General features: G+C 35.0%; 1 protein-coding gene across 1 annotated transcript; it reads left to right on the forward strand.

Annotated features, from left to right (window-relative positions):
- The first annotated feature begins 407 nt into the window (after window positions 1-407).
- LOC150107624 (ephrin type-A receptor 4-like) lies at window positions 408-472,663 on the forward strand. The gene is made up of 17 exons (XM_090391433.1): window positions 408-507; window positions 219,369-219,448; window positions 288,472-289,132; window positions 400,163-400,318; window positions 402,543-402,845; window positions 403,080-403,294; window positions 405,852-405,933; window positions 414,683-414,809; window positions 416,241-416,308; window positions 425,324-425,368; window positions 426,158-426,301; window positions 431,754-432,001; window positions 442,834-442,932; window positions 453,863-453,973; window positions 459,045-459,239; window positions 466,746-466,888; window positions 469,353-472,663. The coding sequence occupies exons 1-17, from the start codon at window positions 417-419 to the stop codon at window positions 469,618-469,620; spliced, it is 3,036 nt and encodes a 1,011-aa protein (XP_090247559.1). The 5' UTR covers window positions 408-416; the 3' UTR covers window positions 469,621-472,663.
- The last annotated feature ends 49,978 nt before the right edge of the window (window positions 472,664-522,641 follow it).

Below are 522,641 nucleotides of genomic sequence, written 5' to 3' on the forward strand. Positions count from 1 at the left end.
ACATACTTATCAAATGTTTTCTGATGGGGGGGGGGGGAAAGGAACCACCCTCTAAGGAGCAGCAACCATAGAATCCCCTGGGTATAGGGGGTCTGTTCGACGTTTTCACTAAATTTTACCTATTTCTTGACTCCAGGGTGGCGATAATGAGGGAGGCAACAGAAGCAGAGAGACAGAGAAGCGAAGTAGATACAGGAAGAGAGAGAGAGAGAGAGAGAGAATGAGCAAAGTGAACAGCCGCGTGCGATAACTCTCCTCTCATTCCTGCGCTTGTTTGACAGCCGATACGGACGAATCGCAAAAGCCGGATGTGACGTCACGGATGACAACCTTGAAAGGGCGGAGCTTCGTCGGCGGAGACAAGGAACGCCGATACGAACGCAGACTGTTCCCAGCTTTCGTGAACATTGGCAGTCATGACGGCCTACAACTGGAACCGTAGAAAAGTTTGTCTCGTGTTGCTCACTTTCTGGTGCTGTCTGCTGCAAGTGTCTTGGAGCACACAAGGTAAGGATTTTCTTAAATACTCGGCAAAGTGATGTGGGTGAAAACGAGACCGAGAGATAACAGCGACGGGCTATCAGGTAACTCGAATCACCGACTCCACTCATCACATCTGGACAGTGCACCTTTGTGTAGAGGTGGCGAAGCGGGCCGTGAACACCGACAGTGGATCGCTGTGATGTAGACGGCAGACGTCGGACTTGGGGATTATTATTGTTATTACAAGTGGAGATCATGCGAGTGTGCGTGTGTATGTTGTGTGTTCGTGAAAAATAGTTTTTGGTATCGTGCAATAGTTTTCGTATACGAAATGCTGAAAGTGTCTTCTTTATGTTGTATTTCGTTGTTTATTAGGCTTAGCAATAATCTGCGAATCGTTTTGCGTTAATCGAGCAGCAACAATTGAAATTCTTGTGTGTTCGTTACAATCATAATGAGTTAGCAACAATTGGAATGTTTTTGTTTTTTGGTTGCGAACGTTCAGTTTTAAGATTCTGTTTGTTTCAGGCACGCGCGTCAAGTGAAACTGACATCTATGGAATGTAAAAATGAAAATATCAAAAAAAAAAAAAATCAACAGCGCGTGAAGAAATGGACTATGTAATGTAAGCAAAATTAATTGCTTTAAGATTTCATTTTTTTTTTTTTAGGGAGGGGGGGACAAAATACATCCAATCACAGTGTGGTGAAAATGAAAACTAACGGAATACCAAGTAAAACACACTAGGCTACTAGTTCGGTTGCAATTAATGTGTTCCTTCAAGCAAGTCACCTGTAAAAGGTAACTCCGACTCCAATAATGTGAACAATGTCGACGACCTCTATCACACTCTCTACACACAGAGAGGAACACCGTGGACCTTTACAACCTCATTTATCGGCCAGTGACAGGTTCCAGGACCGTCTTCACACCCCCGTAATTTTAGGTGATTGCTGAAAAATGATACCCAGGTTGACCGGTTTCGGAACAATTTGATGCGGCATAAAACACGGCGAGAAAACAGGGGGAAAAAAGTGTGAAAAACATTATGGTGTATCGACCAGTGAACCTCAGATTTTCAACAGGAGAGAGAGAGAGAAGTGAGAGTATCTCGGTCTGTCAAGCGCATCCCATTTACCCATGTGCGTCTATAATGCACATCAATGCTCCATAAAGAGCGATAAGGAACGTCATAAGAACATTCCACATTATTTAGAGTGGTGAACGACTTTATTTTTGCTGGTAGAAGCGTATTTTTTTACCTCCATAAAATACAAACACCTGTGTTTACAATTTTTGATCCTAGATGACGCTAACAACAATTAACATGTTTGTGTTAGCTAGTCTCGATGATATTTAGTTGACAACAAACGACACTTTTGTGTTAGTCAATTACAACAATGTTTGTTGGCAACAGTTGAAAGTGTTTGTTGACAGTCAGCTGTTTGGAATCAAGCTCTGGATGTAGATTGCAATTGTTGCGCGTGCAGCAAGAATGAAAGTGACCTGTTAAAATAAAAATATCAAAAAATTCACCAGTGCAAATAATAAATTATAAAGATAGATAGGAAATGCATGCAACAGATACCAAACGAAGAGTTATATTTTTTTCCTTCTTTGTGTGTGTGTTTGTTTATTTGAAAAGATCGTGTTTAACTTTCTAACAATGGTTAGCAAATGTTCCTGGGACTTAGACAACCAACGTTTTACACTTATTTTATCTTTCTTTTTTTTGCGTTTTTTTTTTTTTTTTAACCGTCGATAATATTTATGGTTAATCCTAGCTCAGACAGTTTTCTTTGTTTGCTAAAGTGTAAAGGCCTAAGATATATCAGCTTCTACAGTGATATATGCAGCTTTGTACGAAAACGTACCAGTTAAGCCTCTGCATGCCGCCCGCTGACATGTAATCCGTGTCGCTAGCAAACGGCCTGAAACGGCCGTAAAACTAGAGGTATAGAGAGAGAGAGAGAGAGAGAGAGAGAACGAAACAACGCGAGGATTTTGCACACTCGCACACAGCTTATACCTTGCTGCCGACCGACGATCGGCGGTCAGGACGACAATCCCTGCCGCCATTGTTACATAGCCCGTCTGTTTTGGGAACCTCGGGAGAGCGAAACATTTGGGCCGGTCAAACGTGAAATATGGCCCAGGTGACAAAAGCGGTATGTGTCAAGGGGACAAATTGTTTAGGGGAACTAGCCCAAGAAAGGGATTTTTCTACCTGATGGCAAAAGTACATGTTTGAACACCTGGAAAATGGCCCCGTAATATGCCGGCTGCGTCAATGGGAAGACGCATAATCGCTTGTTATTGCTGGCAATTTAAAAGCATCGAATATTTCGTTAAGGTCGACTGGCCCCTTTGCATTCGCGGACTACAAAATGGCTTGTGGATCGTTTACATTAAAGACCGAAAAGAATGGAAGATATATATATATATATATCTGCCTCCTGAAAATTTGTATACGAAGAATGGAGGGCTTGAGGTTAGATTATACAAAATACATCAACGATAGTGCTTTTGCTATAAACAGTTGCAGGATAAGAGGTAGATTAGTTTATAAATAAAGTTATCTTTCGCTACTCTAGGTTATAGGCTTTAAATTTATAGATCAATCAACCTTAAACAAAACAAAATACTCCTACTTGCCTTTATTATATAAATTTTACGTATTAAGTAAATAGGTGTATTAAGATTTTTCATAAAAAACATCTTTATTTTTTTTCTTTAAAATTAATCTAAGTTAATTCAAGATAAAAAAAATATTTTATTTTATATAAAAATTTAAATGATTGCTAAAAATTGAGAATATAAATGCTTATTCGGGTAAATTAACTATATCAATAGAATGAAGTATTCTTTATGTATAATGATAATTCTAAATTGTTCAATTACTAATATACCAAGCCTGCATACGTGCTAGTAACGTGTATGGAGAGTAGCTTAAATCTCTGACACACACACACACACACACACACATTTCTATGTTCTTTACATAGCACGTAAATACAATATATACCGTGCATTAATGATTCAACCATCTTCTCCAAGATTGTATGTTTGCTTCTGTTTGCTGTTTGGAAGAGGTTATCATACAAGATAGAATAATTAATATTTAATTTCACTAACATTGAATATTTTAATTTTAAATTTAGTCTTGTAGGGTTTGTAATAGAATTTATGACGACATATAACTTAGGAAAAGTTTGTAGTTTGTTTCATGCATCGAAGATTGTGGACTTGTGTAGTTTTCGCTAACAATAACTCGTGAGCCTTTGAGATTACTGTAGAGGATAATTATAGTTCTAATTAAAGAAAAACCTAATATATTTATTAATAATAAATAGAGACTGAAACAGAGTTTTCAGAGAGAGAGAAAGAGAGAGAGATAGTCTGATAAGGATCTGCATTTCCAAACATCCTATTTCTTGTGGTTCTATTAGTATCAAGTTGTTGAATAGATATACGAGATAACCTGATCAGAAAATCACCCTTTAGACAGGCATTGTAAGGATTTTATTTTGCAACCTTCACTAGCATGTTTTACAAGAATTTTGTGGTGTCCTTGATCAACTCTACTGCATATTCCAAGGGGCGGGTCCCCAAGATAATTTTCAAAACTTCATCAGGGCCCTATAGAACCAGATAACCTAATTCGTGTCTAGTATTATCTATTTAATTTTTAGGTAGAATAAATACTGAAACTTGTTTGGGGTGTGTTTACTCTTCGGAGGTCTTAGTTTTGTAATGTTTGACTTTAATCAACAATGAAAAAAAAATTTACTTGAACAAATATCGAAATCTATTTGTCTCACTTTGTTGACACACAATGGCTGCTCCCATAAAAAATATTATTTACAATGGCGCCACCTAAGTCTGTTCCAGTTTTTATGTAGAGTATAAAATTAAATGAAAATTGCTAACACGTTTTTTTTTTCGCATCCTTTTAATGATAATAATATTAGAATTAATAATTAAAAGTCGGTTTCAAACAGGTATTACAATGTGTTGGTTGAGTAGCTAGTGTGACTTCACTACAGACAATCTTTTGCATCTTCGGTGGTTTTGTAGTTGATGGCGGCCATTGGAGTCTACGCAAAACCGCAGACAGAGAGCTGTTGACCACGACAAGACATACAACTCCGCCAAACTAGGCCTAACAGCGTGCGACACACGATGGCTAAGGCTTGCAGACGGACGCGGTAGACACTACGTACCCTCACACCTTAGTTATTAATGTTGGAATTTATCGATTGGCTCTCAGTTGACGTGCAGATGGCCTATTTTGTCTTCTTGAGACATTTCATTAAGCTCCCATCGGCGGACCACGAGCAGGTCTGGAATGCCGCACGCAGTAATGAGAGCAACATCTGGCTAGTTTCTATCTCTTTCGCTCTCCAACTAAATGCGAGGTCTTCAGGTGAACTTTAACAGTACACGCGTTTGATTGCAATATTTTGGTTAAACAGAACCAAAATGGATGAAGTTGCATAGTTCGCGGTCATTTCACTGAAGTGCATTCTTGGGGACTTTTTTTTCTCTCCATAATGTCTCTGGAGGATCCGTTTTAGACTTTGTATCGATAATCAAATAGCTCGCAATGATGCCAACATACGATCGCAAGCAACCAGTCAGCCGTTAGCATTGATGGCCGGTATCGCCATAGTACAGATCTCTTAACTATTACTGCATCCTAGCATGGTTTCTCTATCTATCTCTTATTCTAGTTATTTTCTCTCTCGAATCTAATTGTTTTCTGCTTTTCCAGTTTTTCTTCATTCTTTTTTTTCTCTTTAATTATTTTACGTTTTCATATTTTTTTCTTTATTTCTCCAAATGTATCATTCTTGTTTTACGAACTATTTTCATTGCTTTTATTTTATTTGTATTTCGAAATCTCTCATTCTATCTTTCATCTTTTTTTTTTCAATTTCTTTCTTTTTTTATTTTTACACATCTTTTCTCACTATCAACTGATTTCTGCTTATTTGCTTCTGTTCTACTTTCTATCTATTTTATTCTTTCCGTCTCACTTTTCTGTTATCTTTCTTTCATACGTATATACATACGTTTTTTTATTTCTTCTACCTTTCAATTATTATTTTTTTCTTTTTTTTCTTCCTCTTACATGCATATATTTTTTTTTGCCAATTTTCTTTCTTTTTTTTTTTTTATCTAAGTATAAACTCTTTCTTGCTTCTTTCCTCCACTCGCTCTCTCATTCCTGCAATGTATTTATTCTTCTCAAAACAGGGATGTCGTGTTTTACGGAAACAGATTTAACATGCAATTTATTTCTACTACAAAGCACAGAACGAATTAAAAAAACACGTTTCTATAGCAACCTCACTAACAAAAGATATATGCAAAATTTCCATGCAAGGAAAAAAAAAAAAGTTTTTAGCTTGAAGAGTTGTTTTCAAAATGTCTCATAAGCGTTTTATGGTAGGGGCTTCAGCATCCTCATAAAAACTATAAATAGATTTAACGCAACTGCAAAGTCCTATAATCCACACTTCAGGGATAATAGGGGGAACTAGACTAAGTTTCAGTTATAACCGAATCGGCCAATCATCATTCAGAAACAGTCTTTTCAACAGGCTATTAAAATGCCTAGCACACAGTCCGCCAATAAAAATATAATACCAAAGCATTCATTATGTTTTAATTTAATAATGACAGATTTATTGCATTTTTGTAATCACACACACACACACACACGATGTTCGGTATTTCGAGTGAGAGATTAAGAAATAGTCAGAAATTAGCCAAGTATATTGTTAATAGCGACTTTTACCACTCCAGTTGTGTTTGTAAACCCAAAACAAACTCCACATACTTAAGTATTTCCCCCTTTTTTTTGTTCTCATCTTATATTGCTAAAGGCTGGTTATACTTTGCTAGGTAAACACCTAGGATGGGTTGGTTGGTTGGTAAGCATTAAGAATGTAACCACTTGGTATCATAGACAACTATAACAAGAAGAGTACTTGTAAGAAGAAAGGTAAATGTGGGTACAATTCTCCCCACGGGTTCCCCCCTTTTCTAGCGAACGTGGCGTAGGTCTTAAAAACGGTTTCGGGGGGGGGGGGGGAGGTGGTGCAAAGCAAGGAAATAACTTTCTAAAAGCACTTATTATTTCGTGTTGATCAGTAATGCATTTAATGTTCGTAAAAGATGGACTCTGTTTCTCGTGGAGCTTCTAGGTTAGGCTTATCATCAATTCCAGGATCTAACAATTGTGAGCAACTAACTACTTCAGTTCTGTGTCGTTGCACATTATCGAGAAAATGAATTTTATCTTCCGCACAACATTAATCACCTGATATCAAGAAATGGTTCCTAGTGGTCTGCAGATAAAGGAAGTCTCTAACAGTAACCAAGTGCTTGCAACATTTCACACACAATGATTTATTGACTTACGGGATATTTATAGAAACCATACATTTCATCTCTATCCGACGAAACTCCGTAAATTAACCACGGCACCAACCTCTTACTTGGATTTTCCATTTACTCACCGCATTTCACTTTGAATGAATAAATAAACCAAAGGGGTGGGTTGCCCTAATGCACGAGTGTTCTCTGATCTCCGAGTATGCTACCGCATTTCGATTGGCCACAGTAATTAGATCAGTTAACCGCATTTTCGGTGCTCGCTACAATATTTAGTTATTTTACCGAACTTTGTACTGTTCAATTTGTGGACTATTTGTCTTGGTTAATTTGATTATTCGTATTGGTCAATGTTCATAATAATCAATTCGTCGACTAATCACAATAATCAGTTCATAGACTTCGGAATGCTCGATTCTCTTAGTGCCCACAATGGCTAATTCATAATTTCGTCATTGTAGATTCCCTCGTATTCGCAATGGTCAATTTGCTAACAATTTTTTGATTGGGTGTTTTGATTTGAATGTTTCAGGATCACTTCGTAGAGTTTGTAATGATCAATTCAACAGACTTATCCCATCATATTCAAGTGTCATCTCCTATCTAGGAGGCTTACTACCATGATTTGACCCATGGTTAATTACGGGCGTTACGACATGTGGTGAGGACCCAATCACTTCCATAAATTGTAAGTATTCGTGGCTGTAAATCAGTGTGGGTCTTCACAGGGCTGGTTTGCCTGTTCTGGGGATGAGAAGCCCGAGTTTCCGGGTGAACCCCCCCCCATCTCCATATGAGACCGGCTAACTCATCTTTAGTCGAAAGAAACCAGATAAAGGTTCCTCACGTCATTGACAGGAATCGAACTCAGGTCTTTTCGACCAAAGGGCTTCGTCTATACCGACTGAGCTACGGAGGCTCCATTTATTTATGTTTAATTCTAATTGTGTTCATAATGGTCGTAGGACTCATAAGTGTCAATTTGTAGGCTTCTTAATGGTCACCTACTATTCTTGGAGCTTCCGCAGCTTAGTTGGTATCGACGATGCCCTTAGGTTGGAAACACTTGGGTCCGAATCCCGTCTTGACGCAAGGACTTTTCACATGAAGATGAGTTAGCGGATCTCATGCGTTGGTGAAAGGTTTTTGTTCCTTTCCGAAAATCAGGTTTTTCATCCCGCTAAACAGACACATCGACCAGACACTATACTGGTCGCAGTCTTAATTGCTTCGGCCGTAAACTCAAAACGACCAACCGACTATTCCCAATAGTCACTTCACACCTTTCTTAACGCATTGCATATTATTCCTACTGCTCAATTTACCGACTGTTTCAAGTAATCATTTTGCTGAATATTCTTAAGGATCAATTTGCCGACTCTTCGTAATGGTTAATTCGCCAACTCATTAAAATGACTTAATTCCATTCATAAAACTTCAAATGATTTCACTTCATTTATCACTTTCCAGTATACTCCAACTTCCTACTGTTCCGAGTATTACAAATATAATTAATCTAACCGGCAGAGATTATCATTATTTTCTACCAAGCTCATTGTTCATCCTCTTCTTTCTTCTTAAGATTTCCAATACTTTTTTGTTTTAATGTTGATTAGTTTTTCTCGCTCATCACACCAGCTGGGGCGAATATAACATGACGTTATTATCGGCAAAGCAATAAAACTATTTCAACGCCCAAAAATAGCCCAACCATGGGATTAATTCTAGATGGCGTAACAGTAGCTCCTACTTCTTTCAAACAAAAATAATTTCTAAAACTATGATCTTTGGCTGAAATCTACAAGGACTTGTGGGAAATATTTCTGCTTGTGATTCAAAACAAAGTTAAAATGCACCTCAAATGATGATTTAATTCATTTATCTGTAACACTCGTTTCCACGTGGAGCTAATTATGGGCTAATAACTGATTGTATCCTTTTCGTAATTGACCGTTGGCAACGCAGATGTTGTGAAATCCCCAGATGATAGCGACTAGGGCAAGAGAGGAAGTGTGAAATACCAAGGAGACTGAGATAACCATGTCAGGGAAGGCTAAATGCGGGAGAGAGAGAGAGAGAGAGTAGCTGGGAATAAAGAAGCCAACAGCCGAGACTTGCGTACCGCATTTTGAAACTGATAAAAATCGTTTTACCTCCTTTGTCAGGCGCAAAATAGGAATCGTAGACAGATTTCCTTTCAGCCGAGAATTTTGTACAGATGGAAAAAGAGGGATGAGGGTAAAATGTCGTCGTTTTATTGGACGAAATGAAATACCACACGTCTGCTAAGAGCTATGAATATGAAGAAGAAACCCTATCGTTCTTTCTCTTCACGTCAATAAAGATTTTAACTTGAATTGCTGCCATCTTTCATTCTCTTCGCATAAGCAAAATTGAAAACGGAGTTGACTTTCTCCTGTGATGCAGATGCCTGAGGTAATATCCTGTTTTGCTCCTTAAAAAAAAAAAAAAAAGAAGGATATAGGATGTCGGGTAGATTTTTGTTTAGCTATCGTGTGAACAAACTTATCATGAGTATTAGATTATAACTAGTTGGAAAGAAAACTGGAATGATTTACTGAAGGAAATGCAATTTGCGAAATGTATTTTAATGTATGAGAACACATTAAAGAAACGGTTACAATATTGCATTTTCTTGAACGCCATATTTTATTACGTTATTTATTTTATTTCATATTATTTCATGCAGATGAGCGTTAATTGAAATAGAAAAAAATCTAAAAGTGCTGGTAATGCGAATTGGTTTGTTGTGAAGGCTTTGAATAAAACATTCTGTAGCAGTGGCGCACCCAAAGGGGGGGAGGCTTGCCCCCTCCCCCAAAGGAAAAAAAAAACTATAAAATTTTCATAAAATCTTTTCCTAATTAATTTTTTTTTTAAAAAAAATTTATGTTGTGTCGTGTCTTCTATTTCTATACTACAGGTCGTATGCGATGCATAGTGTGTATTCTCAAATCGTTTACTCAACTCGGGACCCCCAAGATTAAATCCTGAGTGCACTACTGTTCTGTACGGTACATTCGCTGTCTTTTTGATCATCTCTCTCTCTCTCTCTCTCTATCTATCTGTCTATCTCGTTTTGTCTACTAGAAAGAAATATATAAAAATGAGCTATCGACTGGCTTGATTTTATATTTATGTTTTTTTTCTCTCTTTCACTCGCTTACCTTGTTTATTATCTCATCTGCTTTTTATGTTTTAAATTTCTTTATATTACACAATTTTTTTCCCTCTCCTGTATTTATACATCAATCTCTATATCTCGTTTTGTCTGTCAGTAGCCCATTTACACGTGAATATTTTTGTATTTGATTTGTTTTTATATATTTCTCTCTCTGTCTGTTTTTTGTTTCTAAATATCTCCATATACTACTACTCTCTTTCTGTTGTCTTGTATTAATGCCTCTCTCTCTCCCTCTATCTATCCCGTTTCTGCTAGAAAGAAATATATGAAATGGACAATTGACTGGCTTGTTTTTAAATTTGTTTTTTTTTTCTCCTTCACTCACTTACCTTGTTTATTATCTCATCTATTTGCTTTTTATGTTTTAAATATCTTTATATTACACAAGCGTTTCTCTCTCTCTCTCTCTCTCTCTCTCTCTCTCTCCTGTATTTATACATCAATCTCAATGTGTGCGTCTGTGTGAATATTTTTCTATTTGACTGTTTTTATATATTTCTCTCTCTCTCTCTCTCTCTCTCTCTCTCTCTCCTCAGTCTATCCTCTCTGTCCGTTTTATATAATGCTCTCACCCTCTCTCTTCTCTCATTTGAGGTTAGAAAAATAAAATAGAAAAAGAGAAGTAGATGAATTTAAGATGCTTTAGGATTTGTATTTATTAAAATTACAAAGACCAACCAACTCTCTCTCTCTCTTACTTTCTCCATCTTTTATTTCCCACAAAGACACTTTGCTCAAACAAAACGATGCCCTCTCTTTATTTCATAAAAGACCCATAGGCAGCTTCCCAATAGCATAATAATATTAGCAGATGTTGTCAGAACAGGGAGTGTGGGGAGAACATTTCCTAACTATAACATTCGTTGAACAGGAAGAAACGTCATTAGCATTTGTATGTGGTTTCCCTTTTAAGTATCCCCTTTTCATTTTCCCTAACCCACCTGGGTCTCAGTGCTCAAGTACTTCGAAATACACTGCGGCACGATAACAGAGAAAAAGTTTCTTTATTAGTCGTGTCAGTTCGTTTGCGGTTAGTGTTTTAACATATTTAGAGTTCCGCTTGTTCATTGAGGACGTGAGGTTATTTGTGGCCATGACAGCAGCATCCTTCTGTTTTTGAAGGGGGGGGGGGGGAAGAGATGTTTGCAGTCATCTTCAATTCGTTTCGTTTCTCGCTATTTTGCCATGACTCAGAAATAGGTCATTGTAGCCGAGCTAGCTACTTTCGATAGGCAAAAAGGATAATTAATTTTCCCCTTCCCTCGAAGTTGGTATGATCCCTATGCCTGTAGGAAGTATTCGTAGACACAAATATGTCGAATGAAGTAGGCCGTGTCGAACATGATCGAATTCTTATGTCAGTCTTTGGCTCATCCTTCTACCAATTTTTACTGGTAGATGTACATATGTATAGGGAGACGGAAATGGGATCTACTGCTCCCCTAAGCAGATGACAGTTGTGTCATATGTTAGATAAGTATACCTATTACACAAGATTTTTTTCTACTCTTTCTCTCCTATTTTTTTTTTTTTTTTCTTCTCCGTTTGGCTAAAATGTTTCTGGAATCGTAATGGAGATACCTTGTACCTACTGTGGATACATGGACTAGCTCTCAGCGAGGTTCGCCTCAACACTGTACTGACCAAGTTTCACACACACACAATGTGTATTAAGCTAGTTTCAGTGACTCTTTCAATTTATCTCCTTCTGCAAACTTCCTCTTTCTTTCGCAAATGGATCAAAACTCCTGTAAGGGGAAAAATTATCGCCTAGGATTCAAATTGGAGACTAAAACCCACCAAATTTATTCTAAAAAGCACTATTAATTAAATACAGTACGTATACGGCCATGATTACGTAACTCAAAGTAAGTTATGATTTTAAGTAGAGTAAATATTTATCTATTTTTATTTTTGGAGTGAGTCGTCAAATGGTATTCCAGTCTTTTATTGGTAATCATCGTACTCTCTCTTGTCTGAAGTACATAAATATTGATCTCTCTGGTGTTAACAAAGAATGTCAATTCGACCTAGACAAATGTGTTACGCTGCCCGCATTTATTAGTTACTTATAATTAAATAAATGTTTCGTGGAAAAATTTTTTGGTTGATTTCAATGCCATCTAAAACACTCAAAAATAAATAAATCCGATCAGAAAGTCATTTACTAATAAAAATCGGTTACTATTACAAGCATAATATTTTATTACAATATATCACTTAGTAAAAAAAAAAAATTGACAATACAGTATATATTTTACATCTAGAATAATTTGAAAAATTTACTTGATAACTTATTTACCATGTATGCAAGTATATTTTAAATTGAACAGCTTAAAAATTCAGATTTAAAAGTAGTGTAGTAGCGTTAAATTTGAAAATGGCTTACTTCTAGAACAGATAAAACTAGTACGAACTTGATCTGAAAATGCCTCACTCAAAAGAAATTAGAGTTAGAAAGGAAATATATATTTGAAGCAATACTTGCAATAAAGAACAAACGGCTCAGTTGCTGAAATTCAAATCTCTATTATGTATATTTATATAAGATATTACTACTAGAAGAAAAAAGGTGTATAAAAATTATTAGATAAATTTCTTTGAAATTAAAAAAAAATTGAAGAATTAGATTTTTAAATTTAGAAATAAAAGAAAGTTTATAATAGTTAGATTTTTATTACTACTAACACTCACATGCTTCGCTAATATCAAAATTCTTATGTTGTTTTCTCAAAGACAATTTTATATCTTCGCCAAACACAAATTTACATCTTATTTGCAGATATAAAATATCTGCAAATGAGAAAAGTCACGTTTTATTTAATTTTTGTTTAAAATCACATGGAGACAACAAATAATAATAAAAAAGATAGAACTTGCTGTTAAAAATCTAGCGTCAATATTTTAAATTATAATGAATGCGAAGTAAGTGATATAAATTTGAACAAGTTTTGATAAAATTAAAATTACAGATTAAAAATACGTGAGTATCGATCGATTCCAGGAGGTATTTGTATCGTTATTATTAATAATAATAAAACGCGCAGGTCTGTTTCTCTGATTTTTAATGTTATGGCGTCAAATCGCAGAAATATAATTTTATTTAAAAGAATTATATTATTATTTAAAAAACGAGAATTGAAGCGACATAAAATAGAACGAAAAATGAAATGAAAACTTTGGTTTCAAGAAAGGTTTCTTGCTAACTAACACTTTGGCCTAAAGATAGTATTATGCTCCTAAATTTGCATGGTATTTCTAGCATATCATATGCCCCTACGGTTTTGCTATTAGTCTCCAGATTAGACTGATTGAAAGATGCATATTGGGGAATCTTTATTCTAACAAGTATTTTTCATTCAGTTTAATCTGGAGCAAAACAGTATTAATGTAACTGAATAAAACTACCTAATACCGTTTTTGATCCTCAGCCTTATTGATATTATACATGAATCTGTACTGGATTGCTCAAATGAATGCGACTATTTTCCAATAACTCGCTGAAGAAAGGGCAAAAATGACACCAGTTCAAATTCTACAGCGTGAATGAAATGTTTGCACTGTACACAACAGTTTTCAATTCAGCTATGATTGGATTTAGATTAAAGTATTTATAAGGATGGCTTCTTGAATATCATATGTATACCTCTGAAATTAATCTTCGAAACAGGAACTCGAAGTTTCACGTACATAACAAGCGTATAAAGTGCTAGGTCTGCTACGTGCAGTCAGCTATCCTTTTAGCGTGGTCTGTGAACTTGGTCTTCCCTAATTCACTTTATGTTTCTTCTTTTTGGAGAAAACCAAAATAATTTAATTCACCAATCATACACAACAGCTTAAAGTCAACTGCCAGTTAAGAAAACCAACCAGAGGCGAGTTCTGCTTTCAAGTTTACACTTATTAAATTAAAGCTCTGATCATGGCAGGAGGGTAACAGCAATAGCCGAGCCTCAGTTAGAACTTCATTAGCTACAGCATTGCCATCCATTACCCTCCCTTATTTCAAGTGTAAATATTTATCAATTCTTATTTGAGGATTTAGATTGTGTAGTTATTATTTTTAATAAATTTCTTTAATTTCTTATTAAATTTAGTAAAAATAATATTTTTTAAAAAAATACTATTTATTTTACGTATAATTTTTTTAAAAAAACTTTATCTAATTATTAATAATAGAAAAAATCATGTTTCATGATTGTAAGCTGTAAAAAAGAGAGTATCAAATATTTGGCTAATGTAACACAACTTAGATACTCGACAACAAAATGTTGTGTATACTATCACTAACGGACAAATTTCGTTTATTTACATTCTAATAAATAAGTACAAATCGGATTGACTTTAAGCTGTTCTAAATTACAATAACTAGATCGTAACTTGTAGCAGTTGTGTGTGTGCCTTCGGAATGTCTTTGACTACTGTAAGATAAAGATACATCCTGCGACGTTTGTCGTCGTACGTCTGATGAACAGAGCAGAGTCGAGACATATGTGTTCAAATACTTTTAGCCATGACTGTTCACACCGTAATCCCAAACAATTGGCCACTGCGGTACATTTCCGTGCCTTGATGCTACGAACACGGCGTATTCAACTACACGTGGTGGGGCCTTTTGGCTTTTCCCGGCTGCCAAACCGTTTTTGACATGTGCGTTGACAAGAAGACGTGGAGTTAAGGTGGGGATTAGTGAGGTGCTACGTCCCACTGTGAAGCTTTGTGGGAAAGTGATTAAAGCTGCAAAGACGGACTATTCTATCTGGGTTTCAAGGTCAGTCGGCAGAACGGTGTGCAACACTACGTTTCTAAACATGGGGGGGGGGGGATTTCTATACCTCATGCAGTGCCTTCCGTCTCTATTTTTTGTATTGCTATCTTTCTCAATCTGTCTATCTATGCACAACTCTCTTTCTATCACACATACTAGATATTTTCAGCAAATCGATCTACACATACCTCATAACTTCCTCTGTCTCTCTAGTGCAAACAAAATTTGGGCGTGAGGTAGGCTAACTACACATCAATTGCCATAGAATCCCATAACACACTTCCTATCATCGCAGTGTATTATATTACATTATATATATTATATTATAAAAGCTTAAGATTGCCCTGGTTTCTACCTTTCTTAAACATTTACAAATAAATAAAAATTGTGTATTAATATATTTTTGAAATATTCTGAAATAAGGTAAGTTATGGAAGCTCTTTACATTTTATTATCAATTAAATTATAATTGATAATAAAACTTCCTAATAACACTTCCTATCATCGCAGTGTATTATATTACATTATATATATTATATTATAAAAGCTTAAGATTGCCCTGGTTTCTACCTTTCTTAAACATTTACAAATAAATAAAAATTGTGTATTAATATATTTTTGAAATATTCTGAAATAAGGTAAGTTATGGAAGCTCTTTACATTTTATTATCAATTAAATTATAATTGACAAAAAATTTATTTTATAAACTTATATTCATGCAGAAAAATTTGTGCGAAGGCAGCACAATTTTGATCCCGCAAACCGGCCACAAGAACACAAGTACTTGACACACAAGAATATGGCATGACTCTCCACCTTATCCCAAAATTATAGTTATGAAACCAATATAGACAGGTTGTGGATCTGAAGGGCCTGTAAGCACTCCGGGTTAATATTATCATCATAATTCGGTTCTAATTTCTAACATATTTCCTTTGTAATTCCTCCTCTCTTCTTGGTGCAACACCTGATTGCTTTTCGATGTAACACTTGAGGGATATTTCTTTCCCTATCCCTCTTTGGATATTAAAACCTCAATGGCAACCTTTTTTTTTATGCTTTTTTTTAATTTATTTTCAGCTGTAGTATCTAAAGCCGTTACAGATACAGATTTGAAAAATAAATAAAATCTACAGATTCCAAATATCTAATTTTCAATAACTTTTTAAGCTACACTACACCACACTACGACAAACGTCCCTAATGTTTTATTCAGCTATCGATGCTCCCCAGGATGGGAGGAGAATTTCGGTATAAACCAAGGCCAGAATACTCGAAGTTCCAATCAAGAGTAGTTGAGCAGCTCTTTCAACCGAAAAGGGGTTTCATCTCACTTTAAGGTCACTGCAGCACCCTGACCGCAGTGGGCGTTTGTCTCTGTACATTTTATATGCACTAAACACAAGGTTTTAAAACTCTTCTCCGTACTTAATTATAAATTCTTAGACAACATGTAGGTTCAAGGCGTCTTGCTAAAACCATCTGGTAGAAGCAGTCAGCAAAAATAATAATTCGGTTTCTGAGAATAAGTCTCTCACATTAAGCATACTAACTAAAAATAGTCTTTTTTATTCACGTTTAATAGGCTTTTTTCGAAGTCAAATCTGTTTACTATGTAATTCATAAAGTAATGAAATTGGTCTCTGATACGGTGTTGGAAACACAAAGAAATTTTGACTTATTATTATGATCTGGTTTTACCTTTTGATCTTTTATTCTTTTCGCTTACTACTTGGGCACTCTTCGCGTAGATTATCTTTTAATAGCGCCAATGAAAATCCCCTTCAATTCCATCGATAGAATGTTTTTCGAAGAATCTTCTCATATCGGAGACGTCGACCTGTATGTGTGATGTGTGTGCTTGGTTATTGTGTCATCGATTAATAAAAGGCCTAGGTACCATACCATACCATGAAAAACAATTTTACTCCACCACAGAGATGAGAACTTCCCCTGAATTAAAATAGTGAACAGCAAGATTCGTCGCTGCAGACTATTTCTCCAGTTCCAGCTTCGAAGAGATAAGAGAGTATGCGAATAGTGTCACTTTCATTTAAATCCCCATTGATATAACGCTTTATACACATTATACTGGCCTTTTACATCTTTCTGGAGTTCCTAGAGGGTATACTAGCCGAGAGTGAAATTTTCATTAACAAAAAGTATGGCTTTTGCTTTCAACTTGCATAATGTTCGTTAGAGTTATCTATTCGAACTTTCAATTACAGTGTAGTTCTAAGTATTCAACCATTTTTCTGCATATGGTTCATTTTTCTGCTGAGTTCCAAGCATTTTTCTAATGCTTGGAACTCAGCGAATTTCGTTTTCACCGCATTTTAAATAGGAAATGAATGAGGCATTGTGCAGTTCTGTATTTTCATATTTTATTTGAGTTCAGGTATTCTCCTACTTTAAGAAATATAGTGTTAATACAAAACAGATTTCAATCATACTGTGAAACATAAACATTATCTTAGTGAGTTTCAGCGTCTAGCTTCTAGTTCACTGTTAGCACTTTGATCTGAAATTTCTAATCTTTTTTTTTTTTTTTTTCATCAAGTAGTATTTTTATATCGGGAAAACACTGCATACCATTAAGTTAAACCTAAAATTCTTAACAGAATTAGACTAATCAAGTATTGAAATCGATTCTTACTGGTTAATTATTCAAAAAGTCGATGTATGCAAAATGAAGGCGATCGTGTGTGTGTTTTATATGCGATAATCTAATAAACGCAATGTGAACATGTTTTTTTGTTTCTGCTGAGTGAAGAGCTGTTCTACAACTTTCTTTTTTGGAGGGGTGGGGGGGGGGGAATAGTTTTTAGTTCAGTTCTAATTTAGCTGGTCTCATCTTAGTTGACATATATATTAAGGAGTAGAGAGATTGTGATTGTCGAGAACAGTGTATTACAATCGCAGAGGATCCAAGTGTGTGTGTGTGTTTTAATGAGAAGACTAGGAGAAATTTTTTTTAAAAGGTCAAGTCTGAATGTAGCCATACTGTTAATTCAGACAAACCGACTAAAAGAAGAACCCACCCAATTAATGGCCACATTACACTGGCCTTATAGCCTTAATTAATTTCACACACTCCAACAACTCTCTTTCCAGCAGCAGACTTGTTTCTGCTACGGAAATATAGTCATAAATAATATTTCTGAACGCTAGGTTCTTAGCACGTGTCTCAGCCATGGTCATTGAAAGTTCAACTTAGGCTTACAAAGTACTGTAAAAAAAAAAAAAAAAAAGTCGCTATTTATTATTATTATTATTATTATTATTTTGGATTGGTTTAAAAGACAGCACCACTGATACCTACTGATGAGTTTGCGTTCGTATCAAAGTATTCGTATTGTACATTCGCTAGTGAATCCTATCTCCCATACGATACCGGCTAATTAACCTTCAGATGAAAAGATATTTATAAAAGATTCTTAGCGTTTTAGAAGGAATTTGAACCCAGATCTTTCCAACTAAAAGCGTATTGCCAATGCGGGTTGGCCTACGGTGGCTCCAAATAGAAACATAAGTCCTTACGAGTATTCGTTGCATAGAAATTTTAATTATTGTTAGTGAATGTGTAAAAGAACAAGAATGGCACTTATACTAGCTACGTTTTAAATAAAAGCGGAACTGCGAAGAAATCACATCAGTATGAATATGAATAACAATCACCATAAACATAAAGTATTAGTTTATGGAAATAAATCAAAACCTCAATTTTTTTGGCTAGATGGGTGAAGCTAGAATGCTTTTCATATTCCCCGTTATCTGTAGAAGATAATGTATGGATGGGGTGTTATTGAACTATAGGCTCTGATCATGGCGGGGTAACGGCAATAGCCGAGCCACAATTAAAACAGTTAAAAGTTAAAAATAGTTGTATTTTTGTAATAGCTTAAATTCTTTAAAGATTTTTTTCATTTTTAAATGTATATAGCAAAAATATATTAAATAGTGTCAAAATAGAATGCAACTGCCAGATAATAATAATAATAATAACACACACACACACTTTGTCATATATGGCAAATGCATTTTCCTTGAAATGAAAATGTTGAAGCTTTGATATTCTTGGTGGCTTCATCTCAACTTTGACTCTTTTTTTGAGAAGTAGGGAAGGGCTCCCCAAAACTACTTAGAGCTACACTAAGTGAAAAGTTTGTAACGAGATTGTTCATATTTTTAAAATCACTAAGTTAGTTAATCTCAATTTCCGATTATCAGTTTTTATTTCTTAATATAGTACTGTATGGAACATTACGTAGTTTTATTACGTTTTTTCCAGAAATTTTCTTGAAAGGTCTGTTCAGAATTTTTTTATTCACTACTTATGGATATATAACAGAAGTTAATAAGAAATTACGATTATTAACATTTTCTTTTGAAAATAATTTTAAAGAGAATATCCTTCCCTATACTTGAGGGGGTAAGATGATAATATATTCATCAACGGTGATTCCATATGGTATCAGTTAGAACGCATTAGGTTATAACAAGCGCTGATGGTTAGTGGTATTCCAGGTGGACATACTTAAATTGAATTTCTGACTAAAACACCTAAGGTGGACGTAAAACGATTCCTACGTGTCCCCCTTGTAGGTAAGGGATAGCATCAGGCAATACCTATGACTAACGTCAGCTGCTTTCAGTGTGTGTGTGTGCCACGTCCTGAAGGCACATACAGATAATGGAGAAAGGGGGTTAGGGCTAAAATGCTGACTAGCATCCTTGTTGTCATGTTTGGTTCAACTAGCAGCTCGTTATACCCTCCCCCATTACCATCCCCCCGGTAACTAAAGGGCCATTCCGTTTATTGCCTGACGCCAGTGGTATCTGTTTTTATGAGGCCGACGTCAATGTAAACACGTCGCCTTTAATAGACACAGGGGACAATATCGGCCCCTACACTAGGCTAGCTGCTAATACCTCCGTCTTTTCCTCTTGTGTCTCACACCCCCCCCTCCCTTCGCTAGTTTCCCCGTCGAATTTCTCCGACGTATGATGGCATTCATTGGACCCACCTTCTCTTTTATCCCACCCCTCAACTACAAAACAAGAAGGAGGAGTAGAGACCCGAGAGGGGAGTGATGTTTAAGGCTACTGTTTGAACTGTCAATGCTTTGAAGAAGAACGTGCTACTCTTTTCCCATTTTTCGAGACCCGTGAGGGGAGGGAGTATAGGAGGGCTAAAAGTTGGCAAAAATGCACCACCTTCAAGGATAGATACAACTTCACTTTTAAGTAGACCCCTTTAATTGTATCAAGTGGAGTGAAGTATAGAATGTCAACAACTTGGCTTCACTTCTTTAAATATAGTAGTGACTTTATGGGAGGTTCTTAGCTAGGGACTGACAAGAATCCAGCTCTTTCCCCCGGTCTTTCAATAAAGGAAGTTATAGCGGTATGATCAAAAGTATCTAGACTGATTTTATGTCTTCACTCAACCACTACAGTGGCGTGCATGTCTGGACATGTTTGGAGAGAGGTTGCGTCTCCTTTGCGTAGTATTTCTAAATGTCTGGGAATCAATACAAATGCTATTAATGCATAAATTTAACTTTAGTATTTTAGAATTGGACTAGAAATAGTTGATCAAATGCTAGCAACCAAATATGTTAGTTATGAGAAAAATTATGGGAGTAGAGGGTATCAGTGGTTGAATTGTATTTAATAGGCAAATTGTTAGGAACTTAACATAAATTAGTATTTTTGGGAATGGGTGAACAGAGCTAATCTAAGGTCGGTGTATGGTCACTTAAACAGAATGGGAGAGCAAAGGGTAGCGAAACAGGTATTTGTCAAGATATATGAAAAAGATTCGATGGAAGACCAAGATGTAAGTGTATTGATGCAGTTCGAATTTCTTAGAATATCGAAATATAAGTTCTGATGATATTAGTCTCGATAGATAGTAGACTAATTTGGAGAAAAATTGTCGATAGGAAGGTAGTAATAATACAAGATTTTCCTATTATACTGTCATAGTAGCGTAACTATCATAGTATCATAACATTAAACTTAGAATTTATAACTTGGGAGTTATGGTGAACAGAGAATTAAAGTTTAGCGGCCAAGTTGATAAGGTGTTTGAAGGGTAGCAATAGATGATCGTAATGTGCAGTTGCTTTTCATAGCAAGGACTCAGGCCATTATGATGATGTAGATGGCATTTAATGATAACGCAATGCCGGGTAAGAGTTTTCTGGTGATTTTTCTCTTTTTCAGCGAGTAAAATACGGAATTTAATGAAAAATTAACCAAAGAATAACCAGTCGTGAAATAGGAAGAGTCCCATCGGAAGTGGTAGACGCAAAAAAAAAAAAAAAAAATTAAATAAAATTAAATAAAAATTAAAAAATAAAAATAAACATCTAACTAACAAAATTTTCTCAGTGACAACAACAACACTCTTCCTTCTGATGCTATTTTGGCCAAATAACGGCGGGTTTGGAAAATGAACCATTATTTACTGCAACAAAATGCAAGGCCTCAAATCAGTTTTTTTTTTTTTTTTATAACATAGTAATTTATCTATTCACGTAATAATTTATATTGTCATTTATAACAACGTTTTGTGTTGTATAAATATTGTTATGTTATTCGCTATGAGAAAGAAATATTAAATACCTTCCTATTGAATATTATAGTAACATTAAATATTCATTATTTATTAATTATGGTAAACGATCCCATATTGTCATATCCTACCAATTCTAGCTGCACTCGCAAATACGCGCCACGCGTATGAAATGATTTCATTTTTATGTAACTCTCACCCAAGAAAGTTTTGTAAACGTATAGTACATAAGCGAGAGCCTTATGTTTTATTGAAAAATCCCTCGCTTTCTAACACTTATATCCTAAATCTAACAACACGTTTCAGCCCCTGCGAATTTTTCATCTGAAAAAATATGATAATTCATCTTATTAGAAATACAAAGATTAAGAGAAGCAAAAACGTACATAATAGTCTACTAAACATTTTTTTTTATAAGGACTGGCTTAAAGGGGCGAAGCAAGAATGCGTTTCATCTTCCCCGTTATCTGTAGAGGACAGTGTAGGGATAATATGTTATTGAGCTATTAAAGCTCTGATCATGGCAGGAGGGTAACAGCAATAGCCGAGCCTCAGTTAGAACTTCATTGGCTACAGCATTGCCATCCATTACCCTCCAAAGGTATATTAATCACCGCATCTCACGGTCGATGTCAAAAACTTTAGTCTACTAAACATCACCTACGGATAAATTTATAATTTAATTATATATAAAAAGTAAAAGGGTGTATATTAAATAAACAAAAAAATATGAAATTATTAATTATCAAATCTAAACATATTAAGTCATTATGGAAGATACGTTTTATTTTTATAAAGTATATTTGTTTTAGTGATGAATTTTATAAATTATAATAGTAGTACTGTACTTTTTCATCTACGTTAATCACAGTCATCAATCGACAGACACGACCATTTTGGTTTTCATAACAATGGACTCTTTTGATCAAGTCACACATTTGGCAATGATTAAGTCGTTAGACAAAAACAAAATTTACACTTCTCGATCTTCATTGTATAAAACACTTCTTAGAACCACAGAATTAACAGACTACGTGGATATTCTCATTTAACATCCTGTCATTTCCATCTTCAACTGCTATCAAATGTCCCAAGTCGTGTGTTATCTGTCCTCCAGACAAATGTAAACATTGCACTCATTACGTAGTACTTCAAGCATGATAATTTAATACTTTTCTCGTGTCAGTCGTTTGAATCTTAGCTTCTTATTGGTAGACTTTAGTCCTATAGGTGGTTATGGACATTAGTTTTTTTTTTCCCCCTTCTTTTTCTATGCAATGTATATCGAAGGATAGTGACGTCATCATTCCAACACTTATTCTTTGACCAATGAGATAGAATTTACTTAGACGGAACAGCGGTTGACTGGCGCCATCGCCGATGCATAAGAACACATTAAAGATATTAGCATCAATGTATCGTATTCTGAAAGCTGTCAGGATATCATGTTGACATACTCAAAGAAGGGGTCCTTCGAGAGTATCCATATATCCGCTCTATTGGCAAACACTCGCATCTCGGGGTATTTCGTCACTACTATTGAAGCCACGAGGATTGATTACACAGTAAATATTGGATAGGTAAAGGACCTTCACTCTTTTTTCTATATTTTTCACGAATGATTTATCAATGTTAACTTGGGTTTGAGGTTCTGATTTCCATTTAAAAACATTCGGTTTCCGGTTTCTTTTTCCTCACTTGGATACCGCAAACAATCGTTTAACATAAAAAAAAAAAAAAGCTTATCTCTGTCCTTATAAGGACAAGCTTAAAGGAGCGAAGCAAGAATGCTTTTCATCTTCCCCGTTATCTGTAGAGGACAGTGTAGGGATAAGGTGTTATTGAGCTATTAAAGCTCTGATCATGGTAGGAGGTTAACAGCAATAGCCAAGTCTCAGTTAGAACTTCATTGGCAACAGCATTGCCATCCATTACCCTCCAAGGGTATTAATCACCGCATCTCACGGTCGATTGCCTCCCGAACTGCTTATCTGGCAATCAAACAGCAAAAATCAGTTATCAATATAGAATTCATATAACGGTGTCTACATCTTCAATCCAATTTCTATTTTTTTTGACTGTTGTTTTTTAAAAATATCCAATAAATGTAATAAGTATTAATGCTTTCTACATAGTTATTATTTTTTTTTTAAATATAAAAATTTCTTTGAATATATATAGGTATTTAATAGTCTTCTCCTTAGTTCGATTTTTCACCGCAAGGATATTGATGTAGTAGATGGTTATTGATATGGCTCATAGGAGGGGCTCTTCCAAACTTTAATGGGCCACCGAATTGTCAGGAAATCTAAAGGCAGGGGAACTATAATTCCATCACACACTATCTGTCCGTTCTACCATTGGCTAAGAAAGCAGGTATTCTTTGAAGTGCACCTGCCTCAATAAATCGCTTAGGGCAGTAGGCTGGTCTGCTACGATCATTTTAGTTTTCGCCTTTCCATCGGGACAATTTTATTTGACTAAATAACATGTGCTAAATATAAATACATGCTTTGAACAATCATTAAGGAGTCGGGATTCTGTCATTGGACATTTAGTTGAATGTTCGGAGAGCCCACAAAAAAACAGCAAATCGTCTTAACAATATTTGATGTATTGAAAAAACGAATGTCTTAAAGATAAGTCACATCATTAAAAATATTAAATGAAAACAATGGGTAATATACAAGAAGAGAGAACCATCTGATTAACTAGTTGATTATTAAAATTATAACGATATATTCTAACGTTGTTAACTATGACAGATGCGAGATAACTTCTTGTCAGTCAATTCTCTTTTTTTTTTTTTTGGGTGCGGTTCATTTTCTTTTACTTAGACGTATTTTTAAAGAAATTGCAACAAATATATAAGATATCATTGAATAGCATTTTCGCTTGCGTGAATCAGGTCAGACCTTCAGGCGTTTCCAATGCTTCGCCTCCCAATAGATGGAGTTTCAAGAAGAACAATGGCGAGTTGTTCGGACCACACCAACTGAAATGAGTTACCCCCCCCCCTTCAGAAAACACCAATAACTTTGTAGTAATGGTGACCTACTTTGTTTTCACCATTTCGTTACCTATACTTATATCTGCTGGGTTTCATTGATGTGTTGTAGCTCTAGGGCTTGTAGAAACCAATTCCATCGAGATAATTCTAAAATTAATTTAGAATTATCTCGATGGAATTGGTTTTCATTCTCATCGCCTGGCTAACAAATTGAATGGTATAATAACAAAGGGGAGAACATATGTGTCTCGTCCTCTTTTTTTTTTTTAGTCAAACTTTCTTTACTGCCTCTCTGTCTCTTTCTTCATCACACACACACACACGCATTATGAAGAATAAGCTAAACATTTTTCTGTGTATAGAAGCATACCTCGTCTCGAATCCAACTTGTAGTTCTACCCCAATGTCTAGACGTTATTTGCATTTATTATACACGTAACTGCAACTGACTGTTCATTTTAGAGGAAAGAGGTCACCATCGTTTTCTGGGTTTCATCTTGAAAAGATGCAATTCCATATCATAGCTTCCTAGGATAGTATGGTATTAGTTTTATTTCAATAGGAAAATGATTACTGCTTTCATTGTTAGGAAACTGAATTTTTAAAACAGTTTTTTCATTACTTTTCTAAGATGATTTTGCATACTAGACAAGAGAAACACACCAAGAAATCTTTTAAAGCAGTCTGCTTAACTCTTTCATTTAGTCTTCAAAAGCAATCCTGTCTACACCAATTCATTTATATCTTCGTCTTTTTTTCTTTTCTTTTTTTTTTTTTTTTTTACAATTTTTGATTCAAACTTGTGCACTGTAGATCTTATCCCATTCTGTTTAAATCACCATAACTTCCACGGTCTTGAATATTGCTAACCTCAAGTTTTTTTTTCTAATATTTTCATTTTTAATATGATCCTGCCATTCCATAGCATCTTCATTTTCCTCAGATCTCTCATATCAAGAATTTTATTTTGTTCGGTTAATTTATTTCTACCGTAACTGTCCACGTCATTAAGGTCTTATTTACTGACATTTGAGTACTTGGACTAATATCTCTCGTATTCCATAGACACTTATGCAACTAGTTCCAACACATCAGCCTTGATTATTTTATTATCTATTTCATATTTAATTTACTATCTTTAGAAAAAAAAGTGTGCCTAAATAGATAAATGTGTAACCTTTTCTATAAATTTACTCACAGTGTTGTGTTGTTGTCTGTCTTGCCAACCTTTTCAGTTTAAGTTTTTTTTTTTTGTCTGATTTGTTATAGTAGTTGCGTAACTTAGTTAATGTGATTCTTGGAAATGTGCAGGAAATTTATACAGGATGATGGCCTCGTTTTCACTACTCAGCTTTCCCTTAATAATAATAGTTTATGTAGAGGAATTTTTTCCATTCATTGCATCCGTTTTTTTCAATGCGAAACGATAAAATAAACATAATTGTGCCTTTCAGTCTATATTTTTGAAAATTTCTATTCCTTTTTTTATATATTTGTCTGTTTTTCTTTATTTCTCTCTCTCTCTCTGTGTCTATTTCTCTCTCTCTCTTTCCGTATCCTTCTCTTTATTTTTCTTTCTTTCCATCTCTCTATCTCTTCGTCTTTATTTTTGTGCTCTCCTCTCTCTTTTTTTTTCTTCTCTATCTTTCTATTTCTCTCCTCTTTCTTTCTAATAAAAATATTTGTATTCTGCGTAATCTTTCTGTCTTCTACCTATTTCTCCATCTTTATTTCTTCCACTTTCTCTCTCTTTCTAACGTATCTTTCTGTTCTATTATCTTTTTTCTTCACTTTTTTTTCATTCTCTCTCTCTCTCTCCGTCTGTCCATCTATTTTTTTTTAGAAGCATTGCAAATTTACAACTGTGTTTGTTACCTATATTTTCGAATAATCTTAACAACGAAAAAAAAAAAACACAAAAAAAAACTGGATTTCGGTATCCTTTATGAATGGAATTATTTTAAAAATCTCAACAGAGGTTTTACTATACTGCAATGCCAATCACGGTTCTCACAGAACTTCCAAACGAAAAAAAAAAAAAAAAATCACCTAACAAGAAATAAAAAAAAAATACATAGGTTCTAACAATTTTTTTTTTTTTTTTTTTTTTTTTTTTTTTTGCTTACAGCAAACTATTAAAGAGAGGAAAGGGATGGAACCCAAAACTGTCACAGATCCATTCTCCAACTTCTCATTTTAGGCTTAGCGTGACTCTTGAAATGAACTTCCTTCATATGGCTAGATGTATCGGAACAGCACGCGAAGTGTTGTATAGTTTGACCGTGTCTAAACGTTCAGGTACTTTGGGGAAGTAAATAAACAATAGACAATTACCGTACACGGGACATATCGAGATGTATACACGCAATGTTCGTCGGCTGATTTGGTAGCCTAACGTTTTTCTGCCATTGTCAAGAAGCAAAAGCCAAGACCGACTTGCTGTACAAGTTGTTCTTCTCATAATGAAGTAGGCAGAGATAAATTGTACAAATCGTCCATTGGAGGGCCATCGCTTACTTCTAACACGGGGGGTTGTCGTGATATAGACTTTCAATATTTAAAATTTTCTTATGAAAAAAAAAATGTTGAAAAACATTTAAAGATGGCGCCTATCTAATTCTTATTCAAGAAGTTTGGAATGTAAAGAAGTCTTTTCTCTATGAATTTGTGAATAATTAAAATAACGATTGGGGCAATGAATAGATCGCAGTAGTTGAGCATCACTCGAAGGTCTTTCTCTCCTCAGTGTACACATTAAAGATAAGGACGGAAATCAGGATTTATACCACTGGCCTTGAAGCTCATGAAGCCACTCAGGTAGAGCTGGAGGAGCCCTTCAGCTGGAGGCCTTAGCTGTCGACGACTCGTTTATAGCAATCATCACTGGCATCGCTTATCCTCAAGAATCTGTAATGATAGAGCCCGCGGCTTGTTTAAACTACAGGTTCCTGTAAAAGCGTCGGAAACTTTGCAAGACAGGAATATTTTACCAACATGAAATCTTTAAAAAATCGTCCTTTTATATTACCAAGAACTTTAGTTATAAAATCCTAGTGAAAAGTTTGGTCTGGAAAAAAGAAAAAATCCGTTTTGTATATCTCGAAGGCTGAATTAGGCAGTGATGCTTAGTGCAAACAGTAGTGAGCAATGTTTACATACGTGTTTTAAAGCATCTATGTACAGCCTTTTTTTGGTTTTTAGAAGTGTTTCCTTGGTTACGATTGATATGATGTTACATTTCATTGTTTAAAAATACGCAGTGATTTTATTGTGCAATGAAATGTATATGATAAATTTTTCGCCTGACTATGCTTTTTATGACATGACTTCATTGTTTAAAGATAGCTAACAATGTTTTGAAATACGCATATACTTGATTTAAAAAAAAAAAGTTAAAACATCATTCTTACACATTTCATTTCTTCTTCTTCTTCTTTAGTATTTTGCAATTGAGCAGGTGCTTCTTTTAGTATCAGAAACTTTTCTTCCATTCTCTTCTGTTCTGAGCCTTCTCTTTCAAGGTTGTGTACCTGCCTCCATTGAGCATGTCATCTAGCATTGTTTTCCTTACTCTTCCTCTGAGTCTTTTTCCGTCTATTTTTCCTTTGATGGCATCGCTGATGATTCCATTCCCTCTCAGAATATGTCCGATCTAGTTTCCCTTGCTTCTTTTTATCCTCCTTAACAGACTTCTTTCTTCTTCTACTCTTTTTAAGACCTCTTCATTAGTTATTTTTATCTGTCCATTTGAATTTATCCGTCCTTCTCCAACTCCACATCTCAAAGCTTTCCAAAATCTTAATTTCTTCTTTCTTCAATGTCCAAGTTTCAGCTGCATAGAAGGCAACACTCCACACATAACATTTTATTAGTATTTTCTTTAGGTTTCTATCCACTTTATTTCTGAATGAATTCCATTCTCTATTAAAGGCATCTCTTTCCATCGCTATTCTTGCTTTTATGTCACTTTTACATTTCCATCATTGCTAATAACACTTCCTAGATATTTAAATGTCTTTACTTGATTAATTTTCCCCATTTATTCTGATATCCATATTTGCCTCTTTCCTTGCTATTTTCATTATCTTTATTTTTCTGATGTTAATTTTCATAATTGATACAAGATTCCAGTAATCTGTTCAACAGATGTTGTAGTCATGTTTCAGTGTTTGATAATAATGCCTTGTCATCTGCGTATCTTATTGCAAATATCTGTCTACCTCCAATCTTTATTCCTTCTTCCGAATTCTCCAGTGCTTCTTTTAGCATTGCTTTGGAATACATGTTGAACAAAACTGGTGACAGAGAACAGCCTTGTCTTACTCCTCGTCCAATGATACCGGGTTCTGTTGTACCATATATGTCTCTTACCATGGCAGTTTGTCCCATATATAGTGAGATAATTAGCCTTTCTAGACTTCTTTCACTTACTATTCTTAACAGTCCAATGGCATCTCTTGTTCCCCTACCAATACTGAAACCAAACTGATCTTCTCCAAGAAATTCTTCCACTTTAGATGCAATTCTTCGTGTTAAGATTCTCATAAGTATTTTTGATGTGTGGGAAATGAGGCTTATTGTTCTAAAATCCTTGCAGTTCACTGCATTACTTTTCTTTGGTATAGGTACACATTTCATTTACCTTTCAAATAACTCGTTTCATTCTTCCATTTATTCTGCTTCTTTTCAAAAGTATTTCATTGCTTAATTTTTTTTAATTAAAATGTTCGATTCAATGTTTCGATGATAATTTTTATTTGTTCGAACCACATCTATGATCACCACATTTAAATACAAAGTGACACTAATGTTACTGCTCAGAAAGGATCGTATATTTCTAGGTTCTCTTTTATTTCAGTTTTAAACTATTAATTTGGTTTGTTTAAATACGCGGAGGTTTATCTGTTGAAACATTGTTATATTTTCGTTGATAGTGATATCCCATCAATCTGAATGCCCTTTGAACCCATAATCATCAGTTCACTAGTTAGGCTTACCCCTTTTTAATGACGATAGTAATAATAATAATAGTCCGAACTGTTATATATATAATATAATATAAATATTATATAATATAACAATCACATAACAAATAATTATACACAATAATTTACAATAATTTATCGTATTATAAATCTGATTTGCTGGTTGTGCTCCCTCTTTTCGTAATAATAATAGAACTAGCTGATACTGAAAGCTATTTTCGCATTCCCTATCCAAAATGTGATGTGCTGCTGGTTATGATTTATATTTCAAATATCTGCAATCCGTAAGGAGAAAAAAAAAAAGAAAAAAAAAAGAAAACAAGTTTGCGGTAGCAGTTTTCAAAATCGAAATATATTATTTCAAGACTACCTTCTTATGTCCTGTTCAAAATCCAAAATGTATTATTGCTTATACCTTTTGATCTATTCGATTTTTTTATTTTTTTAAAGTGAGATTCTAGTGATTCTTTTTTTTTTTTTTTTATTATTAAGTATTGCTGATATTTCTTTTTGCATTGTTAATCTTTATACCATGAACATAACATTTGTTATTTCCTATGAATGCTGTTTGCTACAAGTAATCCAACACTATGCCTGCAGATGTTTTCTCTCTCTCTCTCTCCTTCTTTCTCTCTCTGTGCTGCCACTCCATATGTTACCATTTCTGGAATGTTTAGGGTCAGGGGATAACCACGCGATGGTCATTTAGAGCGGAGGCCGGTAGTTGTTTTCATAGTGTATTTCCTGGACAGTATCAGCAGTTGTGTGTGTGTGAGAATCAATGACTGCCACAAAGAAGGGGTGGAGGGGGAGCGAAAAGTTGGACCTTATCTTCGTCGAACGTATAATGAATCATTAGCCCTAAACGAGGAGTGGACTTTATCGGTTGGGTTAAGGGTCAAAGAGATCCGTCATTACCAGAGAGATAACCAAGTTTACCATTAAGGGAAGACATAAACTCCCCCATTCGGCTATACACCTCGGTAGATCTTTTGTTACTGCTACGCTAACAGGAAAATTTACATTAGCTTCTAGGGAGGAAAGTTAGATGACTGTTTCGACGTAGTGAGCTTCATCAGGTGGTACACTCTGAAAATTTTCAAACACGTTGCTAGATAACTACCACACTATATTATATAAAAAAAACAAACAAATAAAACTGGAAATTTAAATAACTCTGTCATTATTTCACGGATAGCTGTTGTAAAACTCCGTAGTAAAGGACTACTTTGGGACAAAGCCCATACATATATGTCACAGCACGGGCAAGCAAAGTACTCTTTGTGTCGTATTTATTTTTTCTGTCATATACGTTCCATTTTTAAGAGATTTTTTTTTTTTTTTGTGCGTTCAGAAATTACAACGTTCGAAACAGGAGTAAATCGCTCATTTAGGCTTAACGCACAGGAATAAAGGGGCAATGTGCTCGAGGAAGTGACAAGTATAATTACGTGACATTTATCACAGCGATATATCCCTGCAGTCTTAATCTCCTCAAAGAAATCTTTAAGTGGAATTTAAATATTTTAGCAGCTGTGGGCAGCGACACGCTTGGCACTAGAAACATTAATTAGGCATACATGTTTAGGTGTAGCATTCTTCAAGGCTATCAGAGAGAGAGAGAGAGAGAGAGAGAGAAAGTATAGCAGTAGCTTTGGATAATGGGTCGTGTAGTTTTGCCTTCAACAGTATTTGTTTCTGCTAATAGTGTACCAGAATGGCATTTAGTATTTCGTGTGAAGTAAATAGTTAACTAGAGCAAATTGCCTTATTCCGTATTGTAATCTCTGTTATTCATTCGTACTATTATTATGGTTATTTCCTGTTCCTGTTAGACTTTTCTTTTACTGAATAAGCTGTTTAATGTTCTTTGCCTTATATCTTGGCTTTTAGAAGTGTTTAGCTCTTTTAATTTGTTTTTAGAGACCTTTACCCCATTTTATAGTCTATCATGTTATATATTTTCATATTCTCATTCTTTTTTTCTTTGCTCCGTACCATATTCTTAGGTTTCTCTCCTTTCACTTAACCACGTTTGTTGGAAGGCAGATTTTTTTTTTTAAGGAATTAAGCATCCTAAAGGATACATCCATAGAAATAGCATTGGAGACATGTCTCATTGTGTTTTATTCACCAAAACTTGTCCAAATGAAGTCAATGATTCTCTTTTGCCGCCTCATTATACTAAAGAAATGCAATTGATAAATACACTAGCGATACATGCATACATATTTTATTATTATTTTTTCAAAGAAATATATTTAGGAGAGGGAAGAAGGATCTTACAGTCATGTTGAACGCATTTTTTTTATGATATCAGTTCTTACCGGAAAGTTCCAGTGGGTTGAACGTATATAAATTGGTGTAGGTAATATAAGCTTAATAATCGAGTTCGGTCCCTACTGGCATTGACTAAATAATATTGCGATCTGGTCAGTTCGTGGAAAGTACAGTAAGTTCGGTTATACAAAATTTCATCATCATCATCGGTGGTTCTGAGAGATTCTTAGGCACCCACCCACGAACTTTTCAAATATCCTTGAATTTCGTAACCATTAATTCTAGAATAAGGTGGTTAGTCCTATGCGTATAAAGTCTACTTTGTACGTAAATGGCGCGTGATCCTCTGGCCGGTTTTCGCCGATGAAAAACCCTAATTTCCCGGAACTAAGTTTTTCATCCGGCAAATGAAAAGAACCCTTTCATCACTGTATGAGACCGCTAACTCACATTTAGTCGAAAAGCCGTGATAAAGGTTCTTTGCGTACTGGAAGTTATTTGAACCCAAGTTTTTCCCACTGAAGGACGTCGTTGAAACCGACAGAGCCACGAGGCTCTTACCAGAATACTATTAAGCATTAAAAGTATACAAAGTTTTTTTTTTTTAATTTAATTTAAAAATGAAAGGACAAAAAAACACATCAAGTATATGTGTGTGTTCTCACACTAATTTTATGTGTTGTGGGATTAAAAAAAAAAAAAAAAACAGACCGACTATTTCTGCGACCTACCAGAAGATAAAATACCTGCAACAAATTTGCAAGTCCTAACATAACACGTTGTTAAGAACTTAGGGGGGAAAAAATGTTATCAGTGTTGGAAATTATAGAACCTTAAATCTTATCGGGTCTTCGTAGAGGTGATTATTACAGTATGATTTTTTTTTTAAATTTTATTCGTCTCCATCAGTATCTCCAAGTTTGATAAATCTTTTTAGGGAGGAAAAAGGGAGTACTTAAAAGTATATTTTAAGCCATTGCATGTCGAATACGATTCCATAGTACTTGGAAGTGTTTTCTAGATGATATTTTTCTGTGTTATTCCTTCGGTTGTCACATTTGTCTTGATTCAATAAATTGAATCATTTTTATTTGCTGTTTACAAACTCAACGAAGACCGGAAGGGGAAAAAAAAGGAGGCAATTTATCTCTCTCTCTCTCTCTCTCTCTCTCTCTCTCTCATAGAGACCGATTACTTCTCCAAAGCTACCATTGTTTATTCTTTGATTTTGCTTTGCCATGTTATTTACTCTATTTAATGGATTTAGAAGGCGGTTGTGTGTAGTCATTGGTACTTTAAATCTTTTTCAAGCTTGACTTTCTTTCATAAGGATGTTTTCGGCTACACAGGCAGTTAGTTAAAAGCTGTGTATAATATTGATCGTGGAAGATGATGGATTAGTTGATAGAAACGTTCATAGTTGGCCGCAGAAATTTGAGCAACTTCATTATTTTTGCTAAAGGGATGAGTATGCTTACATTCGACTCAAAAAAAAAAAAAGCAATAAAATAATAAATAATTTTTCTTTCGTTCTTTCTCGAAACCTTAATGAAATTATGGGCAAGAATGGTTTATATTAAAATGCATTCTCGTGTACAATCTCAACTGAAGAATTTTCGTGAATATTTCTTAATGCATTCTCGTGTACGATCTCAACTGAAGAATTTTCGTGAATATTTCTTAATGCATTCCTTTATAGTTTGTACACGGCGTCAGATTGTTATCAGGGCGTGGCAGGTGGTCAGTTTCTATTGTTTGATCACTGTACTTTTCTATTGTTTTTATTGTTTATTTTTTGGAAGGATAATTTTATCAAATGCACCAAGGTGAATAATATTATGGTGTCATAAAAGACTGATGTAGTGGATTTATTTCGAATCAAAAAGCCCCATAATTTTATAAATACATGATGACGTACCATATAATTATTAACTGCTTTAAATATTATTATTTGGTGCTACCAGTTGAGACCTACAATCCTCTGTTAGGCGAATAGCCGGAACTTCGATTCCCAATGGAATCTTGAAGGTCTTTTCTTTCTCTCTCTCTTTCTTTCTCTTTAAATAGATTCGTATATCAGAAAGAAAACTCGGATATTAGAGCTAAAAACTAGATAATTCCAAGAACTGCTTATAAGACCAAGCTCGATACTTTAACAAAACATTTCAGACCTTCACTAAGCTTGGCGATTATTTCGTACAGGGCAACAAAAATCATGTAGGTCGAAAAACACTTACAAACATCCTTTCTCATAATAGGATTCAAAATTGCAGTCTGTTGGTTGCAAAGAAACATTTCGACCCAGGTGGCCTGACTGGCGTAGAGAACGGATTCTAAAATTAGTACGTAGAAGTGAATTAACCACCATGTGGTTGAGTCACTGTTATGTAATTCACATACGAAAGTGCTGGACTATTGTCTTAAATGGGGGGGGGGGGGAGAATAGGCCTCAACTAAACTATTTTAATATTTTAAGACGTTTTGAGAATCGCCATTGGGAGTTATACTGCTTAGTTGTGGTTCGCTTTTAGTTCGAGCCGTATGTATTTAATTAAAAAAGATTTTTAAATAATCCTGAAACCTCGCTCTTCAGACCAATCATGAAATTTTTTTCAAGACACACTCGAAATTTCCATAAGCCAAAAGTGATGTTCTCACGTGGGACAATGAAATATGAAGCCATAGCGTATTGGAAGATGGGGGTACGCTAATCGTTTAGTCTGTCCAATATATGCATGTTCACCTGAAGGAGGAAGATCGGATTGAGTCAAAAATCGATCCTGACAACAAGCAAATGGATTCATAATACTTTATTAAGTGTTGATACTATCCATAACGACCGGAGTAGATAACCCTTATGTCCAGCTTGTCCCTACTTCAATGTTTTTATTTATTGAAATAAGAGACCAAAAGGCTTCACTCGGCACAATTATTCAAATTAAGTGGATATTGAATCCAAGCTTATTTCAAAGCCGAATAGAGAAACTACAAGAGTTTCGTGCCGAATAGAGAAACTATAAAAGTGTCGGCGGATCCAAGCATAAGCATACCTTTCATGACAGGGACAACTCGTAATAAAGGTGGAGCAAGATCCGATCACTATCCTTAGTATTTCCCATAATGTAAAACACATCTCCTAGAGAACATGTATGATTATAGATTATTGGGGAGGGGTCACCACCCAGACCGGTTTCGACCTTTTTTTGTGGTCTCGTCAGTGGGAGCCAGACCCAGATGTAAATGTAAATACTCAGGTTGTAGTGATGCAGAAATTATATACTTTACCATATGGGAAATACTATGGATAGTGATCAGTGCTTACTTCACCTTTACTACGAGTTTCCCCTGTCATGAAAGGTTTGCTTATGCTTGGATCCGCCGAAACTTTTATAGTTTCTATATTCGGCACGAAACTCTTGTAGTTTCTCTATTCGGCTTTGAAATAATGTTGGATTCAATATCCAACATTATTTCAAATTTGAATAGTTTTTATTTTTTTTCCCCTTTCTTGATCATTATCTCTTGTGCATGAGCATCTTGGATTTATTGTTTGTATTAATAATAAAGGAAAAGGCATAAATATTTTATTCCTCCGATTCTCTCTCTCTCTCCCATATATACTCTCACACATATCACCTATTCGATAGTTTTTTTTTTTGTGGTTAACTGACTGCTCAATTCCAAACCCGACAAACAATTTAAAAACCACAAGACTATAAAAAAGTAACAAACTTGTATCAGCGTACGTAATGTAAATACTGTCCCAGAAACCACAGGTTAAATGATGTCACAGACAACGCGAGGGTCGTTCCAACTAACGTACGTGTCCCAGACTGCCCCTCCCATCTTCTACAAGTCGCCCTTGCCTATGGACTCATCCTCACTGTCTTCCTTTCACTTTGCTCTTTCACCACCGCTTTTCTGCACTCCCCACCCACGTCCCCTTTCGTTGCTGCACGTGTGCCTTGCTGCACCCCCTAATCAGCGGTGAGTTGGGAGTTTCCCCGCGATTTCTGGCTTACCTTGTTTTCGTCGCTAGCCGGCGACCCTTGTTAAACGTCTGTTTGAGGCAATCAAAGAAGGAGGGGCTCTTGGAAGTCTCGCGTCTAATCACAGTGGAGTGAACGGCAGGATGGACAAGATGCGTTTAAAAGTCGGCTGAAGCAGAAGAAAAATAAAAACCAAATGCGATATCCCACAGAGAAATATGAGTAGGTTTGTCACTTAAGGCGGATCGGAGATCGATATTGATTCGGATAGCCCGCACCTGACAGGCTTTCCCCCTCTCCCACCCACCCTTCTTCTCATGTACGACTTTAGCAGCATCCCTACCCCTAGCGGACCGTACTTTGGAGGATTAGTAGATAATATCCGGTAAGATGGCTTCCGTTTAACCAGTCAGGCGTGTGTTGGTTTATCATGAATTATCTGCAGCTTCACATTCACTTTCTGTAGATAGCAAAGATCAGCCCGAAATGCTTGGGAGGGAGGGAGAGAGAGAATAGCACTGTATCTGCTTCGGATACCGCGGTCTCTGTAATAGTGGCAAAACACAGTGGTTGAGGCACTCAAATTCTTAAAATGGTACTCGGCGGCGAAGGTTGTAAAGCTATTTAGCTCAATCCTCAGAAATCTGTTGGTTGTCATGGAAACGGATGCCGCAGGTAACGAAAAAGATTGTAGATGTGCTTTGATGGCCAGCCTCTTTCAATGCGGTTTTATTCTCTAGATTGGTCCCAAGAGAACCTGAATAAAAGGGGGGTGTGGGGTTAGTAGGCGGTGTTGATAGTAAATTGCTTTCAAATACTCACGGTAATGAGTATCATCATGCTTATATACATCGTTGAGAATTATTTCAGGTACTGAGGATATGTGACGCCCCCTTAGTGGAGTATGCTTCATTGGTTATAATATTCCGATAATCTCATAAATATTTTTAAATATTCATTGTTACAACTTCTATTCATTTATTATTTAAAATAGAACAAAAATTTATTATAGTTAAATAATTAAAACCGTATTACTGATGAGAGAGAAATATTAAGCTGGGAAAAACTTAAAAAGAAGTTTGAATCATTTATTCAATACTTAAACATTCAAAACACAGAAATGATGCGCCACCTAGTGTTCAATGGATCAGATAACTCAGAAACTGCTTTAAATGGAGCGTATACTGGGGGTATAATTGACTCCTTTCCGGAGTCGGCATGCATGTCATCGAACTACAATGGCTGTCAGATTTCTCCCCCTAAGTGAAAATATACTTGTGGAGTCACATATAAATGAAACCTTGAAGACACGAGAGAACAGAGAAAGATTTATTGCCAGTGGACACCAGTAGCAGTGTCGTTGATACTATCATTAATAATACAACCCCATTTCCTGGGGGTGTCTCCAATATACCGTGCTGGCGAAACATAAATAACGAATTATAATCTAACACTGAAGCGATATTCTTCAGCACAAACCCAGGGGTTCGTTTTCTCTCCTCGTTGTCATGGAGTCATGCAAAATGCAATGATTTCTATATTCGATGTGTTTTGTGTATAGATGGCGAGAAGGAAACAGGCATTTTTGGAAGCGTATTGGAAATAAATTTTACAGATTTTATTGCATTATTACACCATATGACAAGCTATTTCATACATACAAAGTCATGTTCGTAATAATCTATGCAATGAAATTTTACGGCTAGACACAGGCTTCGCCAACAGTAACGTTGGTTCACTGGATTCTGTGATCTCCCAAAAGCAACATCAATCTCACGTGGTTTCTTATGATCCAATCTCTTCTATATTTACGGTGAAAAGATTTTGTAGTGAATATTTTGAATATAGCAAATAAAATATTTCTTTCGAATAACAACAAAGCAGTGAAACTGGTCTGGATTGATTTTTGGCGTTCTTTTGGTTAACAAAACATAGCAGATATAGTTTATAGTAGATGTAAATTATTTTGATATGCCAATAACAATTAATTTATTATTTATGCAGTGTTTTTAATAATTTAAAATTAATATACAACATTATAGACCAAATAAATTAGTATTTTTTCCCTATAGAGGAAAATTTTCAGACCAGTTAAAAATTAATAAAAAATACAAAAAAAAATAAAATTAATCAAAATAATAATGTTAATGCTAAGGCTTACAACCTTCCTTCAGTGGAATCACATAAAAATTCCATTTTAAACTATTTAAAATCATTATGTTAAATAAAATGAAATATATTAAACTCATTCGCTATTTTAGTGCACATGGCAATTGCCTAGACTGTTGCGAATATGTCAATAAATTCTTTGTCGACTTTTACGTATAATCATCAAATCACAATGCAATTATAAGAATATCCACCATTCTTCACATATGGTGTTTTGTCTGATTAATTTTTAGAACCTTATTTCGTTTTTTATAACAATTGAAGCTATTCTTACTATCATTACTGGTTCAAACAGGGTCCCTAAGCGCCCACGACCTTCCAAGTATTCTTGGATTATGTAATTATAATTCGAGGATAAGAATAAGGCAGTTTATCCCTGTGAAAAAAATACCTATCACTTCTGTATGAAGGACCAGCTAACTCACCTTCAGTTGAAAAGTCCTGCTAAAAGTTTGCGTCCTAACAGATTCGAACCCAGGCCTTTCCAACCACAAAGCAACTCGTTCGAAACGGCTTTAACGATAAAAATAATAAATTTCATTCCATGCTAGAACATATAAACCATATTATAATATATTTTGTATTGCTTGTACAGTATACGATAAACAACGTGTCTACTTAGCTTTCCCACCTTACCTCTCCCCTTTTCCTTTAACACTTCAGGCTATTGCTCAATCTCCCACCTTACTCTCATACAAACCCTTTAATTGTTGACATGCATTCGGCGTTGAATTGAACAGATGCCAGTGTAATTGTGTAAAATTGATTGTCGACGTGTAGTATTAACTACGAGGCGTGTATGCAGTTGAATTTGAAATGTATTACATCAATACCAACCTACGTAAGTCTGAAATATGGTCTTACTTCTGAAACCTGACGTTAGCCTAAAAACGCATCAAGAATTGATTGTTGACGTGCATTTAGACTTCCCCACCATCAACTTCTGTTATTTGCTGTCAACATCTTGACACACTTCTATAGAGCCAACTGCACTTTTTACCGTCCGCAGCTGGTCCGGAGTGATTATATCTGATCACTTCGTGCTTAAAGAGATGGACGGATAATTGCGGTGTGGCCATTGTTCTACTGACAATGTAATAGTCTACGGGGGAACGGGAGGGGGGAAGGAGTTGACTAACTTTTTTCCGAGGGTGCATTAATTAGACAACCCTGAATTATTTGTATAATGTTTCTGCTATTTCATTTGGACGATACGGTGCTGTTGAACTCCACTACCACCCAGAGATCTAAGTAGGGCATCGCACATATTCCGTGCGCGCGATGCAGACAAAAGAATGGCGATACGAACAGGTTTCTGAGCAGAAGTGTTCAAACAGGACAGCATCGGGACGGTAATCTAATTTCTCCCGTCATCGTCCCTTTTTTTTTTTTTTTTGTTTTACTTCCCTTGGTCGGCATTAGGCCTAACTGCTAATACTAGACGGTCAAAGTAAAGCATAGAGACGGCCCTTCTTTGGACGGCAAATAAATCATGGCAGCCGGGGCAGACTCCACGCTGTTAAGAGGAGGAGAAGGTGGGAGGTAAGGGGAGGAAGGGAAAAGAGAAAGTCAGGTTAAGGAGAAAAAGGAAAGAAGGTGATAGAACTCATCCCCCCCCCCTTAAAGGGTTATATCTCGATCTAAGAAAGGCGGTCAAAGATGGCCGACATCCTGCTTCCTGTAAAAGCTGCTCGGTTTAATGTCTTGCTTTGCTTTCGGCGTTGAGTTACCATGGATACTAAAACGGGCGGGACAAGGCGGTTAATCTCGATGACCGTGTTTACCTAAACCAGTGACTCCGGTCCAAAAAATGAGGTCATCGCGTAGAATTTACGAAGCAAGTTTTAAACACCTGTATATATATATAAACACACACGGAATTTTATTATTATTTTTTTTTATTTAGTTATTTTTTTATCATAATGCATGGTTTACTCGCGCATGAAGTACGCTCATTTGTCTTCGACTGTTTCCATTAGCAATTGCAGTGGTAGTCAGTACCGATGACGAAAATGGACCCCATCTAGTGGATTACTAGAGACCACACATTTGGCCATTAAGGGTTCCAGAAAGTGGGCCTAGTTGGCTTATTATGTCTTTTGTGGAACAAGTCATCTCTAATGATAATGATATATCTACCAGCAGACAGGTTAAATAGGTATCTGGGCGTCTGTGTTGCAACAACTACCTATGTGAGGAGGGGAAGAAAATTTCTTCTTAGGGGGATCACACACATAAACTATTTCTCTCAACTAATAGCACGCGTGTAGCTTTGTGACTATCCCCCCCCCCCCTTCTCTAGAAATGACTTAACTATAAAAACAAAACAAAATGTCAATAGAATTTACATGGTTAATATATACAGATAAAAATGAAGCATACGACATCTCGAGACCCTCAGTTTAATGGTGCATTCCTGTTCTGAAATAAGAAAACAATAATGCATAATTTTAAATATAGGCTACCCATTTAAAACTGCAAAAAATTATCCGGATCTGCTAGTGATGCCATTCGCTCGATATAATTTCTGGTACTGCTACCTGTATGGTAATATGCGATTAGCAATGGTGATTTGAAAATAATGAGAGACCATTGAAACCGCCAAATGTGGAGGATTCTTATTTGATGTAAACCTAAGTTGAAATAAATGAACATACAAATGTAACGAACATTTTAATGACGAGAAACATGATCTTAAACAACCGAAAGCATCTGAGACACGAAAAATACCGAACCTTTAAGAAAATTTGCGTTTTGTTTTCTAGTAAATAAAGTTGGTATGCAGTTTATTTTCCGATTTTGAGATCGTCTGTGGGCTTACTGATGACTCATGGATTGTGAGAAAGGTGAAATGGTAGACACTGTAGGATTGTCCACCAAACATGGTAGGATACTACCATGTTTTCCCACTCTGTGGAAAACAAGGTAGAATCCTTCACGTCACATGGTTTTCAGTATAAAGAAGTCGGCTGATCATCACTACCACTATCGTTTGCCGCTGGATAGTCTTTCTCTGAACTACAGGGGAGGGGGAGTGGGAGTGGGTTGGAAAGATATGGTTCGAAGGGTTTTTCAAATAAGGACAAGTCTCAACGGCAGCGCAGAGTTTTTTCCTCTCACAAGCTAGACATAAGAACACACACGCAATTAGCAGACATAATACAAAGAGACCTGAACTTGTCTGTAGAAGAATATCTAATCTTTAGCTCACTTACTGTACTGTACTAATTTGCTATATGGGTTTGCAACTTTTTGCAGATGGACTTTTCATTTAAGAGAGAGAGAGAGAGAGAGAAAGAAAAGCTTACAATAAAACTGTCAAGCATTTTAAAGATAACTTAGTCTTCCGTTAATATGAAATTAGTGCTCTGTGAGTAATCGCACACCGAAAAAAAAGATCCAAAGAGTTTCAAATAAAATGATGAAAACTTACAGAACCATCCGAGATAGTCACGTGTTATGCTACTATACTAGGCGTGGAATCCACTGCTTTCATTGGTAAAGAACCTACAGTTATTCAAAGTAACAAAGCCAGGTTTAATTTCTGTGATGGCTTCTGGCAATTTAAATGAATTTATCATAGAGGGAGAGATAAAATAGAAATGGTTGAAAGTTATGATTTGCCGGGGTCCAGAAATAATAGTAAATGTGAAGATGAAATTAAAAGAAGGATAGTCATGGGGAAAAAAGCAATGTTAAACCTGACAAAAATTATGAAAGATAGAAGTTTAAGGCCACGAAAGTTAGAATTGTCAAAGCAATGGTATTTCCAGTAGTGATGTATGGATGTGAAAGCTGGATTATTAAGACGAAAGATAGAAAGCGAATTGATCCATTTAAATTATGGATGTGGAGGAGACTATCAAGGATCCCACAGACTGCAAGAATGACCAATTAGAAGGTTTTAGAGAGTATAAAGACAGAAGGCTCCTTGGAGGTGATGATCGCTAAACTGAAGTTGATGTACTTTGGTCATATTATGCAGGCTGATGAATCATTGGAAATGGCAGTTATGTTGGGGAAGATTGAGGAAATGAGAAGAGGAAGACCACAAAAGAGTTGCATGGACAACATAAAAGAACTTACCAACTTGAACTTACAATTACTGAAAGAAAGTGTTTTGTTCACAAGATCACTAAGAGTCGGAAAACGACTGTATGGCACATAACAACAATGCTTATGCCTAAAATGTATAATAAATAAAGTCTCCGTTCCCAAGAACAAAATCGTGTTACTAATGTTAATTATCCTTCAGTACTCTTGTCCTATTAAGAAACAGGGAATTCTATTCCCTGTTTCTTAATTAATTCTTGATTTAAACGATTTTAGTAGCATACCACTATCACAGTAGTTTTAGGCTGTTTCTCCACACACACACACACACACACACACACACATATATATATATATATATACACAATTTTTTTTTTCTGTAAATGATAATCATATCAGAGGTGAGTTAGCAAGTCTTTATACGATGGGACAGGTTTTCTCTTACCGTACACATCATACATACCACCTGCCACTTCATATCTACTTAAAACCGTGCTGAAATCTATCAAAAGAAAAAAAATATAAATCATTCAAATATATATATATACACGATAAATGATATGAACAGCACACAATATTCCAATCTTTTTTTGGGGGGGGAGATGGACCGAGCCCTTGACTCTTTATCACTTCATCTGATTGAAGGAAATGTGTGGATTATGTGTTATTTAGCTATAAGCTCTGGTCATGGCTGGGTAACGGCAATAGCCAATTTTTGTGGTCAGAATGATAAATATAACTAAGATGAAAAGCAAAACGGCTATTTTTTTCTGGCGAACTTGATAAATTAAGGGGATAAAAATCCCTTATTGTTTTTCAGCCAGTATGCGAAACTCTAAGATCGAAAACTACGATCTAAGCGTTTCATGCCGACGAACTATCGGCGAATCCAAGCGTAAGTGACCACTTGGTAGTACCACACCAAGGCAACGCGATGCAAAGGCGGAGCAAGCTCCCTCACTATTCTTGATATTTTCTCATAATGTAAAAACACACAGCTCCTATGAGATGTAATACTGCTTTACATGATTAGGAGAGGTCACTACCCAGACCGGTTTCAACCTTTTTTTGAGGTCTCATCAGTGAGTAGCTAGACCTAAATGATATCAAAGTCCTTATAAGGACTGGCTTAAAGGGGCGAAGCAAGAATGCTTTTCATCTTCCCCGTTATATGTAGAGGACAGTGTAGGGATAAGGTGTTATTGAGCTATTAAAGCTCTGATCATGGTAACAGCAATAGCCAAGCCTCAGTTAGAACTTCATTGGCTACAACATTGCCATCCATTACCCTCCAAGGGTGTTAATCTTAATCACAGCATCTCACGGTCGATTAACTCCACTCCACCCTTCTATATGTGATGATATCAAAGTTTAAGTGAAAAGAACTTACATACCTTCGCTATACGAATGCCAGAAAGGTGTGCCACTATATTATATTATATTATAACATATTATAACTAAGATGAAAAGCCAAACGGATATTTTTTTCTGGCGAAGTTGATAAATTAAGGGGATAAAAATCCCTTAGAGTTTCGCATACTGGCTGAAAAACAATAAGGGATTTTTATCCCCTTAATTTAAACATAAATATAATTAATGGTGTCTTTAAAATTAATAATTATCCATTAAGATTACATAAATAATTCATTAAATAACAGTAAACTTATACATTAATCGTTAAAAAGTTAAATTTTAAAAATTTACTGTACTCTGTCTTATATTATAATCATTGCATGTTATAGCCACCCAATGATTTTAATATTGGATTTTTCTGAACTGAATTTTAAAATAGAATTTTTGTTTCATCCTTCAGTTCTTAAATTTCGAGAAAAATATAAATAAATCACTGTTTCATTATTTAAATTAAGGAGATATTAAATCCCACATTGTTTTAAAACCGAATAAGAAACTCAAAGATTGGAATCAGAGAGTTTCATGCCGAATATAGTAAACTATAAAAGTATCGGCGATTACTAGCGTGAGCTAATGCAAGTAGTCCTAGTACGTAGTACAATACCGGGCAACTCGCAGCAAAGGTGGTAAAGTTCTGATCGCTATTCTTGGTATAAGCACTGTTTCATATTTTCTAAACTGGTCAATCATAATTACATTACTTCAATATTCCGAGAAAAATAAATCTTAGCTAAAAAAAAATGGATTCTAGTTTCATGTTCTTGCAAAATACACACTGATTTTGCATGCTTTGTTAAATCTCGAATCAGTATATCCAATTCACTGTGCAATGAATTCTTAAAGCTTTAAATTTTTCCAATAGTATTGAAAGTAAGCAGCTGATCTGAAAACATCAGCTAATTTTTTATTTGTCACACATTATAACCATATACAACCCCGACTTAGACAAATCGGCCTTATTGCATTACTTCGACTTAATAATTTTATTATTATTATTATTATTATTATTCCTGATACCTCCAAGGAGTCAGAAGACTCATCGTGGGAGGACATCTACAATTCTCTCTACACCTAACCTCTACTACGAATCATCTCCATCAACGCCATCTACCGCCCACTTCCAACACCACCACAACTAGTAATTTTTGTCTGTAAATTGCGTGTGTTCTGATGGGCCGATTTGTATGTATGCGGGATGAAAAACCCGAGTTTCCGGGAGAAAAAACCCTGCTACCTCCATATGAGATCGGCTAACTCACCTTCGATTGAAATCGACCAGATAATGATTCCTCCCGTCGCGACGAGAATCGAACTTAGGCCTATTCCAATCGAAGGGCGCAATGTACCGTCGTTCTTCCAATTGCGCTACGGAGGCGCTTAATTTGTTCTTAAAAACTTCTTAAAAGAACTGGGCGATGGACTGAGTCCTTGACTCTTTATCCCGTCATCTGAATGAAGAAAATCTGTGTCGATGGAGTGTTATTGAGCTAAAAGCTCTAGTCATGGCTGGGTAACGGCAATAGCCGAGCTTCAGTTAAAACTTCATTGGCTACAGCATTGCCATTTGTTACCCTAGAAGTCCTGATTAGTAAGTAAAGGGTAAAATCTCAAAAAATCGGACGATCTCTAGGCCACTCCATAGTGGGCGAAAGACCGTCCATGTCTCAGCGTTGGTTCCACTTAGTGACGGCCGCCCCGTCCAAGCACCAGGTTGGAATCCCGATGTGAGATAAATTTCATCGCCCACCATGAGACCATTCAAGTTACTGGAAGTCTGTAGTGGCTTGAAAAAAGGTTCCATGTTTGGTCACTATAGAAGGCTTTGTAGAGTATGTATGTAAAATTAAATAAAAATACACAAAATAAAGATAAAAATTCCTTAACTCGTTAATAGTACTAATTTAACCTTTTGCGGGTAGGAGATGTATAAAATATAGCTATTTTGACTCTTATGGGAGGCAGTGATTGTATTTGAATGGTGATATGGTTTGAACACGTCTGAACTTGTCGTACATCAACCAAATTTTAGTAACAAACTGATCCCGATAAATCTGTTATTTGAAGTCTGAAGGATTCTCAGACTTCAAATGACAAATTTATCGGGATCATTTTAAAGGAGGACTGTAAAACAAGTACTGACCTTGTTGTTATGTGTATGGTTGTGTACAATACACAGCGTCACTCTAGGGAAGGTTGCATACTTTCGTTACATTAGGTGAGAAATAGGAACCAATATTAACAAAAAAAAAAGGGGGACTATCCGGATTTTCTATAATATTAAGAATGAAAATACAGCATTTGATATCGTATTCAAAATAAAAAATCTCCTGTAAAATCAGCGTTTTACCCTTCAGATCTTTTCAGCACCTGCTCCACCATCACCCCTAAATTTTACGGCACTTACGGATGATAACCTTCTGCTTCCGGTTTCAGAGGGAGGTGCCAAAATTTTCGCTCCCGGAAACTCGTGTTTTCAAAAAAAAAAAAAAAAAAAAGAGCAGCTGCCGGTATGGATAGGAAATCATGCTCATCAGATGAAAGCATTTACAATATCACGGCATTTGTTTCTGGATGCTTTCAAAACAAGTTGAAAGAAGTTTTGCAAAATAGTAACGGAAAGCCTATGAAAAATATGTCTAAGATGATGGGAATCAATAAGGTGCAAGGACTACTATTAGAATAATTGTAGTGGTTTAAAATTGCTTATATTACTTGTAGGAATGTCAAAATATTACTTCTTTTGATACTCCTCTACATGATTTCTTGTTTAACTGCTGTTGTTAATTAAAATTGTTGAACTACCAATTTTGGAAGCATTAGTAGATGAAGAATTCGAAAAAGAGCTCACTAAAATGAAGCTAAAAGCCTTGAATATATTGATGACAGATTTCGGGAAGCAACAATAAATCTGAAAATTAAGAATTAGTTGATCTACTTTAACATTACAATATAAGATGAGGACGGATATTCCACCTGAACTTTCTTTTAAAACCATGGTGCAATAAGTGACCACTAGGGATCATTAATCTGAAACTGCTGCTGCCAGTTTATCGGCCGTGAGATGCGGTGATGAATACTCTTGTACCCTTGGAGGGTAATGGATGGCAATGCTGTAGCCAATGAAGTTCTAACTGAGGCTCGGCCATTGCTGTTACCATGATCAGAGCGTTAATAGTTCAATAACACCTTATCCCTACACTGTCCTCTACAGATAACGGGGAAGATGAAAAGCATTCTTGCTTCGCCCCTTTAAGACAGTCCTTATAAAAAAAAATAATAATAATAATAAATGATTACAAGAGGAAATAAAATAATTATGACATTTTTAATTTGGTGTGTTTTTTAGAAAATTTCTTTTATTTAGTTAAAAAAATAATAATAATTACTTGAAATTTGGCTATTTAAATATACTTGAAATTTGTCTATTTAAATCTATTTTACAATTTTTTATAACTAAAAATGTTTATTCAAGCCTTCGTTTTTAAATTCTTTGTTCTAAATCCACCTGCTTTAATTCTAGTTACAAAATCCTTATTGACCAATGATATTAACCAACCGATACATATTAAACAATGTATTTATGTCAATGATTTTTTTTTTTTACCTAAATCATCTAAAGTTCCATTTGCAAAAACAATGAAGGGTCGGATCCCTTTGAAACTTCCTATAAAACCTTGCATTAAAAAAATGGAAAAGACTGTGAGATAGGAAAATATAGTTCACAAAACGAAAACCTCTTTTGCATAAAAAAAATTGTCATTTAAAAGCATTGGATATAAACCGACGTATTCCGTAAGGCCAGTGTTTTCCAGAAATAAACTATCATTTTGTGTATCAAAATTTGCATAAAATTTGATGCAGAAATGATAGATAGATTGACAGAGTCCCGTATTCATAACTCCAACAAAAAAAAAAAAAAATCCTATCGAAATGACAATAAAAAAAAAACAAAAAATATATATGAAGTACTGTTCGATGTTCTCTAGTTCTGGGGGAAGTCTTTGTATCCAAACCGTATGTCGAGTAAATGATGGCAATATGTCATATGGGGGGAGGATTTCCAGTGGGGGGTCATATAGACACAGTGAAGGAAGCCGATGGAACGAGCAAAGTCAAGATGAGACTTTCACTTCACTGCTATCAAATGGAGCGTCAAACCAGCAGAAAGTAGAAAGCATTTTGTCGCCCCCCGAACGTAGCGTCTTGTAGCGGACGTGTGTGGTAGCAGTAATGCAACATTTGTCACTTTTCGTCAGGCATCAGTTATCCACGGACGACCCTTGCTTACTGCCTCCTAACCGTTCCTTTAAACGTGGGAGTCGATATCACCTGACACCATAAATATTCGTTTGTATCGTAGCTCCCTGGTTAAACGCTAACCTCCTCGTGCACTACACACACACATACGCCGTAAGCTTCGATCGAACTTCATCAGCAGGTCAGCTTTGCGCGTCATTCTCAGGTTAATCTGACTTTTGGTTCAATAATACATGATGTAGGGTAATTTTCCCTCTTTGGTTAATATCGTATTACGATGTGATCCAATATATCCCCCCCCCTCCCGTTGTTGTTCTGATTTTATCCCGAATTTCGTTTAACTTTAATTGTACTTTGGAAGACACCTAATCACACACAAAGGGAAATAATATAATATATAATTTCTTTTTATTTTTATTTTTGCGCAATAAACTAATTTTGTAATCCAAATTTACATCCCTGTAAGTTATGTTTTATTTTGGAATTGCATTGTTTTAAGAGCTGAAGACGAGGCAGCTGAAACAAATGCCTAATTAGCCAAGTGGGTAGTTTATCCTCTCTTCGCCCTTGTGGGTGGATTGGTTCGAATCGGTGTGGAAACTTGTGATTATCTTTAAGTGGTAGATGAGTTTCACCTGCCGGTGTGGGATCACCACACTACTTATTGGAAGCCTGAAGCACGTGTTGTCGTTGTTTTTCCTTCTACGTAATGAAGGTGTCTTTATTTTCGATGATATATAGCTCGATATGCTTAACTTCATGTAGGCATTTGTGCTAGTTTGTACCCAAACTGTATATCCCTTTGTATACCTAATACTAGCAATACTTAAACTGGAAACTCCTCTTCAATAGATTTAAGTGACTGCAATGATGGAGCGGTTTAAAGGCGAACTTTCCGCTTATTTCATACAACTATTGACAGAGAAAAAGTGTGAGGCACTCTTTGGCCTTTAACTCTTTCATTTCCTCCTCCTCCCTTCAAACTTGTGCATCTTTTAAGCCTAGTTGAATAAGGCTTTGAATGAACGAAGAAAGAATAATGACTCTCTTTGAGGTTTTAGCATTGGAATGTCAAGAATTTTATTTATTTTTTTATCCTTAAAGACTTAATAAATAACCATTGAGTGTATATGTTTAACAAATGGAGGAGAAAATGCAAAGGGCGGTGGTCTGTCTTTTAAATGATACACACGCATGGACGAAATTTTAAATTGTTGGGGGGGGGGATAACAGTCAATGAAAGCAAGCGAGTCGAAGTGGACTGGAGATTGAAGACGCTGTACAACAGGATTGTGGTCAAAGGGTTAGAGAGCAACGATCTCAAAGATAAACGAGCCTTAGTAATCACCGATTTCCCCCCCTCCTTTTGGATGCGGGACGATTAAGTGAGGACGAAGGTAGAAAGCTCATTATCACCTTGTAATAGATTTGCAGGTGAACCGTCTTTTCTACTGAAGCCTGGAGTCTGCTTCATTGAGGTTGTAGTCGTTTAGATTACGTTAACGCGACAAAAACTGTACGACCAGGGAATGAATCTTGTATGTTAATTTCGTTAGGACTAAATCGGTTGTTATCAATGATTGGATAAACGTAATCATATCTGCAAGGTATTTAATAAACATGCGCAGTTAATAAAATTAATGCTTCATTGTTTTATTAATTTAAAATTCTTCTTCTTCCTTCCACTGTATTAGGCCTACTGGACTGTTCCGGTCTCACACCACCTTTTTTTTTAGGGATCTTCCTCAACTTCTTTTTCATTTTGAATTTAAAATTCATGGTATATTATATTACAGAATTTGACTTTATTGTTAAGTGCAATACTGAGTCGACCCGTTAGCCAGTAAAAATTAAAAAGTGATATTATTAAAGGCCATTAGAATATCTCCGAACAGTCCTCACATTTTAATTGAAATTAGCATCAACGTAGTCAAGGATTCTATTGCAGTCATTCTGACATCATGATTCCCAACATTATGTATGTGGCTGTGCAGTGTCGTTTTTCTTTTCTTGGTCTCCTGACAAGCGAAGTGCACATTATATTGCTCTACAAAGAAAGCAGAGGACGGTTTCATCTCCAAAACCTTCTCCATAAACCTATTTGCATGACCTGCCGGTCTCGCCCCGCAACGTTTGGCTCTATCTCTATCCTCGTGTTAAAACTACCTCATATTTCTCCCAAGCTTATTGGCTTAAAGATCAAGGGTCAAACCAGTCCGAATGAAGACGGTATATAGCGATGTGTTTTAGGCTAGGCACGAATAGCAGGCGACCCTGCACACCATGCAATTTGCAGGATGGAATTTGTAGGAGGTTGAATCCCCTTATCACTTGATTAGAAATACCCATTCTATCAGTTAAACACATTGGGGAGGAACTGGTTTCTGGCTTGACTGACGGGATTACACCTCTGTTATGGTAACAACATACAAATAAATTAGCATAATATCAAGTCCTCTCCGTCTCTGTGCTGTGAGTTTCTTCAATCGTGATTGTATAACACAGCTTCTGCTTCCATTTTAAAAATAAAAAAAGGGGATGGTCTAAAATGGCCCATCTTTTAAGATAAAAGTCTCCATTTGTTTCAATCTTTGTTTGAACGCTTTGCGACTGCAATTAATTTCGGAAAAATCAAATAAAAACGGCTTTTTTTTTTTTTTTTGTAAGCACTAATTGATCTTTATAAAAGGCACACATAACTTTTCACGGTAAATTAAATTTCAGTGTATTTTCATAGGATATAATAATACACACATTAGTCGCAACAATAGCTACTGTTGTGTGTGTGTGTGTGCGCGCGCGCGCGTTACCAACTAATAAAACAATGGCCATGTTGGAACCGCTTTGGTACGATACAATAGAATTGTGTTTGTAAAGAACTTCCTGATCAAATAGACAGGAACTAACAACAATAAAAAAATCTTATTCCCCCAAGAAAAATAGTTCTGTACACGCTATTCATTGTTAGTAAAATGGAAAGAGAAAAAAAAGCAACCACAAAATGATGTTATAATATAAACGAGTAATTATAGGGATAAAGAATGTTGATCTTTATGGCAAGCATTTGTCGGAAGTTACTCTTCGCTCATTGCAAATATAGGAAAAGAAGAAGAAGAAAAATTGCGTATATATGCTAGTGATACTGTTGTGGAGTTCACTTACCTATTGAAAAGATATCAAGTCTCTTTCATTCGCTTGTGGCATTAAAGTAGTCTCTGAAAAACTGAAATTTTTTTACATAAACCACCATTATCTACTTCTTAAAATTTTTTTTTTAAAGCATTCTATTTCTGTATCTTTTGAAGCCTATGTTTTAAAGTCCATGGTGTTCTTAATGCTGGCATCAATCAATTATTGATTTTATTCTGACCCCATTGTGTTGTTGTGGCTTTCAGAATTATAATTTTTATTTCGAAGGTGTAGATCTGCTTCAGAAAGAGAGAGAGAAATATGGAAAAAAAAAAAACATCAGCGTTTCAAAAAAAAAACTGTTTCCTTGGCGATGTTCACTAGCTCAGTTATAGGAAGGAAGAGAGAAGGTATTGTAGAATGGAGAAATGAAAAAAAAGAGAGAGAAAATGAAATGTTTAAAAGAGTGAAGAAAGGTACAGAAGAGTAAGACAGAGACTGGATTTGGTTTGGTTGGAAGAAAAACCTGTACATTCGTATTCGAACTCGGTTCTTTCAACTGAAGAGCAATGTCTGGACGCCTTTACGACTACGCTGTGAAGGACTATGAACGGGAAATCAATAAAGAGGCGGAGAACACAAAGGAAAGAGCGAAAAGAAAAGGTGAAAAAATAGAAAAACATCTATGAAAAAGGGTCGAAAATCTAATCCACGTAAGACAGACGCATTAACAAATAATGAGACAAATTAACAAATGACATTTGAAAGCGCGCTAGCTAGACAATGATGAGAAATAAGATTGAGAAAAGTAACCTTCAAAATAAGGTCACAGCAATAGAGACCGAACACCAAAACGGCGACCCCAAACTCAGCAACAAGTCACCATATTTTTGTGTTCTTTGTTTCAGTGAACTCCGGAGAGGCCAGTGACTCAAAGCATCCAGTTTGTTAGCGCGCGCTGCCGAGTAGATATATTGGCAGTCTCTGCCTAGACCATCACCATTCTCACAGCTACTGATATATAATAACCATAAAGACGTTCATAAGGTACATAAGTCTCCAAAAAAGTGCTCAGCTCCGTGTTTATTCAACAGCTGAGACTTCTTTAGTAGTAGAAAAACGTGACTCCACTAGAGACGCTGGGGACTACTTCTTCCCCTTACCCCCTTCCTTTCCTATCCTTTAGGCGATAACTCAAAGAAGTTACACATTCCTCACATTTCCCTTACACTGATGGCTACTAAATTTTCATGTCATTTTAGCACTGAAGAATTGGGTACGCAATTTCCTTCTCTGAAAGGGGAAAAAAAAAAATCTGGCTAATTTAGTTTTTTTTTTTTTTCAGTTTTTCTTCATAGCTGAATCAAGGATATAATGATGCCGACGTGGGTAATTCTTTTCCACCTTTTCAAATGTTTTTTTTTTCTTCAATTAGGCCTTATTAATTACTTCATTTCTTCAATGCGACAATAACTAATAGAATATTCTTCCTAATAACACTTATACCTAATATCTTCCGATGCACAAATAAGTCGGTGCTTAATACACAAACCTCTATAGCTTACTCTCAAGAACATCGTAACATTTCTCCTTTGGTTTGAAAGATTTAGGTTCATGTCCCGTCTAGAAACTTGAGAAACCATTTTAAAAGGACCTTTTCAGCTTAAGGTGAGTTAGCTGTTCTCATAAGGATGTAATTTTTTTTTTTTAATTATTATCCTGTCAACTCGGATATTTCACCCGGCAAAAGAAACCAAATGACTAGAAGAACACACACGCAGTTGAGAAATATAATAACCATAGCCTCAGAGGATTCCGTCGTCATTCAAATCAAACCAAACCTCGCTAATCTACCGGATAAGTATATATCCTAAAGTGGTATTAATCATTCACTTTAAGGAAGTTGACAATGTTGAGAAACGTGTCTACAGGATGCCTGAGAACGTCTCAAGAATAGGTGGCCCGATACAACAATGAAAAAAAAAAAAAAAATCAGTTTCCTGGTCACGTCATCTTGAAGTCCGCCCTTACGCACTTGGGGAAAAAAAAAAAAAAAAATCTGTGGGATTACCGAAAGGATAAAGTAACTTCACAAGAGCTAAAAGACAAACTTAGAAACGCTGTACGTACAGTTACTCCAGAAATGTTAGAGGGTTCATAGCAAGAGCTGAGCTACAGTTAAAATATGCCTAGCTACACAAGGAGTTCGCATTAACAACCTCCCCAAATATATATTCATCAAATTGTCATTCGCAGTATTTATTACGGTTGTATTTTAATTTTCTTCAACTAATATTTGCAATTAAATTATTAGTCTTTTTATGAAAATCACATGCATTTTTTTATGGTATATAAAAACAATTTCCTTAACCCCCCCCCCCTAGTAACACTTTCAGTTTGCAGTAATGCATATGATAGCAGTTTACTACCTCTAGCAGTCTAAATGCATATATATTCAGATAATAAACATACTTAATTAAAAAAAAACACTTATCTGAATATATAGTAATAAAACACTTATCTTTATGTGTTTTACTTATATATATATAAATAAAAATATTTTAGTTAACCTAGTAAAAAGTAGTTATAAATAATGTATATTATATTCAAATTAAAGACCTCCTAATATTTTAATAAATAAATAATATATTTAAAATATAAATAGGCTTTTCAATTTATTTTAGATAGACCTGATTTCAAGTAGAGTAAATCTTTTTTTATTTTAATTAAAAATTACATAAGGAATTATATATTATTTTATATTATTTCTACTTTTTAACTTATAAAAAATTGAATTTGTCCATAAATTGAATTATTGTTAGTAACTACCATAGTGAACTTCTGTATCAAAAATAAATAAAGAAATAAAATAATAATAACAAGCCTGCCATGAACATAATTCCATGCATAAAACCTCGCCTAGCTATATAATAATATGGACGAAAATAAATAAACTATATTTTCTTGCATACTGCGATAATAGTCTGTTATCAAGGTAAACAGGTGTGAGAATTATATATATATATTTTTTTATTCAATCTAGCGAACATGACTCAATGATTGAAAAATAGTTTCAGTGCAATAACAGTTTACTGTATACATAAAACCCGCACAGCAATTAGAAACAGTGCACATGCGCAAAAAAGAAGAAGAAAAAAAAAAGTAGGGGGGAACAAAAATTGTCATTTTCACCCGCTACCGTCTCGAGACCACCAACAGAGTAGGAATGTGCAAGAGAATTCCACTGGCAACATTTCGACTAATAATGATACTCCCATAGAACAAAAATTCTCGTTTACATAACCCAGGAGACACGAAATGGGGTGGAGGAGAAAAACTGCTACCTTTTGCCATATTTCACACGCCATACCACCATTGACGTAACACACGGTTTTCTCATTCTCCCCCTGTGTATGTTAATCGCTTACTTCTTGAGAACGCCAGACAATCAGAAAACGCACATACAGACGTTAAGAGTACGCGATCACTTAAAAGCCTAAAACGTGTGGAGTGTCGTGTATAGAATGGATTTGACAGAGAAGGGAAGTACTTTGCATGAGTCGTCTAAGTAGCCACATCATGTGATCAATATCCGCGTGTTGGGTCTTCTCACTAGGTTACCGTAGCGTACGCAAAAGGAGCGAAATTGTTTCCCCCCCCCCGTACCGTTTGTAGCAACAGCGAAGTACAAGAGAAAGATCAGATGCCTTTCCGATGTACTTGACAAATGTGCTCCAAAGCTTTGATAATATCGACCAAAATAAGATTCGATCGACGGGCGGGGAGGAGAGCTTGACGTAAGAGCATCTCTCTCACAGGTAACTGGCTTCCTTGTGCCTACCCCAACATTCGGTTTCTTTAGACGAAATCACAACTGACTCCAAAAATCGATCAAGGGTAAAGAACAGAGGTAGTGTGCCTGCAATCAGTTGGTGTGTGTGTGTGTGTTCTCGCAACTACACTCTGGTTTTCTTGCCATAGTTGATACAAATATTCGGATTTCTTATCTGGGTTTTTATATTTTCTTTAGTCGCTTTTTTTGCTACGTGCATTTTAGATGATAGGGTACGTAAATATTCAAAGATAGAGGATCATAATAATCATGCTAAAGGAGTTAAAAAGAATAACAGTAGTTTTTCTAAAATATATTACTTTTTTTTTTATCATTCTTATTCGATCAACAAATGCACTTGTTTGCATTGACTTTAGAAAATTCGTATACATAGAGAATTGCTCACTGGGTTCGAGATTTCGACATCCATCAATAAGGAATAACATTAGCCAACGACTTCGCATGCTAGCTTGGGAATTTAATTAATATAACATTGGCCAATTTACCATTATGGCTCGCTTGTGGATCAAATGAATGACAAACGAATTGGCGCACTCTCCAATCGGGAGATTCCATTTCCACTGGAGGCAGGGAAGGAAGTTCTAAACATGGGATTACAAATCATACCTCCATATGTACATGACTTTGTTTTTTAACCTTAAGGGGGGGGGATGTAATTATATGTATGCAAACAGTACCACACATACACCAATATTGTTCACAGTCCTTCCTTCTGTGTAAGAACATTTCTTTTCGGGGATTTCGTTAGGAACAGCCGCGTTGTGGGACTGGTGGAAATGACGCTGATGAACAAATAATGTGAAAGAGTTAGGCCTAATCACAGAACATCTATTCCAACTAGTAAAGAGGGAACTGTAAAATCCGTTTATCTTCGCTAAGCTAAAGAAGAATATTAATATCTTGCCCTAGTGACCTGTTTACAGAGCTCATTAGGCGTTTGCGTCGCTTGTCGGTAATAAACAAGCATTATATGCGATTACATAGTACAAAGCAAACATGAGCAACGTGGTCCCCCGAGTCCATAATCTTCTCTTAATGCCTACCTCACGATTTTCTTAGCTCTCTCTCTCTCTCTCTCTCTCTCTCTCTCCTTCTCTGTCATTCTTATCGTTGGCTTTGTGAATGTATTTTGTCGCAAATGTATTTTCTTTTCCGATGAAAAGCTTCTTTTTTTCTAACATTGTTTTATCTTCTAGCCTACAAACATGATTCCAAAGAGTAAATAAGATGTAGACGACATACACGAATTACCTAAGACAAGAAATATTCTCACTTCCAAATACTGCACAGATTTTAGAAGAACCAACGCATGTTAGTGTTGTTCTTTTAGAAGGGTTTTTTTTTTTTCCTATTTTTATCTGCGTTGTATTTTAGTGTCGTTCTTTGTTTATGTACCTGTTAAATAAAACTGGCCAAACCTATTGATATGCTCCTTTCAAACGAAATTTTAGTAGCCCAATATTTTTTTCGCATTCTTCGAATAAGAATTCTTGCTACCAATTTCTCTGAATTATCATTTCTCTTTCCCCCTCCCTATTTATAGTTTAAACTGAAATATATTTGAGATATGCGATTTGCGAATTAGGACTCTAAACACTCTCTGATTTTTATCTTTACCTTAGCTCTGTTACAGATGATTATTTCCCCTTCTGTAGTTAAAACAAGTTTTCACAAAAAAAAAAAAAAAAAGATGCTATTTGTATATATCAATTTCATAATGATTATAATAATCATGGATCATCAGGACGGGAAGAAGCTTTATGAGGACTTTTCACCTGAAGGAGTTAGCTGGTCTCATAGTGAGGTAGAAGGGTTCCCCCTCCGGGAAGCCGGCATACCGGTCAGAAGAACACACGCAATCTACAGACACAGGATACTATGAGAATAAGGATTAACCACCCTTTTCAGCCAGATTTGCTATCCAAATCCTGAATGATCACCACAAGCTTATATTCAAGCCCACACTATATCATGCCAATCTTCAAAGGCAAACAAACGGAATAGCATGAAATCCTTATCCAAATTTGATGTTTAAAAAACTCAAACGATTCCTCCGAAAAAAAAAAAAAAAACCTTTCACCTCTATACCGGATCATCTAACCCATCTTCCAATGAAAACTTTTTATAACGATCCATGCGTTATCTGGATATTCAAACCGAGTTCTTTTATAGCAAAGGATAAGCGTCGCCACGGCTTCATAATTGAGCTATAGAACTCTAATTTTATAACTATTTTAACATCTTTGAATTTATTATAGTTTATTCATTAGTTCAGAGAACGTTTTTCAATGAACAGCTAATGAATTTAGTGGAAAAGTCATCCGGTTTATGACTAACTTCATAACTCTCTTCAATGAATGCCGTTGTAGATAGACTATTCTGCGTCTTTATTTTTCTTATCAGCAATAATTATCATTGGATTTCCTTAACAAAATTATATCCCAATTCTTATTGAGTGTCCGCGTGTAAAACAATTATTCTTAAGATCATCAACTTTGCTAATCTAACCACACTTTATCAAGCAGATAAGAATTTAAAGGTCTGAAACACTTTGATAGAGAGCCCTGTTCATCTAATGTGCATTTATTTATTTTAAAAAGAATAGTCTAGATATTTTATGATTGTCGTTGTATTGTGGGATATACTTTTGCCCTTTTTATTGTTATAAGCCGTTAAAAACCAAATCTCACTTCTCGTGAGATAACTATGTAATTTAGGGATGAATTCTTATAGTAATAAGTGCATGTGTATGGAGTTTCTGATGGTTTGTTTCCCTTATTCTTTCACTCTTTACACCTTCCTTTTTTTTTTCTCTATTGTATTTCTCACCCCCACACTAGCATTTTTTTCTTCTTCCTTCCTGAGACGTCTCCAGAGGTGTATTGAAAAGCAGGTAGACGACTCAGACTATCGGACAACATATGGACTGTGAAGGTTCCCACTGTTTTGTGTCCCTCCCGTCACCACTGAAGATTCACGCTACCCTGATTCCCCCCTTGTAATTACCCCTATGTTGTGGTCTACAGAACTCATTGATTGCTGTACAGACATGGGAGTTAAGCCCCCACAGCCGAAATTAGCGAAAGAATGGCGAAGTCCCAATTCATTTTACTTGGGAAGAAAAAAAAAAAAAAGAAAAAAAAAGCCGATGGTCTACTAAACAGGTGGCTTTGAAGGGAAAAGTTAGACTCTGGAACTGGACAAAATCGTTAGTTTGTATTGTTTATCTGATTTTTCTGAAGGAAAGAACACACAAACTTTACTTTAAGCTCATAGGCTGTGTCTCCGGTTTCAGTGAAGAATTTAGGGGAGTACAAATGGGCAGGTAACAAGGGAGGAGTTTTTGACCTTGTGTGCTTAGTTTTTTTTCCTCTTCATTTTTTAAAACTTAGGGATCTACTAACAGGCGCATAAAACAAGAGTTGGTCTTGCATTATACGAAGAAAACCCACGCTTTCTTTGAAGATATTTTCATTTTGTTCACATGGAGAATTTACAGCTAAGCCCACGATTACCTAATTCATTTTAGCAGTCCAAAATCCAGACTGGATTTTATTCAATAAAGCATCTAAAAATGAAGAAAAATAGTATATTAATTAAGAATAGTATTTATTCCTTTATTATATCAAAATTTTGCAATAAATTTTCAGTAATATTTATTAAATTTCATTTTTTTTAATAAATAAAATCAAAACACCAAATTTTGTTTGCAATAATCATTTGCTAATTACTGCACAGAAGCGATATTACCCTAAACGGAGATGCGGTGATTGATTTATTCAATCCAATACCCTTGGAGGGTAATGGATGGAAATGCTGTAGCCAATGACTAACTGAGGCTCGGCTATTGCTGTTACCCTCCTGCCATGATCAGAGCTTTAATAATAGCTCATAACACCTTATCCCTACACTGTCCTCTACAGATAACGGGGAATTTGAAAAGCATTCTTGCTTCGCCCCTTTAAGCCAGTCCTTATAAGGACTATTACCCTAAACTGCATTGGCTACAGCATTGCTACCCATTACCCTCCAAGGGTAATAGTAATAAGGACTATTACCCTTGGAGGGTAATGGGTGGCAATGCCGTAGCCAATGCAGTTTATGAACTAGATCTGAGGTTCGGCTTATTGCTGTTACCCTCTTGCCATGATCAGAGCTTTAATAGCTCAATAACATCTTATCCCCTACACTGTCCTCTACAGATAATGGGGATGATGAAAATCATTCTTGCTTCGCCCCTTTGAGCCAGTCCTTATAAGGACTATATATAATATAATATAAGGATTGTGTAATTGTGTCATCACTGATTTAGCATGCATGTTTTACTTCACAATTTAAGAAGTAGTTTTACTACAAGATACAAGATTCGAAAGGAAGTTAATTTGCATTTCATATTAACTGACAGATTTGAAGCTATTTTATATTCGTTATTAACATTACCAGAAAGCAACGAAATTAACAGATTTCAAGACATTAACAGTCCAAGGACACGAACATGGCTAATCTTGAAATCGTTGCAATTACCCTGGAAGGTGGAAAGGCTAATAGAACGTGATATTTGTATTGCTTTCCAACAGTGCATTATCTTGTCTTAAAAGATGTGAAGGCTAATACTAGGCGGGTTTCAAGCAGGCAATGGAACGCCTCTGTTGCAATGGAGTCTGTGTGTGTGGTGGGAGAGGGAAATGAATGATACGATTGTGTCATTCCGGAAATTTCAAGTTATAAAGCAATTTACTGTATACTCGAAATCTTTTCAAATGCTCAAATAAAAAAAAAAAACTTCAACAACCGAGTATCAAACTGAACAGTGTGGTCATTTTTTGGTGGTCACTTACAGCTGGCAGAAGTCAATGACCTGTAGTAGTATATAGAATATTTGCATGTAGAAAATATATACGGGAGAAAAATAGAAATGTTTCTTTCATGCAGAAATATGTGGGCACGAACTTATGCATGCAAATATAGACGGTAAAATGCAGCTATTACACCAGACAGAATAAATATACGTTACCATCATAAGGAGCAACAACAGTACACTTTGTTCTTTAAAACGGAAGAAATATCTATAAATAGAGAAAGAGAAGCAGATAGTTTAGAAAAGAGAAGGAGGGAGAAAGACGAATTAAAAGAGATAAAAACACAATGAAGCAGGAAGATGCAAGATATAGAAGAGATAAGAAGAGACGAGTAAACAGAAAAGAAATTAGTAGTCATAGATCAAAGCATATGAGTTGACCAAGAGGCTAAATTAATAAATAAATATTTTCAGTGGGGAAAATAGTCAAGTGCATATGATGGGAAAAAGCTTAATCGCTAGTCAGATAAAAATAGAGAAAGAAAACAGAAGAATAAAACGGAATAAGAAATTTGATGGAGTTATAAAAGTTAGAAATATAGCTTTTTTTTTTATTATTCGGTACTTAGTCTAGATAAAAGGTTAAGGTTGGTGAAGTCCAGTAGAGATATTTCCTTAGAATATTGAAACTGGTTGGAATTCATATTTTATAATAAAGCATCTAAAATTATTCATAGCTTATACTTTTACACTATTCATTTAATATCTACTCGTGTGAGAGGTGGCGAATCGACCGTGAGATGCGGTGATTAATACCCTTAGAGGGTAATGGATAGCAGTGCTGTAGCCAATGAAGTTCTAACTGAGGCTCGGCTATTGCTGTTACTCTCCTGCCATGATCAGAGCTTTAATAGCTCAATAACACCTTTTCCCTACACTGTCCTCTACAGATAACGGGGAAGATGAAAAGCATTCTTGCTTCGTCCCTTTAAGCCAGTCCTTATAAGAACTATAAGGATCTACCCGTGTGGTGGCGAGGATAAGAATAGCCCCAATGTAGCTCATGCATGCCACACGAGGCGACTAAAATGAGTACCCCTGGGAGGGTAACGGATGTCAATGCTGTAGCCAGTGAAGTTCTAACTGAGGCTCGGCTATTGCTGTTACCCTCCTGCCATGATCAGAGCTTTATATAGCTCAATAACACCTTATCCTTACACTGTCCTCTACAGATAACGGCGAAGATGAAAAGCATTCTTGCTTCGCCCCTTTAAGCCAGTCCTTATAAGAACTATAAGGATCTACCCGTGTGGTGGCGAGGATAAGAATAACCCCAATGTAGCTCATGCATGTAATACGAGGCGACTAAAATGGTTACCCTTGGAGGGTAATGGATGGCAATGCTGTAGCCAGTGAAGTTCTAACTGAGGTTTGGCTATTGCTGTTACCTTCCTGCCATGATCAGAGCTTTAATTGCCCATAACACCCTATCCCTACACTATCCTCTACAGATAACGGGGAAGATGAAAAGCATTCTTGCTTCGCTCCTTTAAGCCAGTCCTCATAAGGACTATAAGGATTACATTGAACACGAAAGTTCTATTGATCCATAGTTTTTACAGGTTTTTCTTTTCTTTCTTTTTTTTTTTTTTATGTGAATAGTAGTTGAATGTCATTTTCGATAGTAACAAGCATGGAAGCACAAAGGTTCCCGCTACACCATTAAAGTACCATATCAGTTTATAAGTATTAAGAGAGAAACAATAGCATAAAGTCAGTTTGGATCGCTAACCATGATTATTTCAATTCTTTTCTTCCTTTATTCACGTGGACGCAAATGCATTCAACATCTTCCCATTTTACCCTGCATATTTAAATATTTAATATTCTAAACTGGGTCAGTACACCCTCTGGTGGGAATATACGAGGTTGCATTATGCTTAAGGGACAGCTAACCAATTACATTAATGGCTTAATGGAAAACTTGGTTTCTGGAACTAAAACAAAACCAATAAATTCCGAATGCTTTGCGAAAGTAGACGTTTCGATAGGAAGGCTTACTTTTTCGAGATTAAAACTAGCTTTCTCAAGAATAAAACTAATTATTGCAGTAGAAGAAACACTTCTAATAATGATATTTTTCTCTGCTAGTTAACTTCCCGACTTGCTTATCTTTATCAGTCTATGGTTTCCTAACACATCTTGCTTTCTTTACCAGATTGTGTTCGATATTTGACACTTAACAAAAACCATTCCCACGCAGTGGCGTAGAATTCAGATCGATGCTTGAATTTGCTGTTAGTGTATTTACTAATCTGCAGAAAGTAGACTCAGATAAATCTTCGCACAAATCTTTCGCTTAGTGTTGCATATCCATTTAATTTCACATAAAAGAATATATGCTGTCGTCATCGCCCTAGACCGATTTATTTTTCTTGTGGAAACTGCTAGTAATAATAATTGGAATCTTAGATATTCAAATAGTATATTAAATCGACATTTAACGCTTGGTATGGAAAGTATGCTATAGTGGGCCACAGTATTCTCCAAGTGACCAGCAGTACTACCTTTGAGGAGTTAAAATCTTTGAACCGTAAAACTTTTGAATCGGATACAACAGTCGGCAGCAGTACATATCAAAAACATCTGCCTTGCTGGGATGTTCAGTCACAACACATAAATATATACTGTGAGAAACAAAAAAAAGAAATCAACCCAATAGCATTTCTATGGCTAGATGGAATCGTTAATGTTGTTATTAAATCATTTTTGAACTTTGGTATTAGAAATACCAAATTTCAATAAAATCTCCAATAGAGTCCCGAAATAAATTGCCTATAATAGACTAAACGAATCCAGTAGAAACTCTCATAGCTTGCGGAATGACCCTAAAAATGACGGAACTGGGTTTATATATAAGTTTTTCAAAAAAATATGTAGAATTGTATTGTAAGCATCCATACATATGGAAAATAACATGTCAGATTATTTTCCATAACATCAGATGGAATCTTGGAATGAGCGATCCAACATCACATTAGTTCTTTTCCCGATAAGTTGAAACAAATTAACTCTGTTTAACTACTCAGTGTGTATGTTTCTGTGTATGATTCGTCAAGCTTTTTTTTTTTTAGTTGTTGTTCATTTCTAATTGAAGTCGAGATTTGTAAATCAGTACATACATACCTAGCACACCATAAATGACGAACAAATACCTAGAAAATTTATAAATCCCCCAAAGTAGTATATGTTCGAATTCCAAAACGAATAGGCTTATTGGATTACTTTCCTTTTTACTTTGTTCGGAAAGTTGGCATGTCTTTTTTTTTTTAAAGCAGTTCTAAAAGAAATTCTTATAAATTGTACATCAACTATATAGCAAGCTTTGGTGGACTGATAAATCAAATAAATTTTAACGTGCTCATAATCGCGTGCAAAAGTTTTTGTGAAATTGTAATTCCATGTAATTCCATAAGCACATAACCATCTGGCATACAAAATTAACTATACGATCGTATAACAGCAATACAATAGTGGAATACTAAAAATATGGGAATATTAAAATAAATGAAATAACCAATATAAGCCTGAGTTTCATTTGACATACGCAACCAATACATTGTACTAGGTTAGGTATATATATTGTGGTTAATCCTAACATATGGCTTATTTACTACTTTACCAAAATCCCAAATAAGATTTCTGGATGTAAACAGGATAATCTTAATAGCGCAATGGGTTAATACCCATTGTGTTAAGTAATTTTTTTAATGTAAATGTTAAACATTATTACATCATATCTCTCTTTGTAATGAACAATCATTTAAATAGAGTATAGGATCCACACCACTACTTCCAAATGTTTCGACGGTGCCCTTTTTGGAAAGATCTGGGTTCGAATCCCGTCTAATAAGCGAATAATCTTTATAGGGATATTTCAGCTGAAGGTGCTGTAATTCCAATCGAACCAAACTGTCCCAAATATTATTTTATGTAAAATCAATTTTACGTAAATTAAAGGTAGTTTCTATTGTATGATTGGCAAAGAGTTAGCGGATTCCTTAAGGTTGATACTCCGCCCCCTCCCCATCGCTTAGTGGCTAATAGATTTGTATTCAGCACCACTCTTAGCACAAGCATCAGAGAGAGAGAGGCACATGTTTGTGATTCGAATACAAATAATAAAAGGGGAAAAAATCAAAACAATTGATTACTGGATAAGATTGAAATTCGGCCCTAAATCTAACTTTTTTTTTTCTTTTAATTATTCTGGAGCACAGTATTACGAAAGTACAGGATAATATGTATGATTGGGGGGGGGGGAACGGATGACATAACGGCAGGAATAATAAGGTTCCAATACAGTGGAAATAGGAGAGGAGTACAGATAGAAAGAAGGTCGAAGTTAGGTCTCTAAGGGATGTGTGTGTTGGGAAGAGAAGAGGGGGGGAGTTAATGGAATGAGATGGAGTAAGAGGTATTGCATAGCCTGAGGACAGTTTTAAACGGGACGTCCTGGACGATTGGATCCTTTTATTATACTAGATAGCGGTGACTGGGTGCCATTTTTCATCTTATACAATCGAGTTTTAATTCACTCAATGAGTGCCAGACAAAAGATGGATGTGCAGCGAACCACCCATTCCCCATCAGATAGCTTCTACTGGATCGCTGCTTTCCACCACCCTCCTTCAACGACTCCCAGCGTTTTTTTTTTTTTTTTTTTTTTTTCATTTTATTTTTTTCATAGCCAACTGGATGATGAAATGATAAGATACTGGTGGACTTGTCTGTGCAGGTGGAACTCAGTTTACAAGTGTTTTTGGTTTAGCCTTGATGTAAGCGGCCCCTGCTAGACTCAGTACTTAAAGTGGTCTATACTCACGTCATTACCGCATACACTCATTGGTAGATAATGAACAACGTGACATGCTTGTAGCAGCTCTTTCTTTTTTTTTTTTTTTTTTTAGTTAATCCATTGCCTGCAATCGGTCTAATGGACCATAATTGATAGACATTGTTTTATTACTTTTATTGCAAAACAACGTCTGCGTAATAGCCCTCCGGCCTACCACCCCCCCACTGAAGAAATAATGAACTGATCTTAACTGCCATAGAGATGTAATCTGGAAATTTACATGAAATATCACATGCGCGAGACTTCCTCTCGAAAAAATATTTAATTCTCGACAGGTATTTGTTGCAATGTAGATTTCAATCTATTTCTGTTGGCAAAGTGAAGACAAAATCCCCCTACAGTTCGTATTAACACCCTTCCCCCCTTAATATAATGACACTTATTAAAAAGCAGATGGGCACGGCATTTAAAAAAAAAGTTTTATGCATTACTCGAAGGGGAGGGTTTTAGAATTCCAATGTTCTTCCCTCCCCCCGGCCCATTGTCTGATAAAGTAGAACAAGACGGCGCTAAACAAACAAAAACCAGCACCCTGTCTGCGCACATTCTTGGCTACGATGACCCCCTTTTCCGCCTCCTTTTTTTTTCTTTTTTTTTTTCTAATGCTACTTGGATTTGTCTTGTCGATCAAGCGGCCACTTTCTACCATGGACATTCTGCGAAGCAGCGTGACCTCTTGCCGTAGTTCGGAGAGTGACAGCTCACGTGCGGAGCTAAAGTTTTGGCTTCTCTTATTTTCCCATTTCCTCCTTTCGAAGACTTAAGGTGGCGCTTACTGATGGCCGTGCGGGATCGTTAGGGCCTTTCGCACCGCTCTCTCTCTCTGTCTTTTGCGCATTCTCCTGCCCTCCCCTCCCTTCATGCAAAGGGCTATTGTTAGTGTCTGCAAGTGAAACACCAAAATGGCGTGAATAAGCGTTCCAAAGCGTTGCAGACGGCCGTCGGTCGTTTCGACTGGAGAGCCGGTTTTTCCTTGAACTCCCTCCCCTCTTATCCCACCGTACTTTGGGATCTCGGAACGGTAACCTCTGAAAGGTTCGGTAGCCCTAATTAGGCTTAACTTCGTTATGCTATTTTTCTTCTTCTTTAAAAGTTTGTATCTTCGACAGACACTAACCAGACCCTCCACACGTAAGTGCCAGCAACGCACGGACTTCAAAGAATTATTAAACTTAACCAATATATATATATTTTTTTCATTTTTCTTGAATACATTTTATATACTCGACCAATTATCAGATGACTGGAAGTATTTGAATAAATTATCTTCGCGATCGTTCGGTTTGATATAATTTCTATTGAAACTAATTCAAATTCGTCTCACGAATTTGAATTAGTTTCAATAGAAATTATATCAAAATCTGAAAAACAAAGCTTGGTAAAGATTCAAAAAAAACCTTCATTAGTATTTCTATTAATGATTTCTTTTTACTTATAAGTAGGCTATCGGTCATTATTATTACGTGACACCATCTGAAATCTTTTTTAATTCTGTCCCATAAATTTTGAAGATAACAATAAAAGTCTAATATATCTTCTTACTCTAATAATTTTCCTTTTTTAATTAAAATATTTAAGAAATTTTCCTTTATAAAATTTAAATATTCTTAAAAATTCAAATACACCTTTTTATTTATTTTATATAATATTTATAATAAGACAAAATTAAACAACGTAAAATTTGGGATGGAATCAATCGACCGTGAGATGCGGTAGATTGGTTCATTAATGCCCTTGGGGGTGATGGATAGCAACGCAAAGCTGTACCAATGAAGTTTAACTGAGGTTCGGCTGTTGCTCTTACCCACTTGGGCGATGAGTTTTTGAGTTCGCTCTCTTAAGGTTTTTGCCTTAAGGGAGCACTTTGAGTCTCCGGGGAAAGTGTTCTCCGGCACGGCCCGCTGAGGGGCTTTGTCGGTGAATTATTTTCCTCGGAATTTGAGCGGTTCTGCTCAGTGGTCGGGGAGCCCGTCACTGAGTGGAACCAACGCTGAGATTAGGACGGTCTTTCGCCCACTATGGAGTGGCCTAGAGATCGTCCGTATTTTTGAGATTTCACCTTTACTTACATAGTCGGTGATCCAATACTATTGGAGGGTAATGGATGGCAATGCTGTAGCCAATGAAGTTCTAACTGAGGCTCGGCTATTGCTGTTACCCTCCTGCCATGATCAGAGCTTTAATTTAATTTAATAGCTCAATAACACCTTATCCCTACACTGTCCTCTACAGATAACGGGGAATATGAAAAGCATTCTTGCTTCGCCCCTTTAAGCCAGTCCTTATAAGGACTATAAGGAAGGTAAAATTTGAATGCTCTATATTTCTCACATCATATAATATAATAATCATGTTGAAAGTCAGGGATGTCCAACCTTTTAGCTTCCCCCTGGGCCACATTGAAAGAAGACCCGAGTTGTTTTGGGCCATACACATACATAACATAACGATAGCTGATGAGCAAAAAAACGTAGAATATATATAGTTAACATATTTAAGTAATTTAAATTTCATTAATTCATGATTTTTTTATTATAAAAGTAAATGACAAGACTTCTTTCACTACGTGTTATTCCCGCTTCCTCTGCAGGGTCCGCTATAAAAGTAAAAGACAAGACAGCAACATGAAATTAGTGAGATGTTTGACATTGTTTTTGAGACACTAATGCTTCGATATTTGGTTCGATGGAAGTAATTGCAATTCTCAGTGAGTTCTCAAGGTGCTCATCAGATATTTTGGTTCTAGTTTTATTCTGCGTCTACTTCATCCTTGAAAATGGCTGCTCACAAATGTAGGTGCTTCCAAATAGCGATGACATGAATAAGGCATGATTGTGAAGCGAAGGCTATTTTTCTCTGGGAAGTTATATCTTATAGAAGTCCAGTAATGAGACATGATCAAATTTTTCTTTAAGTTGAATGTCAGATTGTAGCTCTATACATTTCATTTGAAAATTGGCAGGTAATGTGTTTATGTCGACTGAAAATGGAGTCGCAAATATACCAAAAGATTGATGATTTTTCCGGAAATCTTGAAACCTGTTCTCAAACTCCTGTATCAAATCGAAAAGCAGGGCTGCATATTTTTTCGTTGTTCGCAGGATCGTGTTTAGCCAACGTGTCGAAATGCATAAAATTGTTTGCCTTAATGAGATTGCCATAGTTTCAGTTTCATTTCGAACGGTTATAATTTGAAACATTGTATTGATCAGTTGGTTTTCACCTTGAAGATGCATGTTTAACTCATTTAAATGAGCTGTCAAGTCTACTAAAAATGCCAAATCTATGAGCCAGTTTTCATCGTCAAGTTCTGACACAAATTTTGTTTTTGATTCCATAAACGACTTGATTTCATTTCGCAAATCATAAAATCTTTTCAACATTTTACCTCAACTTAACCATCTACTTCCGAAAAGTAAATGATGTCCCTATAGTCAGCTTCCATAAATTTGAGGAATTCTTGGAATTGGCGATGATTCAATCCCTTGGCCCTTATGAAATTTACAGCCTTGATGACAATCTGCATGACGTTACCCATCTTTAAAGCTTTTGCGCATAAATTTTCTTGGTGTACTATGCAGTGATATTTCATCATACGTAAATTTTGGGAGGCAATTGCATCGTCTTCTATTAATTTCACAAGTCCATCTCTTTTACCTATCATCGCCGGGGTACCATCAGTAGCTATACCAGATATGTTCACAATGGACAAAGAAAATCGCTTTAACGTATTTTTCACTGCTTCGTATAAATCTCTAGATTTAGTTGTGTCTTTTAATGGCACAAAAGAAGCCATTTCTTCAGTGATATTATATTCGTCATCAATACCTCTAATAAAAATTGCCAATTGAGCTGTATTAGTAGCATCAGTACTTTCGTCTATCGCCAAAGCATAAAATTTAAAATTAGCAGCTCTACTCTCCAAACCTTTTTCGATAGATTTTCCTATTTCATCAATTCGCCTGGCTATAGTCTGGTGAGACAAACTGATTTTAGAAAATTTCCCTTTTTTATCAGGGCAAATTATATCTGCCACGCTTTCCATACATTGCTTAATAAACTCACCATCGGCATACGGTTTTGATTTTTTTTTTTTTTTTTTTTTTTTTTTTTTGCTATCAGGTTTGCAACCACATAACTAGCTTTTACAATAGAATCCGTTTCAGTTGTTATTTTTTTTTTAAAAAAAAACTTTGCTGAGATGATAAACTTTTTTTCAGTTCCGCTATTTTGTCTTTACGACACATTCCTTGATACGCACTAAATTTCGCAGCATGTTTTTGCGTGTAATGCCTTTTCAAATTGTAGTCTTTGAATACTGGCACAAATTCCCTACAAATTAAACAGATTGCCTTAGTATTTGCCTCGACAATCGTGATAACAAAAAGTAGTCATCTGTCCACTTTTCGTTGAACAAACTTCCTTCTATAAATTTTTTTTTTTTTTTTGGTTCGGTTTTCTTTGGAGACGCTGTGGAAGCCATGCTGGAATAAAAAAAAAAAAAATGGATTGAAAATTAGAAAGCTAGGGTTAATAATCACCAAATCGCCAAATTTTTACTACTAAAAAAAATTACTCGCCAAATCGCCACAAACACACGTCACGTCTGCACCTTTCTTCGGTGTCAACTCGACTGTTTACAAGTGCACATTGAAAGCCGTACCAGCGTACCCATGGCGCACATAGAGAGACATCTATTGCGTGGTAAAAGTAGGAAGCGAGAGCACTAGCACATCATTTATTATGTCGAGAAGTAACTACTCGCATGGGTATCATTTTTGAATAAAAACAATTATTTGAGAATGATTTTAGGAACGTGTTAAATTTTTGAATTTAACACGTTCCTAAAGAACGTGTTAAATTCAAAAATTCATCGCTTATAAATTAATAACATGTTAAAATCGTATTTGTAGTATTATTCATGGTATTTTTAGTCGCAATCTCATAAAGTTTGTAAGTTTACGATTTTTTGTTGGGCCGCAGGTTGGACAAGCCGGTTGTAAGTGTATTGTTGATAAAGGCAGTGGTGGTTGAATGAATCAATTGAGTTCTCCCTTTACAGCCAGCAGCCTATGGGTTTTAATCACGATGCTGACTGATTCCTTAAGCGGTAAATGAGTTTCATCAGCCTATGTGACGTCGTACATTGCTTATTACAACTTAAAGTGACATGATAAAGATTATAGTTAATTTTCGGAGCAATTTCTGGTTCATTCAGCCCCTTCGAAGGTGGTGTTTCCAAAAATAAAATTAAATTAAAAAAATATATAGATGTCAGTTTGGATGAAGAATACTTGGAATAATTATTTGCAAAAAGTAACATTAGACATTCACTGCGTTGTGATGTGAGAGAGATTGGGCAAGTCGGTGTGAGAAGAACGTTTGATTAACTGAGTCGTGACCTTTCAAATTAAACAACAAATTGTGTGTCTCTTCTTGAATACATTTGACATATTATACCAAATATCAACAGTCTTCTAAACAGAATCGAAGATTTTAGAAAAACAATTCCAGATTTGGACATATTTTATTCTATTAATAGGCAGAGAATATTCCTCCCCCCCCCCCACAAAAGGAACCTAGTTTTTAGTTGTTATAGAAGTTAGTTATGACATACTTTTTACGAAGAAATATTATTTTTTTCTTATCCTAAGAAACATTTTACCGTGTCTAGAGATCTGGGTATTATTGAATGTAAACAGAGGCGTAAAAATATTTTACAAGAACTAGGACAAGAATCGGTTTATTAACATTGCGGTTCAAACAAAACATGATTTTCTCCTTTATTGGCGAACAATACAGAGCTCGGCATATATTCTAAAACTGTTGTTTGTGCAGTGCAAGTTTGTCAAACAAGAAAGAGGAATGTAACGTACATCATTCGAAAAACTGCAAACAGGATTTGTAGATTTGCTGAATAATGCGATAAAAAATTTACCAGAAATATTATAAAATAGAAATGTGCCTATGTAACTATCCTAGTCATGCAAGATCGAACAAACAGAGTTAGCCCTTCCTCGCCTTTTCGGAACTATACATGAATTCTTAAATATTTTTAAGCCTTTGAAAAACAACTATAGAAATTAGTCTTAGGTTGTCAGAAACCCCTGTTTTTTACTCTTTTCTTTTATACATATTTTTAGAAAATAGTGGTCAGATAGGCCAACATTTATTCTAGAGTTACGACCTTATTTAGCTTTTTTTTTTTTTTTCCAGTAAGATATTTTGAAAACAGGAATATCGCTGTGTTTTCTTAAAAATGCTTCTTTTTACTAAAATACAACGAACATATGAACGAGAGAGAGAGAGAGAATTACTGCAGACAAAACAATTGAGAAGGTTGTAACTAAAATGTTTTCCATTGATATATACAATAAATATATACCATACAGTATCTGTAGGCTGTACTAGCAAATTAGCTAACCTTGTTTGTATCCAGGATTCATGGCAGATCAGTTATAACATGGAAAAGAAAAGAATATAACAATTCATTCAAGACAAGCTGCGAAGGTTTTAGATACAAATTTATCATCACACCTTTTTAATAATTATTATTTTCAGTCTATAGTTTCTTATAGGATATGAAGAATATAATATGTTGTATTTTTCATCGTTTATAATTTTCCCATGTATCTCTGTAAACCTATGAAATATTTCTTCGCTTTATAGTTAACCCTATAAAGCGAATACAACCCAAATACAAGGCTTCATCTCGTCAGAATCTCTGTGCAAATTATTTTATACCAGGAGTGATGCAGGGATCTGTAGCTCTTATCCTGTTTTTAGTTATAACTGAGACAAATAAGACCCATCTAACAAGACAATTGCAAGGTTAATAGAGAATGTAAAGCAGTTTTATGGCAGCAAAAAAACAGCTTAAAGATATATTAATCTAAATAAATCCGTTGCATTTTAGATATCCAAAACTAAGTAAATAAACAAATGATTTTAACAGAATAGTAACAAAATAAACCCTTTATATCCTACTGCTTTCAACTAACGAGTGCTAAACTTAGATTATTATTTAGGGTAATTTTGTAAAATCGGAATCTGTTGGCGCACGCACACACACACACATAGCATCCTATTACTTACGTAATAAATCAATTATCACAAATTCTTTGAAATTAATCACACCATGTGTAGCGCGGTACATTTTGTGTATTTTCCTTACACCCAACAGTAACCAATCAATATCACATAACTCAGTACGTGGTGAAAGTGCTTTAAAACCAAGCAAAATATCATTATTTATTGATCCAAACATTTACTACGCATAGAAATTTTATTATTGAAGTTTAATGTTAAATAATTCGTTTAAAAGGCTGTTTTCAGTAAGCCTTCTTTAGCCGATTTCTATTCTCTTATTTTAATCAGTAATTGAAATTATGAGGAATCTTCAATTCAAGTCGACCGACTGCATTCCGTATTTTGCAGGTGTCTTCGAGCCGCACCCAAAGTTTTTAACCGCCAATTTTCTTTCATATACGCCGCCTATTCGAGGAATTATGGTATTTAGTAAATAAAGAATAAAGTAAAAGAATGGAGGGAACAAAAAAAAAAAAAAAAAAAAAAAAAAAAAAAACGGTCGCAAGTTTGAGACTGATGAAATAAAGTGGCACAGATTTCGAAACGAGACGAGTAATCGGTATTAGTACAAATTATCCCCCCCTCCTGTTTTAATTTTGTCAATGATCAGATTTTCGAGTTGGATGATGTTTTTCAAAATTGGTACAGTGGATAGCTGAAGAGTTAAAAATAATCCAGCAGTGCTCTATATACTGAAGACGGTAGTGGTCTCCCACCGGAGATTAAACTCATCTACCACTTAAGCACCTTCATAGATATCCATGCCACAACTGGATTCGAACCCACAGCCTGTGAGTTAGCAGAGATGCCAGACAGATGCAATTGATAAAGACGATCAAGGTTGTTAATCGTTTTTAATTAGTTCTTGAAGAAATATCACAAAGAACTTGTCACACACTGGAATCCTGATAGTAATAATAAACTTCCAACAGCATAAAGACACATTCGGAGTCAATAATAGACAAAGATGTATTGCATGCTGCTATCAACAGTGTGCATTATAAGCAGAACAAAGTGCACCTCCGTCTTTTGCAAAGATATTTCTTTGACTACATAAATGAACAGCATTTCTTTTATTGTCAGAGCTGAAGCATACAATAAAGAATAATAAAATTTTCAGTCTTGAGACATAAAATATAATTAAAAAAAAAAAATTGGCTGTTTGATGGATCTCTAACGAGCAATAATCATAAATGTAGATACATTTCAGAACTCCTTTTTAATCCGAAAGAGATAGAAACCAACTTACTTAACATCTAACGATAAACGATTTCAACAAAATCAAAACATTTATAAATATAAATAAACCACTGATGTATGAGTGCCACCTAGCAGAATTTCCTTATAGTCCTTATAAGGACTGGCTTAAAGGGGCGAAGCAAGAATGCTTTTCATATTCCCCGTTATCTGTAGAGGACTGTGTAGGGATAAGGTGTTATTGAGCAATTAAGGCTCTGATCATGGCAGGAGGGTAACAGCAATAGCGGAGCCTCAGTTAGAACTTCATTGGCTACAGCATTGCCATCCGTTACCCTCCAATGGTATTGGATTGAATGAATCAATCAATCACTGCATCTCACGGTCGATTGATCCATCCCTAGCAGAATTTTTGTTACGAAACAACTAATAAGTGATACAGTAATAATAAATAAAAAGGTGTATTAAATATATTAAGCATATCTATTTATTATCATAAACATTTAAATTTAATTTCAAACATATCAAAAATATAACAAATGTACATTTTTATTTAATTTCATTTGAGATATATTTAATAAAGTAATCCAAATATTGTACAGAGATTACTAATCGGTTTTTTTGTATCTATTTCTGTTCGTATTGCTTGCGCGTTATTTTGAAGCTTGGGGTTTCTGTTATATTTTTTCTGTGGATAATGTTACAGGCTAAATAACACTTCGTGAGTATTATAGAGGCATTTAAACACCCTAAGAACCGCTTTAACTTCCATTTGCGTGTAAGTTGAAGAGGTTCTTAATATTAACAGACTGTATTTGGATAAATGCATTCCTAAATCTTTCTAAAAAAGAAGTCGCATTAGATTTTATTAGACTGGTTTTTGGAAAGTAAAAGATAAATATTATAGGAAAATTAAAATATTAAATGAAACTGTGGATAAATATTACTAGAATTTTTAACACTTCGTTGAATTAGCATATCTTCAGCTTTTCACCGATAACATTTGTTTCGAAATTGAAATTTGTATTATAAAAAAAAAAAAAAATAGATAGAAGTTGATACCTTTATATTCAAATACAATTTCGCAATATTTGTTTACAGATCGAGACGGCATTATGATCGACTTCATAGTTTCAGAACCTGTGGAATTCAAATGATTTTTATTTTATCAGAAAATGAATTACTTTTTATTTTTTACAAAAAAAAAAAGTTTCGGGTATACACATTTAGTCAATCACTTAACACGAAAATGAATAACTCCATTATAAAGTAATGACTTGGAATTTAGATACATTTTGGGATAGGGAATCCTCACTAAAATATAAAATAAACTCAGTTTCAGTCCAGATTGGATAATATCTAAAATGACAGGTTAGAGATTGAATATATGTAAGCTCTGACGATCTAGTGCTAGTCTGATTATAAACTATGAATGAGCTTGATGTGATTCGCTGCGCATTTTTTTATTGACTTTGAACATGTATATCGTATAGCTAAGAATATGTATTTAAACAAGTAATGCAAATCTTAGTATGACGTGAAATACTCACTTAAATCGATTAATATAATTATTTATTAATTATTGAGCTTACAAAAATCGTCGATATATATATATATATCTTCAAATGTAGAATTGATTAGAATGTATTTATACGCTATTTTCTTTTTTATATAAATTTAAAATATATATGTGTTTCAAGTCGTTATGAGTATATGGGGTGGAATAATAGACCGTGAGATGCGGTGATTAATACTCTTGGAGGATAATGGATGGCAATGCTGTAGCCAATGAAGTTCTAACTGAGGCTCGGCTATTGCCGTTACCCTCTTGCCATGATCAGAGCTTTAATAGCTCAATAACACCTTATCCCTACACTGTCCTCTACAGATAACGGGGAAGACGAAAAGCATTCTTGCTTCGCCCCTTTAAGCCAGTCCTTATAAGGACTATGAGTATATTTTAGTTTATTATAAAATTAAAATATATAATCTGTATATAAGGTTGAAATAAAATAAAATATTTAAGAAAACAAATATAAAGTTGTCTATCGCTAGATTGGAGAGATTGATTAGGTATTTGATTAGGCATTATCAGATATTTATTATATTATATACACCATACAATAAATTGTATTTTATTTTTGTGAGTGTTGTGGTAATATTTGTGTAGTAATGTGGATTAGACCTCCACATTACTACAGAGAAAAAAAGAAATAAAATTGACGAATTTGCAAGGCAGGTAACTAAACTATACCCCCCCAGTGCAGTGGCTTGAACATTCACCGATTCGAAAACTGATGTGGACATTATCGAAACGTGTCTGTACTTAAGGGAATATTTTCATATTTCAAATGCATATTTTTGAGCATTTGTAGCGCTCTGTAAATTTCCAACCCATTGAACAGCAGGTTGTGCAAAAGCAATGTCAAATGTGATTACTTTAGACGAGTCTGTTTTATGATCAATAACTTCATGAGGTGGCTCTGATCTTCGAATGTTGGAATTATGCGTATTTACTTGGCCACTTATGAAATTCAGCCTCATCAAAAAAAGAAAGAAAAAAAGCAGACTGATCTTCAGAATCACGTTTGTGGCAATTTCACGCAGAATATTTTCTCCTAGAGCTACAGTTTTTGCGGGTTAATATGATGGTGGCTACAGCTTATGATCAAACGAATCGTAAACATTTATGAAAGATATTCTGGATGATGACTCTAGGTAAAGTGAATCGTCTACTTATCTTTTTTTTTGGATAGAAATGACCAGACTCCTAGGAAGTGACTCCTACATGAGTTCAGTATTTTCTTTTGATTTTCTTGGACTTTCAGAAAATCTATTCCGAATAACTTTTTTCTTTTTCCTTCCACTAACTTTTGATTCCATGTCACTGGGAATTGCAAATTTGCCATAATAAAAATAATTATATATTGAACACGAATAACACTTAAATTTTTTTGAACAAAAGGAGCATCCATAGCTCTCACAGTATTGGCCAATGATGCCTTTGATTAGAAAGACCTGGGTTCCAATTTCATCTAGAACTGGAGGGAAAAGATACCTTATAAGTTTATATTATTTTATTTTTATTTCTTTTTTATTTGATTTGAACGAGTTTTTTTGGCCGCAATTAAAATAAAAGCTTATGATATTCTGCTGACCAGCCCTCCGAGATCCACATAGTCTTTTATACGTGTTCATTGAGGAAATATATGCATATTCTAGCTACGAAATGATGTAGTGGGGAATTAGATCAGGGATCCTCCTTTTAGAGAAGAAACATGAAATCCCTCCCTTCCCCGGTTCATGCTTTCAATAAACAAGGTGGTAGCCTCATACACTACCATGGTGACGAAAATCACCCACTACCAAAAAGTCTATTCCAAGTATTTATATAATATTTGGATACGAATATTATACAATGGCTAGCCATTCTGGAAAGCAGAGTAGCTAGCCATTGGAACAATGGCTAGCTACTCTGCTAGCTAGCCATTGTTCCAATTTAAAGTACCGTTTAAATTATTTCATTTAAAAGAGTGGATTATGTATTCTTTTCTTTCCTGTTTTTTTTTTTTTTTTTTTTTTTTTTCAATCTATTTTCAAGCCTTCCTTTTTGTATCAATGGTTGTACTAGTTTCATTCGTCTTGAATGTCTTAGCTTTGTTAAATAAATAGTGATATAAATTTGATTAATACTATATAATGTCATTAAATGTTATGAAAGACTTCTTTATATATATATATCACTGTAATAAATCGCGGATTCTAGACTCAAATACATTGAGAACAGAAGTCTTCTCCAACAAAAATTTCGAGTAATTAATGTCGCCTTTCCACATATAACCACAAATAGCGCCGAACTAGACTTTAGTTTTAGAATCTGGCTTGGCTTAGAAACAGGGAGAATATCCCCATCTCTCCTTTTCCATAAGAAGAATTAGATAAATATACGACATAGCTAAAATAAAGAAAGCTTAGAATTTAATGTTAATGTGAACAACACAATTGAGGGGAAAAAAAAACTGGTAAGCGAGAGAAAAACAAAGTGGAGGATTTTTGAATTCCTAAAAATTAAGCAATAATAAAAAACAAAAACATTATTTCACAAAAATTCTTATTATAAAATGAGCATTTTTGTTTTATTCAAAGAAGATTCGTCGATTTACTATTCGTATTCAAATAATCATCAAACCTATCTTGATGAGATCAACTTTATTTTTCCAGTTTTCTTTTTCTAGGCTTTCAGCGTATCTCCCATTAAGTTTTATATATCTCTGTTAGTTCTAGAACAAAATGAAAGTGTATAAAATGAAAGAATACAGAAAAGAAGCCTATTTCTTGTTAGGAAGTGCCACGAGAAACTGTTAAGGAAAAGACAGCGTTAACGAGTATCTAGAGAGATAGAAAGCCGCCAGCGTCGAAGTGTACAATACGCACTGGATCGGGAAGCGAACTGACTAATTGTCGCTAGCTGTTTCCAGTTCGTTACAGAATCCTCTTGTTAGCAGTTGAAGCCAGCCAGCTGTGTTTTATTGGTCAGTCTCCAGCGCGTTTTCTTTTTCTTTCCCTGCTTCTGCTACCGAATTTGGACATTTAGCTTTAAATGAGAAAGGATGGAAAGAATTAAAAAAACGGCTTTGCTAATCCTAGATAATTGCTGTTAAGGGCAAAAGCACTTGAATTTTAAAATAGTTTTCTATTCATCCTAAACTTAGCTAACCATATATTACAATAAAAGAAACAAGTTACCTACAGAGTAGCCAAGAAATGAACACATAACTGTACTGATCATTTAATTTATATTATCCCATAGAAACTAGCGACATCTATGTCGATTTGTTTTCATTATACATAAATAATTATTATGCGAACAGAAATTACTTAATCACGAATAAATACTTCAGATATATTTGTCGCCATCATTATTTCTCTGTTATTGCATAAACATTAGCGACATCTGTGTGTCAGTTTGTTTTCATTATACATAGAATAATCATTGTGATAACTGAAACTGCTTAGGTCTCTGATGGAACATATAGACAAAGTTTATAGTATTATTATAGCAAATATCTAATACATCACTACATTAAGAATTAGAATAACATTAGTTTATTTATTTGTTGATTGATTATTATTTATTTTTTGAAAATTATTCCGCTTGTTCCACAAAATAATATAATATTTGAGGTTAAAGTCCATACACCACTAAAAATTATTATTAATATAAATACATTATGAGATCTAAACATTAAGAGAATATAAGAATAAGAAAACAGTGTGTTAACTAGCATTAATACTAAGGAAGATCTGAAACCTACATATATAATATAATACAGGGTGTATACCTAAATTGATCATATCAGACGGCTGAAAACCAGTGGATTATAAAAGATTTTCTAAATAATTAAATATAAGTAAATATTTTTTTTCTCATACATCGGAAACTTTTCTAGTGTAAGAAAGAAAAAGGCTTAAAGTTAGAAGAAAAGAAAAACTATCTGAAAATATCAATGAATAATGGAAATCCGGTGCTGCCATTCGTTACTTTTCATTCGTTTCCTTCTTAAAGAACTTTTCATGTGTGATATTTCAGTTTGTTGATAGCAAAGATGAGTCACTGATTCTTCCGGCTGAGTGGAACAGAAAACTGGAAATTAGAGGTCATGTGTTTGATGGGGACCACACAATTAGAGGTCCTTGATATTCTCACTCCAGTAATCTTAACTTTTACTTACTGCAAAACCAATATAGAACTGATTAAACAATGGTAAAATAACGAATTAAATTATTGTTCCCCATCATTTCACTGTTATCTGCGCTTATTACTATATTACTATTTCTATTTATATTTTATTATTATATCTAAATATTTCTATATATCATTATTATATTACTATTTCTATCTATATATTATTATTATATTACTATTTCTATCTACATATCTATATATTATTATTATATTACTATTTCTATCTACATATTATTATTATATTTTACTATCAGTTATGGGAATTCCTGCTTAGTAGTAGTCGTTCTACCAATTTTTATTTATATTTAAATTCATTATTACAGCCGTCTCCATTTCTAATAAAAGTCGTATTAATAAAGAAAAAGGGTGTACTATTTCGATTTACATATAATTAAAGGTTACTTATCTAAAATATTTATAAAATCAAAAGTAATATTAAAATTTATGTTTTCTTTTTTATTTCAGCTTAAATATAATATTCAATCATATAATATTCAATCTTTATATATGAGCATAAAAATAAAATATACCACAAACATCGCATTGTATGATAATAATCATGTATTATGCATCCAATGTTATTTTATTTATACAATGATCATGGCGCTCTCTTACGTTAGATATGCTAATACTACCCTAGAAATTGGGGGCGGGGATTTGCAGTTTCATAAAATGGTTAGAGATTCCCGCTAAAGGGAATTTATAAAGACATTCAGTATAGTGGCAATGTTTTTACTGGTGGGGGAGCCAAACTTTCTAAATTCCGGGTTAAGTTTATGGCTACAGTATATACCTACGCCATTGAAGATTTCGCACATGCGCACAAAATCCGAAACATCTGCTAAAAGACCATCATAATAGCTATCATTTGGTAGGGGTGTGTGTGTGGGGGGGGGGTAATCGTACTCACGCTTAAAAAGACTCTCACCGCTGAAAAATAAACACATCATAGGAATGTCTGTTGATATTCTGCCAATTGATATAACTTAAATACAAGGCGCAGTACAGAGTGAATTTTTATATTTTATAACAACTGCGAGAGAAAAAAAAATCTTAAATGTAGATCTATTGCATCTATGAGATTCATGCATCATCTTTCACGCTCAGTAGATATCAGATCTCCATTCTACCATACGTACATAATAATGTCGCAGTGTTTCTTTAAACGCTTATAGATCAGTATCGTAAACGGACCTTTCTATGTTTATTGTGATGGATTTCAAAATGGAATGAGGACATCTCAGTTAGAAAGGTAAATTAGAACTCTGTTAAAACTTGGATGTTGTACACATGGAGAAGATTCCGTGCTCAATGATTACTGATCACATAGTTACATTTTTTTTTCTCCTTTATTTTTTTATTTTTTTTGTCCATGTTAGAAGATATATACAGAAGGCGAATGTATGGTTAAGCCTTGCTATGTTATCCGAATTGACGTCTGTTGAAGGATATGTGGAGTTGAAATTACACTGTTCCTATTATATATTATTATATAATTATAGTGTGTGGTCGATATTAGAACAACGCTTTATCAGATCATTCCATCAAAACCGTTTAACGCAAGAGCCAACGTGAGCATTCGCCGTTCACATGTCGTGCCTTTAGTTGGGAATTACGGAACAAAAATTACTCGCTTAAAAAACGTCTTACTGGTGAGCTATCTTACCCAAGACTCGGCCAAATCCCCCTTCGGTTTTTAGGGTCTCTTATCTAAGCGGCTACAGTTAAGGTAAAGATCCATATCACTGCTTGTTGTATAGACAAGAAAGACACAGTATAATTACAACCACGGAGATAGATAATGGGGTATAGTTTTTCTCAGGGGCAATCCAACGACCTTTGACCCGGTGACCTAATGCATTCCTTGAACCACGTAAAGAATGAGGTGATGATGGGAGGAGAACGCAATAGCCTTACTAAAGGTCACGGTCAGTAAACTAACTCTCTCTCTGTGTCTCTCTTTCTGGGCTTCCCACTTCGCAACTTGGCGGCATTTTGACTGTGTCCAGTTTTCGTTTACTGTGTCATGACACCAATGGACCTTTCCGTCCCCCACCCTACTGAGGTGCCTACTACACTTTCTCCTTCGAAGTCGTTCATCATATTCGTCTCGAAAAGCCGTAAATCGAGTTGTGTGGTCCCCATCCGTAGGCAGGGAGTGGTGGGGTCAGGTGCATACATACGCTTGCCGACAGCAGTAATACAGTGCCCTAAGCTTGGACGGGCGGGAAAGGATGACCCTCGTAGGTTTTAGGGGCAGAACACAAAGTACACGTGTAGAACATTGTCTCCACCCTGTAACTTGCTGAGCCAGTAAATCTTCTTCCAATAAGACGATAGCCGATGTAGGATAAGAGACAGAAAGCACTCAGGGTTGGTGATTGACGAACATGTGTTTCTTCTTTTTTTTTTTTAATACCCTTGATGAGGATAGATATTAGTACGTTCTTAATCAATTTGCATATGGTTTACATCAACTCTATTTGAATGGAGAGAGAAAAATCCAACAAAAAACGGTAAATAGAAGCAATTAATATATATTTCCCATTGCTTTTATGCGTTAGACCGAATACAGAAAGGTTGCATTGCAATTAGGGAAAAATAATAAAATATATACTGATTATTGATCGTAAACAAAGAGGCTAAAATGATCACAATAAATATAGTCTAATTATTCCTAGATTTCGTTGCTAATAGCAACGAGGTCTAGCAAAAAAAAAAAAAAATGTTAATAACAATCTATTAACAAATATTGTTGATTTCCTTTCTTGAAACATCCGATGGTAATCTTTTTGTGACAGATTCCATTTCTAAAAATAGAACCTCTCACAAATATATAGGCATATATATCATATAAAATATATTAATATATGATATAATATATTTCATATGTAAAATAAAAAAAATGAATCAATATATTCGTTTCAAGACTTTTACTCAAGATATATTTTCAGAGTTCTTCTACATCCTCTCTCTCTCTCTCTCTCTCCGGAATATTCATATATTTGTCTTGTTAAAAACATGCTTGCATGACATAATTGTTGATTTTCTTTATGAATAAATACGATCAAAGCTCTCAAATTTTTGTTCTTATCATTTACAATTCATTCACCATAGCAACCAAGTTCAGGAATTCCTATAATCTGCAAAATCAGAAACATCTTCAAAAGAAAAATGATTATTAGATACGCATTATCATCTTTCTCTTTCCCCGCACACTAATCTAATAGTTCTGATATACCCAAGTTTGGATTTTCCCATTGCCATCTGGGATACCTTTTGGTTGCAACAATCATCGCTAATCTCTCCAATGGAGATACCAGCTTTTAGTTCCCTGAAAAGGAGATTCTTAGCCAGCACCTATAGCCGTGTGAAGATAAATCATTGGCACTAGGGGTTCTTTGGAAATGTGAGAGCACAACTGGATCACGTTACCAAAACGAAGCACTTCAAAGATTGCCTTTCTCTGAGTTACCAAGACTCAGTTTTCGAATTAAATCATAATTTGTATAGATTAAGGATTGCTTACAAAAAAAAAAGAAGAAATGATTGTCGAATAGTTTTGAAAAAAAAGATTGATTTTTGGATCGAAAATGCAAGTATTGGGGGGGGGGAAATGTTCGTAGATAGCTTTACAAATCAAATGTCGGGATAGGCATTCCTACGATTTTTTTTTTTTTTTTTTTTTTTTTTTTTTTTTTTTTTTTTTTTATGGCGGTCGCCGGGTCGACCCTCCCATTTTTTTTCTTCTTTTTCTGCGGATAGATGTGCGTAACATCATGTACACATACCACAAGAACATTCGGCTCTTTGTGTTGCTGTCAACTGCAGTCCATGTTTCTTCAAAGAGCAACTTTTGCGAGAATGACACCGAGAAACATCAAATACTTTGGGCGCGTGTTTGACCCTGTTTCCTTTCTTTCTTTATTTATTTTTAGCTCCCCATGTTCTGGATCGGTTGTTCTGTTTGTTTATTTAAGCATTTACAACTACGACTCTATATATTTATTGAATGGGATGATTGCGTTTCGTTTTAGCACATCTAGCAAAAGAGCGGAACTTTAAGTCTAACATTATGGTGTTGACAGCTCAACCGAGCTTAACATATTATAAAGTGGGAGAGATTGTTATTTGTCAAAAATACTTGAAGGTGGTTATCGAGACTATCGCAGAAATCTGAGCAAAGCGAAACACTTTTTCCAAAAAACGCAAGATATCATAAATGGATTCCTTTTTTGATTTGTAAATGATTCATTCGAAGAAAACACTCTTAACTTCCTTTTGCTAGAGGTTTATCAGACGTTGAACTACTAACCATTCTAACCTCAGTTTTGTAACAGGAAAAACCTTTAGATTGTAGTCTAAATAGATTGCTATAGTTGAAAGCAGTTCAAAGCTCAAATTAATCAACATAAAATGAATATCATTAACCTGAGCTTACCGAGAATCGTTTTTTTTTTTTTTTTTTTTTTTTTTTTTTTTATAACACACGCAATGCTTAACTCAGGGAATCTCAGGACGGATAGACAAATTGAACAGAGGTGGACGCATAGCGTGAGTCTAATCTCTTTCCCCATTTCATTCCCCCCATTTTTCTCCAGGTCACTGATTGATCGTAGACGAGAGGGTTAAGCAGACAAGTCAATGTGCAACCACGCCCATTTTACTAAGCACGGAAAAGAGACCAAATCGATTTCAGGTGTGTTGTTTCGCCAAATGCTAGCGACAGTTCTAATTTGGCAGGTAGTCACACTAAACAGCATGTAGCAGGTGTGAGGTTTTAATCGTTGAAAGCGGGGAAGCACATCTCCCTTCCCCCTCCTCCCCCCCAACCCTCCCTCACAGCTCGCTCAAGCCAGCGATTGTACAGTAACACTTAACACCAAGCAATAGAGAGAGAGAGAGAGAGAGAGAGAGAGAGAGAGAGAGAGAAATGCGCGGAAAGACCCTTTTCGGAGACAGCTCCCGACAATTTCGTTGTTTCTCTTGGCGGAGATAAGATACTTTAATGAACATAACTTCGCTCACCACTGACATCGAGTGAGTGGCGGGATCGCCGGGTCAAGGGCCAAAGCCCTTCAATCGATTGAATATCCCCCCGCCTCTTTCTCTGTGTTTGCTACCGATGTCGGTATGTGTCGCTTTCTGACAAGCGGAGTTATGAAGATTGAAAGATCTGGGGAGCCGCACTCGTATTCTAGGACAATTATGTCGATAAAATGTTTTTCTTTTGAATCAACGGCAACAAAAAAGTGGTTTTTATAAATACAGCCCACAAATAACTGAGGTTAACTGCGAATGGATAATAACAAAGCTTGAAAGAATCTAGTCTATTTACCTTAGGCTTAAGTTTCACTGCATTATAGCTTTGACGTCCACCTCGGGCTTAGAGTGTCATAAATGACCCGGACTGCTAAGATATTCATAATCACAAAATCATTGATGTAGAGTAGTGGTCTTGCCAAATTCTGACCCGCTAGCTTCTTTTATTGTGAAGAGTAAAGGGCACACCCTATTTTTGTAGCACACAGGTGAATAGCCTGATATTCAGTCGCTAGGCTAGTAGAAAACATAATTGCTGCAAAGAGAAAAAAAAAAATGTAATCGTTGCAATATAAAATATAGGCCATTATTTAATGTATATAATGTAAAAGAAATATATCTTGTTTTTTTATATTAACTATTTCCTTAGAACATACAGTATTTTTTACTCATCTTTTACCCATCATTTTTATAAAAAATCAAATTTTTCAAATAAAAGTGCATGAAAAAATTACCGCACTCATCCTCAACCTCCACAGATTTTCTCCTATTTTCTCATATAATAACGAAAATTTTCGTCAGCCGATATCCTATAAACACTCTTACAGAAGTTTATAGACCACTATAACATTATCTCCTCCTCCTCATATTTACCAGTGTCTAGTTCACATACTCCCAATCTGTCATCATAATCTACATTCCGTAATCCCGATATAATCTTTCTAACTCTTCTTTATTATAAAATATGAGTAAATTACTCGAACATGACTTCCGTTTAGTAAACTTACGCTATTATTTGCAAAGTATAGCTTTTCTTTGAACCTATTTCTGTATGTCAGTTTTCACAAACTTTTCTAAAATCATCACTCATTAATTGAACAATTGCATCTGTTTCTACACAAAGGTATCGTTTGCATTCACTTACGTTTTTCTTTTTTCCCCTTTTACTTGCAGCATGGCAATTTTTTTTTTCGGGGGGGGGGGGGTTGCCTTTAACCTGCATTGAAAATTTCTTTCGATATTCTACCTTTTGCTTCCTTACAGTCCTTTTTTTTTTTTTCTAACAAAAATAAAAGTATGGCTTAGAAGTATTCTATGTTGTATTAATATTTACAATAAATAAATTAATACTAGGATAAATCTTAGAAATATTCTAAGTTTACCCTATTATAAATTTATTTATAATAGGGTAAATAATAGGGAAGATTTACCCTACTGTAAATTTATATATATATATATATATATATATATATATATATATATATATATATATATATATTACATTAATTGATTAATTATATTAATTAATTAATTACACATTGTATTAATTACTAATATTTATTAATAATAATGTTATATTATTAATAATTATAAGATGAGGATGTGTTTAGTAATATGTAGTTTGATTTTAATTCAATACTTCAATTTCATTCGTACAAAGCATAATATCATGCTGTAGAATGAAGTTTTTTTTAACAGATGTCGTTTAATATAAGTATTTTGTTTCGCATAAAAGGAATGCGTGAAATATTATTAAGCATAAACAATTTTACATTGTCAAAAATGCGTAGTTTTCAAAGTTGCTTACCTACAGCGCCAAATAATTTCCATCACTGATTTAGAAGAAACTAGCAACGTATATGAAAAATAAAATTAAAAAAAAATAAATGATTATTATTATTATATTGAAGTTTACATGATACTTGATATCGATTTCCTGTATCAGCATACAAAAATCAGATAACAATAAATGCGAATTAGGCTTAGCAAGTGATTTGTAATTTACAACAAAAGAAAAACAGTTCTGGTTTTGATCACTTTGGCCAAATTCCATTCTCCTCTCAGAATAGTTAGGTAATTCTTTTTTAAGCATATTAAGCTTTATTCGAAGCATCGTGCCACAGTTTCTCTCTCTCTCTTAAAAGCAATTTTAAGCGTTTTAATCGCCTTGTCTCGTACACAATATGTATTCCCATTGAATAAAAGTCATGGAAAGGGGGGGGGGGAGAACAGATATAGAAAAGGGGCGAATTGATGATAGACAGTACAAAGTGTTAAGGAAAAGAACGGAAAGGAACCCGACATTAACACAATATTAAAAGGGAAACCTGTTGTGAAAGGCACAACAATGACCTTTGACAACGTCAAGGCCTCTTTTTTTTCCTTTTCTTTTTTTTTTTCTCCTTTCCCCCTCTAACGAAATGAAATACCAGACAGGTATTGCAATACAAGTGAAGAAACAAGTTATTAAAAAAAAAAGGTTAAAAAAATCGGGGTAGTCAGAACTAAAATATCTTTAAGACAGACAGGAAAGATCAGTTTGTACTCCAGAAAAGTAGTGACAATGAAAACAGAAAAAAAAAAAAGTTACCTCCCCCCCCACTCTTTGTCGAGAGGTGCTGAAAGCCCCAGTGTTTAACAGCGATCATAGGAGGATCCTCACATCACCCTTTTCTATAAATGTCTTGCTACAACTCGGTGACTACACAGGGTCGGCTTTTGTATAGCGAAAATGGGCCTTGCGCCAAGTCCCAGTAGCGAACAAGACAAACTGAAGTAGCAAAGCTGGTAGCGGACGGTGCGGAGATAGGTTTCTTGTCTAGTGTGTTTACAAATAAGTGGCATGATTGTGAACAGAAACTCCCGGTTCCGCTTGGAAGATGTGTTCTAGAATGTGTGTGTGTGTACACGTGTGGAAGGATTTCTGCAGGGTGGCTGTAACAGGTCCGTCCTACTATGTTGGGAGCTATCATTAAGGCTCATTTACACCAGGTCGGTATTGGATGTCTTTGTACCCCTGGTCACGGAGCGAGCTTCCATTATCCTACCTCCCCTACTACAACCTCAGCTGGGGAGTTTGAAGGAGTGGTTGTTGGGAAGTTCGAGTTAGACTTCAAGGCAGTTCTCTGTATTAAAAGAATACACACTTTGGTGTAAAGTGAAGATAAACAGAAGGCCTTTAGATATTTGAATACTTGATGTATGATGGCCGCTATTGTTATGCAATGCTTTGAGAGAAAATTCTAGGTCCATTTCAAATAAAGTTGAAATACTAACCATTGTTATATGACGTCGAGAAATGCCAGGGAGGGCACGTGGTGTATATTTCAATGCATTCACCTTGTTATCATTGTTGGGTGACATCACTTCTCTAGAATATACAATTGCAAATATCTGTTTCATTCAAATGATCCATTTCGATTTATATTTAATTTTATATTATCCTAATGCAAATTATGAAATAAGCGTATATAGCAAAATGCTTGCTATAATAATATGTATTAGAAATTAATTTAGAGAGGTATACAATAAGCAAGAGAAGGAAAATAAAAAAACAATCTTACTTTAAAACTAACTGACCCCAACAGCTTATTATTTTTATTACACATAGCACTGTTAGAGGGCGCTATTTCTTGACTATGAAAATATTATGTAGAGTAATAAAGTTATAAATCATGCAAAGAAATTTCTAAACCTATCTTTTATTAATATATTAATAAATATATTAATATTTATTAGGTAAGATAGTTCGTGATGATATACTACCAGAAAATAAAATAAAAAAAAAATATATGATACATTTAAGAAATAATGTGTATCTCGTAGTAAGACTGCCAAAAAATTTGCCAAACCTCTACAAAAATAATAAAATAACACATAAATAAAATATAAGACATTATTTTTATATAGAATATCGAAAAAAGTTATATAATACTTCCGATTTAAAAAAAATGGTTTAGATAATTAAAAATTATATATTCAGTGTTGATTTAATAGTACACCTTTTATATTAATCTATGTGCGGTGAACAATAACAGAAAGAATGTTGGAAGAATGTTCTAACTGAAGGCTCGGCTATTGCTGTTACCCAGAGCTTTAATTGCTCAATAACACCTTATCCCTACACTGTCCTCTACAGATAACGGGGAATATGAAAAGCATTCTTGCTTCGCCCCTTTAAGCCAGTCCTTATAAGGATATAAGAATGTTGTTAGTAGATTTTACAGTATTTCGGTAATATCTTCATACAGTTAAAAGTTCTTCCATTTCAGATGGTCTTCGAACCGGATTTTCTTTACTAGAAAAAAAAAAAAGGCGTTCAAAGTCGTACCACTTAGCAGTAGCCGTCAAGCCCATCAAATCGTTTCCTGACCTTTTATTCCTCACTTCAAACGATGGAGTACCACCAACATGTTCTTTCCACGGTTAAAAGTTGACATTCTCTCAAAAAATGGTGTGAAAGAAGAGTAAAAAGGCGCGTTCTTCAGCCTTTCGTGTGCAGACTCTGTGTGCGTGTATATGTGTGTGCGCGTAAGTCGTGTGTACCGACCATCACGGAGCAATCGATACCTGTCATTTACAGCTTTCTTCCATTAACCTACAAAGCCACAACTCTTTTGTTGTAATGAAGGTTAATTTTCATACAAATTACCCCTTCACTTTATTAGAGATTTGGGCTTCTATAGAAAAATCTGTTACGGGCGTGAAGTCTATATTAAATTATGAACCGTTAGAAGAGGTTAAATGCTCGGTGCAGATTTGGTAGCGAAAAGAATAGAAAAAGAAAAAAAAAACAAGCAGATGAAAATAATTTTGAATAGTTGCTAACAAATAAAGTTTGATAGTTAGACAGCTCCCACCCCCCCGCTTATTGAGTATACATCACGTCTCGTGACTGAGATGATGAACATAGGCTATTTCAATACCTCCTCGAGCAATGACGTCATACCATTGTTGAATTGAATCCTTGCTCGTGGAAATGCTAGTGCATTTCACCGATGTAGATTTCAAGCTGCTGTTGAGTTTCATTATTGTTCTTTTTTTCATGATGAAAAGTTATGTTTAAATAATCTAAATGTATACACTAGGCTGTCAAAAATTATGGAGTACCTATTTATATATTAGAAAGTGGTAGAATTTGTACAAACAAGTGCTTAGAATTTATTACATCACTAAAGACTTATAGGGGTGTCGGTAGAGATATGTTTATTTGTATTTTAACGCGTATTTTGACCACATTTCAAACAGTCAAAATGAACAAATAAGCGATTGGGAATAAATTTGTTGAGGTGAAAGAACCAATATAACAAACGTCTGCTCAGATTTATTCCACTATTTAAAAGCAAGTCTAACGAAGGACAAATTACATTGAGGGGGAAATAACCATTCATATAAAGGGCAAAATTACTCGAAATGCATCTTCACCAAGTGCAGATTCGTCCTTTAAAATTTCCCTGCTGAGATAATGGCCCTTTCGCCTGCGGCTTAACTTAAATCCTTCGAGGCGTATTCCAGCATCGTTAATATAGAGTTGTTGTTTCTATAGAAACCGTAGTGGGGGTTGTTATAACAGAGCTAGTGGCAAGATCATCTACAATCAGGAAGGCCACTTCCGCGCGCTTTCGTGCTGGTGAGAAATGAAACAGCGGGGGCGGATGGGCGAACAAGATCGTCGACATCTTGAACGTGGAAACCCCTCAGACATTGATGGTGTGACCCAGGCAATTATCCTCCTTTCGACAGTAGGGGGTGCTGAGAAAGACGGCCTCTCCTATTGATCGAATATTGATGTGCAATGAAAGAGGCAGCTGAGCCTGGCGTCGGTCTATCGCCAAAGCCGACGTACACTACGGTATTGTGAGGATAGCTTCGCCGTGGTTGGCCTCTACTCTCCCCTGCCTCTAGCTGCAACAACAGGGTGGTTTATAGTAGCCTTTTCCGTCAGCCACCCTTGGTCCAATACAGCCTTAGATGGTTTTTTTCCCCTTATAATGAAACTAATGGTGTTGTACTCGATAGAAAACTGTTAATGAGACACTTACGGTGTCCATTTCCAGTTTGAACTTCGTATTGAGACCTGCACACTGTTGTGAGTATCCAAAACGAGTTGGTATTGGCTGATGATTACAATTCTACTGTTTCACAAAAATCTCTTTTATTATTGGCTAACTGCAACTATTGGTACTCCAATGAATACCACCAGTACAAAGTCATGGTTCGTTGATGCTGCAATTTGTTTTAATGATCTGGGGAAACGGATTTTACTTAATTAAGAATCCATAGACGTTGCTAAACTAACCTTCTACACGGAGCATTTTTCCCCCTCCTTAAATTCCATTCTCTTCAAGAATCTTTAAACCTTTTCTTATATGAAAATTCATGACTCATTTCGGACTACATATTCATAAATTCAATTCTCCACTCAACATCTTTTTTTAATTATCTTAAAGGCTATTATTCTGAAGTTCAGCTTTCGTTTCCAGACACCAAAATGGCCATGGAATTGATTTTAATTTCTCTTGTCGACTCTGCTTGTGTTCCATTGTCATTTTCATTATGGCATCGGTAATAACATTCAATTAGGTGAATGCTTTCGTTCTGTAAGTTTATCATGCAGTTAGATAACCACTTGGGATTCTTTAGTTCTCAATGTAGTTATAATTATACTATAAATATGTCATTAGCTTTATAATTGACACAGAATGATCTCTCAACTATGGTTTTGTTAGTAGAATTATCATTTTAATTATCCAAATCATCTTGAAGTTCAATTATTAGCTTTATTGTTGAGTGAGAAGTAATTTAATTGTTGACATCGATTGTGGTTAGAGCACATTTAGAGAAAATTACTCGGTTAATTCTTGACACCATTCAAAGTATGGGTGGAATGGTTTCTTTAACATAACTCATTGAGTTACGTATTTAGAGCAATTATTACATAGAAACAGTAGCAAGTTTCCAATCATTCTATACTGTACGGGCTAAATGGTGACCTATAATTGCTTTTCACTTGTTTTTACTCTTACCAATCTCCTAATCACCTGACAAGTTATCGAGGAAAGGTTCGATACTTGCCCTACTTTCAATCCCCCCCCCCCCCCCAGTGACACTTGAAGGGAGCGCTAACTTGTTTTTCCAAAGGGAAAAATCGTTTGAGAATTAATGGCAGACCTCCCACTTGGTTCGGCATTACATATGACAGATTGGTTAAGTGCTCTACAAATCACTTTCGAAAGTGAATTGCCTTTCAATAAAATAGTGTTAATATAAACAGCAATTAACATATACACTTACAACAGTTAAGAGGGGAGGATACCGCTCTATATATTGGAAATACACCTAGTTTGTCCCTTAGATAATAACTGGGGCGCTCTTTCTTTCTTTGGGATTATTAACTAGAGATTTTACCACATTCTTTATGCTGTTGTCTGTCTTGTTTTTTTTATTTCCTACCTCCCCTGCAAATAAGTCATGTTTCCAAATGAATTCTGGAGTGCTAAGTAATACTTTTCGCATTAAAGGTGAGCTAGAAGAAACTGACCATATGATTTTGAGATAGTTCGTTTACCCTGTTGTTGTATTCTCTAATTAGAGTATACGTTCTTGAACACTAAACTTAGCATTTTACCGTAAGCATAAGCGATCAACGTACCTTGGCATCATGGTTAGCACTAGTTAAGCTGTTAGTCTTCTTGGTACAATCGCGAGAAGTTAAGACCCGGGTTCGAATACCGTCTTGGAGGCATGGAGCTTTTAAGTCTTTTCAGCTGAAGGTGAGTTAGCTGATTTCATATGCAGAAAGTACAATTTTCTCCTCCCTAAAACTTGGGTTTTTCATCCTGAACACTAGACTCGTAGCCTTACTTGCTTCGTCTGTAATTCCAGCCAACTCAAACCAAATCTGTGATGTTTCCAGTTACTTTTTGGTTGCTATTATTTCTAGGAACATTTTTTCTAAAAATAATAGACACACCATTCTAGAAAAATCGTTTTGAAAGTTCTTTTTGTGATGACCTCTCTCTCGTGAATAAATAACAATGATAATATTTAAGTGTGTTTTTTATTTATGTATGTTTTCTATCCGAATGTTTATAAAAGTGAAATCTACTTGAATGTTTGATCACATGGAAAGTTTTACCAAACTATTACGAACCAAAACTTGAACAATTTTAGTATTTAAATTACGGACGTGAAAATGATATAGATTATTGTATGAAACCATTACAATATTTAGCATTATAACTATGCCACAATAACGTCTTATTATACAGTAAGATCAATACGGTCACTTAAGACCACAAAGGAATGCTGTTTGATCGAAAAATTATTATTTTTTTCATTATTATCATCACCACTCAATACTTTATCATATTAATAATCACAGTAAGTAATTATCTGGATCCTCAATGCTCAGGCTACAAAACATACTAACGAAGGAGACAGGATTAGAGTTAGATAGGATATAAAACAATTTTATTGTCGGTCTTCTCGCTTCCAGTTTACAAACTATTTCACTATTAAACCATTTAAATAAAAAAATATATATATCACCCAAAAGGCCCTTAAGAAAACTTAAAGCCTTTCTGAAAATCAAGATTTCTCTTTGAACTGAAACCTGTCTATTCGGAGGACTAAGGAGAGGAAAGGCTTATTTATTTATTTTTTTTAAAATTAAACGTTGATCCAATGAGTTCAATGTTATGAATCTCTAGATTCTCCCTATACTGACATTTTTTGCATTGATACATCAGTATAGATGTGTTAGCTAATAATGGAAGAGCCTTTAGAAGCTTTTTCAGAGTCAGAAAGGACACTGTCTATTACATGGCTGCTCATAGTTCTTGAGGACCTTAATATTTCGTATTAAAATGACAGTTTACTTAAAGTGCTTCAAATATAGCTTCTAAACTGAGCTACCATTAAGTGAAACAAAAATTAACCTATTCAGTACACTTAAAATATTACAGTAAGAATTTGGGATTAGCTAAAATTACGAAAGATGCAATTAACAGAGTCGTCTTAATTGCTTTAGTTCAACGAATGCTTTATACTACAAGTTACAGATTCCTTTCCTATAAAGACTATACAGTGTGTTTAGCTGGAGGTACTGATTATTTTGAGTTTTATGCACACTCTCAATCTGAATTTAACCTATCCGTATGAAATTTTAATTAATATAAATAATTAAACAATATTTTTTATTATAAATAATAGTTCCAATTAAATTTCATTCAATTTTGTAGTTTTAAGTATTCAGAATATTTAAAAAAGTTTTGATTTTATTATACACCTTTAAATATTTAATATCATAATTTTATAAAAGGATTACATATTAACGAAATACTTGATGCGGACGTGGGATATTCCGAAGAACGCACCCTGAATGGTTAATGGATGGCAATGCTGTAGCCAATGAAGTTCTAGCTGAGGCTCGGTTATTGCTGTTACCCTCCTTCCATGATCAGGGCTTTATAGCCCAATAACACCTTATCCTTACACGGTTCTCTACAGATAACGGGGAAGATGAAAAGCATTCTTGCTTCGTCCCTTTAAGCCAGTCCTTATATAAGGACTATAAGAAATACTTGATGCGTAGGGGTAATGGATGGCAATGCTGTAGCCAATGAAATTTTAACTGAGGCTCGGCTGTTGTTATTACCCCCTGGGACGCAGAGATTCGAGAGTATGAGTTCGCTCTCTTAAGGTTTTGCCTTAAGGGAGCAATTTGAGTCTCCGGTGAGGGGTTTTGTCGGCGAATGCTTTTCTTCGGAATATGAGCGGTTCTGCTCGGTGGTGGTGGTGTGTGGGTGGAAGGCCATCACTGAGTGGAGCCAATGGTGAGTGAGACGGTCTTTCGACCACAATGGAGTGGTCTAGGGATCGTCTTAAATTTTTAGAGTTGGCTTTACTTACACATCGCCAATGAAGTTCTAACTGAGGCTCGGCTATTGCTGTTACCCTCTTACCATGATCAGAGCTTTAATAGCTCAATAACACCCTATCCTTCACTGTCCTCTACAGATAACGGGGAAGATGAAAAGCATTCTGCTTCGCCCCTTTAAGCCAGTCCTTATAAGGAAATACTTGATTACCTGTGTGGTGGCCGGGAAAAGAATAGCGCTACTGTAGCCCATGCATGTCGTAAGAGGCGACTAAAATGGGATGCAGAGGTTTGAGAGTTTCGCTCTCTTAGGTTTCTTCAGGAATTTTGTTTACGGTGGTGGTGGGGGGGGGGCTTAGATTTCGGGGGTTCGCCCTGAGAGAGCATTTTGAGTCTCTGGGGAGGGTGTTCGCCGGCGTGGCCTGTGAGGGATGTTGTCTGTGGTTGCTTTTTCCCTGGAATACGAGCGGTTCTGCTCAGTGGTGGGGGGGGGGGGCGTCACCGAGTGGAACCAACGCTGAATTGAACGGTCTTTCGGCCACTCGTAGGGAGTGGTCCGGGGATCGTCTTAATTTTTAGAGAGGGCTTTACTTACATACCAGTCCCAGTATGTAAGTAAAGTAAGTAAAGCCATGCATGTCGTACGAGGCGACTAAAGTGGGTACTTAGGGAGGGTAATGGATGGCATTGCTGTAGCCAATGAAGTTTTAACTGAGGCTTGCTGTTATCCTCCTGCCATGATCAGAACTTATAGCTATGTATTACCACATTCATACATTTTCTTCTACAGATAACAGGGAATATGAAAAGCATACTTGCTTCACCCATCTAGCCAAAAAAGAAAAGAAAAAAAGAAGTACTCGTTGATATTTTGTACACAATACTGGCAGATAACATTCAGTTACATCTCTCATCACTTGTTTTATAAAAAGTATAAAAAAATGAAGATATTGTTAATAGAAAAAGATATATTAAGTTGTATGCATAGCATAACGTTCTATGAAAATTAAAATTCGCTTAAAATATCCCAAAATAAGTACTTCTCACAGATTGCAGGATTAAAATTTGTAGTCAACCATTTATTTCTAGAAATATATGCTACCCTTCATGGATTGGATCCCAAATTTTCATACTTGATGCAATGTGGTGTTTTCCCACCTGCGATAATATGTAAGCTAGCGTTTACCTCGAAGTTTTGTGTGGTGATACACAGCTCTGTAGCTCAGTCGGTATTGAGCATGCCCTTTGGATGGAAAGACCAAGGGTTGAATCCCATGTAGGGAGCGAAGAACCTTTACCAGGCTTTTCGATTGAAGGTATTCAGTTTCATACTGAGATAAAAAAGGTTTTTCCCCTCTAAAACTCGGCTTTTTCATCAAGCAGTTGCTTCGGCCTTAAAAAATAATAATAAATAATAAAACCGTGATCCACTCTGACAATTTGAAAATCTGGCCTCTCTGAAGACTGGCCATTATCCTTGCCCAATGTATAAAAGTTAAAGACTTGACAACATCCCTGCCTACAGCTTTTCATTGCACACTTATTGTCCACCTATTATACTCGCTAATAAATATTAAAGTTAGAAGAAAAAAAAGTTTTGTTTCCTACTAAAGCTTTCTGGATATTATATAAACAGCAATTAAAGCTCAGTATTCTTAATTAGTTTACAAAAAATAATAATATAACCTAAAACGTAATCTTTCTTTATTTTTTAATAAGTATCCTTTCTTTTCTTTTTTTTTTTTTGCAGGTAAGTTTCGAGAACTTTCTCTGGAATTACTTCATTGTGTTGGCTTTATAAGGCACAGGTAAGAGATATTAATACATTGACGTTAGGAAAAGCAATTGTGAAGATTGCCAAGGGAAGTGTAATAATGTCGGGGAAAGAACGGGAGCGAGTAAGATGGTACTGAGAACATAATGTACAAGCGTGTGTTCCTTCTAAATATGTATCATAATGTGAGCATAAAAATTCGGTGAGTGAAGCTTCTATAGTATAAACATGTATATTAGGCTTAGCGACACAATGAGATTCTGCCTATTGATGCTGATATGGTTTTACTGGGATGTGAGAGGAAACAATGTACTCTTCCAGTAATATCTCCGGAGATTTTTTTTTTTTTTTTCTGTTGCCAGCATCTTGAACGAAATGATTACGCACAGAATATCTTGCTGCAGCCTTTTGCATAATACAAGACGTCCTAAAATCTGATTTCTCTGTTTTCTTTCTAAAAAAAGCAACTTGGATTACATTACAGTCAGTTCTCATCTCATCTGCAAGCTTGCAGCTTACAAAAGAAATGGCTTTACATATGTTCGTTTCTGGGATGACGTCATCTGAACCCTTTCCTCTTTATAGAAAGAACTTTTCTTTCAAAAAATATAGCTTCTGTTATAAGCTTCAAGAAGTAATTCAACTTTTATTATTCAGAAGTAATTTCCGGGGAAAAAAAAAAAAAAATATATATATATATATATAAACCCTTGATTTACCAATTGAAGAAACAAAACAAAAATAAATAAGGCGCATACTGGTTGAAACTGGTTATTCCTTTAGGAGAAAAGGTTTAATTTCTATTGCCCTTAGATGGCGTTAGTATCGGTAGAACAGGATTCTTCAATTTTTGAATTAGCTTTTTTTTTTCCTGACTCTGAAAGGGTTGAGAGTATTAATAAAGCATATAAGTTACTTTTATATTGAAAATAACTACTTCAAATGTTTTTAAAGGCTTAGATATGTTTAAATCGTTTAATAAAATGTAGAAATGCGCGTATTAAATTTATATATAAGAAGTGTAATTTTGCTAAAATATATTAGTAAAATATTCATTAGAAATGAAAACAATAAAAAAAAAAAATCGAAACGTTAATAAAAATAAAATAATTCAAAAGTTAGAAAGTTAGTGTTCAAGTTCTAACATTTTAAGTAAGACAGAATTTTACCTTTTTTTAAAAAAATATAAATATAAATAAATAAATTCTTATATTTCTAAATAAATATTTTTATTTCAAAAATAAATAACTATAATAGCAAGATTTAGAATTTAGATTTATTTATTCAGGTGCACTTCTGATTGTTTTTTTTTTTTTTTTTTTTTTTTGTCTTATAAATAGATATTTACAAATATTTTTCCAACTCTTGCTAAATTTATATATATTTTTAAAAATGTAAACTTATTCTATATATTTAATTATATGTATATTTATATAATCTCAAAAAAAAAGAAGCTTCAAGACATAACAGAAATTATAAGTACACCTTTTTAAAATAAATATAACTTTTATGGTGCTGCTCTGCCTCTGGGAATGCATGTAGGAATTTGCTGTTAAATAAATACGTTATGTTCAACATAGAAACACAGAGAGTTGTGGATTAGGGCAGCATGTATAGGTGAGTTTTTCTTATTATTTCTTATTATCTACAAAAAAACGAAAAAGTATGCTATCGATTTAATATAGTTTACGCTTATTCTTTAACATGAATATAGACGTAAAATATATTAAATGCGATCGTATACTTTTTTATGCAGGTAACGTATATAGCCGGTGTAATTTAAGGAAGAAAAGTTACAAGATAGCATTCACACTGCGTATTACATTTGGACATCGCCGTGTGAATCATTCAATGTCCGTTTCAATACACTGAGACCATTTTTCATTGTGACGTCATTTCGCGAGAAAATGCTATTGCATGTGGAGTCTGTTTTCTAAAAGAATGCACATACAAGTCTTTCCACGTATAAGAAAGCTATTGGATCCATAGATCTATTTCCTTATATAATCCATATTGTCAGTAGCACTTTTGCTACCTGAATGCAGCTGACATATCTGGCCGTTCCTCATTTCTCAAAACCTGGCATGTCAGTCTAAACTTCAAGCAATACGCGCCTTTGGCGTGTTTACACGACACATCTGGATCTCTTCTCTAGAGATGCTGGCACCTGTCTTTTTCCTTTGTGAGTGCTTAACATTTTGCCTGCTTCATCACAGTCATGGATTCTATTCCTCTTCCCCCCCCCCCCTTTCGATGTTCTCCCTGTCCTCCTTTTACCGTCAAAGATCGTCAACTTGGCGTAGCTATCATTCACCCTCACACGAGATAAATATGTGAAAGGAATGTTGTTTTCGTTGTACAATAAAAGGCATGAACAAAATTCTCATTTTCTTTGCGTGAGCGGTAAACTCTCTCATGTCTTACGCTATGGAACTTTGAAAAGCAGGCTCTAGAAAATGCATGTAGAAGAGTCCCAGATGAGTTCCTGTGGTAACGGTATACGGAGGGTGGTGAAAACGATATTAGAAAGGTCAGGAGGTCCATTTTAGTAAGTACTTTTTTTCCCTCTTGTTTTGTCAAGCAAAAACTGGTAGAAGTCTTGTATATCCTTTACGAGTAAGGTGTGCGATGTGATTGGCTATTTTATATTTATACATCTCATCTCGTGACTAAAATGTGTAGTTTATTTCTTCTTGCTCGAGCAGTAACGTCACTTTCCATTGTTGGAGAAATTTTTAGTCTATTTCATACTAACCGATGTAGATTTCATGCCACCCATTGTTGTATTTAAATTATTGTTGAATCCATAATGCATAGAACTTCAATTCCGATTTATATCAACAGTTAAAATCAACTTAACAGGAAAATAGATGATCATAGCCACTGACTGCGTCTACAGATTTTCTTTCTTCTGAGGCGAGTGTCTTGTGGCGCCCTCTTCAAACTCTGGCATTCATGAAGCCAATTAATCAAATGTACTGCATAGTTGGAAGTACTTTCCACCGCATTTGCGTCCCATATTCGGACTTGCACGACTTCCTTGAACATGCTGCAGGCAAGTGTGGTATTTTATTTCCCTACAGTCTTGTGTGCATCTTTAAGAACAGTCGTGATCACAGCGCCACCGTTGCTATCTCCATGGAACGTAGCAAACCGGGTCCACATCCAAGTTGATAAACTTCATTTGTACTATTCGTGAGAGGAGGGGGAGAGAGAAAAGTGGGTGGGTTGGGGAGGAACTTCCCAATCAATAGAAGCCGTTGGAAGGCTAAATCCTACTGTTCTTATCTGCATTTCTTTTTAAAATGAGCTGTCAGAGAATTTTTTACGGAGCCTGTTCACCAAGAGCCACCCCTAATCCCTCGCTGATGGAGTTCTATTAGCAGAAGATCCCCAGTCCATTTACACTCTTGCCGTGTTCGGGCTTTAGCTGGCTTTTTGCCCAATCCTTGTTCATAGGACAGCCCAAACGCCCGTTGCTTCCAAGCCTGACGAATAAAAATTAGCTCTGTCATTCAGTTTTACATACGGGGTTATTTCCCGATGGAGACTGCAGGGGCAAGAGCAGATTAATCACGGCCAGACTCCGGTCATTATAGTAATGAGGAGCCCCATGAATGTTTCATGGCTATCAACCGTTGTCATTGGTTTCTGGCTAAGACCACACCATTATTACGTCATGGCCTATTGTCACATTGCACACCAATGAGATGCTTTTCTTCAGTCCCATCACGTCTTTTCCCCTGGACTGAAATTGGTGGAAGATGCTTACCTGAAATTAAAGGGTTCGTGGGTTACATGCAGAGCCCACATTAATATTCCGAGTTAGGCTCCGACTCGATGATTTATAAGGCATAATAAAGTTATTGACGTCGTAACGAAATACTCGCCAATTTTATTACATTGTGTGGGGTTGAGATTAATAATCACGTGCATAGTTCGTCCTACTCGACTTAAATGTCTTTCGACGAAAATTGGTTTAGGAAAGGCAGAGACTGCATCTACTGGACGCGAACTGGGGGGGGGGGGGAGTTATTAAATAAGTCGGTCCCTTAACGCACTTGGTAACTGTTTAATCCTGGTTGTTAATTAAATCTGCATTCGTGTATTATGTGCAAGAACACGCTGTGTGTACGCACTTCCCCCCTCCTGCTCTAAGTAACCAAGTTAGTATTATCATCGCCTAATTTTTACCGAACTGTAATGTAATCAAGAAACCATAATTCAATCCTATTTAATTTTAAAAAAATATGCAATTTATCCCTTTAATCTAGTCAGTTAGTCAGGTTCATACGGATAGGATAGGGTTTTGTCATTCGGCAAAACAGACAAACTAGCCAGAGAACACACTTGCACACAGACGCAATATACTGGCATCAAAGTCTTAGTTTGGCAGTAATACAATTAATGCTTATCCAATACGTTTTTAATCTTCTGTTTCTGTCTTCATTAAGGGATGAATTAAACGAACTTCAAACTCTCCTCTGAAAGTTAGGAATAGAAAGAAGTCTCTTATTTTGGTTTTCTTTCTATTCTTTCTCTGTTTCTATTAATAAGCATATATATACTGAAACATTTATTATGCACTGACTGTGCTATCTTCGTTACCACTGACGAACAGTATGATCAGGGATCATTGCAATCAGTATATAATGACTATATAACCCCTTATTATGGGAGATTAATCAGTACATACACGAAAGCATACCAAACATGCCATAGGCAAGAAGGTGCGTTCCACAAAATTCATACGCCTCCATTAGATTCCTTCTGTTCGTCGTATTATTGGTATAAACTCGGCAATTGTTGGTTAGATTTTAAGATAATTTAGTATTTGTGATATCTAATTTATTAAAATTTATTTTAATTTCTATTTAAATTGTTCCGTTTACAAAGGAATAAATAAGCAAAGAGTTTCGAAACTATTGAAAGTAATTAATATTTCATTCAGACTTCGGGAACGAAATAATACAATTTGATGTATTTATTAAACAAATCAATCAAAATGCAAGAGAACTTCTAGGATTCGCCTCAGTGAAGTTCATCAATAACGTATGACATTGTCATCTCCTATCAGCGCTGGTTTGAGTCATTTTATTCCCAAAACAATGAATTTTATTGTAATGAATTAGTGTTGAAATAAGAATCATCCCTACTCTCCCCTCCGAAGAACTTTGTTATTCGAAGTTACGTTATCTTTCCCCCTTTTTTTGTGCCTAGATAAATGAATATTCACACGGAACAGCTCATTTGCTCATTCTGTTCAATTAACCGCTAGCCCGATTGATCTCATGGAGGATAGCGTAACTGCTCTCGAACCAACAAAGTACGGGTTCGAATCCGGACATAGGTGTTTGTGGAAGACGACTTTTATCGCACGATGTTCCCAGACTGGAAGGTGAAATTCATCTAACACCCTGCTTATTTAGAGACCAACAACGACTTGAAAAAAATTCCATATTTGGTCTGTAGAGTAAGATTTTCGGATTATAAAAAATGGATAAAAGATCATCTTAGTCGACTCATTGTACCAATGTACTAGGTTTACCTTTCATGGATGCAAATCGCATAAAAATATGATATATATATTGCATTAAAGATAATCTTCTTTCTTAATAGCTGTACAATTTCCATATAACTACGAAGAAAATAGAAAATTACGTAGTTTACCGTTAGAAGAATAAGACATGTAAGAATGCGTTTCGTCACAAATTCTACCCTACGGTTCTTTATGAACTGGTCAATAACATCGTCATAAAAAGTTGGTTGTAACTTAAATTTCCCAAGCAACACGCACACTTGTAAAGGCTGGCTAGAACTACTTTGACTGCGTATGGTCTGTGTTTAAGACGACATGAAGGGAGCGGAAATGGCTATGCGCGCGCATGAAATCACAGCGCTGCAACGAGGACCTGGAAGCTCCCACAACCGAACAAGCCAAGCTAGCTTTCACTAGACGAGCAAGCATCGGCCTTCGATACACAACGTAAAGCTCAATTATTGCCGCGCAAGCTTAAGTCGTCTTCTGTCTACAAAAATAAAAGCCTAAATGGACTGCTTATAAATGCATGCATTTATTGACAAATAAATATTACTTCTTTCTCAAGTAATGAGCATGCGCAGCAGGCATAGCAAGCATGGATAATTCGCCCCTGCAATGGTAATAAGTTCATGATACGCATGAATGGGGGTGGGGAATTCGAAGATTGTGAATTCTTCTTCATCTATCTACAGTCTGCAACACTTCAGGTAGTTATCACCTTTATTTATTCTTTAAATATTCTTTAAAAAAAATAAAAAATCCCACAACGATCAATTCACCCCAAAACTCCCATTGTAAACTGCATGCTTATGACATTTTTTTTTTTTTAAATAACGAAACCTGTGGTGCGAAAATACAGAATATTTTTAATCAAAAATACAGCCATTCTAAATGGATATAATCCGAAAACAACTCAGAAAATTATCAGTCACTTCTCCACACATCAAACCAGACAGGAAGACGTCCATAGGATTCCCATACCCTACGTCAAAGCATCTCCGAACGTCTTTCTAAAATTATGAAGAAATACAATTTTGCCACTTCTTTCAAACCTATCAACCAAATTTACAACTTGTTACTTTCTCCTAAGGACAAACTCTCACCTTTGATGTTGCCTGGCGTTTATGAGATTCCATGCTCATGCAAATTATCTTACTTTGGACAGACAGGTAGGTCTGTTCAGAAACGCATCTCGGAACATCAAGACCACATTCGTCTTTTTAAACCGCAGAAATCTGGCCTCTCTCAACACGGAATTGAAAATCCAAACCATAGGATCCATCTGGAAAAGTCTAAACTTTTACATAGATCTTTATATAAACATGAACGTTTATACAAAGAAAGTTCTGAAGCCCTACTACACAGACCAAACTTAAACCGCAACGACGTTCTTACTATTCTTGAAGTATGGGAAATTGTCATACAAAATTGTGTTAAATATTTTTATTTTATTTTTTTTAACACGTTACGCACGTTTAATGAGATTCTATTGTAATCATGCGCCCTAACTGTATGTTATTCCTATTATTGTTTTAAACTACTGTACTGATGATGTCCTAAGATACTTAGGATGAAATATTTACAATTAAATAATTTTCACTGTGGTTAATACGTGTGTTTCTTTTATTTATGCTTATGACAAGATTTACAGTTTAGTTAAGTTCACTTTTTTTATATGCTCTTGTAATTCTGCAACAGTAATTAAAGAAACTGTATTAAGAAAAGAAATTAAGATAATCTGAAAAAAAAAACTAGCTTCAGACCGTTCATTTGAAACTGCAAGTAAGTAAATACTAAGGGAACAAAGTATATAAAATATAAAAGCGAAACTTCATCTGGGGAGGGGTTCTTGAACGTTAGGTCACTGAAGTGCCCAATTTGTCTGTAAATATGGCACGAGGTTAGTGCTTGGACGTCCAATAAATATTATGCAGTGACATAATGTCTAAACTATGTTAACACTGATACATCTTATGTCATTGAAGATGGAGACATACGCGAAATGCTTGTTCTGTTTGTTTTCTTTCACACCATCTGGTTAGTGTAGAGCCATAATTTATTTGCACGAAATCTGGGGACCATTAAGAGAAAGATATCTAATATCCAGATAGTAATAGAGTGGGGGGGGGGAATAACTTGGATTTAAAAAAGACCGAGAGAGCTGGATGGAGGGGAAATTGGATTAAGATAAAAGTGAAGAAACAAGGATTTATTTATTTCTTTTAATGATAGTCCCACCCACGTAAAGATGTCATCTTATGTCCCATTAGTATCGTTGGTGGGCTAAAGGTTACATAATCCGGAAACCCTGCTCTATAGACCAAACATATAACTTTTTATTTATTTATTTCAAGTCTCTAATAAGCAAGTGGTGGTCTTACACTAAGATATATTCATCATCCACCTAAAAGACATTTACAAACATCTATGCTCGTAGAAATGTGGGTGAGTGAGAGAGAGAGAAAGAGAGAGAGAGAGAGAGAAAGAGAGAGAGAGAAATAAAATGTGCATAAAAGGTAACTAAAAGGAGATAATATAGGAGAAAAAAAAGAAGAGTTAAAAGGAAAAACACAGAAATATAGGAAGAAAAGGACACAGAACTGAATTTAAAATAAAACAAAGTAGAAATAAATACAAAAATATGTATAAAATGAGAAAAATAAATTTAAAGGATAGAAAATGAAAAAAAAATATTGAAAAGGGATAAAAGAAAGCGAAATAAAATGGATAAAAAAAGAAGAGCTTGAACTAGTAACAGAAAAATATAGTAATGAAATGAAAGGGGGAAAAGTAAGAAAGACGACGGTAGAGAGAGAGAGAGAGAGAGAGAGAGAGAGAATTGCTGGCAGTATGGTAATGAAATAAAGAAAAAAAGAAAGTTGCAGTTTGCTTGTTCGATTAGTTATTTTATTTAGAAAATCGAAAAAGGATGCGCTGTAATTCTCCTATAATTTTCTTTCCCCTAACACCCGTCCTTTAATTACTAATGAATTTGTCCCAACTTTTTTTTTTTTTCTTCAAGTTCGAGGAATGTTTAAAGAAGAAAGAGGGGAAAAAAAAAACAAATCCCCGAAAGTAAACAAAGTTTTACTTAACAGCTGTTCAACTCGGTGAAATACGACCTTAATTCATTGGAGACTTGCATGAACCGACAGTTTCAAATGTAATTTATTCCATCATAGAAGAGAGTAAGAATGAGAGAATTGCTTTGAGAGAACATCAAAAATATTTCGTTAGTAAATTGAATACATGGCAATAAAAATCAATGAATAGGAAAAGAAATTCATGAGACAGCTTGCGTCAATAAGGATAAATTCTAAAGGCAACAGGGATGAGTTAAAATGCACTTATAGTGAAAACGTCACTAAACTTACTAAAAATTAGTTTTGTGTTTTTTTTTTCACTTTTTTATCGTTTACGACACAGATGTTCAGTTTTCACATAAACAGCCACGACGTAATAACTTTGCAGTATCCTCTTTTCTCATTTCATAGAATTCCCCCCCCCCCGGAAAATTATTGCATCTTGAAACATATGTTTTTTGACAACAATAGATAAAGTTTTTTACTTAAAAAAGGATCATAATTAGTATAACCTACGATGCTTTTTCTTAACTATTGTATTATGTATTAATGGCATCGTATATCATAGTACTGCAATTGATTGTAGCTTATATATATAATAAATATCTGCACAACACGATTTTTATGTTAAAATGAGAAATAAATATCCCAAATAATTAAGTAATGTGTATTTACTAGGCATTGGCAGCATCGGCCTACAGTGTCTAGTTAAGTACAAGAATATTTTTTCTTTTTAAACTGATTGAATAATTTTAATATAATTTTTGATTTTATTAAATATAATGCTTTTGAATGATATTATTAATCGAAAAGTTAGCTTTCATTTATTATCATTTAGAAATAAATTTACATTATTATAAACATGTAATGTTAGACGACTGGTTAATATACTCCAAGTTCGAATCTCTCAGTGGGCATGGATGCTTGTGAATGTCTTGAGATTGGAAATGAATTTCATCGCTTGGCATTTGTTAAAGGCCTAAAGAGGCGTGTAAGATGTTCCATGTTTTATCTCTAGAGCAGGATTTACAGATAATACACATATCAGTCATTGAATTCGAAACTTTTATTGAATACCGTGTTGAATCGATCTTGTTGAACCTTTAATACCGATCATCTTCTATTCACTTGCGCATAGTTTGGCGAGATCTTCATTAAATGCTTCGGTCAGTTGCTGTATACAAAGGAAGTTCTGTTTGTCTGTACACGCCTTCTCAGACGACTGCGATCTCGTTCCTGACAAACTGTTTTAGAACCACAGTTATGCTTCTTAAACAAGGAAAGTAGGTTATTTTTACACTGATTAAACAGCCGAAAAGTTCTCAACTTTTGAGAAACCAGTCGGCTCTGTTGTTTTCAAAATCGCCACCACAATAAGCTCTTTATTGAACTCCAAAAAGATCCTTTGTTTATCTCATTGTGATCAACAGTACTGACAATTACTGACTAGCATTCGTAAATAATTTCTTAGAACACGTGGTGACCAAGTATTTTGCATATACGCTGTTTAAGTGACGTTTACGTATATTTGCATAAATGTTTCTAATTCGCCGGTATATATATATATATATATAAATTCAAATTTGACGTCCGTAGACGTCGTATGGTCACTCCTGTATCTACCAGGTTTTGGGGTGAAGTCTTTTGGTAGTCGCAGATGCCCTTTCCACACAGAATTAATAGGAGACATCCATGCTCATGAATGTTCGTGATTAGTTAAATTAGTATTTAACTAATCACGAACATTCATGAGCATGGATGTCTGTGATTAGTTAAAAGACTGCGGGATTCGAACCCGAAGCTTCTTAACCAGAGAGCGGATACGCTAACCAGGCCAGCGGGTATCTGTACAAAAAATTTAGTAAAAAGGCAAAAACAAATAAACATCTTAGCCTGTCCGCGATATGTATTATAGGTTTACAACTTTTCGTGAGTGGGAGTCATATTAAAAAAAAAAAAAAATGTAATGAAAGCAGAAATAAAAGTTAATTTTGAATATGACATCTAAACAGCTTATTATTATATTTATAAATGGAAAGGGAGGAATAGATTTCCCGAATAAAAGAGTGACAACTGTCGTCAAAAACTTAAATGCCAACCTCTCTTTTATACCACAACGTGATTAATTTATACTTAGAAACGTTTCTAAAATTTTTATGTTTCATAATTTAAAAATAATCTGGAATTCATTAACATCTTTTTTTTTGTATGCTATGGTTTTCATTTGTTTCAAGTAGAAATAACCGACCACTGATTGATAATGCAACTGCCATTGTTGTTAGCAAATGATTGTTATTTGGTTCTTATTGTTGATTTCAAACTTCTTTATCTTATTGTTAGCAGAAATAGATTTTTTCGTCTCTGACTGTTACTAACTTTCGGCTAGTACAATAAGAGAGAAGAAAAAAAAAAAAAGATTTGTATTGGGGGGAGCTACAGTATACATTCTTTGTGAAGAAATGCACACAGACTCAAATAAGTGGGGTCCCAGGCGATGTGAATCAACTTGTGATATAATATTGCACGGGCAGAAACACGACACTCGTTCACTCAAGGGAGTGCTTCGACTCCATTCTCCATCCTCATGCGTCGGTCTACTAGCATTTGGTCCGGAGACAATAATGCCGAAATCACAGTGCTATGTGTCGAAATTGCCCCTTCTAACAAACGATTTATCTTCACTTTCTGCAAATTACCGTCTGTTTTGTTTAATACGTAGCTTACGGCATCCCTAGGAGATCTAGCAGAGGGTGCTTTCCTATCCCCGTCGATTACAGTCATAAATTACCACTGTTGACGCCATGGGCAAATATACTTCGTTCTAATCGGGATAAGAGCAACTCATGGTGTCCTCCTCACAGGCCCACTACAGTACAAAGTTAGGCCTAAACGAATATCTGACCGTTCAAACGCAATAACCTTTCCTGAGGATCGCGGTAGCAACTTCATCATTAATTACATTGCAAGCGTCAGAGCTTTTGAGTCTTGATAGGTGACAAATTCCATTTTGGTTAGTTACATAGCTCCGGAGCAAGTTAGGAAGGGAACGCATGCCCTAGACAGGTTCTCTACTGTACTGTAAAAATTGAATTCTTTAGCTATTGTTACGTACTTGAAAGATTGTATGCATTGTTGATAACAATACACGCATTAAATCAATTTTGCAAAGATTAGATTATGTTTTGAAATATACGCTATGCACGACAATAAAATAGCGAGACTGATTTTATTGCAGAAGTAGTGGAAATATTGGATCAATAATAGCGGGGGGAATTTTCTTGAGTATTTAAATTTTGTCCAGTTATAAAGTAGTTGTGATAGTGGGTCAGAAGCGGGTTGTTTTTAGTGAGGTAATGTGATAATGAGAACTCGAAAGAAATTGTCGGATATTAGCTATTTTAAACATTGAGAAATTGACTTCGATAGGTCTTCCAAACACGTCATCGTATATAATATTTTCATAGGATGTTTTTTTTTTTTTTCCCTCATGGTAATTGCCTACTAATGCATACTGACTACACAGTTTTGAAATTAATTTATTTCTAATATTTGCAACTTCCGCAATTACAAATAATAATACCAACTCTACTCTTGTTAAAATCATAAGATAGATTATTAATTAAATCCTATTAGTATTTTATAATTTTTAACATTTTTTAAGATTTTTAAAATATGTTACAGCCTTCACTGTAATCCAATTCTAATTAAGCTAAAATATTTTTCTCCAGTCACATAATGTTACAACTCCTCTCTAGAAAAATGACTATTTACTTTTGTACTCATCATCATCCTTGTTTTTATTTCATAGATTATTAGACAACGAAAGTATAATGAAAAAATCCGTATGTGGAATTGCAGTTGAAAAAAAAAAAACCCACTTCATTGTCATATGTACAAAATATGGGTGGGGGAGAAACACTCAGTGCCCAAATTGCAGTGTAAATTCAAATTAATTATACTTCTCTATGGGTTATAAATTTTGCAGGAACTAATCCGCTCTGTTTTATCTGTGTTGAAACTTTAGCTCATAATTACAACTGCAAGTATTTAACAAAAAAGTATAATCTAACAAAACCGATACATAGTCTGTCAGTCATTATTAAATGTACTTTTCTAGCAATGGCAAAAAATGTAGAGAATTAAATCAGGCAACAATAAAATACAGATTTTAAATCCATTATTAAAATATGTTTTTTATTTGGCAATAATCCGATATATATGTATTGTTATATAAAAAATGTCTTAGTGGCAACAATATCACCGGTTGTCAAGTCGTATAATAAAAATGACGTTTTGTCGACTGGCACGACATCCATTGAGATTTGTTATTGTTTAGTTTCTTGAGCTGACAGCTCTAAACAGAACAATATACAATTTTATATTCTAAGTGTGCTTAGTAAAACGTAACACGGGCAAACGTATTATTAAAATCGGAGTGGCCCACCTTTAACAATGGAATTCGCATTTTTGCAAGAAACAGCCGTGCATAATCTCATATAAGAGATGGATTCCTATAAATTATTCTTTTTCTTTTGATTTCGGCCAAACTCGGCATGTATCTCCGTATATTTATATACAAAAAAAAAAAAAAAAAAAAAGAGTAGGGAGAGGGAAGAAAATATTGTCAACGATTCGACTATGTATTGTGCCTGACACCAACGAACGCACCGTACCGAACGGGGGGTTACGGTCCGTAGCTTCCGATGACAGTGACATTTCGGAGCAAATTGAAGAAACGCTAGAATATATAGGAAAGAAAGAAACCGTAGGATTTTGATGGTGCCGTTTGTGAAATTTGTTCGCGTTCCCCGTCCCTGTGGCAGAAATCTTGGCAAACTTGTGAGCCACACAACTTTTTTCATCTCTCTTTCTTTCTCCGGTACTCAGCCTGGCGGGTTTAGCATGACGGCATGCAAATTATTGGAGGTCTCACTTCGGCGCACAGAGAGAAGAAAGAGAAATCTCTAATGTGTGAAGGAGCAAAAAAAAAAAAAAAATGGAGTGGCCCTTTTTATCAGGAACCTTTCCGTTGCTTGGACATGAAGCGTTGTGAAGGGGACCTGAACTACAGTAACACTATTATTTCACGCGTAGCTAAACACCGTTTCCTAGCAACGCTTACGTTAAAAAGTGGCCCAACATCCCAGAAATAGTAGTGGAGAAAGAGAAGACAGCCAGAGAGAGAGAGAGAGAGAGAGAGAGAGAGAGAGAGAGAACGCAAATACAAGCATATATTACTGTCTCGTCTCAAGATTGTTAGGTCCATACACACATCACATGAATTCCTATCACTTCATACGTTCCGAATAACCAATGAAATAGAATTCTCTTCAATTTGCATCGATAAAGAAGAGCGAATGAAAACCAAAAAATGCTCAAATAGTTGACACATATCAGCTGACTGATGAAAATAGAAAAAAAATATCGAAAAAATTGCGTCAACTCTAAACTTTTAAGTTAAGGCGTCAACTATTGGTATGAGATACGGAGAGCCACCTACTCCAGTGAGTGACACGAACTAATTTAGTGTTTTTATGGTACATGATATATAAAAACGCTGAATTGATTCACTATTTGTATTTTTTCAATGACGAACATGACGGTAGCAAAATATTTAACGAGGATGCCATGTCTGTTGAGCGCGCGTCAAAAGAGTCACATTTTTAAGTCTCTTAGTTTTTTTTTTTTTTTTTTCATGATCTTTATTAGATCCCTTAATATATTCCTAAACTATAAATCACACTGGTTGTTTTGTGGATTAGATTTAATTTCAATTTTGGTACAGACTGAACAATTTGATTGATCGTATTAGATAGGGTTACAGCTAGATGCAATGTTTCATTTATAACAACAACAAAAAGATTCTCTATGTTATGTTTTTGTTAGCAAAACACCAAATAAACGGTTACTATCATACAAAAATATGCTTCCTTTTATTTCAGTTGATCTCTTTAATTGTATCGGGCAAAGTATATTCAACAACTAAGCTTAATGTCTCAGTTTAGTAGTGATTTCATGGGATACATATATGTGGACTGAGAGGACCACACACACACACACACACACACACACACACACACAGCCGTCTCCTGCTGATTCCAAACAACCCAATCCTTATATGAGAGACTTTTGCAATTCGGGAATTTTGTGATTAATATAATGAAGAATTTGCTTATCCAGCAGAGAAAAAGAGAGAGAATACATTTATTTATTCTCTCTATTGTTTTACAGGATTGTAAATGTTCAGTTATATTATTAGCAGCATTTAAGATGCATTAGGCTTAAATTAGGCTTAAACATTGCAACAATTTCAGACTAGCTGGTAACAATACTCTCGGTGCCAATGACAGTAATTATTTAGATCGATAGACTGCTTAATAGAAAATAAATCTTTAAAAATTCGGAGATTTTTTTAAATGAATAATGAAAACATATATTTCTTCGGCAGCAACATAATGTATTTTAAACTAAGAATATGACTGGGAATAAAATAATAAATACGAAAAATACTTTACAGATTTTTTATGTTACATCTATATATATTGAATGAACATAATAGGTTTTTATTATTAAATACTTTACAAAGTATATATTATTTTATATTATATTATATTTTATTATATATAAGATAAGATTTTTTATTTAGCTTGAAAAACAAGAAATAATAGACAAAATAATTTATACCTTTTTATGTTTATTAAAGAAATATTATTTATAAATTCAGCTAGAAATTTTATCGTTATTCCACCTGGAAAATGGCTGATCTGATTCCTATACATAAGCGAGGCAAAGACCCACACTTACCGCAGAATTATCGTCCAATCAGTCTCATCTCCAATCTGGGTAAGGTTGCAGAGAAGGTCATCCCCTCACGACTCCAAACCTCAGTAAATGACCTAAACATCCTCCCTAAAGAACAGTTTGGTTTTCGACAACACCATAGTACTACCCAGCAAATCCACAGAATTGTGGAATATATCACCACCAGCTACAACTGGCGCCAGTGCACAGGAGCTGTATTCCTAGACCTATCTAAAGCATTTGACAAAATCTGGCATTTTGGACTCCTGCACAAACTTATCTCAGCCGGTATATCACTAAAAATGGTTCATCTAATCCGTTCATATCTTCAGAATAGATCAATGCAAGTTAAAATTAACGGTTCTACATCGTCCCAGCGCCATATCTTTGCTGGAGTGCCGCAGGGATCTCTACTGGCTCCATTGCTGTTTTCTGTATACATGTCAGACATCCCACACAATCCGATGACTTCCATTTTAGCACTATATGCGGACGATACGGCAATACTAACCAGATCTCTCAGACCCCACTTCGTTACCAGAAAGCTTCAAGAAAATCTTCTAAAGCTGGAGGGTTGGTTCTCCAAGTGGAGATTGGAAGTCAACCCCCTGAAAAGCTCAGCGGTTCTTTTCTCAAAAAGGCCAATGTCTCCTGCAGGAGATGTGTTACTATTCAATACTAAAATTCCCTGGCAGAAAGAAACAAATTACCTGGGTGTGATTCTCGACAAAAAGCTATCTTTCAACCAACATATCAAGTCTGCATGTGTAAAAGCATCTAAAGCCATAGCTCAGATCCACCCGCTAATTAATAGAAATAGCAAACTCAGCAACAGAATCAAATTGCAGCTATACCAGATGACGATTCGTCCTATAATCTCCAGCCTGGAGCCACACCTCTAATACTAACATTATTAAGATACAGCGAGTGCAGAACAAGTGCTTGAGAATGATTTCGAACGCCCCGTGGTATGTTAGAAACAGCCAACTCCACAGAGACACAAATATTCCCTATATTCTCTCTTATCTACAATCCTTAGCTTCCAAATTTTTTCTAAAGACGTCCACACATCCCAACGATTTGGTTCAACAAGCTGCAGCATACGAGCCAACGGACATATTCAAATATAGAAGACCAAAAACTATATTAGCCTCCTATAGCGATACATAATCTCCATGCCCATTCAGGGCGAGCAAACTGCTCGTAAATTTTACCCTCACTGTAACCACGACAGATAGCGGGGAATATGAAAAGCATTTTGCTTCACCCTTAAAGAATAAATGTCAATTGTCAATTTATCGTTATTAATTACTGTATTAATTTAATAATATCGCTGATCTTTTGTTGTTGTTATTATGATCATAGCTTATTAGCAGAGCATGTTTTTGTATCTGATTTTGGCAAAATGCAGTATCAATTTGGATAAATGCAATGTCTTTCCAGTACATAAAGAAAGAAAAAACCGACATAGAAGTGATGAACATCAAGCTCACCTGGCAACGGTTTTGTGCTGCCTTGTTAAAATAATAAAATAAAAGAACATCGGAAATTAGTAAGAGGTTATAAAGAGAACTCTCATACGCATTCCGTAGCGCTATCGAGTTTTGCACTTTTATTTAACCTCGTCACGTGATTTCTTTAATTTCGCGTGCGGTGTTGCTCTTCTATATCGTTGTCATGGTAACTAGTCAACTCTAAGGCGCAATTATTTCGATAAAAAAAAGAGCTTGCAATTATTCCGATGCAAGTAATACTGAAATGAATCAATTTGTTAGCATTAATATCTCAAGGATTACAAGCTCAGAAGTTTCTAAGAGATTTTTTTCCCTTCCTCTTCAATTACGTAACGTTAGATAGTGCGATTCAGCAGACAGTGGTATTAAGAAAATCGTCGAATGTGTGGTATCGTTTATAACCGCTAGAAAAACAAGAAATGAATCTATCCATTTTTATAGACAAAGCAGCAGCTTCCAATAATCGACTGAGTGATTCATCGCGTGCGTTGCTTTTGCTCCTAGACCGAACATGAGGGCAAACAGACGCCCACATGAGGAGGGGGAGAGAAGTCAGTACTGGAAACTGTGCACAGAGGGCAGGCCACGTAGCCTCTTAAAACTTGTCTTCTTTGTCGTTAGCATCCAGCCGCATCCTAGGCAAGCCAGACAGCATTTGGTTTATTGTTACCTGACCTTTCTTCACCGCAGAGGGCGCTTCTGTCTACAATTGAAACGAGAGAAAGAGATGATGCATAAAAATAATGAGACTAAGAATTAGCTTACATTGTTTGGGGTCTTCGAAAGTCAATAATTCAGTGTAAGAAGGATCAAATGTCACCCTTTCTGCCCCGTTTCAGGTCTCTAGAAGAGTCCTAAAAACGGCATCGCTATGGCCTGAAGGCTTCTACTGAACCGCTCCCGATTGAAATCCCACATGGCGAAAGCTGTTGCCTCAAGCCATGGGCCTGTCACATAATAATGGAGACAGATAAGTGATGCCACAAATCTAACTGATCAATGGTGATGGATTGCAGACCAACTAGTCCAACATGAACTGCCTACGTGCTTTTACTTTGCGAGTTTTTCTTAGTTCACATATATATAGTTTGTAAGTTATAAAAAAACCTGATATTTATTCATAAATCTTTTATAATTCTAGAATTGTTTGCATAGTTCGTAAATTCTTTAAACACCATAATAATCAATCTATATGACTATTTAACCAATAATGAAGTTGAACCATTTTTATTTGTTTAATGAGATTAGAAAACAACACGTCGGAGTACGTGTTGTGAGAAAATTCTAGTTATTTAGGGTGTAATCGAGTCAAGGAATGAATTACAAGAAGGATTTGGCTCTTTTTTTTTAATCAACGGGGATGCGCCCAACCTATTTTTATTTTTTACAAGTAGCATAAATAATCGAATTTTTACTTCATACTTTTTTTTAAGTAACAAATTAAAATACTCTTCACTGGAATAATTAATTATATTATTTAACAGGCTTTTAAAAGAAAAAAAAAAAGTACGTTGCTATACTAACTGGCCTTCAGAACTTATTCGCGCGCATGGCTTATTCTATCTCAAAGTGATTTGGTTTCAGCTACTAATGAATTTTTTTTAAAATTCATGTGAACTAATTAATCTTTATTTTGAATTATATTTGTATAGAGCAAACTGGTAATCTGAAAACATCTAGAAAACTTATAGTACATGAAAACCTGTCTGTACCAATAGATTGAATAAGCTAAGTCCTCTTGTTCAATTCAAACACGCTATATACTAACATGAATTTTCATTCGTTTATGTATTCTGAAACAAGCAACCGACGTTACCTTGATGCAATAGAACAGTTACTCCTATGGTTACAAGATAACTATAATATTACTCTTGTGGTACAGAGATATATTTATAAATGTAAAGATTTATATTTATTAAGAATTAAAATAGAATTTTAATTTAAATAAGACTGTAATTTTTCAAATTTATAATTTTTTTTAATAAAAATAGTGCATACACCTTTAAATATTTTATATCACAATATTACAATTATTTCACAACACCGATTTTAGTGATGCACGGTCTCGGCTCCCAATGCTGTATCTAATGAAGTTTTAACTGAGGCTCGGCTTATTGCCGTTACCCAGCCATGACTACAGCTTTTTAGTTCAATAACACTCCATCCACACAGATTTCATCATTCAGATGACGGGATAAAGAGTCAAGGACTCAGTCCATCGCCCAGTTCTTTTAAGAACTTTAGTGATGCACAATCGTGTTGTTGCACACTGCATAAACATTGATCCATTTAAAAAATAGATCAAATTTGAAATAAATAAAATAATTAATCTAAATTAATAATGAACTAATTGGAACCTAAAACTACTTATCGCTTTAGTGTAGTGGCTGTTACAATGATGATAACATTCATGCTATTTAAACTAACCGCAACTGTAACCATAATACTTGTTCCTAAAATCTGAACTAATAGTAGTTTCAAAATACATAAGAAAGTAATCGAAGTAATGAGCAGCATCTGCTACTATTAATGGTAGTATCGACGATTTGTAATCACAATAGCAATCTTCCTACAGAAATGTAAAAATCACAGTTATAGTATTATATATATATATATATATATATATATATATATATATATACACACAGTAACAGGTGATTATTTATTTGTGAGTTTCTCCTCTGTCCCTTTGAGGGGGGGGGGGGGTTGTGCCCTCCTAATGAGGGATTAAGTACATGTAGCTTATGACTGTAAGTCCGTGTGTATTCACGGGAACGGGTTGTCTGTTCTGGGGAACGAAAATCCCTCTACCTCCTGTATAAAGGTTCCTTACATCATAGACGGGAATTGAACCCACGTCTTTCCGACCAAAATACTTCGTCTACACCAGTGTTCCCCAACGTGGGGCAATTAGAAAATTATGTTGCATTCGTCACTTGATCACCGATATACTCAAGAAACTCACCATTGTCGGCGATAAATTGTCGATATTGCAACCCTGACTTTCTGAGGAAAAAAAGCTGACATTCACTAGTACAGCAGTCAACATAAATACAGTATCAAGAACTCCCAGAAAAGCAAAATGCTGAGTCTATTAGAAATTTATTAAATATACAGTATTCATTTATTAAATAAAATGAACAATGGCATGGCTTTCTGAAGAGACAGAAATACCGAAATTCAACTAGTTTTGCAAAAAAATACTGTTGCCCTTCCCATCGTCATATTTAGTTGAATGTGGCTTAAGTGCTGTACACGACTTGCTACTGAACCATGGAACCACAAACCACGGAGATTTGAGATTGAAAATGACTAAATTAGCACCTCAAATAAAAACTCTTTGCAGCAGACATCCAGCTCAAGGATCAGATTAACTTGGATTTTATTTTTCCGAGTTCAGTTCGATTTATGTTTTATAATATACAAAGTGTAATATAAAACTTATATTCATTGAAGAAAGTCAAATTAAAAGTACTTTTAATTATGTTCCTTTTTTATTTAAAGTACATATTTATATTATGCTTTTTCAGAACTTGGCTGACTGTTATGCTAGAGGGGGGGGGATCAAAATCTTTGAGGCGTTGAGGTGGGGCATGATCCAAAAAACGTTGGGAAACACTGGTCTACACCGACTGAGCTACGGAGGCTCAGGTACTCATTAAAATACGACAATGACACACGTGTCGTGTGTGTGTCATTATACTGCTCATGACACATGTAAACCCAAACTTAAGTTAAAACGAGATGCCAGTCATCTAAAAGGTGGGAAATTGGCTATGGTATATGATATATTTATAAGAGGCAGTTCGATATAATTAATTGCCAGTAGAGCGTAGGATAACCACGTTTATTTTCTATGCAATGGTTATTATGAATGACAACTAAATGCTTCAAAAAGCATAATATCTTATCAACACAATCCTGAATTTTGTTATTTTCATATTATGCAAACTTGACATCGTTTTAAATCCCATCACTTGTCAGCATTAACTGTTTCATAGATAAATCCTTCGTGACAATATTAGTTTGTGTACATACCCGGAATGGTAGTTAAATTGTAACTATTTCAAGCGAAACAGTCATCAACTAGATAATAAATATGATATAATCTAAAACAAGTTTTAATGTATACAGATATGCCTGCATTTGGGCTAACGCCCAAGAAATAAATATAGCGGAACTTAGAGTACTTTTACCCACCAAACATTTGGTGTGTAAAATTGTATTCCGTGTTACTCCAAGTTTCTCTGTTGGTTTTGTAAATGGCAGACATTGCTTTCGGACCTGAAACAACAACATTTTGTTATAAATCGATCTGAAATGATACTAACAATACCTGTCTTCGTGAATTTCTAGATCATCCAATCAAATTAATTATGCAATAATAACCTTAATATGAAAGAATAGTTGAACTCCTGATGACTGTGCTGATTATCATCTGTTCAAGCGACAAATGCGATAGTTAGCAAAGGACCGAAATGGATCATTTAAAATCAGCTACCATTCAAATTTGTTCTAGTGCAGTTGGCAACATGGCTTTTTAATACCGACCTTCGGGATTCAAAAAGAATTACGAGATGCCGGTGGCGGTATGGCTTTGCTTTCCTGTAATCCCATAACCAATAGTGTAAAGCAGGGGCACTTATTAAGTTGCCTGCAGGAAACCAGTCTCCCTTTAGTAGGATTTCATCGCTTGCAGAGGTGACAAAGCCTTTTTTTTTTTTTTTTTAACTGAAAACCTGCACTGTTCGTTGAACGAACAGTTTTATAAATAAATGAATAATAAATCATTTTAGTTATCTTTCAAAATGAGATTAAAAAAGGAGTTTCCACTTTGCAAGTTCCCATTGATATCAAAGAGTCCGAGCACCTTGGATCCAGGGAATATGCTGGCCATCACTATTGAAAAGATCAGGGCAATAGTATCTCTGAAGACTTCCTTAATAATGAATGTTCGATGTGTGAAGGGAGAACATCTGATCATGGTCCAATCCAGCACACCTAATAATATAGAAGTCTACATTCTATATTATTCAAATATAGAATTCTACATTTTATATTGTTAGGGTCAAGGTCCCAGTGAGGATGCAAAAACCTAGCGATGCGTTCTTGAAGTTGGTGTATCAGCAAGATCATGATAAAATCAACCAGTGTGGTCATTTTTAGATTCACTGAAGTCCAAGAAAAAGAAAATAAACCTCATCTACGCAGTTTTTCATTCTTCAAGAAGTGAGAATAAGAGAATTTCATTGTTCTCCAAGTCCCTTTAAAATGTAATATAATAAAGAGCTATTTTATTATATCTTGATGTTTAGGGCTCAGATCACGAAAAGTGTTCTCCCATTCCCTTCATTAGATGTAACCCATAATATTGAACTATTGCTTGCTTTATCTTGCAATGGATATGGGCGACTGATCACGACAGATAGCAGCGTGGATTTGATGATAATAAGCATTTGCCTTTAATAGATTTCCTCCTAGTAATTGTACCTCCGTACTAGCGCTAACAACATTAAATTAAACCATCAGCTTTTTTTTTTATTACATATACTGTACAATTGATTGGGCTAATGCAGGATTAAGTTCAATGAATCAATTTGTTTGTCACAATCATAACTCCAAACACCTCGATATTCATAAAACCAGACGTTGCAATACATATCTATCACATGCTTCTAAGATAACGTTTTGCCTAATTTATATAGAATATTTTGTAAAAATCAAAACAGGTGTTGGAGTAAATAATTTTTTTCACTTTATCAAAAAAAAATTTAAAAATTAAAATTTATTCTTTCTATAATTAAATTCAAAATACTTTATTATATATTAAAATTTTATTTATTAAAATTCAAAAAAATTGAAAACTACCAAAGTACTTCTGTGCTTTCAATTAAACATTGCAATTTTTTACAATTAAACATTGACTCTACCAGCCAATGTTTAATTGTAAAAAAAAAAAAAAAAAAAAAAAATCACCTTAGTGATAATACGATCTTGTGAAAAGTTACCAAATAGGTGTCAAAAAAAAATCATAAGTTTAACACACCTTGTGACCTTTCTGATGTCCTTTTTAACGACGAAAAAAATTAAGCAATTTGGATTAGATATTTCAGTCTCTCAAATGTATTTGGTGGAAGATCGGGGGTAAAAATCTCTTAAAGAAAAGTAGACGAAATGGCTAATTTTTGCCAAGATATAGAAGTAATGTCTTATATCATTAAAGCTTCTGTTTTTAAATGGCCTCTCATTCTAATAATCAATTGTAAGTCTGGACATTTGAACCCTAAAAACTATCACAGATTATTGAATAAAAATAACCTCTGTGGAACTTAGTAAACAACAGAATATTGTATATGAAAACAGCAAGAATTTGTCAACGAACAATAAAAAGGCGCAGCACAGGATGTAATTAGTTGCAGTAGTAAAATCATTTGTTGCTAAACATTAAGACTAATGTTACATTGGAGTTCAAAGTATGCAATAATCTGATGCCTCGCTCTCCAGTTCCATTGTGTAAATCATTGGATGCGTGAAAAATGGAACCACATCAGAATTTTCTATTAACTGTGGGTTAACAAAGAGGACGGGAAGATGGTGGTAGGAATACCCATTTACATTCTATGGGAGCTACGCACCCCTCCCACTCCTTGGATCGGCAATATACATTAATGGACATTAAATAGTATCTAATGTAAATGGATAGGAAATCTGTACGAATCTAATGAAAGCATCCAGCCGGGCAGCCCTGCCAATGGACTCTCTACCTTCACCATTTCCAGCCATGCCTTCATCATTTTCTTGATCGAGAAGCTGAAGGTTCGTGGCCGTACGAAGCTTTACTACCGCTACCTAGCTGCCTGCTTGGTGCTTCAGGGTGTGCTTTCCCGTCACCAGGAGAAAGCAAGCGATAAACTGAAGCGAGAGAGGAGGGGCATAGCCATAACCCTTCGACAGGTATTGATTATGGTAATCACAGATTCTACGGAACAAAATGGAATGCGAAGTAGTTTGCCAAGACGAAGGGGCTCGCTAAAATAATAAAGAGCCTCTGTTAAGGTTCTATCTCCCCAGGGTACATCTCTGATGAGACGTACTATTGACTTTTGTAGCGAATCTACGTGTCTTTTCGTTGGCACCAACAAGTGAGTGAATAGCAGTATTTATCAGGGGGGGAATTGGGAGGGGGAAGATGTAACAATTGTATAGGCCAACATTCACGTTTAAGAACACGAGGTCAAAGGTGAAACAACCGAAAGCTTCTGGCCTTGAAGATCAAAAGTAGAGCGGAATCTGAAACGCATGGAATTGTGGGATTGTTAAAACAATGAACTAGAGAAAGAGAAAAAAACTGATACCACTTGAAGTAAGATTAGAAGTATTTTATCCTTCAGTGGGTGCCGTAGTGTTATATTAGCATATACATCTTGATTGATGTAAGACCCTAGTCTCGGACTAAGATTATTTTCCTGATCTGTCACTAATCGGCAAAGATATTTCCTTTTGCGACCGTCACCATTGCGACAGCTGAGGAATGGGTTTGACACGCTAGAAACGACAGCTTGCACTTCCCCCAGGCGGATCGCTTTGTCAATGCCACTACAACAGATTCCAGCCCCTGTCTAAAGCACATTGCCAACGCAAACATTTATAGAAATCCGACACTAATTAGGGTCTAGGTCTTACAGTACCTGGGGCCTCCTAATAACCCGAGTTCGCACTACTTTCCAAATAGCATGCTGTCAAATGCAGCGCTACTTTCAACGCTATCCATCTATCTATCTATCTTTCACCTGGCGGTCCATCATAGGTATACACACACATACACACTCGCTATATATCATTTAATTAAGCCTTTGGGTTTCTTTGAAGTCCTAAATGGATCGCAAATATTGAACGTAGACCTCCCAATATTTTTATTTTATTTTTTTTTTGTAGCGTGGCCAATGGATGCTGGTCAATGATACATGGCATGACATTTAATTCTATTAATCTAACATGGGAATGGGAGGTGTTTTGTTTTTATTATCCCCTACAGCTAACGACATCAAAGTACTACTTTTTTAGTTTCTTAGAAAGTAAAAAAAAAAAAAAAGTTTTTTTTTTTTGAAACTTTACTGAGCAAGGTTTTTAAGTTGGTACTCCATTTCTTTAACCACAATGGTGATCGAATGATGGCATTTATACGTCATCTTAAAAAAAAAAAAAAAAGAACGCAAATATCGATTGTTATCTGAAATATTATATCCTTTATAATTTGAACAAATATTGCATGGGCATTTTTCCAACTTTATTTTTATTTCTTTTATTTTAAGTAAAAAAAAAAGGACACGATATGCTCTAAAATTATCTAAAATATATTTTAAAATTTCAAAGATAAATTAAAATGAATTAATACACCGTTTTTAATTGGATGAACAAGGAATATATTATTTCAGTTAAGTGGAAAAATGAATTGCTTTCTCAACATAGGGTCGAAGTATACTTCGTATTTATCTTCCCAAATAATCAAAGCAGTGATGTTTCTGGTTTTGATACAGTATTCGGCACGTTTGTTGGACACAAAAAAAAATTAAATATCTTGCAGAAACTTAAACATCATCTTTAAGATTTTTGTATAATTATTACAGAACTTATCTTGGAAATACATACACACATAAACAAACTTGTAACTCTTTTCCATGAATTTTTATTGTTTTCGTAAATGACTGACGCCCCCCCTCACATACGCCCAAAGTGTTATTTCGCACACGACGTTAAACTTTATGCTTTTGTTCTTCGTGTAAAACCTCTTTTTACTCAATAATTGCTTCCTGTCTCTAAACGCAGAACAGAATTTGAATGTTAGCAAATGAAACTGAACAACAGAGAAATATTGTGAGTACGGAGGATAAAGAAAGAAGCTACAAGCGAGTCCAAAGGCTGTTTGGAGAAATCTGTTGGCTAATTGTTGCTAAGAGACAGCACACAAGACTGACAATTCATTCATTGTGAAGCACCGTTGGGAATCTGAGCACTTATTAAACAGACCAGAAAACATCTGTAAAGTATTGTTTTCAGTAACGGTTCGCTAATTCCTGCTCGAGTTTAATGATTTCCGCTGTGTACAGTTATATTATTGAATGTGTAAACGACTGGCTAAATAAATACGCTCCAATTGTTTCGTTTTACATGTAAAATGCGAAGGTGTCGTTGGAGGTAGATTATCAGACCTAATACAATAGTTGGAAGAATGTCCTTTTTTTTCCGGCCGAGAATGAATGCTAGATGTTGATTTATTGCATTTTCTTTGTGATTTATTCTGCGTAGAATCGTGTTTCTGTCTCTTTTGTACTTCCTCTCTCTCTCTCTATTTGCATTTCTCTTCTATAGTATATCTGATCTGATTTTTCTTTATTTCATCATTTTTTTATTTTCATCTCATTCATCTCTTCCCATTTGATTTTCGTTTGTTTCAGTTGCACTTTTCCTTTTTCTCTTTGCTCTGCGTTTTCTTTCGAATGTTTCTCCAAGGTTTTTAGTTTCTTCTTTCTTTCTTTCTTCTTTGGATTTCCCCCCTTGTTCTCTTGAATTTATTTTTCCTATTTTATTTTATTTTTATTTCTTTTGTCTTTTTTCTTTCTTTCTTATGCTTTTTTGTTTCTAACCATTCTTCACACAATTTTTCATTCTCTCTCTCTCTCTCTCTCTCTCTCTCTCTAATCTTTTCGTCTCTCATCTGTTTATTCCTCAATTTTTCTGTTTTTCTCTAGCCTTCTCTGTAAATTGAATTTCTTTTCTATCTTTTTTTAACTTTGTCGCCATTTTTACAATAGTTCTCTGTGTCTCTTTATTTTTCCTTTCTTTCTTTCTTTCTATGTCCAAGTTACACTTTAAATCAGTCAAATATGGATACGCAACTCCAGCACAATCAGTGTTGTTTTAAGACAGCTGGAACGCTAACAATAATACGGAAACTATGAAAGAAATACAAAAACATAAAACTCTTTTATTCCAGGTTTACCGACAATGCTCGTGCACCCCACTTGGTTTCAACCCTGTGCCAACTAACCAGCACCTACGTTTTCCCTTTCTTTATCCACACTATTCGGACTTTCTTAACCGTTCTCTTCGGATCTGTTGAATAAACAAGAAAACTTCCCTTTTGCACTAATCCGTGCACTCATTGAACTGTATCTTCGCTCCTATTCCGCTGCGTCTTGATCACGTGATGCCGCGAAAACATACAGGGCGGCGAATATTGATTTGTTGACGGCAGCGGAAGGCTTCGTCCGCAGCGACCGGGAATTTGGGATTAAGGGATCGACGTGCAGAGAGGAAAATGATTGTTAAGAGAAGACCAACGTGGTCGTTCTCCCCTTTCTCTTATGGGGTGGGTTGCTACGGAGCAAACTGATAACAGCCAGCAGTTAGTGTCTCCCCCCCACTACTCCAACTGCGGCCATTCCGAGATCTAACATACTTCCTGGCGTCTGAGTGCAATGTTTGATGCAGTCTTCAATCCACTCATCTCCTTTCCCATCCCTAAGGAGATGGTTCGTAACTTTGGAAAGGTGTGGCCATTGCCACTACTACTATTTGGAACATTTCGACTTCATTTGGAAATCCATAACCCATTGTGACATTAGGCCTAACTCATTTGTCATTCGGTAGCAATGGACACATTTCATCTTCGTCACATATCCATTCGTTCACACGGATAATGATTCAGTGTTTTTTAGTTATTGTTTTTTTTTTTTAAATTTCTGTTTAAGTGCCATGTAGAATAAACTGTGCTGCAGAAAAAAGTCACACGTGAGTGTGATCGACACATGAATTGAAAGAGAGGATGAGTTAGACAAAGTACGATGACTATAATTCCTAAAAATCGAATTTCCAATATCTTAGGCTTATCGTAATTGAAAAATATTCCATGCATTAATAAGGTTTTTTGCAATATTGTCAATATTTCATTGTATAGTTACATTGACAATATTGTCCAAATCACGTTAGCCTAGCTGTATTTCATTCTTCTCCGGCTCAGTTATTGTGTTAAAGTTGTTTTGATAATATCCTTGTAAAGAACATTAATTGGATAATAATAACGAAAGAAATAACAAAAGAAAAACACTGCAAGATTTCAACCAATCTTGTAGTATGAGGTATATATTTGCACACGCAAACTTTGAACTATCGTACTACACTTTCGCTGGTGTATGTGAAAGATTCATAGTGTCTCTGAAATGTAAAGACCCTGGGTTCGAATCTCAGATCTAGAAAACTCAAAAAAAAAAATGTAAACATGTTACATTTGAATGTAAATTAGCCGGTTTCATACAAAGGCAACAATCTCTCTGTTTCACTCCCGAAAAAGACAGATTGTAAGGTGAACACATGCAATTAGCAGACATAGGACTTGACTCAAAGCCCTGGTTAATTTAGCGTGGCTCTAAGTGACAGCTAACAGAACTGAAGGAAGTTCTGGGCTAATCATTACAAACCCTCTCTATCCATATTACCCAGAACCTATACAAAGCATTGGACTAGTATTAAGTACGTGAAAATATGAAATACTTGTATATTAACCTTCTTAAAAGTATTAAGTGTCAAAAATAAGAATATGAAATTCGCTGTTAATACACATAGATGGTGAATTCTAAATGATGAAAGAAATTGTTTTTTTTTTTTTTTTTTATTATTTTATTTATTTTTTTATTTATTTTTTTTTTGAGGCCCTTGTAGTTCAGGAGTCCGTATCAAAAACTGTTTGCTTTTCTTTCCTCTATTATGCACTAACAGCAAAGCAAATTTCATGTTTTGATTTTTCATACTCTCTTCTCAAAGCCTACAAAACTTCGTGTGTATACACAATGCCCTTTGGTTGTGTAAACACTTTGGTTCGAATCCCGTCTAGGAGGCAAAGAATTTCTATAAGAGCTTTTCAAATAAAAATGAATTAGTCGGTCTACCCCGGAAGGTGACACGATTTTTCCATCTGGCAAACCAGTCAGAATAATAAGCATTTCATAAATGATAATACATTGTTTCGTTTTTAAACTCCTGCTTCGTTTTTATATCCGCAATTTTTTAATTAATTTACTATTTCTTTCATTCTATAAACAGATCGGTTAGCTATGAACTTCGCATTGATGTAATGCGTATATTACATTTGCAGTATTCTATAATGAACGACAACCTTCAGATTCCTTTATATATTTGTTTGTTTTCAGAACGATGTTGGATACGTTTTGCCCTCCGAAGCAAACACGTGCAGTGATCTTCACTGAGGCTCATATAGAGACAAATTCCATCTTGCGACCTGCCCGTAATTGATTGTGCACAGCAGCGTAGAACATTCTCAGTTCACTGTGAATGTCTATCGGTCACCAGTGTCATCGTATTGTGATACTAATCCCAGCAAGGATGTCTTTCCTCACCCTCCTACCTCCCCCTATGCACTATTGTGCAAGGCAATCATCACAAGCGTCATAGGCTGTGTGTATGCAATTCCGTGTCACAGCCAGTGAGATGTACCGTGCAAACGCTACGGTGTTTTGCTGTCTGTGAAAGACCTCACATATTGCCATCCCACCTCAAGACATTATCAGTCACAAGCAAACTACACCCCGTATTGAGATGTGGCTCTTTGGAGAATTGATGAAAGGAATTTTATTCCTCGCGAACAACATCCAAATTGTACTTAACCCCTCCCCAGCTCCACTTCCACACGAAGAAAAGATCGGATTGTATTCCCCACCTTTGCACCCCTCCAAACCTCGAAAAATCGAAAGAGTGGAGGTGCTGTTATCGGCTTTAGATATTTGGTTTGGAACCAGTGATCGACCTTTATTTCCTATTAAAAGCACTGTTTGTAATACAGAGGGCATGGAATCGTGTAGTTCTACAAGTTGTATTTCAAAATATTAAAATATATATATATATATATATATATATATATATATATAGGTTTAGTGTCTAATATTCTCAAAGAGAAAATCTTAATAACTAAAGCCAGAATTATAAACACACTTTATTTTTTAAAAATCGCCTTAGTTTAAAGTCAACACTGTGGTAGGAATATGAATTAAATTATTCCTACAAGCTTCATTCCTCCTGAATTATATAGAATTTACTGACGTGAAAGTAAATGGTGTATGAAACTTATACACCAGTTATTTATTTTTCTGCCTTAATTTAACTTATATACATTTTGCATAAATACAAATATTTAAATGCTTATCTAAATATATATAAATTATATAATTTAAATGCTATTTTTATTGCATTATTTGGTCTAACTAAACTATAGATTTAAATTGCCAATTTTTTTAAAGTAACATGTTATAGTTCATCAGAAATTGGGTATATCTTTTATTCATGTTACAAAAAGGGGTTCAGTCAATGTTAAAATGTCTAAAACTTACAGAAAATTTCTACCCGATGAACATATTTTAATACGACAGTGATATATGTCAGTTTGTCTCCTAGTGACAATAATTAATCTCTGCTATTTGTTATAGTCACTAACAAATGGCATTCGGGTACTTGAAAGCTAAATTGACAGAAATTTTCCATGAATTTCCAAGGGAAGAAAAAAAAAATAAGAGAGATAAAAAATCGCCACTTATAAAGAACCTGAATGAAACATAGATGTTGTATGTCCAAGAAGTTTTACAACCGATATGGACCACTACATCGCCTTGGCAATATATCGTGCGGAACTCCTATTATCATTAATCAAAGACTATGGTAGTCTTAATCATACGATTCTATACCGGAATCATTAATCTGTTAATGGCAAGGAGGCGAAATTACTCCAATCAACACGTTTAAAATGACAGTCGGCCAAAGCAGTGAGGAAAGGTGGTAATCACCCGTATAATTTTCGCTGCAACAATATTTTCTCATATATCGTCTGCTTGTCATTACATACGTTATTAAGCAGACGACTGAAACGTCCCGCAGTATAAAGATGCATTCCGGTCTCGTTTATCCGTTATTCGATAATACGTAGATTCATATAGCGCATTCGATAGTGAAGGGGGGGAGGGAATATATCCAGTTATTGTGAATGAAGATGTTTAATATTTTGAAATAGCTTCGATGGTGTATAAATTATCTCCAAACATAAGCGCTTCAAACAGAATGTTCTGTTTTATTCGCTTTGTGTTGAAAATATTTAATGAAAGGCCTTTCATCTATAGTTTTTTTTTTTTTTTTTAACTAAATCTCGATCCGATACCCTGATGGATATTGATCGTCCCTAATTTTCGAAATATTTATAATTGTTGTAAACAGGAAAAAAAAATACCAATATTAATATATCCGCCTTGCAACATTAATTTTTGATAATGTATTTGACTAAATTTAAGAAACTGTCAGCAACGCCAAATTAAGGTAGTCCGGAACTACTCAAGGGCACATATTTTGAGAGTCCTGTTTTGATTGTTTCCATATGTTACAGGCTTGTCGCTATTATAATATCATTAAAGTAACAAAGTTTTTTTTTTTTTTTTTTTTTTTTTTTTTTTTTTTTTTTTTTTTTTTTAAACTAGGGAATTATTATAGAACAATGTGTTTCCTGTTGTCTTCCTTGTCTAGCAGTATTCTAGACAAGGGAAAGATGTTTTGAGGGACAAAAATCTGAAGTTTCCGGGGGGAAAAAAAGCTTTCACCTCAGTGTGAGACAGACCAACTCACCTTTTATTGAAAATGATAAAAGTTCGCGTCATAGACGGATTCTAACCCGGTTCTATCCAACCACAGCTTTCCCTTGAAACCAGCTAAGCTACAGAGGCCCTCCTATATCAGCGAAATAATATAAAGCACTGCATTCCGAATATAGCATTTATTGGTGTGTTACGTATTCTCAGGTAATATACATCGCTAGTAGATTTATATTTCAAGCCATTATAGGGCCAAAGCCTCGGAAGCAACTGTATCAACTGCACTCCTGTAAATTTTACTTTGTGAGGTAGATTAATCGTATTTCATACTCGTAAATTGTAACGATTTTTTTTTACACAGCAAAAATGAATCATTTCCATTAATTTTTAGATTAGAGAAAGTCTAGAGAAAGGGGTAGGGTGAGTTGTTTGGTTGTTTTGAGACCGGGGGATCGTAATATATCCGAATGAGCACGTGTTACAAACGGACATCAGTGTACATAAGTCAATAACACTCTCGTCATATATTTTATTCCCTAAACATATTCGAAAATGCTTTCGTTATATATTTTCAGAACAATCATGTGCACATCGAGGGTAGACGAAGTCTAGTAAAAATTAAAAATATATATATAATAATAACATCATTCTGAAGGAGAACATGTATCATAATTACTGTCTGTTTTTAAATCATTTATATCAAGAGTGGGGAGGGGATAGTCCTATTCTTAAAATCACGAAAAAAAAAAAAAAAAACACCGAGATCACAATGGAAATAATCTCATGAAGACTCATTTACTAAAGTATAGTTGCAAAGCTTTTCATCACCTGCAGGGGTCTGGCAAAACAACTCGAACAGTTTAGGCGAGTGATCGATCAATACTAGAGGCCTGCCCGCAACCCCTAGTTCATTAATTGCTACACTCCTGAGTAAGTCATGTATCAGCTCTGTCTCTGTAACCGTCCGCGAAAGAGAGATAGAAGGGGAAAAAAAAAATCTAATCTTTTGTACTAAGACCAAACTTTTATCTTCCCGTCAACACACCAACCCACGCTGTACGAAAGAATGGGGGGATAAATAATAATAGTGCTCCCCCCCCCTAAAAAAGGAGGTTACGTACTATTTGTTACGTATTCGGCTTAAACAGTAATTTAACCTCTTTCGTTGATGGCATGCGTTTCAATCAGTTAGTCATCCTGTCTATTAAACTTCCTCTTGTGATCCACCCTTAGTTCATTGCGATGTATTAACCAACACTAATCAGTCAATCAATAGAAAGAATAGCGTAACAGTATAGCTTGATGTTAATAGAGTTATTGTTGTGCATTAGGTTGGTAAATGACACATCTGGGTTAAGTATTAAGTTTTTTTTTTTTTTTTTTTTTTTTTGTAGAGCTATATTTTAATAGTTCGGGATTGGGTAACCATTGGTATTTTTAAATGATTTTTTTTTTTTATAGAAGTCGTAAGCAGTGAATACAATTAAGTATCTGTCAAATAGTGGTGAATAGCAATAAATAAATAATGATAATTTTTAAAAAATGTAGAAATTATTCAACAATTCTATACAAAACCTAACTTTTTATTAAAGATACCACATACAAAATTTAATCAAAATCTATCGGATTACAACTGCGCTGTCAGATGAATACAGACAGACAAACGATCCGTACAGTATGTTCGGCGAAATACACCTAAAAATAGTTGAATAAATTCCCTATAGTAATTTAACAAAAGAGGTGGACCCTCTGTAGAGTTGATTATGTCACTATCGACCCGCTATACTGTCAACAGTAATATGCGATGAATTCAAACACATTTTTGGAATTAACACCGAAAACGCATTCTCTTCTCACAAGGAATTAAATATGGGATTTCACGATTCTATATTTGATGTGTGTTAGAAAGAGGCAGAGAGGGTATAATAAATATTTTTTGTTCTATAAAAATGGTTATTTAATTACTAGACTGAATTGGTCAAGTAGATAGTATTTCCATTCTTCATCCAAACAGGACGCGGATTCGAATCCCATGGCAAGTAAACCAGGCTCATACATTTTGAAGTTTTTTTTTTTTTTTTCCCCTATTATACTCGGGTTTTTCGTCCTCAAACAAGGTTAAACCGATCCCGTTAACAAAATACATCTATGAGAATGCAGCAGAGAAGTGAACCCTAATCAGAAGATTCTATCCCTCCTAAGAGACGGATGGGTTGATGAAGAAGTGAATGATATTGACGTAAAAACAAACAAAATATTACTTGCCTTCCATCAGGATAATTTCATCTTGGTGATCATCTTACGTTCGAGGTCAGTTTGATGCCATCAGAGAAAAGCCAAACCACAATCCGAGGAACCTTGCTAACAAGGTTACTTTCTTGCCAACCAGATAAATTCGTGTTTTTTTTTTTTTAATTTTTGAGATAAGTAATATTAATTTAAAAGTAAATAATTTTCATTCGGTAAACTTGAGTTATCATTAAACACCAAAATATGTAATTAATAAGTAATGAACTTAAGACAGAGAAAAGTGTGATTTCATTGTTATATGTTATATATATATATATGTATGTATATATATAAATTATTGTTTAAGTGGACCGGGTTCAGCAGGATTTCTCTTGATTCTACATATTCTATATTCTATATAGAACATATTCTATATATTCTATATAGAATATATATATATATATTCTATATTCTATATAGAACATATTCTATATATTCTATATAGAATATATATATATATATATATTCTATATATTCTATATAGAATATATATATATATAAAATGAGTATCCAGGGAGAGTAATGGATGGCAATGCTGTAGCCAATGAAGTTTAACTGACGTTCGGCTGTTGCTGTTACCCCCTTGGGCGCTGAGATTCGAGAGTAATGAGTACGCTCTCTTAAGGTTTTTGCCTTAAGGGAGCAATGTGAGTCTCCGGGGAAAGTGTTCTCCGGCACGGCCCGCTGAGGGGCTTTGTCGGTGAATGCTTTTCTTCGGAATTTGAGCGGTTCTGCTCGGTGGTGGCGTGTGGGTGGAAGGCCAACGCTGAGATGGACGGTCTTCCGCCCACGATTGAGTGGCCCAGGGATCGTCCGAATTTTTAGAGACGGCTTTACCTTTACATATGGCAATGCTGTAGCCAATGAAGGTTCTAACTGAGGCTCGGCTATTGCTGTTACCCTCCTGCCATGATCAGAGTTTTATATAGCTCAATAACACCCTGTCCTTACACTGTCCTCTTTAGATAACGGGGAATATGAAAGCATTCTTGCTTCGCCCATCTAGCCAGTCCTTTTAAGGATTTTATTGTTATAGAAGTATGTTTAGTTCCATTGACCTTTCTAACTATGTTATCATTGCAGTGAGTATCGTAACCAGGTGCAGTTTCCACATGATAAATGAAACAGTGTATTTCTCGCCCAATTATGATATAATAGAAAATGTTGTAGACCAATAAAATAAATCCACTCTCACTGTGTGGTCGCTTGGGCAATTCAAACATTCCTTTTTTTTTTCCCACCCTTCATTCTGTTTATTTTCTTTTGCTATTGGGTCCTGTGACAAGAGTATTTGAATTATACGCACAAGTCGTTCCTTTCTGTCGTGATGTAAGTCCAGAAAAGCAAGTTTTACGACCGCATGTCAAGAGCAGGGAACGATACGTGAACTCGCTTTTAAATGGCGAAAAATTCTATTAACACCTTAATTTATTACTATAATCGCTTAAAATGAGAAGGGAAGATTAAAGAAACTACTGGGTTTCTTTACCTAGTGGCTTTTCACTAACCTTAGTCTCTATAGATGTCTGGCAAAACATAGAGACTGCAGGTTATCTCATTACCACACAGCGACTTGTTGTCATGGCAACAGTCCTTGCTAACGTGGCCAATCTATATAAGTATATACGTTAATTATTGATGTAATACAGTACATAATGCACAATATTCTGGTAATTTCTTGGTATCCTTTGTCAAGTTCACGACTTTAACAACAACAAGATACACGAAAAAAGAAATTGAATCTAGATTTCTTTTGCTGTCTGCTAAGAAATATCTGTTTCCTCTATACGTAACTTATGCTGTGTTTTCTGTCGGAGAGAGGAGGCACTTTGGAATCCGAAATCACTCTGGTGGTCACATGCTTACGTGTCTGTAGATGGATTCACATTCACTGTCCCTACAGGGATTCCTCACTCAGCGCTTGTAACTCTCTTGGGTATTGGCTGCTGTTCCGGACTCGTGTTACTTCATTTATAGCTTGATTTTGCGTGTCCAAGCAGTGTCAAGCTAAAGCAAAGAAAATCCCACTTCCCTTGGACTTACAGTAGCCTTCGGCACTTTCAGATGCCAGGCTTGTTTCGGGTGTAACCTAAGAATGAAAATGCGCTACTTCCGCGAGTAAGGCTTCAATAAGATACGTGTTATGTCCATGGGATGTTGAAGTGTCTCTGGCATTGGAAATTATGGGGGAAATGAGGGGGGGGAATAGGAAGTGTAGAAAAAGAAAGAAATGAGGAGAAAAAAAAAAAGTTCGCAGAAGGGGAAATGAGATATTCAACCTTTAAGCGCCAGCTTCATCATTTGGTAATTTACCAGCGATCTATCGCCATAGCAACCGACCAACCCTCCAGGCTTGGAGCTGGAACTAGCAGCCGGGAGCAGGTGCAGCTTGTTAGATGGCAGGTAAACCAGGCAGTGTGTGTGTGTGTGTGTGTGCAACACTGCTAGCGTCTACCGCTAACTATCGTTAAGCAGGCATTACAGTTGAGATATGTGAGCAGGCAGTTGTGTGTGCGTGTGTGTTTCAGTCCATCCTTTTAACGAAACAATAGTCGATACAACATTGGGAATCTTGAAGTTCAAAAGCGGAAAATACTTTACATGCACTCGTACCGCCAATGGCTGCTTGTGTTACGCTAATTTCTATTACTTTTCTCGGGTCTTTCCACGGTACCAGGGGTTACCGTAGGATACAAGCGATCTGAGGTGAATAATTACTAAACGCTAACTCTGTTTTGCGGTTCGTTAGGAGGACTTGCCAATATATCCGCGAATGAGTATTCAATGTTTCGTTAGTATGGAGACCGCTAATTTATTGGCTCTGTAACATATTAGTAGTTAAGGCAAAAGCTTATTGAATTGACAGAGAGCAACTTCGAGTCTGAAATAGAGAAAATTCTCCAATATCTTCGTTAACTGCGTAGAATCCTACTGTCAATAAATGTTTCTCTATAATAGCATAGAACGCAGGCTTTGATAATCTTGCTCTTTTTAGATTAGTAGGATAATTTAATTGCATAATTATTATTTTATTTTAAATATTATTTATTTAAAAATGTTTTGTGATAGTGAACGCCTCTATATATTAACAAATCATTTGTTATATTTATGTTCGTGAAACAGAAATACATGAACATAAACAAACTCAGTTTAGAAAGACAAAAATATTGCAATAAAATTTTATGTGATTCTAATGAATCAGGTAATTGCGAAACTCCCTACATCCTCATTTTCTTCACCCTCAGGTTATAATACACGGCTCGTTAGCTTTAATTTAAGGTCGAGCTACACTAAGAAATAATCAATACCCTAAACATTTTATGCAAATGTCTTTCTCCACAAAGATTCTGAATCTTTTTTTTTTTTTTACATTAATTCTAGTAAACAACTTCTTTGATATATGATTTGATTACTGAAAATATTATTGCTCAAAAATGTAAGGTTTATAAGAGTGAAATCATTAAATATGTTCGGTTTTTTTCCCCCAATTCCTCCTCTATAGTTCACCTGGATGATACATTCTCATACGATCGATTTCATTTCTAGAATCTTGTACATTTTAAATTACATTATATCGTTTTGTTTAGTAACTTAATTCCCCCCCCTCCCCCGAAAAACATTCTATTCCATTAATCTTATATCAATTTTCTCTGAATTATTCATTCTTCAAACGACAAACACTTTTAATTAGTTATCATTATTTGTAGGAGAGGTACATTTATAGTTCAACAGTAAAGTAAAATTAAATCTTATAGTCCTTATAAGGAAGAATGCTTTTCATCTTCCCCGTTATCTGTAGAGGACAGTGTAAGGATAAGGTGTTATTGAGCTATATAAAGCTCTGATCATGGCAGGAGGGTAACAGCAATAGCCGAGCCTCAGTTAGAACTTCACTGGCTACAGCATTGCCATCCGTTACCCTCCCAGGGGTACTCATTTTAGTATCCTCGTATGGCATGCATGAGCTACATTGGGGCTATTCTTATCCTCGCCACCACACAGGTAGATCCTTATAGTTCTTATAACGACTGGCTTAAAGGGGCGAAGCAAGAATGCTTTTCATATTCCCCGTTATCTGTAGAGGACAGTGTAGGGATAAGGTGTTATTGGGCTATAAAGCTCTGATCATGGCAGGAGGGTAACAGCAATAGCCGAGCCTCGGTTAGAACTTTATTGGCTACAGCATTGCCATCCATTACCCTCCCAGGGTTTCATACATCACTCAATTTCATAAAATTAAATTATCCTTATAATCCTTATAAGGACTGGCTTAAAGGGGCGAAGCAAGAATGCTTTTCATCTTCCCCGTTATCTGTAGAGGACAGTGTAGGGATAAGGTGTTATTGAGCTATTAAAGCTCTGATCAGGGCAAGAGGGTAACAGCAATAGCCGACCCACAGTTAGAACTTCATTGGCTACAGCATTGCCATCCATTACCCTCCAAGGGTATTAATCACCGCATCTCACCAACCAACCCTATCCAAAATTAAATTACTTTTCCTACTAAAAATAAGGATCTCTTACACATTACTAAATAAAAGGTATTATTTAAAAAAAAATAAAATTCAATTCAATTTTTTTTAAATATTTTAAAAATAATTATCAAATAATTGTTTATTTGTAATCGTATATCAATTAATGTTTTTATTTATAATATAAAGAAATATATGTAGCAAGAAGCACGTATTGAACATAAACAGCCATTTTTGACTGAGACCAAGGTTTATTATTTCCAGTCTCAAATACTCGACTTGTGTATCAAGGTCCACAGGTTACAGTAATTTTAAAGATAAATCTCACCAATTGTTTAATAAGAAAGACCACCCGGTAACTAATCTATCACGTATTTTTTTTTTTTTCTTATTTATTAGGAACATAAAAAAAAGAGCCAACAAAGTCTAAAACGTATGTACGCACGCGTAAACTCGTAAGAGTACTTTGACACCAGCTCGTTGCTGTAGGTCGTAACGTCTGGTGTAGTGACTTGTTAGAAAAGTTGGAAATGATCGAAGTGTTGTTTTACATGGAACATAAAACCTTAGTAGAAAGCAATTCTCGATTGTTTTCGTTAAATATCGGCTTTAGTTACCTAATTAGTAATTGCACAAGCCAGCCGACCGTCAGGTATTGTGAACAAGTGCTGTGATCCTTTATTATCTCCGTTGTTTGGACTGAGGCTCATCTTAAAGGGCACAGTTCCCAAGAATGTCATAAATTGCTGCTAGTCTCCTGCCAAGCAGCTTGGTGTGCGCCGAAACTAAAGTAGCCTTGACCCCAGGGGAACAGCGGGCAAGCCAAACTGTCTACCTGGATGGAGAGTCGTTGGAGGGTTGTTTATAGACCATGAGAAAAGGAGACATTGTTTTACACAACCCGTCCATAAAGTGTCATCTTCTGTCGGGTCGGATAGCCGTACAGCCGATAAAGATCACAACAGTTTCTGATTAACTTTCTTAGTCCAATCCCGTCCCCCCCTCTGATCTTTCTTCCCCTTTTCCCTTTAGCGATTTCCCATTTTGTTTTTCCCTTCGTAAGTCGAATGGCATGCCGCTCTGATGAGGGCACTGATAAGGTGGCTGGCGGATGGCCACATAGATAAACAAAAGATAGCACTAAAGTATTTTAGTCGGTCGACTGTCAACACGGATAAGGGATGTTTCGTTTTTTTCGGGGGGGGGGGAGGGGGTGGTATTAGTGGAGAGATTACAATCGACACTTTCGGATAGGTCAAGCTGGGATTGCCCCCCCCCCCCTTCACTTTGCAATAAACTGAAAGGTTGAAAACAAACTCAGGTGTGTGTGTGTGCGCGTGTGTACGTTGCGGTAGAGCATTTGGTCATGAGACAAAGGCAAGACGTTGTTCAGATTGACAGTAATAAGGAAAAAAATAATAATCAGCAATATTCTGATTACATCGACACTCTGTTGGTTGTGCTTGTTATGTAAGAGTTCTGCTATCTTCTGTTCAATGTGTTTTGAAATTTGCTTAGTAACAGATGAAGAGAATAGATAATATTACTAATAAACAAAGAAATTGATTCAAAGTAATAGTATTCAATCTAATATTCATACATTTTAGCGTTTCATCAAAGATAAAATCAGGACAAACTTTTATAGCAATAATTCGCGTGATATTTAAAATAGTTAGACTTGTTGTCTGCTTTTTCATAAGGTAATTGTGACCAGTATATTCATTTAGGTAGTAGTTGACTTTCATCGCCTCGTATGAGATTGTGAACCTGCTTACAGGAGGAGACTTGAAGTGGTCTAAAACAGTTCCTTTGTTTCTAGGGCGGGATTTCTCGATTAGGTAGTCCTTAGTCCACTCACGGTACTAAATGTAATAGGTTTACAACTTCCTTGGATGCAGTTCATTCACGGTGAACGAATTCACATAGTGGCTTTATATGGTGACAACTATTACAGAAAAGATGAAAATGAATTCTTAGAGTGCTATTTTATAACTCAAACAAGATAGAAGCATATAAAGGCGACAAATCGAGCCTGTAACAATTACTCGATTGTTTCATCGCTACAAATCACTTATGGGAGTTTAATGTAAAAATCTTAGAGATAAAGGAACGCAACAACACCAAAATTGCCACTAGAACACAAGAGTATGTGCAGATACATACTAGTTAGGATTAGGAACTTCCTTCCGTTATGCGCGCTATAAAAATACACTTAACTGGGATGATAAGAGGCAAGGATTGAGGACAGAGTGTCAGTTGATGTGAGAGAGAGAGAGAGAGAGAGAGAGAGAGAGAGAGAGAGAGAGAGAGAGAGAGAATTGTCTTCCTCTTTAAGAAATGAAAAAATATTTGATAGTTATTCGTCTATCTAATCTTTCATTCGTGTTTTAAAAATTTTAAGTGTAAATTTGAAAATTATAAATCAAAATCATGACTGATGGATATGATTTTGATGTTTAGACAGCATAAATAATACATAAGTTCTTCGAGAATTTTTTAAAAAATTTAGAAATATCTCTCTAATCCTGGATCAAACTACAATAAAGTTATTTCTTTTAGATAAACTTGTGCCATAGTTATATGAATTATTTACACGAAAATACAAGGCAAAAATAACACGTATTTGATTATAAAGCCATATATTTTGGTCTGAAACTTAAAGACCATCTTCGGTGGCAAAAACAGTTGATACAGTTGATACAAGATAGAATGCAAACGATGGATTTATATATATATATATATATATATATATATATATATATATATAATCTCTTTAATCTCATCTTCACAACCTGTCTTTTTGGTTGGAGAGACCTGTGTTCGAATCCAGGAACCCAGGATTTGAAATAAAACTAGACGAAATTCATCTGGATGCGAACCTCATCACCTCATCAAAAAATTAAAATTTTAAATATTTTGTAAAATAAACGGATACAATCCCAAAACCCTGACAGGATTGGTGGTGATGACAATACGAACGATAACGATTGCTGGAATACCAGATATTTACACAAGCACGAAGATGTGGCACTCGTATTTCAATGTAGTTGATTGTTTCAAACATTTCTCCCTAAAATATCTTCTGCATCCAAACGTTCATAACTGATCGCAGGTGTTCTCTTCAACCAGGGGCGGAAGTATAAACGCCAAGCCGACAAAAGCATACCGCCTGCGGATACACAGCGTTCTTTGTTACGCCATGGAACACCACAAGAATAGATTCTCTGCAACATTTGTCTATCTAGATCGTTGGCTTTCATCAAGGCCTCGGCAGCTTCCCTCCCCCTAATGCTTTCAAAGAAGGGATGGGAAGAGAGGTGGGGTCAGAGAAAAAGAACACTGTTCGGAAAGAGAGGAAGTAGCAAGGAAGAATTGAAACACGTGCTCCAAGTCCCTATAGGACCCCCTTAAATTAGTTACTATATGTATTGTATATATTGGAAGCCTAGAACGGTGAATCATAAATGAAGTCTTCCCCCCTCTATACAATCCAAATGACAATGTTACATCCTGCATGTAATATTATAAACACGATTAAAACAAAACATCTGTCAGTCATAAATCAACGGGAAATCAATGAATGATGCACATTATTAAATAATTTATGTATATGTTTGTATCTGTAGCAGTCAACTTTTCCTACCTGCTGTATTTATTAGAATTTGCGTGACAACATACCTTATAACAATACGAATGGCTATCTATGCATATATTTATGTGCCATGGTTTATTATCTAGGATATTTATTTGCTTGCCAATGGATCGGACTACCGTAAAGCAGCAATTCATAAAACCCGTTTATACTACCAAGAAAAAAATGTCGAAAATTACACACCCTCGATTTAAAAAAAATTGCCCACTAATCATGTTTTAACTTTTAGTTTAATTTCACATAATAAGAATAAAATATATATATATATATATATATATATATATATATATATCTTTAATCTCATCTTCACAATCTGTCTTTTTGGTTGGAGAGACCTAGGACTTGCGACACCATTTAATATTTAGTATACCTTATTATGAAAAATATTATTCAACGTCTATAGTCTAAATGGGTGAAAAAGGGATTGATTCATTCAATCCAATACCCTTGGAGGGTAATGGATGGCAATGCCGTAGCTAATGAAGTTCTAACTGAGGCTCGACTATTGCTGTTACCTTCCTGCCATGATCAGAGCTTTAATAGCTCAATAACACCTTATCCTTACACTGTCCTCTACAGATAACATGGAAGATGAAAAGCATTCTTGCTTCGCCCCTTTAAGTCAGTCCTTATAAGGACTAGTCTAATGGCTTATGTAATTGACGTTGTAGTTTGTTAATTGGGCTCGCCCAATTCTCATATCACAGAGAACTATGTGAATTACTTGTCATCTGAAGAAAAATCTTTGATTTTAAAAACTACCATTTATTTCGTTTCAGACTATTACATATGTATATATGTTTCGGTTTAAAATGCTGATTGCACATTTAATTTTGAAAAAAAAAATAAAAAAAAAAAAATATATATATATATATATATATATATATATATATATATATATATATTTTTTTTTTTTTTTTCCCTCTTAATTTTGTCACAATACCCGATTTCCTATGCCTAAGAATGAAAATTTTCTTCGAATATATAATTTGATATAATTTTCTGAAGATAACCTTGCTTTTCTACCAGAAGCAGGGAAAAATCAATGCCCACTTTATCACCTTTTATGCATTTCAATTGTGTATTATGAAAATACCATCAAATTAAATCTACCAACGACTGGATAACCATGTCGGAAGATGTGCTTCAGTGTGACCCTAGCGGACTCTTTTACAATGATTTACAACTGTTGACTTTTGTTAACGGGCAAAGCTAAACAGCTGTAACACAAGATATGTGTGTGGATTAACGTGGCTTTTCTTATGAGCACTTTTATTTCCTCCGGTGGAACATTTACAGCCCTAGAAGCAGTGCCGAGTGTCCCATTACCAATCAAAGAAAGCATGCAGGGATGGGAATTGGGTGCGGATTACCATCTGGAAATTGAGTGAGAGAAGAAAATAGCAATTTGGTGGATTTTAGGGGAAAAAAAGAAGAGTAGTGTTGTATGTGTGAGTAGTTTAGCTCCGGGGAAATAAAAATTTACCCCTTACTCTTTACGACTACATCCGACAACAAAGAGGCATCCATCAGGCCGTTATACCTGCTAGGAATTCTGGGCCAACACTGTTAATGCCTTTCGCTGATCGTACTTACGAACGCTTGCTCTAATTTTATTAGGCTGACAACACGTTACGCACAATAAATATGCTCGCCAGAATCACCCTTGAGTCAATATGATGCCTTGGGTTGCACCTGAGGATCCCAGCGCATCTAATGCAGAATTGATAGACATTTGAAACACGATATCTACCCAGCTCGAAATTCATTACTGAAATCTCCAATGGCGCGGCCAAATGTGAACTGAATAAGGATCACTGACTGAATTAGGAAGGTAATATAACACGGAATTAGCAGAGGTTATGTAATTCTTGGAGAGTCCAAGTCAAGTTATATAACTCGCTTATCCTACCTTTTACAGATGTTTCCCGAAGTTAAACTTGCAATAATTCACTTATAAAAAGTTAAATGTTTAATTCTTCAAAGTCTAATCGTATACAAGGGATGACAGAAAAAAAAAAAATTTCTGGATTTTTCTGTGATGCCGGCATTTGCTGAGGTTAGTGTCCTTTTGACTTGATTCAACGAATCTGGCATTTCTGCTATTATTAAAACATTTGCAAGATTCCTGGGATTTCGAACTCCGCAAAAGTATAGTGCAATTTTTTTATTTGATGACAATATCATCGAACCCCTTCCTGGGGGCGAATTTGGGAAGGGGGGAGAAAAAGTAAAAGCCTCAGTCAATAAGAAGAGTGCGAAACAACTTTTTTTATTATTTGTTTATTTATTTTTATTTTTTTTTTGACAGGAATTTCTGCATAGACAAAGCAGAGATTTTTTGCTACGCTTTGATTTAATTTCACTCAACTTTAATTTCACCCTCATCAAGACTTTTTTGTTTCGATCCATTCCAATTTTCATGTTCTATCCGTTGTATTCATCCTTTCACACGAACTGTGGAGTTCGTCTTTTTCCACATTTCACTAGTGCAAACTTTCTGTTTTACCTGTTATCAATAATATTGCAACTCCAGTTTCTATCTTTAGTGTTTATGTTTACATCTTTCATATCTCCTCAGCATCTTTAATAGCTCTCTCTCTCTCTCTCTCTCTCTCTCTCTTCATATCTCAGTTACAGTTTGTTTTCTATTGAATCCGAGAGAAGCTTGTTTCTGTATCTTGGTCCTATCTTCCATTTTCTTATATTTTCTATTCTTAATCCCACTAATCTTTACATCACATATCCGAAATGTGTATTATAAAATCATTCCATCTTTAGGCATCATTTAATATTTCAAAATTGTCTTCTTTTTTTTTATTCGTTCTTTTCATTAGGATATACTAATCCTTTTAGCTTTTATCATTTCCATTTTCATAGATTATTTTTCAATATTCAGTCTTTTAAGGTTGTTATAAAATTTGCGGACAACTGATTTTAATGTTCTTTCTCTAAGCTCATGCAATTATTAGCTTGTTCAAGATTCCATTGATATTCATTGCTTACTTGCATGGTTTATATATGGTTTTATGTGTAATCATGATGGGTTTCGGAGTAGTTTCGCACTGTGATTTTAGCCATTAATCCTTTTGAAACATGAGAAATAGGATGTGGAGTTTGCTTTCATGCTACCAGAGTACCAGGAAAGACGAAGAGATAAATTTAAAGATCTCAGAAGTTTCATCATTACTGTCTCTTCTTCAAAACTCAAGTTAAACACATTGTCTCCTGAAACCGAATCATTTCCCCCCATACTGTGAAGGATCAGGAGATTGCATCCAAAAGGCAATGGAAACAGAAAATAAATTCTACTGTAGATGCTAGAGTTGGACCATCAATAGCATTAATTAACCACAGCATGTTTACGAATCTAGAATAAACATCAAGGGAGAATTCTTGACTGTTTCTCATCCAATACTGTCTTAAATTCAGGAAGAGATTTTAACTTTTGCGTAATCAATGCAATGTTTTCACGCTATGATATCAAAATTTAAGCTCATTTGCAGGAGTGCAAAATCCTTTATATAACATAATCCAGGATATAATATAGAACCGTCAATTTTTCCTCGTCACACTAATGACTCGAGATATTAATAAACAAATAAAATAATCTACGCCATCTCGCATTCCTATTGGAAGAATTCTTCAGATTGTTACGTGATCTTTTTGTTACGTGATCAGATTGTCACGTGATACGTGTTACTGGACTCTGTAACAGATAAAGAGAGGAAGGGATGTTCTCATCGATTAGTTTTTTCCTACTTCAGAATGTAGGCTTGCGAGCTACAGCTCATCCCTACTAGCGGTATACTCTGTAAATTCACGTAAATACCGAGGTTGCGTGTGTACGTGTTTGAAACAAGTGCGTGGTGAATTTGTGACTTGATTCCTAAATGATTGTTAACATGACTTTGTAGATATTTATTATGAATAACCCAAATGTGTGAAGTTTTAAAAATTTAAACTCATTTTCACAAAATTGACTCCGCAATTGCCATAGCCTATTCAACAATGTAGAACTTGAACTTGAACTTAAATGGTTGATGGACTGAGTCCTTGACTCTTTATCCCTTCATCTGGATTTTAGATTGTGGGTGATGAGATTATTGTGGGTAATTTACCCGCTCATTGTGAGCATTGAGGCTGTATCAGCTTTCTCTTGCGATGGAGGATTTCGGTTTTTTATGTTTGAAACGATCTGAGGGCTTGTAGTCCGCTGCCTGTCGAACTAACTGATTTGGGTGATTATCCGTGATTGTGAAGAATTTCTCTGCAATGTTTGTCATGTAGGTCTTAATATCTGGAAGATTGGCTTCTTGATGTAACTGGATATTTCTGATGAACCATGGGGCATTAAATGCCATTCTTAGGCATTTATTCTGTATTATCTGAAGTCTGTTGATGTTGCTTTTAGTCGTGTGACCCCAGGTTGGAGAGGCATAAGTTAGTTGCGGTCTGATTACCGATTTGAAAAGTAAGATTTTGTTGCTTATGCTTAGGAAGCTGTTCCTGTTCAAAAGTGGATATAGCTGTGCTATAGTCTGACTTGCCTTAGTGGTAACACTATCCATATGTGACTTAAAGTTTAGACGTCTATCAAGATGAATTCCCAGATATTTGGTAGAATTGCGCCAAGGGATGATTTTACCAAACATTTGTATGCTTGTATTCGGTTCTGCCTTACGTCTGGTGAAAAGTACTGCAGAGCTTTTGTTTGGATTAATTGCGATACGCCACTTGGTGTACCAATCCTCCAATTCATTGACTGCTCTCTGCAGCTTGATTGTGGCCAGGTGTGGACGGAGGGATCTGGCTATAATGATTGTATCGTCGGCATACAGAGCGGTGATAGCTGGAGACAGTTTGGGGAGATCTGCCATGTATATGGAGAAGAGTAGGGGAGATAGTAGAGAGCCTTGAGGTACTCCGGCCGTGATTCTCCTCTCGATGGATCTGATACCGTTGAGTTTTATTTTAAATTTTCTGTTGTGTAGATATGATTTGATAAGTAGCACTAGTGGCAATGGAATACCAACTTCGTGTAGTTTAAAAATTAGTCCATGATGCCATACTCTATCAAATGCCTGAGTGATGTCTAGAAAAACTGCGCCAGTGTGTTGGTGCCATTCATACCCTTGGGTTATATGTTCGATAACTCTGTAAATTTGTAGCGTTGTGGAGTGATATTTCCTAAAGCCGAATTGTTCATCTTGAATTATATGGTTGATATCTGTTGCCTCTTGAAGCCGTGTGAGAATAGCACGTTCGGCTATCTTACCTATGCATGAAAGAAGGCTGATTGGTCTGTAATTTACAGGAAACTGTGTATTTTTCCCAGGTTTGGGAATTAGGAAAACGTCGGCAATTTTCCATCGTTGTGGGAAATAATTTAGCCGGAAGATGGCATTAATGATGGCTACTAGGTGCATAACCCCTTTGCGAGGAAGTAACTTGAGTACCTTATTTGTTATTCCATCTGGACCTGGAGCCTTTTTGTTATTTAGTTTTCTTAAAATCTCATATATTTCTGTTGGTGATACGGATTTGTTATTGGATTGGAATGAGGCATTTTGAGTTATTTTACGCACTTGGGTGTGAATTTTACTTATGAAATTTATATCTGTATTGATATATTGATATAATTAGGGCTGCATTGTTTTTCTAAACTGTCAGCAAATGCTTCAGCTTTTTCCTCGTCGTTGTAGACAACATTAGATTCACCTTGGATTGGATCAACAATGTAGAACTCCCATGTTAAATTTTATCTAGTTTATGCATCTTAAACATTAAAAGGTGTGTTTGGAAAGTGTTCCAAAAAATAGAAAAAATAATTTTAAACAAGTAAGTTGAGAATGATATTTTTATAATTATATGAAATACAATTATAAAACATATTTCAGAAATAATTATATGAAAAAACAATTATTTAAATGAAAAGCATAAACATAATTTACTTGATGAATATATCTACGAATTATTTGATTATGGTTCTAATAAACTAAGCTTATAAAGAAAATAACACCGCGTTAGGAATATAAGTATAGAAATAATTGAAGAAAAATCTTAACATTATGTTTCGTGATTAAACTATATTCTTTGGTTTTAAATAAAATCACATATATTCATTGCTTTCTATAAAGATTTCATATATACAGTTCGTGTTTGCAATTTTTTACGTGACATTTAAAAATTGTGATGTGCATAAACTCATTTTTTTTTTTTTTTAAATGTAACCTTCCATTCACGAAAGACTGTAAACCTATAGTAGAATTTAGTACGGTATGTTCGGAGAAGGGCTGATTAAGGATTTATATATAGACATATAACAATTTTAAGTATTATCATATGATGTAATGAGAATTGTAATAATAAAATAAAATCTATCTCTACACAAGGTCTATTTTTTATATTATTATCGCAATAAAAAGTAATATAATATTGATAATCATTATAATCATATATTATTATGTATAGCATAAAGACTTGAAAAAATCCTATAATCTATAATATGATATAATAATATATAATGTACATATAATAATCCTTATAGTCCTTATAAGGACTGGCTTAAAGGGACGAAACAAGAATGCTTTTCATCTTCCCAGTTATTTGTAGAGGACAGTGTAGGGATAAGGTGTTATTGAGCTATTCAAGCTCTGATCATGGCAGGAGGGTAACAGCGATAGCCGAGCCTCGGTTAGAACTTCATTGGCTACAGCATTGCCATCCATTACCCTCCAAGGGTATTAATCACCGCATCTCACGGTCGATTAACCTGCACCTTCCTTCCACATATAATAATACAATTATAAAGTTTTCTTTATAATTCTATAATTCTATATATATATATATATATTTTTCAAAAAGATATATTAATTTATATCTGATTTTATAACTTATGTACAAATATTTATTATTAAAACTTATGAACTGAGTTATATAATGCAATTGCTAGAAATTGTACGCAAAATTTTCATACATTTTAAAGCAAAAATTATGTTAGTCTAGTTAGTACTTTATTCAAACTGTTGCTCCAAAGTTAACAATGCAATTTAAAAAAGTACATTTCTGGAATGCAGTTTAACCAATAATTAGCGATGAAGAAGTTACGTCATCAGACGTAAACCATAACAACGATACATCCCAGATTTCGGAGTTTAGTTACACCAAAGTTATCGTCTACTAACGAAGATAACTTCCTTTAATTATATTCTTACAGCGTAAAGATTTTTTTTTTTTTTTTTTCAAGCACTTAATGAAATGTTTGCATACGATAGCCAACAAAATTAAACCCTGGGCCACTGGCGTGCTTTGCTATTAACATATGATACTAAAGGTTTCTGTTACTGTTGACAATGGTAGAACATCGTGGTGTCCTCGCACACTAAAAGGAGAATGTGTTTACTGAATTATGGACCCTTTGGAAGTAACGCAGCATGTGTCATGAGCATGAAAGCTAATTGGTAATTGTTTTACTTGAGAGCATTAATCAGATTTAGGTGTTTTGCTGACCACACAAGATTTACCGCTACTAACTACACGGTATTTTTTTTTCTTCTTTACTTATTTGTAGCAGCAAGATAGCAGCGTGTTAATTAATTCTGGAACTTGTTTCCCTCCCCTCCTGCGTACGCGTAATAGGAATCTTCGGTCTAATTAATAGCTCTATGGCAGTTTGCTCAGCTATTAATTTCTCTCTTTTATTCCCACTGAAAAGGATGAGCATAATTGCTTTTTATATAGTTTCATGACTCCCTGAAACATAATTAGTTTTCATGTGAGTTCATGACTCGCTCGTTGAGACATAATTTTCGTGGGTTCATGACTCACTGAACTATTGTTATTCTGTTATATAAATCATGACTTTCTGATAATGTGATTATTCGTGATCATCTGATTTTATTGTTATAACCGTGAGTATATAAATGTTTAACCTTCACGTGTTGGCCAGCTGTCTAATTAGTTGAGGGCCTTCTTCTGAACTCGAGTTTAAAAAACAAATTGCTTAGCATTTGAAAACATTATATTAATATCTGTATTTATCTATTTATTATTGCTCTTAAGTTGCAAAGACCTGGGTTCGAATCCTGGAAGCAAGGAACTTCTATTGGGGCTTTTCAACTGAAGCGTTAGCTAGTCTCATGCTGAGGTGGAGGTTTTTCATTCCAAACAGACCAACCAGCCAAAATAACACACTCCACTAACTCATTCTATTCTAGTCTCATAACTTTAGTCGTTTCTTCGTAATTCCAAGAAAACCCAGTTCACCCTAATTTTAGCTACTGCTGGCACTATCCTTTATTACTTTTAATCTGACCTTCATGTCCGACAACGTTGACCCTATCGACTAGATTGCTACGAGTCATTTAGCTCAATAGTTATGAAATCAAAGTCGCGAATCCTATTAAATATCTTTGCTGATTTTATTATTATGTTTATCGCAGATAGTCAGGGAGAAAATTGCAGATAGATATTGCAGATAGAAGATGTGTTCTTTTGAAGTGAAATTGAATTTCATCACATTCAAATAGATGAATACAACTAACCAATCATTTAATGAAACCAATGATATCTACAATAATTTAGTATTTCAGCGTTTCCGCTTGAAAAACTGAACCAAAAACTCAATCGTTAGAATCACAGCGTATACATATACCTACATCTGGTCTTTACTTCTCCTCCATTTTAAATAGTATTTTTGACTTTTGTCAATATTTTTAACAATAGTAATTAATTTATTGTTCTATTTTAATAAAATATCATTTAAATTTAATTTTAACTTATATAAAATTATGTAATTTCATTTTTAGAAAGTGTTTTTTTTTTTTAAACTTTCTCTCTCCCATCTTTTTTTTTTTTTTTTTTTTTTTTTTTTTTTTTACAAAGCAACATGTACAATAAAAACGAGTTCCCTAGATACAAGGTGACGTAGCGAGAGAAAAAAGTCCTTTTTAGGACTTACAGGGTAACGAATGGCAATGCTGTAGCCAATGAAGTTTTAACTGAGGCTCGGCTATTGCCCGTTACCCAGCCATGACTGGAGCTTTTAGCTCGATAACACTCCATCCACACAGATTCTCTTCATTCAGATGACGGAATAAAGAGTCAAGGACTCAGTCCATCGCCCAGTTCTTTTAAGAACTTTAAGAACTTAGATACGAAAAATTTCAGAAAAGGCCTACAAAATTCACGAACCATATTATTATTATGCTATTGATTGCACGAATTATTTTAATATTACTATATGATGTTCTGAATTACATAATTTACGTAGACTACTTAAACGTAATTGTAATTTCATTAGCTATAATATTATGGATTTTTACAGATCACATAGAGATTCATTATGTGTTTTTATGGGTCAATTATTGAGATGAATTTGATAAGCGGCATATGATTTTATGAAACCCCTTTGAATGCATTTCATGACAATTACTTAGTGATATGTAATTGCTTTCACCACAGTTCCATTTTTTTTAATTGTAAATATCCTCAACATTTTTGTATGACTCAAACTTATACGAAAATTCATTCTATTCTCCAAATTCTATTTGAAGTGTAGTTAAAAATTCCAGTTCCGAACACGAATTCCAAGTTTTCTCTACTACACCAGACGTGTTCATTGGTCAAGACTAATGTTGCTCGCCTGTTTTGGTCATTGCCCTAATACGTGGGGTTTTGACCCAGTCCTCTGAGTCGTTTTCGTTCGTATCCTCGTTGCTCTCACCAACTCCTCCCACTACCCGAGGCATAAGAACGGTTCTACAGCTAGAACAAAGGCGCCACCAGGGGGCGTGACTCTGATTAAACACGACAGAAAAAAAAAAAAAAAACTGTAGACGTAATTTTGTTGACTATCTCACGAGCGACTGTGACTAATGACTGATAATTTGCTTTTTACCCCTTCTCCCTCCTTCTCTCTCTCTCTCTCACTTGCTGTCTTTTAATATTCATTTTAAATGTTTTCATCGTGTGCTAACATGCCAAAATATATTCGATGTGCTCGCAAAAAAAAGCAAGAGACAAATGAAGATAATTGTGGAAAGATGAAAGATTGCAGGTAAGATTCGAGAAGGTGTTAATTAGAGAATAAGGTGTTAATTAGAGAATAAGGTGTTAATTACCTAATTACGTTTAAAGAAACCTGCAAAAACTTTTAAATCACCAACTACCTTATCTCTATCCAACGAAAACCATCCATTTAGTGATGTATTAGACACCGCTCACATATCTAAACCAGCTTTTGCATCCTCACTAACTAGGTCAAAAGAAACGGAGTTTGTCTTCCTCTTTCTCGAGATAAAAACGCATGCTTTCTACAGTTAATGCTTTGTTCTCCTTAGTAACTTTAGCTGTCTAGAAGGATTAACTATGATAATAAATAATAGTTACCTAGTTCATGGATATTTCTTACCTTCACGTTTTTTGTCTTAGAACTTAACAGTGCCATAAAATTGTTAGAATTTTAGTACATGTATCAATGCTCATTTGGTTAGCTACGATTCAGTAATTACTTTGATAAGATAACTTGCAAATTACTTGCTTGGATTCCCTTCTTTTTCTCCTTCTGATAACTAGGACTTAGCTTCCAAATTTGTAGCTATGCTACTGCAGGCAGCATCTAATTCCGTTATATGCGTATCACTCGTAAAAAAAACATAAAGTTGCCATAGCAACCCATACTCCGATTCTTATTAAAATGTACCTTCATTATTTGCATATTTATGTTTAGTCAATGGATATCCTTCTTAGTTAATAATTGTACATTATGGCTAGTTTGTTAGATGCATTTATTTAATAGTGAGTTTTTTTTTTTTTTTCTCACCCTTCACTGGGATGTTGTTCAATGCAGACTCGGTCGAATACAGCAGGTATTTCTGATTATACTTCATCGAATCTCTCATGAACAGATCGATGAGTACTAAAGTTGGTTTGTAGAGCAGAACTTCGCAAAGCAAATTTACTTTTTGTATAACATTTCCATGAAGAATTTGCTAGTAGAGATCGCATGTGCTGGAAAAACCAGAAATTGTCAAGTGTTTAGTTTCTGATATAATCTTGGTGTTCTTCTTATTGATAAATACCAAGTTTCCTGTTTGAGTAACACAGAATAAGCCCGGATGTACTACATATATTCTAGCTGATTTATCTGTTTTGTGGAATGAAAAAAATCCGAATTTTCGACAGAAAAATTCCTCGCGAGTTTAAGTTCCGCATAATGGTAGCTGGAGATAAGATGACTCATCGCCTTTACTTGTTTGTTTGATTTTTCTTGGCATTTAAGGCAACTTGCATTGATAGTAAATTCAAATAGTTGTTACATGTCCAGAAGGCTTTTTCAACAATTTCAGAATATCGGCCAATACAATGTTTACGAAGAGAAAAATAATTTTTCAATCAATTAGAATATCAGAGAGAAATGAATGAAACTACCTAATTTCTTTTGTAAATTTGTATTCTTGAAAATTATAATAAGAAACGGTAATCACCATTCTCTGCCTCCTCACGAAGATGGGCATAAGATCTTTAACTAGAGTCTAACAAGTCTGGTTTTGCTGAGCACGTTATGCCGTCACAGAATTCAAGAGAACAAAAACCAAACTCTACGCAAAAGCTAATGCTCTTAACGGAAATAAACATGTACAAAGAGAGCTACAAAATTCTGCTCCACAAACCGAATTTAAATAGGAATAAATGCCTAACTTTCCCAGTTTCAAAAGTGATCTTTTCAAACATAACATTCCTACTGTTTGTTTCTATATGCTTTATTTTTGTGTTTAATTCTTATTATACTCTAATGACATATCAAACTCAGCTGACTACATGTAATATTGCGCCTGTCTTATCATAGTTTTGATTGGTATACATTTAACATGAAATATTCTAATCTCACTTTGCTTGTTTTGACATCTTTCTATCTTTTTCACCAATGATAGTCTTGATAGTTTACGTAAGTGATACCTGTTAATAAAAAAAAAAAAATCTACGCACAATTTTTAGAAATTACCACAATCTAGCTAAAACAACAAGAGATGGAGAGTGATGTCGTTTCTTTTTTTTAAAAAAATTAAAAGATTTATTGGCATATAACACACTGATGACCATTATAATCCACTCATGAGCTAAAATATCAAGACTCCCCTATCTAATATCGTATTGGGTCTCCATTGGCCGAAATAATTGCTTGTACCCTTCTTAGCATTGACTCCACTAGACCACAGAAAATGTCCTAAGGTATTTTGAACCAACAGAAAGAATAACGTCCCAGAAGTCAGAGACCAAGCGAGAAATTGGTATCGAATGGATACTGCATTCCACATAATCTCAGACTACTTCGATGGGATTCAAATCAGGAAAATTAGGCGGCCAGAGGAGCATGCGAAATGCTTTATATATATTTTCGAACCATGTCTGCACAATACTAGCCTTGGAACACGAGACGTTGTCTTGTTATAAGAGTCTAGATCCATCGGGTTATATTGTCACCATGAGAGGCAATACAGTGTCCGAAAGTATTCCTAGGTAAGAATTATAGGTCAAGATGTGTTCAGTGGGGATGAGGGGACGTAGTGAAATTTCGTCATAAGACTAACTCACATTTGTCTAAAATTATGGTTATGAAAACCAACTGGAGTTATTATTAATATGATGTATACTTGTAAATGCTATGTGACGTAAGTAAGAGCCTAAGTAATGAGCTATTAATGATATGAATAAAAAAACAATTTGCGAAATGTTATGCTTAAACTAGTCTCAAAAATGAGCGAAAGAAGTGAATTCTACTCCCTATAAATTGAATCCGACATTCCTACGCGTTCTCATTTTTAAAACATTCCCTGTTCACAACTATTTATAAAACTCAGTAGACTAAATTAAGTTTATCCATTCTGAAAAGCTTCTGTGAATGTATGAATGTAGAACGAGCATTTAATCCCACCTGTGAGTTACGACATTTCTTGGATGCTTCAAACATCGTTTTATTTACGCAATACCTACTAATACAGTTTTCCAGATAGAATTATAAAAGAAATAGAATGCCAAACTACCTTCAAGATATCACGCATATACTAGCTCTAAGTAATCTTTGGTTTCCTAGCTTGTTCTGTTTATAATTTCCGTATATGCCTGCACGTGATTTTATTCGAATTTGTGTGTATTATTTAGTAATGGTGTATTATGTTAATCTGCCAAGGAAGGCAACGCGAAACCACCTTGCGTCATATCTCTAGTAATTAGTTGCAAAAAAAATATCCCTAGTAATCAGTTGCAACCCTCTCAAAGAGAGGAGGCCACAGGATTAGGATTAGGATTATAAGAAATTTGAGTCCCTTATATTTGTTTGTTTAACATCTTCGCATTTTTAAATAAAGGAATTACAGAAATGAATATTAGTTATTTACGTTTTGATTACTACAATTACAAGTAGAATTGTCCAACTACAGCTCTTAACAAATCTCTATTCAGTTGGTATTGCATTAACCTTTTACACCATAAACGTATCAGTTCTGAGTTTTTCATATCATAAGCAAGTTTGCAATCGACAAAACTGCTTAGATGAGTGTTTAAATTACGAAAAAGTAACTAGGGTCATTTACCATGCATGCTAATTGGTTAGTTGTGTATGTTCTCCGTCTGATTAGTCTCGCGTCCTACAGTGGACTCGAACTAGCGTTATTTTTTTTTTCTTTTTTTAAGAAATGGAGTCCGTCGTTTTTTTTACAACTGAACTATTGCAAGTTTGGCTAGTTCCATTGCTTATTACAGAACTCAAAGCTTATAAAAGATCTATTTTTGATATCCAAACCCAGATTTTTGGGTTATGTGGTTCCTTCCACTGCTAATGTGCTATCTGGCACAAGCACATGTCTCAAATAGTGGTTATTGATAAAAAAAAAAAAAAAAAAGTCATGTGGTTAAAATAATCTACTTTTTCTATACTGAATATGAAATTCTCCTCCTCCCCTCCCCCAATACTAGCTTTCTAGAACTTCCCCTTTCCCCCCCAATGCCACAAGTGTCGATTTTTAAGTAGAAAAGATCTTTATGTAAGTATATAAAAATCTGTCTTTGGAATTTCCAGATAAATTCATTACAAATAACAGTATCTACTCAGCTATAAGGAAATGCTAAGATAAATAAAGAACTACATTTTCTCCGTATTTTAAAATGCGTTCAAGTGATCACAAAGAATTTCAGAAAGTATTTTTGACTTTGTGCATGTTTGTATCCGCGAGTATCCATGCACACTTATTGGCGAAATCGGTGATAAGCATAGGGACCCCTTCTTCCATTGATTCAATTCACTATGAACCGCATCAAAGCGTATTTTCAACTTTTCCCCTGGCATTTTTCATCCTAAATGAAATTTATTATTTATATATAATTCTGCCACTCCTCATTCGTAATTCAACTACGAATGGGTAATGACTGAATTATAGATGTCATTTAAGACTAGCTTCATTTGTCACATGTCATTTAGATTCTTTCGGATTCTTATTTTTAAAAACATGTCATTTTGGACTTACTGAAGTTTTGAGTTTTGTGCTTATTCAAATTTTCTTCTTTCTTTTCCATTCTGCAAACCCACCCACGGTGTTTAGAACCTTCTAGATCCACCCAAGACAGATAAATAAGTTTTAATGAGTCTCTGAGTAATCATTCAAACGAAGACCGAAATAATGAATTAGCCTTAAAATAGAAAATTTTTGTATAAAATGTCAAAAATTGAACAATTCCATTTCTTGCGGGAATTCAAAGCTACTCAAATCCTCGGATTTTTTAAAGAAAGCTCTTTCATGTTTCACCTAAGAGGGGGGAATGATTGATAAGACGAGTTGCAAGGAACTTAAATTAAATGTCCATCATGAACTTATTAAAAAGACCTTTTTACTTCCAACAAAAGATGAAGCCAGTCGTTTTTGCCCTCTTTTTGTACTCAAAGAAAACAAACTGCGCTTTAAACACAAACGACAATAGGAATGACCAGGGGAGGACAAAAAGGTGTTGAGGCAAAGGTAGAATTGGGGGAAGATAGAGAGAGAAGGATCACAAGGTTCTCCAGGGGTTCTGGCATCGGTACTGTTTGGAATCTTCGATGTCATTTCGTGTCTTATTGTTGGTTGTTTGCCCCGAAGCGCACGTTCTGCACGTGTTTCTGTCCCAGCGTTGCATAGCAACGTCTCTTCTTGACGTTGCCTTGGAATTTTTCTATCAGACCTCGTTTACACCCTAAGTTAGTTGGTCAGTATTCAGCTTGTGTCTCAATGTTGTTCGCGTTTTTTTTTTTTTTTTTTTTTTTTTTTTTGTGTGTGTGTTTGTTTGTTTGAGCTTCGTTAAAAGTTATAGGTGATCTAATGAAGTGAGGGAGATACTGCATCTATATGCATCTGCACGATTGGGAGAGAGGGAAGGGGATAAGATAGGGTTCTGTCTTAAGTTCCAGACATTCAATACATCTTAGTATTGTTTTACTGTTGTGACGATGTTAACAATTCTGATTGTATTAGGAAATATTTTTTCTCTTTTTTTTTAACATGATCAAGGTAATATAATTTTCAAAGAAGGGTTCAAAATATGTTTGAGTTAAAATTCATTCTCGGTCTTTAAGCAGAGTGTAAACATAATAAGATATAACACTAAATAGTATATCTTGTTATGAGAGCTGTTTAGAGAAAATAAAGCGGATGGAACGGAAATCCTTGTTACAATTATAGTAAAATAATAATAATATACTGTTCAATCCTTCTAGGGATAGTTAACACTCCCTTGAAGCACCTGGAGTTTTTTTATAATCCATAAATGTTTAAGTAATAAATAGCATTTCATAGTTTTCGTTTATAACTGTATTCCGATCCATGGACATCTTGTTGTTTCAGAGTTTAAAATTCGCAAAGAGTGAAATATTCGTTTTTATTTATTATTATAAGGAATATTTTCCTTTCCTTTTTTTTTTTTTTTTTAATTAGGGATCCTAAATGACTTTTGGCTGAGAGTCACCAAAAAAGTTCTGTAAAGTGCTGTTTAAAACGCCAGTACTTAATTCTTTTAAGAAAAAGCTCCAAAAACTGTATTATATTCTAGTAAACATCAAGATTAAAAAGAAAGCTAAAGTTAATTTATAATCAGTAAGCAACTTTAAATTTAGAAAGATGATTGCTCTATTTTTAGTTTTTAGTTTCGTAAATATGTATCTGATGATTTACAAATAGGCTCACGCAAAGCTTTCTTCATCATGCGGAAATATAAAATACCCGATGTCTTTGTGATTAAATTTTGTAGTTCATCACTTTTTAACATTTTCTTTTGATAAATCTTCGCCTTTTAATTTGATATCTGAAGCGAATGCCCCACTTACCCACTATCGGCATCAGCTCTGTTTATAAATACCATTTGAACTAATTTTATTTAACTTATTTCGGCTTATTTGTCTTCGCGAATCGAATAATTCTATCAAATTCCATCATCTGGGAGAATTTCTATTAAAATGTAGAGTAGCAAGCGAGCGTCTTCTATCTTCCACGATATTTCAGCCGAATAAGTTAATCAGACTTATGTTCAGACAGTAATTGGATGGGTGACCACACGGGGAATACTGGGAACAGCACTTCAGAAAAGGAACTTCTCCTTGACTGTAATCTTCCTACTTTTCTAAACATTCGCAAGCGCCATCTAGAAAACAGCGGGGAGATGGGGGAGGGGGGGTGTAGGACAAGCCAAGAAATCCCACCGTTCTCTAACAAGAAGAATGGAAAGCTGCTTCGCATGGGAATTGCCATCCTTCGTTGGTAGTCTCAAATAAAAATGGAGTAGGTGTCAGTTTTCGTCTCTGCAAGATGCCAAACGTCGTATTTATCCCACTTGAGGCTTTTGTGAGGGCCGTGTTGTCGCTGCTGTCAATACCAAGCAGAAATACAAATCAGCCCCGCCCTGCCTCATTAAAAACGTATTACCGCACCGTCTGTCGACTAAGAAGGTATCCACTGTCACACATCCCTAAGGAAAGCCATTATACTGACGTGGGGATCAAGAACTCACTGCTCAAAGGCGATTTTGTCTCGCTAGACATATTTAGCAAACACACGCACACACACACACACACACACACACACACACACACACACACACACACACACACACACACACACACACACACATATCGTTTGCCAACACTAAAAAATTACACTTTGGAAACTTCGGATTAAATCCTCCCATAGAGCAATAAATTCCGACAAGAAAGATACCCAACCATCATGATAATGAATTCTCTTTCGGCTTCTTTAATTCCACTTTGCTGATTTGCTTTCCAGTTGAGAATTAGAATTGTCATCACTCATTACTTACACGGGTACACTGCTGACAAAAAAGTAAAGTTGATGTTTTGCACAAATTGAATCGAAACATTTCTGCAGCTTACAGAATTGTATTAGGAAAGGAAACGAAGAGAGTATTGTACCGTCTATAAATGAGTGTCCGCGTGGTTAGCCTAGTGGCTTTGCGCTTCGCAACTATATGCCTGGGGAAGGAGTGTCCTAGGCTCGATTCCCATCGCCGACGTGAGGAGCTTAAGGATCTTCATCAGCCATAGCCAAGTTAGCCGGACGTGGACAGCAGGGGTTTTCCCCCTAGTTTATCTGCAGTTTTATTTTTTTCATCCTGCAAGCAGGCAAACCGTCCCCGTGAACGCACACGGATCTACAGCCATAAATGCTTACCCCCCCATGAGGGGCTCAACTCGCCCCAATAGGGACGGGGAAGAAAAGGGAGGGAACTCCATACGAATAAATATAAATGGATTTCGAACTCTGTTCTCAGTTCTCTGATGTTCTACCTATAATAGACATGACAGCATTGTCGTATATCTATCACAAATTCCTGAAATATGACTTTGTGCGTGTGGCGTGTAGATGGTGGCATTGATATCATTTCCATCATTCGAATTGCACAGTGATATTCGGTGAGCTAGAATATTTCATAATAACGCTGATGGAAGAAACTCTTACATTGCATTGGTTGCATTAGACTCGGTCCTAGAAACCGTAATTGAAAAGTCAAAAGCTGAGAAATGCTGTCAAGTCGTACCAATGAAAAAAATTCAAGCAAGAACTAACTAACATAAGGGTATTCTTCTTTCTCTTTCGTATGAGAGCCACTAATTACCCTTCCGTTTTGTTTTTTTTTTAACTGAAAGATCTTAAAATGTCTTTATTTCTTCTCGCATGACAATTCGAACCCAATCTTTTCAACGAAAAGAATTAAAGAGCAGAAAGAACAGAAGCGTTCGTAGCGTAATGAACCATTTTGAATTCAGTGATTGAAAAAAAAAAAAAATGTGGTTTTAAATTTTGTGGCTATAAATTGCTGATTATGTTAGAAATTATGAACTTTTAATCTTCATTTTCAGTATTTAAAGATGTGACGCTTAAAATGACATCATTTCATAATAAGTTTTCTGTTAGTTTTCGTTTTTTCCATTGCTTTTCGATTAGATAGTATTTTTTAAATTAGCCAGAATTGCCCTCGGACAGACAATTTCTGTATTTATAAAAAATTCCTCACAAACGAATTCAAAATGTTTCCTTATAGAAACCTATACCAAGAAAAAAAAATGCAGAGTGTAGAACATTATCCATGAAAAAATAGTCAAAGAAAAATCAAGAGGTTATCCTTAAAAAAAGTTGTAGGGTTAAGGGTTTCTCAATCTTTATTTTTTATCTACTGACCCCCTTAATGAAAAAGCATTTCCTCCTCATTGACTGTAGCTCATCCAAAAATTCACACGTTGTAACTACTTTAATGGAGTGATTATCCCCCCCCCCATCATTGTACCTTTTATAAATGATTTTTTGAGTCTGTTCTCAGTTTCTCTGATGTTCTCCTTATAATAGGCATGGCAACATTACCGTACATCTATCACAAATGCCAGAAATATGAAATTGTGCGTGTGGCATGTAGATGGTGGCATTGGTATAGTTCCCATCATTCGAATTGCACAGTGATATTTGTTACTGTCTATTTTTTTTTTTTTTTTGATATTCTGAATACGTTCAGAATGTTAGAAAAAAATCTGATATGTTCACCCTATTACTTGTTTTTCTTAGTAAATTATTAATATGACTACGTCTAGTCTTAATGAAATAAAAATGTGGGTTATTTCACGTATCTCGATTATTCTGATGAGCAACTATTCTTTAGTTTGAAATGCTGCAATATCCACCTCGAGTAGTTGCTCTACTGCCCTCTTAGAAGCGTATTGTATTAACATATTAAACTATTAACCGTTGATTTTTTTTTCAAGAGAGCTTCCCGTCCTCTGTAAAAATGTCTATCCATTAGACATTACAAAGCACTGAAAGGTGGTTCAAAAGAGTCTGTAAATACTGGAAAATTATTTAAAAGTTTATTGAATGTTAAAATAAAATTTAACACAATTCATAATTCCGCAGTGTTTGCTGGTATTTACAGTGCCAGAAAAACCAGACTTCCTTTGAAAATAATATTTGACTTTCTTGTTTCTTGTTGAAAATATCGGACAAAGTTTTAAATATATTTCGACTTATGCGCACTGTTACAAGTGTGTTTCAACAATAAACTTGAAGTATTCCTAGAATTGTAACCATGGTAATCCTATCACCATGGAGACGACGTCACAAGAGGGGAAAAAAATGTCATTTTCAACCTAGATCATCAATAAAAATTGGCTTATTTCTGTTTCTTATGTTTAAATAAATGAGAGTGCATAACGAATAAGCATTTCTTTTACTGATCCACGCAAAGATCAGAAGTAATTCTAAACAAAGAAGCTATTTAAAAAAAAAAATGAAACATATATGAATCTCTCCCTTAAAAAATAAAAATAAAAAATAAATTAAAAAAAGTAGTTTTTCTCGACAACAGCCAAGAAGGGAATTTCTTGCTGGTATTTTCCTCTGGATTCCCAGTGGTTGTCGCGGTCCATGATCTCTGAGCGTTCTGCCGGCGTTCCCACTTCGTGTTTTACAAAAAAAAAAAAAAAAAAAAATTTTTTTTTTTTTTTTTTTAAATGCATTTGAAGCTTCGTTCAAGAACGCCCCAACTCACCGAAGTATTTACATGAGAATAAGATCCTAGATGGGCCTATAGGAATCATTGATTCGCTTTCCAAAATGGCAAGGGAAGGCTTCTTTTTTGAAATGCAAAAATTGCACGTTCCCGTATCGTTAGAAGGCCAAGCACCTGGTGGTAAGACGAACAGGTAGATGGATAACTTGTTAGCGGGTAGTCCCAGAATAGAAAGAGCTAAGGAGTAGAGAGAGAGAGAGTTTGGGGGGATTAGGAGTACAGTCCTGTAAAATTGGTGCAAGCTAAGACTGAATACCATAGCTAAATGGAGACAGTACAGTTGTTCACAGCCCGTTGCAGGAGACTTGCTTCGCTCCCCTTCATAAAAAAAAAGAAAAAGAAAAAAGGAACAATAGAGAAGGGGACAGGAAAAAGAAAAGAAAAAAAAAAAAGAAACAGCCACTACCAACTTGGAGGGTTTTTTTTTTATTCGTAGGTAACAGTTTCCTATGGCGTGGTTACAAAAAAAAAAAAACAAAAAAAAAAAAAACGTCTCTTTAAGACACGCGGCGTGGTAGGAAGAAAGACAAAATATGTAAAGGGGTGTCTTGTTACATAATGTTATATATATGTTGAATAATACTTCGGTTTTATTAGCTAGTGAACTACTATAGCACATCTTGTAAAAATTATATTTATTAATTTTAAGACTACATGCCCGATGCAATGACAGCCAAGCTTTATAATAAATTTAATCGCTTTTCCCATTGCATAATTTCTGATATTCTAATTACCTTTTCGAAGTGTTTCCAGCTCTCCTATATGTGTGTGTGTGATAATAATTATTATTATAAAATCGAAATAATACAGAGCGAAACAATTGCAGTAACTTCGGTACGCATTATATTTCTTGGAGTAACTCATAGATGGCAGGAGTAGCTGAAATTAAATCTTGCACTTAAATGAATTCCCATCTATCAATGTTGAGCTGTGATATCCTTCTGATAGCCAGGTCGTCTCTTGGCTTATTAATTTTTATGTTTAATAAATAACGCGAAAGTAGTACACTGCTACCATGGATAGGTGGTGTTGGATAAATAGGAGAACTTTTACTAGAGGCTAAATAGATTTTTGGCAACTTCAGACCTCTAATCTGGATGTGATATCGAGTTAGGAAATCATCTACTACTCAGTTATTATTATAAATGTAATATTAGCACTTCGCTATGATTAGTTCATAATTTATGGGATAAAAATCAGAGCTTTATTTACGATGTTCTGGTGACATAAAACTAGATTTTCAGTAAGTGAATACAGAACTATGAAAATAATAAAAAAAAAAGTTATACTGCATGTGTCTTGCATATATTATTGTATTGATTATTAGATAAAGAAATTAGCAATTTTCTTCAATATTATTTAATCCTAACACATTTTCGTCAGACCTCTTTATTTATTTCGACCCCAATGTCGAAATTCGAAAAATATTCTGTCACTATTATAAGAACGTATTAGCAAACATATTAATGACACAGAAATAATTCTTACATTTTATGATGTTTTTCTCACCATTAAATTAACGCTTCAAAAGCACGGATTTAAAAAAAAAAACAAAACAAAAACAATAATTGTCTCAATTTCCAAATAATTACAGAAGTTGGATGTTTCGACTGTGCTGCTTCAGTTATTATCAGATGCAAATGACAAACGTGTAATCTTTTTAATTTAAAACCCAACAATAACAAGATTAAAGAATCTAATTGAGTAATATATTCTTGTCGTAAAGTCTGTCTTCTTTAGGGAGCCATCAAGGAAGTCATCGCAATTCCCTTCTGAAAACTGTTTACAAGGTGCAATGATATCGATGTTCGTCACCTGCTTTGAACCTGGTTGACTACTCATCAAATTTATATATGTGTATGAGTATTACTTTTATCTCAAAGTACCATAAGTCTCTTCGTGCGAAAGACTCGTATTTGGATTCGGCAGTTGTGTGTGTAAATGTTATCTCAACCTCTCCCCCTTGTCCTTCCCTTTAAACTACCAGAAATCCATTTATCACATATTTAATGCAGTACTAAACATGCAGTCGTCTTACAGACCAACCCCTAAAAATTCCACGCAGCTATCACTCATAAAACTTTTATTACAGCAGTTTACATACTTAAGAACAACATCTTTAGAGGTTGTGGATGTATAGCTGCAGCGGTACATGTCTCAAGAGCATAAAACTATTGCCCTTATCTTTAACATGGACAGAAACCGGTACTCAACATGTCTGTCGAATAGCCTTTAAAATACTGGTCGGAAAGTTTTTTTTTCTCCACTCTCTCTCTCTCTTTCTCATTATATCCGGCTCTGGGCTTGTGTTAGCCATTGTCACTAACTTTATAGACATGTTACAAGGGAGTGCAGAGAGTGGTTGAACGTGATTAAAACAAACTTTGAACTTCATCCCCCAACTACTCTAAAGAATAGAAGTTCAATTAATATTTATTAGAAGTAAAAATCGACCAACTCGGCATTATTGACACATATATTCTGATAATGAATATAGATATACAATACACTGTTTAGCTTAAGGGAAGCTATTCCGGAAAAATTATTACTGGGGATAAATAAACAATAGCTAAATGGGGTCATTTCGTTGTTATATAGATGTGATTATCAACCCCCTAATCACGGACAGAAAAGGGAAATAAATATTATCTCAAAGTATAATTTTGATAATTAATGCAACAGTAAATATAAAGTAAAAATTTCATTAAAGCATAATAAAATTAATTACTATTATCAGATACTAAAAATATTGTTTTTTTTTATTAGTCGCTATTAATCCTCGTTATTTTGCTAAATATCCATAACGATAATAAAATGAAAAATATTTATAAATTAAAGGAACGTAAGCATCGCAGGATAATGGATGGCAATTCTGTAGCCAAAGAAGTTTGAACTGAGGTTCGGCTATTGCGATTACTCAGCCAATGACTAGAGCTTTTACTCACTAACACCCCATCCACACGTTTTCTTCAATCAGATGAAGGGATAAAGAGTCCAGGACCTCTAAGGGTGCTAAATATTTTAGTGCGACTTCACACAGTAATTTTATTATTATATTATTATATGAAGGGAAGATATCTTCCAAATCAGGAAGATATATAACAGGTATTTGTTTGCATTTTCAGATTTATTTATTTTAATCTAACGACCAAATAATCATATTATTTTGTAAAAGCATGAACAAAATTTAATTGAAAAAAAAATAAGGTTCATTGAATCAACCAATTTTTTTAAGAAATGAATTAACACACAACTGAAAACTGAACCCACAATATAAAATAAACCCGATGCAACTGAAACAGAAAACAATATTAAAATAAATACATCCTAATGATGTTCTGATTACTTTCAGATTTGCACCATTTTTTATCTCTTTTAATTCTCGTTATAAGTCTAAGAAGAAGAAAAAAAGTTCGGTCACAAACATATTAATGCTTCCATGCAAACATACTTCTATATTATATGATCGTCGAATCTGCCACTTTAAAAGAGATAAATAAACAAAATATTATTTTAACAATTTCATACGAACATATAAAGGATGCGACATGTTTATAAAAATCCGTACCTGATAGAGAAAAACAACCAAACATTTTCAGACTAAAAAACTAAGTTTTTGAATATTTAGAGGTAATAGCTGAAGCAGCTAAGGCTATGAGGTCAGTGTATTATGCTTGTTAATTGCAGGTATTCTTCTTCTGGGGATTTGCTAGTTTTGCGAATGAAAAACTCTTCCGCCTTAGTAAGGGACTGGCTAACTCACCCTCAGTTGAAAAACCCTTGTATAGTTCGTTCTAGTTCTAGACGAGATTCAAACTAGAAGCTTTCTGACCGAAGGTCACCCATAAACTAGATACGTTGCGTAGTTAATAATAATAATTAATTACTATTAATGCCAAATTTCATAATATTCATCCTTAAAAGTAAAAATGTTTTTTTTTTTTTTTTTTTTGCTTAATAAATTTTCCTAAAAATCAAGCTTTTATTGCATTAAAATGAATCTTCGTATAGTGTAATGTCAAGATGATTGCAATGTCAGTTACAATTATGGAGAATTGGTTGGAATAAGAGAATTGGTGTATGTACCATATCAGGTTAGAGATTTAATTAGTGCTAGGGCTTTTGCAGGGCATAGTCATTGTGAAACACAGAGCATTATCAGTTAATGTTCTGTCTCACGTAAGTTTAAACTATTATAGCTTTTTCATAGTCTTATTTCATATATTTTTTCTTTACTGATATGTTAACTTTCATCAAATTTTGCGATCTTTCGTCCATGTATACAAGTAACAATTTATCACCGTATTATAAAAGATGCCACAAATATTCTTAACTGATTGAAATTCATTAAGAGTACTGAGTTAACGGTCAAAAAATAATCTTATATAAATCTCTTAAAATTTCATTATGAAATCGTATTTTATGCAAAAGAGAAATCGCCTTTGCTTGAAACGCTTAGGAATGCAGACCCTCCCCTCTTAGAATCTAAGAGGGGAGGGTCTTATGTGATTATTATGTGATTATTATCATATCGGTTTTGCAATCATTTCAATATAAATAAAACTAATTAAGATATGTAATGAATTTAATTAAACATTAAATATTAAAAATGTACTAGAATATCTATTATTGTTCATTCTGATAATTTAGTATTATTCAGTTTGATGAAACGAAGATTGCTCGTATAGTGTCAACAAAATATTGAATGAGTATTTTGTTGGCACTGGATTTGAGGCATTTTGATCTTCAAAACACAGGTCTGAAGCTGCTGTCTCATACTCTAGCGAATCATATTAGATACCAACTGCATTACACTACATCAATTGGCCTCAAATATTTAATTTGTTTAAGGGGTCTACTACTAGAACTTCCCAGAAGCTGTTTCAATAACTGATAACTCTTTCATTTAAAAATAATAATAATAAAATCCTTAAGCCTACCCCATGTCGTCCTTTCATTAGTTTCAAATTGTATCATTTAGTATGCAATTCCTAGAAAGAAAAAAAAAATCATTATAATTCAGTTTATCCAATTTTAAAAGCTGCAGTCAAGTCCTCTCTCAAAAGTTTGTGGCCTTCATATTCTAAGTTTTTCCTCATTAGAAGTACCCACTTACGACAGATATTAATCTGGTTTCTGTGCTCCGCACTTTTTCTGCTATATCAATATGCTTTTTTAGAAAGAGACTCCAATCTTGTATATAGTACTCTAAATGAAGGGGTCTAACAATCGTGTAATATAAAGAAATAATCACATCTTTGTGCCTACTAGTTCCTGCAAATTAATGAAAGAGTCCCATTTACAGCTCCAGCAGCCTTAACTACACTGCTTTCAAAAAAAAGTAGTTCCTATTGAATTGCACTCCTCTGTCGGGGCCTTTTAATCTCCTACCTCTTTCCAGCCTTATCCTTTCCCAAACAATAAGTCATCCTTGGATTTTTGCTACTTAACTGATAGAGTACATCTTAATTGTTCATACTTAATTGCCATTTTTTCCCAGCTCAATAAAATACTTATTTCAATTCGCTTAAAGCAGTATCCGTTGCCCATTTGTTATCCTACTATAGTATGGCAAATTTTGGTCCAATTCTTACTTCCAAAATCAGTGAATAACTACTTATATATTAATTAATTATTATTTAATATATGGTGTATAATTAATTATGATAGAAACAACATAGTTATTTCATGTTTTTAAATATTAATAATCAATTTGATTTTAATTAGTTTTTTGCAATAATAAAATATATTTTTCTTTAAAATCTAAATAAATAAAATTCCTAAATTCCCTTGGAAGTTTCTGAATTTAATTTCTGCAAGAAATTTGACCCGAATCTCATAGCTATCTAATCTTGCACTCATTTCGTATTTATTCATGTGTTACAATATCCATAATTACTCGATGTGTCTTGAGAAAATATCACGGAATATTTCAGATAAAAATTTTCGTCTATGACTTCTAACAAGTAATATTTTTGTCTTCGTTATTCCAAAGATTTTATAACTAATCTTAGAATTAGATAATAATTGTAAAATATAAAAATATATTTTAAAAAACAATTTTATTTTTAAATTTCTTTATTAATTTTAGCTATGTCTATTGTTATTTGGAAAAAAAAAAAAAAACATAAATATTTTCGAAAATTCTTCCTATACTTTTATTTTTATTTTATTTTAAAAATTTACTTGCAAGGAGTGGCTGTATTTATAATATATAATATAATATAATATTTATAATATATAATATAATATAATAATGGTGAGTCAAAAATATCTGAAAATTTTAGAAGATAATGAAATCTTAAAGGCAATCTAACGGTGTGCTCAAGTTTTTTTTTTTTTTTTTCCCTAGATAAGGGGAGGAGACAAGGGGCTCGATTATCTGGGACATTATTATTTCATAGCATGTAGGGGGACGAGGGATAGGTTGCAATTCCTAAAGGACCTCACTTCCTTGAACACGGTCTGATTAAAATCATTAATAACTAATTTGGCTTTGTGCAAGTGGGATGATGACGTAATACTTGGGGTGATGTACCATCTGGAGGACCGTCTAGCCATCGATAAGCTTACTGCGTTATTCCCTGTGGTCGCAAAGTCCCTAAAAATCTGTAAGCCTTGACTGGTTTGTCGAATTTTTGATGATTCAAAGCCAATAACACTCAGGGTATTGATGATGAATTAATTCATACTCAGGAACAAATGGAAACATGCTAGATAGTATTAATTAATAACTGTTTTGCTATTAATTATTAATTTCAGCTTAATTAATCTTCAAGTAAACGTGAAAAGAGAGATCAGAAATAAGGAACTGTCAATTTGCATTATTATAAATTCTAAAAGCGATAGCAAAAAAAAAATACAGTAATATCTTTCTTTGAAAATTTAAAAATAAAAGTAAAAAATGTGGGAGAAGAAGAAAGATAGGAAAACAAAACAAAAAAAAACCCATAAAAACACAAAAATTAATTCATGAGAGAATGAAGAAGATGATGAATGAAATATTTGAACAAGAGACAGAACCAGATAATAGGAAGAAAAGCTTCAGTACTTTAAAACTACATAAATTGAAATATGAAACTAAATATAGTAAGAATGACATAAGAAAACTGTAGGGGAGTGAATATTGACTATCCTGTTTGCATTCATGCAAGGAATAAGAAACTAGATATGGCATTTATGTTGTGAGACAGATGCAAGAGAGGCACTTCAACTAGAATAGAAGGTTATATCAACTCTTTGTAGAACTTACAAAAGCGTTTAAAATGACATTTAAGAGAATGCTATATGTTGAGTACTTAGGAAGAAGGATGGCAGTTACAAAGGGGGGAGGTTATCGAGAGGACAATAGAAATTGAAGTGGGAGAGGGAAAAGAGGATATCTGAAGATGAACTCCACTATGCAAACCACCATCTATTGTTTTTTTTTTTCTTCCATGACCATAGTGAATGAAAGGAAGACACCATGGGAATAGTTTGAAGAGTAGATGTGGAAAATATATGAAAATAATGGTATAGTTCGGATTCTTATGGAGGAGCACAAAGAATACACAGGAAAACGGATGTTGTGCGTGCTAAAAACAACCCTATCACTCTATCACAATAATTATCTATTCATCCATCCAACTTATACATATTTAAATACATCATTAAGTTTAAGAAAGTCATACTTAAATATGAATCAATATTTGAATACTATTCTTCTTTATCGTTAGTAGCACCTCTGTTCACCGGGGGGGGGAAAATGTCTCATACCAAAATACCATTTGCTTAAATGAACCAAAAGTGGAACATTATTATCTTCCACAAATTATCCCACGAATCATAATACATCAAATGAAATTGTAACATATTTTAGTCATATGTTTTATTCCACTGGTGGATTACTCAGTTCTGGAGTTTCGTAGACTCCACTGATTTATTATTGGCTTTTGATGAAGGTCTTATTGCATAGTAGGACCTATAACATTTGTGTGCTGCGAAATTGGATTTGTTCTGATCTGATGTAGTAAATTTATTTTAATATCACAACTACTCACGAAAGGTCATGAACTTGTAATACTGTACACAGATCAAGGATTTTTATTTTTAACACAGTCCTGAAACCCTACTCTAGAGACCAAAGGGAACTTTGGAAGCCACTTCGGGCCTCCAATAAACAGAGCGGTAGTCTCACACCAACCAATGAAATTCATCTCCCACCTAAAGACAATCATGAACATTCATGTTCGTGTTTGAAGAGCGAATACGTTAACTACTCAGACTGATTAAATAGTAATCTTATCGATACTAATCTTAATTTATACTTAAGGTACATAAAAAGAACGCTAGTCACTAAATTTTTTAACTGATCTCAAGAGAACTGAAATTTTCAGAAAACAGTTAATAAATGTAGTATAGAACGTCTTGTAATAGTTGTAATAACTGGTTAGTAAGATATAATTTTCTAAATTTCACTAAAAGGAGATGGAGAGGAAACTTATAGCTGATTACAAGTTACTTCGAGGAATATACACCCTCTATCCAAAAAGAAACTAAACTTATCGAAAATAGAAGAAACTAGTGAAGCAACCTGTTATATCATTAGTGAAGCATCTAGTGGAGCAACTTTCATTAGCTAAACAGTTGTGTCAACTGTTTAGGATATTTGTTTCATTAGAAGCCGAGTTATAGTGACAGTGTGTTTTGACAAACGGTCAGTCGTCACGATATTCATGCCGTACGCGACGAATTCTCGCAATCAATCGCTGCAAAACTTCGAGATAAAACTCACCATTGACCGTTTGCCCAGGCGGAACGAATTCTTTGTGGATAATGCTCTTGGAATCGTAGAAACAAATCAGCCGTCTTTACTTTTGCCTTCTCCAAGCGGCTTTTTTTCAGATGCCCCTCTTCTGGTGGTCTCCACCCAGCACTCTGGCGCTTTGTTTCGGACTCATACTCCAAACACCACGTTTCGTCACCAGTAACGATCGTTTCAAGGAAGTTGAGTCCTTACGAGGGATTTTAATGAGGTCCTTGCAGTGTTCAATTCGATATATTTTTTGGTCGTCGGTCAACTTGTGTAGAACAAATCGCGAATTCAATTTACGAAGGCTCAAACTCTCGGTCAAAATGTTGTGCACCGTTGATTTTGAAATCCCCAGTTCATCTTCAATCACCGATTTCGAGTTTTCTTTGATGAAATCACGCACTTTTTGGATGTTAACTTCGCTCAGTCCAGTTTTTGGACGGCCCGTTCGTCGTCTTCAAGCGTCTCACGACCACGTTAAAATCGCTTAAACCACTCGTAAACTTGAGTACGGGAAAAGCATTCATCACCGTATGCTTTTTGAAGCATTTGATGAGTTTCGGTAAAACATTTACCAAGTTTAACACAAAAGTCAATCTCAGCTCTCTGTTTGAAACTCATTTTCCGACCGTTCGTCAAAACACACTGTTACTCTTGGCACTATAACTCGGCTTCTAATGAAACATGTCATAAACAGTTGATACAACACTAATAAAGGTTGCCGCTTTCGACAACAAAAAGATACAACAGGTAGCGTCATTAGATTCTTCTATTTTCGAAAAGTTCGGTTTCTTTTTGGACAGAGGGTGTAAAGCGAAGATATCATGATTCCATTGCTGCTCGGTTGCATTTCCTTATAGGTTAATAGGAAATGATTCAATCAAGACAAGGCTTACCTTCAGCTAACTCAGCTGAAGATAAGTCAGTCAGTTTCATACAAAGAATACAAGGTTCTTTTCCATCAAAAATCTATCTTGCCATATATAGTATATAAAGAATTGGACATTATAGTAAGAATAATATTTGTTAATGAACAGGTGATTATTTGAATTTGACCCTGTCGAGTATATTGGTTGTGTATGAGATTGGATAATTCCGAGATTCATGTTATTGCCACTCTAGATGGACTTGTGACTATAGAAATCCATTATTTGTAAAATCACAATGCAACGAGCATCCGTAGGTTAGTTGTTTTCACGGAGCCTTTGGTTTGAAAGATCCGGGTTCGACTACCATCTAGGATGCGAAGAACCTTTATCAGGCAATTTCAGACAAAGGTGCGTTAACCGGTCTCATACGGAGGTGGAGGGTTTTCTCCCTCAAATCAGGCAAACCGGCCTCTTGAAGACACATGTCTATGGGCGTAGAATACTATTAGACAAATAAGATAACAGGAACCCGCTTTATTTTATAATAATTCTCCAGTAATGTAGACATTGAGTTGTGGAAAAATACGCGATCACAAAGCAGTACCACTCACAATTCAACATTCCAGGTTTTATTTAAATAAAAGTTCTATTTAACGGCATAAAATATATAATTGCAATGAACTTTTTCTTTCTTTTTTTAAACTAGGCTAGAGATGAGTGTTGAGTCATTCCTTTATATCAATGCTTCATCATTAAAACGAACAGCACACCATCTCTCCACCTTTTGGCCAATATTAATATCCTTAGTTCCGTTTATCTCGTTGTAAACTTAATGTGATATCCTTATTGTTACCGCTAAGAGAATTACATTACTTGATATGACGATCTAATACCGCTATAACATTTCCTTTAAATGGCTAATAGTGCAACGAATATCTGGGGATGCAACGAAATTCGCCGTTGATTTCATTTTTTCGGCGATCGTTTTTAATTTGGGCTCGTAGGGAAAAAAAAAAAAAAAAGGGTAATAAGACAAGCCGAATAAAAACGGATCCTCTGGTTTATTGCACATCTGGAAGATGCCTTTCTGCGAACCTAGAAATTGCCCCACCGAGTGTCGTCTTTGTGATTAAAAACACGATCTTCTCTCCTCCATAACAGTAAGCGAGTCTCTCTCTCTCTCTCTCTCTCTCTTCATTGCTTTGGGTATGCAGGCTGGCTAGCAAGGCCGCGCCCATGAACTGGCAGCAGTGATAGTATTTGCTTAACCTTCTGCCCTTGGACCGCCGCATTCTGTTTTAGCCAGCGGCACTGAAGCCCGCTTCGGTCCCCCCATACGTGAGGCACAAGCTAATTTGGCCAATAATTATGCATACGTGGAAAGGCCAGACTCTTGGGCGTGAGACGAACTGCACGGAGTTACTGCATGCAGCCTATCCCACGTGTTCATGCGATCAAGGTGCATGTAGCGCGCGGTCACCACGAACGTAAAGAATGAGACAAGTGAAGTACTCCTTGGGGCGGCCGCGTTTTTTATTCCGCCGCATCTTCCCCCCCCCATCTTTTGTTTCCCCCCTCTCTGGGTTCCTCCCCTTCTCAACTCCCGTATACAGACAGTTTTCATTATTTAAGTTTTGTTCACTCGTCCCGTTATCCCCTTGTGGGGGTTATCTGTTACTGCCACAACTTGGGGGAGACCTTGCAGTGTGCTCCTGCTGTGGTAATGACGTAGCCCTAACCCCAACCCCGGGTATGATACGGTCATTTGTTTCCTGTTAGGTAGCGCTGTTATAGTCTTGAATCGTGGATTTGGTTGAGTTCAGTATCCTCTAACTTTAATCGTCGGTTTTTCAAAAAAAACGACTTGTTGTACCAAGATATCAAACCAGACAATCATCAAACAGCAAGTTTAATCAATGGATTAACCTTTGACCTTTCTGTAATGACTTGATGGAATCCAACAGGTAGAATTCTGGTTTTGTGTTTGAATTGGATTATCTCGAAAATCTTATATGCTACTCATGCGGTCCCAGGGTAATATGGAAGTATGCGAGAAATAGGGAAAAAAAAAAAAAAAACAGTAATTGACGGGGACCACTGAAAATTTATAAGGTACGATTACAGTGAAAGCTTGACAATAAAAGAACAGAGCTGAAGATGTCCTCCCGATTCACCATACTCCGCCTGCCTTGGTGTTCCGTGCAATGAAGATCTACAACTGCCATAGGATGGATGTTGTGACTAAGGGTAAATTTGAAAAGAGAAGGGGGGGTGGAATTAATCACGATTAAAAGTCTAATAATATTACTACTACTACTACTCACATATAGCTAGATAGACGAGATAGAGAGAAGGAAAATAAACATTTATTTTCCTATCTTGACTATCCTGTTTCTTGGAAAGGAAGAGGAAAGAGAAATGAATGAAAAATAGATAAGTGGAAAGAGAATGAAAACAACTATCTGTCTATCTTAGTTAACAACACTAGTGTGTCCAGGCGAAGGGCAAAGTCAATGCTTTACTGCCCACACTTGACCTCTCCGAATATAGTCGACCGTAAAGAAGAGAAATATTAAAAGTTGCCGTAATCATCCTCGTGACCCGTCTATGTGACTCACTACTGAATTTTAATGCTTTTCTCCAGTACGTGACCAGTGGTTTCCCCATCTCGTGGCTACTGGCCATCCTTCGTGCAACTGCATGCCTGATAAGACAGGTTTCCTATGGAATAAGAGTCACGTATGAAGTTTTATTGACTTGGATTTCTTCCCATCTCTTTCACATCAGTGGCCCCAAATTATACTACTAATGGATACAAGCAGTTCTTTCAAATTGTTTAACATAAGACATGGCCCACCATTCGATATGGATGCAACATTAGAGATTTATCCCTTCCTAGAAAGAGTAAAAACAATGCTGGAATGTTTGTGGTATGACCTATTTGGATTGTAAGGTAGCACGCTCCCCTCCTAAGTTATTTCTCTCTCTCTCTCTCTCTCTCTCTCTCGACGTCAGTGTTTTCCAAAGTGTTTTATCAAGCTGCCCCCCCCCCCACCTCGGATGGGAGGGAAAAGTAGTGTCCACGTAACATCGCAAGTCACATCATCTACATCTCAGTACAATGTACTGAGCCCCAATACTTTGTTTACAATTCCTGTTTGGGCCTTATTTAGCTAAAAAAAAAAAAAACAACAACTAAGATTTTTCATTTCCCAGATATTTCTAGACTCCAACGTTAATTCCAATGGGTTAAGTACAGTCGAAGTGGCAAATTTTAAGAACATGATGATATGAGAAATCACTTTGGGCTGAAAGCCAAACCACGTTCAGCAAACTAAATATTCGTACACTCTATCTTTAAATTTCTTAGATTACAAATGTGATTACTCATATAATTCATAAGAAATACAATTTTTTTTTTTTACTATGACAAACATGCGCTAGTTTTCTTCATAAAACCAAAGTCCTAAAGTCATCATCATCAAATTCCTGCCATGTACCCTCAAGGGGTGTACAGGATATGATAGTACTACATGAAAAAATTACATCATTACTAACTTCCTATCTACAATTTTCCTCCAAATCAGTCTGTTACTTGTCAAGACTCCAACATTATCAGATCTTATATTTCTATCGTCTAAGGCACTTTGTACCGTATCAATCCACCTATATCTTGGTCTTCCTCTGGGTCGTTTTCCTGCCAACCTGGCAGAGAACACTTGTTTTGCTAATCTTTCCTCTCCCATTCTATTTAAGTGACCATACCACCTGAGATTAGCTCTGCTAACGCATTCCTGGATGCTGACAATGTCAAGTTCTTTCCTAATATCCTCATTTTTAATATGATATTGCCATTGATGCCATCTGTTCACGCCTCTAATCTTTCTCAGGACTCTCATATCTGCGGTCTCTAGTCTTTGGTCAAGTGTTTTACTTCTGACCCAGCTCTCAGATCCATAAGTTAAAACTGGTTTGAACACTGTCTTGTATACAGCTAATTTAGTGTTCCGACTAATTTCTCTCTTATTCCATATGAATTTATTCAATTGACTTCCCACCATACCAGCTTTGCTGATTCTGTTGTCTATTTCTATATTTAATTTACCATCTTCACTAAAAATCGTGCCTAAGTAGCTGAAATGTTTTACTTGTTCCACAGGTTCTCCATTCACAACACAGTTGACATTATCAATGATTCTGCCTATTTTCATTGTCTTTGTCTTTTTATTGCTGACCTTCATACCATATCTATTACAACAGCTATTCAATTTAGTCAGAGAATCTTGCAGACTTGTAGCGGATTTATTTAGAGGTATAACATCATCCGCATAAAGCAAAGAGCTGACATTAACATCTCCAATTTTGATATCATGTTTAATACCACTTTCCTTCATAATGTGATCCATATAGATAATGAATAACAGAGGGGATAATGTACATCCTTGTCTCACACCAGATTTAACATTAAACCATCTTCCTGTACTTCCTTCAATTCGAACTGCGGACTTACAACTCAAATAAAGACTAAGTATTGCTTGATATAATGCCCCATTGACACCATATAACTGCAGCGTATTGAATAGCTTCTCCCTTGGCACCTTGTCATATGCCTTTTCTAAATCGACAAATGTTAAATACAGATCTTTGTTATATTCCCATGCTTTCTCGACTATTTGTCGTAAAGTGAAGATCTGATCCTGACAGCCTCTATTTTGCCTGAATCCAGCTTGTTCTTCACCAAGCTTTTCTTCCACAATTCTTCTCAATCGTTTCTCAAGTATACTTGCATAGATCTTGCCAGGAACACTTAGTAGGGAAATACCTCTGTAATTTTCACATTCAGTTTTACCCTTTTTTATATATTGGTACTATGAGAGCTCTACTCCAATCATCGGGAATTCATCCCTCTGTCCAGGCTTTCTGAACTATGCAGTGCAGCCACTGTAAAACTTTTATACCACCATACTTCAGCATTTCTGGTCGAATATCATCTACTCCTGCTGCCTTTCCACATTTAAGCCTTTGATGGCTTTTTCTACTTCAAGTATGGATATGCATTCCTGACTATATGCCTGTTGAGTGCTGTTTAACACTGTGCTATCACAGCTTGTTCCATTTAGCAATTTTTCGAAGTAATTACTCCATACTTCAATGATATCTTTTTCTTCTGTTTTCATGTCACCTTTATAATCTCTAACTCCCTTTACAGCACTCTTTCCTCCATTTCTAAGCTTTTTCAACAAACGTCTAGAATATATTGCCACCTTCTTGGTATTTATTTTCTATGTTCTTGCTAAAGTCCTCCCATGACTTTTGTTTAGCCAGTTTTACACACTGTTTAGCTTTTTTACATTTTTCTCTGTATTCTCTAAGAGCAAAAGGTGACTTATTGGCCAGGAACTTTTGATATGCTTTCTTCTTTTCCTTCACTGCCTCTTTAACTTCCTGTGTCCACCAGGGAGTTCTGATTTTTTTATCTTTGCAGACAACCTCACTACATGCCTCTCTAGCTGAATCAATCAGGGCTTTCTTTAAGGCTTGCCACTTAATCTCCAAGGTTTGATTCCTGTTCTCAAACTCTTTCATTTTTTCTTCAATAATCTTTGTGTATTTTAGTTTACAGTTGCACATTTGAGAGCTGCTCAACTTTTATTCGCTTTAAAACTTTCTTACATGTTATTCTTTTCAATATGAAATTCAATTTTATCCTGCTCAAGACTAAATAGTGATCACTTCAAATTTCAAATTCTCTGTACACTCTGGTGTCCTGTACCAGAGAGAAAACATCACTATCAACAATAACGTAGTCAATGAGACTTTTCTTATTCCTTGCCTTTTCTCTCCATGTGAATTTGTGCACATTTTTATGTTGGAACATGGTGTTAGTAATAACCAGTCCATGTCCTGAGCAGAAATCCAACAGATATTTGCCATTATTATTAGCTTTGCTCTTTTCTCCAAATTTTCCCAAAATATTTTTGTATGTCTCACAATCATTTCCTACTCTGCTATTTAGATCCCCAACAAGGATCAACTTTTCCTTTTTCATTGTGTCAGTTGCTTTTTCTAAAGCATCAAAAAATTCCTCCACTTCTACCTTAATAGAACCTTCTGTGGGACCATAGGCACAAATGGGTCTCATTGTCCAGTTCCCTATTCTCATATTTGCCCACATCACTCTACTTGAGACTGCCTGCCATTCAAGAAGATTAGCCTCGTATTTAGTGTTGAATACTATGGCTACTCCTTCTTTTCCTTGATTGTTATTGCCTGAATATAACATTTTGTATTTATTGCTCAGAAAGATCTCACCAGTTTTGGTCTTTTTTGTTTCAGTCACCCCTATTATGTGGATCTGGTACTTATCTAATTCCTCAGCTAGCTCCATTTCTTTGCTATTCAGGCTTCTTATGGTGATAGTACCGATCTTTAACTCTGGTGATGTTGAGTTGGGGTGTGTTTTCAGATTTGTTCCAGTAGCTGACTTTTCGCTGTTCGCCCTGGTTCCCTGGCGAAAACAACGGGGACATTGTTTAACAGGGCGACGCCCCAGCCGGCATGAAATTTTGTCATGTTGTACCATCATTTTGTTTTATTTTGGTCTAACCAATAAGAATACAATTTGGTCGGCTAAATCCCAAATTGGCAGCCCATCCTCGTTCGTTCAGTATCAAAGTAGATACCCAACAGGGTGCACCACGAGAAGGTGAGGATTGGACATTAGGTCAGAAGCCCTGGTCGGTTCTCCGCATTCCTTTAAAGGCTATGTGGAGGTCTCCTCTCAGTTATACAGCTTTGACCCATAAGCACCCCAAGTCTTCATTAAATTTAAGTTGAAAATATATAATTAAATAAGTATCTCATCTCATTTTCCTTTCCCCCTCTTTTACCTTACGGTGGCGAGGGTTTATTAATCATCGGACCTCAAGCCGTTCACAGGATAAGTTGGTCAGCCCCACGTCCCGGTGTATCCTACATATACATACATATCCCGGTGTATCCGCAGTGGGTGTTGAGTTCTCGAGGCAGGTTTGCCTGCTTTGCAGGATGAAAAACCCCAGATAAACTGGGGAGAAAAACCCTGCTGTCCACGCCCAAGACCGGCTAACTTGGGTATGGCAGATCCTTCAGCTCCTCACGTCTCCGACGGGAATCGAACCTAGGACTCTCCTTCCCCAGGCATATGGTTGCGAAGCACACTGCCACTAGGCTAACCGCGCTGACATAAAATAAGTAAAATAATAACAAATAAGATATCAAATAGATAATAAAATGAAATTATACAAAATTATAGGTTTTGTATAATATATGTATAAAGAAATATTTTTTTGTATAATAAATATATAAAAGATATTGCAGTACATTTGTTATATTTTGACTATTTTTGTGTTTGTATCTATTTATTCTCTGTCTGTTTTTTTTTTTGTTTGTTTTTGTACTATTTATTTTGTTTAGTCAACTTTAAATAATCTCTCTCGCTGTCTCTATCTGTTTTAGTTCATTTTGTTTGCAGGTCTTCCTTTTGTTTCTGTGTGATTATTTTACACTTTTCTCTCTGTGTCTGTCGCTTCATGTCTGATTATGTGTCGTATCTATTTTAGGTTATTGTCTGTTGTGCGCTGCTTTGTTTGTGTCCTTCAATTTGTCTCTTTCTTTCTCTCTCTCTCTCTCTCTCTATCGCCATCGTTTTCCATTCCTCAATCGAGAAAGATAGAAGATGAAAACCGATTATTCCGAAGACAAAATTATTCCTTTCCCAGACTACGAAAGAAACAATTTTCGTCTTTTGGATAATAAGGAGAAATAAAAAAAAAAAATAATAATAAATAAATAAAAAAGCTACGTTATGATTAAAGAAAAAAAAAAAAAAGAAGACGAAGATGGACAAAAAGCTTCAATAAAGGCGAAGAAAAAGAGCAGAGCAATAAAAATAGGAAAAGAAAATCTGATTTTAAGCGCTCTGAAAATTTTCCATTCCTCTCACTTAAATGCATTAACTCCGGTCAGCTGTGCTTGGAGGGAAATCGATGGCTTGACAGCAGGATTCCTGTTACCGAGATCTAGTCACGACAATCATGTGACATTGTCAAATCGCAGAAGGTCTGTAGGGATGAAGTAACTAACTTGTCAGCGCTAGCTCGTTAGGCCACTTTATGGCATCAAGGAATGTTTCCTTTCTTTTTTGCTTCTTTGTTTCTTTTTTCCCCCCTTCTCGGACGACAGTTCCTTAAGTATAATTGGAGAAAACTGACCGTTCTGTCAATTCTGCTGTTTTCAACTTCTCATCATAAACTAAGAGAGTTAATGAGACATTCCAACCTCTCACCGCTAGCAAAGCAACAATTTCATCCTGTCTTTCGATCTCTCTTTTCTTTTCTTTTTTTTTTTTTCTTTTCCACCTTTTATTTTGTCTTGTTGTGTGCGGCTAGCGATTCAAGTACTGCACCATCCGTTACATTGACAAATTAGAAGCGATTGCTGTTTCGATTAATTACTCTGGTCAGCTGTCTTATCAAGAGGGAAGTAGAAGAAGAAGAAGAAAAATGATAGAGAGAAAAAAAGGATGAAAAACAAAAAAGGAGGGAAAAAAACAGACAGAAAAATCTGGACAGATATCGTAGCTAATTCTGATCCTGAACGTATTCCTACACACTGGTAATCGAAAATATTTTTTTATCCTCTTATCTAAGTAACCTTTTTTTTTTTTTTACTCGTTACGTATTACACAAGAAAGAACTCATATGGAAGCATTATACAGTTTCAAATGTCTCAAAGAAACCAGTTAGACAGATGAAATAATGACTCGTCAATCAGCTCTAGAGATCAACTAATTGCTAATGTTTCGAAAGTCAAACAGAAAATGATTCGCTGACGAAGCGAAATTCCCATTTGTTGGATGAATGTTAACCTATCTACTCATCTAATATTTCCTAATTGGCCTTCCTAGCTATGCTAAATAGAATGCCAGAGTCTTATGAGCCCTACCCATTTCAAATAAATACCATTTGTTATCTCTTCGTTAACTTATCAGTTTAGGGCATACGGCACACACACACACACATGGTAATGATCTTGAAAGAACAAAGAAGGAAGCCCATAGGGTAGTATTGTATTGTTTTTGTAACCTTATGACTATCTGCAAACCAATTACACTTAATCACTTATATATATATATATATATATATATATATATATATATATATATATATATATATATATATATACAAGCAAAGGTGTAGATTTGTTTTTGAATCATAAACCACAACTATAAAGTTTGAATTATTCATGTATTGCTGATGAAAGAATTAAAATAATATCAATATAAATAAAGATTATGTTGGGCTGCATCAAAACTTTATTCGAGATATAACTGTTCTCTACTTATATAAAAAAAAATACCTTGCTAAAATACCATCTGGTTTTAAAAAAAAAAAAATACGTTTCGTGGTGATAAACAGACATTATTGCCCACCTTCGGTTGGGCAATAATGCATCATTGCGTCCAGGATGAAGCGTACATTAGTGTATCTCTTGCTGAAGAGAACTAAACAAAACAACAGCAAAAAATCCCCTGTAAGAATGCCACTGTCTATACATTTAGGTTATAACCATTCGTGGCGCTATATATTTCCTGATTACATCGAGACCCAGGCAATATCTCACTGATAGCAGGCGTCTTACGGAAGAAATAGATAGGTGTGTGGGGGGAGGGGGGGGGACTTACCGAAATTCATAGCAATAAGATTTTTTGATAGGTCTTTTTGTCATAGCCAATAAGGGAGAATTGACACTTTAACAGCCTCCGGCACTACTTCTTTAAGTAGTTTTATAGGTCGTTCGGTACAGAGAGTTAGCTGCAAGTGATTTGTGCCGGTGTGGGAAACAACATCCGTAGATTGCAAGAACGCTAAACGCCAAAGGCGCGTTTGAAACTCCAACAAATAATGAAAACCAGTACATTTCGTTGCATTAAAGTTTCGCCATTTCCAAAAAAATTTCCAAAGAACAGATGTTTAAGAGATGACGATTCATTGTTTTTATCTTCAGGTAAAGGGAGAGCGAGAGAGAAAGAGAGATTTAGATTTTTGGCAATAATCCTGGCAATGTTTTGAGCAAAAGACGTTTTCTCATCGTCTAGTGGTGGTGATGCTTATTTGTATATAAAAAAAACACAAACTTTTGTGTTTAAAATAACTATTCTTCCACTAAAAAAGTAAATTTTGCTACAAAAACCCATTTCTTACAATAAAATGATATATTCAAGGAGGAAAAAATCCTATGATTTCAGTTTTTATGCTGTAAAAAGTCAGTGATTGGTTCGGTGGCTCATAAACCACGAACTGGATGATCTTTTTTTTATAACTTTTCCAGTCTTCATCAATCGCCTAAACATTGCCCAGATGCTCCTCGAGATATTCTGTTAGCGTTTAAGTTCATTATCCGTCAGATCGTATTTTAAGTTACATCTTGCTATCCAATTTTACCTTCCCATAAATCGTGTGATGAATAAAAAAATAAATAAATAAAAATCATTCAAATAGTTTTTAAACATTATGGGAACCTGTCAACCTAAAATATTTACAATATTTTTTTTCCAAAATTAAATAACTAAGTAAAATAATAAATAAATAAATAAAATATGTATTATCAATTGAATTTTTTTATTTTACTTCACAATTTGAATAAGCAGCAAATCTGACATGATTTAGAACTTTTATAAGAAACTACAGGCTTGACAACAAATCAACAATAATATTATTTTACGAATAAGATACTCAACCATTATAAAACTATTAAAAAAATAGGTGTATAAAATTGTCTATATACTGCTATTAAACTGTTTCATTTTAGCTGATATCAATATATATACTTTAGATAGGTCTGTAAGAAATATCTTGTTAAAAAATTGATTAGAAATAATATTATGGCAACTAAAGGAATCTTTAACACAATATTACTGGTTATTTTAGAATAAATATTAGATTTATTAATGTTTCAACATATAAATACGCTGAAATAGTAATTATTCTATAAAATTAGGATAATAATTTCATATATTTCTTTAATTTAAGAAAGAAACATATAATATATCTCAAACACCTTTTCAATAACGTCATTTGATTTTAATATATATATATGGAAAGCATTTTTAACGAAAATGAATAGATTAATCCAAGATAAAATTTATTTATATATTCAAACAATGATCCTGTCAATTACAGTTTGCTCATTTTATTTAGCAAATTTATTTTACTTTTACTTTTTCCCCCAGCGTATGTATGAGGTGTCCCAGTTTCTTAGGTTATTTTGTGCACCATTACAACAAATTGCCAGTTACCAGCTATTGACCGTCACTCTAGACTAGTCTGTGTCTTTAAGCAGCTCTTAGCTCCTAAAGATTCACTGAGTTTCCTATCATTAATCATTATTATCAGTCAGAGGAGTTGAAGCGCACAAAATTGTCTTTTCGCACAAATGCCGAGTTTGGGAGAGAGCACAAAAATTTGCAAATTACATTAGATGAGAAGTTCGATCTAGGAACAAGTGAGAATATCGCGAGATAAAGTGAACGAAGATTAATGATGCAAAGAGCCAGGCTTCAGGCTAGATATCGAGAATTAAAAGAGCTCTGAAATGAATATATGCTCTCTCGCTATATATATATATATATATATATATATATAACAGCACTGTCGGTTGATTTGGTTTAAATACATTCCATTCTGTTGTGTCTGTTATTTCAACTGAGTGACTCATCCGGTGTTGCCCTTGACAACACTGGATGAGTATAATATATATTACGAAATCTGACGAATATTGTAATATAAACAGAGAGAGAGAGAGAGGGAGAGAGGGAAAGAAAGAAAGATAGAAAAAGCATAAAATGGAAAAAGCAAACTAACCCAGGTTGCTTCCGAAAACATAGTTTTCCATCGGTGAACTAGGAAAGAAGTAATATTTAAAGGCAGTAGTAGTTGTGGTTGGTAATTACACATACCAGCCACTGATGGCAGTCTTTTTATTTTTATTATTTATAAACTTTTATTTCGCAGAAATCAGTAGTTTCCGTCCAATACCAATCATCTTCAATTTCGTGCGTATAGTTCGGTGAGATATGGGTCAAGAACAGCCTTCATTAAATGCTTCGGTGAATGCTGCACACAGAAAGTTCTATTTGTCTATAGAAGCCTTCTTAGATAACAATGATCACTGACTGACTGACTGTCTTAGGACCACAGTTACATCTCCTCTTTAGACAATCAGCGTGGGTTATATTTCCACTGATTAAACACACGGTTATCTCGCCTTTTTGAGAAATCAGTCAACTCCAGCCAGACGGGCACCCACAATAAGTTCTTTATCGAACTCTGAAAGATCCTTCGTTTTTCCCTTGTGATTAACACTCCTGACGACTGCTGACAGCAGCATCTTAAAGAGTTGCCAAGAACGCGTGGTGACGCACATGACCAATTTTGTATATACGCTGATCGTGAGTTTACGTACATTTGCATAAAGGTTTCTAATTCAGTGGCCGTATCGTACGTGTAGATCTGTGAATAACAATACCAAAAAAAAATCTCAGCTCTCTATTCAATTTAATCTTTCTTTCTTTTTTTTTTCTTTTTTTTAAATTCTTTTTAAAATAAACGTTCCTTGATTTTTTGTCATCTTTATTTCTCCTTTTCTTATATCGTTATATTCTAAATAGAAATATTTTAAAGTAAATATTAGATAAATTTTAAAATATCATTTAAAATTAAAAGGGAATGTGAATAAAAAAGTAAAAAAAAAAAAAATCATATCAAGTATCTACATTCGCTTTTTTTGCTGATTTTTTTTCTAGTTTTCTTTGTCCGTTTCTTAAAATTTCCTAAATGTAAAGATTACTATTATTTTATTCAGAAGCGTTTACGATATATTTCATGGTTCCACAAGTGTATTTAATACAGAAAAAAATAAGACTGTGTGTGTGTGTGTGTGTGTGTGTGTGTGTGTGTGTGTGTGTGTGTGTGTGTGTGTGTGTGTGTGTGTGTGTGTGTGTGTGTGTGTAATAAAAACGCATTGAACAGTTTCTCTGCATATCTGACTTCATGCAGACCATTAATTCTAGTTGTTATCATGAAGGGCGTAATACCATTTCCTGTAATAGCATAGGAGCTAATTTCCGTATGTTGGTGGGTCGTACTCCACCCTACTAAGGGGGATACTCTTCTTCTTTCTTTCTCCTCCTCCTCCACCTCCTTCTTCTCCTCCTATTTTCCAATAGAAAAATGCTATAATGGTTTGTTTCCAACACAAAACATATAACAGAAACAGGTGGTCTCTAGAGGGCGCTTACTACAGGGCGGGGCGGAGAAAGATCATTAATCCATCATTAATATTTTGATCTTTATAAAAGCAGGCAGGCATGGGACATCTGTTTCTATTAATCTTCTTTTTCTAAAAGACTCAAACATGGATTCCAAATAGCATGTGATAGCTTTGTTGAAAGTTGTGGTCTCATTCTCATTAAATTTTCATTATGATTCGCTAGTAAAAAAAAAAAAAAAAAAAGCACATTCAGAAGAGTGGCGCCATTTATTCAATGGGATTTACTATTTTTATGCAACATATGTTCTCTGGCTATTTCTATGCACAATATATTCCGGGGGGGGGGGAGGATAAGTCATGCAAACGTATTCAAAGAGAACTGTGCATTTAGGTACGGTATGCTTGCTGGAATATATCTCGATATATATATTCACATTCTCTCTCTCTCTCTCTCTCTCTCTCTCTCTCTCATATTGTGGTTCCTAGTGCCAACCACAATATTTCGCAGTCAAAATATAATGATATCGAGTGCTGGTTGGTTAAAATTCTGTTCAGTGAATTATCAATTTTCAAGTGAACGTGGCAGTGTTTTTCATCTCATAAATATGTAAACTGGCCAGAGAACACACTTTAGAGTCATAATATACTAACCTGGGAGTTTTTAGTTGCCTTAGAATAATCTAAACTACCGAGTAACTATCCTGGAGATAAATGCATGCTTACTTCAGCATCGATTTTTGCATGATCTTGTCGAAACCATTGTTAATGAATGAATAATTATTAATCATCTGGTGTTTTATTATTACTGAATCTGAAATATTGATTTTTTTGAGAGAGCGAGGAGTTTATTGATTAACTCTGAAAATTTGAAATCAATGATATAGTCAAAATAAATAATCAAGGACACTTTAATTTCGTTGACATTGTTTGATGCAAAAATGGACTATTAAAGTAAGGGTTGATAGTTATATCACCACGGTTCATCAATAAAACAACTAAAGAAAAGTTAAAATTACTCAAAAGAGTAATATATACCAGTATTAAATTCAAAATGTTCAAGTCAAGTGGAAGACTATCAAAATAGTGTGTGAATACTTGAAAATTGTATAACTCTACTCAATAGTGTCAAAATATTCGAAATAATAATTAAGAGAACATGAGAGCTGTCATAACTTGTTGTCATGGAGATCGGCTGTTTGTATGAATTTCAATCAAATTATTTGAATAACTAGGTGTCGCTGCAGTGGGATTTCGATTTAATCAATAAATCGCTGTTTTATACAGTATATATAAGAAGTTAGTTTGTTTAGTTTCGCGAGTCATGATCATTTATAGAAATCATTTCTTTATTTTTATTTATTTATTCTAAAGTCAAATGTTTTGACCGTCCGTTCTTTTTAGTCTATGTATAATTAACATGCTTTCTTTTGAGGGAAATAGGCTTAGCAGACTCAGTTTGAGGTAGCCTACTTTAAGGTAGCCGCAACTCAAAAAGTTTGAACATTTGAGTCACTGCTAAACAATTGTTTATATTAATGTTATATAAAATTTCGAAAAAATAATAATTTTACCAGATCTTACAAAAAATTCGCCAAATTATTTTAAAAATTATTAATTATTTAAAAAAATTCAAAGACACCTATAAAAATTATTTTAATTTATGCAATAAAAGAATATGAAAAAGGTAAGTTGAAATTTGAATATGCATGTGCGCATTTTCTTAAAGGCAAATATAATGAATACAGGTTTTAGGTTTAGATTTGTATAGAGATTTTAGGTATATAATTATTAGATCATATATTTCATTCCAATTATCACATGTTTCATTCCAATTAGCTTCAGAAGAGTATTTTCTGTAGAATTTAACTGTAATCAATTTATGTTGAATTTCCAGCTACCGTATTTGGAATACATTCTTTCAGCCAAGAACACTGTTTTCAAACTGGAATATGAAAATGTTTAATTAATTGATCAGCTGGACGAATCGACGAAATACATTTGTTACGCTTCCGGCAGTAATTTCAGTATTTGTAGACGAAGCAGTGGGAGAAAAGCTGGCTATACTCGAGGCCATACATCCATACTAAAGAATTGATGATGTCTTTCGTTACTGTAGTATGTCCTAACACATACGTTTACCTCTCTGGCTGTTCAAATGTTGACTTACCCGACTTAATTAAGTCGCTGTTACTGCTATTTGAGTTCCTTGCCTGATACATATACAGGAGGAAGTGAAAGTCAATCACTTATTTAATTCATCTAATCTCACTGTATTCTTACGTGCGGTATGTATTGTCGGTATCACATTGTACGCCCTGGTGAGTTGCACTAAAGGGAGAACTCGAGGGAAGGAGTTTACCTCTAGTTTTATCAGTTCCTGTATTTCTTCCGTTTCCTCTAAAGGTCTGGCTGGATGGGTGCTTAATGACACACGCCATCGTCATGTGCGCCCACTAAAGGATATGGGGGTATCTCCTCCCCCACCCCATAATGATAACTCCGAACCCTTGTTACTGGCTGGTTCAACGGATTTTTTTTTTTTTTTCAGAGCGTTGTTAGCTGACTTGTTTTGACGGACGCCATCTATCCTCACTCATCAATTCTTCCCCCTGTTAAAACCCCCTCCCCCTTCTCTGCTATCGCGGCAAGTTCTTCACCATAGCTACTGTTGCTTTTGCTAGATACCCTATCGGGCAGTTGCGCGCGTGGTTCTTTTACTGCCAAAACACACATGCCCCAACTAGTGCCTCAGTGAGTTCGTAGTAACTGTGGTCTCTTCTTCCCCCCGTTTAAAGATTGAATTACTGCAGTGTAATGCGACTCCATTCTCCTGGGTCGTCCACGCTATCATTCGCTAGGAAATGGGGTTTTAAAACACGGCATCTGGGTAACATCCCAATCCTAGGCAGAGTAACATTGTGATAAAACTGCACAAGGGAAGGTCGTAATGAGGATGATCTTGTATGCCAATTTGTTAGCACGGAGCTAATTTTAAAATTTTGGTCTCGTAAATTTATTTCCTGCTCATTTTTTTAATCAGAAAAAAATCAATTGAAAAACCGTAGGAAAATAGCCAACCAACATTCCGTAATGCCTTCATAAGCTACACTAGCTTACCAAAAGTCATAAACGACTTTATCAAAGACTAGCTGATCGATTTGTTACTTTTAGGGACAATATTTAAATCAATATTTTAATTACATTAAATAACATGTGTGACATAATTAAATTTTCTTTTAATCATGTAATTAAGGGACAAATTACTTCATCAGCTGATATGTGGTCTGAGGAATTAAATATTATTTATAATCATTGGGATAAAATTGGAAGCAGCCATAGCTCCGTCGGTATAGACGATGCCCTTTGGTTGTAAAGATGTGAGTTCGAATCCCATCTAGGATTCGAAGAATCTTTATCAGGGATTTTCAACAGAAGGTGAGTTAGTCGGTCTCATACTGAGTTGGAGGGTTTTTCATCTCACAAAACAAGCAAACCGGCCAGCAGAACACATACGCAATTGACAATCATTACGCACTATGCAGATAGGATTAATTACCCCATAATAGAATGAATTATGTTTCAAACCAACCAAGTTGCTTAGCCTTGACAGGCGATTGAGTCTAACATGTTAAAACGGGAACTGAATCAAGTTAATTTAGTATTTGTGGATTAATTCTCAGCCTAGGATGTCTCTTAAAGTGGTCGAACCCCCTGAATCCAAGAAACAATGCATGTTTATTTATTCTTATTTTTATTGCTTCCCCCCATAAAACCGTTGAAGGGGAAAGTGTGTTTATGAGCATGGGCGTCTGCGGAGGGACAAACGGGGCACTTCCCCCCCCCCTGAGATCTACTTGTGAAAAAAAAAAAAACCAAAAAAGTAAATAAAAATGTATTGATGTAATTATTTGTCTACAAGCTTTGCCCCCCCCCCCCCCACGGAAAATTTTCTGCGGACGCCCATGTTTATGAGAGCTTATATTGAGTCTTTTTTTTTTTTTTTGCTCCGTAATTTAACTTTTTTTTTTCTTAAAATACATTCGTGTCATGAATAAGATATTTCCTTTAGTTGCATTTATACAACTAAAAGAAATATGCTTCAAAGCCCATTTTCCTTTGTGAATTTTTAATTTTACAAAAAAAAGTGTTATTTTTATGAGAATTTGAAAAGATCGCAAAAGAAGAGACTGTTTTGTTATTATTCACTGTAATATCCTTTTATCAACTGAAACATATTGAAAAAAAAAAAAAATAAATAAAATAAAATAAAATAAATAACATGAAAGAAAATAGAAAAGTAATTCTTCTCAGTAATTGTATAAGCTAAACATAGCGGAAAGAAATTTATCTCTATCAAAATGATGGATTCAAACAGCTTATAGTTTAGATTTCCACGATACAGTGACTATAAAATTAATAAAAATAGGGAAAAAAAATCCTTAGCCCTCTCACGATATTAACGTACAACCTTTAGTGAGTGAGAATCATATAAAAATGACATATTGTCTTGTGTGCTGTATAGATCACTGCTTACTTTACTTGTCTCTTCGTTTTAGCGCCCCCAATCAACCATTTTTTGTAATGCAAAATTAGGTAAGACTTAAGGCACATCGACTGTGATTCTAAATGCATTTTCAATGCTTCTACCATCTTTCGTTAGCGTGTCTATTCGAATTCTGGCAATACAGTACACGAACTGGATATGTTTCAACTATTGTAGCTGCCAGCCGTCTCTCCAAGTAAGATATCTCGGCCGATCACAAAGCCGGAAACTTCCCCCCCCCCCCCCTCTTCCCAAACGTTTTGTTATGCCTTTTCAAAATGCAACACAGAAATCAAAGTCACAGTTCTGTAAGTAGCGATTATTTCACCATTGCAGACAGTCCAAGTGACAAATTTCTTTCATTTACACCACTAAGTTTTCTACCTGTTTTGTATTCACAGAAATAAAAAGAAGATAAGACACCCTTTGACCATCTTTTGTATCGGCTGTCATTATAGATGACGTCTGTGTCACCAAATGAAATATCCACAGGCCTCATCCATCACTAGCTCTCAAAAGAAACAACAACAACAGATTTTTTTTTTTTTTTTTTTCCAAAGGCGTTCTTGAATTAAATTACTTGACGTATAAAGACTTGCGCTTAGAAGCGACGGGCCTATTGTGTCGTTCAGTTTAAAGCGTCGATTATTCTCAGTCAGCAATTGTTTCCTTAGAAACGGGTTGATGTTAGAGCGGGCATACAAGACTTATTCATAACAATAAATATGATTTAAGTGTGTCTTTTTTTTTTTTCCTCTCTTTCTTTTTTCTGTTATGAGAAGTATGGCCAAAGTCGACTTCCTCAACTTCAGCACACACATATACACACACACAGTGGTGTGACGTACGTACGGAATAGCGCCGTCACAATCGATCACCGTATATTTGAAAGCATCGAGTCGGAGACAACGATCTCCATATATCGACTTCAAATATGAAAAAACCACCTTAACTCAACGATTTGTGGATGGATTGGACGGCTAAATAAACACATTTTCGTCTGATATGCCTGAGTTTATTTCCGTCACCTGTTACTAAAAGCCGTTGCTTTTTTTTTTTTACGACCGGTTTGCATTTTATTACGTAGATTTGTTTCGTTTTTATTTTGCGCTGATTTTGTCGCTACAAATGTTTGTTAGATTTTGTTCAGTATGTGAGGCTTTTTAATGGCTAATTAGTTATTATCATAGTCCAATTGAACAGCAATTTAAAATTCAGTTAAAGCTATAAACAACCATCTGTAGTATTAAGCAGGTCTCCAATTAGATTTATATTACTATTTCTTAGGATTTTTAAATACATAATTAAATGCTTCACTTTAGGCCTAATGATGACACTTACAGTTCTTATGGTAGTATCCCCTACGTACCTAATGACAGAATGCACTTTTGTGCTTAATATCCGATTACATTTATCTATTCTGGCTAATGTGAAGACCAACTTATAGCGGAGCGAGCTATGTGTTCCATGCCAATTAAACGGGACATGTGATATATTGTTGGTAAGACATCATCCTGGAAAGAGATATAAAAAAATTTGAGCTATGATATCTGCCTTGATATTGAGATAAATTTAAAAAAAAAAAAAAAACTAGGTGAATCATTACAACTAGTTTGCCAGTAAGTTAAAAGTAGCATCGTTGAGAGCTGTTGTATTTTATTTTATTTATTTTGTGAGAATCCTTAAGCTTAATAACTAACTGCACACTTTCATGCCTGATACTCAGTTATTCATTTTATTTATTCGTATGGGGTTACCCCCGTATCTCTGCCGTCCCTTAGGACTGGTTGAGCCCTGCTAATAAGGGATTAAGTATGTATTTTATGACTGTAGATCCATGCGTGTTCGTAGGTCGGTTTGCCTGTTCTGAGGAACGAAAATCTCCTATCTCCGTATGAGACCGGCTAACTCACCTTTCGTCGAAAGAGACCAGATAAAGGTTCCTTACGTCATAGACGGGAATCGAACCCACGCCTATCCTACCAAAGGGTTTAAAGTTTTTTTGTTTTTTTTTTAACATATATATTTCACACAAAAATATTGTTTTCATATATTTTCGTTTGAGCGAAATGCATGTGATGTAATACATCAGTTTCTATGGCAATAGTAGGTTTTACTTGCGTGCAAAGCGGTGTACGCCATTACATATGAAACAAAGCGAGGGATCTTTAACTCAGTGGGAAGGTGTGCGCTGTTACTTCCGAACGTTTTGTCGTTCAACATGCCACAAATATTCTTTTTAAATGGAGGGAGTAATTTAATTAAGAGGAATTTAAAACGAAATATGAAATAAATAGGTTCGATTTTTAGTTGGAAAGGAAATGTATAAACATCATCTGACCGACAAGATATCTAAAATGATCAGCATTACAGCAAATAGTGCAGGAAAGAAAGATGTGAAAATAAAGGAGGAGGGAGAGAGATAGATACAGAGAGAGTCCGTTTCCTTGGTCTTGCTTGTTCAATGAATATCCCATCGCATTTCTTAGTTATCTTTCATCAGACTTTCTGAAATTCCTTACCTGATTTAGATTTTGTTCTTTTTCTTTTTTTACTCGGAGCCATCCATCCTTTTTAAGCTGTCATCTGTTTTCCTTCTGAAACTCATTTTCCCACATAATCCTCGAGAAGAGAGAAGACCTCGGGCGGACTCTATTAGAACTTTCCTCGACACAGACTGTCCCAAGCAAGGTCATACAGGGACCATGACACATTCGTAGCCAGACACTTTTAATCACCGACAGCTTCCACAGTATGACAGATGTCTGTTTAAGGTAGATCTCTGGTTTGGAGTTCTGTTTCGTTGGACATTGGCGATAAGGATGGAGAGGCAAGCGGATAATGGCATTCTGCAAGAGATAATCTCCGTGTTGTTTCCGACCTGCTCTTTGATAAGCTTGTCACAATCGCTGTAGACCGCCATTTCTCTTTTGCTTTCTGTATTTCTTATTTTCTATCTTTCTTATTCCTCTCTCTCTCTCTCTCTCTCTCTCTCTCTCTCTCTCTCTCTCTCTCTCTCTCTCTCCCTCCTTTCTTCCTTCATTCTCCTGTTCTCTGTTTCCTCTCTCTCATTTCATTTTTTCTTTCTTTCTTATATAATAAACAAATAAATGTTTTTTTTTTTTTGTTCATTTATTTTTGTTTGACATTACAATACCTCCTACTTAACCCATTGGTATAATAGAGAAGTAGATGTAATCAAAATGTATAATTTCATATCTCATCGTAAGGATATTCACAAACTTATGTCTTGTACTGATTTTGATTTGCTGTTATTGTTTCTAAATTACATTTGCACATTTTATGATGAGGAAAACTGATTTCTTTTTTTTTCTCACCTGAAAGTATTTTTTAAATATGTTAGGCTAGTCCTCTCAATCGTTCATCTCAGGAATTTAAATGAAGGACTCTTACCTTTTTTTGTCTTCTCCATTCTAAATTCCATACCTCTGTCTTCTTTAGTTAGTAAGTATTACAACAAATGTGATATTAGCTTGTTTCAAGAACTGCAAAATTACGGTCGACTGTTGTAGTCGAACAAAAGTCACACGATTTCGAAATAAATTCTTAGAATTTTTTTTTCAACACAGCTTTATAATAAAACTATATTTTAGCTTTGAAAGAATTCTTTCTGTCCAGATGAAAATACGTGAATCTCAGCTGCATGTCCTTGGCCCTGTTGTTACGATGCTACGATAATAACTAGCACCAGAAATGCTAATTTGTCCATAGTAAGCCTGTTTATGAAGGGGCAGTGAATTTTTTTTTTAATATAATATCTTTTGGGACTTGGTTTTATTCTTTCTTTTTCTTCCGATTTTTTTTTTAATAATCTGTTTCACTTTTCTTTCTTTCTTTCTTTTTTTAATGCGATTCTATGCATTGAAATAATAGTCTACTATCTTTTATCTTATAATTTATCCTGAGAATACGAGAAATTGTAGCTAAGCCGGCCTCATGCCAGCAGGGTTTTAAATTCCGAACAACAGACAAACAGTCCCGAGAATACACGCAATTAATAAACACACACGGGCGAGCGAGCGCCGCCTATTTTAGTTGCTTCAGCTGCAATTTCAACCAATTATTCTTATAATTTCTTCGGGAAAAAATAATAATCATATAAATAATCTGATGGTCAACAATTTAACATGCGGTTTAAAAAATGTGATATATCTGAAAGGTTACATACCTTAGTGATTTATAAAAGGCAGACTAACGCGTTACTTCTCATTAAAATATGGATGAAAATAAGAAAACCTTTTGTATCTTATAACCTACAATAAACTTATTGTAAAACTTTCCTATTGCTAAAATGGTTTAGCATTTTTATTAGGATATATTAGTACATCATTTATTTTACTACAAAAAGTAATTATAATTTATTTTAAATGAAATGTTTTAAATGACTTTCAGGCATCTAAATCGAAATACATTAGGATTTTGGATTAATCTTTCTATCACCTTTAAATATTCTTTTTCCTTAAAAAGTAGTACTATGTTAAATATTTCTACATCACAATGTTGAAATATTCTCAATCACAGTTTTCAACCTGTCCATTATTTCAACGGAAATCATTTTTCATAGGTAAAAGTTAACTACTCCACGCGTGCACACACACACACACACACACACACACACACACACACACACACACACACACACACACACACACCGAACTTGTCTCATCCAGTCATGTACCCACGTAATGCTTCCTATCTGTATGCAATGTTTGTTTTTAGTCTTTGCTAGCACTTCACTCCTGTCACTTGACCACGCCCAACTATAAAATACCAGTTGGTAAAAGTTCGGTACTTACTTTGATACACGCAGTATTCCAATATATATATATTGGAATACTGGATTATATATATCATTTTTACCTGTCAACTTTCAGACTTACAAGTTTACTTTGTATCCACATTTAATGCGTTATCGATTGCATTAATTATTGGAGTAGATGACATGTGATATTTTTATCATTTATATTATAGATATTTGTTCTTATTTACTTCCTGTAAAGCAATTAGCACAAACACTGGTTCCTGTAACTGATGATACAGTTAAACGGACCAAACTAAAACGCGTGTTGGTCTATATTCGTCTGCTTAACTTCCGAAGCCTATTATTCCCAATTATAGACGCAAAGGTCGTCTGTCGCCGCAAAAATACATCCCTGCCTGCTTGTCTGCGTCGTTGATTCAAGACGCCTGTTCACCCTCCCCTCCCCGTCCCTCCTCGCAATACTTTCCCCGAACAAGGAATCGCTTACTATCTCTAGGAGACACTTCTAGTGTCGGAGATAGGAGGGAGTGTGAATGGCATGTTGTGTTTGCCCCGACAGCTTGTTGCCACTAGCATAAGGAAGTGACAGACAAGAGGTGGTGCCGGCTAATACCACATTTTTTTTCTTTTTTCTCGGGCGTTTAGTCTCGTGTGTTCTAAAGTGGACGTATACTGGCCATATCAAAAATCTTGTCGGCTGTGCCTTATAAAGAATTCTTCCCATAAGAAAGGTGCATAACAAATTCATCGCTAGATGGCGTTGTTATAGCTTTATCATTCAATACAGAAAGAAAAGGACCAGTCAGGGATTCTCTCTCTTTTTTTTTTTTTTTTTTTTTTTTTTTTCCTTGTCATTTTATGAACGTTTTAGGGGATTCGTAAAACCTGGGTTTGAATCCCATCAACGATGCAAAGAACATTTTCAACTGGTAGTGAGTTAGCTAGCCACACCGGAGGTCCTTCTCCTCCTCACTGAAACTAGGGTTTCGTCCATGCAAATGGACAAAAAGGAGATAATGTTAAATCGAAAGACATAATAAACGAGAGCCTCGTTACTACCGAAACTAACGTTTATAAAAATCTAAATTACTTGGTTGTGGCAGACTATTGGGTCAAATACATAAAAGATAAGATGGGATGGATTTTTTTTTATCCATAAATGATTTTGTCCTGTCATATGCCGGCGTGGTTGGCCGAGTGGTTAGCGTACCCGCTCTCCAGCAAAAAGGCTACAGGTTCGGATCCTGCCATGGGCATGGATGGTCGACGGTAGATGATGAAGGTAGTTGCGGATGGTGGAGAAAAAGAGTTGTAGAGTAGGTGCTCTCCCACAATGAGTCCTTGGACTCCCTGGAGGTGTTACGTAATAATATTTCATTTGGCGAAATATTTTTATTATGTTTTATCCTTGCAATTACATTTGACAAGTTTCGTCATGTTTTTATCTTATATTTGATCGTATGAAGAAATATAGGACAAAATTTTGTCTTATCTTTGTTATCTACTATATAAAATATTGAGAGAGTTCTGTTTTGGTTAATCAAATCAAGTAATTTTTTAGTAGAATACAAAAGTATCGAAAAAAAATTATTTCTTGTTTCAGTTATCGGTAATTTTCCTGTGTCAGTTCTGAAAACAGTCAGATCAGGATTCTTGACATTTGGACGATAATAAACACACACGAAATAAATTCTATGAACTTTCTACCGATCTGCCTGATACTCGAACACATTTCTCCAGTTTCTTTGAGTTAACCGAGCGAAAAAATCATCTTCTTTCTAGCAGATAGGAATATCAAAAACTCTTGATAAGACATAGGAGCCTCCGTATGCATTTTCCCTTCACTTCTTCTGGGGGATTTCATGGCTGTTTATGAGAACTTTAAGTGTCCATTATCACTCCCATCCCCATCCTTTGAGGCAGCCGTCACTCTGCGAGAGAGCTTTATCAGCCTCGCCAGTATTCACACAGATATGAACACGGGCGGGTAGATCACTGCCCGGGTATCATTGTGTTTTTAAATAGCTCAAGAGGATCGTAGCAACGCATAAAAATAACACGTGTATCTTGAAGGAGAAAAAAAAAAAAGGCTCTTTTCCTAATGAAGCTGTCAGAGTCGGGTAGCTCTGTGAGTGCAGATGTCCGCTTGTGTCAAAAGAATGCCTATCGCTAGTTTTAATCTCGTTCCAGATGCTACTCTCTCTCTCTATGGCAGCCCTAAAGCTGTCAGAGAAGGAACGGAATACAAGGTGGCACCTCCTGTGGATGACATTATGATTGGTACCGGAAGTCGTGACCAAGTTACTGCAGCCAGTCGAAGGAAGAGCACATGTGAAAGGGGCGGGACTGAGACGATGTTGGGCGCTACGAGCCAGACTGTTTTTAATATTTCAAAAGTTGAAAACTGTCTTCGAGTGTCTCCAAGTGCTGGAAAGGAGCAAGCGAGCGAGCGAGCGAGAGAGAGAGAGAGAGAGAGAGAGAGAGAGAGAGCAGCGATTTGGTTCGCCTATTTCAGCTTCTAGGATTAATTAATGTCTCGAGACGCAACCTTTCAATTACACGCCAAAGATATAACGTGTGTCAGCGTAAACACATTCGACTTTCATTTTAAGCAGAAAGCGTCATCGGTGGATCGCGCTTATTCGTTCGGAACAGTCGTATTATAGCAGGAATCCGTTTACTGGGATTTTTGTATGTGACTATAAATGTAATATTTGCACCCCATTGCTTACGTGGTGGGCTATACTCATTAGAACACTACCTAGCCATTTTATTAGGTCAATGAAATAAATCATTTATGCGTATTTAAGTGCATTTGGGGAAGGAAATGAAAGAGAAATTCGTGTTTGTTATCTTTTTTTTTTTTTAATCATTACTGCAGAATTTCTTTCTTTATTTTTCTTTTTTTTTTTTTTATGGTCCGTTAGGATAATACATAAAACCAACCTCGAAGCATATTTAGTAGTTATGTGTACTTTAAAGGTATAATAATGATAATAAGTACTCCTGAAGACAACTTTCAAAATCAAGAATTTAATTAAAAAGTATTCTATTTTCTCATAATCCAAACCTACTCTAAAGTTCCGGTTGCTTGCCATGGAAACTGGTAAAAAAAAAAGTGGTTATTTAATTCAAGAATTGTACTTCATAAATTAATATAATCAAACTTTCACACATTGCTAGCTTCAGCTTACTGGGTTGAATAAAAATCTTAAAAATTACGTCAACACTCGGGTTGCAAGATCCAGAGACTTTTGTCCATTCAACTGGAAGGTTCCGAAACTCTTGTACAACACAATTTTAACTAGGTGCGTTATATACCTTACATATTTATTTTGTTTTTCTTATTTTTAGCAGAAATCTCGATACTAAATCGTAAGTCTCAAAACCAAAGACTTTTGCTACTTAGTCACATCTCTGCTTCAGAAAATGGTTATGCATACACAAGGTTATAAGATCGACAATTGTTGCTCTGATGAAGTAGCACTTATTACCACCATTCTTTTAATATCATCATGGGCTATTCTGTCAAACTGTACTTCACCGTAATAACAATTCACTATCAGGTATTCATGTGTAGCATCATTGTTTCTCCAATTATAAAGCTGATGCCAGTGGAATCATTATTATCAGTTCGTATTTTTTTTTATATCACTCTAATATTTTAACTTCGATACTCTCTACTGTTTATGAACAGTCCGAGTAATGCATAATACAAATAGTTATTAATAAATAAAAGATAGAGTTCGCATGCCAACATTAATTGTGCAATTATTTTAGATGGTGTAATAAGTTGTGAATTTATTTCATGCGTTGGGTGTGTCAAATTTCGATGGCATTTCAAGTATGGAGTATCCCTATGTATATAACGTGAACCACATTTATGAACTCAAGGTTTTGGTTCGCGTTTGTTCCTCTTGAAGGCGCTGTTTTGAGTATGGTGACGTCACATACAATTATTTGAAATTTTACTGAACAGTCTTGGTATATATATCTATGTAAATACATCTGTATATAGATGACTGACAATATAGACACAGTTGTATTTATACAACTATCTTTATGATCATAATCATTACAATCATAGTAATAACTCTCTGTTATAACTATGATTATAATAACTGCATTCATCTCTCTCTCTCTCTCTCTCTCTCTCTCTCTCTCTCTCTCTCTTTGTGGTGTGTGTGGTATCCATATCTACTTCTTTCTATACCCCTCCCTTTCTCTGTTGTTTTCCTCATATACATTAGTAATACAACTCCTATCAGCATCGTTTCTAATATGAATAAACCAAATGACTCAAATCACGATAGAGAGGAATATAAATGATGACATAATGATAAAGGCGTTGCTGTAGTCTGATTCCTATATGAATGACATTCTACACACACACACACGCACGCAAATGTCTGTCGTGCACACAGCATTGAAATTCTAGATCATTTCATTTTCATAATTATGCTCAGTGCATAATAGAGACTAGGAAATAGGGTTGGGTGCCAAATATTAAAGATATTTTATCCATCTATGGCCAACAATAACAACAAAAAAAAATACACATAATAGTCATTCATCTTTGTTGAACGATGCATAGATCAGCGCCACCTACTTCTACAACCATCCCTGAAGCAGTTGGAACCTAAGGGAGAAAAAAAATCAAAGGAAGGTTTATGTCTACTTTGGGTGGAGAATTCTGTTGTAGAAAAATCTTGGTATTGTCTAGAACGGAAACCACAAAGATGGTTTAGAAACTTAGCACTACCCATTGCTACGTATGATAGCACTGAAAAGCTCTTAGTTCAATCCCACCCCCTTCGCATGGTAACTAGTATATCCTGCCCAGGGTGGAATTTACGCAGTTTGGAGGTTCATTAAATAATCATTAAGTACTTGTTAAGTATACCGCCAGGTGGGACTGCTTGGCTTGTTATCGTTCTGTGGGAGGATGACATTCTAAACTACACTAACCCTACAATTGAATAGAAGAGAATACCTTTGGTAGAGTAAGGGGCGAATAACAATCTTACAAAGTTACGTGCTGACCTCCCAGGCTGGCGGCAATATAATGTCAGTGCAGTTAACCAAATGAGAAACAGAAAAAATGTCAGCAGTATATTCATAGTATGAAGATGTCATGGAATTTATAGACAAAGACTACATCAAAAATGTAGTCATAAATCGAAATCAAATGATTTCGATATGATTTTGATTTCGTCTTTTCCCGGCTAGGCATGAATAGATTGATAACAACTCTGACCAATTATGTTCACATTGCAACGCCAATACATCAATAAATTGTTTATTCACAACTGTACTCATCATTGTATCGAAACTTTAATTATATTCGTATTAACTATTCCAGTATGATTCTGTCCTTGTCACCAATGTATCTATAACTGGGTCTTGATTACTGACTGTATCGATATAGACATTTAATATTGTACCCTGTCCTGGAAGACACACTAAACGAAAGAAACAAAATTAAACGAAGGTGCGAAAATATTATTCTATTTTATCAAGCATTATTCCGGTGATGTATGAGAAACCTTCTTAGTCTTCGGTACAACACAAACATGCGATTTTGGTTGCAGACAGTACATGTGGCTTTCTCCCGTCCCCTATTGTCTATCATTTTCAATTTTTAGCTTCACCTACCAAAGACAATGGCGTTCTCTACGCCTATTTTAAGCCGTCGCGTTTCTATTCTCAGTTCATCTGACATGTGACAGGACAGTCATCGTCTGGCACGGTGGACGGATGCCAGGTGATGGAAGGCCTCCAACGTAGTAACCCCTCGGAATCCCTCCCCTCCCCCACCTTCCCGGTATACTCGGAACCCTCATCTCGACCATCGAATTAAAAAAGAATGCGAAGTGTGTGTGGCCGTGGGGGGGGGGGGGGGGGGATTGATGAAGCGGGAGGAACTGTGTCGCGTTTCGCTATTTTCACACCTTCATGGCATCGCTTCTCTATTTCGGCACCTAATCAGAAAGCGACCACTACATACTTGGCGCTTTTTTGCCGACTTACACGATCAAATGATATTTGAAACTGCACAGCTAATTACATGCGTTTGTGCTACTTCTTTTAAAAGCGGTTTTGCGATGATGGCAAAAGGCATAACAGGCAGACTTCATCATTTACTGACAGTCGGGATGTGACTTTGCCGAATTCTTAAGGTGGTTTAAAGTCAAAGAACTTTAGCTCGAGGGATACTGTTACACTAATGTGATCAAACTTTGAAGTGGACGAAAAAAGGGGGAGGGGGGGAGAAAGAAAATAGATAAACAGGTGCGGTCTATTTTGTGTATGTGCGCGCGCACGTATGTATAGCGTATGTATAAAGTAGCAATGTCTTTAGACAGCGTGAGTCTATCATTGTTCAATGGCAATTCTCAGGAATCTCCATTTCCTAGGCTAACAATTGCACGTATAGATCAACAACTGTATTCAATCAGCCATTTTCTAAGGCTGTGGGCAGGGAGAACGTGGCCAATATCTTTTCCTTTCTCTGTTCTCTCTGCCTCTCTCCCTTCGTTTCCTCAAAGTGTGGAATAATCCTTCTTATCTCTTTCCATGCTAAGAGCCGCACACTGTTCTTTAAGACGTACGAGGGGAAATCCGAACTCTGTCTTGAAGTGTCCATTGTCTCCGTAAGCTTTCGCTTTACTCAAATCGGCCAGATAACATCTCAAGAATCCTGTCGTGGTTTCAGGTTGCTTGCGTAGTTTGTGGTGCTCGGTTACACTAAGGTGTGGGCTTTCTGTTGGCGTAAAATTTGACACATTTTCTCTCTTTCGCTCTTTCCGTAATTATTTTTTTCTCTCTCTCTCTATTCTCTGTTCTTTATTTTCTTCTTTATTTGCTTTTATTTTTCTTCTCTCTTTCACGATTTTTCTGTTTATTTATCCTATTATTGAACTTCGTTTTTTTTTAACAAGTTATTTATTAATCTCTCTCTCTCTCTCTCTCTCTCTCTCTCTCTCTCTCTCTCTCTCTCTCTCTCTCTCTCTCTCTCACACACACACACACACACACACACACACACACACACACACACACACACACACACACACACACACACACACACACTTTAGGTATATGTCAATAATGAATAACTCCCTATTAGATTCATTATGTTCCTTCTTCTTATATATATATATACATCCACTGTGACTGGACAGATTTTAATGAAATTTGGTATTTGGGATCGTAACTAAAATTTGTCCAGTCATATCAGTTTTGGTTTAATTTATTTTAAATATATATATTAATATATTAATAAAAGCTCGCGCGGTTAGCCTAATGCCTGTGCGCTTCACAACCATATGCCTGGGGAAGGAGTGTCCTAGGTTCGATTCCCGTCGGTGGCGTGAGGAGCTGAAGGATCCTACTCAGCCATAGACAAGTTAGCCAGTCTTGGGCGTGGACAGTAGGGTTTTTTCCCCAGTTTATGCTGGGGTTTTTCATCCCGCAAAGCAGGCAAACAGGCCTTGAGAACTGAACACTACAGGACAGAGGACACACCGAGGCGTGGGGCTGACCACCTTATCCTGTGAACGGCTGAAGGTCCGTTGATTATTAAACCCTCGACACCGCAAGGTAAAAGAGGATAAAAGGAAGATGACATGAGATATCAAAAAAAAAAAAAAAAACTGTTTTAGACTCAGTGGTTGTAATAATTAATGAGATTACTGCACAAGAATGCATGTAAAAAAGAACTTTTTCGTGATTTGCATATATTACTTGTCTATTTACTCCGTTCTTTAATTTTTGAGTCTGTCCCCCCCCCTTGTGGGTTTTAAACAAATATCATTATCATTACTAACAGTAAGTGAAGACATGGTTCAGGATGATTTTTCTGGTCTATTCATCTGAGTGAGATTTGCCATTCATATTTTGAAAACTGCTCGCTGACGAAACATTTAAGCATGCGTTACCGAAATATTACGAATTCTTAATGAAGAGTTTTAATAAATTAGATAAATGCATACTAGCTATTAAAACGATGTAGTCCCTACATAAATCCACCAGATAATATATAGCGAATCTGAAACGTATAAATTCGAAGTCCACCATATCGTGACATATTTATCTTAGAAACCGCACATTTTCTATTTATGACTACAACTACAGCTGTGTTACATAGGAACTGTATAAAAATGAAGTATTTATTTTTCTAATAGGTGGCGCTCTCCATATTTCCACGTGATGTGTAGATATATTTTGATTAACTCTTTCCTGGCTGTGGTGGGATTCTAACCACGTATTAAAGCTCTAATGTCTATGGAGTTAGTGTGGTGTGGTGAAAGATAAGGTGTACGCTATGAAACGGGCAACAATTGAGGAACTCAAACAGCAATTTGCTGACGCATGCGTCACAATTTCCGTGATAGCAGACGCTTAATTTCCTTTCACAAAAGTGAATCAATCCTGCTGACATTTTTCGAAACACATCACACGCATTTCGATCATTATTTGTATTTCAGCTAAAATATAGTTAAAATAATATTCCTTATATATATATATATATATATATATATATATATATATATATATTGTCATATGCTATTCAACTGACTAAAAACTCAATGACTAGTGAAAATTTTGATCAACAATTAATTATCTAGTGTAATCCCAGTGATCAGTTAAACCTAAAGACATTTCAAAACATATAAAGGGTTTAATTTTTTAAATCTCCAAGTCGGTAAACTTTATTAACCTTCCTCAAACATGCACATTCCAACAGTTGCCATTGGAAACGGTGTAGAGGAATGAGTTGGTGGTGGGTGGGTGGGGGGGGGAAGCAGGCGATCACTGTTTAGCGACTGTAAAAGTGAGCTAGTTACTAAAGAGACCTGAACTGTTACCACTCAACAAACGTTTCATTCTTGAGTGGGCTAACGGGGGTGTGGTCTGCCGTCAGAGAAGTGGCCACGCCCAGTAGATATCAAGATTGCCAGAGGCAAGAGTGCATATCAATACACCGCGATGTCGTACGAAGCATGCTTCGTGGTGAAATAGGCTTAAGTTCAATTTCCACTTAACGACTCTGTTCATTACAATCAAATAAATCAGCTGACCATTCGCTGAACGCATCGAATAGGACTCTTAGATAGTTCCCTAAACTACATGCTTCTCAAGTTCATATAGTCAAAGTTCATTCACGAGGAAAATATCCAACTGATTGAATCAACAATAAGATACGAACATTGAGAGACCCATTGCCGTTCATGGACTCTCTCTCTATGGACTTAATGTTACCGAAATATTATTTTCTGTAGCTGTATAATAAATAAAATGAATATATTTTAATTCTAGGACAACATCTGTGGTTAAGATTTCTTTCCCGGCTAGAGAAATATGCAACCAGTTGCTGGTCATGCACTGTTATATCTCTGTTTAAGTTTTTATGTCAAATAATTTTATTCAAAATTCTCTTGGGTAATGTCTTCATATGATTTCATATTTCATTTGACAGTTAACTGAATAAGTTAGTTTACATTTTCAAAATCATTAAGAGTGACGACGTGTACACATGTTATCAAAAAACAAAGATGTCCACTTGCCTTCTTATGATCTGTCTTCCATCCTTTGTAAGGGAGTGGCAAGTTTCTCAACTCGTTCACTGCGTATCGTGGTTTAGCGGCTTCCTTTCTTCGGATTTCCACACGAATGCTAGAATACTTGAGGATGCCATCATTCTTTCAATGACCCTTCTCTCGCTAACCTTAGATCCTGTCTATATTTCTGTTAAGACGATTCCTCTTCTACATTTCATAAAACTTGCAGTGCTCAAATAATCTTAAGTTTCAAGATCTCCAATAATAAACAGTTTAAACACTGATCTCCTTGCGTGCTTGGAATAAGGACGTCCTATTCAACTTCAATGCTACCAAATCAGAGTCCTGTCTAATTTCTCACAAGAAAGATCTCACTTCATTTTCCTTTACCGCTGGTAATGTTCTGATCAATAGCCAATCATCATTTTTTTTTTTTTCTTTTCGGGCCGAAATCACAATAACAACAAAAGAACCTCGGTCTCATCTTCCCTTCCAGGTACTGCTTCTCGCTTATATAGCTGCAAATCCAGTACAAATCCGAAAATGTTTCTCAAAATGTTTGGTGCTTTTCAAAAATGGGTAGTCCGATTAATATATAATCTCTTTCTATCTCAGGTAGGTTCACTCAAATTACTTTCGCATAGATAGCTATTCTATTTCTACCCTGGACCTTTTTCTGTATTTTAATGTACAACGTTCTACTGAACTAGTCACCATCATTCCTCCACCATTTCTTTTCAAGAACGCAAGTAACTGTTGGTTATCATTTACACACAGTTCAAACTTCAAATCTTCCGGACCAAATTTTGGTCCGGAAGATTTGAAGTTTGTTTATTTTCATTTTATTTATCACTCTGCTCCGAAGCAGCCTTCTTCTTCTTCTTCACTGTGTCGCCCAAGAATTATAGCATGCAGATATTCAAGAAAAGCAGTAATAAGTTCCTTCTGTCTCTCAACTAGTTTACATATGGCAGTATGCAATAAGTTTAGAAATTTCTAATGTGCGAAACGAATATACATATGTAAAAAAAAAGAAATGTTTTGGATCTTAGTTAAAAAAAACGAGTGATTAAAATACCCCGCTCTCCAACTAGCATTTGAACCCACAACAGGTTGTGGGTTCAAATGCCACTGTGGGCATGGATATGTGGGATTGTCTTTAGGTGGTAGATGATGTCGCCCGGTGTAAAAAACCCCTCCCCCTACTGGAGGCCTGAAGTGGCTTATAAAAGTTCCATGTTCAGTCTCTACAGTAAGGTTTCCAGACCAGGTATAAAATGAATAAAAAGATAAAAGTGATTTAAAAAAAAAAAAAAAAATTAGCGTGCCCACGGTACTAATGTGCTCTAGGTTTACAACCTTTCGGTAATATGAGAGAAATGAAAACAAGAACAAAAATTCTTATACTGTAATACGTTACTGAAACAATTTCAAAAAAAAAAAAATCTTACCCATTCTCAGATTCAGAGTTTCCTTAGGGCATACAGAAAAACTTTTTAAATAAAAAATGTTAGCCAAGTTAAATATGTTGTGAATTTGCATAAAGAAAAGCAAAATGGTACATTAGAACACTAAAGTGGATTTGAGATTTGCTCTAAATATATCTTAGATTATATTTATATTAATATTATTATATTGTATTATTAATAATAGTGCAAATTTCAAATGCATATCCAAATAGCAATAAAGAAACCGGATGTGCCAATAATTTATACTAACAAAATCCGTTTTCATTTCGAATAGGCCTTTAACACGCCTGCAAAAACGTTATCATCGATATGCTCTTAGTCATTTCCTGGTTTACTCTTCTATACTTCCAGAGAGAGTTCCGATTATTTAAAGGGCACCGCGATTCATTTAGGTCATCCCTTATCTACAGCATGCACTATTATCTTTTTTCATGTCAACTCATAGCCACTACATCATTCTTTTGTACCCTAATTTTAGATGAAACTTAAATAAAAAATGCCGCAAAACGAATCATACTAACCGATCTCAAATATTGTATTCTCAAACTACGCTCTAGAACATCCTCTAAATTCGTACACTCCAAAATAGGGGAAAAAAAACAAGCAAACCAACAATACAAAGAAACCTCTAATACAGATTCAAGTATTACAATAAAAACCGTGAGCTCTGGTAACGAGGATTTTAGAGAAGACAGGAAGAGATCTTGAAACCAACAAGTGGTAGCAAAGAACAATACAACAGAAACGAACCAGAAGGATAAAAAAAAAAAAAAAAAGATAAACAAATATAAAAAAACGCCTGGGAGGTGTTTTTTAGTAGTAAACATTAAATCCAATAGCTCATACCTGTGAGAATGCAGCTTCTATTTATCGTATACCATCATGATTTTTATCCTGACTCTCTCCTCAGCTTTCTTACAGAATCGGACATAAAAATATATACAAGAAGGGAGAAAATCATTATCATATCTTAGGTAGGGTTGGGAGGGAAGAGGGGGGGGGTTACGAGGGGAAGAATAGGCTTCCAAGCAAGTTACCCCATCGGCCAATTCGGGCCGAGAAAGTAATTTGTAGCCGCTTCGCCTGCAAAATTGTATTAAGCGAACACTTACACACAAGGAACCATCGGTGCACTGAGGAACGCTCGTTTGGCTCGGCACGAGCGACTCTTCGGAGATTACGGCCTCCTATAATGATATCGCCCAAGCTTGCAGGAGAGTGAGAGAGAGCGAGGCTGCACCTTCATTGAGTGCAAGCGATGGTGATTTCCCTAGGCGTCCGCACGGATGCGCGCGCGAAATCAAATTACCTCGCGTTTCTGTATTTCTTGAAAATGGCTGGGAACATGGTGCCTATCTGTGCCTCGCGCTCCGTGATCATTAGATAGATTTCTGGAGAAAGATAACGAAAGAATTTTTAAGTCAAAGTAACACCAACAGTGTCGCTTGTAAATTACCCGACTTCATACCCTTATCTGATTCGTGTGTTGTGGCCACCAAGGATAATGGGCTGCTGATTTGCTTCGACTTTATTGGGAACTTCATACCCTTCCTGTAAGCTATGAATAGGATAGACCCGGAAGCAAGGGTGCATTAACTTGTTTCACTTATGACGATTGCCGTTTGGGTCCACTACCGTTCTTATGAATCCAACTAATTTTTCCTTCTGTCTCTGAAGTAACCGATCCTCTCACTTCCTTCTCTCTATCTCTACTTTCCATTCTTCCACTCCTTTTTTGGTTGTTTATCCCTTCTTTCTTTTTCTTAATTTTAATCAATATTTTATTATTATTATTATTATTATTATTATTATTATTATTATTATTATTATTATTTTAGTTAAACCTTTTCATTATTTCAAATTTTAGATTTTTATTAGAAAATCATTTTCTTTACTAGGATCTTTTTATTATTAATAAATTATTTATATAATAAATAATAAGTTTTAATAATTACTATCACCTCACTTTCAAGATATTTAAGATTGATTATTTTTAACACATTTCGGAAAACTCCTTGCCTATCCTAAACTTCACCAAATGAGATAAATCTCTAAGAAGAGGAGGGGAGAAAGAAAAGAAGAAAAAAAAAAAAAGAAAAGAAAGAAAGAAACTTGTATCCGATCAATCGAGTTCAAATCTATCACTCACTCTGAGATACAGAAAAGTCTAATTGATTTGCTGACACGCGCAAACTTGAAACGTGCCGGGTGTTCTAACAGAAAGCTTGTTTGTGACGGGTGGTCCTTTGCAAGATCCTCTTAATACAGTTTTTCACTGAAAGTTTCAAAAAAAAAAAGTGCGTCTATGGCGGTTCTGAAGTTTTATTTTAGTAAAAAAAAAAAAAAAAATGGGGAGGGATGGGAGGAATGGCAATCATTTAAATTAAATTTAAAAACAGATCAATGATTAAGTAGTTAACTTATAATGCACGCCACTAAAGATGAATGGTGTTATATATATTTTGGAAGTATATATTGGATTATAAATATTGGAGAAGAAAAAGGATTAGCAGAGGTTTGATATGGCAAGCTAGCGATATTTTTTTATATAAATGCAGCCAACAGATAAGTAAATTCTCATAATAACCGGAGATTCGTGTCACCGCTTGTCAATAAATATAATTTGTGTGTATATTTATTAAAACACAAGTAAATACACTTTATTTTCCGCGTAATGAATACGCATGTTAAAATTTCTAAATTTAAGCTACTCATATAAGATGTGCAACGTTTTTATAATATTATTTTTTAATGCCTTTTAGATTTATTTTAAATTTAAAATGATAAAAAAACTAAATAATATAATATATTGGATACATTAATAATAAATTATCACATCTTTTACTTTAAAGAAAAGTAATTTCAATTTTTAATTTTTCACACCATTTAATAATTGCAATGTATTAGATACATAAGATGTACGTAACCAATGATGTTACTGTTTGAAATGTTTTATTTCTACAATCTTCTAGTTTCTATAACGTAAACTATCAGTACATGCCCGGATACACTAACAATCGTTACAGGTAATCAAGGAATCTTCGCAGCAGCACGCGAATTGCCTCCACCCTTGTACAAAAGGTGCAGTCAGAAAGTTCATGTGTTTGTTGAGCTACGTAAACGCATCTTGCCTCAATGTGTTTAATCACATCTCCAACAACAGCTTCACTTTATATCTCGCCGAATAATGAGAACGCCTTCCGACAACCAGTATTGTGTGGCGCGCGGTGCACAGGAGCTCCAGTTTGCCGCGCGCGCAGCATGTCACGTTTTTCCTGACCTGTCGGTGTTCCTTGTCGGCGATACAGCTGGTGCACGCAAAGATTAATTTCGGGAGGGCCATTGATCATGTTAAGCTAAGAAAAAAAAAAAAAAAATTCTTTCTACCAGCCCGGATCTTTGTATGGCGTACTAAATCATGGGCGCAGCTTCATCGCTAAGGATTTTTCTTGTGCAGTCCAATGAAGAGAGTGGCTATGCTTATACGCATGTCCCATAATACATCTGGTCACTGCAGAGCTGGACGGGGCTTCCTTTGCGTTCAAGATTTGGTTGATGGATATAAGTTGAGCTATTCATGACGGATGGTCGTTATTTCCTGACCTGCTCTGCCAGTAAATCTCATCCATGCGGTATAGGGTTCTTCCAAAAGAGAAATGGCGGACACAGTAACGTAATGTCTTTTGAGCGAAGTTCTCAATAGAATGGCAGCAGTTTGGGAAAATATCATCTTCTCGTTCTTTATGTGGTTAGGAAATAAAGCTCGGTTAAGCTTCACTTGCCACTATATTCGATTTAAGAAACTGTCAGCCTAGTGATCGTAGAAATTTACATATATTAAAAGACAAAAAAAAAAAAAAACTTATATCGGTGACATCAGTTTTATTAGAAAATGGCAGTTTATAACTCAGTTGTGAAACGTGGATTGCATTTTAGGTAAACCACTGCTTATATGTAGACATTTTTGCATATTGTAACCGCACACATCATATTGTTAAAACAGACCTGATTGTTACAACTACGTGATTGAATGGATGCATGTCAGCTGTGACATCTTACCTATAACATTTTGCGTCATACACACACACACACTCTCTCTCTCCCTCTCCCATAATCGGTGCCTGGTAAGGTGACAAATTATTCCTTTACACAATGCGGAAGTAATACAAAAAGAAAAAGAAAAAAAAAAGTACGCCATGGCGTGAAATTAAAAGAATAAACTGACTCGTTCACAGTCGTCATACATCTGGAATGAATAAACTATTAGTTTATTCGTTCCGGATCTGTAAACTATTTATAGATCTCTCATAAACTATTTCCTATAGGAAATAGTTTATGAGAGATCTATAAATAGTTTATGAGAGATATAAATAGTTTATATGTGTGATCAATAACGATAACCCTGTCTGAATACATAGGTCAATGCATGAACGCTAAATAAATTAGGTATTTTATACATCATAAGAAATATAAAATTGGCTATTACTTCGGGAAGGGGGGGGGATGTTCTTTCTATTTAGAATATTACTTAGGTCTTTTCTCTCAATTGGCTATCTTTTCAATTGGTCGAGGTTGGAATAACACTTCGATTTTTAGTATTTTTTAGTATTTCTTTCTGATTTTCTGTTTTAATAATTTTCATACGAAGAATTTCAATTGAAGGACTAACCATGACAAAAAAAAAAAAAAAAAAAAAACATCTCAAACTTCAGAGTTATGCTGAAATATTTGATTGCAAGATTATTGGGTTTCTCTTTTTAGCTGCAGAACATGTCAGTTCTGTTAATCACCTGACTGAGATCATTAGCAGATGTGTTCATGGACAAGGAGAAACCGTGTTTAAATAGAGTCGACTATTTCTAAACTATGATGGCGAGAAGGGAAGAGTTTTAAAACCTGAAAAATGGCACGTGATTTATGAATGGAGTCTTTAAAACATCAGTAGAACAATGAAACGGCAATAGTGTTTGTTCTGTTATGCCGTTATATATTATTTATTCTATATATCGATAATCTACTATTCTATTGTTATACCATTCCAGTTATGTTCATAACAAAGGCAACAGAGATACATCACGCTGAAATAGCAGAACAATAAAGCGGTAGAGAATATACACATCTCTAGCTATTGTGACTAGTTTTATTGTTTCAAATAGCCTATATATTTGGCTATTATTCTATTGCCGCAATGCACTAGAATTGAAAGATATACGAGCAATTATTTGTTGGCTTAGTTCTGAGAACTGTTGATATTGAAAAGGAGCAACATAAACGCCAGAGCAATAGATATAACAACAATGGATAAATTTAAGAGCAATAGATGTCCCAATAATAGATAAATACTAGATATATATCCAGTTTGCTAAATCATAAACAAGCAGGAAATCCCGACTTCTGCTCTTTTATAAATTCAGTTTATTCGATAATCTTCTTTAATCTTATCTGGTGTTCTTCCCAGATGTGTGTGATGAAGATGATTGGTGATATTGGGTCCCCTTGTCTTGTGCCTTGACTGGCAAACCAATCTCCAGTCTCACCTGCCATCCTGATTTTTGCTTGTGCTTGGCTATTTATATCTTTCAGCAGGCGGATCAATTTATTGTCCACACCATAGGATTCCAAGACAGTCCATGTTATATTTTGGTCAATATTATCAATTATTATATATTATATACATATAATATATTTAAATGTGGAAAGATTTTTAATTTCGCAAGGTAAATTCACGAAGCCATCTTCCTCCAGCAAGATCGTCTCACAAATCAGAGACCAACTAATTCAGTACCCAAAATAAATTAAGACATTAAATTTAAAAAGAAGATTCGACATACGAACCCTGCTCTAAACCAAACATGACATATTTTTCAAGCCACTTCAGACCTCCAGTGAGCAGAGTAATGGTCTCACACCGGGTAATGAACTTCATTCACTATCTGAAAGCCGTATAATCCTGAAAAAAAAAACAGTCATATATAAAAATATATGATTAATTGCTAGAAAATTATATATACAAATGTATGTAAAATGTATAAAGAAGTAAAACATATATACAACTTAAATATATATATATATCTAAATATCTAATTATATAATAATGACATTAAATGCGTACGTGCATGTCATGGTAATGGTACGCTGTATTTTATATATTAACTGCTAAGTGATGGATATAAAAAAATTGAATAACTTTAAAGTAAAACATACTGTTTTTTTATTTATTTATTTTGCTTTTTTAATGTGTAGTTTAAACTGGGAATACTGATCGCTTCGTTAATTTATGTATGGGTGTTGTCTACACGTTAATGAATTCAATAGAGTTAAACTTATCATTCTTGCTGAATATTTAAGACCAAAAAATACTTTAGGACCTTAAGGGATATTTGGCCTTTAATTTCTGTATGTCGCTGATCTGTTGTATCTAAACATACACGCTAAAGAGCTGTTTTGTGTGTTCCCTCTATTATTATGAGTATTTCCGATTTCATGATGGTTCAGGTTTATTACCTTGCTGGTAGAAAGTGGGGGGAAGAGACAAAATTTTTACGATCCTTTTTTTTTTTTGTGTGGTATTTGGCTTCTAGACAAGTTTCCACTTGTCGGTTGGTTAAGGGGGAGTGTTCGCAATTACAGGTTGTTGTGTTTTTTTGTTGTTGTTGTTGTTCCCTCTCTCTCTCTCTCTCTCTGTCTGTCCTTCTTCCTTTCCCTCAACTGGGGTTTGTAATTAAAGGTCCTGTCATTTTTATTTTCTATTAATTGACACTGCAAGAATTCTCCATGTGAAATCTTATTTCACCAATCTGAAAGCACCTGCACTGTCTTGAGATAATAATTACTTACACAAATAGCCTCGTTCGAAGGGGGAAACATCACGCACTTATAACAGCTAAAGCGTGTGCCCTTGCTACTATCCACAGAATAGCGTGACGTAATAACACTATTTTTTTTTTTTTTTTTGTATTGGCGAGGAGGGGGGGAGGGGAACAAATGGAACAGGAAATATAGACATTTCTTTATTTACATTACTACATCAGACATACTGGCTCACTACCTACTTTTAGCATTATCTCGGAGATAAATTAACTCTCTCTCTCTCTCTCTCTATCTCTCAGAACTCCTTTTCGCATCAACAATTCTTTTAACTGCCTTTCCTTCTACGTGTGAAAAGACTCCTCTTCGACGGAGGTAATTTAAATTCCATCATTACCTTCAATTTATTTCGATACAATTGATAAGTGAACTGGAACTCGAGTTATTAAAACTACAGATACCAGTGCTGAAGTTCTGAGCATGCGTGTTTGTTGTTCCCCCCCCCCCCACACACACACACATCAGAAATCAATAAATTTTGTAATGTACAGAAGAAGGTTCGAAAAAAAAAAGAAAGAAAGAAAGAAAGAAAACGAGCTTTATAATAGGAAGGACCCTAAATAAACAAATATTATCTGTTAATTGATGCAATGGAGAGAGAGAGAGAGATGCAACTTTAGCCAACAATTTTTTGCAGTTTTAAAATCTTTGGCTATTCCTTATTATATTGTTTGCATTTATTTATTATTCTGCTATCTTGAGTTTTTTTATTCTTTAATTTTCATTTTTTATATTGTACTTTAATATAAAATTCACAACAACGACTCCATCCTATTCTGTATATCTTTGAAATTGATTGTTGGCGACTGCTAGAGCTCTTCTAACAATCGGGTGTTCTACCCCCCCCCCTCCTTCCTCCACACTTGTCGAAATATTACAATATTTAATTTCTTCGAATAGCGTCTAACACAATTGCTTTCCAAGTCGAGTTTGATTCATTCTGTATTTTTTTTTTTTTTAACTTGCTTTGCAAATTAAAGAAAACATTATGAGCTATTTTTCACTTCCAATTTAGGTGCCTATATTTCTACAAAATAAAGAAGAAAGATGAGGGGAAAAAGAAAAAAAAAAACAATAATCCAATGGTGACAATGTAATCTGAAAAGTGTCTTAAAGCAAGAAAATTAACTCCTGTGTTTTTCGCCTTTGCTACCTTGATTACTATCGAAATGATGTTGCTAATCACATTGGGTTTACTTTGGAAGGAGAGAAAAAAAAAAATGATGAAGAATTTCTCTTAAAATTTGATAATTTAAGGATATTGCTTTTTTGTATGCATTCAACTCCGAGAGAGGATGATGAAATTATAAAGTTTCATTCGAGTTCGGTTTTTTTTTTATATATTTTTAATTTCTAGTGTTTATTTTCAACTCCTCCTCATCTACGTACGTGTGTACACAGCGAAGAAAATTAAAATTATTAATTATTTTTCATTTTAGTGATGAAAATGAACTTATAAATAACCAAAGAAATAAGGAAGAGATATACGTAAAGGGCAAGTGAATGGGAGAAGGAGGAGAAAGGGGGGGGGCGGAAATAGAGACAAAGGGGAATCAGGATTCTATTGTAATAAAAGAAGTCCTTGTTCTTTCTACATTGTGATTAGCGACATCGTTTCTGCCCTAATAATCAAGGGAAGGAAAGGAATGTATAGATTTAATTTTTGGCTCTAGGCATGTTTAAATTACCCTGTCAAGTCTTGGAGGGTTTTGCTTTTTTTTTTTTTTTTTTTTTTTTTTTTTAATTACGAGGTACAATGCTCTCTGTTCGGTCTCTCCAACTCATCTTTATTTCAACGCAACAAAACTGGCTGCTGAGTCAGGAACTCGCAGTTGTAGTTGAAACTGTTCTGCCAGCAATGATACAAGAAGGTTCGGAATTTCGGTGATAATTGTGGTTGAACAGAGAGCTGTGTGTGTGTGTGTGTGTGTTCTTTTATTTATTTATTCTCCGGAATTCACTGATATGTTCAAATATACCAAACATTTCGTTGCCGTTATTTTAGAGAAGAAATACAGACTATATCCAACATAAATCTTCTGTCGTTAACTTCATATTAACAAACTACAACCAGAATTGCGTTTGGTATCATACTTGGAGTTACTTGCCGATTGAAACCTTTTCGTAGATGTATTCGAATGTCGAAGTTATGAAGAGTAATTAAATATTACTCTTAATAGTGCAGTAGACTCGAGTGATTTCGAAGCATTGTAATTAATAGTGGCGACGTATTTTAGCGGGAAAGACCTGGGTTCGATTCGTGTTGCAGTATGACAGAAATGTTTATAAGAACTTTCGCCTAAAAGCCGAACTCATATGGAAATAGCGTGGATTTTTCCCTTCGGGGAATCTTAAGTTTTCACTCCTCTTACACACGAAATGATTCGACATCACATGCAGTTAACAAACATGATAAACTTGTCTCAAGCCTTAGTTGCTTTGTCTAATCTTTGGCAATACCGAGACTAATTTTATTAGTAACAATACAGTAACACTGGAGCCAATACGTTGAGAAAAAAAAAAAAAAAAAAAAGCCGTACATTTGAGACAAGAATTATTTCGGAAGTAATCAAGGAAAATATTCATTTACAGATATTTATTAGGACAGCGCCTCCTAGGAATATTAAAATAAAATCGAATATGTATCAGACTTTACAGCAGGTGTAATAACTGAACTTGTTTTTAATCGCAAGATATTAAATAGACTGAACAGTACGTATTATTTTTAAATTACTTCTGTCTCTCTCTCGACTGACAAATGCATATAATATGCGACAAGATAAATATCCCCCCCCCCCACAAAAAAAATAAATGCGTGTTCATATTCCTTCCTTCCTTCTAGACATGAGGATCTATGAGGTATCAGATATATGTTCAAATATTTCTTTTAAAACTTCGTTTAAATCTAATTTACACTGACAGATATATTTTAATTGGGAAGGAGAACCCCAAAATAAAAAAAAGGGGAACGAAACGACAGCTTTGCGCACCCAGGACTAATAGTTATCATAAATCATTTATTAAATGCATTACGTCAAATGAAACTGTCAGGAACATTACCCACTTATTCGTCAACTTTTTTACAAAGATGGTAGACATCATTCTTTTACAATTTCTTAGCTTATATTTAGTTTGCAAAAAAATATAAAAATTTGCCTAGCAATTAGTAACTTAATAACATTTGACCTAGTTACTTTTTTTTGAGCGTAATAACTTTTTTTTTATTAAGGTCATCCATTGGAGACTATTAATTTTATGTTGTTCTTGGTGCTTCCCTTGATAATTATCAGGAACTTAGCATTCCATCCTATCAAATTTTGAATCCCTATTAATTGCATCTGTTCTCCGGTGGGTTTCCCTATTTTGCGAGATGAAAAAGTGTAATTTTCCCCTTCAACCTCTGTATAAGATACTCACTTTCACGAAAAAAAAAAAAAAAAAAGAAAAAACAATTTAAATAAAGGCCATTGTTATCAACTGAAAATTATATAAAAACCAGTATGCTTTTATTGCATACTGGTTTTTATACATTTTTTATGTTCTTTGTAAAAACAAAAACAAAAAAGAATAAAATAAAATTAATATCGAAGGAGATCTCCTCGGTGTTGGGGTTCGCAGCCCGGGATCGTTCAGGCCCTTTGTACCTTAGTATAAAATCAAATGAACTTGATGAAAATAAAAATAATGTGACTAATATGTACATATACTTAGGAAGTATCACAAATTCTAAGTTTATAGTAAGTTATATTTAATATATACAGACAGCGGAAGGCGCTAAGTTTTATTCTAAACTTAAATTGTTATTTTTTTAATACCGAATACACAGCGTATCAATCACTCCAAACCAACAGGTTGTGGGTTCGAATCCTACCATGAGCGTAAATGTTTGTGATTGTCTTACGAATTATGTGTGGAAAGGTTAGCTGCGATCCTACCATTGCTTCCAGCATAGACTTCACTCTCTAAATCCTATGAGGTAGGAGATAGCCAGGCGAACCTTTTTTTTTTTTTTTTTTTTTTTTCTTTTTCAAAGATATCTGTAGATCGTTCTGGAGAAATGTTGATAAACGAGAGCTTATTTCATAGGATTGAGGTAGTACCGCCCCAAGAACAAAGATAATGAAGAGATAGGGTTAGTATGGCATATTCGAATTTCAATAGTAACTTGCTGCTAATATTTTAGGGCTTTTAAAAAAGTGGTGGAATTTCGGATATCATTCAATAAACACTGACCACAAAAGTATCTAAAAATGGACTAAAAAGAGACTCGGTGTCTCGATACACAATGAAGTGAGCTAAAGGGTTATTCAGCAACTGATCTTTCTCAATCTTACTATTGAACAAAGTCTTGAAGTTTTAGGCATGTGAATCATAGTAAAGAGTGATAGCCATAGGCAAAAACGATCTCAATGCAAATAAAACAGCATATGATTGCTGATTACAACACGTACTACACACTGATATTCGATGGTTAAAAGTTATTTTGAGAGAGAGCAGTATATAGACATCAGTTCGATTTACTGTAGGGTTCACGGGTCCGCAATGTCAATCGCGTTACCACTTTTCTGAGAAGTGAGTCCTCTAATGTATTCAGAATTCATGCCTACTGGCGCTCCCAATTAATTCTCTGAGCACTACATTCTTGAATTCTTGTAGTGTCCCAATGGACACACAAGAATTCAAGGCGTGGATTCGAAGAGTTCGTTCTGACACGAAGTGGATTCACTGATTACCTTCATTCGCTGTCATGGACCACACATCCTGTATATCAACTTCTGTTCCATCTCTGAAGGAACATTTAAAGAACATTGCGTTAAATGACGAGATCAGACAGTGGCGAAAATGCAGTTTCTTCTAAAAGACGTTCATCTTGAGTCTCGTGAACCTACCTGAACGCTGTTGGAAGTCTATGAACTGTAGAAGCAAAGATGTAGAGAAATATAATTGTGTCGGGAAAACCTCATACTTCAGCATTCTGTTGCAAATGGTGGTCATTTTCAAAAGAAGTGTCGAAATTTTTGTATTTCTCTTATAATGGAAGTTCAAGAATTGAGTTTTTATAACAGAATGAAATCAAAAATAAATAATAAACGTATACAAATAACGAGGACTGACTATTTTTGAAAGTTTCTGTACAAATAACGCGGAGCGCGCGCACGCACACACAGACGAGAGAGAGAGAGAGACTATAAAAAAGTACTTTCAAAATATTAATTCTACATATAAATATTTAAATTGTTCAGAATGGAAATTATGTGCTCAGGAGGAGAAAGCTGACCTCGTCTAGTATGACACACACACGCACGCACGCACGCACGCAGAAAGAGACAACGCGAGTGTGTCGACATATACACAAATTACCTCTGGACAAGTAATTTGATCTGTCGTCTTGTATCAAGGGCCATTTCTGACAAAAGGAACGGTTCGAGAAAGTGGTTGCTGTAGCAACAAAAGGCAAAGCTTGGAGATGCCAATAAAATTACGCAGGTGTTGCACAAACATGGCCATCAAGTGATATTGATGCAGGCGTATGAGAACACTCCATTTAGGCTTAATTGGGAAACAATTTCGCTGATTGTGGCCCCATTGTTGGAGGCCGAGAAACGCAGTGCTCGTCCGTGCAGTTATTGTTGGCCGTGATGAAATAAAGCCACTGCTGGCAGACAGTGCACAGAAAACGGGGGAAAGAGAAGTTCTCTCCGCTTATTAGGTGATACGTGAGCGAAATAAGTTGACAGTTCCTCTCCCTGTTGTTACGAACTTGGCGAAACGAACCCTTTGTTAAGTAATTCGATTTCTTCGACACATTCCAGCACACTTTTTGGACTGCGTTTATTATTCTACTCGTCAGCTCATGTGCGGAAGTAATAAGCGGGGCGAAGGCGTCACAGCCTTCGAAGCTTTTGGGCGAGAAAAATCTTCTTGTAAATTCCCTCTTGTTTGTGGAGAGCCGTGTGTAAATTGGTTAAATTATTCTTAATTATCGTCTCTCTCTCCCTTTCTCTCTCTCTCTCTCTCTCTCTCTCCTCTACAATATTCACTTAGAGAAGCTGTTTTATCGAGTTATTTTAAGGAGGCAGCTGGCAGGGAAGGTCATGAAAAGTTCGTGTCAAATGAATTTTGTACAGATAAGCCGTAAACTTCGGTAGAAGTTGCAGCAATTATCAGGCACCGTGCGAATTAGATCGTACAGGAAACGAAGCGAGGACAGTAAAACGAAGACGACACGAATATTAGCTTGATAATTATAATCTTATAAAATAACAATGATTGTACCTTTATTGGATTGTTATGGGCTTGAGGACGGGCATTTAAGGAAGCCTTTCGTTAATGTTATCAAGCGCAAGAGAGAAGAATAGAAAGCTAATTGAAGAAGAAGAAAAACTTGAGTTCAATTGATAAAGTCCGTAAAGCCGTAGTACCTTCGTAGCTCAGTCGGCATCGACGATGCCACTGGAATGAAAAGACATGGATTTGAATTCTAAGACGCAAAGAAACCTTTATAAAAGCTTTTCATTTGACGATACCTTAGCCGGTATAAAGAGGCGACAGTTTACTCAAAGTCGAAATTCGAGTTTTACATCCCAGAAAACAGACAACACACTGGCTTCATAACCTTAGTCGGTTCTAATTCAAAACAACTTAACTGTACGTGTCATTAAATGCAAGATATCATCAGATTTTGTTTAAATTGCCATTGGTTTCAACAATAGGAACTTGCTCTGCTCAACATCACTCTGCATGTTATAGGCGATGGCAAAAAGACATACCATCATTATTTTACAGATTGCCAGTTATGCTTCTTGTATTGTTCCAATAATCCACTGGCTTGGTTTGCAGTCTTCGATCGTTTCAGATACGATATTTCTTCTTTCCTGTAATATATAATTAAATATAAGTGATAGAATAAATTTAATAGAGAAATATCGGCTAGATGGAGCGGGATGAAAAACTATTTGAGCAATATGGTAGTGAAATTTCAAGCCTTTCTAAAAGATGATCGAAAAGACTGAAAATAACGCATCGAAACAAAAAAAAAAAAACATTCTGGAAATAACACGCTTAGATTAAAAGCCTAACAGTGGGTAAGAAAACAAACAGTCGCAATAGATTTGCGATAATAATAAAAGACAATAAATGCACTGAAGAGGACGAGATGTGATGAGAATGTCTAGCAATAGCCGAGTACGCAGTGCAATGGAATGGACAAGATAAAAGATATTTGGGCCATTTGTGGAAGAGAGAGGGGTAAGATCGGTTAAAATGGAAGAAATATGGAGTAGCATTCGACTGAAGTAGTGGACTAAAGAAAGCTGGATGATAGTGATGATGATGTAAGATATGAAAAATAAGAGAGATAAGGGAGGTCTATAGCTGATCCGAATAGTATAACGTTGAGAGAGAGTGGGGGGGAAGTCAACGCTAAACTGATCATCATTTGTTTCTTGACTTCTGTGGGTTGAATGATGTGTGTGTAATCACACACACATCCTAGCCTGTTCACTGGCATATCATTTATTATATCTGTTGAATTCGCGTTTAGCCTCTTTCTTTTATTGGGAGGGGGGGGGAGAATGGGAAGAAAAATAGTTCCTGGAAGAGAAGATCTATCTCGCTTGAAGCTTAGCTAATTTAGCGTCGCCTGAAAAAAAAAAAAGGCTTAGTAAAGTTCCTCCTATCGAATACCAGGATGATACCTGGTTTCGCAACACCAACACTCCTTTTATATATATATATATATATATATATACAGGGTGTTCGGGATAAATTTGACAGTTTCGTAAGGAAAAAGAAAATCTTCTTTGTATCTATTAAATTTAATGAATTGACAAAAAAACATTACAGGCAGAGTTAATTACAATACTATCAACAAGATTTACTCAAAATAACCACCATTAGCATCGATCACAGCTTCAATTCTGCTTCGGAACCTCGAACAAGCTGATGCTACAGTCTCCCTGGGAAGGGCCGCAAAAACTGTTTTAATTTTATCCATTAACTGGGCTTTTGTATTACTGGAAGTGCGATTGGTGTCTTTTTCAACTGCGCCCCATACAAAATAATCCATGGGGTTAAGGTCTGGGGAGTTTGGAGGCCAAACATTTGGACTGGTGAAGTCGTAGAAATTTTCAGACAACCATTTTTGACTTTTCCCAGAGGTGTGGCAAGGGGCCGAATCCTGCTGCCATACATACGGCCTACCATTGGCTACCCTTGTTATCCAGGGCTTGACTACAGTTAGCAACTCCACGAACAAAGCCCGAATTCCAATGCCAGGGTTCTTCAACACCTGTTCCTGCAGATTTGCGAGGAATTCTGCTGTACGAACGCAATCAGATCGTCTGCTAGGGATCTTTCTTCTTGCTACATCCTCGTAGTTACCATTGCAAGTCTCTAGTTCATGCCTGATTGTTTTTACTGTATTCAGGGAGCATTGGGCAGCAGTCGTAATATCCTTATTTTGATGGCGGGCACGAATCATCATGATACAAGTTATTCTCTTCCATGATTCAGGTGGGTTCCAGCTATCCATCCTTTCTGACATCTTGTATATGAATGAAGAAGGGTCCAAACTTTTAAATGAAGAGAAGTGTGTGTTAATACATGTAACTTACGGAAAAATATAATTAATTATAAATATGTCAAATTTATCCCGAACACCCTGTATATATATATATATATCTTGAAAAGGATAGCAATACAAATGAAATAAATTTACTATATTCCAATAACAACAACCAAAAAAATCTAAAGATCATATTAGCATTTATCAGAGTCAATTACATTAAATCAAGTATATTAGATTTTCCTGTGCCATACCAATAATCACATGTAATGGAATACAATGTCACTGTATATATTTCATAAAAAGAAAGGTAATTTTAATGAAATACACAAAAACCACATCTTGTAAAATCATTTTTCAATTTGCAAATTACTTCTACTTAAAATGATAATATATTATTTAGTGGCTTATATAGTTTACATAAAAACATTTATTTCAATACATTTTAATGCTCCGAATTCGCTTATATACAATTTATTTCTCTAATTGTTAAGAATTAATTCTGTCTGATTTGGATACGTGGTAACAACTGTTATAATTTAGATTTTTTGCCTTTGGAGGAAAACAAAAGGATAAATAAATGAAAACATCAAATGTACATCTGTCTGGACAATTGGACGTCATCTGCTTTCCAGCCAACAAACTTTAGGTTCGAATCCCACTGCAGTAGGTGAATTTTGCCCAATGGTTTGAGATTACTATCTTACTTACTTACTGGAAGCCTGATGTGGCGTGTTCCAATTTTAGTATCCGGAGTTTCTGGATTATGTGACTCTTAGGTCACCTTCAGTACTATCGATCTGCAACTTTTCTCGAGTGGGATTCACATATATGTGATTACATTAGCTTGAATTGCAGAGGCCTATATTAAATAGAAATGGCTGTTTATTTCAGAATGTCCATTAAAACATGGCATTGATTATATATACATTTATTTTCCTGTAGTTAGCGAACGAAAACAAATGCCTAAATCAGTAAGCTACTGAATTTAAATCTGGATTTAGAAAGTCCATAACTTTAAAGTGGGAGAGACTGTTACTTGCTATAGTTCAGATATTAAAAGCTTGTGTTGTGCTTTTCTGTCATGCAATTTCTTATAAACTTTAATATTTCATTCATGAAAGCGATTTGTTCTAATGTTCCTGACTGGTACAGCTGTTCGTCGCATCAAAAAGTTTGAAAAACTTTGTAATAAACTGGAAAGTATTCGATTATTCAAATAAAAGTAAATGTTCGTGTCACTGGTGAACGCAAAATATTAAATGCTGGATCATTAAGAAACTCTAAAAAAAATTAATTTCAGACATATTTTCTTAGCATTGCTGCAGTTTACTATTGTAATATAATGGTCCACAATGTTTTTTTCTTTTTTAATTTGCTCTTGCATGTTTTCGAAACAAATTTCAAAAACTTTCTGATATTAAGATGTTCCCGATTACATCTGTAGTCTGATATTGGCGATCATAACAAGGATGTCGTATTTTTATGGAATTTCTTTATAAACCAAGGAAAAAAATCGGGTGTAAGGATAAAAAAAGATGGAAGAGTTCCGTCAATCTTAGTTTTCAGAAATAAGCGGTCATTTTTTTAAAAGTATTTTTCAGGTTTCCATAGAATTTTTCACAATGCCGAAGCAAATACAAATGGAGTGGGATAAAGTGCATAGTTTTATATCAAAATAAATCATTTTCTTGTTGTTAAAATACTCTCTATCATGGTTAAAAGATCGTCCACCAGACTGGACGTATGGTTTGCAATGACCTCAGGGGAACCGATACGTACTATTTCGCCAAATATATGCGGACAACTTTATCGCTATAGCTACTAAACAGGATCCAACAATCAATCTTCTCCGCATTCCTTATTGCATTTCAAAGGGTTAAATAGGAACTAAAGGTCTCCACACGCATACCTTTCCATTCCGTGTCATTTTTATTTTCCTTTTGGGAGGAGAGTCGCTTGACAGCGGGCTATTTACACATTTTTTTTTTTTTTCTTTTAAAGTTAGCGAGCGCATCTTAATAGCTCCCTCAAGGAAATGGGATGGAGGGGAAATATGAGAGAATATCACCTAACGCTAAAACCCTCCGAAACCTTTTGTGTTTCTCTGTGAAGCCCACTACATCATACTGCTTTTCCGAATCTTTGCCATTCTCACCGGGGATACACAATAAATCTTAATTTTATCCTGGCCTCCGTCCATTTCTTGCGGATTACCAGGTCAGGCAGGTCAGCTCGACCTACCCCTCCTCATACATTACGAGCAGTGTTGTCCCGAAGCACAGACCCGTAACCGTTTCACTAAGGAGTGCAATTTGTTACCCCAGTGCGACACATGAAGTCAGAACTTGTCACTATTGGCTCCCGCCCGTCCCACTGTGATGGCACTTTCCCAGGAGTGCCTATCCATCTTTATTGCGGACAGTTTATTCTGTCGTCTCTGTGGACAGAAGAAAGGGGACCGAGAGGAGGGGGGAAAGATGGGGTGAAAATAAGTAACATACTTTTCATGCCTCCACGGGAGTCATTTTTCGTATTTGTTATGAGTACCACATCGTTGTAGACCACGTTTAGAAGCCTGACCTCCCCTTAGTTTTCCAGCCCTTACGTTTCCCTTCGTTTTTTTTTTCTTTTCTTTTTTGAATTGGAGGTAATTAACGTCAAAAAGCTGCCATAACAGACATTTTAAAATATCCGATAAATAAACAGAATTTTTTTTTCGCTTGATTACATTTCGATAAGCATATCAAATGGATGTAAACAATTTAAATTGAATCTTTTCGGTTATTTTTGACTTTTTTAAAGTGTTTGTTAAACTTGTTTTCGGTTATTGTAGATCTAAGATAATATTGCTAGTAGTGCAATTTTCATCTAGGGCCAAAAGCCATCACACACGGATAATGCATCCTCAGTGGCATACCCCCCCCCCCCCAATCCTCCGAACGTATAGGATGACGTTGATGCATTTGACTAATGGATGGTATCAGGATTCTCACTAGTGTACTTAAATGATTGATTACCAACGTCGGGAGACAACACATAGGACTATTTATCCCATAAGTCTCTCGTAGCATTGACGGGTCCCTGTCACTCAGACAAACAATGTTCCTCATACTTCGCTATCCTAAACAAGTGTTCACTTCTATACAGAGCACTAAAACCAGTGCTATACTAAACATGCAATCTCCAATAATTTATCATGCATAATTTTTTTAATCTATTTCACATTTAGGCTTTAAAATTTTTTCATTTTGCAATTAAGAGTCACGGTTCCTTTTAGAAATTAGCTTATTTGCATATGGCTCTTCTTTCTTGAACATATTTTCGCTAAAAGAAAATGAAATATTCTAAAAGAGGAACATGTTTTCGTAACTGAAAGATTTTATTTAAAAAAGTATCAAAATAAGGTTGTTGTTTTTTCTTCTTCTTTCAAATGCTTAAATAAAGTCATTTAATAAATGACATAAATATTTTTCTTTGTATTTCAGTTGTACTACTGGATACAACGCTGGAAAGTTCCTTAGACTGGACAAGGTATCCCTATGGACCACAATCGCGGACACCAGGGGTGAGTTGGATAGCCTTTTATACACTGAATTTAAAAAATAAAAATACATAAATAAAATGATGTTAATAAGGATAATTACTACTTTGAATAAACCACCATAACTTCTCACTAGCTTTTTTTTTTTTTTTTAAGAAGGGCTTGTGCTAAATTACTGGTGCCTGTGTCAAAAAAAAAAGCGCTTTTAATTTTTTAAGTCTTTTTTTTTTTTTAATTAAAGCACAACTTTATTTTTTATCATACTACAAATGAGATCTTTTTAGTTAAATTTGGTAATTCTTGAAGGTCCAATTAATTTTTTGCAAATCACATTTTTAGTCTCAGACATCGACCCTTTCTTTTAGTTATTATTATTTTTTTTTTTTTTTTCAAATGGAAAATAGTTATAATGCAAGTTGCATTTTTATTATTTCTTGTCTAAATGTTTCATAAATTATTTTAAAATAAATCAAAATTCAAAAGAACATTTTCATCGGAATGATTGAATGTTTCTTCCTATTCATATTTATAAATTTTCAGATTTATTTTGAATATTCTGTTAATTAATATAGAGTTAACCCATCCGCATGAGGGCGCTGTTTTGACACAGCCAAAGCAAAATACGATGGCTGTAATATAAATGTCCATTAAAGTCTTGCTTTTCAACAATTGGCAATGCTGTTTGTAGTGGGGCGATTTATTCGCTATATAAACAAATATACCGGGTTACCATATAATTCTCTCGAATAACACTGCTTTGATGTTTCGACATAAAGTTAATTCCATTTCGCTTTCTACAGTTATGATAAATGGCCAGTGCATATTGAATCTAGCCACCGTTAACAAGATTTAGTTTAGTATATATATATATATACACGTGTGTGTATGTAAGCTCGTGTATTACGGTTCTTAACCAAATAATATCATCAATAATCAAACTAGTGAGCGAACAGTTATTTGACATAAATAGATGAAATTGCATACATACCTGCATATCAATGCATTATTTTGTCTCTATCAATATATTCATTGCATGAAATCTCCGCTGCTTCGCGGTGGCGCTGTTTACATAATAAATACAATTTCTGTTGTGCATAATATTAAATAAACATTTTTAAAATTTATTTTTTCAAACAGAACATTCGGAGAGTTTTGATATAAATATAATAATTATTTTATAATAATATATAGTTTGCTTAATTTTATTTTATGCATTAAACATAGTTTTTATTTAATTTTCAATACGCAGTTTAATAATATTAATTCCAATTTTAATTCTAATTAATTATAAATTGTAATTTATTTACTGGGATTTTCAAAGTCGTTGTTCCAAACGACATTAAAACTTCTCTCTTTAACAATATTCGCTAACAATTTTATTTTTGTTGTCAATGGCAAATACTTAGAGGGTAATTGCTCATTTTTCCTCCACAATGTATCTGAATGCTGCAAACGATATAAAAATACTGTACAAATATCACCAGTCTTATTAGCTATTGTCGCGGAGGGTAAGAATGTGGGGGAGAGGTAGAATTAATAAAGAGCTGATAAAAACAGTAGTAGGGAACTGCCACAATGTTATCGTCAATATTAGCATTCCTCTTGTTTCTGAATCGAAGTAGTATTCAAAACTTCTTAAGAAAAAGAAATAAAGGTAAGATTAGATAATTTTAAATTGCGGTCTATTATTGGTTTCTCTATGGAAACCACTGAATTAATTCATTGCTTTAGTCCAGTTGTCGTTGTCATCTGGTAAGCACCAAAACTAATTAGAGGATATAATAGCATTCGCTGAAGCAGATTACCATAGAGAAAAGATAAAGTCATCTATTCTAGAAATTATATTTATGTATTCAGTGACACTCAGATCGATAACAAATTATGCATAGCGTTATTATTGCATCAAAATACGATATACTTGGCTTGCAGGCTTATTGATGGGTGGAGTGGAAAGTTGTTAGTTATGGTTTAGACTAGGGATGTAATGAAGGGTGGGGGAGGGAACCACCTTCGCTTGATACCCTACTGTTCATCTGTAGAAAAGGCTCAGTAAAGTTAATGCATTCTTGGTAGGATTTGATTTTAGATCATTCCAACCAACGGAGCCGGATAGGGGCTTCGAAATTCTCTGTCGTGCTAAACGACGCTTCGGAGATTTTCGGATTGTTTGGAAAAATGCCGAGACAACTAAGGGGGCAAGTCTGTTCATTATGTGTATTTTCCTGCTTCCTGCTGGCTTATCTTTTTTTCGGGAGTAGCTATCTAATTTTCAGAGAGGAACGAACTCCCATCACCAGATAGCATGAGACCAGATAGCTTACTTTCACCTAAAAAAAAAACTTACAAAAGTTTTTATATCTTGGAAAGGATTTGAACCCAAGTCTTTTCAACCATGAACTATTTCCAGTGGCTAAGAAGGAGGCGTCTTTTAATTGATGAAAATCGTCAAGCATTTAGACAAACTAAATATGCCAGTAACATGAAATGTACTTTCTCGATTAAATATTCTGCAGTAATTTAATAATGTAGAAATAATTAAAATGTCTTTTTTTAATTTTTTTTTTTTTATGTAGAGGCGTGGCGTTGTCTGAAAAACGGAACATTCCACTGTTATCGCCAACGTTTTTGATTTGAGAAAATTGCTGCTCAGAATAGTTTTGATCTTATTTGGATCTCAGCATATGACTTGAAAAAAAAAAAATAAATAAAAATAACGATACAGTTTCTTGTTTCCATAGTTCAATTGAACGAGTAACACTGTACTCTTAGACCAGAAAAGACCTGAGTTCGGTTCTTGTCATGTTGAGAGAAATCTCTCATGTATCTCTAGCCGATCTCATATTGGAGGTAGACATATTTCTCACGGGAACGCGTTTTTCAAATTCCCTCATGGAGACACGTCATTCACATGATATGGTGTGTAAATGGAGGATTGAGTAATGTAGACGGTAATGATAATAATAAACTATATTACACTTCTTGCCGATGAAAATCTTCTCACTACTTTATTTACAGTATTTAATTATGATTTCGTAGTGTATTATTTTGCATGTGCAAAAATTAAAAAAATAAAATGATTGAGTATGCTTATCATTAAATTAAATAAACTATATGATTAAGAAGTATGTTCACCGTTATATAGAGATATATTAAATAAAATAAAGATTTCACTACTAGAGTATTAAGATTAGATCAGTAGAGATTAAATATAAGAGTTTTAAGGAAAATCAGGGAAGTTAACAGACGGCATCGATGCCAGAATCGCATTAAAAATAAATATCTTAGAAAGACTTGACAATCGAGAATATGTTAGAGCTGATCTAAGCTGGTATGCTCTAAGCAGAATAAAAGATGAAAGGTTAGTAAAACAGGTGTTTGTTAGGGTGGCAGGAAAACGGCCCAGAGGAAACGAAGATCCGGGGTGGATTTATACAGATACCAGTATCTTAGAAGACCGAAATGAAAAGGCTAGACAGGGAATCTTACAAATAACAAATCAATTTGGAAGAAAATTGTTGATAGGAAGTTAGTGATGACGTACACTTAATTATGTAGTACTCTCAGAGTGTCCTGTAATGAAGGAACATATCAGAAAATGATTATCGAGCCTTCGTCACTTAAAGATTAAGAAGCATGGTAGCTCAATGGGTTTCGCCGATGTCCTTTGGTTGGAAAGTCGGACGCGAAGAACTTTTATCAGAGCTTTTCAAGTGAAGGTGAGTCAGCCGGTTTTATACGAGATGGCAGAGCTTTTTCTCTTGGACACTCGGGTTTTTCATCCCGCGAGACAGACTAGGAGAACACACTCTTCTCTCCCCCTTTGCGAATGGTAATTATGTTCTGTAGCGGTCAGGCACCAGCCTTAAAATGGTCGATATTCCTTCACATATTAATGTCACCAATATCAATGATGATCAAAACTACCACGGTTTATTTGAAATTTTAAATGACAAGAAGTAAACTTATCTTCAATTCTCTATTTCAAAGTGGTTTTCTCTGTCAATTTTATGAATTAGATCTTTGAGTTTTTCGCGTATCTTCCTCCTAATAATTTCCGTGCCCTAATTCGATATTTTTAAGGTTCTTTTATATTTTTTTATTCGCGATCGCTGATATACGACCATATTCTGCAAAGCTTCTACATTTCCGCTGCTGCAATCAATTATGTCATTTATTTCGGTCGATGATTACTCCAGGAGTTTCTGTTTTGCAACTTATCGCATTCTCAAAAGATCTACGAAATCTTTTTCAACTGTTTTGATCAGAGTTTCCGGCCATAGGAACAAACATGAGACTTTTTTTCACAAATTTAAATAAAAGAAAGAGGAAATACGATCGTGTCTTAATCGTCATGAAAGGCCGTTTGTGGATTCTTCTTATCTGTGCATTGGATAAAATGTCAATATTCAAGTCTCAACACCATATAGAAATAACAATTGCATATTTCTTCTATTCCTGTCATTTTGCTTCGAATGGCGTACATCGTCCATTTCCCGTATACTTACAATTTACTTCATTTACAATGTACTCCAAAAGTTTCATATCTTCTTAATGAATAAAATAAAATACTGAGATAAAATCTCAGTAGTCTTCTAGGAGACAGACTCTAAATTTGAACAGAACTGGTGTTGAAGTCGAACATGAAGAATTCCCAATGAATCAGCAAATAATTACTGTCGCTGTTTCCAACATAGCAACCAGAAATACACATTACCGGAAATACTATACGAAACCTTAACCCCAAACAACATATCCATTATTTATTGGCTGACATTCACATAAGGTCCTATTATAATGAAATCTAATTACTTCAAAGCTTTTAAATATTCACTGTTAAGGAAATTCTTCAAGAAATTTTTTGTGATATTTTATTATTATTATATAATATTATTACAACTTCTCCATGAAGTCTTAGAACTCATTACGTGAGGCCATTCCACTATCAACACTACAGTCCACTGTCGGCACTACCTCATTACACACATTGCACAGTGTTTTTGTCTATTAATTAACACGTGTTCTTTGTCCGTTTTTTTTTTCTTAAGGGAAAAAAACCCGAGTTTTCGGAATCAAAACTCTACAATTTCTTTATGAGACTGGCTAACTCATCTTTAATTTAAAAAAGTCCATAAAGATTCCCAACGTAATGATGAAAATCGAGCCTAGGTTTTTCAGATGAAAGTGCTTATATATTTGTTCTATACCAAATCGAGGATCTCTTGTGATTTTCTTATTTGTCCTTTTTTGCTTTCTGTTAAAATTTTGATATTGGTTACTTACTCAAGTAATTACCACTTAAAACTGACAGGCAGGAGTTAGGATTCAAAGTTAATTTTGGAGAGTGATGCACCAACGTGCATCACTCTGTTGGGCATCACGAGTGATACCCAACAGTTTAACAACGTTTATTGATTTTTTAATGGAAAATTAAGTCAATTTGCCAGAATCTTAACCTTCGACCTTTTCCAAAGAACGATCCTACCTACATTACCTTTTACGACATTTAAGAAGAACGATAAAAAAAAAAAGGTCAGCTTCTATAACTTATCTTATAGAAGCTAATCCCCATAGCAAATTAGATACGATGAAATCAGACTTCGTTTGTTTCATCCCAACAATACGTCATTAAGATGAATGACGTCATTACGCGAATGAGACATTGAAATATAGTTACTTAATTAAGATCAAGTAGCTTTCTTCTTCTTTTTTTTCTCTCGTTTAACCTCATCTTTCTCCCTTCTAGAATTATTAATGAAGCAAGGCAAAAATAATAAGAAAAATGATTGGTTACAGAGCCCCCCCCCCTTTATAAGAAGCGATGCGTTTGGTTCGTTACACTTTTCCATTATTTGAAAATGAACATGGGCACACTTCATTGTTTTATAATTTTTCCATTTTTGTCTCTGGACTATGCAAATGCTCTTTCAATGAAAGGCGTAGTAATTTCACTGTCGGAGTTAGTTTTTTGTTAAAACCCTCTTCTCTACGGAAAACGGCTTCTCCGCTACTATTAAAACCTCCCGGTGGAGACGTCGATTTCTCCATTTAGAAAATGGAATGCTAGACTACTTGTGAAGTTCTTTATTGACTGCTCTACAAAGAGCAGACGGAAGGAGTCAGCTCAATCTTTTCTGCCGGCGTTTCTTTTCGTGGCAGTGTGAGTGATAACGGTTTTTCCTCGCGCTGACAACAGGGCTTCATAACGCAGAGTGCTCCAGAAATGAAGATGGTGAATTATCGTTCTTTCTTTTCTCCAAGAACGTCATTCCAAAAGATTAGATGATGATGTTGAAGACCGTGATGGACGGGTACCCTCATTCAGTCGGGTGCCCCTGTTGACAAAACATTCTCTCTCTCTTTCTTTCTTTACTCTTTCTCTCTCTCTCTTTTCCCCCCACCTAACTTGTTAAGTGATGGTTGGACGCACCAAGCTACGGCTCAGAAGAAGGGCCAGAAACGGGTCATGCAAACTGACTATTAGTCCTCAATCCATCTAAGCTACAAAGTGGTCGTAGGCAGCGTTCGAAGTGACGTCTTGAAGATAAAGTACGTCTGCATTTTCCACTCTAGGCAACCTAAAATTATTCCTCGTTTTTTTTTTTTTTAATGCTCTGCTTATTTAAATGCTTTGTAATTCCTACGCACTTTCGTGCATACATCTGTTACTTTATATCAGATACCAAACGTATAATACTCTCGTCATTTCTTTCCCGTTCGGTTTCGTCTGTAATGGGTACGTTTGAAACAAAGGAGTAAATCAACGCGGATTGAAATATCACGTATGATTTGAGTCTGACATTGTACGTTTGTGTATGTAGATCGGTCCATAATTATATCGCTCTACGTTAGAAAGCTCTTTGGGGGGAAAAAAAAAGTACTGCATTAAAGAAGTGCATGTATTTATAATGATGCTCGTGATGTGTTGGTAACTTCATCTTTTGAAGATCTGTACTTTATACATCCCCAGAGAGAGAGAGAGAAAAGCATTTGGATTTTAAGAGCTATAAAATTAAATTCTGATTGACCGCCATTACGACATCGGTTGTGTAATTTGATGATTTTGCTTTCCACGAAACGCACGAACAAAAACTGATCAGTAGATAGCTGTATTTGAAACCAAATATTTTGCGAGTGATAGGTGTGTGTGTGGGGGGGGGGGATCAAAGGAGTGTTAAAACCAACATTATCCATACGGAAATTTTCTATTCCTATTTGGACTTTATTATACTATATTAAAAATGTACGCATTTCTTTATATACTGTAATTACTAAAATGTTTAATTTTTTTAATTTTATAAATGTTTTTTTAAAATTTTGAGAGATATAACAATATCCCCAAATATATTGTTATATCTTACTCTATACAGACTAAGCTATGGAGGCTCTATAGCTTAGTCTGTATAGATGACTAAGCTATAGATACTCCATAGCTTAGTCTGTATAGAGGAGGTCCTTTGGTAGAAAAGACCTGGGTTCGCTTTCCGTCCTTGACGTGAAGAACCTCTACTTGGTCTCTTTCGACGAAAGGTGAGTTAGCCAGTCTCATACGAAGGTGGTGTGGGGGTTTCTTCACCTGGAAACTCGAGTTTTTCGTCTCTCAGAACAGGAAAACCGGCACCGTGTACACACATGGATCTACAGTCATAAAATACATACATAGTTCCTCATTAGGAGGGCTCAACCGCTCCTAAGGGATGGGGGAGCCCATACGAAATAAATAAACATGGTATATTCTTAAGTAAAGTTTCGATTTAAAAAAAAACAAGTTTTCTTTAAACTGTTATGCTTTGTAATATTTGCTTTACTTACCAGTTTAAGAAAAGATTCATTTCTTAAGGTCCTCAATAAAATTCATTTGAAATATTGAGATATTGAATTTACGGAATTTGACACTTTTCTTTTGCTAATAAAATAATTAAGTAAATTTTTGCCTTCAATATCCATTTCTTACTGATAATGCTAAAAGGAATATATTAATAATAATAAAAAGAATATGATGGAAATTACACGAAAAAAAAAAAAAAGAATTACTTTAGGAGTCTCATGTAAATATAATCGAAATCTTAGAAGTTTTATAATGAGCTTAAGTGTCTGGATTTGCATTAGTCAAGTCTGCGCTGCTTTATCTGAAATTTTTTTCTTGTAGAATTCTTGTTATACAAGAAAGAAATAGCCGAGAAGTGATCAGAATCATGGTTATACTTCATTAATAACGTGATATTTTCCTCATTACAAACGAGCACGTATTTAAATAATAATCAATGAAGTGTACATAAAACGATTAAAATGCTCTTATAAAAAAAAATCTTTAGTGTAATGAAAAAAAAAAAAAACCTTTAAGGGTGGTCCGTTAATAAAATTGCATACACATCACAAATATAAAGCAAGGAAACTTTTCCCCTTTATTTCATTGTAATTTCGATGTTGAATATATACACAAATCGTTCTTTGTTTCCCAAACATAAACACACATTTAAATTCAAATAGTTCGTAATTGTGTACAGATGGCTCACAGATGCGTGTATGCTTTAGTACATCAAACTCCATCAATCACGTGTGCGATAAAATATTTGTTGTTTTTAGAGATATGATTTATTATCTAGTAGATAAAAAAAAAAATGAAAGATAAGATACAGAGTGAACGCATAGAAAGAGAAAAATGGAGAGAGAGCAGGGGGGAAAAAAGGAAAAGAATAAGATAAAAAAAAGGGATGGAAGAAAGAAAGGCTTGAGAGAAATACTTACTAAATTAACTTTCAAACGAACTCAATCCAATTCCATTATTCGAGGGATAGAGCAAAAGCTCATTCCTCAATTAGCTGCAAAGGAAGGAAGCAAGCATGAAAGCTAGAATTCAATCGCGTACTCTTTCTGTCGAGTCTTAATGTTATTTATTTCTCATCCAATTTTTAGTCACTCAGTACGACTTTTGTGAACTGGGAGCAATGATTGCATACTGCGAACAACAGTTTTTTTTTTACTTCTTTTTTTTTGCTCATCGGCTAAACTTGATCAATACCCAATCCTCGAGTTCTGCGAGAGATTTTATAAGTCATTTCGTTCTAGTAAGACTCATTTGCTTCGTTCCAAGACACATGTTTCACGTAAGCTCTTTCACATAATGGAATATCTCTATTATTACCGTTTGTGATGTCCTTAAACCAACACGAGGCGGAGGACATTCCGTCAATCTGTGCCCTCCAGATCATCGGTGTGCCAGGTACCAATTTCAACCTTGTTAGTGTCACTGAGTTCATCACTTCCACCCGGCGGACAGCTGCGAATGGCAGACATTTACGAAAACTGAGTAACCTCCTTTGTTCGCCGCTAGGGGACGCGCCACCCGCTAATCAGACATGGTGGATCGGCATGTAAAGCTAGAATTTAATAGTAGCCTTTGGGCCGCTGTGCGTTCGTTTGCGTGTTCAATCACGTGGATGTGCCGACAAAAATCGGCGTCACTTTGTTTACAGTGGTAGTGGCCGATTTATGTATGACACGAAGAGAAATCGCTGCATGCACCCTGCAGCGGTGACTGCCGTAGGCGGTCAGTGGCACGAGAGAAAGAAAGAGAGAGAGAGAGGTTCGTGCCAACAGACAGCCTGAGGCGAATACACGAAATAAGTTCCCTCCGTAAATTATTGGTTTGATAGCGAAGATCGATCGCGTTTTAATAAAAGGGACGATCTTTCCCCCACTCAGTCCCCCCAACTGCTTTCATGAGCGTCACAGGTACAAAACCGGCCGACAAGCAGCCTAACCAGCAAATGTTGAAGCAACAATGATGCAGGTGCTTCGACTCCATCCTCGCCCAAATCCTACGCCTGATAATGGAATTTTTATGGAGATCCCGTACAAACAAAACAACTAGCCACGAGTTCTCCCCCTCGGCACATCCGATAATAGTACCCCACCCAAGAAGGTCCTTCTTCCCCCCCCCCCCCACACATCTCCTGGAAGTAGGTGGATTTCCTCCGTTTATCCGACCATGAATATCCGATCGGCAGACCTCTACGGAAAGAATATTACTGATACAACGTAATGACCCTTGACCCGTCGTCCGATTGGATTACGTCGTAGACGACGGCGCAAAGGAATGTACCTGGGGTATACACCTCCACCCGGTGTCATTGACGTCTCTGTACCGTCGTGTGCACAGGGAGAGGAGGAGGGGAGGGGGGGGGAGGAATTGGGGTAGTTTCCTGTCTCGTGTCTTTTACAGTAACTGGCACCATCCGTCACACGTTCCTCTAGAAGAGTAATTGCTAACGCCGTACAGTATTCGTATGCTCGCATCTCTGCAGGCATGAAGTTGTCGAGTGTCGATCAACCTTCGTGATACTCAAACCCACCCATCGCCTCTTCCGACGACATGTGGAATGACACTGAAGGCAGGTTTTGGGCGAACCACCTAGACTGGTAGTGTATACCGTTTCTGTGCGTGTATTCCCCCCCCCCCAGTCCCTTTTTTTCCTCCCTACCTTATCTTACTGACTCAAGACAGGTTGAAATCGTGACCCCTTATCCCTCAGGTCATACTAACTTGTACTGTTGATACAAGCGAATCAACAGGAGGTCTTGACGGCACACTGTAGAACTCTTAGGTCGTTATAAGAGTGAGGATATTTTAAGAGAAACTCGTGGAATGTGTACAAAATCATTGCATTTATCTGATTTTTTTTTTTTTTTGAATCTTAAAACTAGGAAAATATTAAGGTACATGTGCTACATGCAGAATTCTTGATAGATTCGACACAACACAATAATTAACTATATTAAGAAAGCCAAGCTTGAAAAGTGGCATTTGTCAATCTACTGGCGTAGATCTGTTCTAGTTCTTGTGAATTTTTACGTATGAAGGACCCATCATACTGTTTTATTATTATCGATGGTTATATACAATAGCAAGTCACTGAGAAACTGAAAAATATGTCATTACATTTTTATGTGTGTATATCAGATTACATTAGACGTCTAACTCTCGCGTGTATTATAAGAGAGATCTGAAAAGCTCTGATCACCACCTAGAACCAAAATGGTATTAAAGCAACTGATATAACCACAAGAAAGAATATACGGTATTAGTAGCAGAATTATGAAGGTAAGTTATGTTCTTTCTTGTAGTTATATCAGATTACATTAGACGTCTAACTCTCGCGTGTATTATAAGAGAGATCTGAAAAGCTCTGATCACCACCTAGAACCAAAATGGTATTAAAGCAACTGATATAACCACAAGAAAGAATATACGGTATTAGTAGCAGAATTATGAAGGTAAGTTATGTTCTTTCTTGTAGTTATATCAGTTGCTTTAATACCATTTTTGTTCTTGGTGTTGATCAGAACTTTCCATACCCCCCCCCCCTCCACCTCGTAATATATCATATTAGACTACTATTATGATTTACCGGATTAGGCCTCTGAACTTTCGCTCTAATTAGATTTTTAATAATTTTTAAGTGTTTTTGATTAGGTTAAATCACATAAAAAATGCACCTTAAAATTGACACTATTTCAGACAATTTGAGTTAGGGTTTAGGATCAAAAGATGACTGCAATAATAGTGTTATTGCAGTCATCTTTTGACTCTACTCAATGCTTTCAAAATAATCGGTAATCATGAACTCAGCTTTCACTAGTTAATTCTTAAACCACGGTTAATTAGAGTTTAAAAGAAGTCTATTAGTATCCTTTGGGAAATAAAAAGGAGTGTTAGAGAATTTAAAAAAAAAAAAGTAATAATCAAAATGCCGTGTTTGGTACATACTACAATTTGGTCCTGCAAAAATTAAGATTAATATATTTCAATCAAACCAAGATAAATGAACATCTGTACTGTACTCGGTATTTGTCATAAATTACTTTTGACATTGAACTACTTAAGGGTTTGAATAGAAGATAAAGTTACTAGTATTAAATATACATTAAAAGTATGTATTTGTGGCAATATAGGTGAAATATGTTTACATAGAATACTGCCTAATAAATAAACCAGTTTCGTCTAAACATAGAGGTTCTTTGTTGGACAGTTTTGTCAGCAGGATTCGGTCGGCGTGATAGAGTCTGATGTAGCCGTTGCTATTAGCTGACCTGTTATCAAGTGTCTCCAAATAGCAGACTCGGCGGTCATATTTCCAGCACCGAAGTCAATGCCAGTAGGAAACTAACCCTCTGCGCCTTTCTCGGTTGCCGTCATAATTCCCAGCGGGTTGCCACCAAAGGAACTCTTACATCGGATTTGAGAAGGATGTAATGTGATCTGTTCATGGAAATGTGGCGTGCATTCTGCACATCCTAAAGTACCCAACTGCGCTCCGCATTGTGCCACGTTAGGAGGCTACATCGATGTCATTACAAGATCAGAATGATTGTTATTGGCCACCTTTATGATGCCCAATAGAATCATATCAGTACTTGTCGTTGTAGTTCCCATTTCTGGGTGAGTTCCTTTAGAGGAGATCGTTTTCAAAATTGTGATAACAGTTGACAGGTTGTTTAGAAGTTGGGACTCCCATTCGCATTTTTATGCGAATATACGAAAAAATGGAATCTGATAATTTATCGAACTTGAAAGCTGAAGCTGTGCAAAAAAGTAAAATAAAATAAAAATAAATAAATAAAATAAAACATTTTATAATACTGTGTGCCTGAAATAAATACTTTAAAACTGCATTAACTGGTTACAGTTTGACTCTTTTTTTTTTTTTTAATTATAATATAACTAGGATGACTCGCTCCAGCTGCTATCTAACAGATGATTTGTTTCTGTCAATGCTTTTTACAGTTAACACAGTGATTCAGAAATCGCATTCGTCATTCTTTCCACTTTTGCTAGGCCTTACAATATCACGAACATCCACTTACCAACATCCAGTTCAAGTGCTAATCCACTGAATTCATTTCTTCTACTCCACTAACCAGCTGTTCTCTTCAACAGCCTTGAACTTTACACATAAACTGACGCCAGAAAGATCAGAATCACTCCGATAGCTTCAAAAATTGGACAAACGGTTGATCAAACGAATTTTTTGAAATTCGTTTGATCAACCGTTTGTCCTAGTTGGACAAACAGTTGATCAAATAACATAACCCTATTCTTCCAACTAGTTGGAAGAATAGGGCTATGTTATTTGGTGAGTTTTAAGGAAGTCGTCCACTTTGATCTGGTTTGAGAAGGGCATGCCATTAATTACCCGTGCTTTAACAACTAGAATAAAATTGATCAGGTTTTAGTTGGAACTTCCCCCGAAACAACTAAAGCTCTGTGAGGTTGGTGCAGTTTGTATATCAATTGCGTGTGCTCTTCAGCTGGATTTCCTGTTTTGTGGGATTAAAACTAAAAACTCAGATTTAAGGAATCTCACGTTTATTTGAAACGATTTTAAAAAATAATAAGAATATTAATTCTAGGTTATTTCGGGTTTTTCTTTTCATCAAAGAACACAAAAGTCATGTTTTACACAGACAAATAATTCAAAGATCTGAACAAAAAATGGTAAAGCCTTTAAAAGGATGACTATATTCTAATTATATTCCATACAATCTTTGCGTTTTAGAGTGCGTATATTAATCAATATCATTTTCTATCACTAAATTTGCTTTTCAAATTTTGGAGAAAATAAAATAATGATTTTTTTTTTTAATGAACATTTTGTGCTAGGCATAATCTGGGTTTACCTTACGGAAAATTCGGCAATCATAATTTATCATAGAGTTTAAATTAATTCATTACTTTGCGTGCCGATATTATAATAAAAATATTCAATTTTCACCCATTTCTATTCTAAAACACACACACACACAAATAAAATATTTCTATCTAAATATTTATTATTTAAATAGGACAATTTTTAGTATCTAAATCAAGCGAAAACGGGGGTAGAAACCGCAAAACCTTCATAAAAAAGTAATAAATAAGTAATAAATAATAATAGAGTTTCCTGTAGGGAAAAATTAATAAAAAAAAATAGAAAATGATAAAAATTAATTTAAAAAAATCATTAGCCCACCCTATAGATTGTAAATCTATAGTTTTACATTATTAATGTACATTAGTACATTAGCATACTAATGTAGATTTACAATCTTTGTTGGTAGGAGTCATAAATAATAATAATAATAAAACGGCACTGCACTTCTTTAAGTGCCATTCAGAAAACTATAAAAATTATAACTATGTAAAACGGGAAAAAATTATACAATTTACATATATTAACAGGAAACATATACAAGACGAAAATTTAATCTGGAGGCACATTTACTTTCATACATTATAAGAAAGCTTTTTTTTTCCCTAATCAAACCTGTCCGTTACATTTAGTACAAGCAATATACAGATTTTATATAAAGACACAAATATATATTAAATAAATCATAAAATAAAAAAAATTGGAAAACAACAATAAAATATTGTAGAGTACAGGTAGCAGAAATGAGATTTTTAAAAACATTTAAAAGATGCACTAAATTAGACTACATAAAAAATGAATTTCATCAGAAGAGACTTTGTTTTTTTTTCTGGGTACTTACAATTTAATGAAAAGATCACGAAATATAGAGAGAAACGGAAAGTATTCATATAGTATTCACACGGTGCCTTTTAAAAGCCGTGGAATGGGTTGTCCTTATAAGGACTGGCTTAAAGGGGCAAAGCAAGAATGCTTTTCATCTTCCCAGCTCAATAATACCCTATCCTTACATTGTCTGTAGAGGACAATGTAACTATAGGGTATTATTGAGCTATTAAAGCCCTGATCATAGCAAGAGGGTAACAGCAATAGCCGAGCCTCAGTCAGAACTTCATTGGCTACAGCATTGCCATCCATTACCCTCCAAGGGTATTAATCACCGCATCTCATTTCACAGTCAATCACCCATAACAACTCCACCTAGAATGTGTTGTTCTTAAAAGAACTTGGAGATGGACTGAGTCCTTGATTCTTTATCCCGTCATCTGAATGAAAAAAATCTGTGTGGATGGGGTGTTATTCAGCTAAAAGCTCTCGGCTATTGCCGTTACCCATGACTGGGTAACGGCAATAGCCGAGCCTCAGTTAAAACTTCATTGGCTACAGCATTGCCATTTGTTACCATGAAAGTCCTATATATATATATATATACTATACCTCTCGATAATTAGAATGTGTTATATATAATATTAGGACTATATATATATTATACTTCTTATTAAAGGACAACACATTCCTTATACATTATAGTCCTTATAAGAATAAGAACTGGCTTAAAGGGGCGAAGCAAGAATGCTTTTCACATTCCCCGTTATCTGTAGCGGACAGTGTAGGGATAAGGTTATTTCATATTCCCCGTTATCTGTGGCGGACAGTGTAGGGATAAGGTTATTGAGCTATTATTAAAGCTCTGATCATGGCAAGAGGGTAACAGCAATAGCCGAGCCTCAGTTAGAGCTTCATTAGCTACAGCATTGCTATCCATTACCCTCCAAGGGTATTGGATTGAATCTTCCCATCTCCTCCTTATATATACATTATACATTAGTTCTTAAAAGAACTGGGCGATGGACTGAATCCTTGACTCTTTATCCCGTCATCTGAATGAAGATAATCTGTGTGGATGGAGTGTTGTTGAGCTAAAAAGCTCTAGTCATGGCTGGGTAACGGCAATAGCCGAGCCTCAGTTAAAACGTCATTGGCTATAGCATTGCCATTTGTTACCCTAGAAGTCCTGATTAGTAAGTAAAGGGTAAAATCTCAAAAAATCGGACGATCTCTACTTAGTGGGCGAAAGACCGTCCATATCTCAGCGTTGGTTCCACTCAGTGACGGGCTCTCCGACCACTGAGCAGAACCGCTCAAATTCCGAGGAAAATAATTCACCGACAAGAGCCCCTCAGCGGGCCGTGCGGGAGAACACCTTCCCCGGAGACTCAAAGTGCTCCCTTAAGGCAAAAACCCTAAGGGAGCGAACTCAAAAACTCACACCCAAGATAACAGCAACAGCCGAACCTCAGTTTACTTCCTCGGTTCAGCATTGCTAATTGTTACCCTAGAAGTCCTGATTAGTAAGTAAAGGGTAAAATCTCAAAAAATCGGACGATCTCTAGGCCACTCCGTAGTGGGCGAAAGACCGTCCATATCTCAGCGTTGGTTCCACTCAGTGACGGGCTCCCCGACCACTGAGCAGAACCGCTCATATTCCGAGGAAAATAATTCACCGACAAGTACCCCTCAGCGGGCCGTGAGGGAGAACACCTTCCCCGGAGACTCAAAGTGCTCCCTTAAGGCAAAAACCCTAAGGGAGCGAACTCAAAAACTCACACCCAGGATAACAGCAACAGCCGAACCTCAGTTTACTTCCTTGGTTCAGCATTGCTAATTGTTACCCTAGAAGTCCTAAAAAGGACTTTTTCCGTGTCTGAAGCTCTTATATCTTATATATATATACATTGAGCTATTAAATTAAAGCTCTGATCATGGCAGGAGGGTAACAGCAATAGCCGAGCCTCAGTTAGAACTTCATTGGCTACAGCATTGCCATCCATTACCCTCCAAGGGTATTGGATTGAATGAATCAATCCCCATTCAAATCGGGAGTTCTTATATTATATATACATTATATAGTCCTTATAAGGACTGGCTTAAAGGGGCGAAGCAAGAATGCTTTTCATATTCCCCGTTATCTGTAGAGGACAGTGTAGGGATAAGGTGTTATTGAGCAATTAAAGCTCTGATCATGGCAGGAGGGTAACAGCAATAGCCGAGCTTCAGTTAGAACTTCATTGGCTATAGCATTGCCATTCATTATCCTCCAAGGGTATTGGATTTTGGATTGAATGAATCAATCACCGCATCTCACGGTCGATTGTACATCCAATCTCATAATCGTGTCTATCCCATATATCCCATATATACATTCTAATTATCAAGAGATATATGTATATATATCATATAAAATATTTAAAGGTGTATTGTATATTTATAGAAATGTTTTTTTTAATTTAAAAATTTAAAAACATTTTTACTGATTAGAAAATAAAATATAATTTACATTAATATTTCAAACAAAAATAAAATTATACTAGAAAATATATAAAGTATTGATAACGTCACTTCGCTTTCAACCTCTAGGATTTTTTTTTCATTCTTCATTAATTTAACCCTGGAGGTGCGAATCTGAATTATAACATAAACTATGGCTGGCATGCACTTCCTACCAAATCATATAGAATTACTAGTAAAAGCATTGCATCGGATATGGTGATATTCGATTTTCAATGACCTCAGGAGCCGTTATTTCCGACTGCCGCTTTTCGTAACATGTCAAAGACCAAAGTAATTAAGCTGAATATTTCTCGACCATCTTATACTCCCAATTCAAATCTCCCAATAAGAAATTGCTATCCGGCACCATCTACTTTATGACCGTGTTCCATTATATGTCCCTGAGGGTAAGATGCTCTGTCGTCCGGATTCCAAAAATTAGTTCAATCAAACCGAAACTATATATTTCTATTGGAAAAGAGAACGTCCAATGGGAGAGCAGATGATACACATCTTAATGTCCTTTATGACACACACACGTTCATAAAAGTACATCAAAAATTTCATTGGGAGGGAGGGGCTTTTCAAACCCCGTGCCACAAATCAAAGTAATATTATATACGAAAGCAGAAAGAGACTTCTAGAAGCGGGAAATGTCTCGCGCTAATGGCTTGTCCATAAGATATATAGTTGTGAGAGATGGGTATTATCTGCCGCTCTTGGCCATGTCTACACATACACACAGACAAATATGGGTGTGCTGTCATTTCCTTGTCTGCTAGCCTCGCTGCGTATTATCAGATTTTTTTACTGCTTGCCGCGATTTACGTGTTCAGGAGCGGAAGTTGGGCGCTCCAAATCCATTACACAGAGGAAAGCAGCTACCGTTTAGCTAGCTTTTGCTCCAGGCTAATATTGCCTTTCGCTCGACACACTCCTCATATATATATATATATATATATATATCAGCAACACACTTTCATTTCTAGGCTACAGTATTTTGTCACCGGATTCGGACAGTACTTAGCCTGTGGCTTCAGGCCGGTGTAGCGGAAATATGCTAGTGCCACCCATACCTTGTCTTGATTTTGGCTTCTTCTACCTGCGGCCTTCGGTCACTGGGAACGGACATCGTGCATAGATAGCTGTCGAACATCTCCAATCGACGCTTTCATTGGTATTTATTAGAGTGTTCAGGGGAAAAAAAGTGCTTTGTTGTTGTCCATGAGCAGTTCCCACCTATGTTAAGCAATAATCTTTTTCACCGTGCTTTGAATATCTTTACCACACACTTGAAGCATCCTTCTTTGGATTTTACTTATACATTAGAGAAATACTTAAGCAAAAATGCGATTCTAACAAGCAATCGCTTTGAGCTCATTCTCCATACAAAACAACTAAAAGAAAAGAGAAAAAATACAAACAAACTAAAAAATCACGTATGGAATAATTTAAAATGCACAAATTAAAGATGCATTCAAATTTTGGCAACGTTTTTATTCCCTTAATATAAAATATCCCGTTAATTTAAAATACATATTTAATATTATGTTGTTGGCTGTAACACCGATTCATAAAGAATTGGTCTGTTCCAAGATAAAACACTGTAAATTCATAGAATTGACTGCTGAGTTTAAAATCCGGTTTTAAAACTAAAATTAGCCACTGTTGGAAAGAATATTGAGATAGCTTTCATTGCTTCCAGGATCTCAGTAATATGTGCTGGGAAAATAAACAAACCAAAATGCAGAATTTTGGGACCACGGATCTTGATTGCTACTGGTAATATTGCACATGCAATGCAATGTGCCGGGGGGGGGGGGAGGCATTGTGGTAGAGTCGTCGATTCTGAATGAACCACTTTTCATGAAGTTTTCAGCGAGCACCTTTCTTATAATGCCTAAGGACGCTGAAATCATACCTTTGGATGACAGAATACATAACTTACAAGAACGAATATCAGATACAGAACTCCTTCATAACCAAAGAAAACGGTCAAGACGTTCGTGATGTTTGATTGTACCTATCTTGTCTTTCTTTGGAGATATGGTGATAATGGACATTTCCACCGAGAAGTCTCCGAGGCAGCTTTTTTAAATATTACAACAAAACTTCATAAAACTCCTTATTCTTTCACATCGCCCATTAAAAAATAATAATAATAAATAAAAAAAAGAAAGAAAGAAAGAAAATTCTAACACAAGAAACAAGCAAACCGCCATTAAATTACGTTTGCATAAAAACATAGCAAGTTGAAATTGCAAAACGCTGCAGACTAATTCATAATAAAGCAATACAACAACACCAAACGGTAGCGAGCGGTACTACGAACTTAAAACTTCCCTTCCCGCAAACTTTTATCTAACGTCGTATGACCTTTCGTACGAAACAGAACAAACTTTTGACTATTCTTGGAAACCAATGTTGCTAAAGCCTTAGCTAACACTTTTATCAACAATTGTTTTTTTTATCTGAATGCTGGTGATGGTATAAATAAATCTGAAATACAGATTCTTAAACATATCTCTTAAGGAGTATTTCTCCCATAATAGGAGGAACATCATATCTTTAAGCCCATCTCATATTGAGGCACCTCATGGCAGACAAAGCAAGCCTCGTGTTTTAATATCATGTTTTTCTCTTGACTTCCAAAACCTCTAAGCTCTATCATAACTTCGGTTTCCATTTTCTTCTTTCATGAACACCAGCTTTTATCCTATTTCGACTACAGGCCAATTTAGAAATTGGCCTGTAGATTTTCGACTACAGGCCAAAATCTACAGGCCTGTAGATTTTGGCCAGTTAGACTATAATAAATTTAGTTTAATCCTTTATCCAAGTGTAAGCAAACAAGGCGCAAACTTTGTTTGCTCACACTTGGATAAAGGATTAAACTAAATTTATTACGAGTTGATAGAATTTTCCAAGGACCGTTTTGTTATTTTATTACAATAGAGTACTGATGAACAAAAGTACACGATCTTCATGTTTTTTCATAATCCAGTCCACCCGTATGGACATCTTACAATGCGAATGGAGCTGCTATCATAATGACAAAGTCCATTCCCTATAAAAAAAAAAAAAAACCCAAACATCTTAAAAGTAATTATTATACTTCATACTTCATATATGCATTAGAAACTTTAAATTTATGAATTTGTGCAGCTATTTTGTTTTTTAAGTACAATAACTGTAAAGCAAAAATTAATAAAATTCCAAATTTCATCAAAATCTGTCCATCTGCACGATACCTTCTTAAGCAGACGAACCGAGTTGCGAAATATACACTTAAAACATTTTTACACTTGCTAAATATAAAATAATGTTAAATATTTACAGTGTTGCAAACTAAAGTTGAGACAGTGAAATAAAAAGTGCTTGTACTTCGCTCTGACTCGACTATGGCCCGGATTACATACGTAATGAAATCGGAACATAATTGGAAAGTCTGAACAAGAAGAACATGAACGTAATAACCATTTCCAGTACAGAGTACAGAGCACTTAATTAACTTGGAACCAAAGTTCACACCGCTTAACACATGCAATTTTTCTGTATGTAATTAATCATAATACCACACGTTGTCTCTGAATAATAATAATAATTATTATTATTATTCGTAGTAGACTATATGGCAAACCTGATGTTTACGTCATGAGAAATATGCCAGCTATAATGAATTTCGCATGCATCGCAAACAACCACCCAGAAGAGTCAAATGCGTTAATTTTAATTTGTTAATCTTCCTTTTTTTTAGTTTTCACTTTCAACCTAATTTTCCAAACGGTAAAAATAAAAATTGACAAATTATTAAGAAATCTTTAGATAACTTCACTCAGACTGCCTGTTTTCATCACTAAATTGTAATTCGAGCAATTTCGGGAAATGAGAGAGAGAGAGAGAGAGAGAGAGATTTGATGCGTCGTCTTAAGAGAAAAACCAACAAATGATAATGGTTGATTCCATATAAAAGGTTCTGCATAGAAAAAACTCAACAGTGGGCATGGTTACTTGTGCATATCTTTAGGAGGTGCATGCTGTCCAAGAGCGTTTAAGTTCAGACCTCTACTTATTGGAGGCCTGAAGTGGTTTGAAAAAAGTACTATGTTTGCTGTCTGAAGTGAGGTTTGCGTATCTAACGTTTAGTCCCCCTATTTGGCTAATGTACTGTAGATTTGATTTACAATCTTTCGTGGCTGAGCTCGAAAAAAAAAAAAAAAAAAAACTACTTACAATTCGAAATCTGTAGACGTATTTGTAAAAAGCTATAGATACTTATCCAAATGATAATTCAGTATCTGTATAGGCTCGTGAAAATTATAGTTTTGAAATGTGGGCATGTTTTTACAACTACTAAACACGTTTGAGAGACGATAACTTTCATTTTTATGGTGCAAAGACATCAAAGGTCATACTGCACTAGGACACAGGTTGTGTGTGTGTGTGTGTGTGTGTGTGTGTGTGTGTGTGTGTGTGTGTGTGTGTGTGTGTTCCATAGAATCGTTTTCGACTCCTGCTAATTCTACGAACATTACGCTCTCCATTTAGTAAAAATAAAAATTTGTCAATTTTTATTTTTACCGTTTGGAAAATTAGGTTGAAAGTGAAAAATAATATTTGATATTCTGGGTGGTTGTTTGCGATGCATGCGAAATTCATTATAGCTGGCATATTTCTCATGACGTAAACGTCAAGTTTGCCATATCTGTCAGAATTTCAGGCGCATTCCAGTTGCTTCTTTAACTCCATCCACCCATCTAATTCTTGGTCTTCCTCTTCTCCTGCTTCCCTCAACTTTAGCAAGCATCATCATCTTCTCCAGACTGTCATTTGCTCGCATAATATGTCCAAAGTATGACAATGTGTCCAAAGCAGGACACAGGTTACAGCAGTGCATGGTAGACGGTTAGTAGGATTCGAACCCGCAGCCCTTTGGCTGGAGAGTGGATATGCTAACCGCTCGATCAACCAGGCCAGCAGATGATAAGTGTTGTCTCTAATAAATGTCCACCCTCCCCTTTATATAAATTGTGACAACCTGTCTTTAAAATGTACATTTAGCAAAGAACTTCAATCGAATTGAAAATTTCTGCTTGGGGTTATCTCTAGAAAATTGCAAGGGCTGTTCGATGTGTTTTACTCCCCCCCCCCCTCCACCACACACACACACCGACATCTAATGATCATCAATCATTAGCTCAATTAAAAACGCGACCGACTAATATTGATCTGGTTTGGGTAATATACTCAGAAAAAAGAAAAACGCCCCGCCTAGTACTAGTTGTAATTGCTATCCGTGTCCCTGTATGTGCTAGAAACTTACACGCATTTTTTTAATAATACAACAGTATTAATCGTTGTAGTTTGGCTTTTAGTAAAGGAGCATATATACACTCACACGAATTTGTTTGAATAACCAAACAAATTCGCGTATGATGCCTTTGGTCTTTTAAATATCATCGTCTGGGTACAGACTTTAAAATAAATAAAAGCGAGCAAGCCATAGTCCAACCCTATTCGATTTGGAGGGAGCATTTTACCTGCAACCGTAAAGGTTATTAAATACATATCATCGCCGATACCTGTCGCCAGCTATAAGCCGTGAAAACTCCTCAATATAAATAAGATCATTAAAGTAACCTCGTCACCAGGTTATTCGCGTAATGAACGGACGCTTTAATGAATCAACATCTGCCCGAGTCGAACGTGAGCACTTTATAAATGAGCCTAGTGGGGAATATAAATCACATGCTGAGCGAGATCACGCAAGCACACACTTCATTGGAGTGCAGACGTAAAACGGGAACCCACCGAACTAACTAGTGCCGAGGTAGGAAAGGGGGAGGAGATGTTCTTAATTTAGTGAGCTGGATGGCCCAACCCCTTTGACGCTGTACCTCTTTGCAGAGAAGTCTCACGAAGACAGGAAATCACAATGTTGACAGTGAGCTAAAACAGAGTTGTCTCGTAGTGTTAACACCCACCTTAAAGTCAGTTACATTCGTAAAATTAGCCGCCAATTTGACTTTTCTTTGCGAGGGAAAACCAATTTTCTCTTAAGGCTTACGTTTTACGTTGTATGGACATCGAACTTAACGATTTTCCTACAACAACAAATAAATAAACACTCGCGTATTCATTTTTAAGTCTTAAAAATCTTTTGCTTTTTTTTTTTTGGATGCATATTTTAACGTGTTTCTTATCTTATCTCATCTGCCCCCCCCCCGTTCGTTCTTTCATAAAGAAATCTTATCTTGTTCGAAAGAATTAAGCTAGTTTAATTACGAATGCATCTCATGTACTGGGACTTGTTGATTAGGTGGTAGTGATTAAAAATGATGCGTAGGTCATTAATTAAAACATTCCGTAGCGGTATGTTTTAGTTTTGGAAGGAAACTTTTCGTTCGGCGCATATAATGGAATGTGACAAGAGCTGCTCTTTCGAATAACGAGCTCTTTATCCGCCTCATCGACCATTTTTGTATTATTATTCCCTTAAAAAAGGGGGGGGGGTAATCTTTAAAGAATCGGAGACTTCAAGGACGATTAAGTATTTTTATTCTTAGTATTTTTGTAAAAGAAAAAAAAATGTACATCACGTTCGATGATGACGCAATACCAACAAGGTATTGCATCATCACCGAATAATTTACTCATTCCATTGATGCATAACATGCAGCAAATAAGTCTTCAGGTTGAATAGAAAAGGATGCTTATCTGTAGCACAGAGTTCAGATAATATAAGAGCACAAATCAGATAATAAGATCCACAAAATGTGTTAAATACATTAAGAAGCATGTAATTTCAGAAAGTATACAGCAATTCTTTACGTGTCTGTGCATAGTAAATGCTTTAGAGAATAGATTAAGAGATTTCGATTTGCTTTTAGCAAATCTGCCACTCTAGTTGGCCGAGTCCCTGCTCTTCATCCAACCAACAGGCTGTAGGTTCGAATCCCTAGCGTAGGTCTTTAGTGATTGTCTTTGGACAGGAGATCAATTTAATCGATGTTGTGAGACTACCGCATGAAATGGCTTGAAAAAGTACTATTTGGTCTGTAGAGCCAGGTTCCGAATTATAAGTGCATATAATTAAAATCTCCTTAACCCATCCGTTGTAAACTGTAGTACATTACGTGCTAGGGAGTCACATATATTGTGTGTCACATATATAATGTCTATTAAACCAAACCAACACCTTCAAAAGATACATGGGGGACATGGTGTTTAGTACATTCATAACGTAATAGATAATTTCTGTTCACAGTGAGAACACCTTCACTACCTTTATCGATCCCTGTTCTAGAGACCATGCTTGGACTCTAGAACAGGGATCGATAAGCTGTTTTTCTAATTAATTATTATTATTATTGCAATCGGCACATAGTCGTTAGGTGGTCCATATTTGTTACAATTACTTTATTTCTCTTATCTTATAACAACATGAAAACTCTGAAACAATGCATCGAGTGGTTGATTATAGTTGACACAGAAGTCCCCAAGGCGAGAGGGGCGTCTTCCGTCTTTCCTGTAGTTTTTTTTTTTTTTAGGATGGGCTTCTTCTAGTGAATTTTTCCCTGTTCTGTTGAAAAATTCTTAGCATTTCAAAGGTTATAATCAAAGTATCCACCAATGAGTAATTGACCTTTAAACTCACGAGTCTCCATTTTTGCCAAGCACTCCAAACACACCCGAAAGTTTCCTACCATCAACTTTTAAAGCTTCCCCCCTTCCCATCTAAACCCCGAAGCAGCGAAGCAGATTAAATTCAGTTCTGGGTCAACGCTCCCAAGCATTGAGCTCTTCAAACACTTTCAAATACATAGTGCTAGTGACGTCATTGTTAATTCTTCATATTTCTCTTACCCTCAAGGTGAAAGTTTCGATCGCTAAAGAAAACACTACCCCCTAGCCAATAACGATTCAACTAACCCTATATGAAAAGGTTACGAATCGATGGTGGTATTAAATCAGTCACTTGACTTCTAAGCGCCCCCTAGTGGTGAATAAAGAATGAATCACAAACTTGAAAACTGGAGATTTTTAGTCTCCTTTGCATGTGTGTGTGTGTGTCTGATTCAACAAGGTTCTATAATAACAACAATATCGAGAGATAGTTACACAGACGGATATTTCAAAAGTTCATCTTTGTGTTTTCATGGTAGTTATAGTTCACTGGTTTTGTCATTGACTTCTGCAGGTGTGAAAGTTAACGCCCTAAACACCTGTGTGTATAAACTTGCATATAAAAGGGTTCAAGGTGTATAGAACAGTTTTAGAAACCGGCATTGGAGTCGCACCACACAGCTGAAATTCGAGATTAAAGAAACAGAAGAATAGGATATAACGTACCATGAGAAAACTCAAGTCAAAATTCTGTTAAAGAAACAAATAGCAACTTTTTTTTCTTTTCTTTTTTTTTTGTTTGATTCGCCTTAGTCGAATCAAATAATATTGAATCCATTCTCCTATTCAGTCTGACAATTGAGAACAGTAACAATTGATTTATAAAGCTAATATAATACGTCTGCATAATTTTTTTTATGTACATGAACTTAAAAGAGTTTGACTGAAATATGCGGATTTCATAGATTGCTGTGCGAAATCCACACAGGTGTGGATTTTGCACAGCAATCCCTCCACTGTGGATCACACAGCAATCTGTGAAATCCACATATTTCGGTCAAACTCTTAAGTTCATGTACATAAAAAGAAAAGAAAAAAAGATTGATTTGCTTATCTAACTTCCTAATTTTCAAACATTCTCTGTGGAATTCTATTCTCTCTTTTAAAGAAAAAAAAAAAACACATACTTTGAGAAACTTTTAATGAGTTTGAGACACACGAAATTGGTTACACAAGAATAAGGTAAGAATGTAAAAATCAAGACGATATTTTTTTTGTACTTCTTTATATAGAAGATTTTTTTTTTCCTATTAGAACACTAAAGAACGGTTTCGATTACCCTAAATCGTCAATTTGTAAACACTTTTGTAAGCCATTCTCAAGAAAAATAATAAAATGATTAAAAAAAATCGTTTAAAGAATGTAAAAATCTTAATTTAATCCTGTTTAGTATGGAAATAAGGCGTTACTGTCGTTTATTACACTCTACAGTGTTTCATTGCAAAAATGTTTTTTTAGGTAATTTAATTTTAATGAAGTCTACAGAAATTCAAATCACTTTTCATATTACCTCAACAATAACGTATTCAATGTGGGGGGGGGGAGTTCCCTCTTCTCTCCAGAAACCCGAGGGGAATATATATTTGTCCCCAGTTGTAGTAACTGCAAGGGGGTTTGTTATTCGGTTGGAAAAGATCCACTTTCTTTTTTTTTTTTTTTTTCTTGTGAAGATATTAACGGTCTCATGTGGAAGAGATTACCCTCCTCTAGACCTGCATTTATTATTATTATATTATGGAATACATTCGGTTAACAGACTGTAATCCTAACCAATTCTTTACCCTCTCCTTTGCCTGCATATCTTAAACATTCTAATATATATGAACTGCCCCCATTTCCTAAAACTAAATACTTCGGATCTGTCTGGTACCATGGACACAAATGATATTATCCATCCACGGAAACTTCGGTATTTCTAATAATGGGATTACAGAAAGATACTGCAGTTTCGTCGAATTTCTGAATGATATAATATTCACTTAATATGAGATTTAAACTGTATTACTACTGCAAACGGCATCATTAATGTCTTTTAGATCTTAAATTATGTAATATTTGTTGGTGTGTGGGTGTGTCATACGTATTGTGGTATGAGAATAAAATCTTTTTGTTTTATATATAATTCTTTTATTTCCATATTGAATGTAATTTTTAAGAAATACATCAGAGAAGTTTAAATAACAGTCCATGAGTTGCATGTCATCCTGACTTGGGAAGGAAATTCAAGTTTCTTATACATTCCGTATGATATTAGCTAACTTAGTTCAGTCGGTATAGACGAAGCCCTTTGGTCGGAAAGACTTGGGTTCGATTCCCGTTCAAGACGTGAGGAACTATTTGGTCTCTTTCGACTAAAGGTGAGTTAGCCGGTCTCATACAGAGGTAGGGTTTTTTCCACACGGGTTTTTTTTCGTCCCCCCAGAAATAGGCAAACCGACCCCATGAATGCCTTGACAGACATAGGATACACCGGGAGGCATAGGATTAACCAACTTTTCCTCGAAGCGGTCGCGGTTTCAAATCCTAATAGACCATGCCTAATACGAACGTAACAGACCACCAGGCCTAATATATGAGAAGGAGGAGGGAACTTTTAAAATGTATGAAAAAGACCGTATAACTGTTTTACGTCATCATGCAATTCTAACTGAATCCTTTCCAATTCGAATGACTACGTTTTCCTACGGAAATGCTTTTATATAAAATAAGGATATATATATATTCATCAGAAATGTTTCACCGTCCCCTTAAGAGAGAAAGCAAGTCGGGTAGAAATATATATACGACCAAATTTTTTTTTTATAGCAAACACGTCCTTATAAGGACTGGCTTAAAGGGACGAAGCAAGAATGCTTTTCATCTTCCCCGTTATCTGTAGAGGACAGTGGGTGGATAAAGTGTTATTGAACAATTAAAGCTCTGATCATGGCAGGAGGGTAACAGCAATAGCCGAGCCTCAGTTAGAACTTCATTGTTGGCGATGTGTAAGTAAAGCCAACTCTAAAAATTCGGATTCGGACGATCCCTAGGCCACTCAATCGTAGGCGAAAGACCGTCCATCTCAGCGGTGGCCTTCCAACCACACACCACCACCGAGCAGAACCGCTCATATTCCGAAGGAAATTATTCATCGATTCATCGACAAAGCCCCTCAGCGGGCCGTGCCGGAGAACACTTTCTCCGGAGACTCAAATTGCTCCCTTAAGGCAAAAACCTTAAGAGAGCGAACTCAAAACTCTCGAATCTCTGCTCTCCAGGGGGCAACAGCCGAACCTCAGTTAAACTTCATTGGTTCAGCATTGCCATCCATTACCCTCCAAAGGTCTTAGCAAACACGTATTTTTCACTACATTTTAATATATAAAGCTTTTATTTAATAAAACTAGGTGTATAAATATTTATTAAAATATTTTTAAACATTCCAAAAGATTTTTTAAATATTTTTAAAATTTGAATTTTTATTAATATTTAAATTATTTTTATATAAAGATTCTGAAATATTACCAATTAAAATCATAGTTATAAGGTTATGGGAATAATTTAGTCATAAAATTCTGGAATTATATTTTGTATTACGTTTTCCCATATTAAATTCATGCCAAGAAATAACCTCCAACAGCTAGAACATAGAGCTTTTCAACCTTTCGGTTCTCTTTTGTGTATACACTGACGGGATTGACTTTCATACACATTGACATTAGCAACCCATTGTTAAGTTGTAATTACTATTTGCTGCATGCTGCCATCAGTATATATTCTACTTGTTAATATACAAATGTTCCTAGTAACCAACAGTCATGGAAATGTAGCATTGTACCGAAACCACACTATTCACCAGGATCTTGTAGTACAACATTATAATTAAGTACTATTACTAAAAGTTCCAACGTCTAATAATGCTTTAATTACTTCCTCATTTTTCTCTTCTTTCAAACGGGAATAAAGGAGTCATTTCTCTGAATGTTTAGTTTTTTTTTACTAATTTATTAGTTATGCTGCTAAACATATTTCACCAAGTCTGATTAATGTTTGTCTCGACAGAGGAAACTCAACTCTTCGGATATTATACTAACGAGTTACACAATTGCTCATTCGTAAATGAATCCAGTTCAAGTTTACTCAATTATAATTTTGCTTTCTTAACTAGTTATAGGACACTAGCGGAAAGGGCATGCACTTCCGTGAAATAGTTAATCGGTACAATGGCTCTCGTAAAGATTTTTACAACGACAAAACAGATATTCACTCGGAGAAGGTATTTATGTGGAATCTATAAAGAGTGATTATATTTAAAATCTCATTAATATTAAGGCATGATATGACAATTAGATGTGTCTGTGTAAGGTTGTTTTAATGTATTGTGTAAGTATTATATTTGATTTAAGTTGCACTATCTCTTCGATTATTTCAATAATGTATCAGATAATGCTATATTCGGTTATCAAAACTAGTGCTTAATTTAAATAAATAATATACTTTAAAGAAAGACAACAATTGATTCTTGTTGCAAAATTTAACAGCGGGGTAGGGAATTACTGCCAGATTTAGAACAATCTGCCCGACCACCCCAGTTCGTCTGGACAATCGAGTAGTAACATCTTCGCTTTGGCGTAATAGGCTACGGATTCGAATTTCACCGTATCATGGTATGGATGCCGGAGAACATTTTTAGATGATTTTTTATCTTCCGGAGTGAAACAACCACGATGTTTTTTGGAAGTCTGAAGAAATACGATATTTGGTCTTTAGAGCAGCTTATCCCGAGAATGTTAATCCTTAGATATCCAATAATTATGTAATTTCATGTCATTTTCATCAGTCTTGTGAGTTGTAATCCATATAAACATCAATATTAAATCATTAAAACAGCGATATTAAAGTTAGCTATATTAAACTCTCTCTCTCTCTCTCTCTCTCTCTCTCTCTCTCTCTCTCTCTCTATATATATATATATATATATATATATATATATATATATCCCCAAGATGATGAAATCGTATTAACGGGGATAAGAATCCTTAAAAATATCAAGTACTTCTCAATAATCAACGGTGGTAAAAAAATAAATAACATAAAATTTAAAGAAGTTTAGTTTACTGGCAACTTTGTTTAATGAAGAAGTCAAATTAAACCTGCAAACAGATAATAAAATAGCGAGGAAGTATAGCAGACATTCCTTTAAATTATTTTATGTAATAAGAAGTTAGCCTGAATTTAAATATATGTACTGATTTAATAGGTTAGGAAAAAATAATAATTGTAGTAGATCAATGACTAAAAGTCATTTAAAAATTGAGTGCGTAGTGATGGAATCAATTATAGAATATATTAGAGAACTTTTCCTTGTTAATAACGAATAATGCATACGCATTTATTATTTTTATCATCTCATTCCTTCCCTCCTCTTTTACCTTGCGGTGTCGAGGATTTCTATTCACTTAATCGCCATGTATAGAGGATAAGGTGGTCAGCCCTATACCTACCGATGTGTCCTATGTCTGTAGATGCATGTGTTCATATATATATATATATATATATATATATATATATATATATATATATATATATATGTATATGTATATATATATATGGTGAGCTATAAGGGGTGAGCTATATATGTGGTGAGCTATAAGGGGCTCGTACGAGCCCTTTGTTAAATTTTTCTCAAGTTTGCGAGTCCCTTGTTCTTCTTGTTTAATAATCTTGTAGAACTAGAAAATACCACCGCAGAATACATGCTACTTTAAATTCATATGGATTTTCTGATAACTATTTAAAAAACATCTCATTGCATTTTGTTCTGATGGAGCTAGTGTAATGTTAGGAAACAAATCAGGTGTTGCAATCAAACTTCTACAAAAATTTCCCAACATTGTGATTTTTAGCATTGTGTAGCTTATCGTTTTACACTTAGCATTAGACGATTCGATAAAAAATCATTAAAGAAATAAATCATTTTGAAATATTTATGAATAAATTATATGTTTTTTTTTATCATCAATCCCCCCCCCCCAAAAAAAAATCAAACAATTAAATACGATTACAAAAGACCTTGGTATCGAAATTTTAAAAAGCGCTGTGTGTTTGGACCACGATGGGCAGCTTGCAGTTTACGAACGGCCCTTGCTGTGTGGAGAAATTACCCAGCTTTATGCAAGCATTTTGCATCGAACGATAAATATAAAGCTTTTAAAACCCACTTCTCAATTTGGAATTTTTAAAAGATCTAGCATTAATGATTGGTATCCTACAGGAATTATCATATCTGTCAGAAGCTCTACAAAGTCGCAATATAAGTATTATAAGGGCTAAGTTAGCCCTTTTTTTTTTTTTTCTCGACGATGCAACCCTTTGTTAAAATTTCTATAGCTCACCACTGTATAATATATATATATATATCAAATAAAAAAAATGAAGCTTAACTGAAACTTGGTAATGAAACAATGTGTTGAACTATCATATCTTAGTGCTCTATATACACATACACACGTTCTTCACAGAGGAATATTCTAGAAAATAAAACACGCTAGGCCTATTCATCTCAGCTTTATGTACAAATTTGTTTGGCTTTCTCAAAATTCTGCACCATTGTAAGAAAAATGGAGCTAATTAGGAGCTGTTTTGTAAACAACTTAGCGAACTGTAACTGTTATACAGTTGCTACTAATCATTGTGTTCCTTCAAATAAAAAAGAAGTAAAAAAAAAAGCAATTGTAGCAGAAGATAATTTCAACAATGTCTTTTGGAAAACACTGTTGATTGTCGACAATAATAGAATAAAAACGTTCTAGCAGCAATAGTCATTTACAAAAATGAATTCAATTGTTTGAGAAAATTTTCATTGAAGTCACCCAACTTGCTTAGCCGTCGGTTAGATTAAAGGGGGTTTTACAGGATTAGCAATAGCGTTCCTTTGTGCGGTGCAGTGAACTGATGCAAAGAATAAGCATTCCAGCTGTACAGATGTCACGCTTTATTAAATTAGCTCATTACACGCCGTCATCAGTAGCTGGATTAATTAAGTATTCTTCTTATTAGCCATTGTTAGGGGCCGCTCGGAGACAACGCCACGCAAGCTAGCACGTGTGTTTGACGCTCACTGCTTGCTCATTTTTGTAATTTCCATCAAGCCTTGTCTACTCTTGTAGCCAGTGAAGGTCTTTTATTAGCTCTTCCTTTGATGGAGGCTGTATGAGTGACTCGGTTATTCTTAATTTTTTTTTTTTTCTTTATTCTTAAAGGTGAGGAACTGAATATTGGATACGAAGCTCTTTTAGATATCAATTTCATGCCAGAGATTGCAGATAAGACAAGCTCAGCGGTCTGCATCATCGGCTGTATCTCCTGGTATACCGACAGTGTTATGCGAAACCTGATCCTCTCTGTCTCTCTCTCCTTCTCTCTATTCTCCCGCAGAAATTACCTCATACTCGTAGAAGAGGATTTTCTAGAGGAGGGTCATCTCGGATTTCACTTAGCAATCGTATACTTATCCCTACCACCTTATTAATGTGATTAAGGTCCCTTCTTTGAGGCTTATCTAAATACCCTAAAGCGCCATCTATTGACTTAACAAGACCGATAACATATTTAATGCATGTAAAACGCTAAATACTTCAGTTGTATTGTAATTCTAGATCGTATTTCTGTGTTAATACAGCTTGTTAGCTCCGTGGATTACAATTTAAAACCCCTTATTCAAATTCCAAGGGGAGATAGTCAGTGATGGAGTCATGTTTAAGGAAAGTGAATATAAAATGAATTTGAAACTTTTGAATTCATCAAGAACCACACTTTTATGCTTTTAGACTTCTGAACTGGTTTTGGCTTTTTTTTATGTAATAAAACAGTTTCGGATTATAAATTTACTCTTTTTTTTAATTCAATGCATTTTAAAGAAATTAAAAAAGTTATTTTTTTTTTTAGGGTGGAAGATATGCTTAAAAATATTTGTAGATTTGATTTTGTATGGATTATAAAATAAGATCCACGAAGATAATGAATGAAAAAATCTGTTCTTTATTGTAAGTTAATTTAATATGTGTTGGGTATCGCCACCTGATCAGTAAATAAGTACCAGCAATTATGTCATGAAAACTACTGTATAAGCAAATTGGGTAGTCCTTATAAGGACTGGCTTAAAGGGGCGAAGCAAGAATGCTTTTCATATTCCCCGTTATCTGTAGAGGACAGTGTGGGATAAGGTGTTATTGAGCAATTAAAGCTCTGATCATGGCAGGAGGGTAACAGCAATAGCCGAGCCTAGTTAGAATTTCATTGGCTACAGCATTGCCATCCATTACCCTCCAAGAGTATTGGATTGAATGAATCAATCACCGACTATGTAAGTAAAGGTGAAATCTCAAAAAATCGGACGATCTCTAGGCCACTCCATAGTGGGCGCCATATCTCAGCGTTGGTTACACTCAGTGACGGGCTACCCCACCACCGAGCAGAACTGCTCAAATTCCGAAGAAAATCATTCACCGACAAAGCCCCTCAGCGGGCCGTGCCGGAGAACACCTTCTCCGGAGACTCAAATTGCTCCCTTAGGGCAAAAACCCTAAGAGAGCGAACTCAAAAACTCTCGAATCTCATCGCCCAAGGGGGTAACAGCAACAGCCGAACCTCAGTTAAGCTTCATTGGTACAACATTGCCATCCATTACCCTCCAAGGGTATTAATGAACCAATCACCGCATCTCACGGTCGATTGATTCAGCCTCAAAGCATTGGGTAGTTCTTATAAGAACTGGGCGATGGACTGAGTCCTCGATTCTTTATCCCGTCATCTGAATGAAGAAAATCTGTGTCTGTGTGGATGGAGTGTTAATGAGCTAAAAAGCTCTAGTCATGGCTGGGTAACGGCAATAGCCGAGCCTCAGTTAAAACTTCATTGGCTACAGCATTGCCATTTGTTACCCTTTAAGTCCTAAAAATGACTTTTTCCAATTAATTCACGTTCCCACCCCTCAAAGCATTGGATAGTTTAGACGGAAATATTTATCAATTACAACTATGAAATTTACTTATTGGTAATTTTAAATATAAGATATAATATCCAATTCTTTTCATATATTTTCATTTTGTTCTAAACTTAGACTGCTAATTAAGTTTACTTAAAAGTTTTTTATTAATATTAAAAATTAACACAGTTAAATGCTATTTATATAATTTTTTTAAGAATTTATTTGTCTTAGTTTGTACTGTGACAGCTAAACAAATAATTTATTTTATTATTACAACATATTCAATTTAAACGAATTAGTTGTAAATAAATAGCAAAATTTTAAATTTCATCTAATTTTAAACAAATCATTAAAGAATTTAATAAACAACAAAAATGTTAAAAGAGACAAAATAATCTTTAAAATTATGTGAAGAATAAAAACACCATAAACTATTTTAAGTAAAATACAGTTTAATATTTATGATTAATTTAAGCACTAATATACATTTGATAGCATAATTTAAAAATTAAAACTAGCGTTAATAATATGAAGTTGCCGAAATTTTTATTAACCTTTTTTTTTAATTGACTATCGGAAAGCATGAATTTCAAATAAAAGTGTCTGCTCTTTTGAACAATTTAAAAAGAAACGTATAGATTAACAGAGAGATCTTTATGAGTGGCACTCGTTGTTGAGTACTGCCATGAAAACAGATCCTTCAGGCAGTGGAGAGAATCTGTATTGACATCAAATTATGTTTTTTCGTGGTTCTAACATGTAGGACGTAAGACCAATTTGCATGTTAGCGAGACCCTCCCCCGGTGTTCTACGTGACCCCGATCAATATCTCCTCACCATCAAGTTCTCGTGTAAATGATAGACTGAGGTAATTTGTTAGTTTTTCTATAGCAGCCCGGAGTCTCCATCTTCCTCCCACTAACGAATGGAAATTCATAGCAGGCAGAGGTGCACCTAATGAATGGAGGGAGGCTTAATAGCACTCACCTCTCTCTCTCTCTCTCTCTCTCTCTCTCTCTGCTGTTGCGTATGTCGCCTGAGAAATTTGGCTGATTAGCAGTGTATAGGACTAACGACGCGAGAAATATATTGCAAGGCAGCAGGCCGGATTGCTAGAGAACGTGGTTTTGACTTCAGCATTTGTCTTGATTTCTGGGCTGTCATTAGCATGCAAATAAGTAATTATTCAAGCAGAGATGTTACAGAGTTAACAGAGTTTGGTACGCTTCTCGCTCTTAGCGCCATTTCTTTCCATTATAAAAGAGTGCTTTTACTGAAAATCATAGATAGCATTTGCCAGAATGGCTCGGAACAGTTTGGGGGCAAACACAGTTTCAGAAATAAATCCGTGTGATCAATACAACAGGTGGTGTAATAATTATTCGACGAGGCGTTTCTCCGTAACCAGTTAACTAGCTCGTAGTGGAGTGTGTTATTGGCTAGCTCGTGCTAGGAATTACTTTCAAGTTTCCAGAGTCTGTTTGTTTCATTGTGATCCGCTTAATGAAGTTCGTCATCAACGTACACTACATTGATTTACTAATGAGACGTGACTGTGTACATTGTAGGCTATGGCGACGTAATTGTACCTTCAGAGGATAGAAATAGATGCATTAAACTACCGAAATTTACGGGGGGGGGGGGGGGGGAAGAGAGAGAAAAAGGACAAGTATTAATATTTATGAAAAAATGGCTTGCCTACGGAAGATACGTTCTACATATTTTATTTGTTGATTTATTTTTAAGATAAATTTTTAAAAAATTCAAAAAAAAAAGCAGTTTACCTGTTCATCATAAGCTTTTTAGATAGTATACGGGATTCGAACCAGTTAGTTTTTTTTTTATATCTGACCTTTAACCCTCATTGGTACTAAATACACAGTAAGTTTTCAAATATTTCGTGCATAAGGACAATTATTAGAAAATTTTACTATAAATATTTTATATGTGGCCTACATAAAAATAGTCCGTCTCCAAGTTCGATTAATTCCCCACCCCACATCAAATGGGCCATCGTTAATCGTTTCCTATATGAAACAACGTTGGTTCGAACCCGAAAAGAGTGATTATGTTAAGTGCATATAATGAGATCGAAGATGGAAGCGCCCACTCTTACTTTTCTTTCTCAATTAAAGATACCGAAAGTTAAAGCCGCTTAACTATAGCCAAACTTTTGGAACAACAACAAGATGGGGGGGGGGAATCACAGTGTGTCCTTGTGGCTCTCTGCTTGCCATGACTGACAGCACAAAAGATGTATTTGCTTTAGAACATCATCCTTGTCAAAGTGACGTTCCCAAAGTAATGGTTTGACAACAAAAGAGACAGCAGCTGACATCTCAGTAAATACAAGTTGACGTAATTATTTCCTTGTCTCCACTCCCAGACAGCTTTTTCTCGGGTTCATCCCGACTACCATCTTTCCATTTGATTTTAATGTTATCTGCTCTAAGTAAGAAATTGGATGCTTTCACCGAGTTCTTAGCATTGTTTTTGAGACTCGCTTAATCAAGAAGATGAAAACAATTCCCCCAGCGGAGAACATTAAAGACTAAGCGCTTTCTTAAGTGCATTCATGGATAGCCGTTGTAAGATTGTATGCTTTTTCCCCCCCCATTTTTTTTTTTGTCCTTTTATATCGAGAGAGAAAAAAAATTCACCTTAACAATCTAAGGTTCCTTCATCAGCTTTAGAAATCTAACAGTTACATTAAATAAATTACATATCTAGGGTAAGGAGGGGGGGGGGGGGTTGCTGGTGCAGAGAGTTTTATGCATCTCCAAGACTACGTAATGATCTAGCCTTTCAGAATTGCCAAAGTTAAACAAGCTGCACGGAGATCGGTTGGTGACTTTTTTTTTTTTTTCATACGTAAATAATTGAAAATGTGCCTTATGAAATGTAAAATTTCAATTTTTTGCTTCCAAAATTTAAATTGTGTATTTCAATTTTGGGGAAAAAAAAAAAAAAAACTGGTTCGACAAAGGTGTCAGATTGTACTTCAACATTTAGGCAGTCCACATCAATCGGAGATGTGGAAGTTCTTTATAATGACCCTTACAGCTTGTGCCTTCCCAAATCCTGTACTCAATTAGAAAGAGCGCAGTGCAGCGCGCTATGCCTATTAGGTCCTCCACATACACATACAACACCGCTTTGCCTCGCGAGACATTTCTTCTACTACCCTAGTTGTTGACGTAGCTCGTTATTTGGCCCACAGAAAAAAAAAAAAAAAAAGATGAAGAGTTCCCCCGGTAGTGCTGTGGAGTGTATAATTGGTCGAGAACCCTCCCGTATACTAGTTAGCTTTATGAAGGAAAACGGATGGATGGGGGGGGGGGGGGGGGGTAGAATCACTCTAACCTTAGATCGTGACCTCCAAACTCGACAGTCTGCTAGTCTCCGCTACACTGAGGACGTCTGTTTCGGCCGCCTCGACTGATGAATTATGGGAAATTAGTTTGTGGAAGGAATGTAATCCAAGCAGTCGAGAGCACTTTAAAATGGGAACCAAATACCACCAGCTGAAGTTGCGTGGTTGTAAATATTCGTTGTAGCTTCACTCAACCATTGCCTACATATGGATATACGTGTATGAGAGCAGTTCTTTCTTCTTCCCTCACTATAAACACCCCCCCCCCCCTTTTTTTTTTTTCTTTCCAACCTCTTTTTTTTTTTTGTCATCTTATGCTCGGTAAAACTGACAAACTATAAATGTAGATAAGAGGTAAAGCTTATAAAGGGAGGAAAAGCTTTAGCGAGACTATCAGGCTCGCTTAAGCCTAATTAGGCTTATCTAAGGCTATCAGACTCTGCTAAGCCTAATTAGGTCCATCTGAAACTGCTAGGTTTCGCAATGCTGTTAATATTTTTTATGTTACCTGTAATTTGTAAAACCTTATATTTTTCCTTTTTTTTTTTTTTCATATAATCTTTTAACGTGCCATTTTTTTTTCTTTGACTCCAAGAAAATTTTGGAAGAGTAAACTTAAATACGAGCTATGTTATTGTAGGCAACATGAAAGATGGCTGCACATACTATAAGCGAATTAGCGCATTATCGAATCTTAGATCTAGAATAAATAAGTGGACAACGAGTTTAATTGCTAATTCTTAAATTATCATTTAGGAAAAGCAATATATATATATATATATATATATATATAAACTGTTGTTTTTAGCTTTAAATGGAATGTACATTGAATGCTTTTGGGTGAGTCATTCGGAGCCGAAAACTTTCAAGACAATTACTCATTATCTGGGCGGAAGCGTTTGCGCTGGTTGCAGCCACGCTGGTTGGTTACCAGAGAAGCTGAAATAAGGACGCGCCAGTCCGACGAATCTAATTTCTGCTGTACCACTCATACGGATGGATCAAATGTATACTGCAAACAATACAAGTCGATAGATCTCTCGTACATATTTTCCAATGTCCAGGCCGGGAAGATTTTTTATGTTTTGGGATATGTTTAGCTGCTGAGAATTAGGACTCCTCTCACTGTTGCATATTAACTAACACATGAACCAATGGCCTACCGGCAGCTCATAGCAGACCACGCACACTCTGCTGACAGACTCATTCATATTGGCAAACATTGGATCATTAACATTTTATTATATTAAAATGCAAAATATGCAATCAGAGGACTTTTTTTTTTCTTCATGTAACTATAAAAATAGGAAAGGCATTGTCATTCTCTATATTTTAGGTTATGTCTTTGTTATATCTTTAACTGAACGGTTGTATTCCTTCTTATTCCACACTGTGAGAATGTATCGAAAAATTTTAATTATTCCAGTCAAGATCCTCAGTACCTATGCTTACGCTTCCTTGACTAAAGAACTGTGGAAAAAATATAATATAGATAGATACATACACTAATAACTGCTAATTTAGATCTATAAATACCAAAGTAATAAGGCAAAAAATCTTTTCTTTGAATTCTACTTATTTGCTAGCTGGTCATATTAATCTCATAATCATGAATTAAGGAAAACTTTTTATGCACTGAATAAAAAGCATGCAATTTCAAGTTATTAAACATCGCCGTTTTCTTAAATCTATTCATTTAAGATGGTCTTATCGCGGCGGAAAAAATAAGTCTCTCAAACTAACATTTATGTAAAACTTCTGAATACCTTGACTTCAATCAACAACTATTTGAAGTCTTGTTTTTCCCTTCGTGTAGATGAAGGTCAAATTCAAGACACAAGGACGATTCCTACCCGAGTAAACTTTATTTTTATTATTTTTTATTTAGTAGAAAACGCAGTCATCTATAACCTCCCATCTCACCTCATGTATAATAGTCTTAAATGCGATTTATAGTCAGCTTTTTGGATAGGCATTCTTTTCTATCAAGTCTTACAAGAGAATCCTGGCAATAAACTAAACGACGTCTGTCTAGTGGTGAAAGCACACACAGTTATATATGGAGGGGGGGGGGAGATAGTGTTGTGTGTTCAAGCATCATCAGTTAAGTCAGTTCATATATGTGTTGGCGCAAAGCTTACATAGCTGAATAAGAAATAATAATAATAAAAAAAGGTTTCGTGTTCATCATCCGTCTCTTTGTGAGAGAGAGAGAGAGAGAGAGAGAGAGAAATAAATACTGTAAAATTCCAGAGCTGGGAAAGCGAAAACATGAGAGATCACTGTTTGCTGTGGCTATTCCCCCCTCCCCCCCTTAATATCTCTTGTTATGAAAGAATTGTAAACCGTTTAAGCAATGAGTTAAAAAAAGAATTTGTAAATATTACAGTTACTTTTCTTTCCCCCCCCTGAACTTTCATACTCCTTTTCGCAACGCTGGATCACTGATACTGTTAAAAATTATGAACGCCATTTCGTTCACAAAATATTTCAACCTTCCCTCCCTCTGGTGCAGCTGTAAGAACGGCATGTGACCTTTGGTTGTAAAATATGAGATTCAAAACCATCAGGGTGCTAAGTGACTTCTACACGCCTTTTCATATTCGGCCTCAAACGGAGGTGGAAAGTTTTTTCTGACAGGAATAGACAAACCCGCTAGTGAACACTCTCTTAACAGACGAATTGCATTAACTTCCTCTTAAGGGACTAGTATACGAGGGTGTGCTGAAAAGTTGTGATAATCGCCATGAAGAAATTGAGGTAGAATCTCAAAGAAAGGAAAAATTATTACAATTTGATGAAACATGGGGTTAAAGGGTTTTAAGATATCTTCCTTCCTATCTGTAATTCAATCCGAACCAAGTGAGGTTTTAAGTTTCTTAATGTAACATATTTCGTGTATAATAATAATAATAATAACAACAAAATCTTACAGTCTTCAACTCTCTTCATTTTGGCTAGTTCTGGTGTTGTAAAGAAAATAATAAAATAACATAAAAATAAACGGTATATCACGTGTTCATTCAAGTTTACGTCCATGCTGTAGATTAGCGGCTTTTAAACAATTAAACAAAAAAATGAAGCGGTCTTTTAATAAATAAAATAATAAATAAATAAAAATATTCTATTCTATTCTTTAGAAATGGTATGCGTATTCGTGAAATCACACACACGAACGCACACAGTGCGTTCCTTTAGTCTGTCTTTACGTCTGCATACAAAATTACCTAAAAAAATGACGTACTTGAACAGCTCTTCCTTTAAAAAGGCGGATCTATTGCTAAACAGATAAATTCATTGCTGGTAATAAAAACTAAAAATAAGATAAAAAACGCATGTTTCTTTCTTTCTTTTCTTTTTTTTTTTTTCATTCTATAGTTAAAACTGGTAGATAAAAAACAAGAATAAAAGAAAGCGATCAGTATTCGAGTTTCTCTAGAGCCTCTAATTTGTTATTTGTAACGTTTAAACCCCATAACAAAGACTATAATCTTTATATATGATGGCTAAAGCAGTCTAATTTTGATCGGCTTTACATTAACCAACAATTCTCTTTCAAGTTTGCTGAGCATGGCGCACGCTCATTAACTTATTGTCACGTTTCTGACACTAATAACTGCATTTAGCAGACGGAAGCATCGGATTACATTTTAACTTCTGATATAATCTAATGTATTAGTACGCACGTAGACGATAATGAAATATACCGTTTTAACTTAATAAATTAACTACATTTCGAAATCTCTTTGCAAATAAACTATAAAACTGAAATTTAATGAAAGATAAGAAGTAAATAAATACGCTAAACATTATTGAACAAAAAATATTAATATTCATTTAGTTTCGCATTTGGATAATTTAGTTTCGCATTTTGGATATATCAATTATTAAAAACTGGAGAGATTTTTTTTTTTTAAAGAGAAAAAAATGAAAGTGTTAGATTCAATACGTAACATTCCACATAAGTCAGATTTAAAGAAACTATTAATCTTTTCTATAAAATATGCAGAATATTTATAGGGACTATTTTCTCTCTTGAATCTTTCGAAAATAAATTCAACATTTTCTGAGTATTCGAACAATAAACAGAAAATTGTTCTTTTTTGTGTGGATAACTATAAGAGTAGCTAACATCCTGTGTGTTCCCGTGTGATGTTGCATCTGCGGTGACGGACTTTACTTGTCGAATACATGCCATGCCAGTGATGGGCCGGCCTTAGTAATGTATTCAGGCTGATGATGCAGACTACCTTGAGGAATAGGGGGGAGGGGAGGGAGAAGATGTTGAGATGCGTTGCTCCTGTATGTCAGGTTCTTGTTGGTAGTTCTTGTAAATAACACATCAACCCTTTTGCTAAGCGAGCTCGTTAAGATTTTTTTTCTTTCTTTCTTGCTCTTGGCAAGCAAAACTAACAAAGTTTTTTACCCCTCACCACCACCCAACACTATCACCATTTGAGGATAACGTTTTTCTTTTGTTTGGGAGTCGGAGAGTCGGCTTAAAGAAGGTGGGCCCAGTGCATATTTCTTCTTCTTTTATTCAAGTTTTTTGACTTAAGAATTGAGATGTACATAAGCTCTTTAAGGGTACACATTAATTTAGTAAACAGTTTTTTTTTTCTGTTTATTCAAAAATAGAAATTCACATTCACACCAAATAAAATAACTAATAAGAAGAAATAAAGAATATCAAAGTGTTAAATGAGTTGGCTATTGCTGTTACCCTCCAGCCATGATCAGAGCCTTATATAATATAAATATATATATATATAATATATATATATTATATATATATAGCTCAATAAGATTTGTAGAGGCTTCTTTCTCCTATCTCTTGTCACAAAACACAATCTTTAATAATATATACAGGGTGTTCGGATTAAATTTGACAGTTTCGTAAGGAAAAAGAAAATCTTCTTTGTATCTATTAAATTTAATGAATTGACAAAAAAACATTACAGGCAGAGTTAATTACAATACTATCAACAAGATTTACTCAAAATAACCACCATTAGCATCGATCACAGCTTCAATTCTGCTTCGGAACCTCGAACAAGCTGATGCTACAGTCTCCCTGGGAAGGGCCGCAAAAACTGTTTTAATTTTATCCATTAACTGGGCTTTTGTATTACTGGAAGTGCGATTGGTGTCTTTTTCAACTGCGCCCCCCCATACAAAATAATCCATGGGGTTAAGGTCTGGGGAGTTTGGAGGCCAAACATTTGGACTGGTGAAGTCGTAGAAATTTTCAGACAACCATTTTTGACTTTTCCCAGAGGTGTGGCAAGGGGCCGAATCCTGCTGCCATACATACGGCCTACCATTGGCTACCCTTGTTATCCAGGGCTTGACTACAGTTAGCAACTCCACGAACAAAGCCCGAATTCCAATGCCAGGGTTCTTCAACACCTGTTCCTGCAGATTTGCGAGGAATTCTGCTGTACGAACGCAATCAGATCATCTGCTAGGGATCTTTCTTCTTGCTACATCCTCGTAGTCACCATTGCAAGTCTCTAGTTCATGCCTGATTGTTTTTACTGTATTCAGGGAGCATTGGGCAGCAGTCGTAATATCCTTATTTTGATGGCGGGCACGAATCATCATGATACAAGTTATTCTCTTCCATGATTCAGGTGGGTTCCAGCTATCCATCCTTTCTGACATCTTGTATATGAATGAAGAAGGGTCCAAACTTTTAAATGAAGAGAAGTGTGTGTTAATACATGTAACTTACGGAAAAATATAATTAATTATAAATATGTCAAATTTATCCCGAACACCCTGTATTATAGAAGGACTTTTTTAAAAAAATAATATTATAGTAGTACTTTTTTTTAAAAAAAAAGGTTTGTGTTTTGTGAGACAAGAGATGGGGAAATCTGAAAAATCTGAAAAATAAACAGCTAGCAATTTGTAGAAGAACGCATGAATACATTTAATAAAAACTATAATATGAGAGAATTCGATAATAGAAAAAAAAAATTGTAGTAGAAAACCAGAGGAAACAACACTATTCTTGTGGTTGGCCATTCCTTCTGCTGTGTTCCCACCCTTCAGCAATTGTGTAAGTTCAGATCTTGTAATCTTTCTAAGAAAAGTTACTGACAAAACAAAAATACAGAAACTGGCATTGTATTTCATCCTTCAGGAAAACGAGTGAAATTTGTTAGATGGTACGTTCGAGTCTTGTGTAAAAGCCAATAAACTCTTGACTACAAATCCTCTTATATATTTTGTTACTGGACCCATTCTATTTGGGATATTGACCGGGAGATTAGAGGTAGTCTTTGTTATATAAAAGCCATCCCACTAAAACAAGGTGGGCTGTTTGTGGAAATCGGAAACCACAAATATTAGCTCCTCTCTCTCTCTCTCTCTCTCTCTCTCTCTCTCTCTCTCTCTCACATGCAGGACGCAAGGAAAGCTTGAGATCATCTTCTTTTCTATATAGCTTAAATCTTGAAACTAAGATCCTAAAATAAACTATCAGCTTCAGTTTTATATGATGAAACACAAAGAGTACAAGTTAGTTAGTTTTTGCATTCGAACTGCTAATTCTCTAATTACTATACGATATTTAAAAGTGTAACCTATTAATGATACATGTTCTTAAAACTCATACACAATCATGTGCAAAAGAAAAAAATTCATATTTTTTAGTCAGTGACTCAATTTGTGCGTCAGAGAAGATGGCATTAGTTGTATATTTCATAGAATGATAACGTTTGTTTATTTCAGGAAAATACGACATATCTCACGAAAGCATGACGTCACATCCGTCTTGACTGACAACAAAGAAAACTATTTTGTTATATATTGAGATTAGTTTTATATATATATTTATTTAAGGTTCTTAATTCCTTCAACGAGTTAAAAAAACACAATCAAATGATGTCATTATACGCACCCCTCATTTACTTATTTAAGGTTAGAAAGGGCCACTAAGAATAAATCTGTTTTTACTATCAGTAAGGATCCCATTTCGTTTGGTTCCTTGTGCCATCTTCCTCTGTCGACGAGGTGCTGGCACGTTTCCCTGGTAACAAATAGGATGACTGTAATGATGACACAACGCCTTTTTCTCGCTCTACAGATGATAACTTCCGACAGCCCTCTTAAGGAAGAAATCTTCCGCCTCAGAAGAATGAGCTAGTACGACGGAACATGAAGAGTGATGCATTTTTCATGGAGAGCTGTTCTGGAATGAACTGAGAATAGAGTGCACGTTCTTCAGTCTCCCGTGGTGCGAGTCTTTCTTATTGGCTATATAAGGGCTTGTGTCAAATGCTTCCCGACTGTCAGATTAATAATCGGCAGACTGGTGATTGGATTTCTATAGAAGGTGGCGTTTTCGTTTTTCCTATCCACTGCAGGCAAATTGCACTCGTGCTGGTCAGCTCCTCCGCATTTCAGTCTTGCTTTAGTGGAGTCCATCTGTAGCTGTTCTTCTTAAACCCGAACTGTATTAATGTTGTTTGACAGACATTTTTAGCTGGAACCTTTCCGAATTAAAATTCCCCCAGAACGACACGAGTTCATGGTTTCTTATAATATTGTCCTAACTGGAAAGTGACGAATAGTCATAACTTCAGTTTTTTCTCTCTCTCTCTTTCTCTTCATAATACAATAGGAAGTGACGATCCTCTTTTGTTAGAAGTACATGGTTTCGAATCCTGTTCAGGACACATTCATACAGTGCCAGCTCGAAGGTATGTGGCGCCCCCAGGCCAGTTTTATCAACGCATTGTAAGACAAGACAGGCATCATAGAATTCTTTATTTTTAAAAGCAGTTTATATTGACAAAAAAAAAAAAAAGAAAAAAAAGTGCGTATGGGGCACTTTAGGGAACACTTCTCGTACCACCAACGCTTCGACTATTAGTATTCGACTAATACTATTACTTTTTTTACGATGTTGGCGCCCCTAAGCCTAGAGCCGGCCCTCCATTTATAAGAATATTCCGACTAGAGTTGGTCGGTTTCATACTTAGAGAAAGATGGTTTCTTCCTCCAGTACAAAACAGGCGAACCGGTCAAGGAAAGAACATGTCTCTTGACAGACTACGGCGACAAATGAAAACTGGATTAACTCCCTCTCCTTGTCAGTAAATTTAGGTTTAAAAAGAAGCTAGATTACTTTACAGTAACTGGACCGTTGTACCTAACATAGAAAGGAAGATTCTCTCTCTCTCTCTCTCTCTCTCTCTCTCTCTACTATCCTATGATGTTCTTTGTTTCTTTTCCATTTCTGTTGTCTCTTTGTTTCACTCCTTTTCTGTTTCACATTTTCCTCGCAATAAGGTTGCTTTTCCTTTTATACTTCTCCTTTTTAAAATCAGCTTGCAACGGACATAATATTTTTCGAACTGAATGATAACCTTTGCGATTCGAGAATAAAATGCATCGTGTAACGTTAAAATTCTCTTGTTGAAGAACCTAATGAAGAACCTAGCAATATTTGTGTGCTACGAACTGAAACAGATCGAAAGATGTAATAGTAAAAAATTCAAGATACGTTTCTATCGAAGAGATGAGAGTTCAAACGCAGTCTGTGACTGGCTTTATTGAATACGTAGATGACCGAATATTTTTTGCCTTTTTCTCCTAACTCGGTTTTTTTGCTTCCCGTGAAATAGATAGACCGGCCTCTTGAAACATATGCATTTCATAAATAGATCTTTACCACATCCAATTAAGATCAAGTTCAATGTTAATGAATTCCTCAATGCCTGAAAATAAGTATTAGGAGAACTTGAAAAAGGGAAAAAAAAAAAAAAAATGGTTGACATGACTCTAGCTTCCGTCTTTTGCAATCTAATCTGACCTGTGGAGCCAATAAATTTACGATTTCGTTACAGGAGCGGATCGATATTTTAGTTTTTGGAGATGAACTGAAATACTGTAGCCATGATTGAGAGATACTTTATTAGTTCTGCTTTTTAAAACATTTCTTGATTTATTAATATTTTATCAAGTTTTTCATAATAAGTAAATCTGTAATGCATTTTAATCCCAAAGGGGAATAGGCGAAAAGCTTTTAACCCTAAAACTTTTGAAAATTGATAAGCATCCGATTTCCACCCTAAATCTTCACAATTAGTGGAATTCAAGATTATTGATGATTTCTAAGGGGTGGGGAGGGAAGAGAGAGGGGGGGGAGATAGGATAGGATAGACAACTGCCGCCATCTCATGTTTTTAAATCCTAACGGGGATTATTGTCTGAAATATTGTGCGGTCTGTTAAAAATTTAAAAAAGTTAAAAATCAAATTTTCTGAAGGAAAAACACTACTTAAGTCAAGATATCAAACTCGTCAATCATTTATTTCAAAAATTTAATTAGTATTGTAATTCGAGAACAAAGAGATAGGTTTGGTTCTTGATGCTATATCCTAATTCAAGAAATCCCAGTGGTCCTTCTTCCATCAACCCAGCTGTCAGAGGGAAAGATGTTCTTGAATGATTTGACTTAATCTCCGCTTGTGGTAAAAAAAAGTTATAGTTGTATTCTACACAACATGCGCTAAGTATAAAAGAAACCAAACAAATAAAGAATAAATAAATAATAATAATAGCATTATTAAATAATGCTTGGATATGGTCTGAAATAAATCTAAAATTAGTCAACATTTTGGTTCCTTACAGATAATAACCTTTTGGAAAATTTTGAATTCCTATACGGGGTTTAAAATTCATAGAATAATTATGTTCCATAAACTATGAAAACATAGAAAATATTCTAAGAATTGGAAGCTTAATTTATTATAATTTCACAATAGTTAAAATTGAAATAATGTTAATAAAGTTTGATAAATACTAATCGAATATTAAATAATTCAATTTCATTTTTAAAACAACAAAAGATTCTTTGTCTTAAAAGTCTCTCAAAATATTTTTCTTTTTAACTAATTCGCTAAACTTAACAGAGTTTGACAAAAGTTTGTTCAAATTTCTCGATATATATGATATATCATGTTTCAAGTACAGTATCAAACTTATTCATTTATTTTAACTACCACTAGAGGCCGCACTCGCTTTATTTTCAAACTCGTTTCCAAAGCAACAATGTGCCTGTTAGTTTTGGGTTGTTGGTAGGAATATAAAGCGGCACGCTTTGCGTGAACGGAGTTTCATTAAATTTGATATAAAGCACTTTCCACTAAAATTCAAAGTAGTATGCGAATTTTGGGTCACATAGGCCAGTGATTTTCAACTGGTGTGCCGAGATCGATCGATATTCTACTTCAACCATTCTCAACGACCTGTAATAATTCTTGTGCTTGGTATCACATAACGCCAAATTGGCATCATAGCCATGGAATTGAAAGACTGTGTATAGGCTATCCTTTTGCGCTTCTATTTTTTAAAAATCGTTTCTTTATTGCTAGCACTGCTTTTATCACGAGTTAACCTTAGAATAAATAGATTCTTTGCCAAACTTTCGCGAAGAAAAACTGAATGTGTCTACGGAACGTGTAAATTCTGAAACATTCTTCACAGATGTATCCATATGGAGGTAACGGGGCGATTAGATGCACAAAAATATTTAATATGGTGCTTATGTGCACTTGAATTTCAGTGATTGGGCTGCTATTGAAATTAATTTGAAGTTGTAGGAAGGTTTGAAAGGCCACATGTGAGCCTCTGATTATCCATTCTCTTCTTTAACCCATCCGTCTCTTTGAACGAGTAGAAGCTCCCGATTAGAGGTCATGGCGAATTAATACAGCCAGTACGCCACACCTCTACTGCATCCCGTAAGGGTAAGTGTTTATGCTTGTAGATCCGTGTGTGTGTTCATGGGACTGGTTTGGGGCCCAAAAACCCGTGTTTTTGGAAGAAAAATCTCCACTCCGTATGAGGCCGGTTAACTCACAGTTTGATTGAAAAAACTGAGTTAATAAAAATTCCCCACCTCATAGATGGGAGGAATAGCTATCAACTATACTAACTTACGAAAGCTATCTTGATTGGGAATCTTAGGTTTTGAATCCCTTCTTGGATGTGAAGAACGTGTTAGGGCTTCTCGACTGACAAGTTAGCGATCTCTCACACACAGGTAAACAGAGGTTTTCCTTAGAAACATTGGCAAACTGACTGGAGAGCAATACACAATAAACTGATATAATACAGTTGCCTAACTCTTTGGTCCCAAATACTTTGAAAAACTGAGGAGTATAACCAGTGGTGAGCTATGGAAATTTTAACAAAGGGCTCGCATCGTCAAGCAAAATAAATCCGTATTTCACACAAAAACTTTTATTAATACAGCTTTGTGTACAAATGCGAATCAAAAAGTATGAGAGGACAACCAACCTGTAAAGGCTGATTGTCCTCTCATACTGTAAAATATCATTTTTAAACCAATATTTCATGATCTAAACATGAAATATTGGCACACAATCATCTGTGTTAATTTATCTTACATAAGAAAAACATTTTTTAACTATTTAAATATAAGAAGAATAAAATCTTTTATAATCGTACATAGCCGGTCTTGGGCATGGACAGTAGGGTTTTTTCCCCAGTTTATCCTGGGGTTTTTCATCCCGCAAAGCAGGCAAACCGGTCTTGAGAATTCAACACTACAGGACATAGGATACACCGGGGCGTAGCGCTGACCATCTTATCCTGTGAACGGTTTGAGGTCTGATAATTAACAAACTCTCGACACCGCAAGGTAAAAGAGGGTAAAAAGGAAAATGAGATGAGAATGAGATAATCGTACACATGAAATAGTCCGCATTTGTTATAAACAAAATAAATTTCTTTTGTTTGCGATAGAAGTTTTTATGACAATCTATAAATAATAAATAAATATTATCTAAACACAATAATATTGAAGTAGGTTATATTTCTCTTTTGTTTTTATGCTTCAAGTGATAATCAACGGTACCAATCAAGAGGAATTATTTTATAGTCCTATTTATTTATATGCGATTACCAAAAGTGAATTCTTATTTGTAAAATGGTAGTAACAGTAACTATAATATTTTATTTAATAAAATCGCTTTGTTAGGTTACCGTATGAGTTTGTCGCTTAATTTATTTCAACATGATTTTTTTTTTTTTGAACAAATAAAAAAGTAAACAAGAAGAAAAAGGGGCTCGCAAAATTGAGAAAATTTTAACAAAGGGCTCGGGCGAGCCCCTCATAGCTCACCACTGAATATAACTGAGTAATGTAATTATATCACTATGACGCGTTGAAAGTTTTAATAATTATCATTTGGTTAAAGTCTTCCTATGTTTTTATTGCATTTCTGTGTGCAGATGATCAATATATTGCATTGGATTTTAGATAAGTCAAAATTAGGTTGCTAAAAGTTTCGGCCTTTTTTTTATTCTGTGAACATGAACACTCCACATTAGAATATTCTAAACGTTTTGGAAATCTTTAATATTCTCCTTAATAAACTGGATTTAGCCCTTTACAGAGACTAATAATCCACCAAATCCCTCATTGGAAAGGAAAAATGCATCATTACACAAAGTCAATAGTCATTACATATTCCTGACTAGGATTTATAAACGGATCGAAATGTCTGAGGTACTGAATTATGCAAAGGTTAGTTATGAGTGTATGCGTCATTAATGCAACTAAAACAACGCTAAATTGCCTGACGGTGAAGTCATCCATATAATGGACATGGATGTATTATTGAAATGAAGTAATGTTTGCTAATCTTAATCGGACTAATTTTAGTCCCATTCACGCAGTGTTTACCAGGTCCAGATTTCTCATTAAGCTTACGATGTTTAGAGCCATCGAAATAAGGGGAAGAAATCTAAAAAATATGGGGAAAAGAGTTAACTTTCTGGCCTTGGGTTGAATTTCATCTTTTGATAAAAATTTCCCAGAAAATTGAAGGTATCATGTAGCTCAACTTACATTTGGGGTTAACCCTATATCAATCAATACCATCTATTTTTCTTAGAAGTATTCATTGTACAATACTAACTCGGTATTCTACAAAAATTTCAGAAAAACTAAAGAACAGGTATAGGTATGAAGGTTAGAGATACGTTAAATCAACTTTATGAGATAAGTATATTATGTCTTCCTAAGTTTGTGTGTTCTTCGGCTGGTGTGTTTATTTTAGGAGAATAAAAAAAGTCGGAATTTCTGAGGAGGAAAGACTACCACCATCTCCCATATGAAACCGAATAATTCACTCAGTGCCAGATTATGATTGGTGCGTTAGTATTATGACGCACGATCACGAGGTACGTATGCTATGTCAGTCACTGGCGTATATTCGTTAGTCGATTTGTCTGTTTTCTGCTGGAGACAAAACTCGTGCCAGTTTTGTGTTTAAAATGTTTTTTCTGTAGAAATCGTATTGTTTTCGAACTTATTCTAAAATAAACTATTGTATTTTATTTAGAAAGGTCGTACAATAGATAGAGAGTTTTTTCTTTTTTCTTACGTTGTTTTAATGTTGCGTTTAAAGTTACGTTGATTTAATGGTAGCGACATAAGGCTCTTGTAACACATTCATGACTGATACTCGCAATGATCTGAATATTTATTCTTATATTTCCTTAGTTGGAAATACTTAATGGTTATCTTATTTTCATCCCCCCCCCCCCACGAATGTTCTTAATGTAGTTATATTTTAAGTTGCCCGTTGTTCTGTTTCAAACAAATTCGTAAGAAATAATGATCGTGTTTCTTTTTTTAAACATACTAAGTCAGCATCTATAATCTGAAATTTGAGTTCTTTGTTATTTTATTTTTCTTTCTTTCTTTTTTTCTTTCTTGTGTGGTGAAAGAGCTTGATAATGTGGTGAATAGAAAACTGATTACCTCCGCTATGCACTTAAAGAATAAAATAAGAATGTTATTTGAAAATTTCTTGCCATTCGAGAAACATCCGGGGATTTAATAACTTTTTTTAACGAAACAGTGACATCGCATAATATTATGCATTGCAGCAAATAAAAAAAAAAAAATTGCAATTGTTTTCTGTGAATCAGGTTGTAATTCTTCATTATTGTTACAATTTAACTTTGTATTATTTCTTTAGGTGAAGGAATAGAAATATGAAATAGGGAGGAACTGTTCTTCCTTGATGCAGCTGAAAAATATCACCCCCCCCCTCTCTTCTTTCGTTATCTTCACTTTTTTTTTTTTTTTTTGCCTGTATCCCTGCAGGTACTAAAATCTGCAACAACTGAAGATCAATATTTAAGGAAAATTATTGTCTTACACATCCTTTTTTTTTTTTTTTTTTTTACAAAATATTAATTACTTCATTAAATCTATGCATACGTATATTATATATATACAATTAGATTTATGTTTTTCGCCGCAAGTTATTGTACTTATTTTATGAATGGGGAGAGGCAATTGATTTGAATCTCTTTACAAGTCTGTTAAGGTTGTGTTAAATTGGTTTTACGTCCTAAGCAACTCAGCTATGAGACCAGTGTTATTATGTCTGTGTGAATTGCGTGTGCTCTAATAGCCGATTTACCTGCTTTGGGGGAATAAAAAACCCGAGGTTCCGGGAACAAACACCTTCTGCCTCCGTATGAACCCAGCTAACTCATCTTCCGTTGAAAAGCTCTTGTTCCTTACGTCCTAGACAGGATTCGAATCTTTCCAAGCAAAGGACATCCGTCGAAACCGACTGAGCTACGAGGGTTTTCTAAGTCTGTTAGAAATCAGCGGGCCGCTTCATTCTATTTTTGGCCACTATTTGTGCTCCTCTTTCTTATTTTTACGCCTTCTTAGCTCAGTTGCGAGGAGGACCAAGCAACATTTTCCATTGGATGCAAAAGATCTGGATTCGAATACCATCTAGGACGCTAAGAAAACTTTTATGAGGACTTTTCAATCGAAGGTGTGTGGCAAGTTTCAAGTCTCGTGTGAAGGTGAGAGATTTTTTTTTCTTTTTTTCTTTCAGAACTGGCTAGCCTGCCAGAGTACACTTTAATCAATTACCAAATACAAATATATTGATTTCATAGCTTTAACAATTTTTAACCAGCAAACTTCCTTACAGACTCTTTATGTCTTTCGAGTCTAATTTTCTCTGATGTCTTATTTGTCACCTTTTTTGAGTTTATCAACCCCTTTCCTTCGATACTGAACCCCCCCCCTTTCTTACAACTAACTATTTTCAAGTCCACTTTGAAGAATAAGAATCAACAAACGAAGAACCAAAGTTTGCGAAAATTAATCATCATAAGCCAAGAAAAAAATAAAGTGTATTTAGGTTTATATGTGTATACATTATAAGCATAAATAGATATATTATAAATAATGGTAAACTTAATTATCCTATCATGTAGATTTATGCAAGGTCATGTTAGTTGGAAGTGACGGGCTACTAGACTTACCACTTCAGTGGAAGATGGAATGTATTATACAGACTATACAATAAATTTATAGTATACTATTGATGACGATGATGAACAGCCTATTTTTCTACCCACTGTAGGGTGAAAGCCTCTCCCATTGCGGGAGGTTTGGGTCTACTACTCCCATGGTGACCCAGTCCATATTGGGAGAGTGTATCTATACTGGGGTGAAGGAATGTATGAAGGTGGAAGACAATCACAAACATCCATGCCTACGCGGGATTCGAGCCCGCAGTCTATTGGCTGGAGAGCGGATACGCTAACCACTCGGCCAACCAGGCCGGCATACTATTATTCATTATTAATAGTATTGTTTGCTGTTTATTTGTATAGTGATTAGCTAATCTCTAGTTCGACCACAGATGAGAGAACTCTCGACACTTCTACGCATGGTAGAAGGCGAATTCATTCCGATAATAGGGTTATCAATCCGTTTCGTGGGATGAGTGTTTATTATTACACGTCGGAAAATTAGCTTTTCTTTTATGAACATTTTAATTTTTAAAGTGGTAACTATTTTGCTTGTATAACATAACAGGCGGAAATTTTACGTATAAAGTACGTGATTTCGTGTGTCGGTGACGAATTCATATATCCCTTATTCATTTCTCTCTTTTAACATGAATTGACTCTTGTTGGCACTCCGCCAGCCTACGGTTCTATCAACTGTGGGTAGACTACATACAATAACATAATTTTGTTTGGCCTTTACTTGACAATAAGTTTTGCTTATGTCTATAACATGGCAGTTCATGTGTTCAAGAAAGAAATAGACAACATTAGCTCACTCTTCCATTAACGTGGTTCTAATGGATAGTTGGTTGTTTGGAATTACGACGGAAGCAACTAAGCCTATGACTAATACCGTTTGTTTGTTAATTGCGTATGTTCTTCTGACCGTTTTGTATGTTTTCTGGGATGGAAAAACTCCAGTTTGGGGGAAGAAAACGTCTCCCCCTCGACCTTCGTATGAGACTGAATAACTCACCTTCATGTGTAAAAATTCCTTATAAAAGATTCTTTGCCTCCTAGATGGATCGAACCCAGGCATTTACAACCACAGGTCATTTTCGTTAGCCACTGAACAACAGGGACTGGATCTATTCAAAGTACAAGGCAATACAATAGTAGTAGTAGTAGTAGTAGTAGTATAATACAGTTGGGCTGATAGCACTGTAATATTCGAGTATAACAAATAATAATATTAACTATTGTTGTGGAATATGAGTTGGATGCGAATATTCCAGCTCATCCAGATAGATAATCTGGGTGAGCTGGAAAACCAGAGTTAGGAAAATATGGAGCTATTTTTTCTTCTGTTTTTTTTTTTTTTTTTTTGTTGTTGTTAAAAATGATGCTTCTGTAAGAAAACCAATGGAAGCACAATGCATAAAGATTGTTTGTGTGGGTGCGAGATATACCGTAGATGATACTTGTAATTATATTCCATTCACGACTCTGACAACTGGCATTCTCTTAACCCCTTCCGTTTCTTTATAAAGTGGGGTGTGTAAAAGATCAGAGGTGAAGGTTACCAGTGATACTATCGGAACATGTTAGATATGTCGTATGAGAATTTCTTTCAAGGTTTTATTTTATATTATATCCGACAATATTTCCGTCGTCGAAAGCGTGCTACGAAGATAAGTACAGACATGTGGAAGAAAAAGAGTATGTGTGTGTGTGTATGGGGGTGTTGTAGCAATTATGACATTTTAGGGTTTTGGCGTCTTTAGGCAGGTGACGAGAAACTTCCCGTCTAGGATTCGACCTCTTTCGTGATCATGGCTGAGGTTTGGCAAAATCCTGTGCAGTGAGGGGAGGGAGAATGGGGGGGGGGATAAGAGAAACACTCAAGTGCTCTTCACGCAGTCTAGAAATGCGGGCAGCAAGCTCCGAATAACACGAACGTTGGTCACGTGAGTATCGTTAATTATAATGCTTTTCCCCATCCCTACCCCCATCATGGCAGGCACGTACAACACTTCATAGATGCAGGACGCAGTGCAAAAGGCACATTTGTTTTCATGGACCGCTGCCTGTACTGTGCAACCAATCAGCTACCGTGTCCTCTCCAAGACAGGACTGTTGGCGAAGTTATGACTTTCGCTCATTCCCCAGAGAGAGAGAAAGAGAGAGAGAGACCCCGTCAAGGCTTCTCCCAGCTACGGACCTTAATTAGCCTCCTCACTAGCGGCACGTAATGAAGATCGTCCGGTGATTACGACCTTGATAGGTACTGCGAATAAGGTGGCAGTTGCCATTATGGAATTTTTAAAAATTTCGCCAGTTTTATATTAGGCTGTTTGTGGTGATTCACGTATGTAGAAAGTGGGGGATATGACACCTTACTTCTGCCTACGTTTTAAACCCTTCGTGATCATGATACAAATTCCACCCGCTTCGATTCATCCACCTAGGTTACGTCAATTAGATTCCCATTACACGTACTTGCAACTTCTCCATCTTGTCATAGTTCCCCACATGAGAAGGGAATATAAGACTACCCACTGCTTCCTTATGGCATACAAGAAATCATCCAGTCATTTCTTCTCAGTGGGGTGTGTCATGTTCTGTCTCTTTTAGTACTGTGAAGAGCCCATTGGCCTTGCAAGAAACTCCATTCGGATACAAATCTTAACAATAAATCGGGTTTTTAAGACTGATTACTTGTCTGAACGGAAACCTATTGTAGTCCCTTGTTCTTAAGGGACATAAATTTTCTGCTGTCTTTCTACCCACCTGTGCTAGACGTTAGGGAATTAAAAACAAAAATGTCACTTAAAGAATATTTATCATCTTCTGTCCATCCCAGAAGTGTATTAGAAAATATTGGCCTCTCCTAGAGAAACACAATGGAATTTCTTAGGCTTCAGTTAGTCTACCTTGTTACATGTAGAGTTTTATTCATCAGTTAGGGTATTAGTTCCCTTTAGAATTTGAATTAAAAATATCTGCCAATCGGCTAAGTTTATAGCGTAAATTTGTTTTGTAATAGATAATAATATTTCATCGTTCTCTCTCTCTCTCTCTCTTGTGTTTTCTGGTTAATATACAGGAAGCAATTAAAATTTTTATTCTGTAGGAAAGCATTTTTTTAAAAAAATCATTTTATTTTTATGTCATTCAAGACACAGCCGCCTGCTGCAGATTCTCCATCCCTAGCCCTAGGCGCAGTGACTCTCCTGGAATTGGTTGAAAACAGGAATTGTATCGATTCATTCGACATTCTTCTGGTTCCCTGAATACAATGAATATTTGGAATTTTGATGAAGCATAGCGGAAAATTTCTGTCCAACCCCCTCCCCCCCCCGTTCCTCTCACATATAGGGATCCTGCTTGCCTTTATTTTTAAATAAAGGTTCTTTTGCGTACTTATCAAATAAATGGTACTTTAAATCTAAAAGCCCCTTCGTTTTAAAACTTTATGACTACTTCTAGCACTTTATAACACAAGAAAAAATAATACATAAAAAATTAAAAATAAAATAAAAATATTAAATTAAAAATATACAAAAAAGAAAACTATTTTCGATTTCTTTTAAAATAACTTTTCATTAAAATTCACACCTTATATTTTATAACATCATATTAGAATAAATAAATGAAAAACGAAAAACTTGAACCGAGGCAATGGGAGAAAAAAAAGTCCTTTTTAGGACTTCCCGGGTAACAAATAGCAATGCTGAACCAAGGAAGTTAACTGAGGTTCGGCTGTTGCTGTTATCCTGGGTGATGAGTTTTTGAGTTCGCTCCCTTAGGGTTTTTGCCCTAAGGGAGCACTTTGAGTCTCCGGGGAAGGTGTTCTCCGGCAGGGCCCGCTGAGGGGTTCTTGCCGGTGAATTAAATTATTTTCCTCGGAATTTGAGCGGTTCTGCTCAGTGGTCGGGGAGCCCGTCACTGAGTGGAACCAACGCTGAGATATGGACGATCTTTCGCCCACTATGGAGTGGCCTAGAGATCGTCCGATTTTTTTGAGATTTTACCCTTTACTTACTAATCAGGACTTCCCGGGTAACAATTAGCAATGCTGAACCGAGGAAGTAAACTGAGGTTCGGCTGTTGCTGTTATCCTGGGTGTGAGTTTTTGAGTTCGCTCCCTTAGGGTTTGCCTTAAGGGAGCACCTTGAGTCTCCGGGGAAGGTGTTCTCCGGCAGGGCCCGCTGAGGGGTTCTTGTCGGTGAATTATTTTCCTCGGAATTTGAGCGGTTCTGCTCAGGAGTCGGGGAGCCCATCGGGGTGCTAGGATGGGGCGGCCGACACTGAGTGGAACCAACGCTGAGCGGTTCTGCTTAAACGGGGAGCCCGTCGGGGTGCTTGGACGGGGCGGCCGTCAATGAGTGGAACCAACGCTGAGACATGGACGGTCTTTCGCCCACTATGGAGTGGCCTAGAGATCGTCCGATTTTTTGAGATTTTACCCTTTACTTACTAATCAGGACTTCCAGGGTAACAATTAGCAATGCTGAACCAAGGAAGTAAACTGAGGTTCGGCTGTTGCTGTTATCCTGGGTGTGAGTTTTTGAGTTCGCTCCCTTAGGGTTTTTGCCTTAAGGGAGCACCTTGAGTCTCCGGGGAAGGTGTTCTCCGGCAGGGCCCGCTGAGGGGTTCTTGTCGGTGAATTATTTTCCTCGGAATTTGAGCGGTTCTGCTCAGGAGTCGGGGAGCCCATCGGGGTGCTAGGATGGGGCGGCCGGCACTGAGTGGAACCAACGCTGAGCGGTTCTGCTTAAACGGGGAGCCTGTCGGGGTGCTTGGACGGGGCGGCCGTCAATGAGTGGAACCAACGCTGAGACATGGACGGTCTTTCGCCCACTATGGAGTGGCCTAGAGATCGTCCGATTTTTTGAGATTTTACCCTTTACTTACTAATCAGGACTTCCCGGGTAACAATTAGCAATGCTGAACCAAGGAAGTAAACTGAGGTTCGGCTGTTGCTGTTATCCTGGGTGTGAGTTTTTGAGTTCGCTCCCTTAGGGTTTTTGCCTTAAGGGAGCACCTTGAGTCTCCGGGGAAGGTGTTCTCCGGCAGGGCCCGCTGAGGGGTTCTTGTCGGTGAATTATTTTCCTCGGAATTTGAGCGGTTCTGCTCAGGAGTCGGGGAGCCCATCGGGGTGCTAGGATGGGGCGGCCGACACTGAGTGGAACCAACGCTGAGCGGTTCTGCTTAAACGGGGAGCCTGTCGGGGTGCTTGGACGGGGCGGCCGTCAATGAGTGGAACCAACGCTGAGACATGGACGGTCTTTCGCCCACTATGGAGTGGCCTAGAGATCGTCCGATTTTTTGAGATTTTACCCTTTACTTACTAATCAGGACTTCCCGGGTAACGAAAGGCAATGCTGTAGCCAATGAAGCTTTAACTGAGGCTCGGCTATTGCCCGTTACCCAGCCATGACTGGAGCTTTTAGCTCAATAACACCCCATCCACACAGATTTTCTTCATTCAGATGACGGGATAAAGAGTCAAGGACTCAGTCCATCTCCCAGTTCTTTTAAGTTAAGAACTTGAACCGATTAATATATTAAGGAGTTCAAGTTAATGAATGGAGTGGATGAAACCCCTGGAGGGTAATGGATGGCATTCTTCTTATTGTGCTATCTTCTATCGAAGGTCAGCGACCATCTTGGCAAACAAACTGCGCTCTTGTGCTAATCTGAGCAGTTGTGCACTGCTCTTTCCTGTCCACGTCTTGATGTTGTCAAACCATGATATTCTTTTTCTTCCTCTAGTTCCTTTGCCACCAATTCTTCCTATCAAAATAGTTTGTAGAAGTTGGTATTTGCTGTTTCTCATGATGTGGCCAAGATATGATGTTTTTCGTTTCTTGATTATTTGTACAAGATGTTTAGCTTTGCCAATGGATTTTAAGACCTCTTCATTGGTAATTTTTTCTGTCCATGATATCTTTAGCATTCTTCTGTATAGCCACATCTCAAAGGCTTCGATTTTCTTGATGGTTGTCGCCTTTAATGTCCATGTTTCAACTCCATAGAGCAGAATAGACCACACGTAGCATTTCAGCATTCGGCATCTGACTTCCATGTTTAGGTCTTTATTGCAGAATAGTGTTCTCATTTTCATGAAGGACTGCCGTGCAACTTCAATCCTTGTCTTTATATCTATTTCTGGATCCTGGAAATATTTCTGGAAATTTCTGGATTTCTGGAAATATTTTTAATGTTTGGCTCATTAGACTAATAAGTCGGAAGTCACCACAGGAATTTGCTTTGGGTTTCTTTGGGACAGTGATAAATGTAGATTTGAGCCAATCTGATGGAAATTCATCACTTTCATATATTTTATTAAATAGTTTTTCAAGAAGTTTGATGTTATCTGGTTCTATTAATTTAAAAAATTCTGTTTGCACACCATCTGGTCCACTAGCTTTTCCTGTTTTATTTGTTTATAGCATTCTCTCTTTCGCATTTCATGATTGCTGGTCCTTGAATGTTATCTTTTATATTTATAGGCTTCTGTCTAGTATCATTGAAAAGTTCTGTTACATATTTTATCCAAATCTGTGCTTTATTCTCTTCTTCTAGAACTATTTTTCCATTTTCGTCTCTTAGAGACACTATTTGCTTTTTCCTCAGTTTTCCAGAAATTTCGTTGATTTTCTTATACAGATTGAAATTATCATGTTTCTTCTGAAGCAGTTCAATTTCAGTAGATAAATTTTTCATCCAATTTTCCTTGGCTTCTTTTATTTTTTTCTTGATGATGTTATGTGTTTCTGTATACCTGACAAGGTCTTTGTTTTTGTACATTCTTCTTGTATCAATAAGAGAAAGAATCTCATCTGTCATCCATTCCTGTTGTTTTATATTATTCACATAACCTACTTCTTCAATACTTGTTGTTACGATGGCATTCTTTAAGCTATTCCAAAGAGATTCCACACTTTTATTTTCTTCCATGTTAATCTGTTGTAATCGCAGGTTAAGCTGTGTCTTGGCACTTTTATTTATGTTCGGGTCTTTCAGTTTTTCTACATCAATTTTCTTTTTCTTCTTTTGTGATTTTTTAGCTGATTTTAATCTAAGGCGTACTTCTGCAACTATGGGATTGTGGTCTGATGAGATATCTGCTCCAGGATAAGTCTTTGCACTCTTTATACTACTTGCTGTAGATGGCATTGCTGTAGCCAATAAAGCTCTAACTGAGGCTCGGCTTTTGCTCTTACCCTCCTGTCATGATCAGAGCTTTAATAGTTCAATAACACCTTATCCCTACACTGTCCTCTACAGATAACGGGGAAGATGAAAAGCATTCTTGCTTCGCCCCTTTAAGCCAGTCCTTATAAGGACTATAAAATATATTGAATTTCACTCATGCAAGGTTGTAGGTTTTTCGTACCCGTATGTTGAAGTAGGCTAATGGTTAGACAGGAAACTGAAAACGAACTTTTCAAGCCACTTCAGACATTCAGTAAGTAGGATCTCATGATGAAATTCATCTACTACCTCATTAAACGTAAACATGTTATCGTCTTGAAATTGCAATTGGAATGAATGCGGAGTTATCATCATTACTGTGAAACTTTTGGCGAAAACTTTTACTCGTAAATTTTACAATATAACCTGGATAGCACTAACAGGGGTTTGTTGTGAAGAATGCACGATACTCTAACGTCAGTCCTTCAGACGTGACAGATTTTAATTTAATGTCATTCGGCACTGATCGAGGGGGACCAAATTAACTGGCACACCCGGAATGACCTTATCCTTGAATTATCTTCTTATACTCGAGTCTCAATTATCCTTGGCGCACCCCGAGCACAAGGGACAGATTTTTAAGTGTTGCATTTTCTTTTAATCAGCGGTGATTTATTCTTTAGAGTAAATTGGATGAAATGAAGTAGATTACCAAATCAAGCTAAAAGAAGTCCAGTGACTATGCACTACACACTAAAGAATAAAATCTCCGTTTATTCCCTATAGTTAGGTCGACAACAGAAGAATTTGTCTCCTAGGTGACAGAAGAATTTTCTCAATCAGGAGGTTGGTTGGTTGATCGGAATTACGACCAAAGCAACTCAGGCTATGAGACTATCTGTCAGAAGGAATGCGTCCTATTTGGACTTAGAGGAAAAGAAAAACCTCATGCAGCAAGGAATGTTTCCTATCATAGAATAAATAAAAAGGATTTTCCTGCCTCTCACTTATATGGCAATAGATTAATTAGGAATGTTTCTATCGATCCGTTGTACTAAAAAAAAAAAGCGTTTGAATGAATTACAATATTGTATATAACGATATGGTTAAATAGAAAAGTAGATAAAATAATCCGCTTCATTGTTAAGAATTTATATATTATAGATGGGAGAAGGTACTTGTTATTTCAAGGCAAGTTACCAATATGAGTTTTGAAATTATATATGCAAAGAGGTTTATATATCATGTCGAACTGGTTGAGCGAAGTGGAAGTGTCGTCATTAGCAAACTACAGATGTGGAAGAGCTTATTTGGTTTCGATGGAGCCCTTTGATTGCAAAGACTTGAGTTCGAATCCGATCTATGACTCAAAGAAACTTTATTAGGCTTTTCAGTCAAAGATGAGTTTGCCGGCCTCGTACAGAAGTGGAGGGTTTTCTTCTAGGAAACTGTTTTTACGTCCCTCAAAACAGGTAAACCGTTCGCATGAACACACACACACACACACACACACATATCTGTAGACATAAGAATACATAAGAACACACACAGAGATACTGGGTTCGATTCCCATTGTGACATGGTTGCTCGTGAATATCTTTCGGTGGTAAATAATTTTTATCGCTTAGTGTCAGACCATCACCACTACTACCCTACTTATTGGAGGCCTGAAGTGGCTTGTAAAAAAAAGTGCCACGTTAGAACTCTAAAGTAGTGTTTCAGGATGCTCCCGTTTAGAAAATTTAAAAGCATTATTAAAATAATGCTCATAAAATTATGAATTAAAACCATAAGTATAAAATGATAATTATAACGATAATGTTTTATAAAATTCTGAATAAAATAAATTAAAGCGAGAAAGAAATGAAAAACTGTTTATACAAAAGTGAATGCTTATTTGGGGTTCCTAATCTTTTTCGAAGAAACTCCTATTCTTTTGTTTTTAAATAACTGTTTTTCTGGTCTTTTCTTATGTTGTACTACAGTACAACATAAGAATTAATGATAATTAACTCGTGTTAATTATCATTAATTAACACGAGTGCATTGCCTCAATTGTTCAGTATATATATAGTATCCTTTATAAGGTGCTGTTAGATTTGTTTAAAGCTTAAGCTGTTGTCAGGATTAAAAGAAGAGGCTTCGCTTGCACGGGAGAGCCATCACGACCACCACCCTCGTTAAGAACAGAACAGAATAACATTTCTGGCTAGTTGGGTGAAGCAAAATTGCTTTTCGTATTCCCCTTTGTCTGAAATGAAAAACTTTGAATGGAGTGTTTATGAGCCACATGCTCGCCTAGTGAAATTGGCTGTGTTCAGCTGTACTTAAGATATATTTTGGCCTTTTATGTTTGTAGCTTTCTGCTTCATTATATTCCGAAGCTTCCTTGATCAACGGGTTTGGGTGGTTGCTAGTCTTGGTAAAGAACTTCACTGCTAGATCTAGAAGAAGGGAAGCGATGTAAGGAATGTTGACTTCTCTATGGATCTGGGTGTTTCTGATAAACCAAGGGGCATCCAGAATCATTCTCAGGCACTTATTCTGCAATCTCTGTAGTTTTAGAATATTTGTATTTGCGGTGTGGCTCCATGCGGGGGACGCATAAGTGATGACCGGCCGAATCATCATCTTGGAAATTGTTAATTTTGTTTGTGTATCCAATTTGCTTTGTCTGCTGATTACAGGGTAGAGTTGGGCTATGACCTTGGATGTCTTTGAGGTAATGTGTCTTATATGATTGCTGAATAGAAGTTTCCTATCCAGGTTCACTCCGAGATATTTGACTTCATTCTGCCACAGAATCTTAACTCCCAAAAGATGAATGTCCTCCAAATTGTGGATTTTCTTCCTTGTAAACAGTATGGCTGAACTCTTCTGTGGGTTAACTTGGATCCTCCAGCCATCTCTGTAATATATGTATACTGATTTGCAATCTTATAGTTGCCAGTTTGGGGCTCAGAGATCTTGCCATTAATGCAGTATCATCTGCATATAATGCAGTGAATGTTGTTCTCGGGTTCAGAGGGATATCTGCTACATAGATTGAGAACAGGAGAGGAGCCAGAAGAGAGCCCTGGGGTACTCCTGTCTTTCAGGTATGAGTGGAGTATTTTTATCAACTTGATTGGAAAGCCGAACTTTATGAGTTTGTAGAGAAGGCTTTGATGCTACACTTTGTCAAACGCCTTCTCTGCATCGATGAAGATGGCTGCAGTACTAATTTTCCGATTGAAACCTTTCGTAATGATTTTTACTAGCCAACCCTTGTTACGGCACATGGTATATAATATGGTATCCTTTATATAGTATCTTTGATAAGGTGTTATTAGGTTTCCTTAAGTTTTAAGTTTTTTTTACAGAGTATCCTTTACAAAATATTTATTTTTGACAATTTTTTATATTTTCCCACTTTTTTTTATATTATAAAACTACCATAGATTCAATAAAATGTATCAGACTATTTAACTGAAAATTAAGATAGCAAAATAAACAAAGATGATGTGATCAATGAAAAACAGCATTCAAATTGTTACTCTGATATTCCGACTACTTACAATCCACTGGCTAGTTTTAATTCTCATTAGTAATTATTGCGAACATGATAGACTTTTATAATGATTCTCAATTTTGTTTCTACAAATAAAGTAAAATAAAAATAAAACATTACTTTAACGATTGTGTTTAGCCTCGTTCCCATAAACTATGCAGGTTTTGTGCAATCAACGAATCTTTTAAAAATGAACATATTTTGTTATTTCAAAGTGATAATGAACTTTAAATTTAATTTAAAAAAATGTGAAAATATTTTCGATTAATTAAAGAAGTCGAGGACATTATTAAGCTTTGCAAAATTATATTTTTAATTATTATTATTATTATCAAGCACTTTTCTTTTCCAACATTTGTTCACAGACACCAACTCGATTAAATAAATCAATAAAGAAATAAACAAATAAAAGTGGAATGACTACCCAAACTAACTGCACACTTTAGGTTGACTCCGAGGGGAAGGAAGAAGGGGGTTGTCCTGTGGCGGCAACCTGTGAAGTGGTCTTAATCATCCCTGCAAATTACCGTGACACAAGGCCTAATAATTAGACTGTCATTAGACCTTTCCGTACTGCATGGTAATCGTGCTAAAGTAAACAGGAACCATTGACGGCCATTGTACAGATTTCTTTAATCAGCCCCCGAAACCCTCAGTGTGTTTGCGAATGTAAACTGCCTGCTTTCAATGCGGGAAGTCAGATGCTATCCACCACGTTTATAATTGCAAGATGCACACACCTCTTTATCGTTACTCACCGACACACACACACCAAAAAAAAAAAAAGAAGAAGAAAGTGCTATTAGGAACTGGTTCCCATTATCAGCTCCATATTTGTACCTTGAAGCCCATTTATATCTTTCCGAATTGTATATAATAGATACACGTCTTGAGTATTGACTTACAGATAATCCAAGGACATTAAAATAGATTAATTTCAAGCATGATGAAAATTCATTAGCATAATTTAAACCATCTGATTTAAAAAAAAAAAAAAAATGAGGATTTCACAGATCACATGTTTCCATGGAAACTTCAGGATAAACAGATAATTTATTTTTAATATGTATGATTAAACACTAGGCTTACTATAATTGTGAAATGGCATATGTTTCCAGGCTGATTTTGTGTGTGTGTGTGTGTGTGTGTGTGTGTGTGTGTGTGTGTGTGTGTGTGTGTGTGTGTGTGTGTGTGTGTGTGTGTGTGTGTGTGAGGGGGACGACGACACTGATATTAAAGTTAGACTTATTTTCACGTAATCGTGTGTTAAATAGAGAAACAAAATCATCGATTTACAGAAATCGTTTCAGTAGCTAAATAACCGTGAGTCACTAATTAAAATTTTAGAACTTTTAAATAAAAATTTTACTGATCCACTTTATTTTATATATATTACATATAGCCTATAACGTATATGTTGGGTATAGCTTATTAGATATAACATGCTTTTATATATAATATCTTATTAAAATAAATATTTTACTAACGCATTTTAGATAATCTGCATTACATTATATATATATATATATCGTGCGGTTTTATGAATAAATGAGACTTACATGTGGGAATATATATATGTACCTCTTACAGTTATGTACATAATATATATATATATATATTTAAAGAACGAAGAACACGTTGATTTTTCTTCATTATATTCTATTTAGAAGGTTTAAGAAAGAGGCTGAATCTAAAATTGACTCAAGATTCTCGCATTAAATAATTCTGTGTTATAGGCATAAGGCCCAAACACATTACAAAAATGGTACTCTGAAACTAGAGCCTCCGTAACTCAGTCGGTATAGACGAAGCCCAGCTCGGAAAGACCTGGGTTTGATTCCTGTCCAAGACGTGAGGGAGCTTTTGTGGTCTCTTTCGACTAAAGGTGAGTTAGCCGGTCCTATACGGATGTATGGGTTTTTCGTCTCAGAATAAGCAAACCGGCCCTGTGAACACACATTGGATTTCTAGACATTGGACACACCGGTGTGTCCTAATATACAGGCCACTATAGGCCTAATATACCTATAAGAAGGAGTAGATACTGAAACTAGTGTGTGTGTGTGTGTGTGTGGCATCTATTTTGTATATTAAATTTGATCACTGTTTCAACGTTTTCAGTTTGGTTCATAATTATTTGTGATACGAGAAATTATTCACGTTTTTTGCTTATCGGTTAGGGGCCCTTTTGCGACATGAGAGTATAGTTTGGTTTTCTTTTGCATGATGCTTGTTTTGTTTTTTTTTCATTTTCTCCTTCTCCTCTCCCCTCCCTCTTATAATTATTCCCCCCCCCCTTTTTTTTTTTCACTATTACAGTAGATTTCGAGTATTACGGTTATAGAAAATAAAGAGACTCTATTCCTTTACTTATTTTGGTCTCACACATGATTTTCTTTTAACATTTTTAGTTAAGTTTTTTTTAACATCCTCTTGATGTTTCCCCAGTTCATTGTCTTATTTATTTCTCCTTTCTTTTCTCTTGATTTTGTAGGATTTTGTAACGTAAAAAAAAGTACATTCCAAGCATCATGTATGAATTTAATCTCGTTTCTACAGCTTCTGTTTGAGTACTCTGAATAGTTTAGTCATCTTGGTACCAATTAGTGGAACGTGTTGTCATTTTACACGTAGTACACAAGTATAATCTTAGAATAATAGTTGAAGCCTCAGCACTGTAAACAGAACGCCCTTGCTGAGTGTATTTATTATTATTTTTTTTTGTGACTCCCACGTAAGAAAGGTTTCATGTAATTTTTTCAGATTTCTATTTTTTAGATAATCCAGAAATCCTACTCTAGAGGCCACACATGGAACTTTTTTAAGCCACTTCAGGTACCCCAAAAAAGCGGGAGAAGGTGGTATTATAGAAGGCGATGAAATTCATCTCGCACTCAAAGACAATCACAAGCATCCAATGTCGGGATTCGAATGCGCAGCCTTTTGGTCGGAGAGCGGACACGCTAACCACTCGATCAATTGTTTGGCTTATGCCAAAGAAATTAAAGATAGTTAATGCATTATGTCTATAAATTGTGTATTTTCTCAGACCAGTTTGGACATTTATTTCATGAAAAAATCTGAGATTCCATGAAGAAAGAGAGTTGTCACCTCCGCATAAGTTCAGTAACGTACTTGTGGCTAAATTCTACCATTTTAATATGCGGGTTTGGACCCCCTCTCCAATCCCCCCCCCACATAAAAAAAGTAAATGTTCTGCACGTGCTATTACATATCATGAGTGGGTGCTCTAAAAACATTTGAGGTAAGATATGTGTCCTTCTAGTACTTTAAATCAACACAGTACTTTATTGACTACTCAGTGGTGAGAAATAGCAAAGTAGGATGTAAGCGTAGACAGATTGACTTGTTAGGGAGGACATTTCTGTAAGTATCTGTCATTTCAATTCGTAGATTTTATTTTGTTTAGGGCACAAATCGTTGTGCCGAGCCCACCCACCCACTCACTATTACTACTTCTTGCCTTATAGATTAATACAATTAAGAATTCTTCGGAGCAGGTGTTCGTTTATCGAATTCGTCTTTAAGCATAAAACGAACGCTGATAAATGAAGTCAAGAGCTGATGTCCAAATTACAGTGACGGCCCTCGTGACAATACGACATCCGCAAAGATGGATTGCCATTGAAAAGTTAAGCCCTGGAAGCTATGACCGATGATAATGTCAGAAGTTGTCATGAGAACACTTTTGAGAAATTGTGTTTCCTGTCAGTGTGAAGAAACGATATCATTTAGCAAAAATGAAAAAAAAAAAAAACGAAAAAAAAAAAATAAGTAGAGGGTGGACAAACATCTGTGTGCTAATCTTAAATCCAATTGATTTGGTTAATGAACTCAGGGCTCTGGTTGCGTTTGTGACATCATCAAAATAAGAAGAAAGATTTTTTTTAATAAAATATAATTGATCGCTGGAACTGAAGGAAAATCTGCATGAAATGAACATAAATGACATTTATTATTTTTTTTTAATTCAGCAAATTAAAATGTGAATTTTGAAGTTTTTACCATTTCCATCATTTTAAAATGGGATAAAAATTATAATTTTTAGTGGAAAATTTCTTAACATCTCGACGTTTTCCGAATCCAAGTAAATCATCACAATAAAGAGGGAAATACATAGGAAAACTACAATGCTATTTTTGTATTTTAATTTTATAAAAATACTTTATAATAATGCTTATAAATAATGTTAAAATAAATGGACGTCAAAGGACAAGTTCATCACCAAACTCAACTATTAAGTTCATGTTGGTGTCTCTGTTTTATTTATTTGTTCATTTTTTTCGTTCCTCCCATTGAGCAGCGATTGCCATAATTTCTTTGCTTTCCTTGCAGCAATACGTAGGATCTTCATTGTAGGATTAATATGGTGTTGATTAAATAAATCAGGGCAGTGAACAGTATGAAAACATACCGCCCATGTGTTTCTCACCTTTTACGACTGATAAAAATTTTCCATTATGAATTTCTTCCTGAGGTTACTGATTGACTAAGATTACAGTGCACAACCGAGAATACAATCTTTTAATTCATATGAATGATTTCTAATAACTGAAATAAACCATGAGAAAACACGGTTTATTATTTTATCTAATGATTGAGTTTTACATCGCAAAATATTGCACGCATTGGTTGTGCTTAAAAAAAAAAAAATAATGCGAGTCGCTGGTCCGGATGACTTCACAGATACATCGGAGAGGCCTTCATTTATATTCAATTTAGTTCATAATTATTTATATTACAGTACATATTTATACCCTCAAAAAATGTACGAAATGAGGGAAAGTGAATCTGAGAATATACAATCAATTCTTAAAAAAGCAGAAAGCATTGTATAACATTATAAGAAAATCATGAAATTAGGCTTCAGGAATCCAGAATGAAATCGATGGAATTTGCTCCAAGTTTCAGTTCCATTCTAAGTACTATCTTAATATTGAGTTCAGACTATTTCCAGGAACTTAACCCCAATTCATGACATTGTGTCTATAGGAAATAAGTTTTCGATTTACAACGGCTCGCTTAACGGCAGTTTTCCAGGGATCGATTTAAAGGAGGAAGGGGGTGGTCTGTGTGCATTTCTCTTGAAGTATTGAATTTCGTTGTTGTGTACTGTTTAATTCCTTCCCTCTTAGGACCACATTCCAAATTTTTAGATGATGAGGATTTCAAAGTCTATACTTGGAAATTTATGAAAAAGTAGACTCCGGTTAAGGATGAAGCATTTTAATAAAACAATTTATATCTAATAATGCACATTTGTAGCCTCTGTAGCTCAGTCTTTGGTCGGAAAGACCTGGGTTCAATTCCCGTCAGTGAAGACCTTTATCTGGTCCCTTTCGACTAAAGGTGAGTTAACCGGTCTCATACGGAAGTAGAGGGTTTTTTTTTCTCCCGGTAACTCGGGTTTTTTATTCCTCAAAACAGGCAAACCGGTCCCGTGAACACACACGGCTACAGTCATAAGATATAGTACGGCAAGGAAGCAACAGGAAACCACCTTGCTCATAATCATCTCCCTAATATGGTAGCATATAGCTATCCACACCAGCCTCAGCGTATGGCTGGGAGAATAGAATAGAATAATACACATTTAAAAAAAAAATAAAAGAGAGAGAGAGAGAGAGAGAGAGGCAAAACAAAGGATCCATTTGTAGACTCTTCATTATTGTTCCAATGTACACAAATTATATTAGGAAAGTAAACATAAAGAATAGTTTTAAATTTGACACGAGAGAGAGAGAGAGAGAGAGAGAGAGAGGAGTGTGGGGTGGATCTTGTTAAGTAATTTTCCCCAAGAGTATTTTTGTCATTTATGAATAGACCCTCTTTCTCTTTGATCTTCTTTATTTTCTCTCCCTTTTAATTTTCTCCAATTAACTAATACCTTTTTGTTTTTCCTTGTAGTGGGTTGAAGAGAGTTTCACCAACTTCGAACAAGGAATCAACTGGCGTTCATATGTTGTGTGCGATGTGGCTTACAACAACGTCAATAACTGGTTGTGGACGCCTTTCATAGAACGAGGTGAGGCCAATAGGATGTACATCGAGGTCAAGTTCAGCATGCGAGATTGCAACCTGTTTCCCGGCATGGCCCTATCGTGCAAAGAAACCTTCTCTCTTCTCTATTACGAGTTCGATGCGGCAACGAAGGAACCGCCACCCTGGGAGCCCGAATCCTATAAACTAATAGACCGCATTGCCGCCGACGAAGGTCGATTTACGTCCACCAGTGAGGTCATTATCAACACAGAAGTGAGAAGCATCCCAGTTACTAAGAAAGGAGTATATTTCGCTTTCCGAGACCAGGGGGCGTGTCTGTCGCTCATTGCCATCCGGGTGTTTTATGTCACTTGCCCCAACATTACCACTAATTTCGCGTATTTTCCCGAAACCCCGACAGGTCGTGAAGTGACGGCTATTGTACCTGCCGAGGGTCAGTGTATCTCTAATGCTGCAGTGGTGGACACCCCTCGCCTCCTATGCAAAGGAGACGGCAACTGGACTCTTCCATCTGGAGGCTGTAAATGTATGGCTGGCTACGAACCATTGGGTCAGACATGCCAAGGTACGTTTTCTTTTCTTTCATTGATTAACCGCTTTGTAAGATATATATTAAGTTTGGATTGCAAGAAGGGTCAAGACAGAAGTAATGACACAATTTGTGAATTCTCCTTTGCCATAGGATACGGCCACCTAGGTTTAATCGAGAGACTGACATTCACTAACAAAATAAATCTTAGAAGCATTTTAACAATGGTGAATATATATTTTTTTTTTAGTGGGAGGGAAAGTTTAACAGGATAAACTGATGTTCCAGTGCATGATAATTTGTGAAATGAAAAGATGCAACTCCTTAACAAATAGAGCAATAGAGCAACAGTGACGTTTCAAGTTTTTTTGAAACGTCACTGTTGATATTCTAAAATGTGCAGAAGTGAGTCAGTTAGTGAACCTCCCAAGTCTGCGATTATGCTGTAAACGACTTTGTGGGGAGGGGGGGGTCTCTAATTGTGTTAGCTACTTATCATATCACACATACTCAACTAATTAAATACGAGGTTTCTAATATTTTGATTGGCAATATAGATCTTTTCCTTCTAGCTTTCGAATTTTTTTAAAACCAGCCAGAGAGAAAGAATTGTGGAGAGAGAGAGAGTCAGGAAAAGTATATTTTCTGAAGGGGCACTGATATATCTAGAATAGGCTTTTAAAAAGTCCATCCCCTTGTTGTCACCGATTTAAAAAAAAACAAAAAAAAAACTAATTTCTGCATTTGAAATTATTAGGTTGAAAGTAGCAGAATATCATATACTTTGTAGTAAATAAATTCTGGCTTCTTACTACAGTCTATTACTAATTTACGATTAGTTTACGCAATCGTACTAGTATTCAGTTTTTCTAACTAAAATAGGTTAAAAAGGCTTCATTTATATTTATCTATAGGTTAAAGCTTATTCTAAGCATAAAAATAATCAAAATATCAAGTAACATGGAATAAAAAAGAAAAAAAGAAATGAAGAAACACACCTTATTTATATTCTCATCTCTGAACTTGACTTACCCCGTAAAATGATAAAAAAAAAAAAAAAGAAGAAAAACCGTATTCGCTTTTAAGAGAGGGAGGAAGAGAAAAGGATTAGTACTCAAGTTCTAGAATCAAGTCTGAAGATCTCTAGTTGTTCCCCATTTGCATTAAAAACATCAGCATTTATCATTTGGATCCCACAAAGTAATTATATTATCGACAAACTTTTCCTTTCAAATCCTTTATAATGTCACGTTGGTGTAGCTAAGTGTGATTACTGCTTTGATTATCTTGAAGGTTCCTGTACAACTAAAGGAATCAGTGAACCAAAGCAAATCAGTAAAATGGCAGCCGATAGGACACTCCATTACTTTGTTCATTATTCCACAATGAGTGAATCCATCAGAGATGTCACATCTTCCCGTGAAGCATCTCCAAAAAACTCTTCCACTAAGCATTGGAATATTTCTTGCAATTAAGGCACACAGATTACTACGATAAAAAAATAATAGCAAAAAAAAAAAAAAGAGAGAGAGAGAGAAAGAAGATATTGACTCCTAATATTATCCCAGCATTTAGATTAATTACGATGATTTTAGCAAATTAGTTCGCGGAGATACGACTCCAGTATAGTGGAGGGTTTCCCAGATAAGATAAACTCTTAGAAAGCTAAAATATGCTAGCAGTGTGGATGCACTTGATCAAGGAGAGTAGGTGGCTATGAATTGTAAATGAAGGGATGATGGATGGAGGTATTGAAAAGGCACCGCCATCAGTAACTCTTATGCAAATGAGGCGATTAACTTAAAACAAACTAGTCGAAGAAAGTTGAGATTTTCGGGAAAGAAATCATAATATTAGTAATCAGAAAAAAAAAATATGGGTACTATCATTCGATAGATAACACTTCGACTGTATTAGTTTAATCAATGTTCGACTAAACAATAGTTAACAACGTGCTAAGGTCTCTTATTCACAAATTACTAATGAGATGTGAAAGCCCAGCTTATATTAGCACTAATGCGAAGACGTCGTGTTCAGATAACAATTAATGATAGTTCCTTCCCCCTCCCCCCCCCAGTTGCAGGGTATGTTTACATCAATAAGAGCAACATCGGTCACATCTACACTCGCCTTTCACTTAATCCTGTCCTAATGATACGAGCAGTCGATGGTTATTTGAGACTTATAACCGTATTAAATTTCCATTATTCCTGTTTTAATCTGCTTGTCATTCTTATCCAAATACAAAGGACAATATTTCAAATTCACTTTCAGTCGTTGGTATTCATAACGTTTATTAAAATTCAAATACAGTTAACTTAGTTTGTGTAACTGATAACTGAGTAAGGAATCATTTATTTATTTTGCCTAAATAAATATTTGGTCTTTTCAAATCGATTTTGAATGATTCAGAATTCTCAATTATCTCCGAATTATATAAAATTGACTGAAAAATATCAGTCAATTGTAGGCATCGCAAAAGCAAAAAAATACTAGGGAGGTAAAAGATTTTTGAACTAATATAATTGGAACCATTACGTAATTCATTAGGACCATTATATTTATATAACTAGTCCATTAAAGTCCAATCACCCAAGGCTTTACTACTCCCTACACCCTACTTTAAAAAGACTAGTAAAATGTAAACATATCTCAGATAAGTTTAAATTTTAAACTCTAAAAAAAAAAAATAATAATAAACTGAGGAGCCTACGAGGTCTGTATAGCCTCGTACAATCTTCATGATGCAAGATCGGCGCAAGAGGAGACATAAGTTTCATTCTAGTCAGTAACTAGAATTAAATAACTAGTTTTTTTGTTTGTTTTTTTTCCCCTAAATGAAAATACAGGTTAGATAAGTAACAAGATGGCGGCAGTCCGGATCCATATTCTTATCTCACTTTTATCTATGCACTCTGGCTAGAACTGAGAAGAACGACGTTTTTGAGGTTTATCGCTATTTCAAATTCAAAGTGCTTCAGCGTTCAATTATTAATTGGAATTTCAACGCTTATTTGGCAGACTCCGTATTATACTTCGGGTGAATAAAGGTCACACCTGTAACATCAAGTAAATTTAAAACCAATGCAGTTAAAATCTTTTTTTAAGTAAAGCCGACTCTAAAAATTAGGACGATCCCTAGAGCACTCCATAGTGGCCGAAAGACCGTCCAACTCAGCGTTGGCTCCACTCGGTGATGGGGTACCCCCACCACCGAGCAGAACCGCTCCTTTTCCAGGGAAAAGCATCCACCGACAAAGCCCCTCAGCGGGCCGTGCCGGAGGACATCCACCCCAGAGACTCAAAATATATGTATATATGCACTCCCAGGCAAACCTCCCGAAATCTAAGCACCCCCCCCCCTCACCGGGAGCGAAATTCTGGAAGAAACCTGATGAGAGTGCAAAACTCTGCGTCCATTTAGTCGCCTCTTATGACACGCATGGATTTGCGGTGGAGCTATTCTTATTCCGACAAATACATTTTAACCTACAATCCACAATATCACTTTATAATTGGGAGGAAGCACCCTTATAAGGACTGGCTTAAAGGGGCGAAGCAAGAATGCTTTTCATATTCCCCGTTATCTGTAGCGGACAGTGTAGGGATAAGGTTATTGAGCTATTATTAAAGCTCTGATCATGGCAGGAGGGTAACAGCAATAGCCGAGCCTCAGTTAGAGCTTCATTAGCTACAGCATTGCTATCCATTACCCTCCCGGGAGGAAGCACAATACTTTCGATGCAAATTATAGTAATTTTATTCTAAATAATAAAAGGTGTATTAGGAATTTTATTTAAATATATATATAATACTGTATTTCTAAAAATATAAACATAAATTTTTTGATATTTTATTTAGTATAATAGATGATTCATATATTATGTTCTGTTAATTCTATAAATTATTAATTGTCGCAGATGAATATAAGAGGTACATGAGAATAAACGACTGGAGACATTGAGAACCGCTACAGTTGGTTTGCTAGCCGCTCTCTCTTCTTACTTGAAATATTCTGGACAGACCTAAGATACTTAAGTCAGTAGTTGGAATGATAAACTTCGATGTCGAGCGTAATAGGCAAAGAAAAAAAAAGTTAAATAACATATGGAAATATTTTAATAAATCATGCAAATCTTGAAGGTTAAAACACTAGTGAAGAGAAAGGACTGTGTGACCTGGAATGCGTTGTTATACGCGAGCAACTAGAATCTAATCTGTAAAATACTTCCGAATTTATTTTATTTTATTTATTTATTTTTTATCATGAACAGGCTGTACGAAGTTGAGTTTACATCAAGTAAACCTTGAGTTTTCCGATCCAATCTCTAAAGCAAGGTTCAACCCTGTTGTCCCAGTTTGGAGAAAATTAAATGATCGTGGTGATGACTGATTAGGGCGTGGTTATGCCAAGAGAAAATTTATGAAGCTGAAATTTCGGTAATAGACTTGCAACGTTAGGGCGGAGAAAGAAAAAAAGAAGACAGGAAAAAAAAAAAAATTCTGATACTTATTTTAGACGCACTTTAATTATCATTTGTACCACACTAGGGAGGAAAAAGGGGGGGAGTGTTAATTGGTAGGTCAGATAATCTCGTTTGTATGTTAATTAGACCTTGGATAAACCGTAATTCGTTGAATGTGATTATTAATGTAAGGGGAAAAAGTCTACATTATCTCCTTGTGCATAAATTTTAGCATACCAAGTATTATTTAGCTACGTTCCAGTAAAGCGTATGCACGATTGTTTGTATTCGAACAGATGTGATTATAAAGCTAATATATACTTTCTTTCTAATTATTTTTTATGGTGTAACAGTGGATCATGTAAAACTTTTGATTTGTTTTAATATTCAGATATATTTTCAAAAATAAATAAGTAATTTATTTATTTATAAATTTTTGTATAGGCATTTATTTTTAAACCTCCACAATTTTCTCTTTTTTTCATCAGGATGGTGTTCTGAGAATTTCTGAATCAAACTATACTTTGTTATATAAATTTCTTAGCACGTAATTATAACAATGATTAAGTACAGTACTTTGAACTATAAATGACATGTAGTTTAGCTAGTAGGCGGAAGATACTTATGGTTGCCGCCTTCCTTCTAGTCAGTAGTTTCAAATTTAACTACGGTAATATTTAATTTGCTGAATAATAAGTTACTTTTCAGTTGAACTATGATCGAGTAATTTTAATTCGTTATTCATTCTTTGTTGTTGTTTTTCATTTCGGAGATTTTTTTTTTCTTTAGCTTATTTTTGTCTAATAATTGAGAAGTCCGATTCTGTATATAATCATTGAAGATTATTATTTTCCTGGTTTAAAACACAAAGAAATGTGAGTTGAAATATTCGATTGCCTCTATTTTTTTTCTTATTTAATTCATGTTTTTAATTTTCATTTCTTCTCTCTCTCTCTCGCACACACGCTTGAAAACCCAGTGTGAATGATATGATATCTTTGACAAAACCCGAATGCATCAACGCGTACTTCATCCACCCACACATTTTCTTGTCATTTAAAAACTTATCAGCGACATATATACTTTAGGCAGTTCTTTACCTGGCAGAAACTTTTAATTACTGATATAAAAATGGATTATCATAAGTTGTTTACAGAAAACAATAATGTTTTATGAAGTCGTTTTCATGATCAAGTGAGAATGACGTCGTTACACATGTCCCACGAATTAGGCATCGCAAAAGCAAAAAAATACTAGGGAGGTAAAAGATCTTTGAACTAAAAAGGGGGAAAAAAAAAGCTGAGTTTTGTTATGGCCTCCTTTATTTGTTTATTTAATATCCTCTTCCTCATAACTTTACATAATCTTCATGGGCCTTGATTTCAATTTCATGATTCTCATTGAAGACTTCGCTAATCCCCGGCGAAACAATTAGTACTTCGCTGTTCTAAATAATTGTTATTCATATTTATGTCACAACGCTATAGAACCAATACTTGTTTTCACTATGGTTACCTGCTGAGAGTAGTGGAATTAGTACGCAACTATTTCCGTGCAAGTCAAAACATGTCTCGGGTACATTTACTCTTACATTATAGACATCACTGAATAAAATCAGTCTCATTACTTTATTGCCACGCTACAAATATAACATTTGTTGTGTACTGCTACCCAAAATCCATTTCTCCCTCTCTCTCTCTCTCTCTCTCTCTCTCTCTCCCTCTCATATTACTATATACAGTTCGTTATGATTATCACCATTTTTACATTGAAAATTTAAAAAAAATTCTAATAAATTTAAAATATAGGGATTCACAATTTATAATAAACGCATTCTTTAGCTTAGAAAGCCATTTTTCCAAGAGCTGAAATATTTTACAAGCGAATATACGCACAAGACTGATGAATACAAAGAATTTTTTTTTTGTTTGCATTATATTGTTCAATTAATTAAGTTAGTAGGAACAGCACTTTTTTTTTTTTTTCTAGAAGTAAAAATAAACTTGTCCCATTTCATTTATATAGCGATGCAAGAACTCATCATTTTGATTCTCGGTTAATGCAATATTCTGAAAAAAAGGAAACTTGTTCACTTTTTAAAAAAAATAAAATAAAACGCGAGTTATTTACCAGTGACTTTTTTGAAAAACATTTTAATTTCCATATGGACATGGCAAAGAATGGAAATTTCGATAAAAACAAATGTACGCAATACTCAATCTCATCTACCTTAACTAATCATAAACATGATTAGATCCTTATTCGTTTTCTTCATTTGTTCTCCTAACAAGATCTGGTTTAAAAACAAATAAACACAACCCGACGTGAAAATTTAATTAGACTGGGCTATCAAGGCTCTAATACGACGTTTCCTGTGAGCTGTGTTCTTCTATCGCTTGCCTGCTACAGTTTGCCTTTCGCCACCAAGAGCGGTAATCTCAACTTGATGGGAGGGTACACCTGCCAGAAAGGCTCCACCTCCTCAGTTTTTCCATCAGTGCCCTCCGCTGGTCACGGTTCGATCATCCGTGTAGCTAGCAGTGACAAGTAGTATTGCCTTCTTCCCAGCGGCTGCCACAGGACCTTATTGAACTCCAGACCGACAGAATGAATTTTTTTTTTCTTTTCTTTCCACACTCCAGTGCTATTTCCGTGGATAACAGACGAGGAAGGGTGGGTAGAGGAAAAGAAACCTGACATATTAGGTTTAGACTTGGTAAATTAACAGGAGTCAAAACTTCTTTCATTCCACACAGTTGAAATTCCCAGTTTTCCAGCTTTTTTTTAATTTTTTTTTCTCCCTTTTCCTTTTCGTCTTTTGTTATTTCCTTGGGACGAAGCAATTTCTTCTTGATGCTATAAATTCCCGACTAAGTTTTTTTTTTTTTTTTGCTTCGCAATTAAAGAAAGAAAAATTGATCTTTTAAACATAATCATTAATCAGTACGACATCTAGCGCCATCTATCCGCAGCAATTATTCCATTAGTTTTCGTTGCTACTAAATGCAAGGTTCTCCGTTCTCTTAATTTGCATAAAATCGTATCTTTGGTGTCTGTGAAGTAAGGAAAAAAAAAAAAAAGCTGTCATTACATTCTCCCCCTCCCCCTTTTTCGCTATCTCTTCTCGTTACAAATAGGTTCTCATTAAAAGAGCGATTTACAATCTTTAGCACACTGCTATTCGAGGCTATAGTTGAAGGCTTGTAAGCGAAGCATTAAACCTTGCTTGATCTCACGAATTCTTCTTTTTCTTCTCTCCTATCTCCTTCCTTTTTTTTTTTTTTTTTTTTTTTTCTTGTGTGGATGATAAGTGCCAAAAAAAAGGGCGCAAAGGTGATGTTTTTCGAACTGTGAAGTTCGAAGTTACTTGTAGAGCATTTGGATGAAAAAAGTATTTCTACATAAACAAAATAATTAAATTATTTTGTAATAAATATTATAAAAATATTATAAATATTGTAATAATAAATATTTAAATAAAATAAAAAATGTAAAGTTTTAAATATTAATTTATTATATTAATATAATAAATTAATATTTAAAACGGGGAAGATGAAAAACAACTTATATAAAAAAGTAAATGAAGTTATAGATTACTATAAGGATATGGAGATGTTTCCAGGGGTGGGAGGTTTTGGAATCGACCGTGAGATGCGGTGATTAATACCCTTGGAGGGTAATGGATGGCAATGCTGTAGCCAATGAAGTTCTAACTGAGACTCGGCTGTTGCTGTTATCCTCCTGCCATGATCAGAGCTTTAATAGCTCAATAACACCTTATCCCTACACTGTCCTCTACAGATAACGGGGAAGATGAAAAGTATTTTTGTTTGCCCCTTTAAGCCAGTCCTTATAAGGACTTATAAGGAGATGTTTCCATTCTTCGTTTAAATTTATATTTATTTATATTTATGAATATTTATAAATATGTTTTAACTTATTTCGTTATCTTACTTATAATTTACAAATAAATATCCTTTTATTTTTAGGATCAAAAATCCCGATAGTTGTTAAACTATATTTGTTAGCTCTGTAGAAGTTAGGAACTGTCAGATGATTGATGATAACCATGAACGAGTTCATTCGTTTTCATTTAGATTTCTGTTTGCGAAATTACAATTCATAGAACGCCTCGTTTATTTTCCAACTGTTTGATTATTTATGTTCCATTCCCAAGCGTGCAAAGATAACAGTATAACTAAATGACGTATTTCTCCACTATCTCAGCAGGAACTTGCGTATCATTCGCCGCTTTTCTGATAAATGAAGTTAGAGATTATATATATATATAGAGAGAGAGAGAGGGAAAAAATAACGTTGTGAATTACCCATTCTGAATGAATGCTGTGGTAGCCAAATATATATCTAGTGATTAAAAATCCTAAATATATCCGTTCTACCAAAACTATTGGATATTAGCACCGGAAATATTGTATGCTTAGAATCAACACATCTTTTAGTTAATTATAATTTGGACGTGTGATTTAAAATTAAACATAAACAAGAAGGTATCATTACGATATTTCCGACATTGGGAACGCTTACTATCTTTTCTATCAGTGTAACCATTAAATTGAGACATGTAGCTGCCTGGAGCTGAAAAGGGGGATCTGAAGTTGGATAATAACCGAGTTTAGGGGGGGGGGTAGGGATAAATGGTTTTATAATTACTGAAAGGTGATAATCAGCAATAAATATATAGTGATTTTCTTGGCGTTTATCTATATTTCATTCACTTTCCCCCCATCTTTTTACTTGTCAGACTTGAGTAAACATAAATTGATTTAGCTTCTTCCTCATTTATTTTATTTATTATTATAATATATATATATATATATATATATATATATATATATATATATATATATATTGAAAAAAAGATGCATGTTTGGTCTCTTGGAGCAGAATTTCCAAATTCTGCAAAAAAAGAGAGAGAGAGGGAATATAATAGCTATTCGCGTATTTTTTACGCATGCGCTTTAATAATAAACAATTAAATGTACACTTTTTTCCAATTTCCAGATTATGCACAAAAAAAAAAGACAAACTATGATTGCTATTCGGGTATTTTTTACGCATGTGCATTAATATTAAACAATGAAAAGTACACTTTTTCCACTAACAGAGATTCCAAATTATGTAAAAAAAAAGACAAAATATGATTGCTATTCGCGTATTTTTTACGCATACGTAATAATATTAAACAATGAAATGTACACTTATTTCCAGAGTTTCCAAATTATGCAAAAAAAAAAAAAAAAAAAAGACAAACTATGATTGCTATTCGGGTATTTTTTTACGCATGCGCATTAATGATTGCTATCGCGTATTTTTTACGCATTCGCATTAATATTAAACAACGAAATATACACAGAACCATATTTTCATCTCGGTGAATAAAACTCACCTGCAGTTAAAGAGCGTATCGTATGATATAATTCTTTTTATTTCATTTTTAAAAACCTTCTTACCGACAGTAACGACTTAATACAACTCATGCTATAATTCTAAATTACCAAGCAGTATTATATGAACAATACTGTGCTCTGAATTCTGACAATATCCAGTCACTGGAGTCCACACAACAATTAAGTGCCAGTATAATTTGTTTTCTGCACTGTCACTGAGTAATCTTTAAAAATTGGAGGTGACGGAGCTAGAATACAGCTTAGCCCTTATTAGTATTCTTCAGGAGGAGTACTGAAGGCTCAAGGAGTGATCCATATACGAAGCATATGGCAGAGGCTGGTGTGGCAGTGAGGCATGTCAATTCTCATTTCTCCACGCTAGCCGCTAGGCACTTCATTCCAGTGATATATTGTCTTAGTGACATAGAGCCGAATGGCTTCTTATCGCCAATAGTCAGGGTATACGAACTTTGCTGCATACGGAGAGCAATGTTGCTTCCCCAGGGGGATCCATAAATTATACCGAAGCCATCTAGAACATTATCATCACCTTCATAACCAGGAATTAGGGTTGGGGTGGATTCTACCGCGGAACATCCTCACACAGGAATAAGTTGTCACACAGGAACCGCTAGTACTGGATGCATGCAGTGTTAAATTGTGCAATCATACAAGCTGCTTGCAGGGTATTATTAGGAAATGCCTCCTCTCCCATGATAAAGAACAAGTTGTCATGGTATTGGTAAAGGTCATTCTAGTGAACAATTTTATAATATTAAAAGCACAAACACCGACCAGGGGGGTAAGTTCAGTTTTTGTAATAAGCTATAATTCAATTCCCTACGCCATAGTTTAGATTAGAAATTTAACAAGGGAACCGATGCTGTCATTAGGAGAGGGTAATTGTGTTAATTAAGTGACGTTGGGGAGCGGCAAGTTGGCTAACTTATTCCCATCCCCTCATCATTCCCCCTCCCCCAAAACAGTACATCTATGTCAACACATATAATGTAGGAAAGTGACTTAACCTCTGCTCAAGATTTTCTCTTTTTACAGTTTTCCTTTTTTTTATATTTAGAATGTATTCTAAATATCTAATCGGTTGAAATGTATCTTATTCTCTCTCTCTCTTAATAGTTGTCCGTACAGTCGTATAATCGTTTGTACTACGTGTAATGTGTTCTTGGACCCGTTTGAATACTCGCGGAGAGACCACCCCTGACAACAAAAAAGGAACTCTTCTAAGCTTCAGTTTTTAGACTCCATTTCTTACTGTCAAGGTAGCGAGCCTCCGTAGTTTAGTCGGTGTAGACGAGACCCTTGGGTTTTTACGTGTTTCACCGTCTAAGACGGGAAGAATATTTGCAAGGCTTTTACAAAGGTAGATAAGTTAGATAGCCTCATACGAAGATTCAAGGATTTTTTCCTTCTATCGAATATGCAAACTGTCAAGAAGAATGCAATCAATTAACAGACAATAATAGCCTTACTGACTTCAGCCGTCGTTCCAAACAATAGGGAACTCGGCAATTGAATTCGCATCTAATGGTATATATAAGTTGAATCTACCGTTTCTATGGAAACATTGAAATATCATCGTCTTATTCATATAAAGAATACTACTACATATAAAGCGACAAACATCTTCATTGCCTCTCCTCCAAAAAAAAAAAAAAAAAAAAAAAATTGACCGTCTGTATGGATCATTTCCCCCCCTTTGTTTTGCTGTTGTTATGATTTTTTCTTAAACTTCCTAAATATATAAACAAATAAATAAAAAAAAAACTATAACGTCGATTATTATAGTACAATAAACACGCGTCATATAAAGAAACTTTAGACAAAACATAGCTGTAAAATATAAATTATATTTTGTTTTTAAATATAAATTGTAAAATATAAAAAAAACTAGATTCTCGAAGTTTTAAAATTCGTAATTTTAATAATAAATTAATAATTTTTTTTTTTTTTTTACTATATTTAATATGTCCTCGCTAATGTTGCAGTGCAATCATTTGGTCCACGTATCATCTGAGTTGAATATCTTTGCTATAGAAGGTTTATATTTATCTGTTTATGTAATAGCTCTGTATGATGTATCAAGCATAATATTTAGTAATACTTCGGTATTCTAGAGGTTGGCTACTCAGTCCTATTATGTATAATAGGTGCATAAACCTGTTCATACCTATGGTGCAGCTGCTTCCTCATCTGTGACATCGAAACAACTGAACCATCTACAGTATATACATTAATTCTAATAGATATCACATTACAGGAAATATTGTTGCACTGCTTAAATTTCAAAGAAATTTAAGCAGTGCAACGAACACACACACAAGGGCCATTTCAGAAGTTATGCACACCATACTTCTGTTGTTAAAACAAACATTTATTACCAGTATACGTTTACCTGGCTTCGCATGAGGAATGCCGCTAGTAGAACCTTTGAATTGACTCTGGTGTAAAAAATGTGTCTGTGGTAAGATAATATGAGGGATCTGTTCTATTGGGATTTGATAGAAATCCTCATTCGACATTATTCTCATTCGTCCTATATATACCATTATTATCTTCATTCTAAAGATTTTGTAAATGTAATTAATCGCTCCTGCGTTAATGAGAAGTTCTTTTCATAACTTTATCACAAACTTATTGAGGTAGGGAAAAGTAGAAGTCCTTCTTGATATCCACATTTGATAAATATCTCGAATCTTAGAAGGGCACAGCGCCACCACCTACAGCTTTCTAAGTTATGAAGAACCCAAATATGCCAACAGTTCAGGATGCCAACGGAGACAGAATAAGATTCTTTACTTAGAGGTGGGAGATGGGGAGAAAGGAATGACTGCTCATTGAACTAATTGTTATGAAGCTCTTCGTCCCATAGTTTATTTATTTTTTCTTTAAATTCAGAACAAGGAATATAATTTACGAAAATGTGTTTACATCTCCATGCAATTACATCCTTCACGGAGAACTAGCTTTAGAATTCTAACATCTTGGAAAATCCCTTTAAAGAATTCCGTGTGCCTACTTATAAATGTTGTCCGTAATCACAGCCATTAATGTCAAGTTAAAATAACAAAGGAAGAGATCTAAAGTATTTCATGAGAAACATTTTTATCCCAAGTCACATCTTGCTAGCTTAGATTATGGCACGCAATCTAAGATAATGGTCCGTCTGTATGTGTGTGCGTTTTTCTAATTTTCCCTTGGAATGGATGCAAATCTATCTCGCCCACACGGCAATCATGCCACGAATCGTGTTAGTTTTCTCTCTCTCACTCACTCTCTCTCTCTCTCTCTCTCTCTCTCTTTCTCTCCTAACGGAGAACACGCTACTAAAGATGCTACATCTATAAAATCCAAATATATAATGCTAGTTATCACGAATATGTACAGATCGAAAATTAATCCATAAACGCATGCGAATTTATTTTTTGTAAACCCTTATTATAATTTAATTCCTTATTAACAAATGAACTTTAACTGAAATGACAAAAAAAAAAAAAAATCGTTTTACTCCTGGGTTCGAATTCCGTCCTCGACAAGAGGAACATTTATACGGTCTTCGACTTCGGTTTCATTTGAAAGTGGGCGTCCTTTCTGACGCACTCCACTTCCGAAACAGACAAACTAGCCACAGGATACACACGGTTAGTGACATAGCAGACTACGAAGTTAAGTTTAATCCTCTATCGTAACATTAAGTTTATAAGAAACTAAGTTACTTAGCTGTAACAAGTCATTCAGTCCAGTACTTAAGGAATATGAGATGGATGAAAATTAAACTTTTTAATCTCATACTGTCGTATACGAAGACCATTTCAATGATTTCGCTTATGATTAAGAAATTTTCAAATACGGATTTAAATCCTACGGCATTGTAGGTACAAATGATCATCTAAGTTAGTACCTTTAATGACATAACCCTGTCGACCTAAAAAAAAAAACGACCTAACGATACGATATTACATACATACATATATTATTAAATCAGTCTTTGGCTACGTTACAAAACAAACCAACTATAAGCATCGTTGAAAAAATGAGAAAACACTCAAATTTATTTATTATTAGCATTTCTCTCCCCCTCCTTCTTAAATTAAATCTTCTCCACCAGTTGAGAAATGGTGAGCTAAGCATGTTCTTATGTCGACGGGTTTATAATGGATCCAACTGTGGATCGGTTATAGGTAAACAGCTATATTTGTGCAGAACTGTTTTCATTGGAGAGCCATTTATTTATATCAACCGGAAAGTGATGCGCCTTGGCTGCTCTAGCATATTGTAGAGTGGACCCCTTTATGTTTATCGGTTAATATCTTCAGTTCTGGTGCATGTTTGTCCCACATAATATTTGCAGTTGTTGTATTTATGTATGGGTAAGAATGTGTTCTTGGAGATTAACAATGTTATATTTTTGGAATGATATGGCCAATCAATGATTAAAAGTTTTCAAAAGTGAATAGTAAGTGTTTTTTTTTTTTTTTTTTTTTTAATGACGGCTGCTATTAATAATTACTAAAGCTATGAGGCCAGTGTATTAGGTCTGTTGCATGTATCTTCTGGCAGGTGTTCCTGCTTTAGGGAACAAACACGGCTCTACGCCGTATGAGACTGGCTAACTCAACTTCACTTGAAAAGTCCTCACCAACATTCTTCTCATTCTAGATGGGATTCGAGCCCAGGTCTATCTACCCAAAGAGCATTGTCGTTACCGACTAAGTAAGAAATTCATCCTTTAATTTGTTTGCTATAAGGGCTGATGACGATATAGGAATTATGGGTAACGAAGGTTCTTTTTTTTTGGGGGGGGGGTCGGATAGGGAATTGTAGAGAAAGGAGAGGAGGAAGAAGGATTCCAAAGTATGGAATCTGAATCCTACAACTCCAATATCGCCATCCAGCACTTTCCTTAATATCGTGTTTTGAAAAAAAAAAAAAAAAAAAGGCTAGATGGGTGAAGCAAGAATGCTTTTCATATTCTCCGTTATCTGTAGAAGAAAATGTATGGATGGGGTGTTTTATTGAGCTATAAGCTTCGGTCATGGTGGGGTAACGGCAATAGCCTAGTCTCAGTTAAAACTTCATTGGCTACAGCATTGCTGTTTAAGTGCGGCCAATCTCTAAAAACTCGTGCGATCTCCCAAGAATGAGTGACCCGAAGGATCAAAACTCAGCATTGTTCCTCTCAGTAACAGGCTCATCCTGTCACTGACAAGAATTCTCACCGTTTGGCTCTACCTCAGTTAACTTCATTGGCTACAGCACTGCCATCTGTTATCCTCTGGAATTTCCATCCTCATCAGTCCCGTAGAGTTGCTTAGTTCTTAAAAGAACTGGGCGATGGACTGAGTCCTTGACTCTTTATCCCGTCATCTGAATGAAGAAAATCTGTCTGGATGGAGTGTTATCGAGCTAAAAGCTCCAATCATGGCTGGATAACGGGCAATAGCCGAGCCTCAGTTAAATCTTCATTGGCTACAGCATTGCCATTTGTTACCCTGGAAGTCCTGATTAGTAAGTAAAGGGTAAAATCTCAAAAAATCGGACGATCTCTAGGCCACTCCATAGTGGGCGAAAGACCGTCCATGTCTCAGCGTTGGTTCCACTCATTGACGGCCGCCCCGTCCAAGCACCCCGACGGGCTCCCCGTTTAAGCAGAACCGCTCAGCGTTGGTTCCACTCAGTGTCGGCCGCCCCATCCTAGCACCCCGATGGGCTCCCCGACTCCTGAGCAGAACCGCTCAAATTCCGAGGAAAATAATTCACCGACAAGAACCCCTCAGCGGGCCCTGCCGGAGAACACCTTCCCCGGAGACTCAAGGTGCTCCCTTAAGGCAAAAACCCTAAGGGAGCGAACTCAAAAACTCACACCCAGGATAACAGCAACAGCCGAACCTCAGTTTACTTCCTCGGTTCAGCATTGCTAATTGTTACCCTGGAAGTCCTAAAAAGGACTTTTTTTTTCTAATACTAATATCCCGTAGAGTTGCTAACTCATAATGTAATTCATATATCCAAAATGCTCTAATTCAAGTATGGTGTAGTTGTTCAGAGACAGAATATTTCTTATAAGGATTAAATCAATAATTTTTAAGATATTTTATTTTTAATTAATAATACTATAAAGTTAATTTTAAAATTAGCATTTTTGTGCTATTCTTTATCTTTCGCGATTTCTTTGTTTCGACATCTTGGTTGGACAAATTAATTGATCAAGGCAGGCCAGTTTTGTTGGTGAGAGATCTGTTCTAAGTCCTGGAAAATGTTGTAGCCTGTGCGGCATTTTTTAGGCAAGTTCTTCCTTCGAATCCTCTTATCCACAATTAGCGTAAATCCGAAATGCTCTTTGTGATATTTGTGATTGCAGTCTCTCTTAAGAATCGATGACAAAAGCGTACTGCACTTAGTGCTCAAATAGGAAACTTTAGATATAATTGCGGTCCCAAATAATGGTGGGTATCTGGCCAATCAGCATGTTTTTTCATTCATCTAATATGACCTTTAGCTGTGAACAAAATAAAAGAAACTACCAACGATAATTTGTGTCGATCTCTACACAAATTATATATATTTATATAGATTACATGAGCATGAATTGATCATGCGCATGTAATATTTGGAATCTCTTCGTTATTGCCCAGTTACAGTCCTTCAGCATTCTCTCTCTCTCTAAATGTAGGTTTAATCAAAAAAGCGCGTTCTTTCCTTTCTCAGTACTCAATACTAATGTTTTCTAAGGTGAAACAAAGTATGTCTGATACTGTAATCCATACTTTTCCTTTTACAAAGGAGTAGATAAAACCTTAAAGTAAATGCCTTCGTTGTATTTCTTATGCAAATCAAGTAGTTCATTTGAATACCTGATTACCAAATTTAATTGCTTGCTTAAGTGAAATCCCGATAATTACTTGAGTGCAGAATCCTTTTACAGTCACTCCTATTATTACGATCGCATCACACAAGGCTAGAATAATTCAGCGAATAGAGTAGCCTAACACCCCCCCCCCCCACTAAAACAAAACAAAACAAAAAAACATTGATATTGATGTAAATGTTAAACTGGAAATATTCACACGTAGACTGAGTTTTTTCCTTTTTTTTTTTTTTTTATCTGAACTTAAATGCACCTTTATTGGAGGATTTTTCCCCCTCCACTAATGTATTTCTCAAGGTACACAAAACATCAAAGAAAAATTAAGGAAGGGGGATGTAACGAGAGATTTTGTGCCGAGTCGCAAGAGACCGGGGTAATCGCAAGTTAATATATATACACGCGCATGGAGTTTGAAATTACAGGGTTTCACTCTTTGATTTCAACGTCCCCCCCCCCTTTTTTTTTCCCTTCGAGTAGTCTACCTCTTCAGTCTCATCCCTCTATGTATGTGCGCGCGCGCATGTATTTTGAAGAGCTGGGTAGATACTATTTATGTGGATAGGTGTTAGATAAGGTTCCTATTCAACTGACAAGGAATGATTGATGAGTGCAACGTCTTAGAGAATGTAGCTATGCAATCCCATCGCTGGCTCTACTTAAAGATTGTTAGGTTTTCAAGACACTTAAATATAACTTCAGTAATATAGCTAAGATCTCTACACATTTCAATCTGTTTCGAAAAATGCATTTTGAAGGTAAGAAAGCGAGATAATAAGATTTTTGATAAGACTTATTGTGTTGCCACCCACTTCAAGATCAAAGAGATCTCATTATAGTTTTTTTTTTTTTTTATATGTATATATATATTTTTTTTTATTCTGGCTTTTTATTTCTTACTTTCCGTTAAGATTTAGAATCTGTTTGCCTTTTCAAATGAAGCACGAGATACAAAAGTCAGAGATGATAGTTTAAGTATTTGTTCGGTACAATCGTGTCTTTAAATGTATTTTTTATCAGTAAACTGTTGCAGTCAGGACCGCCTTGAAGAATTAGTGGTTCGATGCCCTCTATTGCGGTGATGAAAAAGGGAAAATACTAACTTCATTTTATATATCATATCGAATTTTATTTACTAAGAGAATTATACACTTGTTTGTGTGTAAATAAACCAGCCATCAGTCAACATTTGAGAGTGAGACTCGCGTATCTTTTTTTTTTAACATTCTTTTCATTTATTTTTTCTCCACTGTAATATAGAATTAAACCTTTATAATACATTAATGTGTAGTTAAATGGTCAATTTCATTACTTGCGATAATTTACATGTATATTACATGGCATGATATGCGGATATTTTTACTAGAACATGAGCTCACATTTGTCTTAACCGAAAACAGACATATTTAGTTACATAAAAGAGTATATAACGAAAGTAGTGATGATAAACGATAACCAATTTTTATATTTATATTTATACCCCTCCCAGAAATTCAGAGGCTATGGTTTTTCTCTCAAACACGATCTTGAACTTATACCTATTAAATATTTTCCAAAACAATACAGACAACTTGCGATATTTACAAATGTTTTCGAATGTACTATAAATGTTAATCTCGTTGAGATGAAATTCAAGTAGATAGAACTTTTTTTCTTATATATATATATATTAAATTATAATATAGTCCTTATAAGGACTGACTTAAAAGGACGAAGCAAGAATGCTTTTCATCTTCCCCGTTATCTGTAGAGGACAGTATAAGGATAAGGTGTTATTGAGCTATTAAAGCTCTGATCATGGCAGGAGGGTAACAGCAATAGCCGAGCCTCAGTTAGAACTTCATTGGCATTACCACCCATTACTCTCCAAGGGTATTAATTAATCACCGCATCTCACGGTCGATTCCTCAAATTATAATATCCTTATAGTCCTTATAAGGACTGGCTTAAAGGGGCGAAGCAAGAATGCTTTTCATCTTCCCCGTTATCTGTAGAGGACAGTGTAGGGATAAGGTGTTATTGAGCTATTAAAGCTCTGATCATGGCAGGAGGGTAACAGCAATAGCCGAGCCTCAGTTAGAACTTCATTAGCTACAGCATTGACATCCATTACCCTCCAAGGATATTATTAATCACCGCATCTCACGGTCGATTGCACAACCTCCCTTATCAAAATTATAATAATATTAATATAAAATTATAATATATTAATATCGTAATTTAATATATTAAAAATGTATTAGTTTATACAAGGTGTATTGAATTATTATTATGGTAACTTCTATAACTCTCAAACATTTTGAAGTAATGAATGAATTATTTATTACAAAATGGAGGCTATAAAAAATTGAAAATAAAATGTTTAAATAAAATATTTCTTTGATAAATGAGCATATGTGTTCATTTTTGCTGATTGAACTTTGCTGAATCCAAATCCTGCTTGAAGCATTCGTTCAGTTCTATGCAGAATAAAAATATAAATAATATATAAATAATAAATAAATAAAACATCTCCACAAAACAATAAAGTTGATTGTTTAGACTTTATCTCGTAATTCTTCGACAAGCTTCCCACTGACATGTTTGTCAGTGTTTGCTATTAAAATACAATAAAAAAAAAATCTTTTTATTTACTCTTTATTTATCTTTTTATATACATTGCAACATAACAGCACTCTTCTAGTAGTAATGTTCCTCATATCCGATAGATAATAAGCATACAAGACAAGAAACTATTAATATTTAGTTCATTAATTAATAAAGTTTTTAATTAATGAAACAGAAAATATACAAGAAGTTTATTAAACCGATCTATCCAAGTTTCGATTCAATCAAAGAATAAAAAAAAAAGGGAATTAAAATGTTTTTCGCGTTTTGCAAAAACTCTAAAAGTTACATTTTCTCTCAACAACATCAAAAAATATTTAATTCTCTTATTTTGCGATACAAAAATAAATTAAACGGAATATAATGTTTAAACGCTTACCTATGTATTAATATGGAAATGAGTTCACTTAAATAAGTTCATGTCGCCGAATTGAAGCCTTTGGCTCTTCATTATAATTAATAATGGAAATGAGTATTATTTTAGAATATATTCGCGGCCATTAAACTTTTTCACACACAAAGAAAGTGAGTGTATTATTGTAAATGATATCAATAGTTATTCCGTAGGTTTCAATAAATAAAACATTCATAAAAAAAACGGATTTTCTTCTTCTTCTTCAGATAGAGATTTTTTTTTTCCACACTTTTTTTTAATTGCACTAATAGAGCAGACAGTTACTAATTCATAACGGACATTTTCTCAAATTGCGGATATTCAAAGCAAATTTCCGGCCATAGTGAACCGGATAACCGGTCGGAAAATCCGCTTTGGATAAGACCACAGAAAAGATTCGATGTCCTGTTTTTGAAATGTATACTAATATTTTATTCTCCAATCTTGTTACATTCAAATAGTGCAGCCTCTGTGCAGGATTTAGGCATTGAATACATTAGAATATGAACAGATAAAAAAAAAAAAAAAATCACGAATGCGCTTTTTATTATTATTTTTCTCTCTTCCGATGGAGCATTCCAAATCAACGAGTACATGCTAATTATTTATTAATCTAATCGTTAAATGAATATAGGGATTCCCAGGAGTTCGTTTCTCTTCTACTTGCCTCATAGATACTCGACAATAGCATCCCAATACGACTCAGTTACTAATATTTAATATTTCTAATATATGCATTCCTGTATGCAGTTTTATAAATTCTACTGTGTGTGCGCAGCTTACACACTAAACTGACTGTAAAAGATGGCACAATTAAGTTTGATTTTCCTATAAATCACATGCGCACACAAGCAGCTTTACTTCGCATGGGCTTTCGTGTTCAATACTTACGATCTACACAGAATGCGTGCAGCCTCATTTAATCCACTTTATAAACGCTAATAAATAATTCAGTGCCGTCTGTTAGAATATAATTCCCCTAAAGTGTAGAGTTAATTATCTTCATCAGTCCAGCTCCTTCTCCATCCCCATTCTCTTCCCCCCCTCCTCATCTTGATGGCTTTCCTCCCGTTGCTACGTTATTATAAGCTTAGACTGGTGATACGTGCTGGAGTTTGGACAATCTCTTGTTCCAAAATGTATCAACGAACTTTATGCAAAATTTATTAACTATCATGGTTACTTCACATTTCTCTAAGTAATTCTTTATTTGAATATTTTGAAATATGCATTGTAAAAATCAAGAATGATATTTGGTATGTTGAATCTTACCCATTTCCTGTTGGACTTAATTATTCTAACAAAAGAAAGGAAATGAACTGAGTAAAATACTCTATAGAGGGCGCTCCATCCAAAATAAGTCAGCAGAAATATATTTCTTCTGTACTTACAAATTGCAGCTTAACAATAGTTTTGCTAAACAGAGAGCTAAATATAGAGGGCGCTTCCAACCACTATTGTTGTTTTGAAAGTGTATATTATTAGGTGTCATTGTTACACGACTTGTTACAGTTTTGATGTATTTCTATAACTTTTCGTGACAGAATATAATTTTTCATGCTTTGTTCGATGTAAGGGTAAAATAATAATACCGTAGCCTCTAATTGTTCGTTCTGAATATGCAGCCTTGTAGGCTTTGTTGATTCGCATCAGTGCACATGCGCAGAACCTATAATTTGGGGGACCGTTTTGTTCTCTTGAGAATGATGTCAAAAATCTAGTTGTTTTTTTTTTTAATTTTGTAAACAGAATAGGAAGGTAAATTTAAGTTGAAGGAAATTTAAATATGGAACTCCTAAGTCGTAGATAACTCCGGTACAATTGGAGAACTTTGCATATGGCTTATCGCACGTCACGAAATTACCGACTAACAAGGGTTGATGGAGGTCACCCACTAACGGTGTATCGCGCACCCCTTCCGATTATAGCCAAAAAGTCGAACAGGACCTAAAAAAAAAAAAAAAATTTTAGGAGTTGAAAAAGCTAGCACTGCCCCATTTTCCAAGCGACTCCGCCTTATGTCATCTTGTTGTGTGGGAAATTGTGCACTGCTTCTAAATAGCAGGCTATCCAGGCGCACGTTTTCTCAATTATGAGATGACAAGCCGCCGAACCTGAGCCTTGATCTTTTGTTTGTTCAGGCCGGCTGCCTTACCAGTCGCCCCAGCTTTTGCTGACCTCCCAACAGGCAAGGGTCACATACATGCCGAGAGCTGGTAGACGAAAGCATCCTCCTAACCAGTTTATATGCGTCTTGTCAAGACAGGGGCCTTCTGTTATAGTCATGTTCTACGAACAGGTAAAAATACGAAAGGAAAAAAAAAATCAGTTACATCACAAATATAGAAGGATGACGGTATTTTAATACAATCGTTTAATTCAAACGAATGTCAACTTTTGATACTAGGGGGCGCTTTTGCAGATAGAATTATATAGAATTTAAGATAATAATTCTAGAATTTATTCATAATCTACCTATTTTCATTTGTAAAAGGACGACGTAAACATCGTATTCTGAATATTTTATGAGTCAACACCATTTTCTTTAATTCATAGGATAACTTAATAAATAAGAGATATTAAAAGTCAGCAATGAATATTCAAATAAAAATATTTCAGTTGTTGAGTCGATGAAAACCATTTGCAGATATCTTTCGTCCCATTTAAATGTCCTCGCGGTTTTGCGCTTCGCAACCATATGCCTGGGAGAGGAGTGTCCTAAGTTCGATTCCCGTCTGCCACGTGAGGAGCTGAAGGATCTTCCAGAGCCATAGCGAAGTTAGTTAGTCTTGGACAGCAGGGTTTTTCCCACAGTTTATCTGGGGGTTTTCATCCCGCAAACCGGCCACGTGAACACATACGGATACAGTCAGGAATACTTAGGCAATCCCTCCAGCCATAGGTCTGAATTGTCAGCTATGCCGGTGCCGAGTGGAACATCAGTGGAGTCTCGTGGACATCATTTGTATAATTCTCATTGCATACTTCGGCTGGTTTAGTTATCAAGAAGTCAGTAATAAGGCCTTGCTTACCATTATGCTGAAATTTTTTTATTACGTTCATAATACGGAGCTAAACAAATATCCAGTTGTCTCGTGAATTTTCCGGAGTCCTCTATTGAGAGATCATTATCCATAAAATAACTTTCTTGACAAGTTCAATCCTTCTGCTAATTTCTTTAAACTGAATTCTTTAACGGATTCATCGCAATCAGAATCTTCGGCAAAACTTTCCCCGCCATTATAAAGTGTTTATTGTTGAAAATTGTCTTCGTTTTCGTGGCAGAAAACGAAGACAATTTTCAACAAAACACTTTATACGGTAACCAATTGACATTGACGTGCTAAAGGGTATTTTCCCCTAATATAAATTCGCTACTTATAACTACATGCGCGATACGGACGGACGCAAATTTAACGAAGATAAAATTTGATTTTTAAGTCGCGCGGTGAAAAATATTTGAAAAGATAAAGGGTAAACAATTTGTAGACCCTGTTTTTATAACCCGCCTTATATAAGTACCGCGTTCACCAAGGGTTACTACAATTTGTAGACCGCGTTATACGAGGGTTACCTGTATATACTTTTTTTTTTTTTTTTTGAGCATGGTAACTAGTTGTAAATATCTTTCCGTCAGGGTAGGTTAATATATATGACCTATAAGTTTCAGTTGATTGTATAAAGTGAATCAGTAGATAATTTCAACTGTTAGACTAATTGTTCTAGTGAAACATTTTTTGGTTATTCTACACACAAATGGTTATACTTACGTCTTCAGGAGCATCCTGTATGATGATCTGACTTCAAAAATATGGTTTATATTTGTGATTAAGTTATTGTTTGATTTAAAGTTTTTCAATATTAAAATTAGAACTGTATCCCTATATTCTTAAAAGTACTTTTGGTAAAATGTGTGTAAATGCGAGATATCAGATTAAGATTGCTTTAATGGGAAGAAATGGGGAAATATTCCTTCAGTATTTTTTATTATTATTGCTTATATATAAGCAATAATATATATATATATATATATATATATATATATATATATATAATCACCAGTGTCGTGTAGTCATTAAGTTGACCTGCGTAACAAAATTTTAAGAGAGCCCAAATGGTAAGATGACAAGAAAGAGAAACTATAAAAATGAAGTTTTTACTATTCACTAATTCAATTTGAACTGCATTCTAGCTTAAATATTACACAAGGCAAGGAAATCTTACTAAAGAAGGATCAGTGTTGAATAATTGCTCCACACATCACTTCCCTGGGAAAGAAATCTTAGGTTCGAATCTAGTATAATAGAGGAATTTTCTAGGCAGTTTTCCGTCAAGACTTACGCTTATTTGAGATGTAGATAGCAGAGTTTCGTCGGTTCTACCTCAAGAAAAATAAACATCTCTTAAAATACATCCATATAAACTTAATACACCGATATATCATGGCTTTAACTAGGCAACATAACGAGGTAACAAATGTCAAACATTTGCTTATTTTTAGCACCACATTGAAATAGTACTTTTTTTTCACATAGAAACTCTATGGTAAATGAGATCCGAACTTTCCTAGGACTTATCACAGATAGATTAGTTAACATTTTTGCATAACAATTCATTCTCGTAAGATTGTAAATATTTCATATAATAATAATTAAAAAAAACTGTTGACCCAATAAGTCTAGTAAGAATGTCTATTACATTTATTTCATAATTTAATCCTAACTTATTACTAGTACAGCAAACTCTTTCGCGTTCAAATACTCGTTGACTGGAATCACTTACAATAACAAATATAATGACTGCACTAATAAAAAGGATAGTTTTTCAAAAGTGTAATCAAATGACTCCTTTTTTTCCCCTTTTTCTTGCAAGCATTAGAGTCTAAAATGGGGGGGGGGGGAGATGTTTTTCAACAAAATCAGTTTTAATTCAAAAGATCCTTTATATAAAGACAACGTTTAGTCATTTTATAATTATAAAATCACCGAATTTTCATTGTAATCTCCTATTTTCAGGCACTTAACAGTAGTGAATCATGGCAAAATGTATTCTCTACTTGTTAAGCCTATTGTTAACAGTATATTTCGGAAGTGTTGCAATCGGAATGTCATCATGAGACAAGTTTAATTCCTTGACACATAAACTAACTGGTATTTTTAGATATTCATTCATCTAAAGAAGAAGAATAATAAAAAAATAAAATAAAAAGAAGTTGAGAACGCATAATGCGTCTAGCTGTTATAGCTTTACGTAAATACAGAGGCAAGTATGGAGGTCGCTTAATTCATATAATTTTTTTCAAATAAGCTTCTTTAATGACACGCTACTTGATAACCTCCATTACACAATTGGCCAACGACATCATATGTGGATGGGGGGTGGGTGGGGGAGAAGGCGGATTATTTGTAGCGTTCTCGCAGAAATGGAGATTGACGCTAAATGTCCAATGTGTTTCTGCAATCACCATTGAAACTTTGAAGATAAGCGTGAAATTCCACTTGAGAATTTTTTTTTTTTTAACAAAGAAGTGTAATTTACAGTAAGTAATGGCTCATTTGACCTAAATTTTTATTAGATGGATATATTGCACCGGATTTATACGAATAACAATAAATATCTTTACCCAATTATCAGGGGGAAATGGACCTCGTATATACAGCAGTTTGGACAGATCACTTTTGTTTCTTTAAATAAGCATTCTAAGCTATTAAAGTAATATGAACTTTGACCCCTTTTTGCCTATTTTTCTCACTTTCTTATTTTTTTTCCGGTCAGTTTAACTTATATGCCAGTGCTATATATTCAGATAATTATCCTTTATTTTAACCTCCTTTCTTTGCTCTCGAGTACAATGACTTTTGCTAGATGCTTTTTTCTTTTTGCAGAATCAAGCAGCGCCATCTGTTTGTTTTATGCTACTATCACTTGAAATGTTTTGAACTTCTTGAAATCGTCAAAAGAAACATGAAATTGAATTTCCGTTTGATTACTTTCTAATAGAAGTACCATCACAGAATATTATACTATGAAATATTACAAGTTTTGATTTAAAAAGGAATTTTGGACTCTGGGAAATTGTCTGTACAACAGTGTAATTTAATCAATATTCGTGTCACTTAAAAGATAAATTTTAAATTTTTATTAAAAAAATAATATATTATTAATAAATAAAAATACTCAATAAATATTAGAAATATTTTAATTAAAAAAAAGAAATACTATTTTAACAGTAATTCAAAGAAAACGTATTCTTAATATAAGTAATATTGTAACAATATTCCAAGTAATAATTAAACAGACAACAGGGAATATGAAAAGCGTCAAGCTTCACCCTCTGCGCCATATATGTCCTGCGTCCAAGTAATAATGGATGAATCGACCGTGAGATGCGGTGATTAATACCCTTGGAGGGTAATGGATGGTAATGCTGTAGCCAATGAAGATCTAACTGAGGCTCGGCTATTGCTGTTACCCTCCTGCCATGATCAGAGCTTTAATAGCTCAATAACACCTTATCCCTACACTGTCCTCTACAGATAACGGGGAAGATGAAAAGCATTCTTGCTTCGCCCCTTTAAGCCAGTCCTTATAAGGATATAAGGATCCAAGTAATAATGATAGAAGATTAAGCTGGTAAAATTCAATATGGAATAATATGATTTGCATATATGTGGAATGTAATTTTTCTAATTTTTTTTTTAGTTCTTTTGAACATTTTTTTTTTCAAATTCACGTTCATTTAAAGTTAGAAAAATTGTATATTAGCTCTAAACACACTTCAATTCAAGGCATAATACTCTTATTTGATGATAATCGCATCATTTTAAAGATAAAACTTTCCGAATCTTAGATACGATACCAGATCATTCATCTCTCACCTCAACGACCTTCACTGACGAAAAATGTTAAGATAGCTGCGAAGAATAATTCACGTTATTTATCAGCAAGTAAAGATAAACATTGAGCTTGGAATAAAATTAATAAATTTAATTTCGGATAACTGCTGTATCAACTTTACACGTGATTGAAGTGAGTTGGAGATTTTCACAGAAAGTATGAAATATCCGGTCATTAGGGACGCTCCATTTTTATATTTTTCTCAACGTCGGAATCAGATTATCCAATAAGTCTCTTCACTGGTTCTTGGAGCGGTGATTTTATAAACTGTATAATAACTTCGGCTATTGAGTTTATCGATCCTGCTCGTTGGGGGTTCCAAGCGTGAAAGCCTAGGACGAGAGAGAGTAAAGTATCTTACATTAAGGAAAGTTAACGATTAGGCCTAAAGGTGTCCACATTGTTTTGTCACGCTGGCGGTTAGTGAGAGGATCTGTCTTAAATTACTGCTGGGTGGGTGGGAATTTTTATCTGTTCTCCTAAGGCATCCTGCTGAGGGAATAGGTCGAACAGGCACACCCACTGGGAATCTGATATACTAGCGCCGCAGGTGATGATATGAACAACTATGCCTTTCACAATGTGTCACAAATGCATTAAAGGCTTTTTTTTTTTTTTCTCCTGGAGATTGCAGTTTAGTGATTTCGCGTGAAGTTAAACTACACCTGGATATGAAAGGGAAATTGCTATATGTACAAGGTAAAGGAAAAGAGGGTCTGTCACTAGCTTTATCACCTCTCTCTCTCTCTCTCTCTCTCACACACACACACACACACACAAAGTTCTCGCTTTATTTTTTTTCTTGACGTTTTTATAACCAGCTTATCGAAGTCGATTCTCCTTTGAAATCAACGAATCTTCATTTATTTCAGAATATATCATGAGGAAATAACGTAGAAAGGAGGTTTTTAAATCTCTCTCTCTCACTCTCTCTCTTCATTTCAGTTTTTTAAAAAAGGTTAAATAGTTTATTTTATTAATTAATTTAATCTTAGCAAAGCTAATTGCATTCTTAATCTAATAGAGTACTGTAAAATAAGTCTTTTCCTAATTCGGGATTTGATTAAATTTAAATCTATAATTAATTAAATCTATAATTGAATCTACAATTAAATTGAAATCTATAATTAAATCTATAGTTAAAGTAAATAATTAATATATATGGACCCTCGGGCATTGGAATCACTCATGCAGGAATATTTCATAATTGCCAAATTAGGGGACGTGTTAATGTGATTAATGGAGAAAGTTGTCAAAAAAAATATAACAGGTTTTTGTCTTTAGAATGAGAAAAAAAAATTGCGAGCTGTACGTATCTTAAAGGTCGCTAATTTTAAGTGTATTTGATAAATATGAATAGTGCTTGATTAAGTATCTGTTTAGGTTTACGTAGTTAATCTCTTAAGTTTAGTCCGGTATATATATGTATATACAAACCACATAACGACCTGGAATAGTGTACGGGAGAGATTAAAATGGGGAATTTAAAATATGCAACGGGATAAAAGAAACTGGCTCAGTGGAAGAACGCTGTCATCTTTTGGTTTAAAAAAGACCTGGGTACGAATCTTGTACCCAGGAACCTTTTATAAGCTTTTTTTTTTTTTTTTTAAAACTTAAGATGAGTTAGCCAGTTTTGTACGGCGGTGGTAGGGATTCCCTTCCTCAAAACATACAAAAGACAAACTGGCTAGAGAACACACACACACACACACACACACACGCATTTAATAGACAAAGATGCATTTGATTGGCATGATGTAGAGCCACCTCCCGTAATGAGTCAGTAGAATAGAACGGCATGGAGGTGGCGGATAATAAAAAGCGACCATCTCTTTGGTATAAAATTAATTGTGAGATAGGTTAGGTATGGTACCATCGCTTAAAGAAAGCACAGGCATATTAAAATGTTTATCATGTATGTTAGGGAGGAGTGAGATGCCCAATTGGGAAGATTAGAAGGAGAGAAAAATGTAGTGTGAGAGAGAAAAAAACAGTTCTTAATTTTTAATAAGAAAATTACATTGAATTCCCCCCCCCCCACCAAAAAAATTGTCTCAGTATTATGAATCCACTCCCTAATTGCTTGTGAAGATTTTGTGTTTTTTTTTTTTTTAGATTACAATTACATATCAAAGGGAAACCTTTGGGAGGTGGGGAAATGATATCCACCAGAAGCACGATGGCTGAGTGGACTGGACCTCACCTAAGAGATACGAGTTCGATTGAGAGAAAGAAAAACTAACTTCGTGTGATTTTCTGTTTTAGGGAATGGAGAAATGTTCTAGACAAATCTTGATGCCTTAGGAGAAAGCAGATAATACGCATCCATTTCCAATATCAGTAATCAAATGGAATTGGTCTACAGGGAATGAACCAAAGGTATAAAGCACTCAGAACAGCCTTTTTAAGTGGGTGGAAAGCGACTCTAGAGGGCAAGAAACGTCTTCAGTTACTTATAGTAGTAAAGAAATATTTTTTTCAATCATTAGTTTATGGAGAGAAAAAGTTTTTTGCTATGAGCAGTTACCGTATATGAAAACTGCTTTATTCGAGTGTCAGTTACATTTCAGAGTTATTTGTTACTGCCCATGAAAATAGAACTGTGAAATAACAACATACATTTAAATAAAAGATATTTTATTCAAATATAAGGCAAACGCACCAAATAAATCAGTTAATGAGAAAGATTAAATAACTAAATTAAATTAGTGATAATTAAATTTTCAATGAAAAGAATTTCAATAAAATAAATTCAATGCAGCGCGGAGGTTTTTCAAAATTTAATTGTAAATAATAGAAAAATTAGAAACATCACGTTACTATTTAATTAGCTAATGAAACCTTCCTTGGAACCATGTTGTTGTTATTATTATTATTTTTTTTTTTTTTTTGAAATGTGCAAAATCTAATGGAATTCTTCAAATAGTCTAACTTTTGCAAAGATGTAACCCTTCTCCGTTTTTTACTGAGTCCCCCCCCCAAAAAAAGAAACATTTTTGTGACTAAAAAGTGACCTTAGCGTACATCACTTTTTTTTTTAATCCAAATTAGTATCATAAGTCAGGAGAAAGATGCGCCTTTGATAATAGGCACATTTTAAATTTCTTAAAAACTCTACTTTTGTTTTACAAATACTATCTTCTCTACCTCTAGAAACTCTAGAGAATAAACACTTCCTTTTGCTTTACAATTATATCAAAAACGCTAATATTTTTCAAAGTTTAAGAGGATCAATGTCCCGATTTTGTAATCCACATTAGCAGATAATCAGAGTTCAATTCGGAGGTATTAATAAACTCTGAAATTACACAACTATTCCACAAAACTATATTTAATTTAAGGATGTGGTGCAACTTAAAATACTCGAGCTAATGTGACAGGTTGATTATATTTCCATTGTTTTTTTTTTTTTCAGAATTTGCACCTAGTCATCCTAAACTACGTTCCTTAAATTTCGCAATAACTACATAAACATATCTTGGTCATTATATTCGTCACTTTAACTCGTATTTCTGTCTTTTTTCATTCTTTCTCCTGTCCTTTTTCGTTCCTTATTTCTTGTTTTGTATGCCTCATTTCCTCCTCTTTCTATAGGGTTGTCTGTATCTTTATTTCAGTTTTTTTTTTTTTTTCTCATTCGTTCTTTTATTCCTTTTTCTTCTCCCTACTCTCTTTCGTACTCATTTCATTCATTCCTTTCATTTTTTTTGTTTCCAATTTCTTCGCCTGTGTGTGTGTGTGTGTGTGTGTGTGTGTGTGTGTGTGTGTGTGTGTGTGTGTGTGTGTGTGTGTGTGTGTGTGTGTGTGTGTGCGCGTGTGCGCGCGCGCGCTAGTGCAATTTGTACGTTCGCCAGGAGAGCAGCGGGAACCACGCTAACTACAAGAAAAAGACATAACATATGGAGAAATGTCGGCGCCTCTCTCTCTCTCTCTCTCTCCTCTGTCGTTCGCTCTGTCTTTAATTAAACTAGCGCGAGAGGGTGTGATGGGGAGGAAGGAAAAGACAGAAAGAAAAAAAAAAATGCTCTTCTGCTGGCCCACAGTCCACGACTGCTGCGGCCGAATGTCTGTGGGGAATTTGGCAATAGCAATGAGTCAGTGGACCGCTCTTTCTCTCCATTATCATCACGAAAAATAAAATGTTTTCAGCCTCTATTCAAGTAACTTAATCCCAACTTCGGGCAATGTATCATTTGCCCTCAACATTATAATTGGAGAAGAAATAAAAGTCAGTGAAACCATCGACTTTACATCTTTTTTCATTATTTTAACTGCGCTGTTCTACGTTATGTGGAACATTCTATATATCAGCCTTCCCCTCTGTAATCCCGCAGTGAATTACAATCACCGTATCCCACGATATGCACATTGTGCTCTGGGAGCAGTTTCATGCTCCCAGAATGAAAGCATGAAATTTCCCATTTGAAATGTTTGTGAATGGGAAATTCACAAATTTCCCATTCATAAACATTTTTTTTTTTTTTTTTTTTGTTTGTGAATTTGCAATCACAAACTGATTGCAAATTCAGTTTGTGATTGATTTGTGTGTGGATAACTACAACTAACCTTCGACGAATAAAAATTATTATATTATATTATATTGTACATAAATAAATAAACCATTACAATTTGCGTAAGACATTGCAACCAATATTAAACGTAAAACTAAAATAACTTGTAAACAAACGGATGTGTTCATTTGTCCTTAAAGGGGCGAAGCAAGAATGCTTTTCATCTTTCCCGTTATCTGTAGAGGACAGTGTAGGGATAATGTGTTATTGAACTATTGAAGCTCTGAAAATGATATCATGGCAGGAGGTAACAGCAATAGCCGAGCCTCAGTTAGGACTTTATTGGCCACAGCATTGCATCCATTACTCTCCAAAGGTATTAATCATCACTGCATCTCACGGTCGATCTCTCCTATGTTCATTTATTTTCGTCAAATCTTAATTTATTAAAAATTATATAAGATATTTTAGAGTGTGAGAATTAAAGTTATTACAAAAAAATTCCTGTTTTAGTCTAAATTCTTGATTATAAAAAATTATTTTATTCTTTTTTGGATTATAAAAATTAGATGGACTTTTTAAAATATAGAATGAATGATAAAAAAGTTATTTTATTATTCTAACTAACTGAAGGTAACGAAATGCAAACACATTTGGAAACCTCTTAGAATGCAAACAAGTACCGTACTTTCGTGTAAAAGCACTCGAAGAAGGATTATACCGTCCCTTAAAGAGAGTAGTAGCCATCTTGTAATATTTTTCACCTAGGGTGATGTCTCAATAAGCTTAAATTACAGTTTAATAATGTTGATAAGCTTTTTAATGATTTAAATATTCCTTATTGTAGTTTATATTTGTATGCATTATTATCGTCTGATAGGTAAAATCACGTTGCCATAGGCAACATACCAATCAGTGACATTGTATACAACTTGTTTATTTACTTGACTATGAAAATTGTTTTTTGATTATGAACTGAACTGAAATAGACGTTTTCTAAATATTAGAGAATTAGAAAATGAATTCTTAATGTGAATATGAGAATTAATAGATAATCGCATTAAAGTGAACATAAAAAAAAAAAGCACTAAATATAAAATGATAAAACAATTCCCAAATTTATTTTTCTACATTAAATAATTAAAACACAGTTAATCAACATACTACCTGGAATTATTTCCATTTAATAAAAGGGAACTTCATGCATTTGCCGCATACAGTCGTCACTTTGTCTACACGTAATCTAGAACTTTGTGATTGAAGATCGTTAATTAAGTATGAAAGTTGGGTTTAGAAATAAAGGCTAAATAACTAAAAGGCTGATGAAAATTTATCTCGCGAACCGCACGGCATGTAATTTAGCCCTAATTATCCAATGATTGTGTGAAGAGTTTGGCGGAAAATAGGGAAGACGGGTAACTAAGCCTGATTCGATTTAATGAGGTGCTCGCAGTAGTTTTGCTTACTGCAGAGAAAGACTTATGCCGCTTTCTTACTTCGTGAGTTTGTAGAAAACCTAGGGATCACAGAGAGAAAGCTAGAAAATAACTTCTGCATCAATACCACCGAAAATATAGTCATTTAATTAATATTTTAAGCGTGGTCCGTGCATTTCTGCTAATTACATTAATCTACGTATTAGGCGCTGGAAGTCTTCACAGTCATTAGCGGATATGAGTGGAGGCTTTAAGTGTTGACAGTCAAATGAATTAATGGTGATTATAAACAGCGGATAAGGAACCATCGAATAACATTTGCATAGTGACTCTGCTTCGAGTGAAGAACGGCAGATGTCTCTTTTCTCTTTTACAATTTTTGGTGTATACATTAGACGAGTGACAGCCCATCTGCGCTTAGCTGCCACTAATAACTAGCGATAACCAAGGGAATTCCTTATCCTGTGGAGAATGATTTGGGCTAATGTCTGTCGTAGTTCTACATATGTCCCGATAGAGTGACAGCTCTTCATATTACTGACAGTTTAGATTCGTGTAATTTAAGCCTAATTATCCTTCGGATTTTTTAATTTTAATTTTTATTTTAGAATAGTTAATTTAGTTTTTTTGTTAAATTCGTAGGATTTTTTTTTCTCCAAAAGAAGACTGTTTCAAGATAATGTTTCGTATTAATTTAAAAAATTAATAGATAACATACAATTTATTTCGATTATTCTTGTGCTGTCTATGAGAATAATGTGAAAACAAACTGAACTATTCAGGAAGAATAGTTCAGGAATTATAGCAATATTACGAGTGTGTACAAAAGAGTGTTACACTTTTTTAAAAAAAAAAAATTAACATCGGACATTTCTGAATCAAAGGGACTTGTTTGTCTGTTTTATGGAATCTTATACTTCTAAGAAGCTACATTTAGCCTTCGGTTGGAGGCTAAAAGTCTAGTTTTGAATCACGACTGGGGTTAGATTAGTTCGAAATACGATTGAAACAACAAGATCAATGTATATTATGCGTATGTTCTCCATCCAATTTGTCGGTTCTAGCGAGTTAACTCATCTTCACTAGTGAAACGTCAATAACTCATAAAGATTATTCATGAACGGGATTTGAACCTAGATCTTTTCAATCGAATATGTCGCAGAAAAACGCAAAGAATCTTTATAAGGTTCTTTATAAAGTTCTTAGGTCGCAGAACTGTTCACCAGCAGAAGCAAACTTAGCAAACCGCTCAGCGAGTACACACAATTAATAGCCATACTATACTGATCTCATAGCCTTAATGACTTTAATCAATAATTAAAATGAATAATGGAGAACTGAATTTTCAATTACGTTTATTACGTTCAATACGCTTAAACAAATGCAAGTTTAATAGGGCATAAAAGCTATCCAAGTAGTGTGTGAAGGGATATGGTCATTCTAGAAATCCTCCCTCCAAATTAAATACCAGAATTCTTTATTTTTTTTATTATTCATTTTTTTTATTTATCACTCAATTTATCAACCCAAATATTCACAAAGTCGTATTTTGATGAAATAATAACTTAATTTCTGATTCTAACATTGCATTCCATATAAGAATTCTATTTATAGTTTAATTGAAGGATAGACTTCAAAAATAATGCTATTTTTATTTGAGTAATTGTCTTTAAAGAAGTTTTCTCCTGAAAATAACAGTCGTGATGGCGATTATAAAACTTGTGCTAGTTTTTAAGGGCCAAAATTAATGGCAGAAGAAGCGATGTTTGCAATCAATACGTCTAATGTCAAGGTAAGGAGCACATAGCTGGGGGGGGGGGGTGATTTCACCTTCTTTCATTAATTGTCTGAGTCTCCGATGACCCAGAAAATTAATGCCGCTAATATTGGCTGAGTCATCTGACCTTTATATCTGATGTAAGTGATGATTAACTTTATATATACTAATGCAAATACGTAACTTGAAAGTTCGACTTTCATGGCATAACTTGAAATAAAAACAAGAGCCTTGGGAAGTGGTAATTAGTACTTATCTGCACTATGGACGGTTCACATATTTCGCCTCTACAACATATTATTACTTTTTTTTTTTTTGAAGAAAAAAGTAATAATATAGAATGACTACCTGTCACCAGGTAAACCTAAAACTAATAATATACACTATCACCTAGTAAATGTGTTTGTTGTTCTTGGCAACGAATATACCGTTACCATGGCAACGTAGATTGCGTTCGTCATCGTCAACACCAAATAGCAGGACTACTATTTTGGAATTACAGCTGAAGTAACTATATTATAGTCTGTCAATTGCGTGTTCTTCTGTCCAATTTGTCTGTTTTGCAGGATCTAAAGCCAAAGTTTCCTCGGGGGGGGGGGGGGAACACCCTGCCACTTCCATGTATTTGACAGGCTAACTTACCTATGGGTGAAAAGCCCTTATAAAGGTGCTTCGCATCCTTACGGAGTTCCAGACAACGGAAACTATTTATTATTTATAGAGCTTCTCAACTACATGAATTTCGTTTTTTCCCCTCTTCATTCTAACTCTTCTAATAATAGAATTACTGAATTTTTTTTAACTAAAAAAACAGGCATAAACTTCAAAAATTTCCTTTTACATCATTCAGCATGTTCATAGATGCTTAAAAATATATATACATTTTAACATCCATGAATTCTGAATGAATGTTTTCAAGTTGGTTTTTACCTTCCGTTCCTTTTCACTGTTGTTCTTATTGCAATAATGCTCGCCCTTCATGGATATTAATGACTGCTGTTTCTATTGTTCGCGTGTGTAAGTGATATTAGATTACTCATCTGACTTGTTTAATAGTGGAAGGTTCTTTAATTGCACTATTATCTTCCCGTTGGAAATGGTTATTCTACCACCTGCTCTATTCACCAAGAAGTAGTGTTTTTCAAGGACAATTTTTACATATATTTGCGTATTACTAAGGTCTATACGGTATTTGTTGTCAGTCGTAACCCGAGAGCAAGCTGATCCTAAGTACTCTGTAAGGAGATAGTGTAAGTACTGGTGATTCTGTATCTTGTCTTTATTATAATGTTCATGGTGGACTTTGATATCTCCATTGTACGATATTTTTCGTAGCGTTTTGAGTTATTTCTATAACTTTATCCTTTCTTTCTCAATAGAGAGTGGTCTCTAGTATACCATTATTTATCTGGCATAGCATCTTTAATTGCGAAAATGAAATTTTATTTTTCATCTGGGACATGAAAGGATATCTCTGACTCCAAATTTCAGAATTTAAAATGCTAATCTAAGTTATAATTTCCAATCTGGGCATTATAGCTTAGACGCGGACATTATTCTTGCTAGATATAAACCTAATTGTTTATCTATTCATTTCTAACAACGGACAACAGCAGTAGATACACGTTCTACAAGCTCTCTTAATCTCAGCATCTATAAACAAATTTTAAAAGCATCTTTTTAAAATTTTATTTATAAAAATGTAAAATTATTGCATTTAATTAAATAAATTTCTTTAAAAAAAAGCCCCTTTCTATATTAAAAGTAAAAAGAAAGTCACTCCAACAAAGAAATACAGGGCCATCTATGTGCCAAGTGCTGAAACTATTTCTGCATTTTCTTTAGTCATGTCAGTAAAAAGAAGCCACTAAATCGGTAAGGTGGGGAAAAAAAAATTCTCGATTGTTATCACAAATGGCAGTACGTATTGAGGTGGTCCTTTTTTCTTAACTCGTTTATATTTAAAATGAGCGATAGTCTCTTACTCGACTGTTGCTTCCAATCGGTTTGAACGTGCTATATATAGCATGCATTCTTTAGTCTGCTCAACCTTTAACATTTGTTTGTCATTCTTATTTAGTGCATGGTTGTGTTCTGTTTTAGCCTTTCTCTTATTCTACGCTGAACTCTCTCTCTCTGTGCTTCTTTCCACTTCAAAATTTTCCTTCCTAACTTCTCTCGGAACTCCTCAAAATCGGTGTTATTGTCTAATTTCTTCTTCTTTGTCCTTTGTGTGGACTGTACATTTCTCATTTTCTTGATTTTATTTCTTTTGTTAGTTTTTCTTTCTTTCTCAATTTTTTTTTTCTTCCTTTACTTTTCCTTCTATTATTGTACTTCCTCTTTGCTATCTTCTGTGATTCTTCTCCTCTTTTTTTTTTTTTTTGTGCGATTTCTATTTACGCTTTTCATTATTTCTTCTTCCTGTTGGATGTTTTCTTTTGTCTCCATTTTGGGATTTTTACTACTACTACTCCTATCTTCTCTCTCTATTATTATTACTATCTGGGTTTATCTATTCATAGTTTTTTTTTTAACACATCCTTTTTAGAGATGTCTTTTCATGTTGATTTGTCCATACTTTTAAAGTTCGCTTTAATATTATTATAACTTGATTATTTTAATTTTTATATTTCAAATAACTTTCACTTAGTAATTTACCCATTTACAAAAACCAAAAATGATATACTTTCTCTTTAATTTCTATTTTTTATCAGAATATATCAAGTTAATCTCTTCTGTTTATGCACAAAAATATATAGATCTAAAACACTTACATATTATAAAATAAAATATCTTTTAATAAATAAAATTCTATTCATCATCTTCAACCAATATCAACTCACTTCTGTATAAAAGCCTTTCCTATACTAAAAATCACATCTTTCAGTTTCTTAAAGTTTTTAAAAGAACTGGGCGATGGACTGAGTCCTTGACTCTTTATCCCGTCATCTGAATGAAGTAAATCTGTGTGGATGGAGTGTTATTGAGCTAAAAAGCTCTAGTCATGGCTGGGTAACGGGTCATCTTTCAGGTTTTTTTTTTTTTTTTTTTTTTTTTTTTAGCCATCAAATTTTAAATAAATTTAAACTGGATTTTTTATGGTGTACACTAATATAACTAATTTTTTCAATTTTAAACAAAGAAAAAAATCTTAGTATTCATTAGTAACATCTTTCATTTTTTTTTAGCCATCAAATTTTAAATAAATTTAAACTGGATTTTTTATGGTGCACACTAATATAACTCATTTTTTCAATTTTAAACAAAGAAAAAATCTTAGTATTCATTAGTAACAAAATTTATAAATAATATACATTTTTATTTTATTGTATAAATTTATTTTTTCCTGAGTTTTAAGAGCTTTCCAATAGTTAGCACGAAACTCTCAGTGAGTGGACATGCGTAGTAGTTTTAATGTTGGTTTTGCCCATCCATTCGTATTCATATAACTGTATTTTGGCTAAACGGATTTCATTGGAATTTAGTACTGGATATCAGTATTAAAATTTGGTCTGTCACGTTCATTTTAGTTTATATTGTTGAATTATTTTTAGTAGCAAGATTAAGCAAACTGCTTTGAAACTATTAACATTTCTATTTACAGATTAATATGTTACAAATGACAAAAAAAAAGGGGGGGGGGTCTGGGAGGATGGTGAGGATTATTCAGTATTCTGGTGAGTGCATGGACAGTTCGTGTTTCATAATTACTAACAGCAAATACTTTATCATATTTTTCAGCTTGATAAATGTATTAGAGAGGGTTGCCAGTTGGAGTCTTGAACATAGATCTCCTCAAGGGTGATAATATCGCTCTTTAGGTATTTAACGTACAGAAAATCCAGCTTGAGACATAAATAATCAAAGAAGACTGAATTGCTACCCTAATTTGGAAAGCAATAAAGTAGATGCATACAGCAAAATCTAAAAAAGACATTTTGAGCCAGAACAGATCGAAAAGATTGGTTGTTTTTTGTTTATTACAGAAACAAAAAAAAAATTGATGAATTAAAAATAAATTATTATTCTTTATAATAATAATTCTGACTAGTGTTTGACACGTCAGAATGTACATGACTAATATAAGCGAAAACGCATATTAGCCAGAGAGGAAGTTCGATTTATTTATTTATTTTTATTTTATTTTATTTATTCTATTTTATTTTTTGTTGTTGTTGTTGTTAATTTAACGTTTGAGTGGTCATTCTGACTAGTGCTTTACAGTAGTGATCCATATACATCATATTAGTGTTCTAGTGTTAAATAATTCGCATAAACTGTAGTGCAGAAAATCTATTGAGATAGGAAGAACTTTGTTGAATTGTTAATAACAATACATTTGCCATTGGGTACCTTCGAGCTTGCGTCAGTGCATTTCTAAAGATCAAACTGTTTTACTACCGTCCCCAACAAACACTTGAAAGTCATATATATCCATGAATTAATACTTTTCAATTTATGTTATTAAACAACCGAGAATAAACATTCATTGTAACAAAAATGAATTTTTTTTTTTTAAGTGAGATTTAAATTGCAGTTAACTCTTCAGCTTTCTATTAACATTTCTGAATTTGCGAAATTTTTTAAATTCTATTTTTATCGAATAACTGCATCTTGACTTTTAATTAGCATCGATGAAATAATGCCTGTAAGGTACAAACTTTTACGAGCACAAAACCAGAATGCGTAACCAACTATATAGTTGTGTAATAGCATCATTAAATGTTTTGTACCGTATGTTTACAAGTTTTTGTATTGTGCTCGTAAAAGACCATGTCTACAGGCTGAATATTGCGTGGTATTCGTTACTGTCTAATAAAAATCAGTATTTCATTTTATATTGTGTAATTATTTTTGCAGCACCACGAACAACTAGTATAAATGCATTTTTATTGCGAGTATTTTTTTCTTTCTTAGTTTTTTATTATGTCATCTTTTCCACACACACTTTACGCTTTTAGAATTTTTATCTTATGGAGTCTGTTTGCGTCCCTTTTAGAAAATTGTTTATTTATAAATGACTGTTAAACCACGCCCTGTTATCATATTATACGCTTGAAGCCTTTTAAAACGGTTACCATAGGGATTCGGTAATCAACAAGTAAGGACTATGTAAATAAATCGAGGCGCCACCACATAAAAATGCATCTTTGTCCATAAACACAATAATCTATTTATAAATAAATAAAAGTATTTTCAAATAAAATATTATATTATAAACTGATTTTGTATTCGTTATTTTTTATTATACAATTTATGCTACTGCTATGTATTTATATTCGGAATGGCATAAACTGTAGCTAGAAATTGCACGAATTCTTGTACAACGAAATTTGTGTGTGAGGTGGCAAGTCATTCTGACAATTTGCGTTCATATTTATTATAGATACTTGCATGCTTTTATTCTAAAGTCCGCATTACTAAATATGTTTATGGAGACAATGGTTTTAGAATACACTTGTAGTGAATTTTCCAATTTGTTCCCTGATGGGAAAGAAATGTAAAACTTTCTTTAAATCACACACACACACTTACTCAATACAATACATATATGCACCTATTCTCCTATGATAGGCTGTATAGTATTCAAGGTCAAGTAATATCTTACGGCAAAGTTATTCACCCCACAGTTACTGCTTGTTCCTTTGTCCCATCCCATGCCTCCCACAGAGTTACTTCCCTAAACACAAAGCCCCTTTGTCAGCTACGTTATGAGTGATAACCTGGTCACTCTGTTGGAATTTCTGCCCTTCAGTTTTGTTATTTTTTAATTCTTAGTTCCCAGCTAACTCCCACTTTTGCACCTGGATATACGATATCTATTACAGTATTAAGTGTAGGCATCTTAATTCAATTTCTGTAATATTAGTTGCTTGTTTAAGCTCATATTTAAATTTTTATTTTCTAGGCAGCAAGAAATAATACATTCCATATTGGTTAACTATAGTCCCAATACGTGGAAATTTTTGAGTGACATCTGCTTTGCGGATAAACTGAATATTGATACTAAAATTCAATATTTATTAATATTATAATAGCAGGATATAAGCAGAATAACAATGAAATTCTTTATTTTCATATTTCAATACAATATATGCACCTATTTTGTATGTGAGATATTTCAGATATAGGTTTGATAAATTATAGTGTTATAAATGAAGTCAATGTGATGCTTCATTTAATAATGCACTTTATTAAGATATTTATACTCGTCATTATGGCTTGAGCTTTTATCGTATTTTATTAATTTATATGAAATAACTTGTTTGGTATGATAAATAACCAAGTAAGTATTCTAGAGTCAAGTTTAAATCGCAGATTGTTAAATTTTTTAAATATCGTCACTAGATGGCGCTTCTCTCCTGAAGAAAGTTAGCTAAACTGAATACCAAAGGTTACGGTACTGTTTTTCTTTTTCTTGAGTTAGCCTTGATAATGTAGCCATCAATGTTCTAAGATGTTTACATATGCAGCCATTAAACAATGGCTTCTGTATTTGGAGATATTTGTAAACAATGGGTACCAAGATTACTCAGTGTCAACTATTTATGTATCGTATCGCAAAGGAACGATGCAGGCATGACTTTGACAACAACTTACTGAATTCAGGTGACATGTTTGTTGCGCAAGTTACACCCAATGAGCAGATCATTGCGCATGATCGCTGGTGGTCACATATGGTGGAACAAAAGCTCCAGCGTTTGACACTGGCAAAGAGGGTGTGGATCTAAATCTCGTTCATCATACGACCCCCACCTGTCAGCTGCGCTCGGCACCATAGGGTGTGTCCTACTGCTTTACCAGCCTGGCAGCTAAGCCGGATGGAGTTTCCCGACTGTTGGACGCATGCATACCTAGACAGACAAGAGAGAGAGAGAGCGAACGGACGTTGTAGCTTTCCCCCAATCTTTCTTCTCTGCCATGCCATGCCATCCGCGCACGGGACCATTGCCCAAGCTGTCGGCACCTTCGGCCTCCGTCAAGATAAGACGCTTTTGGTCACGAGCGCTTCACTTCGAAACCATCTGGATGGTTTAGGCGGACTGACTGTTATCCGGGTCGGTATACCAAAATTACGGACCTCAATGTCTGCAAATAAAAATTTAAAAAAAAAAGAAGAAAAAGATTAAGGCATGATATTACTTACACTGATTGTAGTCGGAAAGAAATGGGAAAGGTTTAACCATTCGATACTTTTATTTTCCAAATTTGAATTCATGTTTTGAGTATTGTAAACACTGTAATGTTTCTGTTTGTTTTTGCCGTATACTCTTCTGTCTTGTGCACAGCAAGCAATTATTTTAGCCTGAGGGTTACATTAAAGAATTAAGTAGCAATCGAGGGCAGAGCGTGTGATATAAGTAGGAACCGGTTAGTCTAGTGCATAGAACGAAATGAAATGTTATACCCAACATTTCTGAAGATAAAAAGGGTGGCTTCATTGTTTTGTTTTTATATTATCTGCAGAATCAGTCTCATGATGTACAGTCTTATAATTCATAATTGCGTGATTGGGCAATGTACTTTGCACATAAAAGAGCAAAATAAAAATTTCCATTTTAAAAATTTAAAAAGGAAAATATATTTGCTAAAAATATTGTGGCAAATCACATGAAAGTTTAAGAATTTAAAACTCTTTAAATATTTTCATATTTTTAATTTTTGTTTGTATAATTGCAACCACAGCCTTCAATTCATTACATATATAAACATTTAAGTGAAAAGAGTAGTTAGTACACGTATTGGGAGGGAGGCTTGTATCGACCGTGCGATGCGGTGATTAATACCCTTGGAGGGTAATGGATGGCAATACTGTAGCCAATGAAGCTCTAACTGAGGCTCGGCTATTGCTGTTACCCTCCTGCCATGATCAGAGCTTCAATTGCTCGATAACGCCTTATCCCTACACTGTCCTCTACAGATAACGGGGAAGATGAAAAGCATTCTTGCTTCGCCCTTTTAAGCCAGTCCTTATAAGGACTTCCTTATAAGTATAACCGTAGGACGGGGCAGATAGAGAGATAGATATATATATACCCTTGGAGGGTAATGGATGGCAATGCTGTAGCTAATGAAGTTCTAACTGAGGCTCGGCTATTGCTGTTACCCTCTTGCCATGATCAGAGCTTTATATAGCTCAATAACACCTTATCCTTACATTGTCCTTTACAGACAACGGGGAATATGAAAAGCAATCTTGCTTCGCCCCTTTAAGCCAGTCCTTATAAGGACTATAAGTTGAACTGTAGATGGGAAATTTGAGCTCAGTGTAAATCGACCGTGAGATGCGGTGATTAATAATATCCTTGGAGGGTAATGGATGGCAATGCTGTAGCCAATTAAGTTCCAACTGAGGCTCGGCTATTGCTGTTACCCTCCTGCCATGATCATAGCTTTAATAGCTCAATTACACCTTATCCCTACACTGTCCTCTACAGATAATGGGGTACAGATAATAATTTTTTTGCTATCTGTATAGCAAGAAAATTATTACATCTTAAATAAGTCTTAGCGCCCCTAGGCGATTGCCTAGGTTCACTTAATGATAAAACCGGCCCTGAATGTTTTACTTGTTTTGTAGGTTCTCCATTGAAAATGCAGATGAAGTTTTGTTCCTGCTTAGTTTAACAGTTTTGGCTTTTCTATTGCTGATTTTCATACCAAATTTGTTAAAGTTCGTATTCAATTTAGTTCCAGAATCCTGGAGACTTGCACTAATATGTTTAGGAGTATAACATTATCTGCATAAAGCAAAGAGCTAAGTTTGATATTACCGAATCTAATAGAAGGTTTGGTACCACTTTCTTTCATAATGCGATCTATATAGATAGGTGACATTTATCTGTAAGTCGAGATAGGATTCATCTTTGTCTTTCACCTTATTTTACATCACACTATCTTCCTGTAGTTCCTTCGATTCTAACTGCTGATTTAAAACTTAAAAATAATGTTCCATTTACGCCATATAATTGTAGCGTTTTGAAAAGCATTTCTCTGGTCATTTTCTCGTATGCCTTTTTACAGATCTACAAAACTAGATCCCTGTACTTAAGAAGATACCGAGAAAAATTCCAGTTTTTCTTAGCATCCTTTCTCAAGTAGTTTTTTTTTGCATAATTTATTATTATTATTAATTACGTGACACCTCCAGTGAGTCCAAAGACTCATCGAGGAAGGGCACCTACTCTACAACTCTTCGTCTCCACCACTCAATCCACCAACTACAACGAACCGCAACTACACCAACGCCATCTACCACCCACCACCACTACCACTAGTATTTTCACAGACAATCCCAAACATTCATGCCCACAGCGGGATTCGAACCCGCATCCTTTTGACTGGAGAGCAGATACGCCCCACTCGGCCAAACGAGGCCGGCAACAAAACCATACCCCTTTTTATAGAGGGGAACTATGAGCTCTACTCCAATCATCTGGAATTCGCCTTTCTGACCAGACCCTCTGAATTATACAGTGTGGCCACTGCAAACGTTTATACCTTCGTATTTCAGCATTTCTGGTCGAATATCGTCTATTCCCGCTTCCTTGCGACACTTCAAGGATTGATATGTACTCTTGTTTGAATTCCTCTTGAATATTTTCTACTACTACTACTGTTCTGTCACTGCTTGTTTCGTTTAAGTCTTTCAAAGGAATTATTCCAGACATCTAGAATATTCTTATCTTCAGTTTTCATGTCATCTTTATCATTTTTGTGCCCTTTTGCATTATTCTTTCCTCCATTTATAAGCTTTGTCAATACCCCCTAAGAACATTTTGCCATCTTTCTGATATTTCTCTTCTGAATTTTTATCCATAACCTTTTGTTTAGCTACTTTTACACATTGCTTAGCTCTCTTACATTTTTCTCTCTATTCTCTTAGGGTATCTACAAAGCTATTTGCTAGGAACTTTCGGTATGCTTTCTTCTTTTCCTAAATTGCTTCTTTAACTTCTTATGTGCACCATGGTGTTCTTATTTTTCTGTCTTTGCAAACAACTTCACCCCATGCCTTACTAGCTGAATCGATCAATGCTTTCTTCAGAGTTTGCCACTGAGACTCCAAGGGTTTGGTTCTTGTTTTCTGTTTCATTTTTTTCTTGATGTCTTCTCTTCATGTGAACTTGTGCACATTTTTATGCTGGAACATGGTGTTAATAATGACTACTCCGTATCCTCAGAAGAAATCCAGCAGGGTACTTATCATTATTATTAGCTTTGAACTTTCCTCCAAACGTTTCTGTATGCCTTATGGGATCCATTTCCTGCTCTGCTGTTTATATCTCCAACAGGGACCACTTTTTCATTTTCTTTGTCAGCTGCCTAGAAAAATTCCTCCATGTCTTTCTTAGGAGACAGTTTCATTGTCCATTTCCCCTTTCGATGTTTGTCCATAGTTCTACTTGAAATTGCCTTCCAATTAAGATTTCTTTATGTTTAGTGTTAAAAAAAATACTATTTCTACTCCTTCGTTTCCTTGATTTTTATTGCCTCAATATAACTAGTAGTCTCCAGTCTCGAAACCTGGACAGTACATGCGCAGTGTGAAAGTATCCATCTCAGAAGTTTCTTGCTTATCTTTCCATTCCTTTGTAAATTACTTGCTAAGGGATGAGTAAATTATATAGTTTAAATTATAATTTAATTTAAACTATATAATTTATATAGTTTAAATTAAATTAATAATAAGAACATAACAGTAATAATAAGAACAACTTAATGATAATATATAAATTATATATTATCATTAAGTTGTTCTTATTGTCAACTAATCACTGAATTAAAAAGATTATAAGATGTTCAAAAAAGTAGTAAATAATTAGAAAAACAATATTATAATCATTTACTTTTTTACTATTAAAAAAGTTAATTTTCGTAATTATCTATAATAAATTCTTTAATTTTAAAAACTATATTTTTCTGACCAATAGATTTAATCAATCTCTTAGTATTTGACGGAGAATTATTACTAATTTTTAAAGATTCAGAATAAAAAAGACCCCACCCCCTAACCCGCTTATCATCATAATTATATGGCGCCTTTATGAAATCGGACTCATCTCCGGAGGCCATCCTCCCACCACACCAATCTCTCCAGCGAAAGTATTTCTGCTGTTAATTACGTATGCTCTGGCCAGTTTGCCTATTTTGAAGAAGGAAACAACCAGGCTTGTTTAAGTGTATAATAAATAATATTGAATAAACAAAATATTACATGAAATTAATATTTTACGATCGAATCCAAGAAAATTTTTTATGTAGCTTCCTCTGTTACAAAAGCTAAAAGCCGCTGGTAGACTGTGGCTAGTAGACTTTGTACAGCACAGTTGCTATTCGAAGAATGCCTGGGCGATGTATTCTGTCACTCACCATGTGGTGTTCAGTATCTCAAAGGTCACATTCCTTATTGTATCAAATAATAAAAGATCGGCAAGATCGTAAACAAATGTAGAATGAACTTCATCTTTTATACAAAATTTCAGATTAAAAAAAATCCATCGGGTTACCTTAGAAAAAGGTGGATGAGAGGGTGTTGGTCCATCTCCACCCTTTACTTTATAAAGATCATATATGTACTGAGGAAATTACTTCCCTACCCGCTTCCAAGGTTTCGCTGCTCATCAAAAGGATGCGTAGTGTAGATATTTAATAATGTGATTAAAGAAAACCAAGAAAGTCAAAAAAAAAAAAAAATAGGTTCAATACCTACAGTCGGTGCGCACAAAAATTAATTCCATAGTCCATGGTGTTCAACTAAATGCGCTGGCTCAAAACCCTTGTCTGCTTTATACATTGTGAGTATGATAAACAGAATAATTTTCGCATTTCGAAACTTAACAGTTCCGTAGAAGTGGGTGTGCCAACTCGACTGCGATTTATTGCATCGAAGAATTCAGCCTTTAGTGTTTTTATTTATTTATTATTTTTTGTGGGGATACAGCATGAAAGAGATTTAGCAGTTATTCGGGAGGCGATCAGTCACTAATAATTTTGCTTTATTTTTTACTAATAATTGTTATTTCAAATTCCAAATTTTCATCTGCATTATATAGAAAGAAAGATATAGGTTTCGTATTTGTAACTTCTTCCTTTCTTTACGTATTAGAACCTAGCGGCCTGTTACAGCGTATTAGGCCTAGTGGCCCGTTACGATTCGAAACCGGAAATCCCACGGAATAGGTCAATCCTTATTCCCGGAGTGTCCTATGTCTGTAGAAGCGTGTGTTCACCGGGGCCGATTTGCCTGTTCTGAGGGACGAAAAACCCGAGTTTCCCGGTGAAAAATCCCCCTACCTCCGTATGAGACCGGCTAACTCACCTTTCGTCGAAAGAGACCAGATAAAGGTTCCTCACGTCACGAGCGGGAATTGAACCCAGGTCTTTCCGACCAAAGGGCTTTAAAAATACGTTCGAAGAATTGTGACGGGAGATACCGTTCTTTACTGCCTCCGTCCTCTTGATCTACCACTGAGTTGTAATAGTGCATTTAAGGACAACTCTCATGCCAAAGGTGGCTCGAGTACTGTTCTTTTCAGAAACGATAAGCTACACACATATGTTCTTTAAGTATGTTATCTATTAAATATGTGCTTCAGATGTTTTTGTGAAGTAAATAGATTTACAGATTGGTTAATGAGATTTGCAAACAATTTTTTTTTCTTTTCTTTAGTATTCCATGCATATTGAAGTTCGGGTATAAATAATGAGGGTTAAACAAGAAAATGCGCTTTAAAACGACATGTATTAAATCAACATTTTTTTAGACGTATAATGACGTGTTCAAGAAATTTGCAATCACCGAGGAAGTCGAAATTTCATAAAATAATCAAGTATAAATAGAATAAGCCGAATCCGTAAAAAAAAACCTAATTAATTACATTTCAATTACATTATTTATAACTAATTTGGATTATAAACTAATAAAAAGACAACAGTAAATAAAAGTAAACTATTTTATAAATAAAAACATTAAAAAATGGACTATGAATCGTGAAAATTTTAAATAAAAATGGAATTCTTCAGGTTATTGAAGTTTTCGAATCGCCACATTAAAATTAGAAGAAAAAAAAAACACTATTTTAGGGGTGTGCTATTTCAAGCTCAGTTCACTCGGATTCGGCCAACCAGACTGGCTAATTAGTATGGATTTCCGATATGTAAGCACCCCCGCATCGTAGTTGCGAGCATGACGCGACATTTGCCCTTGGCTGAAAAGACCTGGATTAGAATTCCCGTCTAGGTCGCAAGGCTCCTTTGTAAAGGCTTTTCAACTAAATGAAGTAGCCGGTATCGGATGACGAGGATGGTATTTTTCCTAATGGAAACAGGTTTTTATATCTGAAAACAGACAAACCAATCATTAGAACCCACGTAGTTAACAGCCAAATCCCCTTACCTCATAACCTTAGCGCTTCAGACGTTATTCCATCCTGTACCATACCATACCATAGCCATTTGTAAATTCACATATACAATTACGTACTTCCTGTTAATAGATAACATGAACAATTGGTAGTGTGCTATGTGCTATATATATATATATATATATATATATATATATATATATATATATATATATATATATATATATATATATATATATATATATATATATAGCACAGTTCTTTACCAGAGGGCTTATAAATGTTGAGATGATTTTTGAAATTAGGAGAACTTGATAAGCTTTCTCTTGCTTTACCACAAGTGTTCCTGGCCTTGAATAATATGTTTGGTGTGTCCACAAATTTAACTAAAAAAGCAGTTTTGCAGTAAGTTTTCTTTATCCAAACGTGCTGTGAAACGTTTTTGTTTCAGAGCATGTTTATTGAAAGAGGTCTGAATTGGTCTTAAAAAAATTCCGCTTTTGGTCTCTAGGTTTTCGAATTGTCTAACCCTTACCCCGCCCACGATAATAATACTAATGTACTGTGGATGGGATTTATATAAAGAACAACTTTTACAGAAAACTTGAATAATACGGGTGTACAAATACCCATGTAGCAATTTTAAATGAAAAAAAAAAAAAAACCGATTTTCATTAATAAAAAAATAATAAAACATAGCATTTACATTTAGCTATCTATGTCGTTTATGTTATAAAGCAACATTTTAATATAGCAGTTGCTAACCTATAAACCTTTTAATTTTTCAATGACATTATGATCCAGTCAGTTTTGGGCACCGTTTGAACATATCAAGCCAGTCTTTCAGCACAGCTCTTTTTATTCAAGGAAAAAAGAAAAAAAAATTACCCTAAGAATTGGTCCACTTAAATACTTTTTATTCCATAAGATCTAATACCATTTAAATATATCGTTTCATCAAGTATATTAAAATAATTAAAAATAAAATGAATAAGATAAAAACTAAATAAAGATAAACAGAACAGACCAGATTAAAACCTTTATATTTGATATGATTGCTATGACGAAGTATGCCAAGTGAAGCCGTTTGAGGCAGCTTCATAGCATTAAATTAGTTCGGAGAAAGACAAATGTCTAGATCGAAACGCCAATATACTTTTTTTAAGGCTACTTACAGGTGCTTGCATTTCATCGGAAACTGACTATTTATTCAAATAAAATTAACATAGTCATATGATTTTAAGACTTTATTTATTTTCTGTTTAGATTTCCAATGCCTCATGATTCATGAAATTAAAAAGAAAAAAAAAAATCCTGATTCATACATGTCCGCGCGGTTAGCCTAGTGGTTATGCTCTTCGCAACCTATAAACATGAGGAAGGAGTGTCCTAGGTTCGATTCTCGTCGGAGACGTGAGGAGTTTAAGCCTCAGCCATAGCCAAGTTAGCCGGTTTTGGGAGCGGGAAGCAGGGTTTCCCCCCCAGTTTATCTGGGGTTTTTCATCCCGCAAACCGATCCCGTGAACACAGACGAATAGTCAGGAATATCGCCAGTAATCCCTCTCATTAGGAGGGGAACCCAACCCATCCTAAACGGATGAGAAAGAATAGATAGATAGGATAGATTCACACATACGCTTTTATGGGGTTGGGATTGTTTTATTATTTTCCATGTAAATAGAACTCTTTCTTCATCATCATCATGCGTATCAAGGATTTAGGCCTAGCATAGCCTGTTTCGGCCTTAGAAGCCATCGTTGAATAGTTTAAGAGGACGTCCTGGTTTTCTTTTTCCTGATGGCTTATAATCATATTTTTGTATCACCCCTTACAATATATTTTGCTCCTATATATAGCAAAAGATTCTTTAAAAGAATTAATAAAGAACAACATTTTGAAGTACAAATTTTAACTAAGATTATTTTCAGATTTTTTAATAATCGCAGCGTGTTATAAATAGGTTGGTTGTGAGTTTTTGTTGGTTTAGGAGTCCACCAGACTACCGCTCCAAAAAGTGAAGCGGTAGTCTCACCCCGTACTATGAAATTCATCTCCTACTAAGCATTACAAACGCGCTTCTGAGATTTCTGTGATTATGTTAGAATTCTCGAGAATTCCAATATAAAGCCCACATAATTCTGACATATATAAAATAAAAACAAACCCTTCACAGTACTATAGTTGCTGTATTAATAATATATTTTTTTCCATCTAAGAATGATGTGGTCTTTATGCCGATGCGCCCCAAGACATTCATGTCCAAGACTGGATTCGAACTCGCAACCTATTAGTGAGAGATCGGTGTACGCTAACCACCTTAGTCATCAAAGCCGATAAATGGCCATCAAATATGATATATTACATAGATTGTTATCATAATTGTAAAATAAATTAATAATAATTTTCATTATGTAGAATTGGAATAAAATATTCGTTCTCACCAAGTAAGCAAACTAAATAAAGTTTCTGAAAAGGAGTGGTGAATGCAACAATTATAGTTCTCTCTCTACTAATTATTGGTTGCAAGTTTAATGACAAGTTTGAGTCTTTGGTAATTGTAATTCACATGGAATTCAAAAATGATTGGATTCTTTATACCACCACAGCTTTCTTTAAATACATTTTAAAGTAACTTTTAAATATTGATATCCATCCTGAGAAGTTCACATAATAGTGTGACAAAACGTGTGTTATCCATAAATAGATGAGTAAATATACTATGAAATTTGTATAATTAACATGAAGAATACACTCATAGTTTTATTTAATTTTTCGATAGGTGCAGTTATCAGATTAATGTGAAATCCATCATGACGTCACTGTCTGTCCATAATGACCTCTCATAAGCCACGTAAATAAAAATTGAGCTTCTAATAATACCAAAACATAGATGTGTAGGATCTCAGCTAATTATTATCCTAGTACCAATACAACCTTTTTTTTTTTTTTGTTATTGTTGTTATTAGCAATTGTTAAAATTAAAGTAACCAATATTTCTTCTCAGGCTTTCTTAGGATAACAGTGACTTATACACTTAATAATAGATATCCTGTTTGTAGAATGGATGGATGAAAACTAAACTTTAACGAATTCTCCTGCAAACATCTGAAATATCCTTCCTTATTGCACATTACAGTGAAACCGAAACAGAAAATTTCGAAAATAGACAGAGAGCTTATGAGAATACAACCTTTGGCACCAGTGTTGACCTAGCTTGTCCTATTTAAAAGACACGAGCTCTTTCCAAGAACCCACATAATCGTCGTTTATTAGTGTTTAGGATAGACACTTCAGGATATTCTTCAATGGTTAGTCAAAGAAAAAAATTTTGAAAATATATCGGAATACTTTTTTTTTTTTTTCATTCTGAAATTTTTCACATTTTGAGATATGTTATAAAAATCAGATAGAATTAGACTTCTTTGATGTTTTTATCATCATTCTTCTTCCAGATTGCTTTCTTATTCCTCAGTTTTTTTTTGTTTTTTTTTAAACAATCTTAACTGCATACCTATTCATCTACACCTTCGTTTTTCATCTCTGCTATATTTTTCCCCGACCATTTTATTTCGATAACTATTGCACTACAGATGGCTGCGCGTCTACTCATGTATTAGCAATGTTTTTTTTTCCTGTTATTTCAGTTTTTAACGTGACGCTGCATGTTTTCATTTTGAAGCTTCAGTGTACGTAGAGAATGCGAGTCAGTTGTAAAATGAGTCACTACTTTCCAAATGCAAAATAAGGATAAAAAAAAAAACTCTCCCTAAGATGGCAAAGGAATACTTTTTTTTTCTTTTTCTCCATCGATTTCTCCATCGTTCCCATTTTTTTGTTCATCTTATTTCCAACTAATGATGTGTAATTTCTTGTAATTTGCAATTCTTCTAGCACAGCGATTTCCATACATACGGAGCCAATATTCTCAAGGAAGCTACTTGACAATCTACGAAGCACGGTTTGACGGGAGGCACTCTCTTAAATTAACATATTTAATTTTCATGCATCTCCCTCTGTTTACTAAGAAAGAGCATTCTTCGCTCCAATTCTCATCATTTTACTATTATTATGGGAACAAACAAAGATTCCTCTTCCTGCATAACTTAGAAAACGGAAGCTTGCAGCTTGCATTCGAGTATAAAACGGTTAGCTTTATAAAGTGCAGCTAATTTGAACAGTTGAAGCAAGGGTATTTGAATGGCATTTTACACACGGGCCGAAGTAATGCGTGTGTGTGTGTTCATTGGCTGAAGGGATTTAACATAATTAACTAAGTGTAATGCTGAACCTTCTTGCACGTTTAGACCACAGGTAGAGCTTTGTTGTGAGTTGAATATGTAATAGGATGTCGTTGTGTAGTTTCCTTGTCCAAACATTCCTGATGTTTCATCTGATAGTGGCCATCTTTATAACATCGCCCTTGCTTTCGTTATAATCTTATGTTGACAGACTCGGCTATCTCGACCACCTATCGCCAAGAGACCCAAAGAACAATTTTTTACTCTTTTTATTGGCCCGAGTAAATGGGAGATGTTATCGGAATCTTGCTATAAGGGGTTCATAGTAAGATTTACAGGTTACCGGGACGAAATATCTCTTCGCCAAACCCACAAGAAGCTCATATGTATGCGACAGTGCTTTTGGAGTGCCACCGTCAAGAAAGTCCGACTGAACACTAGTCACCCAGCCGTGCTACGTTACTGACGGCACTACCTCTTGGACCCAAATCGTTAGCGACGATGCTATCGGCGTCTCTCCAACAGACTGCGATTCTAGTGCTCGGTGCTTGTCTATGGGCCTATTGATTTTTCCTTATCTGATTCTCAGTAAGTCACCGTCTTCATTTTTCCTTCGTTTTGGTCTTAAATTCTGTCCCTATCAGTGACAGCAACCACTGATGAAGTGGTTACGACATCCACATCGAATGAAACGAATCGGATAACGTCGGTCCATTCTATTGCTCTCGATGTGGCTATGAGGAGACTTCAACACTCCAAAATGAATACAAACTTCTCTCTTTATTACCCAAAATCGGATTTTTTTTTTTATAGGCGAATTTTTTTAAAAGAAAATAAACAGAACTAAAACTTTCTATCACAATCAATAGAAATTGACATTTTTAATTAGCTTAAAATTTTTTTCAACAATAAACATAACCACACCCTTTCATTAATTATATAGTATAAAGTTCTAACTGAAGCTCGGCTATTGCTGTTACCCTCCTGCCATGATCAGAGCTTTAATAGCTCAACTCAATAACACCTTATTCCAACACTGTCCTCTACAGATAACGGGGAAGATAAAACGCATTCTTGCTTCGCCCCTTTAAGCCAGTCCTTAAAGGACTATAAGGACTTAGTGATGAAAGTGGCGGTGATTAAAACCCTTGGAGGGTAATGGATGGCAATGCTGTAGCCAATGAAGTTCTAACTGAGGCTCGGCTATTGCTGTTACCCTCCTCCATGATCAGAGCTTTAATAGCTCAATAACACCTTATCCTTACACTGACCTCTACAGATAACGGGGAAGATGAAAACATTCTTGCTTCTCCCCCTTAAGCCAGTCCTTATAAGGACTAAGTAATGAAAGCGAGGTGAACATAACAAGAATTCGACAGGGTAACAGTAGTCGATGGCAATGCTGTAGTCGATGAAGTTTTAACTGAGGCTCGGCTATTGCCATTACTGGAACCCATAGCTGTACAACACCCTATCCATACATTTTCTTCTACAGATAACGGGGAATATGAAAAGTATTCTTGCTTCACCCATCTACCCAAAAAAAAGTAATGGAAGTGATCTCAGCTGTTTTTTTATGTATTGTGTCCTGCAGAACTTAGCTTTATTTGAAATGAGAACTTATTGCCATGTTTGAAGAGTTCTATTTGTTCATAAGGCTGTATTCATACATCACTTAAGACATATACATGATTAAGTTTTCTGATGGTAAGTTAATCGCCTCTTCGGTTTTTGAAATTAATTTTAGTAGAACTACAGAAAATTTCTATTTCTATTTTTTCCCCATACATACCCATTTCTTCAATTGCAGGGGTAACGAACGTTTGTACTATGAAATAAAAGCTTCTGGAAGTGTTAACATTATCAGTCCTTAACTGGAGTGAAGGACTGATCATTATCAATCCTTCACTCCAGATTAAAGATTATAATCTTTGCCGCGAGTTGTCTTGACTTGATATTGCAGTACTTGTCTTTGCACGATCTGGAAGAATCCATTTCCCGTTTATCAATGCTTTTATGGTTTATTAATTCTGATTAAAGGAAAAATAGTCCTTTGGAATTGTCTTTTCAATAGCACAAGACAACAGAGGAGAAGCCAACAGTTCGAAGAAAAAAAAATCATAATCATGCCATAAAATTTAAGTGCTCTTATTCTTATGATAATCATAATAATAATAAAACCATTCCTACTTGTAAGTGAAGTTGTAAAACTCGTACTCACTATAAAAGAGGGCTGGGTAACGTAATTTTCACTTTTATCGCTTATAAATCAGTATGTCTCAATCGTTTTTAGGTCAGTACTGTCTTTTCTGTTGATTTTATCATCATTTCCTGGAAAGAGGTGTACAGGATACACCCGTGATAGCCAAACTTCATTACTATTTCTTTAAGCTTTTCTTATTAAGTTTTTTTCTGCTCTAGAGTTGTTCTATCGTTCCTTTGGTTTCCTATCTGAAATCTTTTCATCTTTTGTTTGAAAATAGCAATTGCAAAATTGCAATCCTTAATATGAAAACTCATTCTGAATATTGGTTAACAAATCATTGGTTAAACAAGGTCAGAATGATCAACTCGGTTGTACTTTTTGTGTAGCTCTGCCTGTACTATAATGTTCTTGTTTTGATTCAGATTTTGAAATCATTACAGTTCATTAATGCACAGTAATAATAATTTAAAAAAATCTTCTTCGGCATCTCAATGTTATCAAAACGCATCTTGAGAGGCCAACGTTAAGTTCACAGTCTTCAATGCCTAAAACCATAAATTTAACTGTCAATATAAAAACCCGCATCTCTATCTAAAATAAACTTCACGGAAATACCGTTTGAACGGTAATTCCATGAAGGTGACGTCATGAATCTTAGATGACGTCATTGACAGCTGACTAAATGCCTGGGATGTAATGTAAAATCTGAACCATTTTCTCTTTGTGTTTCCAACATCAAAATCAAACATTTCATTGGATTTGAATTCTCATATTACAGGAAATACCAAGCTATTGTTATCTCCCCTCCCAAGCGTACTTAGTCTATATTGTACATAAAGAAGGATTCACGATTTTCTCGATAAAACAGGTGCCACAGACAATGACACTTTTCCCGGATGTATTTTTCAATGTCATCCGGCCCGTCAAGTGTCATAAAGAATTCTGTGAGAAATTCTGTGCTTTTCTGAGTATGCCATTTTCACTGACGGTTTTCTTGATAAATAGATATTTAATCTGCAAATTGTTGAAAGTGCTTTCTCTCCTAGTCATTCCCATTCGTACTGTTATACAATTCAGTAAATTGTAACATCATAATTTTTATCCAGAAATATAACTCCATTTAAAACCTAAATTGCGTCTTGTGAATAAAAATCGAACGGGCAAATAATTATAATAATAATAAACATTATATTGAGACAGTGAGTCACGATGTAATGCTATGTAACTAAACGGTGTCTTTTTAGTGTTAAAGATATTTGTTCGATTTCATATAAAAGTAGGATTAATTACTCTTATATGAAATTACTCCTATCTGATCGTATCGTATCAAGCTGAAATTCCCCTTCGTATATACGAAGTGTATTGCATTAAGAAAAGAAGTATACAGTATTTGATAAAAATAAAGAATTCAAGTCATTCAGTTGAGCTGGGTGATGGCGAATTAAAAAAAAAAAAAAAAAAATCCTATGCAGTGAAATAAGAACTGAAAATAGAGCCTAGCTTTACAACCAATGTGTCATCCGGATTGACATACGAAACGGAGACATGGCCAATAACAAAAGAAATACTGGACAAAAATGAGGAAAAACCGATCGTAAAACGGAGAGAGCCATACTAAATATTAGAATATGACACGAAATAAAGAATGAAGAGATCAGAAAAGAGACAAAGATGATGGACGTGCGGAAAGAGATATTAAAATGGAAATAGGCAGTACATGTTGCAAGAATGAAAAACGATCGGTTGACAAAAGCGATGACCCAATGACGAAGGAAGAAGACAATGCCTTGATGACCGGAGAGAACATGAAAGGGTCACCTCGTGCAGATGGTTGGAGAATGTTGGCGTCTGGAGGCCTTCAATAGAATAAAATGGAGACAAATGGGAGAAGCGGATAACCAAAAATAGTTATCAGAAGGTCTCAGAAGAAGAGAAAGCTGTTTTGTTTCATCGTTATGGTAACGAGGTTATTTTTTTTTTCATTGTGCTTAAGACATAACAATAATAGATACCAGATTTAAGCCTTATAGTTCTAATGAATGCACAGTTCATACATTGCAATCGTATCTACTGTTCTTTCATCTAGTTGTTGTTTTTATCATTATCATACAAGCGTTTGACATTCTTCTACCATTTAGGAAATTCAAGAATTATTTTAACAGAAGAAAGGGTAATAAATATCCGTTATTGTCTTATAGCAGTATGCAAAACAATGTTTGATTTCGAAAGGGATTGAGTGCTTTAAGAGAATGCCACTTGCCTTGAGAAGTTGTATTGCAATTCGGTGTAGCGTCATAAGCACTTTTGAAAATCGCTTTCGAAACCTTTTTAAATTTAAAAGGTAAACATTACTTTGTTACCTGACTTTTCTTCTTATTATTCCTTCCCTCCTCTTTAACTTTCTACCTTTAACCACTATCGTATCGAGGATAAGGTAGTTAGCCCTATGCCTCCTACCTGACTTTTATAAAGCAATAATAAACATTTGCTTTCTTCGAATCGTTTTTGATGTCAGAAGGAAGCCTTGGACTCTTTTCTTTCAAGTTACAAAATAAAGTATAGATTATATAAAGATGCAGAGTGTGGCATCACTTTTTGCCACATTGGAAAACGGTTGGTGAGTAGAATGCATTACTGTATGGGTAGAGATTTTCACGGACATTGAATCATTTTAAGGCAAGGTATGACAATACTTGCAGGTGTAATATTGTGCCTCTTATATTGCTTCCCATTTTTACCTCTCCCTCTCGAGGAGGTGTCTGTAAAATAATAATAGTATTAGCGGAAGTCATGCAATACACATAACAAGTGAAGCAACTGTAGATTAGCCACCATTAACTAATATTTAGTTATTATGGCTTATCCGGAAGGAACCATGTATAAGAAATATCCAAGCAGAAAGAAACTGTTTTAATCGGCCGTACACCCTCAGGATGAATTAGGAGAGTAACAACTTTCTAAATTGTTACTGTAGAAGTCACTCTGTTAATATAAGCCCCTCCCCCCATAAATTGTAAACAGCGCCTCACATTTCATGTACACAAATACAGTGATAATTTATTTTAGTAAACGATTCACTCATCTTTCACGTGTCCGCACGGTTAGCCTAGTGGCTTTGGGCTTCGCAACCATATTCCTGGGGAAGGAGTGTCCTAGGTTCGATTCCGTCGGCGACGTGAGAAGCTGAAGGATCTTCCTCAGTCGTAGCCAAGTTAGTGAGTCTTTGGTGTGGACAGCAGGATTTTTTCCACCATTTTATCTCAGGTTTTTCATCCCACTTTTCTCCCCGTCCCTATTGGGGGCGATCCCCCAATAGGGACGGGGAGAAAAGGGGGGAAACTCCATACGAATAAATAAAAAATTCTTTCATATTATACTTTATTTTATCAATTTTTTTTATGCTGAAAGTGAAATCTACCTTCCATTTTATTGATGCTAATATCCATTTTTTTATTGTTTTTTACATATATTCAGTTATGGATTGTAAGTTTAATATTTATACTCATTTTAGTGATTGACAATCTAAATATAAGTTGATTTATTGCAGATTAATCAGAACATATTATAGTAAACGCTATCGCACAAATCTGTTACTTATGAAGTTTGAATATCCATCCATCCATACATGTAACCTACAGAGACAGCGTGTTCCCCAATTTTACTGTACCTGTGGACATCAAATAACTTCAGCTGGAGACTGGAATTTGACAGCAGGATGTGCACTTGAATGACAACTGCTGGATGAAGTTTAATTTAGTGTTTGGCTTGGGCCTAAATTCCACATCCGTCTCTGCGGTATCTTAACAACCATTACTTCGCTGGAGTATTCTGCTTTCATTCCTTCACAACCTCCCTCTGTATCCTTTTCCCCTCCTTCCCTACCCTCCCTCGCGTCCTTGGGTTTCAGTTCGAAGTTCACTAGCAGAAACAAGGGACCTTTGATTCACCTATGTAATAACGTTTCATTTGACACATCGAGATGTTCAGAATTTCCTGTAGGGATTATTTATTATGTATGTCTAGTAACATTGGTAACATTCGCAATAAACAAATGAATTGATATTATTGAAAATTTCCTTAAAGATGGGATTGAATTATGTATATCACTATAGTGTTACTTGGATTCAGAGTTTAATTGGAATGCGACAATATAACATTGTATTTTTGTATACAATTCTGGACTTCTGCCCTGTTCGCCAATCCAGCAACGCATTTTGCTTCCTGCTGACTCGTTGCTTTGGCATTATTAAAATATGCACATTGTATCGGTTTAAGAATGAATTGAGGAGGTCAATCAATGGTTTTAAACTCCAAAATGATAATGTGCATGAAATCCTAAAAAACTGCATCAATAACAGTATAGTCCGTCAAGTCACAACTTTTTAATTATTGCAACACTAAATAAAAGCTTGAAGAAACTTTGTTTGTTTGCTTTTTTTGAGAATACGAAGGTGGCAGGGTTTTCCCTCCCGGAAATTCGGGTTTTTCACCCTGAAAAAAACAGGCAAACCGGCCAGATGAACAAACGCAATATGTAGACATAAATATCCCCCTCCCCCCCTATTGGGTCGAATCTAATTTCGAAAGTCTACACATGGTAGAGAGTGGATCTATATCTGAGCTTAAAACAGAACAGAATATATTCAGTTTAAAATATTTTAAATTCTAAAACTAATTAGAATTTCGAATAATAAATCCCAGTGTATTTGTAGTTTTCATTTATTTATTTATTTACTCCATCTGCTCCTCATTCCGGAAATTGGAGTTTCTTCTTTCCCCCAAAACAAACATCTATAAATATCATACAGTCGTCCTGACCTCAGCTTCTTCGATGTAATTCTAAAATAGCAACAATACGTTTCCTCCTATCGTTCTCTGCATTTGAGTGAGATTTCTATTTGGCTTGTTGTACTTTGCAATATATTTGAAATGTAAGACAAAGTGTTGATCTGTGAGAAAAAAAACAAAACAAAACAAAGCTCTAACTTCCCCTCTCTTCTGTTGACTACTAGAAAATTCTTTAGTAGGTTCGAACTAAAGCGAATTAATAATAGCTCCAGAACGCTAGTTGCTTCTTGAGTATTATATTTATCCTCAATATTTTGAAAGCAAATTTGATAACCGTGATTATATAAATGGATAACTTAAACATGCTGAGTTTCATCAGTATATTTTTTAAATGTGTTTGATAATAACTATCAAGGAAAATGGCAAATTTATATGAAGTTCTGTTAACTGTAAACATTACTGCTTCCACTGGACGTTAAAAAACGACCGTATTACTAGAATAATATAAGCTCCATTAAATTTCATCTGATATCGCCCAATATTTGTTTGTACAATATTAAATTCCATTACCTCTATGCAGATTTCTGCATGGATTAAGTCTGAATTTTACTAATAAACAGCAGATCTCATTCTAGAATTTTGATTAGCTGCATTGCTCAAGAAATGCACCAATCTGCAGTCAGGTAATTTACAAGCGGTCTGCAGCAATTTAAACAATTTTGAAAATAAAAAACGACTTCTTTTTTCTCTGAAATTAATTTGCTAGCTTATTTGCAAAAGCTTGTATTAGTTAGTCTCCTTTTCCAAGAGTATTTTATTAGAACGAAATATAGTATAAACTGATTGGTTGATTGACGGATTCTAGACATTTCACTATTCACTTGGCTATTTTTTTCTTACCTTGTTTTGTTGCATGTGATTGTCTTTGATTAGTAAATGCTTGATTTAAATTTAGTAATTTTATTATAAAAAAAAATAAAAATTAAAAAATATATTAAATTAAATATTTAATTCAAAAAGTTTAAATTACTTTAAATTTTGAAGATAATTTTGAAAAATTGATATATTCAACAATACACCTTAAAAAATTTACCTTAATTTTATTTATAAAATTGCATTGCTCTTAGTAAAACTGTGATATCGAATAGGAATCATGTTCGATTGATTCATTCAATCCATTACCCTTGGAGGATAATGCATGGCAATGCTGTAGCCAATGAAGTTCTAACTGAGGCTCGGCTGTTGCTGTTACCCTCCTGCCATGATCAGAGCTTTAATTGCTCAATAACACCTTATCCTACACTGTCCTCTACAGATAACGGGGAATATGAAAAGCATTCTTGCTTCGCCCCTTTAAGCCAGTCCTTATAAGGTCCTTATAAGTAAAACTGTGAGAATGGATGGAAGAAACCGAATATCCTTAGAGGGTAATGGATGGCAATGCCGTAGCCAATGAAGTACTAACTGAGGTTCGGCTAGGCTATTGCTGTTACCCTCCTGCCATGATCAGAGCTTTAATAGCTCAATACACCTTATCCTTACACTGTCCTCTACAGATAACGGGGAAGATGAAAAGCATTCTTGCTTCACCCCTTTAAGCCAGTCTTTATAAGGATATAAGTAGAACTGTAGGGAATGGAAAAAATCCTTTTTAGGACTCCCAGAGTAACAAATGGCAATGCTGTAGCCAATGAAGTTTTAACTGAGGCTCGGCAATTGCCGTTACCCAGTCATGACTAGAGCAGATTTTCTTTATTCAGATGACGAGATAAAGAGTCAAGGACTCGGTCCATCTCCCAGTTCTTTTAAGAACGTAAGTAGAACTGTAGGGAGATGGTTTGAGAGGCGGAATCGACCGTGCTTTGCGGTGATTAATGCCTTGGAGGGTAATGGATGGCAGTGCTGTAGCCAATGAAGTCCTAACTGAGGCTCAGCTATTGCTGTTACCCTCCTGCCATGATCAGAGCTTTAATAGCTCAATACACCTTATCCCTACACTGTCCTCTACAGATAACGGGGAAGATAAAAAGCATTCTTGCTTCGCCCCTTTAAGCCAGTCCTTATAAGGACTTTAAGGAAGTAGAACTGTAGGGGGAAAGGAGAAGAAGAGTCCTTTTTAGGACTTCCAGGCTAACGGATGGCAATGCTGTAGCCAATGAAGTTTTAACTGAGGCTTGGCTATTGCCGTTACCCAACCATGACTAGAACTTTTAGTTCAATAACACCCCATCCACACAGATTTAGCTCAATAACACCTCATCCACACAGATTTCTTCATTCAGATGACGGGATAAAGAGTCAAGGACTCAGTCCATCTCCCAGTTCTTTTAAGAACTTTAAGAGTAGAACTGTAGGGTGAAAAACGACCCTGAGATGCGGTGATTAATACCCTTGGAGGGTAATGGATGGCAATGCTGCAGCCAATGAAGTACTAACTTAGGCTCGGCTATTGCTGTTACTCTCTTGCCATGATCAGGGCTTTAATAGCTCAATAACACCTTATCCCTGCACTGTCCTCTACAGATAACGGGGAAGATGAAAGCATTCATGCTTCGCCCCTTTAAACCAGTCCTTATAAGGACTATAAGTATAACTGTATGTTTTAATCAAGCAATACTTCTCAAAATAAGCACTTTTTAATATTGAATTAAAGAAGTTGGATCGTAACGCAATGTTAGTTTTTCATTAAAAAAATTTTTTTTATTAAATAAATTATCATTTAATTAAAAACAGACGTAACTGTAGATAAAAGAAACATTGTGGAATAGGAAATAAAAGCATAAATGTTTTAATAAATGACTTGAATAATCATTTAAGACGTCCATAGAACAGATATTCTATCCTTGTGACCTCTTTGTCAGCAGTGTGCTGTGAACCAATTACTGAGTTGGCCATTTACTGCTGTCTGGGGTAATTAAATGTTTAATCACCGGACGTACATTAATGAAATTAGGGTTGAGTCCTCGTAATGGATAAATGAGCTATCTACTATACAGTGATGTTCAAAAAGAGGTTACATAGACGATTTTCGGGATAAAACTAGAGGGTAATTTTAATTTTTTTTTCTTATTTTATTTTCTAAGACAACCGTAGATACCTATTATAATTATAGGCTATAATTTTACTTATTGGCTTGCCGCTGCTTTCTAAGACCACCTAACGGGAATTTTATTGTTATAATCTTGAAACTAGACGTGGCGATGAAGGATAATTGTCTTTGACTCATGTAACATTGTACGGCCAAAGTAGTCCCCATTAAAACAACCCTTTCATTTCGGCCAGGAAAATATAAAAGGAGTTTGATATTATAAACTACAGTTATGGAAACTCTCTCTCTCTTTGAGTTTAGGTTAATGGGCAGCACGTAGCGTAATAAATGTCCTTGTTAGAGTATATGCGTATAGTTATCTAATCATTGTTTTTGTAAGTTTTTTTTTTAATTTTTTTATTCGTTAACATATAGTTTTCCTTATAGAGTCGCAACAAAAACAAACCGAAGTTTCTCTGCAGACCCTTGGTGCTGTGTTAATTTAGATAAACCTTGTTGTCTCTTACACAATTTTTTTTAAACTGATACTTAAGTTAATATCCGTAAAGTAGATTACTTCATATAAAGGTAGCCAAAATGTTCTTGTTTCAGTTACTTTCAAAATTAACAAAGTTTTCTGTCGATAATTTGCTTCCACAGACTGGTTTAGATGTTATTTACGAAATTACTTCACGAAGAAACGAAGTAATTTGGCAAATTAAAGTACAATCAAGTACAATTCCACCCATTGAGCTTATCCTAGTCATAATCAGTGTACTCGTATTGGTTTAACTTTAGTCATTGTTAAGCTTAAATTAGTCAGTAATAGTGTCCTAATTGCAACTATCACCCTTCTATGAAGCAGCAATGTAAACCACAGTACTGTCTCCTTACCTCGTTTGCGATATTTTATGACTGTCGTGACAATTACCATTCTCTTTTCTTTCTTTTGTTTCTTTATAATTTATTTGGAGGCGTATTAACCGTTATTTCGTTTGACTAAAATTATTTCCATAAGAAAAAAATCGATTCTCATTTTATGTGTTTTTGTAAGAATTCACTGCTGCTTTAGGTTATCCATAATTAATAAAAAAAATTATAAGGATTGCTGTTTGAAAGGTCTTTGTAATCAAAGAAATTCCTGTCATTTCAGCGTGTTCGGAATAACGGTTTGATACGTTTACTCAATGTTTGTCTCCACAGATAACCAGTTATGAATAAAAATCCAACACTTATTATCCATTATTATTTGTATATATTATATTTATATTATATTATTCATTATTGTTATATATGTTATATTATGCATATATTATATACATATATTATATTATCCATATATTATATTATATTATACATTCCTTCAAGTCCTTAAAAGGACTGGCTTAAAGGGGCGAAGCAAGAATGCTTTTCATATTCCCCGTTATCTGCAGAGGATAATGTAAGGATAAGGTGTTATTGAGCTATACAAAGCTCTGATCATGGCAGGAGGGTAACAGCAATAGCCAAGCCTCAGTTAGAACGTCATTGGCTACAGCATTGCCATCCATTACCCTCCAAGGGTAATGGATGGCAATGGATTAATCACCGCATCTCACGGTCGATTAACATCTCTCTCAATATTATACATACCAATACCGTTACTTCTTATTGAAAGTAAATTTTAAATTGGTGTATGAGATAAAAAGTTTTCTTACACTTTTAACCACAAAATATCATAAAATAAGTTATTTAAGTAAAGGTCATAAAATTTGTTTCATTTTATTTTATTAGTTATATATTCAATTAACAGAGTTCAAAGTCAAAACGTATAAAGAAGAAGATGCAATAAAATAATCACGTATTTGAATGGCAGATATGTCCAATTCGAGTAAATATCACTATAAAATGTGACATTCCATAATAGTGTCTTTTCTAGAATTCAGATGGCGTCGTTATATCTGAGACGCCCAGCTTTTGCATGTGTTTCATAAATAATCTTGGTATTGCTTCTACCAGTTCTATGACAACTGGAATTGTTATTTTTTTCTGTTGTTGTTGTTGTTGTCATTATTCCTCTCGTTTCTTGAGTGACGAAATGTGGTGACATATATCACCTTGATTTGAAAATAAATAATAAGAATAACTTTAAATCAACGACAGTAAATTTTTTCTGCACGCAGTAATGTTTTTCGGGCATTATTTAAAAAGATTACTGCATGTAGAAAGTTTGCTGCTGTTGATTGATGGATTAGTACATCCTACTGAAATAGCTGTGTTCTTCCTTGAACCATTTTAACCTTTTCCCAGAGCAATAAATAACATTGACCTTAGAGGATTTCATCTCCAGAGATGAGAGTTTAAAATTCTTTAGATTTACGATGCAATATCTCAAACATTCAAGGGAAACCACATCGCATTGTTTTTCTATATGTGTGTTCTGTATCAATTCAAGCAAGTGAGAAAGAATGAAACGATGACTGGATTTTCATAGGGTTGTTTTTGTGAATGCTATGGCAGTGGTCGCTATTTGAAGTTTTAAGTGATGTTTGGATAGAGGAATTTTATTTACTGATATTGCACATTAACCAAAGTAGCAGCTACTTGACAGCGAAGCAGAACAGAAGCCATAGCGATGTGGTCTCTTTGAAGTCATTACTATTAATTAGATTAGATTAGATTAGATTAGGGGACTGTACATATCTGCAAACAGCTTTTATGCATTTAATTTTTTTTAAATAATTTTTATTTCACCAGGTTTGTGCCATGTAGATATTTTTGAATTATAACTGATGTGAAGTCAACAGCCTCTGTATACAATTAGCCCAGTTGGGAAAATATTTCAAGCGCAAATTTTGTTTGTTTACGCTTGGGTAAAGGATTAAAATAAGAACAGATTTATTCTTATTTAATATAATTTACTTTCTACCCAAGTGTGTGTGTCGGGGAAGGGTCTTTCTAGAGATGTTACACTTGTGCTCTAGTGCAACAGTAACTGTCATAGCATCTCTGTAAGTTTATCTGAGACAACTATTGTAATCTTACTGTATCAGTAACAATATTCAGTAAAATAATAAAAAATTAATGTTATATTTTATAAATTATTTAGATATTAAAATAAAATTAAAAAGATTTAAGTAAATTTGGAAATTTTGAAAGTTTTTTCTTAAAAAAGAAATTTTACATTAAACCTTTTATTTTTTAAAATAATTTATCTTGAAAATTTTTCGATGGTGGTGTTCATTGGTGCTGAAAATGTGAGCTCAGCTGAGTGACCCATTCGAATAAGACCCATTCGCCATCTCGTTTTGGCAGTTATTTTGTTGTTAAATTTTAAAACTACAGATTTAAGTAGATTTTTTAAAGCTCAGAATTCATAGCATTACTTCAGTGTGAAGTATGTGCTGATAGTTTCAAATGAAATTTGGATATTTTTTTTTGCTTTTTTTAGTAATAAAAAAAGTATACTGTAGAGATTTTTAGGCGTTACTAACACACCGATTGTAGAGGAAATCGTACCTCTCAATCTCACAATGACAGTGTAAATGATAGGAATATGGAGAAGAAATGAAAAGACATTTCCTCTTGCTTCAAAAGTTGTTCCCCAACATACTTGAAGCCATTTGCCACTTAACAGACAATCCAGATTTGACTAAATAAGCTTGATTTGTAAAAAGCATTTAGTAGTTTAGTAAACTTCTCATCTTGAGAAGTTTACTAAACTACTAAATGGAGGCAATATTCATCATCATCATCATCATCATCATCAGTGGTTCCAAGAAGCGCTTAAGTGCTCACGACCTTCCAAGTACCCTTGAATTTCGTAACCATACTTCTAAGATAAGGTGGTCAGCCCTATGCTTATAAGTGTACTTTGACCATGTATTGAGAAGTCTTGATAAAGATTCTTTGCATTCTAGACGGGATTCGAGCTCAAGTCTTTATAACCAAAAGATATTGTCAAAACTGACTCGGCTACAGAGGCTCTGAAGGAAAGATTATCCATTCATATTTTCAATTAGGAGATTTAAATGTTACCTGATTTAAAAAAAAAAAAGTATATAAATCTAGAATATAGAAAAAATATAGAATATAAATCTAGTGCTTGTAGTCCAAAAAAGTAATTAAAAAATAATAATACAAATTAATGGAATCTAAATTCGAGTTTTATTAGTGTATATGATGATCAAGTCATCTTATAATCAATTAATGGATTTGCATCTATTATACAATGCTTGCGTTAAATATGCGTTGTTTCCTAAAGAACAACAGCAACAACAACAACAAAAAAAAAAACTCAAGCATTTCTTAAGACCTCTTAATGTCCTTTAACTTCTAAGCAGAATGTAGACTTCTGCACTTCATAAATTCAGTCCTTAGTTTCGAGTGACTCTCCCTGATTGACGTTAACAAGGATGATATCCGAATAGCTGATGGTGAATATGGTACAATTCCGAATGTTTTTTTATATAATTTATATTTATTCTGTATATCTGGACTATATATACCACACACACACACACACACACACACACACACACACACACACACACACACACACACACACCATTCAGTTCAAACGAGAAACATTTAGTAAAATAAGTGATATAGTCTACAATTTCGCTTTTATAATCAGAAAGCCCATTTTTAACCTTTGACATATGATGTCTTATAAAATTTTTACTTTCGCCTATCGAAAGGTGAAAACTTTCGGCTCTATACTTTTTGTAATTCTTCTTGTATCCCCACCCCATAATGTTTATTGAGATTGTGGTGTTAAGTTTTGCCAGGCATGTTGATCCTATTCATTAGACAGTGGCGGTATGTCAGTAGATGATATATACGTGTGTTTACGACTCCTGTTACCCCTGAAGAAACATTTACTGGAAGAAAAAGTAATCACCATATCTGCATGAGACCGGCTAGCTCATCCCACACATGAGATCTGTGTGAAGTGCAAATGAGGGTTGAGAAACCTATTAACATTATTCTTAAAGAGCTGTAGGTTTAAATTGTTGGGAAACACATCATGAGGAAGGCTGTTCCAGTGGACAGTGATAGATGGAATAAATGAGGAAGAGGAGAAGCAGGTTCGATGAGTTTGCAGTTTTACTGTGTTGGACAGCTGCTGCTGTTGTTTTAACAGGCTTAACAGCAAGTGGACGAATGATGTTTGCCAATTAACTGGAGCAGTGAACAAACTTGGAAGTACCTGAAGAGCTAAAACATTGCGTCAATGAGATAGAGGTTGAAGTGAACCTATGAGAGAAGGGTCATCTACGAGCCAAATTGCTCTCCTCTGGACAGCATTAAGAATTTTAAGGAGTTGTAGGTGTGTGTACAGTATTCTAAGGATGAGAGGATTTGGGATGGTGATGTGTGTGTATTACTGAGGATGAGGAAAGGTGAGCTGAGATCCCATTTGTGAGAGAAAAGGTAGGACTGCATTTTGGAGGCATTGAGGGTGACTAGGTTATCCTTGACCCGCTGAAGGATGGTATGGAGATCAGTGTTTAAGTCGCTGGTTTTTTCTCAACCGTATGCCCGCTGGCGCAAATGTGCCAGCTGTCATTTATTAAATAAGGAAAAAATAAAATGAAAACTGAAATTATGTCTTCTCTTAGTAATAATATTTATTGAAATCGTAAAAAATGTTAACATTTATGTTATATTACGAACATTTTGTAATTCCTCTGTCTTTGAGTGGGAGTGTTACCAGTGCTAATTTTGTGCGTATGTTTGATGTATTTAGTCTGCTGGCAACTGTGCGCTTGAGGGATGTCTCACCACTTCACCGATGTTGTCGGCACGCTTTGATCATACATTGTTTTCTCTTGTTTAAAATTTTTTCCCCAAAATGAATAATCCAAATAAAAAACAATGATTGAGAAGAAGACTATTGTTTTATGCAGAGTAAAGAGAAATGTTTTTGCTTATTGTGCGATGGTTTAATTTAATATATAATAAATGTTACATGACTATTTATCCTACTTTCATAGTTAATTAATTTGTTAATTGCTATTATTTGATATGATAAGGAAGTATACATTTCCATAAAAAAATATTGGTGTCCGTCATCCTCTTCCCAATCTCGAATGCGCCCACGACCACAACCAGGTTGAGAACCCCTAATCTAAGGGATGTCTGAGAACTACATGGTTTGTCAAAGGATTAGGATGAATAGAGAGTGCTATTGTCAGCAAAGCTATGGATAGGATTTGTAGTGATTGAGAGTAGATCATTTATGTATAAGATAAAGAGAGTGGGTGAGAAAACGGATCCCTTGAGGTACTCCTGCATTGATGGCAAAGCTGGAAGAGAGGATACCGTCCACCATGACACGCAGTGAACGACTAGAGAGAAAGCTGGCTCTTCAGTTACAGAGGGTGGCAGGTAGACCAAAGGAAGGCAGTTTGCAAAGCAGGTCTTGATGCCAAACACGATCGAAAGAGTTGGAAATGTCAAGGGCAATAGCACACGCTTCTCCGAACTTTGCCATGGAACGCTTCCAGTGGTAAGTGATGTAGGCTAAGATATCAGCCGTGGATCTGGATTGGAGGAATCAATACCGGTGATCGTTGATTAACTGATGAGCTTCTAGGTAGTGAAGAAGTTGACCATCGGTAACTTTCTCCATTATTTTGGAGAGGATTGAGGTGATGGCAATTGGTCGGTAGTTGGATGATAGGCTTTTGTCTCCCCTTTTTTTTTGGAATGAGTTGGATTATATGTTAATTTCCGTATGTTAGTCGCTTAGTACAGAAGATTGAAGAGACGACAGAGGATAATAGGAGAGATGCCATCGGGACCAGACGACTTTGTAGTGTTCAGGTTTTTTAATATTCTTCTTATGTCTTTCTGCCGAAAGGCCACTGTAGGCATATGATATGGAAGGAGGTGATTTGCGTTTGTCATCTATGCAGGAGTTAGAGGAAAAGAGCGATGCTAGAAGGTCAGCTTTTTCTTTGGGCGCTGTAACAGTGGCGCCATCTGGATAGGAGATATTATGCTTAATTATTTTAACTTAAGGCTTTTTTTCCCCCTCTCAAATAGGAATATAATAAATAGTTTACCTTTCAATTATAAATAAATATACGATTGGATGCAGTTCGGTTTTAAAACTGCATCCAATCGTATATTGTTTATTTATTAAAGTTTAATTTGCATAGAAGACTGTAGCGCTCTGTAGTCGCTCAACAACACAAATCCGGTTTTTTGAATTCCTAGATATTGAATTACTTTAAAGTGTAATATTGGATGCAGTACTAATGAGTTTAACTTTGATATTTCAGTCCTCATTGAACTCATTTATTTCATTTGAAATCATTAAAAAAAAAAAAATTTAAATGATTGACATTTCAAATTAACATAAACAACAAAAAACGCTTTTAATTTAGAAAAATGTATTTTAAAAAATTTAAAAAAAAATATACTTGTATCAAGCAACCAAGTATATACCTGTATATACTTGGTTGCTTGAAAATCCATTACAGTTTTTAAATTATAAATTAAGACTGAAAAGGACTCGGGATTCTTATGACAAACTATCATTACTTTTTCACCAAGCTTAAACGCCTGCTATCAAATATCAAGTATTGTTGAAAATAACTAGCTTCAGCTGGCAGCTTAGTCCATATATTAACATTAAGCGCTCCATGCTATTTTCACTTCTTTGCTAATACATCATGATTAAGGTAATCGGTAGTTCACTTTTATTAAGAAATGATGGCCTGGAGAAAAATTATGTTGATCGAATGTCATCTTTTATTCTTAACTTCCATCCTGATGACCCTATGACTTAATCATAATGATTGAAACCTGAGTCGCATCGCTTTCGCCTTTTCTGATGCAAGAACATTCATTAGCTATAAAATATCTTTGTAACTAACTGCTGTATTTTGTGCACCATATTTTGTTTTTAAGGGTTTCTATATAAGCAGCGTCTAAAAATGAAAATTGTGGTTTATTTTTATATATAAATTTATTTTAAATTTAAGACACGATATGACATGACATATGACGTCACTGGCCTGTTTTTGACCTTTCATGAATTTTTATCTTCTAGCATTCATTATTTTAAAGAAGTGTTTATGCCTGTATTTAATACTCTGTTAACTCATTAGATTTATTTATTTTTCTTATACATTGTCTGTTTTTAAAGAAGGTATTATTAAACTTATTAAAACGATGCAGTAGTTTGCCTTTATAACCGAGTTCAACCAGCTCCATTAATATATTCTTCTAGCTTCCAGAATCAGAGAGATGAAATTTTAAAATTCTTCAATATTAATGAAAAAATTAATTATAATAATACTTATTTTTTAATTACTAAGAAACTAATAAATAAAATTAATTAATAAAATAATAAGAAGTTTATGGATCATTTTTAAATTTATTTTATTAACTTCAAGAAAATGTTGGCAAGATTCGTACACCATAATTAATTTCTGATTATAATAATACTTGAATTTATGAAATTAAACAAAGCCCTTTTTAGGACTTCCAGGGTAACAAATGGCAATGCCGTAGCCAATGAAGTTTTAACTGAGGCTCGGCAATTGCCGTTACCCAGCCATGACTAGAGCTTTTTAGCTCAATAACACTCCATCCACACAGATTTTCTTCATTCAGATGACGGGATAAAGAGTCACGGACTCAGTCCATCGCCCAGTTCTTTTAAGAACTTTAAGAAATGTTATTAAGGAAAACATGAAGAGCATGAAACCTGAAACCCTGGGAGGGTAATGGATGGCGATGCTGTAGCCAATGAAGTTCTAACTGAGGCTTGGCTATTGCTGTTACCCTCCTGCCATGATCAGAGCTTTAATAGCTCAGCTCAATGTTATTAACGGGAGAAAAAGTCCTTTTTAGGACTCCCAGGGTAACAAATGGCAGTGTGTAGCCAATGAAGTTTTAACTGAGGCTCGGCTATTGCCGTTACCCAGCCATGACTAGAGCTTTTAGCTCAATAACACCCCATCCATACAGATTTTTCTTCATTTAGATGACGGGATAAAGAGTCAAGGACTCAGTCCATCTCCCAGTTCTTTTAAGAAATGTTATTAGCAGTTTACGAACGGAGGTTAAATCAGTCCTTTTTAGGACTTGCAGGGTAACGGATGGCAGTGCTGTAGCCAATGAAGTTTTAACCGAGGCTCGGCTATTGCTTTTAACCTCCTGCCATGATCAGAGCTTATAGCACTATATTACCCCATCCATACTCTTTCTTCTATAGATACAGATAACGGGGAATATGAAAAGCATTCTTGCTTCACACAACTAGCATAAAAAAAAAAAATTAACATTCGATTCGATCTTAAAGTTTAAGCTTATGAATGAATTGATTTTTTTTTTAAAATAAAAACCATTTTTTCTCTTATTCGTTGATATGCCGGATGTAACATTTGGGATATATTTTACATGTATAGACAGAATTTGCATGCGGTGTAATAGTTAAGCTATGAACAATGAAATTTCAATACAAATGAACTAAAGCACTATTCTGTCGATATTTTTTTTAAAATATATGTATCAATAGCAAAGTTATGACAATGCTTTAGACTTAAAAACTAGATCGGTATACATACAAAGTGTGTAGATAGACGTTTTATGTGCGCAACTTCTCTTGCTTCATGTATGTTTCCTATCTAGCTCACTAAGAAAGGAAAGTAGTACTACTAAGGGAAAGTTTTCCCTCCTTTTTATTCCTTATATATATATATATATATATATATATATATATATATTTTTTTTTTTTTTTTTTTTTTTTTTTCCTTTCAATCTTAAAGTTTTTGGATATTTTTCTGTCCAGCAAAACAACTTTGTGTGTACTATGAAAAACCTATATGTGACCGCAATAAGTCGATACCAGAAAAAAAAAAAAAGTATATTCATTCCGATCAGAAGAATGACCCATATCTTTGTAGTGGAATCTCAGAAATTAGTATCTCTCTCCAGCCAAATACTCTTAGATATTACAGCTGGCCACTGCCCGAGGGAATATTGCAACTATTCGGAAGAAAAAAAAAAAAACTACAAGATTGATATTTCCCTTCTGATATTCCCAGAGCTCTCCATGGAATATATATAGCCGATGGCTACAGAAAAGAAGGTACAAGGAAAGTAGGAGATAAACACAGATGTTAGTTGGGCTAAAGGGGAGAGGAACAAGGGGGAGGATTTCTTGATATTTCGGAAAGTCCTTTGTAATCTCTCTCTGTCTGTCTATCTCTAATAATCTGACATAACTGCTCATCTTAACTAGTTTGCTCACGTTAATAAATAATCTTTTATATCCAGGTTTCCTAGAGGAGACCTTGATTCCTCCAGGGGAAATACGTCGAATTACTGAGATGTTTGCTCTTCTTTCTCTATTGAAAGGCTATTTTTAAGTAATTACTCTGTAGCCACGTGTTTGTTGTTATTTTCCCCTTTTCCATCCCCTTCTTCCAAAGCAAGTTAATATTTTTTCATTATGGACATAAAAAGGTCGTGTTTTGTAATGATTCCGTTAGTTAATTTTTATCCACTGGTAAAACATTAAATCTCTCGATTCGAAAAATCTGTTCAGAAGAGGGCATACTGTTTGAATCTGCATGTCTTTAATCGTTTTTTTTTTAAACGTACTTTTATTCAATTTATGCTAATCAAGGAGAACCTATCTCCGTGATTAGCAAAGTATATGCCAGCATTGATAGAAAGGAAGAAAAAAAAACTGCATTTTTATAAGACAAAAAAAAAATGAAGTTATTTGCTTGATTTGTTGTCTTATTGTTATCATTCCAGAAATCTACAACTTATGACCATTATGATTCGCTAGAAAGTGATGCAGACCGAAATTTAAAGCGTTTCCTCCGAAACAAAGCACTTGTTTTTCTCAGAAACGTAAACAAAGTGAGTGATGATGCACTTGAGTACATTCTTTGGTATTCGTAAACTAATGGGGAGAACATTCAAAACTCTTTTACCAATGGACCGCTCCTTAAGGAATGAGAGTCTGTTGAAATTGTCAGTTCAGGATATCTGGCTGTCAGCAAAATGTACTAGGTCAAAGAACTTACGAATTTGCAGACATTTTACAAGCACAATTAGTGAAGCACCACGATTTCATTGTTTATTCTTGTGTTACCGATGGCAAGAGGGATGTGTATCAGCGGGCTATTTTTATCAGAGGTAGGGGGGGGGGAAGAACGGTGATCTAAACGTGACAGAAGAATTGCTAGACAGTCCGAATGACAAAGGAAGAAAAAACTACCACCTATTCCGATCTATTTTCTGTACTTGACGTCAGGATAGGATTGATATGTCAATGAGGAGCAAATAGGCTATTCTGCTTAGCTTTTACTGTACAAACAAATTATCGTATTTTCATATGTAATAGGTGATAGACTAAACTTGAAGAAGCATATAATACATAAACGAAAATTATATATTTTAATACACTTCAATTATTCGTAGTTAACATTATTCAATCAAAAATTTAAATGCTCTTTCTTTGCTTTATTAATTTCATAATATTCTAGTGAATAATGATGACAGTTTATTTGGTGTAGAACGAAGTGGTATTTTCCCCCCCAAATTACTTCACACTTCCAATAAGCAAAAACACTGTCTCACACCCAGAGATGAAAATCATTTACTATCTAAAGATATTCACACACGTACATTCTAGGTTAGATTTGAACCCACAGCTTTAAGAGTAGGATGTTATCCACTCAGTGAACTAGGCTTTCCGACCGAATAAACAGCTTCTTCGTAGACTTACTATAACTTCAAATTCAAATTAGTTTGATATGGGATTTCCTGATACGTTTTTAATGGGGATCCATTTTTTTTTTTTATTTGCAAAGATTATAGTTTAATAGATAATCAGAAAGAAAAAACATTTCAGAATTAGACTATATTGATTAAATGGCGTCGGCTAGGATGGGAGAAAGTTTCAAGAACGCAGAGTAACAGTACCCATTTGTCATTCTTTGCTTAAAGGTAAGGGCAAATGTTTGGAAGCAGATTTCATTATTGGAATATTAATAAGCGTGACTTGAGATTATCGTCGACAAGTTAATTAAAAATGACTGATCTGTGTCTTTTTCCCCTTCCCTTATTTTTTGTAATTTTTTTTATTTTATTTGAAAGGGACTGAATCGTATGGGGAAAAAAAAAGTTGCGTTCACTTAATCATTATCTTTACATCTAAAAGAAGCAGTTTTGTTGGTGAATCAATTCACATTTAAATGAGTAGATTACAAAGAAAAATTTTTTCATCAAACGATCAAAGGAGAAAAAAAATTAATTGGAGGTAGACTATCGGAATCACTTTGCCAGGACTTCACAGCCTACACTGAAGTACAGATTAAGGATAGTGCGAATAACATTCGAGATTAATTTATCCAATAATCTTGCGAATGACCTGAAACCGATTTATCGTTGATTTAACGAAGAGACAAGAGAGTTCTCCGTTAATTAATACGATCAACGACTTTGACCATCGATCTTAAGATTATCCAAGAATCCTCTCAGTGAGTGATATCCAAGTATATTATGGGGGGGGGGGGTGATGCTATCATTGGCACACGTCCAAATGATGGAGTCGAGCAAGACATTATTTAAGTTGGTGAAATAGTTCCTATTATTAATCAATTACATGAAAAATGACGCAAGTGGCAAACATGGTAAGGCCTATCATTTTTCTGCGTTCCAAGAAGGGATTACAGATTTAGTTTTTTCATCATCGCAAAAATCTAGTCTCGATTTACTGTATTGTGGAAATTTGTTAAGCTTCAGCATAAAAAGCGTCACTTTGGAGGAAAAAAAAATCAGTATTGAACCTTACATTAATGAAACAGTTTTTTTTTTCTTATGTGTTTTCTCTAATTTACTTACTTGCTCGATAGCCAATCGTAGCTCCATAACTTATAACAAAATATAATTTATATACAAAGAAATGAAAATAAGGACAGATTTATTAATTAATTTTATATATGAATATTTATGCACTTGTTTGCACTCATTCACAATTTGCACCGTGCCCTCGTTCTATTATGGAAAGATTCGGGGGGGTTATGTCTGCAACCAAAATTTTGATAAATTTTCTAATGATTCTGAGTTAAAGCTGACCTTTTCGTGTACTTTTTGGGCGTTATAGCAAGCGAATCTTTTTTTTTTTTCCTTTTTTGGACAATGTATGTTATTCTCATCACATATACATAATATTTATAAATATACAATTCAAGTATGCTATCAACATTTTCTGTTGGTTTTTACATTTATTTTGGGCTGATTGTTCTAAACAACTAAAAATGTTTTCCTTATATATAAAAATAGGGTAAAAGACGTTATCAGATAGTTTTCGTAGTCTATACAAATGTTTAAAAATTTTAATTCGACAAATTCCAATGTGTTTGAAAATCTCTCGTTTGATTCCGGCTAACAGTTTCAACTGACAAAGGCTTATCCTAGACAAGATTTGCATCTAGAATTTCCAAACTGAAGGACAATTTAAATAGCGCCATAGAACCATTTGCAATTCTAATCAGCTTTATTACAATAGGAAAGAATGTGAATAAACATATTCACTCACTCAGCTAGTCGAGTCCAAACTAGTAAACGTAAACAAACATTATTTCAAAGAATAATAATCGATATTTATTTTCTAACTATATGTGGAACGACAAACTTGGAGAAAAAAAGTTAACCATAGGATTTGTACTTTTACAGGAAATTATCTAGTTTCCATATTTTGGGGCAAAAAACTTTTTTTTTTCTTGGAAAAGTTACCGGAGACCTAATTATTTCGACATTTTCCAACTATCCTGCACTTCAGTGATGCTAAATCTAGATAATTTGAAATTCGAAATTCTTATCCAATGCTGGAAGTTAAAATCCCATTACAATTTCGTATAATTTACATATAATTTATGTGTAATTATCTATAATCACATGTAATTTACTGTCCGGAAGTATCAATGTACTTTCTACTGATTTATAAACGGCTTTTCTTTTTTTTTTCCCTATTTATTTCCTGATATGGTATGAGTATGAGTCACGCATAGTTCCGACAGCCTTGTGTTGTTTGCAACTCCATAAGAGTAATAAGTTACGGAAGCAAGTCGGGCTACTTCTTATTTATAAATTGCTATTATGATTGGTAGTTTATACCTGAGAGGCACCTTGTGTTCCTTAGTTAGCTCAAAGTCGGATCAGAATCCGAGATTCAGGTTTTTCTCGTTTATTTGAAAAACTGACCAGAGGCGGGATTAATTTTTCTTATAACACGCCAGTAGTTAAAAAAATAAGTAAAATAAATAAATAAAGAGATACTTCCAACAGAAACCACGACTTTGGTATCTGTGGGAAATGACAGAAAAAAACTTACGTCATCTCATTAATCGGAACTCAGATAGCCTCTGCTTATTCCATCGTGTTTAATTTTGCTGGAAAGGGGAATTGGGATATCTGATCTGATTTTCCTTTTCAGTCGTTTCCGGCCGTATGTGACTTTGCAGGCATTGCCCACAAGGTATTCCTGATGAGAATTTTACAGGGTAGTCCACCATTGCTTTCCCCAACCTCCCAATTTTATCCGTGCTCGGAACCGGCATACGGCGAGGACGTATTCGTGACTGTAACCCATGTTGTTCATGAGGCCGGTTTGCCTGTTCTGGGGGACGAAAAGATTCCTCACGTCACTGATGGGAATCGAATCCAGGTCTTTCCGACCAAAGGGCTTCTTCTATACTGACTGAGCTACCGAGGCTCCAATTGGAATAAACATTACAAAATTCTGTTGAGAGTTTATTTTATTTATTTATATTTTTGACATGAATTCCACCCATTAAAGGGTGAAAATATAGCATGTTTTTAACACCATAAGTGAGCTAAAGGTTAGATAATCCGGGATCCTCTTTTATTGATATTATTTACAAGTAATTTAAGTAATCTTGTGATTTAATACAAGTAACTTGTAATTTAATTCCGAGACCAAACGCGGTACCTCCTCAAAACCACTTGTTGGGCGCCTCCAATAAGTAACTTCACATCTGATCATGTAAATCATCTGCCACCTAAGACATTCATAAGTCCACGTCCACACAGTTGGATTACAGTCCACATTCAAGCCTACTGTAGAGTGAAAATACTATCCATTTGTCCGACCTGGTAGATCTTATTTGTCACCATCGAATAAATCGGACTATTTTGATACTTTTGACAAAGTCATTTCTGGATAATCCACCGACAGCAGTACCATGGCTTTTAAATCTTTAAATGGTAGAATTATTATTAAAAAAGTAATGAACCAGTCTTATTCGCAAGAGAAAATGTAGTGAGACTGCTGACTAAAAAATCAAATTGACAGATCCAAAGTAAACGGATTGATAGATCGGTTTTGATTTTGAATCTGTCATTTTGTCTTTGGACATGCTTTTTTAAGTAACCGCAATGCTATCTTCTCATTATAACCCAAATCATTATATACAGCAGAAAGCATGCATGTACGAGGGTGTGCTGAAAAGTTGTGATAATCACCATGAAGGAATTGAGGTAGACCCATGTAACGTATACATTATTTTACATATTCCCCACGAAGAAAACGAATTGATGAAACATTGGGGGATTAAAGGCTTTTAAGATATGTTATTTCTTGTGGTTATATCAGTTGCGTTAATATTTTTGTTCTAGGTATTTATCAGAACTTTTCAGCCCCCCCCCGTATTCTTTTAGAGGAAAAGAAATGGTAAATTTATTCGTATAATAATAATAACAACAACAACAAAATGTCATCCGATATAATGAAGCCTGTGTTCCTAAAAATATGGTCATTTAGTGTACATCACTATTTATACAAAGGATTCCAATGCATAACAGTAAACTTATTCGAGGAAAGTACTCAGAGAAGACTAGTTATGATGAGTTATGCTTGACGTCTGCTCCTTAACACAGAAATAGATTGCAATGACATGGAAGCAAAGCTAGAAACATCACGGGAAAACGTATTCGGCTTTTTAGACGGCAGAGGTGTAATAAAGCAAGAGTAGGAGACTGGCGTCAGCGGCGTTTACTCTGTTTTTATGAGGATTCGTATCATGATATTTATAACTGTCAGGATTCACTATTTGTTGGTATCTGGAGTTTTCCCAGTTGTAATAAACAAAGTCTGCAACCAGCGAAAAAGTAAAGATAGACTTGTCTATCGCACTCTGTGCGGTAGACAAGAAGCAGATGCTTACTCATCCGAATGTTACCCAACACTCGATGCCACTTTGTTTCCGCGTCTCTGGAACAGGGCCAACCCATCATTGTCGGTTTCCGACACGCCAAAGAACCAATCGTCCGTCACCCGCCAGCTTGTCTGTCATCGCTCCATTGCGCGTGCCTGTCGGAAATATTAGGAACAGCCCCATTGGCCTTGGTTTTGCGTTACCGAATAATTGAAAAGCGATTCATCAACGTCGACCGTGCATTTTTTCCACGGAATATTTGTGTTTAATGACAAGTTAAAGACACGCACCTGAAACTCAAACAAACAGCCATCGCATGAGGCCCCCGGTCGGAAGCCATTCTCTGCAAATCTTTCAGGACAACAGTAAAATGAACAAGTTCTCAAATGTAACGCCTGCCGATCTAATTAGGGTCCCACAGATGTAATCATTTACAGTCGAAATCACCACCCACTCATCCTCCAACTAGGGGGGCGCGGCAAGGGTAGGGAAAGAGGGAAAAAAAATGTAGAAACTGGAAGAAGTAATCGATTATCATTTTGGGTAATAAGCTAATGCTTCTTTCCGCTTTTAACTGTGCATTTTTTCCCCTAGTATTAAAGTAAAATATTTTTTAATAATAGTTTTTCATAGAACTACGAAAAAAGAAAATAGAGGAAAAAAACTTGGTTAGGTATGCTACAGCCCGCTGGTCATATCCGTTTTGGAAAGTGATTCTATTCAGCGTGCCACTCTCTAGTTTAGAGAAAAATTATAAAGTGTCATTTGTAAATATTATCTCTTTCCTATTTATGAAATATAAATAAGAATAATGCATAGTTACTTTATATATACTCTTTTAATAAATTAAAAACCTTTTTATATTTAAAATTTTTGTGAGTTCACCTAGAATTTGTTAATAAACCATTCTGTTTCTTTTATAAATGAGATATAAAAGAAAGGTCGAAGATCCTTGAGGGAGAATAGTCCTTTTTAGGACTTCCAGGGTAACAAATGGCAATGCTGTAGCCAATGAAGTTTTAACTGAGGCTCGGCTATTGCCGTTATCCAGCCATGACTAGAGCTTTTTTAGCTCAATAACATCTCATCCACACAGATTATCTTCATTCAGATGACGGGATAAAGAGTCAAGGACTCAGTCCATCGCCCAGTTCTTTTAAGAACTTAAGAACTTTATTGTAGTTGGAACAATCCAATACCCTTGGAGGGTAATGGATGGCAATGCTGTAGCTAATGAACACCTAACTGAGGCTCGGCTACTGTTGTTACCCTCCTGCCATGATCAGAGCTTTAATTGCTCAATAACACCTTATCCCTACACTGTCCTCTACAGATAACGGGGAATATGAAAAGCATTCTTGCTTCGCCCCTTTAAGCCAGTCCTTATAAGGATAAGGACTTTATTGTAGTTGAACAGTTATATATATATATATATTTATATTGAAGAGCACGGTATTATTCCCGTGTGATGACCGGGATAAGAATAGCTCCAATGTAGCTCATGCATGTCGTACGAGGAGACTAAAATGGGTATCCTGGGAGGATAATGGATGGCAATGCCGTAACCAATGAAGTTGTAACTGAGGCTCGGCTATTGCTGTTACCCTCCTGCCATGATCAGAGCTTTTTATATAGCTTATTAACACCCTATCCTTCACTGTCCTCTTCAGATAACGGGGAATATGAAAAGCATTCTTGCTTCGCCCATCTAGCCAATCCTTTTAAGGACTTTATTGTAGTTGGAAATGGATTAAAAGAGGAGAAGATAAGTCCTTTATAGGACTTCCAGGGTAATGGATGGCAATGCTGTAGCCAATGAAGTTTTAACTGAGGCTCGGCTGGTGCCGTTACCCAGCTGACTAGAGCTTTTAGCTCAATAACACCTTATCCACGCAGATTTTCTTCATTCAGATAAAGGGATAAAGAGTCAAGGACTCATTTATCTCCCAGTCCTTTTTTAGGACTTTATTGTAGTTGAAGAGATGAATTCCAGAGGGTAACATATGGCAATGCTGTAGCCAATGAAGTTTTAATTGCAGCTCGGCTAATTGTCGTAATCCCGCCATGATCAGAGCTTATAGCTCAATAACACCCTATCCACACATTTTCTTCTACAGATAATGGAGAATATGAAAAGCATTCTTGCTTCACCCATCTATCCCCCCCATTTGTTATGTATGTATGTATGTATGTATATACAACGATGTACTTCGTATTTCATAAGATAGAAAGGGGTGGAGGGATCTTAGAAACACTTCGTTTCTACTGTTAACAACAGCTACTTAATGCGCAAGGCATTATGGTTAGCCTTGTAGTTGACTAATTTACCAACGTTCTGCTGAAGAATTGTTCACGTTAGCTACAGGATAAATTCTCTTAAACCACATGTGGCCCATCTTAAACATTATATAATACCAAGTTACTTTAAATATAATGATACCATATTTAAAAAGAACTCAAGATTAGCTATGGGTAGCATCCTTTCTCCAGTTCTAGATAATATCTATGTGGGAACATTTGAGAGAGAGAAAAAAAAAAAAAAAACTTGTCAAAATATTAAGGGAATTTAGTACCAGATACCAAACACAGCACTTTTTCAAGCCATTCGAGGTCTTTAATTTAAAAAAAAATAAAATAAAAAATAAATAGAAAAAAACGTTGTGATCTTACACTGGGCTATGAAATAACATCCTTTAGTTAAAGACATTCCACACATGCACACAAACATATTGAACTTATATTAAACAGATATTAATGTTGTCAGGTATCCAAAATAGTTGTCCACCTCTCTGTATTAGAAATGTGCTATTCTTACAGTAAAATGAAAATTTCATTACATTATGTATTTCAAGTTTGCATTATCACTTTCAATTACAAATTAAACCATGTTTTTTTGAAGATTGCAATCAGTGAGCTTTCGAAATTGTTCTAGTGCAAACGGTAATCGAGATGTGTAATGAAAAGAACACACACACACACACACACACACACACACACACACACACACACACACACACACACACACACATAGCAGATACCAAGTTGTCGCAAACAGATACTACACTTTATTGTTAGCCGAAATGGTTCTGCTCAAGCGCCCTCTGTGAAAAATTTACAGACATAGCTCATATGAAAACATTTCCATTTTGAACTCGTGACGGTTTATGTTTTAAAATTCTTATTGCAGTTTTTTTTTTTTCATGTACATTCCCATCACATATACTTTGTGATATACACAGAGATAAATTGCTATTCAAGGTTTGTCTGCATTTCACTATACATGCGGGTCTGTGCAGACTCACGTACGTGCGTGACAAGACCAAAGAAAAATGACTCTTTCTCTAGAAAAGTAAGAGCGCCCAGAAAAGAAAAATCTCTTTTGTCCATACTCTGTCGTGTTATATGGCTTTTACGGCAATTTAATGTAGCGGTGTCTTGGCTCTTAGAAAAATGAAAAAAAGTTCATTGATAAAGCTGGGCACGTTCACTCTACTAGGACAAATTTCGCGAGCGATAGCACTTTTATCCAAAATATAAAGTCGTCCTGAAGACACACCTCAAGCAGCGGCTTTGACACCGGCTTTGCATGTTCATGAAAACAGTGATTACCTTTGAGAAGTCTTTATCACTTAGATCATCATTAATTAATAACTGCTTCTTTTGTTCAGGATGTTATTAATGTAATTCCACTGGATGCACGAGTTTTAAAATAGAAGATAATCTTTTAAATTGATTATTTCATTTGTTGTTGGGTTGCTTGCTGTCTTATTAATATAATATGCTAAGCGAAATTTGCTAGCCATTGTCAAATTATTCTTTTAAGCGATGCGAGTTCTAATGAGTTTAAGTTACCAGAAAAGCGAGTCAATCAACTGAATTTTAATTTGCACGTCAAAAACTAAGGCTTGAGTTTAATTTATCCACTGGAATTTTTGTATCGCTAACGTGTAGGAAAATGAAGAATCATCTAGAAAGCGAACAACAATTTCTAGAAATCAACTTCTTTCTTTCTTTCTTTTTTTTTTTTAAAGTCTTTTATCTCTGATTTATTTGTGCAGTATTCATTGTTCTGTACAGTGCCTCCATAGCACAGCGAAAAAAGATTACAAATGGAATATCCTATCTAGGATGTAAGGAATCTTTATGATACCGTATGGACGAAAGATTTACTGTATAAAACAGCCAAAATAATCAACTGCCAAAATCGCTAAAACTAGTAGATCAAATACTCTTCAATAGGATAATAAAGGTTCATTCGAATTCACAAAAAAAGCAAAGCGTTTATCCTGCAGGATAAATTTTCACAAGATTTGGGGATTGTACTCACCCTAGCTCCCTTCACCTGTACACAAAGGCAATACCTTGCAAGGCCTTGAGGAAACACTCAGCGAAGATCTGAGTTTTACTACAAAATTATATTGAAAGCTAAGCACTATCTCCTAACCACAGCAAAACTGTTCTTTCAGCTTTCCATACTCTTGCTACTTTGGTGTCACACTTGACTGCCGCCTAACATACTGAAAATATCTGGAAAAAACTCATTTTAAGATATCTACCAGGAACAACATCATAAGCAAGCTGACAGGTACAACTTGGGGTTATAATGCCTCGACTAATAGAACAGCTGCCCTGGCTCTGGTGTTCCCTGTTAAAGAGTATTGGTCACCAGTTGGAAGACGAAGTCGCCACACGACTCTCGTGGATACACACAGCTTAACATAACAATCAGAACCATCTCTGGTACCTTAAGATCTACTCATCTTTCATGGTTATTACCTGCTCTTTCCCACATCACTTCACCATGATTCAGAAGACTAAAGCTACCATCAAAGAAATAAATAAAATCGGAAATAGCGTGTGTCTTCCTATGCATCAAGATATCTCTCCACATCCAGCTCGCTGTCTTATTCCGAGATCTCCTATTTGGCTTGTGGAAATAATAGGTGATGGTCCCCAGAACTGCTGGAGAAGACTCTGGAACGAACTACAAACAAGTACCTGATTACAGATACAGTGGACAAGCTGCTGTGCCCACTAGTGGAGAATTTCATTACATCTGTGATGTTATGCAGGCTAGCATCATATCATTGATGACTGCCCCACACACTCCTTCCATAGAGGCCTCAGGAACTTGCATTTACTCCCAGATAATGCCATCGATTGGTTAATTGAACCACTAGTGTGTATATATAGGTTTGCTAATTAATTTCTTATATTTTCCCCATGGGCTAAATAAATAAATAAACTAAAATGATTTAACCTTAAACGGAAGTGATAGTATTCCCTCTTTCCGGAAATTTTGGTTTTTAAACTTGGGTTAGCCTTAGTTGCTGTAATGTACTTCCAAAAAAACACCAACCATAGGCAAAGTAATAGTAGTAGTAGGGTTCCCCTTCATGGAAACTCAGGTTTTTCATCCCGCATACGGACAAATCGGTCTAGTATACATGTAATAATCCTCGTCGTCTGAGCAATTCAGGTATAGGCTTTTTATGTCCTGTTCCTGCTCTGCAGATGAAGTTGATCTTTCCACCTTAATCTTGGACGTCTGCAGTCTCTTCTTCCTGTAGGTTTATATTTATATGCTAATTAGCATAAATATACATGCAGTATACAAATCACAAATAGTATTAGTGGCTGTAGATGACGCTGTATGTAGTTGATGGATTGTAGCTAGCCCATAAATAGCGTGATGTGCGTAGACAATGGATGATGATGATGTGTAGACGTGCATAGAGTGAAGTGCCCTCCTGTGGCGAATTGTTGGTGGTATCACGTAATAATAATAATAGTACGAAAGCTAAAGCTGAAGAGTATAATTTTATAAACAACAATTAGATGAAATAACGCTTCATGATACTGTCTTAAAATGCCATAAAATAGGATGCTAAGTTCCCCCCAGAGCGTCCATAGCTCAGTCAGTATAGATGAAGCCCTTTGGTCGGAAAGACCTGGGTTCGATTTCCGTCAGTGACGTGAGTAACCTTTATCTGGTCTCTTTCGACTAAAAGGTGAGCTAGCCGGGCTCATATACGTAGGTAGGGGGTTTTCCAGCCCCGTGAACACACACGGATTACAGTCATGAATACGTTCCAGCCATGTGCCGGTCCAGAGCCCGGATAAAATTGAGGGATTGGGGTAAACTTCTGGTAAACTACCCTATAAAAAAATATCACCAGGAATATTTTGTGGGCATTTCTCCTACGGTCGGAAACGAGTGAAAGGGAAAACCAGAAGAATGTTTCCCTCCCTACTCTCTCTCTTTTCACCAAAAAGATAAATTTCAATGAAGTATTATTTTCCTCAGCAGTCAGCTTCGTTTGTGCTTTTGCCTTCAAGCATAAATAACCTAAAACCAATGATTCATTATCATGTTTAAGTCTAATTATGTCAAGAATGTAATAAATTCAGCATAAAACAGAGACCATTATTTGTCACACAAGTCAAAGCACTGAATGTACTGAAGCAAAAAAGAAACAAAATCCTTCATTGAATCCTGAAATTTTAAACCCCCTTTTTATCTGAATTCATGAAAATAAAATAAGTTAAGAACATAAGGCCACAACAGGTTCAAAAATAGAACCTGTTAAACATTGTCAAAAGCAATGTTTATAATTTTTCATAGGCGCTTCTTACAATATCAAAACAATACTTTATATTAAAAAAAAAGTTTAAAAAGCTTTTGTAAACTTGAAATAAACGTTTTCAGTCCTTATAAAAATAATAAAATATGATAATCTAATCTGTATTATATCTTGATATTCAATAAAGTAGTGTTGTTTGTTTTGAGTGAGAAATATATAATGTTTCCATGGAAACAATGAAGTCTGACTTGTGAGAGCGGTTGTATGTTCATTGTCAAAAACGAAATAGACGAATTATCCTTGGTGCTTTTTCCACACGGTTTTACCTATGTTCGAGTCCGACTTTACTTAAAAATATTATTTTAAAATAAGGAGGGGGGGGAATATAAGCAAAATAACAAGGTATTACAATGTTTTGACTCACTCTTGAATTCTCTATGGAATGATCCCTTCTTTCGTTGTCCATTCAGTTAAAGCAATTGACAGCAATTGCATTCAACCACTCATTTATTTTTGAGAAAAATGTCCAATAAGTTTTTTTCAAAATCCTTCAATAAGCATCGGTACATTAACAAATATATGCCATTTCTTGGCGGGGGGAAAAAAAAGAGACAGGTTACTGGAGTCCTATTGTACTGACATTTAAGTACTTCTATTTTAATAATTTTGTGCGCTGAGCCACTATTGTACTCAACACCTCAAGTTTGCTACGAATAGTACCGACCGACGTATCGAAACTTCCATATACACGACAGTAAACTAGAACAGTTACTTTAACATGTTTTGTTATTTACATTTGCTGACACTTAATACTACCGCCCTTACTTCACGCGAATAAGGTCCGTACTTCATGAGCGGTGTCTAGGACAGCGACAGAATCATCTGTCATCCACACGGAGTTCCAAGAATATATATGTCAACTTCATCCCTTTTGAATAAGGTGATTCTTTACATCCGGCCAGCTATGTTTACATAACTTACCAGAAGGTAAGCCACTGCTCTTTGACGTTTACGGGAGCACATTTATGACACACTTCTTTCATATTTGTTATTTCTACGGGAAATCTTGTTTTGTTTGTTTGCTGGTTGGTTTCTTTCTTTTTTCCTATTAATGTGTTTTTTTTTTTTTCCCCTGCAGTCGTTACTGATGAAGTTGTCTCTTTTCATTATTTATAGTATTTTTTAAAATGCATTAAAATGCATTTCTGCAAATCATTTTTTTTTTATTATTCCTGCCAGAGATAGAAAGCGTTAAAAAAAAAAAGATGTTTTTTTGGTGGGGAGGGAGGGGGGGGGGGCTATATTCTGGTCACATTTCTAGCTGTCTTTGACTGCCGGCAAAAAAAAAAAAAAAAAAAAAAAAACTTGCTTTATTTTCTTTAAGTATTAGTCCTTCCCGAACAACAGCTCACTCGATACAAATCCCAAATCCACTTCGCCTTAATATACTGCTCCCACATTTGGGTGTTGCATCAAAAACCTCCCTAAAAATCTTCGATTCTTTCCTAAAAGAGGGCGATTTGGCTGATGAACGATCTTTCCCCACCCTGTCTGACTGATTCACTGCACTCTCTCTCTTACATGGACTGTTCCTATTTCATACATTTGTCTACAGGTTATTATTCATTTGGAATGGTATCCACAATTCCATCAGTGTCTTCTAAAACCTATGATAATATGAACAGAAGATAATTAATATCAGTGAATGGTCCACATGGCCGGATTTAAATCATGAACTGGCTTAGGGTCTCACATTATTACATGGGCTTCCAAAACGCTTTTAAACCTAAAAAAACTGAATCTAGTTCATTTTAACTGACAACTGAATGCTAAAATTACACAGTAGACATCGGGTGAGATGAGATGTGACTGTGGCTTGCATGCCAAAGTATCTAAAAGAATTTCTCACTCGAGTAACTGACTGGCCAATTGCTCATGTATTTAGTAATTCGTTATGCAACCAACTCTCTCTCTCTCTCGGATCCGTAGCTACTTGGAATACGTGTCAGTTTAATTCCATCAGTACACAAACCAGTAGAAGCCGAAGTCAAAAATTAATATTACCTTCGTGTATACAGAAATGTGTCATTGTAATTAGGCGTTTAATTAAAAAGCTTAATTATTGGTGAAAAGGAGAGTCGAAGTAAAAACACTGTTTAAGGAGCGAGAGGGTTCCTCAAATAAAGCAGGAAAACTTTAATTAGGTGGAGGGACACCGCAAATAGATGAACGAAGATTCCTCACTTCGGGCCCTACAGCCATTCTCCTGCGTTCCACTGAGAGTCGCTGTTCGGCATCATTAACCTTTTGACGTGCAATATACGCCACTCGAAAGACAAGACCCATTCTTAGCGCAGCCCTTGTCCAAACAGCCCAGAGGCACAGAGCGAGACGCCACGGTTTATTTTCTTTAGCGGAACTATCACGCCAAATTTAGGGTGATGGACGACCTACAACTGTAGCGTCTTTTGTGCACTTTTCCGCTGACTGCTTGCACGAAGACTTGTGGGGAAACCTGATAGCGAGATTTCGGAGACCATTGGTTACAGTTATCTGTTGTTCTGAGAGAACCGCAGTGAAGATGCTACCACGGATTTAAACAGTTAAGTTAGCTTTGCTGACAATGTTCGCTAGTTTCGCTTCTGTGCTAGCTAACATTCTATCCATGTAAGCAGTTTTTGCGTGCAGACACACAAGAGGACAAATAGTAGTCTTCGAATTGCTATCTCAATATGGGGGTACTCAATCGGAAATCATGTCACATATCGAGTTTGTTTCCATTAGTTATGTTTGGCCAAGCTTGCAAATAAAGTAAGCAGGCCAAGTTTTTAGACTGTTTGTCCCCATATGCTTTTTTTTTTCGCTTCATCTGAGAGCTATGCATTGAAATTATGCGTCTTAATTACACCAGCTATACATTTATCAGAAATTATCTTGGCTGTCAGACCTTTCCAACATATTCACATCAGATTCCATATTTTTTATTACCTTTTTCTTCCCCTCCTCTTTAGCCTGGTGGAAAAGCATGATTGGATATTGTTTATAAAGTAAAAACGGACATCTATTAACGTCAATAAATTCTACCATTAAACAGCCAAACCGTTTATTAATTCTGTGGTTACTGATGCAGGGACAGATTTCTTTTGTCATTATCTACTTCACGACCAAGGAAACATTTCAGAAAGTATCACAAAAAAATATAGATTAAAAAACTAGTTAGAAGTTGTTTTAATCTAGTTTTTTTTAACTTCTTAGCTCATGGGGGGGGGGGGTTGTTTGGTTGGAGTAATTGCCGTGGTAGCTGTTGTTGCTAAGGCTCAAGAGATGAAACAGCTATGACCATGAGTACGTTGCAATTCGACAAATGCGTTTGTTCTCAGGCTTGTTTGTCTGTTTTGCGAAGTAAAAATCGTTTCACATTTGTATGAGAGTAGCTAAGTCATCTTCACTTTGTTGTGGATTAAGGCCGGTGAGACATATACTACGCTTCCCCCCCCCCCCCCCCCCAACTATAAGATCAACGTGGTATGCTTGATATTCGAAGGTATTTTGCCTAGTTTGTTTGTTTTGATGGAAGAAAACTCCGATTTTCTGGGAGTAAAAAACCTTTCCAATTTCGTATGAAATCTGTTAACTCTCTTTGATTTGAAAAAGTCTCGATAAAGGTTCTTCACATCCTGGACGGGATTTGAACCCCAGCGCTTTCCAACTAATCATCAATACCGAGAGTGAACGTTTATGGAGGTATCTATGTTTAGTCGAAAATTTAGACAGGATTCAAACCATGGTGTTTCCCCACCAAAGGACAAATGTTGTTCTTCTAACTTTGCAGGAGGAAATAAATCCTGCCAAGTCCTTCTAGGACTAGATAACTTAGCTTTGCTAAAAAAAAGACTAGAAAAATTTCTCCATGAAACGGGATTTAAACCCAGGTTTCGTAAGTGACTCATGACAAAAAGCACTTAACTAAAGGGAGATCAACGCTTTGAATAGTATCTCTTCTATGTATGTATATGTATATATATATATATATATATATATATATATATATATATATAGACATTTTTTTTTTTCATTTGTTTTTCTTCTTCCTCCTCTTTTTTTTTTTTTTTATGAGCGTGATTTTTACCACATAAACTCGGATATCTCAATTAAATACAGCCGAAACATAACCTTTTTTTTAAGAACTATTTCTAATTATTGTCGGGGTGAATAAAGTTTTGTACTGGCGAAAAAAAAATTATAGGATTTTTATAATATAGAAATTAAACCTTTTTTTTTTTAAAATGCTAATTTTCATAATTATATTTTAATTAATAAACAATGTTAAAATGATATCAAAGTGCGTAAACATACCAGTTTTAAAGCTACTTATGTAATAATAATAAACAATGCTACTAGAACTGTTTGGAAGTTCGTGGCGAACTTCTATTTTAGTAATATGCATCTTTTAATAGAAGCGTCTGATACTTTGAAGCTGATTCGATAAAGGGAGGGAATAACTACCATTCAACTGAATAGTTAACTGTGGAAAGTCGGTTATTCCGTTGTTCGAAATTCAGACAGTTCAAATGGATTTAAATACCCGTGAAGCTACGAACAATACATAATTATGTTAATTTTAATGAAAAAAACATTAATGCTGTGTCGGGGTCTCATAAGGTATTTCTTAGAATTTTCCATCAGCGAAGTTTAATCCCTATGATTTCATCAACGAATGAAGGTATCAGATTTAATGTCAGACAGACCCATAATAGATATTCGTCACACCAAATTCTATCCATCTGGAAACATTGCAATTAGAGAGTGAATGTTCTTAAGAGTAGATTTAGCTAAGTCATTATATTTAAACTAATGGACAAATCGTTGAGATTTCAAGCACACTTTTTTGTCTTTTATGCATCGGTAGAAGTGTTAATAACTTCCACAGAAATGGGACTGTTCTGGAGAGGGGGGGGGGGACTAGTTTTACTTCAAATGATCAAAAATAACAGCTCAGTCAATTTCTGCTTGTTTTTAAATCTAAGAGGAATTTTTATTATGTCTTTTTATACCTAAAAACTGAAAATTATCCATTGCATGACAGCAAGAAACATTATTTTCAAAATTTCAAAAAACTATGTTTTTGACACAAACACGGTCAACCAGAAATCTTTTGCATAGTCACACAGAAATCTTCAAGTAGGGAATCAATATTTTTATAATTTCTATTTCTTTCATTACTGACAAATTCTGTACTGTTTGATGTCTCTGCAATGCACTGCATTCATCACCCCTCTTTATTTGCATTTCATCGAACAAAATATAAATTTAATTTAATGTTCCAGGACATCATCCAAGTGAGTTGATAACTGATTAAATTGTGGACGGCAATCTGATTAGTAGTAACAACAACAATAATAATAATAGTTGTATGTTTCAACAATAATAAGTTCTACGATGCTGTTTCTCTATTTTGCTGCCGATCCTCAGCATGTTTTGTTAAATTCAGAGAGAAAACTATACATATAAGCGATTTTTATCTCACAATTGCATAAACGGTTATTTTTGTAATGATGTGGTTTCTATGAAATTTTTGTGTCTAACATATCCTTTAAATAGGGTATTCTCTGTCACAGGTTCTGATGATGAATTTTGCACTCTGAATCCTCCAGTTTTTCTTGTAACAACTTGTGAACCTAAACTGCCAGTATTTTGGCCATCATAACAAGGAAACAGTACATGGAATGGGGGATGGACAATTTTTTTTTTCTTTATTATTGATACTTCTCGTAGAAAGATGGTTGTCAGTGAAGAAAAAAAGAAAAAAAAAGTTATTTCGAATGGTATTCATTTTTAATAACATCTAGCCATTAATAAAAACAAATGCATATTCGTAGAACGAATTTCATCTGTCCATCCTAAAGACATTTCTTGTACACTATGATATTTCATAAACTCATTCAGATATGAAAGAGATGTGTTATTTTGTTTCATTAGGAGTATAAAAACGTGCTCCGCTATGGGTGAAGTTTTGAACAACAGAAAAGTAAACACACAAAAAGAAAAAAAAAAATTATCGAGTGTTTGTTGCCACATCAATTGCCTGGTAAAGAGATTTGAGTTCAAATCCCATCTATGACAAAAGGAACTTTCTTAGGCTATTTCAGGCATGGTTAACTTAGACTGAGAGAAACCTGGGTTTTATCATCTGTCAAACCGGACCATAAATGCAAGTATTTCCTCAGACTTTGGGTATGAGACTTGACCACCTTATTCTGATGAAGTTTAATGTCAATAAGCCTTTCAACACTTGCGCGGATATTATGTGACTAAAAAGAAGGAAAGAGAAAGTTTGTTTTTGACTCTCGGTGAATGCCATTTATACCAAATTAAATATTGGCAATTCGACATTCTTGACATTTCTTTCGATATGAGGACTTCATCTGAAGCAGAAACATTTAATATTTCCAAACTCGGGCCAAACATTTAGATTCAGATTATGGGAGGGAGGGAGGGAGGGAGGGAGAGAGAGAGAGAGAGAGAGAGAGAGAGATTATTTTACGTCATTTTATTCAATTAATTAAGTCAGGGGATCGCTGTGCGACCACCAATTCATTGAACATCATCTTTTTGGTTTGGTTACTGATAACTTATGTGTTCTTAATACTGCAAATGCAATGCATTCAGTAGACTTGGTCGAACCAGGCTGTTAAAAATATTTAATTAAATTTTAAATATACACTAGTTTTAGGGATATCAATTATTGTTTTGAATAAAATTTGAATAAATTAAATAATTACTATATAAATTTGGAAAGGGAGAAAAAAGTGACCGAAGTAAAGATAGACCCTCTTGTTATGTACTTTAAAAATGTCCGCTGTCAAAAATATTATTATTACGTGACACCTCCAGGGAGTCCAGAGTCTCATCGAGGGAGGGCTCTTACTCTACAACTCTCTGTCTCCGTCACTCAATCCACCAACTACATCTACCTCCCACCACCGCTAGTATATTCACAGATAATCACTAACATCCATGCCCACGGCGGGATTCGAACCCGCAGCCTTTTGGCTGGAGAGGGGATGCGTTAATCACTCGGCCAACCAGACCGGCGACATATATACTATTGTTCCAATTCATACATATTTTAAATTACATAACAAGAGGTGTATCTTTACTTCGGCACTTTTTTCCTTTCCAAATGTATATAGTAATTCTTTAATTTATTCAAAGCAGTAATTGATATCCCTAAAAGTGATCAGTGACATCACTGATTGACGATGATGCCCTGCTTCGTTAAAGTGAAGATTGTTAACAACTGCATTAACACCACTGTACCAATAACTAATAGTATTAATAATCCTTCCCTGAACACGAATGTAACTTCGTATAAATACAAATGAACATGTTCATTATACATTATAAATGTATCTGAATACAGATTGATTTATATAATGCAGGTTAACTTAATATCAACTTAAGTGCATTACTAACAATACATAATGTGTAACCAATTTGACTCTATTTGCTTGCTTGTTACTTTGTATTGTTAGCATGCCTGGTTGGTACTTTTGTGCTATAGACGTTAGAGAATGCAAGATATTTTCCATATGGACAAAATAAGCATATAATGTGTGTGTGTGTGTGTGTGTGTGTGTGTGTGTGTGTGTGTGTGTGTGTGTATATATATATATATGATGTGTATATATATATATATATATATATATATATATATATATATATATATATATATATATATATATGTGTGTGTACTGCATACGTGATGATAATGCCATCATTATCTCATCCAGTGGGCATTGGTTTCCTACATTATTGAGTATTAGGTATGGTGTATAGTTGTATATGAAGTGTTTTCATCTTTCAACATCTCTGAAACATCTTACGATTTTATCGGGAACTTAACACATACGTGATCGTTTTTCTAAGCATAGTATTTGTTAAATAAACCACGAGCCTTCGTAATAATGATTTATTCACAAGTATTGAGCATGTATGTTACGAGTAAGTCGAATATTCCAGAGTGGAAAGGGGAAAAAAAAAAAACGGTCATTTATAGATAATTCTGTCGTTATCCTAGACACTATTCGTGAGGCAGGAACCTAGTCGAACAGAGGACGGGCTTTAGTAACAGTCTATCAGTAAAAACAAACTCCAGCAGAGAGAGAGAGAGAGAGAGCTAACTTTATTGATTTTTGTGAACGTTCTTTCCCGGGAGGCAAAGGGAAGAAATGGAATGTGGAGGAAGATTCTCATTTCTGCATTCTCTTTAGCCATAAAAACAACTGTAACTTGTAGGCGGAAAATACTACAAGTTATAAAACTCAATAGGCTGAAAGTCCGATTTAATAAACCATTATCACATTTGCCATGTTCCGGTGTTCTTAAGTTTTTACTTATTTATTTTAATGTTTTGCTTCTTTCGAAAGGAATGAAAGTTTTTCTTTAAAAAATGATAAAAAAAGAGGAGAGATAAAGATACGTGATGAAAGCACATCATTTTGAATAGCCTAATTTATTTTTCCTAGTGTATTTATATTAAAAACAACAACTCCAAACAGCAGAATGCATTTCATCCATTCTTCCAAATCCTCATTCTTTGTATATCATAAAATTCGTTTGAGGTGCTTTATTGTCGCAAACCGAGGTTATTATGAGGCCGTCGACTCTGATATCTACAGTAATTGGAAAGTTCAAGTTTACAATACGAAACTATCGATTCATTATATTATATTTTCTACTTTTATATGTTCATGTTATTTGCATGTACTTTATTTAAAAGCCTGAGTGTGAAATAGACAAAAGAAAGAATCATTTTTAGATCTTTTCAACTAAGTCTGAGTTAGCTATTCTCGGACGAGGTGGAAACGTTTCCCTGGCGCCAAACAGATAGACCGTTTTGATAATTTCACGCAGCTGACAGATATCTGCCTCGGCATTAATTCCAGATAGCCCCGATCTAACTTATATTGTGGAGGAGAGCATCAGATTAGTGCTAAAGATATAATTTCTCTAAAATTTCTTTCATGGAAGAAAGATAATAAAAGAAAATGAACTTTGTCATAAAAAGTATATACGGTTTCCATAAAAGCAGACAATCTGATGCATTAAGATTTATTGGTAAATAATGCCTCAATCTGGAGAGGTGAAAAAAATTAAATTCAAGAATCTAAATTTGAAAATTTCAAATTTAGATTCTTGAATTGTTGTATGGGTACAATAGTTGAATGGGTACAATGAGATTAATCATTGTCATGATGTAAAACAACAATTTTGATAGCAGTTCTCCACATTTATTGTGAACAGCAAGTCTTCGATTTTCAAATGGTCAAATGACTTACGTACATTTCACCATACTGTGCTAATATTCTGCTCCACATCTTGAGCTCCCCTTCTGCCCATAAAAAAAGTTGATGACAGTATGTGTTTAAAAATACGTACTATCATCAAATTTTTCTGAAGTTAGAGAAATAATCCGATCGGGAAGCGGTTGGCTGTTTTGGAATTGCTGTTGAAGCATCAAAGGCTATGAGGCCATGTTATGTTTCTTCTAAACCAATTTGCCTTTTTTAGGGGATTAAAAACACGAGTTTCTGATAGGTAAACCTTTCTATATCCTTACGAGACTTAGCTAGCTCACTCTCAGATGCAAAAACACTTTAGAAAGGTTCTTCGTATCATAGAACGGGTTTCGAACTCAAGTCTTACCAACAAAATGGCAACATCGATACCGGCTGAGCTACGGGTGCTCATGAGAAGAATAGTTGATATTTATCTCTCGATTGTAAGTGGCCAAAAAAAAAGTTTTCAAAATATGCCTTAAGCCAGTGGTTCTTAACCTGGGCGGTAGCGTCCCCTTGGGGGGCGCTGTTAACGCTGAGGGGCGGTAAGCGTAATAATACTACTAATATAATAAAAGCAAAAAAATCCGTATTTAATCTAGCATCCCTATTTATATTCTATGTTTGGCAACACTGTTCAGAATATTGTATGTCTGGCAATAATCAAATTTATTCGCTACTTATTTTTTAGAATTTTTACATTGAAAGTTAAGTAATTGGGCTACAAACGTATCCCAATTAATACTTAATTTGGGCTATTTTTAGCAGCTTTTATAAGCTTTCTCTGCTGCTTTTCCTAACGCTCATCTGACAACCCTGGTTTGCAGTTACATCTAGCCCGCGGAGCCCATTAAAATGTGTCAAAAAAAAAAGAAAGTATCGTTAATATTCAAGTGAATATTTAAAATATGGAGTTATTCTGTCTATAAATAACGAGCAGTTACCAATGTGCTTATTAATATATGAAAAAACTTTCTCAAGCGAAGGAATGAAGCGTTCAAGAATGATTGAGCATTTAAGAACAAAGTATTAAAATAAAGTAAAAAAAGAATGTGGAGTACTTTCGCGAATTAAAGACTAAATTTAAAAATCGTCCTGGACTTAATTGCAAGACGAGATTTTCTGCAGTTCCTAAGTCTACAAATAATAGATGATGATTTAATATTAGATACAGATTTGGATTGTTATTGTTTCCATCTTCGGACACCGAAAAGACTTGATAATCAGATTCAAACACTTTGACGAGCTTAAAATACTCGATTGGATCATAAATCCATTTCTTTCTGATGCCACTTCTGTTCATCCAAATTTGTGTGAAGAATTTATTGAGTTAAAAACTGATTTTGAAGCTTAAGTACAATTTCAACACTGTGGGTATGAAAGATTCTGGCCAAACATGCAATGCAAGTATCCTCAGCTTTGGCAAGAAATAAAATGACTGATCATTCTTTTCCTTCTTCATACTTGGTCGAGAAGAATTCAGCGTCGTGTTGCAATTGTTAGCTAAACAACGAAATAGATTACAAATAAGTGAAAGAGGGGATTTGAGACTTCGTTTGTCGAACATCGAATCTGATATTGAAAAATTAGCAGGATCTCATCAGGCTCAGGGTAGCCATAAATGATTGGCTTATTAAATACAGTAAGTTTACATCTTTTTTGAGTAAAAATGAATTTGTATCAAAGTCATTAATTTTTAATTGACTATCAGTTCAAATATGTTAATGGTAATTTAGGTTTGCCTAATAATATATTACAATTATCTTATTTATAGTCATTAACCTAGTGTAAAATTAAGTAAGGGGCGCCAGGCCATACAAATACTTGAAAGGGGACGACAGGCAAAAAAAAAAAAAAAAAAAAAAAAAAAAAAAAAAAAAGGTTAAGAACCACTGCCTTAAGCGAATTTTATTCATTTTAGGACTATTAAACAAAACTGAGTGCTAGTTGCATGCGAAACTGGTAAACAACACTCCCAATTCTAGCTAAATACTGCCCATTGTGTTGTTGAAACGGGAGATCCTATATTTACTAACTGCATATTTTTCTTCGTGGTTCGTTCCTTACTTACATTTATATAATAGTCTTGGCCAGCTGTTCTTATCCATAAATTTATCCTTATTGCTTTCTTTTTTTCCCGACTTCATTCCATCATTGCACAGCGCATCCCATAAACTCGATGTGTGTGAAACTGCAGAAATAAAGCTTTCGATAAGTGCTAGAATCTAGCATTTATCCAAGGCCTCTGTCTTTCTCTTTCGCTCGCTTCTTTTCAGTGTTTTCGCATCCTTTATTACACCAAACACTTGAAGAGTATGCCGTTGAGTTGGATGAATAAAATAATATTTCTTATGCTGGGTGCTCAAGTTTGATAATATAAACACTCAATTTAGGTTCAAGTTTGAAACAAAAGCACTCGACTTTGTGAAAGTTTACTGGTAGATTGGCTTAATCATAACATATTTGTTTTCTTTGTGTTCTTACTATCTGTCGAACTTTAGAGACTAACAAAAATCTCTTTCATCAGAGGATCACCAGCGAAAAGTCCAAGTCTTAATTTAAATTGCCAAAGGGTTATTTTATAGTAAAACTTCAGGGATATCGATTTGGGTTGTTTTTATTTTTTAGGAAATCGGTTTGCCTGGATAGCTCAGTTGGTGTTCGGAAATAGTTTCTCTCTCTCTCTCTCTCTCTCACACACACACACACACCATAAAGTTCAAAATATATTTGAACTTTCATCTACGGGAGGGAGGATATATCATTAGCATTCATTAATTCTTTAAGAAATTATCACAAAAGAAATAGCAAATTTCTAATGTAAATCTACATTAGAAATATAACAAAATTGAGTTATATTTTATTTCTCAACAATTATTTAGTTTAGAGAGTGTGTTTAAAATTCTCCCGATTAGTGCTGACGTAGCAGAAATGAATCTCCTACAAATGGTTTAAAACCCCGTATAGGACACGAAGAGGACTTTTCAGCTGAAGGTGAGTTATCCAGTCTCATACGGAGAGGAATGTTTTATTTTCTCTCGGAAACTCGGTTTTTTTTTTTTTTTTTTTTTTTAATCTCACAAAATAGACAAATCGGCCAGAAGAACACACGCTATTAAGACATAATACACTGGCCTCATAACCGTAGATACTTCGACCATAACGTTAAATAGCCAAGTATGGTCTCAGTTCACTGACATTGGAATGATATATTTGACGCCTCTGCAACCTTCAATGGAAACATGGTAACATTAAAGTTTACCTTCAAAACTTCTATTTCCCCCCCTAATTTGTAAAATAATTCAATAATAATAATAATATCATATTACCATATTTCGAAATCATATGATAAATCAATCACCAGATTCTGCTCATATCCAGAAAGTTTTTTTTTTTTTTTTAATTAGTAATGATTTTTAAAATTTTAACAGAGAATTAATGTGTCTTGTTTCTGATTCGAAAATTCAAACCTTTTCTAAGAAAAATGCTTTGTTTTGACATGACATTGTACCTTTACTATGAGTGGTTCAATATATCGTTAATAATAAACAAGATGTTGGGTAGTTGCCTTTTCATTCCACAAAGGAAATAAATATCACTATTTAGCCTTAATTTTGGAAAACAGTAAGTTTCTTAGCCTCGACCTTTCAACATTTCTGCTAGTATGCTAGTGAAAGTCGACGAGAAACAACTGCCACCATATTGCATTTCTAATCCTAACTTCTAACTAGTATTAAATGTGCTTATATTATGTGTGCGTATGTGTTCCGAATGTTTTCTGTTTAATGGGTTGCAAGATTAAAAAAAAATCAATCTTTTTAATGTTAATCTCACCCACGAAAGGTTGTTATTCTGTATCATATTACTATTAGCACCTGCAAGTGGATTAGGTATTAAACAATCCAGGAAATCCTCTCTAGAGACAACACATGGAACTTTTTCAAAAAGTTCCATGTGTATTTGAAACCTCCAGTAAGCAGAATGGGTCTTACAACGCAAGGAAGTTTATGTCCGGTGTGTGTGTGTGTGTGTGTGTGAGGGGGGGGGGGGACTCTACTTACATACACTTAGAAACGCGCTGAATAGAGAGAGACCTAGAAAAAAAGTCCTAGTTGGTAACTCGAACCTTTATCTTCCTCTCGATATCCATAATCATGAAAGTTTTCACAAGACTACTCAGAAGAATAAATAAATAATTAACAAGTTTTAATAGTTTTTGTATATGTTATTATATAATATATTATTATATATTATATAAAAAGTAAAACATGAACTTTCAATCAGATACTGAGTTTGGTTGAAATAAGCTTGAAGCAAGTAAGATTATGAGAATCGTATTATGTATGTTAATGCGTGTGTTCTCTAGCCGGTTTGCTTGTTTTGTAGGATGAAAAGCCAGAGCTTCTGTGAGGAAAACTCCTTTCCGTGAGACCGAATAAGTCGTCTTTTATTGAAAATATCTTATAATGGTTCCTCATGTTCTAGATAGGATTCGAACATACTCATTCCAATGTCTTCCTCGCGACTGTGCTGCGGAAAGACTAACTTTTAGCAATGATCGTGTATTTATAATAACACACTGCTTGGAAAAAAGTCAATGAGCACCCCATGGGCAAGGTGCATCGTGCTATGTAACGAGAGTCACGTATAGTCGGTATAAATTGGAGGAATATGATTCTCCCAAGTTAGTGCAATTGTATCTGTTCGGCAAATTGTTGACAAATTGGGCCATCCAAGGTCAACAATCAGTGATACCATACTGACATGGAAGTGCAGGGAGTCAACTGCAAGTGCTAACCTCAGTGGACAACCCAACACTTACAGAATTTCGCCGTAGGATGCTATGAAGGATAATATGTGAAAACCGCCATTCGTCGGCCGACTCGCTGAATGCGAAATTTTGGGCATCGATTGAGAGAAGAATCTGCAAAAAACATTCAGAACCGAGGCTCACAGCATGGGTTTCCATGGTAGGGCCGTAATATTATCCCCAAACATTACCCGAACCAACATGCAGCATCTTCTTCAGTGGTGCAAAGAGTGTGTATAGTGGGTCGATGATTCTTCGAAAGCTGTATTATGGTGCGACGAATCGTGCTACACCCTCGGGAGATGATGTAGCGTTACCCCAACAATGAAATTCGGAGGCGACGGTGTGATGGCACGGTCCTGTTTTTCCTGGTTTATCCTCGGACCTCTGTTTGTGGTGCCACAAACATTGAACTCCGAGAGGTATCTGAATGTTCTGGACAATCCAATGCTTCCTATTTTGTGCTGTTTCTACGGAACTGATCACTGTCTCTTTCATCAAAACAATGTCATAAGGTTGTGACTGCATGGTTTGTGGATATGAACATCACCACACTTGACTGGCTTCCACAGAGCCCTAATCTGAACCCTACTGAACATCTGTGAAATGAACTGGAGCATTGGGTGAGGTCAAGGGACATCTGCCCCACAACAGTCCATCTCATTGCATGTCTACAGGAAGAATGGTCCAAAATTCCTATTGATTGCTATCGTACACTTGGGGAAAGTATTATCGCAGTGGAAGGTGGTCCTACATCTTATCAAGGTGAACGCATCATTGGCTGTTTGTTCCTCACACTATTGACTTCTTTCCAACAGTGTATATTTCAGCAACTCGTGGCAAATTCCTAAGTTCTTGCATAGGTAGACTTTGTTTTGGGTATACTTATTATTATTATTATTATTATTATTATTATTATTATTATTATTATTATTATTTAATTTAGAATATAATAATTAATTGTTCTTTAAGGCCTAATGACATTCTTATTAGGGCAAATCCCCTCACGCTAGAATATAAAGTATGAAATATTCTAGCATGAGGAGATGTTTTCGCAGAAGATCCGAAAGATCTACACCTTTTTTATTTTTATTTTTATTTTTTTTACTTTACAAATGGAAAGCTAACAAAACAAACAACAACAACAAAAAAACATTAATTTCAGCTCTTCAACACTGCTGTAAGAGACGTGTATGTAACTGTAGAACTACGGGAGTAATGGAAGACGATTTCTGAAGAGTCTGTATATTTGCCTTTTATTAATTCATTAAGATTCCACTACCAAACAACACCGTTTCCTAATTTTTGGTTCTTTTCAATCTTAGGCAGAAGCCTATGAATATTGATGACTTTCCAGTACTGGTTTAAAAGTAAACAGTAGCAGAAGAAGAAAGTAATTTTTTTTTTTTTTTTTTTTTTTTTTTTTTGTTAGAGCAAAAGACTCAATGCCAGATTAAAAAAAAAAAAAAAAAAAAATCCCATTTGAGACTTTGAAATCTTTTCTGAGGAGAAGCAAAAGTTCGAAATGGGTTATCCGGTAGTGGAATCATAAAAATGAACCAATAAAACATGATTATACGAACTCGTCGAATAGTGGCGCTATGTTACGACTTAAAATTTCCAAGGGTACTCACGTTCTGAATCTCAACGTTGTTGCAGGTTGATACCAACTTTTAAAAGTTACGTTTTGCATTTAAGTAAAAAGTTGAATGTTTCCGTAGATCAGAATTGAAATGGGACATATTAGAGATAAAAAAATAACAGATATTATTATAAAGTAATAATTTCAAATCATTTTAAAGTATCTCGTAAGCAAATTATTTATCAAATGATTATATGAACTTTTTAATTATACAATTATAAAAACGTACTTGGAATCTATCATCAGTTTGCGTTATCCGTGTGTAAATATCGGCAAGTATGTTGAGGCACTCGCCAAGCATTACGCAGTCCCCCCAGAACACAGATATATTATTAAGGAATATAGTTGAAATACATATAGAACTGTTCTAATTTATATTTGGAAAATATCAATTCGTTATATAAAAACACGCATTAACACATTACGTACAAATAATGTTCAGTTGGGATTTTTAGAATTACTGCCGATGCAACTAAATGGTTGAGATAATGAAGGGTTACTACATAAACACTTAAGTGTGGAATTTTTAAAAAAAAAAAAAAATTAATTAAAAAAAATCTCCCACCGAAGGATTTTCTAGTACTGAGAGCTCTGCCTGCTTCCATGTCGCTACTGTTATACATATTTTTTTATTTATTTTTATTTTTTAAACTTCAGCTTCTAACACCAAGGGGAAAAAAAATCTTTTTTTTTTGGGGGGGGGGGTTGTTTCAATGTTTCTTGAGCTCTTCTGTTAATTAAGTAGTTGCTTTCTGAGTTATTTATATATAGAAGTATAGTCATAGATGTCGACGTAACTTTTTACCAAGGGGAGGAAAGAATATTCGAATATATTAATATTCATAGCTTTTCACGATAAATGATACAAAAAATGACCGTTCGTTTTGATGAGCAGTGTGATGAGAGGGGGGTGGGAAACGCAAAATCACTTTGCTATTAAATAACATCTCCTGCACAAATTAAAATACTCGGCCCTTGATCTTTTAAGCACATCTTTTAATATTTTCCTGAAATAAGAAGCTAAACAAAGAACTATTTTTAGGGTGAGGGGAAGGTCTAATTTACTTTTATATAATGCGTAACTTTGCTTTGGAACGATTCAAATGCTTGTAGCACACGCAGGAATATCTGAATACTTCGGGCTGCACTGAAGACACGCAGGCCGGTCAAGTAGACTTCTGATATAATGCTCTCCTCAATGCTACTGCAAATCTCAACTAGATTAAAATCGTACCTTGACGTAAAAATTATCGTATTTCACAGTTCAGCGTTATAGATAGGGTTTCGAGTTTGTTTTGTATAATACAAGATGCAAAATATAGTTTGCGTTTTATTCAATTATAAAATAATACAGGAGTGAAAAAGGTGTGCTTCTTTGTTCCAAGGAAGCGACGTCTGTATATGCGATTGCAATTGATATGCATCCATTACTTTATGAAGTCCACCGAATATATAAATATAGATCCTTGATCATCATATTTCCTTTTATAAACAAATCTAGAATTAAGCCATAAGCTTGGAATAATTTAGACTTTTTTTTTTCTTTTAAAAACATTTCTGAAAATGAATGTTTAAAATTTTCGTTGCACTTTCGCAATATAATCAAAGAACTTTTGGATCTTACGTTACTTGTTGCACAAATTAAATTCCACTCTGTTTACATATGGTATGCAGTGCCGTAGTCGCTATGTTTTCCTTCTTTTTCGTCCATACTTCTTTTAAACTTCATATCCCCGAAGTAATGGCACACAAATCAACTGTAGGAGGTAAATAATTGCTGATGGTTCTTCATTTGATTACGAAAATACGTCTACTTTACGACATTCGTTTCGCGTAGCTCTCTTTGTAATAAATGAGACAACTCGTCAGTTTTAAGGATCCACCGACCTCCTCCGTCGCTGTCTGTCGTAATTCACTCTACCACTAGGGCGCACTTCGAGATAGTTGCTGCACCCTATCGAATAGCGGTTGGGTCGAACTTTTTTATATGTATAATGCTTAAGGCTCACCTAACACTGCTGGTCAAGATCCGGTCGTGGACACGCGGATAACCAACTCGCTAAACCAGTTCTATGGTAGTATAAATTGGGCTACAAAAAGTAATCATGTTTCAGGGAAGCGATCTCAGTCTTTTGCAGAATGCAGAATGGAACTGCAAATATATATTGATGTTTTGTAACAAACAACACGTTTTTGGATAGTAACAACGTTTAACAACATCAGAGAAAGGCAGTTGTCCTTTTTACAAATTATTTAGTTCTATTATAATGAGGATCTGGAAGGAAGTGAAGCATTTTTGCCTTTCACAACAAATTAAAAAAAATAAAAATACCCGAGTAGCAAAACAGTTATATTTTTAAATTATACTACAAATTAAATATATGAAATAAATACTTTACGACATTAATATTATTATAAAGTAATTATAATAATATTAATACAAGAAAAATTGAAAAAAGCTATTACTGTATAATAAATATTTCTCAGCTGCCCTCTTTTTTCCTAAATTAAATAAGAATATAACCTTTCAGAAATTCAATTAATTGGATATTCCAAATATGTTAGGAATTAATACCCACGATACATTTTAACTGGTTTTCGTCTGGTATAGTGTAGTGTAGATGTTTATTTGGTAACCGTTGTTGGCAGTGCTTGTTTTGTACAATAGGTGTCGGTACGTATTCATCGCTAGCAGGAAATTTTGAAAATTAAAATAATTATACATTTGTATGTCATGTGTCACTGTTAATAAAGGTGCCGGATGATGTACTGTTGCTTTTTGTCTAAAAAAAAAGCACTGGTTGTTGGTAAATCTTTGTGTTAATGCTAAATGTAAGATAGTCTAAAATCATTAATGCTTTTTTGTTGGTGATTATCATTAATATATGTTAAATGTAAAATGTTTGTGGAGGGCTTCGTTGTTGATGCATGCTCCCAAAAATGGTATTTAATCTTGTGTGAAGGGATATCAAATTGTCCTTATAGAAACTTATTATACAAAATGAGTTTTTAGAAGGGCCATATCATATGTATTTTATATATCTTATTAATTGTTCTGCCTTCTTCTTTTCACTGTTAAGCTCAAATGCTGTAGCCTCCATTTTAAAAGACCATCCCACTTTTTTTTCTTTCTTGGTCTTGCTCTATTTCTTTTACCGTTTCCAGTTTTTACTTGCTCTGCCCATCTGTGCATTCTTTCTATACAATTTTTCCATTCTTCTTTCCGTTTTTGGATCCAATCATTTACTGGCTGTATTTTGCAATTTTCTCTGATTTGTGAGCTCTGGATTTTGTTTCATCTTGTTAAACAAAATCCTTTTCGAATTTTCTTTGTTTTCATCTCAGTAGTTTCATTAATTTGTCTAATTCTTGTAGTTGCTGCATATGTCAGTAGTGGTCTGATTACACTCCTTTATAGATTCTTATTTGTGTTTCTTTGCTTATGTTCTTATTCTTCCAGATGAGACTGTTGAGACACTCAGATATTCTGCTAGCTTTTACTGCTTGCTCTTGTACTTCATTTTGTGTGACGCCATCATTGTTTATTTCTATTCCTAAATAATTAATTTTACTAACTTGTTTTCAGTTATTCTCCCTTCAATTTCTAATTTGGATTTTATGGGTTCCTTGGCAGCTGTCATTATTTTATTATTTTCTGTTCTTCAGAAAATTTTACAAAGATATAGAAAATGCTTTTTTTTTCTGTATCTTTGTAATTAATTATTTTTTAAAATTATTTTTTGTATCTTCATATTTTTCTTTTTTGTTGCATTACTGAATGCATTTAATAAATTTTATAGGTCATCTTCTTTTTCTACTACCAAGATTATATCATCAGCATACCTAATTATTCTTATTTTTTATTCTAAATTTGTATTCCACATTTTCCCATTTTGTTTACATACATACGTCTTCAAGGCCCACCTTTCCTAATTGGGTTGTGCGGGCAACAGCTGCAAGAGGAACTTCCAATGGTCACAATCCTCTGCCACCAAGCTCAGGTGTTCTGGTGGGATTCCCAAACGTGTCCACCCAAGATTTTGGATATAATCTATCCAGCGAGTCCTTGGCCTTCCACGTGCCTCCCACCCTCTGGCTTGGCAAAGAGGGCCTGCTGAGGGAGCCTCTCTTGTGACATTCTGACCAGGTGCCCGTACCAACGTAACTGTGATCTCTCAATACGGAGAAGCAGCGGTTGAGTATTGAGGGTTTCCCGAATGGCAGAGCTTCTGACTCTGTCGAGTCTTGTCAGCCCTGCAACCCCTCGAAGGAACCTCATTTCAGCCTCTTGGATTCGTGTCCGCATTCTTTCGGTCATTACCCAACTCTCATGACCATAGGTGAGGATGGGGACATAGACTGTATTGCAGACAGCCAGCTTTGCCTTCTGGCTTAACTTCCACTTCAATACTACCGAACGGCCAAGCTCCCACAATATTGAGCTTGCTAAGCCAATTCGAGTATCTAGCTCTACGTCCCATTTTCCATCATTCGTGAATATGGACCCAAGATATTTAAACTTCTCCACCTGCCTCATTGGGACTCCACTTACATGTAGAGTGCACTGAGATGGTTGTCTTGAGACCACAAATGTTTCAGTTTTGGCCACATTGATCTTCATTCCACACTGAACTGCACAAACAGCTACAAACCTATCCAGGGTCGGCTGGAGGTCATCTGTGGAAGAGCTAAGCAGAACTAGGTCATCTGCAAAAAGCAGATGTCCAATGCTACATCTTCCAACTCTGACACACTCACTGCCTCGGCTGTGCCTATCCATCCAGTCCATAAATATTATGAAGAGGAGGGGTGACAGAACACATCCTTGGTGGAGGCCAATGGAGACTGTGAAAGGTTCAGACTTTGTGCTGTTTACCCTGACACAAAACTCTGGGCATTCATACAGAGACTTGATGGCAACTAATAGTTGGCCATCCACTCCATACTCCTGTACTACTTGCCAAAGCTTATCCCAAGGAACCTGGTCATATGCCTTCTCAAAGTCCACAAAACATGTGTAGACATTCTTGGCATATTCCCAAGATTTCTCAAAGACTTGCCTTAAAGTGAAGATTTGGTCAGTTGTGCTTCTACCAGAACGAAAGCCACGTTGTTCTTCCTGGAACTTTGCTTTGCTTTTCTGCACCGTCTTTCCAAGCACCTAGCATACACTTTCCCAGCCAGGCTGAGCAGAGAGATGCCACGATAGTTACTGCAATCCTTCTGGTCTCCATTCTTGAAGACTGGTATTATTATGCCTGTATATCCAAGCAGCCTGACACACTCGAGTCAGCCAGAGAACACCGTCTCGATTTAAGGCTTTTAGCATTTCGGGCCGAATTTCATCATCGCCAGCAGCCTTGCCCGATTTTAGCGATTTTATTGCTAAATGGACCTCTTCTACTGTGAGACTAGTCATTGCCCCGATCTGCACCTCTTGGATGTCCACAACTGCTGGGCCACCCGGGTTAAGAAGGCTCTCAAAGTATTCCCTCCATCTGTGGAGGATATCCTTCTCGGTTGTTAAAAGTGCACCATCAGAGGCCTTAATTGCCCTTGCTGTGCACGATTTTGTTAACCTCTTTTATTATTTTATACATCACTAAATTAAATAAGGTGGGACTTAATGAATCACATTGTCTAATTTCTTTGGTTATTTTAGTTTCTTCAGTCTCTCCTTGTTCTGTATTTGTTATAAAATTGTCTCTCTCTCTCTCTCTCTAACATTTCTTTTGTATTTTTTTCCAGTTTTAATGTGATTATTGTGTCTTTTAATGTATTCTCTTAAATGCTTTTGTTAAATCAATCAAGCACAGTAAAGAGGTTATTATTCACCTGATTTCGCTATTATTTGCTTTAATATACATATTGCATATATTGTTGATCTTTTTTTCCTAAATCCTTGTTGCTCATCTGATAATTCACTTAAATTATTTATTATATTTCCACTTATTCTTTGTGCATAATTTTAATGTGGTGCAGATTTATTCCTCTGTGGTTCTTTGGATTTGTCCTGTCTCCTTCTTAAAGATTGGTATTGTTCAGCTCGCCAGTCATTCGGTATTTTTCTTTCTATAAACACTGTATTTAAAATATGATATAGTTATTTTGCTTATTGTTTCCCTCCATATTTCAATAGTTCATGCTGTATCTTATCTATTCTAGCTGATTTTCTGTTTCTAAGTTCTTCATCAGTTTGTTCAATATCTTTTTCTGTTATTTCGAAAGTTACATTATCTTCTTCGTAAATATCATTATTGTTGATTATATTATCTTTGTTTTTTCTGTGTATAGATTTTAAAAATAGCCTTTCCATTTATCCAGTTCAATATTTGTTAGCTTTATACTTCATTTAGTTCTTTCTTTTGAGTTTATATTATTCTCCAGACTTTTCTTTGAATGTCATACAAATCATGTTCTCATTCTTTGGAGTAGGTATTTCATTCCTGTTTAATTTTTATCTCACTACAGTGTATTTACTTTATTTCGTATAGTTTTATATGCTTCATAAATTGAGGTACTTGATTTGTTTTGTAGATATCTGTGAAATGCAATTTTCTTTTCTTTCACTAAACTTATTTTTGTTAATTGTTTTTTCTTCTAATGCTTCTTTTGCTGCTTCATGTACAATTTATTAAATGCTGACCATTTTTCTTTTATTGTTTGTTTGTTTTTGTCTTGTAATGTTTTCACTTTATCTAATAATCTTATGCTTTCATCCTGGAGTAATTCTATCCTGGATTTTGTTATTCTTTGTATATTTCAATTTGCTTTATTCTTTGAAGTCGTTGATAGCTTCATTTTCCCAAGAGCTAACTTAGGGTTGCTTTCTATATCTGCTGATGTTAGAACTCTTACATCAATAATTTTTCCTGACATAATTTCTCTATAAGTTATAATGTAATCAAATACATTATTAGTTCTAATGGAATTACTCTATTCATTTCAATGTTAATACACTATTAGTTATAATGTAATTAATTGTTTTTCCTGTCTGGTGAAAATAGGCTGAGATGCAGGGGCAGGATATTTTATACTCTCCTGGTTTTGCTCAAGGATGATTTTCCTTAGGAAAACTCCTAAAGACAAACTCTACTTAATCCTGAGGTCATTACTCTAGCTGCTCTACCAGGCCTCTGTCTCTTCAGCCTGACCACTCCGGTTTCCCTGGTATACTGACTCTGATTGCCATTCATAGCTGTCTCATCATCTGCTGCAACCACATCTTCAACCTCATATCCATCTTCCTCCTGTCGCACAACCCGTTTGGCTGTATTAACCTGCTTCACGAGTGCCTTTTGATCGTTAGCTACATCAACTTCTTAATTCTGTGCCTTCTCAGCAAACAATAACCTTTCTAAATGCCCAACACGAAACCCATTCAAATGCAATCCATCAACTTTAAGCCACTCCAACTTTCCTTCAAATTTACTCTACAGATTCACAAACTGGAACCCCTTTTTCTCACACAACTCCGCCATCTTGCTATTCATTATCTCTGCTGCCTTTCTCAACTCACTATTGTCATATCTGGGCAACACGTTAACGAATTTTCCAACACTATTAACCACTCCAGCAACAACTTCCTCACGTCTCTATCAACATTCCGTTTTTCACTAAGTCATTCGTGTCTACAACCACTAATTCTGATGCTCGCTCTTTCCTTCTCTACAAAGAATCAGTTATTTGTTTCAATGTTCCACCAGGAAAGCATGTTTGGTGTACTTTAATTAGTAATCACATCTCTAATGTCCCTATACAATGATATGCGATCATTCTTTGATTCTTTCTTCATAATACTAACGTCCTCCTCATTCGCATCAACCAATTTCTTCTTTTGGTGTTTAATTTCACCTTTCAAATGCTTCATTTCACTTTTCATTTTCATCGACTCATGTTTAAGGTCTTCTACCACGGTCCCTTTATTATCATGACACTTCCATGAGATTTTTGTAGACACTAGCTGTCATTTTGAAACGCTCTAACCTATCAATACGATTTTCACATACTTTCTTTCTTTCTTTTTCTTTTTATTTTTTTACCTTCACATCTTTCACATTTTGCAGTGCATATATGAAGTAATTCTTGCAACACATCCACTGGGTAAAATCCAGAGCAGAACTTGATCTTCATGCTGAAGCTTTCCGTAGCGCAGATGTGCGCTTCTTTACGGATGCAACCAGTATCAAAACCACAAATAAACAAACCAACTTCCAACAACAAACATTACGGAAGAACTTGTATCCAGCATGAAAAAAAAACAAGCACAATTATAATAACAACAACAAAATAATAGTGAAAAACGGTTTATAATTTACAGCGAAACACCAAAACACAAAGAGATGTAGCCAGCAACGATGTTGTAAACAAACTTTTAGTCTACGAAAAATGCGCATCGGTTGCTCACAGGAGTGTTATGTGGCTAAAAGTATAGAATGAGCGAATACAGCGTCGTATACAGTAAATGGGCATTGGTATTGAAGAGCGTAATATGAGCAGATCCTCGTAATGCGAGATATTATTGTATAACTTTTGGATATTATAGAAATAATATGGATAAGTAGAGTATAATTTTGATATATTTTATCTGTGTGGCCGTTTGGATGATTAAACGTTTTACAGTTGTTACATCATATGAATAGAAAATATGTGAAAATTAAGTAAATTCAGTGTTAATACGTAGGACTAGTTGATAGATTAAATGATTTTAAGGAAGTGTTCCAGGGAGTTAATGATACCCTTTGACATGTTTCTTTAACAGGAGTTTTGCAAAAAGGTCTGCAATGTAATGTTTTAATCTCACTAAAGAGTGGAAGGATAAAATTGTTCCATCTTCGCAAGATTGAAACATTACATTATAGGCCAGTTTGCATCTGGAATGATAGTTAAAGTAGATGATGATCGTTTCACTGTAAGAGTCAGCATGGATTTGTTAAGGGTGCTGTTTTTTAGCAAAAGTAAATTACATATTAAAACAGAGTGACAGACATGTAACAGATAATAATAATTATTATTATTATTCTCCATTAAACATGAACAGATATGATAAAATTATATATAGTAGCATAGCTACTATATATAATTTTAGCATAGATTTTGCAAAGGTCTTTAATAAGTTGCCATATGACAAGTTTGTATTTAAACTGTTATAAATACAGATGGATAATAAATTAGTGAGTTAGACAGATGTCTGCAAGGCATCAGGCAAGTTTTATATGGACAGCATTATCTCACAAGAGGAAAATCACTAGTGATATGTTGCAGGGATTTGTTTTAGGACCATTACTGTTTAACTTATACATATGTAAATGATATTGAAAAATGTTTAAAGTAAAATATGCAATTGTTTGCAGATGATGAAAGAGATTATAGTTCTATTATACAAGGCCTTGATCAGGCTGTGTTTGGACTGATGCACATAGATTTGGTCATCAGGCTTTTGAGGAAATGAAGAGATGTTGGAAAGGGTTGAAGGTAGAGGGGGAGGCAAAGGGACCCTGGCACCCTCCAAAGAAAAAGGAAAAAAAACTACAAAAATTTCGAAAAATCTTTTTCTAATTAAAATTAATTTTTTTATTTATGTTGTGTCGTGTCTTCTATTTCTATACTAATTATGAATTAGCGGTCACATAAGGTGGGAATACCCTATAGCTCTCTGGAATCATGGCCACTGTGAATGCAAGGCGAACGAAGTAGTGCTCAGGTGGATTGAGCACTACTTCATTTGTCCGAGCTGGGCCAGAGGAGATCACAGGTATCATCTATTGGCGATCGTTGCAGATGCTCAGTCAGTGATGCATAGTGTGTATTCTCAAATCGTCTACTCAACTCGCCCCTCCCTTCCCCAAGATTATATCCTAAGTTGCATCATTGCAAAAAAAAAGTGACTATAATAGTGGTCTTTGGAATGTTGGGTGTGAAGACAGATTGTTAAATGTAATCTATTGAGCTTGGTGGGTGGAGAGAAGATAATTAGGTATGTGAATGTGTAAATTATAGTGTTAAATTAAAGGTGACAATAATACAAAGTTTGAAAAGGACATGGTTGTTGGGACATGAACACTCCTGTATGCATCCTAACCACTGTGGACCATGAGCAGCTAACAAGAAAGTGGATGCTTATGGCAAGTGAAGGGTGCAGGACAACAGATACTACTGCTAAATTTTTCCATAATGAATACTAAATCCCATATGACAAAGAAGAAATAGATTTTTGACTTTTGATTTGTTACATTTTTTTCATTTATTTTTTTGTAACACAAATGAAGTCACTGCATATATTTGTATGTACAAATGTGGCATAGTGTGTTCCATTCTCTTTATACTATGAACTTTTTAAACCATCCTCATAAAGTTCATAAGTTGGTGAGAGTTTTTTAGTAAACACATCCAGCAATGTTTAAAACGTTTTTTTTAAAACGATGTATAATAGTTACATAAAAGATAGATATTACTAAAGGTTTTCCTTTTCTTTTTATTAGTTTGTCCACTGGGAACTTATAAATCTACAATTAGTGATGAGGCTTGCTCACCATGCCCACCTCATAGCACTGGTCCATACAAAGGAGCAATTGAATGCCAGTGTGATGAGAACTATTACAGAGCAGCAAAGGATCCAAAATCAATGCCATGTACAGGTAAATAAATTAATTCTATTGAATGAATATATACATTATGATGTGTGTGTATCACATTGGTTTCACATCAATTTCATAATTTTTATGTCTAGATATACACTTAATTGAATGTCTAGATATAAACTTAATTAGTTTTTAATGACCTCATAATATATAGATTGGCAACAGTTGAAGTAGATTGACAATATTAAATCATGATTGCCTTCATTCAGAGTGGAATATATTCACTGTATCTCAGTATAAAGACGTTTGCTAGTATAGCATATTATTTTTATTATTTATATTGAATTATATTTATCATTTTATTATTTTTTTATATTTTTAATAATTTTATTTATAATAATATTATATTATAATATATATATATAATATAAATTACAATAATAATATGATAATAATATTTTGATATTTTAATAATTATTTTAATATTTTATTATTATTTTCACTTGGTGACAGAGTATATTATATTTGACAAGAAATTATTTTCTTGTTTAATCCTTTATCCAAGTACAAGTAAAGAAAGTTTGTGCATGAAATATCTTCACAACTAGACTTGTATGTAAATGCTGATGACTTCACATCAATTACCTTAATATTATTATTATTATTATTTCGTGACACCTCCAAGGAGTCTGACTCATTGAGGAGAGGACACCCCCTCCCTCCACAACTCTATCCACTAACTACACCGAACCTCTACTATTATCATCTACATCAATGCCATCTACTGCCTACTTCCACCATCACCAGAGTAGTTTTTTTTTGTCTGTAAAATTGTGTGCATTCTTCAGGGCTGATTTGTCTGTATGCGGAATGAAAAACCTGAGTTTCCGGGTGAAAAAAACCCTGCTACCTCCATATGAGATCAGCTAACTCACCTTCAACTGAAAAAGCCCATATGAAGATTCCTCCCATCACGACAAGAATCAAATTTAGGCCTTTTCCAATCGAAGGGCACAATGTACCGTCATTCTTCCAATTGCTCTACGGAGGCGCTATCCCATAATGCAAAACACACTTCCTTTTGGACATACATAATGCTCTGCATTAAGAGAGGATCGTTACCTTTTACATTTCTGTGTAAGTAATCGGATCATCTTCAAAAACTAGGCAGTCCTTCAGATCACTCTAAGTGAATGACCTGAAGGATCATTGTAACTCTTGACCACTTCAAGATATTCAGCAGCGGTTCTACTCAGTGACAAGAAAAGCATTTCACTGAGAACTGCTCTTCTCATAGAACTTCCAAAGGCTCCTGATCAAGACCAGTTTAGTAGAAAGTATGCCATAAGCCAGTATCCATTGAATGTAGTAGTTCTTAAGATCATTTCAGTGGGCAACTGTCCATGGAGACAACATTAGTGAGAGCCAGTCACAGTAAGATTCCAGGGTTGAATTAATGCAGAAATCCTGGGTCTGACTGATGAGACCTTTATTTTGGACCATCAACTAAACCAGTCTGAGCAGTGACCCTCTCTTTATCACTAGTTGTCACGATGCTTCACATACAACCCTTGATTGCTTCCAGTTCATAAAGGATTAAACAAAAAAATAATTTCTTGGCCAATATAATTTAATTAGGTATGAGGATGTGTAAATTATAGTGTTAAATTAAAGGTAACAATAATACAAAGTTTGAAAAGGATATGGTTGTTGGGACATCAGCATTCCTGTATGCATCCTAACCACTGTGAACCATGAGCAGCTAACAAGAAAGTGGATGCTTATGGCACTTGAAGGGTGTAGGACTTGGTCCTGCACCCTTCAAGTGCCTTCAGTAGTATCTGTTGGCTGCAAGTCAACAGATACTACTGCTAAATTTTTCCTAAATACTAAATCCCATATGATAAAGAAGAAATGGATTTTTGACATTTGATTTGTTACATTTTTTTCATTTATTTTTTGTAAAAATTGAGTCTTAGTGCATATATTTGTATGTACAAATGAAGTCTTAGTGCATATATTTGTATGTACAAAATTGTCACAGTGTGTTCCATTCTCCTTATACTATGAACTTTTTTATACCTCCTCATAAAGTTCTTATCAAAATTGAAATAACTGTGTGTGTGTGTGTGTGTGTGTGTGTGTGTGTGTGTGTGTGTGTGTGTGTGTGTGTGTGAGAGAGAGAGAGAGAGACGGGGGTAATTTTTTATATATACAGTTTTATTTTTTAATTAGAAATAATAATTAACACATATTAAAACTCTTATTTTTTTTCATCTAGAACCTCCATCATTGCCACAAAACCTGACTGTTAGCTTTGTAGATCAGTCTACGGTTATCTTACTATGGCAAGTGCCAAGTTATCTTGGTGGTCGCAATGATACTGTGTATCGAATAGTCTGCGATGCATGTGGTAATTCAGTATCTTACCTTCCTTCTCAGCAAGGCTTCAATGACACCAAAGTTACTATTACTGGATTAAATCCTGTCACAACTTATCGCTTCCAGTTATGTGCTGAAAATGGTGTTTCAGAATTTACAGAAGTGCAGTATGTTGATATCACAGTCACTACTGAGGCTTCAGGTAGGAAGAAATTTTAAATGGGGAGATATTTATAGACTGTGTAAAAAACATTGGTGACATTTTTACTTGTGTTCTTAAAAAATGTAACTTGAAAATCGATGCTTTAAACATTTTAACATAACATTTTTAGTTTTTTGCTGTTAGAAATACTTCTAATCCCCCAAATTTTCAGAGAGAGAAGACAGCATATAATTATATATTTTAATTGCTTTTTTCCTCTTTTGTTATATATAGTTCCTTCAGTAGTGTCCAATGTCAGAGTTGTTTCTGTTAAGAGCTCAGAAATCATCTTAGCCTGGGATGCACCAGTTGATCCATTTTTAGATATAGAAACATATGAAATACGGTTCTTTCAAAGAGGATTGGAAAAGAATGCCTCAAGTAGTCTAACTAATAAAGAAGAAATACAATTTTCAAACCTCAAGCAGAGAACTGAATATGGATTTCAGGTAATTTTGTTATGTTTGCTTCATAATGTATATATGATGCTTATAATAGGACAAAGCTGTTTACAGTTATGTGTAATTTTCTTGCTTAAAACATTTACCCCAGGCACAGGCAATTTTGTTGTACTTGCCAATGGGGAAGAACAAGAGAATTTATGCTTTCTGTTTATGTATCGACTGGGGTGCACACACACACCACAAATTGTGACATGTACTTATTTAAAACCAAAGCTATGGAGATAGGAAAAGGGTATTATTTTCATTATATATAAGTATTGTTTAACCTTCATATCAATGATATGAAGGATTGCAGGGGGATATTCAGTTGTTTGCAGGTGATCTGAAGCTGGGAAGAGGTATTAGTAATAGTACAGATGTGGTAGCCCTGCAAGAGGATTCGAATAAACTGGGCAGATGGACAAATGAATGGGGGTGTCAGTTTAATTCAGATAAATGTCAAATCTTGAAGTTTGGGATACATCGATGGGAGGCTGCATACTTTGTTGGAGGAAGTGGGAGAGGCAAGGGATTTGGGAAGGATGATTGATAAAAACCTGAAATTCAGGGACCATATTGCAAATATGGTGAAGGTAACGCAGAGGATTGCTGCAATACTGAGGATGATGCTGATCAGCAGAGATAGGAATTGTATAAAACCCTGATCAGACCACACCTAGACTATTGTTCTCAAATTTGCTCCTTAGGATTTGAAGGGGGTAAATTAACCTTGGAAAGAGTGCAGAGGCAGACAACAAAGACTATATCTGGACTGTACAATGTTAGTTATAATGTTAGGTTGAGGGAATGTGGACTGCAAAGTTTCATAGATAAAAGAAGGAGAGGGGATATGATTGAGACATTTAAACTTGAGAGGCAGTTACAGGGTTGACACTGGGGAAGTTCTTTTGCTTGGTGGAACAGGGGCCATCCCTGGAAGTTGCAAAAGGAAGTATTGAGGAAGAGGGTGAGGAGTGGTTTCTTTGCAAGGAGAGTGGTTGAATCATGGAATGAACTGGCCAGAGAATACACATGATATGATTGAGAGATAGACTGTGTAGATAGGATTAACTGTCCTATCAGAACATTAATTAGGTTTCTAACAAGTCAAATTACTTGGCCATGACAGGCCATTGAACCTAACACATAGGCGAAGATGAGATAAGATGAATTTTTTTTTTTTTTTCGATTTAACATTTACCTGCACTTCATATTATTGTCATTGATATTATCTGTTCCAATCATATCCATCATATTGCATATTGTGAGCTCTTTTAATTGTTTTTTAACCAAACAGTTCCTGTTGTCTTTGTATTTGTCCTCTGAAGGTGTTAGCCATTATGACTAACATAATGTTACTTAAATAATTTATTACTAATATTGGAATTTTGTCTCAATTCTATTTTATTAAATACTGTAAAGTATATTATATAGGCCGCTGTAGCTCAGTGGAAGTAGCATTTGCATCTGCATTGTTAGGCTGCTTGAAGAAAGACTTAATCTCCATTCTAGTTGCTGACTGGAGGAACTTTTCTAAGTCTTTCTTTGAGCAGTTTCTGAGCTAGTTGGTCTCTGGCACTGGCAAGTTTTTTTTTTGTTTGTTTTTGGGAACTGAGGTTTTTCATCCCATAAACCCAAGACAATCAACTGCAGAACCCAGACTATTTCAGACAATAACATATTGTGTTATGGTTCGGGACAATGAGATGACGACACTTATTTGCTGTCTCTCTACTGGATACTGCTTAAAGTTAGTGATTGGCTTGGGCTAATTATCTCTGATTGCCTACTGATGGAGACTGAACTCCCACTCAGTCTCCAAACGCTAGAGCTAATATGGCCTCACCTTCTCCCCATAAGGGAATAAAACAAATTAGCTGGTTTAGCTGATTTTTTAAAGTATTATAATGCTGAAAGTTGGCTCTTTATATAATTGTTTGCTGATATAAGCTGGTAATGACAACAGTCCTTGCATCTACTTGGTAGCATATAGCAGAGTAGGTAGTGTTTTTATTTTTTTTTTTGTCAGCAGTATATGTTGTATAATCAAAAATTAAATAAGTTAACTGGGTTAGCTTTATGGTAAGATGGAGAGCACTACTTTCCAACTTTTGGCATTTGAGTCCAACTTAGAGTAATTTAGACATGCACGTTATAAGAGTCACTGTGAGAAATGAAATTGGAAACATGCAGAATCTCCGTGGAATTTCAGTTCTTTTGAACTGGGGATGGGGACTATTTTTTTATTTATTTATTATGTATTTTGACATATATATTTTTTATTTCTGGGTGAGAAACTGAAGTAATTCTGTAAATGAATCTTGTAAATTGTACTTAGCTATCTCACAATTGAAAGAGAGAGAGAGAGAATATTTTTGTTAATATACTGACTTGGGTCAGTATATTAACTGTCATGCTCTCTGTTTCCTTTTTTTTCTTATGGATAATGATGCAAATAATTTGTTACACTTACATAGCATATTAATTGAAATTAATAATAATAAATACATATATTTTGATCCAAAAATTTTTACTAAGAAGTAAATTATTTTTGAAATTTCAGGTGAGAGCAAAAACCACTAGAGGATGGGGAGACTATAGCAGTCCAGTATATAAGATGACTGGACAATTAGTAGGAAGAACAGGTAAAGTTTGATATGTTTATTATTAAACATTTAAGTTCAGTTGATGTAAATTTGTCTTTAATTTTTTTATACCTTTTTTTATAACTTTCTTCAGCTTACACAAGATCTGGAATATAATTATGATATTTCTGATATGATTATGATATTTAAGATTATCACGTTGACTTCCTTCATTTTTAATATAAGCCCATATAGTATGATAGTATAGTAGAAAAAGATATCAGATATGAAAATGGATTTCAGAAGTTGTATATCATATTTTGTTATCATTTTTTAGGAGCTTTATTAAAAAATTTAAATTATAAAGGAAAGCTATGCATTCTAAGTAAAGAATATAGTAGTTCAAGTGGAAGAATGACGGTACATTGCACCCTTCAACTGGAAAAGAACTTAATTCGATTCTTGTTGTGACGAGAGAAATCTTTATATGGGCTTTTTCAATTGAAGGTGAATTAGCCGATCTTATATAGAGGTAGCAGGGTTTTTTTTCTCCCAGAACTTGGGTTTTTCGTCCCATATACAGTCTCTCTCTCTCTCACTCACTCACACACACACACACACACAGTTTACAGACAATGTATGCTAGTGGTGGGCAGTAGATGGTGTTGTGTGTTGATGGTAGTGGTGTCATGTAGTTGAAGGATTATGTAAGAGACATGGTTAGTTGTAGTGTGCCCTTCCATGATGAGTCCTTGTGCTCCTTGGGGGTATCACATAATAATAATAATAATAATAAAAGTTTACTAAAGATACATATGCTGGATATTTTAATATTTTTTAAAATATTTTAATAGATATTGAAGTCAACGAATATGAATGAATTTTTTTGCTGATCACTTCTGCAACATCATCTGTGATATCCAGATAACTAGTTAGCTCAGTGAATTGTCCATTTCATAGACTGGCTTGGAAGCAGAACAATAAAATATGTATCTATTTGTTAATTGGTTGCCAGATACTTAAGATTACTTTTTAGCTAAAAAAAAAAAAAAAGCAAAAGAAGTGGTACTTTTGTATGTTGGTAATGCATTTATATAGAGGAGAGCATCATTATTTCCTGACATGTGCCCTCAAGGATGAGGGTAGTGGTGTACAAGAAACTTAACACGTTCGCTGCCACGCTCCTTGGGCATAGTTTGTTCCCGCACGCCAAGCGCTTTCGCGTCTTCAAGGTCACTATGAGTAATCTCGTAGCCGGCTTATCAGACAGAATTTTGTTTCATATGCCAACTACGAGTAATCTCGTATCACCCGCGTCTTCAAGGTCACTATGAGTAATCTCATAGCTGGCTACAAGTAATCTCGTATCATCTGCGTCTTCAAGGTCACTACTAATAATCTCGTAACCGGCTACAAGTAATCTCGTATCACCCGCATCTTCAAGGTCACTACGAGTAATCTTGTAACCGGCTTATCAAACAGATTTTTGTTTCATACGCCAACTACGAGTAATCTCGTATCACCCCCACCTATATATTACATGCACTGACGACTGTGATTATTGCATCTAGTCTCTGAAAACCTTCAGTTTCGCCATGACCAGTAAAAGAAAACTTACTGATAAAGAATTAGAAGCTTACGTTAATATGAGCGATGATGAATTTAATGAATTCATCATTGCAAATGGAAGGATAAGAGGGAATTTCTTTCCATTTGAAATGGTTGAAGTGAAAAATCGGAATGGTAAAATAAAATTCACTTAAAACCAAATATCGTTAGGGACTATAATTTGGGTATGTCAGGCATTGATCTTTCTGATCAAATGCTTTCTTACTATTCCGCCTTACAAAAGACAATTAGATGGCCAAAGAAATTGGCAATATGCATTTTTGATATAAACATTCAAAATGCGCATAAATTTTATAATATTATTACTGGAAACGCAATGACTACGTTAAAATTTAGAGATCAATTTATCTCAGTTTTTTGTTGGAATGGATGAGCTTAGAGCATCACAGAATATCAGCAGGATTCGGGATCTTCATTATTTGGAAATTTTACCACCTGCAGAAAAAAAGAATCGCCTGACAAAGCTATGCTGAGTATGTACACGAAACAAACAACGATGCGAAACATGTTATTATTGTCCTGTTTGCCAGGAAAAACCACCATTGTGCGTGGAAAATTGTTTTAAAGTGTATCATTCATAATTTGAATAAAATGGTTTTTCTTTTATTGATTTCATTTTATTATTTTTATTGATTTTATTAGTTTTAATTTGATTTACAAATCACGGGTTAACTCATGCTTGGCATAGGAGGTTGGTAATCGACATATGAGTATATTCGTAGTTAGCTTCTGAGGCACATATATAATATACTATATTTTAGCTGAAATTATTTCCCTTCTACCAAGCCCCCAGATGTGCTCTCCGCTTTATTCACAAGCGAAGGGTCCAAATTAAGGTATTTATACTAAGGGTTAACTCGTGCTTGGTATAGGAGGTCGGTAATCGACATACGAGTATATTCGTATTCGTAGTTGGCTTGTGAGGCTCATATACCAACTATGAGTATATTCATAGTTGGTAGCGAACCTGTTAAGAATAAAATTTTATGAAGTTTACATATTACTACTTTCCTGTCAGTTTCTGTCAAATTAGTCTGTTATTTTTCAGATCACAAATGTTATCAGATTTTACATTCCACTCTTTTAAAGCACTTAAATTGTATCAGTTCATCTAGATCTTGATCTTTCTCTGGGTTCTTTCACTGTTTGTTCTTGCACTACATCTGTTATCATTTTCCTCTCTGATTCTGTTTTAGTGATCATACCACCTCAAATTACCTCTGCTTATGCATTCTTGATGCTAATGATGTCAAGTTCCTTCTAATATCATCATTTTTAATGTCATTGTCATTAATGCCATCCATTCATCTCCTTAATTCTTCTGAATCTAAACAAGAATAATAGATTAACAATTCCAAGAATCTGGAGGGCCCATCTTCAATATATATAGCATCCAGAACAACCCCAAACACAAGAAAAACCTTAATATGAGAGGACTATTATAAATATTAAAAAAATTACTAAATAAAATATATACAAAAATATAAATTAATTCACAAAATAAAATAAACTTTTTATACCTGTCAGTATTTTATTTTGTTTTGTGAATTAATTTATATTTTTGTATATATTTTATTTAGTAATATTTTTATTTTATTTTTATTAATTTTTTTTTTTTTCACAAGAGGTCAAGCCAGGGTAAATGATTAACAAAGCATTTAGTTTTATCTTACTTTTGTGTAGTGCCATGTAGCTTGTGACCTGTGCATGTGTATGTTTTCCTGATGATGACCTCAATACAGAGGTCAAATCGTCAAGTGTTATTTTCTTAATTATGAGTAAAGTAATTACAGCACAGCTGCAAGCTTCTCTCTAAATTATTATTCACCTGCCTTATACTTCAAATACATTTTTTAAACAAAAATCCCATATGATTTGCCTGCTTCTGAGAAACAGTTTTTGAGATGATATTACCAGATGTAATATTTTTGCATTGTGAGCCCTTTCCATAAGGGCTACTTAAAGAAGTTGTCCCTGAGTAACACTATAAATTAGCTTTCCCTTCTCTTGCTTACGTTTTCTTCCTTCAGTCTATATCACCATAGTTGAAATCATGCACAATGATGGCTCATCTTTTATCCATAAGGTTAATCTACTGTTTAGTTCACAATAAGTTTTAAAAGAGGTATACCGTGAGTAGACATATCGATACAAAATTAATAACGGAAAAAACACGTACAAAGATTATTTAATAGTATAATTTTCAGCTGTGTGTCACAGGCATCTTTAGTACATTAAGATCAAATTAAACAATAACTGACAATTCCAAAAAGCGCCACCTAAGTAGCTGGTGTAAGATAACTAAAAAGGTCAATAACTTTCCTTAAAAAAAAAAATAAAAAATTAAATTAAATTAAATTAAAAAACAAAAAATCGATACAATCAAAAGTTAGGAAAGATGAGTTGATTTGTAAAGTACTGTCTCCCATAAAGGGGATAGACGTAAGCCGTCGGATCTGTTTAAGTTAGGAGAATGAAGTAGAGTTTCACATGTTTCTTTATAAAGGCGTTCCATGAGAAACTGACTTTTGTAAAGAACTTTTGTCTTTCTCCAATGAACTTGCAGAATATGCCATCTTCACCAGACACAGAGTTTATTGGAGAAAGACTTCTTCACAAAAGTCAGTTTCACATGGAATGCCTTTATAAAGAAACATGTGAAACTCTACTTCATTCTCCTAACTTAAACAGATCCGACGGCTTACGTCTATCCCCTTTATGGGAGATAGTACTTTACAAATCAGCTCATCTTTCCTAACTTTTGATTGTATCGATTTTTTTTTTAAATTTAATTTAATTTAATTTAATTTTTTATTTTTATTTTTTTAAGGAAAGTTATTGACCTTTTTAGTTATCTTACACCAGCTACTTAGGTGGTGCTTTTTGGAATTGTCAGTTATTGTTTAATTTAAGCTTAATGTACTGAAGATGCCTGTGACACACAGCCGAAAATTATACTATTAAATAATCTTTGTACGTGAGTTTTTTCCGTTATTAATTTTGTATCGATATGTTTAGTTCACAGTCCTCTTCAGTACCTTGCACTATTGGAACACCCAAGTATGTATTTTGTCCTATAAAACCAGACAGAATCAAACTCATTACCTCTGTTACTTGCATTATCACTGCCACTCCCAATCTCTTGTTGGATTCAGTTTATCTGCAATCATTAGCAGTCTCTCCTCCTTTCTTGTACTGTCTGTTTTTTTACACTGTACCATTGCATTTTCTATTTTATTTTATTTTGTTTTTTACCTTGTTCTGTCAACAAGGTCTGAGTAATGCCAATATTTACTAATGCTAAGAATTTTAATTGCTGATAATTGCTGACAAGTGTGCATCATAAAACATTATGTAATTCCTAATGTCTATTGATCAATTCCTAATTGATCAAGACCAATTTATCTCTTATTTGATATAAATTTATCCAGCTGGCTTCTCCACCATATTAGCTTTGCTAATCTTTTGCTTATTTCCTTATATATATATATATATATATATATATATATTTATAAAAATAAATTTAACTGACTAGAACCCGAGAAAGTATAACAAAAACCTTTAATACATCACAACTAGTTTCATCGGTGATCCGACTTCTTCAGGTGAGAAATAAAAACATAAGACATAAAATAACACGGTAAAAAATGAACTTTACAGCTTAATAAAAAGCAGAATAATAACAGTCATATTTGAATAGGTGACCGCGTGCTACCGTTGGCATGAGTAGAATGTGTGCGACAGCTAATTTTTGAGCGCCAGTACTGGATTACTGCGCTATGGGAATCGGGTAAATTGTAGCTAAGATTATTGTTTAAATGTGAAGGGTCCAGAACTATTTCTTTTGATTCGATGATTCTTCTTTCGAATTCATCCTTGCAAATATATAAATTAGTAGTGCGTTCCCAATCAACTTGATGTGGCTGTTCTTCAAGGTTAGAGTTTGCCGAGAAAAGGACATGACTGGAAAGGGCGCTCGCTCGTGCTCTACTGTAGGAGATGTCACGTCTATGTTCCTCAAGATGAAGTGAAACAGATTTGTCTGTCTGGCCAAAATAAGGTCGACCACAGTTGCACAAAACTTTATAAACACCAGGAAAATGCAGATGGTTGTGTTTTGGTTTTGGTCGACTCAGAAAAGAACGAAGTTTTGGCAGCGTAGTATAGTCGGTCTTTATGTTGAATTTTTTCAGAATCTTAGCTAGTTTCGGGGTAAGAGTGCTGATAAAAGGCAACTGTATATGAGTGATTGGGTTGGAGTCATCTTCTTGTCGAGGATGTTGGCGTGGTCTCAAGCGTTTAGTGATGTTACGAGACGAATATCCATTATTTAAGAAGGTGTTTTTCAGGAAGTTAAGCTCTGTTTGAAGGTCTTCTTCTGTGGAAATGAGACATCTTGCTCGATGGGCGAGGGTGGAGATGATGCCCAGTTTCTGAGGTGGGAAGTGATGAGAAGAACCATGTAAATATCTATCAGTGTGGGTGGTTTTTCGAAAAATTGAAAATTTAAGACAGTCAGGAAATCTACTGATCTTTAGATCCAAGAAGGGGAGAACGCCGTTAACCTCTAGTTCAGATGTGAATTTAATGTTTTGATGTTGGTTATTTAAATGGTTTAGGAAGTTTTGCAGTTCCTCTAAACTATGTCCCCAAATAAGGAAGACGTCATCGATGTAACGTAACCACAGTTTAGGTTTCAAAGTAGCTGAGGAAATAGCTTTCTCTTCAAAATCTTCTAGAAAAAAATTAGCTAAGACTGGAGATAGAGGGCTGCCCATAGCTAAACCGCTAGTTTGTTTGTATATTTTCTCTTCGTAGCAGAAATAGCCGGAATTGATGCAGTGAGTTAGAAGAGCGAACACTTTTTTAGAAACCTTGTCCTTAAGAAGACTCAGAACTTCATCTGTAGGAACATTCGTAAACAAAGATACGATGTCAAAACTCACCATTCTGTCCGAGTCTAAAAGATTCAAATTTTTTATTTTTGAGATGAAATCTTCAGAGTTTTTGATGAAGGAAGAAGAATTGCCAACTAAATGTTTTAAAGAAGCTGCAAGATATTTAGACAGATTGTATGTAGGTGAGTCAATCCCTTCCACAATAGGTCTTAAAGGGGTGTCAACCTTATGGATCTTAGGCAAGCCGTACAACCGAGGAATGAGGGGATGGAGAGAGCGGAGAGATAGTCTTGTATGTCTAGGAAGTTCAGAAGTTGATTTCAGAAGATTCTCCGCTCTCTCCATCCCCTCATTCCTCGGTTGTACGGCTTGCCTAAGATCCATAAGGTTGACACCCCTTTAAGACCTATTGTGGAAGGGATTGACTCACCTACATACAATCTGTCTAAATATCTTGCAGCTTCTTTAAAACATTTAGTTGGCAATTCTTCTTCCTTCATCAAAAACTCTGAAGATTTCATCTCAAAAATAAAAAAATTTGAATCTTTTAGACTCGGACAGAATGGTGAGTTTTGACATCGTATCTTTGTTTACGAATGTTCCTACAGATGAAGTTCTGAGTCTTCTTAAGGACAAGGTTTCTAAAAAAGTGTTCGCTCTTCTAACTCACTGCATCAATTCCGGCTATTTCTGCTACGAAGAGAAAATATACAAACAAACTAGCGGTTTAGCTATGGGCAGCCCTCTATCTCCAGTCTTAGCTAATTTTTTTTCTAGAAGATTTTGAAGAGAAAGCTATTTCCTCAGCTACTTTGAAACCTAAACTGTGGTTACGTTACATCGATGACGTCTTCCTTATTTGGGGACATAGTTTAGAGGAACTGCAAAACTTCCTAAACCATTTAAATAACCAACATCAAAACATTAAATTCACATCTGAACTAGAGGTTAACGGCGTTCTCCCCTTCTTGGATCTAAAGATCAGTAGATTTCCTGACTGTCTTAAATTTTCAATTTTTCGAAAAACCACCCACACTGATAGATATTTACATGGTTCTTCTCATCACTTCCCACCTCAGAAACTGGGCATCATCTCCACCCTCGCCCATCGAGCAAGATGTCTCATTTCCACAGAAGAAGACCTTCAAACAGAGCTTAACTTCCTGAAAAACACCTTCTTAAATAATGGATATTCGTCTCGTAACATCACTAAACGCTTGAGACCACGCCAACATCCTCGACAAGAAGATGACTCCAACCCAATCACTCATATACAGTTGCCTTTTATCAGCACTCTTACCCCGAAACTAGCTAAGATTCTGAAAAAATTCAACATAAAGACCGACTATACTACGCTGCCAAAACTTCGTTCTTTTCTGAGTCGACCAAAACCAAAACACAACCATCTGCATTTTCCTGGTGTTTATAAAGTTTTGTGCAACTGTGGTCGACCTTATTTTGGCCAGACAGACAAATCTGTTTCACTTCGTCTTGAGGAACATAGACGTGACATCTCCTACAGTAGAGCACGAGCGAGCGCCCTTTCCAGTCATGTCCTTTTCTCGGCAAACTCTAACCTTGAAGAACAGCCACATCAAGTTGATTGGGAACGCACTACTATTTTATATATTTGCAAGGATGAATTCGAAAGAAGAATCATCGAATCAAAAGAAATAGTTCTGGACCCTTCACATTTAAACAATAATCTTAGCTACAATTTACCCGATTCCCATAGCGCAGTAATCCAGTACTGGCGCTCAAAAATTAGCTGTCGCACACATTCTACTCATGCCAACGGTAGCATGCGGTCACCTATTCAAATATGACTGTTATTATTCTGCTTTTTATTAAGCTGTAAAGTTCATTTTTTACCGTGTTATTTTATGTCTTATGTTTTTATTTCTCACCTGAAGAAGTCGGATCACCGATGAAACTAGTTGTGATGTATTAAAGGTTTTTGTTATACTTTCTCGGGTTCTAGTCAGTTAAATTTATTTTTATAAATGTATACATCCCGAGTAAATCCTAATTTCAACAATATATATATATATATATATATATATATATATATATATATATATATATATATATATATATATATATATATATATATATATATATATATATATATATATATATATACTGTGTGTATATATATATATATACTGTGTGTATATATATATATATATATACACAGCAGTATATAGTACTTATGTGTGTGTGTGATTACTTTTGTATATGAATAATGTCATTATATCACAAACAAATTAATTTTATTATAGCTTATGTTGGAGATGATGATCAAGTACAAGTTCCTCAGGTACAGGTTCCTATCATTGCTGGAGCAACAGTTGCTGTTGTTGTCCTAGTTATTGTAATCATCGTGATGATTGTATTATACATTAGAAGGTAGGAATATGTTCTCTACATTATGATGATAATTAGAGCTATAATGATGTAGATTTATATCATCTTGGTGATTACATAACACCCTACATTTTTTTTTTAAATTTAAGGTGTTATTTGACATTATTGAATATTTATTTATTTGTTTTCTTCATAAAGATATTAAACAAATGCTTATTGTCACTTATTATTATTTAGCCCATGCAGGGGGAATTAGTTATTGTATTTTTATAAGTGTAATAATTGCTGACAAGTGTGCATCATAAAACATTATGTAATTCCTAATGTCTATTGATCAATTCTTAATTGATCAAGACCAATTTATCTCTTATTCGATATAAATTTATCCAGCTGGCTTCTCCACCATATTAGCTTTGCTAATCTTTTGCTTATTTCCTTATCCATTTCCAATTTCAATAAATTAAAGATACCAACATTTCCAATTTCATTTGCCATCTGAAATGTTTTACTTGTTCTACAAGTTCTAGTGTTTTTTTTTATTTTAATTGCTGATTTTCATAAGAAATTTGTTACAGTAATTATTCAATTTATTTAGCATCTATCCTGAAGACTTTGTACCAGATTTTAGGCATCAGTGGGAGCAAGACCCAGAGGTGGTGATACTAAGGTGGAAGTAATGGAGAAGTCAATGGCTCCATTTGATGAGATATAAAGGTCGAAACCAGTCTGGGTAGTGACTCTTCCCATAATGCATAGCATTATACATGTCCACAAGAAAATGTGCTTTGCATTATGGGATACTAAGGCAAGTGATGAGAAGTTATACCACCTTTGTCACGAGTTGCCCCAGTCCTGAAAATACTTCAGGCGCAAACTTTGTTTGCTTACACTTGAATAAAGGATTAAATAAAATATATAATTGGTAGCATGGCCAAGTGAAAAAACTTCCATCATTATCTTCAGCTAATGGTGCATTATCCAGATTTATATGGAGGTGACAAAAATATACTAACTCACCTCTGGCTGTAGCTGTCTTGGGGTTATTTCGAATCAGCACTAACTGTAACAACCTTAGGACATACTGAATTGTGATGATTTTGCATATCCTGCATATATAAAGTTTTTGCATTTCAGCACCACCATGGCAGAAAAGTCTCATTTTTTGAATAATTATAAGGTGTCTTGGCAATTCTGATTTTCTCTGAGCTCTAACTTCTCCCCTTTCTGTAGGCTGTTACAGCAGTTGCTCTTATTGATAATTAAAGAAAAAAAAATGACTGGGTTAATAATTAATGGATAATGAAGTTATAAAAAATGCATTTATGAGGCAGTAGTTCCATATATTGAAAATAAATTTGTAGTTACAGTAATATTTGAAAGAGTAATATTGTTATAAATACAAGACATATATTATCTTAACTGAAAATAACTAGGGAATATCTTTTCTTTTGTATATCCACCATTCCTATCTAGAAGCTCTGATGAATGCAATAAGAAGCAACCAAGTGACTGTGATACACTTGAATATCGTAACGGGGAAGGTAAGAAATGTAAGGCTTGTTTTGATTCTTTTGTTTGTTTTTTGAAAGTTTTGGCAGTTAACATCATCTAATAGTATTCAGCAGGATTGGCAACAGTGCTGTTTTACTTAACTTTATAAAGGTTAAATGTCTTTCATTAATTTTTTAGTAAACTAATATTTTTGGTTTTGATATTTTGCATTATGGACAGACATAAATATTGTAAACTATACATTAAACTAAGATTATAAATCAGTTTTCCTAGGATATTTTTAATCTTATTTTAATGTGGATTACTGTTCTAATATATCTTGCTTCCCTAACATCTCTTATGTTTATAAATAGCCATCAGATATTTTTTGAAATTATCATGAATCGTCAAGATTTGAAAAAAAGAAAAAATCATAATAAAATTCCTGTTTAAAATGATTTGAAGCCATTCTCACAGCTGCACATAGTAAATATAGTATAAATAAAGAACTTGAAGTGAAAAACAGATGAAAATTAAATTATTATAAACCAAATCTCTAAAAGTATTACTGCTGGATTAGATAAACACTTAGATTTTATTTAACTACTAGGCTATATTTGCCCATGTACATCAGCACGTTCAAATTGTTATTGATATCTAAAATTTGGTTACCCTACATCAATAAATGGAGAAATTTTTCTATAAAAAAATAAGTTTTCTTTTATAACATAGCTCTCGAAAATTAATAGGATAATCAAACACAACTACTTTTGAATACATTCACATTAAGGTATGACAGATCATCTCATAATGTAATAGTTAACAGGATGGGACATAATGATTCCTTTCTTACCAGCATTAAAAGTATAAGGAGAAGAAAAAGGAATGATTTGTGTTGGAATTCAGTCAATTCTTTTCTCTTCTATAATACTGATTTGCACTCAATATTATAGAAGGAATTCATTATTGTTGGCAGGCAGATAGGGCATGCCCCAAAATTTATGTAGAATTAAACCATAATTTTTATTACAGTTCAATAGGTTCTGTAGCACACAAGCTGCTTCTAGGAATATTCTTTGTGATTTAAACTGTTTTTTTAACGATTGTTTTTTATTGTTGTTTTGTATTGTTTTGTATTGTATTGTTTTGTTTTGTATTGTTTTTTAACGATATATATATTAGAACACAGAAAAATAAGTGAATAATTAATTTATTAACTTATTGCTGATATTTTGCTGGTGTTATAACCAGCATCTTCAGAGCACAAAAACAGTTTGTCACAGTACGTGAGACTATAACAACATGGTGTAATCAATGGACTAGTTAAACAAAATTGTAGCAGAAACACAAGGACTAGAGTCCTGATTTTGGTGCCCTCTATCTGAAAAAAAAAAAAAAAAATTGCAGCTATCACATAAGACTAGAGTCCTAAACAGAGAAAAAAACTGGTACTAGTTTTTTCTTAAGAAGACTGTCCCCCAGATTTTAGGCAAATTTATACAGCCATATTTGTTGAGATTTGGAGTGTGTTTCAGGGCTTCTGTTGCCTCTAAGAACAATCTCTCCAACTTGTAAGAGCTTCTGTGCAGTACTTTTGTGTTCTTCCAGTTGATATTGTGTGCAGGGGTATCCAGAATATGGTCTGCTAGGCCCGACTTGGCATAGTGATAATGCCGGATATATATTTTGTGTTCGTTGATGCAGATGTTCACAGTTCTTCCACCGTAGTAGGCTTGGTTACATGAGTAGGGTACTTCGTAGACTCCTGGATGTGATAAAGGGGGAATGCTGTCCTTGGGCGAGTGGATAAGGGTTGCTAATTTGCTCCACTAATTTGCTTCAGGGCTTCTGTTGCCTCTAAGAACAATCTCTCCGACTTGTAAGAGCTTCTGTGCAGTACTTTTGTGTTCTTCCAGTTGATCCTGTGTGCAGGGGTATCCAGAATATGGTCTGCTAGGCCCGACTTGGCATAGTGATAATGCCGGATATATATTTTGTGTTCGTTGATGCGGATGTTCACAGTTTGCTCCACGGATAGTGGGAGGGGTTTCTTAGGAGTGTTTAGTATTTTGTTTATCTTATGGGGATTATAGCCATTGGCCAAGAAGGTGTGGCGTAAGTGAGCCAGTTCAGCAGCAAGAGTGTTGTCATCAGAACAGATTGCTCTCACTCTGTGGGTTAGCATTTTTAAAATGCCATATTGTTGAGAAGGGTGATGGTGTGATTGTTTGTGTAAATATCTCCCTGTATGTGTGGGTTTTCTAAAAACTGAAAATGATAGGGAACCATCTGGAAGACGTGTGATAAGTGTATCCAGGAAGGGCAGACAGTTATTAGCTTCCAGTTCCATTGTAAAGTGGATTTTTGGATGTTGGCTATTTAAATGCGCTAAGAATGTTTTCAATGTCTCTGGGCCATGTGGCCAAATAGCATAGCCAAAGTGTTGGTTTGAGAGTGGCTGTATTGATTGCTAGTTTTTCCAGGTGTTCTATGTAAAAGTTGGCTGGGGGGAGGGGGGGGGGCATGGCCGTCCCATCTATTTGTTTGTATATTTTCCCTTTCCATGTGAAATATCCTGCATGTATTGTGAATTTGAATAGTTCAAATATATCAGGGGGGGAAGTGTGACTTCACTAGATTGAGGGTTTCTATTAGTCGTACATTTGTGAATAGTGAGGTGATATCAAAGCTTACCTATTAAGTCTGAGCTTTTTAGGGTATGGTGTTGTAAGATGCTTTTTAGGTGGGCTGAATTTTTGACAAAGGATGGAGAATTGTTTGTGAGGGTGACTAGTAGCTTAGGTAAATGTCTAGCCAGTTTGTATGTGGGACTATTTATACTGTCCACAATTGGGCGTAAGGGTTGTACCTTGTTTGTGAATTTTTGGTGCTCCATAAATCCTAGGTGTTTTAACATGGAAGGGCTTGAGTTTGTTTACTGTGTCTTCAGGCCAGGAAGTGACTTTTTTCAATAATTTACGTGCCTTCTTCTTCTGTGTGTTGGTGGGATTGCGATCTATAATTTTGTATGTTGACTGAGCTTGTAACAGTGTGTGCATTTTGTTTTCATATTCTGTTGTATCCATCACCACGGATGCATTCCCTTTGTCTGCTTTTGTTATGATAATCTGGCTATTATTCTGTAGCTCTTTTACAGCAATTGATTTCCTTATGCGGGATATTATTTTTGGGAGTCTTTGACTTGATTAAGATGTTGGCCACATCTAAACGTATGTTGTTGGCTATCGTTGGAGGTAGGTCGTATATTCCCCGTTCGATGGACGCCATTATTTCAGCTTTTGGAACTTGTTTAGGAGTCACGGCAAAATTGTGCCCTCGACTTAAAGCACTAGTGGCTTCTTTGCTTAAGGTGAGCCAAGATAGATTCACAATGACGAGGTCTTTTTTTGTAGTTGCGGTCGTTTTATAGTGCTACGTTGTTGGAGATTTTCAAACTTATTTTGGTGTCGGTTTTTGACTATGTTGAATTCTTTTTTAGCCATTGCGTCGGTGACTAGGATCTCCCATAGTTCCGTATTCAGAATATTATATAGTGATTCACGTCGTTGATGGATTTTAGAAAACCCACACATACAGGGAGATATTTATACAAACAATCACATCATCACCCTTCTCAACAATATGGCATTTTAAAAACGCTAACCCACAAAGCGAGAGCAATCTGTTCTGATGACAACACTCTTGCTGCTGAACTGGCTCACCTACGCCACACCTTCTTGGCCAATGGCTATAATCCCCATAAGATAAACAAAATACTAAACGCTCCTAAGAAACCCCTCCCACTATCCACCACAGAGAACTACAACAAAACAGTCACCATCCCATACATTAAAGGCACATCTGAAAAGATTTCAAGAATTCTTAATAAACATGAACTACGCACCACATTCAGACCGTGGAGCAAACTGTGAACATCCGCATCAACGAACGCAAAATATATATCCGGCATTATCACTATGCCAAGTCGGGCCTAGCAGACCATATTCTGGATACCCCTGCACACAGGATCAACTGGAAGAACACAGAAGCTCTTAAAAGTCGGAGAGGTTGTTCTTAGAGGCAACAGAAGCCCTGAAACACACTCCAAATCTCAACAAATATGGCTGTATAAATTTGCCTAAAATACTAGCACCAGTTTTTTTCTCTGTTTAGGACTCTAGTCTTATGTGATAGCTGCAATTTTTTTTTTTTTTTTTTTTTTTTTTTTTTTCAGATAGAGGGTGCCAAAATCAGGACTCTAGTCTTTGTGTTGCTGCTACAATTTTGTTTAACTAGTTCATTGATTACACTATGTTGTTATAGTCTCCCGTATTGTGACAAACTGTGTTTTTGTGCTCTGAAGATGCTGGTTATAACACCAGCAAAATATCAGCAATAAGTTAATAAATTAATTATTCACTTATTTTTCTGTGTTCTAATATATACCGTTAAAATATAAACAACATGTACGATGGGCACATAAGTCTGTCCACACGTTTTTTGGGATTTATGTAGTAGCTTTGTTCTCCCATCCCCCATCTTATGAAATGGTCTTTATCCAAAGCTTGTTGAGCAATTCTGCTCTTTAGTTGTCCATATGGAATATATTTTTTATGTTCTTTTCTTCTATTTATGGTGGCCTGTCTTGTCTTTCCAAAGTACTAAATCCCACATTGACAGGGGATATTGTAGACACCTAGGAAGGAGAGAGGATCTTAGCACTCCTTAATTTGTCGAAGGAAAGTGTAGACTTTTTCCAAAGATTTGTAGACTGTTCTGATTCTGTGTTGCTTCATAAGTGAGCCCAGTTTATTTGTTGTACCTTTAACTCCTTAATCTCCTCAACCAGCCATGACGTCTATAACCTTTTGGAAAAAGTCTACACTTTCCTTAGACAGATTAAGGAGTGCTAGAATCCTCTATCCTTCCCAGGTGTCTACAATATCTAAATCTTATCCAGCTAAATCTGGATATGATTCTATAACACCCGTTGAATAACATGGATAAGAAGTGCAATTTGGTCTCACTATTTCATCCACCTCGGCCAGTAGGGAGGTTAATATAGGGTAGGGATATGGTGTACATATAGTCTGGTTAGGGTGGGGGGTTTGTTGTCTTTCTTAAGGAGTTGCCGAGGTGTTTTTTTTTTTTTTTTTTTTTTTTTTTTTTTTTTTTTTTTTGAACATTGTTGTAACCATTCTGTTTCAAAAAATATAACTAGAGCCAGTTGTTTGAGATGTAGTGAAGGTCTTGAGGATGAAATTCACTCTGACCTGGAGGCTAAAGTTTGGAAAATCACAAGTTTCTGGGCAGGATGGTAATGTGAAGTGGCCTCCAAGTATCTGCCTGTGTATGTGTGTATGTGTCTGATAGACTGAACATGTTATGGACCCATCTGATTGCTTTTGTAAGTAAAGTATCCAAGAAGTGCAGTGCCCCTTCTTTTCCTCTTCAAAAGTAAAAGTAATTCAGGGATGGATATTCTTGAGCAATTGGAAAATTCCTTAACTGTAGACCTTGTTCTGGCACTCAATTTATTTTAGTCTTCACTGAGTGTGCATCTTCAATATGCCTTTGATAATGCTAGCTTGAGCTGGTGAAATGTTAAGTTGTAAATATTACATTTCTGGCACCTGCAATCATTTGCAGTTTTTTCCCCCCTGTGGGATACTGAAAGAAGTGGTATAAAAAACACTATAAATATACCAAACAAAGCTCTGGACCTCAAGAACCAGATGACTCTCTTTACTTAGAAATTCTTAGCACACAGCAGAAACACAGGAATCAGTGGTGGAGTGCATAATATGGCTTTTTTTTTTAAATTTAATATATAAAATAAATTTCTGAGCAACCTTCAACATTTGCTCTTCCATTTCATTTCCACTTTGCATTTTTGGAATAGTATCTTCTTTTCAGTAGCACTCTGAAATATAGCCATGGCTTTTGGCAAGTTCTGTATAATTTTACAAGCTGAGTTACTCTGTTCTATTTTATTTCTTCAAATAAGATATATTAATGTTAGTTTTGTATGAATTTTACAATGAATAATATTATTGGAATGGTTAAAACACTTTTATTAATTACATGAAATTAATGTCTCTGCAAATTCAATTTTCTATTATACTTGTTTAGTGCAGTATGTGTGATATGTATTCAGGGGAATTTCCATGCATTACATATGCTATATGTATGTATGTATGTATGTATGTATATATATATATATTGAATGCAATGGATTTACTCTGCTTCTGACATAATAAAAAAAACTTAAATGAATAAAACTGAAGGATAATAACATAAAAAAGACATCATCATCATCATCATCAAATTTCTGCCATGTACCCTCAAGGGGTGTACAGGATATGATAGTACTACATGAAAAAAATTACATCATTACTAACTTCCTATATACAATTTTCCTCCAAATCAGTCTGTTACTTGTCAAGACTCCAACATTATCAGATCTTATATTTCTATCGTCTAAGGCACTTTGTACTGTATCAATCCACCTATATCTTGGTCTTCTTCAGGGTTGTTTTGCTGCCAACCTGGCAGAGAACACTTGTTTTGCTAATCTTTCTTCGCCCATTCTGTTTAAGTGACCATACCACCTGAGATTAGCTCTGCTAATGCATTCCTGGATGTTGACAATGTCAAGTTCTTTCGTTATATCCTCATTTTTAATATGATATTGCCATTGATGCCATCTGTTCACACCTCTAATCTTTCTCAGGACTCTCATATCTGCGGTCTCTAGTCTTTGGTCAGTGTTTTACTTCTGACTCAGCTCTCAGATCCATAAGTTAAAACTGGTTTGAACACTATCTTGTATACAGCTAATTTAGTGTTCCAACTAATTTCTCTCTTATTCCATATGAATTTATTCAATTGACTTCCTACCATACCAGCTTTGCTGATTCTATTGTCTATTTCTATATTTAATTTACCATCTTCAGTAAAAATCGTGCCTAAGTAACTGAAATGTTTTACTTGTTCCACAGGTTCCCCGTTCACAACACAGTTGACATTTTCAGTGATTCTGCCTATTTTCATTGTCTTTGTCTTTTTATTGCTGACCTTCATACCATATCTATTACAACAGCTATTCAATTTAGTCAGAGAATCTTGCAGACTTGTAGCGGATTTATTTAGAAGTATAACATCATTCGCATAAAGCAAAGAGCTGACATTAACATCTCCAATTTTGATATCATGTTTAATACCACTTTCCTTCATAATGTGATCCATATAGATAATGAATAACAGAGAGGATAATGTACATCCTTGTCTCATACCAGATTTAACATTAAACCATCTTCCTGTACTTCCTTCAATTCTAACTGCTGACTTACAACTCAAATAAAGACTAAGTATTGCTTGATATAATGCCCCATTGACACCATATAACTGTAGCATAATGAATAGCTTCTCTTTTGGCACCTCGTCATACGCCTTTTCCAAATTGACAAAACTTAAATACAGATCTCTGTTATATTCCCATGCTTTCTCGACTATTTGTCGTAAAGTGAAGATCTGATCCTGACAGCCTCTATTTTGCCTGAATCCAGCTTGTTCTTCACCAAGCTTTTCTTCCACAATTCTTCTCAACCGTTTCTCAAGTATACTTGCATAGATCTTGCCAGGAACACTCAGTAGGGAAATACCTCTGTAATTCTCACATTCAGTTTTATTTCCCTTTTTATATATGGGTACTATGAGATCTCTACTCCAATCATTGGGAATTCGTCCCTCTGTCCAGGCTTTCTGAACTATGCAGTGCAGCCACTGTAAGATTCTTATACCACCATACTTTATACCACCAAAGTTGTAAACCTATCATACATTAGTACTGAGTAGTAGACTATGAGTTGAATAATCTGGGAACTCCCACTCTAGAGGATAAACATGGAACTCTTTCAAGCCACACATGGAACTCTTTAGGCATCTACTAAGCAGTTTAATAGTCCAACACCAGACAATATTCATCTACCATTCACCAGTGGAATTTGATTGGTCTATTGGTCAGAGAGTGAAAGCACTATCCACTCAGCCAACCACACTGGTGCCTGGCTGGTGAGTGTACTAAATCATGGAAAGTACTGTGTATAATATATATATATATATATATATATATATATATTTATTTATTTTTTTTTTTTTTCAAGGAATATATAATTAGAGCTTTAGTGATGTCCTAAACTGAAGGAAGCTTTATTTACTTTCTGCTTAGTGTATTACTGTTTGGCTCAGTGTTGAATTGAGTATGCTGGATATAGTTTGGATATAATTTTAATTCATTCAGTATGACACTACTGCCTTGCTTATTGATTATCTGAAGTGGCAAACATGTGTATACTCCAGAGCACAGTCTGACATATCTAACTATTGGTCCAAGCATATAGTGGTAGTGTAATACAGGTTATATATAGACATCTCATCCTTTAATGGATGAGATGTCTATATATGTATGTAGTAGAGTCATGATTAGCTGATACCCTCTTTTAACTACTGTAAAGAATTTAAGAAGTCTAATATTTTTTTCACTATATATAATGCAGAATAGGCTTCTTCAAACCAACTTTTCATTTTAACTCACAACAGTTTTTCCCCTCCCCATAATAATTTTATGTGTTATGTATTACATTTTGCTTTTAATACATTTTCTAATACAGTTGGGTTATATATATATATATATATATATATATATATATATATATATATATCCCAACTGATTTTCTTCCTTTTTTTTCTGTTTTGTAGAAGTTAATTATGACTATTTTGTATATATGTAACCAATTTGTAAAACTCCTTGGGTGAGCAAGTAGGATGATAAATGTTATTTTCTTCTTCTTCTTTTTTTTTTTTTTTTTGAAGTAATCAAAATAGCAATTTTACGTAATAAAAAGTTTTATAATTTTATTAGTTGATTGTTGCATTGTTTCTCATAATAGGCGTTTCAGCTATAAAAAAGATAATTAAAATATTAATATTAACTATTATATTTGCTAGAAATTATTTCTGCTGCTTAATTAAATAGTGTTAATTTTTTTCTTCTTCCTTAACAGTATTCCCAGCTCTTGATCACCCACCTATAGTTCCCACTGCTCGATGTAAGTGTACTAATCCTACTAACTCTCTTTTGCCATGTATCTATTTCTGAGCTTATTTACTTGACTTTAAATAACCATGTTCTGCAGTTTCTTGCTAAAGATTTTATACTCTTAAAATTTCTCTCTAAAATTTGTTTAAATTTAGATGAATGTTCAGTATTTGAAACATGCAGTTTCCATTAGATATGAAATGTGTTTATTTTAATGCCATTTTATTCTTTTAAGAAATTTACGTAATATAATTTTGTAAATTTACTGGATTTAATTTTTAGTACTTCTAAAAATTGAAAACCTGAGAGTAATGACTTCTAGAAAAATATAATTTAAGTAAATTTCCTTTTCATCACCTTTGGTTACATTTTTTTCCTCTAGGTTAATTTTTTTTTTTTTTTTTTTTTTTTTTTTTAATTTTCCTCATATGTATGGTTGGGAAAAAAACCTCATCAAAGGTTAAATGAATTGCATTCTTTTATAGTGAATCAATGTAGGAGCTTTGGAATTTTAATTGAAAATGGAGAAGAAATCAATGAATGCAACCCTACACTAGGTTTTTATAACCTAATTAATTTCCCTCTGACAGATGCATCCAGTAACGGTTTATGCATAATGTTTCTAATTACTTTAGAATTTTCAAACCATTAAGTCATCACTGCTATGAAAGATAAAAAAATGAGTGAATATGTAGTCATTAACTTGTAATTAAGCTTTGTTAATTAAGGGTGAAAATAATATTTTAAAAATGTTATGAGTACTTCTCACTGTTATGCTTTTCCCCCTCTCTTCATTTAGTGACTACACCTCTATTCACACATTGTGGAGCCTCCAGGACTTACATCGATCCTCACACCTATGAGGATCCAAATCAAGCAGTCAGAGAATTTACAAAAGAAATAGATGCATTGCATATTACTATAGAAGCTATTATAGGTGGAGGTATGGGACATTTATTTTATGTCTTTCATTTTGTGTTGATTTGTACCAGAAGAATAATAAAATTTTATTTATTTTTAATTTTTCGTGCATAATTAAATTTAGAACTTAATAAGTTTAAGCTCTTTGATTTAGATCATTTCAATAATTAAAAATTAATTCCCAAAAAAGTTTGGAGAATTTTTTTCTTCCCCAAATTTTCCAAAAATGTTTTTGGAAAATTTGGGGAAAAGAGCAAACCTGATAATAATGGTGCCTGCTTAATTTCTGTTAAATTCCTAATATCATGTTCCAGCATAAAAATACTTACACATATGTACATGTAAAGATGTGTGCATATTTTTCTTCTCATATTGAAAAGAAAAATATGAAGCTTTAAGCAGAATCAAAGTCCAGCAGCTTTCAGAGGTGAACTGTAGATTCAAATATACAAATATTATTCAAGAAAAAAATGAAAGAATTTGAAAATAAGAATCAAACATTGGCGACTCAATAACAGACACTGAAGAAAACAGTGATTTAGCCAAGAGGAGGCATGTTGTGAAGAAATTGTAAGGATAAAAAAATCAGAACTCTCTGGACGTATAGGCTAGAGGCAGTCCTGGAAAAAACACATTGAATTCTCCTAGCAAATAAATCATTCTTGCTCTTAATGCGTAAAAGTAGCTAAATAAAAGTCAAGGAAACACTTTTTTAAGAATGTAAAAGATAACTATCAGGAAGGTGGCAAGAATGTTCTGGAAGCTATTGAGAAAATTTGGAAACGGAGAAAGAATGCAATAAAAGGAAGTGGAGATGATAAAGATGACATAAAAATTCAAGACATTCTAAATGCCCAGAAAGATTGTTAAATGAAATAAGAAGTGACAGAATGGTGGTAGAAAATATTAATGAGGAATACAGTTGGTATACGTATTAATGCTTGAGTTAGAAAAGCCATCAAAAACTGGAAAAGTGGAAAGACAACTAGAATAGATGATATTTGTTCAGAAATGCTGAAATATGAAGATATAAAAGTTTTACATTGGCTGTGCCATATACCGTATATTATCGCGTATAATGCGAAAAATTTATGGTAAAAAATACTATTTAAAGTTAGGGGTTCGCATTATATGCAGATCCTAAAAAATATAACATCTTATTAGACTTGCACACACAATATATACTACCTAATGCCTATGCAGCCAAATCTACTTGACCTACTTGCATTCAGCGACCGAGCGCGCATTGTATCTGTGCATGCGCTCTCTGTCGTCGAATGATAGAGCACAGTGAGATAGATAGAGCACAGTTAGGTATATCGGTTTAACCACAGTTCATTTTAAATATTATTCGTTAAACAAACATAGCCTGAAAATGAGCCAACAGAAACGTAAACATTCATCTTTTGAAGCAGGATTTAAATTGTGTTTCGTGCAGTTTGCAGAAGAACATAATAACAGTGTTGCTATGAGAGAATTTGGTGTAGCAGAGAGTAATATTAAACTTTGGCATAAGCAAAAAGACAGTCTTGAAAAAATCCCCAAAACGAAACGTGCCCATCGTGGAGATGTAACATCCTTTCCAGAACTCGAAGAAGAGCTAAATGAATGGATTTTGACGCAACGACAAGATGGCATTATAGTAACAAGAAATGCAATTCGTTTTTGAGCTCTACAACTTAAGAATGGTAAATTCAAGGACACATCAGGTATTTCATTTTTTCTTGCTTCGCCTGGGTGGTGCAACAGATTTATAGAACGCAAAGCATTAACATTACTACACCGAACAAAAATTGCGCAGAAGTTACCAAAGCAGCTTGAAGAAAAAGTGCAGTCCTTCCATAAATTTATCATAAAATTACAGAAGTGTCATGGATATGAACTTTCCCAAATTGGCAACATGGATGAGACGCCCATGCACTTTGATATGCCCTGGGAATCGAACAGTAAACTCTGTTGGTGAAAAGGGTATCTTCATAAAAGCAACGGGACATGAAAAAACGCATTTTACCGTTGTTCTAGCATGCATGGCAGATGGAACCAAATTAAAGAAAACAGTGATATTTAAAAGGTTGGATGGATGAAGAAGGTGTACAATTGTGGCTGGATCAAGTATGGAACATACGTCCAGGTAGCTTGTTATATCAACAAAGCATGCTAGTCTGGGATGTTCCTGGCACATTTAACAGAGACAAGCAAAGAGAAAGCACGTGAGCTATGTACAGACCTAGCAGTCATATCGGGTGGTCTAACTTCCGTTTTGCAGCCGTTTGATGTCAGCTTGAATAAGCCATTTAAAGATCACTTACGTGAAAAATGGAAAGAATGGATGTCATCTGGTTTGGTGAAGATGACAAAGGGTGGGTATTTTCAGAAGCCTGAGATCACCCTAGTCACCAGCTGGGTTAAAGAAGCATGGGATTCGATACCATCTGAAATGATTCAACGCTCATTTCTTAAATGTGGAATAAGTAATTCAATGGATGGATCTGAAGATCATGTCATATATGAAAGCGAGGATGATGCACAAGAAATTGGAGAGCATGAAGACGATGACGACAATTGCTATACTGATGATGCAATCCCTACAGATGAATTTATAAATGAAATGTTTGATGACTCAAAAGATGAAGAAGAATTTAAAGGATTTTGATATTTTGTTTTAAAATAAATATTTCTTTTGTTAATTCGTATTGTATTATTTATATTGTTATGGAACAAGATTAACAGATCGCATTAAAAATGGACATGGCATTTTAAGGCTAGTTTTCAAACAAAATTTCTAGTTCGCATTATACGTGGATCGCATTATACGTGATAATATATGGTAATTCAGAAGATCGAATTCTGGCTGATTGGATTAGAGCTTTCATAGTACCCACCTTTAAAAAGAGAAATATAGCTGAATATGAGAATTAGAGGAATTTTTCTTATGGAGTGTTCCAGGTAAGATTCATCCATGCATATTTGAGAAAGGGCTGAGCAAAATTGTGGAAGAAGAAGCTAAGTTAAGGCCAGGTAATTGTCAGGATAATTGTCAATAATTTTTCAATTATTTTCAGGAAATAATTGAAAAAATCATGGGAATATAACAAGGATTTGTATTTAAGTTTATATTTAAAAAGATCTATATCTGTATTTAAGTAGATATGGAAAAGGCATAAGACAGTTTGCCAAGAGAAAAGCTGTTCATCATCATCATCATCATCAGTTTCCTGATGTGTACCCTCACAGGATGTTCAGGTTACTATGACAGCACTGCATGATTTAGTTTCCATTATTAATAATTTCCTATCACAATTTTCATCCAAATTAGTCTATTACTTGTCAACACTCCAATATTATCACATGTGACCACAAATAATATGATGGTGCAACATGATGAGAAAAGCTGTTCAAAACATTGCAGTTATATGGTACAAATGGACATTATATCAAGCAATACAGTTTATATTTGAGTCATAGTCAATTGAAGAAGAGGAAAGATATTTGATGTAGAACTCGCTGGCCTGGTTGGTCAAGTGGTTAGCATATCCGCTCTCTAGCCAAAAGGCTGTGGGTTCGAATCCCACCTTGGGCATGGATGTTTGATTATCTGTGAAAATACTGGTGGTGGTGGTGGGCAGTAGATGCCGTTGGTGTAGATGATGATGTTAGTTGCGGTTTGTTGTAGTTAGTGAATTGAGTGGTGGAGACGGAGAGTTGTAGAGTGGGTGCCCTCCCTCAGCGAGTCTTTAGACTCCTTGGGGGTGTCACATAATAATAATAATATATAATAAGGTGTAAGTAAGGTGTGCACACTATCTCAACTGTTACTCATCATCTATATGGATCACTTTTGTAAGAAAGTGGCATAAACTGGACATCAGAATTGAAGAAGTTAATTGTTGGAAGTTTTTACGCTTGGTTATGCTATAAATTAAAGATGCCAAGAAATTATATTCTTGGTTTAATCCTTTATCCAAGTGTACGCAAACAAAGCTTGCAGCTGAAGTATTTTCAGGACTGAGCAACTTGTATATAGAAGCTAATGACTTCACATCACTTGCCTAAGTATCCCATAATGTAAAGCACATCTCTTTATGGACATGTATAATGTTATGCATTATGGGAAGGGTTTCACTACCCAGACTGGTTTCAACCTTTATTGAGGTCTCATCAGTGGGAGCCCGAGAAGGTTCAAGAAGACCTGGCAGACCATCAGCAAGGTGGAGAGATGAATTACATCATTCGATGGGAAACAACTGGAGCTTATGGACCAGAGACAGAGAAATGTGAAAAAATGTGGAGGAGATCATTGTCCAGCAGTGGATGGATAAGGATTGATTATGATGATGACGATGATGATTACTGATATTGGGATGAGCTTAACTGGCAATATAATAAAACTGTTTGCAGATGATGCAAAACTGGGAAGGGTGATGAGGAATCAAGCAGATGTTGTGGCCTTACAGGAAGACTTGAATAGATTGCATAAGTGAGCAACAGTATGGAACTGTTAGTTCAGTGCCGCAAAGTGTAAGGTTCTAAAATATGGGATGCAAGGTATATACTTGGTGGGGAAATTTTGGAGGAAGCTGAGAAGACAAGAGACTTAGAAGTGGTGGTGGATAAGGATTTGAAGTTCAGAGGTCACATTGCACAAGTTGTGAAGTTGTCACATTGGATAATGACAACGATATGGAGGAATTTAACATGCAGAAATAAAGAGGTTCTGGTTCCATTGTATGAGGCCTTGATTAGGCTTCATGTGGATTATTGTGTGCACGAATTTGGTCCCCTGGTGATGAGGATAGTGGAAAGTGTCCAGAGAATAGTGATTAAAGTAATAACTGCTCTTTGGGATATGGGATATAAAGACAGATTGAGGGAATGCAGTTTGCAAAGCCTTTTGAATAGAAGGAAGAGAGGGGATATGATTGAGACATTTAAGTTGGTAAAGGATTGTTACCGGGTTAATATGGAAGAAATTTTTCATTGAATGGAGGAAGGGGGTAGAACAAGGGGACATCCCTGGAAGCTGTATGAGAAGGGTGTGAGCAGGGGCATAAAGAGCAGATTCTTTGCATGGAGAGTGGATGGTGGGCAGTGTACATTATGGTGAATGCAGATACATTGAATGAATTTAAAGCACAGTTTGGTGGGCTTTGTGTGTAATAGTGTCATTGTGTACCTCCCATGATGAGTCTTTTGACTCTATGGAGTGTTAATAATAATAATAATAAAAACTGTTTTCGCATTAGACATCCTTTAAAAATATGACCATGTATTCCAATTAGAAAGTATTGGTATATTTGTTAGAGATTTTTTATAATGGCAAAAACAGTAGTTCAAATACAAGATTTTGTTTAGAAAATTCACTAAACTGCCTTTTTAGTTCCAAACTGTTAATTGCTTGTAGTGTTTTGTGCAATCATTTTTAAATCCCTTATATGATATACATAAATGTTCACTTTGTTATTAACACTTTTCAGGGGAATTTGGTGATGTGTGTCGAGGCAAGTTAAAAATTCCTGGTCAACCTGAAATTACTGTTGCAATCAAGACTCTAAAACCGGGTTCATCAGACAAAGCCCGAATGGACTTTCTTACTGAAGCAAGCATTATGGGACAATTTGATCATCCCAATGTAATTTACCTGCAGGGAGTAGTCACAAAAAGCAATCCTGTAATGATTATTACAGAATTCATGGAAAATGGCTCACTTGATACATTTTTACGGGTAACTTGAATGCATTTTTATTTTAATTTTGTGAAGATATATAATTATGTTCACTGGTTTTATTCCTCTTTCAGTTACTTTTCAATGTATAAAACAAGAATTTTTAGAATGTGGCCCTTGAGTTATTATTGAACTTGTTATGGGACAGTTTAATCAGTTTAGAGAGAGAAAAAGAGAGACTTAAACTAAGATAAAGTTCATAAACCACATGCTATGACCAGAAATTATAATTTCTGGTCATAGCATCTGGTTTATGAACTTTATAAACAGAAGTTTATAAAGTTCATAAACTTTATAAATTTCTGGTCATTATGAACTTTATAATCAGAAGTTCATAATTACCAGAAATTATTTAACAAGAAGTCCATTTACCTGAATTCATATTGATTGGTTGAGTATATCATAAGTGATTAGAAAGTTTCCAGACTACATTTTATATTATTGTACTTCTTTGTAGCGACTCATTTGCACTCTGATAAAGTGGGCCTAAGTTGCTCTTCTGAAATAATTTTCAAAATGTGTGTTCTATGATCTGTTGGGGCGTTTCTTGATTTTTTTAAAATTTGGATTGCATGATATGAAAATCTCCATCCCTTGAGTGCTAACTTTAATTAAAAAAGAACTGATTACTATGTCAATGCAACAATTGAGCATTGCCCTGATATACATTGACCTGGCAGTTTCCCCCTTCTAATTTTAGTAAGGGAACAGATAAAGGATAATGTAACATAGATCTGCCACATATTTCTTGGAAATGCTTCGATATGATCCAAATAAAATTCCTACCTTATCAGCTACCATTTAAATGGTGAGAAGTGTATTATCTGAATCAGCTTTTTATTTCCATTCATTATGATGGAAATCAAATATAGATGGATGCTATGAATTTTCTGCATCTTCTATAGAAGCTATTCCATTTTCAGAATTTACAAACTGTTTAAAAAACTTATAAGTTTTAGTAGCTTTTTTGCTAAATTTGAAATAATTATACCAGTGTCTAATTTTATTTTATTAATTGTATAAAACTAAAATTTGGCATTGTCAGATGTACAGTGGACAACTGATGGTGAACTCTGTACCAGTGGTTTCCTGTTGTTTGGTTGTAATACAGCATTTTACTGGACTGAAAACTAATGGTAGCAGTGGTTGAGGAAATGTTTTTGACTAGAATCCCTTGGATGACACTTCTTCACCCCCCCCCCGACTGAACTAAAAACAATACATACATACATACATACTAAATACATACTTAAGAAGGATGTTATGTTTATGATTCACGTTTTCTTAACTATAGTAATATTTTAGTTATATTTTATTAAGTAGATTTTGTTATGAAGGTTGGCATTGGCAGTGTGCATTGTGTGTTTAGTGAGTTTGCAATACTTAGAGAGATATGATGCCCAGTGTCTAAAATATTTTTTGGAACTGGTAGCTCACTTAAAGTCTTCACTTTCATTATGGATAAAAAACAGTATTGGTAGTTATTTTTTTAAAATCAGAATTTTGTAAAGAAATGTGTGCAGTTGTTTTTTTACCTACTTTTACTTAACCCTCCTACTGGCCAAGGTGGATGAAATGGCCAGACCACCCCAGATTTTTAGAGCCATTTTAGAGCCATTAGCGGATTAACTGTGGTGGAGGACTTTTGTGTCACTTGTCTTTACATGTACTGTGTTACTTGAAATTTCCTTTACTGTACTAGGATATTTGATTTTTTTTTTTTTTTTGCTGCACAATTTATTTATTGTGTCTCTTTCCAAAAATAAAAACGAGTTTTACATCTGCCAAAATAAATAATCAATCCTGAAATGACCACAGATCAGCCTTTGCAATGAATATATTTTAGTAATAGTAAATTTTCTTCACTTTACTGACAATATAGATTTTTTTCGCGAATTTTCAAATGTTTGTTTGTATTTAAAATAATTTGTCAAATATTTATATTTTTAAATAACATTTAGTGAAATAAATATGACATTTTGCTTTCTTTCTTTTCAAAATACCTTTATATGGATCGTTACATTTCAATTTTAGAAAGGAATTTTTTTTTTTTTTTTTAAATGAACAACAAATGATTATAAACTGCATTACTCGGTTTCCAATTGTGTCTTTTTTAGTATCAAAAATTTATATCCAATGGTATTTTATCAGAGACTCTTTGCCTTCTTCTTTTGCTTAAAATTGCAACAGTTTTTTTTTTTTTTTTTTTTTTGTAGGATGCACATTACTATTATTATTATGTAACACCTCCAGGGAGTCCAAGGACTCATTGAGGGAGGGCATCTACTCTACAAGTTTCTGTCTCCACCAACTGCAAATACCTTCATCATTTATACCAACGCGACCCACCGCAGACTACTATCACTAGTATTTTCACAGACAATCACAAACATCCATGCCCACAGCGGGATTCGAACCCGCTGCCTTTTGGCTGGAGAGTGGATACGCTAACCAGGCCAGCCGTGAAATACTATAATATCCAGTGCTTAACCACTGTAGATATGTTGAAAATATAATAGGAAGGATATCCTGTATGGAATGATTCAAAATTTATGCTCATTTTTAAGATTTTTTACTGCAACTCTTCCCCCCCTCTCCTCTCCTCTCCTGGAACTCAGTTACATAACTACTTTAAATTTCTACTGGTTTGAAAGCTTTCAGACAGTATTCAAAATCTCTTATTTCAGTTTACCATTTTGACAAAAGAAATAAAGCAATAATATTGTTGAATATTCGAAGCTTCTAAATCTGTACCCTTTCTTTGCATCTGAAATCAGCTGTTCAGCAGTCTACTGAAATTATTCTCAGATTTAAATATACTATGGTATATTTTCAATATGTAAAACTGTTTATGCATACTACACAAAAGAAAGTTCAGTTGTGTTATTTTTGTTTCTTTTTTTTAAAAAGAAAAAATCTAAATATTACTACTTCTACTGCTGCTGGTTGCTATTTCTGAAATACATCTTACAAATGCTCGACAATAATCCTGTTAGCTGGAGGAAAAGCTTCTCTTACTGCTTTTGAGCAACATAAGAGAGAAAGTTTCCCAGAAGTCACACTTAATTGCCTTAAGCAAGAATGTCTTGTTTTGTTTTCAGTTGTTCAGACATTCTAACACAGAAAAACTGACATTTCTTTTACAGGCTGATGCAGTATTTATGCCATAAATTATTTCTTCATTTATAGTGATCAGTTTCACTTTTATTATCGAAAAATTTTAAATTATGTGATACAATTATCTTGAAAAAAGGATTTGAATTTTTTAAAGAAAAGCTTGCATATGTGTTACATAATCATTTATTTTTTGTGAGGGGGGGGGGGGGGGATTATAGACCTATTCAATCTGCAGGCAATTGTTATAAATGTAAGTCACTTTGGGAATATGCTCATGCAGTTGTGTAAAATAGTAGCAAAAGTTTAACTACTAATAAGGTCGCATATCTAAACTAGAAGAAAATGTCGTTATATCTGCTGATGTTAGAACTTACATAAATATTTTTTCTGGCATGAATTCTCTATCAGCTATAATGTAATCAATTTACAGATTTTTGCTCTTGTATTGACAAAAGAAATATGTGCAGTAATTTCTTCTTTCTACTACAAGAAAAAAACAGATAATAACAGAAGAAAAATATGAAATATTTTCTTTTTCATTGGGTGAATTTACAATGTTCTTTCTTTGTGTTTTGAAATGAAAGTGCAGATGATTATTTTCTTACCATATTTGCCAATAGAAAATCTGCTATAATTATACGAGTGACATTTTACTGTTTTTCTCCCACAGGAGAAAAGAAATAAGGCAATAATATTGTTCAATCTGTTAAACTTTATTGTAGCAGAAATTTTTATTATCAAACTTTGCTGTTTTGTAATAAAAAAAAATATATATTGTTCATGCTACTTTGAAAAGTTCTAATCTGTGGCACACACTGCTCTGAAAATTTAATAGACAAAGTTTCAGCAAACTGTATTCTTATTTACAAAAAAAAAAAACAATCTTATAATAAGCATATTTGAAAAACAGTTACATTAGGTGAGATTGTGGTACACAGAATATTTCAAAAATTAAGAAATAAAATATCTCAGAGAATGATTTACCCTACTATTCAGAATTGTTTGGATAAAATTATATATTATATATATTCTAATATTCCTTTCTGTTCAGTAATAAGCTATAAGCTAATGGAGATTACTGACCCTCCCCACTGGGAATCAGATCAAAAGAACATGCCCATCAGGCAGCACACTAAAGTGCCTCATGCAATAACTGAATATTTTACAGGCAGAAATTCCTTGTTTGATTTTTCCATCTTTCTGATTGATTAGCAGACATTCCAAACATATTATTCTGATATTGCATTTGTAGGATGACAGTGTTTTTAAATATTAATTTCCCCTATTACCCAATATCACATAACTTCCTGATTTATAATAATGAGGAAATAATATGTATATTTTCTTATTTATAATTTGCTAATTTATAATAATCAAAATCTAGTTTCTGTGTCGAAAAATTAAACGTTATGTGGAACAATTACTATGGAAAAATAACAAATTAAATAAAAACTGTACCTATGTTCCATAATAGTTTTCGGGTGTGTGTGGTAGTGTTGCAGCGGGAGGGGAGTGGGTGTAAAACTATCAAAGTTGAAATAAAGTTCATTTCTATTGTGAAAATATGAAATTTCACATTTGATGTATGCACATATACATATTTTATATCCGAGAATATATGCAAAAGTGTTGCTTACTTTAAAATTGGAGCAAAATATATAAACTAGAAGAAAATATATACATATCGATTTAAATAATAACTGTTTATTTCATTTTTGTAAAGACCAATTATACAGGGAAACCAACAAGGTGAAAGTGCAAAGAACAGTAGACTATGATATTTTGAAAAAACTTAGTGATATGATAGTGAGTGATAGGAACTGTACTCCAGGAGATTGATGGCCAGGGACTTGGGAGTGTTGGTAGATAGGGAGTTGAAGTTTAGGGGCACATTGCAAAAGTGGCTAAATCAGCTCATCAAATCACTTGGATGCTGAAGAATATTTTGACGAGCAGAGTTAAGCAAGTTATTGTTCCTCTATATCGAGCCTTGATAAGACCCCATCTCGACTACTGTGCCCAGATTTGGTCACCTAGGTTTCTTCTTGATGGGAGGAGGTTGAGAGGATCCAGAGGTGAGTGACCAAGATGATAGCAGGTCTATGGAATGAACTTTATGAAAACATAATAAATTTAGTTTAATCCTTTATCCAAGTGTGAGCAAACAAAGTTTGCACCTGAAAGTATCTTCAGGACTAGGGTAAGGTGATACAACACCAGGGCAACTCGTTGCAAAGGTGTAGCAAGGTACCAACACTCCTGTCTCAGTATCTCCTTTAATGCAAAACCCATCTCCTTGCGGATATGTCTAATGTTATGCATTAAGGGAAGGGCCACTAACAAGACTAGTTTCGACCTTTATTGAGGTAGAATGGGAGTTCATGCCTTTCATCACTGGCCTCTTTAGATTTAAAAAAAAGTTGTGCTGAGAGTCAGCTTGATAGTGAGAGAGGAGGAGAAAAGATAGAGTGGGTAGTAGTAGATACTTAAAAGAAGCCTCAGTCAATCTACTTGGCCTGACTTAAATGTCAGCACCAAGCAGATCTCCGACATTATCTCCCTCCATCCGTTCTTTTCAGCTTTCCCCAGTCAGTCACCTCTTCAGGTGATACAACACCTTACCCTAGTCTTGAAGATACTTTCAGGCGCAAACTTTGTTTGCTCACACTTGGATAAAGGATTAAACTAAATTTATTATACTCTAACCAAGTGAAAAATAAACTTTCAACATCTTTCTCTAAATCCAGAGTAATTTATTAAAAAAGGGTGGCACACCATTTGGCAACTCCTATGGGTAGAGGTGACCTGCGAATGCTTCTACCTGGTATCTCAGCTTGGGCCTGGCTCCCACTGAAGAGACCTCAATAAAGGTCGAAACTAGTCTGGGTAGTGGCCCTTCCCTTAATGCATAACATTAGACATATCCGCAAGGAGATGGGTTTTGCATTAAAGGAGATACCGAGACTGGAGTGTTCGTAGCTTGCTACACCTTTGCAACGAGTTGCCCTGGTGTTGTATCACCTTACCCTAGTCCTGAAGATACTTTCAGGCGCAAACTTTGTTTGCTCACACTTGGATAAAGGATTAAACTAAATTTATTATACTCTAACCAAGTGAAAAATAAACTTTCAACATCTTTATGAAAACAGGTTGAAGATTTGTGGGTTGCAGAAATTGGTTGATAGGCAGAAAAGGGGAGATATGATTGAGACATTCAAATTGCTGAAGAGTTTCTATAGGATTAATTCAGAGGATATTTTTGAGAATAGGACTGGTGGTGGGAGGACTAGGGGACATCCATGGAATCTGGGCAAGATTGTGGTTAGCAGGGGTGTTAGAGCTGGGTTCTTTACTTTTAGAGTGGTAAATGAGTGGAATAAGCTGCCAGAGTCTGTTGTGGGTGCTATGACAATGAATGAGTTCAAGGCAAAGTAGTATGATAGATACTGTGTGAATGTCGAATTAGTTGTGATGGACATGATGCTTAGGGCCTCCCTCGATGAGTCTAAGGACACTGACACTCCTTGGAGTCACCCGTAATAATAATAATGATTAAAGAATTGCATATTATTCTCTATAAAATAACATAATCTAGAACGTCGGCAGCCGGTTTTTTTTTTTTAATAATATTTCAAATAATTATCGTGAATTAATTTCTTCGAAAACAAAGAAAATGTTCTGTCGAGTAAGCGATTATAGAAAATTAGCACAAAAACATTAAACATTAGTTCTCCAAGGTAATGCAATTTTTAAGTGAAGAAAGTATGCAAGGATTTATATTTTGTCCCTGAATTTAAAACTGTACAATAAAAAGAGAAAATAAAAATATTTCTATATTTTTAGTCTTTCTAATATAACTAAGAGTCCAGTTGACCATCATAAAACAAGGAACTGCATTCCTTGTTATAGAGAACTGAGACTCAGCTTCGCGAGATAATCTGTTTAAGTGTTCTCTACAGCGTGAGTTTTTCATCCTACAACTAGGCAATCTGGCCAGGAGAATGTACACAATTTACATACCAGTATGTATGTTTAGGCATAAGACTAACCACTTTATCCTAAATTTATGGTTATGAAAACTAATATGGGTAGGATGTATGTGTTAAAGGATTTATAAGTATTACAGATTGTTATTACTACTATTATTCTTTATTTTTAATTATTTTATTTTTTATGTGACTCCCACTCCCGTAATTGTAAGCCTGTCCTATAGTACATTAGTATACTCTGAGTGGACTAAAGATTTTTTATTTATTTTTTATTTTTATTTTTTATTTTTTTATTGATTTTTGCACATAGTCTGTGAACTCTGCCCTAGGGACCAAACATGGAACTTTTTCAAGCAACTTCAGGCCTCCAAAAGCAGGACAGTGGTCTTGCACCAGGCAATGAAATTTATCTATCTTCTACCTAAACGCAATCATATACACATCCATGCCCACAGCAGGATTTGAACCTGCAGCCTGTTGGTTGGAGAGCAGTTGGATGGTGACTACTCAGTGAAACAGACTGGCATATTTATTATGGATCACGATTTACTTAATGCTGTTTGCTAATCGGTATAAATGATCATGCCTGATCTCATAATCCTGTTATTCAACTTATCACTGATTGAAGGTATCAGAAATTTAACTTGCACTCCACATTATTATAGTTATAAAATGCAGTATATGAATTTCATCACCTAGTATGAAATTATCACCTTATTTATTGAAGGCCTGGAGTGGTTCGAAAAAGTCCCACATTTGGTCTCTAGAGCAGGGTTTTCAGACCATCTTTCATTCTTTCTTTCTTCTTTTGTTTTCATTTGTCTCTGTCTTCAGAACAGCTTTTCTCCATACCATTTTCCCACCAAGGACCATATTCTCTGTTGTTCAAGAAATACATCAACTGATTCCATCTTTCTTCCTGATCACTTACCCAGACACACAATTTAGTGCTGTTGTGTTATGAGTTTGGCAACTTATCATGTGTGGGGTAGATATGTCTGTTCCTCAGCCACCCCATGGTATAAATACCATAGTATAATCCATTCGTTAATAACTTAATTAATACTAATATTATTACATCAGTACTAATGTGCTATAGATGCATTAGTGGAAGTGGTATGAAACATGATCAAAATTAGAGATATTAAGATTAAATTAGAGATTCAGCTGTTCAAACTAAATCTACTGCTGTAACATAGTAATAAAAAAAAAGACAGACTATGAAAATAAGCAGTACTCTAGGAAATGTTATTTGCATTATTTAGTGAAAATCAAAATTAAATGTGGAAATAGATAATAGAAGGAAGATGGCTTCATATACAATCATGCATAGAGGAGAGAGCCAGTTAATTTAATTTAATAAGTGAATAATTTATATGAAATAAGAGATTGAGAGAGAGAAAGAGATTTACCAAAACACCATTGCTAGTTTGTTTGAACTTGCCTGGTTTTCACTAATGAATCTGAAAGTTGAGTCAATAAACAAGACAGTTGATTGAAGCTCACAGATATGAGAGTTCTAAAAAAAAAAGAAAGAATGAACAGATGGCATGAATGGAAGAACCATATTAAAAGAGAAGGTATTAGAAAGGAACCTAACATTGCTTGCATTCAAGACTGTGTATATACAATTAAGATAGTATAGTCACTTAAATACAATGAGGGGGGGGGGAAGGTTAACAAAACATGTGTTTGATACCAGCGATTAGGAAGAGGACTTTTCATTGTCCTTCTCATCAAGTAGTAGTAAAGGGATGAAGTTGTTATTTTAATTTATAAAATTTGGAAATTTTGTCATCTGGTTTTGGTAATGATGAGGAACTCTAGAATGTTAGTCATGATTATGGTTTAGAACTTGGTGGATAAGTATAAGTGATGTGATATGATACTCTTTAAGTTGGTGAGTGGATTTTACTTGATTAATACAGCTAGGATTATTTCATATATTGAGGAGGGCGAGAGGTGGAAGAATGAGAAATGACCATTCCTGAAAGTTTTATAAAAGTGTGGTAGGGAAGGGTATAAGCAGTAGATTTTTTTTTCATGGCTGATGAATGGAATGCATTTCCAGAGAATGTCGAAACAATTTAAATTGAAATATGACAGACATGTTAAATAGGACCTTCCATGGTGGGCCTTTTGACTCATGTCAGTTATGTTGTTAATAATAATAATTATAGAAATCAAATCTTTTCAACTGGTATATGGAACAGGACAATGAAATAAAAGAAGAGGGTTGAAGAAATAGTCATCATCATATTCCTGACATGTACCCACAAGGGGTGTACAGGATAACATCCTGTACACCCCTTTTGGTTAGCCGATTTAACCACTCGGCTAGCCAGCCTGGTTAACCAAGTGGTTAGCATATCCGCTCTCCAGCCAAAAGGCCGTGGGTTCGAATCCTGCCGTGGGCATGGATGTTTGTCTGTGAAAATACTAGTGGTGGTAATCTGCGGTAGATGGCATTGGTGTAGATGATGAAGGTAGTTGCAGTTGGTGGAGACGGAGAATTGTAGAGTAGGTGCCCTCCCTTGATGAGTCTTTCGACTCCATGGAGGTGTTATATAATAATAATAATAATTATGATAGTACTACATGAAACAGTTACATCATTACTGATTTCCTATTGAAAATTTTCCTCCAAATTAATCTATTATCTGTCAAGACTCCAATATTATCAGATCTTATATTTCTCTCTTCTAAAGCACTTTTTACTGTATCAATCCAACTACATTTTGGCCTTCCTCTCGGTCTTTTTCCTGCCATCCTGGCAAAGAACACTTGTTTTGCTAATGTTTCTTCTCCCTTTCTGTTTAAGTGACCGTATAACCTGAGATTAGCTCTGCTAACACATTTCTTAATGCTAACAATGTCAAGTTCTTTTCTAATATCCTCATTTTTAATATGATACTAACATTGATGCCAACTGTCTTGATTCTCCTAATCTTTTCTCAGAACTCTCATATCTGTAGTCTCGCGTTTCTGATCAAGCGTTTTATTTCTAACCCAGCTCTTTGATTCATAAGTTAAAATGAGTTTGATAATTAAAATTGTTGTCTTCTTGTATGCTAGTTTGGTGTTTTGACTAATTTCTCTGTTATTCCTTATAAATTTATTCAATTGACTTTCTACCATACCAGCTTTGCTAATTCTGCTGCCGATTTCTGTTTTTAATTTGTCATCTTCACTAAAAATTGTCTCTAAATAGCTGAAATGTTTTACTTAGTAGATTCTCCATTCAGAATGCAGTTTATGTTTTCATTGTTTCTGCCTATTTTCATCATCTTTGTCTTTTCATTGCTGATTTTCACATCATTTATCACAGCAGTTATTAGTTTAGTCAGGCAATCCTGCAGACTTGTACTGGATATATTTAGAAGTATAATATCATCTGTGTCAAGTAAAGAGCTGAGAAATAGTATTAAAAAAAAAGAAACTTAGAGTGTTAAGCTTGAAAGATCAACATGAGTTAAACCTAATACAAAATAAAAATTAGTTAAAAATCAGTTTGCATTCTCTATGCTGTTCTGGTATTCCTGTCTCTTTTTTATTTATTTATTATTTTTAATTTTTCTATATATATAATGTAATATATGAGGTAATGAATAGACATATTAACTTCATTATCTAGCTTGATAAATGATTCATAATTATTGCATTATAAATTCTGAAAAGTAATTAACATTAATGTATTTTGCAAAACACTATTTCTTCCTTCTGCAGGCAAATGATGGAAAATTTCAGGTAATTCAGTTGGTGGGAATGTTGCGAGGTATAGCAGCTGGGATGCAATATCTTTCTGAAATGAACTATGTACATAGGGTAAGTAATGATTGTGTTTTGAAAATGCTGTATCAATTTCCCTTAAGAGATATTTTTATCTCTAGTTAGTTCCGTGAATTTTCATACTTTGTTTAGATAAATTTATTAATCCTTCATCATTTGAACTGGTTTTTAGATATACTAGTAGTTTGGATTCCTTCTTTCCTTTTTTTTTCTTTGAGAGAGAGAGAGAGAGATGTCAGAAATAATATTGATTATGTTACACTGCATTCAGAATTACATTACTAGATCTTTGTAATATCTTTGTAATGACGTTTTTTTTTTAATAAAAATATGACTTATTGTAAATCATTTTGTCACTGATACATGTTGTGTTTAAGAATAGACAATATCATATTATTCAACATCAAGAAACACACCTATTGATGATTACTGAAATTTCAAATGCAATCAATTACAGATAATGTATAGTGATGCATGGGAATAATTTTAGGTTTCTAACTGAATTTCAGTTAAAAAGCAGTATTTAATCATAACGTAGAGGAGCATTTTTTTTAAAACGTGGTTTAGCTATGCTTCTTGGTGCCATTATCTAAATTTCTTCTGAAATATCATGAAGGATTATATTAGTTGTGATAATCTTTTTTTTTTATTTTTTTATTAATATAAATGAATGTCATTTCATTCTGTAATGGAATCTATGCTGAAAAAAATTGTCACTGAGGATTTGTATATTGATCTAGCAAAACAAAAGTTTATTGCTAAAACTGCATGCATCATTTTGCTTTATAAGCATTATCACAGTAGGTAGCATTTACTGTTAGATGCATCACGCAGGGTGCAAAATATAGTTTACTTTTTCTATGTTTATTTTTATTTTGTTTTATTATTATTATTATTATTATTTATTTATTTATTTTTGTCTTATTTTGCTGTACATTATCAAAATGCTAAGCATCTATTAGATTTGCTTTGTTCCATTTTTATCCATGTATGTAAAACTCTCCTCTGGTTTGACAGATGTTATTAAAATTTGATATTTGAATTTTTTTGCTGAAAATTTGTTGAGTCATTTTAATTTTGGCTTAAATTGGAACATTTTGTAGCATCAAAATTTAGGGAAAATTATTAAAATAAATAAATGTGAGAATCAACATGGATTTGTGAAAGGACGCTCTTGTTTTAGCAATATGCTAGCCTTTTATAATAAAGTTACAAGAGCATTAGATGAGGGAAAGGCATATACTGCAATTTTCTTAGACTTGGCGAAGGCATTTGACAGGGTGCCACATGATAAGCTGATATTTAAGTTGCAGCACATGGGTCTGGATGTCAGATTGGTCAACTGGATTCAGGATTGGCTGTCCGATAGGTATCAGAGAGTTGTGTATGGTGGAGCAGTTTCCAGGAGGCAGAGGGTTACAAGTGGGGTCCCACAGGGCTCAGTACTAGGACCTATATTGTTTAACCTTTATATCAATGACATAGCCAGTGGATTGCAGGGGGATATTCAGTTGTTTGCGGATGATGCGAAGCTTGGAAGGATTATTAGTAATAGTGCAGATGTGGTAGCCCTGCAAGAGGATTTAAATAAGCTAGATAGATGGGCAAATGAATGGGGGTGTCAGTTTAATGCAGCAAAATGTAAGGTCTTGAGGTTTGGGAAACATCGATGGCATGCTGCATACTCTATGGGAGGAGTTATACTGGAGGAAGTAGGGGAGACAAGAGATCTGGGGTTGATGATTGATAGAAACCTGAAGTTTAGGGGACATATTGCAAAGGTGGTGAAGGTAACACAGAGGATTGCTGCTATTATGAGAAGGACACTGACCTGCAGAGATAAGAGGGTTATCATTCCGTTGTATAAGTCTCTGATCAGACCACACTTGGACTATTGTTCTCAGATTTGGTCCCCAGGATTTGAAGGGGATAAATTAACCGTGGAAAGGATACAAAGACGGATGACAAAGATGGTTTCAGGACTGTACAAGGATAGTTATGAGGATCGGCTGAGAGAATGTGGACTGCAGAGTTTGGTGGATAGAAGAAGGAGAGGTGATATGATTGAGACTTTTAAACTGTTGAGAGGTGGTTACAGGGTTGACACTGGGGAGTTCTTTCGCTTGGTTGATCAGCGGGAAGGAGTGATGACAAGAGGCCATCCCTGGAAGTTACGAAAGGAAACTGTGAGCAAGAGGGTAAGGAGTGGTTTCTTTGTGTGGAGGGTGGTTGAGCCGTGGAATGCATTGCCTGATGGAGTGGTGGGAGTGAGAACGGTCAGTGGGTTTAAGGAGTGGTATGATAAACTTTGTGTTTCTCAGGGGGGGACTTCCCCTCGATGAGTCTTGACAGACTTTATGTCTTAGAAAGGACCTCCCTCGATGAGTCTTTTGACTCCTTGGAGGCCTGAATAATAATAATAATAATAATAATAATAATAAATAAATAAAATAAAATTACAAATTACAATAAATAGTCTATAGTAAATAAGCCAAAAATAGCTTTAAGTTCAGCTTTGCAGTGATAATGAATGATTGACAACACAAGAATAATGTTGGCAAACAGCTTTATTATGATTGTCTCAGATCAGTATTGCATCACTAAAGTTTACTTGTAAGTACGTAATGTCATTGTATTGGCTGTGTCTGTGTACTTACCAATCCTCATATTGATCAGCATGTCTTGTGTAGGTTGTGAGAAAATTGAGGGTTGAAGGAAGCTAAATATTCATAAATTTGATTGATTTCTTATTTTCTGTTTATAAATTTTTAAATTTATAAACAGAAAATTTATAAATTTATAAATTGTGCTAGATACTGAAAAATGCACATGTTTATAATCTTTAAAGGTACCTGTGGCATAACTATAAATAATAACTTAACACAATAACCACAGTAATTAACTTTAATGAAATAAAGGTACAAATATTTCAGAATATTTGTACTTTTATTTGTAATGGAATACAAAGTACAGAACAGTCCATGGATTACCAATTAAAAATTATTGCTGCGTAATAGAAATTAATATTAATAAAATATTATTAAATAATTCTTAAAAACTATTTCTTTGATGATTACATAAGATAAGAATCTCCCAAACTTTTGGGAGATTCTTATGGTCCCAAAACACAAGAGTAGTGATGCTGACAATTCGAATATGCCAAAGAGAACCTGTAAAGTGCTTCCTTTTAAGTGAAAAAAGTAGAAAGTTCTCAACTTCATAAAATAATAAATAAATAATAATTATAATAAAACGTATGCTGAGGTTGCTAAGATTCCATTCACATTCAGATAACTTTTATTACAGTAGTTTGTGATAACTGTTCTATTTTATTATTAGATTTGTAAACTAAATTTTATCATAGGTATGTATAGGATAAAACATAATACAGCAATCCCTCGATTAATGCACCTAATGCATTCTTTAAAACAGGCGCATTAATCGAAAATGCAGTAATCGAATATAATAACCTATGGGAAAAAGTATAATTTGTTCTTCAGATTTCTTTTTTGACCCTTAATTTTTTTATAAAAGAATTAGGGTATGTCTCAGTGCCTAGTTAAAGGAAAACCATAAAGCTGAAGACAATAAAACATATTCAGAATATAAATTTATTATTCTGCTTCTTAACAAAGAATTGAGCTAACGTAGTTTGGCGGGCATTCTATTTCTTTTTTTCATACAGCTGATGGTATGGTTCTATTGCCTCTTCTGCAAATTTTACTGGTTTTCTCTCTTCACCAGGGTCAGTCTCTCAGCATTGCTGCTTAAAAACTTTGATTGTATGAAAACTATTTTCAAATTGTTTCTGTGAAACCTCTTTGGGCTTGTCAGTGATTAAATTTTCATATTCTTCAGGATCTTCTGCTGTGCATCTAAATTTAGTAGGTCGGAATCATCCAACTTCTCAGAATGAGATTTAATTAATTAGCTTAATTTGAAAAGCCTCTAAAATCATTTGCACATTGTGGAAGAATGTGCTGCCAAATGGCTTGCATATTGCTAACAGTAATTTCATTCGACTTTGTGACTTTATAACCAGACTGAGATTTCTCTGATTTGGCTAGAAAAGTCTTGGAAGGCATTTGCTTCCAAAAAAAGGCTGGTTTCATTGACATTAAATATTTGTTGATCACAATAGTCCCCTTCTTACACAATTTTCTTCAAAATCTCTCGATATCTCCTTATCTGCACTTGCAGCTCTGCCTGTGATTAGGACATTATGTAGGCTATTTCTCTTTTTGAAACGTTCAAATCACCTAGCACTAACATGGAATTCTTCTTTTCCATCATTGATAGCCCTTTCTTTCCAGGTTACAAAGAGACATTTGATTTAATAAAGCCAGTGTTTAGCGGGATCCATTTTTGGTTACAATCTTTGATCCATGTAAAAAGAAGTCTCTCTAATTCAATCATTATAATACTTTGATTTCGAGTGCATGCATAATGAACTTGAAGCAGCCGTACCTTTCTCTTTGTATTCAGCAGTTGATTCAGCCATTTTTATGTTCTTGTCCTATCTTTGCTCTGGACTCGCCTTGTTCATTTTTCTTTATTATTATATCAAGTTTTTCTTCCAATCAGATTACTTTTCGAATCATTTTCACACTTCTATTTTTTGCTCACTAATTCTTTTACTCAGATTAAAGGTTAGGAAAAATAATTTAAAATAAAAAAGTAAGGAAAACAATTGTACGAGATATGATCAGCAAAATGCTATGTAAAGCAGACGACATAAATTTTGGCGGTAAATTTGGAACATAGTTTACATGGAAATAGTGTAGTATGCCATTAAAAATAACTTTGTAAAATGTTTCAAATCGGTTACTAAATTATTTCATCCTGGCGAGTGATTTTTTTAAAATAGTTAGCCATAAAAATGTATAGATCGAAAATTTTTAAAATCGCTAACATTTATTGTTAAGATGTATATAGGCGCACTAATCGAATTTGGGTATCGAAAAAAAAATGATGCACTAATCGAAAATGCATTAATCAGGGGCGCATTAATCGAGCGATTGCTGTATATATATAGGATTCGGTACCATCTGCAGTTTCAGGTATCTGCAGGGTGTCTTGGAATATATCCCTCACAGATAAGGGAGGACTACTGTATATGTATAATATGTATTGGAGATACACAAACTTTGCTCCTGGAAGTCACTGTCATGCTCACTGAACTGCTGCTGAACAATTCTTGTATGATGGACAGTAACATTGTCATCCATGAAACAACTGTCATCTGTTTGATAAAAAGTCAACATTGCTGCAGGATGAACTTGATCAGCAACAATGTTTAGATATTCCCTGAAGGACACCTGATCTTCCAGCAATATCAGGGCACCTGTTCTGTACCAGCAGAACATGATCCCACACCATGACACCATCTCCAGAATATTAAGTTGTGTTTACAAGGCAAACAGGTTCATTGCTTCATGGAGCTACCATGAAACTCTCTGGTTATGGGCAGTAAAAGAACGAGGCATACTGTGACTCATTGTACACGACTTTTTTTGTTTTTCCAGTCTTCCAGTTCTTTGCAGACATTAGTAGTTTTCATAAAGGCATGCGACTGTCAGTACTGATCCTTTTCAATTCCCTGAGCATAGTTCAGTGAGATATTGGTATCACTCAACTTACAAACTACATGGTTAAATCAATACTACTGATTATTTGAATTTTATCTTTAGGAAATTAGAGTTAGAGTGATGGAATGACAATGCTAAAATAAATGTATTGCATTGACAATAAAAATAAATGAGACAAATCTGTGTTTATATATATACATATAAAATCTCTCTCTCTCTATATATATATAAAATAATAATAATATTATTATTATCATTATTATACAGGCACCTCCATGGAGTCCGAAGACTCATTGCAGAAGGCCCAAACTATCCACACAATCTATCATACCTCTCCTTGATCCCATTAACAGATAAAGCACCAAGCAAAAAATCTAGTCCTCACACCCCTACTAACCACACCTTTATTCAACTTCCAGGGAAGACCCCTTGTTCTGGCTCCTCCAGCCGAGTGCTGAACCATATTCCCTGCATCATTCCTATAAAATCCTTTAAGCAACTTAAATGTTTCTAACATACGCCATCTTTTTCTCCTATCAACCAACTTCTGCAATCCACACACACTCACTCTATCTTCATAGGGAACATTTTATAGACCACTCACCTCTGAATCTTCCCCATTACTTCCTCATCCCAAAGAAATCCAGGAGACCAGACTTGAGCACAGTAATCTAAATATGGACATATCAAGGCCTTATAAAGAAGAATTTCAACTTCCTTATCTCTACTTGTTAATGTGCTCTTCAATAAGCAAGTAATCTTATGAGATACCTTAGCAATATGCCCTCTAAACTTTAACTCTCTGTTTAAGTTAAGGGATATTACATCCCATATCGTTTTTTAGCCGAATAAGAAACTCAAAGAGTTTCATGCTGAATATAGTAGAAACTATATAAAGTTCGGCGATTCCAAGCGTAAGCAAATACCTGGATACTGCAGCAACTGACCCTTAAGGTAGTGCAAGCTGAGGCAACTCATGTCAAAGGTGGAGCATGCTCCGATAGGACACCTCTCGGCAATACTCATAGAAGGGTTGTAAGTTCTGTTTGCTACAAACTTGATATTAACTAGGTCTACCTACTCACTGATGAGACCTCAGTAAAGGTTGAAACCGGTCTGGGTAGTGACCTTCTCTCATAATGTAGAACAGTAATACAGCTCCTAGGAGCTAAGTTCACATTATGGGTAAATATCAAGAATAGTGATCGGAGCTTGCTCCACCTTTGACATGAGTTGCCTCAGCTTGCACTACCTTAAGGGTCAGTTGCTGCAGTATCCAGGTATTTGCTTACGCTTGGAATCGCCAAACTTTATATAGTTTCTACTATATTCGGCATGAAACTCTTTGAGTTTCTTATTCGGCTAAGAAACGATATGGGATGTAATATCCCGTAACTTAAACAAGTCATATGTTGCCGAATTGAAGCCTTTGGCTCTTCATATATCTAATAATTTAACTCTCTGTTTATCACCACCCTTAAATCCCTAGCTTCATCTATATCCTGGACTACAGTGCCATCAACGTGATACACAATTTGTAATCTGCTTATCCCAAAATGCATAACTTTACATTTCTCCACATTAAACTGATACCCATTATCTTTTGCTGATACTAACAGTCTATTTAAATCATCCCACAAGCTCTACACATCACCTTGATTAACCATTACTCTTCCTAATTTTGTATCGTCAGCAGACAATTGAATATTTCCTTTCAAGTTATTTCCTATATCATTTATGTACAAATTAAACAGCAATGGTCCCAGCACTGAATCTTGCGGCACACCACTAATAATATAATAATAATCATTATATTATATTATATTATATTACAACTATTATATAAAATTTGATTAAAAAACTTCATAAGAGATACTTTCTCTCATAGATGTACAAATTAAATTTAATTTCATAATAAAAAGCAAACAAACAATGTTTTATCCAAATTTGACAAAAAAAAAAAAAAAAAAGAGCAGAACCCTTTTAAATCCTTTTAAGATCTTCAATTTGGATTGCTGATTAAAGCAGGTTCTCATTTTCTTTGCTTTAATTCAAAACCAGACTCATTTTCAAAAATAATTTTTTTAAACTTTTCAACAAAAATGATAACATGTCCAACCTCAGCAGGATTCTTTGTAAACGTTTCACCATAGATTCAGCTCATTGTGGAAGACATCATAAAGAAAGAACAATCTTAGCATAGAGTTTATTTCAAGTAGTTCTTTCAATAATAGATTTAGTTTAATCCTTTATCCCAGTGAGAGCAAACAAAGTTTGCGCCTGAAAATATCTTCAGGACTAAATATAGTGTTGTACTATCTTATCCAGTAAGTAGTGCAACACCAAGGCAACTCGTGGCAAAGGTGGAGCAAGCTACCAGGCACTTCTAACCCAGTATCTCCCATAATGCAAAACACATTTCCTATGTGGATATGTATACTGTTATGCATTAAAGGGATTGGCCATCTACCCAGACTAGTTTCGACCTTTATTGAGGTCTCTTCAGTGGGAGCCAGGCCCAGAGCTGGAGATACCAGGCAGAAGCAGTAGCAAGTCATCTGTGCCTATGGGAGTTGCCAAAAGGTTTATCACCTTTTTTAAAAATTACTCTGGATTTAGAGAAAGATGTTGAAAATTTAACCTAGTGATAAATAAATTTTCAACATCTTTCTCTAAATCCAGAGTAATTTTTAAAAAAGGTGATAAACCTTTTGGCAACTCCCATAGGCACAGATGACTTGCTACTGCTTCTGCCTGGTATCTCCAGCTCTGGGCCTGGCTCCCACTGAAGAGACCTCAATAAAGGTCGAAACTAGTCTGGGTAGATGGCCAATCCCTTTAATGCATAACAGTATACATATCCACATAGGAAATGTGTTTTGCATTATGGGAGATACTGGGTTAGAAGTGCCTGGTAGCTTGCTCCACCTTTGCCACGAGTTGCCTTGGTGTTGCACTACTTACTGGATAAGATAGTACAACACTATATTTAGTCCTGAAGATATTTTCAGGCGCAAACTTTGTTTGCTCTCACTGGGATAAAGGATTAAACTAAATCTATTATAGTCTAACCTAGTGATAAATAAATTTTCAACGTAGTTCTTTCAGTTGATGAACTGTTCCTAAGTTCTATCTCCAGAATACTATTTCGTCCTCATCTCCTGATTATTTTATTACAGGAATCTTACTTTGTGCAAATGCTGCATGAAATTCATGCAACAAAATTCCACTGTCGATTTATTATAAAATGTGAATAAATTACTAAGACAGGACCTACCCTTTACAGAACTGTGCTGCTCACAACAGAGTATTGCACCCCTATCCACCCACTGTGGGATTTTACCTTTAACCAACTTTTCCAGTGCTTTAACATAATATAGAAGAATGTCTAAATTTCTTCCTTGAAACAATTTATATTGCTCTGTCTTCAGTTTGAAATATGTGCTAGCAACAACTTAGTATTTAAAGTAGTAGTCTAATTCCTCTTAGTCTGTCCTTTAAAAACAATATTCAGGAGGCCTTCTTTAGATTTGTATCTTTTGGTGGTCATTCACCATTTGAGAGAAACTTCTTCGTGAAGATCTGTTGGTCTCTGCATTCCATTCTTCAACCTTTTTACTCTTCTTTCCGAAAAATTAATGTTCTATTCCAATCTCAACAAAAAAGTTTCACAGCTGTTGCTTCCTGGAGAATGTCTGTGCATGTGTACATTCGCTTCAACACTACCAGTTTTGAAGTGAGTATGCTTCTAAACTTATGAAGTTCTCTTTGTACTATATTATTCTGTGGGTTGATAAGACAGACAATATGAAAATAAGTTTCTTGCAAGAAAAGCAGTTTTATTATACATTTTTCAGTCTTGTTAATGTGACAATTCAAGATGACAAATTCTTGATATTTGCTGACTTAGTGCAGTTCTCAGACATGAAACTGTCTCTGCTTGTTAGTACTATCTCTTTCCTTTATGAAATATCACTGCAATTTATTGGTATTTTAGAGCATAAACATTTAAAATGTTTTAATAAAACTTTAAATTTTATAAGATGACTTTATTAACAAATTTTTCTATATCTATTTATCTATATATATATATATATACACAGAAAAATGTTGTTTGTATATATATTTATATAAAACAAACAAACAAATAAAAACCCTCTGTATTCTGCATTATATTCTGCCAAATGGAACTGGGGAAAGAATTAACAATTTTAATATATCTCGATTTCTTTAATTTTTTATTATTATTATATGATCGCTTAATACATATGCCAGCTAATTTATTAAATTCTGAATGAAAATCATCAGATACTCTACAATTCACATATATTCACAGCAACATATAATTTAATGAATGTAAAATTTTCAGTCATATTTCATGATGATTATCAATGCATAGATGTGGTTAAACAGAATAACAATTAAAACAATAATAGCACATATTAGAATGCAGAGTGTTATATACAGGAGGCAAACTTGGTCTGCAAATCAGTAGAGTCCAAAGAGCAATAAACAGTTTTTATTGCTCTTTGGGGGAAAGGGAATGTTTAGCACAATATGGTATAAGCAAGATGCCTAAAACTTTCCCAGCTTGAAATACAACTCACTCTTGCAAAAAAATGAAGTAGCTGCATGTTTAGCATTAATTTATATTATAAGGTTGCATTTCCATTACTTTTTTTAAACTAACCATTTCTTTACACAGATTATCTATGAGTCATAAAGAAGAATGTTAGTTTTATATATTATTTTTAATATGTTCTCATTTGAATATAACTATTTTTAAATTTTAAAATATGGTTTATATATTTTTCTAACACATTTTAATATGAACTTAATATTTTAACTGTTCTGTTTTATTTTCTCTTAAACTGCTCCTAAGTATCGATAATCATCATTATGAAACATAATGAAAAATTTTGCATTCAAAATTTTGACACATTACAATGACATACTTCAAATTTTTAATTTTAACATTAAACCGTGAATTTCAGAAACATTATTTTTGTAAACTCTTTATTGTTTGCAAAAGTAGATAAGTTAGCTGTATAAAAACTTCCTAGTGTTCTTACACATATAAAGCTGACTCTGACTACAGTAAACACTGCTATAACAAATTCATTCATGATCACAAAATACTAAAAAGTCTCAACTAGGGACTGATTGGAAGAATGCTTTTTTAAAGAAAATTCAGTACAGCTAACCATTACTATAACAAACTGTTCCTATTGGTCCCTATGGGTTCTCTATAGTGAGAGTTGGATTGGTCATTGGTCACTAGAATCTTTCTAGCTATTTGTGCAATAACTGAAAAAGATAAATAAATAAAAATAATAAATAAAAATATAAAAAATAATTATTTATTCATTTATTTACAGGATTTGGCAGCTAGAAATGTTCTAGTTAATGCTAATTTAGTATGTAAGATTGCTGATTTTGGGCTTTCCAGAGAAATTGAAAGTGCTACAGAAGGTGCTTACACTACTAGGGTAAGTTAATATTGTCAATTATATATAATGGAATCTCAATTTAACGGTTGTCTTGGGGAAAGCAAGCATGTTTTGTGCTTTAAATAGGAAAAAATTAAATAGTGAGTTGTATAACATTGAAATACAAAGTTTTAATATATATAAATATAAATATCAATCAAACTGTAATAAAAATTATAAATTTTGGACAAAAATATAAATTTAAGATTTATTTATATACATTTTATGTCAAAACAGAGTGGGAAAACTGTACCTCTCTGATATTCTTCTTTTTTTATGCTTACTTATAAAGATATTGAGGATACTTTTTTCAAATAATTTTATAGCCATATTATAACTTGTAAATATTATTTGTTTATAGTGTTACATACACGTTATAAAACATTTATGATTAAAAGCAAAATTTTAATAAATATAAAACATTTATGTCCCTCCCACTGTCTCAAGCATTACTTAAATCTGAGTAAAATACAAAATTAAAAACTGAATTAAGGAAAAAAGCACACAAAAATGAACACTGAATGTGGAAAAGTAATAAATACTAGGATCTAAATTATGACTTCACTGTGTGTGTGTGTGTGTGTGTGTGTGTGTGTGTGTGTGTGTGTGTGTGTGTGTGTGTGTGTGTGTGTGCGCGTGTGCGTGAATGAGTGAGTGAAATTTCTTCGAACTGCATCAAGACTGACTTTATTTCTTTTAAACTACAATGCCTGATGGTACCTTGACATGCCTGAACAGGTTGTTTGTGTAAATATGGGATGGATTTAACTGGTGATATGCAGCTGTTTGCAGATGATGCAAAATTGGGAAAAGCAATACAGAGTCAAGCAGATGTTATGGCCTTACAGGAAGAGGTGAATAGATTGTATGAATGAGCAGATAAGTGGAACCATCAGTTCAATGTTGCAAAGTGTAAGGTTCTGAAATTTCATAGGCAACAATGGGATGCAAGGTATACACTTGGTGGGGAAATTTTGGAGGAAGTTGAGGAGAAAAGAGCCCTTGGAGTGGTGGTGGAGTGGACAAGGTGGATCTGTAGTTCAGAGGTCATATTGCACAAGTTGTGAAGTTATCACATAGGATAATAGCAATGATGTGCAAAAATAAAGAGGCTCTGGTTCCATTGTATTAGGCCTTGATCAGGCCTTGTATGGATTATTGTGCTCAGATTTGGTCATCCAGTTTTCATGGTGATTATTATTTATTATTTAGCGTATGATGTACAGATCTCAGGATATTGCATATATATTACATAAAACAACATAAAAACAATTTTAAAAATCATATTAAAAGGGGTACAATAGGTTGAAATGATTAAACATTAAAAATGAAGAATCAGGAATCAGAGCTTAATCCTAAATCCCGGATCCACTCCAGGGATTCTGGGGTCAGTTTAAAAAAGACCTCTTTAGTGCCTGCAAATGAGTAGGTAGGGCACTCAAGCGCAATGTGATTAATAGTCTGGATCCCACTTCCACATTCACAGTTTGGAGTATCAGACCAGTTCCATTTATGCAAGAGATGCTTACATCTCCCATGTCCTGTTCTGATCCGATTTAAAGTGGTCCATACATGTCTAGGGAGATCGAAGCCCTCCAAATGAGATGTTGGATTTGAAATGGGAATTTGAAGATTGGAGGTATGTTGAAGCCAGTACTCTCCCCATGACTCGCATAGGTCGAAGTTCTGGTCATTCATTTGTATTGCACTCCTCCAGGCAGGGTGCCTGGATTTCAGTATTTGTGAGGTATGGAAGGAAATGTCTTGGTGAATAGGCAAGGTACTGTTTCCAATGTTTTCATGGTGATGAGAACATTGGAATATGAGGATATATTAGAAAGGGTCCAGAGAAGGTTCACAAAGGTGGTCAGTGGGCTTTGGAATGTGGAGTAGGAAGACAGATTGAAAGAATGTAAATTGCAAAGCCTCATGAACAGGAGGAGGGGGGGGATATGATTGAGGCATATAAGTTAGTCAGGGGGGGGTTGTTATCAGGTTGACATGGAAGACAGTTTTCATAGAATGGGAGAGGGGGGTAGAACAAGAGGCCATCCCCTGGAAACTGTATAAGGTCAGCATGAATGGAGGAGTGAGGAGAAGGTTCTTTGCATGGAGAGTGGTTGGTGAGTGGAATGCATTGCCTGAGTGTGTTGTGAATATACACACATTGAATCAGTTTAAGGTACAATTTGGATGAGCTTTTTTTTTGTGTGTGTGTGTGATTTGTGTACCTTCCACAATGAGTTTCTAACTCCATGGAAGTCAGATGTTAAAGATCATAATAAAAATAAGGGTAAACTTCATTGTTTGCATAGTTTTAGTTATTTTTGTGGCAAGTTTTTGAGTTAGTATATTGCTACCATGTTGCATTATATGTTTTCTGAGAATTAGCAACAATCTATGCATATTAAAACTTTAATTTGCAACCAGAACATCTGTATTTTTATGATAACATTTTACATTGCAACAAATCATGTAAGAATTGGCTGATGATTTTGTCTTTTAAGTATAGATAAACATTTCTCAAAAATAATGAGAATAATGACAAAGTGTTGTAAATTAAAAATCATTGGATGAAATGTGTAATAAGACAAATGACCAGAATATCTTTTAAAACCTAATTTTCCATTATATAAAAGTTAGTGAAGACAAAATGAAAGGAAGGACAAGAAGGCTGTTGGAAAATTCAACTGAACTGTGCAAAAATAATAAGTTCATAAAGTCAAATTCATGTCAAACAGCTTAGAGAAGAGAGAAGTTTTCTTAGTACTATTCAGATAGATGAGAACTGAAATTGGATTTGGAATGTTGTGTGGTGTCTCCAGTATGTTATGCTCCTCTTGCCTTTTGTTCTCTTTTGATTCTGGTATTAAATATCATACTCAAGATACTGGAGTAGGATTAAACCAAATATTTATCTGGTCAAAAAAAAAAAAAAAGTAGAAAGACTTGTAAAGTATCTTTGCAATCTGGTCCCATCATGAAGATAATACTTTACCAGCCTTTCTAACAAAAACCCATATATAAATTTCACCATGGAAATAGAAAAGTGTTATAAACTAGCCCTCTTAGATATTTTACTATCTTGCTCCCTCTCTGGTGAACTAACTACCTCTGTCTACTGCAAACCTACCTTCATTGATTGCTACATACAACAGCAATCCACACTCCATCCATCCCAAAATATTGGAATTATAAAAAACTTTACTAGATCAGGCTCATATTGTATGCTCTAACTCACAGGATCTCAAGTTAGAACTTAACATCCAACACATTTTATTCATCTGAATGGCTTCTCTCAACAGACAATGCAGTATGTTTTTGACATGTGTATACCTGCTTCCAACAACTTCCAGAACCAGTATGGAGAGTTCTAATTCCATATATTTCAGCTATCTCCAAACCAATTTAAAAAATCCTCAAGAAGAACAACCTAGTATCTACATTTTTTTCTTATCGACAAACTGATTTTCTGGTCATTTGCCTTATTACACATTTCAACCAATGATTTTTAATTCACAACATTTTGTCATTATTCTCATTATTTTTGAGAAATGTTTATCTATACTTAAAAGGTAGAACCATCAGACAATTCTTACATGATTTGCCAGCAAAGGTTGGTCGATTGGTACAGCTTCTGCTACTAATGCCTCAGCAAAAAGTTAAGCAAGTTTGAGCACAGTTAGTAATTGGAAGGGTTCAATCGTTCGATGCTGTTGGCACACTCTCCCTCGATGAGTCTTTGGACTCCCCTGGAGGTGTCACATAATAATAATAATAATAATAATAAAAGACAGTATAAAGCCAAGCTAGTATGGCTAAGGAGCTAGTTAACTAAATGTATATGGAATGAGAGAGAGAGAGATCATCAAATGCCAAATTTGACAGTATACAAGGCAGAATTAAAATCAGTTTTAACATGTGGATCTGAGAGATAACAAAATGTTCTATTTTTCATTGTTCTTCACTGCAACAAAATTTTAAAAAAGTGATACTTTGAATACCAGTAATCAAAATATCCAAATAATTTGATCACTGGCAACTTTAGAAATAAAATTTGTAACTTTTTGAGACTATGTTTTAATTGTGGCCATCATTAAAGTCATCATCATCATCATCATCATTAAATTCCTGCCATGTACCCACACGGGGTGTACAGGATATGATAGTACTACATGAAAAAAATTATATCATTACTAACTTCCTATCTACAATTTTCCTCCAAATCAGTCTGTTACTTGTCAAGACTCCAACATTATCAGATCTTATATTTCTATCGTCTAAGGCACTTTGTGCCGTATCAATCCACCTATATCTTGGTCTTCCTCTGAGTCGTTTTGCTGCCAACCTGGCAGAGAACACTTGTTTTGCTAATCTTTCCTCGCCCATTCTGTTTAGGTGACCATACCACCTTAGATTAGCTCTGCTAATGCATTCCTGGATGCAGATAATGTCAAGTTCTTTCCTAATATCCTCGTTTTTAATATGATATTGCCATTGATGCTATCTGTTCACGCCTATAATCTTTCTCAGGACTCTCATATCTGCGATCTCTAGTCTTTGGTCAAGTGTTTTACTTCTGACCCAGCTCTCAGATCCATAAGTTAAAACTGGTTGTGAACACTGTCTTGTATAGAGCTAATTTAGTGTTCCGACTAATTTGTCTCTTATTCCATATGAATTTATTCAATTGACTTCCTACCATACCAGCTTTTCTGATTCTGTTGTCTATTTCTATATTTAATTTACCATCTTCAGTAAAAATCGTGCCTAAGATTACATCCATCATTAAAGTATCATAAAATATAAAACTATCAAAACTATCACATATTTAGAAGCATTTTTGAGAAGTGGGAAAACATCTGATTTAGTTAGCTTAGGTACCAACTCAATTTTGTCTTGTCTTTATTCCCAGGAATTATGTTTTGGGGTTATGTAGTTGCCAGTTAACTAATAATTTTTTTATTAAAAGAAACTTCAAAATTGGTTCATTTTTTTTTTATTTTTATTTATTTATTTTTATTTTTTTTAAAGGAGCAAACCTATTTATAATTATGTTTACTATCCCTAGGGTGGCAAAATCCCTGTGAGATGGACAGCACCAGAAGCAATAGCCTTTCGTAAATTTACTTCAGCTAGTGATGTATGGAGTTTTGGAATAGTGTGCTGGGAAGTTATGTCCTATGGTGAAAGACCATACTGGAACTGGTCTAATCAGGATGTAATCAAGAGTATAGAAAAAGGATATAGGCTTCCTGCTCCAATGGTATGCTATTTTCTGAACATTCTTTAATTTTATGGATAGATATATTAATGCACATTCAAGTTTTTATGGATATATTAATTCAAATATTATGCATTGGTGAAATGTGCTGATTTTATCATGGATACTGCTCTCTGGAATATTGTCATATTTGTTTACATTATATGAGTACCACCTGGACCATCCTAAACAGATGAATAAATGGATGTCAGGTATATAAAAAACTTTATATCTTTGAGTACAACTTTATGATGCTTTGTCAATCAGTTGTGCCTTTACCACTTTGCTTCAGTTTATTCATAGAAAGGATGCTTTGTTTAATTCTGATCTTTTGGAAATACTTGCTTAGAACATATTAAATTATTTTTATGAGTTCCCTCAATTATTTCCTGTTTTCATGGTCATGATGACATCTAAATGAATTATGAACAAGATATTAAATTATTAAGTGCCTACCCATATTGATGTACTGTAACAGGTTTATAACCTCTCTTGGCAGGGAGGTACATAAGAAATAGTATAATATACCAGTAAAAACACACAAAGGATATCTTTATTTTGTGTATTAGATTGAAGTAAGATATTATTATTATACAGCATCTCCATGGAGTCCAAAGACTCATCATGGGAGACTCATATTAACTTTTATATACACAAAACCTATCCTACCTCTCCTTAAACTCATTCACTGTCAGGGCACTAACAATTAATTCTGGCAATTCACTTCGCTTATTCAATACTCTCCATGCAAAAAATCTAGTCAATACATCCTTACTGACCACACTCTTACACAACTTCAACATGATCTCTAGTTTCTCTGACTATTTGTCATATATTGAAAAATTTCCTTTGCATCAATTTTATAAAACCCCTTTAATATCTTATAAGTTTCTATCATGTCTCCTCTTTTCTGCCTATCAACTAAATTTTGTAACCTACACATCTTCAACCTATCCTCATTAGGAGCATTCCACAGACCTGTCACCAACTTGGTCACTTGTCTCTGAATCATCTACCACCTCTTGATCTCCAAGAAACCCAGATGCGGCTGAATCATAGCCTTATAAAGAGGGATAATAATTTCCCTATCTTTACTTGTTAGTGTGTTTTTCAACATTCAAGTAATCCTTTGAGCTATTTTACAAGTTCTGCAATATGCCCTCTGAACTTCGCTTCTCTTTACACCATTATTTTCAAGTCCCTAGCCTCCTCAATTTCCTCCAATCCAGTACCATCAATGTTGATGATACTGGATTGCAGCATCATCAACATAATGTGATACACAGTATGCTATCTTTTTTTTCAAGCCAAAGTGCATAACCCTACATTTTGTAATATTAAATTGACAGTCATTATCCTTGCTTCTCTCCCCTTACCCTGTTTAGCTTCTACCACTTAAAAACTATTTGGCCCTTTTAAGAAGCATGTTCTGTAAGAGATTTGCAGTTCAATTAGATCTCCAGTAATAGCACAGAACAAAGTCCAGAATTCTATACCACCAGTGTCAGTACACCAATATCACACTGTGATAAATGTCTCATTTGCTACAGTTACTATATTGAAAAATTGTGTGTGTGTGTGTGTGTGTGTGTGTGTGTGTGTGTGTGTGTGTGTGTGTGTGTGTGTGTGTGTGTGTGTGTGTGTGTGTGTGTGTGTGTACACAAACACACACAAATGGAATGTGTGAGCATGTGTTTTTTATTTTGGTTAAACTCTTTATTTACATTATAATGTGGTCTCAATACTTCAATAATCAACTTCCCACAGAATCATTATCCTTTGCCCACAATGGCAATTTATTTAAATCACCCTGCAGGATAAAACATCACCTTCATCAATTATTGCTCTCCCTGGTTTTGCATCATCAGCAAACAACTGAATATCCCTCCCTTATATCTTTGATATACAAATTAAAGAGTAGTGGCCCTAGTACAAAACCCTGAGGTACCTCACTAGTCACCCTCATTCTCCCCAATTTCTCCACCATATACTACTTGCTGGTGTCTGTCTGTCAGCCACCTCCCTATCCATGCTGCTAGTTTCATATCCATTTCCATTTGCTCTAACTTTTGTAATAGTTTTCCATGTGATATTCTGTCAAATGCCTTTACAAAGTCCAGCAGTATCACAGTAGCCATTTCCTTTATCCAATTCTGCTGTCGCTCTATTATATTAGAAAATGTGAATAAATCACCGAGAGGACCTACCCTTTACAAAGCCATGCTGCATGTTATACAGTATCATATCTCTATTCATCCACTCTGTGGTCACATTCATTTGTGTATACACACACGCACGCACGCACACGCTACTTTTCCATGTAGTAACTGTAGCAACTGAGACATTTGTCACACTGTGATACTGGTGTGCTGACACCAGTATCACAATATCACAGAATTCTGGACTTTGTTCTTAGCTATTGTTGAGGATCTGATTGAACTGCAAATCTCTTACAAAAGTGCAAAAAAGATGCTTCTTGAAAGGGTTGAATAGTTTTTAATTGTTGGAAGCTGAACAGGGTAAGGGAGAGAGGAATGGTTCATAATGCTTTCCAGAATTCATTAGGTCTTGTATCTGCCAAGCCATATGTGGTGTTGCATTCATGATAACTCATAGCCTACTGAGAGAGAGAGAGAGAGAGAGAGGTTCAAGATTTTTTTTTGTGTCTTGTAAACATTGCAGTGATCGCATAGTACAAAGAAGCATTGATTGTCGACCCGCTCTCCATAAATTGTTTAGGAAAACAGTATTCAAAAGAGAGTGAACATGATATTCATAATCTAAGACAGTAGCCATCACTATTCCATTAGGCGGGACCACCTTAAACTTTTTTGTTTGTGTGTGGGGGGGGGGGGTATTGAAATTTTCAATTCTGTTGATGATGTCTTGTGTTTTGCAGATAAGATAAAATAGTGCATTTGCATTTCATTCCCCCCCCCTAGAATGATACATTAAAGGAAATAATTTCTTTCCTCAGTATATTGTTGAAGAGAGGTCATACATTTTGCTTTGTGAACTGACAACTTCTTCTACTTAGTACAAGTGAACTTTATGGTACCCCAGCTCCTTGTGAACAATTTTATTGCACTACTCTATAGCTACTGCCTAAGAAGAGTAAATTTACACTATTTGATATTAGTGTGAAGTTACTCTTCTGTTTCATCTTATCATTTCATGCTGCATTTATTCTGTGGTGAATGTGCTTGGCTGTCCACTTTGAAGCTATACCACTTGTACTGTTTTTGCAATATTTTGATAGTTCATTATGCTTTCACTTTAACAAACTAACAATGAATCACAACTGCAGACCTGTGTTTTTCCTTCAAAAAATGGAAAAAAATAAGCTTTGTGAGGCCATGTTTTTAAATGAACCATTTTGACTGTAACTGCATGTACACCATGCATCATGAAGATATAAGCTACATAGTTCAATGTCGACACTATGAAACATCTAAGTTATCATAAAAATTTGAAATTCTAAAAAATATTAACATTATATTCTTACTTTCTGATAATTTCCCATACTTTACTTAATATATAAACTACACACTTACCGTATATTATTGCATATAATGAGAAAAATTTATGGTAAAAATACTACTTAAAGTTAGGGGTTCGCATTATATGCGGATCCTAAAAAACATAACATCTTATTAGACTTGCACACACACACAATATATACTACCTAATGCCTATGCAACCAAATCTACTTGACCTACTTGCATTCGGCAACCGAGCGTGCATTGTATCTGTGCATAAAGCTACTTACATTACTGGCATTATGCACAGATATGATGCGCGCTCCATCGCCGAATGATAGAGCACAGTGAGATAGATAGAGCACAGTTAGGTATATTGGTTTAACCACAGTTCATTTTAAATATTATTCGTTAAACAAACCTAGCCTGAAAATGAGCCAACAGAAACGTAAACGTTCATTTTTTGAAGCAGGATTTAAATTGCGTGTCATGCAGTTTCAGAAGAACATAATAACAGTGTTGCTATGAGAGAATTTGGTGTAGCAGAGAGTGATATTAGACTTTGGCATAAGCAAAAAGACAGTCTTGAAAAAATCCCCAAAACGAAATGTGCCCGTTGTGGAGATGTAACATCCTTTCCAGAACTCGAAGAAGAGTTAAATGAATGGATTTTGACGCAACGACAAGATGGCATTATAGTAACAAGAAATGCAACTCGTTTTTGAGCTCTACAACTCAAGAATAGTAAATTCAAGGACACACCAGGTATTTCATCTTTTCTTGCTTCGCCTGGGTGGTGCAACAGATTTATGGAACGCAAAGCATTAACATTACGACACCGAACAAAAATTGCGCAGAAGTTACCAAAGCAGCTTGAAAAAAAAGTGCAGTCTTTTCATAAATTTATCATAAAATTACAGGAGTGTCACGGATATGAACTTTTCCAAATTGACAATATGGATGAGACGCCCATGTACTTTGATATGCCTGGGAATCGAACAGTAAACTCGGTTGGTGAAAAGGGTGTCTTCATAAAAACAACAGGACATGAAAAAACACATTTTACCGTTGTTCTAGCATGCATGGCAGATGGAACCAAATTAAAGCCAACAGTGATATTTGAAAGGAAGAAAATTCCGAAGCATATGAAATTTCCACCAGGTGTAATTGTTCGCACCAATCAGAAAGGTTGGATAGATGAAGAAGGTGTACAATTGTGGCTGGATCAAGTATGGAACATACGTTCAGGTAGCTTGTTACGTCAACAAAGCATGCTAGTCTGGGATATGTTCCGGATGCATTTAACAGAGGCAAGCAAAGAGAAAGCACGTGAGCTATGTACAGACCTAGCAGTCATACCGGGTGGTCTAACTTCCGTTTTGCAGCCGCTTGATGTCAGCTTAAATAAACCATTTAAAGATCACTTACGTGGAAAACGGAAAGAATGGATGTCATCTGATTTGGTGAAGATGACAAAGGATGGGAATTTTCAGATGCCTGAGATCACCCTAGTCACCAGCTGGGTTAAAGAAGCATGGGATTCGATACCATCTGAAATGATTCAACGCTCGTTTCTTAAATGTGGAATAAGTAATTCAATGGATGGATCCGAAGATCACGTCATATATGAAAGCAAGGATGATGCACAACAAAATGGAGAGCATGAAGACGATGACGACAACTGCTACACTGATGACACAAACCCTACAGATGAATTTATATATGAAATGTTTGATGACTCAAAAAGATGAAGAAGAATTTAAAGGATTTTGACATTTTGTTTTAAAATAAATATTTCTTTCGTTAATTCGTATTGTATTATTTATATTGTTATGGAACAAGATTAACAGATCGCATTATACATAGTCATGGCATTTTAGGGCTAGTTTTCAAACAAAATTTCTAGTTCGCATTATACATGGATCGCATTATACGTGATAATATACGGTAAATAGTATACTTTGTACTGTATTTCAAGTTCATGAAACTTACTGCAGAAAGACATCGCAATCTTGCCATATACATGTATATTGTTTTTCAAATGATGTTTTATCAAAAAATAAATAAAATAAAATAACAGAACTATGTGTAACTGTTGCACTGATGCTGTATGTATACATGCATACCACATTCTTAATTGCTTGTGTTGCCAAGTGATTCATAGATTGTTAATCCTATCCTCCATTTTTCATTTTTCAGAGTAATGCAGATGTATCATGAATGCAGAAAAAATAGATAAATGTTTGTTTTCAAGAGTAGTTACTACACATCAATACTGATTGTTGATTTTTGTGATTAATATTCCTTTAAAAGATTTTATTAGTTTTGCTTCTGATTTGTCAGAAGAAAAGTAATAAAAGATATATTAATAATAACTAATGCAAACTTTGCACAGAATAGCAATTGAATTAAAAAAATAAAATGAATGAATGAAAAATTAATTATTATTGTGAGATGAATTTTATTTTATCCCTAAAAATTTTGTTTCTCTTTGTTGTCACTGAGACAAGTTTTTTGTACATTAAGGTGTATAATGTTATTATTATTGTTTTTATTATCAAACCTCCATGGAGTCAAAAGATTTACTATGGGCCCACTGTCACATGTAGTGTCTTAAATATATTCATCTTTTCTGCACTAACTACACTCTTGGGCAGTGCATTCCAATTACTAACTGCTCTCCATGCAAAAGACCTGCTCTTCCCCCCCCCCTCACACTCTCCTTATACAGCTTCCAGGAATGGGCTCATGTTCTTTCCCTTTCTTCAACTATTCTATGCAAAACCTCCTCCACATTAATTTGGTAATAATCCCTTAACAACTTATGTCTCAAATATCTTAGTCAGTCAACTCTTTCCAATACATTTTCATCATCTTTTTGAAAACCAGATAACCAAATCTGTGCACAATAATCCATATGTGGTCTAATCAAAGCCTTATGTAATGGAACCATAACATCCTTACTTCTACAAATCAGTGTTTTCTACATCATTCCATTATCTATCTTCCAGCAGTATCAGGAATGGTACAACCCATTTTGTACCAACAGATCATGCCCCCACACCATGACCACCTCCAGAACCTTCAGTTGTGTTTACAAGGTAAGCTGGATTCATTGCTTCATGGGGCTCTCCTTCCAAACTCTCTGCTTACTGTCAATACAGAATGAGGTGTACCATGACTTATTGGACTACACGACTTTTTTCCAGTGTCCAGTCATGGTGTTCCTGACACGACTCTAGAACTTTCCAGTTCTTCACAAGAAATCAATGGTTTCTGTATAGACATGTAACTGCCAATGCCAATCCTTTTCAATTCCCTGAGCATAGTTCAGTGAGATATGGGTGGGGAACAGCCTTCATTAAATGCTTCGGTCAATTGCTGCACACAAGAAGTTCTATTTGTCTGTACAAGTCTTCTCAGATGATGGTGATCCTGTTCCTGAAGACTGTCTTAGAACCAAAATTATGCCTCTTAAACAAGCAATGCAGACTATTTTTCCACTGATCAAACATCTAGGGGTATCTCATCTTTTCAGAAACCAGTCAGCTCTGCTGTTTTCAAAATTGTGGCTCCAGCCAGGGGAGGGGCATCCACAAAGCCCTTTATTGAACTCCAAAAGATACTTTGTTTTTCCCATTGTGATTAGCACTATGATAATTACTGATCAGTATCATTCTTAAATAGTTACATAGAACATGTGGTCATGCATGTGACCAAGTATTTCGGTCACATGTACATCTGCATAAAGGTTTTTAATTCAGTGTGTGTTGGGGGGGGAGGTTGAATCCATACATGAAAGGCCGAGATATATCATGTATCCGTGCCCCATGTGTGGGCAAGGTGAGAAACTATCTCCATGGTAGTTTCCTTCCAGTTATCTAACTTTGACCCATAAACAATCCTTGAATTTTCTTAGTAATATTAAATATTAAATATATTAACTATAGTGTATTTTGTATTATATAAAGTAATTCATTTTGTACTGTAATTATGATTCCCTTACTTAACATTTCACATTATTTTCAAGGATTGTCCTGAAGCTTTGCATCAGTTGATGTTGGATTGCTGGCAAAAAGAAAGAGCACATAGACCTTCATTTTCTCTTATTGTTAAAACTCTTGACAAGCTTATGCGATGTCCGGAAAGCTTAAGGAAAATAGCACAGAACAGGTAACATTTCACATAATTAAAGCTGCCCAACTATTTTCTGAATTATGTATTACATTTATTTTATATTAATTTTGTATTGAAAATTTTATTCATTATGCTAATTGCTTGACATTTAAGTTGAGATCTTTCATATTTTGTGCTGAATACTATAACTACTGATCACTATTTCTGGAATAAATCAATAGTGATGAGAAAGTAGGAATCACTAGTATTGAACACTAAATGCAGAAATAAACTTCTTGAATGGCAGACAGTTTCAGAATTGGAAATTGAAAAATGTCTTTTCCTATGGTGTTACTGAAGGTACCAGTAGTAAAGAGATGGAGAAATTTTTTGAATCATTATAGTGGCAACTGTAAAGAAAAAAAAGAAAAACTGGTTCTTTGGAGACTTAAATAGCAGCAGAATTGTTTGGATTAGAAGTGTGCAGTTTTTAACATGGGAGGAGTGGGGCCAGTAATGAGAGTGAGAGCTCTTGGAGTATTTGGCCAGTTTATATGTGGGGGAACTGATAATACTGTCAACTGTGATCTCAAAGGATGTGTTTTACTTGTGCATTAAACTAAAAAAAAAAAAATGCACTGCTTCTCAAAAGATATAATATTCCAACTTCCTTCAAGCCTTGCCAAAAATTAGCTGCCCTTATCCATTTACCTAAAGATCCTCTTCATCACCTAGATCATCCTGGTATCTTTAGTATTCCTTAGCCCTGTAAACTGACATATCTTGGTCAAATTTGAAAAAAAAAAAAAAAAAAAAAAAAAAACAGCTAATATTTGACTAAATTAATGTGGAAAATACTTTCACTATTATGTATACCTTTCTATTAGTCACAAACAAAAAATTCAGTGTGTTAGGCTATACTTGAAATAAAACATAAGTAGTTCAATGCACTTGAAAGGATATTATGTGTGTATTAACTGGCTGCCATCACCTATCTTAAGTACACTAACCAGTATTATGGTTAGTGTACTTAAGATAGGTGATCGTAATGACAACAGCCTTGCACTTTGTCTGTTCTAGGTTGCAGACCATTGGATTAAATGGGAAAAAGGCTTTTCTATTATACAAATGTAAATATAAATCTGAGACTCTATAAATCTGTTTTTTTGCAATCTGTCACAGCTCTACAACATTCGCTTAACCTAAATAAATATGGCTGTCTTTCATGATGGAAGACTTTCATCATGAGGCTGTCTTGCAGATATTTTGGGAGAAAATTTTGATAGAATCTCAACAACAGCTTTATATCTTTCTGATTTTTTTAATGTTGAAAGAACAATAAGAGAAATAGTAGCTAAGTTTTTTGCCAATGAATTAGAGCTGTACAATCAGCCATTCATTAAGGTTTTTCTACTAGAAAAGAACTCTTTTACTGTTTCATCTAAGTGCAGTAGGTCCTGATGGGCATCCATTATGAGATGATAAAACATCTTCCATGGATCTCAACAGAATACTTACAGAGGAAAAGTTTCTGGATTCTTGGCATAAGTCAACTGTTATTGCCATTCCAAAACTGGAAAAGGAACCAACACAAGCAAATAATTATTGTCCTGTTATTCTGGCCAGCTGCCTTTGTAAGATCTTGGAAAAAAATTATAAATGCAAGGCTTCTCTAGTCTTAGAAAGCAACAAATTTTTTTCCAATACACAATGTGGCTTTTGTAGATACTGATCAATATTGAGCCATTTGGTCTGTTTAGAAATATGCATAAGAGATGCTATCCTGAAACAAGAATATCTGGTTTCAGCCTTCTTTGACATGGAAAAACTTATGACCTTTTCTGTCCTTACACCAATGAACTATAAATCAACCAACTGTCATGAGGCTGTCAGTCAAACTATCACTGTGTCCATAGAGCATACCACTTAGGACTGTACTGTTGTGCCCAGAGTAACAGTGTCTATGAGTACACTTTGGTGACCAAGGCAAAATATGCTTAATAATTTAATAACTAAATAAATATTAGTCAATTATTACTCCTCTACATGTCTGTTTCTTCCTTTATACAAAAACATAAATCTGTTTAACAAATGAATAATTAATTTCCATCTGGCATCAAAAGACTTTCTTTACACTGTACTTATTATGTTACTGAGGTGGCCAGGAAATTAGCCTAAGACTAATTCCTTGGTCACCTCAGTAATATAAAACTTATGGATCCAAACATTAGAATCTTATGGTTTCCTTATAGTTGAATGCAAAGGTCATGTGCCAAATTTCATGATGGTAGGTTATCAACAGTGCAAATTTGTATAGTCAAACATTGATTTATATATGTAGATTTTAATTACTGTTATAAGAAAATGCAGTATAGCAGAAAAAAGTATTTGTATCGGTTACTTTTATGCCAGTTTGATATTAAAAATATTAGCATCTTTTACTACACTGAAAATTTAGAGCTTGAGAGAAAAATTCTGCATATAAACATATACTTCTTATTTTTTATTTTTTTATTTGTAGGCACCAGAATCCTTTGGATCCAAATGCACCTGACATGACTCAGTTTAAAACAGTTGAGGAATGGCTCAACAGCATCAAGATGGGACGATATCTTGAAAACTTCCAACAAGCAAATATCACTACAGTCGAAGCAGTAGCTAGGCTTACATTGAAGGACTTGACTGCACTTGGTGTCACATTAGTGGGTCATCAAAAGAAGATCATTAATAGTGTCCAAACCATGCGAGCCCAACTTAGTGCGAACATGTCTGAAGGGTTCCTGGTTTAGGGCTTCCAACACATTATATAAACCATATGTTGTACAGTGGTTATTGCTGTTTGTGCTTGTGTCCTGTGCTGTGCTGCATTATTGCAGCTAAACCAGCTCCACAAGGAATACTGCCACAGATGTTTCCACTCAATCATCCTGCCTGGCAAGTTGGAATGCCAAAAGACTTCATGTGGATCTTCCACCTGTGCTGTATTAGTGGACTACTTGTGGTCAAGAATGCCAATTGGAAAGTGGTGTTTGAAATCACACTGGTTGTGAAAATATACTTATGATCTGCTCCGACATAGCAGACCAGAAGAGGTAAATGCACTTGTTGCCTAGAGCTGGCACACTCGGATACTACATATGGCGATGTTCGTATTCTGTGGGGAGAAAGTAATAGTGAGGATTGCTATGTAAATACTACATATCACACAAACCTTGCATGGGAGTGGTGCTGAAGCATCTGATCATATCATTGGCTGCCCGAGATGAATGAGAAGGGGGAAAGAAGGTTTCCCAAGGATTTGCTCTCCACTGAGTCCACCATTCCATTTACTTATGCTTCAAACATACCTACAGTGGCTTGTTTTTATTGTTAATGTTTTCCACTTAGCTACACCTGTAAAAGTAAACAAAAAAAGCCAAAAAAATTTTGTTTTAAATTTTTTTTTCAGCCGAGTGTATTTCAAGCAAAGTAAATCATCTGATGCTGTCCACAGCCAAACAATCTTTCTTTATCAGTGTGAAAATCATTTCTGTCTTTTACAGAAATGAGTCAGGGAACAGTTTACTCAATAAAGTGGATTCCCTCCTCCTCTTCTTCCTCCCGTCCTTTATGTCACTGAAAGATGTACAGGGTGAGCATCCATGGGTTCACTTTAGAATGCAGTACTCAATGCTGGTAAACTCTTCCATATAAGTTAGCAACTAGTGTTCCTGTGTGCAGAAGTAAAATGAATGTTTTAATATGTATGTAAGAAAAAATGTCAAGAATCTTCATTATTGAGAATGCATAAAATTGGGGGGGAAAAGAAAGCACAATATTTTAAGACTCCTGTGCTCAAAAATTTGGAATGGCAGGAGAGAGTTAGATGAGAAAGAGAGAATAAATGAATGAGAGGTAAATCAGAGGTTATTTGCTGCCTCCTTGGTTACACATGGTGTTTTAGCTATAGACATTATATGTGATGGTAATATGAAAGGTAATATTTCTGAAATAGCAGAGTGTATATTTCTAGGATTGCTTGGATATAAATATGCAGTTTTGTAAATGATCACTGGTTTTCATCAGAGAGCACCAATTTCATGAATTAAATAGTTTTTCTATAGAGGATACACTGCAGTTCACAAAGCACACTGCCCAGAGAAATAATTTTTTTTTGTTTGTTTTTAGTATAAACTGTGTTATGAAACTGATTCTTTCCTGGCTTATGTTATGAAGGAGTTATAAAAATTATCATACAGTCCTGTACTACTTCAGCTTTTCATATGGATGTTTGCATTTGTTGGATGAGGATGGGATGACTAATAACGTTCCTACTCCCACAATCACTTTTGAAAGTCAAAAGATATTGGTGCTTTCCATGTTTATTATACTTTATATGCAAGATAAATACTGGGTCAACCATTGTTTTCTGGTGTTTTGCCATTTGATACAAATACTGTCATTGGTAATTTTACAAATATGTAATGTGTACTTTGGAAGGTAGTGTTATATCATGTTCAGACAAATGTCGATGTTCTAATGGTTCAAACCTCAACCAATGTGTAAATATGCAATAATAACGTAGTTGCTTTCTATATGGTATTTAAATGATCTCTTCCTTTTATACTCATTCTCCCCTTTCCCCTTAAATCATGTAACCTGTGTGTCTTATTGATAGTCACTGGAAGATTTGCATTCAAAAATTGTGGTATTCTTGCTTTTTCTTTTGCTGAATTGAATCTAAATTGCCTAAAACAAATTAAAGCTAGCTGTAACATGGATAATCATTACCATTTATGTGCCTGAAGTAGTGCAATTCTAACTTATTGGAATAAATCAGCAATATTGCATGTAATGCAATGTGTATAGAACTTTTAAGAGTTAAACTTTGTTAGTTTTTCAAAATGAAAAAATTTTATCTGTGACTTTTTTATTCAACGCATATTTACAAAACAGAATGCAGTATGAAATTCATTGCATATAAATGAAACTAAGTTTACTTTTATGTGTAATATGAACATATATGTATACATGACTACATTATTGGAATTTATTTTTTACTAGTTAATTCAAGGAGATAAATATATTCTCAAAACATTACTTTATCTTTAATAGTGAGCTAGTATCTCTTTCCTACCAATAAATACTTAATTTATATTGGTGCTCGTATTAAAAAATTATACAGTCATCGCTTCATATATATATTTTTTTTTTTTCCTCCCCCAAAATATAACAGCTTATAAAGTTTATTTTATGTTCACCTAATTACTGATTCCAATAACATAACTGGATTTGGTATTAGCAAGTGCCTGTTTATTTAATAAATTTCCACTTTATTTAGACTGCTTGTCATTTAATTTTAGTTAGAAATTTTGTTTTGCCTAAAATATAAAAGTAAAGGAAATTTAAGGAGTTCAGCTATTCCTATTTATTTAATGAAAGTAATATATCATAAAAAGTATATTAGATTAAAAAAAAAAAAATTCAATGTGCACAGTGAGCCACTCCAGATTGTGCCATCAACATCATGTAAATCACAGATGTAGACCTTTCGATCTGTTCCAGTCTCTTTTATTAACTGAATAACTATTTTTGCGGTCTGTTTGCTCTTCTCTTTCTTTTACTTTATAAGTAAAAATTTATGATATCAGATACAGTTGACTCCTACTATAGCAGACACCACTGTAACAAAATGTCCACTACAACCATTTCTGTGGTTTCTGTGAGAGTCAACAGTATCTGTCATCTGGTTTACGTGTTCTATCCAGTTCTTTATATTGTTATTTATTTTTTCCCTTTGTTAACTGTACTTTTAAGTATTTTTATTTTAATCTATCTCCATTTTTTTTTTGATCAAATAATGTATACTTATAACTTTCATAAATTTTCTAAAATTTTACTTCTTTTTTTTTATTCTTTGTTTATCTGATTATGTTAATGTCCATAAACAATAAGATGGGTGTTGATTTTGTTCTCCAGATAATAGTTGAAATTATTTTTTAATAATTTTTTTTCTATAATTTAGTTTCATAATTTAAATAAAAATATTTCATGCAGTTCTTGAACTTTAAAACTGGTTATTGCTAGCAATTTTATATAAATATTAAATTTAATAATTTCCAAATGTTGCATATCATATATGGACTTGTACACAGAGCATGATTTGCATGCTTCCTAATTTTTTTTTTTCTATTTTCTTGATCCTACTTTCTTATTTTTTTAAAATTATTATTCTTGATAATAAAATTATTATTATTATTAAGCAGTAAAATGTTTAGAATAACATCGACAGATTAATTAGAAATAATGAAATGGACATATTGTTTTTATGTTGATTTTTAGTTTTAGAAATATCAGTAGTCATACTATATAAAAAAAAATGAAGAATGACAAAAAATGGTCACTTAAGACTTATTAGTATTTATAGTTAAGTATTAATGAAAATAGCGTTAATTTATTAACGCTATTTTTATTAATACCATTTATAACTTACAAAACCAGACTTCCCATATTTGTAAAATAATCAAAGATTATAATCAGCCTAATATAATGTAATATAAATATTTATATATTAAACCTTTTGCAGTGTTTTTTGCTATTAAATAAAAATTTCAATCTCTGTTTCATAGCAAAATATACTGCAAAAGGTTTAGTATATAAATATTTATATTACATTATATTAGGCTTATTCTGAGTGATGCAAATATTCCTTGTTCCTTGCCTAGCATAATAAAGTTTTCATATAATGCTACTATACAACAGAACATAATATTTGACATTGCATTCTTCATTATGATATTCGTTATTGATCCACAAATTGTGCATTTGTCTCTAATGTACAATTTAGCCTATTCTTATGTGGAAATTACTTCAAGCTACATTATACATGCAAGTCTTACAGTATTAATTTTTGTATTTTAGTTTATTTCTTTGTTGCTGTAAAAATTTTAACAGTAATATTTGCAATTTCAGCAATTTTATTCATATTTAGAATACTTCAAAGCAGAGTTTACCAGTACTGTACTTATTATTTTATAATAATTTATGACATGAAGTGAATATTGACAATTAGTGAACTTTGATTAACATGGATATTCTTTGCTTAACATTGTAACACTAATGCTTTCCATACAATAGGGAACATAATGTTTAATGTCATCACAACTGTGTGTGAGAACTAATATAATTAGTTATGTTTATTTTCTGAACAGAAGATGCAACATTCATAAATCTCTCAAACTATTCACACAACATGACAGCAGAGTTTCACAACATAGTAGATAATAAACATTGAAAGAATTCTAAATGCAAATTGCATGGTAACGTAGAGAAAATCCATATGGAGAGGAATTTTTCTTTATTTTCTAGAATTATTAAATTTAAACTCTCTGTATGCTGAATCTAAAAGATGCTGTGGTAGTAATAAAAATAAAGTAAAAGTCACAGTAGTCTTTAGAATGCATTTTCTTTTTTTCTATAGATTCCTTTCTCTCCTACTTTTTTTTTTTCACTCCCAAAAAATTTATTATTTTTGATATAAAATGAAATATGGAATAGTGCTATAGATTATAGCACTATTTCATATCTTTTCAACCTTTCAAAATTTAGCCATTATATGATATTTTTTAAAATTGTGTGTGTGTGGGGGGGGTAGACCCAAAGGCAATGCTGCAACCTTTATCATATATTTGTCTCTTTTCCCTCCCCTTTTCTTCTCTTGAAAATGAGGTGTTTGAACATATGTGGCAATACTTAGTAGGATTTTTTCCTTTTTTAGTGTGGAAAGAACCATGGTTGGGAAGTGTCTTCCTTTCAGTTCTTAGAATGATTCACATCCCATTTTAGTGGATGCTCTCAGTGTATGAAAGTTTTATGAGACTTTCTTATTTCTTATGAGAATCAATTGAAAATTTGCAAATATTATGCTTTCTTTTGTTTTTACGTTGTACAGTGTCTGAAAATTTGGAACTGTCATGTGCAGAGAGTGAAAACAGGTCTTTCTGTATCACATTGAGGCCTTACACAAACATTCAGCAGAACTACTCATCATGTCTGACCTATTAACTGCCCTTGTTGTTCTCTTTGTATTCAGTTTCATAATAGGGCTTCATTATTAGCTGATTGGCTTATTTCTGTTTTTGCCTATTGGCCTATTTTTATTGCTTGTAGTCAGCATACATTCTTTCCATCTTTGGAAAGATACAGGCCACATATGTGACATATCAGCCAAGAGATTTCTTCTGCTATATGCAAAAGCACATATATATTTTCCTCTGGATAGCAGGTGAAGACAGTGATGTGCTAGAGTTTAACTGAGTTATATTCATAATAGATGTCAATACATGCCTGCAAAATTCAAACATGTTTAAAAGTTGTTTTGGCAGAGATTTTTTAAATGCAAAAGAAGCCTTGAGATTACTTGAGCTCAGCAAGGAGACCATTTTTAAACTGCTCCAGATAACTCAAACTTAGCAGTGGGAAGATTAATAAGATCAAGATTTCATATATGTTTCACTGTGTGAAAAAATTATCATTAAAGTCTCACAGATAACATTAATTTGTCAAAATATTTTTATTATTATTTTGTGACACTTCCAGGAAGTCCAAAGGCTCATCGAGGGAGAGTGCGCCAACAGCGTCGAATGATTGATACCCTTCCAACTACTAACTGCGCTTAAACTGCTTAACTTTTTGCGTGAGCCATTAGTAGCAGAGGCTCTACCAATCGACCAACCTTTGTACATAATTTTTTTTTTTTTGCTTTCTTTTTTTGAAAGATAACTCTCTAAAAACAAAGCTATAGAACCATGCTTTGGAAAATATACCCATTTGATAATGGTCTGCATTATTTTCCCTATGGCATTACTTCTAAATTAATTTGTTCCTGTAGTTTAAAGATAGCATTGAAGATCTTGTGAAAGTCTTATCAAAACTCATAGCTTTCAGTCTTGTAAATTTGACAAGGAACTAGTAATTTATAGTAAATAAGTAGTTTGTGTGTGTATGTGTCATACAGAAAGCAAATATTGTATTATCTCAGTAAATTAAAATTATCTGCAAAGAATAAACATATGAACCACAGAAATATGAATACTTAAAATTAAAACGAAACTGACAACCATGGAGGGAAAATAGTGTGCAGTGTATGTGCATTATGTTTGTGTTGTGCATTTTATAAATTAGTTATGAAAATCAAGTACAAATTAAAAAAAAAAAAGATAGGTGAGATTACATCACTGACAGCTTGTCATACTTCTGGAATTCAAAGCTCATTTTGATAATTGAAATGAAACATTTATTAGCTAAATAGATAGATAATAAGAGTCAGTTTTCTGTGACTGGGAGTATACAAATAATTTTATGGGCATATTTTCTTCAGGCAAAATCTAGCCCAGATTATTAAGCTCCAAGAATTTGTGTGTGTGTGTGTGTGTGTGTGTGTGTCTTTAATTTTTAGTTTAGTCAAAGTTTTAGTTGATCTCTATTATTGTCTTGTTTCATCAAAACTGCTATATCAGAATTAAGTGGAATAAAACTGCAGCAGTAAGTTCTCTAATGGAATATACAAAGTTGTATTGCACCTGTTGATCATCGCATATTATATGAAGTAATTCATCACAAATATTATTATTATCATTATTGACATCCAAGGAGACAAGACTCGTTGCAGGTGGTTCATCTTAAACAAAGTCTATCATACCACTCCTTAAACCCATTCACCACCCTATCATTTCATTTATATGGAAATGAAAGAAATAAAATTATTTTCTTCCACTGAAATTTTATTTTCAGTGGAAGAAACTAATTTGAAAAGAAAAAATGTATATTAGATACTTCTTCTCTGTAATTATTTATGAGATTTTTTGATGCTCTTATTTTAATTAAATTTATCACCTTTCCAGAGAAAAATCTTGTAGCTTAGAAAATTAAATGAAAAATGACATGTGCAATAATTACTAAAAATAGTTATGAGTTGAGTAAGACAAAATGCTTTCTTTCCTCTTAAAAAATAGCAAGCTTCCCTTTTCTTCTCTTAAAAAAACTGTTTTTTTTTAAGAGAAGAAAATGTAACTTTTATTCAGTTTGACTAGAATTTCCACTATTCTATCATTCTGCTTTTCTTTTATCAGCAGTAAGACCTCAGTGTGTGTGTGTGTGTGGTTTTCTTTTTGATATTTTAAAATTAGCTCTACTGATAATATTAACTATAGTAATTCCATATCAAACATCACTTATTTGCACTTTATAAAATATGTAAGCTAATTCATGATATTAATTACACAACTGATGCTGTTTTTCATTTATAAATAATGTGAAAAGCAAGTCATTATGCAGTTTTGAAAACATTTTCAGTTTTAATCTGATGGTAACAATTGTTCTTTAACATGTGCACATGATATTTTTGATAACAATAAGAATTATTATACCAGTTGATTTACCAATTATTATACCAGGTAGTTTTATATGTTAAGTGATTAGTTGATTGACTGATAGCTCCATTTTTAATAGCTTTCATTTATTCTTGTTATAATGACCTTATTTTCCTTGTTTGACAATTTGTAAATATATAAATGATTAAAGCAAATAATAGAAAGGGAAGAAGCTATTCATACACCACTGTGATATTTATTGAGAATGTTTCCTATATCTATATTTATAAAAATAATTTATCTTTTTCTTTCTTTATCGTAGTTTTTTAGAATGTGAATTTTGAAAAATGGTGCTATTATATTTTATCCATTTTTGTCTTGTTGGATAACTTTCTTTGATGTGAAAGTTTCTTATTTATAGGTTTTTGCCCTTCCTAGAGTTAAATGAATACACTTTATTTCTTAGATCCACATCAATTATCCATCATAAAGCACAGGACCACTGTACTTTATTTTAGAATATGATAATTCACTTTTCTGGGTGATAAGTATATTTTATCTAGCAGCCTGTGATAGTTGAGATCAGACATCATATAGGATTGAATTCTGTTGATTTATACGTATGATTTGATTAAATATAAATTTCAAATTAATATAATTCAAATAATTATATTAATATATTTTATATTAATAAATAAACATAAACACAATAATTTTGTTCATATTTATATGGACATTCACAAACTTTATGTCAATGCATGCAATTTGTTTTTGTTTTTTTTTTGCCTGTAAGACATCTGACTTCCCCACTGTTCAGATAGTAATGTCTCAACCAAAATTCCTTCATTGGCCACCTATACAATTATCTATCATAAAGTAGCCAATTATCTTTCACCAACAATCACATACTTAGTAGTTAAATTATCAAAATTATTTTTTTTATCAAAATAACTTTTGATAAAAAAGTGAATCAAGTTTTATTAATCATACCTTTAAATAACTATATACTTGATGTGTTTTTTTAATTTTTACCCCATAGAGGTACTGATAATAGCATGAAATCCAGTTGTATTGAAAACAGTTATTTCCCTTGATGCCATAAGGTTTTATTTTGTTAGTTTTCACCAGAGTCACCGTGTATATTGTTTTTTTTTTTTTTTTTTTTTTTTTTTTATACTTGATTAACTATTGATATTTGTTCTGTTTATGAAAAATAGTAATTTTTCAAAAATGAACTATATTGTATAAATTGCATGTTAAGTACTGTAATATTCATTAATGCCAGCACACTGAGCTCCAAAGATATGTGAATGAATTTATGCAGAAATTTTATTTTGTTGGTGCAAATATTTCTTTAATTTGTGATATCCATATATATACTGTGGTGTCACTTATCTAATAATAGCCGTACTGTGCAGTTTCATTGAGGCTATGCCTGCAGAGTAAATCAATAAAAGATACATATATTGACATAACTATGTTTTGAATTGAGTACTTTTAACTAGCGATCACACCGGTTATTCAAACTTATTAAAATTATTACACTCCTTCAGATATCAGTCCTTTCTTGCAATTAACCTTGCATAGTTTGACTTGTAACCTTCACTATATAAGGTTACTTGATGAAGATTAAAAATATTTTGAAATTTTTTGAATGCTATTCATGATGAAATCTCACTTCACCTGCCATAGAACTGAATTATTCTGTTTATAATTGGCAGTTTTAATTCAGAAGGTTGACAACTGAGAAAACATCATTTTTTCATTTTAAATAATCGGTACTTAATCTTGAATTATGAGTGTATTTTTGTCAATGTCATCCATATAAAGGTTGTAAGCTCACAACACTGAGCATGGATAGACTGAAGGTTAGTTATCCAGGAGCCCTATTCGAAAGATTTTTAGATGTGGTAAGATATGCCAAATACAATAAGTAGAATAATACTGACTATTCCAGAGAAGTAAATTTTAATTCCTTGGGATTCAGATTCAAAGTAAGTTGTCGTATTGGGTAATAATCAAATAAAACATCAAAGTTAGACCAACAAAAAGTATGTACTGACCACTAATAGCATTAATCACAGTAATATAAGAAGTTAATATTTTATATTTTTATAATCTTCACATTTTTTAATTTTATATTAAATAATTCCAGAAAACTGAAATGTCAGAGATTTACTTTATGTTCTTATCCATTGCACAACATGAAAAAGTTGTGTAACAATTTTTTTAAAAAAAATCATACCAATTGTGTATTTTTATTAGATTTTGTAAAATAATGCTGTTTAAGTGTAACCATGCAGTTTATCTTTTAGGGCAATGAATTTGCTTTTGTTATCACAAATATAAAAATTCCTGTTAAAAAAAAGGGATAAATTATATTAATTTAATGAGGAAATGTTTTATATTTAAATAAAAGTGATTTAATGAATTATGACTTTTTTTGTTTTATTGATGGTGATTTTAAGCCTTGACTCTTTCAAAAGGCCCTGAATTTTTTAATGACCAGTATTAGAAACATTTTGTTAGAAGAGAAATGTATTGTGTATTGATAAAGATATCGTCTGACATATCTATTTGTAACTAATCAAATGAATTTGCATTATTGCATGTTATTCATTAGTTGTACTTTGGAACTGTTGAGTACTACAAAATAGAGAATGCAAATCTGCCCAGTGTTTATCATCATGCTCACATATACATCAGATTGGACAAATCTGGTGTTATCTTAGCCATGCAAAATATGCCTGTTTGATGGCATTAAAACGGCAGTGTTTCATCTAATTTTATAATGTACAATAAGTTCTTAATTGCTTGCATTGTTTAAGACAAAATGAAACCAATAATGATGTTTTTACATTTTGTAATTTGCATTGACTTCATCACAATCATGATGAACTGTACTGAAAATGCTCAGAAATTGTAGATATATATGCAAATGGAATTTTTATGGCATACAGCAGTTATGTTTGGGATTGGTTTGCCTATGCTGGTATCAGTTATTTATTTCTTCAAAGTGCTGTTTGACCTCTTTAATGTGTTTGTATAATAAGGTTGTACAGATGTGTATAAATTAACATTTACATACCTGGGAGATGTGAATTTCCTGCTGTTTGATAGACACCAGTGGTGGCTGTAGCTTCCCCTCCCTCCCCAATAGTGGCAGCAATACAGTGGCATTTGCCACAACACAGCCTAGTATGCTTGCATTGGTTATCTTTCCAGGTAACTAAGAGCAGTATTCATATACTTCTGTTTTTAGTGTTTAGGCTGGCTAGTCACTGAGTTTTTTGGAAGTTTCTGTTCTTATTCTTTCAGATAGACTCTTCCTGGTGTTGTGCATTGTTTTTCAAACCCAGAAACGTACACTGTATTGTGGTATTGTTCTAATACCACAGCTATGTACAGGAATTATGTGATGAACTGTCACCACTATTATTATTAATTTTTTTTTTGTAACCCTTTTTTTTTTTTTTTTTGCAAGATATCCTAGTTGCTGCAAAAAGTGGAAACAGCAGCAGCTTAAAATGGGTCAGTGGTTCATTTATTTTTCTGTGTACATTACGCAAAAATTGAAGCAGTGTCCTTGTTATAAAAACCCTTTGAATATCTAATAAAGATTAATTTTTAAGAATTTTTAAGTGCTCTGAGTGGTAAACTTAACAAGCATAACACAATATTTTACAGAGTATAAACTACATAAATATTATAATTCTTCTACTCGTTTTGCTAGTGTTATGATCTACAGGTGTAAGCAATTTCTTCTGGAACAAAATGTGAAAATTACTAGATTTAGATGAAGCTACCACAAATACAACAACAACAACAACAACAAACAAAACAAATCAGTTTCAATACTAAGAGAAAACCAGTTTCTCTTCATTTGGGGTGTTAAATTCAAGGCATTGAAACATCATGCCTATGTGCCGTCAACTGCAAGCCTATAATAAATTTAGTTTAATCCTTTATCCCAGTGAGAGCAAACAAAGTTTGCCCCTGAAAATATCTTCAGGACTGAATATAGTGTTGTACTATCTTACCTGGGTAAGTAGTACAACACCAGGCAACTCATAGCAAAGGTGGAGCAAGCTACCAACACTCCTATCCCAGTATCTCCCATAATGCAAAACACATCTCCTTGTGGATATGTATACTGTTATGCATTAAGGGATTGGCCACTACCCAGACTAGTTTCGACCTTTATTGAGGTCTCTTCAGTGAGAGCCAGGCCCAGAGTTGGAGATACCAGGCAGAAGCAGTAGCAAGGTCATCTTTACCTATAGGAGTTGCCAAAAGGTTTGCCACCTTTTTTTATTAAATTACTCTGGATTTAGAGAAAGATGTTGAAAGTTTATTTTTCACTAGGTTAGACTATAATAAATTTAGTTTAATCCTTTATCCCAGTGAGAGCAACTCCTATAGGTAAAGATGACTTTGCTTCTGCCTGGTATCTCCAACTCTGGGCCTGGCTCCCACCGAAGAGACCTCAATAAAGGTCGAAACTAGTCTGGGTAGTGGCCAATCATTTAATGCATAACAGTATACATATCCACAAGCAGATGTGTTTTGCAATATGGGAGATACTGGGATAGGAGTGTTGGTATCTTGCTCCACCTTTGCTACAAGTTGCCTGGTGTTGTACTACTTACCCAGGTAAGATAGTACAACACTATATTCAGTCCTGAAGATATTTTCAGGTGCAAACTTTGTTTGCTCTCACTGGGATAAAGGATTAAATTAAATTTATTATAGTCTAACCTAGTGAAAAATAAACTTTCAATTGCAAGCCTAGTTGATTTGGTGAATGTAATATGTTTCTAACCTTTTTGTTGAAACTTCAACTTCTTTGAATTCTTCTGCATTGGCTGTATAAAATATAGGACATTTGTGTCTTGTTCCATATAATGTTTTCTTTTATATATTTGGTTTAATCCTTTATCCAAGTGTAAGCAAACAAAGTTTGTGCTTGAAGTATTTTCAGGACTGGGAATACTTCAGGTGCAAACTTTGTTTACTTACACTTGGATAAAGGATTAAACCAAATATATAATTGGTAGCATTGCCAAGTGAAAAAAACTTCTATCAACTATCTCTAATCCAGAGAACTTTAATAATAAGGTGTTGACACCTTTTGGCAACTGGTATATGGTGATATGACTTTTGCGTTACTTCCACCTTAGTATCACCACCTCTGGGTCTGACTCCCACTGATGAGATCTCAATAAAGGTCGAAACCAGTCTGGGTAGTGGTCCTTCCCTTAATGCATAGCATTATACATGTCCACAGGAGATGTGCTTTTCATTATGGGAGATACTAAGGCAAGTGATCAGAACTTATTCCACCTTTACCATGCGTTGTCCCAGTCCTGAAAATACTTGAGGCGCAAACTTTGTTTGCTTACACTGGGATAAAGGATTAAACCAAATATAGGGATCCCAGATACACTGGAAAAAAATACGGGACACATGACTGAGGGTGAAGTTTAGTATTGCCATCCATCACATATGCCAGTCTTACAAAATGATTCTAACTTTCCAAGTGTGTGTGTGTGTGTGGTAAGATTTACTATGCACACACACTTTACTAAGTATAAGTAAAAAAATAGTAAATCCAGTCAGTAGGCTTCATATTTTCATTAAGCCACTTTAAGTTGCCAACCGCTGACAAGGCTATGACTTTATCTTTAATCTTCCAGATTTTAACAAGTTCCATATGTAATCCTTAAGTCGTTCTGCGCTTTCACTAGGAAGGTCTGTAAATTCTAGAATCATGGTTTTAACATAGGCTGACCATACGTACTGTTTTGAACGGGACAGTACCATTTTTTTTTTTTTTTCATATTTCCCGGACGTCCCGTCGTTTTAATAAAAATGTCGATTTTGTCCAGTTTTTAATAAAATTATAAATATACTTTAATATTGGTCGATCATAAATTATTATTCATAACCTATAATCGTATATTAATATCATGGATACAGTAATTTGTATAACCATGGAGTCGCGTTGTTCGATACTAAATATCGATATCTGCAGTGATTTATTTAGAGAAAATAATAAATACGTTTTGACAACACGCGTCTCAGACGAGGCGTATGTTCTGCGGTAGCGTTAGTTTTGTCTATATGCTAACCGGTGGCTTTGTTATTCAATGCAGGTGGTTTAAATTTCATAATTTTTTAAGTTTTATTTTTTAACGCTTTAAGTCTATCCTTGCAATGTCAAAGAGGCGAAACTGCAGTTTTAATGACGATCTCCAGAAAGAATTCAAATTTATTAAAGTGGACAAGCTGTGTAGTGATGGAACAAAAGTGTTATGCTAACATTGTAATGTCCAAAGTTTATTTTTCACTTGGTTAGAGTATAATAAATTTAGTTTAATCCTTTATCCAAGTGTGAGCAAACAAAGTTTGCGCCTGAAAGTATCTTCAGGACTGGGGTAAAGTGGTACAACACCAGGGCACTCCTTGCAAAGGTGGATGGGAGATACTGAGATAGGAGTGTTGGTAGCTTGCTCCACCTTTGCAAGGAGTGCCCTGGTGTTGTACCACTTTACCCCAGTCCTGAAGATACTTTCAGGCGCAAACTTTGTTTGCTCACACTTGGATAAAGGATTAAACTAAATTTATTATACTCTAACCAAGTGAAAAATAAACTTTCAACATCTTTCTCTAAATCCAGAGTAATTTATTAAAAAAGGGTGGCACACCATTTGGCAACTCCTATAGGTAGAGATGACCTGCTAATGCTTCTGCCTGGTATCTCCTGCTAATGCTTCTGCCTGGTATCTCCAAGGTGGTGGGGTTGAGGAATGGATCAATCGATCGTGAGATGCGGTGATTGATTTATTCAATCCAATACTCTTGGAGGGTAATGGATGGCAATGCTGTAGCCAATGAAGTTCTAACTGAGGCTCGGTTATTGCTGTTACCCTCCTGCCATGATCAGAGCTTTAATAGCTCAATAACACCTTATTCCTACACTGTCCTCTACAGATAACGGGGAAGATGAAAAGCATTCTTGCTTCGCCCCTTTAAGCCAGTCCTTATAAGGACTATAAGGACTGGTATCTCCACTTGGGCCTGGCTCCCACTGAAGAGACCTCAATAAAGGACGAAACTAGTCTGGGTTGTGGCCCTTCCCTTAATGCATAACAGTAGACATATCTGCAAGGAGATGTTTTGCATTATGGGAGATACTGAGATAGGAGTGTTGGTAACTTGCTCCACCTTTGCAAGGAGTGCCCTGGTGTTGTACCACTTTACCCCAGTCCTGAAGATACTTTCAGGCACAAACTTTGTTTGCTCACACTTGGATAAAGGATTAAACTAAATTTATTATATTGTAATGTCCATTTTTTCCGTTGCTCATGGAGGTAGATGCGACATCTACATAGCCAGAAACATAAGATGCTGAAAAGACTGGCTTCAGTTAAAAATATTAGCTCGTTTATGGTGAAATTTGATGGTGATAGCGAAAGTGAAGCTCTTGTTGCTTATCATACTATGGGTCACAGCCAAAGTTTTCGCGCAAATGACTGCTTGTCGAACATTGATCAATAAAAGTTGTGAACCAAAATTTTCTTTAGCGTGTACCAAATCAGAAGCAATAATTACCAGCGTTTTATCACTAGACATATTGGGCAAAGTAAAACGTTTTTGAATCGTCTTACTTTTTCATGAATACAGAATATTACATAACCCCCGTTCCGTTTTTGCCATCCCAATGTTCCGTTTTTGTCTCAAGGAAATATAGCAGCTTATTTTAACACCTTTTTCTGGAACGAAATATCGAACTATCAATGGCACTAATTTTGAAGCACCATGGTTTGAAGTTTCAATCAGGATAGATATATAATTTGCTTTCTCCATTTTCAGTTTGAATTGCTTGATTGCAAATGGAGCCAAAACATTGACAATTAACGCATGTGTTTTTGTTTGCTCACACGTAAAATTTTCTATCATATAACTTGCGTATTATTTTAGATGTACAATCCATTGATCGAAAACTGGTTGTGAAAACGGTATCCGTAGAGTTCATCGAAAAACAGTTTATCGAATGACAATTCATCGAACAACAATTCATCGAAAAAGCAATTCACCGAATAAACAATTCATCGAAAATCAGTTTATCGAACAACAATTAATCGAAAGACAATTCCCCGAAAAAGCAATTCACCGAAAAGACAATTCATCGAAACGCAATTGATCGAAAAACAACAATTCATCGAAAAATCACAATTAATCGAAAATACAGTTCACCGAAAGATGAATTATAAGGCGTGTGGGGGCGAAGATGTGTGTGCAATTTTTTTTTTTTTTTTGTTTGTTTTGGATTATATTGAGAGATATATATCTTTTTATTATCCTACTATTTATAACTACTATTTATCCTACTTCGGAAAGCGATTTTTTGGCGGGGCATACTGGTTGCAGTGAATGATAGCCACTGAGGCGGGTATAGTTGAGATGTTAAAAGAACATTTCATAAAGGGATTTCATCCTCGTGAAATTTTTTAGCTCATATTCTAACTGTTGATGAAACATGGCTTCGTCACCATGACCCAGAGAACAAACAACAGTCAATGGAGTGGAGACACAGAGGTTCTCCGTGGCCGAAGAAGTTTCGGACAAAATTATAGTCAGCAGGGAAAGTTCTTGCCATTGTCTTTTAGGATATGGATGGTGTAATCCTTACCTTACCTCAAGAAAGGTGAAACTGTTACAGCAGCTCTGAAGGAATTGAAGGAGGTACTGAAGGAAAATCGGTTCGAGAAACTAAGCAGAGGCGTGTTGCTTTTGCAGGACAATGCACCTGCTTATGAAATCCAACAGACAATATACAACTTGGGATTTCAATATCTACCTCAAACACTATATTCACCAGGACTGGCCACAGGGCCAACCCTAGAAATTTTGTCGCCACGTGCAGTAGCATATTTTTCCGCCCCTTCCCCTTAAAAAAAAACTCTTTTAATGACGTCTTAAAAGCCATGATATTAATCTAGGCTTCAACTTCTCTGATCATAAATTCTAAATAGCAGCATTAGCTAATAAAAATTCATACGTTAATAAAAAAGGATCATAAACTATATTTTTTACAGAGAGAGAGAGAGAGAGATTTCCTCTTAATGTGCAGTATAATAAAATGATTCGAAAACGTGTTATTGTACTTCGGGATCTTTTAATTTTTAAAGAGGGGGGGGCACAAAAATTTTGCACTCGGGCGGCGCAAACCCACGGAACGGCCTGAAGATCAGTCACTATGAGTTGTGTAGATTTTAGTTAATTGTTAAGAAAAGTTAATTGCTCTCCACAAGTTTACTTGTGGCACCAAATAATGAATGAATGATTCCAGGGAAAAAAAAGTTTCTTTTCCAGGCATTAAAAAATACACAGCCTACATATTTACAAATGAATTGTAAGAATAAATTGCCGGTAGACAGTGTCATTTCCTGATCATGTTATCAGGAAATGAAAGTCTATGCTAAGAAAGAAGATATATACTGTATATATATATTTATTCAAGATACCAAGTAATTTTATATTAACTTAGTTTTAATCCTATTTCCCAAGTAAGCAAACAGACAAGAAAGTCAAGTTTGCGCCTGTAAGTAGTGCAAGTCCAAGGTAACTCTTGGTAGTGCCAGTCGAGGCAACTCGTGGTAAAGGTGGATAAAGTTCTGATCACTTTTCTTGGTATACTTTATTAGTATATTACTTTTTATTAGTTATTATTTAGTTATATATTATTATATGTATTACATATATATATATATATATATATATATATATATAGTTTTCAAAATTCATTTTTACTCGGTTGGAATATTATAAAAAAGGTTTAATGACTATTACCGAGAGAAAAGATGACAAGATATATTTCCCCCCCCACCCCCCCCCCCCCCCACCCCCCCCCCCCCCCACCCCCCCCCCCCCCCACCCCCCCCCCCCCCCACCCCCCCCCCCCCCCACCCCCCCCCCCCCCCACCCCCCCCCCCCCCCACCCCCCCCCCCCCCCACCCCCCCCCCCCCCCACCCCCCCCCCCCCCCACCCCCCCCCCCCCCCACCCCCCCCCCCCCCCACCCCCCCCCCCCCCCACCCCCCCCCCCCCCCACCCCCCCCCCCCCCCACCCCCCCCCCCCCCCACCCCCCCCCCCCCCCACCCCCCCCCCCCCCCACCCCCCCCCCCCCCCACCCCCCCCCCCCCCCACCCCCCCCCCCCCCCACCCCCCCCCCCCCCCACCCCCCCCCCCCCCCACCCCCCCCCCCCCCCACCCCCCCCCCCCCCCACCCCCCCCCCCCCCCACCCCCCCCCCCCCCCACCCCCCCCCCCCCCCACCCCCCCCCCCCCCCACCCCCCCCCCCCCCCACCCCCCCCCCATGAGATCCCTAACCAAATATATAATTGGTAGCATAGCCGAGTGAAAAATCTTCCATCAATATTTTCTTTTCTTTTGGACGTGAATATCCAACAAGTCTGACTAACATAATAATACCACATGCACAGTATATCTTGTATACTCCTAGTTTTCTGAAGGGCAAGTCTGAGAGTTTTAGCATTCTGATAATAGATGTAATATTGCATAAGGAACTGAACATTTCACAATTTTTTTTTTTTATAAATTTTACTCTGATGCTTTCTGAGAAGAACCTGAATCAGCAAATGCAACAAATGCCCCAAATTAATAATGAACAATTAACACTTTCATTGCCAAGCTGAAAATTGGAATTTCGTGCGGTGGCCAAATTTAAAAATTTTTTTTTTATTTAGTTAGCGACGTCCACGCGATAACGCGTGATCGGCCGTTTGGTGAGAACTCGCATCGCGCGATATCACGTGATTGGCAATGAACGTGTTAATCACCTCTCATCTCCTGTTAGATAATTCAACAAAGCAGAACCAACCAACACATTCTCATACCTACCTACCATGATGCAACCTTCTGTGCAATTACTGACTCATCTCTCAATACCTTCAGTTCTCTTGACATCCACTAAAAGTCTTCAAGCATAAACTCAAGTTCTACTAGTGAAGCTTCCATTTACTGAAACTCAATTTCCAAACTGCACAATTTTTTTTTTTTTAATGTGATTCCCATCCAACAAAGGCTGTAAGATGGGGGCCAAATATATATTTAAATCTGGAATCCTGCTATAGAGACCAGACATGGAACTCCAGTATTTTCAAGCCTCAGATAGTGGAGAGGTGACATTGACCAGACAGTGAAATTCATCTTCCATCTAAAAAGTTGTCTTCTCAATATAGTTATTTGAACTTGAATTCCCATTTGCCCAACTACCTGTATTCATTAACCTTTTCTAAAACCTGCGCACTTAACTACTTTCTCCATCTAATACTCCTCTGAAATCACATACTTAAATTTGCATGCATCAAATTTTAAATACAACTCACTTGTCCACTGTTTCAATTTTTTTTTTTTTCAAAAATATAATAACGGAATAACTCACGTAAAATATTATTTAGTAGTATAATTTTCGCCTGTGTATTGCAGGCATCTTCAGTACATTTATTCAGTACATTTATAAAGCTAATTGAACAATAACTGACGATTCCAAAGGGCGCCACCTAAGTAGCTAATGTAAGATAACTAAAAAGGTCAATAAATATCCTAACTAATATCAGGTGATCCAAAAGTAACAGAAAAATTAATAATTCGGAAAGTATAGACAGTAGAACGATACGGTTTTCACAGAAAGACATGGAATTTTTTTAATAACGAAAAATTTTATTACCAGAATAGTTACATTTTCCACCGACAGTTGGCGCTTCAGTTGTGTCAGTAGTTTGTACAGTGGCGCAGAACAGTTCGCAACGCAGCTAGGATTACAAATGTTCAATGTGATGGCCGTCATTCATGAGAATGGACGTTAGACGTGGCACGACACCCTACACAGCATCGAAGAGGGCTTTAGCTGTAATTCCTGTCACATGATGGCGAATAGCTACTTTCAACATGGCCAATGACATTTGCTGACCTCTGTACACCTGTGACTTCAAGTAGCCTCATAATCAAAAGTCACAAGGTGTAAGGTCTGGAGATCTTGGTGGCCATTCATGTGGGAAAGAGCGACCGAGGACAATGTCATCACCAAATGTCGATCACAGCAGGTTCTGGACAGGACATGTGATGTGCATAGGTGCTCCATCCTGCATGAATATTACACTATGGAGCGCTTGCCTCTCTTGCAAGGAGGGAATGATGCAGTCTTTTAAAAGCGCTGCATAACGCTTGCCTGTGACAGAAACAGTGCAAAATGTACCGCTGTGGACTTCCTCAAAGAAAAAGGGACTTATAATTAATGACAGCAGTGAACCCACACCATGCTGTTACCTTTGGCTGATGCAAAGCGGTTTCCACAATCGCAAGTGACCTGTTAATCCTAATATATCTATCATCAAAGGCAATATGTCATCCATTATCTGTGACCAAATCATTTAACCTGACAAATTCCTCCATCTGTATTACTTCATTACGTGAGTAGATCTTGTCTCTCAGTTTCCTCTTCTTACATTAGTTTTCACATATTCATTTTGTTCCTGGAAACTGGTTTTTTTTCCCTGCAAACCTAGCGGAGAGCAAAGGCAATGTGCTGACCCCATAGCTTTAGCTGCTTCAGCAATAATTCCAACGAAACGAAACGTGTGCAGTAGCCATGGGTAAAAAAAATCAGCTAACGCCTTTTATTCCCTTTTAGGGAGTAGCGAGGCCTTTATACCCTATCTAACTTTTGGAGACTGAGTGGGCAGCTCAATCTCCACCGGTAGCCAATCAGAGATAGCTGGCCCATTTCTATCACTAATTATAGCAGCCACTAATGAAGGGGCTGACAAACAAGTGCTGCCATCTCTTGATACCTAACCCTAACAAGATATGCCACTGTCTGAAATAATGTGGGTACTACGGTCGATTTTCTTGAGTTTACAGGATGAAAAACCCGAGTTTCCTGGAAGAAAAACCCGCTTGCCCATGCTAGAGATCGACTAAGTCGGGAACCGGTCGAAGAAAGGCTTAGAAAAAGTTCCTCCAGTCGGCGACTAAACTTGAACTTAAGTCAAACTTCGAGCGACCAAGAGCAGAGGACGCAAGTGTCACTTCCACTACACAGGCCTCTGCGAATGCTTATTATATTCCTCTGCAGAATCTGAGAAGTTGATTATGCTAACTCCTTTCTATTATACTTCATTTTCACATACTGTATTATTAATCTTATTATTCCATTCCCAGATAGCTGTAATTCCAGTTTTGCTTTGCAATCTTCAACAATTCACTTAATGCTAGTTGATGCTGGCATCATGCTTGATTATTCTTTTATCAGATCTGCACTCTTTGGCAACTTTTCTTGCAACGTAGTTCTTTGAGAATTTCATTATTCCAACCAAACACCACTTTATTCCATTAAGTTATGCAAGACATTCTTCATTCTGCATTAAACAGCGTTTCTTACAGCTAATACTTCTCAATTCCTTTATCATATCCTAAAATTTAATAATAATAATAATAATAATAATAATAATAATAATAATAATAATAATAATAATAATAATAATAGGGTAACGCCTTTTCATTCCCTTATAGGGAGCAGGTGGGGTCTTGCTCTCTTGAAATTTCGCTCCCAATGCTTCCTAATTATCACCTCTATCCTTAGTCTTATTTCTCTTGCTAAGGTCAAATGATCATCATTATAATAAGGAGTTCTAGGCATGTTCTATCAGTAATTCCCCTCTAATAAAAATCCAAGAGCGTATTATTTTCTAGTAGATTCACACATCTATTACTTCAGCATGTCGCTTTTTCAAATTTTTCAACTCGAATTATCCAGTGTTTCATTTTGCCAGTTGATCTCTCTCGTATTAAATTCTTTGTTAATAGTACTTTGCTTTTCCTCTTTGCGTGGAAATTGAAGACTCAGGGGGGAAAAAAAATACAATTTTAACTTAGAAAAGAAGAATAAGAAAAGAGACGCAGCCATACGGAGAATGATTCCATTTGAAATGATGTCATTTAATTCCTATTAAACAAACAAACAAACAAAAAAGTACTGTACCATATAATAGACTTACTGCTTGTCAAAATGAACATACAGTATCGAACAAATTAATCCGAACAAGCCGAATTTTCGTCAAATTTTTGGTTTGGTTTTTATTTTAATTCACAATATTTCAGTTTACTATTTTCGATTTTGGTGTTAGTTCAATATTTTGATTGAGTTCTGCATGCTTTAACTGTCTATACGATGTTTATTAATAGTTATTGAGCGTTTTTAATAGTGTAAACAAGTTGACAATCGTAGTGTTTTATTTATTTTGCGTATCTATAAAATGGATACACCTCAGAAAGCGTTCAAAAATATGTATTCTTTCTCAGCACACATCTATGACTCAAAGACAAATTGCCAATGGTTTGGGTACTGTTAATGAGATTTTAAAGAGGTTATGGACAGGTACCTTTTCTCCTGAAGAAAAAGAAAATGTGGACGAAAAAGGAAAATTACACTTACTTAAGATCGTTTACTAATTAAGGAAAGCAAAACGAATCCAAGATTGTCTGCTGTAGACTTAAACAGAGACTTGGCAGCTAGTGGGATTAACGTTTCTGACATGACAATCCATCGAAGATTGTTGGAAGTAGGGAGGACTGCCCACAGATCAAAAAAGAAACAATTGTTGACGAATGCTATGCAGAAAAAGAAGCTCCATTGGGCAAATGTGTACAAAGATTGGACAGTTGAGAAGTGGAAGAAAGTCATGTTCTTAGATGAGAACCATTTCTTTGTCCAAGGAGAGCAAGTACCCAATGTTCACAAATCAGCGGCAGAAGACTTTTCTTACCCACCTTCAACAAGCTCCTAAACATCCAGTTAAAAAGATGGTCTGGGATTGTTTTACACATGACGGTCCAGGATCACTTATTTCTATTGATGGTATGAAGAAAAGTGACCAATACATAAAAATATTAGAGAAACGAGTGGTCGCACAGATCCAGAAAGACAAAGAACTCATCTTCAAATGGGATCTCGTATATGCCACACTTAAAAAAAAAAAAAAGTGAAAGAGTTCCTCAAAAATCACATCTTATTGCTTCAGTAGCCAGGTAAATCTCCTAACATTAACCCAATAGAAAATTTGCGGGCCACAGTGAAAAAGAAACTTGAAAAATTAAATTGTGATACAAATATGACTTTTAATACAATCCACTATAAGAGTATGGTTTCAAGATGCAAAAATAAGAAAAATGTGTTCTACATTGGGAGAGTCCATGCCTAAGCCAATTAATGAACTTATTCGGAACAGAGGAGCACATAAATTATTAGATAAAGTTGGAGTTTAATTTTTGTACTTATTTTCTTTCGAAATTAAAATTTTTTCTTTAAAATGTGAGTGATCGGATTAATTTGTTATCTACTATAAAAGTACAGGGGAAAAAATTATGAAATTAAGTGACGATGCAAAAACCAAACTGACATATTTTTGAAATTGTATATACAAGGCATTAAACGATTTTTCCTCCCTCTATAAACCAATGAGAACTAATTAAACTAAATTTCATTAGATTAAAATTTAATTAAAATTCAATTAGGATTAAACCATCCGTTATATTAAATCAAGACAAAAACTGATCTGTTATAATGTCGATGGTAGTTTTTAGTCCTAAAGAAATCCAATGACAAGCAGGAATTCAAACAATCAGTTTATATATCATAATCTTAAAAGTGGACAAATGAGAAAATGCGAAGACGTTGTGGGCAGCACACAGTTCGGATTCACTTGGTTGGGGGAAGGAGAGTTAATATGTATACAATTCCTGATAGATGTGAATCAGGAAGTATGTGCTTCATTGACTACCGAAGAAATTTCCATGCAATACGCCACGAAAACTTGATAGATACACTACAAAATATTAGCCTGAATGTAAAAGATAGGGTTAAGAAGAACATGTGTAAGAATTAAAAACCAAATATAAGAATAGATAGAACTCTCTCACATTGACAAAATCCTTGCCTCATTCACCTTTGAAATACAAACAGGAATGCGACAAGGATGTATACATTCAACGATGATGTTTACTGTTTATTCAGCATATATATTTTCTTGAGGGCTGTGAGAGAGAGAGAATTTGAATAAATATGGAATTGTAATTAGCAGTATCTGTCATGCTGATGATACACTGTGTAAACAAACGGAGGACTTGCAGATATTCGATTGTACAATAAAGGAAAGTGAAGTCACGTGACTTAGGATTATACCCGACAAAACGAAAATCATAATAGAAATGAAACATCAAATTCAGTCTGAATGCCAACTCTTGCAGCCTGGAAATGAATTTAAGACGGGAAATAGCAAAGCATTATGGTTAGTTGATACTACTACATTCAATACAAACAAATCCGCTAACGCCTTTTATTGCCCATAGGCAGTAGCGAGGCTATTTTAGTCCTATCTAATTTTTGGAGATTGAGGAAGAATCAAATTAGCCAATCGGAGATACCTAGTCCAAAACTATCACTAATTTTCAGTGTAAAAATAAACAGGAAAATAAACAAATGAAAGGAATCTTAAATTGGCAGCATTCGAATATGAATGCAGACTACCGAGAACAGTCATCGTGGGAAGTTTATATTATACTTGTTAGTAGAAATTATATTCTTGTTTTAATCAAATACTCAAGAGCTTACTCCTTAGGTATAAGATTACAACAATTGATTTTTATCTTAATAAAAAACATTATCATTAATGATTTTGCATTATAAGATACAAAGGCAGTTAATAGCCTCTAAATCAGTGGCGTAGCTGGAGCTTTTGCCTCCCGGGGCGGTTCCTGAGTTTGTTGCCCCTCTCAATACAAACGAAAAATACTGCAAAATATTAGTTAAAACGACGTATAGGGAAATAAATTAAAACACTATGCTTGTTTTTGAAGTAAAAGTTTAATTTCAACATTCTAAAATGTTATTTTTCTTGCTTTTCTGTTAGCAAAATCGTCGATTATATTGGCGAAGTCTATTTCATAGTAATGTAAGTAATTCTTAATCAATTTTATTTAGAAAAACTCTCACAACTAGAAACACTTACATCACTTGTGAGGAAAATTCGCAGTTGTATTATAATATTTGGAAATGAGTTCTCGATACTGTATTTTAGAATTAACTGCAAAAGTTCAAAAAGGTTCCAAGTGCCCCCCCCCCCGGGAGGCCCGCCCATCCGTCTCCCCTAGCTATGCCACTGCTCTAAATCAGTGATTCTCAACGTATGGGGCCACACTTTGAGGAGAGCGAAACAGTATCATTTGATAGAGTATGCACTGTAGTTGTTTAGTATAACTTTCTCCAAGCATACTTTCCACAATATCAATCGCAGCTGGCAGAGTTAGGTCTTCTCATAATGTGGCACTTTTTGCACCTTAGCTATTTTATATGCTAGATGCAAAATTTTTGAACAAATAACACACAGTGGTCTTTCTTCATCGTTTACTTCAGTCTTTGTAAAACCGAAATTTAAATATTCTGCTGCACACTTTCTTGATTTTGCTTGATTTTCATGATATTCTGTGAACCTGAATTTGGTTCACAGAATATTGGTGACGTCGACGCTCCCCAGTCGTCAGATGCCTGCTAACTCCAATTAAAAATTTATCCATTTTCTACACCAGAAAAGATTGTTTTTATACCGTGTAACACAGTCGTTGCGAATAGGAGTAAAATAATGCCGACCATCGACTTCCCACTGTTGCAGTGTTACTGCCCTCTTGCCATTTCAAGCTTATTTATACTCGCAGAAACATTTCCAGAACATTCGAAACTTCCCGTGATGAAATTGCGAATGTTTCCGAAAGGCCGATACGATTCAACGGTCTGTGCAGTGATGCTAGATCTATACAATTTTCGAAAGATTTGATGACATATTTAAATTTGTATGAATATTTAAAAATTTTAATTAATTCCTTTTTTTTTTTTTGGTTTGCTATCTTTTATGGGTTTTGTCAGCGTTTCAACACAAGAATTGCAGGGGGAAAGTGGGGGAGCCACAAAAACTAATATTAAAAAATGGGGCACACATTAAAAAAGGTTGAGAAACACTGGCGTAAGTACATCATATAAATGCCACTATCTTGTGATCCTAATACCTAACAACTGTATTGCATTGAAGACAATAGTGCTCTGTCGATTTTTTTCTGAGATGCAGGGTAGAAAACTCGAGTTCAAAGAAAGAATATCGACTAGCCTGCTGAACAGATTGACTAACAGCTATAACTGAAGAAAGACCCAGAATAAGTTCCTGTTGTTAGATTGTGATAGTGGATAATTAAGTATTCCTATCTTATCACAGTCTAACATGCTTTTCCAAACAAAAGAATGAGATAAATACAATAAGTTGCCTCTAAGTGTAGAATAAGTATTACGTATATATAAATCAAGTGTGTTCTGTTAAGAAAAGGTTAAATAAGTGTATATTTTGTGCCATTCGCGAACGTGATTAATTTAGTATTGAAAATGTAAAACATTACCAGAGCTTTAGAAATTAACCTGTGCAAAAGAATTATAAAATGTAAGCACAAATTCAACAGTTGGGGGGGGGGGAGTCAAGTTCAAAGGTCGTAACGCGATGGAGCGACTCGCACGTCCCCGTACGTGCAACAAGCAGGGCAGAACACGGCCGCCAAGACCGTAGCTGCCTATCGGGTTCCGTCCTCCGACATCGTGGCCGCTCGCTCCCCACGCTACCACACGGAAATCGAACACCAGGAAATCCAGGGAGAAAAAAGCCTTGTTTCAGGGTCGCATGACCCTTATATTTCCCTCCTATTTCTCGGCGTTTCTCGCCCCTTTCGGTGTCCAGCGAACTACTACGTCATAGCGTCCATTGTCTGCTGCTTGTTGCACGTACGCGGACGTGCGAGTCGCTCCATCGCGTTACGACCTTTACGAACTTATCGCGTTACGAACTTATGAATCGCCGGGGAACGGTTCATAAGTTCTTTTTTTAAGAAAGAAAATATTTATCATAAAAACAAAAAATTCTTAGAATGATCAATATTAAAATAAATAAGGGCAGATACACCGAATAAAAATTAAAAAAATTGTACATTGCCGCCTCTTTGATCAGCCGGCCGTTTACAATTTTGCAGCGAGAGCAGGCTAAATGCTTGCCTGCAAAATGTTGTGTCTACTACAGTCTATCTAAAGTGAAAAGATGAACGGTTTTTTTATGTGCAGAAACGAATTTTCGTACAAAACATTTGTTGTTAGTAGGCTACTGACAGTAGCGCAGTGCGGACTATTATTTCGTCTCTGTGTCGTGTTGTGTAATAATTTCTTGTGAGTATAAAATAGAAATGGAATCAAAAATTAAAAAAAGTTATCTGGTGCACAAAATCGTAAGCGTCATACTGCGAAAGAAGCAGATATTAAGAAACAAACTGGGGCTCTTAATAAATTTGTTAAAATATTAAAATATTCTGATGCAGATTGTAACCAACTCGATACATCAGAAATCAGAGGTGAAGAACCGTGCACATCATAAAGTTTGCATGAAAGTATTATTGCAACTATTGAACAAGACGCATGATTTAAGTGAAAAACAGTTAGGAGAAGATTTAGTGGTAGTTGACCACGAAACTAACATATTGTTAGTCTCTGTAAATTTAGAAGATCCAGGTGAATGGGGAAATATTGATGAAAAATTACGAGTTGTTTTAATTGAAATGGGGCCTGTTCAAAAGAAAAATATAATATATCCCAGAGATACATATAGTCGTAAATTTGGTGACACATATTATAATACAAAAATAGAAAATGGGGAGTTCGTGCCAAGTACATGGCTCATTTATTCCGAAACTTTAAATTCTGTTTTTTGCTTTTGTTACCAATCTTTCTCACCTACTGAATCAAGTGGTCTTGTAGAAAGTTATAACGACTGGAAAAATGTAAGTACAACTTTGCATATACATGAGACTAGTTTAACTCACATGGAAAATTTCTTAAAATGGAAGGAACTTGATAAAAATTTAAAAACAAAACTACTATTCATTGCCAGACTCAAAGCATGTATGAAATGGAAAGGAAACATTGGACGAGTGTTTTAGAACGCTTGATTGAAATTATAAAATTCCTTGGTAGTCAAAATTTAGCTTTTCGCGGATCATCTGATAAATTATATGAAAGGAGTAACGGCAATTTTTTAAAATTAGTCGAACTGTTTGCGAAGTTTGATCCCGTTATGGAAAATCATGTTGAAAGGGCCCTATAACGAAACAATAGAGTACACTATTTGAGTAAAAACAGTAAAAACGAAATATTGGAACCTTTAAGTAACTTCAATCAGGGATACAATTTTATTATCAATTCGAAAATCTAAATATTATTCCATAATTTTAGACTGCACACCTGATGCAAGTAAAACAGAACAAATGACCATTATTATTCGCTTTGTTTCCTGTGACAATGGAATTGTCAAGATCAGGGAAAACTTTTAGGTTTTGCAGATATATCAGATTCCACAGGACGTGGTTTATGTGTAACAATAATGCAACAACTGAAAAAATGGAACATTCCCATTGAAGATATGCGAGGTCAAGAGTATGACAACGGGGCAAATATGAGAGGGGAAAAATATGGACTCCAAAATTTGCTTTAGAATAAAAATCCTCGAGCTTTTGACGTGCCACGTGCTGCTCATACTCTAGATTTAATCATTAATGATGCGGCCAAAGTGAATGCAGATACAATTAGTTTCTTTGCAATTATTCAAGAAATATACAATTTCTTTCCATTCTCTTACAAACGTTGGGCAATCCTTTTATTCGTAAAAAAATTAACATTGAAAGCCATCAGATACGCGATGGGAAAGTAAAATTAATGCAATCCGCCCTCTACGATATCAGTTACGAAAAATTTACGATGCACTTTTTGAAATTTAAAAAAAAAAAAAAAAAAATCAGCTAACGCCTTTTTATTCCCGTATACGGGGAGTAGGCGAGGCCATTTAGCCCTGTCTAACTTTTGGAGACTGAGTGGGCAGTTCAATCTCCACTGGTACCAATCAGAGATAGATGGCCCAAGGCTATCACTAATTAAGCGGTACTCAGTGAAGAGAGACGGCTCAAATGTGCCGCCATCTCGTGGTCCCTAAACCTAACACAATATATTTAATGTCTGAAATAATGTGAGTTCTACGGTCGATTTTCTTGAGTTTACAGGACGAAAAACCCGAGTTTCCGGGAGGAAAAACCTGCTTGCCCGTGCCAGAGATCGACTAACTCGGGAACCGGTCGAAAAAAGGCTTAGAAAAAAAATTTCCTCTAGTCGCCGACTAGACTCGAAACCAAGTCTTCCTTCGTGCGGCCAAGCGCCGTGGTTGGCAAACGCCACATCCACTGAGCTACACAGGCTCTCTTCTTTTGAAATTTTAAATAATGAAAATTTTAATAAATAAACTCAGCATGAAGCACAAACATTATTTGCTAAAATAAAGGACTACGAATTTATTTGCTCTCTTATAACTTGGCATGATTTACTTAACAGAATAAACCCTGTGAGTAAAATGCTTCAAGACAAAAATATGAACATTACACTTGCTTTAGAATCTATCGAAAACTTAAAAATATTCTTACAAGAAGTATCGATCAGATACAAATTTATATTTTAAAGAAGTTCTAAAAACGGCAAAAGAACTGAGTACGGAAGTTCGACGACGAAAGAAGACACGACAATTTGACTACGAGCTTCATGACGAAACGCCACAATCGCCAGAAGATAAATTTAGAGTGAATGTGTTTTATACACTTCTAGACGTTGCAATGTGTTCGTTAATAGAACGTTTTGAACAACTAAAAACATATTATGATAATTTCAATTTCTTGTATAGATTACTACAAATTAATAACGAAGATTTACGAAAAAATTGTGACGATTCTCTTGAAGGACGCCGACAATAAAGACGTAAATGCAATAGAACTATATGACGAGTTATGTGCTTTCCGGAATATTTTTCGGAAGGATAATTTAAATATTCAAAACCCTTTCGATATTCTTAATTTTATTGTGTCCAATAATTTATCTTTCCCTAACTTTTCAATTGCTTTAAGAATACTATTAACCTTACCTGTTAGTGTAGCGAGCGGTAAACGTTCCATTTCCAAGTTGAAATTGATTAAAACCTACTTAAGAACAAGTATGTCACAAAAAAGGCTTGCTAGTTTGGCGTTAATAGCTATTGAAAATGATATATGTGCAGAATTAGACATTAAGACCATTATTTGTGAATATGAAATCAAAACCCCTAAAATTTTAATAAACAAAATTTCAAGTATATTTAGGTAATTTAATTTATTTTCTGTAAAGATGTTACTTTTTTAATACTTATATTAAATGTTCTAATTATTTCTGAATTCTTTTTTTTTATTTTCTCATCTATCTTGAGTTTCTTTTATTTTCCTAAAAAATAGTTCCACTTATAAAAATTATTAAAATTTTTTTACAAGTTACTAAGAATTTAGTAACTTGTAAAATGCAAGAATTTTTTAAACTTTAGTTCAAATAAATTTTAACTTTAATTAAAATTCATTTTAATTTTGTTAGCGATTCGGGTCGGTGAGAAGGCTATAATCTCTGTATCATTATATTCGACGATTAAATGAAGTGGGTGTATCAAAATTTGCTTTAAATTTTGAGAATGTTTTGAATATTCGGTTTTTTAACGATTTTCCTGCTTAGTCAACACCCCCGGTTCGTTACATTTAGCGAACTAATGTGTGGCTGTTCTGTCAAAATTTATTTAAGGAACTTTAAATAATTTAAATTTTTATTATCGTAAAAGAACCACACACTGCCGAATCGTTACAGGGGCGCTTAGATAGAAATTACATGCGGACGGCAAAGAACCTAGCGCAGGTTCTGCTTGAAGTGGCTGAGTTCACGTCGTGTTCGGCTTCTCTGATTCCATCATCATGGCTGGTGACTTTAATGCCAAACATACAGCCTGGCATAGCTCCATAATTAATGATAAAGGTCGAATTCTAAATCATTATGCAACACAAAATTCTATTGTTGTAACCGGACCTACAGAGCCCACCCATCATAGTCCAACTGGAAGTTCAGGATGTACTTGACATAGTTGTCCTCAAAAACATCAGATACCAATACCAGCTGGAAGCAATAAATGAACTTTCATCAGATCACAACCCTATTCTGCTTAAACTTGGCACACAAGAACAATTCTCCCCTCTCCACTCTTTCATATCTTGGGACAAACTCACCAGAATCTTAGCTGATCACATTGGCCCAGTTCCAACTATTCACACTAAAGAGGAGATAGAAATGGCTGTAAACAACTTTACCATCCAAATCAAAAATGCAATGAAGGCGGTTACCCAAACCACAGTTTCTCACCCTAGTGGACGGATCCCCGAAGAAATTATGGATTTAATTAGACTGAAAAACAAAGCCAGAAAGCGGTATCATAATACAAGAGCCCCTCAAGATAAAGCAAACTTGAACAAATTAAACAGACAAGTACGGGAAGCCCTCCAGACACATCGAAACCAACAGTGGGAATCTAAACTAACAAATTTAAACCCTGAGGACAACTCCATATGGAAGTTTATGAGAACCTTCCGCACCAAAAGGCAACTTTTACTCCCAATTCAAACCTCGAAAGGAATAGCTCACAATGATGGGGAAAAAGTAGAGGCTCTAGCCGACAACTTGGAAAGTCAATGCAACCCCTCATATGAAAATTTGAACATCAATCTCATCTACAAGATTCACCGCCGAGTTAGGCAGGCCATAACAGAACAAAAAGATGACCTAGAATCTCTCACACCCACTTCTCCAACAGAAGTTATAAATATTATAACCCACCTGAACAACAATAAAGCTCCAGGCCCAGACGGAATTACGAACAGAATAATCAAACTACTCCTCAGAAAAGCCATTGCACATCTAGTCAACATAATTAATGCCATCCTCAGACTCCAGTATTTCCCTTTAACATGGAAAATAGCAGATGTCACACCAATTAAAAAGAGTGGAAAAAACACTCAACTCCCTGAAAACTACAGACCTATCAGTCTTTTCCGAAGGCTTCAATCGGAATCTTCATACAGCTGCAGTCTTTTTAGATGCTGCAAAGGCTTTTGATAAGGTGTGGCACTAAGGTCTTCTCTACAAGCTTATCGCATTCAATATACCTATTCAGCTAGTTAAAATAATTCACTCTTACCTCAGAGACAGATACATGCAAGTCAAAATAAATGAAACTGTATCAACCAGACACAAGGTTCTGGCAGGAGTACCACAGGGCTCACTCTTGGCCCCCTTGCTGTTTTTCTATCTATATTGCTGATATCCCTCAAAACCCAAGTTCAACAATCACTGCATTATATGCTGATGACACTGCATTATTAGCTAGATCTCTCAGCCCAAAACTGGCTATTAAGAGACTCCAAAGCAACATTCACATACTGGAAAGATGGCTAATGGACTGGAGAATTCAAGCCAATCCACAGAAGAGCTCAGCCATACTGTTCACCAGAAAAAAGCCTCAAATCAAGGAAGATATACATTTACTAGGTGTTAAAGTCCCATGGCAGAATACAGTCAAATATCTTGGAGTAATTCTGGATAAAAAACTACAATTCCCCAACCATATAGAACACATAAGTTCAAAGACGTCTAAAGCAATAGCGCAGCTCTACCCTATGATCAGCAGAAAAAGTAAATTAGATACACAGAACAAACTGCTCATATACAAGATAGTAATACGCCCAGTCATAACTTATGCATCTCCTGCGTGGAGTCACACTTCGAAGGCAAATATTCAGAAGCTGCAGAGATTGCAAAACAAATGTCTGAGAATGAGTTCAGATGCTCCATGGTTTATCAGAAACTCCCAAATTCACAGAGACGTCAACATTCCCTACATCACAACTCTTCTTCATGACCTAGCTGAAAAGTTCTTCAATAAGACGATCAATCATCCGAACCCACTGATCAAACAAGCATCAGACTACAACGAAGCAGATTTCTACAAATACAAGAGACCCAAGTCAATTCTATGCTCGGCTGAAAACAGTTAATCTCGCTGCCCTTTCAGGGCGAGCTTAAAGCTCAATAATTCTCCACCCAAAGAACTTTCTTTTTCAGATGAAGGGGAATATGAAAAGCATTTATGCTTCACCCATCAAGTCAGTACCGTTATGCGTTATGCGTGTTGCCATTCCACCTGCTACGATGAAATACTGCTTCCTACTATTTTTACACCTTTTTATGTTATTAAGAAACTGAAGTGTTCTATAGCTTCAAATAACAAGAGTGTCCGGAAAAGTATTGGTAGATAGTGTATATTGTATTAGATGAATTAGTTTTATGAAATCGCCTAAATTCTTATTGCGCAGGAATTACAATATCAAATTTTGTGTTTTAGCATCGCTGAACTGTCGACATTGTCACTTACCGATTAGAAAAGAACAAGCACGCATGCGCCCAAATCTCATCCAATGATATATACAGATCTAGTTAATCAGAATGTTGTCGTTTTAAATGTAAAATTCTTTTAAAAAAGATTTGCATTTAAAATGTCTGCATTCTTTGTGGAAACAGAAACATATTCAGATGAAAAGCCAAACGGCTATTTTTTTCTGGCGAGGTTGATATAAGTTAAGGGGATGAAAAACAATAAGGGATTTTTATCCCCTTAACTTAGAAACATATTCAGTTTGTGACGATGTTTGGTATAATTAGAAAGCAATAATTCAAGTTCAGAAAAACTTACCTATCTGAAGAAAAAGTAAAAACAACAGACAACTGCCCGTAAACAACATAACTGCTATGAACCGAAATTCGCAAACTCTCTGCTTCTCGGTTCTAACATGTTTGCTAAAATGTCTTACTTGTCAAATTCCGTTTAATGCAGCGGGACTTCACACACGCTGTTACGAAACATGATATCAGAGCATCCGGCTAGTTAAATATCATTTTACAGAAAACAGAAGAGATTTCATTTCTATTTATGTTATTTTATTTATTAGTATTTTTTCATTTTTAGCGGTTTCTGCGTGCTACCGTTTTCACACCCTCTTGTTCCTGTCAGTCACTTTTCGCGGTCGCCAAACATATGTGATTAACTCGATTTCAGCAGAAAACAAGTTAACCGCATGTTAGAAAGATTCCTCTTTATCCAGAAAAGATTCAGTTTCGGTCGCTTTTGAACAAAAACAAGAGAAAGGTGGTTTTGTTCGAACTTCTTATAGTTCGTTTTTCGGAGCTTTATTATTATTATTGTTATTTTATTTTTATTTCATGTGTGTGTGTGTGTGTGTGTGTGTGTGTGTGTGTGTGTGTGTGTGTGTGTGTGTGTGTGTGTGTGTGTTTCTTCCAATAGCAATCCTACCAGGAGCTAATTTATTCCTACATGCTCCATTGCATACAATGCATATATTACATGCAGCTTCCAAGTACTGATTAACATTTATATTTCCAATTTTGTATCAATATTCATATTTACATTTATGATTTTACATCTATATGTGCATATTCCGATCTTTACATCTATATTTATATTTTTATATATACATATATTTAAATTATATAATTCATACAATATCAGTAATTTATGTTACATTACAACGACTGGAAGTTGATCTTATTGGCAAATTTAATTAATTCTGAGAAATACTTTCGATAAATCTCTGTTTTGACACTAGCCACTTGTCCCCGGAAGTGATGATGTGTTGTATTAGGGGCATCCGGATGGAGTTCAGTAGCTGACAGTCGTAAAGTATGTGGTCAGCAATCTGTTGAAGGTGTGGACTAGAAATGCATGACGGCGATGACTCCAGAATATTGAATCTGTGTAAGTAGTGTCTTAGTTTTCCATGTCCCGTTAGTAGCGTGGTTAAACCTGGAGAGTTGGAGTGTTTTTACAGCCCGAGTCTGCTTTGATGCTTGGCAAGAATTCTTTTGTTGTTGATCCGTTTTTTGATGTTTTCCATTCTTCCCACAAGTCTAGGTTTCTTTCTTCTGCAAGTGTTTTTATAGCAGATTTCGAGCACTTTTGGTAACTTGTTTCTAGCCTCTTCTTTAGCCAGCTGATCCGCTCTCTCGTTTCCTGCTACCCCAGTATGCGCGTTCACCCAACAGAACTTTATTTCCCAATCCTCTACAGCAGTGGTTCTCAAACTTTTAACCTCTGAGCCCCACCTGACAAAAGAGAAAACACTGTCAGCCCCCATCCCCGCCGGTTTTATTTATCAAAATAGAAGTCATACTAAGTTTGACGTTTTATTCATTTTATTTTGTGTTTTCTACATTTAACATACTATTTAACAGTTTTTGACACAAAATGATTAAAGTATCACAATATTAGGCCTACAATAAAAATTAGTTTTAACACTTGCAATTGACCAAAATATGTATTGAAATGAAACAATATTTAACTAACAAGTATTGAAGGGTCAAAGCTGTATAACTGAGAGGAGACCTCCACATAGCCTTTACAGGAATGTGGAGAACCGACCAGGGCTTCTGACCTAATGTCCAATCCTCACCTTCTCGTGGTGCACCCTGTTGGGTATCTACCTGGATACTGAACGAACGAGGATGGGCTGGCAATTTGGGATTTAGCCGACCAAATTGTATTCTTATTGGCTTCAACCCAATATTAAACGATGGTACAACATGATAGAATTTCATGCCGGCCGTGGGGGGGGGGGTCGCCCGGTTAAACAAGGCCCCCGTTGTTTTTTCCAGGGAACCAGGGCGAACAGCGAAAAGTCAGCTACTGGAACAAATCCTAAAACACACCCTAACTCAATATCACCAGAATTGAAGATCGGTACTATCAACATAAGAAGCCTGAGAAGTACCAGATCGACATAATAGGGGTGACTGAAACAAAAAAGATCAAAACTGGTGAGCTCTTTCTGAGCAATAAATGCAAAATGTTATAGTCAGGCAATGACAATGTATATCGGCTTGTACTGATGCCCAGATGGCTAGGTTCTTTTCTAAGCTGAGTTGTTTTTCCCTGATCCCATTAAAGTGATGTTCTGAGATTAGGCATGAAAATTCTCTTTTTAATGCTTTTATAAATTTCTCTAGGTTGGTTTTATTGGTGAAGTATTTGATGTTAATGCGATGGTTTGTGTCGTGTATTCTGTTTAAATTTTTGTTACTGATAATGAAACTTAATATGCGAATGATCAAAACAGCTTTTCTCTTCTTCGCATCTCCATCTCCATCACCCGGGGTAAAATAGCGTTGTTTGCCAGTGTCAGATCGATGAAGCTGCTTCTTCTGGTATTTTCAAATGATGAAGTGTTACAGTCCTCGTTTAGTGTGTATAAGGAATTTGCTGCTAAGAACTCTTCCAATTTTTTTGCGCTCTCGTTAAACCATAAAACCGAATAGGCGTTGCTATCTATTCCAAGAATTGGGTCGTGGTTGGTTTATGGTAAAATCCACGTTGTTTCCCATTTTTTTAAGTCGTGTTTTATGTCAGCGTGATAGTAAGATACATACTTGCAGCAAAAGTTTTTATTCCTCTGTACGTAATTTCGATAAGTGCCGAGTCCTCGTTGCTGTGCTGAGAAATTAATATTGCCTCGATTTCAGGGTTGACCACGAGTATTACAGCTCTCTTTCTTTCTGATCCTTTGGAAAATATTTTATAATTAGTTGGAAAGCCGCATATTTGATGTTCTAGGGTTCTTGTATTAATGCTAGTCCTATATTGTTTCTATTTATAGTTCTGTTAAGTTATTATTACAGCCTTGATAGAGCGTTGAAGATTTATTTGAAGGTATGCCAGGGAAATAGTTTTGTTTGTGTGTATTGTATATTTACCACGTTTCAAATTTCAGCAATAAAGGGAACATCTTTAACAAAATTTATAATAGATAAATTCAAATTAACTGAGATAATTTATAAGAGTTGGGAATGTCTCTTTAATTTTGCCAGTAGTCCATTTCTTCTGCTTTTTTTTTTTTTTTTTTCTTTCCAGCAGGCTAATATGCTGCTTAAGTTTCAGATGCCTGCTGCTCAATTAACAGTCTTCTGGAAAGAAAAGGTTGTTCATTTCATTCTCTATTCTATCAAAGTACATCATAGCTGAGTTTTTTTTGTTTTGTTTTGTTGTGTGTGTGTGTGTGTGTGGAGAGGATTAATGCGTTATTTATCTATTCATTTCATATAATGTATGAGATTTCTTTTCATTTGATATATTTTAAGTATTTATCAGACTCGCTGCTGGAGTCTGATTTCTTCAACTAATTATTTTTAACGACATCAGCAATAATTCGACCCAAATTCTTTATATTTTATGTCATTTTGGTAATGTTTAAAACAGACAAATTCAAATTACACGAATAATTTGACTATTGAGCCTTCGAAGTTATTGAAGTCAGTAAATTGGTTTATTGAAATTAGCTTTATATTAGGCTGTATTAAAAAGAATTCTCTTTTATGTTGTTTAAAAGATTTAAAAGATACCAAGCAATTTTATAAGCTAGGTTTTAATCCTTTTTCCCAAGTAAGCAAACAGACAAGTAAGTCAAGTTCGCGCCAGAACATAGTTCAAGTCTGAGGCAACTCGTCGTGAAGGTGGAGTAAGCTCCTATCACTTTCCTTAGTGTTTTCTCCTAAAGCAAAGCACATCCCCTTGCGGAGATGTGTGCTGCTATGCATTAAATTCAAACCCAGACCAGTTTCGACCTTTATTGAGGTCTCGTCAGTGGAAGCCAGACCCAAAAAATGCCAAGGCTGAAGTAATGCAGAGCTTATAAATTTTACCTAAACAAGTTGCCACAATGTGCTTTGACCTTATTAAATAAAAAATCTCAGTAGAAAATTTTTTTACCTTGGGTATAACGAGACCTCAAATAAAGGTCTGGGTAATGGCCCTTGCCTTTAATGCATAGCAGCATACATTTCCTCAAGGGGGGATGTGCTTTGCTTTAGGGGAAAATACTAAGGAAAGTGATCAGAGCTTACTCCATCTTTACCACGAGTTGCCTCAGACTTGAACTATGTTCAGGTGCAAACTTGACTTGTCTGTTTGCTTACTTGGGAAAAAGGATTAAAACCTAGCTTATAAAATTGCTTGGTATCTTTAACATAGTATATACCCAAGGTAAAAAAACTTTCTACAGAATCCTCTTTTGTTTGGAAATTTGCTAGTAATGTGTTTCCGGGGTGTATTAAACGATGAAGAGTCAACAATGGTTGTTTCAACAGCAAATGCCTCAGTTAGGATGCTTTCCATTGTTCAGAGGAAAGTTAAAATTCACTTTCACAACAATCGTATAGGTTCTTTTGTTGAGATTACAACGTGAACACCGCATTGACCACAGTGATTACTTCTTCAATCGGAAGATAGAACCCTGAGTCTTCGATAAATACATATTTGCAATGCCACAAGTGAATTTACAGAAGTTGACAAAATAAGGGAAAAGATCAGATCCGAGTTATATTGGGAACTTGCATGCGAGTGAATGGTGTTACGAATAGCTAGTGTAAAATGCACAAGAAAAAGCTGATTTTATAAGTTACCCTTAATGACAGCGGTTATTTATTTATCTAGATTTTATTTTTCCTTTGATGATAATTTTAAGTATTAATTAACAAATTCAATATTGGTTTTAAAATAGGTTTTCTTTTATTATTGTCGTTTCCAGGTGTTTTGTTTATGTTTTTTTTTTTTGGTTGAAGATGATCATTCTCATTCGTTGAGAAGCCCAAAATGTGACGAACGATGGGCGTGTTAGTTTTTAACTGAACGGCACTTTGCTGTAGTCGAACTTTGATCGTTAGGAGTTGGAGGATACGGTAATTGTTCCTACACAACGTCTTGCTTAGTTGAAATCCAGCGTGTCCATCCAGAAGGGGTTCGTCACAATATTACAGGCCGTGTAGAGCCGCTCTTCTGGGTTGGCAGCCACGAGCCAATTAGTTACGTAAGGTAGGTTAAGTTGAGTGTTGATCAGCACAACCGGATCCGGACGATGGGGTGGGGCCACCAGTGCAGCGTATGTTTGCCCGTTAGGAGGGGGAGGAAACGGTGACACTCATTGTTCGTACTGGTGTCCTTCCGAAAGGGGAATCTCGTCTAAAGATCCGGTTGAATAATGAATTCTTTTTTCTTTTTTTTTTACAGATGACAGAGGGAGAGAGAGAGAGAGAGAGAGAGAGAGAGAGAGAGAGAGAGAGAGAGAGAGAGAGAGAGAGAGATTTGCAGTCAAACATAAAAGAGTTGCCACTGCTGAATTCAGAAGACTCTTCTCGAGTGCAAAAGACGATATTTTGGTAGCTGCTTTCAGAAATGCAGGCCTTCATAAAACAGTTGGATTTATAAAAGATTTATAAAAAAAACTTCATAAAACAGTTGGACGTTTGACCTACATTCCGCCTTCTACCGGAAAAGACTTAACTTCAGTTCTACTCATGACTAGATGATTGTTTATATAGGTGTATTTCAATATTAGTTAACCGATCTCATACGGAGATAGCAGGGTTTTTTCTCCCAGAAACTCGGGTTTTTCATCCCGCTATCGAAGTATTTCTTAATTGCTGTAAATGAAGTTATAGAAGCAATAAAACTTATTTTTCTTGAAACTTCTTGCATCTTTATTATTTATTTTTTTGTGTTTTCACTCTTTTTACTGCTCAGAATGCATTAGAATTCTTTTAGATTTCATCGGGTGACAATCTGATCTTTAAAACACAACTTTAAGTAAAATTTCGCATTATTTATCCATCTTGTGTGGTAGAACAAATAATTTTGCAGATTCGATCATTGCATTACAAATAATTCGACATTCTTCAACTAAATAAAATAAATGATCGAATTTATACGTTTATTATTGTAGCTTTTGCTTAGCATGTGAACATTATTGTCGGAATGGTACAAATTTTTCAATTTTAGATAATTTTTTTTTTTAAATATTTTCCCTTTGTCAGTTTAATATATACATCGGCTGGATTGATAAGAGACCAAGTTACTTGTGTGTGTGTGTGTGTGTGTTGCGTTTTCCTCCCAATAGTAACCCCACCAGGAAGTAATTTATTCCTAGATGCTCTATTGTGTACAATGCATATATTACATGTAACTGCCAAGTACTGATTAACATTTATATTTTCAATTTTGAATGAATATTCATATTTACTTTTATATATATTCACATCTGTATGTACATATTCCGACCTTTACATCCATATTTATATTCTTATATATACATATATTTACATTATATAATTCACATAATATTAATAATTTATGTTACATTACAACGACTGGAAGTTGATCTTATTGGCAAATTTAATTCATTCTGAGTAATACTTTTCGATAAATCTCTGTTTTGACACTAGCCACTTGTCCCCAGAAGTGATGACGTCTTGTATTAGGGGCATCCAGATGGAGTCCAGTAGCTGACAGTGGTAGAGTATGTGATCGACAGTCTGTTGATGGTGCGGACGACAAATGCAGGATGGGGGGATTCCAGGATATAGAATCTGCGTAGGTAGTCTTAGTTTTCCATATCCCGTTAGTAGAATGGTTGAACCTGTACTCGACATGTACTCATTGCACTAATTTGGCTATGCATGCCTTCCAGATAATTTGTCAATCTCGCACCAGATTGCTTCAAGTGAACAGCCAATCCACTTATCTCCTATTGTTTTTGATTGCAATTCATCTGCTTTCATCAGCAGTACTCCTCTCCTATCCTATCGTCTCTATCTTCCCTGAAAATACTTAACCGTTCACATGCAACCCCTGTAACTATTATCATCTGCGCTTAGGCAAGTCTCACTAATGCCTATACCTTTTGGCGAGGTTGCTCTAACCAATGCGAAAAACTCCTTCCTTTTTGAATTGATTATCCTATTCAATATTTTTGCTTGAGAGACTAGATTACTCACTAGATTCATCACACTCACTCGCTTCATGGGTGCCTTCACACAAACTCACTTGCTTCCACCCTGATTGCTTAAATATCTCTGAATTTGCACATCCGCATGCTTGGTGAACAAAGCTCCTCCAGATAGCTAACACCCAAACCATTCAGATGCAGTCCATCAGCATTGCAAATCCTTTCCGTCAGAGACCACAGATTCTCAATTTATACATCATTCCTTTTGTATAATCTGCGTATAGACTCATTGCAATCACTGCCATCCTCTATGTTTGCCTTTTATCTTAGCATGGTAGGAAACTTGCAATCTTCACCTTCTCGCTCTTCAAATAGTGATGTGTTCAACAGCCTTTATATTCCAGTAGTCCTAATTGTGAAGATACTTCATATGCAAGCTTTGCTTGAACTTATAATTTCTTGCCAAGTATAATTCTCTTTATTGCATTCACTGCAGTCACTCTTAACACCTAATAGTAGCCCGTTCCATACTAACAACACACAAATAAGAACCAGGACCCCACATCTCTTCATACTAGATTTCGAACTCTCCCGCCCTCCATAAGCTCCAAAATATTACTTGCATCTATTAAATCCAATTAGTAACGTCTATGTTTCTATCATATCTTCTCTCCTCAACTGTTCCCTAAACCTTGAAGGCTCAACTCCGTCAATATGCACAATTTCAGAGGCCAATTGTTATCTTGGTTATCCAACACTGGGTGTTATCAACTGTTTCCATCTCCTTGGATCCCATATCTGTATCGGTAATCCGATGTGCTGGCGTTAATCACCTTATTAAACTGGTTTGTAAATATTAAGTATCTGTGGGAAGCTTCCTGTAGTGAGACTACCTAAAACAAAATGATATTAAAGGAACTCTTCTTAGATATCCTAAAAGAAAAGAAGAAGAAATTATTACAATTTGATGAAACAGGGGGGATGTTAAAGGATTTTAAGATATGTTCTTTCTTGTGGTTATATCAGTTGTTTTAATGCCATTTGTGTTTTAAGTGTTTATCAAACTTTCCAGCCTTCCCTCATATGTACCCTTCCTAACTTAGCATCATCATCATCATAAACAACTAGATATCATCCTTAGACAATCCTGAATAGCATTCATATACAAGTTAAGCAGCAATGGATCAAGTACAGAATCCTTGTGGTGTACCACCGTTTATCATCTTTCTCTTGAACTCAACTTTCTAATACCTGTCAGCCAATCTTTAATCTGTGTCACAAGTCTATTTTGCACATCATTCCTTTGAGTTTGTAAACAATCTTGCATATGGAATCTTCTCAAATTATTTGACAAAATCCAGAAGTATTGTAGTATATTCATTTTCCTTATCCAGCTTTGCTAAAGAACATGAGCAGATTGCAAAAGCATGCCTACTGTCAGCAAAGTCATATTGTCTTCTATATAGACAATCAAAGTGCTATCTACTTCCCACTCATTTCTAGATGTGTATGTGTGTCTTTACTAGCATCTCCAATTCCTTAATGACCACTATGAGAATATTACTTAAATTAGGGGGATATTAAATCCCGCATAGTTTTAAAACCGAATAAGAAACTCAAAGATCGGAATCAGAGAGTTTCTTGCCGAATATAGTAAACTATAAAGTATCGGCGACACTAGCGTTAGCCAATGCAAGTGATCCTAGTACGTAGTACAATACCGGGCAACTCGTTGCAAACAGACCAACGAGTTGCCCGGTATTGTACTACGTACTAGGATCACTTGCATTGGCTAACGCTAGTGTCGCCGATACTTTATAGTTTACTATATTCGGCAAGAAACTCTCTGATTCCGATCTTTGAGTTTCTTATTTGGTTTTAAAACTATGCGGGATTTAATATCCCCCTAATTTAAGTAATGTTTTCATTGCCAAAATGAAGCTTATTAGCTCTTTATACTTAAGCACTATGAGAATAATAATAAACTGTGGGCAAACAAAGAGTTTGAAAACTTAAGTTTCTGTGGGAAGCTTCCGGTAGTGAGACTACATTTTATGATAAATAATGAGTTTAATAAAAATAAGCATTTATAACCCTACAAGTTGCGTAAGTCATCAGAATTACTTCACCGGGAAAGGGGGGGGGGGTAATAGCAGAAAATTATATACAACAAAAGATTAGAAACGATTAATACACGTATTAGATGTTATCCGAATTTCATAGTTGGTACATACAAATAAGTAACCAGAATAAACACGTTAAATTCATTACCGTATGTGTGTTGCCAACAACTAGTAGTGTGCCAACATGTTCTATGGCATCGCGCGTTGCCATAGAACATGTTGGTCCGTGGTCCGTGGCAGTTAAATTTTTAATGAAAGCAGACCAAACTTGGTGTAACATTAAGCCTTGATTCTTAGCATTTGCCAGGCTTCCTTGAACTTTCTTGTAAAAACAGTTATGATCAATATATGGCATTTTTGTTTGTTGCTAAACTACTTCATGCTCAGTGGTAGTTGTGTGTGGGGTTCCAAGCCTGATTTATGCTATCTTCGATTTGCGACGTCTTTTATGTGTTCAGACATTCGGATCTCCCCTCTCTTCCTTTCCGGCCTACATAGCAAATGCCACAAGAGCAATGAATCTCATTTAACGGCTGGTTTTTTCATGGGATGGTGTGGATGTAAGAATTTGGAGATTTTATGCAAAGGTAAAAAAAAAAAGCCACTTTGTAACATTCTTGATGTAAGGTAACGTGAATACATTCTTAAAATCTTGTTTAAGGTAAAGGAGCAGCAGGAGGTGTATTAATAATTTTGTTGATAGTGTTTGGTTCATAACCATTGAGTGCAAAGTTCTGTTTCAGGTAATGCAGTTCTTCATTCCTTTTAATTGACGCGCTGGATATATTGTATGCTCAATTTCGGAATGTTTTAATCATGCCTATCTTTTGTAATGGATGATGGCGTGAAGCGGAAAATCTTCCCGTTGTGGTAGGATTTCTGTATAACTGTATATAAAAAAATTTTAACTTGCTTCAACAACAACAACAACAACAAAAAACCCTCTAAATCATTCAAAAGTTGTCATCAGTCTTATCTATCACTGAAACAAATCTCTTAGTGAGAAGTTTTCATTTTTCCTTATTTCCACAGAACATTCCAAAATCAAACATTATAGCGCAGATAGAAAAGGGATTACTCAATCTTCCAAGAGACTCTGCCGACCTCATCTGCATACAAACTTCAGCCCTATTACTAAAATCTAAATTACCACGCAGAAACATACCAAAATTAGAGTTAACAACTCTTAAAGAATTTGACGAGATAAAAACATAGTAATAGTTAAGGTAAACAATGGGAATGCAACAGCAGTTATAAATACAGACGAATACGTAAGAAAAATAAATAGCCTAATACAGCGATTTTCAACTGGTGTGCCGCCAGATTTGTGAAAACAAATTAATTTAAAGAAATAATGTCGTAATTTGCGCATTTATTTATTTTTGGAGCAAAAAGGATAAGTAATTACTATTATTAATATCTATGTGTGTAAATCAATTAAAATTATGCCTATTTTTTTGCCAGATCGTCAAAAAAAAAAAAAATTAAAAGAATATATTTTTATTGTGCCGCAGAATTTTAATAATTAATCTAGGTGTGCCATATTATGAAAAAGGTTGAAAATCACTGGCCTAATAGAAGATTCAACACCTACCTATCCTTGGACCGGGATCCTACATGGTACACACATAATAAAACTAGCTGATCAAAAAGTTACCTAATTGGCCAGAAAAATTAAAACAAAAATCTTTATCATTAAACATCCATTAGTCGAATTTATGGGGCACCAAAATTACACAAAAAAGATATTCCGCTATGGGCAATTGTAGATGGGAGAGATTTCCCGACCTTAAACTTAGCAAAATATCTGTCGAACCTGATATCACCACATAGGAAAAACAGAACATGTAAAAAATATCTTACATTTCATTAAAAAGGTAAAAGATAAGAATAGAGATTTGCAAGTTGTCCAACTGTGTCATGCAGATTGCAGACAAGAGTATACAAAAGAACATGCAGGAGTATATTATGTATGTACATGAATGCTAGGAGTATCAGAAACAAAGGGGTAGAGTTAATCAATATATTGAGGCCTCAGATTGCAGGCATTAGTGAGACCTGGCTTTCAGAAAAAGACGTACTAACTTACCAGTTAGTACGTTGAATTTAGGAAGGATAGGACATGCTACTAATGATATCGGATGACTTGAATTCAGTTAGCGTTCAGACCTATGCTTGCAGTACTACTATTAATATTTCACGTGGCAGTGTGTTTGAAGCCATCTGGTGTGAGGTGGAATCTAACAAGATCAGTTACATAGTTGGGTGTTGTTACAGGCCTGGTTGATCAGTAGTTAGTGATGAAGAAATGCATAATCAAATAGACAAGGTGAACGCAAAAAGAGTAATCATAATGGGACACTTAAATAGTGATGTCATCTTCCTGGGTGACCTCAATGTCCACACAATTTCAGCTGGCTCCCCTACTCCAACACTACCAACCAAGCAGAGTTTCTGTCAGAAATAAGACATCCGGTCTGAAACACTGCAAGCGATGGTGGATATCATTTAGAGACAGCATGCTCCCTTGTGATGTAATAATAAAAATAATAATAAACCTGTAAGGTTGTTGTCCAAATATTGATTGGGTAGCAGTAGAATCTCATGAGAATGAAGATGCATTTATTGAACTGTTGGGGGACAACTTCCTCTAGCAGCATGTGACAGAAGGAACTCGAGGTCAAAGAGCGCTAGATTTGATTATAGTGTCAGACGGCGTTCCAGACGTAACTATTCTGCCTCTGGTTGGTGATAGTGATCATGCAGTACTCACTTGGGAGGTGACTAAGTTTATGAATGTTCCATTCAGAAAAGGTTACATACTGAACTACAAAGCAGGAAATTATGACCAACTAAGGAGTATACTGAGTTCAGTGGAATGGGATCGGTTGATGGATGGGAAGAATATCGACAGTTCATGGAAAGCATTTAAACAATACTTAAATGATGCAATATCAGAGTGTGTCTCGAGAGTTCGAAGAATAAATAGGATAGGAGTCAAATGGATGTCTAATCATATTAAGCATGAGACCCGTAAGAAAAGGATGATGTGGAAAGAATACCGTGTGCATAAGGATAACGTGCATTATGAAAATTATAAGCAGAGGGCTGAAATAGTTACAACTGTTATATGGAAAGCAAAGTCTGAGTATGAAAAGAAATTGGCTCTGCATGCTAAAGAGAATTCACAAGAATTCTATCGATATGCTGCAAGTAAAAGAAAGAATGAATATGAAAGAATAACTCTTCTAAATGCAGATGGCATGAGGATTACAAAATTTTAACTCATTTTAACAAAATGAGTGCCCATTTTGTTAAAAGCTATCAACCTGGTGTACACGACATTGAGCTCACTGCTACCTCTTCACTGGGTGAAGAAATTCAGGCGTATGAGGACAAGGTATTACAGCTGTTACACAAACTGAATAAGAATTCAGCAATAGGGACTGATAGGATATCAGCGCATGTGCTAAAAGTGTTCAGCTGAACTGGCTATTCCTCTGACTGTTTAATGTGTCTCAGAACTGGGAAGATTCTGCAGGAATGGAAAGAATGTATGGTAATTCCATTGCATAAGGATAGTGCAAAGAGCGATGTATCCAACTATCGACCCATTTCCAAGATTTTGAAAAAATTGCTTAGGGCTCCCATTCAGAAATGGGTTGACAGTGAATTTCTACTTTGCAATGAGCAACATAGGTTTTAACGAAAGGTCATGTTTCAGGAACTTGGTCACTCTATAACAATGTTACCATTGAAGAATGGATACACCATGATACTTTTGGATTTTGCTAAGACTTTTGACAGAATACAACATGGTAGATTGTTGCATAAATTGGAGAATATGGATTTGGATTATAGAATATTAGCGTGGATAAGAGGATGGCTGACTGACAGATATCAAAAAGTGGTATATGGGGAATGTGAGTCTGCAAGATTTAAAGTAACCAGTGGTGTACCACAAGGATCAGTGCTTGGTCCACTGTTATTATCTATACATTACTGATATTGGTAGGATTTGACAAGACATACAGCTATTTGCTGATGATGCAAAGATAAGTAGAGTAATCAGGAATGCTGCTGATATGCAGTACTTGCAGAATGATTTGAGTTGGCTGGAAATACGGTCATAGGAAAATGGATGTCATTAAACGTAGTCTTATGCTTTGATGTGATTAGATATCCAATGTTGTATTATATTGGTGAGATTATGCTTGAAGAAACTGATGAGGCGAGGGATCTTGGAGTGTTAGTAGATAGGAATAAAGTTCAGGGGCCATATAGCAAAGATCGCAAATACAACTCAAAAGATAATTGCAATGCTGTCATGCAGACTGGATGCCATTTTGCCGCTTTACAAGGCATTGATAAGACCTCACTTGGACTATTGGGCGCAGGTCTGGTCTCCTGGTTTCCATTGTGATTCTGATATATTGAAGAGAGTGAAAAGGAGAGGGTTAAAAATGATAATAGGATAGGATATGGAATATTGATTATGAAGACAAGACAGGTTGAGAATTTGTAGACTGCAGACACTAGCAAACAGGAGAGAGAGAGTTGTTTTGGTTGAGACTTACAAACCTCTGAAAGGGTCATACAGGATTTCAATTGATGGAATTTTTTAATTTATTGAGGGTGGGGAAAGGACAAGAGGGTATCCTTGGAAACTGAGAATGAATGCTGCTAAGAAGGGGCGAGGACTAGATATTTCTCATAGGGTGGTGCATGATTGCAATTGGATGTGATTGCAAGCAGTGTGAATGAATTCAAGAATAAGTATGATAGCTGGTGAGTGTAGCATGTGGCCTCCCTCGATGAGTCCCTGACTCCCTGGAGGTCTCTCTTAATAATAATATAAATATAGAGCTTTCAGACATCTTAGCAAGTTTAGATGTAGTCACTCTTTTCAACGTGCCAAGAGATGACACAGTGGAGCTACTTGTAAACCCTTTCCCCAGACACAGTAAGACTATTCAAACACTGTATGGAAAACACTTTTTTTTCATATTTCAGGACAAATATTGGAAACAAAAAGGCCTTGGATTCCCCACTTTCTCCAGCCTTCCAGCCAACCGGTCTATTAAAAATTTCAAAACAAACTATCAGAAGAAATCAAAAATTTGGTTATGTTACATTTTCATTATTTGGTGAGGAACAATGGAAGTTAATTTCAAAGATTATCTGAACAGCTTGCATCCCAATATAAAATTCATTTTTGAATTGGAAGATCACAAAAAAATTACTGTTCCTTGATATCCTTGCCAAAATAAACGAAGAATAAAGATTATCCTTTTCGGTATACAGAAAACCTACCATAATGGGAAGATTTTTACATGCCGCTTTACGCCATCATCCATATTACAAAAGATAGGTATGATCAAAATATTACAAGATAGAGCATACAATATATCCAGCAAGTCAAATAAAAGGAACTGCACTACCTGAGACAGAACCTCACACTCAGTTGTTATGAACCCAAGACAAAATTCTTCAAACAGCTACTTTACTTAAACAAGATTTTAAGAATGCATTCATACTACCTCATATCAAGAATGTTACCAAGTGGCTACGTTGCTCCGTGAGTACATCAGTGACTTTTTACCAGGGGCGAATATTCGGGGGTGGGGTGCAGTGCTCATTCACTCAATAGCAATATCACCGATATTATATTTTTGCATTTATTCCTGTTAAAGACTATCCTAATTGTTTCCAGACTTCGCATGATTCCTAAAAGTAAACACAATATACTAATGCTTCATGAAGAGGACACTTTTCAACACATAAACATTGCATCACATTCACATTAATAGCCCAAGTGTGCTTTCAAAATACATACACCTTTGAGCCCTTTGAAAAGATATACAGATGGTGGTGCAGCAAGCAGGTCAAATTCTTAGTGTTCTAGTAGTTTTAAAGTGCGCAGAGACGAGGCAGGGTGAGTTCTGAGACAATAGCACCTAGAGGCTATTGTGATTGGTTATTGTTAACCAATCCACTTAAACATTATCAGTTGCTGTTTTTGTTTTCTGAGTTTCATTTGTTTTGCAGGCATGAAGTGTGAACTGATGTGGTAGGCAAATTTTTATATATAATATAGACAAGTTTTTAATATATAATTTTGATAACTTTATAACTTTTTTTGCCCATTGTAAAAATGGGGAAACAGTATTGTAGTGGAAGAGACAAGCCTCTCGTCCTCTTCCAACTTTTACACCTCTGAGTAATTGAAATATATCAACCAAATATATAGCAGTTTCTTCATCATTGTTCTCTAATATACAGTATCTTAAAACAAACACATTACCATGCACTCTTTGCAGATTTGGGTACAATTAATTGCATTAAACCAATTAAGCACTGATGTACTATACATTCTTAAAATTTTCATACATTAATAAAAATGCAATCATATGGTCAAAACGATGTGAATTTTATAGCATGGGTCGCATAAGCCACAGGAGCACATCTAACCGAAATGGGCATGTGACACCATTGCTTTTTACCTTTGCATAAATCCGCCATATCATCCCATGAAAAAACTAGGTATTTAATGAGATTCTTTGCTCTTGTGACATAAGGTCGGGGGAGATCCCATGTCTGAACACACAAAAGATATCGAAAAAGATATTGATGCTAAGACAGCATAAATCTGTCTTAACATCCCACACACACACACAACTACACAATCCATCAAATAGTTTGGCAACAAACAAAAGTGCCATGTATTGATCATATTTAGAAAGCCTCGCAAATGCTAAGGATCCCCACACAATGTAACAAAAATTAACATTTCAATGTTAGCAAACTAGCATCGTTCCGACATGCATACAATAATGAATTTAACTTCTTTTTTTATTCGTATGTACTGGTTATGAAGTTCTGATAGCATCTAACAGGTGTAATTTTTTCTGGTCTTTTGTTGTGTATATTTTGCTAGTACTCCTGACAATTTATGAAACTATTTTAAACTTTTATTTTCAATCCACTTCAGACTTTCAATAAGTGAGATGGTAGTCTCATATTGTGAGATGATTCTATTCTTAAGAGACACTTGTGACATAAAATTAAGAATTATCAACACGTTAGCACAAGAATATTTTAATATTTGCCAAATATTTCAGTCTGAAATATTTGGCAAATATTAAAATATTGTGCTAACATATTGATAATTCTTAATTATAAGATGATATTCGTCTCACCTAAGCATAATCACAAACATCCATGGCATGTGATTTGAATTTGCAGCCTGTTGGTTGCTTGTCATGGCTCTGCCTTTTGTATGATGGAATTACCTTGCACTCCTTCTGCTCATTGGTAATCATGCATGCATGTGTAAGACTCAACCGGGTCAATGAAAATTGTTCTTTTGCATATACTTGAGCATCTGTACTGCCATCACATTTCATTATATTGCAGTGTTTATATTATGCTCTTGCAATATCTTTAATACCTGGAACTCATCTACCTTTAGTCTTTCATCCAGTTCTTCATCAGCAGGGGAGCTAAGGAGAACTGTCTGGAATGTATACCTAAACTGAACACTTAACTCAGCTATTTCTAGTGCAGCTGACATTTTCTTACTATTCACATTCACTAAGGATACAAACATAATACACTGGCCTCATAGCCCTACATGCTTCAGCTGTAAATTCAAAACCTACCAATGTGGAATAATTTAGCATATCAGCATGATAGCTAACCATATAACAGAATAAAAAGTCCTCTTCTGTTAGGTCATTAATGGTCCCTGTTACTGCTCGTTAAATGTTTTCTACAGTCTCAAGATGGGTATCTTTCATCTTGTTCTTGAGCTTGGGGAAAAGAAAAAGTTGCATTGAGACAAGCTGGGAGAGTACACTGACTATTTAAACAGTGGAATGTATTTTCGGACTAAATACTCATGAACTGATAGTGCAGAATGAGAAGACACATTGTCATGATGCAAGATACAATCATTCACAAAAAAACATCTTGTACCATTTAAACACTTCAGCATATGATAAAGAATCATTACCTTATGCTTGCTTAATTTTATCGAATGCTTTGGTAGCACTATTATTCATTTTAACACAAAATTTAATTGCAAGTGTTGTTCAATTTCACTTCTCCATTTTTGTGATGATCACACCAGACACTTACTAACACTACAATAACTATACATGTGTTTAATCTACTGTCAAGAAATTAGTATAGAAAGAAAGAGCAGAAATCACTAACATTTTACATCATTGTCAGTTCAACAGCACTGAAAACTGTAATAATAAAAAACTCTACTTTTCTGCTAGACCTCGTATATTTATTTGCTTCTATATATTTGATCCTTAATAGAGATTGGTAAAATGATAGGAACTTAATAATTATATTAATTATTTGAAAAAAAGAAAATTAGAACAGTTAATCATGATTACTTCCCAGAACTTTGAGAGAGTTGGAGTAGATGAGTCATGTTAATGTTTAATGGAGAAAACACATGTCTAGATGATAATTACTAATTATTAGCTAAATAAATTACTATGCCAATGAAGGATGCCTTGGCAACAAGCCATCTTTCATGAGCACAAAGAAATACTACTATGCATGTGTATGCAGGCACACTAGCAGGAAGGTAAACATAGGGAGAGTGTGAAAGACAGGGTCTTACAGTTCTAATTGGTGCCCTCTATGGATGCAGCGATAGAAACTTGCTGAAGGTTTCAAAATAAAGGTCTCTCTCATATTTTAAGTAAAGTGAGGTAGCTGAATTTGTTCAGCTTTGGTGAATGCTGTGGCAAATCATAGAAATAATCCCTCTGATTTACATCTGTTCCTGTATAAAAAGAAGGTTTTGTTCCATTAGATGCATTAATTCATATTCATAGCAAGGATTTCTTTGTAGGCAATGGCTGTGCAGGTAATAGATATAGTTTCCATGTACCTCCAGATGGATATCGGGGGTGTTTCTTATTTGTCCAAAATGGGGGTCTGCAGGAGCAAAGGATACTATAGATCACAGGATGATGAAGAGGATTTTTCAATGAAAAGGGTAGTGCTAATTTTTGGTATGGCTAGAAGGCAGTCTGTATATCATACCTTTTTAAAAACTCATGAAATTTTTTTGGCCCTAGATATAAGGAATGTTAACTGATGTTTTGCATTTATGAGAAGATGAGATTTAGATGGTGTTGTAGAATCTCACGTTTCATGGCAGAGATGATCAGATTCAAATCTACTTGAGTGCACTATCTTGATTTGGTTTGATTCTAGAGAACTCTGTGGCTGGTGTCATTGATATGCATGGCAAGAAGGTCAGACATCTGATTTCACAAATTTGATGTTCTTGGATTCCAATCTCAGCAGAATGACCCATGTCCAAAATAACAAAACTGACAGAAATAGGGTACTCAATAAAACATCAGGCAAGGAAGAAGCAACTTATTCTTGGTGGCAGCTATAAAAGGAAGACTTCTGAAAAGGGTTGAAGGTGGTGCATAGATTACAGATCAGAATAAAAAGTAAACGCTCTTTGTAAATTTAATCTATGCACTACTGATGTTTTGTGTTACACTATTCCATTTGTACAGCTTAATCTATTGATCTCTGAGTGTGCCCAAATCACTAAAAGGTGGACCAGTTACAAATGGTTCACCTTTTGTTAACAGTATCAAGGATACTGTTCATCATTACACAACTCTTACACTCAACATATGTTTTCTTGATCACAACCATTTCTTCTTTTCTCATACCTATTTTTGACAAACTTCTCAACCCTTTTCCCATTGAATCCAGAAATGCAATAAACTAGGCACTTCCTAAATTCCCAGTGTTTCTGTCACTTCTGTACAGCAAAAATCAAGTCAATAGTTGATCTCCTTTTTCTAAAACTAAACAGTTCTTCTCTTAGACCTTCCTCTACTTTAAACCTTCTTTGACATTATCTTTTCACTTTTCATAAATCTTTGCACAGTAGCACAATAATGTTTCTTCCTTCCTATGGGACAATAAATCCTTTTGCCCAATCACCAGGTATCATCATCATTCTCTAGACCAGTGTTTCCCAAAATTTTTGATGTCACGGACCCCCTGTAGCAAACGCTAATTCACCGTGGCCCCATAAAATCCAAAATGGAAATTTTTTATATTTTACATATTATAAAGTTGAAGTGATAAATTACAATTTTACAACACTAAATGTATCATTTATGACAATGCAATACTGTTATAAATGGAGATATTCGGAAGAATATGAACATATCGATTAGGCCAGGTGTGAGCAACACGATAAGATAAAGTTTAATGAAAATAAACTATCCCACAGACCTCCTTTGAATTACTTGTGGACCTCCGAGGGGAGGGGGGTCTGTGGACCACAGGTTGGGAAACACTGCTCTAGACTAATCTAGAGAAACATGATGACCCCCATTTCAATTCTGAATCAGCAGAAGCTCCGGTCAATTGAACAAGCAAATCATCTATTCC

The sequence above is a fragment of the Typopeltis vanoorti genome, chromosome 4 (genome assembly GCF_054136105.1).
Source record: "Typopeltis vanoorti isolate ZY-2024b chromosome 4, IOZ_Tvanoo_1.0, whole genome shotgun sequence".
Classification (NCBI taxonomy): Eukaryota; Metazoa; Arthropoda; class Arachnida; order Uropygi; family Thelyphonidae; genus Typopeltis; species Typopeltis vanoorti.

What these genes read in the sequence shown, in the direction of transcription:
- LOC150107624 (XM_090391433.1), top strand. Translation starts at nt 417, where the DNA reads ATGACGGCCTACAACTGGAACCGTAGAAAAGTTTGTCTCGTGTTGCTC. An exon ending in ATTGGGTCAGACATGCCAAG is followed by an intron (nt 289,133 to 400,162) that starts GTACGTTTTCTT and finishes TCTTTTTATTAG; the next exon opens with TTTGTCCACTGGGAACTTAT. An exon ending in AAAATCAATGCCATGTACAG is followed by an intron (nt 400,319 to 402,542) that starts GTAAATAAATTA and finishes TTTTTCATCTAG; the next exon opens with AACCTCCATCATTGCCACAA.